General features: G+C 40.8%; 1 protein-coding gene across 4 annotated transcripts; it reads left to right on the top strand.

The window, feature by feature from the left end:
- The first annotated feature begins 408,396 nt into the window (after nt 1-408,396).
- LRATD2 (LRAT domain containing 2) lies at nt 408,397-415,493 on the top strand. 4 transcript variants are annotated; one of them, XM_030943772.1, is made up of 2 exons: nt 408,397-408,696; nt 409,518-415,493. In XM_030943772.1, exon 2 carries the CDS (start codon nt 409,523-409,525, stop codon nt 410,417-410,419), a length of 897 nt encoding a protein of 298 aa, XP_030799632.1. In that variant the 5' UTR covers nt 408,397-408,696; nt 409,518-409,522; the 3' UTR covers nt 410,420-415,493. The 4 variants fall into 4 exon arrangements, with proteins under 4 accessions (XP_030799632.1, XP_030799633.1, XP_030799629.1 ...); XM_030943773.1 differs by having other exon boundaries at nt 408,567-408,736; XM_030943769.1 differs by lacking the exon at nt 408,397-408,696 and adding an exon at nt 409,009-409,069.
- The last annotated feature ends 161,223 nt before the right edge of the window (nt 415,494-576,716 follow it).

The following is a 576,716-nucleotide window of genomic DNA, read 5'->3' as shown; positions in this document are numbered from 1 at the left end:
CCAATCTGACCAGGGGTGAGGTATCCATCACCTCTCTGGACAACCTGTTCCACTGCTTTACCCCCTCATTGCAAAAAAAACCAACAAAAACAATCTTCCTTACAGCTAGCCTAAATCAACCCTCCTGCAGTTTTAAATCACCACTCTTTGTCCTATAACAACAGGCAATGCTAAAACATTTGATAATCCCAAAGATCTAAGGATTATTAGTGCATAATGGGCTCCCAGTATTGGTCATGCACTGCAATATCAAATTCCCATGAAATTAGCTCTTCTTCTTTCTCTCTCTCCCGATAAATTCTGTTCTTGTCATGACACAGCTGTGTGTCTGATGATTGTTTGGTGGCTGTAGCAACATGTTCCTGCCACATAAACTACACAAACATAACCTTGTCACCCTCTGATGCTCTCTCACCACTAACTTTCCATAAATCCACCTATTGCTCATCATATTTTCATGTGATTTTGGTTTTCTTCATTTCCTTCTTCTCAGATTTGCTCATTTCCAAGCATATGCATTGTCCCTACTTTTCTTTGGGTTTGTGATACCACTCTGAGCCTGAGACTGCCAGGTAGCTGTACAATGTTGAGAGGTGGTGCAACCCCTGGTGTGCTGCCAAAGCTTTTAGGTGTTACTGAGCTACAAAGGAAAAGAGATAACAATGGTGTGGGAGGGAAGAAAAATGTACAGTGTGGACAAAATTTCCCTCTCTTTTGTATTAGCCTGAATCTCTGCTCAAAGTAGCAAATGTAGAAAGAGTTTTTATGCTTATGTGGGAAATAAACTGAAAACCAGAAATATTTGTGAGTTTGGGTTAAATGGCAAAGTTCTGAATGGCTGCAAATGTGTCTGGTGTTTAAATGAAGATGGTCCTGATGAATTCTCCACAGTATCAGCTCTATCAAGTGCATTAACCTCATTACCAGGGGGATGTTGCAAACATACTGAACCTCTTCTAAAAGCAGCTTCACTTAATAGGTAAAGCATGTTATTGGAGGAAAAGATCTATTTATCACAGACTCAGTCCAGCTTCCTGCTACACCTGGCAGCTTCCTTTAGATAAATGACATGATCTAAAGCGATGGGACCCAGCTTGTGTCTTTGGAGAAGGACACTTTGGACAGTGTCCTTCTTTCCCAGAGATCTGCAAACCCAAACCACACAGGAGTGATAGTGTGGGACAGTATGTCCTATTGACATGGGCTGGAGATTTACATGCACTGGGTATCACAGTTGTCTTGCATACTGCACTATCCACAGAAAATATTCTTATCCTTCTTTCTCCTTAATTCAGTCATTGTCTTTCCAGTTCCTTCCTGACTTTCCTGCCTGCAACTCCATACAACACAGATAGCTGGTACCACTGTAAAACTGATAGCAGAGAGATCAGGATGTAACTCCTGCACACCTTTTGTGAGGTTAAGATAGGTGTGAACCACAATTTCTGGGAAGTTCTTGAAATAAAGTACACTGTAAACTTCTTAAGTCATCTTCCCGCCTTTTTTTGTGGCAGACAGCCTCCTGTTAATCTGCTCTGTTTGAACCCCAGCAACATACAAGCCAACAAAGGCAATTAAAGCCTGCAGTAATGATCAACTCTGGGAAATGATCGGCATGGATTAAAGCAAATCCAAGGGGTAATTGCTTGGCAACAAGTTCCATAACCCTGAGTGCTAAGTACAGGAGGGGACTTTGAAACCTTGGTAATTACATCAGAAAACCTGTTTGTATAATGAACATTGTTCTTTTAGCTTGATTGAACTGAAAAAAAGTTATTCTTTTAAAGGAATCCAGAATTTTGTTTGCAGGAGATTTTATCTATCTGAGATACTGCTACAACTTTATTGCCAAAATATGTGGGTATATCACAATCTTTGATGTATTGAGCCTTAGATAGGGAAGTGCTTCTCTGCTTTGCTGGTGAGAAGATGGGGATAAGGCACAAAGAGGCTTGGCCACACACCTAAATGGGCATAGGAAATTTGTGGAAAGACTTCATTTGACCCAGGTGGCAAGTCCTGAATATCCAGCTTCTGAATTTTCCATTTTATTTGTGTCTATTTGTGTTGTTGTTTTTTCCTGCACTTTTCCTTCTGGTATGTATGGAGGGGAAGCCTGTGCTCACCGTTGAACAGCACTGTGATTTATTGCTCTCTTATGCAATGTTTAGTGTGCACCATCAAGGGAGTTGCTCACCAGGGTCACTAACATCAAGCTGATAAAGAAAGGCACAGCTTATGCCCTGAGAAGGGAGACAAAGTTTTTATTCAACCAAAAGTGTGAGGCAGAGGTGAGGAGGTGAGGAGGTTGATCCCTGTGCAGATAGCCCAGCCCTCTGATCATTCCCATTTGTTCTCAGTAGAATTTGGAGCTCACTCACAGGCAGGTTGAGGTGGAGTGGCCATTGCCCCTTTTGCAAGCATCAGTGGGACAGGCCCATCACAGGGATTAGGGCAGCAGGAAGGTTTCTGGACAATCATCTTTATGATATACACATGGCATCACAAGGGTGGTTTGGGTTTTTTGTTTGTGCATTTGTATTTGTTTTCTTCAGCTGTCTTATGCCTAAACTATGGGATAGAGGCAAATAATTTCATCTCTTAAATGTACCCATGCTCTGCCAGCATGGTGTTTGTATTTCCTGAGCCACTGGGTACTTACAAGTAAATTCTTCCTGTGCTCTTCTGGTTCATTTTCAAACAGGTGATTTATGAGCAGTTGGTTTAGTGGTGGATGAGCTGGCATGTCACTATGTGTCATGTGTCCCTAAATCACATTTTTAATAAAGAATTCTCAGGCTCATGAATCTTATTTAGGCACACTGACATGAATAATATTTAAAGATATGCACACTCTGGTTCTCAAATTGTTAGGCATGGATTAGAAGGGCCCTCAACTGAGGATTTCAAGAAAATTTTCCATTGTGGGAAAGGTTCAGATTAAATAAAGATGTGTAAGTGAACTTCATTATGTTTGGACTACAATGAAGTTCCTCTAGTGTTGAAGAGCTAGGAATATCTAGCAGATCAGGGTGAGGTCCATGATTTTTAGATCTCCACATCATGAACATCTAATGTAGCCAAGGGAGTTATAGTCAAAGCAGTTAATAGAACTGGAAAGATGCAATTAACAATGTAGGAAACTAATGAGGTAAATTGTGTCACCATCTTCATTAATTTGTTTGCCTAATTCTTTGCTGCATGTAAAGACATCTTCAGGTGACCTGCCCAGATACAGACACATACTCTGGTAGATACACATCAGCTTTTGTGAATTCTAGTTCCAGAGTTTTGCTTTCAATTTTTTTTTGTTTTTGTTTCTGTTTGTGGATTTTAAAAATATTTTTGTCTGTTTTGTACATATTTAGATGTCTGGGGTGATAATAAGAGACTTGTTGCTTTGGTGGTCACTCAGTGAGTAACAATTTGTGGGTTTTTTTGGTTTTTTTTTGTTTTTTTTGGCGTTTTTGTTTGTTTGTTTGTTTGTTTTTGTGATTTGTTGTTTGATTTTATTTGTTTTAATTGTTTTTTTTGTTGTTGTTGTTGTTGTTTTTAAAATATTTTCCAAACACTGTATTCAGCTTTCCCAGGAGAAGCTGTTCCAGGAAACAAGCTACAAACTATTCATTTTCATAATCACAAAATTAACAGCTTGTTTGATGTTTAAGCATCCCTATAGTTTTCCACAGCCTATAATGTATTAAACCCAAGAGACAATGGTGGTGTGCATGTGAGGAAGGTTCAATATGTATTAGAAATATTTTAAAGATATAAGGCTACAGTAAGAAATACTTTCTTTAATAAGTAAAGTGCTTTCTATTACAAGTAAATCTCAATGTAAGGAAAATAATTCCTCAACGGTGTTTGGGTGGCATTTTTCATCCCTTTATGATTTCTTCATCTGTAGCTCCAAAAACGATTTTTTCCTTCGTCTGGGTGATCCGTTGTAAAGGTTGTGATTGAGCCACCCACCCCAAGAGTTGAACAGGATTCCTGTGATAGCAGGAGCAGCAATTGTTCCTTGATGTTGTTATGGGTTGGAGTTTTTCTGGTTGCATGCCAGCAGCAGGCTGTGTACGGAGAACAGCTAAAGGGCGATACACTTCTCATGGAGGAGTTTAAAGAACAGAGAGAGAGATCAGACAAAAAAAGAAACCTGATCTTTGCTGAAGGCATGTGCAGATGAGAATTTTCTTCCAAAATTAGCTGATTGCCAGATTATTTGAATTGATTCATGCATTAGATAAAGGCAACACAGATACTACTCTAACATTTATTCCAGGACTGAGGGGGTTCTGTGCTACCCTGTGGGAAGGGTAGCTCCAGCTCATTTTACTCTGCAAATGCTGTATTGAAGTTAAGATAGAAGGAAAATCTCCAGGTAGATGATATCCTACAAAGTATTTCTGGGATGTACTATGCTCCAAAAAATATTTTGCAGAGGACACACTACCTACAGTAAAATTTCATGTTACTTATTACAAAAGTAGCTACATTGTGCTAAAAGGGATGTCCTGCTGCTGGTGTCTCCAGCTGTATGATTCCCTTCTGCTCACTCTGTGGCTGATGTCAGAGGTGCTTGTAGTTCTGGGTGAGCAAGCTCAGATCAGACAACCAGGGGTCACTTTTCATTAGATCAGGAGGGCAGAGTCTCTCTCCTCGCAGCCTCAGTTTCTCTGGGTGTGCTGCAGGTGGATGGCAGGAGCACATTGTCACTTGGAAACGGGGACATCCTGACTTCAAAGAGGATTTGGTGTCAGGTGCAGTGCTGGCCACAGAGGTTCAGCTCTGTGTCTGTGTCTCAGCCAGGGGCTGAGGGCAGCAATTTGTGAGGACTCTGGAAAAGCAAATCCCCTTCTCATGGCAGGGGAAAACCTGTGAAATCCAACCCTACCTACCTCATTTGGGAAATGAGAGGAGGGAAAGAGAAATGCAGATGGTGGGCGCAGACCCAAGCTCTTGAGGCACTTATCTTTGGTCTAAAATCCTCTGGAGGTCCTTGTCCTTGGTCTAAAATGCTGTGGAACAAGTGAGATCCTTTGTGTAGCCCTCTGAGAGGAGGGTAAGTCAATGAGATCCAGGCACACGTCAGCAGGCAGAAAGACTTGATAGGAATTTGAGATTTTGAGGTGCTGAATCCCTCCTAAAACCACTAACTTCTGGGAAGATAAGGTTGCTCAGCAAATTCTGGCCCAAGGGAAATTTTGTAGAAGAAGCACCATAGGCAAAGAAGTAGAAAATTCCAAAACCAGATGGGGTTTATTGCTTTATAGTTAAGCCAAACAGGAAAGAGGGGGAGAAACTGAGAAGGAATAAGTAGCTTTATCTCAAGTCTTTCATCCAAACAGCTCTTTAAAATATATACTTGGATTTTTTTAATATATCTCCTTTGATTTTATTCAATACTTCACTTTTTTCCCAACTCAGTTTTATTCTGGTATCTCTTTTGCTGGTGGAAAGGAAGGAGAGACACTCAGTAGGTTTTTTTTTTGTTTAGGCTGAGCAGGCTAATTGTATTCTTGGGATTATTGTAGTAACTTTTTCAGACTTAATCTAGGAAAGTTTTTCCCCTGTACATGTATACATGACAAAGGTGGCTGATTATTATATTGGTAAGAATTTCCTACTAATGTACACTCTCTCCCTCCTCTCTCCATCATGTTATTATTTTATTAATTTGTGGAATCAATCTACTGTTTTGTAGAAACTGTAAAGATTATGATTAAGTGTATAATAAAGACAAATATTTTTAACTGCTTCTCACTGGAAATCTTGGCAATTTTTCTTTCCTTGCTGTCATTAAATACCCAGTGAGTTATAAAGCCAAAATTACACCTCAGCCTTTCAATTTAGCAATTAAAAAATCCTGAGAGAAATTATCTGTGTAAGATTAGAACCTCATATCTTAAAAAATACAAATATTCATTGCTGTCTAATCTTGTTTCAATACTGTGATTAACATTTGGCCAGTACTTTTGTCTTTCCTGGAAAAGTCTATTTATATCAACATTTTGGTAATTTAAGGAATATCAGATTACCTACTTCACATTCAAAGACACAGCATGAGGAATGATGTTTTTCTGTTGGAAAATTTTGGTGAAATAAAAACCATAGAATTTCTGTTGATGTGTTAAGTTTTGCCTGAAAGTTTTCCTCTCTTCTTTTCTCTCCTCTATCTTACCTACAGACTAGTGAACCTCACTTCTAGGCTGAGAGAAATTTCATTGCATCTAGAAATGACCCCATTTCTTCCTCCATTGCAGATCACCAAAAATGATCTGGTAATATAAGATTTTTGTTTGGTGAGTAACCATTAGTCATCTCAGAAATAACAGGGAATTAATTGGATAGAACCCACACTTCCAGTTCTTGACTTGTGTGAAAATGAGCAATATCAAGTCACAACCTCTTCACTTAACATGGTCAACTGCATGTTGACCAAACACAAAACCAAGAAATTGACATCAGCACCTGTTTTTTCAGAGGGTTGTGTGAAATGAATTGGTGATTTTAGTGAAGTTGCTGAGACACCACAGAACTGGTAAGTTTTAGTCAACTTAAAAGAAAATTAAAGGAATATTTTTCCCTTTACTGACTTAGCAATAAGAGGCATAAAAATGTCATTGAAATAACCCTGGGATAACCTGCTAGCAATATTGATGTGAAATTCTGTATTTATAGAGGTGTAATATGTAGACATTTATTGAAGACTCACAAGATTTTGAACCAGAGACATAGATCATGTCAGAATACCCAAACTGCAAGATAATGATGCTTATGACAGGTATCTGAAAGTGGTCATCAGCAAAGCCAAGACAGCATCAGAGTTGTGATCTGAACTTTTTCATTTTACTTTATTTCTCAGACGAATGGCAGGAACATTAAAGTCAGCAGATGGACCTGCCCCAGTGATAGATTTGCCACACAGAGCACAAGAGCTGAATACATTGTCACTTATTAGTCCAACTTATGTCTCAGTTTTAGGAAGACAGGAGTAAGAATGTGCATTAATTCCCTTCATTCTTGGATTAAATTATCAAGATAAATTTAAAAGAACTGGTAAATCTATTGTTTTCAAACTCTATGTTTTCTATTACTGAGATTTGTAACCACCAATAAGAAATTTAAAAAAAGAAATCCCTTCTCCTCAGGTTGATGCAAAGATGTCACTTGCAATTCAGGGAGATAGGATTAGTTTATTTATTTACAGACATACAACCAGTTAATTAAAATTTATGTTATCTCCATTTTAATGACAGCTGTGGTTCTACAGTCTGTGTTTATGATTAAGTGTGAACATTCAGCAATCCTAGAATCAGAGAACAATTGGAATGGATGCCTTTGGGCTGGGCTGCTGATTTGAAATATCTTGAAAATGAGTTGCAATATTACCTTGCAAAATTATAATTTAAAAGCTTTGCCTTGGCATATGCTTGTGCAGCATAATAAAGAGAGGTATAACAAGAGCTTTAACATTTATTTAATTAGAGGGAGATCCCACATTTTCTAGAAAAAAGATTTTCTGCCAATTTCTTTTCAGAAAGAAGTCTAATTTTGATTATGTTTTCTATTTTGGATATATAGAAGATGAAAGGAAATAGTCTTATTTTTAAATGGACAAAATCACAACACATAAAAGTGAAATTTCACATTTCATGTTATAATATGTCTAGTGTTCAGAAATCCAAAATAAGACATTGGAAACTTGGGCTTGAAAAGTTCCCTTCCTTTTAGTAATGCTACTCTTGTGTTATTAATTATGGAGGAAAAAAATCTGTTAGCACATTGCTAATCAACTAATAGAATAGGTTACTGCCTTTTTGAGAATTTGAGACCCTTTTTGTATTTTTATTGCTTTATTCTCTAGCTACTTTCTGATATCATGAAGGCAATCAGGAGGGAAGTATGTGTATGAAATGTTCCTTTCCAATGGCAGATTCCCCTGTCTGCACCATTCCCTGGACAGAACCACTTGGACAATCAAATCAAGAGCAAGGATCCTGCAAACAGGTCAGCAAACTCCTCGAGAATGGTTGGAAATGTGCTACTATGTTAGATGAAATTGGGTTAAACTTTGGTTTCAGGTACCTTGTCATTTCTGTGAAAGGCAGGTGTCACTCCCCTTCTCTTGGTTACAGCCTCAAGATTCATGTTTGGATTGATGATCTCAAAGATCCTTTTCAATCTAAGATTCTGCGATTTCTCTGTCTCACTGACTTCGGTCCTTGAGTCTTCTTCCTATGAGATCACTAATCCTACAGAAACTACTATCTGATCCTTTCCTCCCAACCCACAGCGCAGTTTGTGCTGGGTTAGTGAAGCGAATTGGTGAAAGGAGTGGCTCAAAGGCATCAGAGCCAACACAAAATAAGAACAGGAGAAGAACAAGTGGCATAGGGAGGAGAGGGAAGATGGGAGAACCATAGTGTCACACCAAGATGTTGACAGTGAGATATTAGGTTGGCTCATCCCAGCTCATGGGACTGCACCCTAAAACTGCTCATCTGAACATTTTCCCTCGAGTCTTTTCCTTGCTTTTTTCGCTGCTCATATCAAACTAGCTTGTTTTCTTCAGTGTGGTCCTCGACAGTTTCTTAATCCCATGTACTAGCACCACCAGAAAAAGACATCAGGAAATGCCATGCAAAGTTTCAGTGGTAAAGCACTAAAATATCTGAGGAAAAAAATGAGATTTTACAAGAACTGAAGAGAATAGTGGAGTTAAAATATATTTATCACTCTCTAGTTGTATTTTAAAACCAGAGAAATCATCCAACAGCAGCTTGGATATTAGCAGCTCATAGCTTGCTTGCACTGGAGGAAACCTCGTGAAGAGGGGAATTGTTAAACTCTATTAAGGGAATGCTGTTGTTAATGAATATCTTTGAATCCTCCTGGGCAACTGAGAAGATAATACCCTCACAGGGGAGATGGAAAAGTGGAGTGAGCATCAGCAACGTTGACAGCTGAAATTCACAACTTAATCTGTTATTTGGTTAAACTGAGATGGTAGATTGCAAATTGTGGTGTCTGCTGAGTGGTTCTGTCTCCATGCCAGAGATGGTATTTGCTGCTGGCAGGAAAGGTGGGAAGCCATGGGAATTGTCTCCACAGCTGGCAAGGTGGGATTGGGCTGAACTTGTCTGCCGAAGTCCTAAACAAAAGAAGACCTCCTAGACAACCAGTGTTATGTAGTTTTCAAGGATTTATTTATAATTTTAATGGGGAAAAAAACATAGGGCAGGAGGTCAAGATCACTTTCATGAAAGCTATAAGCAGCTTTTTCTTCAGCAGGATTTGGTTTCATTAATTCAAGGTGTTTATTTGAAGGCTTTGGTTTCATTAATTCAAGGTGTTTGCCTTTTGCCATAGAACTTGTACTCCCCAAACAGAATATGCACAAACTGCTTCAGACATGAAGCTTGCAGCAGATCAGGACATAGTGGTGTAAGAGGCCATCCTTCAGTCAAAGATGCTTTTAAAGTAAGCTATTTACATTTTCCCCAATGGTCTGTGAATCAAAATCTGGTTATTTACAGCATCTCATCTGAAGGTCAGTGACTTCTATAAATGCATTGGCTGATTGGCATAAGACATAACTGATTTTAAGATCAAATAGTCTTAAATGTTAGGTAAAAATGTGGAAACATCTTGTGTAGGTACTTAAAAATTAATTTACTCTTATTTGCATTTAAAGTCAATTTTAGACCAGTAGTATGAAGTGAAAGTGATTCAACCAAAAAGGTTTAAAATAACATATTTACTTAAATCAGTGTAGGTTCAGCTTTAAAACAGGTCTTGGATGAAAAGCACAGCAGCAATATGTTGTTCTTACAGAAAAAAATATTGTGGTGATTGTTTTATTATTCATCTTTAGCACAAACCTTCCCTAAGAGTGTCAAATATAAGAAATTCATCCTTTCTCTCATATAGGTCCCCCACTATAAAAAAGAAGCAAGCAGATTTAGTGTTTCACTGGCAATAAGTCAAATGCTGCTAAAGACATAAGTCAGTGCCATTTGACACAACTGATAGCTTCCACTTGAGTGAAATTCATAAATGTTACCAGCATGAGATCTGGACAGATTTTTAATCTCTGGAGTCAGTGGCAGGGCAGTATGGGGAAAGCTAGGGTTATTTTCAGTCATATGTTTGTCTGATGAATAAGAAGGACCTTTTTGAATTCTTTGCCTGAGAGCTAGCCTGATATTTATCCATCTATCATTGTCTGTTTTTCCTGTGCATTCCTATTTTATTCAATTGTGAGTTGCTCTTTCTTTTTTAAAAAGGACTTGTGTGTTTGCGTGAGTAGCCACACTTAATGTTGTAGTTCTCTTCTTTCTGAGATGGAGATTGTAATTGCTTATTGATGGCCTATTTGTATGCTAATGTTGCTCAATAAAAAAAGCTAAAGCATAATTAACACTCCTGTTTCACCAAAACAGAAAGGGAAAAAGGAAAGCTTGGAAAGGTCAGTGGATTTCACATGATAAATTACTAAATAGTGGGAGACATAGAATCCTACATCCTACAAAGTAATGCTTTCACTATTTATTAGCTATTATTTATTACATGTGCTGACTATACTTACTTTTCGGTAACTATTTTCTATATACAATGTATTTAGATATTATTACCCTGTGGTTGGTGGTATAATGTACTGCAGCCTGCCAGTTTTCAGATGTAGTGGCTTTCAAGGGAACAGCACCTCTGTTTATTCTCCTATATTTCATTAGGGCACAATTCACTAAAAGTGCAGGCAGAGCTGGCTGGCTCTTGGTGCAGAAGCACAAGTCAGACCGAGGCTCAGATCCCTGTGCAGACACTCAGGGAGCAGCAACCTGCAGCCCCCAGGGCAGAACAAGCAACACATTTACCACTGGAGTCAGTAAGTGCTGGCCATACAGGCTGCTTGCATACTTGGAAAGTAAGGAAAATTTAAAGAACAGACCCTTGTGATATAGTTTGGTTTGTTAGATTTTTAGGTTATGCTGTTAGACACAGAATGAAAAAGAAACTTTTGGGCCGAGGGGCAACTGTGGAGCTGGTGGTGGTCAAACCGTGACCCTGCCCTGTTTTCATGCTGCCTTGGCTGTAAGAAAAAGCAAATTGAGCTGCCTTACCTGAGGTGAATTAAAGCGTAGCCTCGTGACTGTGTGGGCTGTGTGGACCAGGTGTGATGTAGGGGTGGTTATCTCTGCTTGGACAGGAGGGCAGCTCACTGGGCAGCCGCAGCGTGATCGCATTCAGCCATATGGCTCAGCCTCCAGATGCTGTCCAGCCTTTACTGTTAAAATTACATCAAACTTCTAACAGGAAGGAAAAAAAAATCCAAATTATTACCTGAATGGTTATACATAACATTTAAATGTAATGTTTTGTAATGGAGGTGACAGTGCCCTAACACCACCATCCATGGCTTGCTATTAGCATAAGACATTTTCAGAATTAACACTCAGAAGTTATTGAATCGTAAAACTACTTCTTCAGGACAATTTTATTTTGTTTTGTTTTGTCTGCAGAAGACAGAATGTAGGAAACAGGGCCTTCCACACTGTGTAACTTTGCTTCTTTGGTTATATTACAAAATACATTTCTTGCATTTAGTGTTTTCATGTGGCTCAGAGAAAGCAGCAGTTGCATAGTCATGGGCTAGTCATACAGTTTAAAACTGAATAAAAGACTATTCCAGGAAAAATATTTTATTTCCTAGGAAAATTAAGAATAACAGTAAATTAATTAGAATATATGTCCGTATATTAAAAAACCAGCAAATCCAAACTCAAAGTGCAGCAAAGTCAAAGATTACTTTAAATTTGCTTTCCCTTGTGTGATTGAGGTCATGGAAATGATATTTTGCTATGCTTCAGAGTCACTGCTGTGTGATAACTGCATGTGGAAATTCAATTTATATGCTACCTTCTCTGCTAGTGTTAATAAAAATATTTCTTTAGTAGTTAATGGAGTTGTTTAGTAAGCATCGGTGAGAATTTGTTCAACACCACAGCATGTGACCTTTGTTTCTGGGAAAATAAATCTGATAATGTTTGTGTGTTACTGTACATAATTATCCCCAGTTAGTGGAACTTCATATTGTTTCTTCTTGCCATTCTCTGACAAAAGGTAAATGATGAGGTTTAGGATTTTAGTCTAGGCATAAGGAACACTTATGTTGAGTCAAGAAATACTTGTATGAAATAATTGACTTTGTTTATATCCATCTGCAATTTATCCACAGGAACAGCACTGAAAGGTAACATTTGTTTCACAAGTTTCTCATTCATTTCTCAGCTCTGAACTCAACTTTCACGCAGCTCAAGTGCATGATGCATGTAAATGAATATTTATTACAGATGATGAAGTGTCCTTTTGACAGTATAATATACTTCACTATAAAAATAAACAGACTGTGCACAAGGCTGTCTGATTTGACTGGTGGCACAGATAGTACCTCACTTATCTAGTGCTTTTCATCACAAGATCTCAACACCATTTACTGAAGAGAGAAGTACCATTATCCTTCCTTGGTAATTTCACATCCTTTTGTGGATTCAGCAGTGCTTGAAGATGCTGAGACCTCAAAAGTCCTTCTCACAACATCTAGAGTATTCTTATTCAAAATTATATTTAATTTATTTAAATTATTTTAAAATATAGGAAACATTGTGACACTCTAGAAACAGATGCGGGTCTGTATTTTGATATTCCCGGGGGTAAATACAAGTTTCTACTCAGGCTGTGTTCAATTCTTCAACAAATATTGTAATTCCAATAACATAAATTAATTTTTTCTTACCAACAATTTGATCTCTTATTTGAAATCATGTCTGGAATGTTAATGGAGAGAATTTGCTAAGTTTAATCTTTAGTTTAACTCTGCTATAATCCATGACTGCAAAGGAAGGCCAAAACACCCAAACTCATACCACATCCAACAAAATGAGACGTACAGAATTATAAAATTTTGCTAGAAAGAAAATAATTAAAAATAAATCCAGACTTCACCCCAAAGAAAATAATAAAATAGAAGTTGAGTTTTAAAGAAGCATGTTTATGACAAGAAGCTGAACAAGTTTGCTAAGAGATTTATATGTATTTTATGCTTTTTCATCTTTGTTGCTTACTGAGGACCACGTTATCTGAGACATCTCCTCCATGAATTATATCCTGCAAAAACATAATCTGCTGATAGGAAATTGGTATGCAGAAAGCCTGAGAACCAACCCATCTATTCAGACGTCTAATGTGAGGTATCTGGCTTTAAAATGCAGTGCTCTTAATGTTAAACCTGCTATTTTCTGAATCAAACTGGTAGAGAGGGTGCCTGGTGAGTGACTTGGTGTAAAGGGTCTGTAAAGGGTCTTTTCTGATGTCTGGATGGGATGTATGGGCAAAAAGAGCAAGGAAAGTAAAATGCTAGATGGGTTTTTGGGATGCAATTCTCCTTGCTTGCTGGTGTTGGCTGATGAAAAAGTCATAGAGCTGAGGTCACCCTCGAAGAGTGAACTTGGCAAGGCAGGTGGTGATTCCATGGGAAGGGAGAACTGGCTTTGGGAAACTGTGCCATGGGAATTGTGTTTGCTGCTGAAAGACAAAAGAATCACATTCAGAGCCATTGGATGTGTTTTGGCTTTTAGACAAAGAAGGACAAGCAATGAAGTCTTTCCTCAGTATCTCACTGAAAACCTGAGATGTTGGTTCTTAGCATGTCAGTGACACATTGCAAATCTTAAAAATAGAAAACATGGATTTGGTTCTGGTAGATACATTCCAGCTGAGTCTCTTATTACCATGGTAGACTTTTGTTCACTCTGGTTATCTTCATGGTGTGGATGCCACAAGTTAGGGATCTCTCTGGTGAGGAAATTTTAGAGAAAGGGAAGAAGTGTAAGTAATGCAGTTCTATTCAAGCTGGACCAAATAATATCTCAGTATAAATACTGCACCCTATACTTTTAAGAGTGTCCCTTTCAGCATCTCTGAATTTTCAATAAAGATGCTACATTTTCTGAAACAGCTGAACTGCCTGATCCTCAGGATTTGCAGCAAGATTAGAAGATGCTATTCCCTGTCCCCCTGTGCCTGGAGGACAGAGTTAACCTTTGAGTTTGTCCATGCCTGAGCTTTAATAAAAGCGTTTGTGAAGTTGATGCATTTGAATAGATTTTATCCAGTGAGTAGTAAGGAGCCTGTACTAGTGGTGCGCATGAAATGTCACACTAAACCCAAGCCTCTCTTGAGCTCTGGGACTGACACAGACACAGACATGTACTTCTCAGGCCAGCATTTTCTCAAGCTTCAAAATCCCAGTGCTCTCCTTTTATTTGTTTTTGCAGCACTGTGTACAGTGACAAACAGAATGATGGCCTTGTTGGTCCATTTACCTCTGGTATGAAATCAAATTAAAATATCTTCATCATTCATGGCCAATTTAGCTCCAAAAAATGCATATAGACTAACACAATTAAATGAAAAAATTTACTAATCTAAGTGATTGCATTAGGGCAGATTACAGCCTTCAGGTGCCAAGAGATTTGTTTTTAAAGTAGACTCCTGTTTTAGTGGTTGCTGAAAGACCCACATCTAAGGATAGCTGAAACACAAACATTTAATTATGAATTAAATTATTTATAGTATATCTCTGTGTATATATATTTTTTCAGTTCTGTTTTTCTCACAGTCAAATGATGTGATGAAGCAATGAAATATCTCCTGAATTTCAGTTTGGGTTCTCACTGCTGCTTTCTGTTTAAAGTGTCAGCTCTTCAGGAACAGATTTTCTCTCTACTATTCCAAACACAGTGAGGTCCTTGACCTGGAAAGGCAGACCTTTGGGAACCTACCCCAATACAAATAAGTGTTAGTAGTAACATAATGACACCCCAGGGTGCAGAATGTGCTGTGAGGTCCTGATTTACCAACAAGGACCCTGTGAGAGGGCTCTGGGCAGACCTGTGCACTCAGGCCAGTGGCACCATGGCTGGCCTCATCACAGCCAGCCTGCTCAGAGAGTGAAGCTGTCTCCTGCCTGTGACAAGTTTTTCTCACATGGTCTATTTTCTGAAAAGTAGGAAAAGATGTGTGAAAGTCCTCTTCTATCTTGCTTTCCTTTATTCCTTCTTAATTCTGATGCTTGCCAACTGAAAAGATGGAACTCATTTGCTGATGTAGAAATTTTTTCTTTAAGTTCCTTTATCTTTCCAGCAGTTTTCACACCCCAAAAAATTACATCCTAGAGAACTTATATGCGTGCCTCTCACTTAAGCTCCATGCTGATCTTCCTCCCCTTCTCCTTCTTCTGCAAATGAAAACAGTGATTTTGAAGGCTGGGGTCTTAACTGATGCTATTAAGCAAACTCCTCAATGGCAGCAAGGAAACTGAATGTAACAGAGATACAAACAGTGCTCTCTGCTGTACACTGAAACATCATGCAATGATTATCACTGCTGTGTGTTTGTGCTTCCCATGATTTTCACAGTTTTGTGTCATATAATGCTGTGTTATGCTTTAAAATTATATTATTATTGTTATTAGTAGTAGTAGTAGTAGTTATATAGCATATCCTAGAAAAGAAAGAAACAGGAAAGATGAAAATAGCAGAAATTGTACTGGCCATTTTACTTCTAATTTGTCTGATCCTAAAATGCCTGGAAAAATCTTACATCAGGAGGAAGAACTGGGAAAGAGGTAGAGAAGGTACTTTCTGGTTTCCAGCGTTAACATATAGCCCCCAAACTCTCAAAGTCTGTATCTCATTTGAATGCCTAACCACATTTGAAATCAGAGTGCTGTTTGCTCCGACCCACTAAGGAACACTACTGTGGCACTTTCCAAAGCTCAGAGAGGCAAAAGGGCTGGAACAACCATGACTTGAACATCAATCTGTGATAGGGGAAAAAATGCAATAGTTTAAGCTGTGGCCACTGTTTAGATTTTGACACAAACATATGCAACCCTGTGCAGGTGTATGTCATGGAATGCAGTATTTGGAGGGTTTTAGTCACTTACATCTCCTGCTTTCCCCCTGTTTTTCTGCTATGGCACAGGTGATCATACAAGAATGCTGAAAATTGTGTCTTTCCTTTCTTGTGACAGATGTGTTTTCCTCTTATTCTATCCCCAGAAAGCATCAGGAGTTAGGTGTCAAGAAATCAACCTCCTGTAGCAAAGCTGGGCTCTGTCTGTTCCTGCAGTCAGCAAGCAGGGGAAATTCCATCAATGTTGGTAATGCTTTGCCTAGATTTCAGTGGAACTGTACAAGGAATAAGCACTGCTCACTGTAGCTGTCAGTAGAGATTTATTGTGTTTGTCTTGAAGGTGTCAAGTAGCAGAGAGGCTTTAGAAGATAAAATGGCCATGTGTGTTTGCTGAGCAGCTCCTGCAAAAGCATGGAGAGGGGGAGGGTGCTGGGAGGGACTACACTGTCATGGAACAGGGAGTCAGGAGGTGTTCTGCTTCCAGGTCTCTAAGTGACCCTTGTTACCTTCTCATCTCTAATCTCTCATCTGGCTAGGTGCTCAGTTTTCTGGTGTCTTGTCATGTGTGTGTCCAAGATTGAGCAGAGGTGGCGTGGAGCATGGCAGGGCAGTGCTGCCATAACAAAGAAATGAGGACCAGAAGTGCTGGAGCAGGCCAGTTCTGAACAACTGTCATTATTTTCGGTCTGGAAACTCCTGAGGTAAAAATCTGCAGGCTGCAGGGCTGCTCTGGGAAGGCATTGCCATATGCACAATTTGTCCTTTCTTTTTTCTTCTACCTGCTCTTAGCCCCTACAAGGAACTGGATCTAGGACTCCACAGACTTCTGGTCTGACCTAGTGTAGCTGTTCTTATGTTCTTGTGTTTTGTTATGTTAGCTCCCTCTATTTTCAAAATGTACTGGAGAGGAGAAGGTACTTTAAAGTCCAGTCATTCTTCCTAGGTTACAGAAGGAGACCCAGGGGAGAGTCAGGGATTTAACAAGTAGATATTGACTTAGCACAGACAAGGAAGTCAGCAATATTCCTTACAAGACGTACTTATTAGTTGCATAAACCTTATTATCTTTCAACTAAATGGCTTTATATCTAATTTACTATCTAATAAAGGGATAGCCTGAAAACCAGTAGTTACTCAGTATGCTGCTTGTGATACCCTGCTTTTATTTATACTATAGCTCATTAATCAAGTTTGTCATTTGTCATAGACAAAAAAAAAGATAAAGTTCTTGCTTCAGCTTTTCTGTATTTTAAAAAGAAAGCAGATGATGGCAAATTCTTCATTATTGAGTTGATTGAGAAAAAGGGCAATTAGGCAACACATGATGGACAGAGGGGAGCCTTACAGAAACAGGCCCTATCCTGAGTTAATGTGATGCCATCCTGATTGAGTTGAGAATTTTGGATGTAAAAGAGAAGAACTTGTTCCACAGAGAGACACTTTGTTTTCTGACATTGTAGTCTTTCTTCTGGTGTCAGTGCAGGGTCTGTATGCTTCCTTTTGAGCACAGACCAAGTTCCACACTCAAGCTTGAAACCCCTACCCTCACACAGTGCATACTCTGGGACACTCGCCCACAGGGGGAATAACTAGGGTGGTGCTGGTTCAGCTGAGCTACCAGGGTGCCCTCCTGTGATGTCAGAGAGCTGATGCCAAGTGGGGAAGTGGGATGGACTTCTTTCTTCCAGTGCTGCAGGCATGCAGCAAATCATTTTGGAGCTTTTAGGCAGCTAATTGCTGATGTTCTTTAGCTGGCAATATTAATGCAGAGTGTAGGTCAGGGAACACACTGTTCCTTAGTTTGCTAGTCCACCTTCCCCTGCCTGAGGCTCCTCTCTGAAAAGCTCAGGTTTCCTCATGCCCAGAATCTTACTCACCTGGGGCACTCAGACAAGCGCACACGCGTCACTGTGCACCCCGGAATCACTGAACCTGCTGACTGCCACCTCTACACCTCTGCACCTCCCCAGCACAGTGAGAATTGGCAGCAGAAATGAGTGCTCATATCCTGCCATTTTCTGCAAGACTTGGCATTTTGGCTTACAACAGCTCCTACCAAGGCTGTGTTTTACATGTAAACAGGTGCATTTTCCTGTGGTTTTACTCTGGGGAGCAGCAAATTTCATCAGAAGGGAGAAGACAGTTGAATATTTTTTTATTTCTTGCATTGCCATGACAAGATTCCTGAGAAATAATTTTGGGGATTAAACTTCCTGGAGAAGGAGTGTCCCTTAAATATATGTGTGCATGGTATGAGGACGCACTTACGTGACTTCAGTTCTTCCATTATTTGTCTTTCGAATTACTGGCTTTATAATCTTATTATCTGTGGGTCCTGTGTTATTTTATTTCCTTATGAAAAAGGAACATAAAGAGAAAGGTGCTAATATCTCATGACCTAATTTAGCTGGAGCCATGCTCTTCTTTAGCATCACAATGGCTACGTCAGTGGAGAATTCCCAGGCCTAGTGATTTGTCACTCCTATATTTAGATTCCCAGTCATACTTATGTATATTGCACAAAACCAGTCCCACATCAGCTTTCACAGCAGTCTGGGGGAATTGTTCTCCATTCTGCTCAAGCCTTTTATCCTTGAAGGAAAAAAAAGACAAGGGATCACTGAAACTCACATTATTTTTATTTGTTGTTGATTCACCTTTCTGATGGTGGTAGGTTGTGCACACTATCACCTTCTCTCTCTTCCAAAATAAAAACCAGCTGGCTTTTGACGTTCCTGATCAGGTTTAGGAGACAGCTAGGTGCCAAGTTTCGCTGTTCTTGGTATTATGCAACACTCCTACAGAGCCCTCAAGCAGAACATTAGAAGCCTACACAACCTTAAGCTGAAAACTAGAGGTGTTTGTACAATGAGGCAGCAATTTTGAAGATTATGCCCTTGAACATCAGTGCTTCTTTGTGGATGGGTCAGAAAGTTTTCATGTCCTTTTTCCCAGTACTGCAAGCCAGCTGGATGCAAACCAGATCCTGTCTAGAAGCATTGTAGTATTAGCTTGGGCCAAAATTCCTCTCTAGTGACAAGGCATCTAACTCAGGCTCAGTGCCACGTTGTTGCAATGGGACTGAAACATGTTTGTTTTCATGGAACACGCAGGGAGAAGAGGCAGGATGGAGGTGTCTGCCCTGACTGCCTTCAGTGTCTTCTTCACTTTCTTCTGAGGGTTCTGCCCCGCACCGACTTTGCTTGTGCTTTCTGACTCATACAGAATTACATTCAGACAACCTGGATTGAAGAATTCTGGTGGTAGGATTGTCCTTTCTGATAATTAGATAAAAAGATTAGTTCTCTCTTTGTTTCTTCTCTGTTGATAACTTAGGCCCCAGAGTATGTAGAAATATAGAAGTTTAGAGGATCTGAAGATACAGGTTGCATTGATTTGTTACCAAGCTATCACAACTTAGATCCTTCTCATAATTCCATCAATACTCCATCCAAAGAAGAAATCATAACTATTTTTAGCTCTGCCACAGCTGTGCTTTTAGTATGCTGATGGAAAATATGTTGGAATTTTGACTTATATTTTAGTTTGAAATGGATGCATCAATTTATACCAGGCAGTAATTCGACTGGAAAACTCCTTACCACACCCAAAAGAAATGAAATGAGTAATTACAAATATTCTCTTTAATCATGGAAAAGAAACTTGTATCCAAATTTATGCAGACTCCCTTAAAGACATGACCAGGTTCTCCTTTCATCATCATCAGATTTGCTTTGTGTCTCTCAGTTAGCTTCCTTTAAGTTGCACCACTGGTTTATGCTAGAGTTACGGAGAGATCTTGCTCCCAGGCATCTGAGGAAATCCCACCCTCTTCCTAATTTTTTGTGTCTTTTGTTATTTCTCGTATGAACTGGTATCATAAATATTTAGATGGAAATGGCTGATGGGAAAATTGTATGGTTTCTAAGTTCAATGAGCCATTAAATAGGTTCTAATAATCTCAATGAAAGTTTGGAATATTTAATAACGAGAATCAGACATATAGGTTGCTTGGTTGCAACCATCTCTCAGTAAATATTGTCAGTGGTTCATACACTATGGGTTCCTCAACATCCTCAAAGAAGAGCCTCTGGGGATGGGGGATGGAATCAACCAAATAATGTCTAAACAACATGCTGTTCAAGAAAGTACAGCTGGGTTTTTTGAAAAGGCTGTTCACCATATGCTTTTTATCATCACTGTGGAAGGGTTAGAGGTTTTCCAATAAGTAATTAGACAACTAATCACATTTTGCATTTTTAGTAATTTACACTTGTGTTGCGTGTAACATCATGGGTTGCAGTGGCCGTAACTAGAACTGACACTCTCATGTATTGGAAATTTGAAATGATTGCAGTCACCTTCTCCAAGGCAAAGGCTCCTCACATCTCATAGACTGGGGAAGATGTCAGTTTAATCAAATTACATCAGGGCACAAAGCCAAGCAGGAAAGTTTGGTTAGCAGCATCTCCCTCTAGACCCCTTCTCTTCCTTGGCTATATAGTGAATTTAGGAACTGCTTAATTAGGGAATTGAAAATTAGGTAAAGTTAGGGTCCTAATGTAATACATTCCAGGTATCCTCTTAGCTCTATTCAACTAAGATAAGATTTAAACTAAGAAGAATTAAATATTTATCAGGACAGGTGAAGACACTCAAAGGCCTGATATGTGTTTCTACAAAAATTTCCTTGAATAAATGTGAAAATCTTCCCCACCTTAGTTGGTGATATATGGGCCAAACTCACTAAAACAATTTTGAAATGAGCAGTCTGTTTATGTCATAGAATCATAGAATGGTTTGGATTGGGAGGGACCTTAAAGATCATCTCATTCCAACTCCCCTGCCATGGGCAGGGACAACTTCCACTAGACCAGGCTGCTCAAAGCCCCATCCCACCAGGCCTTGAACATTTCCAGGGATGAAGTATCCTCAGCTTCTCTGGGCAGCCAGTTCCAATATCTCACAGGAAGGAATTTCTTCCGTTATCTAATCTAAATCTTCCCTCTTTCAGTGTGAAGCCTTTCTCCCTTACCATTACACATTGTCTGCAGTTCTCTTGCAGCCCCTTTAGGTACCGGAAGGATGCAATGGGGATTCCCTGTAGCCTTCTCTGCCCAGGCTGAACGGCCCCAGCTCTCCCAGACCCTTTAGGAGAGGTGCTCCTGGGCTCTGATCACCCGAGTGGCCTTCTCTGGGTTCCTCCTCTGGGTTCCAACTGCTCCATACTCTTCTTATGCTGGAGGCCCCAGAGGTGGCCACAGTACTTCAGATGGGGTCTCACAAGTGCAAAGCAGGGAGAGAGAAACATCTCCCACAAGCTGCTGAGAACACTTCTTTTGATGAAACCCAGGATACGAGCCCGATGTCCTTGTTGGACATTTGATCTTGTGACTTCTGAAGGGTGGCAGTAAATTTCTCCATCGATGAAGACCCCCAACTGTAGAGACCCCCATGCTTGTTTTACGTTCTCTAGAGGTGCCTTTCTGCAAGGCAGGACCATGTCTGTCCATTGTTACAGCCATTTATGATATTTGATGAGATAGATCTGAGCTTCAGGTGGTACAGCTGCAGGAAGTAATAAACTAGTTCAACATTCTCCTGGCTCATATTAACCAGATAAGAGGTGCTCACATTAGCTGTACTGTACACCTTTTAAATTTGCAGTGGAGGAAGTGTGAGAACAGGGACAGAAGAGATGCTTGATCTGCCCTACACCTTCCTTGCTCTTATCTCCTTGTGCAAATGATAGATGAAGTTACTATGCCAGTAATCCCTGCTGAGTGAACAGAAAAAAGAATGAAGAGTGTTTCCAAAACATTTGCAGCAAGATTGCATAATCCTTCTGTAGAGATCTGCAGGCTCCACCTGGCCAACTGTTTGTGCAGCTGTAGCTCTTCTTGGAGCTCTGGCCATGCCCACCTGGATTTTCTCTGACTTAGCAAGTGACACTTGCCATTAAGCACCATTGCTCCTGTGTTTGACTTACTTATGGATGACTTTACTTACTTATGGATGCGCACACCATGTGTAGGGCAGGACAATTATCCCTCTGAAGACAATAGTTTTTTGGGGTTTGTTCATCATGGGAGCATTAAACAGCTGATGAGCTAGGTCTCCTATCCCTCAGATCACTATTTGCTCAATTGCCTCTTGGTATTTTCTATATCTGATAAATCTGCCCTCTGTCCATTTAAAATTAATATTACATTAGCTGTTCAGCATGGGAACTGATTCTTGGTTGTGCCTTACTCAGCTTAAGAGGACTCTGGGGCACAAAATCTGCAGATGTTACCTTGATAATAACCAAGCCTGCATTTCATGGCATGTGTCCTGGTTTCAGCTGGGATAGAGTTAATTTTAATCTTAGTAGCTGGAGTGTTTTGGGTCCTGTATGAGAATAAAGTTGATAACACACTGATGTTTTGGTTGTTGCTAAGCAGTGCTTACCCTGAGCCAAGGACTTCTCAGTGTCCTGGGCTCTGCCAGTGAAGGAGGTGCACCAGAACCCAGGGGTGAGTATGGCCAGGACAGGTGACCTGGCCTGGCCAAAGGGATATTCCACACCCTAGAATGTCATGCTCCATGTATAAAATGGGGATGTTGGTCAGGTGGGGTTGATTGCTGCTTGGGATTGGGCTGAACATCAGTCAGTGGATAAAGAGCAATTGTATTGTGTGTCACTCGCCTTTCTTGGATTTTATTCCTAACTCCTTTTGCTTTTTTTTACAATTACTATTATCATCATAATCATCATCATTTTCATTATTATTGTTGCTGACAACTTTATTTCACTTATTGAACTGTTCTTATCTCAGCCCATGATTTTACCTCTTTCAGATTCTCCTCCCTGTCTCTCTGGGGGTGGAAGGAAGGGGTAAGGTTAAGTGTGTGGCTGTGTGGTACTTAGGTGCTGGCTGGGGTTAGAGCTCAACAACATGTATACACATCTATAACTGGGTACCTCTTGCATATTTTGAAAGCATAAAAAATGTCTATTAAGTTTAGTGGTGGACACCCAAGTCCGTTGATCAGGTTCAACTAGGTAAAAAAAAAGTTGAACATATTCACAATGATTTAACTCCAGTGGCATTAATTAAAGTGCACCAATGGAGAGACCAACCAGAATTAGACTATGCAGTATGATGCATTGCCCTTTCAGGCAGCTCTACAAATGGTGAGCCCTATATCTGCACAGAGTTTATGTTACATTTAGGCGCTTGTCAAGGAATCCAATCTGTGCAGGAAGCCTTTCATGGGTGCACAGAATTCCATTAATGACAGCAAGGGCCTATCCAGGCAGCAGGACACACATGTGTCTAGGTAAAGGGTGGTGGCACATTTATTTATTTATTTGTTTGTTTGTTTGTTTGTTTGTTTGTTTGTTTATTAACAAAATGCCATCATTAGTCACAAAACTGTTTTATTTCCAGGGTGAAAGAAAGTGCTTTCACACATCCTGTTGCGGCACTTCAAGACAGCCCTGAGCGTCTTATCAAGCCGATGACGTTAAGATAGTGGAGGGTCATATGGAAATTATGTGCCTGGAGTTTTGCCAGAACTACTGAATCACATGCTTTCTAAAAGCAGTTGTGATCTTTGGAACTTTGTACCATTAAACCTGTACTGGCTATTAGCATGGTGCTCACTTTCCACAGCTAACTATTAAATAGATGGAAGGTTCTTTTTTTCTGGCTTTCTTTATCACTCATGTGTCTGGAAATTTGGGTAGGCAGAAATAGTCCTTCTATTCCTCTGTCACACACAAACAGGTAATCTGTGACACAGGGCATCTGTGGCTGTACTTTCTTATTTTTTTCGGGTAAGAAATCTATGTTCAGAACTTGCTTCTGAGAGCCCAATCAAAGGGAAGAAAACCCTTTATTGACAGCATGCTTCTGTGTGCTAATTAACTGATAGGCAGTACCCTCCTTTAATCAGTTGGTGGTAGAAATCTGAGATTCTTCCTCATCATGGCAACAAGTGGAAAAATATAGCAGAAAGGGGAGCATACTTTCTGTGCTGACTTGAAAGTGTGGCAAAGGTCTGATTTGCTTGTAAAGCCTCTGCCAGTGCAGCGGCAGCTCAGTGAAACTGGGCTATTGTAGTAAGTGTGACTATTTGCAGCCTTGCGTACGCCCTTGTGTGCCTCTGCAGCCATCCATGGGGGCTGCCAAGGTCTTTTCTTTGCAACACCCCTTGTTCTCCACTCTAACAATAACATCACGGCCTAGCTTTGGCTGGCACCTTGCTCGTGACTGTTAGGCAGGGCTCTGTTTGTAATTAGATACAACAGGCCACTTTCAGAGTGAATGCTGAGCCTGCAATTACAAATTCAAGCCTACAAAACCACAGCTACAGCATGGCTATAATGGTTTCTCAGAGGTGCTCTTGCAGCAGAGTGTGGCTGGGTGCAATGGCTGATGTGTGGGGTAGGTAAACTCATACCTCTATCTCTTCATTTGTGGTCTCAGGCTGTGATCAGGCATGTTGTTCCAGATAGAATTGAGCCAGGGTAAGAGGTTATTGTCCCTGTCTGCTTGCCATGATTCTTCTTACTACTCTGGGTACTCCCACCCTATGCCTCCTGACATAACTGCTTATGGAGTCCCTTCCTACCCTAAGCTTCCCTCCTCACCAAATGGGGAGGGTGGTTAAACTTAATGATGTAAGCAACATTTATATATTTATTTATCTCTTGATTGACTGGTTTTCTGAATGGCGTGGTTTTGGAAGGGGTAGTTTAAGGTTGATCTATACCAGTGGGGTGGTGAGATTTTTTTCCAATCTACCCTTCCCAAGTGAAGACAGACCCACTTTTACCACTAACATGGCCAGACACTCCTGCTGTTTCTCTTGTGCTAGGCTCAGGTGCTGATCACACACATGCATGAACCTTTTGCTAATTGAATGAGCCGACTCAGCTCTCTAGAAGGGTAAAGTGAACACTAGAACTGGTGAAGGATTGCCCTGTGCAGCTGGGGCAGAGGCAGAAGACTACAACCATTAGCTGACAGCACATGCCTACAGATGTGAGCAGATGAGGCAAACCTGGGAGCTGCAGGGAGCATCTCTTGTACAGCTCCACTGCTAGATCTGAAGGGGTGGCAACTTCAGGATATGGGAAGAGACTGATGATGAGTTGAGGACCTCCCTACTAAGGCTTCTGGATGCCTAGCAACTTATTAAAGTGTTTGGGGAGGTAGAGATCACTAAATGCAGCCTTTTGAGAAACTAGTCAGGAGTTTGTATCTTGTCCAGGCTGCAGCTGGAAATACAATCTGCATTTGGAACCATGTGAAGTTGTTTGGTTAAAGCTCTTGAGCACGGAGAGGTGCATCAACAGTGCCTGTTTCTTTGAGGTCTGATGGGATTCTGGTGGGATGAGGTCAAGCATCTGCTGCTGGGTCCTGCCTGGGTCCTCTCCCCAAGCCAGGTGAGAGTGGCTTGGCAGAGAGCTGATCCAGTGAATTGCAGATATGAACTCTCCTGCAAGTGATGATGAGCATGAGAGGGAGGAATAGTAACCATGGGATTTAATTACAATATTTGGATTGGTTTGATTACCTATGCCCTGTATCTTCAGACTCCCCACTCTCCTAGAGAAGAATGGGGAGCTGTCCATGACCCATGCAGTGCACCTTGCAGGGCAGATGTGTATCTGTGTGCCACTGAATGGCAGATAAACATCTTTGCTCTTATAGCTCAAGTGTAGGTAAATGAGAGGACTAAGCTCTGATTTTCCTCCATTTTCAACTCAGGCATGTCTTTGTAACCCAGCATGCTCCTGTTTATACAGAGAAATGCCAGCTCAGCAGTGATGAGCAGTATGATTTCCCACTCTCCTTGGTGCTTAAGCTGGGACATTTTTAACAAGTGATTAGGCCATTAACTCACCAACTCCAAACAGGACTAAGAAGGAATTAAATGCTGTGGGAAAGATGTGTTCAGTAGCATTTTAACTTGCTCTGTTCCTCAGGGCAAGATCCATAAACCTCTTGGATGTAGCCAGAGACCTATTCAAACAAACCCTGACCATGGGCACTTCACTGGTGAATGCATTGTGCAATTTCACCCACTCTTTCCATCAGACTTTTCAGGCACCTCCTGTGCAGTCTCACCCTTCATAGGAGCTGAGAACTGCAGTAGCTATAAAACTTGAGGAGTAATGAAGCTCATCCCTAATTGAAATTAACACCTCAGATTATATGTTGGAGCTTCCTGTTTTATTAGAGGCTGTTCCCTCCCCCTGTGTTGTCATTGAAGAGGTTACACCATGGATTTGCAACTTCCCCAAATAATGAGGTCTTTCTGGTGGAAAGACCTGGGCTGGAGGAGTGAGAAGCCTGAGAAACTTGACATCCCAAATACCCCGTCTCCCACACAGCCAGGGTGTGTGCGAGCCTGGAGGATTTCCGCAGAGGCAGGTGGTGATAAGGCACCACCTTTCACAGCTCAGCTGGTGTGGAGCTGCGAGATTCCTTCAGCAGAGAGTTTCACTGATCCCTGCCTGAGATCCCTGCCCATGAGCCAGCCCAGTGGGGAACACACCTGGCCCTTCCAACCCCACTGCAGGACAAACTGCCAGTGCAGCTGTAACCTCAAACCCATCAGTCCAGAGAGGGATGTGGCTCAAGCTTGTGGCTCAGCTCTGTGTCTCCTGTGCTCTTTGGGGGAGAGGAGGGCAGCACTGCAGTCCGCATCCAAGATTTTCTATTCCCTCCATTTTCCAGCTTTTCTCTTCTTTGAAGAAAACTGATGAGCCAGATTTCCTACAAAGGTCCTGATGCCCTTCTCCCAGCTGCTCTGGCCTCCCCTCACCCTCTGCCCTTGTGTGTGGGGGGCTCTGTGGGCAACCTGCGCACCTCACCTGTGACAGACACCCCCAAGAATATGGGGGCAGGATAATAAAGTCATGGAATCATCAAAGACCTCCAAGGTCATTGACTCCAACTGCTAACCTAGCACTGCCAAGGAAAGCCAGTTCCCCATCTCTGTCAGCTGCATGTTGACCTTTCAGGATTTATTTTGCGCCACTTTTGTAATTAAAATGTGTTAGAAAGGATGTGCAGGCTCCTTGCTTTTTGCAGAAGGTCTTGGCTTTTTTCCATGTGTTCATGCTGTGGGCTGTGTGAAGGAAAGCAGAGTGGATTCTGCTGTGATCTCATGCTTGGCTTTCACCAGCTTGTCTCTAGAGACACACAAAATTTTGGCTAGCAGGGGCTTTACAAAATCTTGAAGATCTGTAAAATGTTCTATTGAACGGGGAGTGTGGAGAGGTGATGCAGCGGTTCTTAGCTTCTCATCTGAATTTTGTAGCTGAATCTAATTTTTGGCTTTAGGTTCAGTGTGTCCATCTGGGAAGTGGGTCCCGGAATACCAAGGTGGGTTCCTTCAGCTCAGCTTGTTCCCACTTCCACAGCTTATCTTATAGGAGATGTGGGGAGAGACCTTCACCAAGCAACAGGCCAGACTGTCCCTGTCTCTATAGGTTAATGTGCTCACAGACTCACTGCAGCAGAGGTGGGAAGGTGACCTCCAACAGGGTTGATCTTCAGCTGGCACCAGGCCTCTGCAAAGGGAATGGCTCTGCACAGTGCATCATTTTGGTGTTTCTTTGCAGTGACATGGGCTTGGCTGGTGTGATGCTTACAAATTAAAGTCCCTGTCTTAGAAACACCAGGGAAGCATTAGATAATGAAGGCAACACAGCTTCCATGCCTCCTGTGTGTGGGTAGAAAAGAGAACCTTGTGTTTCCTCACACTGCGATCAGTGCCATTCAGAGGGTTTTAATGAGTTACACAGAAAGAGTTAGGAGTAAAACAAGGAAAAGAAACCAAACCTCGCCCTTCTGTGAAAGCAGAGTCACAACAACCCCCTGAATCTAGATAGTCAGGACTGGAAAAGAAAATGGCCTCACCCATAATTTATGGCTCACTATATAGCCACAGAAGCTTTGCTGCTTGCAAATACGACCCTTAGTGGGTTATTAACCTGAGTCTCAAGAGGCTCACGTTAACACATTCATCCTGTTAATTAATTAGCTGAAATATGCATGCCTTCCTCTGATGCTAGCTTGCAAAGGGTAACATGAATTTTGATTATACTTAATCCCATATGAAATACAACAGACGCTCGCACTATGTAAACACTGACGGGGAACTTGGAAACCTCTGTGATCCAACAGGATCTGATCACAAGTGCTGGTGTCTGGCAATCCAAAAAAATATTTCAACACAGAACTGCCATGGTATTAAAAATAAAGTGGTGTTTGTTTCATCAGAGGCTTGTTTTTGGCAGCAATGGATGCAGCTGTAATACTAACGCCAGTCAGGCAGTCATGTTACAGAGGCATTATCAATACAATTTTCAAACTTACTTTGTGGAAGAGATATAAATTTATTTGCATCCAGAAGCCTGCCATCTATAAAGCTGCTATAAAGCCTTGGCAGTGAATAGCTGACTTCGAATGGCCTGCTACACACCTTTCCCAAACATTTGATACACAGCAGGTGAATGTGAAAGGCTTATCAGTCCAACCCAGTGTTATTTCCTGTCGTAACTTTGCACAACAAAGGAAGTTTCTGTCCTTGCTGAGCTTTGGTGTTGCGATATGTACTGAGGTTCCTTCAGAGAAACCACTTTAATCCTTGGGAAGCCGAAATCACAGAGAAAGGGACAGGGATATTGCTTCTGCAAACTGCAATTTTATCAGCGCCCAGCTGTATCAAAGTGTGCGACATGGGAGGCAGCACGAGCAATGGAGGGATGCTTGCCCAGACTTCTGCCTCAGCAGAATACAAAGAGATCCTGGACCATGTTTCCAGTGTTACATTTTAGTTTCCCAGTGCTATAAAACAGGAAAAAAAAGAAAGTCTGAGACTTATATTTAAACCTATTTGGTTAGAACTTCTTTTAGGGAGACACCTTTTGAGGAAGATGAAGGGATGATGCATTGACCACTATGCCACCAGAACAATTTTCTGCCTTAGGAAACTGCTGTGACTTCATAGTACAGGTAGATGGGCTCTTCAATGCCCTGTGTATTTGGCATAGGCATGGCAGGAAGGAAAAAATGTATCTATTTAAAGGGGGCTTGAGATCTGCTGTATTTGTGTGAATGGCCAATGCAGAAAGAGAGCTGGATGTGGTTTCATGACAATAGAAACCTTGTCAGCCCCCAGATCTGCCCTTGAAATGCTGCTAGGGCTGACAGAATGCTCCTCTTTCCCACCAGCCCCATCTGATGTGAGGGACCACACTGTTGTTCCCTATCCTGTAACCAGAGGCTGGGAAGAGGTGAAGAGTAGCTCCTCACCCCATCTCAAATAGATAAGGGGCGTAAAGTGCCAGTGCAAGCCAGTACAGCAGAGACTAATCTAAGTGCACTTGCCCTTGGCTGTTCCCTGTCCTGAACTGAGCTGCTGAGATGGCTGAGGTCCCTGTTCTGCCTTGTGCCCACTGAGGCATCCTCCGTCACAGAGCAGAGCAGCTGGGTCATCACAGCCTCCACAGGCCTCTTATGGTGTGCACATGCCTTCAGCTGGGTTGGAGGAAAAGAGATGTGAAAAGAAGGGAAAATAGGTCTTCTGAAGATCATAGAAGCATAGAATCATAGAATATCCTGAATTTGAAGGGAACCATAAAGATAATTGAGTCCAACTTCTGGCCCTGCTCAAGACAGCCCCAAGAACCATACCATGTGCCTGAGAGTGTTGTCCAATGCTTTTCCTAATATCCAACCTAAACTTCCCCTGAAACATCTTCATGCCATTCCATGGGATCCTGTCACTGGTCACCACAGAGAAGGGATCAGTGCCTACCCCTTCGTTTTCCCCCTGAGGAAGCTGTAGACAGCTGAGATCTTCCCTCAGTCTCCCTTTCTCCAGGCTGCTGATGCCTTACTTGTGATGTCCGACCCAAAACCACTCAGCGTTCACGAGCATGAACGTAAATTTTACAATATATATTTTTTTAAATGTCAAGAACTTGGGCTGAGTCACCTTTGCTGGATATTAGGCAAAATGTGGGAAAATTTGACTGAGGGAGGAGTCTGTCAGAAACGATGTGTGTATGTGTGCACATATAAGCCCATATGTGTACAGACATCTGCCTTTGAGATGCAGTGCTTTATGCAAGTGTAGAGAGAGGCGTCTTCTGCAAGGGGTTTTATTCTTTCAAATAAAGCCAATGATAGTGTGTGCTAAATGGAAGTCTGTCTGCATACGCAAATTGTTACAATTTAACTAAATAGGTTTCCAAATTAATTCAGTTTAGTCAGTACAACCCCTTTAGTAGCTAACATTGATTCAGCTTAATTGAGTTTGTTCCCAAATTAAGCTAAATCAGCATAAAGCACTCAAAGCATTAAGGGCTGGCAATTTCTGTATGTAAGCTAGGCCTGGGTGAGCTGGGGGAGTATCCTGATATCCCCAGAATCCCCGTGTTCTCTGATGGTGAAGTGACCAGGGAGGGCTGCTCCACCTACCTGGTGGAGGTGACTTGGGGACAGCCACCTTGAGGAAGATGACATCAGGATCTTGACTTGTTCTTGGTCCTAAACAGGGCTCTTAATGTGTGACTTTGTAATATCATTAGAGGTCAGTGTCACTTAGGATCTTCTTTCATGACAATTATGTGTCAAGTGAACAACAAAAGTTTTTATTGCAAGACATTGGTAGTGCATTTAAACCAGAGAAATATAGTCATAACTTAAAGTACCCCAAACCCATTTTTGAGGAGAAAGTAGCACCAATTCTCTTGTTTTTCTTTTGACCTGGAAAGTAAAATTCTTAAAATCGTGGGCTGACAATATCTCCTTTATGTTCAAGGAAACATAAAGCATTGCTCAAGAAAAAAAAGATATGTAAAGTGCAGACAGAGCTGGCTTTTCACTGTATTATTTCCTCCAGAAGTTTTTCTTGGATATTGCTATAGTATATATTAATAATGGGACAATATTTCTTTATAGGGTGTATAATTCAATGAAACATATTAACGAGACAGTCACTTTAAAACAAACATATTCTTCACATCCAATGTCAGCAAAGAAAATGTTTTGTTTTGTGGGTGACTCTAATATGTGTTAGCCAGAAGCTGACTGTTAACCAGGGTAACATAAAAGCTACGGTAAATGGTACTGGAAAACCAAGGAAATAAAACTCCCTCCTTTCATATTCCCTGAGAAATGTTGGTTCATTGTGTTGGCTTCGAGGCAGAGTACTACAATTCAGCCCATAGGGTAAGTGGATGTGTCTGTAATAGGTCGTTTGGCTTCAAATGAGTGTTCCCACTTCCATCCCTTTTTTTTTAAGTAAAGTAGGATTTCTGTCTGACAGGTCAGACTGGAAGTGAAAGAAGAGATCAGCAAAGGGGGACTGAGCTCTGTTTTTACACCAAAGACTTTGTGGGCTTTTATAGCAGGAAAGTCTTTAAGACTTTGAGGACTTCAAGAGATCATGAAGGCAGGACAGCAGCAGAACTGCCTCTTCAAGGGCCCCCTAAATGGTTTCACGTCAGGCACGTGTTGAGGACAACAGAAGGTCCTTGTTTAGTAATGAAGAAAAGCCAGCAGTTTTGCTTCTCCACAGCCAGATTTTTAAGCCATAATTGGATCTTGTAACGTTGCCAAGGTAAAGGCAGAGGGCCACGACAGGGAAGCCTGACACTGCAAGTGAACTGAAACTAAATATAGTTCTCATGCAGTTTAAAAAAAACACACATCAAAGCCCAGGGAACCCAGCCCCATCTGAAACTCCTGCAATGGAACAAAATGAGAAAACAACGATGATAACATATGTATTTTACTGTGGAGCTACAGGCAGGCAAATGAAATAATCTGAGAGTGGCTTTGGCTGGTTGTGATTAAAGATCATTATTCACCAAGCAGTCTGAGGCAGAATCCAAAACCTGGCTGCTGAGAGTGGTCCTGAATAGAGGGAGCTGGGTGAGCCCCATGCAGGCACGGGGACAGCGGGTGCTGGGCATGGCCATGCTTGATGAGAAGCTGGGGTATGTGTCTCTGCTGGCAGCATGGTTTGGGGCTGCACAGGGAGATCCTATCACTGCCCCCATGGTAGAAGAGCTGTTTCATGCAGGCTGTTTCAATTGCTGGGCATCTGCAAGGCTCCTTTCCAAATGACAGTGGTGACTGCTGCCGTGTCTCCTTGAGGTGGCAATGCCAGCTTGTCCTGGTTCCAGTCAGGACAGGGTCAATTTTTTTCAGTAGCCAGGAGGAGGGAGTAGCCAGGAAACCAGGATTATTCTGTACCACATCACATCATTTTCCAGAAATGGGGGAAAGAGTCCCTTTGTGTTTGGGGTAGCCTGATGAGTGAATGTTTGAGTGTTGGTGGGGTTGACAACCCATGAGCGAATAATTCATTTCTTGTACACAACAGTATTGTTGATCTTACTGTTTATTTTCATTCTTATCTCATTGCTGTTTCTAGTAAATTGTTCTTGTCTCAACCTGTGATCTTTACCTTTTGTGTCTCCAAGTCTCCTCTCAAGCCTGCCACATGGGAGGAGGGAGAGCGAGAGGCACATGGTTTGGAGTGATTTGAGTGAGAACACTAAATTGAAGAATACCACTCCTAAATTCCAAGATGGTATGGTTCTTGTTGCACTCTGGGTGGTTTGTCTGAGTATTTGCTAAGCCATCCCAGAGTACCAAATGTCTATAGCAAACTCAAGCAGTGTGTGCAAAGGGCAGAGTGCTATGAATATGGACTTGGCTATCTTGGTTATCATCTGCTAGTGACCTATAAACCCAGTTAAAGAATACTGATGGATAGAAAACAGGTGGAAACATTGTCAAAGAGAGGGTTAACTTTTTCTGAGGCTAAGGGGTTGGACTAGTCAACTTGCAGACTTTTCTTCTAGCCCTACACACTACAAAGGTTGCATGGCAATGTTTGGATGGCCTTCTAAGGCCAGGCTTATTCAGAATTTGGAATTTGTTGGTACCATTACTCAGACCAGAAGTTATCTGGCAGGTGGGAGTCTGGATTGAGACTCAGATAGCCCTTTCCCTCTCCCAGATGATATGCATTCCTCAGTTTGGTAAGGACCACAAAAGTGGAAACAAAATAAAAATTGAAATGAACATCCGTGATATTTTCCAGCGTGGGAAAGCCAAAGCATTAGAAGTGGGAAGCTTTCAGAGTGTTTTGCATTCAAATTGCACCTTTTATCCTAAGAGATCAAGTACTTCACACATAACTACAGTCAGCACCCGGCTCAGTGCAGCCATTTCTGGGGTGGAGCACAGGAGAGGAAGATCAAATATGTCTAAAGACACAGGGCCAAAAATACTCATAGGTAAAGTGAGCATCTCTATAGGACCATGAAAGCAGTGGCATCTAGAAAACCTGTAGAAGGTACAGACTGTGCAGATCACCTTAATCTATTGAAGTGGAGAATAGAAGTAATTTTTATCCAGTGGGAACTGCTGTAGATATTTTCCCTGCCCGGAAGGCTTCCAAATCTTCTTCCAAGAGATGCAGGAGATTTATACCGCACGTGAAAGGTCTGTCTGGCCAGAAGGAATTGCACGCTTGACTTCTGAAAAGAAACACTAAGGAAAATAGAGTTTTCATGAAGAAAGCATCTGTTAGCTTTCATTCTTCCCTTTCATGGGAAAAAATGTGTAATGAAAAAATGAGATTTTCCTCCTATGGTCAATGAGGAGCTGCAGCCCTTTCGCTTGCTCCTTCTCTCTAATATACAAGGGGATTCCACAGTCATGTTGGTGTTAAGCCAGGAGAAACTAGTATGTGGAGGTCCATCCAAGAAATTATGTAGTTTCTTTGTTTACCTGTTGTAATGCAGGATTTCCAGCTTTTCTGCAACCTACATGCCAAAACTAAGGGTGTTGGGGGCTTTTGTTGTTTTGTTTTTTGTTTGTTTATTTGATTTTTGTTGTTGCTTGTTTTTTGGTTTTCATTTTTGTTTTGTTTTTTTTTTGACTTTGTGTCTTCCATTTATCCCCAAAAGTGGCAAAAGTGTTGCAACTTTTTGGAGAGCAAGCCCTTCCTATATCCTTCCAGGAGCTGAACTCAATGATCATTGTGGGTCCTTTCTAGTGCAGGATATTCTGTGATTCTATATCTTACCAAAATTTTTCACATGATTTAATCTGTTAGACTTTATCCATTTCATTCCTAAAAGAAAATAATAAAAAAAATATAATATATTTTATAACATGGAGGCAGAACCATAACCTTAATGGCAGTCTTATGGGGCACACCATGGGAACTGAGGAATGGTATGGAAGATTTGTCCAGGAGGTACAACTGAGGACAAGAGAGGCACTGAGTACCAAGCCCTGGTGCTTGGGAAAGAACAGGAGAGAGATTGGTTGAACAGCTCTGGTAAAGGAAGAAAACCAGGGACAATAATCAAGGATTAGGGATTTCTATTACTGATCAACTCCTTGGTACAGGAAGTGGCTATTTTTTTTTCCAAACAACAGGAAGAGACATCAGTAGGACAGCTCTTTCAGTAGTTAGATGTGATAATTGCTGTGATACCTCCACCAAGAGCAACTCAGCTAGATACAAATGATCTATTATGTTCCTGGATGTGGTGAAGATGATGCTGTTTCAGAAAGTGTGAGGGAACGGGCAAGGGAGCAGCTGCCTTATGCCTGTTTCTGACTAGCAGAGACTAACAGCCTGACAATCCAAAGATTGGGTGGTAATTTGGATGAAAGCAAGCATGAAATGATAAAGTTCATTATTCCAGGGGAAAAAGCTAGTCCAGCTGAATATGGATAATGACTCAAAAAAAGTAGACTTCAGCAGACTTGGGGAACTGGTAAGGTCTCTGAGGAAAATAATCTCAGGGATAAAGGAATGCAGGAAAGCTGGCAGTTACTAAGCCTATTTTAAAGGCAAATTCCTCTGATGCAGAAGGCATTGGAAAGAGAGTGAGACCTGTATAATTTCCTCTGGAGGTCTTCAAAGACCTGAAAATAAAAAAGACTTGACAAATGGAGAATGCAGAGACCCCAAGCAGAGTTTCCACTGGATTACTTTCCCTACCATAAGGTGAGGCTAAAAAGGCAACAGTCCTGAGTCTGGCTTTGGAGAGCCCTGGCTGAGTATGCAGCAGAGAGGGCTGCCATGGGGTGCTGTGTGTTTTATGAGAGTGCACTGCTTGAGCTTGCTGAGCTCATGCATGAATGCAGCACAGGGCCGAGGAGGCACAAACAACCTGAGGACCAAGTGGTGATGCAGCATCCAGAGACCATAGTGGGATCCTTGTGTGACTGGCAGAGCACTGCAGCTTTTGGCTGTCCAGCACAATAATGAAATTTGCTTTCCCCTTTGTCCTTTGTGCCCCAGCTTTTGCCCTCAAGTGGCCAGTGTACTAAAAGAGGGTTTCAAAGGGAATTTGAAATAGGGAGGTCATTTCCCATGTTTGCTGCAGTTACGAGCCAGGTCAGTAGAAGAGACTGATTTGCAGACTCTATCTAATAGAAATCTCAGTGTTTTGGAGGAGGAACTGACTGTGCAGTGCTGCACACTGGGACAATACAAAGACATTTATCCCTGCAACCCATCCCTGTAGTAACATAGAAACCAGAGTAGTTTTGCAGCTGCCTCTTCCCAGGGGTCACTGCTGGTGTGGGAGGAAGGACACTGCAGATTTTCCATGGGATAAGCCCACATGTCTCTTCAGACGCTGGGCGTGGCTCATATAGGGTGAGGAGTTGAGGCTGTAGCTGGTAGGCAGCAAAGTGAGGTTTCCTGATGAAAGTTACTGCAGCACAGGACAGGGGCTCTGAGGTGTTGTGCTGAGTGACAGGGCTCTGTGAATTGGCTGTGAGACATCATGGGATGGATAGGAAGCAGAGGCTTTTCCTGGAGTGGATGAGGGACCCTCTCTGCCATTTGAGGTAGGGGCTCAGAGCAGTTGTACCTGCTGTCCTTCCTCTGTTTGAACAAGACAGCTTTCTGCACTCTTTCCCTCCACTTCCCTGGGAATGAAGATATAGAGGCCACCCGTTAGGCCAGGAAAAGGCAGTTTCTTTCACCTTTGTCACAATTCCAGCTTCCCACCGAAGACCTCTTGCCCCAGCAGCATGGTGAGAGATGCCACCATGGCACCTTCACTTGCCTGGCACTGTGAAGGTCCATCTGTGCCTTTGTTAAAGCCATTATTAATTCTGCTCTGCTTAAAGCTGTCCTCAAACTGGAGGGTGATCACAGCTCCCTAAGGAACAGTTGGAGCCCTCCTAGTGGGGGTTGGTGACCCACCAACCTTCACATCTGTGGGGTTATCCTGCACTGAGCCCCCCTTGTGGGGACAGAGGTCTGGTAGCATTTCTGGTACTTCATTGATGGAGAAGATATTGCAGGGATTGAAGGAGCTCAAACTTGCCCTTTTACTACTGTCAGACTTGTGTTTGAGGCTGGTGGATTACATCCCAGGACGCACTGCTTAATTGCTAATGAATTTACTTGATGGAGCAGGAATGGGGAAGGGAAGACAAGACAGAGCACTGTCAATATATGTGGGGAATCAGGAATGTCATATGAGGTTCCAAAATAAAAAAGAGATGAAGGGAAGGGTGGGTAAGAAAGGCCAAATCAGTGTTGGCTGTTGGAAGGAGGTGAGATGGGTACCACTGACACCTGGGGCAAGCTCACCATCTAGGATTTGCAGCCAGCCAGGCTATCTTTCCATGTCTGTCAGAGCAGAACCCTTTTTCCCAACCTAAAGAATTTGTTGAGGAGTCCTTAAATCTTTCTGAATAAAGATTTACACCAGGAAATTTACTGGCACCATAGGGGCATAAGGATAATCATTCCATTAGTACGATTTGCCTTCTGGACATCTTAAGGAGGAGTAGAATTGCCTTAATTTCTGATGCTTTCCCAATTGCATATGACATTAGGCCATTGAATAAACAATTGTTAAAGGATAATGAGCTGTTTATTCATTACCTGCATCTCTTGATTTGTGACTGATTTCTGCCTGGCCTTCACAAGAGCTCTCTATTGATTAGGGGGTATGTGCTCTGCCAGCTTTAAGGACAGCAGGTCTAAGTGTTCTTTTAAGCTGAGACTAATATACTTGGCTTCCAGATGTCAAAGATACAGTGTTAGAAACACATGTTTTCTGTACACCAACACACAATTATTTTCTTCTCAATGTTCTTTTCTTGACAGGCAAGCTAAGGTCCTAAGAATGCATAGCAGACCTAATCTTCGGAAACTTTAAATGCCTATGGTCAGACATTGTAGGTATAGTAATTTTCTGAATATATGACCTGAGAATCAAGTTTCCAGCAGTAGTTGTAGATGTGAAAGACCTGAAAGTAAATGCAGAAGACTCTGACCTCAACAGGCAAAATACCCCTGGCAGAAAATCCCTCTAAGCCAGTAAAATGCCACTCTGGTGTGCAGAAACAAAAGTGTGTCAGAAATTCCTGTGGACTGTCTACCAGCCTGCCTTTCCCCAGCACACAGGTGAAGGCACCAAGCAGAGGTGCAAGAGCAGCCCCAAACCCCACCAGGGGCTGGCAGTTCAAGAGGGCAGGAGGCACCTCCAGCAGCAAGAAGAAGAACTACTGCTGCCCCCACATCCTCAGGCAAGACTTGGTCCATATTTATTAATAAGCAGGTAATAAGGTTGAAAAAAATCTGAACTAAACTACTTTTTAATCTTCTAAAATTTTTGGGGACTTTTAGGGCAGAAGCTCTGACAAACTTTGCAGCACTTCGTAGTTATATTACAAAATACTTAGTCTGGCTTGATTGCAGCAAATCTAATTATTTTTCTTAGTTTTTTTTACTTTTGTTTGATAAAGCAGAACTCCAAATTCATTATTTTGTGCTGCTGTTTTCTCTGTTTAGTGGTATGCTTGATGTATCCCATTTGTTTTCACTCGATCAGCTAGTATTAATGGCAATAGAATTCAAGTGCACAAAGACTTTTGTTATTGAATTTCAATTGAAATCCGTTAGGCAGACATAATAAGAACTTGTCAGTGTGTGTTAAACAGTTTTGCTTGTTATGGTTTCAAATGGAATAAAGGACTGATGCAGATCCTTCAAGCTGACAAAATTTGTGACTTCCACATCAAGGAAAGACAAGGATTTTTGCAATGCTTCAATTGAAAGCGTTTCTCAAAGTTTCTCCTTGAGCCAAGGGCCATCTTAAACAGGAACCTGGAGGATGGCGATGGCAGCATGTTGGCAGTGAATGCACAGATGAAGCATTTGCTAGAAGCAAAATAACCAGGAAATTATATTTTTCTTTATGCTTTGAATAATGAATGCTTGAAGCTTTAAATGCTGTGTGTTTTTCTTGCCTTTTGAGGGTTGGGGTCAGGGAATACCCACTTGTCCTTTCCTTGAGTGATGAAAAGGACTGTAACTCAAGACCCTGTCTTTTTTTAGACCATGAGTACCTACAGCACAGGTTACAAGATTAATGCATAAATATGAAAAATTCTTAGTGTTAAAAGAAGCAAAGGGTCTTACACATTTTGCTACATGTACTCTGTGCTTTGCATGGCTGGTGGTGTAAAAGATCATTACGAGATGTAGGACTTCTCAGCAGTTCAGACAGCATCTCCAAGACTTTTACCTAACTAAGAGTGAGAGCAGAGTCTTTTAGACTAAAAATAAATAACACCTGGGGTCATCAAGTTCACACTTCTGCAAATGGAGACAATGCTGAGTTGTTTTTGTTTAATGCAAAAGTCAGAGCTGTTCAAGTTTAAAACAGTTTTGAGCTCTATGTTAAACTACAAACAGTAAGTAAAAAAGACCAAAGTCTGAAGTTAGCTCCTTCATTGTATTTCTCTGGATCTGTGCAAGCCTCTGAATAAACAAGGCATGTGTTACTACTTTATTGCTAGACTTGGGCTGTTCAGGTTTCTGAGGAATGCTTCACTCCATAGGTGGATGTTGTAGTGAAAAGGAAAACACTACATGTAGACTACAAAGAGTAAAGACAAATGAAATGCTTCACACTTTGAAAAGTGTCATTATGAATACTTAAACTAAGGAACAAAATGCTGCACTTTTATCCTGGCTGTTTAATATGTTCCAAAATGTTCAGGTAGATTTGACTCCCAAAAAGATCGTGGCAGAGTGACACATTATATAGGACACAAACACAGAAAAATACAGCAACCCTTATAACTTTTTTTTTAGATTGACTTCTATTTTGGCTGGCTCTTTACAAGGCTGGAAGACTCTGAATGTTTCAAGCCTATACCAGTACTAGTGAGGATCCACTTATGCAGAAGTTTCAGGACAGCCAGCCATGAGCCAAGGGGTCCTCTATCTGCCTCAGGTGGTTTGGTGCTGTGGTAGCTCAGAAAATGATGGGGCAATGCTTCTTTGGTCCTCACAATAACCTACATTTCTTTCTTGCCTGGCTTTCCTTTCATTGATATGTCTCTGCACCCTGCCAGTAATGATGCCAAGCATTATGACAGAGAAGAGGGGAAGGAGAGGCATCTCCTTCCTAGAGAGCTTTGGCAGTGATGGGCTGGCACTCGATCAGCAAATGCATTCAGGGCTCCTGCTACTGAGCTGGTCAGCTCTTACAAGAAGGCAATTTCCTGCCAGACAAGAGAGTTTCACTGAATTCAGGCATCTTAGCCTGTTATGCAACAGCCCCAGCTAAATTACTATAATCTCAGTAATGTAATAGCTACTTGGCATTTTAAGCCAGTGGTTCCAGCACCTACCAACTAACACAACTAAGCACACCAGACCTCTCTTCTCTATGTGATAATTTGTCATTTAACCTCAGGCTGGCTTTTCAGAGCTCTTCAAAGTCTTGATTTGTTCATACCCCTGAGACTCTCCTTTACTCTGGCAGCTAAGAAGCATTTGGTGGTGGGAAAACATTCCCCATGTTACAATAATGCTGCTCATCCTAATGTATAACATAGTTCTTTGTTTTCCTTTTACTAGTCTGCCAGTTCTAGACTGTAGACTCTCTGAAATAGGAACCATTCTTTTATAAAAGTTCTGACTTTCAAAATCAGAGCACTCTGTTGTAAAAGACCTGGTTTGAAAGCTACTGTGGCATTAGCAATGTATTTGGATAAAGCAATATTCAAAATTAATATATATATAATTTTTAATAAGTCAAGGTATGTTCTAGACTTCTACTAGGAATGATCTGGCTATTTGGCCATGAAGAACAGCTGTACATATCTGTTGTTTTCTAAGACGTAGTATACATCAATAACTTTCTCCCTTTCAAATTGCATTTCTTCACCTGAAATTTACATTTGTTGTAGCCTTTATTCTGAGTTTGGTAAAATATCTGAGCCTGAAACTGTCTAATCTAACTAACAAGACTAGAGGTAAGCATCTCTGACACCAGGAAAAAAAGGGATGCTGAACATCCAGTGGTGGACACACAACCTTCCAACTGGTTTTCCCCAAGTTACTGGATGTTATATTTTTGATCTCCAGAGACAAAACAGCAAAGGTCGTATTTAGAATTTGTTTGACTGCACATTGCTCTCTGGTCATCAGATAATTAAAGAAATATCGCTTAACTTTGCCCTCCTCAGCAGAGGGAAATTCTGCTTGTCTATGGGGAATGTGAGTCAGGAGCAATTCTGTTGAAGTTTGTGGAGTTCCACCATTATTAAAATTGTGTTACTGAAAGGAAAACTCGAACCAGAGATTGGAGAGTTTTGCTCATGATAACTAAAGCTTTGTCTAGACTGGGGATTTGCCCTGATTACTGCCACTGGCTACCAGCCACTGGTGTTTCTGCACCACTGTGAGTCCTTGCATTGGCAGGTCATGGTGTTAATGGTGGTGGTAGAGTTTTGTCAGTTTAGGCATGGATAACATTCTCTGCTGGATGTGTTGGCTTTCTCCATTTACACCACGTGAGATCTGTTAGTGTTTAGTTGACTGTGACTGGAACCTGGCAAGTATATAGGGCCCATGGATACAGAGACAGGAAAAATGTTAAATTCCCTCAAACTTTTCCAGAAATTCTCAAAGCCTTTCTAAATTAACTTTGCTGACACTTATGTGTCAGATAGAGAGCACATGAAGGTGTTACTGGGGACAGAAAGTGAATATTAACATAAGAAAAGGTTAGTTCTGTTATTTGAGAGTGCTGTAGAATAAGAAATTTAGAAATGCCAAATTTATCAGTCCATCTAGCCCCTATCCCAATAATTTATTAAGTCATCTTGCTGTATAGTTTGCACTGCTTTGTCTAGTCTAGTTCTCAATGACTCAACTTATGGAGTCTGCACCACTTCTCCAGGGAGAGAGTTTTCCACAGTTTGAACTGTTACGATATTTTCCCCTATATCTAACCTACCATTTAATTTTATCCCATTATTCGTAGCCTCCTCCTTCCTCTCAAGCACACCCAAACAATCCTATTTTTTGGTTTTGACACCTTTTGAAGTCTCACAGATATTTCTTTTCCTGTTAGCTGTTCCACGTCTATATGTTCTCATATTTACAATGAAATATTCTGGACTGTATAAAGAAGGAGCACTTCATGAAAAAAACAAGCAGGGTCAATTTTCTGTTCCACTTGGCACTGGTGAAAGTCTCAGCTGGCATAGTGAATTCAGTTTTGGACACTGCTTTTAAGAAAAGACACTAACAAATTGAAGAAACCTCAAAGGACAATAACAAAAATTATAAAAAATTTAAAAATCAGACTTATGAGAAGCAGCTGAGACAGGCATGTTCAGTCTACAAAGACTAAAGGAAGGCAAAATAGCTGTCTACAAATACATGAAATGATGTGATAAAGGGAACAGGGGCCAGTTATTTTCATTAGCCAGAGAGAAAAGAAGTGCAGAAACTGATTTAAGCAGCAGAAAGGAAAATTCCGGCGACATATGTGAGAGATGTGTTTCAGCTACTCAAACAATTAGGCAATGGAACAAGCTGCTGTGAAAGGTTACAGAGTTAAAATGGCTAGAGAGATTCCAGGCTAGACTCAACTGCTGGTCTAATGAAAAAAACTCCCCCCCTGATTTGGAAAGTTAACCAGATGGGCTGCTGAGGGCAGAGTCTCACAAGTGAATAGGATTCCACCTTAGGGATGCCACGTGCCCTAATACTAGGCTCCAAAAGGGACAGATAAGTGCTGAAAAATTGTCCATCTTCCCAGCTGTCTATCTTACCACAAAGTAGAGAAAGGAAGAGAAATTGGACTGTGTGGAGACATTGGAAAGACATGGAGATGGAGGTTATGACTAACCTGGGTGTATGCAGATGTTTCATGCACAGACATGTGGCAGGTTCATTTCAAAGGCAGAGTGACTGAATGGGCATCATGTGTCAGCTGAGTGAACAAGCCCAGCTGAGAGGTGCAGGAAGAGTCCAGGACACGGGCAGATCAAGTGTGGGTATGAATTTTTACGGGTCAGCTTATCCCACTGGACTTGCTTGAAGTCACTGACGAGGAGCTGGATCCAGATGTCTGTATTCTCAGGCCAGCACTTTGACCACAAGCCTATTTCTTGTCTTTGTAGCACTGCTTTCTCACCATCTCCTCATGAACTGAGCAGCCATCTGATCCTGCCTGGCTCATGCATCTTGAATTCCTGCAAACTTGAGAGGAATTTTCCGAGCATTGAAAAAAACCAAACCAAACCAAACCAAACCAAACCAAACCAAACCAAACCAAACCAAACCAAACCAAACCAAACCAAACCAAACCAAAGGAGACAGTAATGAAGAGCAAGCTGATTTTTTGTCCTGATGTTCTCCCCCAGGTAAGATATACCACTAGGAGCTGGCAAGGCTGTGGACTGCATATAAAAAGATTAGCATCTCATGAAATGGTAGCTGATGATTGGCAACACAAAATCCAAAACCTTAGCCTGCCATTTTAATCAGAGTCCTCACTACAAGTCTAGTCCCCTGGAGATATACCACTGCCATGAGCCTCCTGCCAGCTGAGCAGTGCTAATATCTGCAGTGGGGAACATGTAAGGATCTTTGCTTGCTGTTGTAGACTGATTCTTGCAATTGATGATTGTGGTTTTTATCCTCAGAAGTCTGTGGGGATCAGCCTTCCTTGAAGTCAGAGCAGTATTTTTACATTGCTTGTGGTGTGTTTAACATATTATGGGGCGTTACTTTCTGGCACCGAGATTTGAACTTTAAACAGCATTGAATAATTCCCCAGGATCACATTACTGTGATTTGGCTGGACATTCCACCAAGTCAGGATAATGCATAAAATGAAGATGGTTCTAGCAATGGATTCACAAAAGTGTAAGCTGGGTAATATCCAGCCAGGATGTTCTGTATGAATTATTGTCACTTGTCACCTAGTATGTCTTATTCTTATGAGCTACCACAGTGGAATTACAATTCTTCCCTCCCATTAGTCATCACCACTACACAAATTTTATTTGGAGGGAAAAGGTGATGGCAAAGAGTCGTATCTATCCTGGCTGTAGCTCAGGATAAAAAAAAAAAGTACCCGGGCAATTCCCTGGAATAAATTAAGAGACTGAGAACACAGCTCTGCTTTTTACCTGTCTGCCTGTGGGCAAAAATATCTGTTTGAGTGTGATCTGAAGCCCCTTCTCGTGGCTGATGAGAAACTGTAGCTTCCAGCACTACTTGGCACCATGCCACCCAGGAGTGGAAGGGGAATTCCTAAGCAGGCATTCCAAGGAACTTTTCTCAGACACTTTGGGCTGTTGGAATTGGCTTTGCAATCTGTGCTTTCATCTTTCTTGAGATTTTCACTTAACAAACTAGGAACTATTGTCTTGGGTGTATCCTATTAGCAGGAAATGGAAAGGAGAAAACTTGTGAAAGGTGTGGTGTGAAAGCTGCTAAAACCCGAGTTAGACTCTTAGTTCTATTTTTTGTTTCCCCGTCTTTTTAAGTGACTCTGCAATCCTGGTAGGAAGCTGTCTTGGCAGCAGGGTAGGACTGAGGTACTGACAGTAGCGCTTTCTTGTGATTTATTTTTCTCTAAGCACTGTGCACGTGTCAGACAGCCTCACCTAGGAGAAATCAGTGCTTTTCCAGAGAGTGACTTCTCCCCCTAGGAGCATCCAGTGTGTGGTACTTCTTTTGGCTGCCTTGCTTTGAAAATCTATAATTTTCATAATGGCTGTCTCTGGGTTTAAGCATTGAATTTGGGTGGTTTCAGATATCACCAGGTTCTTGTAGCCTGCTGCTATAAAGAAGGGGACTGATGAGTCCTGTGAGTCCTTGGGGCTCGGTGCAGCTGTGGAGAGACATGGCAAGGCATGATAGGACTGAGCTTCCCGACACGTATGATGGGCAACCTCTGCTTTTCCTGATGTGCAGAACCATCTCTGTCTGGGGTTCTCTAAAACTGGTGTCCAGATCTGAGACTGGTCCCAGGCCAATCCACAGGAGGTCTTACAGAGAGTGTCTCGCATGCAGTGCTGACCTGTGCTACTGCGTGGTGCCATGCTAAGAAAATTTTGTTTCTGCTCTTGGCCCTTGTGGTTTGGCAAAAAACCTTGGGGAGTTGTCTCAAACATATCTAGATGTTTGTGCTCTCCTTCCTGACTCTCTCTGCAGAAAAGCACACGATGGTCCGTAGCCTTTTCTCTCCCCATTGCAGACCAGTCCCAAGAAAAATGTATTGCTGCTAGTGTTTCCCACTGATACCCGATACCTGTGGGGTTTGAATTAAATCACAAATAGTGGTGAAATTTGGTCTTTAAGACCCCTTTCAATGGTTTATGGTGGATTATGTATGGCAGAGTTCAGCCCTTGGACTCTATGCCTCCTTCAGATGAAGTGATTTCTAGATACACAATGCCTTCATATGGGAAACTGAAGCAGTGCACTGGAGCTGTGGCCACTCAAGGAACAGAGATCAGAGCAAATGAAATTGTCTCTTCCAGTACTTCATTGGAAAAGAATTTCTAGGCAAGTTGCCTAGCAGGCACACTGCACTATATTCTTAGAAAGCAATAGATCTATTTAGGACTGCTGTATCTCTTTGGAATTTACTGTATGAAAAAAACCCCTTTGGCAGGAACTGATCTTTAGTGCAGACTGAGATTTGCAGCTTCTGACTGACAGACTAATCCAAGCATTTTATTAGAGACTGCTTCCTAGTAAGTCCTGTTTGCATTGCATCTGAATTCAGGAGGATCATGTCAGAATGAGAAATGAAGCAGATTTCTTGCTGAATTTTTATCCCCCCTTCATTCACACATTCACAGGTACATACACACACACACACACATATATATATATATTTGCTCTGGGGTGCATGTGCAGGGTTTTATGTTATACACAACAAATGTATTCCATCTTGCTCCTAAACCTTTCCTAGGGATAAAGTAGATAAGCTAAGAGACTGGTGATTTTTAATTATTTAAAAGGACAGAAATGCTTTTTTTTTCTTAGTGTATATGTGGCACAGTCTCCATTTTAAGCATCTATTCCTGTCCCAGTCTTTTTGTAAAGCTTGTGAAGTTCAGTGAGTCACCTCACAGAGCTGTTCCAGCTTTGCATATTCTTTGAATCCACAGCAGTGCATTGTGTTCAGCTTCCATCCAGCCTGGATGCAGAATTGCAATCCAAGCCACCCTGTGGGCAGACTATGAGGGGAAACCTCATGTCAGTGCTACAGACAAAGGAGCAAGGCAGGTCTACAACCTTTCTATGTGATTCCTAAGTGGGGAATACAGATTTCCTGGCACCAGAGCACAGTGTAGTTTCCTGAAAATCTGCACCTGGAATTCTGCAGTTCTTGCTGGAGTGAGACAATTTAGTCCCCTGTTTGTGGGACTGTCACTTACAGACACAGTTGGGCCTTAGACTGAAAGTGAGCTCTAGTAATATATATTCAATATAATGGACCATTAGGAGCAACTTACTACACAGATGTGGATAGCAATAGTTCACCTTAAGGCACAATTTCCAATCTCGGTTGTAGGACTCAAAAGTAAGAAGATGCTGACGTCCACATGGGAAGTTTTCAGAAATCCTTGGGGATCTCAGCTATGTCAAGTCCCTGAGAGTAAGAAGTCACTTGGTAAATAGTTATCTGCAAGAAGAAAAGTGGCAGATGGTGCAGCAGATCTGCACAGGCTCCTCAGCCCTGGAAGCCCTTTGGAGTGACAGAGCTCTCACTCACACTGTGCTCGTAGAGCCTGCAGCACTGCAAAGCCTCTACCTCCTTGTGACCTTTACAAGCTGCATGAAGGACAGGCTCACCAGCACAGAATGAAAAAGAAAAATCACAAATGGAAATAATTTTCTGAAATTTGGTTTATCTGTAGTCTGGCAAAAAAATAAAAAAAGGTTTGTGTCCATACTTGTAAAATATACAAGCTTTCCTGTCCTGTTGCTAAATGAGAGAGTATGAACAATAAATGTCCCACAGAGACAGTGACTTACACATGTAGTAGCTTAAAAGAAAAGTGAGAATCATCCAAATGTCTGGCTCTGTAACTCTTGCCACTGTAGTTTGGAAATTTAATGGAATTATTGTCTATGAAAAACATACATGTGTCTTTGCCCTTCAAATATACCCACAATATCTACTTTTGAAGTTGTGCAGGAGTATTGTCAAACTTGTGATGATGTGATGCAAGCTTTAATTGTGAGATACAATTCATTATTAGACTTGAAATACTTTTCTATGCTGATGTTTGAACCAATCAAATGTATTAAGTTCCCTTTAATAAATACATTTTAGAAGCACTTTTGTTTAAATTTTAATTACAAAGGGAGATATTATTCCTGTCTGCTGAAAGGCATTTCACTGTTTTTCTTTCCTTTTAATTTTGAAACATAATTCTAAAGGTACACCACATACACCTTCCCAGCAGAATAGCTTGTCATTTACATGTGCAAATCCCAGCTTTAGCTGCAGCAAGAAGAAACAAGTGAAAAAGTTGTAAATGGATCTCATATATCATGTAATTTTTGGTGAGCAGTATTTAAGTGTATCGAGTTTGCTCTGATCTCTTAACTGTGCTGACACCAGCATTTCAGCTGATGCACCCATGAATCCAGAAGGAACACAAATGTGAATATGAAGAGTTCAGATTTTGTATGAGCTTCTGGAGTAGGACATCATGGCCAAAGACATTTCTGTATGAGCTGGTTACAGACAGAATGTAAGTATTGTTCACACACTGGGTTAGTCTGAGAATGGAGCTGAGCCACTTGTGTTTTATCATAAATGTGAAGTGGAGAGGGAATACAAATTTTTCATGACTCTTGTAATGGAGAGATGGGTTACCCTATACTTCCCTTTCCCTGGACAGGATGCTCTGGAAGCTCAGTTCTTCTAAAGAATGGGACCCAACAAAGAGGGTCTTTGCCCAGATCTGTTTCTTAACACTGGCCATGGCTGAATCTTATGTATGAAAACAGAGCTAAGCCATTTTCTCAAATAAGGAAGTTGAGGACTCATTGTGGCTGACTTGAGTGTCCTTTTTTCTCTGGAATAAATGTCATCCCAAGATCTCTCTGTCCGAGCACCTCTTCATCCAGAATACTTCAAGGAGTCAACTTCCATCCATGTGACTGTAAGAGGCAACTGCTTTCCAGATACTCTGCAAATCATGGTCTGGGCTAATGCTATTTGAAGTGCATTTTTTAGCTGTTTGATGACAGGATTTAGAAAACTTGTCAGATGGTCTTTCTTCTGATGGAGTAACTCAGCAGTGGGCAGCTCTATCACAAAGACATGAAATGTCTCCCAAGAGCTTATTTTGGAAATCAGACTCTAGTGCTGATCATCAGTGGTGCCATTTGCTCTGGGATTTGAGCTGCTTGGGAAGTGCTGTCTTGAAGAAACTGTGCAGAACTGCCGTGCTTGGCTGGAGAGAGACCCTCTCCTCCTGCTGTTTGATAGGCTTGGGAACCTGTATTTTCTCAGCAGCTCCTCTTTCTGAGTGAATACTTCATTCTGTGCTGATGTGGCACAGCTTCAGATCTGCTCACAGCTGGAAGCTCAGCTGTGGTGACACGAAGACCTGGGATGCTTGTTTAAATGCATGACCTCTCAAGGACATGGGCAGGGTTATGGCAGCAGCAAACTGCCAGGACACCAAGATTTCCTTGTCCCTTCACATTAAGGCTTTCTCATCTCTCATCTCACTGCCTTCATTTACTCATACATAAACTAAGTTTAGCAATAAGACATCATGTTCCTTCCCAGAGTGATTTGAGGCTGATTTAGGGGTGTTTATGCAGCTATTTGCAAATGCAGATAGCCTATGGTGTAGGTTACTACAGGCTTAGGGGGATGGTGGAGTTAATGAGATTTCTATTCAGGAGATTGTACCTTTTGAACCACCAAGAGGTGTGCTCCAGGACTCAGTGTAATGAGAAACGAATCCTACAAGGTGTTGAACACCTCCTGTGAGATGCTGAGAACTCTCAGTGCCTGATGGAAGATTGTCACAGGAACCTGGCTTTATAATCATAAATTTGAAATTTGAAATGTAATCTCATGGAGGATCTGTGTGGAGGATAACAAAGACAAAGAAACCTTTCTGGTGCTTAAAACTCATGAGAGAGAGAAAAAAATTCCACTCTTCATTTGCTGAACCTTAAAAAAAAAAAAGGAGGTGGAGGGGACAGATGAAATATGTTTTATCTATTTTACCTACTTTGGTAATTAAGATTGTAATCTAGATGATTACCAGAGCTTGTAATGAGATTATACCCTCCATTAAAAAGAATGCTCCGGAGCTGCAGTGAAGAACGCCTCAGATCTGTTTAGTATGCTATCTGTCTTAGCAGAAAGCAGCAAAATGCATTAAACACACTAGGAAACAGCCTTGTAGACATACATTCCCAGTCTAATTTTCAATAGAGTGAGCTGGCTCTGGATTTGTAGTTCTCTTCTCATCAGTATTTGTAAGCAGATCCATTTAGAAAATAGTTTTCATAATTCTCAATTGTTCTGTGAATCGCATTTGGAAAAAGCTCCTCACCCCATTTTTTTCTGAAGATCAGAACTTTCCTGAAAATTTGCAGACTGGTATTTCATTGTAAAGAAACCCAAAAAAGCCATTGTTATGAAAAAATATTTTACTTTCTGTTGATCCATTTGCTTTACTGGTCTCAGCTTGTAGAGTTACAGTAACTATCCTATTCTTGCAGTGTATGGAGAGACTGAAAATCAAGTGTAAAAATAGCTGGTTTATGGAGCTTTGATGGTTTATAAATGATGCTGAAATGCTGCTGGAAGGCAAAGCTGTAACTGTAACTGCTTCTTTCCCTGGGTATCCATCAGGGGCATTTTAGTAAAAGTAAACAGCAATAGCACAGTGAACACTACATACAAATCACCTCAGAGTAGAAGTGGAGTGAAATGTCTTTTCTGCCTTTACAGTGTAGATAGAGCACTGTCATCCCTTTCAAATCCAGGGACAATCACAGGGAATGGAGTTCATCATATAGGACTTCTTTCTCCTGCTTATCCCAAACCTGCCAGACTTTACACTCCTGCAGGTGCTGTTACATTTCTAGGAAGTGCAGTTCATGCAATACAATGACAACATTTCCCTGGTCATATTGTGGAGTTTATGCTTTATTAGGACTGGCTCCAAATCTTTCTATGAGCAACAAAGCCAGGAAAGACTAATTTTTTCAGTGCTGAGGCCACCTGAAAGATGGTTTCTGGAAAAGAGTCCTGTAGTCTTTTTAAGAAATTATTACTCTCTCTACAACATCTGCACCTTCTCTTATTGTCATTGACCCCATGACAGTAAGAGGGGCTTGCCATGCTCTGGCTGCTCTGCCTTGCAGTCTCTTACTTGACCTCAGCACATTAAAAACTGGATTTGCATTAATCAATGCCATTTTTGCTCCTCAAAATAGGATGTTACCTTCCCATGATGTTTTGATTTTCCTTATAAAATGGCTTAGTCTTTGTCTTACTGAGACAGGTGAAATAAAATGAGTTGAATGTGAGGAATAACTTTATTCATTAGGTATTCCTTAGTCTTGATAGAATTTTGAGGTTTTAAAGATTTTTCCAAGCAAAGATTAAATTTGGTACCTGAAATAAGTGGGCCAGATATATCTGCTCTGCTCTAAGTGCTACAAAGAGCAGGGAGTTGAACTTGGTGATCTTTATGCATTCCTTCCAACCAGAGATACTCTGTCATTCTGTGACTCTGTCTGACATCTTGCGACTGGTTATTAGCTGAACCTTGGGCATAAAATTATTGTGTTGTCAGTGGAATGGAAAGTGGAAGAGCAAGAGAAAACCCGGAAAACTACAGGCCATTAAAAGCAAACTTCCACACTAGGTAAGAGGATAGAAACTATAATAAAGTGTAACATTAGCAGGCATGTGGGTAAATATGATATATTGAGGAAGAGTCTCTGTGGCATTTATAGAGTTGTGCATCATAAATCTATGCTTTGAAGAAGTCAATAACCACATAGACAAGGGAGATCCAGGCAATACTTGGGTTTCTGGAAGGCCCTTGACAAGGTTTCCCATCAAAGACTTTTAAAGAAACTGAGCTGCAAAAGGATAAAAGGAAAGGTTCTTGCATAGATGAAAGAGTGGTTAAAAGGCACAAGAAAAAAAGGGAGGATTAAGCTGTCAGTTTTGTCAGTGGTGGAAAACCCCACTGGTGTCCCATAGACATTCTCAGTCAGCATTCACAGTTCAGTATCTTCATAGCTGGTTTAGGAAAGGATGTAAATAGTAAGATTACAAAGTTTACTCATGATACCAAACTATTTAATGTTGTAAAATGAAAACTCCTTATAAAGAATTTTAGAAAACTCCCATGGTACTGAACAAGAAAGAACAAATATAAAGTAACACATATGGAGAAAAATTTATGAAGAACAGGCTGTGGAGTAGACATTGCTCATCAGGAATGAAATCTTGGGATTATAATCAAGAACTTGGGAGAAAAAAACCCCAAGAACTCTATGAAAAAATCAACTTAATGTTGACTAGAAACCGAAGATGTATATTATAAATATTTAGGAGAGGAATAGAGAGTAAAACATTCTGTGTGGTGTAGGCAGCTTCATGAGGACAAAATGCATTTTTGGTATTCCAGTCACTAAAACCATAGACTAGAATGGGAAAACATGCAGAGACTGGACAATGGGGGTAATCAAAACTGTGAATTGGCTTCTGTTTTAGCAGCACCGAAAAAGCCCAATGGTAGAAGAGGTTGTGGGAGCCAAATGTTTACATAGGCTTAAAAATCATTAGCTACATTTATGAAAGAAAGAGGCATGGAGGGTTATTACATGCAAAGATATTTCCATTGCTGAGCAAGTTCATGAACCATAGGCAGGCAGAGACTGAGCTGTATAGAACAAAATGTAATTTACATTCTTGCTGGGTTCTAACATCTTTCACCTGGGTGTCCAACCATGCTTGCAAGAACAACATTGGATTAGATGGACCTTTAGTCTGACTTTACAAGAACACTCCTACTGACTTGATGCCTCCAGATGTGAAGCTCCGATGCAGTTTAAGCAGGTTTTGGTTTGTTGCCTGAGGTCACTGACAGATCAGGAGCAAAGCTGGGTGTGGAACATTAAAAATCCTTTCTTCATGTCTAAGCCTTGTAATTATTTCATTTTTTAATTATATTGCAAATCCAGGTTTGTAATCAGCCCTGGAGGGAAGCCAGAGTACATACTTTAGTTTTGTCTAGTGACACAATTGTAGGAAAAAAAAAAAAAATTATTTGCAATAAAATAATAAAGACAAAATTTCAAATATGTTCTGACCTGCAATTTTCATGGAACCTGAGACTCTTCTCATATTACAATCCTAGAAGCTCACAGTTTGGGACAGTTAGTGGTCATCCCCTCTCCCATGCCTCCACTCTAAAATCTTTGATGTAGTAATATACTTTCTGTAGAAATGAGGCACAGGTACAGAATGATTGTGATTAGGTTATACAGAGATCCCATGGGAAAGAAATAATGACTGAAGGTCCTCTGGAGTAATGCTGTGGTCCTGAATCAGCTCTCTTTCACCCTATAACTCTTTACTCTCTCAAGAGAGTGTGAACCCTTCTGTGTCTGCTCTACCTCTACTGTTCTGGGCCTGAGACCCAGCAGCACAGAGTCTCAGATGCCTCAGCTTTGGTGTGTTTTCTTCCCTTCTGTGGAAGCACCATGGAACCATGCCCACTGCTGTCCTCGGAGCGCTCTCTATGGGACCTGGTGCAGGGAGAACGTTCAGGGAAGGCTGGAGCAGGACTTGCAGCATCGGGCTACTGCATGGCCTGGGGGTGTTGTCCTGACTGGGATGCATTCCCTTAGGATCAGTCTCAGGCCTCTGAAGCAGTCTTAGGTGGAGAGTACAAGTAGGGCTCAAAGTCACCTTGGTCTCAGCTCTTGAGCTGCAGGTCCTGTACTCTGGTTCTCAGAGAACTTCCCCTGGGGAAGCTTTTTTTCCAGCCACTGGTTTTAGTGAGACCTGGTTCAGCTCCTCTTGTGATCTCTTTTACACTGTATTGATTGTTGCTTCACCGTTGCAAGTGATTAAAAGGCAAGGGATAGTGCAGCAGCCATTAAATGCCCCAAGCAAAAGTAATTTTTCTCTCCTTTCTTTTTGCAGTAATTGTGAATTTCTTGCTAAACCTGGGAATAAATCTGTCTAGATCAATTCTGTCTCACTGTCATCTGTGACAATATGCTTCTTTCAGGTTGTTCTCATCAGCTCAGGGGATATTGTTTATTGGAGATTTTTAATAGAGAAAGAATAAATGTACATGTTATGGGGGAAATCCGTTAAACACACATGAATCCATGAAGTCTTTTGTGGCGAGACAGAAGTCTTCAGTTCTGTAAGTGGTATTCCTCTGCTCCATTAGTATTTGCTCTCTAAAAATATATGCAAAAGATTTATCCATCGCTTGTCCACTTTTGGTTTTGTGACTTTGCCATTATGTTCATTCTGGTTTTAATTCTGCATACATTGTTGTGGTCTGTGGTTTGATCTCTGGTTGTTCAACTCCTGAATTATTCTGCAGGTTTGATTTGAGTTACTTCTGTATTACACATCAGTAAAAAAGGGAAAAATTAAATCATGGAAGTTTGTTTTCCGTTTATTTATTTTTGTTCAAGAGGGTTCATCTACAGAGCTTTATAGCATGGTGCTGTTGAGTTTTACGTTGGTGGGATTAATCCTGTTAATCATTGCCCAGACTTCTTTTTTGAAGTAAAAGCTTTATTATACTGCTTTTAAAGTTGTTATCAAATTGCAGATTGAAATTCTCAATTTCAGGTGCAAAGGTAACTAGAACTTGTTACAAAGATTTAAAAAAAGTTATTAAATAAATATTTACCCTGGGCATGGTTGTAGTGTACAGATATTGAGTGGATTCTCACCACCATTGTAGCACCCAGCTTCCCAGGTAAATCTCCTTAAGATGCCTCTGGAGTTAAAAGAACCACCTCTAGGGAACAATTCAAAGCTCTGGATTTGGGTTTTTGCTTTGCATTGGCTTCTGAGGAACCTCTCCTTTCTGTCCAACAAAATGGGAAACCAGAGGAGGTTTTCCTCCCCTGAGAGGTGATGGGATTTTTCTGAACCATGAAATCAGCTCCTGGCAAGGGGAACACATGCTCACCTGTGCGGTGGAATATCCAGCTCTGAGGAAGGATGCTCTTGAGCAAGGATGGGAGCCACACACACCTCAGTGGCCGTGGGGCTGCACCTTCCAGTTCTGCCTTTTTTGATGAAAAAAAGAACAATGCTTGCATATGATATCTAACAATGGTACAGGGCACAGAATTATCTTGCAGAATTTCATTGTCATCCTGATGCATCACAAAAAGAGGTTGGCCTGAAGCTTGGAACAGAGGTTTCTATATAATCCCAGATTATTTCTGTGCTGGTTTTTGTCATTTGGATGCTCTTTTTCATGAAAGAATGTGTTCTGGTTTTGAATTGTCTTTCGTCTCTGAGGTGCATGGGTATCTACCCATATTCACAGGCCAAAAGCCAATGAAGTAGAGGTCTGTAGCTCATTTTAGGGCTGCAGCTGATATTGGACCTCATTTTAGGGCTGCAGCAGATATTGGACCACTTTTCTGAACTGTTTTAGTATAAATGTTGCCCTGGTAGAAAGCTGAAATTCTTTGTCTACTTTTCACAGACAATTCATTACTTTGTACTTTTCTCATGTCCTCCTCTGATTTACCCTCCTAAAGATAAGCAATCCCTGTCTTTATCAAATCTGTATTTTGTTATCCTCCTTTGATCCCTCCAATTCGAGTTCTCTTTTGAAGGGCTGTAACAAATGCTGCATACCCTGTTCCAGGAACGGCTAAGCAATTAGTTTATTATGCATTGTGTGTCTTCCAGTACTCTTTATGCTATTCCACAAGCTTGCAATGTTTAGTCACTGTTTCTTTTAGTAATTTTTTTTTCTTTCCTGTAGTTGCATATTGAGCTGAAGACTTTATTAGGCTGTTTTCAAAGAAAGGGACCTTTATTTCATGGAAATAAACACTTTTGAAACCTTTGAGGTAGATGACTATTTGATGGTTTTTTTAAGCAATGTGCCTTATTTTGTGTGTAGGTCCATTGCTCCCTAGCATTGATGTTGTTCCTGGTGTTTAAATGACGTAGTGATGGGAACTCTCAGGAGAGGAAGATGCTGACAATTCTGCCTGAAGGATAAGCGATACTGTAGGGAGTCTGTGCTCTCCCATGGAGTAAAACTGACTTGTTTTACTGACACAAGATGATGGCTACACACATATGCATTTTGGGCTGTGTTCTTTTTGATACTGCTTCCATGATAGATTACTGTCTGCTAGCTGTCAGTCAGTGTTGGTGTCAAAAATTTCTCATTTCATCAGTGAAACAAGATATGTTGCTGGGCTACTGATTTGTAACATGGGGAACCATTTGTATTTTAAATGATGCAATGATATAGTAGGTACTGAGAGAAAAATGAGTTGAATGTGAGTTGAATTGCTGAGAGCATCTGAAAAATGGAAATAATTTTATAGTTAAGATTTAAATGTCACTAGAAAAGTTCAGATTTTGACCTGTCTTGAAGTGTCCTGCCTCAAACTGTCTCTGAATATCAAGGAGCTGATAGGAAGAATAAATTTGTTTAAAATAAAAGAACACATATTTGAAAGAGTTACAGAGAAAAGTGTGACTTTTACTGGCTAAAAACCCTACTCAGCATGCAAAGTGTGAAATGTTCTAATGATCAGAGCCACCTCCCTTATTACAGTAGAAATGATGGTTGCAGTTATGATGGGCCAAATATCTGAGAGAAAGTCTTTAGGTGGAAGTGCTGTCCTTACACCAACTGATATATTTGTGAAATCAAATCTCAAACAAACTTTCAGGTATAGAAATTCATTGTCAGGTCTCTTTCATATTGAGTAGCTGGTTATTCCAATTGTATTCTTTTTAATTTCAGCCCACACTATGTATCAGCTCCAAGAAACATAAAAAGAGGGTTCATGTCCCAGACCATCTGTGCTGCATTTTGGTTCCCCATTTTAGTTCTCCATAATCTTTGCTAAAGCTTAAAAACAAACATATATCTTGAAACACATCTTGGAGCAGCTAAAATAACAGCAACTTTTGAGAACAACTGAGTCAGGATTACTGTGCACGTTTTTATTGAGATACTATTTTGCCCCCCTCCTCCTTCTAAATAAGACAGCCCCAAACAACTATTGAAGGTTATTTATAATCTTACAGTGTTATTATAACATAAGAATTAGAGGACTTAGAAGTTCTTCTCTGAATCTTGCAACTTAACCATTCATAAAAATGGTTTGTTTTTTTTGCATGCACTGTTTGCATACTGCCACCATATCCAGTCTCTGAGAAGTGATCTGATGGCTAAAAACCTCAGCCCAACTTTCTTAATGCCAGACTGGGATGGCATTAATGCCAGTCAATTTGCACTGGCAAGATAATAAAAAAACATCTGTCTCTGCCTTGCACAGCCACCTAGCACCACCAAACATGAGGCTGATGTAAAAGAAGAGGTTTGTCATTAAATTTTTGGGTTAGAGGAAATACCCAAAGCTAGCTTCCAGAAAATCTGACACTAACATAGCCTTTGCCATGGATTCTGTTTCATTGGAGAGTTGCTGATTAACTTGCATTACTGCCAGAAGACTGCATCCAAATCCATGTGAATGGGGGAAGGAGGTAATTAGTGAAGGGTTGCTGGTTCTTCCTTGAATCCTGTAGGTAAAGAAGGCAAATTAAACTACTGGGTGCCCAGGCTGCGCCATGAGGGAGATTTCCTCTTGTTCATCTGCACCTGCTGCTGTCCCAGTCTCACTGCTCACACACAGGATCTGATATTGTCATGTAGGGCTGAGTGCATCTCAGAGAAAACAGTCACTGCCCCCTGCTCCCTTTCAGTGCTGCAAAGTGGCAACTGCAAACAGAGATTACTTGTCCTAAGTGATCCTGAAGGGCCTGATTCAATGAAGGGAAAAAGCCTGTCATCTCTGTAAGTCTGAATCTTTCCCTAATTTTTGGCCTCAATGCTTTTATCTCTCAGCAATTGCTCTACTTGCTTCCTCATTCCTTTCTCCCTAAGGCTCAACGAGGCCCAAAGGGAGGAAGTGCAGGGAGCCAAGGCTGTGCTTGAAGTGAATTACATCTCTTTCATTTTGTTCTGCTATGTACAATTTGATCTTTCTGATCAGTGATGTACCCCGAGGGCCTTACAGCACTGTGCTCCACGATGGAGGAGGTTGTAAGCTTTAGGAGCCATGGTGTACAGCACTGTCAAGGTTCCTCTGCGTCTATGCTCACAAAGAAAGCAGATAAAGGCATCTGCCTCGACTGCCTGAAGAGAAAAATGGTCGTGTTCATGGGCGTTGAGATTATTCCAACTGGTTGAATTTGCAGCCAGCACAAAACGACATTATAATTTTATTTTTATTTTTGCCTTTAGTTTGGCATTTACTATGAGCAAAAATATGCTGGCTGTATTTAATCATTCCAATTTAAGGAATGACTTTGGGGAAACCACATCTAAGAATCATTCACAAGATACAGAACAGGACAGAGCAAAATGCTGTTTATCTGGTGTGTGAGAAAAATCTAATTAAACCGTTTGCTCAATTAAAGTAAACAAATGCCTCCATAAAAATGTCTTCTGTCAGTATTCTGTAGTGCTTGTTAAGTCATTCTTGCAAGACTTATTTGGGATCCAAAGCAGCTTCCCCATGTCAGGTTATGAACTGTTGTTGGCTGGTCCAGGGGGTCAGGTGTTAGTCTAAAAAGGAGACTGGCTCTGCTGCTGGCTTGGCTGTAGAATCTGGGAACGTTGATTTTACCTTGTTGCATTTATCCCTTTGCCTATCTTGTGCATTCAAACAGACTCCTCATCAGGGCAAGGATTTGTTTCCTGTTACAGTGCCTAGCACACCAGTTTGATTGATGTTGGGCATCTCAGACTTTCCAGCCAGAAAAAATCCTGCAGGATGCTGACATAATTTTGACCATGAGAGAGACACAGCATTTCAGATGAGAGCTTAAGAGAAAACAGCTATCACAGAAAAATCATGAGGAGTAAAATGCCTGCAGACAGATGCTCAGCAGCACAGGGTCAGGACCAGGGATGGTGTGGCTGATGGGGGAATGCAGCTGCTCCCCACTGTGTGACAGGGAGCGTGCAGGTACCAGCCAGCACAGCTGGGTCTGAGGAAGGATGGGCTAATGCTCCCCTGGGGCTTTTTCCTGGTTAATGTTTCCACTGGATACACTGGCCACAATTACATTTTTAAGGAGGCAGAATTTGTTGTTACAGCTTTTGTGGGAAAGGGTCGCAATGGACAAACTGAAGAAAAACCCCTGCAGTCAGTGGGTGGATTTTATCCTAGACATGGTCTTCAGTGGCCATGCAAAGAAAGCTGGCTGAGCAGCTCTCTTCTGACCTGTGATCTGGAGAGTAAGGTAAAGGGCTTAGAGAAGTCTGAATATTATGTGGATAATTACTCTGGCTCTACATCACCAAAAATAACATTTAAATGTGTCGCAGAGTTGATTGAGTGCACAATGGGACTCTTCACTGCTGCTGCACACAGCTAAAAAGTAGCCTAAGACTAAAGTATGAGCAATTGCTAATAACTAAATGATCCAGCTAACAAGCAGTATGATCCAGCTCCATGTGGTGAGCTCTCTGGAGAGTTCTGGACTTGACCTAATGGAGAAGACTTGTTGCTTGTTGCCTTTTCTAGAGATGCTGAGGTTAAGAAACACTTGAACAGGAAAGGTAAAAGTAAGGAGGACCTTTGTAACTGTACAAGGTGACAATGCTAATTTCTCTTGGGTTTTTTAATAAAATTTTGAAGGATCCAATGATGATTAGAATTACAGAACCATAGAATAACAGAATGTTAAGGTTTGGAAGGGATCATAAAGATCATTTAGTTCCAACTCCTTCTTCCATGGTCAAGGATCCCTCCTACTAGACCAGTTTGCTCAAGGCCTTATTCAATCTGACCTTGAACATTGCCAGGGTTGGGGCATTCACAGTGTCCCTGGGCAACCTGTTCCTGTGTCTCACCACCCTCACAATAAAGGACATATATCTAAATTCAGCCTAAATTTCCCCTCTTTCAGATTGTGTCCATGACTCCTTGTCCTATCATTACAGTTCCTGATGAAGAGCCCTTCTCCAGCTTCCCTCCAGGCCCCCTTAGACACTGAGGGCTGCTATGAGGTCTCCACATAAACCTTCTCTTCTCCAGGTTGAACAGCTTCAACTTTCTCTGCCTGTCTTTGAAGGGGAGGTGCTCCAGTCCTCATCAATTTTGTGGCATCCTTTGGACTTGGTCCAACAGTTCCATGTCCTTCTTATGCTGTGGATACCAAGGTGATGTCTCATGAGAGCAGAGTAGAGGGGGAGAATCACCTCCCTCAGCCTGCTGCCCAGGGTCCTTTAGCTGCAGCCCAGGATTTGTTTGGCTTTTGGGGCTGTGAATGCTCAGTGCTGGTTCAGGGTGAGTTTTTCATCAGCCATCACTCCCATGTCTTTCTCCACAGGTTTGCCCTCCATCACTTCTCTATCCAGCCTGTAGGTGTGCCTGGGATTGCCATGACCCAGGTGTAGGACCTTGCACTTTGTTTTGTCGAACTTCATGAGGTTTGTACTGGCTCATGCCTCCAGCCTGTCAAGGTCCATCCAGAGGGATGGACCTTAGATGGCATCCCTTCCCTCCAGCATGTTGACTGCCCCACACAGCTTGGTGTCATCAGTGAACCTGCTGAGAGTGAACTCAATTCCACTGTCCACACTGCTGACAAAGATTTTATATTTCCATTTTTTCAATCATTGGGAAGTTTACCTGACTGACAAGATTTTTCTGCTGGCAACGTCATCTGCCATCTCTCTCAGGACTCTCTATCAGGTCCCCTGGACTTGTGCATAGATTCAAATTCCTGAATCTTAAACCTGATCCTCTCCTGCAGTGGGCTTAGGGTCTTCTTTCTCCCAGTCTCTGCATTTGCCTTTCCTATGGCTAGGGCATTTGAAAGCTGAGGCAGGGGAGTCACTGAAAACCTCAGCCTCCTCTTTGTCCAGCACTGCCAGGTCTCCCGTTTCCATCTGGAGAAGACCCACATTATCCCTAGCTTTCCTTTTGTTTGCATGGAGGCCTCTGTGGAGGCCAGACTCCATTCTAACTGGGCCTTGGTTTCCCTAACGTTATCTCTAACTTCCTGCACAATTTCCACGTATTCCTCCCATGTCGCCTGTCATCCTTCTGCCTTCTGAAAGCTTCTGGTTTTGGTCTGAAATTGCTCAGCAGCTTCTTATCTATCTTGGAGATTTTGCCCGATATCTTCCTTGTCATGATGTATCATGGCTGAGATAGGAGGAGGTGATCCTTGAATATCAGCCAGCATTCTTGGGCCCCTGTGCCTCCAGGGCTCTGCCCTATGGGGCTCACAGAGTATGTCTGTGTGTAGGCCAAAGCCTGCTCTATTGGGGAAGAGGTCCAGGGCAGTCAGCTCACTGCATGCTCACTGTCCTGAGGGCCTCAAACTCCACCATCTCTTGGTCACTGCAGCCAAGGCTGCCTTGGAGCACTACATCCCCATCAGCTGCTCCCTGTTGGTGAGCAGAAGGTCCAGCATGGCACCATCCCTTGTTGGCTCCTCAATCACTTGACTAAGGAAGTTGTCATTGACAACATTCAAGGAACCTTGGAGATTGCCCATGCCCTGCCATGTTGTCCCTCCAACAGATATCCCCATGGCTGAAATCCCCAATGAGGACCAGGGTTTGCAGGTGTGAGGCTGCTCCTAACTGCCTATAGGGGATTTCATCTACACCATCCTCCTGACTGGGTGGCTTGTAGCAGACCCCCACTATGACATCTCCTCTACCTGCCGTCCTTTAACTTGACCCACAAGCTCTTGGTTGGCTTTTTGTCCTTCCCCAGGCAGAGTTCCATACTCTCCAGCTGTTCATTGATGTAGAGGGCTATACACTCTCCTCATGTCCCTGCCTGTCTTTCCTAATCTATTGCAGTGGTCCAGTCATTGTAGCCATGCTACGTTGTCTCCATGATCCCAGTGATATCAAATCCACCCAGGCATGTGCAAATCTCTAGTTCCTCTTGTTTGTTCCTCATACTACATGTGTTTCTGTACAGGCATCTGAGCTGGGCCCCAGATAAAGCCAGTGTGTTGGCTGGAGTATCTGAAATGCTTTTGCACTGTTCCAGGCATCCATTACAGGTGTTGGCATCTCACTGGTGGGAGTGAGGTGGATAGGTGCCCCCTTCCCTTGAGAAATTTAGTTTAAATTTAGATTTTAGATTGTTTTCACAAGGAGCAGGGGCCACAAGATGGATAACATTTGGCAAAGCATAAATTTTCTTTTGTTTGCCACTTCCTCACCATCTACTAATCTCTGTGATTCCACTCCTGAGCATGGAAACAAGCTGGGTATGGAATGCACTGGAATCTTTATGGCCCCGTGGCCTGCTATCTGTACAGGTCCTTATCTCTTGCAGTTGGTCTAATGAAAGACACTGCCTTAGCTTACAGCCCAAGTGTTTACCTGACCTTTGTCTCTGGCACCCAGTCACCAAACCACCAGAACGTTAATTTTTACAATACCTAAGTGAGATAGGAAAAGGTGTTCTGTCTGTGTTGAAGGAAAGAAGGTATCACGTTGTCATTGCTACACCTCAGCTGGTGCCTGGAGTCCCCAGGAGAAATCTCAGTGCCCAAGGTGAGTGCACTGCCCCATTGCTGCCCATTGTGGTCCAGCTGCCTGACCCAGGTGGTGTAACTGCTTCCTCCCTTTCTTGGTACACATCAGGTGGCTTGGACCCCTTGGATGTCATAGGTTCATGATGCTTAATTTTAGGCCCTTCTGGTGCATGGCCTGAACATGGCCCTAAATAACTGGCAAAGGTCAAACAGGAAGTACATCTTGTTTTCCAGCTTCCTGGACAGATTTCCTAAAAATTGCATCATTTCTATTTTTCATTGTTGTTGGATTATGGGTTATGGGATGAGTTATGGGATGTCAGAAAGGAAGAGTTGTGATTACTGCTTATTTTCCCTTTCCATCTTGTTCTTTGTCTTTTTCAGTGCTCAGTTAACTATTTAACCAAACTGTAAACGAGAGAAAAGCCAGGTCTGAGATTCAGGTGTGGAGAGGATTATTTTCTTAAGGCTGCAGATCATCAAAGACAAATAATGAAAAAGTAGAACAATCTATGTTCATCTCTAAATGTATTCTATCAAAAAAGATGTTTACTTGGCATTTTGATCTAAAAACCAAAAAAACTGAAAGGCAACTATTTGTCACTGGACAAACATAAAAGCTTGAAAGGTTAAAAACAATCAAATAGCAGTGCTCAGACAGTCTCAAGATACCCAAACTCTGTGTGGAGCTGCATAAACAAGATGTATTGAATGATGAGACAGAGGAAATCATTGGCTTGGCACTCACTGGTTTAAAAATCCTTTTTTGTCAAGATGAGGTTTGCTGTAGGAAGAACACAAAGCATGAAGCCTTAATGACTGTAAATCTGCTCTAAATGGCAAAAGCCCTTTTACTCTGTGCTTGAGTAGCCCTGCTTACATTGGGAAATAGACTATAGTCTTGTCATTTTTAATTTCAACCTGCAAGTCATAAACTAGCAAGGCTCCTGTGTCAATCCTAAAGGTCTGGCTCAAGCAGAGGACCTGGATATTGAATTGCTTGATACTCCACTTGTTGAAATGCAAATTCAGTATTCACAGAACCAATATTTATTATGAGTCTTTCTTTTTCTAGGAAGCTTATACACAGATAGATCAAGAATTGTCAAATTTCTGTAGGTGAATTTTGGGAAGAGAGGAACATTTTCAATGTCATTTTGGGTTAACTTGAATTCTTTAAATTCTTGAATTCTCTTGAATTCTTTAAATAGTTTCAGTCCATTCACTTCAGGTGAGTAACAGTCTCTATTTCTTTCCTGGGACCTACCTTGCTGATTGTTCAAGCTAATCAAGGTAATGACCAACTACTCAGCACTTTGCCCTGTCCTCCTTGGATTCTGTTTAGCACATTATTCAGTGAAGTCTTCAGGGCTCTTTACTGTATTCTGGGGGCATGCTGACTTACTTGCTTTCCCTCTGAAGGCAATCCTTACCTTACCAGAGCCCCTGAACTGCCTGTTCCCTCAATTGCACCAGTGAAGCTGCAGGAAGGACACTCATGCTGTACTTCCCAGAATAGCAGTTGGAGAGGACCACTGGTGGGATCATCTGGTTGAACCTCTCTGCTCAAGCAGGGTCTTCCTAGAGCACACAGCACAGGATTGTGTCCAGGTTGTTCTTGCATATCTTCAGTGAGAGAGACGCCACAACCTCTTCTCTAATCTATTTATTCTCTAGGAATTAAGCTTGGTCTCTTATTTCCACAGTTGGTTTGAGGAAAAACAGGATGCAGGAGGCAGGTGGGAAGAAATCAAGAGCAGGAGAGCTGAAGTTGGCATGAGCTGATTCCTCACATTTCTCGGCTCACATGGATAGAGCAGAGAACATGCTGTGAGGAGAAGGAAATGTCTTGTCTTAGTCTTGCTTGCAGGCTTCCTCAGCCAGCAGTCTCTGGACTCTCAGGCTTACTCAGTGGCCTCTAAGGTTGACATGATGAAGTTCCAATGTAGTGGTTGGGGCGTCCAAACACAGCCAAAGCCTTAATGTCTGGGTTTTGTGACAGTATGTTGTGAAATGGGAAGTGAATTCAAGTGGTGCCTAAATGTTGGACATTAAAGCCCAACAGCTGTATTTGAGCTCAGATTAGGAAGAAACTTTAATTCATTTGTATGAAGCTTTGGGGATGTTTTGTAATAATCTGGATACAAATTGCTCCTAAGCTGCATAGACACCTCTGTACAAATGCTAGCCTCAAAATATGTGTCTGGGTTGTAGCTGGAGGGCTGGCTGGGGCTCAGCAGAGACAAGGGCGATGTCCAGACCTGCTGAGGAAACACTTTGGGTGAGTGGTGCAAGCCCAGATTCTCATAAAGATTAAGATGCTCCTTGTGCTACTTGGGAGCCCAGAATTTAAGAGACTTTGAGCTCTTGGGCCTTGTTTTGGTCTGTCTGAGCATGCCTGGAATTGCATTTTGAGGGAGCAATATTTGTATTTTACTTCCCCACTGGGGATGAGAGAGGGGAGTGAGGACTAAAGCTGACCAGTGTGAGGTGCCACCATGGTGCCACAGCAATGGTGGGGTCCATGCCACGTATAAGACGGATGGAACTCTCTGTGATGGGAGGCATAAACCAGTGGGCTGAAAAGAATTTTGTTGGCATGACACACTGAAAGATAAAGGCATTGATTTCTGCCCTACACTTATTTTTCCATGTCTAAGTTATTCTCTAAATGGACTTGATGTTAATGCTCTCACATGGACAAGGCTCCACCTCAGCAGGTGTTTTGCATGCATAAAGGTGCTCCTGTCACCACCCTTCAGACAGATTCTGATAGGCAAGAGTAATCCTTAAGTATGAAAGAGTGTGGATTTTCTCAATTCAGTTGAAATTCCTGCTTGAGATTTTCTCTCTGGGGCAGGGATCTTTGTTTCTGTACAGTTTTGAGCACAGAGGTGCTTGGGATGGGGACTCAGTTATCCTGGTCTATACAGAACAGCTGGGTTAGAGTGACAAAGCAGGTTAATGAACTGGGTTTTAAGTCTTTTCCAATGCTTTCTCTCCTTAACTAATTCAGCCTATGAAGTTTGAATAGAATTAATTCTGTTTGCTCAACAACGCAAAGGTTAGCATGAATTGGTCTGTGGAACCAAACAAAAGAGATGATGGTTCATCTAGCATGGATTTACTGCCAAGGTTAATTTGGCCCACACCCCAGATCAAAACTGATTCCATAAAGAAAACCGACAGGTCATTGTTGTAGGAGACTCCCTTCTGAAGGAAACAAAATGCCCAATATGCAAACTAGACCTGCTTCTTAGGGAAGTCTGCTGCCTCCCTGGAACCTGGGATAAAGATCTGAAGAGAAGCAGAAATAGTCCTGCCCTGGTACAGCCCTCAAATTATTGACCATTACTGTTCTTTCTAAGTAGGTGAGGAAGTGGCAACAAGAAGTCTGAGGTCAGTCAAGAGAGACTTCATTGCCTTGGGATGACTGGACTAAGGCTCAGATGCACAAGTAGTGTTCTTCTCTCATCCTTCCACTTCCAGGGAATGATGGGGGAGGGAAAAGGAGGACCCTGCAGTTCAATACTTGGCTCCAAGCCTGATTTTACTGGCAAAATTTGCAGTTTTTTGATTGTGAGTTGGTTTAGACAACACCAGGCCTGCTGTCAACAGATGGAATACAATTGCCTTTAAGGATTTTTGCACAGGAGATAGCAGGGCTGGTCAAAATTACATTAAACTAGATTTGAGGGGGAGAAGGGATAAAACCAGGCTTATTAGAGAAAAGCATAGGGGCCCTGTTTGTTTGGGGAAGTTTTACTGTCTGAGCTTAACAATGATGTCAAAAAGGTGGAGTGTTTATGAATAGAAGTCGGAGAAACAGGCAGATATCATGGTAGGAGTGTGTTATACATCACCCAACCAGGATGAAGAGTCGGACAAGATATTCCTTAAGAGGCTGGGAGAAGCTTCACAATCGCTGGCTCTTGCTCTTGTGGTGGCCTTCACTTTAGTAGTTGTCTTCTGGAAATACAGCACAGTGTAGAGGAAACAGTTCAGGAGGTTGTTGGAGGAGCTCAACAAGCTGCTCTTCATTTACCAGAAGTCCTGGTTAAGCAGGGAGGTCCCAGAAGGCTGGAGTTTGCCAATGTGGCATCCATTTACAAGAAGGGCAGGAAGAAACATCTGGAAAACCACAGGCCTGTCAGCCTGGCCTTGGTGCCAGCAAAGTTGTGGAAGCTTGGGTGCCATCACACAGCACATGCAGGACAAGCAGGGGATCAGCCCAGCCAGAAGGGGCTCTTGAAGGCAGGTCCTGCTTGATCAAAATGTTCTCCTTCTATGACAAGGTGATTTGCTTATTGGGTGAGGGAAAGGATGTTGTCCACCTGGACTTTAGTAAATCCTTTGACTGTTTCCCACAGCATTGTCCTGGAGAACCTGGCTGCTCAAGGCTCAGGCAGGTGCACTGTTCATCAGCTGGATGGAAGGGCCCAGAGTGGTGAAAGGGTCACATCCAGCTGATGGCCAGCCACCAGGGGTGGTCCCCAGACCTCAACATCTGCATCAGTATTTTTAGGCCAGCAGAAAGAACCTGTGAGTGCTGATGAGCAACCAGCTGAACATGAGCCAGAGTGTGCCCAGGTGGCCACAAAGACCTGGCTTGTATCAGAAATAGTATGACCAGCAGGACCAGGGCAGTGACTCTACCTCTATGCTCAACACTGGTGAGGCCACACCTTGAGTGTCGTGTCCAGTTTTGTGTCCCTCACTACAAGAAATATTTTGAAGTGCTGGAGTATGTCTGGAGAAGAGCAAGAGAGCTAGTGAAGACTCAGAGACACAAGTCTTGTGAGGAGTGGCTGTTGTTTATCCTGGAGAAAAGGGGCTCAGAGGAGCCCTTATTGGGCTTTACAGCTCCCTGCAAGGGGGCTGTAGCCAGCTGGGGGTTGGTCTCTTCTCCCAGGTAATAAGTGACAGGACAAGAGGAAATGTCTCAAGTTGCACCAGGGAAGGTTTTGACTGGATATTAGGAAAAATTTCTTCACCAAATCATTATCAAGCATTGGAACAGGCTGCCCAGGGAAGTGGCTGAGTCACTGCCCCTGGACAGATTTAAAAAATGTGTACTTGGGGACATGGTTTAGTAATTACTTGGGAGAACTGGGTTAAAGGTTGGATTCACTGATCTTAAAAGATGCTTTCCAACCTAAACAATTCTGTGATTCTATGGTTTTAAGACCAAATCAATTGCAGTAGCAGTAGAGAGTCACTTAAATGCCCTAAGTGTCTGTTTTACTTCAGAGCATGTTTGATTCCAAATGATGCATTCATCCTCAAAGTACCATTCCTGAAGATGCAAAACTGTGGGTACAAAAAATTTGGCAGGTATTGGAGCATTGCGTGAGCCAATAATTAAAGGAAAAATCATATGCAGATGAAGAAAAAGCACTGCTGAAGGAACAGACATTTTTTGGCTGGTTGTCAAGGATTATTCAAGATGGTTTTTGTGTATTTATTATCCCCTTACACACATGGTTGAACTTATGGAGCACAGAGGGTCTTCCTGCAGATCACTGAATGCTACTGTAAAAGAGGAGTGGAGATTAGTGTCTGTGTTCCACTTCATATCTCTGAGGGGAGGCAGCTGGCCTGGGTGGGAGATTTCTATATATATTTTTGACCCACAGCCTACTTTCTTTGGTACATATAAATATGGCTATGTATCAAACTGTGTCAAAACAGTTTCCTTGTCTTTTCTTTTTTTGCCAGACTTTCCCTTTTTAGACAGTGAATTAATTTATGCTACCTCTGAGTGTCCTGAACTAGGGGGAACAAGTACGAAGGCACAGATTTTATTTTGCAGTCATGTGGTGCTTTCAGCTTGTGGTTAAACTTAGATGGTACAAGAAAAGCTTGTTAATAACAAATATGTTAAGCAGGTACCAATGGACTGGGCTGATTGCTAGGAACAGATCTTGCAGCCATAAAACAGTTTAAAGCCTGAAGCACTTGGGCCAGAGCGCTAATTATTACACATTTTCGGCCTATTGTCTTTGCTCTAGGAAATGTATTATTTTTAGTGATTTTCATTACTTGTTGGATTTAAAAATAGGCTGAGTTACGGCCGGTCGTTGTTCTGCTGGGATGAATTACAGTTTGTTGAGGCAACTGCTTATTTTGTCTTGTCCCATGACATTATGTGAAGCCAGACAATAAAAAAAGGAAATATGAGTGGCATTAACCTTTTGAAGTAGAAGGGAAAAGGAGCCTTAATGAAATAGAGCAATCAGGCAATTATATTGCAGCTCTCAGTTATTATATAAAAAAGGAAACTGTGTCCTATATTATTTAACCCTTTACCTCCTGCTGTGGAGGTTAGGGAGATGCAGTAGACACACAGACAGTTTTTCTGCAAGTAATTGATTAGGAGGTGCTAATTAAGAAGGTTAGAAAGAGATATCTTATTTAGGGATACACAAAGGAGAAGAGTCAAGACAATGCCGTGTCTTAATTTCTGCAGTTCTTTCTGTCTGGTAATGCAACCCTGAGTTACAAAAACTGTCTTTTTCCCACATTTCTCTCCCCCTGCCCTGTTCTTTCCTTCTTTTTCTAAAGGAAGGTAAGAGACTTTTCATTGGGGACAATACTGTTCTCTGTCCATAGCTACTTGATTTTGACTTTTTCATTCTGTCTGGGCGGTATTTTAAAGACTCAAGTGTTTTTTAAGTATGTTAAGAGTACAAGCTCAGAAATAGGTCCCACAGGCATTAAAAAAAAATCCTCCCACTTCTTTTGCTGAGGGCATGATCACATGAACTACTCTGAAAAGTGCTGAGCCAAATGAAGCTATCTTCCTGCTGGGCCTTCCCACCCTGCTCTTTGTGAAGGCCGTCTCCAAGTTTGCAAGTTTAACCATTTGTTTGATTACTTCTCACCCAATTCAGTAAGGAACCTGAGTTAAAAAGCAAACCCACCTCACTTTGACTTACTCTTTTTTTTAATGAGTTTGTTTGGGTTTTTTTTAAGAGTATTTCTCCTAATTGAGAAAGTTTTACAAATCTTTATCACTGAGTGAAGCTTGCAAAGTCCCAGGAATTACTTCTTGCAATGGCAAAAACCATCTTAGTGAGTAGGGACACATATATAAACTAGGTTACCCTCTTTTTTCCTTTGTTGAAACACCACCCCTACCTTAAACTGTTTTGCAATGTGAGAATTAGGAAGCTGTAAGTCAGAGTTCCTTACCTGTTTTTGACTTTGGAAAACATCCCTTTGTATTTGACAGCAATTATATCGATAGCCACTAAGGAAACTGCAAGTCTACAGTGTTTCACTGAGGCAAAAATCATTATCTTCCCTGGGTCTCAATCCTCCCATACTCAGACCACGTGTAATTTCTATTGAGCAGAGTGTATCCAGTTTGACTTTCTGCCACTGTGGTCTGGCTTGTGAGGCAAAACTAATCTCCAGGATGATGCTCCCCATAGCAAGTGCCACAGCTGTGGACTGAACGCTGCAACCAGGCTGCATGTACTGAAGCACTTTTGCAAAAGCTTCTCTTAATCACAGTGGTTTGTGTCTTTGGTGCCCTCCCTGTGGGGAGAATGGCTCTTGGTAAAGAGGGAGAGGAACCAGCTCTTTCGGAGGAAGCTGAGAGAAAAGAAACAGGGTTTTCAGTTCTAGCCTCAACTCTGAGAACTCTCCTGCATAAACTGCATCGAAAGCAGATTTCTTGGCTGAGGAATGGAAATTGAGCATGAATTTGAGGTGATAATCAGTGAGTTCATGTTCAGTGAAGGAAAATGCCTTGATTTAAGTTGTTGGCCTGCCATTTCTTTTTAAAAAGCAATCTTGTTTCAATTGTCAGCTCTTCTGTTTGGCCTTGGGCCTCAGTTTCATGCCAGAAAAACAAGATGGTGATTATTTCCTTTCCCTGTCTTGTAAACTGTTTGTGTCAAGACCTGACTCTCCTGTTTACAGAGTGTTTGGCAGAAGAGGTTGCTGATCTATGCTGGGGCCTTTCGGCATTCCTATGGCTCAACTGGAAATATGTAATTATGTGCTTTTAAAGGTGGATACCAGAATAAGGCCCCCTAAATCCCTACTTAGATATCTTTGATAGATAAAAGTTGTTTGGTTTCCTGAATAGACGAGTGTTCGTCTGCAGTTCCTACCACAAGGCTTCTCTTGACTCACTTGAGGTGAGTGGAGAAATGGTTTCATTTTTGAGACTTTGCCTACAGCAAGCTCTTCCCATTGGAGAAGATTAGGCATCCATCCAAGACCTGTATCTGTGTGTGGATGCATGTTTCATGTGTGCTCCTTCTGGATTTGTTCCAATGAAAAGGCTTTCACAGAACAATTAAAATGCAAATGTAGATGCAAATTGTGACAGGCTAAAATGGCAAACTCACCTGCGGAAGAATCATAATATATGTCATCTTTGGCATTTCTCTTCCTCTCTCCTCACTGTTTTTGTTTCAGCAGACTATAATTTCCCCATACAATGAGGTTCTGAAAACCTTGTCAAAACACAAGTAGCAGTCTAGTTTCACAGTGTTGATTCTCCTTTCAGACAAACATTTCCTCTCTGGAGCACAATCCAGCAGGCAATGTTTTGCATCTACAGCTCACTGTAAGGATGGAAGGATTTCTTGGCAGCAGGCAGTAGTACCTCTCATACCTGGCTCTCACCAGGGCAAGGATCCTGTCTGCTCCCAACCACTTCAATAGATGAGTGATAGTGTTTGGAGGATGACTTACTCTGCCTGATTTAACTTTGATAGTTTACTATGTAAATTCATACTTGTTACAAGGTAAAATTATATCATTTTTGCAGTAGTGGAAGAGCTGCTGTGTTTACCAACACACAAACACACACACACACACAGAGATGGAAAAGAAGTGCCTGTCTGATTTCAGACAGTCTGAAGGACAGAAAGGGAAATCAGTGAACCTGCCTGATTCATTCACAAGTTGTTGAGATGAAAAGTTGATATTTGGATCCATGCATTCCTTTAGCTCTTAATTCAAAAGCCCCACTCTTATCTTCTCCCTCCCTGCCCAGACTGTGTCACTGGAGTTTGTGGGACTGCTGCAAATGGTGTTTGCTGTGATTCCTGATGAGCTTGGCCATCATAAAAGGGTAGCTACACTCTGAGTTTGTGGTTCTAGCATGAAATTTCTTCCAAGCCTTCCTCCATCTTATCCTCCTCACTTCCTTTTCAATTATTTCTCTGGACATCCTCTAATCATCAAAGAAAGGGATAAAAATTAAATAAGTTTGGGATCTGGCTGTGGAACTAATAGCAGACATCTGCTCTTATTGTGTTATTTGCTCTGCTTGTGTGTCTTATCCTTGCCCCTGCTTGTTTCAGGTTTCCCACTTCCCATGCTGCTTGCTTCACTGTAATTAGGAGGATTTCTGCAATGAGGCCTGGATCTCTGCACTAATGTTCCTGGCTCTTTAGTGGCCCCAGGGGACAGTAGGAGTACTGGGAGGCTCCTTGTACTTTGAGGACAAACCTCATCAGAAATGACTCAGCAGAGCAGCAAATCTCATTTTTCATTCCCTGATAGGAATCACCAATATGTGCTTTTGTGACACAAAGGCCTGTAGGCTCCTTCCTGATAGGCAGATGGTGGTAGACCACCACTTGTGGTCTAGGAACACTAATACCATAAATGTCTCTTTTCACAGCAATCTGAGATGCTGCCTGGATCTGCAGCACCCAGGCAAGCAAAATGCCTCTGGTTAAAACATAGGTTTGTCTAAACAGCCTGTGTTTGAATGCTTTCAGAAGCTAAAAAATATGGAACATCTTTTTTTTTCTTGTATATCCTCTTGGTAATAGTGCTAGTTTTGCTAATTGGGAAGGGTTTTTTAAATTTGACCAGAGATATTCTCATGGGAGTTTGCATTACAGTATTGGAATGGGGAAACCAGAGATGAGATGACTGAGTGTAAAAAGTATCTTTCTGCACTTTAGACATCTTTCAGGTGTCTGAAAAATAACACTTTAAAATGTCTTAGATTATTTCTTTTGTAGAACACTTTAGGAATTTAAAAATCTGAGCCTGTTTTTGCTACTGATTATTTGCTTGAGGGTCTTAGAGCATTTCCTTTGTCAAACCTTCCACCTGAGGCTTATAAAAGTGAATATAATTGCTCATTCCTGATGCTACATCAGTCTCAAAGCTGCCTCAGTATTTGGCAAAAGAACACTTGGATCTTCAGTTGTTAGAGCAGGATGAATCAAGATGAGACACTATTATCTTTAAAATCAAAAGGAGGCAGCCAACTCCTGGAGCCTCTGTGAGGATGGCAGCTTTCTGTCTGTTTTCTGAAAACAGGAAAGAAAGAAACCTAACCTTTTATTAATAGTTTGGTTATACACAAAGGGACACAGACAAATATTTCAGCATCTACTCTACCCAAATACATGAAACACACTGCACTAATTACACGAGTCAGACGTTGGTTGAAGGACAGTTAATTGGTTTTCAGAATATCTCAATCAACACAGACAGCAAGACACACATCCAAGGATTTGAAAAGTCAGCAGTAATAGATGTCTGTGAATTCTCTGTTGCAAAGTAAACCTTTATTTTCACTACAGCGTGTTTTATAGTGCAATAAAAAAGAAGGAAGTCAATAGCTATATCTAATATAACTGTAGCTGAAAAGATACTTTACTGATTCAATATTGCTTGAAGGGCAGTGTAATATAGGTATTTGACCTTAACCAAGGGCTTACATGCAGGTGTTGGGTTCAGACTGAATTGTTGATGAAAGAATCTGAGCCCAGTTCAGACCAAGAACATGTTAAAATGAGTTAGTTTTCACACTATTTTTTACAAAAACATATAAGTTGTTTGCTAAGTTTTCTCTGCTTTTAATCTTGCTTAGGCCCACCTACTTCTAAATACCTAATACACATATATTTTTATTTCTTGAACCAGATACTTGTTGCTTTTTGGTGAAGTTCAGCCTTAAGTACACTTGGTCTTTCAGTTTTGTTCTTTTCCTGTTGTCTTAGTTAAGGTTTTTTTGCTAGTGATGAAAATACTTTATCAGTTTCTGGTGAAATTATTGAAGAGAGGAAAAAAAAGAAAAGGAGGGAAGGAAAATGGCTGCACATGATGCTGTGACAGACTATTTTCTCCTCAGCTCTGAAGAGGGATGTTTCACAAATACACTGAAATTTCTATTAGAATCGCTGGGAACACTTGTGGTGCATAGATACATGGATTTTACAGGACTGATACCATATTCATGAGCTCTTCTAGCATGACTTTTGAGTTCATCAGTGCCTTTACCAAATCTAAATTATGTTTCTGCCACTATAGATATGTTTTGGAGAGAAAGAATAAAGTTTTACAGGCTTGCAGGTGCAACTGCATAGGTTTTCAGGTGTGACTGTATCCTCTCTTGGAGCAGTTGCTGTAGTATTTCCAGACAAGTGTGAGCTTGCTCTGACTGTACTGTTAGCAAAGTGGAAGCCCTGTAGGTCTCCTCATCATGTTTCTGAAACTGAGCTGAGTCGTCTGAGAGTCTGAACACACTGACTCTGCGCTGAGTTATTTTGTCCAAGTCAGCTTGTACCTTGGCAGAGTGAGCTTATTTCTGCCTGTGGAAGGTTGTACAGCTATTCCTTGAATGTCTTCCTGAGGTCTCCTAGATCTTTTTAAAGCTGTCCATGATGCTCCCACTGATTTCAGAAGCAATGAAGTTAGGCCAGTGCTAAACCCCAAACTAAAAGGTCTCTCCTCCTTTCATTCAAGAGTGAAACAATTCAAGATCTGTGAATACAGTCTGGGACTTTGTGTTCCCACTTTGAGCTCACCTAAAAGACAGCTGATGACTGGGTTTTGCAAACCTACTCCAAGATCTTAGGCAATGCTTAAACTAATCATTTCAGATAGTGTATAAAAGCTCAGGTAAAGAGAAGTCTTAGCCTGAATCTGACCTGTGAAAAAGACTCACTGTCTCCAAAAAAATAGAAAGTAGGAACAACTCAGAAAAAAACCCTTAGTATTTGCTACAAAGTTTAGTTCATACAGAGTTTAATTTCAGGAGTTTAATTTTGTTTTGTGTTTCTGGCCATTACTTCCATTTGGTTTGATGCAGTTCTTTCAGATGATTATATGTTGCTCTGGTCCTACTCAGCCAAGCACTTTCCCCATTCTCTATGAGTAAAAACTTGTTTTAGTGTGTTGGAAAATAAATCCTTTAAAATTTGGGCAAATAATTTCAATTTTTAATGATTCTGAGGGCAAAGTATTGTTTTGGAGAATTCAGCTGTTGCTACTGACTGCTAACAGTGACTATGAAGATTATACATGTATTTTAGTGCCCTTATTGATTTTCTGATTCAAAGCTTCAGTTTAAGAGTCAGCAACTAACTTACCAAAGCATCAGGAAGGGGTACCTGATGTTTCTGGCATGTACCAGTATTCTTTTAGCTCTGCTATGCTCTTCCAGATTCTGCAGAAATTGTGAAAAAGGAAGATTATTTTCCTGAGGAATTTTCTGCTACATGGAGAAGTGGTTTTTTTTTGGGAGGAAGCAGCAGAAATGTCATATTTCCTCCAGAGAATGATTATTTAGGAGTAAAATTATTAAATAATTAATCAAGGTACAAGTCTTTTGTAAAATGGTGTTGACTGGACTTCCAGAGAAGAGAATCCAGGATTCAACATCATTTGAGATAAATAAGGTATTTCACCCCTTTTGGGCAACTCTCTCAGGCTTTCTGCACATATACGTGGATGTTGCTGTGTATCAGATCTGACTTTGACTCCCAGTGTGGGCTCAGTGTTAGAAAGTGGTGTGGACCTTAATCTGGTGAAATGCAGGCTGGGAAGGTAAATGGCATCATGAACAAACTGCAGTAGTGCAAGTGTCGGGTTTTCAAAGAATGTGGATTAAAGCAAGGGCAATGAGCATAGAGTTTTGCCTTTTTCAAGCCTGTGATATGAAGGTGAATTGTGAGGATGTTTCTTTTTTTAATTGAGGAGACACTCACCACCCCTCTAGAAAAGCAAAAGGTTCTTGGCCATGGACCAGCTTGAACCAAAGATCAAACATCCTTCCTCAGCTCTGTTGTGCCTCTGTGTGTGTGACTGTGGTATTTTTGCTTCTTGATAGTGTCTCCTCAGGCTCTGTCTCCACAGGTTTACAGCCTGAAATACTGGTTCCTTGCTGTTCTTCCTCAGAAAGCTGTAAAGCCAGAAATGCAGCTGGCAATTATATTGTAAGCTTATGTGTTTAAAATTAATAAAGTACAACAAGATCTATTATTTATCCAGTTGGCCAAATTATTCCTTGGTGTAATTATTTGATGATTGCATTTCATGTGATGATTCCATACAAAAAGGTCTAATAATTAGCCTTAAATGTTAGTGGGCTGTCACAAAGTGGGGCATTAGTAGAGATTCGTAGACTGGAACTATGTGGTCTTCAAGGTCCTTCTCAACCCAAATCATTCTATGATTTTATTATTATTTCAGGAAAAAGCTAAACCAGCCTTTGAAAATGTGCTTTGCTGACTTTTGTCTGTGCCATAGTGTTACCCCATAATGATGCAGAAAGAAGGTGTCTGCAAACTCTGATACTGTGGGCTTTACATGGCCCACAGGCAAGAAATTTCCTGTCATTTACTGCCCCAAGACTATAGAAATACATGGTTGTCACACATGTCATCTGTTGGATCACTCAACACTTCATTCCTTATTTGTTGAAGTGGTTAGTACTGAGTTTACTCTCTGGAAATCATAGATGGATTATCTTTGAGAAGTGCAATTGAATTCACAGATCAGGCTCCAAACACGATGAGGTCTCAGTTGTGGAAAACCATCAAGGGGATGGAGACACTTGTGCCCAGAAGAAGCCACAGGTTCATGACAGGACACCCTGTTAGCAGCAGGATCTGTCTGAATATACTGGGGTGGAGGATCAAATGCTGTGCTCCCTTGGAGGGCTTTTGAAGGGAAAGTCTTCTAGAGGGAGAACAATATGTATTCAATTTAAGTACTTCAAGTTGAGGTTCCTATGTTTTCATGGTCATTTTGGATATAAATCTGTGTTCCTGCTAATAAGAATTAATTTTAGAGTTAAAGAAGCTTTTTGATTCCAGGGATTTTGCTGAGAGCTGCTGAAATTACCAAAGATCCATCTCCTAATTTAATCCACTCTTTTCACTTTATCATCTTCTGAAAATATCCTGATGGCAAAGAATTCAGAAGCATTTGCAGGACTAGGAAACTGAATTTAGCAAGGGAACTGTAATCTCCCTGGTAATTTTGCACAGAACAGAAAGACAAAAAAACCCAAACCAATGACAAAATCCCCACACTTATGAAATTTCCAGAGAATAAAAAAACATCCCAATCAGCAGAGCACTGCACAAAAATATTTTCAATGGCTTTTGGTTAAAATATCTTGAGATTAAATTTCAAGCTGACCAGGAAAATGCTCTTCTAGGAGTAATTCTTTTCTATATGAGTCAGTACTAATCCTCTAGTCGTGTGTGAAGACAAAAAGTCCTGTAGAAGGCTGTGGCTTGGGAAAGGTACAGAAATGACCAGTTTATTCTGAGAACAAGCAAGAGAGGATTATGCATTGTAGAATTGCAGTACATAAGAAAGGTGGTTTTGCAAGCCTGTGAAGTGTGTGGCATGTGTCATGTCCCAGTAGTGTCAAAATGAAAATGAAATGTTATCAAAAGATTATGCCCTGGGCCATTGGCTGTATCTTTGTGGACCTTGGGAACCATAAACTACCTTGCTATTATTGCTTCCTTTATACAGGAAAAAACACAGGGAGCTGAGTAAGGGTTTCCCTTTGTTTTTCATGTCTCAGGAGCATAAGGGTAAAGCCATGTGAGATGTCAAAGAATTTCCACAGTCTGGTCATTCTGTTAATGTCAATATTCATGACAGGTATGAGGAAAAAAAAATAAAATTCCTAGGTACCCATGTATATAATCGTTCCTTTTCTTATTTACCAAATTTTTATCAAGGTTGGTTATAATTCAGAAGGTGAATGCACATTTTGCAAATATTAGGAGATTTTTAATTGTAAAATTACATCAGGCTTATGCACAGCAGATCAGTACCTGTGGTCTGTTTTTTATAAATACAACACATGAATTGTTTCCAGAAAGACTGGAGGTGTGTGTTTGTATGAAGTGAATGGTGTTGGAGGTATCTGGAGAGCACATGTGAAACTTTAAATTTGGTACAGCTTCTCTGACTATACCAAAGTCAGGATGAGTTCTTAATGAGAACAGCTTTGTAAAAAGAGTGGAAGCAAAGAGCATAATTTCCAGTAGGTCTGGACAGACATGTACAGTGTCCTACAATGAAGAGCAATGAATGCAGGTAGTTTCTGCAGCATGAGGACTGTCCTGGGAAAGTGTAGGTCTTGGAAAGACTTATGGGTCATATAAGATCATCCATGGACATGAACTACAGCCACTTTACCAGAAATGCTAATTTAGAAATGTAAATATGAATACCATTGTTTTGGTGTGGAGAGCATAATTTGTTTCTGTACTTGAATGGTCCTCTCATCATCCAAGCAATGCTGTATTCACTGCTCTATTTCAGGAGTGACTGATAAATTAATAAGTATTGAGAGAAGAGAACTGAGAAACTTTGTGGAACCATGTTGTGGAAACACGACTTATTGAGAAAATTTTAAGGAGTATAGTCTGATTAATTTATTGAGGGCTTTAAGGGTGATTTTGCTGGTCTATGAGTACCTCCTTGGAGAGCAGGAACATGATTACAGAGAGTTCTTCAGTTTGACAGGAAAAGATACAGCAGACTGAATATCTGGCAGTTGAAGCAAGGTGTAATTGGACTACAGATATGGCAATTGAAACCAACATAGCATTAAGTGACTCTTGGTGTAGAGGTGCAAAATTTCGGGTCAATATTGGGAGACATTAAATAGATTTGTGCTGTAGTATGTGGTCTCAGGCTATCTTTGATATGTGAACCCCTGTGGATTTCCTAATGGGAATAATAGAATCATAAAACACTTTGGGCTGGAAGGGACCTTAAAGATCATCTAGTTTCAACCTTGCGGCCATGGACAGGGACACCTTCCACTAAACCATGCTCTCAAGGTCCCATCTAACCAGGTCTTGCACATTTACAGGGATGGGACATGATACACCTTTGTATAGTGTATTTAAAAGCTTTTTCTAATGGCAAGCTATGTACTTTCTAGGGACATAATTCTGCAAGGTCCATGGACCACGGATTGAAAAACTACCATTTAATTCTAAATCAGGGGCTTGAAGCAGGAATCAGCCAAGCAAGTCCTGTGGTCTGTGGACTACAATGGTCAGGCTAAATAATAAACATATGTTTCCTCTAACATTGTGATCTGGGAATGTCAGCCCAAAACACAGCTGCCTCCAAAGAACACTGAAGCTTTAGCCCTTACTCAGCTATTTCTCTCTACCCTGCAAAACCCTGATGTGCAGAAGATGACTTAATGGCTTTAACCATACTGCTTACAAATTTTACAGCACTGACACCTGAAGCCAAATCCCTCCTTCACTACTCTGGTTCAGTGGTTTTCATTGTCTCTGTTTTCTCTGTTGTGATCACACATGAAAATGAGGCAGAAAGGTGCCAAGAGAGACAGGGTTTTTATTAATTTACAATAGCCTGGATCCTGAAAGCTGAATGGACAATGGGTTGCAATATTAACAGATCTGCTTTGCACAGGAGCTTGTTTTCAGCCCCGTGCTATCCTCCTCTGGCAAAAGCATGGAAAACAATTTGAGCCTTCCTTCCTTCCTTCCTTCCTTCCTTCCTTCCTTCCTTCCTTCCTTCCTTCCTTCCTTCCTTCCTTCCTTCCTTCCTTCCTTCCTTCCTTCCTTCCTTCCTTCCTTCCTTCCTTCCTTCCTTCCTTCCTTCCTTCCTTCCTCCCGATCAGTCCCTGAGTTGTTTCTCTGTAAGAATGCACAAATATTCGTCTACTCAACTTGGCAAAAAATAGAGGGAAATTTTAGGATAGAACTGGGTATTTGGGGAATTTAATGACAAACCAACCAAAACAAAACCAAATACAACTATGTGCTGTAGTTTAAGCTTTTGCTTATCACTGTCCTCATATGGTTTTTCTGCTTTGACTTTATTCCCTGGATATTAGGAAATGTCTTGCTGCTAGTTATATGAATTTTTTGTGTGTAGAAGATGATGCAATCAGACATAATTTTAAAGATGCAAAATATTTAAAGTAGCTAATTATTTCCTTTCATCTTGGGTTTGCCAGCTTTCACATCCAGCTAGTTAACTGTAACTCCCCAGTCAGTTAAACTCATTTTGATGGATTGGATTGACACTGATATCCATTTACCTCCATTTTTATTCCAGCTTCCTTTTAGCAAACAATTATGGAACAGCAATAGCTTCCCGCTGGGCAGACAAATTCTTTCTGTCTTCCTTTAACACAGCTGTGCATTTTTCCAAGTGATGAATGCAGCAGAACCAAATCATATGGATCTACGATCTGTTCCAGCTGCTGTTGGAAAGAAATGATTAAAACAACAAAGTGGAAAGAAAACTCCCTGCTTTTTTCCCTCCAAGCCAGCAAACGCTATCATTGAGCATAAGCAGCAAAATGCATTTTTAAACTCAAGAAGCAAATGTGCATATAAGCAATAAGAGGCTAAGCAAATAATAAAGCAGAATGACATGACACCATATCACAATCCTCAACGAGTAGGTAGCACAGTTCAACCTCAAAAGCTACTGAGTAAGACGAAAATGTCTCTTTAACAGTATTAGGGGACAATTTATTATGTGTCTCCTTCGAGTGCGGCACAATGTCACTGCAGGCCCATTGCATTTGCATTATTTCCAGACAACGGCAGCAGCAGAAAAGGACACTGATTTATTTCAGAGCAGGCACAGGTGATTTTTATGTCTGTTGGGACTCAGCCAGATATGGCTTAACCCATTCAAGTCTTTCCTGCTTATACGAAGAGGTGTCTTTTTGCAACATCCTTATCTTCCAGCTCAGATTTCATTTAAGTTACTCAAGGAAAAGATGAGGGATTTTGAAGTCCTTTGCTCCTTCAAGCAGTCACTAAAGCTTTGTTCAATTCAGAGAGAATGAATGATTGGCAATAGCTTAATCTGTTTAAAATAATTCTAATGATCATTTTCCCTGCTCAGCTTTTAACTTACTGTGTGACTTCCACACCTTATAGTAGTCAAAATCAAATGATAGCCTGATAATGTAATTCCCTATTGCATGTAGCTAATTTGCCAGCATCAAAAAATAACTTACAAGAAAAAAAAGTCACTGTCTGGCTGTCATAATCCAGTCAAAGATGCAAGCTTTGTTTCTGCTCAATTGGAGAGCCTGAGGACTGCCTGCATCTCAGTTTTCCAGCATTATAGAAGAGGAAAATCTGGCATCTTGCTGGAAGTGCCACCTTACAAAGAGATAAAAAGCTGGGGTTGGGACCAAGTGCTATTGCTAATGGCAATTAGAGAGAAAGCAAAGATATTAATCCAAAGCAAGTATAGCTGGCTTCTGATAGTCCATCACTTTTATTTCTTCTGTTAAGCACCAGTATTTTTTTCCCCTTCTGAACAATTGCCTGAACAATTGTGTAGGTATATGGCTGTAATTCTACTGGTGGCTGAAAGAGATGCAGAAAGCCAAAATGTGAATTCATGTCCTGAATGAAGTGACTCCTGCATAACTGCAGTGATGTACACTGTGCCTGGCACTACAGCTGAGAAAAGGGATTTTTTTTTCAGGAGTTAGCTACAGGAATTGTTTAATCCCAAATAGGATTAAAACTAAGTATTCTGAAATTTTCTCAGCGGAGTTTTGCAAAAGTTTCCTTTTAGATCTATTAAAATACTTTTAGTGTATCTTGGGGTTGCCCCCAAGAAGAGGCATTATTAATTTGATTGAAAGCATCAGAAGAGAACAAAGAAAAGCTTCCCACATGATACAAATTTTTAAAAAGGACAGTCTTTGGAATAGATTATTTTGCAGTCTACTAAAAGAATGTTCTGGTAAATTATCCCTGTTTTGTGAAGTTTTCATTTTCACTGCATTCAAAGCATCTGCTGGAGCACTGCCCTGATGGATTTAGCTCTGATCTGCCCTTCTCTCCTATCTGGTCCCTCTGGCCCTGTGACTCCTTCAGGAAAAAGGGATTGGTCAGTGCACAAATGAGTGAGCACAGTTCAGTGATATATGTAAATGTAGAATTTTTAAAAAAATGTTATTCAGTGTGTTTTGATGCTTGTGATGAGTCAGAGGTACTTGTAAAAGTGGAGAACATGCCCTTGCTCTAGCAAAAGCAATCATGGGAGGCAGCTGAAACAAATCACTTTTGTGCTTGTGAACTTGCTGGGGAGTGATTCTTGCACTCTGTCTCCAGGATGAATTGCTGCTTTTATCTTCTTGCAGGAGGAAAACAGAGCTCAGTGGCTGTTGCACACTGGGGCAGCAGCATGTTCTAAGCCCAGCTCTCTCACTGGGTAGTCTTGGCAGGTTTCTGTGGCCCATTCCTCTCCTCAGTAACATTGTTTGTTCCTTTTTAAAGCATTTTGAAAGCTTTTGATAGCACGCACTTCTGGCATGGCAGAGGGTTATTACAGCTCCATGATTTGGTAGCTCTGCATGGACTCAAGGGGAGCCTGGGTGTTGATGGGTCAGGCACTGTGCTGATGCTAGGAAATCTTGATCCCAGATTCAAGGAGCTTACAAAAAGAAAAAGTCACTGCAACAACAACAAAAAAGCAATAACTAAAAAGGGCAAAGTAGAGGGGGAAATGATCCCAGGGACTCATACAGTCCCATAAGTTAACAATTTGCACAAACTCTGCTGAGTTTAGTTTGGCTTTTTCCTAGTCCAACAGGCTGCCAGGCCTCTTAGCTATAAATCACATATTCTGAATAGAAATTACCTGGTGTTATGGTGAATTACAGCAGATATCTGCTCTCTGCAGTGATGTTTCAAATGGGCAGCTGAAGCCTATGTAATATTAATAAAAAAGTCATCATGTTTTGAAGAAAATATAGCAATACTGCTTCTGCTTTATAAAAAAAATAGTCTCATTATTAAGCACAATATACCTAGGTGATGAATCATGTGGACTGAGGAAAAGACAGGTTTTTAAAAATTAAGATAGTGTTTCTTTTTCCCTTTCTTCCTTCATTGACAGTTAAAATACCCTTTAAATACCAGAGGACCTGAATGTTGCCTTTGTTGATCACTCAGTTCAGACACAGCTGAACTCAGTATTGAGAAATTTAGTAACAATCTGTACTTTTTCCTTACTCCAAGTCTAATTGATGAAGAAAACAAGTAACATGTAACACAAATTCTTGCAGAAATGGATTCAAATTAGCATACGACTTAAACTACTTAAACCTATCCCCAAAGAAGCTATATAAAATAAATATGCCAAAGTGCTTCCTAAGCCCCTTAAATCTGTTTTAAAATAAAAATATGCATTTCAAGGATGATGGGTAAGCAATGACCATTCATGGCTACTGTGCTTGACACTAATCACAGAGTTACTGGGGTACAGAGATGTTAACAAGCTGCATCATCAGATGTCCCCTGGAAGAATGGCAGTTCCTGATGAGAGTAGGGCAGCCATCCAGCTGCTCATCACAGTCTTTTTCCCAGCCCATGTGCTTGATCCATGGGAAGGGAGTATGACCATTCACCAGCCACACAAGATGGGTTATTTTATTTTTTAGCTGCCACCAGAGGTAACTCCAGGTCAGCTTGTGCCTCAGGATAAACAAGGCTGTGAGTGCCATGAAGCAGACACAGATCCCTTTGGTTTGAGGCATCCGGACTTCTCAAAGGGTCTTCACAGGCCTCGCAAACACCATCTCTAATGTTGGTTTAGTTTGATTTTTTTCTCTTCCTCTGTTGTGCCTACAAAACTTGCTCTGCTGACTTTCAGCTTAAGCCTTGCAGAAATAGCTGCCAATAAGAGTGTCATCTGGGAATCATGGTGTGTGCATCTCCTGATGAAGCACCTCCTTCTGTCCATTGTTCTTAATACTACATTTGGTTTTGGTACTGTGTGATGTTGGGTCCATGTGGCAGTACATACCCAGCTCCTGGTCTGTGAGGAGGACAGGCAGGGCTCTAGGAACTGGCCTCAAATTGGCCCAGTACATCTGATACCTAATTGATAAAAGACATTTAGAACCAGTCACACACCAATGCTTTAACTGACATCACCAAACCCAACTGTGGCCTTAATGATATGTGTTTAGTGAAATTAATGCAAATACGCAAGTAGAAGGGGATAAAACATGAGTGCCATATTTAAAATTAGATGATGTTAGCACCTGTAGAAGGCTGCAAAAGAAATAGATTCCTTTGTGCATCATGCCTTTCCACCACATTAATATCACACTTTTACTGCCCTCTCCATGCACAACCTGACTGTAACCTTGTGACAGCAGCCAGATGCTTCTTCCAAACAACAAAGCAGAAGTTTGGTTGCACAATTGCTTTTTATAATAGAGCAAAAACATGGCACACATAATTAACTGTAACTCATGCCTCCAGGCCAGAGCTGAAATGGGGGAAGTGATGCTATCAAGAAGCACCTTAATCCATTTTCTAGGAGCCGTTAGGATGTCCTTTTCAGAAACAGGTGACTGATGTGGGGCACAGTAAAACATCCCAGCAGGCCCTTATTTGATGTGGTTGGAGGCAGCTGCAGCTTTCTGCATCCATGCTCTGCTCATAAGCACTCCTTGCTCAGATGAGCACTTGGTTGATGCAGTGGGAGCTGCTGCCAGGGAATTCAGGGAATCTGCTGGCTGGGGGTGACATTCACCTCACAGCCTCTGCTGGCTCTGCTCTGGGGTATCAGCTCTCACTACATGGGGTCACTTTCACACCTTGAAGAGCTCCAGCCTTTTCCAAAGCTGAGATTTCTGCCATGAGATCAGCCACTTCCAAAAACATCTTTGACACTGGGAAGACAAAATGTCATAGATTTTAAGGTGTAATTCCAAAAAGGAAATAGCTGTTTTTCCCCTCCTCACTCCAAGGATGCCACTTCTGTTTTTAAGATGTCCAAACTAATAGTTAAATCTCTAAAGCACCAGTATTCACTGCTGTTAAAAGTACATTAAATCTTCAACCCTGTTGTTTATTTTCAAACTTATATTCTAGTGACACACGTTGAATTGAATTTTATTACTAGGTTGAAACAGGCATTTAATATTCAGAAAATTATAAGGATTACCTAAAGCAATTACCAGAGGTATGTTTTCTTAAATAATATAGAGAGACTAAACCTAGGACTAGTCTTACAAATCTGTTTTTAAGAAGGAAAGCAAATCTAGGGAGGAAAAAAATCTGAACTTGTAACTTTCCCAAAATTACTCTGTTGTTACTATTGTTCATCAGGTCCCTCAAACATTCCCTGATCTCTTTCCTGCCTACCTCAAAGGACACATGACCAAAATGGACAACAAAAAGTCAGTAAAGGGTCCTACCAGTCCTATCAGTCTGCGCCAGCCCAGCTCGTCACGTGCCTGTTCAGTTCCCTCTGCCCAGGCCTTGGCTCCCCTCCTGGCACTGCAGCACTGCCAGCAGCCTCAGCGGGGTCAGGGGTGGGCTCAGCTGCAGGGGAAGGAGTCACGGAGTTTCTGGCTAAGTAAGACAAAGCAAATAAAATCCTTTCACCATTGGTGGCAACATAATCAGCTGCTGGATACATTCTGTTGGGGTAGCAAAGTGAGCTGGCATGTGGGAAAGCAAACCGACTCATTTATAACCTGAGAACTGATAATGTGCATGGTTTCAGCAGAGGAGCAGCAGCAGTAGGAACCAGCCCTTGCACATCCAATAGGTAGTGATGAAGCTGTTTGGCTTAATTTTTGTTTCTCACCTAAAAGGAAATGGTTAATTTTTTGGGAGGGAAGATTGTTATATAAATCTGCATGTAAGCCTGTGTTTGTACAAATTCATATATATAGTAACATGTCATTAAAGAAAATAATAACTTTTTTGTTTATTTTGAATAGTGAAATTCATGGACTTTATTTTTGTGGATATTGCTAGATGGTATTCTACTGGATGGCAAAACTCAATACCAAATCAGGGTGAAAAACCAAGCAGAAAAATCTATAGTGGAATTTCACTCACATAAATTCAGTTTAGGCAATAAAGATCCAAAAAGCTGATGAAATCGAGTGGTACTAACAGGCCTGTTAAGTTTTGTTGTATATCTGATATGAAATGAACTGGTTAAAATGTTCTTGCAAATGATCACTGGACATCAAAGGAAAGAAGAATTGTGAAGAGAGTTTTGATGCATAGGTTCAAGGCTTTTGGGTTCTACTTAATATTTTAGGCATGGAGAGGCTATTCTGTCTTCTGCACTAAGAAAATTCAAGCAATGAACAAGAAGGTTATAGAACTACATGCTATATTTGTAGATACACTCTTCTGTTTGCTTCCCTACAGTTTAATGGATTTAACAATGTATGGTGAATATCATTGGGCACAGAGGATGCTAGTTCTAAAGATGTGCCCTAACCTTGTACAGTCCAAATTCCTGCTTTATGGACTGCTTTTCCCAGAACCATGCAATGATATCAGCTAAAAAAACCAACCAACCAACCAACCAACCAACCAACCAACCAACCAACCAACCAACCAACCAACCAACCACTCCCTCTGACATTACAGGATCCCAATAAACTAAACTTTGACATCCAATTCACCACCACACCGGGATGTCTTCTCTAAGGCCATTTAGAAAGGCTGTGTATGGCACAGGAAAGTTCTTCAGTGGATAAATGCAGGTAGGAGAGAGGATGATGAATTACCCAATTTTCTGGTCAGCAGATTTTTTTTATTTTGCTCCTGGTATAGGCACAAGCCAGAGGTCTGTGTTGTTCCTCATTGCTGCATTTCTTCCATATTTTTGAGTTCATGTGGTTTTTCAAAGGTTCTGTATACATGGACTGAGATGCACTGTACACATGGACTGACTGGGTGGGATCTGGATCACATGCAATGTTTTCTTTTTCACCAGCTATCAAGAAGTTGGGGAAAAAAACATTATTTGGGAAGTGCCAAACTCTTCTCCAACTTCCTTCAACTTTACTGACTTGCAAAAGATAATGAACTAAGAAAATGTGATTTTTTAAAATAACATTTATTGGATGATATTTTCAAAATGCTTTTATTTCTCTTGAATCACGATGATTTCTCATTAAGAAATGTTCTTAAATTTTATTAGGGAAGATGCTTGCTACCAGAATGAATTTGGATTGGAAGATGTCTGGGAAAAAATTATTTCTGTGATGGCTTTAGAAGCACTAGTGAACTAAAAAACATTTGCACAGTGGTAGTGATCAGACAAAGATGCCTTATTCTCAAGGAAGTTGTGGAAAACCCTTGCAATATGTTGATGTGAAATAGTCTGCACTCTCAGCCCCGTGCTACAAAAATGAAGACACAAAGGACTTCTCTGCTCTTAAAGAAGAGATTAGCTTCACCCTGAAACCAGGCCTTTAAATTGTCTTTCTAAAATTTGCTGCTCTTCAATCTTATGAAATTCCACTTATTATTGTTAGCCATATAAATGTACAAGCAAATGAGGTTTTTGTATTTTAGGTCTCAAGACAGACCTGCAGACTTGGACCCCATGGTTTAATTGCCCATGAAAAGAGGTAGTTCTCTGGGTGGATTTGAATATCCAACCTTTTAATTTAGTTGAGTGCTCTTTGTTCTTTTCCTTTCTCATGCACGTGCTCATTTCAGTCTCTTTTCACATGAAAGGTTCTCCATCCCTTTCTTTTGTCACCTCCCTTTCCTGAAAATAGATTTGTCTTTACGAGCATTTGCAAATTATCCCAGTCAAAGGCACTTTTATTCTCATGGCTACCTTTGTTTTCACTGTTTATTTCCAAGAGAGATATTTTCTTCCAAGATTATCCTCCTGTGCCTAAAATCTTTAGGCAAAACAGAACCTTTGTAGCAACTCCTGTATGTCTCCTTTACTCCAGTGACAGTTGTGGCTGCTTCTGGCAGGACTTATTTTGGCATCTTTATCCTTTGAGTGTGAGACTCAAGGAAACCTGCCTTTTTCTCAGTTGGGTAAACATACCTCTCATGACACTTAGCAAAAGCACAACCACAGAGCTGTGGTTTGTTCTAATTCCTATAAATAAAATAGCTTAGCTCTTTCAATTCTGGGTTAATTTATTTAGTTGGAAAACACAGTTTTGTCACTGTTTGTGATAATATCAGTATTATTCAAGCATTCTTAATTTGCACTGGGAAGTGCTGAAGGGCTGTGGTGAAAGTGTGCATAGAAAATGTGCAGGCAGACAGCTTCCATGGGCAGCTGGTTTCTGAAGAAAGAATTGGCCACTTTTGGAGCTGTTTGCTTGTATGAAAGATAACATTATCATGATATTTTCTCAGCTGTGCTTAAGCAAAAGGAAACCATTGGCCTTTGCCTTATGGACATTAATTTCCTCCATTAGTCCATCTCCTGATTCTTCCTGGTGGTGAAGGGTGTCACCAGTTGTTTTAAATTTAGTTCAACTCAAAGTAACAGGGCAGAAATTTTTATGTTTCCTCTCATTCTTTAGCCTGGAGCTGCTTCCTTGTGTGTTTGTACATTTCTGTTAACCATAAGCACCATTCATGATTTTACAATAAAAAAGTCACACTAGATAGTAGAAATTAAATACTAGAAATTTCAACCTTAGAACTGCTTTATTTTTGTTATGAATTCCAGGAGGAATTCGCACCAGCTTAGGCTTGTCTTCTTACAGAAATAGTGAGGAGGCAGAGAGTTTATTTGGTTATATTGCAATTTTGTGCAAACATGTCCCAGTTGTCACTAGACATTAAAGAGCTGAACACAGGTGTTCTTCAGTAGCAATATATTGGACATCCTCACAGAGTCATTTGTGTAAATGATGCTAATTTCAGCCTCTGTTTCCACAACTCAACCCTCTTTGGTGAGCACTTCCTATTCCATCCCATCTGCTCTCTCTAGAATTCTTTTGGTTTTGCTGTAGGTCTCAAAAGCAGGGAGTGGAAATGCCTTACGTGTTTGATAAGGAGAAAGAAACCTTGATTTACAGATTTCAGAACAACAAAGAAGTCTGACAACATGCATGGGTACAAGGCCAACACTGGAAAGCTTTATGAATGACTCTGCTTGTAGCTATGGAAGATATATAGGGATATAAGCTATAATCCCCAGTTTTAGATAAGGAAATAAGTAAGACTCAGGGAATTACAGGCCAGTCAGTCTTACCTAAATGCTTATGAAAGATCATGGAGCAGATCCTCCTGGGAGCTACAGTAAGGCACATGGGAAATAAATAGGAGATTTGTGACAGCCAAAGTGTGCCTCACAAATTTAGTGTCCTTCTATCACAGGTTTATAGCGGTGGTAGATGAGGGAACAGACATCATCTGCTTGAACTTGTGCAAAGCATTTGGCACTGTCCTGCACATCATCCTGGTCTCTAAACTGGAGAGACATGGATTTGACAGATAGACTTGGTGGATAAGGAATGGTATGGATGGCTGCACATGGAGTGTTGTGGTCAATGGCTCGATGCCCAGATGGAGGCAAGTGATGAGTAGTGTTCTTCTGGGGTCAGTACTGGGACTGGTGCTGTTTAAAATCTCTGTTGGTGGCAGGGACAGCAGAATCAAGTGCACCCTCAACAAGATTTCTGATGACACCAAGCTGTGTGAGGCAGTGCACTCACTGGATGAAAGGGATGCCATCCAGAGGGACCTGGACAGCCTTGAGAGGGACCTGTGGAGCTCAGGAAGTTCAGTAAGGCCAAGTGTAAGGTTTTGTGCCTTGCTCAGGGCAATCCCAAGCACAAATACAGGCTGGGTGGAGTGTGGACTGAGAGTAGCCCTGATGAGAAGGACTTTAGACTTTGGTTGATGAGAAACAGAGCCACAAAGATGATCAGGGGACTGAAGCACCTCTCCTGTGAACACAGATTGAAACAGCTGGGGCTGTTCAGCCTGGAGAACAGAAGGCTCTGAGGAGCCCTTATAGACTTTGAAGTACCTAAAGGGGGCCTACAAGAAAGCCAGAGAAGGAGTTGTTTTACTAGGGCATGGAGTGACATCTAGATCCCTCTGAAGTATCATCAGCTTGCACAAATCAGGATTCAAAATCAGTGATCAAATTGAGGCAAGTTATCTTTCTCTGTGTCCAAGGATGCAGGGACTGTGTGCTGATGGTCAGTATTGGATGGTCAGTACTCGGTTCACAAAGGTCACAACATTTTTTCCATGTGCGTATAGTCCTGGGGTGACATGCAATTATTATACTCTAATACCTTTTTTTCAGCTGTTGCTTAAACAATAGGGCTTTCCTTGAATATGGCAATCAAAAGGGAAATGTCACCATGAATACATCCCTGAAAAAAAGAGTGAGCTGAGTGAAACCAAACTGTGTTCAGTCTTGGCTATATTCAAACTGATAAAACATTTGCCTCTGGATGTTAAGTCAGATTATTATAGAGAGACCAGCCATATCATCTGGAATAAATCCTCCAGCAATGGGTGCATTAAAAATAAAACAGATCTCTTAGATGAACTTATCAATGTATTTCAGACAACAAGAAAAAGTAGATATGAGTAACTGAGGAAATGTTAAGGCAAGAGGGCATGTGGACACTGAACTGACTTGAACACTACACTGCATCTATGGAGAACAGCGCTGAGGAAGACTTGTGTCTGGACCTGGATTGCTCCTGAGTTTCTATCAGACAAGTCATTGAAGGCATGCCAATTATTCTGTTTCAACATGAACATCAGTAAAACCTCATTTTTGGTCACAAATTCTATTTGAAGATGTTTAATTTGCTCAGTGAGCACTTCCAGCTTTGGTGCCCAAGAGCTGCTCTGTCACTCTAATTCATTGGAAGTCAGAGGAGGAGAGGAGGCATGATAAAAATTGACAAAGTAGTCATGACTAAGTACAACCCTTTATTTCTAAATTACTTTCCAAACTCCAATGGTAACAGTCCCAGACATCCCTTCTTTCTCTCTGCTCTGCATCCCACAAGGCACAATATCCTCCAGTGTCAGCAAAGGTTTTGAGTAAACAAGATATGGTAATACAGACTTCCTAGCCTCACCTCTGCATCAGCCTAGAGCTAAATATCCCCCTCCAAACCTTCCAGAGAGCCATCTCTGCTGTGCCTGTTTGCAGATGGTCTGCCTTGATCAGGAGGTCTCAAATACAGAAGGGAGCCTGGCACTGGAATTTGACAGCTCTGTTCATGATTTCTGTTTTTCTCTTCCTTTTTTCTGTAACATCTCTCCCCACTGCTTGCCAGAAAAGATGTGTTTGTGGGTTGGTTGCTGTTCTTTATATTAAACTGTGTGTGGTTCAGAGGAAGGACTGTGTCTTTTTTTTGATTGTTTATGTACAGCATACAGAGCAGTATCTGTAGGTGTAGACAATTATAAGGTAATAATAAAGTTGATGGTAAAAATAACATATTTATGGTTCTATGTCCCATTTTTCAATCCACCCTAAAATAATCCTCTTCTGAGAAAAATAATGAAAAATTCTGGAGGGGATGTGATTTCTCTGTTTAAATCATGTTGCCTGCACTGACTAATCACTCAGAGGTTTGTGTTGGTACTCTTGTCTCACACTGTTGTTCTCCTCTGAAGGTTTTTTGTGGGCTCAGATTATACAGTTAAACTTCTGTTTTAACAAGTTGCTGCACCTTTGCCCAAGGCTGTGATTGAATATGTGGGCAGTCACTGCAGTTCAACTGACATTTGAGAACTTATTATGCTGTGTTGACTTGATTCTGGATTTGCATCTTGGGGGGTTTATTTAACTCAAGTACTCATTTTTGTGGTGCCAAGCTAAATCAAAAGCTCCAAATTTCACTCAAGAAGGAAAATCCAAATCTATGGAAATTCCAGCACAAATTGATAGTGCTAGGCAGTAGGTAGGAATGCTTTTAAAAGCTGTGAAGGTTTTAGTGTAACTGTTGAGGGACAGTGTCTGAATGTCAAGGTTGTACAGGATTAGGAGATAAGAAATTTTATTGGAATTTTATGTTATGTGACATATATTTCACAGCAGTTCTGTGCCATCTTGGCTCTGTCTACCAAAGACAGTTTCATTTATTTTCTTGGTGTACCAAAATGCTTGTGGGGGAACCAGAACATGGAAGAACTTCTAAAGCATCTTTGGTACTGATCATTGCTGACAGAATGTCTCTGGTCTGATTGGGTCAGTCTGTTTCAATACTCTCCATGAGCATGTTCCCTGGCTGGATGGCAGGTCAGGATCCTCCTAATCCTTGTGAGAAGGGTCCCATGTCTGATGGCGCAACTCCACTCACAAAAGACACAGACCCAAATGCTCATGCTGCATTTTAAAAAATTCCAGCTGTTGAAAATACATCAAATATTTTTAGAGATTATGCATTTTTCTTCTAACAGTGGCACATTTGAAATCACTACTCTTTTACCTAAAAACATTATCATCACTGCTCTAAACTTTGTATCTCTTACTATTGTAAGTGATGACTCTCAACAATATGGAACAAACAAAAACACAAATCCAGGATGTTATCTGCTTGGTCAAGGGCCCTAATTGCCTCACAGCCTTTGGCTTAGCCAAGGAAGTGTCATAAAAAATCCACTGTGACAACATAGGCCACAGCTAGAACCATAAATATTTTCAGAACCAGCGCTGTAATTATTTCTGGCTACTAAATACTCTTCCTCCCAAAGAAAGAGTAAATGTTTGAAAAAAAGGAGTAATTATAGCTGTGAACATTCTGATGCCAGATCTCCATCATTAGAACAGGCCATACAGACACACAAAACAGGAGGGTTAGATAGGGAAGGTGGGAGTAGTTCTCAGCCGCAAGGCTAGAACAGACATGGTCCTTCCCCCAGGCACTCTGGGGTGAGGCTGCAGCATCCTTTGGCTCCTTCCCCCATCAATCTGCCCCTGAGAGATAATATTTTCCCTTCCCCCAAAGCACTTTTAATCTGAAAAGCGAGTGGGTGACGCAGGAGTGGAACGTGGAAGGCAGATATGAATTAATAGTGGCAAGGGCATGTTTTCACACATGCTAGCGTATGTGCACAATTTGTAGGGGTAATAAGTCAATCTCTGCCTAGTGGGATAGAGGGCTTTAAAGGCATCATGGCTGAGACAGAGCACAGAGGCAGAGAATGTGGAGGGAGTCCACATTCCACCACTTCTTGTAGAATCTATTATTAGATTTCTCTCTTGCCTAAAAATGTTAAAAATAAAATGGTGCTGCCTGGTAAAGAATGGGGTGCAGTGAAAGATTAATTATGCTGCTCTAGATTTAATTTTGGTATCCTTACACACCCCTTTCTTATGTAAGAGTGGACTTTTATCCTACAAAAGAGAAATGTGAGGGGTTTTAAAGACTAATATGTTTTGATCTCTCATGCAATCCAATTCTTGATGATTGAATAGGCAAAATTCATGTTCTGTAAAGCCACTTGCTGTGTGTGAGGAAAAGAGCATTGCACCCCATTGTGACATGAAGGTATCTGGAACTGGCACATACCCAGAAAGGGCTGCCACAGCTTCTTGATGACATGAAATACATGGGAACTCAAACTCTCTGATTATCAGCTGATGTAGATCACCAGAACTTCTCTGGCTTTACTATAAAGTTAACTTGATTTAAGTGAAGATTTGTCAATTTGTGTTCACAGTATTCATTAGATGCCAATATCTGATGAATAACAGTAAAAAATCCCTGCTGGACCTCAGGCAACAAAAGATGAGAGGACACAAAAATTGGTAGGATACACCTCAGCATTTAGAAAGTATTCTGAAAAATTAGAAGAGAAATCACAAAATATGGAGGCTGGAAAACTTTCAGAATGCATTTACAGGCTCCTTCAATTCAATGCCATTTCATTACATTGCCAAAATTAATCACTGTCTTCAACACCAGTCTTGGTTTCTTATTTATTGCCAGCTTGATCTCCTTGGTGAATTTTATTGCTCCCAACCATCATGCTCTTTTAACATAAGATCCAATACAGATTGCAAGGAAAGGAATAATGTGGGAACTGAGCAAATGGGAACTTATAGGTGACATATGACTCTGTCAAATGTAACACCTATTCCAGTAACTTCATAGTTCATGTACATACTCAGATTCTTATGTAGAAAATAATTGGATTATGTGTTGTTAACTACCAAGAACAAGAAGCGCAGATCTAATGCGTAAGTGATGATCTTTATCAAAACAACAATCTGAAGAAGGCAGTGGTTTGCCCTCAAGCCTTCCTGCAAATACAGCACCGACAGTGGCTCCCAGCTGTTCCCTGCTCTGCCACTGACAAGTGGCACATAGCTGGTTTAGGCTTGAGAAAAGCCACCCCATTGTGGCACATGAGGAGAACTGGGTGAGCTCTCTTTCATTCAAAACATTGAATTGGTTTGGATTAGGCCTCTGAGGTGCTGTATAACTACAAAATACTCCAATACTCCTTACTGTGTTGAACCTCTTCCCTTCCATGACCTTTTTATTTGGTACCCCATTGCAACTTCTGAAGGATGAGAAAACTGTAATTACTCTGTGTATATGGTGTCTAGCACAACAGGTCCTGACCCTAGCTGGATTCTTTGAGCTGAAGTCCATGTTTCTTAGAGGATTGCTCTAATAAAATGCTAAGATATAATAAGGGCAAATGCCCCAAATGTCACTCCTTCCTTGACCTTTGGAAGATCAGACTAAGCCCAGCTCATTAAATGAAAAAAGAAAATCATCAAAATCCCCCTGATGAAACTAATAACAATTCAAAATACTTTGAAGTATTTTGAAATAGATTGTGCATGTGAAAAATGTGCCAGTTGCTTCTGCATGTCTTGACTAGATATATCACACTGGTAAGAAAAGTGCTCACACAAGGAGGAAGAGTTGTAATGAATGAAAGCCATATGGCTGAATCCTTCAGAAAATATCCTCCAGTGCATCAATGGGAAAGTGGGAGTTAACCTGGCTTAGGCAGAGAACTTGTTCTGATATCATAACAGAATAGTTAATGATATTTAATCTCTCTTTCCCCATGTCAGCACTACTCCCTCAACAACTTCACTGCCTCTGATTAACAGCAACCCACTTTAATCGGATAGTGATGATGAGCCCCTCTGACACAAATAGGAGCAGCTCCAAATAGCAGTGAGTTTGTTACAATTCCTTTTCTATAGCACAATCAGAATTGTGTGTATAATTGAGTTTAGGACAGGTCCTGTTGGGTACTAGAAATGTCATATGATAAAAGATAATTCTCTGTCCTGGAGGACAGACCAAGCTGAGAAAGCTCAAGCAGAAATGTTTTTTCAATGTTAGAGAGGAAAGAGAAGATATGCAGATAGATCTTTGAAACCTTAATTCTGCCCTTTGCACTCAATTCAAAGTCAGCTTGCAGGCATTAGGGTCTTCTGCAGGGCCTTTGAGATCCTTCAAAGAGAGTTGATGGAGGAGGGCTAGTGAAAATCCTCCCATTTAAAGGGAGGGCACTATTGGAGGGACTGTTACAGTGTGAGCTACCTGATAGCAATCTTAGAAGATATACTTTGGGATGATAGGTACCAGCAATCAGGTCATGCAAGAGCATATAATTATTGTGTAATAATTTCCCATTTGTCATGTAAGGTTACATGCTTTCATAAGGTGTGGAGCTGCTTTTTACACAGCAACCACATAGCTTGGGGCACCTAATCCCAAGTGAAATTGCTGCACTGTAGAATACAGTGATCTTTGAGTAGACAAACGTTTCATTTCTGTTACCATGCAATGATCTTTTTTATTGTCTATGTATCTTACGTCTCAGAAGGCCCATGAAGATGTTAACATTGCCCTTTCTTTCTGCAAGTGAACTCAAGCACTTATGAGCAAAGTGTGTCTCATAGTTGGGTATTTTAGTATTCTGCTGATTGTAACATGTGGAAGATGGTAGTTCAAAGTTCCACAAGTAGCAGACCAATGAAGTGGCTTTGATTGAGCCATGATAACTTTTTCTCAATTTCATTTTCCTTTTTCCGGAAAAAACAACAGATGTTGCAAATCATCAAGATCTGCACTGGTGACTGAGCAGCCAACACTTTAAAAAACAAGCTAAAATAAATATCATGTTACTCTGAAGGTGGTGGACTGAAAAAGTGGCTTTCCAGGCTACATGCAACCTCAAAATATGCTTTGTACAGGCCTCTTGTTAAAAGCAATTCCCATTAAGAATCCTACCCTACTATCAGATTTGGGTGGAGCTGGACAAAATCATAGAATCATAGAATTGTCATCAAAGTGCATTCAAAAAGGTAGCAATTACTTTGTTTTCCAGCAAAAAACAGGAAAAGCAAAAATCTCTAAATTGTATGGGAAGTTTTCTCCAGTTTTCTTAAAAAACTTGTACCAAATCAAATGTTTCAACAAAGGAAGAGGATTAAGGAAGGTGTTTGGGAAGAAGGACTTGGTTACTCACATGGGCAGCTGATTCAGCTTTAGGACATCAGAGAACTCCTAAACAGCTCCTGATGCCAAAACCAAACCTGTGATCTTCCTGCTCTATTTCTACTCAGTGTAAAACTTTCCACTGCTGTTACTGCTTTGCTTACTCCCCTGCCTCACCAGGGCAGCTACCATTTGTCCTCTTTGTGACATTTCAATATTGTCTTCAAGACCAGGATGCTGAAATTCTGCAGGAGGTAAGAATCTCACATTTCTAAATATGGTTCAGGTTTTTGTTTTGGGATATTCTATGGAAAAGAGCTTGACAATATACCTCAAATCAATCCTAAAACTTCAAGCATAAGTAGTAAGGTAAAAGGCCCTTTAATGCTCTCGGATTTGAAGGAGTTATTTTCAGCTGGTAATACTGAAATCTGAATGTTCATAACACCTGATTTGCTGATGTTATGGAGTTGCTGACTGAGAATCTTGAGACATACAGTTTTTGGTAACAAATTAGAAATCAACAGAAATAAATTGATTTGCACCCACTGGTGTAGACCAAGGGGCTTGCTGTCTCTTTTACTGTCATCTGCTGACATACCTTCTGGTTTGCCTAAACAGAACAAATGAAGAACAAAGGACTTCTAAAGCCATTATGCTTCTCAGCTTTGAAAGAATGGAGTAAATATTGGACACTCCATTTTTTCTAGATACATCTGGGCTATAATCTTAACATCATGGAACGCTGTGTCCAAACACTTTGACTTCAATAGACTTTGTTCCTAGAGTCTCACCCTTTCTGTTCCTGTCCAATATGGCCCTGCAACTCACATCTTTGCTATGCTCTACTCCCACAATTGTGTTTGCCTTGTCTGTTTACATTGCCATTTATTTTCAAAAGGCTACAGCTTTTCTGTGTTTGTATGTAGGCTGTCAGCTGGGCTTTGAATTGGCGCTGCCATAGTTAGCAGTGTTATCTTGAAGATTCTTCCTAACATAAAAGTATATGCAGAAGAGATATTTGCTCCTTTTTTAATGTAAAAAGTAAATGTAAAACTCTTATGACACTGAATAACTGTCACTGGAATGTAATTTGGATAAACACCCTATGGTGAAGCTTTCATCTGAATTAGAGGTGAGTCTGAACTAATTAGGAGCAGTATCACAGTTTTGAGATCTCCATATTTGCATCCATGAGCCTATCTGTGATCTTTAGTCTTCACATTTTGGCTGGAGACTTTCCAGGAAAGAGGCATTGCACTTCCCACTGTAAATTTTGCAGGAAATGTCTTGCTCTTGAGTCTTTGGAGGGAAGGTCTGTCCAAATTCCACAGAATTTGGGCTGGATCTTATTCTGAAGGCAAATGGAAGTGTTGAAAGCTCAGTTGGGTATGTCTGCATGCACTTCCATCATACTTTTGATTAGAATGAGATATAACCTGAGTGTTTGGCCTGTCATAGCCTGTGGTTTCTAGTCTAGCAAGTCACACCTTTGTGCAATGCAGACACATATCCCTACAAGGATAACTCCACTGTGGTTCAGCAGTGCTGAGTTCCCCTCTGGGCACAAGCTAATGAAGGTGAATCACAGTTTCACACCGACTTGAAATGTGCTAACAAACCTTTCCAGGCAATGGGCTACCTTATTTGCAAATGGCTTCTTCACAAATGGCTTCTTCTAGTTCTGTCTGTGTGTCCAGTGTACCAGAGATTCCCAAAGTTCTTTGTGTATTTTCATCTGGTGCTCTACACTCCATTCTGGGAACCCTTCCTCATGCTGAGCTTGCAGAAAAGGTGTCTAATATGAAAAAATGTAGGTTTTGCAATAATAACAAATTCCATTTGATTACAGGATAATCAGCTAAATGTATTGTTGATACACAAGGTCCATACTGAAAACAATTAACTCCACAAAGTGAGAAACATAGTGAGAAAGCATCATGTCACTGTATCACATCATGAAGCAAGAGACTCTATTAAGAGTAAAAACAAGCGTTGCTCCATTTGTTTTCAGTGAATTTGTGTACATATCTCTGTGTATTTTCTGGTATGTTTAATTATTCCTGTGCAGCTGTCATGGGGAGGAAGTGGTATTCAGTGCTAGATGTCTGAGACATATAATAAGGATTAAAAATAAATTAATTCCTTCAACTTTGCCAAGCCAAAGTCTAAAAAGGTGCAGTTCATTCTGTAATGAATCTTGTACTCTGTATCAAATTAATCTTTCAGAGGCTCCTATCCCTAAGGAAGTCAAGATCATCTGTCATGATACACTTTTCTTTCATTATCTTCAAACACAGAGCAACTAAACATATAAAGGCCTAATGCTGACTCATTAAACAAATGGATGCTTATTTCCACAGTCACTGTTCTGTGAAAATTGCATGAGTTTTAACAGAAAAATAATGTGGGTAACTCAGTCTTCATCAGACAGGAATATTTTGCAGACATACACAAGTTTGGCAACACTAAATCTGGAGCACAGCAAAAAGCAGAAATAATGATACAGATGACAGAATTAAACAACAAAAGAAGGGGTGCTGGTAGTTCTTGTGAGGACAATCTGGAAAAATCTGTCTGTAACATCTAGAGCACTGGAAAAATATTTTTTTGTCTCTTCTGCAAAAGGAAAAAAAAACCAAAACAGAGAGACAATTACTGCTGAACTAAAATGTGGTATTTCCAAGACAAAAGCAGATACACCAATGATGATTGCATTCAGCTTTTTTCTCCTCAAAATTCAGATTTTATAAAGTCAGCCATAATATTGTCATTTAATGGTTCAAGACAGTTTTCTCTCCTCATTAGCTGATGGCACACTGCAAATTGCTTCAACCCATTTGTATGGGGGAGAGGGAGATGGGGTCTTTTCTCATCAGTCATTTTGGCATACAGAAGTTGTGACTTCCTTGGAGCCAGTTGCACTAAAGCAGGAGCACAGAGATAATGAAGACAGCTGCTTCTGATCCGTGAATCAGAATCCTGGTCTCCAGCCCCCCTCCTAACACTCCATCCTTCAGAGAGCTGAGCTCTCTCTCCTACATCAGGCACATCACACACATCACGGATTGTGGGGTGTTTGTGTCCTCCCTATTTTTGCTGCAACATTTCTACACATCCAAGGGTAAAACAAGCTCCTTGCTTCCTCTGCCTGGTCACTGGGTTTACCTACCTTAAGGATATTTTTATGTCTATAATTCCCAAGGTGAAAAATATGAAAATGGTCGCTTATTTTCAGAGATAGAAGAATTTTCAAGATGTCTATTGCATCACATCAAATTCACTCGTATCTGGGATGAAATATCCAGGAAAAGGTCCACAGATTTAAACAAAATCCTGTCAAAATGAAGAAGGCTTGAGAAATCATAACTCCTGATGGAAGTAAAACCGACTGTCTAGAAAGCATGAGAGAAAGACACTGGTGTAGGGGAAATTTAGGGCACAAAAAGAGACTGGGAATTATTCTACATCAAAACTCTAAAATGGAGTAAAAATAAAAAACCCTCCAGATTTAAGGGTGATATTATTTTCTTATTCTAATAAAGAACCTAGTTCACTATAAGCAGGAAGTGAAAGATTCTGTGTATTTTTAAATTCTTTTACAACCCAAAGACTTGTGCAGAGGTGAAACAGCAGTCAATAGTGACAGGCATTTACAGAGCAGCCACGTCAGTGGCAGAATATTTTACTACAGCTCTACTAAATGGGTATTATCATGCTTTTAAGAAATAGTATATGACCATAGATACATTTGTTTTGGAAAAGATCTTAAAGACCATCTAGTCCCAACTTCCCTGCCATAGGCAGCAACTTCTATGGACCAGGTTGTTGAAAATGCCATCCAAACTGGCCACAAACTCTTCCAGGGGTGGGTTATCCACTACTACTCTGGGCAGCCTGTTCCAGTGCCCCAACACCTCTGGGTAAAGAATTTCTTTGTAATATCTAATCTAAATTCTGTCTCTTTCACTTTGCAACCATTACCCCTCGTCTATCATCACATAACCTTGTAAAAAGTAAATACATATAAGCAGAGAATCAGCTTTTGTTTTCACATTGTAAAGCTGAGAAAACTTCTAGAGACCAAATAAAATTTGGATTTTTTTTTGTGAGAGCATCTCAGTATTTTTTGTAAAGGTGGCCATTGCCAAGTTCAAGGTTTGGTTTTTTGTTTTTTTTTTAATGAATTCCCTTTTGTTTAAGGATTGTGACACTTTACTTTCCAGGAATACTTTAGCAGCTCATTTTTACTAGAAGACATATTTTTGAAAGTCAATTTTGCATATGGGCCTATCTGAGGAACCCTAATTTAAAGTGTGTATGTGTGCCAAGGGATTATTGTACGTATGTTCAATCAAGGAAAAAATGGAGTCCCATCAGATTTATTTGACCAACCCAGTTCTTACCCATGCAGCTCCACTGTATGTTGGGATTTTCTCAGCAAACTACTGCAGATCTCCTGGGACTGCGTTTTCTGCCAGGTCAGACTCTTTGGAAATTCCTTGGAGTGTGTATTTTCCAAGGCATAATTACAGACTATTAGCTGTGCTTGCTCTACACCCATACACACAGATGTGCGTAACCGTGTTATGCAAATGTTGACCGTAAGATGAATCACGTACTTTGCTTCGTGCCTATTTGCATTTCCTGGTAGCTTCAAAAAGTCTAATTTAGAAATGGGCCTCCAATTGACGCCCTTGCTGTGGACCTACCTTCTACCTCCAATCCCATCAGAAATTTGGATGGAGTTTAGATACTTCTCCAAATGTTGGAGGTTGGTCCCAGTGCTGATTGGACTCCTCATTCGCTTTCATTATCTGATGGGTGACAAGCCTGAACGGCTCACCATGTGTAACTAAATCCACCACAGGAGCTCACAAATCCCAGCCTTTTGGAAGTGAAAGCTTCCTTTGGCTGCAGTTCAAATTTTCCTGTCAGGACATTTCAAACACTCCCATCACAGGAGATATTGCTCATATGGAAACAGGTATGTTAACACATTCTTGGCAAACTACCAAGCAATGGAGCACAGGACCCAGTGAAGTTATGGATGTATTTGTGTTCAGTGTGTTTTTGAAAACCCCTTTTAACAATGGGTGATCAGTAGATATTTGAGCACATTTTATGTCTTGCACATTTCATCTGTTTGTACATGGAAGGTTACACTATGGATTGATCACATACAGACTGGTGGTGGTGAACATGGGGAGCAGTTATTTGAAAACAAAGGGTTTTTCAATACAGCATACAAATGTTTAATGAGATTTGAAGCCTAAATGTTGAAGTTGGAAAAATTTAAAACTGAAAATAATGAAAGCATTTCTAACAGTGATGGTAATTCAATAAGAGAAAAAGCTTCCTAAGATTGTTGTCAATAGTCTATCATTAAGAAGCTTTTAATTAAAATAGGAGATATAGAATCATAGAATCATTGAATGGTCTGGGTTGGAAGTAACCTTAAAAAGCATCTAATTCTAACCCCACTACCATGGGCAGGGAATCTGCCACTAAACCAGGTTATTCAGAGCCCCATGAAGTCTGGTTCTGAACACTTCCAGGAATGGGGAGTCCACAATCTCTTTTGGCAACCTGTTCCAGTCCCTCACCATTCTCATAGTAAAGCATTTCCTCTTAATATCTAATCTGAACTTGCCCTTCTTCAGCTTGAGGACATTGCCCCTTGTCCTATCACTGCAAGCCTGTGTGAAAAGTTCCTCTTCCATCTTCTTGTAAACCCCCTTCGACACAGCTTTTTAGTTTTTTCCTTCTTTATTTGAAGCACTGCAACAAGTAAATGGGCTGCTTCAAGAACATTACAAAAAAAGCTGATCTAGCAGTTGCTCTGATTTTCTTCTATTTAGAGGAATACTTCTGGAAACTTTTAAGCCATTTGCAAATAATGATAAAGCATATTTAAAACAGTTGTGAACAGCTCTACTTCCACAAATGGACATCAAGCAGAAATTAGTCTAGAGAAGTCCTGTGGTGTGTAAAGGGTCTGTTCTTGTGATTGCAGCTAGACTTTTGTGTCCTTAAAAACTAGAAATTGCAATGTTGTCAGACCATGAAACCTAGAATTTTGTTTCATTATTTTCTTTCTTTTTTTTTGATGATTTTGACCATAACATGTCTGTTTTCTGGGGAAGAACAAAACTTGTAAAAGGAGCTGGAGATGTTTGTCAGCTTTCAGGACTGGGAACCTACTCAAGGTTTATTTACTATATTTAGTTACATATTCTTTGTTTGTACATGAGTGACAGCCCAACATGAAAGTGTGAGTGTCTCTACCTACAATTATTATGAAGTTCTTCAGTTCTGGCAGTCCAAAAATTATCTATAATGATATTTTGGTACTCTAAACCTGGTTTTCTCCCTCATGTGGTTAATCTCCCATTTCTACATTAAAATATTGGCACCTTTTTGTTGAGAAAGTCCTATTTGAATGAGATGATACGCTATTACTGCATGGGTGGAGTAGTAAATGATAACAGAACAGTGTAGTCCATATCAAGGTGTGTTAAATGCACTGAAAGATCATCATCAAACACAAACTCAAATAGTAAATGAGACCAGTAGTAAGTGGAGCTACTTCATGTATGTAGCAGCACTGAAAGAGGTGCTGCAGAAACAGAGAACAAAGGGGTCTGTCCCCACCCTTAAAAAAAAAATTATTGTTTCAAGGAAATAGGTTAAAAGCAAATGTCAAAACAGCATTTTTCCCATTCATTTAAGTCTTTTGAATGTTCCAGAAGTCAGACAGAATCACAGACCAATGCATGAAATACTCGAGGGACCAGTTTGTCTCAGGAACCATCACCGTCTGTCAGGACTATCTACTTCTAGCTACTTGACATAAAAAAATAATGCAGAACAGATGACTGAAATGGCTGTAAATATCAAAATTACTCCTTAAGGTGTTTTTATGTTTTTATTTCAAAGGATGTCGTTTCTGTGTGGAGACTACTGAAGTCCTCTTTGAAGCCTGCTCCAGGCTTGTGACAACAGAGGTTATTTTGTTGTAGCTGAGCATTGAAACATATTTGAGTTTTTAAACTCAATGTTTTCCTGCAGGTTCAGGAAGAGTGACAGGAGGAAGAAGCACAGGAAGGTCTGGGCTTGCCTCCTCTGTCCCCAGGGACTCTCAGGCAGTAGGTGGGCCGAGTGACTGAAAAGAAAACCTTGGGATATTTGGATCCTTCTTGGATTGCCCCAGGTGATTAGGTCCTGGTGAACCTTGGAGAGCTGCATCCAAGCTTGCAGGAGACAGGGAGGCTGGCTGCCACCTGCAGAAACCACGCTGCTGCTGCAGGTCTGACATTAGCAGTGAAATTAGGTGATTTTCCCCTTGCCGAAGTTCAGAGTGTTCCTCAGGTTCCCGTGGTAAACATGTGACATGCTGACATCAGTGCCAGGTGCGAGATGCCATGTTTAATTTTAGAAGATAATTCAGAAGTCATTGCGAAATGTAGGCATTTATAAAAGCAATGGTCAGGAGAAGGAAGAGGCTTGTACCGTCATGCCCTTTCCTCAGAAACAGCAATCTGCCCAAACACCACGCCAGGGATGAGTCTGGCCAGCCGCTCTTGCTGCAGGGAGAGAAATCCTGAGGGCTGCAGCACACAGGGATGGGACCTGGGCGTTTCTGTTTCACGGAGCAGGCACCAACCTTGGGGAGATACCAGGGGCTCCAAGCCGTGCCCATCCCTCAGCCCTCTCACACCCTGCAGGGCTGTGCTGTCTCCAAAGCCCTCAGGGGCACAGATGGGACTGCACAGGATGCCTTGTGAACCTGTCCCCAAATAATACAGCTTGCTGCAGAGTTACAGAAATTATTTTAAAATTAAAGTTAAATCTGCAGATTAGTTTCAGCTGAACAAGAAAACAAAGAGATTTAGACAAGATTGACACATTTGATTTTTTCAGTTTAAAACAAATGAAAATTAGAAAATTGGAAAAAATGTAAAACTAAGAACATAAAATGTAAGTAAAATATTAGCAAAATTAAGTAAGAAGTTTTGTTTCAAGTAGAGCAAGATGTCTTAGTTGTACAACACCCCTCCTTGCAGTGATACTTCATTATTTGATTTTATTAAGCAATTACACAGGCAAATATACTTGGAGTTCATGAGAGACAACTGTACAAAACATTAAAGTTCAGACTTTGAATCAAAAATAATTAAAAACTCCACAGTCTGCACAGTTCTGAGTGCAACTAACTGTTCTGGAGCACAGTTATCTGGAAGGACATGGAACCAGACAAGAATCCTGCCCTTAAATTATTTCATGCATTTTTGGTAACCACCCAGATTTAACGAAATTACTGAGTTCCCTATGTGCTGTGTCAAATCCTGTTGTATAATGTTACTTACCCTGATACCTATCAGTCACAATTACTGTCTGCTTTCAGGTAGATGTTACTATGTCACTTGGAACAATAACAAAGAAAACAAAATCCTCTTCCTCTTTGAGTGAAGATTGCATCTTCCCAGCATGGGAAACGAGTCTATCACATGCTTCAGGACATTCATCTTTTTCATTTAGAGAGGTACAGTTTGCCACATTCAGAGAGGCAGTTCTAAATCCATGAACCCTTTCTATGGTTGCTACTGGTATTAAAGAGACCAAACCAATGTGTGTTGCTGAAAACAATTGCTTTTCTGATGAAAATACTGTAATGAAGACACTATTGGGTACTAAAATGAGAAGCTGACCACTAGTTACTCAACTGAGACTAATACTACAAGCCAATGGAAAAAACCTCTATTGTTGTTTGTTTTCTGCTTCACATTTTATGTGGCTTGGAGGAATACAGCAGTTGTGTATTTTACTCTCTTGAAATGCAACATGTGGTTGGGTTCACACAAGAAACTGGATTTGAGACATCTCTGATGTCTGTGTCAGGTAACCCACACTGTGGCAGTCCCTGCATAGCTCACAAAGCCTTCCTGGCCAGTTCCCAAGCTCTATGCTCCTTCTCATCCCTCCTTCCGCTTGTATATCCAATTATTTATTTGTTCAGTGGCCCTCTATAGAAGGAGCTGTATTATATTTTTTCATTGCTCAGCTGAGTGATTCTGCCTGTAGTCTCTGATCCATGGGATTCCTTGAGATCTCCAGAGTCATCTGGGAAGCTGTGATGGACCAAATCATCTGCTCTATGAATCAGATTTTGGTCCTGCAGACCAGTGAAAGCCCTCTTGAAAATCAAGATATGTAGTTACCTGCCGAAGTAAGTGTAGGTACCTGGATTTTCAAAACTACTGTCTTCTGTTCCTTACTGGGATTCCACTCCCAGACTTTGAATATGTGTTAAAGTTTTCCTTCTTATATGCAAGATAGAAATAAGCACTTTTTTTTTTGTTACCCCTAAGAAATTTTTCACCTCAAATTTTGATAGAGGCTTAGGGAAAAGGCTCCTCTCTCCACTAAAAAGGTCTTGGATAAGCATCTGTGAAAGAGTTAACAAGGTCACTTTCCCTGTGTTGTTCATTAGCTTTGTATCTGTCACAGCCATAAATTGTGAAAACCACTGCTTAAAATACTTCCATGATTCCTCAGTGTTGCCCACAAGCTCTGTTGCATATGTAATAACACACCATTCAGTACAGAAGAGTAATTCAGACTGTGGTTTTAAGCTGTCCATCCTTACTGGCAGCCCTGCATGTGGGGCAGCCTCTGCAATTGTGTCCTTCCAAGGCAATATCTCCTCATCTTGACTTTCCACCCTTTTCCTTTTAAAAGGACACATTGCAATGATCTCTTTTTCATCAGTTCTCTACTGTGTGGCTGTTTCATAGGCACAGAAAATTGCTGCAATCCAGCACGTGAAATTTATTTTGAAGAGCCATCTGTAAATTAAGAGGTATTAGAACACAGCTGAACTGGAGCCTGTTTAAGAACAGAGTCTCTGTCTCTTCAGAGACAACCTAATAATTGTTTGTGCAGTGCCTTGCACACTGAAACTCCTGCTGGAAGCATCTCCAGCACTAAAATCCTGCCTGCAACCATTCTCTGGCATGGATCCCCTGTTATTAAACTCTTTTCCATTCTGAAAGAGGGGGTGGTTGCATCCAGGCTGCCTGTTGGAAGTAGGCAGCAGGCTCTACTAAATCTTGGAATTTTTATTTGTCATAGGCTAGAAATGTGCCAGGAGTTGTTCCATAATCAAATGACAGAGATGATGGCTTCTGGTGTCCAACAATGCTCCATAGGATTGTTTAATTTACTGGCATAGACACAGGCTTTTTGTCTGTTACCACTTGGAGTTAATATAAATGCTAAATGCTAAGAGGCAGACTAGTGGTACCCTAATTTACCTTGCAATATATTTTACTCCATGAACATTTAAGTGGGCTTGTCAATCGACAAGATTAACTAACTCACAGCCCAGATTATTCATGGGTTTTATTGATAGACTACCCAGTAGAAAGTAGGGTCAGAACATAATGAGCACAAATCAGTTTTTCTTTTCCCAACAGCACACTTCAGAGAATCACAGGATAGTTTGGGTTGGAAGGAACCATAAAGATCATCTGCATCCCATCCCACTGCCATGGGCAGGGATGTCTTTCACTAGACCAGGTTGTTCAAAACCCCATCTAGCCTGGCCTTGAACACTTCCAGGGATTCCACAACTCACCCACATGGATGCAAAGTCACAGTCTTTCTTGTTTGCTCATTTCATGCTGCCATTTTGGACGAGCCATCTGGGCCATGTGGACAGGAGATGTGCAAGCCATCAGCTTGCTTTGGAGGCTGGTGGTCAGATCATGCCTTGGAAAGGTGGGAGAAGAAGGTCTGAAGCCCCTCAAATTGAAGAGGGTCTGGGACTTTCCATTCCTAGGAGTGTGCTTGAAACATTAAACTACCATACAAAAAGAAGATGGAATCTTTTCGGCAGGTTGTTTTGTTATTGTTTTGGGGTTTGTGGTTCTTTTCTTTTTAATTGTTTTTATTTCTTCTTCTTTTTCTTTACTCTCAGAAGGGGAGTTTGTGCTCTTGAGCTTTTGCTGCTATTTTTTTTTTTTTGGCCTGGAATAAAGCCTCCTCGTCCCCACACTAGAACCATTTCCTATCCAGGAGCTCAAGCAAACTCCTGGCATGGCTTGTAGGAGCCCTGAATTGCCCTCAGGAGGTGTCTGATCTTGCTTGTGTTGGGAAGTCTGGGTGTCTGAGCTATTCTACTAGAGCCAACTACCTACGTCTTAGACATCAGGGGAGATAAGTCAGGCACCTGAAGATGGATGGTGTAACTCAGAGCCCACTTCAGACTTTCTCTTCCACCTATACAGGTTTTTGTTATACCTGCATTAAAACACCAGTGGTTTAAACTGACAGACTCTGCTCTGAAGGATTTATTCTGTCCTGGATTCAGATGGATATGAGTGAACATGGCTGTGGGCAAACCCTGACATCATCTCTAAATCATGCTGGTTTCCGTGACTGCATACAGGCCATCAGTAAACATGCCCTCAGACCTGCAGCTCCCAAACTGACCTGTCAGGCAGTCACTGGGCCTGCAAATTAAATGTAAAGACAGTCCAAAAAATAAGGATCATAAATGTTTTAGGCTAATATATTCTGTAAAGATAGATTAATAAAAAGCTGCTCCTCTGTTAAAACATCATCTACTATGGAGCAGCCCACAAAGAATTACAGCAGGCGATTTTTATCTCTTTCCCACTCCTTCTCATTCCACCAAAAAGAAGGATTCATGTAGGAAAGTGCTGACACATCCTTAATCAAAGCTGTGTGAATTGCTCACATCAGTGTAATTTTATTATTTTGTTGCCTGGACACTTTAATAATAATTATTATAATAATAATAGTGATGATGATGCAAAATCTTATTAAGTCATTGAAGGATAATGCTTTGTTTTTCTACATTTATTTTTTAATTTATTTAGGAAGCCTCTTAACACTACCAGAAGAGACAGTATATAAATTCTATAAATGGGCAGGGAAATTCATAACAAAAACTATCTCCATGGTTGGTACATTAAACACCCTGTGGTTCCAAAGAGGATCCAAATGCTATGAGCACCTTGGAAAACATCAAACAGAGACTAGAAGGAAGGGAGTGTGTTAGAAGAACATCACTGACTGTTGGGATATGGTGATAGATCAAAATCTAGCCTGCCCTGGGAGGGTTTTTGGGTGCTGTTCTCTGGCAAGGCTCAAATTTGGCAATTATTTATTTAAATAAATAAACACAGAAAGATACCACTGTTCAGGAATGGGACATCATGTAACTTTGGCTTCAAATGCATAGCTCAAAGTGGTTTTGGATCAGTTGACTCCTAAGGCCTCTTCTTCCCTGTTTCTGTTGTGATACAACAGCAGTGCTCCTGCTCATGGCCTGTGCGAAATTATGATGTTTAATCTGTTTGTTCATGGAAATTGACTTTTGCCTGCATATAAGAGAAGCTGTCTGCAACTATTTTTATCTCATTGACAGCCAGACTCATAATTACTTCCTAAAACTGCCACCAAAAGCAGCCTCTTTTACCATGTCACAATTCAGATGTTAAAAAAACCCCTTTAAGACCCAAATGGAATAATCTCAATGTGATATTGCAGAGATTAACCGTTGTTCTCTAGATATTCTCTAGACATGAGCTAGCGTGGGATTAGTGAACATCGATGACGAAACTTCAAAACCATGTATGTCAGGTTTAAGTGACTGTTGCTATAATGGGAATTTAATCTTTAAAGTCCTTTGTGATCCCATACATGGGGAGTCATGGGGAGAAACTCTGCAGAAATAAATCACCTCTTATGAGGAGCAATTTGAATTGGGTAAGAGGAAGAAGGCTGGACATCAAATGCTACAAGGAGGACACGCATAGTGAAAGAAATAATCCTAATGGAAAAACAAAGTATTTTGCCACTGAAATGGAAATGCTTTAGAAAGACAGAAGATAATTAGAGAGGTTTACATGATACTTAACTTTCTATCTGCAATCAAAGGCTCAAAGAAAATGAAATCAGTGAAAACAAACCAGGGTATCCTTGCCACATTTAAGTGCTTTCTGTTAATTCAATTGGTGGAGTATAGGTATGAAATTGCATCATAAAAATTTAAGTGTATAGAATTCAAACCCCAAAAATAGAATTCAGAGAAAGAGTTTTCAGCATTTTACTGACAAAGGAACATTAATTGTAGAACAGATTGTGACTTTAACACTGAAGACCTGTTTGGGAGGAAGCTTCAGTGGAACTCATTGTGAGAAACCAAGATACACTGAAGTCATAATAAAACTTTGACAGAGACTAATAAGAGATCCATAATTAACCCAACAAGGATGTTTTGAATTTTCCAGCCAAATGAAATGGAGTCCACCATGACATTTATAGTGAGCAGATGGTGATCTGGTAGCCTGAATCTGATGGAGAGGGCAATATGTCTCTAAATAGTTCAGAGGCAGGAAAACATGTGAATTTGACTCAGGGCAGACTATCCCCAGACATTCCTCATGAACTTCAATGCAGCAGAACACTCCAGGGGTGTCCACCTAATGCAGTCCATTCATTAACTAAATTTTCACTAGGCACCAGTACATGAGTTGTGGCATTACTAAAAAGACTGGCATTAAAAAAGGAGGTGTTGTTGTGAAAAGTAAGTGTTTATCTTTATAGCAGTATATATTTGCATTTCATGTGTGGGAAAAATAATAATCTCTAAATTACAACACTTTTAATAGTGGTGTGAAAACAAGTGTTGGGTTAGAAGTATGTCAAGCACTTATTTTCCAAAGAAGGTGTTTTGTTGGAAAAAGCAGGGACTAAAATCCTTTAGGACATGCCTAAAGACATATTTCAGAGGATGCAGAAGCTCCCTACAGGGTTCAGGTGCCAGGGAATTTACCATAAATCTGGTTTCTTCTAAAGCTAAAAGAGGACAGATAGATAGATAGATAGATAGATAGATAGATAGATAGATAGATAGATAGATAGATAGATAGATCAGTCTGTTAAGCAGTAGAAAGAGTAAAAGAACATAAATGGTAGAAATAAAAGCTAAAATCCTCTCCTTGTGTACAGACACGTAAGACAGGAGCATTTGCTATTGCCAGCAAAGAGAGAGAGAGAAATATGTTTATTTGTATTATAATAATTTTTTTACACAATAACAAGGTATTTTTCTGGGTGGATATTCCAGCAGACTGAGTTGGAAGAAAAGAACACATATTTATGTCCTTGGAAGACAATACATTTTGAGAGCACTGTTTACATACTGAAATGTTTCACCAGTAACCAAAACATAATTTTCTCTGTATATGGAGTGTAAACATTTATTGAGATGACATTTTGTTTGGGGGAAGAGGAGTGAGAGTTCACAGACAAAGGCTCTAGGCAAGGAAGAAATTCTGGAGCTGAGTAAGTTAACAAAGAAAAAAAAAAGTGTACTACACAGTAGAAATAACACTTCCTTGGGAGAAATTGAGGGGTAGGTTATAGGGTATAGACAACCAGACTATTGCCAACGTGACTGTCCCAGTAAAGAAGGGATAGAAAGGCTGTACAGAGATTTACATCTATCTATAGATGCATCTTGTCTCCTCAAACCATCAACTTGAGAATACCTACTACAAAGCTGGCCACAGGAGAAATTTCCACATGTAAAATTTTGGCCTACTTGTAATAAATAAATGAAAACATTCAAACCAAAAGATCCTCTTTAGATCAGCAGCAACATACATAATAGGTGTGTAACCAAAAAAGTTTATCCAGAACTGGCTCTGTACCAGATAATCTCTCTCCTCTGGCCCCCATGCTGGGTAGGTGTCCTACCTCTGACCCCCTTCTCTCACTCAATTTCTTCTTGCTCCTCTCAGTCTCTCCTCCTGTGCTCCACCTCTAATTTTGTGCCAGGTACCTCTGGGTGCAAATCCTCCAGCATTTATTTTTGAGGTACAAAATCTCTGAGGTATACGGGTAAAATGCACAAGAGATTAAACTGCACTGGGGATTAAAAAGGATGCAGCCCTGAGTTACTGCCATAATGACCCTGAATGACAGGAATTTGGGGCACTTCCAAAAGAGAATTTCATGTGCCTGTCTGATCAGTATAGTCAGAACTGGAGGCCACTGGCTGACAAAAATAGTAATGAGTTTCAAAGCTTCTATAAATTTAAAACTGATCTTGAAATTAGTAATCCTGGAGACAGAAAAGGACTAGAACACTTTATTTTCTCCATCTGAAGAATTTTCCCCCCTTTACATTCAATTTTTTCCCTCTTTCTTTTATTCTTTCCTTGTTGCTTCCTTTATTCCTTTGTTCCCCTTGTTTTCTTTGCCTTGCTTCCAAAGCTCAGGCTGAATTTTGAATACTAACCCAAAGGGATTTTTTTATTTTCTGAATACTGTCTCCAGAATATTTGCTGACTAGTCTCTAGAACATTTTGCTGACTACAGTCAGACTTAGGCACCATGTGTGTCAACATTATTTTAAAAGGACCTTGTCTGCTTGCAGGAGAAGTGTGGGCTGGAATTGTTGTATCTATAGTTTGGGCTGAGGGCCTATAGTAAATATGCAGGTGATTAGCATACAGTGGCCAGGATAATATGCTCAGATATCTGAGAAATGTGTTGGAATCACATTATGCCATCTAAAAACACCCTAAGAAATCCTGACAAAACCACTCCTTAAGCTATTCTGTCTTGTGGTTGCACTGTGTATCTCACAGACACAAGTTGTCCAGAACTTAATACGTTTTCTGACTCTTTGAGCATCCTATTCTTATTTGTTTCCTCCTGGAAGAAGTTCCTTTGTATTTTCTCGTGGTTCTCCTCAAGATTTATTGTCAGTATTTTGCCTACTCTTTCTACTGTTTTCTCACAAATCCTGTTATGTGGAACAAAGTAAATCTTTAGGTAGGAAAAAAACCAATAATATCTGCAGGGAATTTATTGAAATTAGACAAATGTCCTTCTGCCCCAAAGTCTTCTCTGTGCACTGGCCTTTTCTTATCACCATGTCCTTGTCTACACCAGACTACATCTCTGGGACTCTTGCTTGCCATTGTCCTGGGTTTCCCCAGCTTTTTACTTGCAGTATTTATATAATCCCATTATTATATATAATTATATCTTATTAATGATTAGTCTGCTAAGTGTTAACATTTACCATCCCAGGAGGAAGGAGCTCTTAAAAATGTACCTTTCATCTAGCTAAAATTAATCTGGCATATGTGTATTACAGCTCAGAAAAAGCTGACACCATTGAAGTTATCTTATGCAACTCCATCATGCAATCTGCATGACACTTCATGACTCTACAAATATTACCTTGAGCTGACAATGCTAGGGAGACATTTTGTTCTAGGATAAATCTAGGTTACACCGGGATGACAAAGAAATATATCCGCTCTCTTCAATTTGCCATGGTATCATAACTTCACAGGCTGTGTTGACTGAACATTCCTCTTACTTGCACAATCAAAATCCTGTGAGTTCAGAGTGATTTGTTATACAACTCCAATTTCTTCTCCACTTAAACAGGTAGTGCCTGTCGAGGGCCCAATACAAAGGCTGTGAATGATGTGGAGAATTTGAGGCCTCAGGCACCTGGGCAAACAAACAGTCCAAGAGTAATGGTGTCAAGGAGAAAGTGGTGGAGAAGAAGCAAGGAGATCAAAAAGGCCAAAAAGCTTGGTAGGAAGAGAAGGAAAAGGTCTTCACAGCCCCCCTGTGCTGCACAGAGATGCTGCAGTCAGCAGGCAAAGGCTATGACAAAATCACACAGAATCACAGAATCACAGAATTAACTAGGTTGGAAAAGACCTTTGAGCCTAGCCCTGGGTGGGAGCCCTCTGCCCCTCACAGGACTCTCATCTTTCTTCCTTACATGCCTCTGATCTTTTCAAGCTTCCCTCTTCCTCTTCCTCTTCCACCATTAATTCATCTTGTGGCCAAATTCCTGGATAGTAGGCAAGAGTCTTCTCTGAGGCTTTGCTAGACAACCTGCCTTACCATGGAGGCCTCCCAAGTGGGCTGCTGCAAAGTTTGAAAGGGCTCTTTGTGAAAAGGCCCTGTGCAGTGAGGGGTTGGATTTTATGTGTGTTATAAGAAAAGCTGAGATGTGAACAGGATGAGGAGCCTGGAAAAATGGAGAGTCAGTACTCAGGACAAACCTATGCTCTGTACTTCTAGACAAAGGGGAATCTCTTGGCCAAGACAGATAATTTTGAACCTCAGTTTGCAAGGAGGACATCTCAGCATAGCCTTCCTCTTTGTCCTGGTTAGTGTAGGATCTCCTGCCTAGAACTTGGTGTTGGGTAAGAATTTGGTGGATAATTTGTTGCTAGTCAGTTTGTTGCTAGTCAATTTGTTGCTAGACTAGGATACCTGAGGCAGTTGGACACCACAGCTCAAGTGGAGGCAAATTGTAGAAAAAGTAAACAGTCCACAATCTAGTAGATTAATTTGTGCTCTGTAGCCATGTGCAACCTTTTTCACACTGCAAATTTGTAGCCAGTCAATAATGCATTCTTATGAATTCAGCATTTCACTATTGACTCCGCCAGGCAGGATCAAATCCCACTAATGCATGAACATGTTAATACAAAGGATTGTTGATTACCACCGATGCACCTTCAGATGGAAGCGCTTTACTCTGAATGTTAAGGATGAGAGTCTGAGTATAAGGCTCAAAGTAAACACTTTCTTAGGAGACTGACTGCTGTGAGAAGTGTTAGCTGGAGGAAGAGCAAGTTTCAAGAAATGAGAGGTCTACTTTGCACAGTAGCCTTGGGGGACAGAAAGATTTTTAAGCCTACCTGTTCTGAAATCCTTTTGTCTCTGAACGAACTAAATAAACAATAGTTTGCATAAATAGGGTTCTGATCACTGCCTACACCATTGATCACAACTTGCTTCAGGGAGAAATTGTGGTTGCTGGAGCTGAGTCACATCTCGGGGCTAAGCACACCTGGTAACCAGGCTCTCCTGGCCTGTGACTGGGGCTCAGCTCTGAGCAACAGCAGCAGCAATGACTCAAAGCCTGATGGTTGAAGGAGTACAGAACAGGCAGGGATGTGGGAAGAGGGAAGGCTGTCCCCCAGACTGTGCCATGTCCAGAGACACCTTTGGTTGTGGATCACTGGTGTTGCTGATTGTGCTATGAGCTGAGGGAAAATGATGAGTGCAGCTGTTCATGAGGATGCTCATGTAAATGTTTAAAATGTTGGCATTAAATATTGCAGTTACTAATTAATAATATGCATTTATATAGCACCATAAATGTCCATGGCACTTTATGGATAACAGTATTTCTAACTGTTGGGAATATTAAGTCTAAGTACTTGGAAGACAGCCAAACAATATAAGCAGATAAGGTCTACTGTTTGTATCTGTAATTTCGTGAGTTCTTTTGATTTTCCCTCTAGATGGAAAACACTAAGAGCAGTGCTTGCTTACTTCCTATTTCTAGGACCTTTGAGTGACCAAAGTAAATGCATATAAACACCCTAGGGACAGGGTTTTTAAAACAATTATGGATGATTTTGTGTTAGCCTAATTCTGGGCATCACTACAATCCTTGTGCACAGTGGGAAAAGTACCAGTGGGAACGTGCTTAGCTCGAGTGATTTTGAATGAAGAGAAAAGTAAAAATATCTGTCTCTTGTGGTGCTATGGGTAAATATGCTCATTTATGTAACAGATCTATCCAGGGGAAAACAAATTTTGGTGAGAGAAAAGCTAACTCTTTGAACACCACTGAGCTAGAACAATAGTCCATACTGAATAAAACACTGTATTAGCCAGGAGGTGTAACTTTCTACTACTGTCTATGGCCCCTGGTGCAAAGGAATGCATTTTTGGCAAGAACAGCAGCTAGCTCTGGCTTAATGACCCTAGACTACCTGGGGCATAGGAGTGAAGCTTAATTAGGCAGCAGGTCTAGGGAAGTTGGGAGATATGGCACTGCACACAGATGCTGCTTTTCTGAGTTCTTGGAGACTTGTTACGAGAAAAATACATGTCCTTTGCCAAGCCCAAAGGGGAGAAAGCTTAGCACAGGGGTGGAGACTTGGTCTCCCCACAGGTGGCAAAGATTCAGGAGCACATGGCATCTGTGCAAATCCCATATCAGACACACACACTCAAATCACAGGGAGAGAGGTGAGCTGGTTACTCCTGTCCACACCCCCTTGCATTTCAGGGGGCAGGGGACCTGCTGAATACAACATACAGAACACCTTGAACTGTCCTTTGCATCCCTCCTACTGAAAAACTGCCAAGAGTGTGATGATTTGGTAAGCTCCTGGAGAAGACTTTCATGGTGAGCAGGACTGTCCCTAAAGCTAAAGGAAGCTGGGAGAGCTTGGCTCTCCATCTGCTGCTATAAAGAAGAGAACTTTCATCCTTGTCCTTGGCTGGACTGCAGAACAGGATTGCACCATCATTTCTGATGGTTCATGAACTCTGTGGTGAGGTGCCCCTCTCTTGTTCCCACCTATTTTTACCTCTACATTAGGCTCTTTTTCTGTTTTCTCTAGGCTGCTCCTCTTTTCTCACTGCTTTTCCTTAGAGTGTTTACTTTGAAAATAGAATGAAGTCTGCTCTTGGTACTTATGATTTTCAGGGCAGATGCCCCATATATATGGAAAACTGGCCAGGAGATATAATGAGTTACAGAGCTAACTAAATGCTAGTAGAGAAAATCAGTGAAGGCATTTCTCCAAGCTTGGACACAATTAGAGGCTGCTGCATCATAGGAAAGCACTTTTCTCCTTTGAAAGGCCATGTTCACCCTGGTTAGCAGATTGGATGGACCTTGATAGACAATATGATGGGACATACTCTGCTGAATTTGGAACTGGGTTCCCATTCTAAATATGGGCAACAGCATAGCTAAACAAACGATTTCTCACATTTCTTTGGAACTTAAATCTCTGCCTTGTAGACATCTAAAATGTTTGACTGGTTTTTCTTTCCTTCTGGTTTTATGCTGACCATGAACCTCATGAGAAAACTTGCTCCTGTGCATTCCAGTGGTTTAAGCAACTATTTTTTTTAAAGTCTTCTGAGGTCAGAGGAAGAATTCCAAGTCTTTTGAGGTTCTACCTCTAAAAGGCAATTTTTAAAGAGAAGAAAATTCATATTTGAATTTTGTCTTCAGATTCTGCTTCAGTAAGTCTCCAAGTTCAAGGCCCAGGCCCACATTAAGGGTTTTAAATACCTTTCTTGGCTAAAAAGAAATTATGCAAAGATATTACTTCCTTACCTTCCAGATCTGGGCTCTGTAGGTGTTCACACCGATGACTGTTTACTTTATTAGATACAAATAAAGTGGTTTTTGTTTACTGTGTTTCCCTTCTTGTATTCCGGCTGCTCTTGACATACCTCTAGAGGAACATCTTGGATTTTGCTCTTGTTCTCATCTCATCAGCAGGACCAGCAACTGAGTTTGTACATTTGTTCTGCAGAGCACACCTTCTCATCCTGGCTGTGGTAGCCCTGTGCTATGGTGCCTGTTGCAGAGTGCATTTCTGCCTGCCTGAAGGATGTACACTACCCCCAGGTAAGGGGCTGAAGAGAAAACCATAAGATCCAAAGAATCATGCGAATGGACATTTAACCTCAGGGGTTAATACAGTCATCTGGTACAGGCCTCTCTTTAGTTCTTTCATTTATACTGCATTAAGAGTGTAATGAAATTTGAAATAGCACCTCTGTACCTTTGACAGGCACAATGAGCCATGGATCACTTTTGAAAACCTAATATGCCTGGGAAAATAAATGGCGTAAACTGTAAACAAAATATGTTTCAATGATGCATTGATAAGAAAAAACTGGTATTGCAGCTTTCTGGGAAATAGGTATCATTCCCACTAGTGATATTTTGCATATTTTAGTCAGGACTGGGAACCACAGAAGATACAGAGCTTTCCTGTCAGGACTTGATTGTAGAATTTGTACATAGTGAAGCGTGCCAAACCCTACCCTTATTAACTGTTTGACTATTCCTACAGGCCCATACATATAATCTATGTGGTTGCAAAACAGGAACAATTGCAGGACAAAGAACATACTGTTAAATTAAAGAGTTTCATAGTTATTGCCTGCAGTATGTAGGGGGAAAAAAATGTAGCAGGAGATTGTGAAGGCATGTATATAAAGCTGAAAGAAAAGAGAATGCCGAGTTCAAGGAACTTGCCGAGTTCCTGTTCCTGACACTGAGAAAGTAAATTAACAGCTGCTTTAACCTACTTCCTAACTGAACTATATTGTGTTTACCTTATTAGTTGGCAGTGTGCTTTGATTTAGAACAAAATATCCATTGAAGAAATGTTTGACATAGTTTGACGTTGTACCTGTTTGCTTACCCCAAGTCCCAGTGTTGGAATGATCTTTCACTCCTGCCTGATGGCTAAAGAGATTTGGGGATCCCATTTCATTCCTGTTGGTGCGTGGGCACCTCAAGCCATGTAGAAAACAGTAACTTAATTCTGTTTCCTGGATGCTTGCTATCTAGGCAAGAATACTGTGTGATCAAATGCTCCATTGTCTTCATGTGATTGCACCCATTTACAGGCAATTTTTATCGCATTTTATCGCAGTTTTTTCCATATTACTTTCTACTATTTTTGTAGTGCTTTGTCTGCCTGCCTGGTTTTGGCATTAAGCAAGCAGATGATTTAGCAAGTAGGAACGAGCTTACCTCCTACTGCTGTGCTGGGAAATATTTCGGCTTTGCCCCAGCCCTATGGCAGAGTAAAAATTCCTGTTTCTCTCAATTATCAGCTCCTTCTAAATTTGTACTGCTGTGGAATTTGGGCATCAACCACCTCTGCTGACTCTGGTGGCTCCAAGGGATTGTGATCCACTGCACAGCTCTCATAAAAATGGAAATCCAAAAGGCTGGAATTGGACTCCCAAAAGCAGAACTCTAACATCAATAGGATAATATGAGAAAATGTGAGTTTCATGAATGACCCATAAAACCTTCGTTTGATGTTAAGTTCAAACTACATTTCTTAAAAATTTGGGCTACACATCTAAGAAGAGAAAGCCATGTTCTCATTCCATTTAATATACATTATTATGCCTGCTTTGCACGTAGTTCACGATCTTTATCTTAAAAAACCCTACTCCTGATGTCACCAAGTAGGATTAAATCTGACCAGGTTCTGCCACTGTAACTTCGCCCTTGTATCTTCAAGTAAAACAGTGCAGCTTGCACCACCAGTTTCCTATGAGGCATTTTCAGAAGACTTTGATCATCACTGATCTATTTACATTTAGTTGCATCAGTGACATAAAGATGAAAGTCTTCTGGTCTCATTGCTGTTCTTTCAAGCTGTCTGAACTCTCACTAGCTGTGCACAGCAATTCTAGTTTGGCCTTCATTTAGTGGCACCTTTGTTTGGCTGCTGATAGGCATAAATTTTATCTGCTATGGAGGTTGACACTAGTGGAAGAACTGGACTGATGCACTGGCAAAATGCTTCAGTGGTCAGCAGGAAGCAGGGTCCAAACTAGAAACTTCATTATCCACTGACTCTGTTGGATAGTGGTCAAAAAGGCTCTTCCCTCCCCTCCCCCTTTTTTTTCAGCATGGATATTTTCTCTGAAATGATCCTGTATTGCCAAAATAGGTACCTGAGATTCTGCCAAAACATTGAACTTCAGGGAAGTTTGAGAAATTATGTATTTGGATAACACTGTTGTATGTGGTTGTTAAGTTCCTAGTAGGTTCCAGCTGACTTACAAAGAATCTCAAGAATGGGAAACCTGGTCTCCTGTGTGGCAACAGGAAATTTCATTTAAGGACAGATCATATGACTGTAGCATTTTAGGAAGGAGATAGAATAATGATTAATATAGAAGTTAAAATTGCTATTTTATGTCACATTATTTGAGTGCAGGAAGAAATTAGAGTAGTTTGAGATCTCAAAGGACCATCTTTTCCATTTCTTGAATTCTTATGATCTCTAGAGAAAATGGAAATATGAAAGAAACCTCCATACCATTGGATAGGCCAAAGTCCCATTTTAGATATTCAGAATCAGTAGCAAAAGGGAAGTCAATAAAAATACTTCACCTCCAGAGAAATGAAGCAGCACAGACCTATGATTGTTGCATTGTGGTAAACATCTAAATATACTGCCAAATGACAACTGTTTTTAATATAGAAAAGGTGACCCAAAAAGGCAACTTTTTAAAATAATCAGATTTTCCCAATAAATTAGACAGAAATAAAACAACTGCAGACATCTTGAAAAGGGATTTGATGGGTTCAACAACCTGATCCAGATTTGCTATCAGTGCTGCTTTGAACAAGGGACTAATGGACCTCTAGAAGTCTCTCCTAACCTCAATTTTCTATGAATTTATCAACTGACCCTGTGAGAAGAGGACACTAATACAAAACATCAGGGATTGCTCCTGATGCACGTTGCCAAATTTTTCATTAGTGACCTTAACATAAACCGGAAGAACATGTAAATTAAATTAGCTGTTGACACAAAGCTGAGAGGCATCATCAATACAGCAGAGAATCAGAATATGGAAGGCAAGGAAGAATTTTGATGGGTGAGCTAATAGAAATGGATGTGTGTAACTACATGAGGTGCAAGGTCATGTGCTTAATGAATAATCACAACAATTTCCATTATAAATTTTGTTTGCATTTATTGAAAAGGACAGAGAACAAAATAGTGTGCACTAGTCAATCATGGGCTAATTAGGTGTAACTGTTGTGATGTGGCTGTAAAATGAGCAAATACCACACAGCAGATAAGGCATTTTGAGTAGTGATAAGGAGGAACTGATACTATTGTTCTTAACTTAAAAACCACAAACGCACAAACAAAAACCCTGCCCCAAAACCAAAGCAACAACAAAACACAAAACAAACCAGAGCTGAGAATAACAAAAACCTCAAAAAAAAGCTTTTCAAGAAAAGGCAATTTTTGTCATGACAAAAAGCAAATGGTCATCAGCTGCCAACAGGTAAGAAATTCAGATTGACAAAGAACATAGCTAACTTTGAGACTTCAGGATACTGTGTCATTAGAAGCAGCAAGAGCTGTGGATGAGAGTACAACCTGTGCTAATGTCAGCTCCTAGGTCATCCTTCTTTGTAGAGCAATGCTACTCTTTCTGCTCTCTTACATCCCTATTGTTGTTACGTGTTCCTTTGTGATGTTCCAAAACCTTACAGGCAATATTGATGTCAATGAGTCAAGCCTGCTAATGGTCCCTGAAAGATGGCTTAATAATTCTCTGCCTTTCACTCACAGTTATCAGAGTAAATTCAAAAGGGTTGCATGAGGTCACTGTCAACAGAAAGCTCAAAACCAAAGTTAGTCCACTCCTCCAGCCACCAGAGTGCATGTCTTCCCTCAAGAATGGGCATGCCTGCCCATGGTTAATAGAAATATATCAGACTTTGCCTGCAGCCATTTGCTATCTGAAATAATTGCATGTCATCGAAATGTGAGCTCTCCTTTTCCCAGATCCTTATTTTTGTATAATGCATCTGATAGTGTCTCTATGAATTATATATGCTATGGCACATCAAGGCCACATCCTGGAAATGACAGGATATAGGGAGCTTCCATAAAGAAGCTATGGAAAAGGGAAATAATTTATTTGTAGTTAATTAATAGATTCAACTATTTGTTGGAATCAACCATTAAACTAACCGCAAAAAAAAGCAGGTTGCAGTAATTTAACATCTATTAATTGCCAAAGAATATGGGTTTGTCCTAACTGAAGTTTACTTATTTGAAGTTTACAGTCAAGCACAGATATAGTGCGGTCAGGTCTGCAACTGTGGTGAAGAGCTATTGTCCAAAAATGTCTCTGACCCAAAGCTTCAGAGATCAATCTAAGCAATCTCAGACAAAGTGAGCAATTGGCCACAATTCTGACTTCCCAGGCTCACAGTCCATGAGAAGATTTTGGAGCCAACAATGTTTACTGTAGCCTGAAAAAATCACATAGACTTATGGGACTTGATCAATTTCCTCATGCACAGAATTTTATCTCAATTTAATTTAAAATAAATGCAGATCAGAGTTTATGTTCTGTATGTGAGTCAGTAATATCCCTATCCCTGAACCTACCATTCCTGAACATGTGTTTTTAAAATGTGAATTTTAATTTTTGTCAGAGGTGGCTTATTTGGTCCCAGTTTTCACATTTGGCCTTCTGGCATGCAGTCTGTATCATAAACTAGATCTATTTCAAATTTAAGTCCAGATCTATTATTAGTATTATTATGCATGTTGAAATGCACTGAAGAATTGAGCATTAATACAGTATGAATCAGATTAATTAAGATCAATCTGAGTATGCTCACAGATCAGAATTAAGGGCTGACTGTTGGGGGCACAGAGTAACAGAGCCCAAGGAATGCTGAACACCCAAATGGTACAGTCCTGTGAAATCTCGTTATTGTTACCCAGCTAAAGGAATTTTGTATTCAATTTACTTTCTTCTACAAAATACCTGAAGTACTCAGCATTTCAGACTCAGCCCATATGTCACAGCTTACCTATGGTGCAGTGATCTGGGAATTTACTAAAAAGAGAGATAGCTAAAATATCTATAGAGATAGCTACTAAAAAGACACCCAACTAGCCTCTCCTGTTTCAAAACCTCAAAATGTCACTTGTGCAACAATTTTGAGACATTAATCAGGATGACCAGTCAGAAGGAATGTGGAGAAACACAATTGCTTCAGTCGCTTGCTTATTCTCCTGATTACTGAACAGAGGAGCTTTCCCAATTTACAGAATATAACCACCACTTTTGGGCAGTTTTGTTCTGTAAATCCCATGTTTTCTGCATTTGCTTCACCTCCCAGCTTGACTACAACCTTAGGTAATATCATAAATCAAACAGTAAACAGGATTCCCCACAGCTTGGATGCAAAAGTGCAAGAAACATAGCATGACTTCTTTTGCATTAAAATATTGTCTAAGATCCATCTTTAGGAAATATCTACTGGAGTCTGTTGTAGACCAACGAAAGCAAGTCCTGGCTATGTTTCTAAGTAGCAGGGCATGAATCAGCTGTGATCCAGAAGATGTCTGAGAGTGTTAGCATGGTGCTGAGTCCGAACTTACCTTGGGCTTGGCCAGACACAACTGCAGCTACCTGGTGGTATTGGACAGTGGATATATAATTACACTGAGCCTATTGCGTCAGATTCTTCCCTCCTTTACACCAGTCCAGCTTCTTGGAGGTCAGTAACTTTGAAGTGGTAAGAGAAGTATTTGGCTGAGTTCCTCAGTTTTATGCAAATGTCCTATGCAACATCAAAAAAGGAAATTTAGAGAGGAGCTGGAATAGTATTTAGAAATCAAGTCCAGAAAATGTCTGCCTGTTGTTGAAACAGGCAAACTACAGCTGCTGTAGTTTAGCTGTTGAAGGAAGTTTTCCCTAAAAGATATTTCAGAGTCTGATGTTCAAGGAAACCATCCCAACTTTCCTGTATTTTCTTACCAAGAACTGAATGCAGAAGTTTCAGCGCTTGAACAAGCTGCTACAATTTGAATAAGGGATAAAATCCATGTTCAGACTACTTTACCGTGGGCATCAAATGTAAGTATGATAATGGCAGCAGTTATCTATCAGGGTGTCTCATGCCACCTGAGCTGGGCACCTAGGATTCCCCAAATGGACAGTGGGCAATTTAGGTGCTCAACAGAGGAGCCTATTGCTCTTCATTGCCAATACAGGGAGTTTACTGAACACTTATAGGTGTGATTCATTTCTGAAAGACACCGAGTGGACATCTGGCTGGGTTCTGGGAAAGAGCAGGCAAAGTTATATGCCTGGACAGGCTCTGGAGTCTGGCCTTTAGCATCCTGACCTATGCAGGAGTCAGAATAGCAAATGTTGTTTTGATGCTGTCAGTATTAGGCACAGTCTGAGCACATCTAATAATCCAGCCTCTCTGAGGTAGCATGTCAGAGCCTTGTTGTCTGCCTCAGAGCTGCAACAATTTAGATGCTTAGTAAAGCAAACCTGACTGTTCCTCGTAGGAGAAAAGGTTGAGCACAACTCTGAGCACAAGGGGCTGAGTAGATTTTTCACCATCTTCAATATCACATGGTCCTGAATACTGGTACAGGCCATCATTTTGGACTTAGAGGCTGTGTTCATAAATGTCCTAAATTCATTGTTATCTCTGTACCTACTTGGTGAGAAGTGAAGTGATTCAGAAGATGTAAGCAAGGCAGAGAGCAGGGAGCTGTTGACAAAGGTCAGTGTGAAAGGAAGGTACAAGGACTCGGGTGCAAAGGAGGTGATGGACATGGCTCTGGGCACCCAAATTCTACCAATGACAGATGTGGCCCAAATTTTATGGCAAGTGGTGGTGGTACATTCCTACACCCTGTGACTTGAGCCCACAGGCACTGCAGCATGTGTGCTACCAGAGGTAAGGAAGTGGTGTTGGACTTGCAGTGACCCTGGCCAGAGGTCAAACACTAGTACCTTCTTCCTGCCTGCCTACATGATGAGTGGTTTCACCTGGCATTGAACATTACCAAAAAGGAACCCTGCAGTGCAGGGTGTGAGGCAATCAGCCAAACTGTTTCTCCTAAAATTGGATTTCATTGTACAGGTCTTTTTCATTCCTTCAGAGCTCATGCTTGAGAATTAATATGGCAATTATCGATCCCTTTTGTATGCTATGGAAAAGGAGGTTCTAATCCTCAGAAGTGGATTTGCTCTGATGACACATAAACAAAGCCCTGGAGGGAGGAAGGTAAAACATAAAGAGGTGTTGACAAGCTGAACACCACTTGGTTATGCAAACACAGATGTGGTAAAGGGCAAAGAGCAATAATTTTGCAGAAGTTGAAAGTGTGGGAACGCTGGCGGTTGCTCTTTAATGATTATAACACAAAGGAATGCTAGCAACTTCTCTCACTGATTTTACATTATCAAACTGAGTCAGTGATGAGTAATAAGATATACTATTGGAAGTATCCTTTAATGTAGCAGCTCTTTTTATACCAGCTTTTCATGTAAAAATGTAAGGCTTTCTATGAAATATTGTGGTGGTCCTAATACCACCAGAGAACTCTTGCTTGCAGATGCAGTGCATCATTGTTTTCAGATCAGACCCACTGGCTGCTGCCTTACTTGCTTATGAGTGAGCTGTGATTAGGAAAGTAAAATAGGAAAGAGGTAAGTGGGTAAGTGGGTAAGGCACTCATGGGTAAGCCTGTCAAAAGTGTGATTTATGTACTTTCCTTTCATGGTTGCCCAGTTTGACACATCTGTCTTTCATCTTCTAAAAATTAAGCTCTTTGAAAGGGCATTTCCAAGCTGACATCCATAGTTGTGCCTGTGTTTGTTTCTCAGGAAAAAAAGTGAAGACTTTTAATATTTTCCTCTCTAAGTTTGTGTGTTTATGTGTCCCCAGCACTTGTGTGATGGTACAGGTCCTGTACTCACAAGCCAAAGTAGTTGTTTGCCAGGCAAAAGATAAAAGATTTCTGCAGCCACTCAAACACGTTCCTCATCTATTGATTTCTGCCTCTGCAGTCAGATCAGAGCCTGGCATTTGTTGCAGACCCCATCAGACTTGCACAACCTATTTTTATGGCCCTTGACCTTACATGCTCCAAAGTGCTGGTGAGCTAAATACACATCCTGAACACAAGAATATTGTTAGAAGAGTGCATGTGAGTACACATGGCAGAAATAACATAGGGAAAGGGTCTGAGGGAACATTTGATGTCCTTTTATGACCTATCCAACAGAAAGAGTAGATAAGAGCTTTTGCTGTCAAATTTCCTTCCACTCTGGGTCAGTCTGCTAGGACGGTGAAACTGGTTAGTTTAGAAAAGCTTCTTTTGGAGAAACTGGAGTCAGATTTGCCTCTTCAGAGACTTAAGAGAAAAGGATTTCTCTTCCCATTTTTTCTGTGAATATTCCCATGTAGGAGCTCAGTAATTCAAGCCAGGACATGCAAGGAGCACGTTCCTTGAGGTATGCTCTCAACTACACAGCCTGTCAGCAAGTGAAAATCATTGCGTTGCTACCTCCACCTAGGCAGAGAGCTGGCACACAAATAGGGAGGCATCCATGCTGCTTGCTCTCCAGCTTTTTCTTTGGATGTGGAGCTTATCCTCTCTGCTTTGCCCTGTAGTACGCAGGGACATCTAGTGGCTGAGCAATCCTGAGCACAGTTTTGGATCATGAATTACATAAGGAAGTAGGGATGCCTCACCTCATGATGAATTTAGCATGTTCTGAGAGTGGACATCTATGGGTGTCTTCTGGGAAACAGAAGGTCTCTGCTGTGGGTCAGGCCTGACATGGCTAAAGATAAAGAAAGTGTGATATTTTATTAAATTCAGACCAGTTTAATCTGAGTGTCCTTCTAAGTGGGCCCAGCCTTTCATCAAGGCCTATCAAACCTCTTACCTGTAGACCAAGCATACCACTTTGCAAAAGCTGGAGATACTTTTTGGTAGCCCATTCACTGCCTTGAATTTCATTCTTTCATTTCTCACAGGCTTTGTCTTACACAAAGGATTAATCCAAGAGTGACTTCAAGTATGCTCTATCCAATGGGCTGCTCTTTTCCCTGCTGCTTTGATGGATGTTATCCCTGCTGCATCCCAAGCTCAGTGCCCTCACTGGGGCCCTTGAGAAGTCCTGAGGAAATGTATCTCCTAATGCTCTGCTGCCTGCTCTGCTCAGTCCTCCAGGGTCTTCTTCTTGGCTCCTGCTCTACCATACTCCAGACCTTGGCTGAAGTCCATTCCTGAGTGTGCTACCCAGCAAACAGAGGACTTGAGGTTAGCCTCAAATCTACACCTGCACAGGCACACACAAATGGCAAATAGAGCTGACATTTCTCACAAGTCCCTGCCCAAAATTTTTCCAGTTGGGGTAGTGATGAAAACAGGGAATGGTGGGGGTTCTGAGACCTACAGTCTTGTATTGGTGTGTTTTTTTGCAAAAGCAGCAAGAGAAAGCCCAGTGGTAAGTGTCCTTCCTGCTTATTTCCTTCATGCATTGCAGGAGTGATCCCCAGCTCCTAATAAAATTCTTAACATGATTGACTTTAAAGAGCTGTGAGCCTCTGTGACTAACCACAGGGAAGAGTTGAGCCAAAGCTTTAATGGCAATAATTTGAAGGCTTTTCTCATGAAGATCCAGGTAAAAGGATCTTCATCAGCCTATGGGTCTGTATAATGCTTTTTTTTGAGATGCAACAGCTCAGCTAAAAAAACATGAACTTCTAGAATTTTTTGTGAGAACCTCACAAAAGCTTCACCAGCATCTGTTTGCCCCCTTTTTGGGCTGGTTCTTAAGGTTTTACCCATAACATTCTTCAGTAACAGATGCCAAGACATCTCCTGAGATATTTTTTGAATAGGAACTTCCATCTGGCACTGCATCCTTAGAAGCTGCGACTTGGCTTCTTTGTCTGCAGGGTGGTTAATCCTAATGAGGCAAGCACAGCAATTTGCTGAGCAGAGATATATGCTTATCAGATCCTATTACTGAGCTGATTCTCTTTTATAATTATTTATTCTGACTTCAGTAGATGAAGCAATGTGAAAACACTTAAACCCAGGGCTTTCATCAAGAAGACAAAATCTCACACTCCTGTGAACAACTGAAAGCTGCCTATTTGGAAATGGCTAACTATACTGGTATAGCTGTCCCAGTATATCCTGCCAGTCAAACTTCCCATTCTCTTCTTATCTCAAGATAAATGCCCTGATGTAAATTATGTTGAGATGAGCTCCATAGAAAAGAAGGATTTTTTTACAGGGACGGCAGTGTCCACAGAGGGAGAATTTTACTGGCATAGCTAAACTAGTATAATTATACTGGCATAATTATGCTGGTGATTTTCTCTGTGTATACAAGCTATGAGTCTCAAATTGTGCTTCACTGGCAGAAGAGCCTCCTTTGTTGGAGAGATTCTTTAGGTCTGAATCAGGTCATTAATAGGTGCTTCAGCACTCAAGTCAATGCCTCACATTTTATAATGAATTTTACTCTTTGCCTCCCAGAGAATCCCAGCTCTTGTAACAGGCTCTACATGAAACCGTATCCTATGCTGAGGGAAAGCCAGCGCAGGGGAGAAGTGTAGCAGTTACTTCCCATCAGCATCATCAGTGGTTACAAGGCCTTGTGGAGAGAGAGCTCACACACCATGAAATAGCAGCAGACTGCCATATGTGTGGCTTTGTTTCTTTGCCTTTCTATTTCTTCTGTTTTATATTTCCATGGCCTGTTTTTCTCCCTGCTAATGATATTTCTGTTCAAAGGGGGACTCTGTGTATGACTCCTAATACATATGAAAACAAAAGCTGTGCATGATGGTTCATGAGAAGACATGAAAGCTTGTAAAGTAACCATGTGAAATGGCTTAAGTAATTTGAACAGAAATATCATCAATGACAATGAGTCATCAGGACCAAGATGGGCTGCCTGATGTGAAACATAACTGTGTCAAGTGGATGAGGCTGTAATACAGCCACAGCTTTTGCTAAATATAGCCAGATACACTTATCAGTTGAACTGGAAGTATGCAGAACAGAAAAATAAATGGCTTAAACAACCATTAGACAATAGAAAGCTAGACAAATATGGTAATTATATTTTCTATAAATAGCAAAATAAACTCACCAATCAGTGAGTTTTCTTTATTAGCAATTATTGCAGAATGAAATGAATGAGAAATTATCATAGGTTTTACAGAATTACAGAGAAACTGATTGAAGCTAATTGAGACCAACCTCCTCTTATACACGACTACTGCCAACACCTGCTGTCAGCTGCGGCTTTGTCTAGGCAAGTTGTGAAAGTTCCTATGGATGGTGATTTTGCAGCATCTCTGGGCACCTCCTCCACTGTTACTCTCCTAGTAAAGCTTTTCCTTATGTCCAAACTGAACCTCCCCAGTTACATCTTGTGACCATTGCTCATTATTCACCTCATTGTCTCCCCTTCACCAGATAAAACAGCTTCTTGCGTGTTATGTCATCTATCTTCTGGACTATTTTGGTATCTTTCTGCTGGGTCTGCTTATCTGTCTTAACTTGGGAGTGGGAGCATCCACAGTGGGACACAGTATTCCAGGTGGATTGCAATTTGATCTGCTGGACACACCCCTCCTATTGCTGCTCAGGATGTGGTTTGTCTTATTTACAGAGAGAGCTTCTGTTGGCTCCTATCCAGCCTGGTGTCTGCTTGTCCTTTTCACTGGGCTTCTCCCCAGCAGACCCTGTTTGGATGCCAGGGGCTGGCCCAGCCAAGTGCAGAACATCACACTTCATTGATATTCATAACATTTTTTTGTTATCTCTGTCTTCAGGTTTATGAAGGACCAGTTTCTGTGAGGCTCTGCTTGCTTTTCAGTGTGTCAACCACTCCTAACTTCCCAGCATCTTCAAAATTACTGAGGATTTATTCTATTTTATTATTCAGATCATTGATACTGTTTGTTACTGGCCAACAGCTGCTTGATGGTTACCAATCAAGATATTGATTGGTAGCCTTTGAGATCAACAGTCCAGGCAGCTTTCATGACATCTGGTGGACTATAAATCCTCAGCTTCCAGATGAAAGGGCTGTGGAGATCAGTCAGAAGTCCTAGTGAAATCAAGTATACTTTATCCAATACGTGCTCGTTATCCAAACAAGAAGACATTTCATCCCTGGAGGCAGTCAAGTCAGCCAGGCTTTATTTGCCCTTGGCAAACCCTAAAACACTAAATCTTGCTCTTAGGACTCGTATCAACAAGACCACACCTATTTTGCAGTATAAGAGAAAACAGTGTGTCCATTAGATAGGTGAAATTACTGTTGGCCAGTCTCTGCAGCAACTGATTCTGACCCTACAGCCCAGACTCAGGGCCTTCACTATGGCTCTTGAGAAGAGCTAAGGACAAGGTCTCCTGGTCCACTTTGCCTTCTATGCTTAGTCCTGTCAGGTTTCTCCTCTTGACTTTTGCTCTATTGCGCTCTTGATCTTGGCTTATATCCACATGGAGTGTGTGTTAATGTATCCAAACAGATCGGGAGAAGAGTTAAAATATGAGATTAGACTCAACCCCACACTACAGTGCCTGCATAATTGCACCCACAGAGGGCAAATGAAGTTGACTTTTTTCACAAGTCCTTGCCAGGTGTGCTCCCAGTTGAGATTTTGAAGCCTAAGCCCACCAGGCAAACAACTTTGGAGCTTGTTTTGGTTGCAATTTGTCTCTGTCCTGGCTGGTCAGAGGTTTAGCAGTTCTTAATCTTAGATTGCCAGGTGAGAAAGCCATGAACCACAGGCAGAGTCTCTGTCTTCTTCTGCCATTAGGATCTACAAGACCATTGTACATTGTAAGGACTGTACATTTATTTCAAACTGAACAAAATCAAACTGACTCTCTATCAGTGTATGTCATACAGGTTTATTAGATTTAAGTAGATATTTATCTTGAATTCATAGATACTTTTGTGTTATACACAATAATAACAACACATATCTTTGTCCTGAAATTCTTTTTCTCTTGTTTTTCCAAGGAGAATGTTAACACATGTGGCTAAATGGGATCCCCAGTGCTTTAGGTTTTACAGCCATACAGCCCCCACTATTCTTAATTCATAAATTCCAGCATTGTTTTCTCAAGGAATTCCAGTCTAAATGATTTCAAAAAATCTTTGTGATTCTTTATGCTACTGTTTCGTCTTTCAAGTCAGACTCCATGCATGGAGCGGATAAAAAAATGGATAAAAAAATCTCTACTGAGTAAGTGACAGCTTTGTCTCATTTTCCCAGTCTGCACTGGATGAGGAGAACGGATTGCATCCTTTAAGGGTTACCTTCAAGGGAGGCATAAAGGCTTTTAATTTAACCAGTAAATTGTCTTCCAAAGTTTATTTTTTATGCTGTGATGAGGAAATCCATTGCACATAGCAAAATGCCTTTTTTGCTCTCTTCATTTAGCCTGTTTAATCTGTCTTTCTCTAGTGCTTCTTGTGATACAGAAGGCTGAACAGTCTGCTGAGATCAGGTCCAAAATGCAATTCCCACTGGGTTCTAAAGCTGCAGGAGGTGCAGCAGTACTTCAGTTAATCTGCCTGCCATTTCTAGAGCCAAGTTTGCAGCATCTGTACTTATTAATGAAATAAGACTGTGTGAAAGGTACAGCAATTGATCTTTTCCAGGGTTAGGAACAGTGTTAGAGCATTATAAGCCTCTATAAGGATAAAGGAATGGTTCCATTACCAGACCTAACTCTAAACCTTCCCAGTAAAGGAGATGCCAGGTCTTCCATAATATTTAACAATAGTTTGTGGTTCAGTCACTGGATCTCTTTAAGGCTTGATCATGGTCTCACAAAAGCCAGTGTTGTGCCTTTCTTCCTAGTGATGGTCCCTCACATGATTTTCATGACTTCCCAAACTGCATCTGTTCATCTCAGAGCTACCCAGTGTTTGCACCTTGTGGACACATTGTGTTGGTTATAGAAGCAGCCAGAAGAGCTGTGCTGAGCCAGTCTGTGCTGGGGAGCACCAGGGCACCACCCCAGGTCATGGGCAGGAGACCAGCCACAGATCATCACTTGGACCAACTCAGCCTTATTTTAAAATCATCCTGCCTAATTTTTCTGGGGAAACATTTTTAAGCAGAGCATTTTTAGTTCAGATTAAGTCAGCTGAGCTTAGAAAGTTAACTTGTTCTGGACAATAAACAAAAATTCTCCAACTTTGACAATAAACAAAAATTCTCCAACTTTGTCCTTTTATGTATCTTTTGTCACCATCTTCTCCTGTAGCCATGGTCAAAAAGGGAAGGAAAGGAATAAAAAAAGAGTTGTTAAGAAGAAACAACTTCCTCAGAAGTTAGAGTGACCTGTTAGCCACACACCAACATGCTTTCAAAATGCTCAAAATTGAGTATGTTCACATACACGTGTGTGTACAACATTTTCACTGAGTATTAAATAAGGGGAAAGAAAAATACACCTCTGGTGAAGCTGCTGCCTGTGTTTATCACACAGTATAAATCTCTTTATCAAGAGGTTTAAATGTTTGTTTCAAGTAACCAAAGAACAACCCATTTCAACAGCCACAGATTGCATTTGAGCTCTCTTTCTCTCTGTAGATCCAAGCTGACCTCTCTCCTTTTCTGTTTACATTCACAGGCAAATATCAAAAAAGATTAAACAGACTAATACTGTCAGAGCAGTGTAGCTGCACAGAATTTCTCTTGTCAGCTTAGCAGAATGTGTTGATGGTGAATTTGCTTTGTAATGCTAGAAGTTCACTCGATATTTCTATCCAGGATAATGATGTCCTGCCAGATTCATTGTGCTGGAGGAAAAAGTGTTCTTTGCCCTTCCAATGCCTGTGATGGAACAGGACTTGGGCAAAAATAATTAGCTAATATTTGTCTAGGGGCTTATCTGCACAGAGAAACCAGGCAAAAGGGACCTCATGCTTCTAGGAAAAAATTGCCTGAGAAGAAAAGAAGGTTTCAAGGCCAGAATTGAACAAAATGTTCGCAACCCTTCAAAGAATAAAAAGTCATGGGAATCTGTTGATTTTGATAAAAGTAAAATGCTACACAAGTGAAAAGAATAATTTCTACTTTTTTATTTTACTTCAGTACCTCCAAAACTGTTCCTCAGTTCCTTCAATGTCAGAATGTTAAACATTAGAGGTTGTAAGTTACTTTATTATGTTTACACATTTTTGTTAACATAAACAAATAACTGCATAGAACCATATATTTCAGATAGATTGTATATGTATATGTATATGTATATGTATATGTATATGTATATGTATATGTATATGTATATGTATATGTACATATACATTAGCCTTACACATGTTATAAATGAGAAGTTTAGTGGCTTCTGTAGCCATGCCCCATAGCCCTGTAGCCCTCCCATGTCCAGAGCTGTCCCTGGCATATCAAGTGGAAGCTACAGCATCCTGGAATGGCCAGAGAGAAGACTGCTACTACCACAAAAATTGTCTCATCTTATAGACTGCTTCTGGCCCATTCCCAAGAACAATACCCGTTAATCAGCAACCCGAAATGTGGGTGGATTCTTCCAGCAGGTTCCGTAGCCCTTTTCTGCCTTAGTGTTCACAGTCTGAAGACATGAAAAGGTGAAGATAAGAGGGATGAGGTGACTCACTCAGGATGGCAGATCAGTCTGGGCTAAAGCTCAGGTCTCTGGTAATCTATGGTCCCTCTTAGTGATGCAGTGCTGGCTTTAATTGCACCTGTCGATTGCAAAGCCTGAAGCCTGCAGTACAGGTGCGCCACTGGTAAGGAACTGCAATGTGTGCAACTTAATTTCCTTTAGATATGGTGTTAATGACCATTGCCCATTGAGCTCTAAACAACTCTGAATTTTGGAGAGGAAATTTTGCAACATCCAGCCTGAGGCTTCTTAACTGAACTTGATTCTCATTTGGTTTGTTCCTCAAGAGAGACTTGCAGGCGTCATAATGAAAAAGTGGGAGTTCAGAGTTACTTTAAGATGAAAAGAGACAATATATTCATCATCTTGGAAGCAACTGACTGAGGTTAGCCAACATTTTCACTATGAGAATGATCAGGTTAATAGTTGTCCCCTGTACTTTTTTGAAGTGGCAAGGAAGGACCCCAACAGATTTTTCAAGAAGATCATGGCAGTAACAACTCACTGAGTACTTGGTATGTTTCATAAATACCTTGGTCTAGATTTTAGTATGTATTTTCCCTAGATAAAAACGCAGTAATCCTTCAGGCTGTGCCAACCAATATTGTGCCCCCTAATTTTTAACTTATTTGAGTGAAATAAAGCTTGAGGGCAATGAAATTATTTTAGAATAATTTTAATGTGCCATTTTTCAAAATGTAAAATTGAAGTTGGATGTATTTTCAGAGCTGTAATCAGAGTGGTTTCATTTATCATTAAGGAGACTGAGAGCTCCAGGTGTTTAATTTATCCAAATCACACTGAGAAGTTTATCTTCACCTGTACTTTTTATTTTACTCTAAATTTACTACTGAATTCTCAGCAAACCCTGCTAGGATTTGGCTTCTGCAGTCAACTTTAATCCCTTCAGAGTGGCCAAACCAATGAAAATGGTCAATAGCTATTGCATACAGTAGGGGGATCTAAAACTTGTCTCCAATTTTGTGAATCTATAACTCAGAAAGAACATAACTGAAACCTACAGTTCTAGCAGTAAAAAGCAACTGTACAGGTTCGGAATCTAACATGGATTCAGAATTTCATTTTTACTATACATGACAATATTTTCTTGTTCAAGTAGGAAAGCCTTGCTATACTGAGCAATTCCACATTGTCTCATTGTAAATGTTTCCCATTCAGAGTCCATCTGAACTACCATTATTAATCCCCTTTACAACCACAAGGGAAATACAGATATTAGTGGGTGATTCAGATAAATGTCTGAAAAAGGAGAACCTCGCACTCTGTAATTGCCATTTTCCCCCAATGTTTATAAAAGGATCTTAGGGAACTCACTCAGATGCAGACACCCACATTATGGATGGCTCACTTCAGGTGAGAGAAGTTATATTTCTTTTCAGAAGAAACCAGTTCTTCTCTTTTCCTTGCCTCCTGGAGAGAAGAATAAGATAGCTATTTCTCCTCTACATGATAGCACCTGGAGATAACAGTTGAGCATGTACAGAAGATGCAAGAAAGAAACAGAGAGGCGGGAAAATATAAGTATTGCATGATATGTTGGATTCTTTTCTTCTGCCTGCCTGACTTTTTGCTGAGCAACATGGAGTCCTGCTGCTCTTGCAAGCAAACAGAGGTGAAACCCAGCCAGAGGATAAAATTGTGCTGTGTTATAGTTGTGGAAACAGAGATGGTTGGACCCATCCAAAAGAGTGTATGACATTTCAGCATGAAATTTTAAATGTAACTTTTGTTTTGCAATATACATCAACAATTTAAAAATTTTAATCTTTATTTTGTATAGCCATAAGTGTCAGAACTTTGAGGTTTCACAGAAAATGGAAAAACTGTTCAGCTGCACTTGTCTTGTGCAAGGTGACTCCATTATGATTTCAGATATATCACAGCTAAGGAGTAATTTTTTACTTGTGTAAATGAACATGTGTAGGAAGAGAATGTTATTGGTGTACTCCCACTGCAAGCAAAACAATTTGAACATATTAGCTTCAGCTGTAGATGCTTTTTAAATTGCTTTTGTCTTCTAGAAGGTCGACATAGAAGGAGATTTTACAGAAAAGGGTAAGAAAGGGGACAATAAAACAATGCTGAAAGCAAAGAGAAAGAACAAATATATCCAGGTGGTTTTGTATTGGAGGTGAAGCATTGTGAAGAACTGTAGTTGAGCAAAATAGACAATGAAAGGGATTAGGAAATTAGCCATGAAGTGATGGAATGGAAGGACAATTCAATAAAATTATAAGAATAAAAGGCTGAAACTCTTTAATGCAATACTTTAATGAGCATTAAAATAGATAATGTTAGAGGTCTACAAAGATCAGCTGCCTCTTACCTCCCACTTTTAATATCCAAGTCTAAAATTCAGGTACTCAGGGCAGCTGCACTGTTACCAATCAAACCTGGATGTGTCTACAGCCTCCAGGTACCTAATCTGAGGGTTTGCTGTGAAAACCCAAGGGGCTGTTTAAATAGAGATTTGAAGAAGGCATCCTAAGAACCTCAAAAGCCAGGGATTTCTTTGCCTGATCCCCAGAAAACTCACAAAGTGTTTCCTGCAGGTCTCTCTTGATGGTTACAATCTGGTGATCATGCTCACATGGTTAAACCTCATCTAATGTGACCTTTGAGTGGCTTTAGTTGCTCATGGTCTTCTTTGAACTAAATACCTGATTGTGAAGGGGATCTGGAAAGTGAGTTCTCATTTTCCTTTCCCTAATTCACTGACCTAAACTGTGACCCAGAGAGCCATCCCTTCTCTCATCTATCTCCTTTCTCTTCTCTCCTCCTTCCGATGAAAATTACTTTAATTACTGTCCTTTCCAGCTGTGTGTGTGGAATAACCATGCTAAGATCCCTGTCAGTCTTTTCCTGAGGGCATCTTATGTGACATGGGAAAGGCAAGGCAAGTCCTATCAGAGAGGTGCAACGGTGGGAAGGTGGGATGAGTAAGAAGCATCACAGCTTCTAGGGAACTGAATGTTTTTCCTGAGTAGTTTAATGGAGTACTGAGTAGCCTGACTTGACTGTTTTTGTTTTCAAAGGACTGTGTTTATTTGGGCAATACATATGTTTGGCCTTGCAAGGACAAACAGACCATTGGAGATGGTGAACACTCTGTGTGCACATGGCCCTTTCTAATGGACTCTGCTGGAGTGATCTGGCAGTTTTGCCATTTTGAGGGTTCTTTGCTCTCTAGGTCACTGGCACAAAGAGTATTTTTGATGTCAACATAGAACAAAGTTCCCTGTGATCAGCTGCCTGTTTACTGCAAACTCACCTATGGCTAAAGCCTGTTTAGAAGTAGAAGAAACTCCAGTACAGCGGGACAGTGAACTCGCTGGAGCAAAAGTCTATAACAAGCCTTCTCCTAGGCAGAAACAATGGGCTTGTCCACATAAAATTCTCTTTCTGCAAGGCTCCTAGGCACCCTTACTGCTGGATCCCCAAATTTCTTGATCAAGGAGAAGACTATTTAGACTTTATTAAGCAAACACTGTCTTCCTCACAAATATCTGCAAATCTGGCATGGTTTCTCACAGAACTCTGCACTATTAATTAATTTGTGTTTCACTAAAGCACACATTGAATATAAAAAATGAAGAAATAAATGACCTGCCTTTTCTCTTAAGAGTGTCTCCTGTTGGTTAAGCTTTCCACTGCTTAAGTTGGACCTTTCATTGCTTGTGTTCTGTTTGAGGAAGCAGCTAAGCAAGTGCAGCTCTTTCAGTGTATCAGAGCAGTATGTTTTATGTAATTTTCACATTACATAATGATGACTCTTCACTTTACTCCCCATAAGGTTTTTTTAAAATATGTTTTTTTAAAGTGGACATCAAAGATAGATAGGGTATCCTGGCAAAATCCTTTTCATACTCCACTGCTCATGCAATAAATTTTCTTCTTTTTATTTTGCTTATCTGTGAACTTTTTATTATGATAAAATTTTAAATGCTTTCTGTCAAATGCTGAATTGGATTCTGTTTTCTATAATTCAGAAATTTTCTTTCTCTTCATTGCAGCAGAAATTTTATCCATAAGAACCAGCCAAAGTATTTATAGCAAATACTTAATTACATTAGTTTCATTCTATCTCTATTTGTTGTGCATTTTTTTACATCTTTGAACCATTTGGTGCATATATTATGCATGAATATTTTGATTCATTTGTTTTGCACAGGCTACGTGTGCCACCTGTCTCTGGCTGTTCAGTTCTCTTGTTCAATCTACTTATCATTTTTAAATGAAACATAGACCTTGTCGTGGGATTGCGTACTGAATCAGACAGAGCTTTACTCTGACCTGCTCTAATAATTCTTTTATTTGTGCATATTTATACCAGAAAAAAGGAAAAAGAATCAGATGTAACACTTGTATTATTAGGTTGTTCTAAGGAATCTACCACAGCTAAAGAAAAAATGTTGATACGCTCCAAATTTTCAGTGTCCAAATGGAGCACTTCTTTCTGTTATTTGCAACACAGTTTTTCACTTCAAAGGTTCAGTAAATGAAAATTAACAGATTTTTAAGGGAAATCAATAATTATGGAAATTTTGAAGACTTTTGTTTTTTAGTCATGGTTTTAGGGCAGGTATGTACCACACAACTCCAGCTCCATTCCAGAGACATGACTGGTTTTTGGAGTCTTGGTGCTTTGTTTGTATGGCCAAAACTATTACACGCAGTAGATGAGAAACAAACTTCAGCATTAGCTTTTATGTGATAATCTTGATATGCTATGAATATAATATTCCTGAGAACTTTCTTGGGAAAAGTGAAAAGTATTAAGATTTAATAATTTTCAATGTTTTTCTGTAAGTGGAAATAAATAAATTGAATGAATACTTATTTTTTAAAAATAATTTTCCAGTTCTATTGTCTTTGTTTATGTTAGGGAAAATCTTAAGGCCACTGCCAGAGATGTAAGGTTTTTTTAATAGGTAAAATTCTGCTTTCAAAGTATCATGATCAACACCTGGGCCTGTCTCCTTCTGTCTGGCCTTTGGCAGATCGCCTAAGCTGTGTTGCTCGCCCTCTTTGTATAGACAGTGAGTTAAAAATTTTCTATCTTCTACAATTTTTCTCTTTTGTTATTTTACTCTACTCCCTTCTATGAGAAGAAAAGCTCAGATTTATTTTACCTATCTTTCACCAATTCAGGCATCTGCACTATTTATGTACAGCCAAGGCAGAGAATCACCTCCAGAGGGTAAGTGGCTGACAAATGTCTGAAGCATCCTACATAGTGTCCCATTGTTTATGGGAGAAGCATCAAGTGATTTTGGTCCTAAATTAGATTCCTCAGGTAAATGTCTCAAGTTAGATCAGCTGAATCCAGGCTGGACTCTCTTTCATTAATATGCACTACTTATCACAGAGGGTCCTGATACAGGGGATGCAAGTAAAATATGAATACTGACAAAACAGTGGTAATGCTTTATCCAGCAAATGACAAAGCTGGCGACAAAAGTTCTCAGATGTTTTTCCCTTTATTAATAGCATCTGAACAAAGACCACAGGTTCTTTTACTATCAGGACCTAATCTTTAAAGTACATCAAAGTTACTTAAGTAAAGCCTAAAATGTCAATTTGACTGGAATCAAAGTCAAATAGATTCAGCCAAAAGGTTATTGTCTACTTGTGTTTCTAAAACACTCTGTTCTTGGAACCGGAAAGGAAAATTATTGGGAAGGCTTCCCCAGGTGACAACAGTTTGTCAACTCTTTCCTGCCCTTTTTAGGACCGTAAATCTTATCTTTTACAAATGAGGCTTTCAAAGTTCAAAGAACTGCTCTTCAAAATTCTGTGAAGTCAGGTCATCTTATCGGCACTCTCCTGTTTGAACAACTCTTACATGGTTTGCTGTAAAGGCTGAACATGCAGGTTCAGAGCACTTGATTTATTTCTCTGTCCCTGCCTGCCCTGGGCTTGCAGGACTGCACAATAAAAGAGGATGATGGCAGAGCTCTTTTCCAGAAAATGTACTTTTGAAAGTGTCTCTGTTAGGAAAATATTCTCTTGCAAATATTTACTCCAATTTTGACTGAAAACTGAAAACAAAGATTCCAACTGTGCAGGCTGAACTGGCCAGAGGACACCCTGAGTTATCAGCATGTGTGTATTTCTGGATCACAGGACATTGCAATGATTTACTTCTGATTTCTGGCAAAGTAGACATATTTTTACTCCAAAATTTGGCTTGAAAAGTCAGTTTCTCTTCTTAAGAAACAGGTGATTTTCTTTTCTGTTTACTTGAGATCAGGGCAGTTTCTTGTCACACTATGGAAAACAAGCACAGCTCCAGTCTCATCCCAGACTGTCTCCCAGTGGTGGATGATAAAACATGTTGGATCATCAGCTGTAGAAGACACATCCCCATCCCACAGGCATTTACATCTTTGAGGTTACAAGTCCCACATCTATATGTGAACATACTTAAGAACATAAGAAAACACATACATACATAAGAAGTCTTAGCAAGGCAAAGGATGTTTGAGTTCTTGTTTAAGTTTGGCCCAGTATCAAAGAGTTTAAGAAAATGCAAATGAAGGAAATCCATAACCAAACCTAAGCCCCAGGCTCCTGAAATCCTTGAGCTGGAGTTCTTAAACTTCACATAAGGACTTGGATGTTTCCTATCTAAAATCAAATTGCTTCCATCAAATCCCTCCCATCCCACCTGTCTAGACAAGGCCTGCAGAGCAGAAATTCCTTCTGTCCTACACAAAATGACTGTCCTGTTCTTTTACATATGCACACCAACTTGCATCTAAATTCTCTGCCACAATGGCCAGGTCATTTCCCCTTGCTATTTTCAATGTCTGTGTGTCACTGCATGGAAGCACTCATGATGTAGGTGGGTAGAAGAAAGAAAGCAATGCGACTGAAATGGACTTCCCCTGAGCAGGGTTCAATCCCAGCCTTTATCATAAACTGATCTACTGGTCATGACTCAGTATCATTGTCTGGGTCATGGAGTCCAATACTTAGGGAATAACAATAGTCTTCTTTTCCTTTGTCCAGTATTTCTGTTCATGTTTTAAGTTTTGAGGGTTGAAGATTGGCTTGGTGAAATGGCATTTGTACAGGAGAAACCAAAATCTAAACATTTCAGTGTCAGAAAGATGATCTGTCAGAGCTGTTTGGGTGTTTGCTCAATCCTTCTTAATTATTTTCTTCTGAAGTAATGCAAGAGTAAGAGATGCAACTTTACGGCTTCTGAATAAGGGTCTGCTGTCCTTAAAAATGATTGCTTTATGTGCAAATTGACATAATTTCAGTGCCTACTTATCTCTGTTTTTCTCTCAAACTAGAAACTGAAATACTGTTTCTGTGTATTAAAAAAAATCTGTTTCTTGGAAACCTAAGGTACTGTTTTTCCAGAAACCACTTTTAAACAAAAATGATATACGAGAAAGAACTTGACCTCTGCACAAATATCCTTGTCTCCATCTAGCTTCGATAAAGCAAGTGGAAAGCTTCTAAGGAGAGCTGAGTTGGATGCTCTTGTGTGCAAACCAAGATATATGGCCTCATAACTTTTTCTCAGCATGTCTTATTTATTCAGTGAATTCCATTGTCTCTTTCCACAGGGACCCTTGCAATCTCCTTTGTCAATAATGCCAGTCATCAAATCCCAATGGCCAAACTGTCACAACTGTAATTGTCACCTTCTTTTTGCTTTGCTGTGCTTCCTCACCTGCCAGTATCAATATATTTAAGATATAGCCTATAAAAATAACAGGGTAGCATGCAGAGAATAACCAAGTACTCCTTCTGCTTCTCTTGTTCTTACTTCTGTTCTCTCTTTTTTATCTGACTTTGCTTCATAAAATCCCAGTGATGAACTATAAAATAGTTTGGATTGGAAGGAGCCTCAAAGCATCTCATTCCAAACCCCTAGCCATGGGCAGGGACAGTTTTCACTAGAGCAGGTTGCTCAAAGCCCCATTCATCCTGGCCTTGAACACTTCTGGAGATGGGGCATCCACAACTCTGGGAAATCTGCGCCAATGTCTCAACCCCAATAGTGAAGAATTTCTTCCTTGTATCTAATCCTACCCTTTCTAAGTTTAAAGCCATTACCTCTTGTTCTATCAACACATGCTCTCCTATAACAAGTCCCTCTCCAGACCTCTTGCAAGACCTGTTTAGGTACTCAAAGGCTGCTCTGTGGTGCATTCTCTTCTCCAGGCTGAAAAGCCCCAACACTCAGCACTGTCCTATCTATGCAGGAGAGGTGCTCCAGCTCTCTGACCATCTTTGTGACCCTCTTGACTCATTCCAGCAGGTCCAACATCCTTCTCATGTTGGGGGCTCCAGAGATGGATGCAGTACTTCAGGAGAGTTCTCACGAGACCTCTCTGGACCTCCTGGCCACACTTCTTTTGATTCAGCCCGGGATATTGTTGGTTTCTGGGTTGCAAGTGCACATTGCCAGATCACCTTGAATTTCTTGTCAACCAGCACCCCCAATTCCTTCCCCTCAGGGCTGCTCTTGACCCTTTGTCCATCCAGCCAGTATTAGAAGCTAGGTGTTATTCAACTGAAGCAGAATCCAGTCAGTCAGCCAGGCAAGGGATTACATTTTTTTTTTTAAGTACCCAGCATATTTTGAAGGAAGAGTTTAGGATAATGACTATTGATGTTGTTACCACACAGGGGAAGATGAATTGTTATCTGTGTCTTGCAGTTATTTTTTTCCACATTGCAAACAAGAGCAAGGAATGTGTATATACGTTGTGTGGTACAATAACTGCACAATCAATTACTTGCTCCTTGCATTTCAAATGATAGGCAATTGTTGCATACCCACTCCTTTGTGTCTGATTGCTCAATTCATTTACTTAATTAATTTAGACAGAAGAGTCCTTGATGGTTCCAGCTGTCTGGCTTTCTAGGCTAGAGCTGTGGGCAATCAGTTAGCTCCACCAGTGTGAAAGGCAGAAATGCATGCATGCAGCCTTCCAACCCTACTTATAAGGGTGGTGCAAGCCATTTGCCATAGGATATGACTCCCAGCCAGACCATTCTGATCTCTTTCCAAAACCATACTTCCTGCCAGGGATCTGAGAGTTATTTTCTTATCTGCAATAAGAGCAGAGAGTGTACAGAAACTAAGGCAAAATAACTGAAATGTTCCATGCAAAGGTGTGTGCAGCAGCTTAGATGAGGTGGTTGTTTATGGGAGCATCCTGACTTCCAGGGTGACCCACAGAATATCCTGAGTTGGAAGGGACTCACAAAGATCATCAAGTTCAACCCATGGTACTGCATAATGCAATCCCAAGAAGCACATCGTGTGCCTGAGAGCATTTTCCAAATGCTTCTTGAGTTCTGTCAGACTTGGTGCTATGACCACTTCCCTGGGGAGCCTGTTCCAGCCCCCAATGACCCTGTTGGTGCAGGTTTTCCTAATGTCCAACCTAAACATCTTATGACACAACTTAGGCCACTCCCTTGGGTTCTGTCATTTGTTACCAGAGATGAGATCAGTGCCTGCCCCTCTGTTTCCCCTTCAGAGGAAGATGTGGACTGCAATAAAGACTCCTCTCACTCTCCTCTTAAAGGAGCAAGAGGAGCTAAATCGCATTAAAGTGATCCCTGAAGGGATCAGGAGTGATCCCTTCAGGGATTCCATGATTTCCATCCCCTGAGTCACATTATTTAGCCAAGTCTGGCCACACCAAGACCTGTGCTTAGAGTCACCTGGCATGAAATAGAAATTTGCCACTCCTAAATTAAAGAATGTGGAAAGTTTTTCTGAGACATATGGCAAAACTTTCTGACCATCTTTGTGACCTTCCTTGGCCAGGCTGGGAGAACTGGAAAACAGATTCCACAAAGGGCCAAAGGTGGCAGGGGGAGAGAGGAAGGGATGTGAGGAGGGACAAGCAGCTACACAGAGACTCTAAGGAGGGCTGGAGAAGGAGGAGGACAGGAGGGGCTGCAGACTGGAGCAGAGAACCACCCCTACAGCCCAGGGGATATTCCCTGCAGGAGCTGCGGCTGTGGAGAGCCCAGTGGGAGCAGCTGTTCCTGAAGAGCTGCAGCAGGGGCAAGGGCCCATGCCAGGGCAGGGAGACCTTTAGCCAAAGTTAATCCATGGCAGAAGGAAAGTGGGGGAAAGTCTGGAGAGCAGGCTTATACCGAATACCAGTTGTGTCATTACATCACAACAGGCTTGTGTCAGCTGCAAGACAGTGTCATAACAGGTCCTGGTGTTGCTCTTGCTGACAAGGAAATCCTGGTGGAATCTCCTGCAAGTTTTCTTTGCTGCAATCTGTCTGTACACATGACAGGCTGGGAAGTGGGTGCTAAATTTATCCCACCCCATCATGATCACATAACTGAAACACTTCCTTTAAGCTCCTAGACTGACTTGATTGGGGGCTTGGAGATCCCCCAATCATGAGAAGTACATGAGAAGATGGTTCAGGGAATTTAGGTACCTACAGAGGGCAAGTCATTGTAGGTGAGCTATCTTGCCCTTTGGAAATGCCTGTCTGTCTCCACTGATTGGAGAGGACCTACAGTCTAGATAGGGTTGAATCTGGGCCACCTCTTGAAAACAGGAATGGAAGGCCATTTGGGACTTACTTGCAACAAAAGGAACCCTATGTACATCTCCTTATAGCCTTGACTGACTCACAACAACTTAGCCCCAGCAGCTAAAGGACTGTATGAAGACTGGAATATTAAAGAAAAAAAAAAAAAGAAATTGAAAGTATAAGCATTTCCACAGAGTTTCTGGCTGGCTGATGGGAAGGAGTTCTACAATAGCAACTCTGTATTGCTGACATTCATTGCACAAAACTTTGCAATTTCAGCAAGAGATTTGGTATAACGGTATCACAGCCCTCAGACATTGTGACAAGGTAATACCTCCCACTTTGAAGAGAAAAGCCTCAGATCCTTTGTGATGCGTTTTGGAGATTAATGCTTCAGAATTTCTGTAGCAGTGGGAGACCAATATCCCATGGCAATTCTTTACTTGATCAGCCCAATCTCTTTAAGTGTGTGTACTCGATAATCTTTTTTGATTTGAATTGGTTGCTAACAGCCCATGGCTGTGTGGAGAACACCTTACAATTATCCAGCACCTTTCATCTGGAAGCCTTAGGGCTTTGCACATATTAATATTATATTAATAATTAATTGTGTTAATAGTAACGCCTCTTTCTTTTTCAATATGGGAATTGAGATTCAGAAAGGCTACTGAGTTTTCAACCAAGGATATCTAAAGTTGGGTCCTGTTTAGCTGGAGGGAATCAGTGTTGTGGTAATTACTGCATAATTGTGTTGCTGGAGACACCCAGTGAAGACAGACAGCTCCAGGACTAAACAAAGGAGTTGTTTTACTGGACTGATATAACTAATGTCAAAAAACCCCACAAGTTTCTGCCTACTTTTTCCATCTGAGTATGTGCCTAAATAGTCAGAAGTTGAGATCATTCGCATGCTCCAGTGAAGCTGATAAGACAGAGCAAATCCCATAGTCATAAGCCTAACTTGGGGCTAAGCGAGGACTGTATTAAACTGGCTGCTAATGATAGTAAAGCGCCGATTACTGACACACAATTATCCTTGGATCAGCGAGGATCCCCTGCAGTGGTGACTTCTGTCTGCCTCCCTGCAAATCTGCTATGAGTTACAGCACAGGCACCTGAGGAAGAGGGGAATGGTGGACTTTTATTTTATTGTTCCAAGGATAAAAGCCCTTAGGCACCTGTGAGGAAAGCTTAGCAACAAAGCATTAAGCATGCATCTAAGCACCCTTTGAATAGGCAGTCATGAATAGAAGTGTAATTTGAGGGTGAGGGGGAGAGGGTGAGGTTCCGAGTACAAACCACTGCCAAGGGCATTGCAGAAAAACCCTCAAACGAGCAAGCCAGCCTGGTCTCCTCAGTCGAGCCAAGAGGGTGCTGCTGAGAGAGAAAGTCCTGGTCATACTGCTTGATTCAATAGCACCTAGGGAATGTGAAGTGTTCCTGAAGTGCTATGTATTTATTTTTATTCCTACCCACTCATTATTGTATCTGACACCAGTTCAAACAGACTGTGGCATGTCTTTATGCTGTCTGTCCCTTTAAGAATTTGTCTGTGCATACCCCATAATCTTCCCCTTCCCAAGCAGTCCTGTGGTGTGCGTGGCTAAGCAGCACATGATTGTAATAGGTTAAAGAGAGTAATTAACAGAGACCACATCAGAGCTCTTGCAAAACATACAATGTGTTTATTCAGCATCGTGTCGGCTAATTCCTAATGAAAGGGCACTGCACAGCAGAGTGCAGGACCCCAGTGGTCAGAAATAGTTCCACTTAAATGTTATTTACCTATAAAGAGCTCAGTTCTAATTAGGGGCGTGGGAGCCAGCAAGGGTGAAATCAAATCCTTGTCCCAAGCATATCCTCCATGCTAGTGCCTAAAAAAGTCTTTGAATAGACACACAAATGCTCAGTTGCTTTTGATTTCTATGCTTTTCCACTCCTTTAAACTTCCTGCATTTGCCTGGGACTGGAAGGAGGACAGAATGAAAGATCATGACAAGATTTGGCTCTGTGGTATTTGTAGAAACCTCATGCATACACACAAAATTAAAAATTGCCCAATCTCACAAGATGCTGTAGAACACTGAGAGCTAAACAAACTTTGTTTCCTTGTGCTAGGCTGGAGGCAGCAGAAGCTAAAACCTCCTTTGTTTTGCACAATATATTAGCATTCTATTTATGGTACTTACAAGGACACTGCATCATATGGAATCTCACCATTAAATTTTTTTCCATAAATATTTATTCCCCCAGCATCCCAGTAAATGAGAGGAATGTTATTATCTCCTATCAGAAACAGGGAACAGATATTCATAAAAATGTTAAAATACTTATGAGATGCAGACAACCTTAAAGGCACCCTGGTGGTCTTGAAAATTAGGTTTAGCTGGCTAAAGGCTTTGCCTCCCAAGAGCAGCATATTTACATGGGGACAACTAAATGGCTTTAGCACCTGACTACCCCCTTGCTCCTCGGCTGGACATGCACACTCACACCGCTGAAATGGACAAGTCTGGGGAGCACATTCCAGCTGGTGTTAATGTGCTTCTGCTCCAGAGCCAGTCACCCTTCAAGGAAGAACCTGGGCATGGCAGAGCTCTCAGGTTATTCTATAAGAGATGGAGAATTGGAGAAGGGTCATGTTCCTATAGGGAATCAGGGTGGAAAGGAATAGGTAAGGATGCCTTCACCCCACTTCTCGCTTCAGTCAGTTTGGGGATGCCTTTCTCCTGTTGCTGGCTGCACTGAGCCTTCTATTTCTGAGACAGACCTCGGGGGTCTGAGCGTGTGATTTCTGTGGTGAATGACCTAATGGAAATGGATCCCACCTGTTACTACAGGATTTATCTGTGGAGGTGAATCCTGAGAGCAGGGCAGGGTGGTGAGAGTCATCTGCCAACTGCTTGTAATCCTCAGGGTGAGAATCCTTGGGCCAGACAAAAGTGGAGGGCTCTTCCAAGCTGTCTGGAAATTTGGCAGGATGATGACAGAAGTAATGAAAAATGTACCAATTTGTGCTTGCACTTCAGACATACCTTTGAGCATGTTCATCAAAAGGCTCATGAACTAGGGTTTGAAGAACACTTTTTTGTCCTGTAATCTGATAATTTCCCTTTTATAAGCTCATTGTGTTTCTTTGGTTGTTTTTTTTTTTTTTTTTTTTTTTGTGCTAGAGACAGGAATGTGTGAAACCTGTCAGTTCTCCTTCCTGGGATGCTGCATGAACTTTCTCTTCAGTTAGTTATGAACCAGGCTGGTTCACCCCCAGGTTTCACTTTGAGTGAAGTTTGAACAATCCTAGAAACTCAGCACAAAGTCACGTGCAAATGAAAGTGTAAACTGGTGTGAGTTAGCCAGTATTTTGTTCATGCAATGATATTCATGAGTGTCTGGGAGTCTGTGCATGCATTGGCTGTCCCAAACACTCTGTGCACCGAGGAATGCAAGATCTTCTAACTCTCCTCAGTCCCTTATGACCACTGAGTCAGTTTAAACCCAGCCCAAATTGGCTACATGAAACCTGTCAAGTTGTAAACTGCAGTGGGACTGCTTAGCCCTGTAGGGGTCTGTTTAACCTGAGAGTTCCCAAACTCCCATTGGGAATCCTTACACGTGCCCAGGAGGATCTTTCTGAAGAGAGATGAATGACAAGCCCCCATCCAGACCTCTGTGGTGATAGAGAATTAGGTGTTAGCCACCTAAATTCTTCCCACAGTCTTAAAAAGTGCCATGAAGGGAGATGAAATGTTGGTGTGAGACTTCGAGCCACCCCTGTAATCTCATATCCAGGTAGGGAGAGATGGGATGTGGCCTGATCTCCCCCTTACTCTGTCTCTCTTGCAAGGTTGGATGCAGAGCATCCTGACCTCAAGGAACCTCTGAAAGATGATATTACACACACACACACAAAAAAAAAACACATTAAAAAAGTGGCAATGTCCAATTTTAGCCTTTTCCTCTCTGTCAATCTAAGCACTTCAAATGTTTCTCAGTTTTCTCAGGTAGCAACTTGATGTGTTCTTTTACCCTTGCCTCCAAGAAAGTCACCCCTGGAGCAGAGGTTCCAGACCATGAGGGAGTTCATCCATTTTTTACACTTGCTAGTTTGCAGCAAAGTAGGTTTGCTGTGGTTGCAGCAATGAAACTTGAATGCAGCAACTTCAGCTGCAAATACTCTGGCCAGAAGGGGCACAGGCCACCTGAGGATGAGCATCTGAGAGACCCACACCACAGTTCTCTGAGCATTTCCAGCATGAAACCCCTTCAACTTACCTGTTACCTTTTTTTTTTTAGTTTGCATCTGATTACCAACTAGTTTGTCTTGGGCTGGCAATTTTTAATTTTTAAAAATTTTATTATTTGTTTGAAGATCCCATTTATTATGGGTAGACAAGTGAAAATCTCTCAGCAATGTGTGAGTAAGAAGGACTTCAAGAACTCGCAAATTGTAAGCCAGAGGGACAGAGGTTTGAGCTACATATAAAAAACCTCTGCCAAATTTCTCTTATGTGAAAAACACATATTTACACAGGACAAGAGAAATGTGTAGTCAGTCTGATAAAGCCATGGATGTGTCTGTGTGTATTCCAGGGGCATTTTGAGTGTATATCTCCAGATTCTTCTGATCCTGCACTTAAGACATTAATTTTAATTAAACTGTAAATTATAGATATTTAAAATTGTCACTTCTAAGTGGACACACCAGCGCTTCTTACACAGATTTTATGGTACTGAGCGTCATCAAGTGTTGCAGCAATATTGAAATTGTTCCTTTTTTTTAACGATTATCTGAAAATTACTGCTTGTGACTTATTATGCCATAGGAAGAGATTATGTTGCAGGAGTACGCAACAATGAAGTTGAATATTTTCTTTCTCAGGTATTTGTGTTCCCATGGCTAGCATTGCTAAACTTATCTGCTCATTTGTTTTTTCCTCCAAAAATCAGTTACTCCAACCACTTTTTTCCCTCCCTACCCTGCCATCAATAATAAAAGGAAAAAAATGAGCATTATAAAAATTCCTGGTTTGATTTTCTTCTGAGTTAAAGCTTTATTTCCTCTCCCTTTGTTCCCCTCTAGCTTTCAGGTGTGTCTCAGCACAGAATCATTGTGAAGGGCGCACAGTTTCTCCTGATGTAAGAGCCATGAAGCCAGCCAAAATGACATTCTTTAAAGCCAAATGGAAAGAAAACAGCTTTGAAGCACAGGAAGACATGAACATTCAGTGTTTCCTTCCGCCCCTGTGGCTTTCAGTGAGGCACTCCCAATGATTTCCAAGGTATTATCTTCTGCCTTTTGAGCTTCTTCATTGATTTTTTTTCCCATCCCATTTGTAACGTGAAAACTGAGTTCTGTCATGGACTTTCTATAAAACATATAAGAGAAGAGTGGATTATGATAAAGTCAGACAAGGGTGTTTAGTCAAGACAGACAAGAGGTGATGATTTAGCCAGCAGTGAGCAGCAATTGCTCAGAGAGAATTTGTCTCTTTTGCCATTAGGAATCAGATTCTTTCTGTCCAGCCCTTCTTCTGCACATGCTCCTTTTTCTCCTGGTGAAGATGGTCTATGAGACTGAGTGTCCTGTGGCACTTTTGCTATGCTGGGGCCTTTAGGTTGATATTTCTGTAACAAGTCCCCACAGATGTTACACAACATTTTGGCATTAAACTCCCTGAACATGATTTTGAACAAACAGCCATAAGCTTATACCATTAGATCCTGGAGACCTCAGCTGAGGATTCCTGCAGGCCTTTATGCTCAAATAGTTAAGAAAAAGGGTGAAAGAACAGAAGAAAGGAAATCACATAATTTTATAGATACATTGCTCATATATGAGAAATTCACAAGGAATGAATGGCAATGTCTCAATCACCCAGTTGGAGGACCAGTCCAGCAGTTGAAATAAAAACTTCCAGTTTCCATTTTTCCTTTTAGCTGGAATAAATAAATTGAAAGCACAGGCACAATCTCAAAACCCTGTAATGGCTGTGTTTGGAAAAGTAGGTATAGAAGTACTTGATTTTTCAAATGAAAATTCTATTCTGCATCTCAGCTCACAAAGATAAACATCACTGCTCTGTGGAATTAAATTGTTCAAGAAAATAAAACAAAAACAAGTGAAAGTGATATTGTGTTACACCAAGATAAAGTGAATTATCATGGGGCATTATGATCCAGGGACCCAGACTACGTAATTTCAGCTTAAATCAGCATGTTCTGTGGGTGCTCAGCACCTTCAAAAATCTGTGCCCTCAGCATCTTTTTCCTTAATCAGAAGCCCTGGCTCATTCCCAAACATTAAAATGTTAGGTTAGGCAAAAGAAAGTTAGTTAACTTGTTGAGTCAAGGGATTTCATGTAACTTGCTTTAGAGGGAGGCTGTTTTGTTCTGAGGGTAAGCCAATGGTTAAATGTACTTTAAGAAAATATATATATATATATATTTAATTAGCAATTAGAAACTTGATAAGGCAAAGGAATGGGGGAACATTACAGATTCCAGCATGTGAGAAATTGTTTGAATTTTTTTGAGAAAGGAGGGAGATAGTTGGAAAAAATGTTTTCAAGACTAAAGAGAAAACATTCTGTCTCACTGATGAGAAGGTATTGGTCTGTAGAACTGAAAATTCTCAGCTACCTTTCTTCCACATCTAGAAAACTCATGTGCTAAGATAAGTGGGTGCAGAATTTCTGCAGATTTAAGCACAAGTTTTCTTTCTTTGGGCTGAAAGTCTCCCTCACCTAGAGTTTCCTCAAGATGGGATAGAACTATTCCTTGTTCATCTTGAGGTACCTCTCAACTCCAGAGTCCAAGTGCTTGGTCTGCAAGTTTTCTTCTTCATCGCCCATCTGGACTACATGGGAACCCCTGTGCATGTGGGATTGCTGGGACAGAAGATACAGAGCAAGTGAAAATTTTACTCCTCATAGTTTTTGTGACATAGTGCTCTTGCAAGAAACTTCACACCAGCATAATGCCAGAATTCTAGGTTTATCTAAACCTGTTTTATTTTTTAAATGTTTGGTAAAACAACCAGGGACTGTAGAAATATTTTGCTGCTTCTGGAAGAATTATTCTATGAAGGAATCTAATAAAAGACTCACACAAAGTATCTCTACTTTTTTTCTTCAAAGTCCTCACTTAAGATATTTTGAAGGGGTTTCGATATTTTAACGTCAAATAAGGCAGAGAATTTAAACCTGATACCTCATTTGTGGGTGAAGAGTGGTGCACTATAGGTATTTTGGGCTAATGCTTTATCTTCCACCCCCACTGAAGGGCTTTCAATTTCATTTCAATATCTAAGTATTCCTTTACAGTTATATACATTTACACTTACATTCAAGAGAGAATCACAACCTGTTATAAGGACTCTTGCCTGGACAAGAGCACTGGTGTGTTCCAGCAGCTCTTCTTGTGACTTTTTGACCACAAAAGAGCACCACTTCAGGAAAAGCAGTGAACTTCTCAGTCAGCTCCTCTTCTGAGAAAGAAGAGACCTTTGACTCAGGCAAACTGAGCAGAGTGAACATGTCCCTTTTGCATTGCAGTGGGCTACCCTACTGTGGTGATGCCAAAACAGGATCCCTCATCACAGGGATGGTTTTGTGAGCAGTGCCTGTGTCTCTTTGTTTCTTCATCCTAATCTGAGCCAAAACAGCCTGATTTAGCAATGACAGGACAAACCCTTTGACACCTAATGAAACAGTTCCTTGACATTCCCATTTATCAGACTTGTGCATTTTATGAAGTGGTCATATGATGTACAAAAACTGCCTAGAAAACACCCTGTAAATTGGAATAAACTTTGCCCATATCTATGGTAGAAGTCAGTTCTAGGGTGATGCTTTCTTTAAACATTCATGCATGGCACTTTTTGTTTCATACTTGCAATCTCACTAGGCCAGGGATGAAAAGGAGGCAGGTGAAGAGCTACCTTCAGCCACAAAGCCCAGTGTAACTTTCCATAGTGAATTTCCTTTCTCTGTCTTGGCATTGGTAATAATTTGGGAAAACTAAGAAACAGAAAGTAAAGAAAACCTACATAAACTGATTTTCATATTACACTTCAGACTCTTGACTGAGCTTATCTTTCCATTTAGTACTGCAGGATGTATTTTTAAAATAAAGAACCTGTATTGAAAGAAAACATGGAGTCAGTTAATAATTAAACAACAGCAATTTGAAATACACCCATAGAGGGATCTACTAGATATCACAAGTCTTACATATTTGATAAATGCACAGACAAGCTTTGTTTAATGAATGGTGGGAATGAATACTTGGGGGAAAGAAATCATGTTAGGAATTGTTGTGAAAGGTTTTATTTTAATAAAAGGATGTGTGATCACACAAGCTCTTATATTCTTTCCCACACAGGCTCTTGCATACTTCTGGCAAAAGCATAACCTGTTTACATTTGCTCTGTTTTCACTCCAGCAGCCTGTGACTAATCCTCGAATGCAAGTGCTAAGGCTGACTCTGTCAAAAATGGCTTTGGAGGGGTTTGCTGTTTGGTGACAATGATTGGGAATAAGAGAAAATCACTTCCTCTGAAATGTAGCATAAATTAAAGGGAATCAGAGGGGCTGTACAGGGTCAGCCCAAAGGGCTCTATGGCTCAGCCTCCTGTCTCTGAGATTGGATAGGAGAAAAAAATAAAGAGTATAAGCTAGAAAAGAGAGTACAAACATGGCAAGTAAGCAGAGATCCCTCCATCCTATCTATTTTTGTCTAAGGCTTATTTTGAGTTAGTAGCAGATTTCAGTAATGAATATTGTTCAAAGATGAAAGCTGGTACTAGCACTGAAGCTGACTATCTTGGCCTGATTTTCTAAATGTTTCTCTGTACTTCAGCCACTTTGCCACTCCATTGGTGTGCTGCAGTTTCCAAGCCCTTGCAGTGACCGCATATTTGCTTAGTTTACCAGGGGAAAAAAAAGAAATATGTTACAGAGTCAATCCAGTAAATTAACAGCTCCTTAGCATAACATACCTGGACTTGTGCAAAGCTTTTGAGACTCTCACAAAACATTTTTGTCTCTAAACTGGAAGGGCATGGGTTTGATGGATGGATCCCTCAGCAGATAAGGATTTGTCTGGGTGGTCACATTCAAATTCAAGCCAATGCCTTGATGTCCTAGAGGAGAAAGGTGACCTTCCTTGGGGTCAGTACTGGGACCCATGCTGTTTAAAATCTTTGTTGGTGACATGGACTGGGATCAAGTTCACCCTCAGCAAGTCTGTTGATGTCACCCAGCTGTGCAGTCAAGAGGCCAGAGGGAAGTGGCACCATCCACAGGAACCTGGATAGGCTTGAGAGGGGGGACCTGCGAAGCTCATGAAGTTAGCAAGGCCAGGTGCAAGGTCCTGCTGCTGGGTCAGGGGAATCCCAAGCACAAATATGAGCTGGGTGAAAAACTGACTGAGGGTAGCCCTGAGGAGAAGGACTTGAGGGTCTTGGCTGATGAGAAGTCCAACATGACCTGGCAATATGCTCTGGCAGCCCAGAAAGCCAATGCTGTTCTGGGCTGCAGCAAAACAAGTGTGGGCAGCAGGTCAAGGTAGATGATTCTCACTTCTGCTGTGCTCTGCTGAGACCCCACTGGGAGTGCTGTGCCAGCTCTGGGGACGCCAACATAGGAACGTGGGGCCTGCTGGACCTGCCAGAACAAGTGCAGAGGAGGGTCAGGAAGATGATCAGAGGGCTGGAGCACTTTTTCTATGAAGTCAGGCTGAAAGAGTTGGGGCTTTTCAGCCTGGGGAAGGGAAGGCTCTGGAGAACCCTTAGACCAGCCTTCCAGTACCTAAAGGGGGCTACAAGAAACCTTGGAGAGGAAATTGTTTTACAAGGGCAGGTAGCAATAGAACAAAAGGGGAATGACTTTGAAGTGGAAGAGGGTAGATTTAGATCTGATGTAAAGAAGAAATTCTTCTCTGTGAGGGTGGTGAGACACTGGAACAGGTTGCCCAGATCAGTTGTGTGTTCCCCATTCCTGAACATGTGAAAGCCAGGCTGGATGAGGTTTTGAGCAACTTGGTCTATTGGAAGGTGTCCCTGGACATGACTTGATGACTTGGGACCTGATGATCTTTAAAGCCCCTTTCAACCCAAACTATTCTATGATACCCTGATTCTATGATTAGCATAGTCCTGGGCATGAATTAGAGTTGAGGAGGAGGAAAACCTTTGCTATTTCCAAACAAAAATAGAACTCATATATTTCTTATGGACTATGAAGTTAAAAAAACAAAACAACATTTTAAATATTTTAAATAATAGAAATAATTTGGTAGAAAAAGAAAAGCATACATAAGCTGAACTTTGATCATGCTTTCAGGGTTTCTATGCTCCCAGTTTCCTATTAGCCCTGGAGAGTGGTCTCCTCTGTCAGGCTGCCATCAAGGTCTCTGAACAAAGTTCACTTTTAAGGACTTCTGCTTTGCTTTAGTAGTGCTGACACCCAAACCCATGTTGCAGGAGATCGTGGTCTCCCAAAGCTGCAAGGTTGGTGGCAGTCTAAGAGCTTAAAGGTCCCAAAGCTAAGGAGGGCATCCAGCAAAGCTGTCTCCCCATATGTGCAACTTAAGAATTCAACTCTATAAGAGAGTGGCGTCCTCACTTTCAAACCTCAGTTTTAACCAGCTGTTTTTTGACTAATATTTAGGTTCTGCTATCTTTATATCAACAATGCTTTTCTTTGGCCAAATCTCAGCCCATCTCCCTTGAGAGGATGCCGTTTCTAAAGAGGATTCTAAATTTGAACCTCTGTTCGTGTGGATCACTTGCACACCCATATGTATGTCTGGTTGTAGGTTTGTCTCCTAGATGCTCTTAGCAGAAATGTATATGGAGACAGGCTTTGTGTCCATGCAATCATCCACTGAGGACCCAGCTGATGCTTCAGAAGTTGAGACCAGGAGAGCAAAAGACCAAAAGGCCCTTCAGATTTGAGGAATGTACATGCTGATAAAGAACAATCTGAATAGAGATGCAAAATTCTTGCTCCCATTGAATGCCAATTTGCTATCAGATCTCTTATTTCAAGCTTTAAGGTAATGGCTAGCAGTAGTCTGAGTAGTCTGAGTAGTACCAAAAACTGTATTTGGGTAATTTACTAATTAGCATGTTTGTGTGTTCCTTGGTTTTATGGTCTTAGAACTTAAATATATCTTTTTTGCTATGTTGCTTTTTTGCTAGTATGAAATGGCACAGTCAGAAGCAATTAAGGACATGATTATTTAGGATTATGTTTTACTCTGACACTGATCTTTGACATGACTTAGCTACTTTCTTCTCCTATAACAGTGTTCCATAGCTTTTGTTGAAATAGTGTTTTGAGAGCTAGGGTGTGGAAAATGTTATGGAAGAACTGAGGGTCTGACTAATCACTCTCGAACAGAGAAGGCAGGATTCCTGGATTCTGCCCTTGCCCTGCCTTGCTGGCATATGTGAACTTGGCTGGATCCAGCTGATTTTTAACCTAGTTAGAATACTAGAATTATAATTTAATGAAAACCACCTAATAAGAAAATATCTTGTTTATAAAACCATCTGCCTCATTCACTCTCTTAGCTCTTTTCTTAGCTTACTTCACCCTCCACTGTTGGCCCAGGAAAATCTACACACAAACTTTTTAGCCATATGAGCTTCTCAGGTGGTGACACTGCTTTCTGTGTCTATTGTGTGTAAAGATAATTACTTCCAGAGACATTGGATTTCCTGGCCCAGAAGGTGTTTGTGGTTGTAGTAACAAAAGAATTAAAGCACAGAGGAACAGTGGGGCTCAGAAAGCATCCCGGTAACAGCAAAAACACTCTGTACTTTGGAAAGCTTGTTTTCCTTTTTTTGTCAAAACGTAATTTTAATTGCATCCTTTCCTTGATACTCACCCTGCCCAAATCTCTTGACCATGCAGTACAGGGTTCTTATACAAAATTCATTTAAATCAATAGAGATGCCTGCAGACCCCTCTGATTCTGGGTTTAGAGAACTGCAATGTATGTGGCTCTTTCTTCAACATTTTAGTCCATCTTGCTTTGCTGTAGATGCTTTTTAAGCAAAGCAGGTTAGGTCAATGCTAATATTGTATTTTGTCTCTTCTGTCTCTCTTCTTTGATGTATTACTAGGGAAAGTAAAAATGTACTGTGTGCAGCTTTTGGAGGGGCGTTATTGCAGTGATTTACACTGCTGTCAATCCTAGCTCAGCAAAGTCCAGATAGGGGAGATTAAATTAGCCAAAAATGAGGAAAGGATGCGTTAGTGGCAGAGGTTTTATCTGTGATTTGAGCTGCTTAGAGATCATTTTGGCAGTTCTCCTGTGCAATCTCAGGCAAAACATTTTGGATGGGACCCGAAAAGTTACTTACTTGCTTAAGTTCCAAAGGCAGATCCCCAGAGTGATACACAGATTTTTTTTAACTGCTATGGTACTTCATAATACAGAGATGCCTACTTTTTTCCATATAGGCTTGCCAAAATGCCTCAGGTCACATGTGCTTATACTGTAGATGTCCACAGGTGCCTTGCAATGAAAGGAAGTGCTGATAATACATAACATCAGGTAACACAAAGGAACCTGCCTCTCCCTGAGAGAGGAGTAAGTCAACTGATCTGGACCTGGAGACAGTATAGAATAGCAGGACAGCAGATGAGGCATAGTAACTTTTTAGCTTACTATCATTTCATTAAATCCTCAGGGAAAAAAAGGACAAGAACAAAACAAACAAACAAAATCCCAAACAAGGCGAACCTTTCAGGACTGAGGCAACCTCGTCTGTCTGCATCAATAACTGCCTTAATTTTCAGAGGTGCTGAGCACTTGCCACCCACCTTTATCCTTTATCCTGCCAAGATGTTGTAGTTACAGGTGCCATTTTTACTCCTTGAAATATCTGGCATGACTTGAGAGTTTGACCTTTTTTACTTAACCTTATCACATTTTCAGCATTTTTCTTTCACTTGGATGTGGTTTCCTTTAGTATGTAACTTAGAAGTTGAATTGGGTTTTTTTATCATCAGAGTTTACAATTTCATCTCCTCAGAAAACTCAACTTTGAAAAGAATGGGTACTCCAGCTCATTTCAAGTTGCGCTTGTTCCTGGGCAGTCTTTCAGAAAAAGGGGAGGTTGCTCTGAGGGCAGAGCACTGCCCTTTGGGTACAAAGCCTCCATCAGGAGCAGTGGTTTCAGTCTACATAGAGGTAGGATATATCCAGGATATATCCAGGTAAATGGAGGGAGGGAGCTGTGACAGGGCCATGATCCCAAAGACAACTGAAAGGTAGGAGTAGGACCTCACACCTGGGGTGGATACATGAGTAAAAGAACTCTTGGCCAAATGGGCTCCAACATAGGTGTGGAAAGATAAATTAGTGGTGTTACAGTGCTGTCTCAGATGTTCTTTAAAGAAGTTCTGGGAATAATTTCTATGAAAGACATTCACCCACAGGGCACAGCAAAATTGCTGATTTGGGAAATAGGGATGATTCACTTATGTAAGAGACGCCCGTACTATTAGCATATAAGATGCACTGCTTATCATAGCTTTTTTAGTGGCATTGTGCCTAATTAATTCATGACACCTTAATTAATAAGTATACAAAGGAATATCCCCACATGACCTAAGCATTATGGAGGAGATTGTGCCCTACAGACTCTGTCTAATGTTGGTGTGGAGGAACATTCCCAGTTTCTATAGGAGTTCAAAGTGTGTATGAAGTCTAATTCTAACTGGGATTATATTTTCTCCTAAGGGTGATTTGAAACTACTGAGGATCTGAAACCAAATAGTATTCAAGGACAAAAGTATCCTCAGATTCTGAAGATTATTCATTCTACACCCTAGCTTAACAGATGGTTTCCATCACTGTAAAGGGCCACACTGAAACCCAGATCAGAAAATTTTCTTTGAACATCAGCCAAGTGGTATCAAGATATTTGTGTTTGAATACCTGGATGTACTGGTGGAAAAAGCCACTAAATGCTAAAGAATTTCTTACCTCTTAACATCTTCATAGCCATGGGGGAAAAGAAAGTTCTATTTCATTAGGCTAGAAGCACTTAATAACATCAATTTAGGAGACATTTCAAGCGCAGATGAGACAGGAGAAGTCATGGACTTGGAAGTCACAAAACCATAAAGATTTTTTAAAAATGTGATGAGGACAGTGGGGATAAGTATCTACAAGATGAAGGTTAGACATCACTGCAGATATTTTAGGCTGGTTCTCCTCTCAAATGCATCTGATTTGCATCACGAGCCTCCTGCTTCCCAAAGTGAGAGCGATGGAACGTTGCTTTTAAATCTCAATATCAATCACTGCAATATTTGCTAAACCATCAGTTTATGATTAAGATGTGCATATTCAACTTAAATGGTCTTAAATACATAATTTATCATTGTGTTGTAAAATATTGACATAAATATTTTACTATTTTGTGCATTAGATGCTTAACAGCCCCTCAGCAATGTGAGCACTGAGATGTCACCTTGGAGATCTGTGAGTTCTTCTAGCTCATGTTTCTGATTGCGCCTAGAATGACAAATCTCAACCTTGTTCTGGGTAAGTTAAGGGTCTTGCCTGAACTCAGGAGTAAATTTTGAGCAAATATAGCCATAGTTATGATACAGTAGGAAAATCAGACTATTTGGTCTTGAACTAAGGACAACAGTTCTGGGTAGGCTTTGATGTGCATCTCTGAGCGCATTGAATTTAGAGAAAAACTTCAGAGATGTGAACCCAAAAATCTGAAAATATCAGGTATGAAAGGCTCTTTGGGTGAGATTTGGTCATTTTTCTTAATTACAAGACATTTGGTATATTTTTGTGTATTTGGTCAGTGTAATCAAAGTAAGGGAAAACAAATTATTTTGTTCTCCAGGGATTCTCTTCAACTCTTTTGAATTCGCCATGTAGGCCCAGGATTTTAGTTTCTATCCCTCAGGCTAAGGAAGATTGGATAGTTCATCCATGGAATACCACTTCTTAATCATCCAGAGCAATCACTATAAGTTGTGCAACACAGAGCACTCCTTTTTTCTTCAGGGCCTGTGCTTCCTGACAGCCAAGGAGAGAGCAAGGCTGCAAATTAAATCCTGGTCCCCTTGTACAGAGGTGCTATCTCTTACCTGAAAATAAGAGCTCACTTTGGCATGCTTTATGATCACAAGTAGGAGGCAATAACTTAGAAGAAGACCAACGGAAAATACTGAGGTACAAAAATTTCTTTTGTGTCTATCAGGAGAGGGTAGAAAATGACACTTTGGATGAGGAGTCCAGAAATGTGGGCTCCATCCTGGCGCCAGTACAAAATTCCCATATTGCCTTGGGCAAGTGACTTTGAAATTCAATTCTCAGTTTGCAAAACGGGGGTAATAAAGACTCATAGAAAAGTTGGAAGGATTACTCCATTAATATTTATGATGTGCTTAGGTACTCCAGTGCCAGGAACTTTTAGAGCTATCTACCCTACTAAAGAACACTCAAGTTCATGGTTATTTTGGTGAGGACACACACCAGAATGCCAACAGGAATTTGGCACTTTATTGAAAATAGTTGAAAAAATGGAATAATTGCCTTTTGAAAAATGCAGATACATCAGCACTTGTCTTCATCCTAAACAGAGGTAAAAAGTTGAACTAGATGCACACGATGTAACCCGCTGTTACATGATGTACCACAGTCTTCAAAAGACACAACTGCTGCCTCCTGCAAGGTGTGGTTCCATGACAAATAAGTTTATGTGGAATAACATGATTATAACTGATCATGTTCCATGGCTACCACAAAGCCCTTCAGTCATTCAACTGAGGCAATGTAGGCACTGAGATTATTTTAAAAGACACTATTTTATTTTGAGTTTCTTGTTAGAGTGTTCTACCAAAACCTTTCTACTGGTTTGTTTGCAGTCAGTTCCTCCCCACTGTAGATTTACTTGACATTAGAGGTACTACATGATGAGAAAATGAAATGTTGAGAAGGTTTCTTTGAGTAGCTCTCAATCCTTTCACTAAGGGAGATTTTTGAACCACTCATCTTTTGGCATTGGGAGCTTTACTTCCATCATATCAAGACCTGATTTGTAAAGATGAGATGAGATCAAAGGAAACTCTGTCTCCTTATGTCTGTACATTTGAACTAACACTCTACAGCAGGTGAGGGTACATTAGCCCCTGCCCTATGCTACCGAGAGATGTTATGAAATCATCCTGTATCTTTTAAAAGTTTTATCACTGCTTGGAACAGTGCTGGGTCTTATGTTTCAGCATGTTTATTTTCTGTGGGAACAGTGATCTGATTGCAGTGCACATGTGTGGGTGGGTAGATTATAAATTACAGACTCTGAGCTCAGGTGCACATCTTGGGAGTGACTTTTAAATAGTTGCACGATTAACAAACCCTTCTCCTTTGTGGAGTGGAAAGCAACTTCTGTCTCGAAGATCACTGCTTTACTTCAGAAATTATATCCCATGGAGCCTGCATGACTTGATGCTGGAGGGGAAATATTTGTTGTGTTATGAATGTGAAGCCAGCTAACTAGTGAACTATGGGATGATTTACAGTCAACAGAGTTTGAAGGTAGAAAGAGGGGGAGCTTTACTGGAAACATGCTTATAATTTTGGAGGGAGGTGGCATGTAGGAACAAATGAGACAGCCTTTTATGGATGGAGTGGTTTAAGAAGGTCTTGTCGCCAGCTCCTTCTGGTTGTCCCTTGTCTGAAAGCTGTCTTTAGCTGAGCAGCACATTTCTCTCTGACAAATTCTCCTTTTCCTTCAGTGCAAAGCCAGTGAGGCTGTTTTGAGCAGCCAGGAGTAGTGGATGCAGAGTGTTCATGTAATTATTCAGGGTGGCACAGTTAGCTGCCCTGGAAGGCCAGCAATGAAGAGCCAGTAATTAGGCTGGATTCAGGGGAATTATATGACCTCACTCTTGGCTGCCCTAAGATAGGTACTGCAGTTTTTATGGAGATGGATGCCATATAAATATCTAGATAGATTAATGATATAATGGAGGCTCTTTTGTCATTATGACATCTTGAAACTCACTACCACTGTTAGTCCATCTGTGTGTGGATTGCAGACCCAGGCCAAGAAATACTTAAGCAGATGCTTAACTTTAATTTTAGAAGCAGGGCCATTGATTTCAAGGAGAATAGTTGCTTTTTTTTATTTAGCCATGTGTTTAATACTTTCCTAAACAGAGACCTAATCCAATAGTTTCAATAAAAAACAATGCCCAGCATGCCTCAAAATAAAAGGTTAGGGAAAAAGAAAAGTGGAATGGTTTTAGTGCTAAAAAAAAAAAAAAAAAAAAGAGCAGCATTTTGATCAATTCTCTTTTTTAAAGTGATATCACAATTTTACTGCATAATCCAACTGGGTTGTTCAGATAAAAAAGATACAGTCAAATTTATGGAGTATTTCTATTTAATGTTCCAAGTATCAGTCTAGAGCATATGTACCTGATTCTGGAAATCTTCCGTTTGTAGAACTTTAGTTGATTTTCACAGGCAATGTGTATGCTTCCTCCTCAAATGGAACCAAATATTTATTAGCAGTTGGAAATAGACAATTTATTTTTATATGTGACTTTCCACTGGCAGTGTTCATGGAGAAGATACACATGGCACGTACTTCTTAAAAATCTTCTTTTGATACTTTGCTAGATCTCATTCATTTTAGTTTTGAAAAAATAAACAAATAAAGTGACCAGAACAAACTGGACTGAATTTAAAGGGTCAGTACCTCAAGGCAAATATGACCTCAAACACAGAGATGGTAGAAACATATTTGCATACAGGAATTTGCCAGTATTGGTATTGCCAGTGGTGACTTTCATGACAAAAATATATATATATCCTATTCCTATAGGATAGATATAGATATATCCTATAGGAATAGAAATATCCTATTCCTATAGGATATAATTTCAAACAGTGTTGACCTGAGAAATTCCAAGTTTAAAGGAAAATGATTGGAAGTTAAACAGGATCAAGATAAGGGCAGGATAGACAAGGGCAAACCAATTGATTATCAATAAATTATATACAAAAGATTTCAGTGTGATTGTAGCAAACTATAGTCAGTAGCAGAAAAGTTCTATAGGACTTTAAGGCCATATTTTATATTCGCAGTACACAGTACTCTAAAAGAAAATGCATTATTTGTATATGCATAAAAATCTCTGTATGTGTCTATACACACATACCCCTAAAGAAAAGAAAAATCCATATTGGTTTAAAAAAGTAATATATGCATTGCTTTCACTAGTTTAAATTTTCCTTGGCTAAACAATGTCTGTTTGAAGAAGCTTGCAAAGTCTTATGTAGACAGTAATTCTTCCTTACTTCATATAATTTTTGTGAGAGACACAAAGTCACAATAGTTAAGGAAGAAGGAGTAGCTTTGTCCAAGGTACAGGGCTTGAGAACAGCTCTGTCAGGAAGAAGTTAAAAGGAATAGAAGCTGTTGGTGACAACAACTTTGTGATACTTGCTTTTCTGCTAGAAATGTCGTTGAACAGACTATTAGGTTGCTCCTAATTTTCTCATAAAATGTTTTCAGTACACAAATATAGGTTTTAAAATTTTTTTCCAGTCTAGCACACACTGTATAATACTTTGAAGCTGGAAATAGCTGAAAAAAATAATTTTATCATATTAGAATTAAAATATTCACGGATCAACTACGAAAAAAAGATTTCCAGGGCAGATGTATGAGTTTTGTATTAGGTAAAGATACATGTGTTTAAGTGACCAATTTTTAAAATAGCCCAATTTCTGCTAAATTATAATTTTGATGGCACAATATTCAAATATGGAAAAGACTGCTACATGACTGGAAGATATATTCTCTTTCCTGTGTCCATAATGGATTGGGAATTGACTGATGGGCTTTCATTGGAAAATTGCAGTCTGTGGCATAAATCTACCAAATCTCTGAGGTAAAAGGTATAAAGTGTTGACATGAATTATATAGGGGGAATGTGAGGACCCTTAGCAACAAATAAAGATTTTGGAAAGGATGTTGGCTTTGACATTGGAGGATATGCCCGACAGAGCCTTGGAGAACTGGTTGGTCATTGCAGATTTGGGTGTGTCCCATCCCACTGGCACACAGATGTCCATATCTGACTGGACAAACTGCGTCCTAAACTCTACCAGCCAAGGCTCCACCAGCTGCCCTGGAACGAGATAAATACTTACATACACCCAAAGAGATGGAATGGGGATTGGTTTTCCTGGTTTTAAACTCTACAAGGTTGTACCTACACCTGATTTTTTTGTTTGTTTGTTGGTTTGTTTTGTTTTGTTTGTTTTCAAATTCCAGTCTTATCTGTGGAAATTCAGTAAGTACAGTCAGTGGATCCTCACAGTGCATCCATTGCATCCTAGGACAAAGATGGGCTTGGAATATACCAGTTTTTCTCTACATTTTATTTGCCACAGAAATTAGAATTTCTAAACCAATGAGGGATCAGCTTATATGTAGACATCTTTGTTGTACATACCTCAGCTTGGGTGAAAAATACACCCTTACAACCTGGTTAAAGGTGACCTTGCACTAAGACAAAGAAGACTGGTCTGAACCTTGAGGTCCTTCCCAGATTAATTTTATCCTTTCAAAAAGAAACTTTCAGCTAAAAACTCCCACCAGAGGTAAAGTTAGAAGAATGTTGTAGACTTTCAGTTCCAAGAACAAAGTGTTCTTAAAAAAATCTCAGTTGAAAATGTGAAGCCAACACACCTGAAATTCCTGGAAGTGCTTAAATTTTTCAGTTATACTGTTGAACAAGCCCTTAATCTTGAGTTTTTACAACTGACCGCTAGTAGTGTTGATATCCCTAATCTTAAGGATTTAAAACTTGGCATACAGCTGTGGGACATGAGAAAGTGAAAAAAAATGGGTATGGGAGATCCATGGAGGCCCAGACTAAGGCTCCAAGGGATGAGTGCCAATGGTTTTCTCTTTGGAAAGCAAAAAAGAACCACAGAATATCCTGAATTGGAAGGGGCCCACAAGGATCATAGAAGCCACTGTGCAACTAGGGAGCAGCAACTCCTTTCTTCCTTCGCTTCTGTATGAAGGTGATGGTAACCCCTGAGCTCTGCTGTTGAGGCGCTAAAATGTTTTAACAATGGTATTATCCCCAGGGTGGGAGAGTGTCTTCTGATCATGCAGGCAGAAAACTGGTGCTATTGCTGTCCTATGCACTTGAGGATAAAGGCACCTTTTAGGAATTGAAGAGGAGACTCATATATTTTCCATCCAAACAGCCACTGAGGTGCCAACTGCTCTTTTGCTTCTCACTCAGATGCTGAGGACACTGTATAAAAATAGATAATTCACTGGGCTTGTCTGGCTTTAGCACAGTAATTTTCCATTTGAGAATGTCAAGAGATTCTTTAGCATCTGTAGGAACAACCTTGTCAAAATGGATACAAATCAAAACACTGGAAAAGCCTGACAGAGAGAAAAATGAAGGTCCCAGCTTTCCTTACGTCATTAGTTGAACAAAGATTTTTTTCCTTTCTTTTTGACGTGAGCACTAATCTTGTTACAAACTGCCCAGGAACAGTGTATGAAAACTGAACTCCTAGAAAATAACCAAAATTTTCCAAGGAGAGAGTGGGGAAGTTGTAGCAGTGTAGGAGAGGGATGACAGGTTGGATGTGGAGATAGAGTGTCTTAGGAACAAAGGAGAACATTATCCAGGGTCACTTGGGGAGTGACATAGAAGGGACTGAGGAGCAGAGAGTTGGACAACTGTGCTGCATTAGGTAAAGTCCATCTGGAGAAGTGACTGTAAGTGGAATATAAGATAGAAACTGCAGAAATGTGGAAGTGGAAAAAGGAGACATCTGTGAGAGGAGACAGGAGCCCTATCATGTCTAGCTGGAGCAGGTGTAACATGAGGAGCACATAAAAAACCTTCTCACTTCGAGTAAAAATGGGCATTAGGGAGAGCAGGAAACAGTGGAACAGGTAAGAACACATATGGGCAACCTGTGTGACAATGAGGGAATGAGTGAGGCCCCTGTGGGGTCGAGGCAAGGGATGGGAGATCAGAAAAGGCATTTCTGATAAAGCAGGGAAGGGCTTGCAGGAGTCCCAGGAGGCAGTGTGGAGAGCCTGGACAACAGCATTACAGAGCCACAGTGTCACACATGGAACACCAGTGATTCTAATGACAGGGTTGCAGCTGGAGAAGCTCCTTCAGGTCCATGAAAGCTGCACAGCCAATGTCCATACTCCATCTCACCCTGCCTTGCATCCAGACTTGGTGGAACCTGCACACGCCAGCTGAACCCATGTTCCTCACACGGAGAAAATGTTGCAACTGGAAAAAGGTGACTGAATGGAAGCCCAGGGTGCTGAGGGTACGTGAGGACAAGCAGAGTTCACAGAAGGAGAGCAGCTCTCAGTGCATGGGCACCATTGTGTAGCAGGAGGAACAGCCAGGGGAACGAGTGAGGTGGAGGAGGATGAGTATTTCTTCAAAGGTGCTGGCTGCAAGGCATGGGAGGAGAGCCAGTGAAAGGAGCGGGAGAAGAAGGAGCAAGGCCAAGAACTTGGCATGAAAGGAAGGAAAGCTTGAGGGGAGATTTTTGTGCTGTTAGGGATGCTCTGATAATAAATCAGATTCCTTTTAAGAAAGGCAAAGAATTATTGAGGAAAAGACTTGCAGTGCAAGTTGCAGAAGGAAGAAAAATCTGAGGGTGAACTTCACAGTGTGCTCAGAAAAATGAGCTGTGTAACAGTGCTTGTGCCGGCCACCCAGCTGCTGCAGGCGAGCGTGGAACAGTCCCTGCTGTCACTTCTCCTTCTTTTTGTGGTCAGCAGTGGATCAGATGAGAGCAGTGGATCAGATGAGAATCTTGTTTAAAAGCTCACAGAGAGCATTACTTACAACTTTCTTCTATCTCTGTTTGACTTTAAGAAGGACAAAGGAAGATTTATCCTTTCAGTTTTCCCATGGTGTTTCTTAGCAAAATATTTTTGCAGCATCAAAGTTTTCTGTAAAGAAGCTTGCTTTAAATTTTGAATGAGAGTAACTGTTAAAGCAAAAAAAGGAGAAATACAGGAAAGCTGAGCAGTTACAATCAGCAGGGAAGCTTCCTTTCCTAAAATACTTTCTCTTCAAAAGAGAAAAGAGCCACAAAAATGTAAGAAAATATTATGTCCTAATCTTTTTAATGACCAGAACATTCTTCAGTGATGAGTCATGTTTCTGAGAAAACCTGAATGAGGATATGACGAAACTTTGATGAAATTTATGGAATTGGTGGAAAACAGTGAAGTAGGACTAGTCACTGTTGGGCAATGGATTTCTTGATTGAAAACTATAGTAGCTGAGACAAAGAGATTTTGGCCCTGATAAAGAGAAAGGTGGGGGAGGGGGAAGGTGAAAATATCAGTTAGACCTTATTTGTAATAAACTCTGAAAATGTAAACTTCAGCTAAACCAAAGTGACTAATCTAAGCTTGTTCTGCAGGGTCCCTGTCCAGTAAACAGAGAGAGAGAGGTACCTTGAGAGGGGAGATTGTCCCTTTCCTTTCACTGCTTGTTTGAACCCAAGGAAGAGTTTCTCTCCTGGAGTGACCCAGGATCCTGGGCAGTAGCTCTTGTGCAACCTCATGGGTAGTAATGCACTTGAGCTCAACTGGCTTCACTCTGTCCTTCTATTCAATTCAGTTGTACCATAATGATTATTTAAATACATGTTTTCTGAAGATTCTTCATTTCTTGTAGTATCTTCTGCACAAGATTTCTAATGGATTCTGGAAAAGCAAACTCTCCTCTCCATGCCTTTAACTGACTAAATATGCTACAGCCTTCAGTGCCAGTTTGGATTATTTCCCAAAACAAAAAATATACCCCCAAAATTTTCTAAGTCAGCATTGTCTAAACATTTATTCTTGGCCTCACTGAGTCAGAATCTCCTTACAGGAGGGCATTGTGCCCCTGTGTGCTCCCACACAGCTGCAGCAGTCAGAGCAGATTAACTGCCCTCTTCAGCCCACCAGGTCTATTGTTAGCCAAGTGGAAGAAACAACCTGTCTTTGCTGATGAGCAAAAAGCTTCTAATCTGTTGCACAAAGAAGAAAGATTGGGTTTTTTTCCCAGATGCATCTCAAACTCACACAAACTCACACGTCTCAGTGGGAAGTAGGTGCACAGATAAAGGAAAGGAAGTGCAGTGGCTGCTGAATGATGTGGGTTGTTAAGTGCAAGGGATCCAGCATCAGCTTTTTTTGTACCATCGTGTGGCTATTGTGCAACTTCAGAATGATTTTTCCGCCTTAAAGTGAGAAAGTGCTTTCTAGATTGTGTTCATGGGCTGAATAAAGGATAACTCAGAAAAATAACACTTTTATCAGAGAAAGAATATTCTACTTAGAAGGAAGTTTCTTCACTAACATTTCTTTCCTGAAATCTTTATTTGACTTGTAATGAAGGATTTACTAAAAAGAAATCAGCTGTGGTGCACAGTGGCTGATCAGCAGGGTTCTCCCTGGCCTCCAGAGCTGATATGACTGCAATTATAAGTAGAATGAGAACTTGGTATATTGGTGCTGTTGCCTCCTGAGCGTATATCAGCTGCAAGAAAAGAATGTGCCTGTTTCCACGTAGGTGTAAATAAGGAGTAGGATGGAGAAAACAAAACTTTAAATGTTGTATCTGTGTGCTCTGTGTAGATATGTTATCTCCAAGGGGCTGTTTCTGCTGTTGTTCTGATTTGTATTTGACATGGTAATTAGCACTGAGGATGTTTTCATTCATTAAGTCTTTTCACCATGAGAAGCTTAATTGATTTAAAGTACCCAGGTGGAAATCAACGTCTGTTCTGCTTAATTTCGAGGATTGATAGATACTAAGTAATAAATACCTTGTATTCCTCTCCTTTCCTATATTAATCTACAACTCTGTTTTGCAGGTGAAGGATACAGTTAGCATATGATCTCCTCACAGTTATGAGGAAAATCTGCAGAAAACTTATATATTCTTAAAAGTAGGATTCTGCACTTACTTGTTATAGAACAACCTTGTCAGGGCTAAGCAATAAATGAAGTCACTCAGCTGTCTGTAGCAGCATTTTCCAGCTATTGCCATATTCAGGTAAGACTATTCCTTGGGGACAGCTATACCCTGTTTTTTTCAGTAGCAGACATATGAGAATACATTGTCTCTCAAGCCAAACTACCAGCAAAGAAAAATATTTGGCAGTTCAGGGAGGAGCACAGAAAAGGAAGAGGACTGTAGAAAAGATAAAGTAGGAGAAAATGCTTTATTTCTTCAAGGCATATTATCTTGACCCGGGAAAGTGATGCCTTTGACTATATAAAGACAATTGCAACATGAAATTTCCTGCTTGTGAGCATCTATCTTTTCCTTTGGGGACCACTTTAGGAAGCAAGAGATTTATGGCAGCTGTAGGGCTTCTATTTCTGTTCCTCTGGCTTGGAAAACCATACCTTTCCCCACAGATTTTACAGTGCTTTTACAAGGTTTGATCTTTGAAATAAGAAGCAAGGCTTCTTAAGCTATCTAGAAGTGTGCCTCTGTGTTTCCTATGTGCAATTCTTCAAACCTGTTTCTCAGTCCTTCAGCAGACACAAGCAGCACGTGCTGCTGCCTGCTCCTGTTTCACCTGCTACCTTTTCAGCCAGCTGTTAGTCACTTCTCACTCTGCTGTCCCGGAACAGGATTACAGAGGTACCTGTTGGAATGAGGTATCTTCATTGATCAAAGAGGCTCCCAGTACGTTGGTGCAGTCACCACCCAGGGTTGCAGAAGTGCTGTGAGGGATTATTCATCCTGAGAAACAGGAAAGCTATCATATCTTCTCCATAGTGTCACTTCACCCTTCCTGAAGCGACAAAGGCCCTCATTTTGGGCTGGCAGCCTCTGATCTGTGCTACAATCACACCGAGAGCTGTCTTTTCCCAGTGTGCAATCTCTCACTAAATAACATATGAAAAGAATGCAACCTGGCTGTTGAATTCCAGCTGTCCCTCAGCGGCCTCTGCAATTCCTTTCCAGCCTTCTGACTACCATGGCACTTAGTTAAGTCGGTTTTTATTATGCGTACCTTGCATTCACTGGAAACTAGACTGAACCTACAGCCTTACAGCAAAGGGCAGCCTGTTGTCTTTACCAGGACCCTGAGCTGCATCCAAAGTAAGAAGTGAAAGTGGGGGAAAAGCACCATCCACCCGGGGCAGTTTTGGCTGTCAGCTCATTGCCTTCTGCTGAAGGAAATGCAGGGTGCTGCTGCTCCTTAATACACTGGCAACAGTTTATAGCTGTGGGAGTGCCCAAAAAATGCTTCCTGTTTCCCATGGCAACCTCGAGCTTGCATGGAACAAATTGTGGGCAAATCCTGCTGTACTCATTCACGCTCTTTGTGATTTACCACTCACGCCTGCTACAAAACCAACAGCAGAGAAAAAACAGTGGGGTGCGCAGGCTCTGACTGGTGCACGTTTTTATCTCCAGAGTTGTTATTCTGTTGTTGCCTGTTCCGAGCAGTTGACTTTGTGTGCTGCTATCATGTATAAATCTCTAGTTCCATTCAGGGGTGGAATTTGTAGAACAAGCGCTAACTGGAAAAGAATTGGTGACTCATAAGTCTAAACATCCTTCATATTTAGCAGGGATAAATATTGATGCTAGAGAGATTTAAATTTAATAATGGTTAAAAATTGCAGTGTGTTGATGGGGAAGTCAGTTCCTTGTGCACCCGTGACTCCTATTGACTTTGGAGGTAGTTGCAGAGATGCAGCAGAAGTTGGTTTTAGTGTTTCTGAATTGTATTCTGTACTCCCAGGGATTTCCAGGCAAGGGAAAAATGAGGAAGAGAATAGCCTTTGGAATTTTCATTTCATTCTTTAGGAGTAACTTACAAAGGGAAATATTTTGACATGGTGGTACACTTTCCTTTTCATGAAGTTAAGATAACCAGAGTGACATAATTTTCTGTTGATTTCGATTTACAATTTTTTTTTTACCATATAGAAAGAAGAAAGGGTAGATCACTGGATGTTGGTCAGTGGCATGCTGGATCAAATTCCACACAGGCGTACGTGCATCCTGACCACAAACTATGCACTTTTTCAGTGGGAGTCATTAATACTTGTGAAGAGCAAGCCTAGGGTTGGTGAAGGACAACCAAAGACTGGTGCAGCTCATCTTGTTTCCGTAGTCATGCCTGTCCCTGTTGTGATGCAATCTGGCAGCTCTCACATGTCCTTGCAACAAGGATGTACCACTTTAAGCTTTTTTCAAGAAAGGAAGGAAAACATCAAATGATGATCTCAGACTTGCAAAGGAAGATGGAAAATATCATTTTCAAATGCCTGATTTGTTTTATAAATTGGAAAGGCGTTTGTGCTTTTCAAAAGGAAATCCTTTAAATCCCTGTTGTTCAAACCATGGGGTCCAATTGTTAGGGGGAAAGGGTCCCAGAAGCTGTGTAAGTTATACTTAAAAGTTGTGACATTTGCATCCAATTTGAAGTAGCCATTGGGAGAAAACTCTAAGAATTAGTAGAGTATTTCTAAAACCTTCGACTAGGGGATGCAGTTTGGCCCTGATTTAGCTGTTGAATTTAAGAATATGCAGAAATTGTACAAGCTTCATGCATTAAAAAGGGATATATCAAATCCTGAGGACTACTTGAAGGAGGGCTCACCAGAGGAGCAGTAGACAGTGAATCAGCTTATCTGCAAAGCTGGACAGCTTTTGCTCCCAGTCCCATGTCCCATCACAACCAAATATATTTTGTCTCATCCTTAAATCTTTCAGCAAAGAGTTGAGCTGATTCTAGCATTGATCTGAAGCCCAAATTAGTTCTAATGTAAAATAAATAATAATAAAAGCCATAATAATTGCCATTTAATTTTCCTCTTATTATTAGTCACCAACAAAACCCTACTATTCTCCCCTATATTGTACATAAACAATCCAGTGCAGCCTTGAAACATAAACATCCACTGACAGCTGAAGCAGATTTCATTAGCCATTTCCTATATGATAAATATCCTGCTGTTATTAATGTCCTGCTAAGTAAACATTGGCAGTGTTAAAATGAATATTTAAAAAAAAATCATTAGACACTACTATATTAACATAAGTGGCAATATAGTTCATCTATCATAATCAAATACTTTCCTGGGGTCAAAATCATCCTGAGATGAATACATATGCTGAATTTTTTCCTCACTTTAATATCAGTTTTCACATTATTGCATCTACCTAAGTATTTTTTTGATATTCAGAATAGGAAGCAAAGACATGAATCTTGTTTTTGCTTATTTTTTCACCTAAGTACAATCCATGCAACAGGCCATAAGTATTCCCTGCCCTGAATAGCATAAAGTTTATATACGACAGAGAAACAGTATTGGCAAATCCCAAAAATAAATTAAAGACTTAAAAAAAATTATTAATTATTTGTACCTTGGATACCATTATTTATACAATTCTACCATATTAAGCTACTCTAAATCCCTGAAGTCAGACTAGCCTCACTTCAACATATGCTTATGTGTCCTGTCTGGAAAGGCTTTCCTAGAAAGCCCCTTGTTATTTTTGCCACCATTTACATGATGGAGCGTGTCCAGAGAAGGATAATGAAGCTGATGAAGGATCTGAAGTACAAGTCTGGAGCGGCTGAGGGACCTGGAGGTATTTAGCCTGGAGAAAAGGAGGCCCAGGGGGGACCTCATTTCTCTGTGTGACTGAAAGGAGAGTGTAGCCAGGTGGGGATCAGCGTCTTCTCCTAAGCAACAAGTGATAGGACAGGAGGAAACAGCCTCAAGTTGAATCTGGGGAGGTTTGGGTTGGATATTAGGATTTCTTTTTTTTTTTTTTTACTGAAAGGGTTATTGAGCATTGGAGTGGGCTGCCTAGGGAAATGATTGAGTCACCATCCTTAGAAGTCTTCAAAAAACTTACAGGTGTGGCACTTGGGGACAAGGTTTAATGGTGGATGTGGCAGTGCTGGGTTAATTGTTGGACTCAAGGATCTCAGACACATTTTTCACCCTTAATGATTGCATGCTTCTCAGAGTCTTTGTGATTTACCCATCCCTAAATATTTCACAGAAGGAGAGCTTACATTGTGTTTTGCTGGGGGTGAGTTATGAGTCCAGTGGTGAGGTGGGTGGAGCACTGTGGGGCGTGCAGAGAGGCGCGAGCAGCGCGGGATGCTGTGTGTGATTCCGCAGGTCCTCAGGCCACCTTGTCTGGTGTCTCCTCTTTCCCCTGCCCCCACAGGACTGGTAGATCTTTGCTGCATCCCAGAGGGCTGTGAGGATAAAGCCACTGTGAGTGTCTCAAATGCTATGAAGATAACAACAAAGAGCTGTGCATACAGCCAAGTCTACAGAGTACCCCTTAAACCCTTCTTCAATTTACTCTGGCAAATGTGTCTCATATTCATTAGGCTCCATCTGATATATATGTTGGTTAGCTTTGTTGTTTTAAAATATATAGTCATATTTAGAGTTTTTAGATATCTAGAGCTAATTTAGATTAGCTCTTGATATCAGAACATACAGAGCTACAAGCAGTCCTGAGTAGCAATGTGTTAGAAAAAGGCAGGAGAGTTTCAGGGTCTTGTCTGCAGAGACTTTCAGAGAAATGACACTGAAAAAGTCAAAATTGCTTCTCAGCATTTCAACCCCATTGAGCAACATCAAGATGAGTTGTCTGAAAGAGGAACCTCATCTAGAAACTGCAGTTTGCAGAAAAATCTGTTTCTACAGATGCTTTTGCCAATCTATGAAACAGTGCCATATAGAGCCCTCATTTCTAGTAAAAGCTAAATCTACCTCCGTGACAGGAACAGAACTTTTGCTCCTTACGTTGACAGGAGATAACTGGGATCTCTAAGAACTTCATAGGTTTGTACCAGATTAATTATCATGGCATTATGCACAGTGGTTACCAACTCTCCCCATTTTGTACTTTCACCTTCCTGTTAGAAACCAAACGTTTGCTCTGTGACTAAAGCGTAATGAAATTGACATTCACGGGATAGCATTTGCCAGGGCTGACCGGATGTTTGCCTTCTGTTAAACAAGAATAAATATTGATAGGCATAATCCTAAAAATCACAGCTACAGTAGAAAATAAACAGTATGACACTGTTGTTAATGAGTTATTGAAGATCAAGTACATTTATACAATTCAGATACAACCTGCTTCCCTGTATGCCTTCTTTCCTGCTGTTGCTAGAATATTTTTCAGTTTTCCTTTAATTTTTTTCTGATAAATCACAGTAAGAAGCAATTAAATGTTTTGAAATAATATTAATTTGTAATTAAATCTAGCAATAGCTCTGCTTTTCCTTGTCTAGGTCTTGCTCTTTCATTCACACCTCTGAATTTAATAGCCAGAATTGTCCATCATGCTGAAGTACAAGGAAGATGTTGCATGCAAGGACCAGCAAGACACCTCAAATTGCACTTGCTGCATCTGCAGGCCTTGTGTGGTGCATTCCTTGGCTTAACTGGGACAGGCTGGTTTAGCTGCAGTGGAAGACTGGAAGGCTGCAGAAAGATGTGCTGTGATATGAGCTGTAGAACCTTCCCCTTAGGAGTGCAGAAGGGTGGCATGGAGAGCCAGGACCTGTATGCAGGAAATGAAGACACAGTAGAAGATGCTGCTTTTCTTGGAGAGGCCAGAAGTGCTGAATTGCAGTGGTTTGCCTCTCTGCTTCTCCATGCGGCTTCCTGACCCACCCAAGAGCATGCACCCATGCTGTGCTCCTCAGGAAGCTGACAGCAGAGCCAGATGACTGCAATGGAAGGTGTGCAGGGAAACTTGCATGACAGGCTGGGAGTTTGCAGCAGGGACATCACAAAAACAGGCAGCAAATTCCAGCCTGCTGTGTTTTCCTGCATCCCTGGCCAAGGCTGGGACATGCTGCTTCATGTAGAGGCAAAATGACGTTGGCGGGACTGATTGGGCAGTATCTTTCTGACAGACAATGCTTTCTTACCAACAAACTTTTATTTGGAGAGGAAAACTATGTTTTGGCGCAGTGACCTTAAAGGATTGCCAAGATCTGAGGGGAAATCTGCTCTTTAGCATCCTGTGAACCCTCAGGTTGTGTGGCAGAAGTGACAGGGTGACGTCAGTGCCAGTAAGCAAGGAGCACTCCGTAAGGATTGGCCATTCCAAGAAGTGACAGAGATCAGGACTCTCCCTTTTGACCCCTTCTCCATCAGTTGCCATTGGCCTAAAAATACCCATCTCCTTCTAGAACTAATTTAGTTATTTTTTACAATTTCAATCTCATGATTTATCCCTGGTTGTGAGAAGTGTTAGGTTTTGCAACCTCATCCTAACCCTCTTGTATCAGCACTGAAATTAAATAATAACTGTATGCTATTACACACAAATACTTGTAGTATAAATTGCTTAAACAGAATGTGATGCATGCCATTTCTGAATCTGGCCATAATGGATTCTCTTGTTTTGATATTATTCAAACAAAGAATTAATCAATTAGCCTTTGATGGGAAAGGATTTTTTTCTCTTCATTTTAAGTTTCTGTTTTCTATGAAAAGGTACTGAAAACACTTCAAAGTACTGCTTAACAATGCAAATGAACACATTTACCTTACTAACAGAGTGTTTCTATTCTTAAATGGAAAAAAAGAAGAACTAATGAGAATACTATTTTTGAAAAGCTATGAGGTTTGACACCTACAGACTTCTGTGGTTGATGTGAAAAAAAAAAAGAGTAAAAATGTTCTTGCTTCACTCTTTTCCACTCCTTATTTGTGTGCACAGGCCCCAGCTGACTGAGACTGAGATAAAACGTTATCAAATGTCACTTCCATTACATTCCTGGTACATGTAGAATATGAGAACTTACAGAAACTAATTGGGCTGAATTCCAGGTGATTATTCCATTTTTCTGACACTGGATCTGTTTCATAGTAACTACTTTTTACTTGCGGGAGTGCCTTTGCTGAACCTGGGCCAAAACCAGTCTGCTCTTCCTTCAGTGTGTACATACCTCTTGGCTTCTTGATCCTTCACATAATCACCTGTTGGGAATTCATCCCAATCACATTCTTTTTGTAGATAAGGCATACATCAATTTATCTATTCTGCTGACTTTGGATAAGTCATAAATTTTGGCAGCAGAAAACCTATCTCCTCAACTTACATGGTCCAGCAATAATCCATGAACTGAAAATGTATTTAAGTCTAGCTTCTACTGATTAAAGATACTATTAAACTATACATCACACTGAGTACCATTTTTAATATTATTGAGGTGTTTTAGTCATATACATGAAAGTAAGAAATTAAGTGCAGGAACTGATTCTTTATTTCTCAGAGAAATATTTCCTTGACCTCCACTCGTCTTTGGCTTTCTTTCTTCTCCAGGGTACCTCAAATCCCTATACTTGTAACTGTGGCTGCTTAGTGAAAGGAGCAGGCTTTCCAAGTCATAACCAACCATATTACTGTTGAAAACCCAACTCTTTGGCAGTTATGCTTGGATTTAAGCCACATCTAACAGCCCACACTAGACCAATTCCACTTTACTCAAGGTCAGCCTGCAGTGGGAACACCCAAATTGGGTCAGGGTCAATTTAAACCCCAGATATTGTCAGCAGCATGCTGACACCCACCTCAAATCCCATCCACAGGCTGGACTGGTCAGGAGTCTCAGAGCACTCAACTCTGTCAACTGAGCCTAGAATTTGTTGTCTCTTGAAAAATGCAGAGAAAAGACAAACTTTCGTTATCTGCATCTGTCTTTCCACGTAGCCACTGTAATATCAAAGCAGTGAGGAATCAGATCAGTTCAAGGGATAAAGAATACCTTTTATCAATGCATTAAATAGTATTGTCTAACAATGGAGAACACTTCATGATCTAAAGTCAACACAGGTGCTTTGGAGCCTTTTTCACCTAAGCAAATATAGAGCATTAAGCACTCCAGAAGCTCAGTTTCTTCTTCAGATACATAACTGCTTTCCTGAGCAGTGGTCTACTTCATCTGCTCCTAACTGGATATCTGTGGGTTTATGGGTCAGTTGTTAAATATCTTCATTAAAAATACCCAACCAACTCCCCCCCCAGCTATGTTACATAAGAGCATACAATTATGTTATCCAGGAGAAGCTCCATTAGCTTCCAGTAGTGAAAAGAAGCCCATGTCCAGCACTTCTCAAAATCCTACCTAAAACACACACACACATAAAGATAGAGAGGTTTACATAATAGTTTTAATGCTAATCTTGCATTGTAAGAGAAGACATTACATTGTCTTTATTGGCACACTGAATTACATTGCCAGAGAACAGGTAAAAGATGGTCTCTGACTTTATAGGGAAAGTTTTTACACCCAAATATTACTCCTGCTCAATACAAAACTTGTACTGCTGTCAGCAGGAGCAGGACTGGTGCAGTGAATCTGGATACTTTTTAATTCTCCATGCTAATTAACTTATAAGATGGAAAAATGAACCTCTCAAATACACCGTAATTGCTTAGACTGTATAAGCAAATATTGATCCATATATTTATTTTTCTTTTCATTACTGTGTCTCAGTGTCAGACTAAATTTAGTCAAAGTAAATTAATGAAATGCATTTTTCAAAAGACCATCATCTATGTAAAGATGCTCATTTTTAGTGTTAGCAGCCAATTACAGACCAATCAGATTTTCAAATATGAAGTGTGGCACTAATGTTGGGTATGATTGGAGGTTTGGTATTTTGAGAAGATTGGGACTTGCCTTTAGTCTATGCCCAGCTCAATCTCCATCCTCAGACATGGTTTGCTGGGGTCATAATAAAGGAACTGTGTGGGTAGAAGAACCAGAAGCAAATAGAAAAACCCTCAAATCACTTTTATATGCTGCATCAGGGGAAGAACCCTGCTCCAAGGCAATTTGATGTGACCTGGAATTTTTTATACCTGTATGGAGCAAACACTGTAGAAACCATTCATCTTTCCCTACTTTCCAGGGTTTCCATACATGTGGATATGGTTCATTAATTCTCTGTGATCAGCTCATCAAAAAAATGACCTGACATATGAGTTGGGGACCAAGGGGGTAAGGTGGTCCTGATCTTGGAATGCATCTTGGAATGAGTCCTCTTGCAAGATGAGATGCAGAGAGAGGATGTTGGGCGATGAAGATTACAGGTCATACTTACAGCAGTTTGGGTTTGGGGATAATGCAGCAGAGTTCTGAAGTTTAAAGGCTGAAACTGTGGGACTGCTGAGAAACTCTTCTCTGAGGAGATCTGGCAAGTAAGCAAGTATTGGCTCACACCTTATCATTGATAACACAAGCATTGCTTCCTCCTTCCCTGCCGCAGCTAAACTCTGAGATGAGATTGGGAGCTGGTTTCTTGCTATAGTGTGCTTTTTACTTTGGCTTGTATTTACTCCCCACATCTCCCTCACCGGCACACTACAAAGATCCTGCCGCAGTGCACACCTCTGCAAACACAAAGCTTAAGCAGAAGAGTTTGTTTCATGTGAGACACTCAGAGCTGACCCTGCAGCATCACCTGCAGCAACAGTGAGGCTGGTAAATGTGGCAGACACCATTCCTCTTTCAAAATCCTGTGGGCGCATCCTGCTCCCCTGCCTCACCAGCAGCTGTCTGTGTGTCTGCAAAGCTCACCTTTGCTCAGTCCTTGGCCCTCCCATATCTGATGTGCTCCACACCATTTAAGAAAGATGTCAAGGTCCTTGAAAGTATCCAGAGGAGGGCAACAAAGCTAGTTGGAAAACTGGAGGGCATGTCCTGTAAACAGCAGCTGAGGATTCTGAGCTTGTCTGGTTTGAAGAAAGGGAGGCTGAGGGGTGGCCTCTTTGCAGCTTCCTGAGGAGAGGAAGAGGAGAGGAAGGTGCTGAGCTCTTCTTCCTGTGTACTGGGTTTGTGTGGTAAAGTTTTGGTAGTGGGGGAGCTATAGGGGTGGGTTTCTGAGAAGCTGCCAGAAGCTTTCCTCATGCCCAACAGAGACAAAGCCAGACAGGTCCAAGATGGACTTGCTGCTGGCTAAGCCCATTAGTGGAATGTCTACCACCCAGAGTGGTAGCACCTCTGGGATAATATTTTTAATAAGTTAGGAAATAAACAGCTGCACAACAGCAGTCAGAGAGAGGAATGAGAATATGTGAGTGAACTGCCCTGCAGGAGCCTGGGTCAGTGAGGAAGAAAGAGGAATAAGGTGATCCAGATGCTGCAGCAAAGATTCCCCTGCAGCCCGTGGTGCAGCCCATGGTGAGGCAGCTGTGCCCGAGAGCCCATGCAGATCCATGGGAGAGCAGACATCCATCTGCAGCCCATGGAGCAGCCCATGCCAGAGCAAGTGGATGCCCAAAGGAGGCTCTGTGGGAAGCCCACACTGGAGCAGGCTCCCTGCAGGACCTGTGGCACCATGAAGAAATGAGCCCAAACTGGAGCAGGTTTGCTGGCAGGACCTGCCACACCACAAGGGACCTGTGCCAGAGCAGCCTGTTCCTGAAGGACTGTGCCCCATGGGAGTGTCCTACGCTGGAACAGTTCATGAAGAACTGCAGCCCATGAGAAGGAGTCATGTTGGAGAAGTTTGTGAAAGATTTTCTCGTGTGGGAGGAACCTCATGCTGGAGTGTGTGTTCTCCTCCTGAGGAGGAAGAAGAGGCAGAGACAATGTGTGATGAACTGATCAGAGACTCCATTCTCCACCCCCCTTCTCTGCTGAAGACAAAGAGAGAGAAGATAGGAGTGAAGTTGAGATGAGGAAGAAGGAAGGAGTAGGGATGAAGGTGTTGTAAGAATTTGGTTTATTTCTCATTATCCTACTCTGATTTGATGTGTAATAAATTAAACTAATTTCCCCTAAGCTGAGTCTGTTTTGCCCATGATGGTAACTGAAGTGAGTGATCTCTCCCTGCCCTTATCTCAACCCATGACGTGTTTGTTATGCTTTCTCTCCCCTGTCCATCTGTGGAGGGGGCTGAGACAGTGGCTCTGGTGAGCACCTGGAGTTCAGCCGAGGTCAACCCCCCTGGAATCCAATGACAAGACACATGGGAATGGTTCAAAGCTGTGCCAGGGCAGTTTCTGACTGAACATTAGGAGGCATTTCTATACCAAGAGCATGGTCAAACACTGGAACAGGCTTCCTAGAGAGGTGCGCAAGGCCTGAAACCTGTCAGTGTTCAAGAGGTATTTGGACAAAGCCCTTAACAACATGCTTTAACTCTTGGTCAGCCCCAAAGTGGTCAGGCTGGAGTAGACAGTCATTGTAGTTCCCTTCCAAGTAAATGAGTCTATTCTGACAGATACAATCTCTGCTTCAAAAATCTTAGAAGTGACATAGTCTAAAACTGCAAGAAAAGGAGTATCTGCATCACAGAAGCCCAGGAGTTCACTTTTAACCAGGTCTATGTCAAGGCCTAGAAAGGAATATGCATTATTTTATTTCTCTGTTGCTTTCTAGCAATTGCTCCTTGATAGCATGCAACAATAATGGCTTTGCCAATAATTACAGTTCAGATCAGTGAAGATGATGAAAATAGTTTTACTGCAAAAGACACTCAAAATCTAATCAGGATTATATTTTTAGTTTTTTAATGAAGACCACTTTCTGGTGCATTCATTTGGACTGTTTCCTGTCATTGAACAGTCTCTCAAATCCCACTAATTTCTGTTGAAAAGAAAAAAAAAACACCCAAAACCCCCCAAATAAAGCCAAACCAACTCAGCAACTGACCTGTTACATCTAAAATGATCAAAAGTGATGTACAACACATGATATCTCTTGATAACCCCACAGCATTCCTTGTTGCTAAATGACATCTGCTAAGGAATCTTTGACACTGTTTTATTTTTTTTTTTCCTTCATATTTGCAACCTTTGCTCTGAAGAGACTTTGTGGAAATTTGCTCAGCTTGCAGGAAGAAAATGCATGAGTTGATAAAAGCTAAAAATAACTCAGCAGAAGGCTATCCAATAAGTTAGATTTAGGTTGAGTCATGGAAAAGCCTGGGAGTATTGTCAGCATCTGAGTTATACAGCTTTCTAGTTCATTTGGACATGCTTGTGAAGTGTGTGAAACAATCTCATGAAAAGCAGCCATTGACTGTATTGATATTGCTATACATTCTTCAAGAAATTTGGGGACACTTATATTTCCTTCTGGGAATTAATTGTGCTGTATCTTCCAGGAACTGAAGAGGAAGTAAAGCTGAAAAAAATTATCAAACCCTTTTGAATTTCTTCCATCTTACAGTAAGGTACTTTGGGAATAAGAGTGAAGCAGTAAATATTCTAATTTTCTAGTAAGACCTTTTACTCTGACTCATATGCCCTTTCTGTGGATGAGAGAGGACTAGAAAATAGAAGATAGACACCATATAGATAGTGCAAGATAGAACTGTAGTAAGAAAAACTATCTGTAACACTTATTTCAGAAAACAGTTATTTATGATTTATTTCTAAATGGAAAGTTGTACTCAGTGTGTTTCTATGAGGAGCTGTTTTCTATCTTGTACTGTTGTCATGTACCTTCTGCAATAAAATATACTTGCTAAACCTCCAATCTCAGTAGCCAGAAGAGGCTACAGGTGTTATAGAAAACAAGAATAAAGATGCAAAGGATCTTGCCAAAGTAAATATGATTCTATTTAAAACCAGAGAAGTGCTGTGTTTTGCACTTTGGAGTCATCTCCCGGGAACAGTCTGTAGACTGTTCATACATCTAGGAATATAAGCATACACTGAGAGGAATAATTAATCAGGCAGCTGCAAAAATCAGTCTCTTTGAGCTAGACTGCATCCTCAACTGTACACAAGATGACAATGCCCTGATGTTGGGGGGAAAAAGGGAAAAATAAGCTTCCTATTTCTCATTAGGATTTATGATAAGTCTTCTACCTACTGAACCTTCAGGTAAGTGCAGAAATGTTCTTTCCATCATGACAGCACAGTCAGAAGGTGGTAGACTAATTGTCTAGCTTCCAGAAGAAAGCTGTGAAAAAAATCCCATTGTTTACAGCCAGAGGCCTAGAAAACATGAACTTGTAAGAGAAGTTTAAGACAGTTGGGTCTTTAACCCTAAAGAAGAGAAAACTCAGGTGTAATGTAACAGTCTTCAGTTATGTAGAGACTGCTACGAGGAGGAAAAAAATTATATTTTCTGTGTCTGTGGAAGACAGGACAATAAGTGATGAGCATAAATTCAGGAACAGCAAATTAAGCTGAACATTAGGCCCAGAGATGTTGGACAGTCTCATGGTGAAAAGAATGAAGGCTTGGAATGGATAAGAAGGAGAGGCTGTGGTGATCTCATCTCTGAAGATATTTAAACAACCAGCTGAGGAAAACCTAGGCCTCTGCTATGAAGAAGGTTGTGGAGAGGACACCATCATGTAACTTCCTTTGTGGGAATCGATTTTTCATTCTAAAATAGTAAATTATGGGATACCAAGCATTTCAGCTGGAATTGACCATTCTTACTCCAAAGAGTTTGCAGTAATGAAAAAGAAAATGAAGAGCCAACCTGGGTTAAATAGGGCAAAGCAGTGCAACTCCTGGGTCATTTAGGGCAAATTACAGTTGTGAGAGGTCAACACTGGCTTTTTCTTGAAAGCTCTGTGGTAGAAAAATGGTTTTAAGGGGAAGCTGAGAAGGAGAAAATTAGTGGTCTGAAAAACCTATTTAAAATTATTATTCTATAAGTCCTACCAAGATAGAAATCCCAGGAAAGGCCCCATCTCTGAGCCTACAAAGTCAGCCTTTCACCAAATGTATGCAAACAGTGTAGGGATCTCAGCATGCTGTAATCTAGGATGAGCATCTATCACAGGCATATTGAAGCTGCGGTTTCCTGAAGAGCTCTGCTGAATTACTGGTTTCTCACAACCAAAAGGAAGAGATTTTGTGGCCATCCATCTCTGGCCGCCTCCTCCCCAGCCCTGTGCTTTGCAGTGCCGTCTCAGAGGGCTGACACAGCAGAATGCTGCTGGGCTTTATGCTGTGATGGTTTTGAGCAGGCTGTTGAGGTAACGAGGTCACGGGGGGAGGTCTGCTGAGTGCCAGCCTCAACAGAAGCAGCTGAGAGCATGAAGCCAAGCTGGGAGAATGGGGCAGCTGCTTCAGGACCTCCTTCCAAGTCAGTGACTGATTAGGTTGGCTCAGCAAATCTTGTGGAAACCACGGCTTTGCTTCCATGCAGAGAAGCTCTCTTTGCAGCTTGTAAGAAAGCCAGAAGAACTAAGAAAAAAAAACAAAAAAAAAAAAACAAACAAAAAAAAAAAAAAAAAAAAAACACGAAAAAAAAAAGAAATGTCACTAAGAAAGCTTATGTAAGCTTATGTTGTTAAAAAAATAGTTAATGCAAGAGGAAGAAGAAAAAAATAGATTGGGACCTAGCTGGACAGGAAGGTGGAAATATGCCCTTGATTTGACGTTCTTTGTTGCCTCCCTTAACTGCACGGTCATGACTTGGCAGCTGTTCAGGCTCCAGGAGGCATTGTACAAGCCCCTGATAGGAGTGGTTTCCTCTGATGAACTGGCCATTGTGACTTTACAAGAAATTGTACAGTACTTCCTCTCATCCATTAGAAACCACTATTTTCTGAATGAATTTTCTTCTCTTTTGTTTTTAGCACTTTAACCCTTAACCTTTCTGACTCATGTTTTCTATTCTGGTGTAGTGTGCAGCCCAAGGTGAAAATGGGGACAGCCCACACAAGTGAGACTCCCCTGCTCATGGTCTGACAGGGAAACCAAGCGTTGCACAGAACAGTGTTTCTGCTGAAGAGCACTTTGCAGGCCTGGGAGTGTGGTATGAGCGAAAAAAAAAAAAAGCCTCTCTTGCAAGTCAAATGAGGAAAGCCAGGCAGTTATTGAACTTCTGGGTGATTCATCTGTACACTCCAATTTGTATTAATTTCTAAACTCTGAAGATGTGGTGTGGGCAACAAGGGTAAAATGGTATAATTAGGGAAATGACCCTTTCACAATTAGTGGAATGAATTCATCTGAAGATGAGAAAGAGGATCAAGTAGTTATTGCAGTGGTCAGATTTACTGGCCTAAATTCAGATATAGAAATACATCTCACATTAGAGTACCTGCTGGGGAAGAAACCCTTCCTATCCAAGACAAGCACAGGATGTTGTGAAATGCAGAAATACATGTGACATAAAAAAAGCCGAGTAAGGACAGAAACGGGATGTTCAAAGTTGGAGTTCCCCTGGGGGTCACTAGTGAGCACTCTGAAATTAGATTGGAAATTAAGGCTATGGGGCCTTAGAAAGGGTGTACGTTGGGTTATGAAAGACCTTTGAGTATTAAGTCATAGTATGTGAAAAGCACTGGCTTTTACCTTCCCTCATACCTATGTTTAAAAGGGAATAAGGAGATATTTCTCACTCACCCATGAAAACGGATGGCGCTAAGAATCCTGAGCAATGCCTGAAGAGTCTGAATGCCTGAATCTTCCCAAGACCAAGACCCTCTCAGGAGATACCTGGTCTCAGTAAGCTCCCTGGGGTCCTGTTCTAAGTGGTTTACTGCCAAAAGGATGAACCATTATGCGACAGAAAGGCCAAGGGGATGCTTGACTTCCAAATCAGGTTATAGAGTTATTCTCTTTCTCCAAATATGGAAAATAAATTTTTTTCCATAAATAAAGTAAAATGCATTTTTTCTAAATAATAAATTAATAAAAAAAAAAGCCCTTATACATTTTCCATATAAAGGTGGAAAAGGTCTGTAAAGTGACCTCCCTCACTGTTGTCCTGCAATGTTGATAAAGCTCTGTGTTGATTTGGGTCCTTGGACCAAAGAGATATATGGTAGGAAGGAAGAAACACTTAACAAAGATATTGTTGGAAACAGGACTAAGACCTTTAAGTAAACTGATGGCTGAATCAAGGCCAGGGGCTGGTGCATGGATCTGACAGGTAGCAGACAACTCTTTCTGGTAAAACATCCTTTTGCTCTCAGAAAGGGATTAGAGCTTTGAGTCCCTCTCTTTAAAATGTCACACAACAGCCAGGATGAAAAGGCAGTATAAAACCTCTCCTGTAACACCAACAAAACTTTCAAAAGCAATTTGATATGTGATATACTGCTACTTCAGCTTGTCAGGCTGATATCACCTTGGTCCCTCTCAGTCCATCCATCTGAGCTGACTTTTTGTCCCTCATCCACGGGAAATGATTCATTCCATGCCTGTGAAGTGCCCGCATCAGGAGCTGCTCTCCTGGGGCTCATAAAGGTCTAAATCACAGCACCACTGGACTGGGTGGCTGCAGTACCTTCAGAATGATGGAAAGAGAGAGCAGGAAGCAGAGTATTTTAATAGATGGTATGGAACATATCACAATATTTCAAGCAAATCAAATACCTTCACACATTTTTTTGTTTTCTTTCTTAGAATATTTTACGTTATGTTTGTGATCTCATTTTGCCTTTTGTTTTGTTTCTCTTCCCTATTCAGCTGCTGTCATTTTTCAGTGAGGCACAGTGATGCTCCACTAGTCTAATCATAACGAGGCCTAAAATTTTACCCTCTTTTAGATTATATTCTTCAAAGGAGGAGAAGACAGACCACAAAAAGAATGGACATTTCTATTAGCACATTGAGTCCTTCAGCTGCTACTGTGGTTTTAATTTTGAGCAGCATTATATGTGCTTTAGTCAGTGAAGTGGAGCTATCATTTATCAGAAGGAAAAAAAAGAGTCTGAAAGAAAAAGCATCTTTTCACTCAGTTCAGTCTTTAAGATGTGCATTTGAGTCATAGCTTGTCAGAATGATGAACAAGGTACACTTGTGTCATTTTCTCCTCACAGAGTATCTTTCCTTAATGAGTTTCAGAGGTCCCCACCAATTGTCTTTCAGTCAGTAAGTAGATGGTCAAGTTGTGGTCCATTACTGATTCAATGCTTCTGCAAAATCAGGTGGGCCCAGGGTACCAGTGAATGAAAATGTCTGGTGAAGAGACAGTACAGGCCAGTCAATCAGTAATGTTTGAATGCTCACATGGTGCGAGCATGATCTGGAAATGTGCCAAATTGCACTAGCTTGAGTGATGCCTGGGGGATGGCATATGCTCTAGATTTTCTGGTAGGCAGCACAGACAAGACGACCCTGGATTTGGCCCCTTGTATGGCCCTGGATTTGGCCCCTTGTATGGCCCTGCACATGGTGGACTTTGCACCTGCAAACCCTGATGTTACACTGAAGGAAATTGACACACATTCTTTGTTTCACATTATGAAAATGTCACATTAGTTCACAGAACTGGAAAAAACCCCACATCCACAATGACATTTACATTTGAGGGCTACACAGGGCAAGGTTCTGTGTAGTTCAGCTGTGGCCACTGTGCTCCTTGGCCACACAATGACAGAATGTTCCTTGTTCATCTTTTATTTAACAAATAAAAAGCCAGAGGAGTGCAGTGCAATATTATGCCTCATTATTACCACTTTGCACAACTCCGTAGGTGCAAAAGGAAAGGTTTTAAAAACCATCTATATATGCATAGTCTCCTTGTAAGGTAGTCCCCTGTTGCCTTCAAGCATTTTCATTGCTGTACTGTGCTAGAAGGAAAAGCACCTGGCTGTGTAATGATACCCCACTGGCCTTACTGAAGGTGCTCCTGGTTCACAGGACTCCATGGGAGATGGGACTTCAATCCCCATGATTCAGGTCAAGATGAAAATGAATAGAACGTAACGGAATATACTGCTTCTCCCAGTGGGAGAAAGTACAGCTTCTTTTCATCCAAGGAAGTAACTGTTACACAGCAGTAAAGTGGACTCTAGTAAGACTATGGATGTGGGACTGGATCCAAAAGGTTTGAGAGCCAGACATTGGCTACACCTCTTTTGAGATAGTTTGCAGACAGCAAAGAGGCAAAGTTTTGCTTCAGTAAATTAGACAAATCCCTGGAAACTCAGGAGATACCCTGGTTTGTACACAGCTGGCAAATACTCCTCTGTAACTCTGCAGTGTCGCAGTGCCTGCTTTGATGGAGAAGGACTCTGGCTGCCATGGCCACCTCTGTTTAGCACAGGTATCATCTGGGGGAGTTCTCTGACCTGAGAAATGCAGGAGGGTCTTGAACTTTGTATCTTCTTGTCACTCCTTTTTCTTCTCCAGCTTCCGAGTTCTGCTATGCTACAACCAAGGACCACTCCAGTCCCACAGTGAGGAAAGTGCTTTGGGAGAACTGTGTCCAGCACTGCCAGACAGGAAAGGGAAATCACAAAGGGCAGGAGACCAGCAATTAAGAAGGTTCAATGTATTCGAATGATTTGGTTTGATGCAGGAACTAGGAGGAAACATAAAGTAAAAAAGAAAGCAAGTTTCTCTTTTAAAGTCATTGTGGCTTAATTGACAGGGCTTCTGGCAGCAATAACGTGGTGCATGTGCTGCTGTTACCAAGGGCTGTTATGTACGGGCACAACAAAAAACGCTACAAAAAGAGGCTCCATGGCATAACCCTGGTCAATTGAGGAAACCAAAAACAACCCCTTAACTGTGCAGTTTTGGGCAGGAAAATTGCATTCCATTGTTTGGGTTTTTCAAAGGTGATTTGGATCAAAAATACTAGGTTGTGTCTTTGGGGATTTTTTCTGCTTTGTAGCACTTTTAAGGGTATTTAAATATTTTTCCCTAGTTTTTACTATATTAAACAATGGGATTGTGAACTTCAGTTTCTTTGCTTTTGTTCTTCTTTGCTTTTGTTGACTTTGTTTGTTGTGTGTTTGGTTTTCTTCATGATTTTCTTTGTGTGTCATTGCATAATATGTTGGCTATTTTGGAAAAGTGAGATTATGAGCCTGGATGCTGGTTTTTTGCTTGCCACCATATCTCTTGTGCCAACAAAACTCATTTTGAAGGTCACAAAACAGTGTACCTTACCGGAATAATGCTCCATAAAACAAAAAGTTAAGGATCTCCTCTGTTTCAGGTAATTGCATCCTTAGAATTACAGCTAACACCTTAATGAAGGAGCTGAGCTTTTAAAAGAGATTTCTTTCTCTCCAGGGTATAAAATGGCCCTTTACAGTAAGTAGTGGTGAATAACATATAGTGTTTGACTGAATTTCCCTGTTTTCCTTGGAAATACACGCTTCCCTTTTGCTCAGGGCCGTGTAGGATATTCTCTCATACACATGTATCCCTACACACAACAAGGAATAGTGCCTATGAATCTTCCAGCTCTCAGCCTGTGAGTGCAGACTATAAAACATCCTTCTCAGAACACGAGGGGTTAAGCCCTGGCCATAACTAATATGAGATATAGGATAACTCTGTGTTGAGGGCATGAACCAGATTCAGTTCCCTCCTCTGAAATGGTCTGTGAATGAATTTATCAACTGCTGTCAAAAAAAGAGGCAAACCCATTCCTTCTTTCCTTAGCTCCCCTTTCTGCACCTGGGGCTTTCCTCCTCTTTACATGCTTTGGTGCTCAGCTGATGTTTGGTTGAGCCAGTTCAATTCACGCAGAAAAATATTCACACTTTCCCACGTTAGTTGTCTGCCAGGCTTGTGAGATGAATTGAATTCAGGAAACGGTCTGATGATCATCAGATCTGGCCAAGGAGGGGAAGATGATTTTGAGAGAGAGAAGAGCAAGATCTCTAGCATACAGCTTCCTCCTCTCTATTTGAATGGAAGCCACTTCTCCTTCTGTGAATGAATAAAATGTGGAATAACCTTTCTTTTCTTCCTCCTAGGGTGGTTGTGTAACAACATTAAAGAAAGCCAGATTGCAGCAGTGAAGGGGAAATGGATGCAAGGGTTTGCTTTATGTCTGTCCTTTATTAACTATTAATAAAAACTTTATTATATCCTTTGGTGTTTTTCAGCAGTCTTTTAATAATGTTTATCTAGGAATATTTGTTTTATCTTAGGAATTGCAAAATTTGTATGCATCATTCCATAAATATTTCTGGTAGATGAACTCACAATTTTGGTGTCTGGTAGGAAAGAAACAGGTAGAAAACAGGTAGAAAGCTGCAATCCTGTGTTGCTTGAATCCATGTATTTAAGTTTAAGATCCTTTCCATTACCTTTAATTTGTGGTGATGAATTTTTTTTCCATTATGATCTCTATTTCTGTGGGTTTTGAATAAAAATATCTCCTCCTTGGTTCTAGATTGATGCCATTTGACTGTGAAGCTTTCAATCAATTCTTTCAGGGGCCTGCTAGTTGTGGACTGACAGATAATTGAAAAGCATCTAGACTAACAAAGTTATGCAGGGACAAGCAGAGATCATCAGGAGTCCCTGCAGGAACTGACAGAGCTTCTCCATGTTAAATAAGGTTGCAAAACTTCCCCAAAAAACAGAGCCTGCACTGAGCAAATCAAGCAGGATGCTCTCTGTGGATGACTTAAGCACTACTAATGGTGTCTATGTTGCAACATGCATTTGAAAGGAGGAAACAGACTCAAAAGACTAAATTCTGTAGTTGGTTGAGCTAGGCATCTCTTGGTGCAATGAGGCTGCAGTTGTATAAACACAGTCTGGCTCTTCAGTCCAGAAGGGAGTTACAGAATTACAGAATACGCTGAGTTGGAAGGGACCTGCAAGGATTACTGAGTCCAAATCCTGCCCCTGCACAGGACCATCCCCAAGAATCACACCATGTGCCTGAGACCATTGTCCAAACACATATTGAACTCTGTCAGGCTTGGTGGCTGACAACTTCACTGGGGAGCCTGTTCCAGTACCCAAACACCCTCTGGGTGAAGAACCATTTTCTAATATCCAACATAAACCTTCTCTGACAGAACTTCAGGCCATTCCTTTGGGTCCTGCCACTGGTCACCAGAGAGAAGTTGTATCTTTCAATGAGGTCTCCCCTCAGTCTCCTCCAGGCTTAACAGATCAAGTGACCTCAGCCACTCATCACATGGCTTCCCCTTGAAGCCCTTCACTGTTGTTGTTGCCCTCCTTTGGACACTCTCTAACAGTTTAATGTCTTTCTTACATTGTGTCACCAAAAACTGCTCACAGGACTCGAGGTGAGGCTGCCCCAGTGCAGAGCAGAGCAGGACAATCCCCTCCCTTTCCCTTCTGGCCATGCTGTCCCTGATGTCCCTCCAGGACAGGGCTGGCCCTCCTGGCTGCCAGGGCACCGCTGGCTCATGTTCAACTGTTCACAGACCAGGGCCCCAGGTCCCTTTTCATGGCTCTGCTTTCCAGCCTCTCATTCCCCAATCTGTTCATACACCCAGGATTGCTCCATCCCAGGTGCAGAATCCAGAACTTTCCCTTGTTGAACTTCATATTGTTGGTGATTGCCCAGTCCTCTGATTTGTGAGGTTTTGTATAATCTGTGAACTTGCTCAGCATCTCTTCCAGTCTCGTGTCCAGGTCGTTAATGAAGATATCCAAGAGCACAGGGCCCAGGATGGAGCCCTGTGGAACCCCACTGGTTACAGGTCCCCAGTCTGATGTCACCCCATTCACCACAACCCTTCGTGCCCAACCCATGAGCCAGTTGCTCACACACCTCAGGATGTGTTTATCCAGTTGTGTGCTGGACATTTCACCCAGAGGATCCTGTAAGAGACAGTATGGAAAGCTCAAATGAAATCCATAAAGATTTCACACACCAACTGACTTCCCTTGATCAGCTGGGTGGGTTACCTTGACATAAAAGGAAATCAGGTTTGATAAGCAGGACTTTCCTTTCCTAAAGCATGCTGAATGGTGTGTGCAGTCACCCTGAGCTGGGTGAGCTGCTGTGCCTGAGTGCATCAGGTCCTGGACAGCACATGCTTGTCTGGTCACTCCACTGGGCAAGAGCTACAGCTTTCATAAAGCTTTTGGGTGGCAGAGAGAATGCCAGAGTCCAGAACTGGGTATCTGACAAGATAAGCTCTCTTTGGGAGTCTTGCAGCTGGTACTTGACTCCTCATTTGGAAAGTACTGACAGCTTTTGACCTCAAGAGCCCTTCTCTTCACAAACCATGAAAAACAGGAACCCTGTGTCTGTGCAGAACTACTTCCATGACACAAGAAGAAAAAGGAATGCCTTGAAACACCTTCCAAAGCACAGTGCCTCTTGTCCCTCACTCAGTGGAAAGGTAGCTGGTAAAATCCTGTGGAACTGAGCTTTGTTTCACGGTTGGTTGGTTGACTCATGGCATGGTTCTCAGCAGAACTGCATTAACAGGAAAGCAGCAAATCAGCTGAGAAACAAACCCTATGGCTCAGACCTGTCCTGTGCTCTCCCCACCAGAGGCAGTAGGTCAATCTGTCACCTAAGATGCAATCTCTGAGCTACTCACAGGGTTCCTGCAAAAGTAAGGAAATCCTACTAGTTCCTGATATCAATGAGGAACTGACATCTTGGCTTCTAATCATGCAGAGAAACACACTGTGAAATTTTCACAGCTGTCTGCTAGGCTGATTTGTTCAGCTGGCAAATGCCCTTAAATATATTCTTCCCCATGTAGGAAATGGGGTCACAAGTTTTTCCTTCCTCACAGTCTTTCAGTCTGTGACTGAAGACAGGGCTGAGCCCAAGGCAGTGGGGTCAAGGGGAGCTGAAATGAAAATACGGAGGAAAGTTGAAGATGCCTGGTCAGAAAACAACAGTATTACAATTTTGGGGTACTATCATTAATAGATATGATTGGCAAACAGATTCAAGAAGTCTCAGGTTTTTTCCTCAGCTTTATTATTTTGATTATTTTTTTAAACTTTGATCATCTCCAGCAAGGAAGTGCTCAGCTCTCAGTGCTCAGGTTACAAGAGCTATAGTGTGTTTGTGGAGCAAGGTGAAGGTACAATTAAGTCCTTGTTGTCAATGAGTAATTTCTAATGTCCGTGTGACACACTTTCCTGCATGGAGCTCCCTGTCTCAGCTCTGCAGCATGTGCTAAGGGCAGAGTGTGGTGCTGCCCTTGAGCACAGGACATGCACTCAAGCAAATCCTGAATGCTCACTGCACCGAGCACGTGTGCACAAGGGATGAATGAAGTAATGGCTTGGTCCCAGCTGTACTCCAAGTTAGGTTATTCAGGGCTCTGGTCTCCAGTGTACAGATGCCAATTCCAAGGACTTAACTGTCAGATACTGAAAACCCAGCTCACAATGCATCCCACCGTGCCAAAAAATCAGAGCACTCTAAGCCTTCCTGTTGGTGCATAGTTGGCTTTCTGCTTGCTCACATTACACAACACATCACTGAAACAAAGACAGTGCAAACATGAATAAATATGTTGAAAAACCTGGCAGCAACACGAGTATAGGTCAAAGTTAATCTACCTCCTGCCTAACCCAGAAATCAGGAATGGAGTGTGGGAAAGAGCAAAACTGTGGGTTTTTTTCTTCAAAAGGTTTTAGTTCTTTTGCTGGAATGTATCCAGTAAAGGAGTTTTTTGGCATTCAAAGTCTGTTTTACAGGTGTGGGCATTTGTGTGAACCTGTGGAGCAGAGGGAACTGGGATTCTCAGTGAGGGTGGCTGTGGAACAAGACCTCCATTTTACAAAATGAATCCAAAACACAGAGGATTTGGGGGAGTTATTTCCCTACATACACACCAAATTATTGGTTTCTGGTTAGGGTCATTCAAAAGTTTACAATTGAGCAAGCACAGGTTCAGACTGCTTTTCTTTCCTTATGTTGGCGGCTTGCAAAGTGGCAAATTCAGTCTAAATTAACATGGCTTTCCAAAATTTATGCAAAGGGAACTGGCACTGTTTGTGTGCAAGCCATCCTCTTGGGGACTTCATAGGATGGGGTTTGTGTTCAGGTGTTTGTCAGAGTTTAAAATCCCCTGCCTCCTGCCTGAAGATGGAAGATATTAAGGTGTTATTTATACAGGCCATAATATTGTTGCTGATGTTCCATCACAAAAATTCAAAGCCACCTCTTGTTTTTTCAAATCAGTTTTATGTTGTGGCGAGGTTTCTCATAAAACCAAATTTTGGGTACTGGGAACATTTAGTTTTACAGGTCAATGTGCCTTTTGTTAACCAGCAGAGGAGATGGGCAGCCCCCAAGGACAGCTCAGATTGCCCTGCAGCTCTGTCGCTCTGCCAGGGTGAAGCTCACTGCTTCTGTTGACTAGAGGGCACCTAGGGAAAATCCAGTCCTTGGAGCACACCAAGGACTGGAGCAGCACCTCTTGCCTCCACTCATGCTGGGGCTGCAGTCTGTTTGTTCTAATTGATCTGTTTGCAATCCCATTGTGGCTATGGCAGCTAGGTTTGGCTACATAATTAATTTTAGTATTGCATAGAATATACTACGCACATTTTGGGAGGCAGGGAGAAAAAGACACAAGTTTATCACTCTTCCTTTTACTAGACATGTTCTTTTCCACCCTCCTTACTTTTTCTGGAAGAGAAACAGAGCAAACATCTGTCTTTCAACAGAAGTCGGTAATCCATAAGGCTGAAGCTGTTTTCAGCCATTCTCAGTAGAACTTGTCCACATTTAAATGTAATAGCAACCTTTCCATTCAGATCTTTTCCTCATGAGGACTAATGGTAATAAACCCATAGCAATAATCCCAAATTCATATACATCATTTTTTTCTTATGTTTTCCTCCCAAGATATGAATGTGCCTCTATAAGGATACACTGCTTTCTCTCAAGGTGTGAGTGTGAAATTAAAGTGAATGGGAGAATTTAGTTCTCTATACATTGGTCAAATGGATTTGGTTGGTAGCATTGAGTGTGTGCTACAGCATCGACCAAATTCCAGACATTCTGCCATTGACTTCACCAGGAAACATGACCCTTCCTCTAACACGTGGTTATCTTGCTTCATAGAGAGCATCTGAAAAAGCAGAACAACAAAAATGTAATTCTGTCCGCTAAACATTACCAGCCCTCAGGAATCAAGGGAAATTATCTATAGAGAAGAATGATAGTCTTGTGGTTGAGACACGAGTCTCTGACTCAGGAAATGGGTTGAGTATCCTACCACAAGCTTCTAATGTGAACTGATGCTGCATAAACTCTGCTGCTTCTGTCCCCTGCATCAGTAACATGGGATTAGTGCACTCCTACTATTGTTCTTCCTTTGGTTCTCCCTAGAAACACTTTGATGCTTAGTCTTCTAAGATTTAGACTCCTGGGGCATTAGTAACAGGCTGAAGCAGGACTTAGAATCCTTGATTAACTTTTCATAGGGTTTCCTCCTTGTTTTTAAACACAATGCATTTTTCACTTTTTTATGATCAATGTTTGTGGTATAAGCACAACCAAGGCAAGGAAGCTTTCTTGAATCATGCAGTGGTTTAAATAAAAGTCAGTTCTGCAGTTCTTCAGCCGGCTGCACCCAGTTAATGTTTAATAAAAGTTTTCATATGCATTTTTGCAGGGATTGTAAGTACCTGACTTGTGAGTACTATGAAAAATGTCACTTTCTTGGTTATCTGTAAAGGCTTGAATGGGTCTTGAGCCTTACAGCTCCTCCTCTGGGTGAAAGCATTTTTAGTAAAGAATGGAATTAGGGATCCCCTGCTTTGCAAAGCTGGAAAGCTTGAAGCCTGAGAACTGGCATGAAACTGGCATGAACTGATAGGGAAACAATGCAAATATTTCTGGAAATGCTTTCTCAAAGAATTTTACTTTCAATGAATCAGTACTTTTGCCAATAACAAGGTTAGCCTTGCAAGGTAATTTTGAGGTGTTCACAAAGTTTTGGCATGTCTCCATTCCCAGTCGTTCTTCAAGATCAATGTCTCAGAGTTTTTATAGTTCACCCATTATTCATATTTGACTTTTTTTTTTGATTGAATAAGCAAGCTTTTTCTACCTGATTTGGAAGCCCCGATGGTCAGGCTCTCTGCACTCTCATAGACTCAGTAGCTGTTAAGAAGATTCAGTAACTCCATCCTCTATCCACTAACACAGCAAAAGCTTCTTTAACCACAAATATGAAGGATAAGGTTGGAGAGATTCCTCTGTAATGCCCCTGACCACTGTGAGCAAAAGGAAATTCTTTTGTTACAAGAGTCAGTCCTGAGTATTTATCTTGCTATGTACTTTAAGGAATGAAGTGCACTGAGCTTTCCACTGTCATTCCCAATGTGTGTGAAAGGTCAGCTTTGTACCCTTTCCTGCTCTCTTTCTTGTTACATATTAAACCCTCATGTCTTTTATGCTGTGAGTCACTCATGCCTTCAGTATGAGAGAACGGGATAGTTTTGAGGCAAAGAAACCGTTCATTTCACTCATCATCTACTCTTCACTGTTTTACAAGCACTGGAATGTGATGACTCAAAGTTAAACCAATTTCAGAATGTCTGCCTTCAGTATCTTTGGAAATTTGAGAGCAGTGTGCTTTAGAGTCCAGTGATCTCTACTTTCTCCACATCCAATGCATGTTTCCTGACTCAAATGTGGTCTGAGTGACTTATCACATTTCTTGTTCCCTCTCATTTTAAGAATCAACAGTTTTCTCCCTCTATATCTCTTCCCTCTGTGCAATCCTTACTTCTCTTGCAATAACCATATTGGATTTACCTGAGCCTTATGAAAAATCTTTTAAGGTCAATGGAAATATGCCCACAGTATTCAGCAGACTGTGTGAACCAGGAACTAGAATTGACTGAAACCTTCCAAGGAAGTGGTGGAGGATTTGGCATTTTTTCTTTTTTTTTTTTTTTTTTTCCTTTCAGTGAGGAATGTGATGATTCATTGTGGCAGAAACTTGTCTATGACTTTCATTGGGAAACAGCATGTGCCCCTAGCCCAATCAAACTTCCTGCTCGACCCACTTCAAAACAGAATGTAACCCCAATTTTCTTCTGTCTTGGATGTATACTCAAACCATGAGACCTTCTGCATCTTCCTCACTCTTCAGTTTTCCAACTTTCAAAAATTAATATTTGTTACTCAAGAGAAATTATTAAATCGTTAGAGCTCTAATCTGTAATGGACGAGAGTGAAAGTTCCTGCTCTGAACCAGGTAACGTAAGACCACAAACCTAGAATTTTCACATCACAGGGAGATATTCTCACACTGAAATGCTGTGCAATAATTTATTATTTTACCTATGCATGAAAATATTGTAAGTCCCTAGTGTCTCACTGCAGAGCAGGAAAACTTATAAAAGCCCACCTATTTGCATGGGTTCCAATCCTTCTCTGTTGTTCTGGTTTTTGTCTGGTGCCATCCATTCTGCTAATGAAGTTACCATCTACACAAGCACTGGGGAGAAATAAGTAAATAATATTTTAAAATTAACTTCCCCTTCACTGTCAGCAGAACAAAATTTCCACCCAAAACTTTCTGGTGGAAGCATGGCTGCAGTGACTGCCAATATATACCTTTTGAAAGATTAGAGAATATGTTGAATTACATTAACTTCAACTGTATCTATAGCTGTATCTATGTAACATATCCATCTCTGCAGTTCCAAGAACATCCCGCATCCAAGGATTCAAGCGAGCTTTAGAACACGAAGGCCACAGCAGAGTGACATGCATCCCTGTTCATGTCTGGTACTCCAATTTGTATGTGCAGTAGAAAGAATTTCTGTGCTTGATGGGACCTATTTATGCAATTTTACAAATGCCTCAAATAACTTTAAATATTAAAAGGCATTAAACTTTTTATTGAAAAATATCTGCTCACCTGTCTTTCACCACCATTAAATAAAAAGTTAAAAATCTCTAATGATATTCTACCTGATCCCTTACAAATGTCACTTATATAGGTGGTAACCAGTGCTTAATTTTTGCTTTTGCTCAAGAAAGTGTGCTAAAGGATTTAATTTTAGTATTTCACACTTTAATGACATTATAATTCTTCTGAAAGAAGCATAATAGATATAAGTATACTGGAATATCATCTAACATTTTCCAGCTGATTTTCTAGTATATAACCCCTCTGTCCACAACCCCGTATATGAACTGAGTCTGGCCTTCCCTGTCTCTGTAAGTATTGGTTTTTGGTCCAGTTTCAACCTCATCAAATTTTCAGCTTCCAGTGTCTTCTTTTGCTTTGTTCATTAAGAGGGGCTAGAGGAAAACATGCTGGAATTTTTGTGGCTTTTTTTCCCCCAGATTCAGTGTTTAGTTGAGCTCTCTCACTTTAGTTTGATTATTTTCCAGTCTTCAGTTTCTTCTTGCTAAGAATCACTTTGGGCACGTGCTATCATAATTACAAATTGCTCTCTACAGGCAGGCAGTTTGTCCAGAGAGTCCTGCCTCTATCCTCAACAAATCTGGGGTTTAGCCTGTGCAGCAGACCACCACAATTGCCATGTCCCCCAGCTGAGCTTCGGGTTAGAACTGGGAAAATGAATAGACTTTAGCTTCAGGACAAGGGTTATTTCTTACCTAGAAAGGGTAGGTGTCTCAGTACTGACATCTACTGCACACTGAAAAATTTGCTGAAATTTAGGTGAAAATGCCACCTTCCCAGCAGTGTGCACAGCATAGGTTGTAACTGGGTCACAGCAAGACTCAAGAGTAGGGTCCAGAGAGGCACCATCCCACATTTCCTTAAGCAAACATGTCCTACAAATAAATGATGGAGAGAGGAGAGTGGGAAAAGGAAGTCATGGGATGACCTCCTACTTCTTGACCGATGCTTATCACTGAGCATCAGGTGGGTGGAGGCCTCATAATTGGGGTAAGTGTTGGTTTTTGTTGTTGCTGTTGTAGTGCAATCTGCCAAAGAGCAACCTGGAATAATAAATCCCATTACATATGCTGTAGAAAAACACAGAAATAAATATTTTCCATCTCCAGCCCCAGTTTGTTTAGGGCAGTTGTGTAATTCACCTTTCTTTGGCATGAAACCAGCCTAGAAGCAATTAATGGGTCAGAGCACCTTGGTAAATTCACGGCTGAAGGGGGAAAATTGGTTATACCAATAAGCTTTAAATAATACCTTCCAACAAGGACGTCATGCTGCCTACTTATCTCCTCACCCCAAACCACATCACATGCATTCACATGAGTGTCGGAAGTGAAAGTAGCTATAAACAGCATAATTTCTCCAGGCTGGTTCACCTGAGATGTTTAGGCCTCATGCTAGTGGACTCTGGTAAAATTCAGCAGTATCTGAAAAATAATAGTGTGATAAATCTGGTGCAAGAGAGAGGAGAGTTGGGCCACTGGAGGTCTGAACACTCAAATTATGTTAAAGCTTATACTCACATCTTAATGACAGGAAACAGAGTGTGTAGGTATTTCTGTGGTTCAGGAAGTACAAAGCTCAGAAAAAGCAGTAGAAAATACATACAGGAAGGTGAACTGAGTGGGTTCAAAGCCTGTTGGTAGAAAACAGAACTTCTTTTATTTTTTACCACTGTTTTTGCTAAATGAGCAGTGGGGAGGGGAAGGGAGCATGGGACATGGTGGGGGAGAGACATCAATCTGGTTATCTCTCTTGTTTTTCATATTGTAAAACAAGGGGATCTCCCTGTAATGCTGGCTGATTTTCCAGTGCTGATGACATCAAGACTCATCAATGTGACTGATGCTGTTACTGTTGCTGTGACTATTTGGGGACACTGGGAAATTCTGTCTATTTACTGGAAATAAATATTTAATGGAAGAAACAGAAGAAACCAACCTGTGGGCTTTCAATATTGTACCCACAAATTCCTAAAAGCGTACCACTGCTTAAGAAAGTAGTGGTACTACTTTCCTCAAGAAGTAAATACCTACTTTATAAGGGAAGTGACAGGGTATCATGGTCAAAGAGATATTGATTTATTAACTCCTTATTTTCAGGTGTTTTTATCATGCCACCAGAAATATTCTTTGCAGTGATAGTGCTTAGGCATGCTGTCAGCCTCAAGGTGAATTTTGTTCCTGCAAATGGTTTTGTGATATGTTGTTGGGTATTTACATCTACCAAAGAGGACAAGAGATTTCAAGGAGGTACAACTGCTTTCAAAAAATTGCAGGAACATATACTTTGAAAGAAGTACATGTTTTTTATTTTTAAATATGATTTTCAATATTTTTTTAGTGGAAGAAAAATATGAATGTTGTATAGCTGAGTAAAAATTTCAGTTATTCAAATGTTTTAAGTAGGGTGTGATTTTTTTTGGTTAAGTCTAACTTTCAGGTCTGTACAATACATGCTAATACACTACTTAAAACAATGTGTCCTAATCTTGCCATGAACATGCAACAACTGGTGTGATAAAATAACATAGATTTTTCTTTAGAGTCCTACCATAGGACTTAACAGAGAAGTTTATCTCTGCAATGGAGCTTAATGAGAAAACTCATAAAATTTGGAGATGTGTTATAATTCTCTATTACAGTCCCTTAGATTTTATGTAATTTTTACTAGGGACTGTTTTATTTCTTGTTTTAACTATTTATTTAATTATCGTTAAAATCTATTGTACTTCTCGTGAGGTGGATCATTTGACATTTTGGTATTAACATCAAAAGGCTTGCTGGGAAATTCACCAATGAGAATTTACCAGTTTCAGCAGATTTCAACCAACCAAACAAAGAGTTTCAAAGATACCACTGGGTTAACTGGACCCAGTATTTTACCCTGGTTTTGATACGAGAATGCCTTATTTCTTTGAATATGAAACTAAAGAAGCTACATAAATGTGACCCTATGCAAATCAAAATAATGTTTTCACTACATTCTGTGAACTGAAACTGCTGAGTTTCACATCTCTTTACATTTAAAACTACTAAACCAGGGGAATTTTCCTGTGCAGGTAATGAAGAAAACTTGATATTTCAGCTTCTGAATTACTTTTTTACATTGTCAATTCTGTAAGTCTGTCACATATAAAGCCTCAAAACTCATGTTTATTTGGCACTGATGTTAGGACAAAAAACTGGGAGAAATTTATAGAATGGAAAAGTCACAAAAAATCTTAGCAGAAAATGGTCCTTTTCTCTCTCAGATCAGACATGAAGAGTTTTAATAGCAGCCTTACACACTGGAAACTCTTCTTTAGTGTTATGCTATGTCTTCTGCTGTGTTTTGTCTTCAATGAGTATTTGGAATAAATTTCATTTGACTGAAAATGTTCCACTGTCTTTTAATGGCACAGTGAAGAATGTTCATATCACTGATTCTTGGAACTTAATTATGTTATTTGGCTACTCTCCTTTCTTTATATTTGAGGAGTACAGGGTATAAGTAAATCTGTCAGGATTGCCCAGGTTGTGGCAATGGCAGTTTTCTCAAGGCATCACTGCCTACCTTGAACTCATGTCCTTCTTTCCCTTCAAATTGGTATTTTTCCTGGAATTCTTAGCTACTAGACATGATCATTAAATGGTAGTTAAAAGCAAGTCAAATTCCTGTCTAAAACCTGAGTAATTCTCATAAAAGTTCAGAAATTCTCTGGTAATTTTAATACATCAATGTTTTTGTCCAAATCAGGATAGAGGAAGACAGGAAATGGAATGAATTATAGTGCAATATCACTTCAGCACCACTTAGACATTTACATAACCATAAAAGCTTTCTTGGAGGAGATTCTGGAAATCACCTGTCCAACCTTCTGCTTGAAGCAGGAGTATCACCAGCACCAGAGCAGGTCAGTGGTGGCTTAGTATCTAAGACCAGAAAACCTCTATTGACAGAAGTATCATTTGATCTGAGATGATCAATAGGAAATGCAGTTTGTGCACATTGTACTTCAGTTTTGTTTCTTTGGTAGGCTTTATCTTCCAAGATTGAAAGGTCCTAGAAAGTGAAAAGATTCAATTCATCAAGAATGATCATCCTAAATGGGACAATGGGAACTTAGACTCAAAAAATTGATCTTAAGCTGAGCAGCAAGAAGAAAAATAGTGCCCTGTCCAAATGTTTCAATTTTCTTGACAAACAGATGTCCCTTGCAGATTTTTTTAAAAATTATGTTTTCTAATGAAACTATTTTCCATGCACTGAATTCTGCACTGCACTGACTAAAAGGCCAGCATTACTGCTGAACAATGCTCTTCAAAATTAAAATGGTGAGGTACATCAATCTTAACACAGATTAACTAAAAATGTCTGGGCAAGGAAACATTAAAAAATAAATCAGGTGAACAACTAACACACTGAAAGTCAGCAAACAGTCAAGGACAAAAGATTACTACTCAAGCACATTTAACTGATCATGATGACAATCTGCTATTTTTATATACAGTAAAATACAGTGGGAAACTTCCTTGGATGTACATGAATGTTGGCAGACCTTTTGGGCCAGATAGCCCAAGTTTACCTCCCTTTACACTCCTGCTTGCTAGCTGCACTGCGGTGTCCCACAGTTTCCTATGCAGAGTTGTTTTAGATCCTTGTCATGTAATGTGAGAAGTGAAAACCCCATCACCTGACCTGAATACCTTCTGTGAGTCCTTCAGGTTGAGTACATGATGACACTTGGTTGCGGAATGCGTGTGCAGAACAACCCTCCCCTTGTCCTTCGCTTCACTTCCCCACTCCCCCTTTCATGATATATTAGTCATTGAATCATGAGTGAGAGATATTTCCAATTTGTGGTAGTTCAGTCATCTAGCACCAAGGGAAATGTGAAAATAATTCCAGTTTCCAGCACCTGTGGCTTCAAAACCACATTGCAAATTGTTGAATAGTATTCTCTTCCTCTCTATCTCTATCTCTCTCTATGTCTCTTTTTTGGACAAGGTTACAAACTAATGAGTACGAGACTGCCAGCAAAAGTGCTGACACAATCTTCACATTTCATGGGCTAATGAGGTAGAAAATAATTGTTTGATGACATAAATTAATTAGTAGTCACCAATTTTGAAAACAGACACTGTATATTCCTGTGATTTAATCAGGCCAGGATGACCTCTAAGCATTTATTTTTTGAAATTAAAGGGTGAAAAACATGGGAAAGCCAAACCACTGGCAGAACTTTGAAGCATTTTTTCCATTAGTGTAATTGGCTGAGTTTATCAGGGCAGGCTGAGAAGGAGCTGACAGACAGAGCTACCTCTCTGCATGCAGCCAGCTCTTCATCCTGCAGGGCCCACCGTGTTACACCAGAATCTGCAGCTTCTCAGTGTGGCAGAGAGTGAGCTGCATGTCACGTTCTGTGTCACCCCAGCAGTGTCACTGTGCAGCTGAGTCTGCAAACATGTCTGTGGTGTTTGGATGGAGACAGCTCAGACTGCAGCTCTGACTCTGCTTGTGGAAGAAGTGAGGAGAGGGAAGGACAGCACAAGGACCTGCAGGAAGCCTAGACTCCCAGATATTTATGTTCCTGTTCTCAGGTTGCATATGATGTATCTACTATAGTTATTTGCCATCTGGGAGAGGAAATGGAATACTGCTTGCCCTAGAGGGATGTTACAGAGATAAAATTCATAATAACAAGTTCATGTAATTGCTTTGGTATCTAGAAAAAGCTTTGGAACTGAGAATGTCATGCAGAAATCTTTACCTTGATCAAAATTCACAGTCAGCTTCCACCCTTTCAGTTTTCCCTAATGACCTATTTTACTTTATGTACAATGCATTCCTGCCAGCCCAAGTCATATACAACTCACTGTTAACAGAAGATGATTCAGCCTTGTGCAATTTATAGTTTTCTGTAGCAGGCTGAGTTTGAATCCTGTACCTGCCACCTTGTTGTTTTCTTGTTTTTGGGGATGCATACACTACTCACATCTAAAGCTAGCTAAAATATCTGTGCATGACAGCCACAACTTTCCTCAGCTACAGACACTCATGGGATATTGGTGTGGGGAAAAAGTACAGCAGGATCAGTGGGCTGGAGTGCATGCTCCGCTCCTGAAAAAACTTCAGATGAAAGCCTCTTGTAAGGAAAAGGTTGGAACATAATTTCTTTGCATGTGGGTGTAACTCTTCTATTATGACTCCAGGATGGACCCAGAGCTCCTGTGAGAATGAACAAGAGCTATGTTTGAAGCGCCAGATTTAATGTCAGGTGGAGACTGTGTTCACCTGGTAGAGTTTTTTTGGTGAAATACTCTTCTAGTACTAAAAGATGTGTTGAAAACATACAGATGCTTACAGATTTGATGTATTTTTCTGCACCATCAACTTCAGCACACCTTAAATGCTCCAGAATACAAGAGATTAAAAATACTGACAGATGTATGTTCTTAGAATATTTACTCGTCTCTTTATTTGTTTGTTATTTGTTACCATACAGAAGATGGTATTCAGTGGAGAAGGAGCTGTAAACCTGGCCAAAACATTCACAAAATGTTGTAAGATGAGTTTGCTGTAACCATTTTCCTGAACAAGCTTCTTGGAGGTTTTTAAAGCCACTGATTTTGCTGTTGCTTTCTTGATGAAAAAAATTTCTTTCCTCACAGCATGTACAAGGAGTGTGTTCTGCAGGGAACAAATTTGATCTTTGTGTGTCATCCAGCATTCCCTCAGCTGCTCCTTAAAGCCCTTCTCTCACTCACCATAGTGGGACTGTTCACTGCACTGAGCCCTGCTGGATCTGGACACTGAGCTGTGCATTGTCCAACCCAGTGGAGGAATAGGGAATCTCACAGGTGTTTCAGTGTGGGCATGTTTAATATTTCAGATAATTTCTAATTAAAAATTGATGTCTGTGGGCATTGCTACGATCTTGGAAGAAAATCCTCCCTGCCTTCATGCTGATTTGCATAACAATGCTCACAACAGCCTGAGGGTGTAATTTTGCTTTTCAGGCTTTGCATTCCCCATTCCCTCCACAATTACATGGAAACCCATTTTCCTCTTTGTTCTTTTGTGGTCTTACCACCTCGTGCAATAGGCAAAACTCCTTGCTGGCTGGAGAGCTCTGAAGCCTTGCTGAAATCAATAGTTCTGAGCACCACCAGGGGCAGCTCTGATGTTGAGGGGGATACACTGTGTTCTGTCACTCAAGGAAAGGGAAGAAAGATAAAGGGGCTGCTGGTAGCAACTGATGGAAGCCCATGGGCAGGTTGCAGGGAGGAAGGGTGTTGTTCTGCAGCTTCATTTATACCCTGGAGCATGAAATGCCATTTCCAAGAGCAGTTCTGTGAACCCATGTGTCTCTCTCCTTTCACTTGGAAGGGACCTATGTCCTTCTGACCTTGACAAGGCACAGGAAATCCCTGGAGCCGAGGGTCTGAATGACACACCTTCCTCTTCTCCCTCTCTTGTTTTGGAGTGTAGACAAGTGGCAAAGATTGTGCAGCTTGGTCTGTCCCCTTCTGGTTAATCCTTGTTGGTATATGCTCACATATCCCAGCACTTTGAATCCAGAGATCTGAGTTGCAAGCTGAGGGAATTGGTGTTGTTCAGTCTGCAGAAGAGAAGGCTTTGAGGAGACCTTACAGAACATTCCAGTTCCTAAAGGGGGTTTACAAGAATGCTGAAGAGGAATATTTCACAAGAGCATGCAGTGATGGGACAAGGGAGAATGGCTTTAAGCTGAAAGGGGATAGAGTTAGATAGATTTGAGGTAGAAATCCTTTACTGTGTGGGTGGGGAGGCGGTGGAACTGGCTGCCCAGAGAACCTGTTGATGTCCCATCCCTGAAGTTGTTCAAGACCAGACTCTGAGCAGGCTGGTCTAGAGGAGGGTTCCCTTCCCATGATAGGCTGATGAAGGGGAGGTTTGGAGTGAGATGATCTATCCATTCTCTCCCAGTCCAAACCAATCTATGATTCTATGACATGACTTTTTTAGCATTGCTTCATTAATTCCCTTATGGCCTTCACTTCCCTAGGGAACAGAAAAGGACTAAATGATCCTGCTGGGAACACATTTACCAGCTCAGCCCTAGAGCTGCAAACAGGACTGTGTATATGTCAAACCAGATGTTCAGTGTTTTCCTGGGTAGGCAGACAGAGCTGAAAGAGGGAGAATAAGCTGGGTGTCATACAACATAACTAGCTGGTGTAGATGCAGGCATGTCTCCACTGCTGTCCACACAGCTGAAAGGAAGCAATGCACTGCAAGGCATAAAAGCATGGGCTGCCTGAGGAGTGCTCTGTCTGTAAATGCACATTCAACAGTGCCAGTATGCTGCTAGCATACACTCATATCCCTTCCTATTCAGTTTTGCTGCTGCTTGGCTTTCTGTCTTATGTTACCATCACCAAATGAGAATAGAAAATTTTCAAGAGTTATTAAAGATTTCATGTACCTCCCTCTCTGTTAGGTCTGATGTAAGTTCTCATCTGACAACCTGTTATTCCTCTAATATAAAGAGATATTTTATTTCTGGAGGAGTTCTATCTAAGAATCAAAATGATGTGTTGGTCACCACTTTCAGAAATGAAGATGTGTTGGGAAGCCTCAACAGGTTCTTGGCCAGCCTTTATTTTTTCTAGCTTGATCTTAAACACTTAGGTGGCTTACTACACTACAGCAGAGAACAGACAAATCTCACAATTTACATTTGAGGTCCACTGAGCTGCTGCCCTCCATCACTGCAGTGGCTGTGTCTTCAACAATGGGACCTGGGGATGCCTCTTTTGTGTGACACCCACCTGCCAGACACTGCTGAGGACACAGCCACCCAGCTTCATCTCAGAGGTTTGTGGTGCTGTCCTCTGCACCAGCTGAGGGCTGTGATATTAGAAAGATTTTGAAATGGCAACTTCTCACGTCTTCTCCCCAGCACATGACCCTAGGTGCCATGAGTGCATTCCTTGTTGTGTGACTCAATACTAGAAGCTTTGTACTTAAAAGGCTGGTGGATCTGTTTCTGCAACCCTATAAACTGATCTCAGTTAAATAAAACCCCTAGTTTTAACCTCTGATGGAAGATGAGGAGGAGTGTAGTCCCACTGCTGCTGCTGGCAGAGTTCTAGAGCTCCTGTGGGACTTAGCACAGCTCATGCACTCTCCCTCTATCCTGGTTTCCTCATCCACTGAACAGAAATACTTACACTTCTACATCTCTGAGAAGCATCAAGAGTAAAAGCATGCAAAAGAGTGAAGTCTTTATCCTATGGGAGGTTGTAGTGGGATGGTGTAGTGGATTATTTTTTCTTTGAAAATACTGGCTCAAGCCCTTCTCTAATTTGTATTGCTGTATGAAAGGTGCCAATTTCTTTACCTTTTCCACAGTTTTCATCAGCCAGTTTCATAAAAAAGTACCTTTTCTGTGACAGCTCTGTTACTCTCATCCTTCCTTGTTCATGGTATTGATGTTTTAGGGCCTCACATGTGCATCTCACATTTACTTTTCCCAGAGAAGAGGGAAAACCCCTTTCACTCTTTAGAAGTGCATATACAAACTCCATTGAGATGATCTAGAATTTACTCTCCTCCATCTATGCAAGACCCAGAGGTGAATTTAAAAGGATATCAACTTTATTAACCATCTGGCTGATGAAGATTTCATTCACCAAAACATTTTATTCTTCTTAATTTCTGCCTGAGAACATGAAACTGATTCTCTCTCTGGGCAGAAAGGAAGGTTTTTATTTGAAGGCCTGTTTATTTCCTTCAGCAACAATTATTTTCCATTGGAAAGCAAGTATTTCTCTTCTATCTCAGTAAAAGACTCTTCAGTTTTTCAATAACCTTCATGAAGTTCATTTTTCCAGTCATCCATTTAACCATGTGTTTATTTTTCTCATGATACCCCATTGTCTTTTCATAGCTGCTGTCTTGGCATGCAAGGTCTAACATAAAGCTTTTTATTGATCTGCTTCCCTCAGTGCATCAGGTGCCATCTTAGGCTAACCAGATTTCTCCTATTTTGCATTTCATCTGTGTCAGCAAAAAAACCCAAACAACCTTCCTTCCAACACACACAATTGTACTCCCAGCTCTGTTCTTTGATAATGCACATTTTCCATCTCATGTGTAATTTATTGCATCTTGCTTTGGAAAAACTGTCACTGAGCCATAGAAATTAAGGACAGAGGGAGAAGGTCTTTTGATTAATGGAGTAGACCGAGGATACAGGAGATTTGCGTTCTGTCCTTTGCCTATATTTGCTAGTGTGACCTTTGGCAGGTCACTGTTTGGGACAGAGAATGTGCAATTTGTGATCTGTTTGTACGATGCTTATTTCAATAGGCCTGTGGCCTCAGCTAAGTCCCATTACAGTAAAATAACCAAAAAACAGTCCAGGAATGCAGCTAATTAAAGGCCTGGGCAATAGTACTGCCACAAGAAAATATACAACTGTATTTTTTTAGGCAGGGATTAAATGCTACTAAGTGTTAATCTGAAGCCTCACTTCCTTCAAGGACAGTGCTGTTTCACTCAGCAGAGAGGAAAGGGAAGTTTTACATTTATCAGACAGAAGATCAGCCCCCTGGATCCCGTAAGCAGGAGCAGACTGGTGTGTTTGTGCAGTGCTGCTTTCTGTAGGATGCAATCAGTTCCACTCCATTGTAAGACAAATGGTTTATGGTGTTAACTGGCATTAACTGGAGGTGGGGCTGTCCTAAAACAAAGAGCTCTCTTTCACAAAATAGAGAGGGCAAAATTAAAAAAAAAAAAAAAAAAAGAAAAAAAAAAGAATAAGGTTTCTAAAGCTGTTTTTTCTTGCCCTGAAGGCAGGAAAAAGAAAAAAAATCCACCATTTTTTTCCCCCTCAAATGTTCATAAGGATAAGAACCAAGACTAGACATAAATATTCACTGGGCATTTAGCTATGACAGCAGAGGCAGAGTGGTGTCAGCTTAGCTTGATTTGACAAAGGGATGTGAACTATGTCTTCTCTAGCTGAAGTGAGTGCCCAAAGCACTGGCCTGTCATTTAACATCAGTCTCTTCTTGTCCTTTCTCACTTTTCCTCCTCCACCTGAACTTACGAAAGAGTTTGGCTTAACCCCAGACACTTCTTAGACCAAGTCTATCTGGCTGCACTCCTCCAGGATGAGGATGTGCAGCTCTTGGCACGAGAATGTCCATGTTTTGTCTCACTCTTTATTAAACCCTGGTCAGCCCCTGTGTCAAATGGTGACAACTATGAACTCTTCTTGCTCTAACTATTACTGTCAATGCAGATTGCATGGGCATAGAAAAATTCTTTAGGTAATTAGAGATTGAGACATTTCACTCTTTAGTTGGGCATGGTTGTGACAAAGTTCTGTTTTTATCAGATGTGTAATATCTTATCTCCCCAACTCCAGAAGTTTTCTTGAATATGGACATAAAATGTGCAGTCCTTAGCCTGAAACACCTGTTCAAATGACATATGACACAGTAGGGCAATAACTGGAAATAAGAAGTTTTGACAGACAGGTTTTGTGGCTCCTGCTATATTTCACTGTCAACCAAAAAAGTCCTCAAACTGGAGGCCCACAGTAGAAACAATCTGGACAAGGAAAGTTAGATTGAGGAACAGGAGGCATCTGAGGAAAATACCAGCCACTGGCAGAGCTACCAAAAGAGTACAGCATGGCTGAGCTACCAAAAGAGTACAGCATGGCTGAGCTCTAATAAGACTGATACATGATAGAACCTGATGGGGGTAGAAGTGTAATAGTGAAGCCACAGGCATCAGTATCAAGAGGTGGCATTTGACACCATACAGAAGGTGATTAGATGCACTAAGGCACCTCATGTTTTGGTGTTGTGGTAGAAAGCAATGATCCCAACCAATTATTTTTCCTAGAAGGGAAATGTCTCTGTGCAGAGAGATGAGGGTCTGAGATGCCTGGTAAAAGGACCTAGCAATTTCCCACCTGTCCTTAGCAACCTGCTTCATTAATTGGGCACTATTATCTCAGTGAACAGAGCTGTCTGCTGGACTCACCTGTGGTTAGGACCCAACACTAAAGTGTGTCTGGGAAAGGCAGAGTACCCAGTAGAGGTTTGACATGGCCAGCCTTGGGGTGAGCTCCTTCTGCCCCAGATGCTGTGAATAAAATTGTACCTCTGACTCTGAAATGTCTTCATCTAAACCCATTTTCCTAACACATCTTTCAGTGATTCATTTGTGGTAGTCATGTTGATGGGCTATTTGTCGCTCTCCACATAGAAAGGAATCTGTTTGACCTCTGTAGACCTGCTCTCCTGTAGTTCTGTTCTGTGGTCAAGTCAGTTCCTGTGACTTTAACACGTATTTTGCAGTACTGGTTTGAGGTGGGTCTAATTTCTCAATATCTATCACAGCGACAAAAGAAGCAGTGGATTAAGTGTTCTGGCACTACCAGCAGAGAGGTGAGACTACGTGTTTTAGTCTTTCATGTCCTGTGCTATGAGCAAATCCCTTTCGTTCTCTAAGAAAGGAAGAGCTGTGCCTTGCTCAACAGTGACACCGCCTGCCCGGGGAAGGGCAGCAGTCCTGGGATGGATGGTGGAGGCTGGGAGGGGAACGGCCTTTCATGGAAAAGAGCACAGGTTCTAGACGAGACAAGGATCAAAGCTGCTGAAAGTATAAACTGCCAGTGAGACAAAACAATTTTATACATATGTTAATTGTGCTATGGAAGACAGGACATCCCCCAAGCATTTTCTCACTGAGTCTTCCAAGGAGCAGCAGATCTCCCAAAATGAGCACTAGTTTTGGTCTTAAGACTTCTGAAATCTTCAGGGAAGTCATTGGTGCATTTTAAGCCATGGCTAGCATTAACATAAGTCTAAATTGATATGTCATGGACAAGGTCTCCCATGAGAAAAAGACAGTGGGAAAAGGCTTGGATAACCAAACACCTCAGTTAATTGAGTGACAAATGAGGGGCATGTGGAGCCCAGCAAGGAGAGCACATAAATAAAATTAGTCACTGACGGGATCAGTCAAGTGAACTTAATCAGATATTCAATAAATAAGTTATCAGGCTTTAAGCCTACACAATTGTCTCAGTGCACTTGGATTTCACACTGTCTAAAGTGAAACCCATCTGACCAAGAATAGTTACCACCAAGTCATCTGCCTAAATTCAGTGGAGAGAAATGACTGCTTCTGCAGCATGGTTAATTTAATATGTAATTTGATATGAAAAACAATTCAGGTCATATGACTTATTTCCTAGAAATTTCCATTTCTTTCCTTTGACTACCAGGAGAGCTTAATGGGACCAGTGCAGATTCAGACTGGATTCTGCAGATCTGTAGAGAAAAAAAAAAAGTGTGCCAAATTCCCTAAGCCCCCATCCATATATGCTGCACAGGCCATACAGCAATTGGCCCTTTTGGGTCTCTGTTGTTTGAACAACCACTTGCAGTCGGAGAACACTGGCAGACAGAATCTTCTGGTTTTGTTTTGGCTGAAAGAAATACAGATCATGATTCTGAGGCCACTCTGCACTGCTAAACCAACCAAGGGCAGCAACTAGGAACAATTGGAAAATTCATATTGAAAGTACATTGCTGCTGTAAACTAAAATGCTGAGGTCTTGAAGATGCCATATCACCTTGCCTTGTGATCAGAGCTTATTTCTGGACCTGCCATCTGGCTGATTGATTGTGTTGGTCCCTGATCTGAATGTGCTTTGGGCAAGTATTTCTGTGTTTGCTCACTAGATGCTCATTGATTGGAAGAAGGAAGAGAAATGTCATAAGAATACCTCAAGCAAACACAGGAAGGAAGTCAATGTCAATAAAGTGTGGTGTGTTTCACTACTTTTTGGTATGGAAACTGCTCTGGAAACAGTAAGAAAAGGAATTCAGATAGGAAAAAATAATTCAGGATAGAAAGCATTTTGTTTATTTTCAAAAGTTCTTCAACCTGTTAAAGCTTTCTAGGTAGAACTGAAGTAATCATAACAATGAAATTTTTTTCGCAGGCCAAATTTCTTTTTGTTATCATCTTTAGCCTTCTCTGTAAATTCATCAGTCTGACAAAATATTACATTGATGCAGCTTTGTCCCTTTCAACAGTTCTTGGCTCTGTGATTAAGTAGAACAGAGATGTGCATTTCATTTCTTTCCTAACAAATGTGGTGAACTTTTTAATACATGGATGTGACTCAAGCCCTGTGCACAGTCCAAACACAAGAGTTCGTTAAAAGGTCCTTCACTTTCACACAGTCCTGTTGCAATTGTTTTGCCCTCACATGACTGCAGGCCTCGTAGGAACACATCAGTGTTGCTACCAAAGAAGGCTTCAAACTGGGGCAGATCTGCTCTTGCTTTTTTAGGAATATGAAAGACGTCAGTGCCCTTTGGGTTATGAGTCCAGTCTCTTGCTATTGCAAACAGTCACACTGTATGTCTTTGCTAAAGTGCTTTTCAAAGCACTCAGATCAAGATCAAGCATAAGTTCTTTGTACTGACTGATATATAACAATTCTCTGAGGTCATTGTGGTAGAGAAATGACCGATGGAGTTGACCATTAGCACTTTGAAGAAAAACACTAATTAATGGCTATTACATTCCAGTTCTTCTTAGCTCATCAGAAAATGAGTCTTGGAGAAGAATGCCTGATGGTAACAGGATTCTTTATAAGGAGAAGTCACCTTGGAGAAAAGAAGCAAAGATAAAAATAACCCAGGGTTTCATTTCACAGTATATCTTGATCCTGACTGAAGGGTCACCTGTACCAGAGGAATAGGAAACATGAGGACCATACAGTGTCCAACCAGACAGATTTGAAGACTCAGTTGCTTTTACCATCTCAGTTCTGCCAGTGCGCGCAATGAGTGTTCCCAAGTACAAAGAGGTCCAGGAAACTTAGGCAGCTTTCTTATCTCTCTGATAAGCTCTGGAACTCTCCCCATTACAGATGATTTCCTTGCAGACTTTTGAACATATTAAACAAAAGAGAAATGCAGCTGGTCTAGCTCCAGCAAATGCACTGACACAGGATCTTCCTCTCACTCATTGGGATATCCTGTTGGTAGTAGCCGTCAGTCAGATGTTACTAAATTCAGGTCACAGTCCAGTGAAAAACAATTACAAATGTTTAATACATGACACTTCACTCAGTGTCCTCAAGCATTACAGCTGTGCACACATTGAAACAGAGACTGATGATGTTTTTGGAGAAAGCCAATGTCCTGGCAGAAAGATGAAGCACCAACTGTTTATGCTTCTGAAGTCAACCATACATTACAGTCCATTCAGCCTTTAGGGCTGCCTAGTGGAATCATTCTTTTAGCAAAGTCATATTTTCCCCTCACAAAGAAAGATAAAATAAAAGGCCTTCAATGCTAGCAGAGCTTCCCTATAAACCATGACAATTTTTGCACACTGCAACACAGAATTAGACCCAGAGCTGAACAAACTGTTCTGAGCAGACAGCATATTCACCAGATTTATGACGTATCTGCACTGAGTGCTACAAGTCTGAGTGAAAACACAGGAAATATTTTTCAGGGGATAAGGATGAAGCTGAGAAAGGAAGTTTTACTCCTGATTTTTTGCCCTAAACCTTGAAAAATCTGCTACCTGACTGTAGTCTCTTTTTCTGTTAGAAATAACAATTAGTCTTTACATCAAAGACTAATTGCCTATACTGTAGGCATACAACTTGCTTAGTAAATGGAATTAGAGAGAGGAGCTATTGGCCTGATTGTTTCAATCACCCACATGATCTTTTTTTTTCCTGTTGATGTTACTTTTTGGGAATGTTCCTCTCCTAAACAGGAAAGTCCGCCTAAGTTTCTGGATGTGTTTGTTTTTCTTTAAAAATAAGGTTGAAGCTCTTAAAAATGTTTATTTGAAGATAAGACCCTCTCTAGGGAATGGCAGAACAATCAAAACCTTCTCATTCTCTCTTCCACTAAAACACCACATTTGAGCTGGCTGCATTATCTTCAGGTTTTAAAAAACCCAAGTTCCTTCCTGACTAAGGTAGAAACACATAAAATACAGGGACCAAGATTTATTGGCTATTTACAGACTGCTTTACATTCCATTTTCTCCTGGCAAATCCAGGCAGAGTGATTGAGTTGGCATGTACATGCATGGCTTTGTTTGCGAAGGGTATGGCCACATTCTCCCATGCAGCTGCATTGTTGGTTGGTTTATTGATGTACCCTGCCTGTACATTTCCCCTGGTTGTACTACAATTGACTGATTAAAAATATCCCAATACACCCCTGGACCCTCAGCTCGCTCTTGTCCTGACTCAGGTGGAAACTCTTTTGGAAACTTTTCAGAAAATTAAGTGTTCTGAAGTTATTTCCCGGCCACGTTCCAACTGTTCAAATTTATCACTTCCAACCAAAAAGCTAAAACCTCTGACAGAAAATGAGGTAAAAAAATTGAAAGGATGCATTTTTATGATATCCTATCACATTTGAAATAAATTGATGTTTTCCCGGAAGCTGCTGATCTTGTGGATCATTTTCCCCTGGAAATCTCTTCCTTCAGAAAGCTTTCCATTAGCCTCAAAAGCAGGAAGTTCAAAGTTCCTTTCATATACAGCAGTATTTCCTTTATGTACATTTACATTTACATCTCTCTGCCTCTGTGTCTATCCCTGCCCATCTGATAGACATCCCAAACAAGTACCTTAGCCATTAGATAGGCAGTCAAAAAGCCAAAGGTTTGGGTTTATCACAGACTTGCTATATAATTGTGGCTGTCACACGTCTCCCTTCAACCAGGAGATGTTTATTTACACCTCGAGCCCTTAAGCACAGGACCTTTCCTTTGTTGCCCACCAGGTTCATAGAATCATAGACTATCCTGAGGGGGAAGGAGCCCACAAGGATCATCAAGTCCAGCTCCTGGTTCTGCACAGGATGTCCCCAAGGATCTCCTGAAAGAATTGTCCAAATGCCTCCTGAATTTTCTCAGGCTTGGTGGTGTGACCATTTTCCTGGGGATCCTGTTCCAGTGCCCAACCACCCCCAGGGCTTCTGACCTGTAGATGGGGTCTTGCTGTGGCCTCTCACCACCACTGTCCCATAAAAAACTCTATCTATTTTGATCAATCTCTTCCCAGTGTTCTGCTTCTGGCAGGTCTTGGCTCTTGGATCATTCTGATTTAAACTTCTCATAATATTTATATTATAACCTTTTTTCTTCATTTTACCCCATTTTGACCAGTAAGCACATCAGTCTGGCAAGTGTGTGTTCATGTTTGTGGAGTACAGGCTTCTCACACTGGTGCCCCCTCTGTGCACACAGCAGCTCCCACATGCAACAAGGGCTGGAAAAGTACAAGGAGAGGGAGTGCTCTTGGGACCACTGGGACCACAGGAGTGTCCTCATTCCCTCACAATTCATAGCTTTTTGTCCCTGCCAACTGACTATGTTCTCAGTCTTTGTTTCAGCTTTTCTTCATTCAGTTTTCTTCATTCAGCTTCTGTAGGTAAAGGTTTGACAACTTTGCTTCTACTGTTGTGCATTAGTGCTCCAGAAACTGCCACTTTCAGCTGCTCTGAAGCACTGTCTGTAGCACCAATAAGAAAATGCGCCTGATGTGTGTGCTGCCAGCTTCCAGGAAGCCTCTGCACAAAGCAGGGGATTCTGTCACCCCTGAGAAACCACATTTCAGTGAGAGCACTTAGAGCCCATCTGACAACCTCTCTTGACCTTGGTCGCATCCAGCAAATGCACTGACTGGTGATGGCAAAGAACAAGCAAGGCTGTGAGCAGTAGAGCTAATGCAGCCTAACTCCCTGCTGGCTTGTGCTGCCTGGCTGTTCCCTCTGACACCTAGCAAAATCTGAACTCGGATCTTAGCAGTTCCCCACTGCTAGGGCGGTCACAACGTTGCTTTTCTGAGCATAATCTGGTGTCTAATAAAGCCTGAATTAACAGAACAGCCTGCTTCTCAGTTGGGTGCACACATAAGCTGCATCTACACTAATAAATTTAACAATACTTGGGAATGTTCCCAAGCACTGGAATTTGACCAACTATGCTGTTAAATTGTGAGAATATTGACTGGCATAGTTTTGACCAGACAAAACTAGCACTCTTTTAAACAATTCCCAGGAACTGTTTAGGAGTTAGAAGAGGGCAAGGTCCACCAAAAGAGGCACTTGGACACAGTCATCCTCTTTGGGAGGGTAAGAGAGTTTAATAGTATGCAAACTGTGTGTTCTGTGCCAATTGGCTTCAGGAGCAGAGAACAATATAATGCATGATTAATTCACCACTGTAGATGTAGCCACGGTGTATTTTTGCTCCACCCAGTTACTGATTTTCATAACACTTGTGGGAATATAATGTCTTTGAAATTACCCTGCTTTTGTTACATTGGATTCAACTGACTGGTAGAGAGATGTGCACCTGCATCCATAAGCATGTCTCCACCAACACACACACACACCCAGACACACTTAAATATCTGCTTGCATATGCTTCTCTGCATGTGCATACTTAAATGTGTATTTACAGAATGGATTTACAGAATTGTGAATGTCATTTTTTTACTTACAGACTTACAAAATCTTACCACAGCTCCCTACAGATATGTGGTTGAGAAACAATTTCCCAATTCACAAGGGCAGTGATTGATTTCAAGGGGAAGATCTATCCTTTTCTACAGTAGATTTATTTCCTAGGATCTGCACGACTTTGCCATTTAACAAATTTAAAGTCAGCTCAGGCAGTTCTGAGATGCCCTTTGACTAGTTGTGGGATGTTAGAGTCTTGTCTGGAGGAGCCATTGATGTGCAGGGTTTTGGGCCAATGAGTCCTGTCAGGCACCCTGGTGGATCTGAGTGCCTGGCCTGAATGGTGCAGAGCCCTGTGCAAAGAACTCTACACTGACAAGTGGTTCACCAGCAGCCAGAAGGTGCCCAGAGCAATGCCATATGCCTCTTTTCAGCTGTGCAGGTTCATGCAAGGCTGCAAAAATAACAGAGCAAGATTTGCAGACTTGAAATCAGGCATTGATACCATGCCCATAGAAAAAGCAAAAACTTCATGCCCCAGTGAGCTTCCAATGGGGTAAGTGAGCTAAACCTAATGAAACTCATTGGGCTCCTTTACCACAACTAGACCTTTCTCTGTTCTAGCTGTATCAGGAGTTACTTTGAGAATCCTGTGTCACACTGATTCAGTTTGGAGGTCACAAGCTCGTGCTTGGTTTTGTTCTGTTCAGCTCTGTCAGGCTCTCTGGACTACACAAACATGCCAAACGCTCCTCAGTCAATTTGTGTGCATATCTCCACTTTGAAAACCCCAGGTCTGTCTGTGGTTTTGGGGATCCTCAGAGCCAACATCAATGATCAGCCTGAACTGAAATGGAAGGAAAGATTTGTGGGATTTGTATTGCTCAAGCCCCACGGGTTGCAGAGAGGATTTAGTTCCCAGGTTTTTTTGTTAAATGAGGAGTAATAACCTGCACTGTGAGTAGAATACAATGAATTCTCTCAGTTACTATTTTTGTAAGCAAATCAGGTTTTTTAAGGTGAGTTAATGGTGACCTTTCCTCTACAGCACTCAGCCCTGAAGACACCAAGTTGGAACAGATGGGTAACACACTGGTATTTCACAATATGTTCAGAGAAAAAGCTGCACCCAGAAATTAAAATAAAGCTTTAGGTGCCAAATAGCAGAGAAGTTGTTGTTGTTTTTTTTTTTTTAAGCATATGTTCTTGTAAGCAAGCAGAAGAATTCGGCAGCAGCCTGAAGGGGAGAAACGCCGTCTGTCAGGCAATTCCTCCAACATGCAAAAGCCAGTGATTTACCACGTGAGCAGCACAGAGTGAACTTCCAAAGGCCTGCAGCTCCTGAGAGGTTTTGCATATGTCTTGCAGTGCCAAACGGCAGCTCCAGACTCTGGGCAAAACATCTGCACCCTGCCCACACAAGAGGAATGCTGGAGGTGACCTAGAGACAGGCAAATGAAGAAAATTGCTTTCATTCACTTCATTACCAGGAGGTCTAAAAGTCACCGTTCTCCATTTTTCCCTTTAAAAATATCATTTTTGGGAGACCTTCTTTTCTTTCTTTTGATTCATCTATGATATATTTTTTAACCAACAAATGAAGATTTTTGAGCCTTAGTTGCTAAGGTGGGCATGAGCAATTTCACAGAATTCCCTTTTCCCAGTCCTTGGTCAGATATCTGAATTAATCATGAATACTTTGATGTGAATTAATAAACACTGGAACAAGTCTTTATTATTTGTTCTTCTGTTCTTGAATTTTTTATGAAATGCTGTGTAGGCAAGTTTATAATCTTAGCTATGAGGACATGATATGTAATGTAAAATAAAGCAGATGTGTTCAGAGAGGGGAACAACATTTTCTCTTGTTTTCATATATTGTGTTTGAAGAAAGCAGAATACATGTTGAAGCTATTTATGCTACTTCAAAGGTCACTGTTTTTAAAAGTTGATAAAAAAATAAAAGGAAAAGGAACTAGTTGAGACAAAAATGAGAAATTGGATTTCAAGCACCTTCATGAACCTCAGGTGATCTACATTAATACAAGTAGTTTGTGCAAAAGGGAAAAATGACAGATATGTCTTTTGAACATATCAGCTAAAAACTGCATAAAGGAACAGTACCAGTTACAATTTGTCAGAGTTTCTAAAGGTCTCAGAAGAAACTTTGCTGGAGACTTTTTAAAGAATTGAAATAATCATGCATGAGATGTCGGGCTCTTTCATGAATTTGGAACTGTCAAAAAAGCTGGAAACAAAGAATAATGATTTCTCTTTTTTTTCAGTATAGCATAAAGTAAAGCACTAGAAAGCCTAAGGGGCCATTGCACTCATGATAGTTGTTAGGTGTACTGGAAATTTGAAAGAAGCAGCGTGTTGTGATCAAAGAAGTAGCAAATCTCGAAGGTAATACAAGTATTTACAGAAGTTGTGCCATAAGCCAACGTCAAAGAGCTTTATAGGGATCTAAGAAAGACAAGTGAATGGTCATTTATGATGGCCAAAGAGTTTCTAGGCTTTTGTAAAGGCAAATTTAATTCATTCTAGAAGAAATAATTTGAACTGTTTGCTGTGAGATTCTTACCCATTCAGGAATGAGACTTCTATCGTATTAGGAAAAATTTTCATAAGAGTGATTAAAGAATCTCTGCCTCTACAGATATTTAAGCTCAAATATGAGAAACATCTCCTGAAGATTACCTGATCCAAATTCAAAGCCTGAGGAGAGAGAAAACAATCTCCTACATCCCTTCCTAATAAAATACTATTAGGAAGATCGATGTAAATATTTGCTGTGTAAATAGCATCATTCAGAAGAGAAATTCAGTACATTAAGAATTTTACATATATTTGAATACTCTCACACACATATATAGATACATATATGTAGAAAATATCTATACCTATATCCATCTATATCTATCTATATATCTTTATCTATATCTATATCTATCTATATCTATATCTAAAACTCACCTAGAAAGAGGCACAGGCACACACACCTCAGCGCACTATTGCTCATTGTAATCAAGCAATACCTTGTACCTCGCATGCAAAAGAACTTTATCCATAGCTACCATTTCTTTGAAACATAGCTAGCAGCTCTTCCAACCTGCCCAAAATGCGACAAAACTTAACACAAGCTCATTTCTGGCCAAAGCATGTTCTGCAGGGTCTGTCCTCACTCACTGCAAGCTCTGGTTACATCAACCTCAACACAGTTGTACCCTACTGAAATGTCTCTGCAGATCACAAGGCAAAGAAAAAACTGTTTCATTTTACCCTCCTTTACCAATGCGGGTTTTCAGAGGAGGAAATCCTCAAATGTACTGACCTGCAGGGTAGTAATGGTGTTACTTGTAACATTATAAACAACACAAAACTGATGGTATTGTATTTTGGGGTCTTATCAGGATCTTTTTTTCATGCTACAGTTAGAGGTCAAATTGCTAAATCTGTATCTAGAACTATAATTTTGGCATTATAGTTGGCATAAATTTGGCAAATGTGCACAGATTTGTAGGGATTTCTGTTCTAGATACATTAGAAGTGCCAGTATGTAATGAGAGACACAGTTCTTGCACTTCTTCAGAAAGCAACACAAGCAAACACTTGTATAAGCATATTAATAGTTAAATCCTATTCCAAGGTTATTAATACTTCCAGATTTTAAGAAATAAGCCTGCTCATCAGTCAAAGGGGTGCAGGTCAGCAGTTCTATTAACTCTGATGCAGGTCTGCCCATGTTAACTAAGTAGCAGCAGTGTGCACCAGCTGAGCAACCAGCTTTTATAAATGTGTTTTCTTAGCCTGATCTCAAACTGTTAGGAAAAGGACTAGTTCTAGATACACTTGTTCTTAGAATGGGTATTTTTTCTATATTCAATTTGCTTTCTCCATCAGTTACATGATTTTTTTTCCTTTAGATAAAGAAAGCTTCAGGATTTTGTAAAAACCTCCTTAGTTATTAAGTGTATGGAGCCTCATTCCTAAAGCAGCCCTGAAATTACAGAAATATAAATGAACTCCATCAACCAGTGGGAGAAAAAAAGACTAGGAAAACATAAAAGACATTGAGTAAAGCTTCTGTAACTTTCTCTAAATGCATAAAATTCTTCAGATTATTTTGAATGTTGGTAGAAAGATATCAGAAGTATTTTATTGCCATATGTGTGTTTTAGCATTTTGATGGAACCCTCACTGTGATGTCTGGTGTATAATGGATTCTTATTGCAGTTGTGCTGAAAGTAGACTGGAGTGGAAGCATCAAACAGCACTCAGGTACAGCCCTCTGGCTCACAGCCCCTTGAAACATGAGAAATTAGGAGAAAAAGCAAGGCTGATCTTTCACTAGGTGAGGATTCCATTCCCCAAGCTCTTCATGAGGATAAGTAATGAAGTGTTCACTGCTTTTGACTTGTGAAACAAGGACTGAAGCCCTGCTGAAGAAAAGTCCCATGATTATTGCTCTGTTATGCTGGCATCATGCCCTTCTTTTTATTTTCTTCCCAGTGTTTTCATTTCTTATCTTCCTGTAGATACTTAGCAGTTCAAAAACTCTGGAGCATGCTCAGAGCAGGTTTCAGAGACTACAGATGAGTGAGTGCAGAAAAATCTCCCATGGAAATCATGGGGTTAGAAAGGGTGAGGACTGTGGCATGGATTTATGGTTTTGAAAAGCACAGGGTAATCTGATTTTCATGGTGCATAGCCCTACCTTTAAATACATTAAATTCAAATAGTGTTTTCTGGCCATTAGGACTTCATTGTTGTTATTATTGAATCATTAGAATGGCTTCTGGAATCACTTGTCCCAAAATTGCCAACTCCAAAGCAGATCTTTGACATAATTTGCATGTTAGAACAGGTCAGAGGTAATTTCCAGCAGACTGTTTGCATGTAGACATCATATATTGGCAAGGAAGGGGATTTCACAATTGGACACAAACTCTGCCTCCAGGAGATCTTGGTCCTCTAGAATGGTCCAAGATGTAGGCTGTTGAGAGCAGAAACTTATATCCAACCTACATGATCACCCAATATCTTTGCTCTACTGGTTGTTTAAAACAGCACTGAATTAACTTTGAGTGAGGTTCACCCATCTCCATGTCTACCCAAACATACCAAAACTCTCCAGAAAGTCACTTAGTATCCTATCTAATCTTTTTCAGAACCATGCTTTCATAGCCTCAAGCAGAGAGAACACGCTGTTAGAGGTACTGGAGGGCTGCTGAGCAGACCTTAGACAAAGCACCACAGGGCTGCTTGCTCTTGGTTTTCACTGGGAAACTTGGGTCCTGGCTCTGAGGCAGCTCACCTCTTCGGCTTCATGCTCCTAATTTCAATTTTTCCCTTCTAGCTGGTTTGAAATGAGAAGTCTTAGATAGGAACTCACCCCAGTGACTGCTTTTTGTTTTGTTTTGAAAGCTGAACTGAATGATTTATTTTTATTTTTTTTATTAAATTCTCCAGGAGTTCAGCACAGGATATACAATTTGGGAACATGATTATTTTCCCCCAGTTTTGTTTTCAAGGCAAAACCCCACAACTCTAAGAGGCCTGTCTTTTTGTTGTTGGTGGTGGGTTTTTTTGCATGCTCCAAAATGAGAGGACAGCCAGACCTTATATCAGAAAATCACCAGTATTCAATATAGTGTCATTTTGCATTCACTTGGAATTTACTACTCCCCAATGACTTACTCCTCAAAAAGGCAATAGAAGAAACCACAAATGATCTATTCAATGCTGGTTTATACTTAAAATCTACTGATCCTCCCTAGAGAGTATTCTGTTTTGTGTCAATTTCTAAATGAAAAAAAAAATAACCCTAACACTTTCTTTATTATCTCCTTCCATTAGGAAAGGAAGTAATTGTTTCTCATTGCATCAGATTCCCATTTTATTTATGTCAGTCTTGCCCATTTGAAGGTGCCAAATAATCTTCTGAAGCAAACTTGGAGAAAATTTCATTAAACTTTTTTTTTCAGTTGGATAAGAAAGAAATTGCACAAGGCCAAGAGGTCCTTTTGTTGACTTGAGCAGGATCTTCACAGACCAGGGCACTGTCGCTGTGGCTCTTACACAGTCTAAGGACAAAATCACAAAGCAAGTGCCTACAGAATATTTTTTGAGCATCAAAGCTCAGGTTGCTGGTCTGACAGTACATGTCTAGTTCCAAATCGCATCTCTTTACTCACTGTACTCCAACCCTGAACTGTGACAGGACAGCCTGGAAAATAATTGTGCAACTCCAAATGCTTCTGATTTACTGTAGTCTGCCAGAAAACTGACAGGACAAGTAAAAGATAAAGAATGGCAACTCAGCACAGGCATCATTGCTGTCTTTGAAGAGATGTTTGCCAAAGAATTTCCACTGGAAAACAAAGTCTCAATGTATAAATGCTTCACTTTTTTGTAGGGTGAAAGACCCTGCACAACAAACCTTGGAGAAAGAAGTCTCGTGCAGACAAGATGAAGAAGTTACAGAAAGATGAGTACAGGTGTGGTGCAGATAGACATGCAGCCAAAGTTCATCCCAAGCTGGAAAAGGAACTGCAAGTTCTAACTCTGCATTTCTACCTCTAGGCATTCATCTTTCAATAAGATAACTTGAGGAGCGCTTTGTTATTCACCACATCTCTGATGAGATCAGAGGAGGCATCCAATTCCTCTGGGAAAATGAAAGTGAGGAATCCTGGAAAGACCCTTTCAAAGAAATGCAATATAATGCCTTCCCACTTTGTTTTCCAAACTGACTTTTTTAAAAAAACCCCATTGTTTTGTAAATGGCACAATGCTTTAAAGAGCAGTAGACTTAGAATCAACATCAGTTATAGGAGTTCTTAGGTCCATTATGGAGTTTGAGATATAGATGAAATAAAGGGAGATTATAAATTCCACCCCTGTTAGTTAGGAAGATGTACATTTGTGTCAGTTTCTTTTTTTATTTAAGGAAGAATTTGATTATCCCAAGGATCCTATTGCCTGGCTTCTTCTCTTCTATGAATTCTTTCTTTTAAACTCTTTCAAATTTGTTTCAAAAGTTATGTTCCACATCACAAAAGAAAGGCTAAATCTGTAAAAAAATGTCTATGAGAGATAATTTTTTTCTTGACACTAGCATCAACCTAGGACAGAGCCATGTTTCCACCTCTGCTGACTGGGCCATATTAAAGGTTTTGACTTTGTTTCTGCATTCTAACTGACAGATCTATTGATGCAAGCAGGAATGCTTTTTATTTCCTGCTTCAAAAGATCTTGTGCTAAGGCATAAAGGCAAACAAGCAACAGAGTATTTCTTACATACAGTGTAAATGTTGTTTCAGACTCATAGCTGCATCAATACAGACTCCTGGTCATTCTTTTACTACTTCTTAATTATTCTTTAGTTTGTCTGGTCTTTTTATGCTCTTGGCATTCTTGCCAGACTGTTGTTTCACTGGCCCCATCAGGCTGCTGTATTTGTGAGTAAGCAGCTACTAGTGAGATGTGCTAATGGAAAATGAGTTTAAAGAGTGTGTTCAACCTCCCTGTGTCAGGAAGGGAAGGAATAGCAGGAAGATGCACCAGGCATAAAGACTTATAATTTCTTTTCTGAAATAGCCATAGAATCACAGTTTTCAAATAAAAATCGCATTAGTATGGAAATCATCACATGCCTATTCATTTTTGATGATCTGTTAATTCATATAATATAGTCTGACCTCTTCCTTATTAACTAAATTTTTCATTCCACATTCTGTAGTGGTTTTCAGCCCATCACTTAATGAATCAGCCACAGATTATGATGTCAGTGACATTCTTGTGTCCAGAAAGCTTCACAGATGATGTAAAAAATGTACTCAAGTCCTAGAAAGAATTAATTGATTTTAAATAGCACCACACCATTTGACAGGAGAGGCTTGAATCAAGGATCTTTCCAGTGAACACATGTGAAGCTCAGGCAAGTAAGTCAGAGGCAATTTTATGAATCCTAACTTTATGACTCCCAAATTCCAAAGGATCTTTCTATTCCTGGCCCATACTACAATGCTGTGGTTTCTGTTCTACCACGTTACACCCATTTTTTAGTTCTGCTTAGAGATCCTCCCGGCTTCCAGGGATCAATGTTTAGGCAAGCTGTTCCTTGAGTTAAAGAAGAGTGTTTCATGAAATCTACCTTTCATTGAACTACCTGTGATATCTGCAGCTGCTGGATTCATCTTTCAATTCTAGCAAACAAGACCATGAGGAAGGCAGGAGACCTGAGAAGTTATTCTGTGCATGTTTCATTTTCTGTGAAGGAAAAAATTGTAGTTCATTGATCTCTGTATGGTTCTTCATATACTCTTTCCTTGTCTTGTCATATTTAAGTGTTTCAAAATCACTTCTCACATAAGATAATCTAACTTTATCTTCTGTAAGCATCTGCTTCTCTCCTTTGTTTGAAAAAGGCTGATGGGAGCACAAAGAATGAGCTTAGCCCAGATGCTCTTTTTTCAGATGGTTAAAATGAAGTGAAATTCATCCTTCATGTCTAAATACTTCCTTATTCTCTAAATCCAGGTTTCTGTCCCTTTCCTCCTTTTTACAGAGTCCACCTCCTGAACAATTAAAAGACAATTTAATTAATGATACTCATTGTTAGTGCTTAGTCTAGTGTTGCAGTGGGAGGAATTTCATGCAAGAGTTGAAGGAGAAATAGGTTTATGTAAGTGTTTCATCTACTGTTGATTTTACTTAGCAACTGGTGGGGCTGTGCTTAGTGGAGATGTTGCATAATTGAACCTGTCCCTGAGACTGTAGAACTTATGGATATGCCTCTGCATCCAAATTGTCCAGCATTGTGGTGGAGACCTTCCCCTGTGCTTTTTTGTTGCAATGTAACTGGATAAGAGGCAGGACTTGGCACATTGGCTTGCTCAGAGCTCAGCTAAATCATTATCCAGCCTGTAATTGACTGAGGACAATGATGGGAAGTGGTGAAACAAATAAATCCATCATCCAAGGATTTAATGTTTGGGAATCATCCACTAGGAAGGAGTTTTTGACACATGGTGGCTTTGCATGTTAAATGTTCTGTGAAGCCTTCTCACCTCAGCTCCTGTCCTTGGTAGTGACTGGGGACTGGGAGGTACATGGGATGGACGTTTTGGAGAGGAGTTCCCAGGCTCTATTGTTCCTCAAAGATATTTTGCCACCTCCTGAAAAACAGTGCTGGAGAGAGGCACAACAGAAAGCACTGTACTAACAAAGAAGTTTCTCTATTTCAGACTTCGTATAGCTCTGGAGCCATGAGCAGCTCTGAGTTTTCTGGGTAGTCTCCCTTATTGATTATTGCTTGGCAACATGACAAGTGTGCCTGTTCCTGCTTAGGTGAGGAATGCATGCCTGTAATGGTCAGGGATCTGCCACAATTGTCCACAGAAATCACCTTGGGCACATTCTCAGCAGGTGTGAACACTCCAGCTCCAAGTCAACTTTTTAAATACATTACAGCTACTAAGATGAAGTGCATGATCACAGCAACAAAGGCAAAGGCAGGAGAGAATGTGAAAACAGAGTATTACAAATTCCAAAAGCAATGGCAGGATCCTTGCCATTATTTGCCAGCATCTAGGCAGTATGGACACTGGTTAGGATTTGATCTAATGCACATTAATATTGGCAACCATCTTTCCAGTGCCTTTAATTTCATTGTTTCTGAGCAGAATACAAGATAAAAATCCCGTGTCAGCTAATGTGCACCCTTAGAGTGCCTTCCTCCAAAGCAGTTGTCTTGACTGCAAACCCCGCACAAAGAAATTGCTCCCTTGGGCCATAAACAGGGCATAAATGGACAACAGATTGGCAGCAGATGTACAGACCTGTGTAAAGCCAGTATCAATGTGATGTTTCATTGGATCTTGCTCTGATGATTGTGTTAGTTGGCATTTTAGGATGATGGAATGTACATTTCTCAGCGGCAGAGCTGTTTTCTTCAGAGCACTTTTCCCATCTGTGTCTCTGCCAGCCCAGCTAGCAATGCAGACAGAACAAGATAGGTTTGCTGAATGAGTGTGTTTCTCATCAGCTTCACAAGTTTCAAGAGGATGCAGTAAATATGCTTTAATTGCATATTATGTTTCAATTATTGCTGTAAAACTATTTAAAGCAAATACAGTATTGCTGTACTGAAAGCCTGCAGCCTGTGTTTGCCCAATGTCAGTGGCAGCCAACTGTATTTCATTAACTTCTAGCACTCAGCACATTTGCTCTGTTTTGACTGTGCTGTTTGTTCCTGCCTTGTTCACTCCCTTGTTGTAATCTCTGTGATCTAAATGGCAATGAGACCCAAATTTGAGACCCAAACTTTACAGCTTTGTCCTTTGTTACTGACAGTAACACTGCAAGGAACATCATTAGTGTATCTGCTGAGGAAAAGCAAATTTATTTGGGGTCATTCTCTTCCAAGTGTCCAGGAAAATACTTTTAGGGAATGGACACTTTATTCAGTGGATGACTCCCACAGCAGTTCAGGGAGGTGCTTCTTGTGAGCTTAGTTGTTAATTGCAGCCCCGAGATGTGTGAAAAGTCTCTGTTTCGGCCCGTGCATCTGAAGAACAAGTCAGAGCCCTTCACTTTTCGGTCTTGAAGTTGTTTATTAAATCTTTCCTATAAAATTTTTCTCCTACCCAGCTGAGGTCTGCTCAGCAGGGCAGCCAACAGCACTCTGACTGCCCTTGGGGCGGTGTTGTCTTTTTATACTACAAACTACGTATAACATATTTACAATTACTTTCCAATACCTATCACCTGTGTTAGACAGTGAACTTCTATTCTAAACCAATCCCAAAGTGCCAGCATCACAGCAGAAGATGGAGGTAGAGAAGAAGAAGAGGGACTGGACATGCCCAAGTCCCTCCATCTTGTCCCCAAAACCCCCATTCTAAAAACCCCAAAATCTACCTTTTCACCCGGTGATAATTTTATTATTACATTATTTAAACTTCTGTGACTTTCAGGTCCTCATACAAAGCTGGAAATTTGCTCCGCAGGTCATAATCAAATCCACAGGTGTTCTGGGCTGTGTGCCAGGGTCTCCAAGCCCCCCGCCAGGGCCCCAGTAGCTCTGGACACCCAGAGGGATGTACTGAGTTCTGACAGGTGCTGAGCCAGAGATGGAAATCCAAACCAATACATGACACAGCTGCACTGTCACCCGTAAGCAAGCAGGACTTCCATGCTGAGCTTAGCAAATGGAGGTAGGCAGGAGAAAGACACTGGATGGCTCTTCCAAATTCCCCACTTCATCCTGTATGTCACCAATCTTACCAATCCCAAATACTGGACTTTGTGACCTGCTGGTCATACTGTCCAGTTTACTGACCATGAGTTGATGGGGCAGAAAAAAAATCAAGACAGTACTTGCATTCTGCTCATTCTGCACCTTCCCCTCTGCTTTTGGTGCATTTTGAGAATAATAAAATCAGCACTTTCTGCTCAATTGCTTGATCTTATACATCGGCTGGTAGCCAAAAAAGGGGTTTCTTTGAGTGCCTGTCTTAACACCACAGTAATTTCTATGGGCAGCAAGGATGTCCCTTCTGACTCTGTGTCATCTCTTGCAAGGTGACATTATAGGTGAGCCAAAACCAAGGCCAGCTGGGGGGCATGCCTAGAGAGGCAGAGAAGTGGAGTCAGCTTTGCTCTCAACAATATGTAACTTCTCACAGCCTTTCTCCAGTTCTGTCTAAATCATGGCTTTACATCCAAAAAATGTGAGTAAGAGTGGCTTAATTATATATAAACCAGATGGCATATATTTTTACAGTCTAAAATTATACTGCTCCCCAAAAGAGTCTGAGAAAGAGAAAGAAATAAATTGTGAGGAGCTGTACTAGTAATTCATTTGTCACTAAAAATAAAATAGAAATTAGAGACCAGGAATGCTATTACATTTGAAGTGAAGTGGAGAATTTTTGCCAAAGCTTTCACTGTGGATTTGCTTATTTTCTTGTCATTCCTATGCCTCAATTGAGTTTCCAGAGCATCACTGATGTAATTTTTTATTGAAGATGTGCCAACTAGCTCTACAGTCATTGGGACAGTGGGGAATTCTGAGTGTTCACCAGCAGCCCAGAGTCTAAACACTCTTGTTTTCTGTGTGTGTGTTCGCCTGATAAATTCAAAGCAGACACAGTCTGTCTGATTTTCCCAAGCAGGCCTCTATATATGAGAACCAGAAAGCAAAATGAACCCCAAGCAGGGAGCAGACCTTGTCTGGAGAACTTTCATATGCCTCCAGATTAGAGACTTGTTTATCTAGTTTAGGTTTTTTTTTTTTGGTTGGAGCAGCTGTCTGATGTGGAACTTGCCCCTCCTCCAGCAGAGATCATGCCATGATATGGAATAAAACCAAACAAAAGCAAATAATTAAGGAGGGAAAGAAAATTCCTTGTAAACCAGGGTAAGGAATAAATGAGAGTTAAGTTCAAAGCTATGTAAAGTGATTTGAATAAACTTCAATTTGGTTAAACATGTTTGTTGGTTCCACAGAGAGTTCAGCTCAACTAACTGATAGGTTTGTGTGATACCATGGATGGATTTCAACGTTGCATTTAAGGTATCTATTTACTCAAAGAAGCCAGACCCTTCTGTTCCCTCACAGGTTTTATTCCACCCTCATTCACAGAGTGATCCTGCTGGTGATCCCTTTCAGCCTGATCTTTTTTAGCAGTATTATACTAGATCAAAAATCTAACTAAATTCAGAATTTAGACATTAGGAAATTATATATTTTTTTGATCCAGCCATGAAAACAAAAAGAAAATCTGTTCCCAACCACAGAAAATGAGAAGATGGGGAAAACAAAGAGGTCAAAGATTGCCTATCAGATGCCATGAGACACCAAGTGTTGCAAACAACTTCAGCATGTCTATGCTTGACCTGTTCCTAGAAAGTAGGATACCAGACACTGCACCATGAATGTCCCCACCCAAAGCAGCTTAGCCAGAATGCCATCTCTGAGGGGAGGATGAGAAAAAGTGATCAGGAATGAATACAGTTTTCTTGTACCTCTCCAAAGCACAGGCAGAGAAGCTGAAGGTCAATAAAAAAGATGAGTTCTCCTCTATGCATGTAGTAGGGCAAAAATGCTCCCATCTGAATTTATCTATGGGATTTGAAAAGTCTTATTTCAAATCATGTAGGTGACAGGACTTTTCCCACTTCCTTGAAAATCAGTATAATTTCATTCTTTGAAGCATCTTGAGGCTTGTAAGGGGTATGTAGTAAGTATTAATAATTATAACAATGCTAGACTTATGTAAATTTTAACCTTTTAGTCAGTACCTTTACGGAGACTTTTTTCTTCTTCTGCAAAGTGACATCTTTAGAAAATTTAATGAAATAAGCTAAAATAATTTCGTTTAGAGTTTTGGATTAATCTAGAACTTCTGAAAGGAGAGTTATGGGCCAAATTTGACAGTCTATGTATGAAGAAAACTCCTATAGATTCAGAGGATCTTAGGATGAAGAGATAAGCAGTGCTGGTTTAAGTTTTCTTTAGCATCAGAAAGTTCACTCAGACAGTGTCTAAGACTGTATCTGTTTTCTTTCTGTGAATGTTGGCTGCATTCATGAAAAGAAAGCATGAGAGATACTTGCTGTTGTGTATGTGGGGATGTCCCTGTGTGTGCTTGGAATGTTTACCCTGGCAGCTTTGACATAGGCGCCGTGAAGGTGTAGGGGAGATAAGAGGAAATCCACCTTGGGAACACAGGCAGTGATGTGGGGCCTCTGTGCCTGAGCCCGTAGCTGCTGCAGGTTTTGCCTGCACAGCAGTAGTTGGGAAAACTTTCCAGATCCTGGATAAAAAAGCATTATTCAGGACTCTGTTGTGATGAGACACCAAACTTATCAGAACATAAGTTTAATATTTGCAAACTTATCATCACTCTTCCAAAATTTGGTTCCAATGGGAAGGGAATGCTGGAAGGGGCACACAGCACATCTGTGAGCTCCTAACCTGGGAAGCAGAGCCCCTTGTGAGCTCCTGGTGCTATACATATTAGCCAACCCAGGCTCTTTTTCTCCTGCTAAGTCTTCCTAGCACTACTACTGCTGAGCAATTTTCAGGAATTCTCTAGAGAAAAAGATGTTACTTCAAACTTTTCTTTGGAAGACACATTCATAAAAATTAAAAGGATTATTAAAAAAAAAGCTTTTATTTTTTTCTAGCTGCAATACAAAATAAGATTTGAACCACCTCTGCTGTAAGGAAGATGATGCAAAATCTCTGAATTTTCCCTCTCAGGATTCCCTTGAGGGTTTGCCCGTGTTTTACCCAGAGAGGACTGGATTTTCCCCACAGTCTCCATGGAAAAGCCTGTGCTGCCTAAGCATAAACTTGGCAGATTTCCCAGGAATACTCCAGAGTAAATGCCAAGCAGAACAGCTTTACCTTTGCTCTGAGCCCACAAACCCTGAGCCCTGTGCCTGCACATGACTCTGCTCCCAGCTGGAGCAGCACAGGAATGTCTGGGTGAGGGCTCTGGGCTGTGCACAACACAGGCAATACTTCCTCCCATTGATAGAAAAGTTTCAGTATCAAGTGAGCCCAATTAAAGTTGCTTTATTAAAAACTCTAATTCAACAAAGTTTATAAGAGTGTTTTTCAAATTTTTGGTAGTTGGACTGTGCCATATATACATATCCCAAACAAACTGTACTGCCTTATTTCTCACATATTGTATATTTTGTTGTTATGTTTCTGAGAAACTTGTCTCCAGGGACTGCGACCATTTTATTCTGAGTCTCACCAGCTACAATATTCTTTCAGGGGCTCTTATTCACAAAGTAAATCCAACAACCGCAGTGAATTGACAATGAACAATATGTGTGTACATGTGCAACCAGTATATTTGCATAAACCTGCAGCTTATGGGTTGTTTCTATTACACCCCCTTTTCCACACTCAAGAGTAGAGCACAATTCTTCATCAAAAATGCAATTTTTTGAAAGCATGCACTAAAAGAAACAGATTGCAAATGTAATTAATCAGACTAATTCACTAAGAACACATTTTTTGTCTCCTTGAATATTTATTTCTTACTGCTAATTGAGCGTATCTTTCTAAAGAATTCACCAGAAAACAGACATATTATGTAAAAGACATAACTCTCTTGGGCTTTCAATTGCGGTTTTGTAATTACTGTATTGTATTAATTTTTTAATGTTGATGCCTTGGAAGCCAAGTCCCTGTTCTTTCTGTACAAACCAATACAAATAATACTGGATATGATCCCCTCTTGGTCTCATTCTTCCAAATATGTACCTATCACAGGCTGGAGATTCAGTTCAATATTTTTTCTGATGCTAGACTCCAGATTTCCTCTTTCTCAGTGGCTATGATGTTGCAATCCATCAACTCCCAGGCTCCTTTTGCACAGGGTGCAGCCCCTGCACAGTGACTTCCTACAGCAGTTCCTTCTATTCTTCCCACTCTGTCACAGCCCCAGCTTACCTCAGATTTTCCTTCACTGTTCTAATTTCTTTTCTTGAGATCTTGATGTTGTCTGTACCAGAGGTTAGGAGTTCATCTCTAATTTTACTCAGTCTGTTCAACTCCTACACATATCTTTAGACAAACATCCACCTTACTTGCTTTTCATTTTCTCCTGCCTTTCACACTTAGTGAAACAGATGCAATTTGGACTCTCTCATCTGTGTTGTTTCCTTCGCTGGTATAATGGCACAACTTTGGGGTAGAAGCTCAACTCTGTATTGAATGATTCTGCCTGAGGAATCTCAGAGTTGAGAAATCTCAGTGTGTATTTGAGATGAATCTGACTTGGACTTCATCGGTCTTTTCTTGAATGTAGAAGGATTTAAAATGGAGATGAAGAAGGAAAGCAGGGCCAGGAATGTAGTCCATCACAGGAGGTGGGGTTACACAGCTGGGTCCTGTTCCTGGTTTTCTATCCATGTGATAATTACCTCACCCAGTACCCTGTTTCTGGTGCTGTATTCTCTCCTTGGTCTCCTGCAGGAATTTCATGTTCACTTCTTCTGTTCTGTTTCTCACACCACTTCTCTTTCTCTGCTTTTCTCTGGACATTTTGATTGTTGGCTTAATACGTCTTAATTCAAAAGTTACCCTAAGTATGACCCAAATCCTCCACCCATGTAAATGAGAGTCAGCCTGCTGCAGTCAGTAGCACTGATGTTTTCAACGAAGAATTTTTAAATTTTATTGCCCTTGAAAGATATATATGTTTATTCACACAGTTACTCACCTTAAACTCAGGACAAATACATCTAAAATCCTGAGGAAATCGAATGTCCTAATCTGTTCACTGGATTTAAAATTCTTGGAAAATATCACAACCTAAAAATTCTGATTATTTATTTGCCATTTTGTCCACCTTGCTTTGGGCTCCCATCAGTTCTGCTGGTGAAGGCCAAATTTTTAGCTGCTCATTTACGACATGTATAGAATGCCTTTAGCCTGAATTCTTAGCAGTGGTTTCAGCCTTTTTAGATCCCTAAAAATATCCTTTCTTTTTCAATGTCCTGTGCTATTCTTTGCTTATATTGGTGGAATTGTCATAATCATTGCATCATCCCTGCATGCTGCAGTTCCTAAAAACACATAAGAAGCAGAAAAAAAACCTGATGGGAAGAAAACCCCACAGCACAAGGACATCTGCCAGCTGACACAAAGAGGTGTTGGGAAAAATTGACTGTATTAGTCAAAATGAAAAAAAAATTGATGCTAATATTGTTACATGGGGTCTTTTCCAAAAAAGGTCAGATTTTATGTTCACTTTTATGGTTTTTAATACCTAAAACTTTTAAAGGAACTGATAATACTTTTCTGCGACACTTCATAAAGTTCATACAAAATTAATAGTTAGATATCGTGTACTTCTGTGTGTCCCACATTTACCCTTTCGTTTAGATAGAAGTTTTAGTCTTGGAAGTAGTCAATGATTATAGCAATACACATATATTTCAGGCAAACAAGATAATTATGACATATATTTATTCCCCAAAAAAGATTCTACTCTCACTCTCACTAATGGTGGAACTTTGACATATATATTTGAATATGTATATATATTCAGATATGTGCATAAGGGTAGCAACTGGCAGAAGAAATGTCGGGAATTACCTTGATTTTAAGCTATTTGTGACTGACATTCAGACGTTTGCTATTAAAGTTGTTTTATTCTTATTATTTTTACTTCTTGTGTAGCTGTCGCTTCTTATTTCTTGTCTGGAAATCTTAGGACTGAGGGCAGTATAAATGCTGCATAATAATACTAATAGTAATAATGTTTTTCAGTGCCTGATGAAGCTTTTGTTACGTTACAAATTATGTGGGACCTTTAATCAGATGCCCTAACAAATGAAACCCATTATGTCATTTAAAGACGTGCCGCCTTGCTTCTGCAAATATAAACATTGGCATGTTTTTTTCTCAAAGCCATTAAGCTGTCATATGTGTTTTCTGCCTTTCTGTGCTGCTTGTCAAGCTTTTTGTGTATCTATATCTTGGAGAGCAGCGACAATGAGAACGGAAGCACAGGAAAGAGCCCTGGCAGTTTAACGAGGCCTGGGTAACTTATGCCTCACCAAGGGGATCCCAGGCACTTCGATCTGAGTCTGTCCTTCCCCTGCCTGCCCCCAGGGCCAGGGCACAGTCTGAGCACATTCTCAAGGCAAGAATGGGCGAAAAGGTGGCATAAATGGGGCAAGAAGTAGATATACCTATATACTTATAGGCTTGCCCCTTGTAAATGGGGATTGGAGGTATTTGTAAATTGAAAGGGGTCACATTTTACCAATTCTCATCCTCCTCACACCGAAAGAGTAGTGCTGGGATTGATTTTTTCACTACACACAAGATTTCTTCTGGAGGGAAGGAATTAGTTTACTTAAAAAATGAAGTAATGTGTGTTTAGTGTAGGTGGAGACAATGCCAAGACCTCAGATTGAAGCAGTCAGATAAAATATTTGACAGAAATAGACACACCCTATGATCCTGTGTTGTCCATCTTTGTTGGTACTGTAGTTTACCTATGGAGATATTCCTCCAATATGAAAGATCTGCCTCAAACCTGTCAGTAATAATCTTTCAGTTAAATCCATTGATCACTGTGTTTGGATCCAGGCACTGGGTTGTAGCTGGAGCTTAACTTCCAGATTAAGAAACACAAATCACAGTCCAGGTGCTTGTGTGATTTACTCAGTCAAGGAATCATTAAAAATGGCTTGCAGAATAGTTCAGTCCCTGGACCTGAAGCTACATCCAGACACAAAATGTCTGGATGGATAGATAAAATACTCACTGAAATGCATTAAAATTGCACAAAAGCAAGGTGGCAATTTAATTTTTTTTAGCATACTGTGCCACATAAAATTCCTGTATGTAATCACTATTATAGCTCCAATAATGTGGTTTATTTTGCCACCTGAAGCCTTGTGTTAAGATGCTGCAGTGAAGCACATCACACAACTACATCTGCTTATTCTGCATGTTAAATAAATGGTCTTTCAGCTCCAGGGTGTTTGATGCCTGTAATTATATTTGATAGCAGTGAATAATCTTTTTTATTATTAATAAGTTTTCTATTGGGGAAGCTCCACAGGCTCTGCACTTGAGTTTCCTGACCTTCTAGTTTGTGGCAATGGAATCCTGTATCTTACTGACTTTAAGGAGGGGCTCTTGGTGTCCTTTTTCTGATTTAAGGAGCATGAAAGAATTGCTCCTTGAAACACTGCTGTTTAGAGACACCTTTATCTGCCTTTGTGAGCCAATTTGTCAGTTGGTGGGGTTTTTTGGTTTTTGGGTTTTTTTTTTTTTTGTTTTTGTTTTGTTTTTTGGGTTTTTTGGGTTTTTTGGGGGTTTTTTTGTTTGTTTTTTGTTATGTTTTGTTTTGTTGGGTTTTTTTAAAATGTTCATTAAGATTTAATTAAGAAAAGGAAGGGAGAGCTGCTGAGAAAGATTTGCACTGATAGGACCTGGTTGATGTGGCATTGAAGACAGCTGTAGCGGCAATGTTAACTCCCAACTCCAGACCTTTATGCCTGTTGGTCAGGCTTGTCAGCTCCTCCAGTAATATTGTCTTTTCCCATTGTATTTTAAAGAATTTAATGTACTAGCAAGGTATTGGTGCCACAACTAAAAAGACATCTATCCAAGACTTTTCAAAACTGCTGGTGTGACTGAGATCCTCATGTCTTGGAAACTCAGAGTGAGACACCTCAAATTTTCAACCAGCTCGACCCCAGCATAGTGCTTGTGTCAGCCAGTATCATCAATGTTCTAAAAGTTTTTCTGTAACCCTCTGCCCATTTGGAAGCTAATAGAGGCACATTTTTTCAGAGGCAATACATCTATATTCCACTGTTAGTCAGTAAACTGGCAAAGGCAAAACACCATTTGGGACGTGAGTTTCTAAACTTCAAAGATGCTCTTGAACCTCTTAACTTGGCCAATGCAAAAATCGAACTTAAAGCAAAACAGGCACATTCCACTTTTGTACTATCATGCAACTTCCACAGTATATAGCCACTATATAAAAATTCAAATATTTATCAGTGCAGGAGTTCAGACTTTAATCCAGTTTAAATCACAGAAGAGGTGCTGAGCACTCAGTTCTTCCATTCCTGGAACATACTGTCTCTGTGCCTCATGGGAGGCCTGTAAAAAAACAGCTGCATTTGTGAAAAAGAGCAAAATAATAATACCGGGACTTGTTGAATTCCATGATCAAAGTTTTCTGCACTCCATCATTAAGGAGAATATAGCTGTGGGTTAGCTAAATGGGATAAGAATTACTTTGACCATTTTATGTTCAGTAAAGCTAGACATCCAGCTGTTTCAAAGGTACCTGGAGATTTTATATGTCTCAGCTTTTATTTGCTCAGTTTGGGTTACTTTATTTTGAAAAGTGCCATCAAGTGAGAAGTGCAGCTGAGTGAGAGCTGATAGCACTGAGCACCTGGGGCATCAGAGTCAACCTCAGGGGTCTGCATTCCACCAGCACAGCCTGCAAGGCACAGCCTGGTGAGCTCTGAAATCATGCATCGTGTGATTCATCCTAGGTGGGTGCCCAACCAGCAGACTTGGTAGTCTGGGATTCCCTACAACCACTGACTTTTGGATCCAGTACAAAGCATTGCTTTTTCCATATAAATACCATCACCCCACTGTGCACAGATGCATGGAGCTGTCTTGGAGCAGCTGCAGCTTCTCCACATATGAGCTATGCAGGTGGTGTAACCATAGCTATTTGTTTCCCAAATGTCATGGCTACTCCCTTCCAGGAACTGTAGAACAACTCTTAAATCTTTGACATAATGAAGTGGTAAAAACCATCGTCAAATCTTATGAATATTCACATCAGAATAATTCAAGTGAAGTCCCAAGGGCCCAGAGAGCCAATTGAAAGCTCATATATACAGCTGTCTGGTTAAATGATGGGTCTGAGCAATAATTCACCATCCAAATGACTCAACATGACATGTAAATAATTGCTCTTGATTACAACATGCACCAAAGATTTAGTTATTGATTCTTTAGCTTGCCTGCCATCGTTTGCTAAATATTATAGGAAGCTGTCAAAACAGATTTCATAGAGTGTGTCAGTGCATATGTAGGTGTAAAAGAGCTCAGTTTTTGGCTTAAGACAGACTAAAATGGGATTTTTGCAAAATAAGTGCAATTTGGGTTGCTGCTGAATGCATGAAATGACTAAAAACCAACTTGTTACAACTTTAATTAGAGTTGCGTGATTGTTCTCATATATCAATACTGACTGTTTTTGTTTAATTAGTCACTATATCCTAGTCTGCCAAAGATACTGGATTAGGGTATGATCTGGTCATTAATGAAGTTGAGATTGACATCATCAAAGTACACTTCTATTCAGTTTTTAATTAAAGATTAAAAAGACTCTCCTCCTTTGTAGCAACTGCATTTATTTTTGTTTTCCAATACATGGTACAATAGGAATACATAATTTGTGAACATGCAAATAACATTCTGAGAAGCATCTACATTTAAAGGCATAGCGCATGCACATTTCCCTGTGCAATATTCATGTAAATTAATTCAGTGAAAAATTCAGTGCACATTGCAACACGTATCTTACCTTCAGGCAGAATTATACTGCTGCCACATCTTTTCTGTTTCTCCATTTCTTCTAACAACCTGGATTTTTTTTCATTTTCTATCTCTGTTGCAGGAAGACAGATTTCATTCAAAAAGAAAGAGCTAGCAACTCAATCTCTTTTGTTGCCTCCTCTTTAAGGATATTTTTCAGCAAAGCTCTCAGAAGGGGCACCAAAAAAATGTGGGATGATTTTTCCCTTGGAATTTTTCTACAGCACTACTAGTTCTCTGCAATACTACAGAGACTGCCTCCCCACCCTCTGAAGAAGGCCTAGATGACTCAGAATAGACACCTTAACGTCCAGAAAGCAATAGACAAGTGCTATGGATGTCACTACTTAAGACCTCCATTTCGTGGTGGTGTGTGTGGTTTTCTGTCATCTGAATGGTCCAACACACTTGTAAGTAAACCAGACAAAAAAAAACCAAACCAAAACAAAAATGTGTAGAGAGATAAGGGCTTAAGAAATAAAGGGAAACAAGCCAGAAATAAACTGTTCTATTGTAAGCAAAATCTGCCTTAGATGCAGTTGTCTGCTATGCTTATATCCCTTTTTCTACCCAGGTCTGTAGCTCCAAAGCAGTAAAAAGGAAATTTACTTTTATCAGCCCCTAGGTGTCATGGCCCAAAGTGGGCCATAAAAGGGGTTCCTTGGTCTAAAGATTCAGTGTAAATATATATTTTCCTAGCAAAATAGATGTTACAATGGCACTGCCACTGGCATGTGGTATCTTCTATAACCAATTATTATATTTGCTTAAAAATGCATGTTGAGGTTGATCAAAACAATTTGTGAATGGTTTGAAAAGAAGTAATGTGATGTGACAATTTTTTTCTTCCTTTAGAAGAGATTTGCTACAGCAAAGGACAGAGTGGGTTTGAGTCTACTGGTAAATACCATACACCATATATACACCATGCAAAAAAAAAAGGGAAAGTAGCAATTTCCTTATAATCTTGCATCTCTGTGAGTGTCAAATGGGTCACAAAAAAGGGAGAGTCACACTCACTGGTCCATATTCAGCTTTTGTAAGCTAAAGTGCTTAGTTCAGATGTTTCCTGGGTAGCCAACGTTGAGAGACACTGATCAACAGAACTTGCCTCAGGAAGTGTCTATTTCTCCTTTTACAGGAAGCCTTCCAACATAAACACCCAGATGTTTAACATAAGAGAAATGGGTCTCTGCCTTGGTGCTTTAATTCTGTAAGTCCTTAGCTAACTTATCTTCAAAGTCTTAAAATGTTTGGCCCTCCATTAACACCACCTCAGCATCTCTGGCTCATTAAATTAAAGCTAGTGGTTGAGTGATAGTCCCCTCCTGCCATCACAGAAGGGCTGTCTTCATCCATTTTGCAATAAGCAAACAAGAATCCTCTGTTCAGTGTGCAGCCCCTCTATGTGATTTGTTTGTGTAGCACACCTCAATTATCAGGCTGCATATTTGTTGCACTTTGCCCCCGATCAGCCTTGTTTCCTCTCCCCCCACATTTGGTCAGTTTGCATGTTTGCTAAGACCACAGTGCACAGAAGGAATTAAATGCACCTTACATAGTATTATATACTGGAAACTGTGCTGTTGGAGAAGGGTGGAGACACACAGCATTTCAGCAAATTGTCAAGTCTATTCTATAAACTGCACTCATCAATACTGCCATGGCTTCTACAGTCATTTTAAAGGAATTTCACAATATTTGAAATAACACTATTTAGCAAAGAGGCTTTATAAATTGTGAATTTTGCAGAATGCCATTTGGCAGGTCTGAGTTAGACATGGAAATTATAGTACTTGGTTCTGAGTAGAGTCTGGTTTAACTTTATCACCATCACAGATACAGATTTTATAGCTGTTGTCTATCCAGTACGATTTGTTCTATCACTTGTCTTTACTTTTTAAAAGTGAGGCAATTCATTAACTCTAAACAGACAAAAGTAAAGCCACTGTGATGTTATGAAAGACTTACCATAAGCATGTCATGACTTGAAAGGGATGATTTTCTCCCTTGCTTATTTTCTTTTTTTTGCATCCAGGTAGATTTTAATCACTGAAGTTAAATTGTAGAGCTAAAATACATTCTTCTTTTAAATTATGCTAAAGGAATAATTTTCTTTTCTACCCCTGTGTCATCAGATGCACCGGACTCTTTTTTCAGTTTTTTGCATATGACAATAATTAGATGATAACTCTATGCTAATTTCCTAGTGAAAATGGACGAGATGTCTACAATATATTAAACAAACCTTGGTTCCTTATTTTGTTTGGAGCTCACACTTCTATTGCAAATATCTATGGCAAACTGTCCTCATGAACCAATCTATCATTTTAAAGAGAGGACCAAAGAAAATAGATTAATCAAAAGGCCTGCAGTTATTGTCTCCCCTGTTAGCTCCAATTCATATATCATTAGAGAAAAAAGCCTGTCAGCGCTGTGGGATGTTATCTCTTTGGAAAAAAACCTTCAGCATAATAATTCATTTTTTAAAAAATCTCATAACAATACACCATATTAAAATACTGGCTCTCCTAACGTTTCTATCAAGGAAAGCCAAGTCAAACAGTACAATACAGCACTTTCAGACATCACAAATATTTTGTGTAAGCAAGGCTGCAGCACTTTCATGCAGTGCTGATAGTTTCATACAGCGCTCTTCATTTTAATGTAATGTCAGAACAAGCACGATATAGACTACACTATAGACACCCCAAGGGCTTTGATAAAGTGCAACCAAAATGGTAAAATTTAGGAGGAGGAGCACAGAAAATAGTTTTAGGAGTAGCCTTGGCATTGAATTTCAATCATTTTTGCCATAAGTGTATTTTCACTCAACACTTGATCTAAGTCCTTTGAAGTCACTGGCAAGAGAAATGATCTTTGTTTCATGCAGCATGTTCATTAACATAGGAGAATACACATTTCTAAAAAGAAGAAGTTTCTGGCTCTTTGTTAGAAGAACTGGGGAGGAAATGCTGTACTTTCAGCTGTGTGCAACTCACAGGCCTCCTTTCAGCTATAACCATCTGAGTGAACCTCAGACACCAAATGAACTGCTCTCCAAGCATATCTGCGCAGGGCAACTGCTGCTTCATTAATTCCATCCAACTTTTCAACTTATTTGGGATGAAGGTCTACACTTACACCACACAGAAATGGGATGGCTATTTTCCATCATCAGGCCATTTTCTTTACAAGTAGTGAACACATTTATCCAGAATTTTCCAGAGCTACTTGGGATTTCAGTTGGCTTTTTAAGTACAGGAAAATTTTGGACAACCTGTTCTATTTCATTTATGTCCCCAGTAAGGGTTTGGTTTTTTTACTGGCCAGCAGAACGTGCTATTAGCTCATCTCAAGCTTGGTTTTTACTGCACCGTTTTTCATTTTTATGACACCTGCTCTTCCTTTTGCTGACATTACTGCTGGATTGCTTTAAACACAGTGATCTTTCACCCATGTACCATCTCATATAGAAGGTTACCTCCTATGGCAGTCTTCACTTTCATTTTGGATATTACCAGGCTGTAAACTACCATTAGCCTCCTCTCGAGCACCTGCTTGGCATCTCTCTAGGGAGAGGCTCAGTTTATATATAAACACATTTGGAACCAGACTGATGCTTTTAAGTTTTAGACCAAGGCTTCTATGAAGAATTCTGGCCTCTTGACTGAATGGCTCATGTAACTCAGTATGCCAAAAAAAAGATTTTAGTGTTAAAATTAGAATTTTTGCCATTAACAAATTTGCCTGCAGTCATCAGTAATGGAAATTAATTTTTTTACCTGTTTCCTACTAAATAGTGCAGCTCTCCAAGATATTGATTGCTATGATGGCTATTGGACCATTCCCTCCCTTTGAAAGAGCATTAGAAAGTCCAACATTGTTTCATACCTTTGCAGCATCTCTAATCCCTTTTTTTCTCAAGTGGAATTCTGCATTTCAGTAATCTAGTGAGATAGCACAGAGCTCACTCTCTTTTCAGTGTTCCTCCAAGCTCTGTTGCCTTTTAACCATTGTAGACCTACTAGAACAAATCCCATTGAGAAAATTCTATCTCCTCTGGTCAAGAGAGGGCAAATATGTGATGCCAGATGCTGCATTTACATTTCCCTGTTGCTTTTGATTGTGTGCATTGTGAATTCTCAGCTATAACATCCAAAACTTGACGGTCATTGGTCCAAACTCAGTTTTATAGAGCACCTTCCCTAAAAGGGATGTTTGTCACTGATTCCACAGTTCAGATGCAAATCAAATTGGTTGTTGATGCACCAGTTTAGCTGTTTATAACAAGTACTGACATCCTTTTAACCAGACTAGGTAGCTGGCCTCTTCTTTCGCTAGAAATCATCATAAGAATTCCATTGTCTTCATTCTCAGCTCCTGTTTCCCAGTTGTTTTCTGCACTGCTGGCACAATTTGGGCATTTGAGTTTTCCCATTTATTCTGTTTTCCACAGTTGTCTTAATGGACTTTTGTACTCCCACAGAGACCAACATTCCTCAGTGGGTAACCTTATGGTTGCTGTAGGATTCTAAGTGCCTGACCCAGTTTACCTTGTTTTCTGGATATATTTGCTTCCTCTGTCATCCTCAGGCACTTTTTCTAGAGTAAGATCAGTGTCTCTGTTCTCTGTGCTGTATGCAGGCAGTGATCATCCAGTGATCTTGTCTCTAATGAGGACATCTTTTAAATTTCCAGAACTGCACTGTATCCTTTGAAGTCCTTTGTAAAACTTATTGCAATGTAGCATTGAAAAGTGCTGTGAAGGGTGCTTTGAGCTCTCCTGTTGTTCCCCTGTTGAGTGATGGGGATTTTCACACAGTCAGTGATCACATTTCAGTTGGGGGATTGGTAAAATCCAGCTGAGGATGTCTTAACTTCTTAAATTATTTTCACTTGATCATTTGTGATGGTCTATCCTTCCCCTTCAGTTTTTACAACTGTGCTACTATCTGCTATTACATTCACTTCTTATTATTTCCTTCCCATGAGGTAGTGAAACAAAAATTTTACTTTTATTTTCTTACTTTAATCTCCCTAGGCAGTCCTCTATACAGACTAGATTCTTCTTTCCAATACTCCAAAGCTTTTGTTATATACTATTTTGCCTGAAGTTTTTCATTCCCATTGATCTGGATTCTTACTTTGCTTCTTTTCTAGGTACTATTTTGCTCATCTGCCCATCGCCTGCCTTTCTCTGCTGGTTGTATAGCTAATCACCTGCCAAGTGCAGATGCTGGACAATAATATGGTGGGTTCTTGCTTCTAAAACCAAGGTGGCTTTTTACTGCCTGTTTTCTGTATCTGCAGCTACCATTCTCACCATTTGCACAGACTGGCTTCCTGGGACACACCTTTAAACAAACAACCTTCCAGCATCTTCTATTTATCTCTGAAAGGCCAATGAAGGTTACTGGAAACCAGCTCTAAGGCTGAAATGGGAACATGCTTGAGGTACTCAAACTTTAAGAAAAGTTCTTTGCTTATTTCACTCTGCAACTCTCCTGTTTTAGTAACAAACACAAAGCTAAATGACAACTATTCACTGTATATCCTAAGCAAGCTCATGGGTTTTGTCCAGGACAAAGTCATGAAGTGTCCATATCATGGAGATGAGTCGTAATTGGCACTGTGGGTTTGTTTTCAGACTCTGTGGGGAGGAACAGAGAGGGAGGGAAGCAAAATCAAAAAGCAAAAATTGAAGACATTTTCAGGCTGCTTCAGCCGTCTACTGGGCACCTTCTTTTGTTCATTTTTTTCGTTTGTGGCAGGGATGCAAATCAGGAATCTGAACAGTTTCTCTCAGAGACAGCAGTGCAGGATGTGAAAGAATAACTGCAATCCTCTGCCTGCAGCCCTTCTGCTCATCACAGTCCCTTTCTCTCCAGGCTTCAACTCTGGCATTTTCCCTCTTTGAAGCAATAACAAGAACTTCCCAGTTCAGATTTTGGTCAATCTGTAGCTGGAAGCATGTGAAATCCAGGGGTTTATTTTTTCCTTTAATACAAAACAATAAATTGGCTTCAATTCATTCATAACTAGCCTGAGGTTTAATCAAAAGATTCAACCCTTTTGACAAAACACAGGCTGGATAACACATCTGTAGGAAAAGCTGCAAACAGCTGAATTTTACTTTGCTTCAGGTTTCCTAGCAAACATTTCCCATTGCTCCAAAGCAGACTTTTCATGAGCTGAAGGCATCATCCTGAATAAAGGTTAAGGGGAAAGAGATTATATGACAAGCTTTGTTACCTCCTGCCATTTCTATTTCTGTTTGTATTCAAAGGCCAGGAAGAAAGGAATAAATGATATAGTAAGACCATAGGGTTTCTAAAAGGAATCCTTTTAGAAAATAATGTATTAGTTAAATAGTACTGCATCTTGCCAAAATGACATTATTATAATATCATCCCTTACAATTACTAGCACAGCTGAATCAATAATGTGGATAGTATAAAGAAAAAATGGCTACAATGGCACTATAAATTCTGCAGAAATTATTGTAGCAATTTTCTAGTGGTTTGGAATAAGCTTTCTAAACCCCTCAACCATTTCAGCAGATTGTTTGCCCCATGCAACAATTCTGTTAAAACTATCATTTGCTTGTGGCAATATTTTTTAGCTGGTAGGCATGAGCCAGGGGAATTTGCATCCCACAGAAATATAGCTATGTCAGGAAAAGGTCACTTTTGCCTGCAAATTCTATCTGCTGGCTTAGAGTATCCTAATAGATTTGATCTTGTTTTTCTAGTTAACTGGATCAAATCTGCATTGTGTGACAGGTCTTAACTTACAGGAATTAGCAAAGAACAACTGAAATTAAAAAAAGTAACATAATTTAACTCTAGCTGAGGAACTATTCCTTGTTTTCAGCTAAGTACTATTTCATTTCCATTCTGTATGCCACAGTGAATAAAATTTGGAACATATTAAAATTAATTGCCTGAATATATTTTGTCTGTAAAGTTAGACTGACAGTGTAGTAATTCTTTCCAACACTTCTTGCTGTTAATTAATGTGCCCATAGCTCAAAGAAATAGTATTTTGCTGCATTTATATCTTGCATAGATAAACCCGACATACAAAGGATTAAATAATACTCAGTTCAAAAAAATTGCCATTTTTAGATCTGTAAAGAAACAGATTTTCTTTATGATATTGTATTGGGTTGGTTCAACTAATGGCAGCACACACTGGCCAACAGCTAATTATGGACTGAAAAGAATGAGAAGATTTTCAGCTAGAACAGAACTCCACCCAGCTCCCTGTGCTTCACTGGAGTTGCAAATGCTCAGCACCTGTTTCATCAGGCCAACAGATGGTCACAATTTAAGGAGACCCATAGGCAACACAACTTCCATTTACTTGAGGCTCTCATGATGTTCACATTTCTGTGGTTGCCTTAAATGTTTTGTGGATGGAGAAACTATGTGTTATATGAAATAAGCAATGTATTCTTTGTTAACAGATCAGAACACACAAATTCGTACACTTGTCATGGGCCTAGTTAAAAATCTATTAAAACTTAAAGAGAGATTTCCGGAGGCTTTGACTTAGCTTGGATCATGGTTTACAGAGACATCCAGCTTTAACACTGGGCTAGTTCAAGATGTCCCTCCTCATTGCAGAGGGGGTAGACTAGATGATATTTAAAGGTCCTTTCCAACACAAACTCCTTTACGTTTCTATGAGATTGGTCCTTTTAGCCTATGGGCTTCATGATACTGATCTTTTTTACTGAAATACCAGCTGATGTCTGGGTGCCAACCTCCTTCTGCTTGGTTGTGCTCCTACAAGCACCAGCACCTCTCCTTGGTGTGCATACACCAATCAGTGATCTAACTTAAAAGCAGCAGCAGTTGGTTTTTGCCTTATTTGTTTTTGTTGTTTGGGGGTTCTTGTTGTTCATTTGTTTTAGTTTTTTTAAGATCAATTACCTGATCTGCATCACACTGCAGGTACAAGAACACTGTCCAGTAAAAGAGCTGAAAGGAGTAAAATAGAAAGAGCTGGGAACAGAAATCAGCTGGAAAAAAACCCAACTATAATGTAATCTTTCACTGTCCTTCCCAGTTTCTCAATGCAGCAAAAATACTTTATTCAGAAGTACAAACTTTACTCAGAGAGGTGATTCTGTCTGCTGACCTATGGCTATCCCATAATGATACGCAAATAACATATTTTCCATTTCTTTATTTCATGCCATGAGTAATTATTTACACTATATCATCTGAAATCTAAATCAAGGATATCTATTGCATGATTATGTGTGGAGCTTAGAAGACATAACTCTTAAGAATATAAGTCCTATTTATAATTCAGTTGAACATGGGCCATCATGAATTGTCAAGGTCGAGTTCTTCTTGCTTCTTTCATGATGTTTAATCGACACGACTTTTGACCTTGTGGTTAAATATGCTCATATTTTGGGACAGAAACAAAAAGGACAGTGGATCTAAAGGGTGGAGGAAAAGCCCTCCAGTGGAGTAAGATTCAGGATTCATTACACTCTATAAACAGTGACATTTCCAGATCAACTGTGCAGGAATGTGAGGGCATATCGTATATTTGGCTGTTGACATGAAAATATTAGCTCAACAATCATATTAAAGAATTGGCAGTGCCACAGTTCTCTGTTACCCACGGAGATAAGAATATAATTGTTTGTTTTCTTATACACTTCTTCCTAAGCCATCCATCTGAACACAGCAGAAAGATTCAAACAGACATTTTTCCCCAATAAAATACAAACATGTAAGTAAACAGTACAATGTTCTACATTTGATATTGATTTGTTTTGGTACTAGTGGGAATTCATACTTGAGACAGAGTATTGAAAATGTTTCTTGTACTTATGGAAGTCAACAGTCTCTTCACCTCAGGCAAAGGAGTTAGATTGGTGAAATGGCACATTATGCAGCAGGACAGATCTCTGCTTGCTTTACAAGACATCCTGGGGGTCCCAGTCAAGATAAGGATCCAGATACTGGTGTGATCTGTGTTGGGTCAAAGACAGCAGGACACAGCCCACAAAGGTCAGAGCTGGTGGGAAGGAAGTGTCTGAGGATGTTGCCATAAGTCTGAATCTCATACTAGAGATTTTCTGTCATGATGTCCAACAGCTGTTGCAAAAGGGGAAAATATTTCAGTTCCACTGATGGAGGAGGGAAAAGCACTGGTAGGTTTGAGAAGACTTGCAAAAATTTTGGAACTGAATGAAAACATTGAACCTAAAACTTCAAGGGCGAGGCATCTACATTTTCCCTTGGGGACCAAGGAAACACCTTTTGACTGATATTAGGAAAATAGGGTCCATTGAAGCAGAGATTAAGATGTGCCAAGGATATTACTGCACAGGTAGTGTTCCTACAAACATAAATGTGACAGAAAGAGTCAATATTTAAGATTTTTGTTTGTTTGTTTGTTTGTTGGGGGTTTTGTTTTGTTTTCACCTTTTTTTCTTCTTTTTTTTTTATGATGAAAGCTGTTCTTTACTGTTTTTAAAAATATAATTTTATAATTCTTTAGAAGCTAGAAGTTGTGGACCTCTTGGCCACTATTGCACAGACATGAATTAAATTTCTACATGAGTTGCTTGGTAGAAAGGACCTGGAAGAGCTGATCAATGGTGGCTGAACATGAGCCAGCATGTTCCCAATTTTCCAAGAAGAACAAGGCCATCCTGACCTGTATCGTAAAGAGAATGGCCAGCAGGATGAGGGAAGGGATTATCCCTGTGTACTCAGCACTGGTGAGACCACATCTTGAATACTGTGTTCAGTTTTGAGCCCCTCACTTCAAGAAGGACATTGAGGTGCTGGAGCATGTCCAGAGAAGAGCAATGGACCTAGGAAAGAGTCTAGAGAGTCAGTCACATGAGTGCGCCGGCTAGCTATATACAGACACGAACGGGACGGAACTTGCTTTGGAATGCGTCTAGAGCCATCTTGGCCAGCAAGCCAAAGAATTTTGCTGTTACAAACTACTAAATACTCGTCTTAGCCAATTACACAGAGCAGAAGCATACTGACAGACAGTTTAACCAATCAACATAAACACACGTAGCTTGAGTTAAAACAATGCTTGCTTGTTCATTCATAAGAAGACAAAGCATAAAACTTTATTAATAAAATTCAACCTTGCATCTAGAAACTTTTTGCAACTTAGAAAGCTATTTTGAAACACTAGACATAAGTCTATTGTTCTATTTTTTACGTCTTCTTACAGCTTAACAAGATTCATCAGCAATATTAACAATCCTGTCATAGCTGAAGCTTGACTGTTTTCTCACAAACCTGAAACTCTCTAACTTTATAGATTCCTACAATGAGGAGCAGCTGAGGGAGCACTGGGACAGGCTCCCTAGAGAAGGGATCACACAACCAAGCCTGAGTTCAAGCTGTGATCAGGTAACACTCCCAGGCACATGGTGAGATTCTTCAGGTGTCCTGTGCAGGGACAGGAGCTGGATATGATGATCCTGATGGGTCTTTCCAACTCAGCATAGTCTGTGATTATAGGATTCTCTGTTTAGCCTGGGTAAAAGGAGGCTCAGAGGGAACCTTATCACTCTCTACAAGTGCCTGAAAGGAGGTTGTGGCCAGATGGGGGTTGGTCTCTTCTCCCAGGCAACCAATGACAGGATAAGAGGCAATGGCTGCAAGCTGGGCCAGGGAAGGTTCAGGTTTGACATCAGGAGTAATTTCTTCATAGGAGGGGTGGATAGATATTAGACTGTTCAGGGAATTGGTGGAGTCAACATCCTTAGAGTGTTCAAGAAACTATTGGATGTGCCACTTAGTCCTATGGTTTAGCTGCCAAGGTGATGTTCCATCAAATGTTGGACTCAATGACCACGGAGGTCTTTTCCAACCCTTATGATTCCATGAGGCTCTGATTCTATGATTGCTGATTTGGTACTGTGATGACAACAGGGACATCTGTCTTTTAAAAGCATAGTTATCAAAGATGAGTACCATTCCAGTGCTGTGTAAGACTAAAACTGAGGTGGCATTTTCCTAAGAGGAGGTCTTGATCAGCCTCCCAATAAGAGGTGCTTAGTGAATCCTAAATCTTAGCAGGTAGCCCATAGTCAAACCTAGGTACTAAGTATCCATCTCTTGGCTAAAGTCTCCTTGCAGTTTTCAGTTAAAATTATCTTTCAGTCTTGTTCATACTCAGATGAGTCAGATGTTATGCTGAAGTTAACTTTTGAACTGTTTTACACTGGCACAGAATTAGTATAGAATATCTGTTAGGATTTAATATATGCTGTTATCATAATGATATTAGAGATCCTGTGTAGACCAGGAAACCTATAGCAATGTTTCCTTCCTGACGCATGTGCGCCTAGTTCCCTTTATGAAAGCAATCAAACATTTTGATTCTAGTCATAGTGAAACTAAAAAATGCTGTAGAAACCTAAGATACTAATAAACTATAAATGCTGAATCTATCAGAATTACAACATAAATGAGGAAAATATAAATGCATCTTTTCAAGACTGAGATACAATATCTGCAAAGTTAATAAGAAATAAAGTCATGTTGACTTCAGTGTGCATGGAATCAGACTGTGGATATTTGATCAGTGAGTCCTCAATGGTTATAAACATAAGGAGCAAGTGAGGCACTGTTCAGGTGGTCTCTGTGAAAGCTTGCTGGCACTTTTGAGACCCCAACATTTCCAGCAGAGCTATTGTGATTTACAGATTGGACAATATTTCTTCTTTTCTCTAGGCTTGCATTTGTCATGTGCTTGTCCACGAAAGAAGTTTTTCTCTTATTTGAAAGGGTAGGAATCTTCTCCTTCTAGATATTCCCAGACCTTTTCTCATCCTGATTAGATTATTAGATAAGAATATTTCATAAGGACAGAGGGAGTGCTATGACCAGCTATTGTGACATTATGAATAATACAGGAGAAACAATATTTATTCTGCATTTCCTGCATAGACCTTAAATATTATTCCTGTGATAATTCTTGCAAACATTTCTCTACTCAGTCCTTTCTTGTATGACTTTCAAGGAGAGGCAGAAGGCTAAATTATATCTTCTGTAAGTTATGTCTAGTGCATGTAAACACAATAAAGAAGTATCTCTAATCATGTCTTATGTCTCAAGAAGGAATTTCAACCAGGAAAAGGCTTACAACAAAATAAGTTTATTTATTAAAATATGCCTTCAAAGTCAATCATTTTTGTCCATCATTGATGGTTGAAATTATTCCAATTTGCTGTACTCACTTGTACATCAATTTAGTAAAACGGTATATTGGTTCCTGTCCTGCCTGGCCTTTTATTGAAGTAAAATTAAACAATTTCAGGATTCAATTATTAATACCTTCCATCTATAAACCATGTCTTCATCTATAAACCATATTGACATTCAGTCTAGACATCTCAAGAGGGGATTCACTTCATGAATATCAATAAACAGGTTGTAAGGAGACTGGGAATATTAAATTATTTCAAAGTGTTTGACAGTTGACAATGTTAATGCAATAATTAAAAGCTCACATCTCTTAAAAAAAAAAAAAAAAAAAAAAAAACAAACCTGCTCAGCATTTCCATGTAGAAAGCCACAAAGTCTTTAGAAGGTGAAAATCAACACTGCTATTTCCAGCAGCCCCCACAGTACCTTCACAAATAAGGAAATATTTTTGCCCAAAAGATGGCTTCAAGACCTGATTCAACCTCAGTTTATGACCAGTTTGGCATTAACTTTTTAGTCAGAAGGTAGTAAAAAACAATTTGACAATGCAAATCCTAGCCTGCATTAGACCACTGCTTTGAAAAGGAAGCAGTAGATAGCCCAAGACACACAGACCTGGCTCCCACTGAGAAACAGTTTGCAAAGCATTGAGTTGGAGATAAAATGGTAAAAATTCACAGTAGAGTCTTTCTGCCTCTCTCAGTGCAGTTTGTGTAAAGCTTCCCTGGGTAGGAATCCATCAACTCAGAAAAATCTAATGATGAAAGACTGCAGATTTCTGTCAGGCATTTGTCTTAGCAATGACCTTCTGTGAGAAAATAGAACAATTGACCACTGGTACACAAATCATGTCAGGAGCTTCTTTGAAATTGCTTCTTGAGGTGGCTGGAACCTGATAGCAATACTCCATGTGTGTGGCAATAAGGAAAGCAAAAAACAAAAGAAGCAGCATCTAGGGCTCTCAAAAATAAAAAGTGAATGCAGAAAATATAATGCAATCCTATTGGTTAGTATCACAATGTTCAAATTTATTTTATTCAGATACCACTAGCTTAACATGTATACAGATTTACTTGTGTAATGAACTGCTGAGTTGATCACTCAGTGATTCCTTTCCCCTACTGCTTGGATTGGAGGCAGGCTAATAATTTGGCTGTAATTTTCAAATAGGAACTGGGCAATGTGCTGGTTTTAGCTGGGGTAGAGTTAATTTTCTCTATCGCAGCTGGTATGGGACTGTGTTTTGGATTTTTGCTGGGACCACTGTTGATAACACAGGAATGGTTAGCCATTGCTGAGCAGTGATGACACAGAGTCAAGGCCTTTTCTGCTCCTCATCATCACTTTTCCCAGCAAGGAGGTTGAAGGTGCACAAGGACTTGGGTGGGGACACATCCAGAACAGTTGACCCCAACTGACAAAAGGGATATATACACAAGACTGTGTTGATCTGCTGGAGAGTGGGAAGGATCTGCAGAGAGTTCTGAACAGGCAGAGAGGATGGGCCAAGGCCAGAGGTATGAAGTCCAACAAGGTGAAGTGCTGGGTAATGCACTTGGATCACAAGAGCCCCACGCAGTGCTACAGGCTGGGGGCAGAGTGACTGGAAAAACTCCCAGAGGAGAAGGACCAGGGAGTGCTGGTCAGCAGTGGCTGAACATGAGCCAGTGTGTGCCCAGGCGGCCAAGAAGGCCAATGGCACCTGCCTTGAATAAGAAATACTGTGGCCAGCAGGACCAGGGCAGGGAATGTCCCCCTATACTCAGCAGTGGGTGGTGGAACTTTCAATCTGGGTCCAGTTCTGGGTCCCTCATTACAAGAAAGACATTGGGGGCATAGAGTGAGTCCAAAGAAGGGCAACAGAGCTGAGGAAGACCACAGGTCTCATGATGAGTGGCTGAGGGAGCTGGGGTGTTTAGCCTGGAGAAAAGGGAGGTTCAGGGGGAACCTTATCACTCTCTACAACCACCTGAGAGGAGGCTGTAGCCAGGTGGGGATTGGTCCCTTCTCTCAAATAAAAAGCAACAGGACAAGAGGAAACGGCCTCAAGTTGTACATGGGAAGGTGTGGGTTGGATCCTAGGAACAATATCTTCATGGAAAGGTTTACCAAGCACTGAACAAGCCGTCCAGGGAAGTGGGGGTCACCGTCCCTAGAGGTGAAAGATGTGTAGATGTGGCACTCGGGACAGAGTTTAGTGGTGGACTTGGCAGTGCTGGGTTAACTGATGAACTCAAGGATCTGAGACTTATTTTCCAACTGAAACAATTCTATGATTCTATGTTTCTGTGATATTCCATACCATATGGCATAATTTTCAGCATATAAATCTGGAGGAAGAAGAAAAGGGGTGATGTTTGGAGTGATGGCGTTTGTCTTTTCAAGTCACCATCATGCATGATGGAGCCCTGGAGATGACAAAACCCCTGACTGTGGGAAGTAGTGAATTAATTCCCTGTTTTGCTTTGCTTGAATACACAACTTCTGCTTTACTTACTAAAATGTCTTTGTCTCAACCCATGAGTTTTCTCACCTTCCCACATTTCTGATTCTCTCTTGAGCTCCCCCACGGTTGAGCAGTGAGAGAGCAGCTGTGTGGATCTTACTTGCTGAATGGGGTTAAACCATGGCAGACAATTCCATGGATAACATGGATTCAGAATGACTATTGTTATACTAAATAAATCTTGGGAGAAATCTTCAGACTTAGGTATGGGTTAAGGGTGTTCCTCACTTCAATGGAATTAAAACATGGTGACATTTAATTTGAGTTACCTGAGATCTTTTTGGTCCTTACTGCTGTAACCTAAACTTTCCATTGTACATGTTAATTAAAACTGGCTGTAAACTAAAACTGAAACCTCCTCTCCTTTTGGAACATAATTAACAAGTATTGAAGACAATACCATGTGTTCTTATTTTGCATGTAACCCACATCTCCTACAGAAGATCACTCATAATTTCAGTTGTAATCTGTGGGTGCACAAAAATGAGTTGGGTTGTATGCCTCAGCTGATGAGACTTTAATAATATGTGGAAATAGCCTGCGGTGTGAACTTGGCTTCATGAGGCAGGCAGCTCAACCCCAGGTCAAAAGGTGTGCTCAGGCTCACCTGTGCTGTGCAGTCAGGGCAATCCAGGCTCCCACTGCTCCCTCCTCACCCTCCCACTGGCCATCCACCACTGCCCCACTGATGCTTCCCTCTTTATCCTCCTTTTCTGCCACACTTCCTACCTCCCAGCACTTCAGGACTGCCAATACAGAGCCCAACCCAGCAGTTTGGGCTCTGCCCAGATCCCTGCTGATGAACTTACTGTGTCCTGTAATGCAGGATGTCTCTCCCTGATCAAGCCAAGAAGCTGTTCTCTTTCAAGAGTAAAACCCTGACAGTTCCTAGAAGGAACAGCAGGGGAGTAGCCCTGGGATGTTGGTGGTACCCCTAGATCTTGCCTGGGGTGCTGGTCTATCCTGCCCTTCCTAGCAATGGGATGCCAAGGATGGACACTGAAGCTGTTTGTAAATGAAGGAGTATGTTCCTCTTCACCCAAACTCTTCAGGAGACTGATTCAGATTTCACCTGTATCAGGGGTGATTTTGAAGAATTATGGGTCCTCTCTAGTTGAAACATACTAATTACTGTTCTGACATATGTCTTCACTGAAGACAAATTGTATTTCATTGTGAGGGAAATGCTGCCCTCCAGCTGTCAGGGCAAGTTATTTGTAATCCTGACCAATTTTATGCTTTAACAAATGTACTTTAATTTAAAAAAAAAAAAGTATCAGGAAGAAAAATGAAGAATCAATCAGGATTAAAAATTGTTTTCATTAAAATATTTAGGGGGAGATATTGGCTTTTGAAGTGGCTGCAAGACACCATCTCTGAGTACACTGGTTTTCCACTAGACAGTGAATGTAAATGACTCAAAAGTGTCATTGTAAAAATGGGCAAAAGTGTATTTAAGATACCATTACGGTAAGCTGGACAGGATTGGCTTCCATTTTATTCTGGCTGGGGCTGTTTCTCATTCTGGTTTTTTGATAATTTAGATAAAATATGTACATTTTCCTTTAAGGAACAGTACCCATTGAAGCATTGACATAACATATGGGTAAGTGTTTCTTGCAAATAAGTCTGCATCTGCACATTCATTTAATAATCTGATCAACTAAAAAGTACCCCTTTGCTTGGTGCTGGTAAATGTAGGTAGGGGCACAGATGATGCTGAGCAAGGTCATGGGCCATGAAAATGCAGAACTGTATCAGAAACACATGCAGAGTGCTTCCTGGTTCCTTACCATTCCTCCTACACCACCTCCCTTTCCTTTTGTAAGTGCTCATTGAATTAAGCATGGAAAAACATGTCCTGGGAGGTATTTTGATGATTTAGGAACTTTAGTACCAGCCTATAATTTTTTAGCCATGTTTTTCTTATTTTGAGTTTCCATATAAGACAATAAGTTTAAGAATAATTTGCACACTTAAGTCTTTTCTCCTCTAATTTACATTTCCACTTAAACAAGGTTGATAAATCACTTTGCAACCAATAGTCAGAGTTGGTATCTTCTGCCATCAGGCTCTCATGTAACTCTTCTATGCTAACAAAACCAATATGTCAAGGTGCCTGTCACTCTTCTTGGCTGCTGTAGTGCATTGACAGCACCCAAATGTCTCTTTGGATCTGATGGCTGGCACACGCGGGGCTGGTGAAGGGCTTTGCTCAAGATCATGGGGCTGTTCAAAAATCTTTTTAGGAACCTTTTACAATTCTCTCCTTTTGCAGTGTAGAGAAAATCCTTCTACAGTGTAGATCAGGACACTTTTCTTCAAGTCAGTAAAAAACTATCAGCTGACTCAGATTTGTATCTGAATCATGCTTTTGTAAGTTTTTTTAGAAGGAGGAAGGATGGTGCTCAGTGGTGCTGGAGGTGGTGAAGTTCCCAGGCATTTTGCTGTTGAAACTAAGCAGAGGAGAATCACATTACCACTCCTTCTCAGGGCACAGAGCTCTTCTATGAGCCTCTATTATTTTGAAGGACATTGTTGAAACATTAGAAGATTATTTCTTCCTTTATTTCTGGTAACTTAATACCAACAGATAAAGCCCAAAACAGGGAGAAATTCCCATTTTACGTCTTATACTCCCTGATTGGCCATATTTGCTTTGAACAATGCACAAGATGAATACAAATAACTTAGGTATTAGTGATCCAAAATCTTGTTGTGATTAACAGGTACCTGCTTTCTTCCTTGAAAAAACCACCTCAGAAACCAACATGGGATGATATTAGAGAGAGCACATGATTTTTGGCATGTTAAACTCTATGTGCATATTAAATATAAAACTAGCATACCTCATACCTTGAAATTGGGAATTAGACAGTGAGGGAAACACCTTACTTAGGTGTTAAGTAGAATTTTAAAAAAATGTTTTCATTCCCAATGCATTTCAGAAAACTCTGAGTTGTATCCTAATCCCAGCTCCACAGAGACCAGCTGGACCAGCAGACTTTGTATGTGACTAAACTTTTTTGGAACCCATAAACTTTCCAAGACATTTTTAATTGCTCAAAGGAAGAAGAGCAGTAATTGGGAGAGAGAACGCTGGCTCATATTTTCTGAAGGCTTATATTTTCTGGAGGTAAGTGTTTTCTCCCTGTCTCAGCAAATCAGTGTCTTTTATTTTTGTTTGTCTGTTCAAACACCCAACCTTGGTTGGGAACAAGGCAGTCAATTAGGGTAGGTAGGTAATCACCAGGGATTAGATTCACTTGTAATGGGGAACGTTAATTTGACAGGAAACACTTTCTTTAGGGAAGAAAGAATTAAAAAAAAAAAAAAAAAAGAAAGAAAGAAAGAGAGAGCTGTGCTGAGCTGAGCTTTCCAGTGCCTGGAGCAGAACATGTCAGTGTCTCAGTTCCAAGGGTGGGGAAGTCTGTAAATCAGGGGGATTGCTGCTTTCTGTGGGAATACTGAACCTGTGCTTCGGTGACGCATGTGAGAATTAAAGATTCCCAGAAGACTTGAAACTGTTTTCAAAAGGTGCAGAGCTTAATTACTAGAGGGGTTGTTCATTATCAACACTGAAAGGCTCTGTGTGAATCTTTTTGTGGACTATGATGTGAATATTAAGTGTCAGACAACCTGAATATCTGACTGCCTGACCTTCTGGGCAAAACAAGCTGCTTTTTAGCAAGATGTCTCATTGGAGGCAGGTCCCGCTTCACAGTTTACACTTACTGTGGGGTGCCTTCTACCAACTGAACTTTCACATTGTTCATGTGAATGCAATGTGGTGCATTTTCACTCCAGAGCTCTTCTCTAGGAGAAGTCACTGGGCTGAAGGGTAGGGCGAGCATCTATAAGCCACAGCCTGGAAGAAGAGTAATTTACCTCATCTTTTTTTTTACACTAAGAGCATTTACACAAAGTGTAAGGGAATTGTAACTGACATGTGGCAAATCCCAACCCCAAAGTGCTGCACCAACTCTACAAGACCTCTTTATGAAGACAGGTTTGCAACAATATATTTGCACAAAGGCTTGAGATCAAGTGATGCAAACTTTGCCACTCTGCTATAGTTCATGGGGAATTGGCAACAAGAGTGGGCAGAAGACACAAAATGCCCCAAATGCAGTTCTCATTTAAAGATACTCTTTTTTTTTCTGCCCATGAAGCCCAGCTGAGCTCAAAAGCACAGCTCAGTGCCTGTTGTCCTGGGCTGCATTAGGCAGAATGCTGCCTGCAGGTTGAGAGACGTGATTCTGCCCCTCCGCTCTGCCCTGGGGAGGCACATCTGGGTGCCATGTGCACAGCTTGGCCACTCACAAAAAAAAAAAATATATATATATATATATTGGAGAAAGATGAATAATAGAATCAGAATCATAGAATATATAAAATTGGAAGGGACTCACAAAAATCATCAAGTCCAACTCCCCTGCTTCTTGCAGGACGCCTTTAACCTCAACTAGATGACTGGAAACATCACACCTTAAACTCTGGCAGGTTTGGTGCCCTGATCACTTCTGTGGTGGGCTTGTTCCAGTGACTTTCTCACCTAAACCTCTTCCCAGTGTCCCATATGAACATCCTCCAATGCAGCTTTATACTATTTCCTTATGCCTAACCACGAGTCACCAGAGACAGAATAACACCTCACTCTCTACTGGCCCCCTTGAGGAAGGTTAGACTGTGACAAGGGAACACCTCAGCCTGCTCTCCTTCAAGATGAACAAGCCAAGTGACCTCAGCTGCTCCTCGTAAGTCTTGCTCTTGACACCTTTAACTAGCTTGGACATCCTTCTCAGGACACACTAGGATGAACAAGTTCAGAGTCAGCTGTGAGTTTACCATTCCCCAGCCATGATCTTCCAAGACAAGGTTCTAGGAATATCAGGGCCCATCATCAGTGCTGAAGGCAGAGGTGGAGGGAATAAATATCTCCATTTGTTTACATCCCTATTTTTGAGGTGACTGACCTCTTCAAGTTGTGGAGCAATGTCATCACTGTCCTTTTTTTGCTGTTAATGTATTTTAAAAAGTGGCCTTTTTGTTGTCCTTCACAGGTAGGTCTTGAGCTCTTACTGACTTTTGTCCACATGGGTTTTCTCCCTACAGGGGCTAATGGCATCCCTGTAGTCTCCCTGAGTCACCTGTCCTTGTTTCCAATGTCCATATACTTTTTTCTCCTGTTTGAGTTCTAGAAGATCCCTGCTCATCCAAGCTGGCCTTCTGTACAACTTAGGGCATCACTCACATGAAAGGAAGTTGAGAGAGCTGTGACTGTTCAGTCTGGAGAGGAGAAGGCTCCAGTAGAATCTTTTCTGTGTGGATGAACAGTCGATGGGAGGGAATGAAGACAAGGGAGTAAGACTCTCCTCACCGGTGTCCATTGACAGGAGAAACAAACTAAAAAAATAGGAAATAATGTTTAAAATAAGAAAAACAAGGTTCATAGTGAGGGTACTCAAACACTGGTACAGGTTGCCCAGAGAGATTGCAGTCTCTATCCTTGGAGAGAGGACAGAGGACATGGCCCTGGACAAACAACTCCAGGTCACCCTGCTTGAGAAGAGGGGTTAGACCAGAATACCCCCAGAGGTCTCTGCTAACCTCAGCTATTGATTTTGCAATTGTGTATCACGACTGAAAGGAAGCTCTGCATCTCCTGCTCCCAGATGTCAAGAGCTGGTCTCTTCTTGATTTTTCTCATCTTTTGCTACCACAGGCCCTGTCAACATTGTGTTTTCACTTTGTCACTACCACAATGAAATCTCCAGTGCTGCTACATCCTATCAGGTGTGCTCATGTGCCGTTTTGCTGTGTCCTGCCAACTCAACAGACTCTTAAGCCCATTTTATGTTCCTACAGGGTCTCAGAAGCTGAGTGAAATGAAAACAGTGGCTCAGCCCCAGCCTGCTCCTATAATCCTGTGCTTTATCTTAACTGAACCTAAAAGACTCATGGCAATAACAAAAGGAGGAAGAGATACTACTTTTCCCCCATTCTCTGTGATGAGGGGGAGAGACATAATTTTCCCTAAAGATAAATTAGATATGCATTATGCTGATGCAATGCTGAAACTACCATCTTTCCTTGTGCTGGAAGTGCAGGATGCGATAAGAGTGTTTAACCTCTGAGTTTAAAAATGTGCATCTCTGCAGGTGATAAATGCCTGCATGCCTGTTGGGTCATACAACTGGTTTCTGCTTGCTTCCTGGGCAGCTGTGACTCAGAGCTGGGAGGGAGCTCTGGGGGATAAAGGTGCTACCACTGAGGGTGGGGCAGGAGCTCCAGCCTAACCAAAGGAAGAACATGGCAGGTGAGGAAGCAACAGCCATAGAGAGCACTGTAGATGATCAAAACATCAGAGAAAGAGAGACCATCCTGTTTATTTCAAAACTATGTCAGTAAGGGTCATGCACTTCCTCTGAGACTGATATTGGAGTTGAGTCAAGGGATTATGCCTGCAGAATCCCTTTGGTCAGAATCCTCAGGTCCGATAGCACAGAGGTACATATTTCATTCACTCTGATTCTGTTAGCTGTGTGCAATGCTGGAAGTGTCTCCGTTTCTGTTCTGGTCCCATAACTGCCTGGTAAACAATGAGTAGAAGATGTGCAGACACAAAACAGGCCCTTGCAAGAGTTGTCCAAAAGGTACCCAGAGCAGGGATCATGACGGTTCAAACCTCCACACAGCCTGGAACACGCATGAGCATCTGTGGCTTGCGCTGGCTCTACGAAACTGAGTTTTAAAAAAAAAAATTTTTTTTGGGGAGCACTGATACAGGAGGAATGTTCTAGGGCAGGATTACTTTTCTTGCTTGCTTCACATTGATTCAAAGCATTTGTCATGAAACACAGTGAATCACTAAGCTTGTTGCTGTGTAAGAATTACACTGACATGATTGTGCCTGATGGTTCTTGATGCTATTTTTCCTTTGTATAAAGTCTCCTCCCCATATCAAATACAAAGAGACCCAAATCCATGGTGCACCAAATGCAATGAAAGTGAGGATTGGAAAGCAGTGCCTTAACAAGAATGAAAAAAGGTTTGTTCAGCAGTGGAGTCTGTTCCCTCAGGACAACCTTGTGTTGCAACACAGGTTTATCTCTTGCTCCAGATGCTTCTCAGCACAAAACACAACATGTCCTTAGTGTTCCCAGCATTTGCTTAGCTGGGCACAAACTATTCCAAAGGTGTAGTTAAAATCTGAGGAAGAGGAAATGTGGTTTAAAGCCTGAAGTCAGAGGACTTAAAGTTCAGATTCTTTGGTGTTACAAAGAAAGGCGAATTCTTGGTAGAAACAATCTACAAGATTCCATAAAGCAGGATAACTTCCTCTTGAAACCTCAGTAATTCAACTCCTGTCTAGTAAAATCAAAATGTTTCTATTTAGATCTCCCCATTTAAAATGTTTTTAATAAATTGTTTAACCTTAATCAGAATGTTTCTTTTTTAATAAGCCAAATATTTTATTTTGTTTTAGTGCAATAAATCATTATCCTTCATTCCCTATTAGCATACTGATTTATATGAGGTCTAATCTAGGTCCCCCTTCAGTCCTGTAGCTTGGCCCCCCAGGAACAGCCCATTTCCCACAACAGGTTGTGGGTTTCATGTGGCTCATTGGTGGTTACTCAGATTATGAAGAATGAAAAATTAAGATTTCCAAGTACAAGGTTCTTCAAGGCATCTTGCCACTGTGGGAAAAAGATAGTGGTGAACATAATAGTTTTAAAAATAAAATATTTAATGTTCATTAAATAAAAGGAAGACATTTTATGAACATTAAAATATTAATCTAAACCAAAATATCCCAACAAAATAGCTGAGGTTGCCAGTAGAAATTCTAAAAAGCTATAGCCACAAACGCTATATAGATTTCAAAGATTTCAAATGCTTTATTAGATTTCTGTTCTAATTAGAGACAAAATAAATTGGAAATTCATGTCCCACAGGACTGGTCCAGTGTGCAGTTTCTCCTTGTCCTATTTGCTGATTTAAATACTGGTTCAGTCAAAGATCATTTGCAACTTAAGAAGCAGAATAATTGCAAAACATATGTGTCTAGAATGAGATGCATTTAAACTTGACATATTTTCAATGAACTTATAAGTCTATCTACTGTTGAGATAATTACTTGCTTTCAAAATATTTGGGTGAAAAAGATGTATCTTAACCTATATATAAGAATGTGGAATATTCTGAGTTGGAAGACACCCACAAGGATCTAGTCCAACTTTTAAATGAATGGTTCATATGGGGATTGAACCCATAACCTTGGTATTATTAACAACATGCTTTATCCATTCTATCCTTGCAGTCTAAAATCTTTCTAGATATTTTTTTCAGGAGGAAAATCACTTACCTTCTCAATGTTTTCCACTTACTCCTGAATGGCTTTTCCCAATCGCTTTACTGGGGAGACAATGACCTCCTTTGCTAAACTCTACCATCTGCCACATTTACAAATAGTTTTAATTTGGCTGGGGTGTAGTTATACTAACAGACACAATTTGGGTTTTGCCTGTATAAACAAGATCAAAATAATTTCATAACTCATTAGGGAAGCATATGACATCTTTAAACAATTGCAATTGTAGAGTAGTTCCTTTGGTCATGATGTTAATATGATCTGGCCTGCTACACACAAGAAAGAAAGAACATCTGAAGAGGGTGCATTGTAATTTGGGTTGTAATTATGGTATAGGCAAAGCCAAGAGGAACAGAGTAGGAGCAGTGTTCGTGCTGGTTATGGAGTGCCATCACCACAGAGGAAATTCTAGGTGAGCTAAGGTGAACTTAGGACATCTTCAAGTATCCATTTTACGTGTTGCTACTTGCTCTTTGTTGTATGAGAACACTCAGTACCCAACTCCTGGTGCTCTTAGTGTGAGTGAACACAGCCACTGCACCAAAAACCATCCTGAATACAAAGAACATAAATAATCTTTTCAAGACATTCAACAAGTCATCATCCTGCCTTGTTGAACTAGAAAATCATCTTGTAAGAGGACCAGAACATTAAATCTAATAGAAAATGTCTTAAGATCTTTGCTGAATTGTGAAATTCAGGCTCAGCTGTTCCTAGTATGTTATGTCTGTTTTGTTTGACCAAGAGAAAATGTGGATCAGAGGAACACACACTTTTAGAAAAATAACAAATTCTGTAGAAATCTGAAATGTCTTCATTCTTGTTCAAGGTCAAGGTCTAACACTAAAAGCACAGGCTGACAAAGTTGTCATTATCAGTGTAAAAATGTTAGAGGAACAACTTGAGAAAACTGCAGAAGGGACAAGATAATTGCGTCCCCAGTTCATTTTCTATCTCATTCACTGTATGAATGCATTATGATGAAAGCTCATTCATTCTGTCTGAGAAATTGGTGTTTCTTATATGGACAATTAATCAGGCATATTACCTGCTAAAAATAAAATAATCTTGGAGAAAAATATGCTAACTCTTACAAGAAGAATATGTTACCTTCAAAAAGGTGTTTTCTTTACGTTACTGGTTGTCATAAGACTTACTCTTTTCAGTACATCAGTTGGCTTCATTGTAGTGTTCTTGATAGTATATTCTGATTGAGCTGAAGGATCCACAAGTGGTTCACCAGCAGGGTTATAGAGTTCTAAATTATGAAGGACACAGTGTTAAATCTATCAAAAGATAAAGGAGTAAAATATCCTTTCATTATAAATTAACAATGGGATGTTAAACATTATAACTGCCTAGAAAAGCAAATCAGGCATTCTGGGAAGCATATTAAATAGATTTAGCCCACTTTTATGCTGCCCTGGAACATGGCAACTCATTGCAAGTTCTTTTGCTTGGTAGAGAGTCTGGAGAACAAATGTAAATGGGGAAAATGATACATTTGCTGTAGAACTGAGAGCTAGATTTTTAAATGAGGTTTAGAGCAGATAATGTTATTTTTAAACTAGGTAATATTTAATTTAATTTTAATATTTTAATTTTTCATAATTATTGAATTTTAATTTCTAGCAATGGGTACTGATTGCAGACTGTAGGTGTCCTATCAGCATCAGCTAGGATCTCAAAGCAGGATAAAACAGTTATGCCTCTCACTCTGCAAATACTCACACACAGGATTAGGCCCAGTCTTATTCATGCCAGGGAAATTCTAACACTGGATTGATAATCAGTAAGTTTTTCATGAAAGAGATATAATGTCATCCAATCTCATCTGGAAAAGCGAAGATCATAGGTACATGTTTCAGAGAAGTGCTCTGAAATGTGGAAAGTGCTCCTAAAAGCAATTATTTTTTGTTGACATGATTACTAATTATTGTTGTTAAGTGCTATAGGAGATCCAAAGGTTGGAGAGTTTAGAGAGATTCTGCTCTGAAAGATTAACCCTTACTTAACAGTAAGGATAAAGATGTTACATAGGTTTTATTCAAGAGGTCTTTGTTTGTGAGAATTAATACATTTATGGTGTAATGAAAAACATACCAAGCAATACAACAGGATACAGCCTTGGACAGTTTGTGTCCAAAACCAAATGTTATCTATGGGTAGAAAATTTCCTGTCACAGTATTTTTCACTCTTTATCTGACTATTTCATTGTAATAAGAGTTGTATGAACAAAATCACATATTTTAAAAAATATGTTATTATAGCTTCACCCACGCACATAATTAGACCTCACTTTATAGAGATAGACAATTTGGCTACTCCAAAGAGATTGTGTTTTTCCCAAGGGAAAAGAAGTTTCTATAGGTTTATATAATTGTTTCTAAATTAACCCAGTCATTTTGAAGCCTATAGCATTAAGATTTTCAGGATAAGTTTTTTTTAAACTCTGGGTTGCCAGTATACATCTAGGGGTACAAATAGTGTAGGGTGCTTAATGAAAAATAAAAAATGCTGGTTTTCTAACTAATATGTAACATGATGGGCCTATTTCCAGACCCGTTTACAGTGAGATTTCTCTTGGTGTGGGAAAAATTCCAGCCTAACATCCACCTCTTTTAAACAGGTTTGATAAGGGCCCAAGAAAATTCTTGAAATTCAGTGCTTGGAAGAAGCCTGTTCATCTACCTCTTCCACAGCAAAGCTTCTGAGGATTAACCAGATATGCACATTGAGTTGTATTTGTGTGGGTTATACATAAAAAGACCAATAAAATTTTTAATTTACAAGAAATTTATGTAAGTTCAGACCTTGCCCAGGTAGCCTGTTTTGATGACATCGAATTCACCATTACACTTATGCCTTATCAAAATAAGATCTCCTTAGAGTTTAAATCATGATAGTTCACACTGGAAATCCATTGGCAATGAGCAGACTGAACTGTCTCAACAAGCAAACAAGCCAGAGAAAATAAAAAAAGAAATTCAGTTATATAAAAACACGGTGATTTTTTCCTTTGCAGAAAGGCAGATTTTCAAACAAATGTTTTAACAAAGAAAACAAAACCAAAGTAATTTTCATGTGGAAGTGGACTCTTGCAGATGTTCTTTTTAACCTTTCTTTCTAGACTAAAAACCCACAATAAAGCTCATCTGTATCAGCTTCACAGATATAGAAGCTTTAGTGAGGGCTCCTACAACCTCAGTACTAATGGGCTACACCAGCAAAACACCTTTATTTAAAGAGGACAGTAAATGTGTATGAAGTGTGGGAGCAAATGAAGGGCATTGTGGGAAAAGGAGAACTAAAATAACTAAGGAGTAATTTTACTAATCTTTTCAGTACCAAAACTTTGTAAGTATCCTAACGAATATATTTATGAATCAACCATCAGCCTCTAAAAATAACATCAAAGGATATTTCAATAATATCTTGCATTTCAAACATATAATATCCTCTATACCCTCTTTGGCTAACAGGGTTTCTAAGAGAGAGGAGACTTTCAAAGGCAAGAATAAAAATTAAATTGCATTAAGAACGTAACCCACCAGCAGGTCCACTCCCCAGGCTTGGCAATTAGTACAAAGGGCTGCAGAGGTACCACTTGTTTCCTTGAGTGGGAGAGTGTCTCTGGTTAGTGCTAATGACACACAGAACTAGTTCATGCTGGGTTGAAATAGGAGGTTTTTTCATATTTCTGAACAAAATTCCATTCATAGTAGTGGCTAACGTGTTATGCAGAGATGCTCTGCTGAATGTTCTTGCATTTTCATTTTTGGGGGAAAGGTGAAGGATTAAATCTCTGTGGAAGACACTGTAACTAATTCTCATACATAATTGCATATGCATAGAGTGAGTGAGAATCCCTCTTGCAGAGCAGAAATTGAATTGAGGGGGCCACCTAATAAAATTACATGTGATTATTGCAGTCTTGAGTATTTAATTATAATTTTTAACCCATGGGCTCTCAGATTCCCCCAGCGGAGCTATAATCAAACTGTGTCTGTATTGAGAGCAAAAAATCCAGTGATCATAAAAAAAAAATTATGGCATCAAATGGCAGTGGTTTTTACAAGAAATGCCAACATGAAAATGCTTGAGGCTGCTATGGCAAGAGATAAATACCTTGCAAAATCAGGATGAAAAAATGCTTTAACTATGTCTTTGCTACAAGTTATGCTACTTTGTCACACTCTGGTTAAATCTTGTTCTGGCACCATTCAGATTGCAGGGTTGTCAGACCTGCAGTCTGATATCAAAGTCTGAGCCAGGCAACCTTGGCTGGTTTTGGATGCAGGTGGTAGGGCTCAGATTCTCTGGAAATCCTGGGGTGGGGAGCCAATATGCTGCTTCAGTCTCCAGGCTGATACTATACAAACTCTGAATACTGAAGCAGGAGAAAAGATCAACCAGTTTCTTCAGTCTCCCCAAAAATGGCTAGTAGGTGAATATCACTCTAGAAAGAGCAGCATTTGCAAGGGAAAGGGAGTCTAGACTTATACTGGGAATATTACAAAGGAAGAAATATCTTCAGGCAAATGTTAGGAAGACAGAGGGGAAATAAAACAGACACATGGGATAAATAGGAAATCCAGCGCAGTGGATTCAGTTCTGCACTTCTCAGTTCTGGGGTATTTTGGGGGGGTGGGGATGGCAAGGGGAGACAGAAATTAAAAAACACTGCATCTTCACATCTCCTAATTTTTCTGGTAGAAAATCTCCTGTGTTATGGAGCTACTGTTTGTCTTCCACAGCTTCTCCTTTCCAACTCTTATTCTGTGCCTGTGTAGGATAGGATGATGCACAAAACATACTTCCAGTACCAAAGTTGGTACTGAAAAACGTGCCAATCACGTAGCAAAGTCTTCACCTGCAGCAGCACAGACTTTTTGGAAGCCCTTTGCTTTATTCTTAAAACTGCACAAACAGAAAACACAAGTCAGCCCAAGGGTTGCCTGGTACCTTCTCCTGGCACTGCCTCAGAAAGAATACAAAAAGCATATCCAGAAATAATTCACTGCATATATTCCTGCATCCAGTAATCTCCAGCTCAGGCACCTGCTGAAGCAGTGCTGATGCCTCTGTGTAACTGTCCTTGCTGGGTTTTCCAGCTAAGAAATTTCCACTATTTATATGAACCGTCTTTTTCCCCACACTATCTCTTTCTCCCTGGAGAGCGCAATATTGTTCAAAATCTGCTACATGGCATAGTATTTTATCCAGAGGATAAAACCAGCTTTACTTCCATCCTTGAGGCTGATCAAATTACAACAATTTACCACCTTCTATACTCTACACACTGTTTTAGTTGCCTGAAGCAGACAATGTATTCACTCCATGAAGAGTAACTTCAAGATCATGTGAGGTAATCTCAATAGAAAAATCCTTGATAAAAAAGTCTAAACAAAGAAACAACATGCCTTGCACAAAGAGGTTATAATGAATACTTTTACAAAAACATTTATTATTTGTAAATTACCACATGTTGTCTGATGAAAGTAGGATTGTGAAAAAGAAAAAAAATCTGTTTGATGTGTGAACACATTCAATCCATAGAGAGACAGGGACTTAAACAGAGTTAGGACTGTTTCCTACACCAAGGACATTTATGCTGGCAATAATCTTCCTAGGCATCTAAAAGTTAGGATGTTTTACTAGTTGTCTTATTTACATACATCACTTAACCCATAAAAGTTGTGTTTGCTCTTTTCTTTAAAATGTATGCTTGCTTTCCTTCCCCTCCTTCCATCAGACAAGAAAAAGGTACTAGTTGGGGAAGTCTTTTTACTTAAAGTACACAATGACCTTTCCTGATCAATATTTCTATTGACATTTCTACAGTCATTAACATTTTGTGTTTGTTGTTCTCATAGCCTTCACTTGTTTGTATGTGAAAGAAAGCATGTTTTCCCCCTAAGACTGTTAAGTTTTTGCAGTGTGTGTTACAGTCTGGTACCAACTGCATTCAAACCAGACTGTGACATTAGATGACCACCAGATAAAATGTAATCATTTGTGTTGTGTGTTTGTTTTCGTTTTAAGAAAACCCTAGTCAAAATATTTACTAGAAAGTAAAGGCACCATTTCAGTAGATGGAGGTAGTCCGAGTATTTTAAAGCAGGGGGGAAGGCACATATTGGAAAAGAATAAATTATTGAAGCAAAGTTAAAAATGTTTGCATTTGAATCCAGTGTTAAACTTAACTTGCCCTGTCTTTGTATCTTTGTATTATTTGCCTATTCTTTATGCTTCTGAACAGAGGAATGACAAAAATGCAGATTTCTGACACTGGAAAATTGTGCCCCTTCACATTTTGCACACTAATTCAACAGACATTCTCATTTTACAGTTACTTATAACACTTACCTCTAACTTAAAGTACTGTGGAAAGAAAGAAATGTTCACTGTATACTATCTATTAACATGAAAGCTTTTAGTTTTCTTGGAAACTAAAATTACTTTTTGAGCAGACTGGCTTACACTGCAGGTTTACTCACAATTTTTTTCATTTAATCTATCAACTCCACTGCCTGTATACTTCCATATATCCATACATGTCCATATATATATATCTGCATATACTCCCCACCAGGATTCCTGTGTTCAGCTCTGGGTTCTCCTGCATGAGAAGGATGTGGACCCAGAGGAGAGTCACAAAAATGATCACATCACAGGGCTACAGCACCTCTCCTGTAAGGAGAGGCTGAGGGAGTTGTGGCTGTTCAGCCTCCAGGGAAGACTCTGGGAAGAATTTATAGCACCTCCAGTACCTGAAGGGGCTACACAAAAACTGGAGGGGGACTGACCACAAAGACATGGAGTGGTAGGACTAGGTGGGATGGCTATAAAATGAAAGAGGGTAGGGTTAGGTTAGCTGCAGGAAATTCTTCACTGTGAGGGTGGTGAGGCACTGGCACAGGTTGCCCAGAGAAGTTGTGGCTGCCCCACCCCTGGAAGTGTTCAAGGCCAGGTTTGTTGGGGCTTTGAGAAACCTATTCTAGTAGAAAGTGTCCCTGCCCATGGCAGAGGGGTTGGAATGAGATGATATTTAAGGTCCCTTCCAACCCAAACCATTCTATGACTGTACAGACCTGGGAACATAAGATGGTACCTTCTCTGTGAGAGCAAACAGACCTTAGATTTGGTCAGGGACAAATGTCTCAGAATAGCCAACAAGAACATTTTAAATAGTCTTTCCCTCCACATATTTCTATCTTCTAAAAAAGACAAGAAGGGTTATAAAATGTGCATGCTAGATCCTTATGTTAATGCACTTACATCAAAATTTATTGGCTTAACAAAATGGAAAATATCTTAAAAATAAGAAATACACTTAATTACTTTCTTTAGGCAATTACTTAGAATTAGTAGAATTATTTCTCAGATTTATTGGGAGCCTTCTACACTTACACACAGCACAACAAAGTCTGATTTGCAACCTGTTTACAGCACACACACAGTACAGTACACTAGCCAGAAGGAAGCAAATCACTGTAGCTGATTAACAAAAAACATCAGAGGACAACCTGAAACTATTGTTGAATACTTCTATTCTATGTTTTTGCTCTGCTTGTTCTGATTTGCCACACAATAATAATAGCAATAAATAACCTGGTGTTTCCATAATGTTACTCTTCCTTAGCTCAGAATGGTTCTTTCCAGGTTTACTTCAGATAAAACAGGTCAATACCCAGCAGACCAAGGGCAATCAGGCCAGAACTATTCATTCATTACTTCATTTTCAAGCGATCCTCGATGCCATCGGTTGCACACAACCCTACCGTCACCTGCTTTTCATTCCTCTGAGTAAATGGAGCAAGAGGAAGTTTCTGGATTGGATATGAAATAGGTCTGGGAGACCTCCTGCCCTTTTGTTGGTGCTGCCTTTAATTTGCCATTTGCTACCAACTAATCCTGCAGGTTAACAACTGAGCAAAGAGAAAGCCAATTAAAAAAGTGAAATGTGACGATAAACCAGATTATAAGAATATAAATTATTGCTTGCCCATGCAAATAATACATGTGCATCAACCACCTCATGCTTAGGCTGAAAAACCTTCTGCAGCACAAGTGCAAATCAAATCAGGTTATACAAAATATGTCTGATTTAATTATTTTCACAAAGTTTTTGTAAGACAATTGTGTGTTACTATAACCTGTGTTTCACAAAGTTTCTTTTGAACCTAGTGATAAAAATTTCCTTTGGCCCTGTGGGAAGGAGGACTGAAAGTTACACTGAGGCCTTTGGAAAACTTGGTAATCTGGGGATTGCATACAATGAAGTCTGTGACTACTGAAACAAATAAGGTTGGGCTTACAATGAACTTGTGCCATGGTCAGATGGATCCTCAGGGGTTCTTGGCACTGTAGGCTCAGACTGAAACTTTTGGCAGAGAAGTTAATGTTGGAGCATTTTCCTGAGCTCTCCAATCGACAGGCTCTCTCCTATGTGGCTTCATGTCTTCTCACTGCTATTTATCCTATAGGGACATAAAATGTCTCAGAGTTTTAACTGCTGACAAACACAGAAAAAAACCTATAGGGCCTTTAAAATAAAAGGAAAGATCCCACAAGCCTTGTTTCTTTAAGAAATCAGGGTTTAAGATCATATCTGCTGAACTTGTTTACTTCTCAACTCCTTGTATTTTTGTCAGGAGGGTAAGGACAGAACACAGACAATCCAGGTAGGTTGCATTCTGTCAATTGAATTGCTATTCCCTGTGTAACAATTTTTGGTTAGAGACTCACACTTGTGATTCATCAGCTGGAAAATTCCGATTTCATCTTACCCAGCAACATAACTCCTTAGGACGCAGCTGATGTGCTTGGATTTACCTTCAGATGTAGAAAAGGATCTGATGCCCCGCAGCCTGTAGGAACACAGCCTTTGCAAGAGCTGTGCTGCCAACAGGGGAAGCTAGCAGAGGAGGAAAGAGTCTTGGGAAGGAAACTTGGAGTTGAGACACATCTCTTGCTTTATCAGGGTGAACCCACAGGAATTTCAATAGAGCAGCAAAACCTGTTGCCCACAGTGAGATAACTTTGAAGAAACAGTTGTGAATGGAAACCCATGGGAATTTCTTGTCCTTTAAGCAGGTTTTTCCTGTATATGGAATAGCCTGGCCCCTTAGTACTACTCTCTTTCTTATTATCTCCCATGCACACAGAGGACATAAATATTGTTGAAATGTCAGTCTTGATCATCATCAGCTGTTCACTCCATCTGAGATACAGACTGCATTTTCACATGCAGCCCCTTCTTATATCCCAGGACATTTCACTGAACTTAAATGTGTCATCTAATAAGATCACGGAATAGACAGAATTAAGGATTAAAGGCAGAACTGTTGAAAAAATTTGTATTTGCTAAAAATAAGTTAAAAAATTAAAATAAAAATCTGTATCTCTACTGATTTGCAGTTGACTCTCATTTAGGTCCCAAATAGAAATAAATTGGTATTAAAAATATTTTTATTTCTACTGAGCTGAAAAAAAAATAAAGTCTTAAAAAAAGCAATGTCTTTTCTTTGTGCATTATTATCCTAAGTTATGCATGGAATATAAATATTTCTAATGTTTTCCACTGGAAATTTCTCTCTCTCCATGACATTTGGAAATTTTGAAATAAAATAACACACCTACCATCTTTTTCCTGAATATCTTTGTTTTGAAGCATTTATCAATGTTACCTGTGCCTCTAGCTAAATCTATTCAAGAAATAGGGATTTTCTGATTAAAAACAAAACACCAGTCATCACTCCATTCACTTCAAATAATGTCACTCGGTGTGTAAGATCAACCAGCACCTCATCTCAGATCAATCCAGTACCAAGAGTTTCACTGAATTTTATGTAATAGGAGTTTGGCACATCAAATCAAAGTTTTGAGTCCAATGTAACCTTTGATCACTGGTGACCCCCAAATGCTCCAGCAATCAAATGCAGATGTGAAACTTCAGAACTTCACTCAGTTCCAGTTAAGTGAATGAGTTCAGTTTTCAGATCTGTTTTTCATGAGAATCTCTTCTTTTGCTATTTAGTATCATTCAGTGCTTTCTAAGAAAGAATTCAGCTTAAAATTGTTTCCAAGAAAAAATAGAGAATTAATTCAGCAAAAGAGTTAAGACTCATTATATAAGGTTTATAAAATAAAGTCAGAACTGGTGCAGTATAAAATTATTGTCTTGCAAGTTTATGCCCCTTTCTACTGTGATCTTTAAATATAATTAATTGAAATTAAAAAGCTCATATGGTTTTGGTTGGGATAAAGTTAATTTCCTCCATGGTAGCTGCATGGGGCTGTGTTTTGGATTTGTGCTGGAGACAGTGTGGTAACACTGGGATGTTTCATTACTCCTGAGCAGGGCTGACACAGTCAAGGCCTTTTCTGCTCCTCACCCCAGCAGTGAGGAGGCTGGGGGTGCACCAGGAGCTGGGAGGGGACACAGCCAGGACAGCTGACCCCAAGTGACCCAAGGGACATCCCACACCACATGGCATCGTGCTCAGCTCATAAAGCTGGGAAGAAGGAGGAAGTGAGGAACGTTCGGAGTGACAGTGTTTTTCTTCCCAAGTCACTGTTATGTGTGATGCAGCCCTGCTCTCCTGGGGGTGGCTGAACACCTGACTGTCCATGGGAAGTTGTGCATGAATTCCTGGTTTGGCTTCACTGGCATGTGTGGCTTTTGCTTTACATGTTAAATTGTCTTTATCTCAACCCATGATTTCTCAGTTTCACCATTATCATTCTCTCTCCCATCCCACCAGGGCAGAGTGAGCAGCTGTGTAGGGCTGGGGTGCTCACTGGGGTTAAACTACAACAATCTTCAATATTCAAAATTAACACCCCTCATCTTCATATGGAGACTTACATCCCCAGACATATTTTCAAAGACTTTTTTTCCAAGTAGTAATGTGGAAGTACTGAACCAAAACTCTGCTAGGAGAATTGGAAGAACACACTTTTGTTCTTCAGATTCGATCATACTTGAGTGACTTCAAGAAAATTATAAACCATTTTTCACAATGCATTTAATTGATCACTCTTATTAAAAGACAGTTTCAGTATCTTACTACACTGAAATTTAGAAAATGTTTTATTTCTAGCCTTAATTTGTTTAAGATAACATCATTTTATCATTTTTTTTTCTGATGCCACTATTTCTTTTAGAATAAATGCTTTTCGCAATGCTGATGCTGATCCCCAACACACACTTATGACCTCCCATCTCATCATAGTGTTCATTCTGTGACGGAAAAAAATCTTTACTAAGTGCCATCAGATTTTTCCTACAACACTGAAGTTAAACAGTCTGCTCCCTACATGGATTATGACTTGGTTTGAGTCTTGAATTGCTCTATTATTAGCATTTGATAATTTAAGAATAACTAAATATCGAGTATGTCTGGAAACTTAAGGGCATTAATATGATGTATTTTCTCAGAGATGAAAAGTATCTTTGTTGTCCAGTGCAAAAATGTCCCCTTCAGTTTTCTCTCTCTTCCCTCCTGCCATAGTATCATAATCAGCTGACTTTTGCATTCAAAACCAAAATAAGTTAGTGACCAAAAGAACTAAAGATTGTCATCTGTTAGGATGATAGTATCAGGAATAAATTTGGAGTATGTTAGATTTCTTTTTACTATTCCACGTAATTTAAAATAATTTCTACAATTACTATTTATGTTACTATGCTGTAAAAGTAATGACTTCAATGTTATTTGTGTGGAGTGTACAGTAAATCTTATCCCAGGTACTGATATGACACAGCAAGGTTAGATCTGTTCATTGATTTCCACCACATCTAAATAGGAAAATAACTGGATTTGGAGAGATGTATTCTTTGTACTGATGAATAGTGCTGGTATGTATTACTGGTAGGAGAAGTATTCTCATTTTTGTGATCTCTAGAGGAAGACAGCATGGTAAATCAGCAATTTTCCTTTTTAGACAAGGGAGATTTTGGAATGCATTATTACTTAATGTCTATTTGATGTATCTTTGTCATACATTTGACAGGTCACACACCTGGTGAATACCTCCAGGTTTCATTCCTATGTCTTTAGCTCATTCTGATCTACCTTGGTGGAAGTCGTGTGACCACATTTACAGCAGTGGGGCTCTACCCGAGGAAAACCTGAATAAGTAACCAGCAAGCTGGATCTTCAGACTGTTGCTTCTTAATTTAAATTGGAAATGAGGTCTGAAAAATTCATACTTAATATTACATTTCATAAAACTTCTGTTCAAATAGAGCATACAAACTGTATGCAGTTTCAACACAAATCCTGCACCAGTTCCAGCCATGTCAGTTTCCAAAAAAATAACTGTAAACTTTTTGAAGTTTTCAAGGTGGAAGGAATTTTTACCAGAATAAAAATGTTGAGTTTTTATCAGTGTGAGCTTTGTGCAATGGACATGAGGTGGAATGTATCTCATAGTTCCTAGAAAAAGTCCTGCAAGTCCTACTCAAATATGATCTCAACAACCATCTCAGTACATTGCCCTGTTGGGTTGTTCGATTCAATGAAAATCATGTCAGGAAAGGGTTTAGATTTCCTAGTTTCTATGTAGGACCCATAGGAGATGGTCACAAATCCCAGTCTAATAGTTTATAACTCTGCCTCATTTGCATACTGAGGCTGTATCTTGAAAGTGTTGTGCCTGAGACAGAGCTTTCCCATAGTATTAGCATTTATCCAGCTGACTGAAACATCTGTAAGAACATCCACAGCTCTCACAGAAGAGACTGAGAAATGAAATTCAAAGGGTCTCTCCATCCCTGTGTATTCATGTGGGTCTTGGAATCCAGGCCAAGGATTTGTCTCATTACTGTCTATAGCCTTATTAGTTATTTCTTTTGCTGAGAATGACAAACATTCTGAGCACATCTAAATCCATCCTGCCCTTGCCCTGAAGGTAGCTTATTCTCTTCTTAAACTTGTCTTTGGATAGTTTGAACAAATAGTAGCTCAGACTAGTTATGACCTGTTTTTGCCCTGTTTTAATTGTCTTGACAATTATCTGGGCTTCTAAAATTTTTCTCACATGATTCACATATGTCTTTCTTCTGCCCATCATGGCAATTGTATGTGTGTGAAAGAAAATGCAAGGCAGGTTGTAGCCATGCTACTTCCCTTAACAAAAAATTATAATATTTCACAATTATATAGACCCTTGTCTTTACTACACAGTACAGAGCAGTTGGTTTTCCTTCTCATTTCATATTTATATTAGGTCTTTTGCATCAACAGTGCAGCTGTTGCATATATTTGGTGGGGAATTCAGTAGTGTGACAGTTTCAGATGGCATACCATCTTCACCCAGGGCAGTTGGTATCTTACTGATAACAATCAGTAGTTTTCAAAAGGGAAAATTTTACTAAGTGAAAAGCAATGAAAATGGAACTATATCTCTAAAAGAAATCTAAGTCTAAAATTTAACAGTCATAATTACTATGATAATTATGTTGTATTAAATTCAAGAAATTAACAATCAACTTGATCATGGACCTCTAAGAGGTTTTTATTGTTGATGCCATGTACAGAGGACCCATCTGAAAAGCTGACACATTATTTTCAGTACTGTGCTAAGCACCAGAGTTCTTAAGCCAATCTGGAGCCTAGATGGAATAATCAGAGGCTCATAAGTGAAGTGATTTCTCTGACAAAAGCCACATGTGGCAGATCCCACAAAAAAAGCCAGGTGTCCTAGATCCTCTGCCAGTGGTTCACACACTGGGCTGCATTGTCTTTATATATCTTCTAGGAGGGTTTCCAGACTCTTTAATACTGTGCACACAGACACCTCTATGCTGTAAGCACTTCATGTGCCATCCCTGGAACGGAGCACAGCTGCATAAAACAGCACAAAAGCAGTGTGCTAGGTAGAGTGTTAGAAATTAAGGAAATGTTATTCAGCTGCAATTGGAAAGTCCTCAGCTTTTTCAAATAGTAAGCTAAAAAATACAAGATAAAAATGCCATGTTCCCAGTGCATCATTCTTCTGCAGAATATTATTTACAAAGATTTGGAAGGGTGTATGAACTGTTCAGTATGGACTATTGCTGTTACACAGACACAGTAGAATGCATGTAACAGGAGTATCTGGAAGTAACAAGTAATGCAACATATTCTCTCATACACCATTCCATCATCCACTTAAAAATTTGGGAAGAATCTGTGGGATAGTGTCAGGTTTAGTGTCAGAATTTGTAAATATCTCCTCCTGACCTGTTCCTTAGTAGTAAAATAGGGTGTCTTATCTGAACAATCCTAGCTCAAGAATGGAGTTGCCATTAGCTTCAGGATCAAGCATTCATTAACCTTGTTCAAAGGCAACAGTCATCTCTACAGGACAGTTCTAAGAGAAGTAATAAAAATCTGATATGGCTGTGTGTATGTCTAGGGCTTGCATGAAAACAGTCTGTGTGTCAGTAGATAATTATTTTGTATGAGTTCTGGATGTTGGCCCAGATAAACAAAGGCATTTAGTAGTCAAAGTTGTTTAATGCTGAAATGCTTTGCAGAGCTTTTCCAAAAGCTGTCAACTCTTTCAGGCTGACCTGTGGCAAGCTGAAAAAAGACGGTCCATGTTTTATTTATAGTGTTTTATTTTTATCTGTTCACATATTCATTGTTTTGATAGACGGTACAATCTTAAAATGACTTGTGTAGGAATATACCTTTCCATTAGCAAACTTCTTTTTGAGATGCAGTCTGCAGCAATGGTCAGGTATTGAGCCCATTTAGGACAGTACCCGAGGAGTGAAAAGGTCTCACAAATAAAAAAGCTCTGCTGTCTCTAGCATTTGGGTATGACTGTGTTTTAACCTCTCAGTGTTATCCCAAGACAAGAGTGAAGATTTTCTGTAATGAATTCTGTATATTACTAAACATAAAGGGGAAAGTACTGAAAATCCATTTTGCCACACAGAAGTAGGGCAGAGAGTCCAAGAGAGGCCTCTGTGTCAAGGAATTATTCCTTATAGGGAACAAGATGTGAGAGGTTAAAGATTCTGATGAAGAAGGAAAGGTACTGCAGACTTTAGAGCCTGAAGAGACGTACAGCACCTCTGTATGACCATCCTGACATGACAGCAATCTGACATCAGGTCCACAGAGAGCCAATTCTTCAAAATCTCTGGCATTAATGTGTCACTGAAAAAGATTTCAGGCACCTCTAAAAGATGTGTTTTCTATCCTATATTCACAAACATGTTCATAGTACTGCCAACACAAATGTGCTAACTCCAACCAAGCCTTTTAAAGCTGGGAGCCCTTCACTCCATTACTTAGGTGAGAAACAGAATTGCTGCATTTCTTCCCTGCTGGGAGACACATGGGTCAGGCCTGGGTGCAGCAGTCAGGGCCAGGTAACAGAACTCAGCACACAGCAAGAAGAGCATACCTTGCCCCATAGACAGGGGAGTTAAAAGGATGCAGGCTGTCTCCCTTCAGCTAAATGTCAGATAGACCTGTCTCCTCAGCAATGAAATCCCTACTATTCCTAGCACAGAACCCATCCTTTAAGGAATTACTCAGTCCTTAAGGTAGAGAAATGAAGTTGTTTGGCCAGAACCACTATGAGTTTGCAGCTAGCTCGGAGCTATCATGTCTTAGCTCATGCAGAAAAATAATTGGGGTTTATGCTTCTTGTCAATGAAGCATTTAGAGGGTCAGAGGAGAGATGGACCTCAGGTTTCCTGTCATGTATGTCAGTACTCAGACTTGGGGGAAGGAATCCAAGAGGTACTGATGGCCACATCTTCACTTGGATGTCTCCAGGACAGTCAGAGAGTGATAAGGAACAGAGAGGGCAAAGTTAATGTGAAAATTTACAACTTTGTAATGTGATCATCTTTGTGGCTTCTCCTCTCCCCTGTGTCAAGCCATATTCACTTCTTAACTATCATGGTGAAACTCCAGTGTAACATTAACAAAGTCCTTCGTATTAATTCATATGCATTGGTAAGAATTAAATTCGAATACAGCTTTCAAAAATTAACATTTGCATATCTCACTAGAGCAAATGAATTGCACTGAGTCACCATGAAAATTGACTGGGTAAGCTAAATGCATAGTTTGGCTAGAGTCAGCAAGCAGGATACTTTGTCTCCACTCCCTCAGACAGAAATCCACACCAAGATTTTTTGGTGTGCAAATGAGCCTGATTTACTTTGATTATAAAACAGACTCATAGCTTAATAAAAGAAACCAAATTGCCTTAACTTGCATGTGCATGTGGAACCTCCATAAATTATGGTCATATATAATGAATGGAATAAAGCCACAAAAGTTCCATGAAAGCAAATGTTCCAATCAAATTTTGCTACAGCGCAAATCTTAAGTGACTTCACCAAAGTCAGTGAAGTTTCCCTGAGTTTACATTGGCTTAGCTGAAAACAGATTCTCCTCATTAGCATTCAGCTGAAGTTTTCACATGACAAGCAGCATCACGAGGTTGATTTTTAAATGTGCAGCTTTCTTCACATTATATGTAAGATTCCTGCTCCTTGTGCAGCCTGAAAATAACATCTTGGAAAAATATCATTTCCAAAGGAGACTTGTCAGCATTTAACATTTTGTGTCACCATATACTTCTGTATGTGTTTTTGATGTACTTAACAGTCCCCTTTTCCTGGGTACCACATGCCAGACATCCAAGCACTAATAAAGATCAGATTTCACTTGGCTTTCTGCTTCCAGTGTTTGTTTCAGCGAAGGCATATGGTGTCTCTGCCAAATTATGAGTGCTGACTTTTTCTACCAAGAGTTGGGAATATGTCTCTCAAACTTCCTAAGGAAATTTGTCTGGATCAAATATGTAGCCTTGTTTTAAAATTCGTCATTCGTCTCATCCATTGTTCAAAGTCTCAGACTGACAAAAAGGACAGAAAATCTGTGAAATTCAAGCCACCGCATATTTAATATGCCAAGGGCTGGAACTGCAGCCATGTCCTACAAGTTTGCTTCCCAGAGGGAGCATCCCCTTTACAGGCAGGCAGGTGGGTGCTCTGGCGTGAGTGCATGAGGCAGGAGGTAGTGCAAACTCACCCCTCCAGCCAGCAGAGTTGGGAAATTACCCTGGAGATCACCACTTGAGCTGATGCCCCTTTCAGTGACTGTGACACTGCAACAGCTCCAGCTGCCACCACCATGTTCTTCAGTGTATGAATCACTGGGATGGTTTTCAAAAGGTGTTTATGCGCCTGGCACAGAAATTATTCCTGTTGTTGACTTGTGAGTTAAGTCAACTCACCAGCACACACCGTGCTCCTCTCACAATTTTTGATTCTGACATTTTGAGCCCTTTTGACAGAAGAATATAAATCTTAACTCCAGTTTTATGTTTACCTCTGAGCAATGGCTATGCGTGGGAGTAACTGCTGGCAGAAATTTTGCCCAGAGTTAGACCAAGTGAAGTCACTTCAGATTCACTTTTCTCTTTCTCACGCACAGGAATTCTCCCATAGAAGGATGTTGTAATGAGGGTGTGACACACGGGAATGTCAGGGGAAAAAAAACTGTTGTTTTTTTTTTCTGGCATATGGAGATCTAGGGTAAGGGTTAAAAAGTTATTGCACTTTCCTTGATGCTAGAGGTGGAAAAAGCTATTTCTGGGGGCCTTGATAACCTCAGAAGAAGCCCCCCAGCTCTCATACCTCATAGGAAACATTAACTGCTGCTATGAAAACTTGTCTCTGATCCCAGCAGCTGTATTTTAGAGAGTTGAAATTCTCACCTCACACAGAGCAGGAAACTTCAACAGGAGGCAGAAGCGTAGCATGAACTTGACAGACTCAGCCTCTGAAATAACCAAGATGCTTTGTGGGAAACACAGGAGGTCCTGGAACCAGAATCACCTGCCCACTGTTGCCAAAGAGGGCTGCCACGTTCCCTCTGTGCCTGACTGCAGCGGGCAGCCGAGCCAGGAGCAGCTGGCTGCCCTCGAGGGAAAGCATTGTGAAGAGTGCTTGTTCACACTCCTTTTTACTCTGAAAAGCATATATTTACTGATGTTTAAAAACACACAATTGAAGTTATGAATGACTGCCACATCCTGCTCCTCTCTGAGTACTGCTTTTATCACAACGGGGGCTGGGTTAAGGCTGCCATTGCATGGTGGGAGTGCAGGGCTCCATTCTTTAGAATAGCTTCATTAGGAAAAACACAAACAAACACCTCCCTGAAGCGGCACGATTTCTGTTTACTGTCTCCCCAGAGTTTCCAGCTGAGAAGCAACTTGAACATTACTCTGTCTTGTGGTTTTATTGCTATTTTCAGTGAGCTTAGCATCATGAGGGCAGGTTTGAAGCTGTTGTGCTCTCCCCTGAAGTCCTGATTGAGACCTTTTTCCAGTGCTGAGGATGGGATTGAAGTAACCAACCCAGTTCCAAGGTGAACACTTGGAGGTTCACAGGGTGATGTGGACTATCATTTTAATCTGCTCACCATTTGCTAGAGTGGAGACATGGAGCACTAACTTTCCTTGGAACTTTAAAATCATTCTGAGAAAAAGAGAATGAAGGAAATTCAGATGTTTAAATACCAATATACCCCCCTTCTTCTTCCCACAGGACCCTAGCTTAAGCTGTATTGTGGATGTCTAATGACTCTGACCTCCTTTTGTGCCCACTCACTGACAGAGGACACACAGTCAGATAAAACCATTTCCATCTCAAAACGATGCCCAAACTTCCTCTGCACAAAGGCAGCAAGGGAGGGACTCTGTCTTGAGCTGAGAGAATTGAAATAAGTTTGATAAAATTAATTTTCGATGTCAGGTCAAAATATTCGCCGAGTAAGAATAAGGTAATCTTGAAACAAAGGACAACTTCCATCAGCTTCTGGGATTTCTTGGTACTGAGCCAGGGAGGAGTTTAGAGTCTCAGAGCCAGCTCTGCTCTCTTCTTGACAGAGGGCAGCAGTTCACTGGTCAAGAGATTATTATGTCCTACTGTTTCAGAGTGTGAAGCATTTGGAAGCTGCTGAATGGGCCAAAATAAGATCATAGGTGCAATGAGGACTTTTTGTCAGACATATGCCCTCATACTGCAGATTTGCTCCAGCAAAACTATCTCATCCACAAGTATAAGGAGGACAGCCCATCATAGTAGCCTTTTATATCTTCTGGAAAGTCATCTCAAGAGATTCCTGGTGATAAAACATTTCATTTTCTCCAGTTAAGGTCCTTCGATGATCAGATCAGATTTCATATGGATAAACTGCAGCCAGCTAGATAGAAAACATTAAAATACTTCACTCAACACTTCCAATTTCAAGTTCAACTCAATGTCACAGAAATAGCCTTGCTTAGAAAATATCTGTGAATCAAGATGCTTAGTGCTTCAACACCCAAGAAGATTGATCTAAATACCAGCATTACCAAAGTGATAGTGTGTCCAGCCTCTATATGCAATAAAGGAGAAAGCACTGAGATTTTCTGCATGGCTGTGTTTAACTCTTAGATTAAATTTTTCATCTGTATTTCTAGACTTTAAGATTTTGCTCTATAAGTGGGCAGCAAGCTCTGCCTCACAAAGTAGAAGTTTCTGCAGCAGTTTTAGTGTGTTGCAAAAACTGAGTTTTGAAACATAACAAAGAAAAGCAGTTAGTCTCTGTGGACAGGACCCAAACTCTCTGTTTACAGGCAAGTAGAGAAAGCCCCTCTGATGGAAAAGATACAGCAACAACAAAATTTTCATTTAAACAAACACCAGATACTAACTAGCTAACTCTTTCAGATAACATCCATGACTTACTGAACTGTTGCAAAAACATAGTCAGTGTGTTGCTAAAAGAAAGTGAATGTTTGGTTTAAACACAGCTGCAAAAATACCTGGAAAGAAATCTAGAGTCTTGAGTCTCACATCATTTTGAAAATGAAGTGAAATGACAAGGACTGACCAAATGAAATACTTTTACATTATTCTCAATCATATTTTGCATTGTATAAGTAAATAATCATGAGACTTCCTGTTTTGTAGCTAAAGCTTGACAAACTAATCATCCATAAATTTACAATGTAGAAACCATTCAGATGAATTTCTGAATCAAGCTGCTAGTGAAGTTTGCCTTTCTGCAAAACAAAGCCCTCAAAACTGCATAGCCATTCTCAGATTTTAACTGGGAGTCTCAGGTACCCTTGTATAGTGATTCTACAATTTTTTATTTTTTTTTTTTAATTCAAAGGCAGAGTTTCTGCAGTAGAGTCTATGCAGACACCTCTAAAATGGAGGGAAAGATTTTCCATCTGTGCCTGTGCGGCTCCCTGGGTTGAAAAAAAAGTGAAAGCATAGAAACCTTATCATTCATACATTTTCTATCTGTATTGGTGGCTTGAGCTTGACATTGAGCACTTGTGGCTTCCTTTTACATAAAGGGTGTGTCACTAATTGCAGGTGTCCCAGGTGAAGGCATCTACATCTGTAGAAGTCACCTTGGGCTGCTGTCACAGAGAACAGAGAATCAGCCAGTGCAATTCCCAGACCGCATGTGATGCAGCCCAGGGAGATGAGTGTGTTTGGTCACATGAACTTGACTGTATTGACACAGCCCCTGATGAAAGGCTAGCAAGTATGCTGCACAGGCAAAAGGATGGCACCCAGAGGGACCTGCACAGGCTTGAGAGGTGGCCCCCTGGAAACCTCATGAAGTTCAGCAAGGCCAAGTGCAAGGTGCTGCACCTGGGTCAGGGAAATCTTCAGTATCACACAGAGAGGGTCATGGATGAGCTGAGAAGGATTTGTGGATATAAACAGACAGAAATTAGATATGGTCTGGCAATGCGCACTAACATCCCAGAAAGCCAGCCACATCCTGGTGTGCATAAAAAGCAGCATGGCCAGCAAGTCAAGGGAGGTGAACCTGTCCCTCTATTCTACTCTCATGAAGAAAGGCTGAGAGAGCTTGGGCTCTTCAGCATGAAGAAGGGAAGGCTTTGGGGACAGCTCCTTGCTACCTTTCAATACATAGAGGGGCCTTACAAGAAAGATGGAGAGAGACTTTTTACTGGGGCTTGTACTAAAACAAGGGTATTGGCTTCAAACTAAAAGAATATGAAAAGGACATAAATAATTCTTGCAATGAGGGTAATGAGGCAGTGAAACAGGTTTCCCAGAGAAGCTGTGACTGTCTCATCTCTGCAAGTGTTCAAAGCCAGATTGGATGGTCCATGGCAGTGCAGTGTGAGCTAGATGATCTTTGAAGGTCCCTTCCAACACAAGTCAGTCTGTGATTCTGTGATAAGTAGCTCAAATGTAGGAACTACAGTGTTGTCCTCTGCTGCTAGGGGAGACTGGTCCCTTCCACAACCTGTGCTAGGCTGGGAAATGTCAAGGCTGAGGTACCTGACAGTGTAGGATTCTATAATGACCAAGACAGTTGAAGCCCAGGCTGTGTGAAAAAAACAACTTGAACTCATGTTAAGGTATTCAACATGTTTGGAATTTGCTGTTTTGAGAGGCAGGTTTGGTCTGGCAAAGGCTTAGAGGCGCAGATTAGTCCTGAAAGATTTGTTAGCACTGTCTTAAGCGACCAAGTGCACATACCCTCATACAAAATGTACACAACCAGTCAAAAAAAAATTACCTTCTTCCTTTTGTACATCACCTAATTAGATGTTTGCTTTCTATCTGTACTGTCTATGCCTGCATTAGCCTTAAAAGTCTTTTCTGATCTCTGTGCATGTGAAGACAGCTACATTTTTAACACAGTAACACTACGCATGACGGCTCCCAATGCCAAGAAATAGTAAAGCTTTGAGGAATGCTTGTCAACACGTCAGTTCCACTCCTGTGAACATAATCACCATCCACCATTACACCAGAATTAAAGGACAAAATTGCATTTGGTGGGAAAGGAACTGTGGGTAACTACTGAAGTAGAAGTAGCTTCTGGTTATAGTGGGCAGGACAAGAATAACGAGTTCGGCTTCTGGCAAGGAAGATTTACGTCAGACATTAGGAAATATTTTTAATGATAAGAACAGCAAAGAACAGGAATTGCCTGAGGATGCTGTGACACCTCTGCACTGGAGGTCTTTAAAAACAAGGCAGATTGCCATTTGTCAGGAGTGGCCTGGGTACAGGAGATCCTGCCTTGGCTATCTGTACCTATCAGGTAACATCCCTTCAGCTCCATGTTGCCACCATCCACAATAATTCCCTATGGTCTTGTTTTGGGGTTGTGGAACTAAAAAGAGAAATAAAATAATAACACTCTTTGGGTATTATTCTTAGCAGAAAGCTTACCAGAAATCAAGGAACTTTCTAGGAAGATCTTGGACCCTGAAGCCTTCATCAAGTCCCTCTAGGCAGCAGAAAATTATAATCATAATCCCTTGTGTACTCAAACGAGACCCTAGAGGTGCTGACCATGGCTCTCAAGCAATTCAGTCACCTGATGTTTGAGTTCTAGGAGATTATCAAGCAGGATACAATGGAAAAAAGTGGAAAAAATCTCCCAGGCACATTTCAGACAATGCAGGCAGTGCAGTGAGCTCTCATGGCACACTGGCTTGTAAGGTACTAATTCACCAAACCTGATCCTGACTGGGAAAATGAAATTCCCCAAAATGAAATGTCAGTGTTTTCACCCATGAATAGATGACAGTTGTACAAGATAAAAGGCATCATAAGCAGTACTACACTTAGACATGTAGAGGCAACTACAGGAATATTTTATGTTATAAAATTATACATATATAAAATCTGATCAGCAGCAAATAATGTTTCAAGTGCTTTAGATTTTCTCCTGTCATTTCTGTGACAGGCAGGAAGGATTTCTGGGATTGATACAGCTCAATCTGTCTGTGTGAGACAGAATTTTCTCTAGATTCCCCATTTCTTTTCATGAAAGGATAAAGAACAGGACTTACATGTCTTCTAATTTTTTAAGCCTTTGTTGTTTCCTACACACGTATCCTTCTCCCTTCATGAGTAGTTAATTTCTCACATGAAGTTGCTCGAAGGTCTGCAAATTTATAAAATTTTATACTATTTCAAAATCAAAAACGAAAAGAAAAAAGAAATAAAAGAGAGAAAATTATATGCAGTTCCAGTGGCCAGGAAAACAATACACAGACTGATTTCTGATTATCACTGCCTTTGGTCAGTATGTGTCATACATAATTGGTAAAGAGCCTTTGGTCGGATATTCACTTGCATAAAATTATACTTTTGGATAAATTGAAATAACAAAAAAAGATCTAAAAGTCTGCTTGTTCCCAAAGCAGACAGGTAAAATAGGTAATGGTCTCAGTTCTCTACCTCATTTATCATAATGTCTGAAGCCAAGTTTTAACTTGCTATAAAATCTGGAATAATCCTCTGAATGCCACACGTAGTGAAAAAATTGTCAACAACTCTTGACTCTCTCTCACAGATATTTATAAGGGGATTATGGAAACCACTCAGCAGTGGCCAAATATTGTTTTACTGGAGTAAACAGAAGCAAAAACTCCCCATAAAGGTCTGAAAAGTCTCATATAATAGTTTTGTGAAGGAGAATTAAACTCAAATGACATTTTAATTATGACAGCTTCGCAGTGAAATACAGCTGCTTCCAGTGAGGTCCCCAGCCCAGTTTAGTGCCATAGGGAATAAGAGAACAGGACCTTTTCCCTCATACCATATGTAGTGCTTACGGTGAGAACTACCCATGTTTCTCCTTTGCCCCACATTTTGCATCTAACATACACTACACAAGCACAGGTGGGACATTTTCTGAATGAAAGGTTGCTCAAAAGCAAATGGGCATAAGAAATAAGGGAGAACCCAGAAGAATTGTCCATGCTAGAGCTCCATCTAGCTATTAACTCATCTTCTTTATCGAACACAAGGAGCAGCCTTATAGATAGCTCACCTTGAAAATGCACACAGTTATGATCCAGCTGGACCAAAATGAAACATATTCTCCTATTAATGTGCAAATGAGCAGTGTCCAATAGTGCTAATCAAGGTTGCCCAGGAAAAAAAATGTGTCCTTAAAAAGTTAATGGTAAGTAGCCGATGAGCAGAAGGGTTTTCTAGTGACTAGTTAGCCACTCCCTGCGCTGCCCACTGTGCTTCTGGACAGTTGTTTCATTAGGAGAAGCTCCACATCAAGCCATGCTGCTTTTTCAAATAGAAATCTATCCAATTAAGAACATTATTTCTTCTGAGCATCCAACTGTGTAAGCTTAACTGAACTCCTGATGATGACTAAATCTTTTTATCCTTTGTAATATATTTTTACTGTGTACCCCTGTGTGAGACGGAAATACTTAAACTGATAATGACAAGTGGGTGGGAAGGTATGTGTCAGGCAAAATGCCGTGACTAAACTCCCATTTGCAGTGAGGCAGCAAGCTCAGGCACTGGCAGGAAAAACATCTCATTGAATCAGCACTTCCCAAACCAGTGTGTGAAACAAACATGCAGCAGCATTGCCAAGTTTTGCAGCAGAGAACAAAGGATGCCTGGGAGTTGAATTGGATCTTAGTGCTTAAAATCTTTCAGTATAGGATGCTGCCCTACTTCTGATTCTTTGGTTAGCTTATGTTGCATTGGCTTGGGTATCTCTCCACAGCATTACTCTACATAGTGCAGACAGGCAGACTCCTACTTGTTTTATTCATCAATTCTCCCCACATTTTGCTATTCCTGCACCCTTTTATCCATTTTCAGGATAAGTAAATAGACTCTGCTTAGTTTCTATTGAGCAGCAATAATAGTCTAAGCCATGGGAGTGGGAACATTTCCCCATTTGTCTTGCCACGCTTTCCAAGGCATGCTGCTGAAGGGGAGGGTGTTTTCAGGGAACTCAGTAATCTTGGCTTTACCCAGGGAAAGTTCCTTGCTCACTGGGGAGGTTTTGAGAAAATAAATAATTCTGTGACCCTGTTCCTGAGAAGCTTCGGGCTGGTGTAAAACTATACCTGCCAATCCTTTGCAAATGGCAGCCACCTTAATGCCATTTGAGAATATGCTTTAGATGTTCCTCTAGGACATTGCACATGCCCTGACTGGCGAAGCAATGCAGTTATTACAATTGACCTAGACTTAACCTTTGATCCTCAGAGAGGAGCTCTTAAGTCATTTTTTATTAGTCATCTCTTCTGGGTCATGCCTCTGCATCTTCCTCTGTCACAATCCTTTCCTAACTCACCTCCAGGACAGATGCTGGCTGGCTCCTGGCTGCATATGCCAAGGGAGAAATACACTCTACCTACTTCTGTTAATACCCCAAGGGCCCCGCTTATCTTTCTGAAGGAAGCCTGGGAAAGTCTAGCAAAAGCAGGCAGAGCAGTGTTTTATACCTCTGAAGCTTCTGATGAGAATACAGATTGCAGTACAGAGTTGACTCAAGGTATGCCACAAGGCAGCAAACTCTGAGGTCAGTCCAAGTGAGTAAAGCACTGCCTGCCTGGGACACAGCTACTGCAGCAATTCCTGGCACAGGGATGTCCTTGGGCCTTGCAGAATGGGGTCCTTCCAGCCTGGGCTTGGAGATCCAGGTGACAACCAGTCAGACAAGGGTGGCAAAGCTGCATCCATTGCCATGTTCTGTAGAAGATGCAGTAAGAACTACCCAAGCCCTGAGCCTGTCCTCACAAAAGCTAAGTCTTGTGTCTTTTTCCATGCTACTGCCAGCACTTCGTTACAAACCACAGCCTCAGGTATTGTTACTTTATTTTTGATTACAAAAAAGACCCAGGTGGCTTCCCCAAGTTGTTTTCCTTCAAAAAAATCCTTGACATGGTACAACAGTGAATAGCCTTCTCAACTCTGTGATGTACCCACTGAGGTCTGCAAATAGCTGTGGTGAGTTGACTCTGGCTGGACACCAGATGTCCACCAAAGCTGCTTTTATCAAGCCTCTACTCAGTTGGACAGGAGAGAAAAAATAAAACAAAAGTCTCATGGATCAAGGTAAGGACAGGGAAAGATCACTCACCAGTTACCATCAAGGGTAAAACAGCCTCAGCTTGGAGAGAAGTGTTTGATTGATTCCCAATCAAATCAGAGCAGGATAATGAAAAATAAAACCAAATCTTGAAACAACTTCACCCCACCCATCCCTACTTCCTGGGCTCAACTGCTCTTGCCATTCTCTGTCCCTGCTCCTTCCCAGCAGTGCAGAGGGACAAGGAATGGAAGCTCCACAGAAGTGGTCAGTTCACCACTTGTCTTTCTCCTTCCTTCTCAGGAGGAGGACTCCTCACATCTCCAGTGTGGGGTCTCTCCTGTGGGGAGACAAATCTCCATTAACTTCTCCACTGTTTGTTCTTACCACAGGTTGCAGTTCTCAGTGTTCTTGCCAGCAAACCTGGTTCAGCATGGGGTCCTCTCTCCACAGCACGACAGATCCTGCCAAGACCCTGCTCCACCGTGGGATTCCCACAGGCTTTCACCCTCCCTCCGGCATCCACCTGCTCTGGTGTGAGCTCCTCCATGGGCTGTAGGTGGATCTCTGCTCCTCTGTGGACCTCCATGGCTTGCAGGGGCACAGCTGCATCACCAGAAGTTGCATCATGGGATGGATCCTGGATTGATCCTGGAGCACCTCCTACCCCTTGGCCAACCTGAGTGTCTGCAGGGCTGTTTCCCTCACATATTCTCACTCTGGCTGCTGTGGAGCAGCAATTTTCCCCACTTTCTTAAATCTGTGATCCCAGAGGCATTGCCACTGTCAGTGTTGGACTCAGCCGTGGCCAGCGCAGGACTGTCCTGGAGCTGCTGACATTGGCTCTGTCAGACATGGGGGACATTTCTGACAGCTTTTCAAATAAGCTACCCATTACCAAAACCTGGCCACACAAACCCAATGCAAAAGCAGAGGGCTCAGACATGGACACAGGATCTTGCAGAGCTGAGGAGAATGGGAACTCTGGGAATATCCCACAGATCACAGCTCCTGAGTAGATAGGACCATGCTAAAGTGCTGTGGAGAGCTGCAAGCTCCAGCAAACTTTATTAGTTTTGGGACTGAGCAAAGCTCCTTTCCATCATCCTGATAGTAGGGCTAGCTCAGGACCCCCAGCACGCTTCCTGACTGCAGGTAATCCATCACTGCCTGGCATGCTGTAGACAGGCATTGCCTCATGTGTGTTCACTTCGGGAGTTGAAAATTCCCCCAGGCTCTTTGGCTGCTCCCAGCAGTATTCTAGTGAGACTGGCCCATTTCTGCTCTTCCTGCCTTGGGAATGTCTCTGGGGATGACTGAGGACATTTGCCTTGCTGCAATTTTCACATAAAATGCATAAACCTGGTGAACCCTTACTAGCAACTCTCCTCTTTTTCGGACTTGAAGATCTCAGGATCTCAAGAGCATATTTTTAAAGGCAGCATTACCTTGACTATCATAGCACACAGTGAGGAAAAAATATGGAGAACACACCAGGCATACAGATGGCTCTAAACACAGCCGTAGCATCATAGATGTGACAGAGCTAATACATAAAACATACAGGATTAAAGCACACAGCACCTTGACCCAGCTGTTAATGGAACTGGGATTCTCAACACTTCTGACACAGGTTGTTAGTCCAAAGCCAAAGAAATAATTCATCCCTGACTGCACACTACTGGCCTTTTGTTTTAAATAAAAGGGATGAGAAGTGCTGTCAGATAAACTCTACTGTCTTGCCTTGATTTTAACACAGCAGATTCCAACCCAGATCTGCTCAGGACTTTTCAGAGAGGGAACAGAGGTGTGTGCCCCATCAGAGGGGATTGAGAGGTGGCTTCTCTGGTTGCAGGTGGTGGATGTGGTAGGAAGAGGCTGAGCAGGGCTTCAAGGCTGTTCCAGGGAGATGCAGCTGAGGTGATGAGATGCATGGAGTTAGCAACGTTGCTTTTCCTTCCCCTTCCACAAGTATCCCACCTCCTTCCGTGACTCCAGCCTGCCTGTCCTGTGTCCTGATGTTCATTGACTAAACACCAGCATCATAATCATTTTTACACCCAGCAGTCAAATATCTGCTTTGCCAAGTGCATAACACTGGCTCTGATTCTCAACCACAAACTGCAGGAAAAAGCAACTTAACCAGCTGAGCTGGAGCACAGAGTCTGAGAAGCTGAGGTTTGATCTAGAGCCTGTTGAAACAATAACAAGGACTCACACTGGTCTTAGTGAACCAGTGAACCAAGCCCCATGTGGCAGTCTGCTTGTTTTGAGTCCATCTTGTCAGGGTAAATGACTGTATTGGCTGCTTTGGGGGTTTTTGCTTATTGTTTTGTTTAGGTTATTGGCCATGAGAAACAATCTCATTGAAATCACAAACATACACGACTCCCAGATCACCTTGCATGATCTGTTTATGTTTCTCAAAAACAACAAAGGAAAAAGAACTGCCCTATTTGAATGTGCCAGGACATAGTCAAAAGAGTCAAGTAATATTTCCCCATAAGGGCTAGTGTTTACATATGAATCAAGTATCAAATTGATCTGACAAATTAATCCATTAACCTACTCTTCATCTAATAAAAACCAAAGAGAACAGATTTCCATTGATCTTAGCTGTTGCAGGGACTTTGGACGCTTTAAACTCAGTATTGCCTGTAGCTAATGGGACCATCAGAGTTAAACCCTTCACATACACTGTCTGCTTTCTCATGTCTTATAATAATTCCCTGAGCTGCTACTCTTATCTGCTCCAGCTGCTTCTTCATTTACTTATTTGTTTATACTTATCCTGTGCTCTCACACTGAGTTCATCCCTGAAAAACTTTGGCAAGCCATTTTCTTCTTCCACAGGATTTACTCCACCTAATCTGATGTTACATTCTTAAAGAAGTCATACCACAAAATTGGTCTGCCTGCCTCTTGTGGTCACCATTTCTGAGCTGTCACTGGCACAAGAACCAGACCCAAACCCCCGTCATTATTCATGGAAACTCTCTTACCCATTTCACTGGGAATCACACTTGTGGCAGCTCATCTCCCTACTGAAAGGCAGTATAAGAAAGGCAATATTGGCACAGCAGAATCAAGCAGAAAGTAAAGCATCAGCTGGCTGTCAGCAAGCACCTAGTTTATAGCAGAATTATACAGTTACATTTTAGTTGGAAAGAAAAAATTTATTAGACCTGCCCTAGCAAACCCAGATATGGTGTTCCAACCCCATGGTAAACCCATCTTAGTATTTGGCTTTTCAGGTGTGAGCAAACAAAAGACCTTCTCAAATCTCAAACTGGGAGGAATAGAGGTTGGTGAATTAACCCCCACATAACACAGGTTGGCTTTGCAATCCAACCTCAATCTACCAAATCTGTTTGATTTTACCAAAATAATTTCCTCTTTCAGAAATTCTTCCCCCTTCTTCCACCCACCCTCTCCATGATCACTCCCTCTGTTGCTCTCTAAATTTTGGCACCCATTTCTACACCATTACAGACTGCAGGCTGGAAACCCACAGTGACCATACTCACAAAGTAGAAAGCAGCTCCTTTCTGCTTCCCAGCAGTGTCAAGAAACCCACATGCAAGTTGGATTTCACATTACTTGTTCTTTTGGGAAGGCTTATCTCACACCTTTTCTTTAAGTTAAAATTTTCACATAATTCTTAATTTGTAAGAGAACAGTAAAGGATTCACTATGAACATATTGACTTACAGCTAAGATGTTGGAACAGACAAGCTTAGAAAGTCAATGCTGACATCACAACATTTGTAAAGGTGATTAAAATCTTGGAAGCACCAACAACAGCTTGTTAACAAAGGTAATCAGTGTGCTTCCCCCCCCCCCCCTTTCCTTATTAGAAGAATGGGATTTCTGTTCTAAATGTCCTTCTCCATAAACATAATCCATCCCATTATATTTGCACTGCTATAGAATGGACTTCTTTTCCTTTTGTTTTCCTTTTGTTTTTAAATCTTTTAAAAGGAAAAACATCACTGAAAGGAAAAGGGAAGCTACACCAGAGCATAAATGTCAGGGGTATAAAGGAAGCCATCATCAGCCACCCCTAGTGACTAATAAATGTCAGTAAAATTCATTCCACATCTGGATTGTGGCCTGTAGAAAATCCGACAAGTATAAATCACTACCTTCGATCAGAATATAAATCCTGATGTGATGCAAATAATGCATAGCTCGTGTGTTTGTGTATTTTACTGTGGTATCAGGAGGAGGAAGGAAGGGCCAGGTGACAGGATACAGGGAAGTTAGAAAATAACTTTGTCCATTTCAAGAAACAATACACTGTTTCCACGGGAAGAATATTTTTTAGAAAGGAAATTTACTCTCTCCTGCCTCACCACTGCTAACTACTCCTCCCCCACTTTTGAAGCCTCCAGCAAAAAAGAAATTAAGATATTTTGAACTCTGTAATCAGAAGGTCACAAAATACCAGCTTGGCTACACTGGCTACATTCACTTTTCCTTTGTACAGCAGTTATTTGGATCAGATGTAAGTACATGTCCTGGTTCATCTCCTTGGAATATTTGCTCCTTCCCCCATCACTGCAGTTCACCAGAGGGTCACGCCAGCAGCTCCTCACTGAATTTCAAGAGACCACAAAGGTCTCACAAAGCTGACTGTCAACCAATGCAGTCAAGCTGACACTGTCTTTCTCTATTTTTCCCCCAGGAGATGGTAAGCTATGTATGGCACACAGATTTGATCCAAAGACCACAAAAGCCAACAAAAATGTAAAGGAAAACCCCCTCTAAGTGTTTCACAGTATGGCAAGGGGGACCTTTTTACTCTGACTCTGAACACAGAGCTGTGCAGCACAGCAATAGCACTGCTCCAGTGACTGACTGGGATACAGTCTCTCCCACATGGATTTGCTGTTTGATATTTTCCTCACAGCTCCTGATTCCCTCTTCAATGCTCTAGATTGCCACAGTGTCGTGGGTTTACAGGAAGCAGGTTTTCTGGGAATGGAGTGGCCAGAGGCCAATAGGTGTTCAGATTTTAAATTGACACCAGGCTTGGCCACTGAGGGTGGATGCGCCTCTGAGAACACAAGAGTTAGAAGCAGAGCACTCCCTTGGGCTCTCTCTTTGATTTCCGGCCAGCAAAGAGGCAAGAGAAAATCTGCGGCCCGGCAGAGGTAGGCCTGAGCCCCCAAGATGGAAGGGTGGTGGGGGGCACCAGGAGGTGTTGGGCAGCCCCCCCCAGGAGAGACAGAGGGAGAGAGGCCCCGAGAAGATTTGGGCAGCCCCCCCCCAGCTAGAAGATGAGAGAGAGAAAGCTGGTATGGGCCTGTGGCCTTGAAGTGATATCGGCCTGTGAAGAAGGAGGGGGAAGGGGGGAGTGCAGCAGGGAAGGAGCCTGGCCACGTGCAGAAGTTTGTTAACCCTTTTCTGGATGATGAAGACCTCACAGAGCATTTGGACCTTTCCCGGAGGGGAGATGGAGTGGATGATAAAGAGAAAATGGGCAAGAGAATGACAGTTGGAGCAGTGAGTGAGGCTGGGAGAGTAAAGAAGAGGCCGGAAAGAGATGATGGAGTAGCTGGTTGCTGGACTCTTTTTGGTACAGCCATGGACAGAACCATGCTTCCTCGCGACACAGAGGCTGCATGCAGGGGGGAGGCGATGGCTCAGAACTGAGAGGGTTCAGTTTTGGAGACCCCCCGGCCCCAGGGGGTAGACAGGTATGGGGGGGACAAGAGGTCCCGAGAGTGATGAGGAAACTGTGCTTTTTTCGGAACTGGTCAAAGCACCCTTAAAAGGATAACCCTTGAAGCAGCTCTGTTCCTTGTCCAGTGGTGAGAGCGCTGGGCATGCAAGGAAGAGGTCACCATGGCCCCAAGAAGGACTCCTCTCCTCTTGATGGACTGGAATTGAGTATTTACAGGGTGATGGATGAAGAGTTGAAATTTGGAAGATGTATTGGAAATGTGGTGGGGGGGAGGAGGAAATGCTTTTTGTGGAGTTTTCATTTTCCAGGTGTGTGTGTGTGTGTGTGTGTGTGTGTGTGTGTGGTTTGTTTTCCTTTTGTAGTTTAGTTAATAAACTTTTTTTTTTCCTAAGGTAGAGGCCTGCTTTGCTTATTTCCTGGTCACATCGCACAGCAAACATCAGGGAAGTATATTTTCATGGGGCACTGGCATTGTGCCAGTGTCAAACCATGACACACAGGAAAAACAAAAGTTATTAAAACTCATGGTTAACTGTTAAACTGTGCATCTGAGGTGCTGGCATGTGTGAGCTGGGTGTCTCCACTCACTGCTCATCCCAGACATGCAAAGGTTCCCACTTGTGTAGTGCCTTCCGCAAAGGCAGAGGGGCTTCCACTCATCATGATAGCATAAACCAGAAAAGATCCACCAAAATTTTTGCACAGTTTCTGTGTATGTTGTCTAGGGAGGAAAAAGAGATTTGAAGCAGCATGTGAAACACATTCTTCACACACACACGACAAATTCAGGAGGGTGGCTGTAAATGTGGAATAATTCTATTTTAGATTTATATAATTCAAAACTATAAAATAATTTGGCCTCAAATAAGTAAATAACAATAAGAAATAAAAATAAAGTTTTATAATTATTAGAAGCAGTTACATGGCATCACAAAATGTAAGGCAAGACCACATTCATGCACAAGTGCAGTGGGCTGAATCTTGGAACACTGCTAATTTGCAGTGATTGCTTCAGGATCTGACCCAGGGAGTTTTAGTGGGATAAAACCCGAGAATCTGGGGAGAAAAGGTAAGCCTGCTCAGATATTGTATGAAGATTAGAGGATTTCCCTATCCACTAGAGATAATTTCTGTTATGCAGCAGAGAGAAAGCTCTTAGTTAATTCTTAAAAGGCTTCCCTTTTCTATCATACTAAGGTACATTCTTTATCAATTTCTTTTTCCTTTTTCTTTTTCTTTGGGGGCTCTAGACACAGCCATCTTGATTGTAAAATTAGCACAGGCAAAAAATGCTTAATTGTGTGACTTTTCTGTGTTTGAATGTGTGCCTTCTACCCTTTGGAGGGGAATATGAAACTGTCCTTGCAGCAAAAGCTAAGGAAAATTTTCCTGCAGCTTCAGTATTGTATTTCAGTCCACACACTCTAGGCAGTGTAAAGGACCCCCCCAAAATGCAGACAATGTTAGCAGTGAGTCCCTGGTACAACCTGCCACACTGTCTGGATCTGCTCCTACAATGCAGCACTAATTAGTATTGCAGACAGGCCACTCTGCAGCTTGACTGGATGCTCTTCTGGGAGGAGGTTCCCATATTTTACTGAGACCACCAGAACTGCCTTGGCGTCACCGCAACACTGATGTATCTTGCTCATCTCCACATTAAATTTCATTCCCCCTCACCTCTTGCAAATTTTAACCAGGGTATTGGAGGCTGTGGAGGTTTTTTTATTATTTTCATTTTTTCAGTTAGGCATTCCTTTGTCCTGCTTTCTCTAGAAGGGTTTTTGGGGGAACAAGTTATGATACTGCTGTAAAGCAATGAAAGAGATCACGACTTCACAGTTCACCTTGAGAAAACACAGAGTTCAGGTCAGCTCCAGGTGTGTTCCTGATGGTGCCAAGTGTCAATATAAAGCTCTTTAATGACTCATATCCTAATTAAAGTCTTCCCTCTCTGAAACACAGATCACTGCATCTTGACTATTCAGTTCACAAAGTTGAATATTCTGGCAGCTACCTACTAAATCTTTCACACCTAGAGACCAGACATAGTAAAAGGTTGTTTAGAAACCTCTTAGATTTTAATATTCTTTTTTTAAAACACTGGCTTGCTAAATACAGAAATGCTATGAACCTATCAGTTGTGTACTATTAAACTTGACACCACTAAATTAATTTTAATGAATAAGTCAGGGGGAAGGAAAAAAACCCAAAAAACAAGTTTCATCTTAGGAGTGTAGTCCTCCAGTGGCATCATCTGGTTGGAAAGGTATGCTGCAGGACAGGAGAAAGAACAGGCTTTTTTGATTTCTGGGGAGTAGTTGAAGTAAATTCCTGTTCTCTGACTTTTATCCCTTGTATAAGCTGTCTTGTGAGCTACTCATCCATTAAATGTGATCTACAGCAACTATATTTTTACTAAATCTCAAATCCAAGCTCATAAGTTCATAGAGACCACAGCACCATAAAATTTGAACACGTTTTTACCTGTGAGACTCCTGGAAAAGATGTTTTGGGTTTGAATTCAGCTACAGACAGAGTCCCAGTGTTTGAGTCACTGTTTAATGAGCAGCCACTTCTCAGCAGAGGAATTTAGGCTGTCATGGGACAGGAAGAAAACTCTCACTTGAGCCAGTCTTAGCAGTCCCATGGTCACATCCAGCCTTCCAAACCACTGGATTTCCAATAAGCTTTGGAGGAATTCTCTCAGCTACTGCTACTAATGCAAGAATTGAAGGAGTTTCAAGCAGGGACCAAACCCCATGGTTGTCAAATTGCTACAGACGTGAACAGAAAGGGCTCTCTCCCACTCCAAACACAACAATAGATGGACATGGATGGGTGAGTGGATGGAAACAACAGGAAATTCATATCATGAAGCAGCAGCAGAGGAGAAGTTAGCCATCTAGTCTCAGCTAGCTCTCCAGGCACAATGGTTTGCTTGGCTGTACTGTGAACTGGAACAGGGAAGTAATCTAGCTTCTTCAAACCTTATCCTCTGCAAGCTGCAGCAGCTCCCAGAGTCACTGCACAACACAACTGTATGGGCTGCTGGGTTATCCCAGCTGGAAAGATGGGGATAATGTGTGGGGCTGGAGCACATGACAGGAAAATAAAAATAATCCAAACTAATCCAGTTGGTGAAAATTGTGTACTGAAACAAGAGTTGCAGAATGTTTGCCTCTGATAAGGAGTGTCCCAGCTCACCATTTGACCTGGGTAATGGGGCAGCAGTACCATGTCCATCCAAGGCTACTTGTGCATTTCTTGCATGGGGATTTTCAGCTCTTGAGCCAGCAATTTTTCTGTCTTTGAGGTAGCTGATGCATCATTAATGACACATGTACCTGAACCCAGAAACTCTTGCTAGAGATTAATAAGTGGGGTTATGACAAGACTTATTTTCATACAGATAACAGGAATATCCAGAGCTCTAAATATTGCTAACCAATGCCTCTTTGTTGTTCAACCTCATTCTTAAAAGTTTAAGGCAAAATCTAAACATTACAGATACAGAACAGACCCACTAGAGTATGAAAGGGGAGAAAAATAAGAACATTACCCCTTGCCTCCTAACTAGGAGAATCTTAAACCTTTCCTGAGACTCACGCTTTGGTGGAGATTTGGAACCAGAGGCCAGATGAGCCTTTGCTCAGCTCCAGGAGCTCTCATCCTCTTGCTTGCTGTTGACTATATGGATTTCTGCTGGAATGCAGATCACATAATTAGTGCCATACGAATGGAGAAGGGATTCATCATGACCATTCCCGAACCCGACAGGGTCTTCAAAACGTTTCTGAAAGAAAACAGGAAGCTGCCAAAAAGAAGTGGACATCTCTGGTCCAACAGTTGGGCCTTTTGTTTGAAACCAAGAAAAGCACCATTCAGGACTCTAATTGATTAAAACTGAGTGCAATTGCCAGAGCACCAATAATTGCTGGAAGAGGGCAACGGTCACCCTAACGCGTTGTCACTTCAGAGGAAGTTGAACACTAACAACCGATCAAGCAGCATTAGTTAAAAGTAACCTTTTAATGACCCCTGATTTCTCCTTGAGGAAATACTTCCTACAGAATTTGCATTATGGTTTGCAATGCTAGTGCATTTGTCTTTGAATACCTTATTTATTTTAAATTTTAAAATATGCAGAACTCTCCACTGCTCCATTCTGGCTGTGCACTCTAAATGCCTTCTGTCATGATCTTAGGATGAACCCCAGGAATTTTACAGCTCATCTAAATTTGTCCCATCCTTCCTGCTTGCTCACAATAAAACCACTTATTTTGCTAACTTTTCTGCAGCTGCCATTTCTTCTACTTGTCTTGTTTTGCTTGATTACTTACCCACAATTAACTCACTAACTTTTTTATAACTTTTTTATTTACTGACTTATGTGTAACATACACATCTCCCTTTTCCACAATGTTATGTTCAACACTGCAAGAATATTACTGATAGTCCCATAAACTATGTTTTTCTTCCAGCCTGAAGGTTGGATTAGCATGTAAACCCAGGAATCACCACTCTTATTTACACAAGGAAAAAAAAAACATATTGCATTCCAGGCTTTTTCAGTAAAGATATAAAACTTAAGACTATTTCAGAAAACCTGCTGCAAGGAAAATGCACTCAAAATATTTCATTGAAAAAATTAACCATTTTAAAAAGGATTTTAAGTTATGTGGAAACATATCTACCTTTCAGGTCATCTGGATTTTTGGTTTTTAAATGAATTACTTTTTCAATTGTGCTCGAACCTATGAAATTTTGAGACTAGCTTTGTTTTATTTTTCTTCTGTGACACATTTCTTACATTCCATTATTCTGCTAGGTGATGTATGCATATTAAAATACCTCTTTCAAAACCTCCAATCTTTATTACAAAGAAGAATCAAACCAAGAAGACATATAGCAACATCTTGGTATACCAACATCTTGAATACCAGCATCCCTAAATTCTCATATTGTTCTACTTCAGATTGTGCCTTGGCCTTCTTTTATGGCTTACAGTGTTGTCTAAAAATATACAGCAAGCATTTAAAACCCTTTTATATGCTGCCAAATCACCAGACACCTCTAGGAGACTGTGTAAATATCGAAGTATTAACAACTAAATATTAATTAAAATATCAATTAATAAAACCTCTCTTTACAAGTGAAAAGTGGAATTATGAGAGGTAATCTCATTCTGTCAAGACAGAATAAAAAAACATTAATGAAGAGGCCTGTAATTAAGTAGAAATATCTGGAAACCCATGGAAACCTTGTGAAGAAGGGAAGCATTTTAAGTGCAAAGAAACTGAATGACCAAATTAGAGAGGCTTCAACCATGAGTAGGAGAGGACACCTCTGCTCTTCCCTATACTAAGATCAGCTCACAAAGCAGAGGTGATCCCAGAGCACTAATGGGACAAAGAGGCTTCCCCTCCAAGCAGGAAGGAGAAGAACATGAATTACTAAGTAGACTGGAGGTAGCTGACACCAGAAGAGATTGATGACACATCTCTCAGCTTTGGGAGAGAAGAAAACAAATAACCTCCATGCAAGTGATGTGATTCAATGAAGAAGGGTGAACAAAAGCACCCATATTTGAGGGATTGTATACTTGTCCAGGAGTAGAGAAACTCGTCCACATTATCATTTTGCCCTGAACATCCTCCATGGTGGACAACATGGCTGTGCCCCAGCCCGACCAGGTAAGTTATTTGAACACAACTAAACTGAAATAAGAGCCAAAGGTCCCTGGGAATTATGAAGGATAAGGAGATTTTTGCTACATTCAAGCATCTCTGTGCCTAGAACTAGGAGAAGGAATATAATTTTTTACCCTAAAAATAGACTTTAATTTTGGGCACTGCTGTCACCAATGCATGTGTGCAGGAGTGCTTGTCTACACTAAAACTTTATCTTCTGCCTGCATCCAGGTGTGTTGCTTTTGTCAGAAAGATCTTTTTTAAAGTGCAAAAATCCTACTTTTGTCCTTAAAAACCTTGTTTCCTTGTTCCAAGTTGACCAGAAAACCTTGCAAGTTTTCTCCTTTTCCCTCTGATCTTAAAATAATATTGGACACTTGTGCCTGTCTTTTGTCAGTATCAAAGTGGTACATCCCCCCTTCAGGACGCAATGTTTTAGCTCCTTTTTCAGTTGAGGTAGATGATGTATTTGGGATTCATTTGTAACCTTCAAAAGCTTTTAGATAACACATCTGTTTTGTAAGAGTAGCACACACTATCCTTAAGTGTTGGGGAAGGAAGGGAATATTGGGCTGTTGCAGACTCTCTCTCTATAAAGGGGAAGCAGTCATTCCTCTGGGGTCAGAGTCCAGAGGGTTTGCACTTTGTTCATTCTCTCCTGCCTGCAAACAGGGAACCAGGAAACATAAACACCTACAAGATAAAAGCAAAACCTAAACCTAGAGAAAAAAGCAGTGTTGATCTAACTCTGGATTAGACCCTTGCAACACACCCTGGAGTCTGCCATCAGCTGCTGCGGGTCACACTACAGTGGAGGAAGGGACCTATTATGTTGAGAACTATCTTTGCAGCCAGGACACTAAAAATCAGGCACAAAATCAGACACAAGGAAGGGTATGGGATAACAAAACAATGTTATTCTACTGTGAGAAGAGCAAGAATCTTTATATGAAGGGGTGTAGTGGAGAACGTCAGGTATGTACATAAAATAAAAGGTTGTTGCAACAAACCCAGAATATTTTGCTAATCTCCACTGAGAAATCAGCTTGAAAAATTCATCCTTGCAAAGTCAGTTGGCCCTGTCTTGTCTGTTGCCCAATCTATTTGACTCAGACCACGATAAAGAGAAAGGTAAAAAGGATACTGATTTCTGATGGACTTCCCTTGAGAACTTGTTGCCCGAGGGGAAAGATCTGGCTCAATAGAGGGTTTGCAGAGCAGCTGGGTGTCCATGGGGTGTACACAGGGAATGCAGACATCTAGAGTTCTCCCTCTGCAAGTTTCTCTCAGCCTTTATTCTCTTCCTCATCCATTGCTTTGCAGGCCTGGTCTGTTGGCCTTTGGCCCCACTTAGGCAAAGCTCTTGTAGTGATCTGGCTTATCATAAACCTAGTCATTCTAAATTCGTCTGCTCCATCTCCTACCAACATCACCTTGGTGTCACTGAGTCCAGGTATCTACTAGCTCTGTAAGCCCTGATGTTCATCTCCATTTCTCTGGGTGTTTAAAGGAAAAACTCATCCAGGCCGCAATAGGGAAGAAAAAAAGAGAAGAAAAAAAATCTGACAAGAACAAAAAAAGAAAATCAAAAAGGGACCAAATTATGAGTCTTGAGAACTCAAAGATGAAATTCAAGCAATGAACTCCATTTGCCCTTCAGACTGGCCTTCACTTGATTATATGATACCAGGCTGCAGCCTCTCTTCTGCTCTCTGACTCATTTGTCAGGTCCTAATCTGCCTGGGGACAAGTAGAAGAGATGCTGTACACTGGGCTGCAGTCCCTGTTCCTGGGGTCCTCAAAGCCACCTCCTCTGCTGCACCCAGTGCCAGCTCCCTGCTGAGGCACCCCAGATATGCAGTCTACTTTGGGACTTCATTCAGGTGCTAGAACTGGATAAATTTGAGAAGTCGGAGGGCAAAATGAGCATGAAGGACAGTAGGTAGATCCTTACATAAACATCATCTGACAGAGAAGAAAATGGTGCCTTCTGCTTTCAAAGAAAGCAGCTGGAATCAAGCCCAGAAATTTTCTGCAGCTATCATCACTCAGCCACACTGCACAGAAACTTGAAGACACAGAAATGACACAGTTTGAAAGTGATAGAAGTGCTCCAGTTTGGCTTAAAATTGCACTGGGAATTGGAATTTCACATTTCTGAGCTATGTGTGTGCTTCAGCTCACAGACATCACATATTTATAGTGACTTTCCACTGATAAGGTTGTTAGAAAAGGTTCAGCAAAGTGGTGACATGCATGAGCCCTCTCTCCAAGAGCTAGATCTTGTAAAAGTATAGGCTTCCCACTGGCTTTATGGAGAATTTTTCTTTTGGATCTTTGGATAGCCTGCAGCTCCTAACCCTGTCAACTGGTTGCTCTGACAGTGGTTTGTATTTTAATGTGTGATGTAGAATCACTCTATCTTAAGTCCTTATGCTGCCTGCTGTCTTAAAGAGCTGCTGTTTGTCTTCTCTGTGTGGATGCATTTCAGTGTCAAGAGAATAGATTCCAGTACAGAACAGGCAGAACACTCCACTGCTCTGTGCTTTTCTGTAAGCAGCTGCATTCCTGCAAGGTGGGTGTGGAAGGCTGCCAGTGCCTAGTGGTTGTCTTTCACACCCTCATTATATGGGTTATTACAGCAGTTAGAAGGCAATGAAGCTATCAGACATATATGTCAGCTTAGGGCTGTATGCATACTTCAGGAACCAGTTTAACAATAGCCCGTGTTTATGCATTTGATTAGGAGCTCAAACACAAGCATGGAAAGAAAAGGAAACGCAGGACAGTAGTGAGCAGTTGCTCTTACAAGTGGTTGTGGTTCTGTTCACCCCGGCAGTGCTGGGCCAATTTACACAGGTGATCTGGCTCTGGGAGCTGGTGGCTCGAGGAACGGTATGAAATAGTTATATTGATGTTATCTCTCCAACAATATTTTAGAGACAAAAGAGGAAAGGCCAGAAAGTCTTTAAGAAGCTGCTTTATCAGCATGGTATCAGACTATTGCAATCTACAACTGGGGTACCAGAATATGCTTGGTAAGCATATTTTTGCCTTTTTAGGGTGGTCAAAGATCATTTGCTTCTTGCAGTAACTTACTGAAAAGAATGTAGAAGTACAGAATACTAAATTATCAGTATAGTACAAAGTTATGTATTATTTACAAGCACAGTGTGAGCTGTCAGGTCAGTTAAATCAATTATTCACCATTTGCTCAATTTAGCTTTGTGTAAATCTTCATTTTCTCACTCAGCAAATTCCAAATTTACTATAAAGCCTTATGCCATGTCTGTAATGAGAACAGACTGAAAAGTAGAAAAAGGCAGACAGCTTACTAAATTTATAAGCAATTGCTTGAAAAAAAGAATGATCAATGTCTACACTTTGCTTTATTTTATCTAGAGTGTGATTTTTGTGTGTAAATCATATATGATATATATATAAATTTACATTTTGAGATAGAAGTATTAAATTCCATCCATTTCTTGTCTGTTACATACAGCAAGAGATTAAGACATTCCTGTAAGTACCAAGGGATTGATTAGAAGAGGGATTCATGGACTTCCAAAGCTAGAAAGGACCATTATGGACTGTGACATCTTGGATGACATAGACCATAAACTTCACACAGGAATTACTGTAACAAGCCCATGTCTTCTGATTGGACTAGACTGTATCAGAAGAACCTTTTCTATTTAATTTGACCATAACATGCTGCTTCACATCGGTGACCCCACAGCGTCAAAACTCTTGTATTTCATTCATAATGTCACTCTACTAACTACAAGAGTTTAGAGAGAACGAAACAAACTATGCAATCTCCTTGGTCATTTGGGTTTAAATTTGGATTAAAAATGGCATAAAACTTGCCAAAAAAAAGGTGATATGAGTTTAGCTGAAAGATGGATATATACACCCAAAGTGCTTCCATTTCTGACTGTCATAATTTCTATTGCTCCCCAAGGCCTCTCACCACCCAGAGTGATAGTTTTTGGAGCAGTGGGGATTTTGTTTCTGTGTAATGAGGTGGGAATGTCTGGGGATCACCTGAATAGAAGCAACACAGTTCAGCTGGTCTATACTGCATAGCAGATAGGTACTGCAAAAGTGTGAGATGGGCTGTTTGCTTTTGAGAGACCAAAATACAGGAGAGGTTTTCAGCTCTACAGTGAAAGAATACTGGGGGGTGAGCGGTAAAGTTGTTTTTCTATTGCAGGTGTTTTTCTGAATTGTCAGTCTGTCATTGTGTTTGACGGGACCAAAAAGCACCAAACGGGACAAGTCATTCACTGCTGCAGAACAAGCTGCTCTCTGTGTCACAGCTACCACCTCTGTGGGGCAGAGTGAAACCAGGATCAACAGCCTAAGCTACAGATGGGCACTTGGAAAATATAAACCATACAGTCTCAGATCTTTCCTTGGACAGAAGGACTTCGAGAGGTCCTTTAGAAGAGGTGTTGTACATCAAAAATTGAGAGCCTCAACATTTTCTAAAGGAGTTTGATACTGAGAAACTTGTTCAACTTAAAGCATGACAGATGTCCTGTATTATACTGTAATTGACTTCCCATTCCTGAGTAGCCACTTACATTTTTATGCCTTTTGCTTCCTCGCCAACAAGGATAAAGGGTCTCTGAAAAGTAAGGAAATAATACGTGCAATTCTGAAATAGCATTTAAAATTTGTACATTTATTTGTTTTTAAATTTGGAGTATTTGGAATGAAAAACGAAACCATTAGACATCCCAACAAAATATCAAAAGCCTGCCTCAGAAAAAAATATGATAATGAAATCATTAATTATTTAAAAGTCCATCATCTTAGTTAGTTAGTGAAGAGACTTGCTCCAGAGAGTGTCCTGCAAGATGTTTTAGCCCATGGAAATTAGCATGCCAAAATGTGTTGCAAGTCTGACATTTTTTTCTTGTCTATCCATGCAAGGATGTAATCGAAGAAAAAACTAAATTAAACATTCATGACAGAAACTGTTTGAAAGCTGCCATAAGAACTAACACTAATGTGTCAACTTTCCAGTCTGGTACCTTGCAGACAAGCTTTGTCCCTGACTAGTCTGTCTATGTTGCTCAGCCATTTAAAAAGTATTATTATTGAGAGAACACTCCTTGTTACTTAGCTAGGAATTGATTTCTTCCCTGACACTTCTAAAAATGAGGGGTTTTTTTAATGACAAAATCTGCCTGTGTTGAAGCATGTACACAGTGTTGTGTAGCCAAAGGAGAAACTGGCCCATAGCCTCAAAGAGACTACTACCAGTCCCTCAAAATTCTCTTAAAAATAAGAGCATCATAGAATCACAGAATGGTCAGGGCTGGAAGGGACCTTTAAAACTCATGCAGTCCAACCACCCCACCAGGGCCAGGGACACCTTCCACTAGTCTAGGTTGCTCAGGACCTCATTCAACCTGGTCTTAAACCTCTCCAGAGATGGGGTTCAGAGCCTCATTCAACCTGACCCTGGAGGTGGGGCACCTACCTTCTCTTTAGGCAACCTGTGCCAGTCTGTCACTCTCAGAGTAAAAAAATTCTTTCTCATATCTAATCTAAATCAACCCATTTTCAGTTTAAAGACATCATCTCCTGCTATCTCAACAGGCCCTGCTAAAATGTCCAGACCCATCTTTCTTATGAGCTGCCTTTAAATATTGAGGGGCCACAATTAGGTCTTCTAGAAGCCCTCTCTTCTCCAAGCTGAACAACCCCTACTCTCTCAGCCTTTCCACACAGGACAGATGTTTCTGTCCTCCCATCATTTGTTGGCCCTCTAGACTCCCTCTGTTTCTTGCTTCTACTAAGCACTCAAGAGCTGGATCCAGTGCTCCAGGTGGGTCTCACCAAGGTGGGTCTCAGCAGAGCAGAGCAGAGGGGGAGAATCTCCTCCCCTGATCTGCTGTTCATACTTCTTTTGATGCAGCCGAGGGCATGTTGGCTTTCTGGGCCACGAGCACACACTGCTGGCTCATGTCCAGCTTTTCTTCCATCACCACTGCCAAGTCCTCCTTCACAGGGCTGCTCTCAATCATTCAACCCAGCCTGTATTGACAATAGGGATTAACCCAACCCACAGGAAGGACTTGCACTGTACCTTGTGAGGTACAACGCTTCCCTTTTTCCAGTGACCAGAGACTGCATTTGACTTCACATACCATGGAGACTGGCTTGGCAGCTACAGCAGCCAGCTCCCTTAGCACCAAGCGTCTCGTCAGGTCACACAGACTTATGTGTGTTTGGGTTCCTCAGGTGGTCACAAACCTGATCTGGTCTTACTGTGGGAGGAACTTTGCTCCCCCAGTCCCTGCCTTGTAGCCTATCCTGTTACCTGGCAGAATACCTGCCTTGTGAAATATCTTCTCTGGGAAAATATTAGTAAAAATACAAGTATATGGCACCTGCTATTCATTGAGCTACTTGGTGCAAGCCACAAGGATAGATTATAAAACAGCTGCTAGTTCTCACTGGGAGAAATATTCCAAGAACAATGCTTCCCAAAAATAACAACATAGTCCTGGATACTGTTTCAGCCTAGGTTTCTATAGGGTCAAGCATCTGAAACTATTCAAAAAAGAAGATCAACTCCATGACCCAATGCAAACATTGTCACACTACATTGATTCTTAAAAATCCTGCTTTGCTAACAGGCAGGCTGGACTCGTTGCAAGTTCCTAGGAGAGAGAAAAGGGGAAAGGATATTTGTGTCAGTGCTCCCACTTGAAAGGCAGCTTATGGTTTTCTGCAGATTTGGTGGATGTAACCTTGATGGAGATGAAAAAAGCCTCTTGGCTTCTGACCATTAGGAAGGGTTGGAATCAAGAGCGGCTTTCCAAGCAAAGGCTTGACAAGCAGACATTGACATACAGTTATCTTCTGATAATTTGATGAAGAAGAGGTATCTCTGAGGAGTGATTTTACAGAAAAATAAATAAATTTTTAAAAAATTAGAGCTATACAAAAAAGAAAGAGCAGCCCTGAAACCTGAGTCATCAGGAGAAACTAACAAATTACTTTTCATTATTAGGCGGTCACTGCTTAACATCTACAGCACTGTCCAATACATCGTGTTCTTCCTGAGCCATAGAAATGTTTTTATTATTCTGGTTAGTTTTCTATTCCTGTGTTCTCTGTCACCTCTATTAAGGCAAACTCATGTTGTGGAGGATATTTTTCCATGAACCACCTTTCTCCTCCAAAAGATCCTCTCAGGGCATCTGTAACTCATCCTGCAAAGGCTAAATATATAAGCCCTGATGTAAGAGTGTATTTACAGAAGTGTTTAGCAACAGAAAATCATCTGAAGATGCTAGGCAAGAGTAATAAGTTGATAACATTTTCCAAATCAAACCACTCAGGATAAAAACAACTTCCTTTTTTTTCTGTAATGTCAAACTAAAGGATGAATGTTGCATCAGCAGACTTTCACAACACATTAAAAATCCCAGAGAAACAGTGCATCACACATGAAGAGTTTCCTACCAGATTCATGCAGCTAATGAAATTCTACACAACTTCTTCCAGGAAAATGGCTTGCGTACTCTGAAGCTATATCCAGGATTTTTACAAACTGTTCTGCATGATTCATTCAGTGCTCAGTAGATTAGATATTACTGAATTCACATGAGTTCAGGTTAAATAAATAAAATGAAACACAACAGCTGGGGCTACTCATCACTCAAGCACATGACACCTATTCACAAACCCAAGAGAGACTCAGTGGTGTTGTAACTACCAGGCTAGGTCAGTGGTGAAGTAGAAAGTGGGAATGTTATAACAACAACTCCATGGATTATCTGTAATCTGAAAAAAAAAAATCAGGTTTGTAGTATATGGCAAACAGCAGCATTCCGGAAACCATTACAGAGAGGAGCGGCATTTCATTCTGTAAAATTTCATTACATGGAAAAGGGTGAGTTGGAATAGTCTTGTCCCACACATTATAGTGAATTGAATGGCTTGTGTAAATGCCACACATGCAGAAATCCAGCAGAGATTAGGAAGCACAGGTTTCTCTTCCCATGGTTTCTGCCCAAATGGCTGCTCACAGCTCTGTGCTTGCTCTATGTTTTGCCGGGACCAGGCACAGGAGCAGAAGCAGAAGCAGAGGAAATTTTTAAAAAAGGAGGTATGTGAGTATAGAGTAAGTCTGTGTCAAAGAAGGGCAAAGGCTCAAGATCAGTGTGTGCCAGGCACAAGCAGGACTGATTTCACACTACAGGAAAGAAGGAGATGACAGCTCTGGGCGGTTCAGGGCTGTTTTATTCATGTTAGGTCAGGCTCCACAACAAAGGTCTCAAGCCTCTATCCAGTGCAGGCTAGAAACACTAATGTACACCAAGAGGAGTCGGGGAACAATGTGACTAGCACAGCATCTGGCTTATTTGAACTTTTCTACCCTGCAAGAGCAGGAACAGCTGGAGAGAAGAAGAGAGTGGCCTTTGGCTGCAAGACTCAGAATTTCCATTCTACAGCAGGACACCTTCACCACTCAGCACCCCACCCCTGGCGTGTGCATACTCATTCTTTGTTTTGATAAGCAAATCGTACTTTAATGCATTATACCTGAGGGAATTTGACTCAGTATGTTGAGCTGAGGTTCCAAGAGGATGCAGTTATTTTTGATGCCACTAATTTGCTTTTTGTTTTTCTTCCAAATAGGACAAAAAGAAAAAACAACAACAATGAAAAAAACAAAAACAAAAAAAAAAAAAAAAAAAAAAAAAAAAAAAAAAAGGCAAAAAACCTAGCACCGGATTTTTGCCTGGTTTCCATTCTAAATCACCATTTATCCCCTTGCTCAGCTGATGCCACTGGAAACATCAGAAAATCTTTATCTTGCAAACTGCCACACCAAATAGAGAATCATAGAAAACAAAAATAACTGAAGATGATACGGTATCTTTGTCACTGCATTCTGTAATGCTCAAGCATTTGACCCCTGGAATGGCAAATAGCCCTGTCTCACAACCACCTAAGGATGCACATGCCTGGATTCCATGTAGAATCCAATTCAAAGGTGGTAGTACACACCCTCTGCTCACCCTTATCCACCTGGCAGCATCTAAAACTCTGCATGTGACTCAATTTTCACCTAGGAACTCCCCTAAAATCCACTTTTGTACATATGCACTTTTCTTTCAAGAGATAAGCAATGAGAAGTCATAAACAAAATTTAAAGGCTGCAGAAATTAGTTAATCCTCACTTAAATGAGTAAAGAATCTCACTTAGAAATCTGAACCATGCCCAGAATGAAGGAGCAGACACACATTCCTGTAAGACTCACTCCTGTGGGACGCTGACCTTGGGCATTGGTGAGTATAACAGGGAATTACAGAAGGAGGGTGACAATGTCATCATAAGCCATCTCTCTAATGTGCTCCAATTGAAACAGTGCATCGTAAGAGCTCAAGTCAGTAACTGATTGTTGATATTAGCAGCCATACAGAAACACCCAGAGCCATTTCCCCCCTGCTCAGACTCTGTCTTTAAATGTTTCTTAATTTCCCTGCTATTGTAGTACAGGCTTGAGACAACTCTCAGCTCTGAATTCCAGTTATTCATCCCCTAAGAACACAATGCCAAAGATGGGAGACTTTATCAGGCTCTTTTAAGCAAAACTTTAGAAATTTTGATGGCAAGGAAACATGGGGATCTAGATGTCAAGTGTAACCTATTATAGCTTTCACGGAGAGCTATTTTTAATGCAACCAACTCAGTTGGCATGAGTGGAGCAGAGCCACAGAATAGAAAGGGCCCTCCTAATGCTGAGCCTGTCACTTCATATTGCCATGCTGGGTCAGGGAAGAGGGAGAGGGATCCTCCCCCAATAGTAAATGTCTCACAGCTAAAAATCACTGCAAGCCTTTCATTTGAAACAACTACAAGAAGGGTACTGAGAAGGCTGAAACTTTGAATATCCCTTGTTCAGCAAGCTGTCTCACTGGGCTGGGAACCTGTTGGAGCTTGCAGTCCTGGAGTCTAACATGCTCCCTCTGTTTGTTTGTTCACTCTTCCATGATCTTATAGCTGTTTTATAGAACAAGCACACAGGCACCTTACACTGCTGGCTGTGTGTAGATTTTAGCTGCCACTCTAAACTGTAGCTTGGCTGGTACTTTTTAAAAAGCTGCAATATTGTCCTTTCAGTTTTCATTATCCCTCAAGGGTATTTCTGGCATTTTGAGGCAAAAGATACTGCAGAGCATCCAGATAAAGCAATATTGAGTGATTTTGCATTTTTACAGGAGAAAAGTGTTTGAACCACACCCTGGAAGATTTTCACTAGAGCCAAGCACTGTCCTCAGATATGTCATACACAGGCAGCATTCAGCTCCCCCACAAGACCTGCCAAGACTTATGTGCCAAAAATGAGATTCACACAGCCAAATCCTCCTCCTCCAGATACTGATCATTCCTGGCACCTCCTCGTGTGCCTCCTGCATTTACAGCACAGCCCCTCTATCCCACAGCCTCCCTCCTGCTTTGGGACCTGGGTGGTGTTTGTGGACTACCCAGTCTGCCCCATCTCAACGATGCAACCCTGGTTCTTGAGTGCATGTGCTGCAGGGGTTTATTTCTTTTTTCCCACTCAGGTCACTCATTCACTCTTCAGTGAGTCCCTGTGATTTGACAGCAGATAGCACTGCCTTCTGCCTCTAAGATGAGGTCTGCATTCATTTGCTGGAGATGATGGCTATGACAGCCTTTTCCATCTGTACTGTTACTAATCCCATTTTATTCGGGTGAATATGTGGTCAATTTTGTCAACTCCATCTCTCCTGGCGGTAGGAGAGAGGCAGTAGGCACAAGCCAAGTGACCAATGCTAAGGTGTGCAAGGGCCTCAGAGATCTTTTAACGAAGCCTCTGCAAATTTAAGGCCAGAGGGTGGCTCTGGCTATCAGATGTGACCTGAATGATGCAAGACACAGGAATTCATGTGGTCATTTCCTCATTCAGCACCGTCATGGGTCATCTGTCTGTGCAAGAAGTGAAAAGGGAACCATATAAATCAGATGATTTGACCATGGGGAGGTATCAACACAGCAGGGAATAGGGTGATCCATTGCTCCAGCTTCTGCCCTCTGAGACTGCAGTTAATTAAGTTTAGTGCCCATGGATATAAGCAGCTGCTGCAAGACACATTCCCCCAGCTCTCAGAGTCCAAGGGGGAAATTCAGGATGGCTCCTGTGTGATCCTGCTTTTGGCAGCCACTTCTGATAGACTGGAGGGTGGGAGCAGATGAGGAAGCAAGGGTAGGCTGGACTACTGCCCAGGGGCAAAGGAGTTCATTCCTTCGTGTTGTTATAAGCACAAGTGGTAATTACAGGATAATTTGGATTGACTTTCAAACTGCACTAAGGCCCCTTTATGCAGCTTTGGCAACATAAGGTGACCTTGCTGAGGGGACAGAAACTGCTCAAGAAATGGTGTGGCAAGGGCATGGGTGAGGAAGAACAAGCTGGCCCTCTCTCAATGCTAATTGCCCTGCTAAAGGGCAGGGTCAGGACAAAATATATCCAAGTTCTGCTGGTCTCTCCCTGAAGCAAAACAGGTTTGCTGTTTTGTCTGGATGAGCTGTGGTCACTGGTGAGCAGAACATGTCAGTGACAGAAGAAGGGGATGAAGTGCAGCAAACATGTCCCAGTGCAGGTCCAGCCTAGCACAGTGCTTCTGTTGCAGGGAACAAAGTGACCCAGAACAGAGCTGATGTTGGATGGTTTTGCCCCACTTTGGCTGGGAAAGCCTAGAGGAAGGCTGGAGGTGGAGGAAGCTGCAACTGCAGCCCAGAGTGCTCTGGCTAATCTCTCAAAGCGGCTCTGAGATCTGGACAGCCCCAGGCTGCCTAGGAGCAAGGGGAAGGTGAAAGGTTAAAGAAAGGCCTGTCTGTCCTCTTTTTTCTCTCTTGCCCCAAGCATAAGAAGCAGACTTGGGTCTGCTGGGTTTCTACAAGCAGGACATGCTTCTTTAGCAGCCCTGGCTCTCTGCTCCATAGAATCTATAGTTATTTATGTTAATAAAGTCCTCATAGCACAGTTTGGAAGAAAATGCATATTTTCTCGTGCCTGAAGTGTGGGTGTGTCAGGATCCCTCACACCCAGAGCCTGGTCAGGGACCGTGAGTTATGGGGAAGCGGCCACAGGAGACACTGGGGATGCTTTGGGGTGCAGTGATCAAAAATCTCTTGTATCAGTACTTACCACTGAGTACTAAAAAAAAAAAAAAAAAAAAAAAAAAAAACTAGAGCAATTCTCTTTTCATTCTGCTTTTAAGGAGGACTTTTGTGAAGGAAAACACTAACTTAGGCCGGGCCCGCGCACAGCCCTCCTCCGCGCGGAGCGCTGTGGGCGGGGCCCGGCGGGCCGCGGTCCCCGGCGGGGCCATGCTGCCATCCAGCGGCCTTCCCCCGACCCGCCACAGCCCCGGCCCTGCCCGGGACCGCACAGGAGCCCCTCAGCCGATGGAGGCTGCGGGGGCTGTCCCTGCTGTCCCCCGCAGCATCCCGGGCAGGCAGGTGGAGAGACGCTGCCCTCAGCTCCCGGGCGTCTCGGTGCCCCCTTGACCCTCCTGCCCCGCTTCCCTCCAGCCAAGGGCCTCACAGAAGGGAAAGGGCAGCAGGACTTCCCTGCTTAGGTCCCTTTTCTGTTTTTTTTTTTTTTTTTCCTCCTCCCCCTCTCTTTGGAAAGGACAGGCAAAGACTTGATTTGTAAAAATTTGTAAGAATTTTAAAAGCTCTTTAAGTGATGGCGCTGCAATACCCAGTTTATCTCTCCTTTTTGAAACTAGTGATCCTCCTAAATCAGTTAGATTTTAGCAGCTGTGGACACTTGACACTCAAGGCAAGTTGATACATTTAAATAAAATACTGGGAAAAGTCACAGCCTAAAGCATTCATCCACAACCACTCCCCCTGTTTATGTCTCTCAAACTGAATCTTAGAATGGCTTGGGTTGCAAGGGAGCATTTTAGATCATGTAGTCCCCCCCTCCTGCCATGTGCAGAGGGACATCTCTCACATATCAAGCTGCTCAGAGCTTTGTCCCACCTGACCTTGAATATTTCCAGGTATGGGGCACCTACCACATCTCTGGCAACCTGTGCCTGTGTTTTACCATCCTCATTGTGTAAAACTTCTTTATAACTAACCTAAAACATCCCTCCTTCCGTTTAAAACCATTGTCCCTTGTCCCGTCACAACAGGCCCTGCTGAAAAGTTTGTCCCCATCTTTCTTATAGAGTGGAAGTCACTATGCAGGACAAGCCTGCTAGAACCTGACACCATGGTGTGACATGGTGTGACGTGGTGTGACATCCCAGCACTGGAGCTGGGGATACCAACTCAGGTATTCCTGCCCCATCCTGCCCTCCACTGCTCAATACAGCCTTTGCTGCTTTCATGTCAGTTTGACTCTTAGTTCTGTCAATCTTTTTACATTTCAAATAGGTTTCTTCCTGTATCCAAGTCACCGGGTAACTGCTAGAGACACCAGTTTGATTGAAGAGGTGATAAGATGTATCAGGGCAGGAACTAAACTGCATCCTGACACACACAGTGTCTGCCACATGGGCTCCGGTGGGAGCTTGCAGTGACGGACAGGATGGTGTTCTACTACAGGGCTCCTAAGTACAAGGATCTTTAAAGTGTCAGATGTCCAGAGCAGCCCAGTACCTTGAGCTGTCTACAACTTACAAACCAGGTTTCTGTCTTACATGAGAATTCAGGTGACACCTCCCACCTTCCCAACAGTGTAAGTCAAATGGATCTTTGTGTGCCTCTCATGAGATCTGACAGTCCTGCATGACACAATGGATGTCAGCTTTATCTGTGACTGTAAATACACACATGAGCACTCATTACCGATGGGCCAAGATCTTAAACAGAAGACAGTGTGGGCAACTGAGGTCAGAGATTTTCTATGACTAAGGAATATAGAAAAGAGTTGTGGGTTTTTTCTCCATCTGTGAACTCTGAATAGTTTTTAACAGCAAGACTGGACCTGGAGAGAATGACAAATTGTAATTGCAAACTCCAGCTGATATGCTGACAAATTCCATCCTGCTTATCATGTATGAATGTAGATCAGGGACGAAAACGACCTCAGCCAGACCAGCCAACATACCAGCTAACAAACCCAACTCAACATGGAGGGAAGGCAGCCTCCATTATGGCGAGTAAGAGAGAAGATGGAACAAGGAAGTTTGAGTCCATCAGTGGTGCTGTGGGGCCCACTGGTGATTTGTGGAGTGGAATTTCCTGGAGGTGAGCTCTGCTCATTACAAATGGCACTCATTTTCCAGATGAGTGTCTTGTAGCCCTGCATGTGACTGCAGCAGATTATACTTTGTTTTTCAAACCATCTATCAGGAGGGCACCTTGACTGATGCTTCTGAAGGACTCTCTTGTCCAAACACTGCACTAAAACACTTATCAAGCTACAATATAGGATGGGTTTTTTTTTGTTCTACATTTCCTTTGCTTGTCAGTGCCTGGTGATGAGGGACTTTGAGGTCTAGAACTGAGGACTCCCAGGCAGTTCAAAATCCAATTTAAATTCATATGGAGAGTTTTCAGCTAGGCTGAATTATGTTTTGTACTTATTTTGATGAGAACCCTCAAAACTGTTGTCTTTCTCTTCAGTGTCTCTGGGAGTTTAAAAGCAGTGTGGTGCATTGTTATTTTGGACCATCAAATGAGTGGGGAAGATTGAGGCCACAGAGGACTATGTTCATAATTAGGCTCATCCTCCTACAGTAATTCTCCTGTGTGCGTTGTCCTCCCATTTTCAGAGAGGAAGTAGGGAACACCTTGAAGCAAGCAGAGATCTAATGGGATCACTCCTCTTCACAGACAGTGTCAATGGGAATGAAGGAACAAAGGTCTCCTCACCATCTAATCCTGTCTGATCCTTGGAGATGACCACATGGAAATACATGGAGACTCTAACCCTGCTGAGTTCAAAAGGAAGAGTGTGGGCTCTGCGATTTCAGGAGCATACAGATGGATGACTATTGTCTTTTTATTTCTGTTCATTTTCAAATGCATGTATCTAAAATTCTGCTGATCCCAATTCTGAGATTTCTGTCTGAGAAATTACACTGCCGCATATGGGAACAGGAGAACAGGACACCCTACACCTCTTCTGTCTGAGAAATAACACTGTCACATTTGGGAACAGGAGAACAGGACACCCGACACCATCTCAAATGGGCTAAGGGAGGGGGCTGTTTCACCACCAATTTTCTCTCCTACAGCCGCTTTAACTGAGGTTCTCAAGGGCCTGGTGATCAAAAGATAAGTTAATTCTGTGGGTTTATGTCAAAAATTGCCCCACTCTGCAGTATCATTCCTTCTGCCTCTCCCCACCTCTTCTGTGCATTTGAATCTGTTCTCAAGCCCTTTACACCCCACTTAATCCCCCCTCCTCTTCTCATGGTAAAATCAGTCCTCCACACCAGGCTTCAGCTGTTTCTTGGAGCTTGTCTACTCACATCACTGAGCAAGGGATGAAGTAATGAAAATTACAAGCTGTGGAAATTTGATCTCTCTATTCTGTAATTACTGCTCTCTGAAATCTGAGAATATATATTTACTTTAATATTCTTGCAGAGGAGGGGAAGTATCCCCAAGGCATAAAGGAAAGAGACAGAGAACGAGGAAGAAGGAATAGCACGAAACCATTTGTACTTGATTAAATGTTATATAGAGTAGTGAGTGGATCTTTCCTTTAAGGCTGACACAAAATCACAGCATTGAACTCATCTTGGTGTTTAGAAGCAGTTAACACTTCCTCTTTGCAATGTACATTTATATATAGTTATTTGAAGGTGAGGAGTTGTCATCTTCTGCTTTCCCAACACATAATTACCAGTGTTTGCTGTTTCATGATGATATGTTGGCATTTTGCTGAAGACAGTAGCTCCTGCAGTCTTGTAAATGCAGTAAGAATCATAGTTGTCAGTCATAAAATAAAGTGAAAGAAACCCAACTTATTGGTCTTGAAATTATCACATAAAAGTAGAAAATATTATTAGAGTAAACCCTAAAAATCTGAAATGAATTAAAACATCTGCTGGAATTTGTTTTGAACTTGTATAGCACTCCTAAAAATGCCATGATTTTGGTAAAGCAAATTGGCACATGCTATGTCAAAACTACTATTGCTCTTGCAATAATATCTAATTTGGTAGTTGCTATATAAAGCAAAGTCAGTCTCTGACATGAAAAGCTTAGACTCTATCTTCTATGGTTTTACTGTTCAGATATAACCGTAGAATAAACATGAATGTTGTGTTGAGTATCAAGTTGACCAGGACGAAAGGACTAAGTGGCCTTCACTAAAGGACACTGGCCTTCACTAGTGTAAATCTTCAATATTTTGCTTTGCTGGCCCTCCAAAACCTGTGAAGGAAAATGTTCAACAAACATCTTTCTAGTATTGTGTGGTTTTTCTTTCTTATAACATTCTTCCACATATGTGTTCATTGTGTCCATTGTCTTCCTGGCTCTATTGTCCCTTGGATTTCTTTAACGAAGAAACAAATAATTTAAAAATTGCATATTCAAAAAAATGCTGCTAACAACAGCCAGCCTCGTGTTTCAGAGCTATCTGAATGTAAAGACCTTCTTTTTCTGTTCTGACCCAATCTAGTTCAAGAGTCATTGCCTTCATCTGCTTCACATACTCACAATAAATACAATCCTCGCTGAAATATCAGTTGAGTAACAATGAAAGTCTGGCAGCTGACTTGCCTTCAGAAAGGCAGCCAAGTCAACCTCCCAAGATTTTCTCTACTTCTTTTTTCCTCTCCAGGAAATGTATGCCCTGGAGTAGTACATCTTGAGGGATTTCTGAACTGTATTGTTTGATCCCTCTCATTCCTGGTAGCTTGGTATCACAAAGGTATGAGAACCAAAACAGGGAATATTATAGAGCACAAAGTAGAAGCTTCTGACTGCCAGTGAGTAATGGCTGATGTATTTTAGGGAGAAGCCCATTGTTCAAGCTGTTCTGTAATGCTCTTACCCTTGTGCTCAGCACACCATGACGAGTAGGGGCCTCAGTGGATGCTGTGTGTCCTGTGTCACCCCCCAATACTTCCATAAGCACTAGAAAAACTTCATGAAGAAGTGTCTATGCAGAAAATATTCTTCATATGTTTCTATTCTTCCTCTTGGTTTATTAATTATATGAAAGGAGATGTTATGTTATCTCTTTCCCAATTTACTTTCTCTCACTGTTCTCAGGACATTCACTGAGCTAGCCAAGTAATTAACACATGCAGTTGATTTAATTTCATGTTTGTTTGCTACCTGCAACAAGTTTACCCTGTAAGCACTGGGCCATCCATAGAGGATATAGCTTTTGTTATAGCTTTTGCCTTTATAACCTTCTGCTGCTATTGAGAAGATTTTTAAGTTATTAAAAAGGCTTACAGACCAAGAGTTAAGTCTAAGTGATCTTTGAATTCTGCCTAAGTTAGGCCTTGGCCCACAAATAGTTGCAGGGAATTTAGCCAAAATACTAAACTCAAAATCTAAAAAGGAGTAATTTTTTTCATTATCTAGTCAACAATGCTGTGAGAAATTTTGGGTTTTCTAATAATCTGCCTCACATATTTTTGAAAGTTATCTGAAATTTTCATGAAGTTTTTTATAGCATTGGACTACAACATATTTCTTATGCCTGTCTTTCACCAGAGAATGAGAAGCAAATTGTTTTAAGTGCAATCTGCTTCTCTCTGCTTGTAGAATCATCTCTTTAGTTTGAATTATGAAAATCTATCATTCACTTTTGAATTAAGGGTAAAAACCAGATATCTGCTCTTCCTCTGTCATAAGTGCAGAGAAAACAGACATTTCCAAAGAGTTTCTGGTCACCAGCCATAGCTACCCACATCCCAAGGCATGTAGGGAGTCTAGATGAGAAAAAAAATGGATGCTGAACTTGCAGATTGCTTAAAATAGGTGAGATGAGTCATATCACAAAATTCTTAGAGTACCTACAGCTCATACCCACTTCCACACAGCCAGACTGTTCAAATATTTGGTCCTTTTAGGAGTAATAGAAGACACTATTTGTACCTACTTGCATCTAGCATTTTTCTTCATCTGTGAGCTGTTGGAAATAAAACCATTTGTGGGATCTTTCCTAGAGCTTTCACCTGCTTCTGAAGTGATGTCAACAGTAAGTCAATGAAATCCAGAGCACCCCAAAGGCCCTAAAGATTTTGATTTCACTGTCTAATCCATGGTTAGAATGTCTAAAATAACACGGTGAAGAACAAGTTTGTTATAAATGGCTTACTACATCCTCCTGCCACTCCAGCCACAGCTCACGTCTGAGATTAACCTGAGAGATACAAGGGCCAAACAGCCACAGGTCACTTTTCCACCCCCTAGCCCATCTAATTTCTGACAGAAGGCACTTGACAAGGCAAGTTAAAGCCAACAAATCTGGAAGTTACCTCCCTGCTTTAGGGAATTGGATAAGCTTCTTTTGCAGCTGCTCTGGTCCATCAGAGCAGAACAGAACAATTAGGGTCTGTATCTGATGGATCCCTGTGCAGGGAAAGTCACAGTTAATAGAATCCTTTTTGTACATAAGAGTCAATATTTACTCCTGACCTTATTTATATTAGTCCAACAACTAATAGTGCTTCTACCTACAGTGAAGTTGCAACTGGTTTTAACCCATAAATGTGATCTCAGAGTCATCAACATCAGATGTAAAAAACACTGAATAAATCACTTTCCTGACTAACTAGAATTACTCTTTACTCTATATTCTGGTGCCCAGGCTGAATACCTCTCCTCCACAAAGATTCTGTGTAAATTAAGAGCTCAAGAGAAGCCATTCCAATCAATTGGATCAATGACACGACAACTAAAACTACATTAAGTAGGGTCTTGATACAATAAACTATGACAACTAGGAAAGGAGTTGTTTGACTTTATTGGAACATTGATTTGTGAACTAAAGTTTCCCTAAGTTATGTACTGTAACAGATTGCAACAGCTACTTTAGAGACATTGCAAAGCTCTTCTGGGTCAGTGATCTAAAAAAGTATTTCAAGCTGTAACCTTGAAAGAATCTTCTTTAGTCACATAGCCACAGCAAAACATACATTTAGTGGAGTACCTGCAGTTGTAATTGTTACTTTGCTTGAACTCAGATGTGTTCCACTTGAATGGGTTGCTGACCTTTCCTCATATTGAATATTGTATAATCATTGAATGTTTTGGGTTGGAGTGGACCTTAAAGATCCGAACTCACTGGCATGGGCAGGGAACCTTCCACTACATCACATTTCTCAGAGTCCCATCTGGCCTGGTCTTGAACACCTCCAGGGAGGGGACCTCCACAAACTCTCTGGGCAACCTGTTCCAGTGCCTCACCACCCTCACAATAAAGAATTTCTTCCTAATATCCAATATAAACTTGCCCTTCTTCAGCTTATGGCCATTCCCCCTTGTCCTGTCACTACATTGTGAAAAGTCCCTCTCCAGCCTTCTTGTAGGCCTACCTTCAGGTACAGGAAGGTTCTATAAGGTCTCCCCAGAGCCTTCTCTTCTCCAGAATGAACAGCCCCAGCTCTCTCATCCTGTTATGAGAGGTGCTCCTGTCCTATTATCAACTTAGTGTCCCTTCTCTGGGAACAAGTCCATGTCTTTCTTGGGATAGGGGCCCAGGAGGTGGATTCAAGCAGGACTCCAGGGTGTCACAAGGGCAGAGTAGAGGGACAGAATCACCCCTCTTGATCTCCTGGGCACACTTATTTTGATGCAGCCCAAAGTGCAATATTGAGTCCTCTTGACTTTTTCACCAACCAACACTTCCAAGCCCTTTTCCTCGGGGCTGCTCTCAGTCCATTCTCCACCCAGCTTGGGATTGCCATGACCCAGGTTCAGGACCTTGCACTTGGTGTTGAACTTCGTGAGTTTCACACAGGCCCACCTCTCCAACCTGTCTAGATCCCTCTGGATGTCATCCCTTCCCTGTAGTGGCTTGACACATCTTGGTGCTGTCAGAAAATTTGTCATGTTGACAACAATAAATTCAATATTCTTCAAATAAAACCCACTATTATTTTTATTATCCTTCTTCATGAGATCTAATACCTTAAAGCTGGCTGTCTAATTAAAGCTAATTGTCAAGGTTCCCACTATTTTAAAGAGAATGTAAGGAACATCTGCAGTGTGATTTATTTCACCTTCCTTAATCAAGATGGTCTGAATTGCTTGCTTGAAGTAGCTTTCTATAAGAAAAGGTAAGTGTTATCTTGGAATGACTGACTTTATATCTTCACTTGCTTTTATCTATTTATAGTCCTTCAATATATTAACTCACAGGCTCAGCATTAACTCTGGGCCATGAGTCATTGTCCTGTTATTGCCCCCAGGTGTTAGTTAGGGTGTTGTAAACCATTGAGTTGCCTTTGGGTTTGGTACAGTGTCTTTCCTGTGCACTCAATGCAGACAACACAATACTTCTGATGTACCTCAGAAAACCAGAATCCATAAAATTTGATGAGACATGTAGTATATTCATTAAATTATAGATCTGTTTTCTTAGCTAGCAACTCCATGCACGTAATGAGGGATCTCACCTGAATGGCCAGGACAGGTTTTGCCAGCCAGTTTACACTCCATGGTGACCAGGACTTAGGCACCAACTGAAGAGCGATTCCTCAGATGATAAACTGCAGCTCCCTGACATGCACTCAGCTCTGCTTAGGTGTTAAAGTCAAATGAGTCAAAGTGGAGGATCTGTGTTTTGTCAGTTTCACAGGAAAGTGAGAGAAAGGTTGGGCAGGGAAGTCTGGAGTTACACTTGGCTTTTTTCCCCTTCTCCTACAAACACCAGACCTCTCCCTTACTTGTGAATGGCAGCACATTCTCATAGGTGTGTAATGTGGACTGGTAAAAGAAATAATACAGTCTGTGTTAGAAAACAACTGCACTTATTCATCAGTGGGCACCAGAGAACTGGAGAGGAGAGGAGAGGAGACAGTTAAGTGGCAGAGGAACGCTCACCCAGGGGCTATGCTGATGTGTCTTCCAGGCAATGAGTGAATTAAAAGTCCACCTTATGGGAACAGATGGACTTCAAAAAGATGAATAAGATTTGCTGTGTATATTACAACATGATCATTTTTGCAGCAGTTATTTTTCATCCTAAGTTGTGTAGGGCATTCAGAAACAAGGTATGGAAGACTGACAGGAAGGGAAGATTGTCATATAGATGGTTAGAAATAGCACAAATGTTTCCTACAGATAGCTAACACAGTTCTCACCTTGTGACTCTATGATGATAAATCCTCGCTTGTTTACATAAAATATGGAGGATGATAATATCCTAAGATGAATATCCATCCATAGCTTACTTCATTTGTTTTGACAAAAAAAAGACAGAACTTTTCCAGACACTTAATTGTTCTATCAATCCCCTGAAAAAAGAATGGCTTTCTGATAAAGGACCCTGCAACACAACTAGGATCTAAACACCCAGTCAATGATAACATCTAGCTATTTCCCAAATAATCCAAAAATCTCTGCAGGAAATGATACATAAGATGCTAAGAAAGTTTAACAAAGTAAGCTGGAAAAGAAAGGTAAATTTCTAGACACAAAGAAGATGACATAGGAGTCATAACTGAATTCTTCTCTCATCTCCGATAACAAACATAAAACAATCTAGGCAAATTCCAGTCAAAAACTACAAACTGTAACAAACTCAGTTATCTTACTTTTGTAGGCACAGGACCCAGAGTGCCTGCAGGTTTCACTTTTAATACTGAGAGTATCTTGGTGAGAGGCTTATTCTTGTGCTTCCAGCTAGAGAGCAGTATTACAGATATAAGTGGATACATTGCAACTGTCTCTGAAGAAAGATTGAAACAGAAAGACTTTATCTGTTGATGGACGGATTTAATCACGGTGCATCAAAATGGCTTGTGCAAATATTCCTCTAGTGTTCTGTTCTCTGCCTCAAATTCAAGTTACAAATTGGAGCATCCACAGAAAAAGAGCAGCTGGAAAACTCATATCCATGTAGCTAGTACTGTTATAGATAATATTATTTTATTATTGCTATGCTATTACAGGAGTTCCTATATATTTCCTCTGGGATTTGTCTACAGCTGTGTTAGATGCTGTATAAATAGGATAAGGTGGTCCCTGCTGAAGTCAACAGAAAAATCCTTTGGTAGAATTTAGATCAAGCCACAGATGTTCTGAAGTTCCCAAAAGGTAGCTATTCATAACTTCTGTCTGTCTTTCTAAATTCACATGGGGGAACTGACAAACAAAAATATCAATACAAGGTTTAACATGATGCAAAAAATCTGTTAGAAAAGATGGTAGAAGAAGGAGGATAAAGGCAGGTGTATCCTGGAAAGAGTGATATTAAACCAGATGCTGCACTTCAGTTTAATGTATTTAACCACCTGTGGAGCATCCACTTAGCCAGCAAGGTCATTCCATCTTTGAGCTCATGTCAGCTCAGACTTGGGAGTTTTGCTTGGTAAATTTCCATGTTCTCTTGTGCTAGTAGTGTAAACATTCTCCACCCCTGAAACAGCCCCCAATGTTTGTCTTTATCATCTTCATATAAATGTCAAACGCTATTTGCCTGCATTTGCATAAAGCCTCTCTGCTTGTCACTATGATTAAAGAACTGGTATCACAGCTGCACAGCACAACCTGAGGGGAAAGAGGGAAGAGTCAGTCTTCTCCTCTCAGGCAGAAAATATTGTGGAACTGTTGGCATGTTGGGTAGGTGCACTTGTTCTGGGGAAAGAAGGGAAAATGTGTTCATCAGAATCAGTAACAGAAACAAGGCAAGTGAAATTATAAACTACTTGTTCCCTAAGGGGAGGAATCTGCACATCCTTTTCCTCTCTCTCCCATTGACTGATTTTGTAATTAAGCATTAATCACTTCATCCTCTTGCCCAGTGTTTCCCCTTCCACAATTTATTTCAATCTATTTAGATCTTGATGTCTTCAAAGAAAAGTTTCCCTCCTATTTTTATACTGCACCTAGCACAAAGTAGCAGTAGCCATTGTTTCAGTGTCTATTTGCTGAAATCTAGAAGGTTATTAAGAAAAGGAAGTTAAGATGCTTGTGGGAATAGGTAGTAATTAGGAAGGATGTGAACACTTGTATAAAGAACAGAATATAGATATTTCAGATCCCTTTGAATTGCTGGGTAAGGTCATTGAGTAGCAAAGGGAAGCTTATCCTCAAGCCTGTTATGCCCCCCTTGTGTCTGGAAGAACTCAGAGGGACACCACTTGCACAGCCCAAGAACAGCTGATCTGGCACCAGTCAGTGTTGTGACAGTCTCCATTTTTTGCAAATACCTTGTTTTTATGTAGTGCCACTTGTCAGCAGACTTCAAGTACCTCCCCTTTGCTGCTTAATACCTGAATACCCTGAGGCTCAGACAGCTGGAGCGCAGCTTGGGATGACTCCATTTGCCCCAGCCTTGAGGGCAAAAGGCTGTGCTGGTAATGGGCACTGAGTTGGAGGTGGTGAGCTAACAGCAAACTACAACAGCATGCACTGATGGCAGTCTGTGCTACACTCGTTAGGCAACACAGCCACACATGTGGCTGATTCTGTCCCTAAATAAATCAATTTTAACCTGGAACATGACAGCTTGATATCTCAATGAAAACTCTTATCCTCTCTAGAAGAATCATCAATCATCTCCTATTAAATAATTTTAGACCAGTATTTTTGAACATGAGTGTAAAAATTCCAGCTAATGAATATTCCTGCATGAATTCAGATGCATAATTCCAAGCACACAGATTTAAGGAAATATCTATTTGTGTATGTATTTATTTTTATTTTGTTAGTGTTGATGCTGTCACATGATGCTGACACTCTCTCTGTAGCATTCATTACAACACAAAATTGTTCTTTTATCATCTGTATACTGTTGGCTAATAATAGTGGCAAGAAATAGCACCCATTTTCATGCTATTTCATATACTTTTTGCCTATATGTTATTCTGACATCCTCCTTTCTCCAAGGGTCTCTATGTGCTCCTTCAAACTCTACAGGAAGATGCTGTATGAAATCCATTGTAAATCTATACCTCCAATTCCCACGTGTGGGTTTTCCATTCCTGTGATGATTTCTGAAACCAACCTCTGCCTCTTCCCACCTCCATTTTTGCCATGTCTCACTTCTGCTGGATGCAGGCTTCCAGGTGAGGAAGTAATATTTTCTCTAATATTTTCTGCTCTTTTCCATGTTCACGCTTGCTCCTGGATTGGTTTTCAGCTACCAGCCCAGGGAAGGAAAGCAGTAAACGAGCAAGGCAAAGCTGCTTCCTTTAGTTTACCAGAATCTGATCATGTGCTTTCAGCATCCTCAAAGTGCCTCTGGGTTCTGCTTTTGGCCAGGATAGAATTCATTTTATCCATATACCTGGCATGAGGCTGTGCTTTGAATTTGTGCTGGAAGCAGTTTGATAAAACTGGGATGTTTCTGATACTGCCCAGCAGTTCTGACACAGAGTCTAGGCCTTTTCTGCTCCTCACCCACCCCACCAGTGATGAGGCTGGGGGTGCACAAGGAGTTGGGAGGGGACATAGTTGGGATAGTTGACCCCTACTGATCCAGGGGATATTCGATACTGTACGGCATTGTATAAAGATGGGAAAGAAGAAATAAGGAGATAAATTTTTTTGAGGGATTTTCTGAGTATTTTTTGCCCAGAATACTGTTATGCATGATGGAGCCCTGCTTTCCCTAAGGATGAGTTAACACCTGCCTGCCCATGGGAAGGAGTGAATCAATTCCATGTTTTATGCATTCTGCTTTTGCTTTACCCGCAAAGCTGTCTTTATCTCAACCCATGAGTTCTCTCACTTTTTTGATTCTCTACCCCATCCCATTGAGGGGGAACTGAGCGAGCAGCTGTATGGGGCTGAGTATCCAACTGGGTTTAAACCACAAAGCTCTGTCTTCTGGTTTATCTATAGGGCTTTAAAGAAATGGAATCAACCATGATGCCCTTCAAAGCAATTGAGCTACCAAACGCAGTAAAAAGTTTACTTTTAACTTACTGAGGAACCTCAAGTAACTTCAGGGAAGAGCTGTGTGTAAATTTTCTGATTTTCGTTGCTATATTTTTGTGTTTGTTCTGATTTGCATAATGTTATTCAGGTTTCTCTATTAGCTCTTTCTATCTTGCACATCTTCATCCTGGATACTCCAACTGCCCTTTGATAGCTGCTTGAGATTTGTGTATTGTTGTCTTGCACCAGAGTGGTCCAGTTTTGCTATCACTGTGCCAGGAATGTGCTTCTGGGGAACTCCTTTAGAGAAAATTAAAGTGCTCCATGGCAGGCTATCACTTCTTGCCAGAGTTTAAATCTGTGACTGAACACAAATCTGACAGCACTGTGGCTGCTGTGGGGCTGTGGCTGCTGCCTACCAATTTTCTCATGACACCAAATCAGCCTCCACAATAATTGATGGCAGCTTTATCCACCTAAAACTAACTCTCCGGTCTCAGCTGACCCATTATGTTCTTTTGACAGTCAGCAGAAAGCTTTCACTGGTTTATTCAGCCTATTCATCTTCAGCACCAAGATTACATGTACATATAACTAAATATTCCCTGGTCTCTGTGTTGTTGAAGCCAACTGACACATAAGAGGCCTCATGCCAACTCTCACAAGTCCAGAACAGAGTAGCTGCAGAAAAGCCATGCTTAGGACCAGTGTGGAGATTCAAGTCCCAGTACATGGGTACATGACTTGGCTTTCCTACATGAACTCATGCTCATGGTGCCCTGGAGTCCAGAAGGACCTTGGATATATTGTAGCTGTGCAGCTTGACCTTCAAGATGAAGTGCCACCAGAGAAGAAGTTCTCCTCACCCTAGTTTTTATAGCAGAGTTTTTCTTAGAACAACAGATCCCTGTTGTTCTCATACTCACAGTTATTCTGGAGATGGCATATTATTAGTGCTTCCTGTTAAAGCTGAGCCACTGTATGGAAGAGAATTCAAGAATTTTGGGTGAGGTAAGGGAAGCAAAAATAAGTCTGGCTCCACAGCCTTGTGAGATCACTCACTTGGCTGAGGAGTCCTGATTTCCAGTCCTTTCTTCTGGACTGCTCCTTCTCCATGCACTAATCACTTTGCCAAGCATTGCAAGGCCTAAGTCTGCTTTAGGATCCACTCTGCACTTTATATTATACAAGAAGACTTTAATTACTGGATAAACAGAATCATCCACTCACAAAAGAAGATGCTTGAACAGAAGGACTCACCCCATATGCCCCATGGTAACAGACTATTTGGGTCCTGGACAACTTCTCATGCCCAGCTGTCAGAGCATCCAGCCCTTGTGTGCTTCTTGCTGCCCAAAGTAAAGGCACTGTCATCCTCCTGTGAAGGATTTGTCTCTGACAAATGAAGAGAAGATGGTCCCCAGCACAATCTGCCCGACTGCTGGAACTGTCAGTCCAGCAAAAATCTACCCCAATAAGGTCGCTGTAGCCTATTAGAAAATAATTTTTGGCAGCTTCTCATGGTTTGTGAATACTAATCATTTGCTAATTGTCTGGTTTTTTGATGGAATGCTGGACTCTGCCAAGAGGCATTGCTCTAGGCACTGCTTTCTACTTATTATGAGAACTCAAGGCCAAAACTGCTCCTGATAGATTCCCCATGGAAGCTCATTGGCTTTAATGAGATTGTGCTGTTTGTGAACCGGGAAGGAGTTTGGCACCAAGATCCTGATTGTATTGATTCATAAGGTAATAACTACAAAGGACCATTAAGGCATTCTAGACATTAGCAATTACTCTGGAAAGAAAATAAACTTCCTGAATGTGATGATGTTGATCCAAATAGTCTTTAAAAAGATGTGCCAGTTCAAGAGAAATGGATTTGCATAGAGTGCTTTCCAAAGCCCTACTCGTAAGAGGCTCTGAGCAAACTCACCCGCAACAGTGGGGTTGTGGCAAATTGGGCTTTAGCAGGGGCTTGTGGCACCCAAATCATAGGGGAGGGCAGCTGGCTTGCCCTGAGCTAGCAGCAGGGCCCACCATTTCTGGCTTAGCCATGCTGCAGTCACACAGAATCTACCTGTTAATGTGCTAAATTACCTTTGCCTCATGCTGTCCCTGTGCCTTTGCATCTCCATTCCAGTTGGCCATGCAATGTTCCTTCTCCAAGATGCATTTCCCTCTCCCTGTTTTTCCTTTAAAAACAGAGGCAGGAGTTGTGAGTGTGTCTTCACTTTTCTAGTCGAGGATCAGCTGAAGGCTGATAACTTCCCTTTTCACATCTTAATTTAGGTGAGCAGTGCTTTGCTAGAGACAGTGACCTTTACTTCTCTGAAAATGCTATTCACAATTATGCTGCTGTCTAAATAATGTCTGTGGTTATATTGAGGTGAACTGGGCACCTCGTAAATAATTCCACTCAAGTCCATTAATGGTGAAAAAAAGAATAGAGAGAAACTTATTTACGGGAGGGATTTTCAATTTGAGATACTGCCTCATTTATTTTCCTTCCTTTGCCTGTCCCACAGTAGGAGGAGAAATACAGCACTGGGAGAGAAAAAAAAGTAAAAAAGAAAGTGAGGTTTCTGAAAATATGAGAGCTTCATCTTCACTCTTCTATTCAGCAATATACATTTGGAAATTGGAATATTTTAGTTAATTTAAGTTCACCAAGCTTGTTAAAAAAGATTTATCTAGGACAAGTTCATTTTGTCCATTTTATCAGATATTTGACAGCATACTCAGAAGAACTTACCTATTAGGGGCAAAACACATCTAATGATAACCTGCAAACCTCTGAAATGGTATTAAGGAAGACAAATGAAACTCAAGGACAACAAATTTATTTCTAAGCAAATTAAATGCTTCTTAAGCACATTTTTCACTGGACTTGAAAGAAAAAAATCATTAAAAGCACCCGAATATATGCTTTATTGTTGCTTTGAAATGTGAGTCATTAAAAACAGACACACTAACTAAGAAAATGAGTAGTCTTTGAAGGTATTAAAAAGACTTATGCTGTAGATACTTATCTGCAGTTATAGAACTTAATTTAATTCTTGCTTGCCACCATTTTTTAGTAGTTTAGTTTCAGCAGTTCCTTCACAAAATACAGAGTAAATTTTGCTCAGCTCCATTTCAAATGCTTCAGGGAATGAAATAATTTCCAAAATTATGCAGATCATTCTGAATTTTTCTGTGAGTGACAGGAGTAGTCTGCAAGAACTGGTTTTAATTTTTATTATTATCATATTGTTAAGGTAAGCATACCTGTCATTCAAAGCAGAATAACTAAGTGCCAATCAATTTGTTTAATTACTAATCACTAAAGGTTGAGTGCAACCTAAGGACTTCATAGACAAATGCACAGTTGCAACAGCTGCTTTGTTCATGACTTTTTCTTTAGTTATGTCTCCCCTTTGGAGATCAGCACTGATTTTTCAGGATGAGAATCTCTGTCATGTCAAAATATAATTGATGCCTACTCGTGATTATTGATTGTCTGGAAAAAGCCCTTCCAAAACACTATGCAGTCACCCAGAGCCAATAAGACAATTCTACTGAGCTTTGCGTGGATTAGGTCTGCAGCCAGGACACAACCATGAGCAGAACTCAGGACCTTCTGGAGAAAGCAAGGTAACTATAAGCTGGAGTGTTTGACCTGTGAAAAGAGGCTTGTTCAGTCTGGGAAAAAGGAGGTGTTGGGAGGATCTGACAGCAGCTTTCCAACACTTATAGGAAGGTCATTGATAAGCACTGCTGTCTTTAAGAATTCTGCCAGCCCCAGAAGGGCAATTGACAATAGATCAGGGGGTCCAGGGTTCTTCCTACAAGAGTTTCCATATAATTTGTGGGGATTTCTGTGTAGGCTGAATTCAGGCATGACAAAATTTTCGGTGGTTTTAAAAAAACTTATCTGAGCATTTCATATAAGCTCCACAAGTATCAAGCCCTCTGCTCTTCATACACACTTGTATTTATTTAAACTCTTGCCTCATTTAGAGGACAGAAAATAAAGGGAACTCTGAGAGTCCAGAAACCATCTGTGTGTGGTGAATGAATGCATTAGAGAACTGTGGAATCACCAACTTTGCCATCAGTGCTCCACATTCAAATAAGTTCAGATCAACTGGATCCCTAGGAATCTCAGTTTTCTTTCTGGAAATCTGCATTCACCTCTAGATCCAGCAGCTTCAGCCAGCAGTCTTCAGAACTGCCTCTAGACTCTGCCAAATGAAACAAAAATCTAAGAAATACTTTATCATTCTGGAACTCTTTCAAACTGTGTTTCTCTGGGGTTGAAATGCCAGAATACTTATCTTCCTTGAGTACTGTGTTCAGTTTTTGGTCACTCGCTTCGAAAAGGACATTGAGATGCTGGAGCGTGTCCAAAGAAGGGCAACAAGGCTGGTGAAGGGTCTGGAGCACAAGTCTGATGAGGAGCTGCTGAGGGAGCTGGATCTGTTCTGTCTGGAGAAGAAGAGGCTCAGGACAGACCTTAGCACTCTGTACAGATGCCTGAAAGGAGGCTGTAGCCAGGTGGGGATCAGGGCCTTCTACCACTTCTCAAGGAAAAGGAGAGGAGATGGCCTTAAGTTGCAGCAGGGGGGCTTCAGATTAGAGACTATTAAAAAAATAAATCACTGAAAGATGATTAGGCATTGGAATAAGCTGCCCAGGGTGTTTGAGTCACTGTCTCTGGAAGCGTTCAAGACTTGTCTGGATGTGACACTTGGGATTGGCTTAGAAGTGATTATGGTGGTGCTGGTTTGACAGTTGGACAAGATAATCTTGAAGTTCTCTTCCAACCTTGATAATTCTGTGATTCCTGAATGGTTGCTCCTAGACCCAGGAGACCTAAATGATTTTTATACACCATTGAATCTGATGGTCACTGGGACTTCATTATGGTGCTGATCATGGTCTTTGAAAAAGCACTGCATCTCCAAACATCCACTTCTGCTGCTATCCATTGATAATGAAGGAAACTGTTCTTGATGGAATGTGCAGGACACATGGTTGGATTTTTCTGGTTCTGTCTGATACAGAAGAATGTTCTCCATATATACAAGTTAATTTACAATGTGGGCACAGTAGTGGCTAGTTAGGGTTGAGCACAGAGAACAACATTGTGTCATCTCTGAATTTGTAAAATGACACTCTTAACTTCTAATATATACAGACTGACTATTCCAATTGCTGGCAGATTTATAGCTTTCTGTACTTCATAAAGAAAAAAACAAAATCTAAAGTGGTCAGGAGGACATAATCACATCTGGACATATAGGCAAGTGTTAAGTTGCCTTTCTAGGGAAGTCCCAGCACTTACTTTCTTACATAACTGTTAAAAAGTCTCTCTCAAACGATTTCCTTATAAATTCACATACTCCAAAGGTCAAGCAAGAGCCATTGTGAAACAGGCTTTAAAAGAAGCATAAAACTCCTGTCTGACACAGAGTCAGTGGCAATTGAAAAAGCAAAGACTGGGAAGGTTAAAGGCTAATTACTAGAAGAAATCTGGCCTGCTGGCCTGAGCTCTTTTGAGTGGGAACACAGTCAAATTGGAGTTGTGGGATTAATTGGGTGAAAGACATTGTCACCTTGACATTCATGAAAGTATTTGAGAAGAGCGCTGTTTGCTGATATACTGCGGACAGTTCATTTGAACCACGGAGGTAAGATATCTCTTTTCCACAAAGACTTCACCTTTGCTTTTAATTGGTGTCAAATACAAAAATTAAAATCTCTGATGTAAGAAACCATTGCACGTATTTTCTAAAGTTTGTAAATGTCTCTTCCTGTTCTCACTGTAATATATGAAAAGTAAATGTATATCCCAAGGACAAAATTTTCAAACCCTCGGCTTAACAAAATGAAGAGTGTAAAACTTGCAAACTCTAAGTACCTTTGGAGTTCTTTATTCTGTGGGAACATAATGGGCAGCTCATTGTGCTTCTTATAAATAACTCTGACATCCACTGATCAGCAGCATGACCTCAAGCCAAGCAATTCAGCTCTCTACTTCTCTTTACCCACTAACTGTGATACAATGAATAGATATCATCAGGGATGACAGTTTGGCTACAGGGGGATCAGGTACATTCCTATGCATAATAAATACTGTTTGCTGCAAAATTTCACTGTAGTCATTTTATATGAATGCATGGAATTGTCCTTTCCTTCTGCTACATCATTTACCTGTAATAATTCTTCTGCCTCACAGCATAAGATATCTATTCATAAAAGTTTAGTCTTCAGGGTATTTTTATCACTTCATGTTACTTTTCAAGCACTGTGTAGGAGATGCTTGGACAGTTTTGTGAACTGGAAGTATAAATTAACACAGCTGATCCCTCCTTATTAATGCTTTAGAAAACCTCAGATCTTCTTATAAAGGCCAGGTAATTCAGCATAGGTCTCTCTCATTGATTTTTTTTTTTCTCGCTTCACCATCACACTTCAGTAGAAAATAAATGAGATTTCAAGGGAAATTCCCCAGCTTTCAAATCTGAATCCTGTCCAGCATGCAAACCTCACTCCTGTGCAGAAGCATGATAAGCATTAAGAGCCTGGTAAATCCTCAGCAGAGACAGCAGAGATCCACTCTGGTTCAGCACTCTTCATACAGCTGCCAAACCCTGCACTGGCTTTCTGTGATATGATAATCCAGTGATTCCAGAGGAGTCGCCTTTCAAGGTGACAAAAACTTTGCACATCTGGAAATTTAGTTTGGTCAAGTATTATGGAAGGACTGGTAGACACACTCTCCCCAAAACTGGACACAGCAGTTCCCTGAACCCAAAATGGAAGAAAAGCTCTGGTCTGCTTTTCAAGTGCTTTAGAAGAGATAATAATCCTTAATTGAGTTACAGTTCTAGTGAATAGGACTGGTCATTTTTATGAGATATAATTACCTCGCAGTGTTCATCTGTTAAGCCCTGCAGTATGAAATACTCACTCTGTTGAAGGTAATCAATGTTTCACTGCCAGTGGATGTGAGACCAGGATTTCAAACACAGAATATCAATGGCAAGTCATGTGGCTTGGTAAGTGAGACACAGCCAAAGACTCTTTACTTTCTCATGAATTCAGATGGGAGTAGGTGCTGAATGCTGCATTTTAGTAAAAGCAAGTGCCTCCTGGACCATTTCAAACAAGGTGACTTTCACCTTAACAAAAGAAAGAAGAAGCAAGCCCATGACCAAGTGAAAATACTTCTGTCAATTCAAAATCTTCAGAAAGTGAAACATGTCTAGTTTGTTCTAAGGGGTTTTTCACTGTTTCTCAGATAGAGGAAATCAGAAGTTTAAAATAGGAATGAATTCTCAGACTATTGATTTAAATGTAATTTTGAGGTTACAGTTCAGGTTCAAAGAAACCATTTGTTGGGCCAGAAATTCACAAGCATGAAAAGTCCTATTCAGTCCCACCCTGCAGATCTAACTTACCATAGCAGCTCTATTGAGAGCAGACTGCCACAAGATGAAGAGAAAAAGAGTGATAGATGCACCAAAAGTCATGGATGCACAAAAGCCAGCACCAAAAATCAGAGGTGGACAAAAGCCACTTAAGCTAAAAGATCACATTTATCGTATCAGCAAATGCTTCCAAATTATGCCTAGATATATTTAGTTAGAAAGTAAAAGCCAGTTTCTGTTCTCAAAGGAGTAAATTTGTTTATCAGCCTTCTCAATATGAAAAATGGGAATAAACTTAAGATGGAGTTTGATAAAGGTATAAATGGAATCAGGGACAGCTTCAGGTACACACAAAGTATGCAGCTGCTAGTGTAGGTACTAGGGTGATTAGAGCAACAAAAAATTGATCAGACTCCCTAGACATCTCTGTTTCAGAGCAGATTTGTGAGTCGGACTTAGGCAAACCTTTCATTTTTGCTAAGAACCAGCCCCATGACCCCTCCTGTCCCTACTGCCAGGGTGGGGAGGGAAGCAGGGCTGGACCATGGGCTGGAGGTGTTCCCACAGCCAGAGGACACGGTGTGGGATGGACAGTGTCAGTGAGCAGTGCTGGGAGGTCAGGGCACAGTGGCCAAGTGCCATCTGTGTCTTCGCTGCTCAGGAATGGGGGTGTTACACAGAGGCCAGCAAAGTAAAAGCTGCACTAGTGAGAAATGGGAACTGCCTGTAGTGGTCTGCAATTTTCTGTTTGGTTTTCAGTCCACATTCCTCACTTCAGTCCTCATCAAGTCAGTTCTGCCCTAGCCTCTTACATTATGAAAACTGATTTACATATCCAAACAAATGGCCCTCGAAGGGAATATTCAGGCTGACAAAACATAATTCATGCTCATCGTTTTTAGAGCTATCTTTGCATTAAAGAAAGATTAACAAACAAAACCAAGGAGATAAAGAAAGAAATGTCATGGAACCACTGGGAATTTTGAGAAACTATTCAACCATCCGTGTACATTCATGAAGATGGGGCTGGGGTAAAGAGATTTCCCAGTTGACACGTTTCTCCACTTGTGAACATGCTGAAAGATCACTCATACGTTTTCAATGAAGTCACTGACAGTCAAGAATGCTGGAGGCAACAGCTGTTGGAGATAGATTTACCCCAAGGCTATTTAATCTCTCAGCCTCTCATAAGGATGCCTGCTAGGGGGGAAGGTAAAAAAGCACAACTAAAAATTGTATTGCTTTCAGCAGCTGTTGTTATTCCTGAAAGCCAAGAATGGGTCAAAAAAATGTGATGGAAGTCTTGGTTTGTTATCAGCTATAGGGGTGGCCAGAGCTTACTGCTTCCTTTGGGGGTAGGATTTCCTTTGTGGAATGAAATACAGTAAAATTGCTAGCTCCAAGAGAGCTTAGTTGCCTGGGAGTTACCATGAAGTGTATATATGCCTTGGAATTTCCAGAATTATAAGTATATTATGTCAGTGTGGAGTGATACAGGTCATGAAAGGCGGCCCTTGTGTTCAGTAACAGGAGCTGGGACAATTGAGCAGCAAGAAAAGATAACATAAAACATTCATTAAAATGGTGGAAAAAATTACTGAAAAGCAGAGTGCAGCTGCTGTACATGCTAGTTACTATTTCTGAATGGTCTCCTCCTGTGAAGCTGAGTTCTTATTAAATCACATTGTCCAACCATGCATTAGACATGTAAGACATTTGCCCAACTAGTTGAAAACACAGCACATGCATCTCCCAGCAGAGCTTCTTTCTGTAACTACGTGTTTTCTGTGGTTTGTTAGCAGAACTTTTGAAACATTTTCAGGGGAGAAGGAAATAAATTAGCATCTTTGGCTCACCAGGGGCTTCATTGCTGTGAACATGTAGGATGCCTTGTGGCTTCTCAGATCCCACCATTGGGCATAAAACTTCTATCTGGTCCCTCCAGCAGTGCAAGCTGTTGAAGACAGTGCTCCATTCTGGATAATAGCTGTCTACAGCCTGACATCCTTCCAAATCTTTCCAGCATATCACTCAGGATGTATCTGCATCAGGGCTTTAGTTTGGATCAAGAATACATTTTTGAAGCAAATCTCACATAACCCCACTTATGGTGTTTTGGTTCCCATCATGAATCTGTCTTGGAGACCATGAGCCAGATTCCTGTCAGAAAAAATTGGAGTGGAAAGTTTGCTTCAGGAGCATACCTCATTGCACTGCATCAAAAAGAGTTCTGCAAGACCAGATTAGAGCTAACTCAGAGTAGAATAACCCTGAAAAGTGAATAACATGGATATAGGATCTTCAGTGCCAGTTGTTTCATTATGCAGATTCACTCCTACCAGTCCACAAAGGTTGCTGATACTCACATAGACATATAAATATACCAGACAATTAAAATCCTCCTCCTAAAGGGTAAAAAATGAAAAAAACAAACAGAACAACATCAGGTAGTGGGACTATGGATGTAAAAGACACAGTTATCCTGAAAATTGTTATAATCAGAGAAGGATGTGTATTTTTCATACAGTTGCTGTCTCGGCTGTGGAAGATTCTCATGAGTAACACAAATGGCAGCAAAGAAAGAAGAACTCAAATATGGAAACCTTTGGTTCTAATGGGGCTAAGATTGCTCTAACTATTCTTCAGGAGCTGAGAAAGAGGACAAAGCCATAGAAAAGGTTATAATGCTGAAAACCAGTGTGCTCCTAGGACAGCAGTTAATTGTACAGTGTATTTAGTCACAGCACTGCAGCACAGACTATGCACGTCTGTATAGGACTGTATAGGAACTGTTTAGCACAGGGCCTCGGGATTGTTCCTTAGCCCTGTGATCTTGATTCATAAATGAATTTTACACAACCTGTTTAAAATGTTTAGCTCTGAGAAAACTATAAAGGGTCATTTTTGGTGAGTGGTTTTGGTCTATAGGTAAGAAATAATCAAACTATTGAAAATGTGTGTCCCACATGTATTTAAAAGAAACATAACTTTTTGCTACTTTTGAGAAATTTTCTCTCTGGACAAGACGGAAATTAGAAAAAGAAGACATTCAGAAGTTAGAGAAAAATTATTATGGATTCTGTCCATCAGAATCTAACAGTTTTTCTGCTGATTACACCAAAGGTTGGATCAAGCAGTTTTGTTACTATTTTTCAGAACATCTGATAGCCTCGCAGTGGTATGATTAGACAGATATCCAACTCCTTTTTTATATCCACTTGCCACCAAGCTGACAGTCAATTTATACCACTGATGGAGTATACAAGTCCTGTACCATGTTGGCCTTCTCAAGCAAGTTTCATGCAAAGATTATTTAATTTCCTAGTTGCAGTGTAAAATAACCCCCAAAAACTAACAAAAATAAAAAGTCCCCCCCCCCCAAAAAAAAACCAAAGAAAACAAAAACAAACCCAAACCCTAAAGCTTCTGAGCCAGACACTAGATGGTAACTAGATGGAAAAATGAATTAATGAAAATATTTGACACTTGAATGAATTTACCCTCTGGAATCAAAAACCATATACCTATCCTTATCAAAACTTCCACCAAAGTGCAGCCATTCCCGGTCCATGGATAACCCATGTCCTTAGAGGACCATGGCACAGATGTCTGTGCTCTTTTTTTTTTCACTAATTGTAGGCAAAAAGTGAAGCCTGACCAAAGCTCTTGCTGACCTCACTGGCTGTAGATCACAGCCTTTCCTGGGGCTGATTCTCAACAACTGAAAGATAAGGAATTTGTTCAATTCCAGCTCCAGTGTTTATAGAAGGAGGATCCATTCAAAATTCATTCTCACAGGTCTCCAAGATAATTTTCTTTTTCCTGTATATTTGAACATATCTTTCCACATCTCTTGTAGACACCTGAAGAGACACTGATGCATCTGCTTCCCCTGTCATCTTGCAACATCAAGAAAGCAGTTGTTTTTTCAGGCACCAGACAAATACATTTCTATTATTCTTGAAAAGAGGAGGTTGGGGGGGGGGGGGTTGTTTGTTGTTTGGTTTGGTTTGGTTTGGTTTGGTTTGGTTTGGTTTGGTTTGGTTTGGTTTGGTTTGGTTTGGTTTGGGCACAGCCATGGCCATCCTGGCTGAATCCCTCATTCCAACCTCAGTCATTGCAAGCAAAATCTGTTCTCTTGCCATTGTAATGACACACTTAACTCAGGTCACAGTGACAGATGTAGGCTTAGCAAAGGACCCATTTTCATTATTAAATATTTTAGTGTATTTTATTCTTTGATAAGTTATAGTAATTGCTGATACCATTACAAATGAGTGAGTTCAAGATATTATAAATCAGATAACAAACATACTTCTCAACCCTATTTGTTTCTCTCTTTAGACCAATTTCATAACACTTGGTTCTATAATAGATCTACCTCGATCAGTGCTGGAACACGTAGAAAAATAGAACCAAATTTCATGAGAGAGTAGTCAGGTTCAAGACAATTTTTCAGGTGTCTGATCATTTTAAAGCCCTCCCATTTTAAAACTTATTCTCATATACGATCAACATCCTACTGTAGATGGAAATCCTGGGGGAAAGAGAGTTGCTTCTGTATTGTTCTTAGGTGTGAAAATCAGTAGAGGAATGTGAAAGCCTTAGAACACACCATCCCAGAGCAATAAGTCTTAGCTTGCAAAGGACACTTTAGTTAGGCAATGACAAATTCCTTCCTCTCATTAGAGACCAGTTCCTCAGTATCAGGAGCCTTACCTGGAATGTGTCTTTGAGCTCCAAGGTCATTCTAATGATAGAAAATAAAAAAAAGAGATCTTGATGGCCTGAAGTGAAATCCTGTGAAGCATCTTTCTCAGACCCCACAGGCCCTGTGTGAAGGAAGGAGCAGCCCATGAAGCTGTGGGCTGTCTTATGGTGCCTGGTGAGGTCAGCTCCGGGGCAAGCACAGACACAGATAAGAAATCACCACACCATTTCAAAATCTGTATCCAGGCAAAACACTGCTGCTTTCCACAAAACAGGCCAAAAAGAAAGGAAAACCTTTTGTGGCCCTTTCCAGTGGTACGGATACATTGGGTGATGGTGAAAAGCAAGGAAGAGAATTCAATTCCTGGGCTCTGTGGTACTGCAGATCTTTGAAGTCTCTAAAGGACAGTGCAATTAACATGACGAATGAAAAAGAAAAAATAGAAAAAGCATAAAAGAAACATTTTGATCTTCTCAGCCTCATCACCCATGAATTACAGGAACATAGAAACTCAAAAAAATATCACTAAAAATGTCTTTCATTGCTCTGACCATTCTTCTACATCCAGAGACAATGGGGAATTCAGAGTCATAAGGTACAACTATAACAAAAAGCAAGGGAAAAGACAGGACAGAGGGTTAACACTGGTCTTGAAGTAGAACATCCTCCCTACAAAAAAAAAACATTAAAAATAATTAAGGATTTATAGGAAACATTGTTGAAGATACTTCTGAAAACATTACCAGTTTTATCCTCAGGCCAAAGAATACAAGTCAGCTGAATTTAGGAAAATTATCTTTACTTATTTGCATGTAAGTGCCTAATTAATTGCATATTACAAAAAGTTATACATTTGCTTTTAAACACAAGAAGGTTTTGTTCTTTTTTCAATGGTTGAACATCAGACTAGATAACCTAAACATTTCAGGGAAAACCTAAGATCTGAAATTTCCACTCATCTTCTGAGATGTCTTGGTTAAAAGAGGAAAATCCCAAATTTCCCAGCTTCTATATCAGATCACTTTTTACTGAGTGAAGCATTTTTCTGGTGGAAAAAGAAAAAAAAAAGAAAAAAAAATGAGAAGAGCCACAATAAATGTATATATAAGCAGAAAGTGGAAACTTAAAGAGGTGTGTTTTCATTTATATAGTATTACCTTTTTTAGAGTCAGCATTAGTCCCAGGCTGACTGCAATGCCCTTTGAAAAACATTGATCAGACTGTCCTGTGTAGGTAGCTGTGGACACTTTCTTCTAAAACACTTCCTCATAAAAATGTCTCGAAGGAGAGATGAGTTTCAAAAATATGTGTTTGTGTACCTGTGTCTGCACATGTGATTTCCAACTGGAGAAAGGAAAGAGTGCTCTGCCACATGGGAGAATCTCTGTGTCCCAGATTATTGCAAATGGGGGGGAAAATGATAAAAATTAGCCTGATGCCTGGTCCTATTTCTCAATTCCTCGTGGAGCCTGGAGGCACAAACTATTCAGCAGCTGGGCTGGGAAAGAAAATTCCCCCTCCATGAAACATTACAGCACAGTTGAGCGCATTTATGGCTGCACAAAACTTTTCATGGCATCAGCTATTTTCTTTTGGGAAAGACAAAATACTTGAAAGCACAGCCCTGTTCTGCTGCTGTAATTTTCTAAAGAAATTTTCTCTTTTGCCTGAAAGAATAGCCAGTCATGAATATGCATGTGTGTGTAGGCTCTGGGCAAGCCAGGAGAGCAGAGTGCCTTTCCCAGAGACCCTGCCTGCAGGATGTCCCAGAGGAGCTGCCCACTTCCAGTGCCTCCCAGGTCACCCTCCCAGTGGGCACAAGCTGATGGCCTGCCTGTTGGAGGTGGTCTGAACAAAGCACAGCGCAGTCGTGCATTGCCCAAAAGAATAAATTTTAACACTGTTATAAATTTCTTCCTACCCTCTACCACAAAAGTCACAGAGAGAAAAGTGGATAAAAAGAAACAAAATGCAGGAAGATTTAACATATGGAGAGCAGGAGTGAGAGCTGTCTTGATTGATTGCTGTGATTCCTTATCACTTCTGAAATTATATTGTTTATGTGGGATGTGGTAGAATAGAAACATTTTTTTTTCCTAGTATTTACTTGCTTTTCACCTTTCCTTATCCTGAGGTCAGAGTGATTCCAGAGCAGCTGTATGGCAAGAAGGCAATTCTCTGCCAAGCTTGGGTGGGGCTGCCAGCAGGGGAACCGTGAATGCCACAGGTCCTTGCATGTTCCACGGAGAATCAAATAATATCCAAGCACATTTATACAGAAAGTGTGCATCAGGGAAAAGCAGGCATCATGGGGGCCAGAAGGGGAGCAAGCACCTTTCCAAGATGATGTTAACTCTAAGGCCTTTCCAGTGTGCAACAAGATCTTAGAAGTTTGTGTGAAAACTGAGTTTGTCATGCTCTTTCTCATCCTAATGTCACTTGGGGTGGGAGTCATTAGTTTATAGGGTTTGTCTTACTGCCATAATATCACCCTAGCTCAAACCCATTGATTATGAAGCCACATAATCCCATCCTGAAGCAGTGAGATGTATGTAAGATTAGGGTAGTGAATTGGTGAGAAGATTCTCAACTTTTTTGGTTTGGTTTGATTTGAGTTTTTTGTTTGCTTTCTGTTGGTTGGTTGGTTGGTTGGTTGGTTGGTTGGTTGGTTGGTTGGTTTGGTTTTGTTTGGGGGTTTTTTGGTTCTTTTTGGTTTTTTGGTGGGGGTTTCGTGGTTTTTTTGTTTGTGTAACAAACAAAGAAATACCTGATTGCCTGATATTTGTTACATTACTCAAGAAATTAATTTAAAGATGCCAATAAAAACTACAGGTACTGAACATTTGTATAAAATAGGTTCCTCATATGCTTCACCATATTGTTTCAAGTTTTAGAAGCTGGTTTGGAGCATACATTTTTAAAACAGTTCCTTGAACTGGCCTCCACTTTCTAAGATCCAAATCTCAGCCTTTATCATCAGAGTCACTTGTATAGAGGTAAACTCCAAAGGGCTTTTTCTGAAATTCCTAGCCCTGAACCAAGCCAAGCCATGGATGTCAGCTGGCCAAAGAAAATTTTATCTGCATCTTCATGGGACCAAGACAACAGATATGTCTTCCCTAGACTATGGGATTTACAAGATGTGGAATGGGACTTTATATGACTGAACAGTTCTCATGTTTTTTTATATTCAGCACAATTTTTCCCTCAAAGTAGAATCCACACAATTAAAAAATGTGCCACCATCATGCTCCCAGGAATAAATAAACCTGAGATACCTGGAAAAGAGTTTATATTATTTGCTTCAGAAGGAATGCTTCATGATACTGATTGATAGACCTCATCCTCCTGAAATCAACTGTCGGGTCCATTAACAACATCTGTGTGGGTAGAGAAAAGTACTGAACAAGGCGGAAGGTTAAAAACACAGAAAAACACAGAACTTCACCTGTCTGACAAGCTGGACGAGTGACTGCTTGCAGAGCTTTGCCTATTTTTGAGAGAAAAAAAAAAGTGTTATCTAGAAATTAACTCTTTTTGTGAGCACAAAGACCATGCAGCCAGGTTATCTATCCATCTTGAAATAGTGTTAGGATTAAACCACCAAGATTGTGGGGGTGTTAGGTTTTTGTGTTTAGTTGTTTTTTGGGTAGTTTTTCTTGTTTAGTTTTGTTTTGCTCTTATTGGGCTTTTTGGGGTTTTTGTGGGGGAGGGAGGGGAAGGTTTTGCTAGATATAACATTGTCATTTAGGAGACTAAGAGTTTGAAGCCACAGTGCAGAACTCCTCACCTGATGGGCAACTTTCAAAATGCCAGCATTTCAATTCCCATTTTTAGTCTTGACAGGTACATGGTATAATACATGGAAACGTTTAGATGTTTTCTCTGGGCCTTGGAAGATGTTTAGACATTTGAATGAACCTGAGTTTCAGCAATGTAGTTCTGCTGAAGACATACCTGTTTGGTTTGTTTATTTGTTTGGGGTTTTTTTTGGTAGTGTCTAGGGAAGAGAATGAAGATGTCAGACTCACAGCCCAGACCTATCAATTCAAACTCCTTGTTCAGGAATTTTTCTCTTCCCCCACTTACTCCTCAGGTCTCAGAGCTGACCAGACCCATACAAGAGGGACCCTGTCCTTTGTCAGTGCACTTGACTTGAATGCTGTCCAAGCACCTGTATTTAGACTGCACTTTTGAGACATCCATCCTCCAACCACAGAATCCTTAGTAACAATTTTCCTAGCCATGTTTTTGACAACTATTACTGTATTGTAAAACTGATGTAGAAGAAGTACTGAACATATATTCTAGTATTGATGGCTTGGTATTTCTTCCAAATAAGCAGCTTCAGAGATGCTAAAAGCAGGATTCCTCAGAGTGGATGTGTTTCCAGTGCAAGCATCTAGTTTATATTCACTGCCTAAGCAGCTTTTAGCCAGTGGTGAGTTACTTGATATAATTTAGAATGTACTTTCAAAGTAAAATACACTCACATCTGATCCAGTGGATCACATCCTGAATACAATTGATTTTATTAACTGGATCTTTAGAGGTGTTTAGACACCTCATCCACACACATATGTGTTGTAGGCACCTAAAACTGGCAGATATAAATCCCACCTCGGTGTCTCACTTTCACTTATACACAATAGAAAGGATATTTTCTAGATAAATCTGTTTTTATACTCAAGGGTAAAGGTTGTCATTTGGATTCTTGTTATTAAAATCTAAAATGTAAATTTCCATTATTCCTTGCACTCAGATACACATAATTCATTCCTAAAACTGTTCTATCCCATAGTTTTGTTTTGCCTCCTCTATACATTGTTGGTTGCAGTTTTAAGAGGAAATCTGGTCCTTCCCTGAAAAGATATTTTTCAGCACTGCAAATTCAGCTAGGATTAACCAAAGTTCTTTGGACTTTTTGAGAGATGCTCATGCAAGTGCTGGTTCTCTTTCTTCTTTACTTTCAAAGTTGGCATTGCTTTATCTCACATAACCATAGGAAGCAAAGCAAGGGAAAAAGCTCCCAAACACTGTGATGAGTTCTCCCCTTCAAAGAATACTAATGTCAACATCACACTTTGATCCTCGCAGGCAGTCAGAAATGTTTCAGAAATATCTCGTTATTCAAATATTTAAGAACTTACAGTGAAGATCCACAGCAGGTGCCATAATTTAGAGGTTGTAGAACTCTGTTCCATAATAAAACATACTGCTGTCCTTATATTTAGCTGCGCCAGATTTTGCTCTCAGAACAAAGTCAAAGGACCTCTCACCCCAGTATAGATCTGGGATAACCCTGCCAAACTGAACAGAATTAAAAGGCTGTGAAATAGAGTAAATCACAGCCACAGCAACTCATTTAATTTTAGCAGAGCTACTCCAGGTTCCCAGCAGTCTGACTAATTGCTTGGCCTTGTTCCACTTTCCCTAAAGACTGAAGCATACTTTTTTTTTCTATTAAATATTAACAGAAGCCTATGTATCACTTGTCAGAAGATGCTTCCAAACTGAACATCCTCTAGCAGCCCCTCTGGAGCCCACTCCCAACTTCAGCTCTAGGTTTTGTCCTAACCCAAATTCTGGGTCAAAGCTTTGACTGAATCTTAGCCCAAGATCCTCAGCTATGGTCCAGAAGGAAAAGTTTTCATCAGAGACTCCTCTGTGCTGTCTGCCCCTTCCTTTGGCAGCCTCTGTAGCCACAATCTGACTGAAGCAATTCAGCACATAACTAAAAGGCGTAAAGTGATCAAAACAATAGACACAGAAAAACATACCCAAGAGTAAGGTGACCAAGGCAAAACAGACAAATACCAGCAAATGTAAATGGTAGCTGAGAAGAATAACTGGATAACAGCAATAAGGCAGTGTCCTAACAGTTGTTATCCATTCTATACTTTTCAGCCCATTTATCTTTTAATAGGTGACATTCCCTGTCATGCCCTTCAAACCTCACAGGTTTATTGCTGTTTCTACAGAGTATCTTCTATTCCCAAAGGCAATATGCCTGACAGGGAAGGAAGTGTATGTACATAAGATTTTTTCCTGTATTCCCCTTGCCACAGGGAGGCTGTGCATCTTCCCCTCAGAAATGTGACAGTTTGGAAAACTTGCCAGGGACACTGGTGGGCTTTGGGGCCAAAACAGTCGAGTGGAGGACACTGAGACACAGCAAGTATGACACCAAAACCTTTTGTGTTGTGGCTCAAGAGGGCAGGGCTCAGCCTCGGCATGGGCTGGGAACAAATCCCAGGCTCGTGAGAGAGAAGCAGATTGTAAAATCATTTGGTGCCCTCTAATGGCAAGGATGCTGTTAAGCAAAATGATCCAATGAACACAACCCCAAAAAGATCACTGTCGTCGCTGGCAAGCTAAGTTCAACTGGCGCAGTCCTATTTTCAAACATTAGTTTAGTTTGCTGTCTTGACTGATATGATCTCTCATATTCTAATTTATGTTGTTTATCATCTGAGCTTTGTAGAGGCTGAAATACCTTGTGAATTCAAATAAGTGAGACCCTACTAAGCTGGATCAGGACTGTGAAGACACAGCCACCCTCTTAGCTCTGCCACATCAGGAATTATGTCTGTTTGCCCTGTCAGAGATGTCAGAAAATTCTGCTGGTGCTATGGTGGGGACATGTATTCTCCATCTGCTGTGACCAAAACAAGCACTGGGCAGTGAATAACATGTGCATACCCTTTGTGCAGATGAATTTTATGAACTACAGAGTATATTTCTTAAAAATTCAGAATTTAGTGGAGTACAATGATCAGTTCAGCATTCCCTGTAATCATTCAACCATTCAGCTTCTGGAATCAGATCATGGGTGTTAACCTGAAAGAGGAACACAGCTAACCACTCATCAGGCCAAATTGCCTGGGAAAAATGGAAAACTAGGGAAAAGCAGAACTATTTATAAATTCAGGCTTTTCCTTTTTCTGGTGGTCTCTCACTCCAAGCTGGTGGTATTGTCTCCAACAAATCTCTAAGCTCTATCAGGGTATCCTGAGAGTTTTTATAAGGCACATGCCCATGGAGCAATACAGGAAGCTGCAAGTTTCTGTGCACCTTGTGTGCCCTGGCAGAATGGAAACTGACTACTTGTTCACATGTTGGTTAAAATCAAGAAGCCTTGGAAGAGCTGTGAAAGAGTCATAAGATGTGAAGTAGCTGGGTGATAACATAAAAATGTAATTCAGCAAAGATAAATCTAAAGTTATGAACAGAAACAAAACCAAACACAACTCTATCTAGATAGAGTGATAGCCTCTAAATCAGATTTTACCACTGATAAAAGTGATCTTGCAGTAATTGTTCATGCAGTGACTCTGAAAAAGGCAAATTGAAAATCACTGGAAGAAAAAAAAGCAGATTAAACAAAATATCATCATGACATTATGTTCAAATTCTTTGGTGTGTCTAGAGCTGTCCTTGTCTCTGGTAGTCTCAGGCCAGCAACTGATGTTAGAAGTAGAAAACATGCAGGGAAGCATGGCAGAGATGATCAGCAACATAGAGGAGCTGCCATACAAGAAACAATTGAATAATCAAAGACACACAGAGTAATGGAAAATATGAAGAAAGCAGCTGACTCTCTGCTGGTTTTCATAACACAAGAAATTGAGAGACTAACTGCTTTTTAGCCACAGGTTTAAAAGCAAAAAAGTGATCCTCTTTCCATGTGCCTCACCCCCACTAAATGTTGAAATTAATTGCCACAGGATTTTGGTGGGGGGATAAAGACAAGCTAGTCCTATACCTTAGGAATGGATTCACCAAGATCTGCAGAAGCATGATAGACCCCGAGTTTGGGGATTTCATATCATTCATGGTGCAAGGAGGAAGAGGCAAATTGTTCATAGAGACAAGAGAGAAGAAAGGTAATCAGAAGTTTGAGTTAGAGACCTATTGCTCTGCAGGTCTTCCAGATTTTTTCTGCCTTTTCACTGCTGAACGTGAGAAAAAGAGCATGTGAGAGAGCAACCAGTGGCTGAAACAATAATGAAGGTCTGTGTCCCCTGAGGCTTAGTCAGATATTTGACTCTTTTCCTGAAAATCACAAAACAGAGGAAAGAGACATTATGTTTATTTTGGCATTTATAAATAATATAAAAGCTTGACATTGCTCAAAATGTTTTATGTTGAAAGCATTCACTAGAATATTCAAGTACTAATAAAAAACAGTTTAAATCTAGGATATGTAATTTCTTCTCATCTGGCACCCAAAGACTGCTTTTCCTTCCCAGCTGCCCATTAATTTTTCTACTGATTTCTCTTTGGCATGTATCTGTCTCCTAGAAAGATAATCAACTTGGATATGAGGGTATTAGGGTTTGATAGGTCCACTGTTCTCTTCAGCTCATTCCAACAGCAAATCTCAATATTAAAAACACTTAACTAATTACCCTTTGAATTCATCTTCTATTTTCACTCAACCATGAATTCTTGCTATGCTTTTTTCTACAAAATAAAGTTCCAAACCTGGTGCTTTTCTTTCCTGATAACTGATCACACAGTGACCATGTCTCTTGCTCTGGTATTTGCAGTACATGGACAGAAAGCTCTTTGCAGTGCAATGTTGCTCTCATCCTCTTGCCTCTGTGCCAGTTGAGGTGTTCCCCAACTGAGCCCTTCAGAAGGATGCTCTGTCAGGAGTCTTAACCTCCCTTTGGGCGCACCAAGGACAGAAAACTCTTCAAGTTCTTGAGTCTGTTGAGAACAGCATCATTCTTCAGACTTCAAATAACATTTATGGCTCCTCACTACCTTGCCTCACAACACTCTTTTTAAAACCCTGACAAATTAAATTATTACAGTATCCCTGTAGTGCCAAGAGAGGTACCAGAGGCAAAATGCTTCTACTCCGACTACAACATTTTTGTACTATACAATTACACCAGGACTTCATGCCTTATTTCTTGCCCATTATCCCTTCTTTCCTCCTCTTTTTTTTCCAGAGAGCCTGCTGTGGAAGATATGGATCCAGTTTGGCAGCTCTTACCTAAACAGCCTGGTCCTAAATGCCACAATTACTGTGAAAGCCAATTACTGCACAGTAGTTCATCAGATTCATAACTTCTAAAAAAAAAATCAATACACAGGCTGGAAAGTATCCCAGAAGAGAGATTAATTTTCGATAGACTGAGTCTTGGTATGCTTCCATGGGAGTTGCATTTAACCTCTGACCCAACTGAAGGCTGTGGAGGGACCATGAACAAAAGCAATGTTCTAGTTCCTGGCCCATATAATTTATATCCCAGATGAATATCTGGTATCTGCAGGCACCATGAATTACCATGAATTCAGAGGGTTGGAGGGAAGTTCTTGGTGTCACAATGATGAGCCCTCCTAGGAGGGTCACTTAGATGAAAACACGACTAAGGTGATAATGCCCTTCAAAGAGCTCTGTCCAGGCATCAGCACTTCGATTACATTGTGCTACTGCTGCAAAGAGAAAGAGATGTTAAGCTTTAGAGCTGAGAAAAGCTTCATTATGGTTCCACACCCTTAGGCATGTGAAAATCAAGTGCCTCTTCAGCACCTTTCAGGATTAAACTGATGAAGATGAGAAGCAAATACACTCTGGAGCAATGAGCTGTTAAAATACCAGATAAATAATTTAAGCAGAGGCATTTTCTTGGAGGGCTTGAATGTATTCCTAGAGAATAGTTACCTATTTCCTCCTTGCTGGTACACTCCTGCACTAATGACTAGTATTTCAGAAGGTAAAAAAAACATCCCTGCATAGTTCTCCTGCATGTCAAAATGCTTTTCCTTCATGGTCTCTGCTTAGAGTCTGGTATAAAATGCACAGTCTGAAATAGCTGCCTTAGTCTGCTTGCAGCCACATCTGGATCCACCATATACAAGTTCCTTACCAAAACCACAGGATCACAGAGTTACTTAGGTTGGAAAAGATCTCTGAGATCATTGATCCCAACCCTTGACTGATCACTACCTTGTCAATTAGACCATGGCACTGAGTGCCACATCCAGTCATTTGCTGAACACCTCCAGGGATGGTGCCCGGACAGGGTTTATTTTTTCAGCAGCCAGAAGGGGCATGGCCAGGCCCCAGAGGCTGTTTTACACCACCTCATGTCTTTGGTGGGGTGGTAGTAAAGCCTGGGCTCTGGCTACCAGTGAGTTCCACATGGTGAGCACTTGTGTGAATCATTCATCGATCATGTACACTCTGTTATGGATATTTTGCTTTTACTGTTTGTTTTCTTATTTCATTTGCTGTGTCTAGTAAATTATTTTAATCTCAACATGTGATCTTTACCTTTTATTCCTCTGGTTCTCCTTTCCCTCCCACCTCAGAGGGAGCAGGAGGTGGGAGCAGGGAAGTGTTTCAATGGGAACCTAAACTGGGAAATACCATTCCTAAACCACGACACACAGTGACTCCATCACTTCCATTAATGCATTCCACTGCTTAACAACCCTTTCTGGGATGAAATTTCTTCTGATATTCCAGCCTGAAACTGCTCTGGTGCAGTTTGAGGCCATGTCCTCTTGTCCTGACACTTGTTACATGAGAGAAGAGACCAAACCCCACCTGGCTACAGCCTCCTTTCAATGAGTTGCAGAGAGCAATGTGGTCTCCCCTCAGCCTCATTTCCTACAAGCTAAATATCTCCAGGTCCCTTGGCCCCTCCTCATAGGATTTGACTCGTGCCCTTTACTAAGGGCCACAATCAGGAGTTCATTATAACTCAAAATAAAAAGAGTTTGGGGCTGTGAGAAGAAGGGAAAGAATAAGACAAGGACTGTGACAATGAAGGCCCAACCAGAGCACTTCACCAAAGATCAGAATACTCTCACCCCTCTAATCACAAGAGAGATCTGGCAGAAATCAATGTTGTAGAAAGCTATTATAAAGAAGGACTTTCCTTCTGGAAAGTTCCTATTATCTGAGTAGGGATGAAAACAGTATTATGGCAAAAGCAGAACATGGAATGAGATTCCTCCTTTTATTCAAACAAAAAACTAGGGTGTGCAGCCTTCTGTACACTGACCTCCACGCTGTTTCAGACAAGGATCTTTTAAGGTGTTGCTTTGCACATAGTCCTAATGAAAGCAGAAACATCCCTAACATGTCCTAGATATCTCACAGGGGCCTCCATTCCACCAAAAAAAAAAAAAAAAAGCCTCAGAAACCACCAACCAAAAACCAAACTAACAAAATTTAAAAAAAAAAATTACAAACTAAACAAAACAAACTCGCCAGGAAAGCTGGAACAAAGCAGTGTTATCCTTTGCTATACTCTGCAGTACTTTCCTCTGAAGCATAATATCTGCTTTGAGAAAGATACTCCTTCTATTCCCAGCAGCAGGGACAATCATTTTATGTCTATTACATGCTCACATCAGAGCAGTGTTGGTGGCCGGGAGCCGCAAGGTATTTGTCACCATAATAACCACATCTCCCTAGTTTTGAAACATCAGCTCCTGCTTTCCCAGCTATTCAAAGGCAGTTTGTTTTCCTGGCAATGACCACACGGTGGTGATGTATTACCATCAGTTCAGCCTTCAGGCCAGGCTCCCGGGAGCTCAGTACTTTGTTAGGGGAGCTGGCAGCTCAGGGCAATGCTCTTTTTCAAGGGTGTTTGTAGAGTGAGCCCTCTAAGCCTGCTTTACCTCACAATTTATGCTCCCTGTTTAACTGTTTCGTTCATGGGGTTGTGTAGCTTTCCAGCAAAAAATATCCTAGAGTTTTTCTAAGAGCAGATGTATCTCTCAGCAGGTATGTCCAAATGCAGCAGTACTTGGAGTTACTCATAGTGAGTTTAATTTATTTGTCCATCTGATTCAGCTCCCAACATGTTTATATTTGTTTGTTGGTTTTTTTGGTTAGTTGGTATGGGGTTTTTTTTGGATATTGGATGTTTGGTTGGTTGGTTGGATTCAGTTTGAATTTTTTTTCTTTGTATTCTCTGATACTCTATTGGCTTTCCAGGGGGAAAAAAAAAGGCAAAAAGGAAAAAAAGCACTTCTGCAAACTCCTTTAAAGTCAGGTAATGATAAAAGCTCATTCTTCCAAATTTCTTCCTAAATGTCTTCCTCAACAAAGTTTTCCAGCCACCTTTCACCAAGGGCAGGTGCTAAATGGAATGTGCACTGCCTGTTCATTGTCCTTTCCACCCTATTCACAATATAGGCCTTAAATTTGCTACTGTATGTCCTTGGCTGAATGTAGACGGTGACAGCCTGATCTAATAAGCAGTGAAGTCAATGAGAAGCTTTTGGTTTTTCTTCACTTGGCCCTGAACCAAGTTCAAAGTTGTCTGGTTCAGGAACCAGATCTTCTGTGCTTGTACAAGGATGATTATTCTCCAATACAGATGTAGGTTACAAAAAAATCGATTACAACTTTGTGCACAAAAGGAGCTATAAGTAACAAAGACAGCATGTCTCAAATCAACAGAGAGATTAGCTCCAGCTTAATTGGTTTGAAACAAGGGCAGATCATCAACTGGGACAGGAGAACTGGTTTGGACTTAATAAAAAATGCATAATTTCCCACTCAGAAATTTTACTGCAAACTCATACTGAACTTCTAGAATAAAAATTATTTTATGATCATTTTGCTTGCATTTTATGGGTCTTTCTACTTTTTATATTTTGTCGAGGATCAGAGAAATATACACCACCACAGAAAGAGGGCTCTTTTTGCAAAGGGAGTGACTTAATACAGGAAATATAAGAAATGTCATAAAATATTGTATTCAGTATATATTCTAGACCAAATGCATACAGGCTCTGACAGTTCATACAGGCCACTCTAGTAACATTTTACCTTCTTGCCTGGAAAAATCCCTCTGTGCTTTGGAAGTGTAGTGTGTTTGGTTTCACACCCCTCCACTGGTGTGGACAAGTCTCAGCATGCCTTCTTAAAACCTTTGGAAATGGACAACATATTAATCCACATTCACCTATTTCAAGTATTTATTAGATACTTGAAGTCTCCATGCAGCTGCTGCCCACCAAGGAAGAACTGAAATTCCCTGCCCTTTTTTGCTGCTGAATGTTTGTGGATCCACCCAAGTCCTCACAATAAAACAGAGATGAATATCTCCTTCCTCTGACTGCCCTGACTTAAGACAGCTCCACTGCCATTCCCATAAAACACTGAATTAGGCCTCTCTGAAGCCTGGCATGCAGGACTTTCTGCCCTGCAGATGAAACTTAATGTATTAGAGCTCTTACTGGGATATCAGATATTCTCTTTTTGCTTTGGATGACATCTTGAATCAAAATCTTAGAACCACAGAATCACAGAATGGTTGGGTTGGAAGGAACATTTAATGGTCATCCTCCCCTGCAATGAGCAGGGACATCATCAAGTCAATCACATTCCTCAGAATCCTGTCTAGCCTGGACTTGAGTGTTTCCTGAGATGGGGCACCTAGCACCTCCCTGGGCAGTGTTCCCCTGTTTTTCTACCCTCATCATATAAAATGCCTTCCTTATGTCTAGCCTAAACCTACCTTCTTTCACTTTCATGCCATTGTCCCTTGTTCTATCACAACAAGTCCTAGTCAGAGGTCTGTCCCCATCTTTCCTATAAGATACCTTTAAGTACTAAAAGGCTGCTATGTGGAGCTTTCTCTTCTCCAGCCTAAAGAGAGTTGAACAGTCCCAACTCCCTCAGCCTTTCCTCAGAGCCCTCTGATCATCCTCATGGCCCACCTCCAAACTCCCTGCATGTCTTTCTTGCACTGGGGACCCCAGAACTGGATGGAGCATTCCAAATGGGATCTCATAAGAGCAGAGTAGAGGGCCAGGATCATGTCCCTCAACCTGTTGCCCATGAGGCTTTTGATGCAACCCAGAGCACATTTGGCTTTCTGGGTTACAAAAGCACTTTTCTGGCTCATGTCCAGCTTTTCCTTGACCAGTAAATCCAAGTCCTTCTTCACAGGGCTGCTCTCAATCCCTTCATCCTCCAGCCTGTATTGTACCAAGGGCTGGTCAGACCCACTTGCAGGACCTTGCACCTAGCCTTGTTGAACCTCATAAGGTTCACATGGTTCCACTTCCTGAGCTTGTCCAAGTCCCTCTAACTGGCATTCCATCCCTCAGGTATGTAACTGCACCCTCAGCTTGGTGTCCCCTGCAAACTTGCTGAGGGTGCACTCGATCCCAGTGTCTGTATCACTGATGGAGGTATTGAGTACCACTGATCCCAATACAGATCCCTGAGGGACACACTGGTCACTGACCTCCACCTGGACATTGGGCCATTGACCACTACTCTGGATGTGACTATCCTACCACTTCCTCCTCCACCAAACACTGCACCCACCAAATCCCTCTCTCCCCATTTTAGAGAGAAGGATGTTGTGAGGCACTGTGTCAGAGGCCTTACAGAAATCCAGAGAGATGCTTTCCTACTGCCCAGAGCAGATCCAGAGCCTGGCTGATATGGCATTTTGGAGAGTTCTTCACTATTTAAATTGCTCCTCACATAAATTATATAAACATCAAGAAGAAGATTGGAAATATCTCTAGAGCCCATGGTCAATGCTCTTAGCTGAGAAAGCAAAGAAAGTTTCTACCTGTCTTTCCTCAAAATCTACAAGAAATTAAGTGAGTTATTGTTATGGTTTGGAAAGGAGATATTTCTTTATAATCATGAGTAGGTGTCTGATTCAGATCTATCAAGGATCCTAGAAGCTGAATGCTGCAAAACAGCTCAATTGTCCCTCAAATTAGACAGAAAACGTAATTTATAAAGTAGAATATAGCAGAAATTAGACAAGTTAAAATGGTGACTAAATTTTTTCTCCCTGATTTCTTGAAAACTTCTGGATTGTTTTGTTTTGTACTTAGAAGGGATTAGGTGTTCTATACTCTTCGTGAAGATACTCTGCCCTCTCAATGTTCTACACTTGAGCCTTCTTTGCTCATAATGTGACCACTGCAATGTTCAGGAACATAAAGTTCTTCCAATGCTTGTACGACATAATCTAATTAAATAAATAGGGGTATCACCTACCACAAATCAAATGACAGTCCCATAGTGCCTTAGTGACAATGGTTACTTCAGGGACATGGAGATATTCTCTGGGCTTTTCCACAAATGACAGAAGAGTGAGTGGGGTGAGACACCCACTCCTCTGCTTAGAATCCTTCATAAACACAAGTTGAGATTGTGTAAACCAAAGCAGAGTTTGGTTCCTCACCTGCATAACACCAACCAGTGCATCCTGTCCTTCTATACCTTCTCCTGGCGCCACAGACAAACACCCCATTCTCCAGTGGCTCATCCAGGAAGCACTCATTGTATCTCCTGTTTCTTCTTGCTTCTTCAGTTTGGGAAGATTGAAGCACCCCCTTCATATTTCTAATTTTTTCTTGCTCCTCAATCTGCTGGTGTCTGCCCAAAGGAATGGCATATTTTGCCGCTTTCAGTTGTCACTGCCTATTGCATATATGGGGAACTGGGTGCCAAAGGTTCTGTGATCTCTTACAGTGTGGGTGGAAGAAGATTGGAAATCTGTGCTTTGATCCTCAATGATCCAAAGACAATTGTCCCAAATCCCTTGACCCTTTGTGCTACAGACAACCCAGCTGGGAAAGTGAATGAAAAGAGCAATTTTGCTGCAGATCAAACATGGTGTCTGAGCTAAGCTCTCCTGGGCCAGTGAATTACAGTGGCTAAAAAATCTCATCTGAGCACAGGATCTTATTAAAACATAGGTAAAATGGTAGAACTAACAAAATTATTTCTTTACAAAAATGCTTAGCTGAACTTAGGCTCAGAAACACTACCCTGTATGGGCAAAGATTATCTTTTGTTTCCAATACTGGGGCCTGTTTGCTGGGAACCTTCAGTGATGGAAGTTAAAAATATAAATTACTGCTTATCAGTCAGATCTTTCCCTGAACTAACACCAGAATAGTTCCCTTTTTCTCTCTGGGAAGTATCTGAGACCTGGGAGTGCAGATGTACCCTGGGCTAAACAGTTAACCCACCTCTCTCAGCACATTGCTCAGCACTGATAACCAGGACTGGAAGTGATAATGAGGAAGTTCACAGATGATGCAAAAATGGGAGGAGCTGCTCACTCCCTCGAGGGCAGAGAGGCCCTGCAGAGACACCTCACAAATCAGAGGACTGGGCAATCACCAGCCATATGAAGTTTAATGAGGGAAAGTTCTGGGTTCTGCACCTGGGATGGGGCAACCCTGGATGTACAAATGGATTGAGGAATGAGAGGCTGGAAAGCAGAGCCATGAAAAGGGGCCTGGGGAGGTCCTGGTCTGTGAACAGTTGAACATGAGCCAGGTGTGTCCTGGCAGCCAGGAAGGCCAGCCCTGTCCTGGGGGACATCAGGGACAGCATGGCCAGCTAGGCAAGGGGGGGGATTGTCCTGCTCTGCTCTGCACTGGGACGGCCTCATCTCGAGTGCTGGGGGCAGTTTTGGGTGGCACAATATAAGAAAGACATTAAACTGTTGGAGAGGGTCCAAAGGAGGGCAACAAAGATGGTGAAGGGCCTTGAGGGGAACCATGTGAGGAGTGGCTGAGGTCACTTGGTCTGTTCAGCCTGGAGGAGACTGAGGAGATCTAATCACAGTCTAAGGCTTCCTCAGGGGGGGAAGAGGAGGGGCAGACACTGATGTCGTCACTCTTGTGACCAGTGACAGGACCTGAGAGAATGACCTGAATTTGTGTCAGGGGATGTTTAGGTTGAATATTAAAAAAGGTTCTTCACCCAGAAGGTGTATGAGCTCTGGAACAGGTTCCCCAGGGAAGTGATCACAGCAGTAAGCCTAACAGAGTTCACAAAGCATTTGGACAAAGCTCTCAGGCACATCGTGTGACTCTTGGGGACAGTCCTGGGCAGGAACAGGAGTTGGACTCAGTGTGTCTTGTGGGGCCTTTCTAACTCAGCATATTCTGAGGTTCTGTGATTCTGTGAAATTAGTTTCACCAAGAGACACAAAGAGCAGAGTTCCTCTGACCAAATAGAGATCATTTCAGTGTCTTCAGTGAAAATTTGAGTCAAAGACAGTCAGGGACAACTAGATCAAAGGGAATCTTTAGTGAATCTTTATGTAAATCAAAGTCCACTTGTTTTGTGGAACTCACCTGGCCTAACATTCGGTGTGTCTGACACACAGGTAGTGTCTGGTCTATGAATGGTCAGTGGAGATTAGTCAGCACTGTCAACAGATATTTTGATGTGGTTCATCTAACCAAGCACAGATTATGGTTCACAGAGGTGAACTGCATCATAAACACCACTGAGTCTGTGAAGGGACCCCAGGGTGGCTTGCTCGGCTGTACATACACCATCAAGGCACTGCCAGGATATGTGAGCTGCAAAACTCACAAGACCACAAATTGTGCTGAGCTCTAGGTTGCCATATTCACTTCTTTTCACAGCTGTCAGTCAGGAATGGTTGTAGCATATTTCAAAACACACAGGTGTGACAACCCTCCCTTTTGAATCTTGAGTGCTTCCTTGCCCTTAAAGGAGGGTCATCACAGACATATTTATTGTACAAATTTAGCAATGTTGAATAAACCTGTCCTGAGTGACTGCTGTAGCATCACTCAGAGGAGACTCTGCAATATCTAAGGTGGAATATTTTAAATGAAAATTAGAAACGAGCAGCCACTACAAATGGATTCTGTGGATCTTCTTTCCTACCTCTGTGGTGCTAATTTCTTTTTGGCAGTCTATCACATGTTAACTGTAGTACCTGGAGGGAAGAGATTGATTTCAGAGCCCTAACACAGCCTCTGTTCCTCTGCAGAGTCCCTGATCTCTCCCTGGGTGCTATTGAGTATGGGGGCTATACCGAGCAGCTGATGATTTCCCTTTAACATCCTGCTGGAAGAACTCCTGCAAATCCAGACACTAGACCAACTAATAGAAGTAATAAAGCTGATACCAAGAACATTTATTTTAACTATACAACAAGGCACAATGTTAAATCTGCAAAGTGTCAGCCTGGTTTTCTGCAGTACATAATATGTCTTGCATTTTTTACACTAACCAGAAAGACATAAACATGTCAGAGAAACTACCCAGGATACAGAAATATTCCTTGCAGAGTCACATAAGGAAAGGCAGGCACCGTTCTTTAAAACGAAGCATGCACAATTAACAGGAAAAATATTGCCAATAAAAAGGGGAAAGATGGCCAGTGAGTATAATTAGATGGGATAGTTCAGGGTGTGGGTTTGGCAAGAAAATGACAGCTACAAGTAACAAAAGCGCTTTCAAGACAATTGATGCTTGTAGCTGTAGTTTTACAGAATCCTGTGTGCAAATGGATCTTCATAGAGGACTTGTGGCTGAAGATCATGGTGAGTGTCTGTCAGAAAAGAGTTGAATGGGATCCCAGAATGGTCAAAGGTTTGTTTTTTTATGGAAAAATGTCTCTTTGTTGTTATTTGTCTCCAGTGAAGGGTCAGACTCAAAGGTGTTTAGGTGGCAAGGTTTCAAAACTGGGATGTAAAATCTAGCTCATCAAAGTTCTCATAAATTCTCTGACTAAATATTTCTGAGGACCTGGCCCTAACTAATTCAAAATAGGACAAAGGCAAGCAATACAGAGGGAATGGAATACAACATTTCTCATGGGATCCACATTTTGTGCATTACTCTTTACTCATGCACTGATCAGCTGGCACAGCCGCCCACATCCCCTGACCCCTGTCCCACCAGAACCAGCCCCTGGTCATGACATGCCCATCCTCATGAAACTCTTCTGAGGCAGGAAATCATGAACTGCCCCACTGGGATCTAAGACACAAGTTCATAAGGCCACATGGAAATGCTATGGCAAAACAAGCACCGGGCTGTTCTCCTTGCCTTTGTTGGGATTCCTTTGTCACCAAACTCTTCATCAGCTCATCATAATTAGGAATACAGATCATCTCTAGTCTCAATATTGCCTCAATAACAAACAGTCAAACTCAGTGGGTTCAGCTCCAGAAAGCATCCATATGGGAACATTCAGTGAAATCCAAGGACTGTGTTGGAAACAGCTGGCAAATATACAGAACTGCAGGCAAGACTGCAAGCAATACAGCAGTAAGCACCACAAATTCAGTATGGAGAGTGTCTTTTAAAATGTAAACGTCCTCAGTGCTTTGCAGCAAGAAGCAATAAATGTTTTATAACATTTTAATTGAAAGCACATAAACTGAAATTATTTGAAAGAAAGAATCCATGAGTGTATATTCAGTGCTGAAGAGACATAGAAGCAGATTTGTGTCAAATTACATTTAAAAATATACATTGAATGGGTTGATCTCAAAAATCCTTGAATTGCACAAAATTGGCCTGGAAGAGACCACAAAGACTTATGTAGCCTAGTCCTCATGTCCCAGAGCACAATTGAGGAAGCTCAAAAAACTCTTTACCATTGTTTAAATCCTCCAATGAGGATATCCTGGGGTCTTCTCAGGCAGAAAAAAAACAAAGCAGTTCTTCCATGGAGAAACTCAAAAATTCAAGGTCAATTTACAGTATACCAAGAGGAAACATAAATGTGTGAGGCGCCTTCCCCAAATATCTTCCATCCCTACACCTGGCTTTTGCTGGGTCAAGGTTGGGTTCAGAGCAGCCTTACTGAGTATTCATCATCTGATGATTTTTCTTTTTTTGTCAACACTTGGCGACAAGGCTTGTAGATGATTCCAGCTGAGGAAACTAAAACAAGAAAATGTCTTTTTATTTAGAGAGAAATGTGTCTTGTCTGTAAAGCTTGAAAAGTGCAGTAACATTCAAAGACAGTTTTCATCCCTGGGGGAAGCCTGTGGGGTACCCTGGAGAGAGGCAGGACAGATTATGTCAGTCACAGGGGAGAGCATCCACTCTCACAATCAGAGAGAGGTTTTGCTGCAAAAAAACCCTCAGTGTATCATAAGCTATATTAAAAAAAAAAGCTTGCAATTGTAAAAAGGTCTGATCTTAACAAAACTTGCATAGGATAATCTGTGTTTTCTTATTTGACAGATTAGTGATGATTATATTATGCCAGAAAACAGAGTTGCACTACAATGAACCACTCCTTTATTATACCAAGTGCCCTCCTGTTTTATTTAAGTAATAAGGGATAATGACTCTATCTAACCAGCGTGCTGTGCTCTGTTCTGAGTGTCAGGTTTAATTGACTGTCTGCTTCTTGCCCTGCCCCGCAGGGCAGTGCAGCTGAGCTCTCTCCTGTACTGGGCTGGACTGCAAGTTTTACTCCAGCCTGCTTAGTAGCTGAATATAGATGAGTTTAATGTGAAAGCTCTGCTAGCGATTTCCAAGAGCATATTTTGCTCTTTAAGAAAACTTGAGGGGTGAGAAGACATAAGCTGTCTTTGCTATGGACATCTTTACTGTGGACATCTTTGCAAAGCATTTTTCTAAGCATTTGCTTGCAGGACTCCAGGAATATCAGAACAAGAGAAAGTAGGAGTCACTGTACTGAGTCAGATCACCACTTTCCAGCAGCTTCCAGTCTGTGTAAGTGGGCAAGATGGTTCTTAAGGAAACATTTTAATCATGAGGGCAAACATGCTACCTCTCCAAATATTTAATTACCTGCCAACAGTTAGCAGGACAAAATCATGAAAGAGCAGTCACATCTTTATGTTCAGTAGACCTTAATGGATTTTTCTTCCATAAAGTCATTCTGTTCCTCTCTTGGTTTCACATGATCTGGTAGTCAGCTCTTGAACCCCCAACAGCCTGTGGTGTGATGCTCCACAGCTCAGCCACACAACACCTGAAGAGCCCTCTCTTTCTGTGCACTTTGAACTTGTCATTTTCTAGCTGCAGACAGTCCCCACTAATCCTATTCTTGGAAGAGACAGGGAATGATAATTACCTATGTACCCACTTCTGGCCACTCATGGTTTTATAGACCTCTATCATATATCCCCTCAATAGTCCCTGAGGTCTCCTAATCAGCTTAATTGTTCCTTGCAGAGAAGTTGTTCCATACCTTTATTATCCTTGTTGCCTTTTCCTGAACCTTTCACAGTTTTGTTATAACTCCCCTGAGACAGGGGAGCAGAACATGCACTCAGATGTGGTATTTATATAGAGACACACTTTGCTGGTTTTGGCTGGGGTAGAGTTAATTTTCTCTGTAGTACATGGCATGGAACTGTGTTTTGGATTTGTGCTGGAAACAGTGTGGTAACACTGGGATGTTTCATTATCCTGAGCAGGGCTGACACAGTCAAGGCCTTTTCTGCTCCTCACCCCAGCAGTGAGGAGGCTGGGGGTGCACCAGGAGCTGGGAGGGGACACAGCCAGGACAGCTGACCCCAAGTGACCCAAGGGACATCCCACACCACATGGCATCGTGCTCAGCTCATGAAGCTGGGAAGAAGGAGGAAGGGAGAGGAAATTCAGTGTGATGGCATTTATCTTCCCAGGTCACTGCTACATGTGATGGAGTCCTGCTTTCCTGGGGGTGGCTGAACACCTGACTGCCCATGGCAAGTTGTAAATGAATTCCTTGTTTGGCTTTGCTGGCACACATGGCTTTTGCTTTACATGTTAAATTGTCTTTATTTCAACCCATGATTTTTCTCACTTTTGCTCTTCTGATTCTCTTCCCCATCCCACCAGGTAGGAGTGAGAGAGCAGCTGCATGGGGCTGGGCTTAAACCATGACACATACTCATCTACTCTGTTCATTAGCCCTTTACTAAATACTCCTAGATTAGATTGGTTTTTCCAACTGTGTGAGCACTGACAAAATGTTTATGAAAGTAAAATCTTTGTACACAAGGTATCCAGAGATCATGTTCCTGAGTAGTAAAGTCACATGAGCTTATCATTCATTCAGAAAGCTTTGGACCATTTTTTATGCATTTGTATTATTTATTCACACTGAATTTACCTGCCATATTATTGCCAGAGCAATACCTTTTGCAGTTCTTCAAAGCTGGACTTTGTTTCTCTAGTCTTAACTTTGTCTTTCTTTCCTAGATCATTGATAAATATGTTGGGCAGAAAGAACCATACCAATCTCCTTGTAGAACTCCACTCCATGAGGACAAATGACCATTTATCATATGTCTTCTATTTCCTATCTTTTATCCTTTTTTTTTTTTTGTCAGGGAGCTCATGCTGAAATTCACATGCCTATATGAGTATTTTAGGGATTATGTCAGGCAGAAGAGTTGATTTTCATCACTGTTTTCTACCTGATATTAATTTTAAGTGAAGGCAAATCCCAGCATTAGCTCTCTGAGGTTACAATCTGAATGTGATAGTCTGGCAGATAGCATGTGAGCACTATCCCAAGATAAAGATCTTCCCCTTTTCAACACCATTCTCCTCTCCATCTCCTTCCCATCTTTGGAAAAATCACAGTATCACAGAGTAACTTAGGCTGGGAGGGACCTCAGGGGGCCATGCTACTCAAACCAGGCTATCTTTGATCAGTTTATAAGGCCTTGTGCACCCCAGTTTTCCATATCTCTAATAATGCAGAGACCACATGTATTGAACCACATTACACATGAGGAGAGAACTGGTATAAAATTAACAGCAGCATATGTATTTGGGGTTTCTCTAACATAAGGCATGGTTATATTTGTATCACCACCCTTTGGCTCTTAGTGGTGATGTATTTCTCCCATCTCACCTTTACAGTTCTACTGGTGCTTTGCGTGATGCATATTAGGACAATGTTGGTGGGATTATCTAAATATAGACATGTGCAATCTGAGATGCCCTTGTGTATTCCTTCCAGCTTCTAACCCAGGCTGCAGAAAAACACAGGTGTCTGCTTTCTCCTGTATTATACTGGGCAGTCCCTAGTTGTGTCTTAGACACAAAGGGCTCATCAAATAGCACAGACATTTATGTTTAGTCAACTAAGTCATCTTAGCACAAAAATTCAGTCAAGGCAAAATCCATTTAGGTTTGGCTCTTTGTCAGAAAGGAAGAATGTTCAACCACAGCTCTCTCCTCATAGCATCACTACTATCAATAAATGCAGGTCAAAGTTAAATGTTTTCCTCCTCCTGTGGTGGAAGAGCACAGCTTTTCCTCTGCTCTGTACCTGTGCATGCCACTCTCTTTTGCATCATAAAACAATGCTTCAAGTGATGGGGAGTGAGCAAAGCATAGCTCGTAGGGCAGTGGGGCTGGCTGAGGGAGAGCTGAGATCCTGCTTGTCATTTCCCTACACAGAGGCATCCTCAACGTGCATCTCAAGTCCAAGTCTTAGATACAAATAATGTCATAGTAAGAAAAACTACGGGAAGCTCCCCTCTTGTGGATGGGTTACCTAACTCACAAGTTACGAATGAAACAGGAAATGGGAAACCCATGGACCAAAAAGCAAACTGTTAATATAAAATGAGATGGTGGATCCAAAGCACTTCTTTTAGTATTCCTCAGTAAAAGAAATTCATTGATATCTTCTGTCCATGCTGCAAGCACAGCAAGTGTTGTCTTTTACTTCACTTGTGACAATCTCTTTGAAACTGTTTTACTTTACAAAAACCAAATCCTGCTTCACATGGTATGTTAAATGAGGGCTGAGTACTGTGAAAAGGTTGTACTGGCCTCTGAGCAACAGGGAAACAATTTTGTATCAAATGGATTCAATTACACAGAAGTTTGCTTTTACCAATGTGAGATGATCTGTGAAACTGTGAAAGAGAGTGTGAATCTCTGCTTTGTTCCATTAGGGTAATGTCAACAGAAACTAACTTACAAATTTCAGTCCTTTAACTAACTCAACTAGCTGAACAAGGTATTCCTCCCCATTTCTCTCTACCCCTGTCTGAAAGGAGGTTGTAGCAAGGTGGAGGTTGGTCTCTTCTCCCAAGTAACCTTTTCTTCACTGAAAAGGTTGTCAAGCATTGGAACATGCTGTCCAGGGGAGTGGTGGAGTCATCATCCCTAGAAGTATTCAAAAACCATGGAGGGGTGGTGCTTAGGAAAGTGGTTTAGTAGTGGATCTGACAGTGTTAGGTTAATGTTTTGACTCCATGATCTTAGAGATCTTTTCCAATCGTAATGATTCTACAATTCTCACAGATTACACAATCCCTTTCAAAAAGCAGGAGACTACTTCTTAAAACTGTTTTCTGTCCTCTTCCAATATGAAGAGAACACTTCTATTTTCCTGATTGATTTATTCACAACGAGCCTTTGCCTATTTTTTTCATGGCAGTGCTATCCTGAAGGCCAAGCAGCTCCCATCTTCTTCCTGGTGCTTGCCTTCATGTTGTGTGAGCAGACAGAAGCAGATCCTGTGAGCCTTCTAGGTGCCTGCAGAGCACTCAGAGCTCTCCATCTCCACAGTCCTTTTGTGTCCCTTTCCAGGCCATCTTCTTCTTTTTTGACTAAGGGTAGTGGCTTTACTGTCATAGTGCCCAAATCCCTCAGAATGTGCAGTGTTGAAAGATAAGCAAATGTTCAAATCAATGGAAAAACAGGCAAAGGACAATCAGACATGATGGTTGCCATGCTGTAAAATGTTACCACCTTGGCAGCAAAGAGCTGATCTCTGGCAGCGTGTGTGTTCCTTGTCCCTTCCAATGCCAAGCTGGGTAACCACTGTGGTTGCAGAAACCAAGCTTTATCCAAAGTTTATTTCCCATTGTAATTCACTGGGTTCATGGACAAGGCTGTTCTCTGCAACTTTGCTCTCTGCAATTTGCATGGCAATGATTTTCAGCTTAGGGCCAGACTGGGATTTCCCTTTGCTCATTCAGTGAAGAAACACTCTTAGATTTCCAACAGACTGCTTTGCAGAGAAGCAACCCACCTGCATGAGGATGGATAGTCAAGATTTATCTGCAATATCTAATCCTGGTCTTAAACTCAGTAAGAGCCTGCACTTTGGAGAAAAAGCAACAAGTACAAACCTATGAAATTACTGACAAAGCAGAGGCATTAATGTGGAGAAGGCTGACACTGAGATTTGTTAGGCTCTGGAACTGTTTCCCAGGGTTAATGATAAAACCACCATCCATCATTTAGGTCTTCTACAACTAGTCAAAGCATTAGAAAAAAATGCACTTTCAAAAAACAATGTTCTATTATCAGGAAGATGGGCTGCATGACCTGATAAATCTTTCCTAGCTCTGATCTTTTGTTATATTAAAAGCTTGGAAGGCTTTTTTTTTTTCACCATGAGTAGATCTGCCAAATGTGGCTGGTTGGGAGGTAGAGTAGGTAGAATTTTATTCTGGACAATTCTGAAGTTATGCTTTTATATCTGATCCGTTTTAGAGAAGATACTTTTTCAGTATCCCTTAATATTCCCTGTTGTAAATATTTGAACTCATCTTCAAAATTTCCTGTTAGCCACTCAGCAGAAGACCAGTAGCTTTGCTGACAAATGACAAGATTTAGTTTTATACAATACTGCTCATCTATCATTATCAGTACAATGGACAAAGACACCCATCAATGATCATATCTGGCTGGGAATCAGTGTAGAGATAACTTCATAGCATTCTAGTCAGTTCCTGGTTCTCAACTTCTGTACAAAAGACAGTCAGTACAACAGATTCAATCCCCATGGGGATTTGCCATGAAAGGCAAAGCAAAACCTTGCCACAGTCATCAGGCAGCTCTGAAAACTGTCCTAAGTGCTGTGACTAGACCTGACTCAGGGTAAGATTGGCTTCTAGCAAAGGCCTTTAGGTGATAAACTACTAAAGGCAGTAGGCCGAAAAAATGGTTACAGAAGAAGAAAAATAAAATGCTAGGTCCCTCTCTTGCCATGGACCTTTACTTTAAGTATAATTTTGAGAATGGTTTGGAAAAATTCAGTAACATGATGGGACTTAACAGTTTCATCTGTCATATCTAAAAGAAAATTTTCACATTGTTTCAGAATTGTAGGGGTCATGCAAAATTCCTGAAGAAAGGATAATGTTTTCCATTTAGTACTTTAGACTTTTTTGAGTAATTTTGATATATGTCCATTATATTGTTCTGTTATTTCCAAAGTGAAATCTAGGACTCTAAGTGGTTATTTTCAAAGCTGTAGCAGTCTTTAACATAAAAGGCATCAAGAACCAGGCAGGGCTGAGGTACAGCTGTGTACACTCTGACTTTTTCATCTGGGAAAAAGATTTCCCCATGTGTACAGTTGTGTTTACTGATTTGCTTCTATAAAAAATGTAAAACTAGCTAGCAGTGAGACATCATCTTTGCCTGGATTGGCAGAGCTAAATCCTGATTTACACAGCTGGCACCCTTTTACACAGCAAACTATCCACACTAGCACTCCCCAGCCTACTTGCCAGATGCTTCTTCCCTAAGCATCATCCTTGTTTTTCTCTTTCATCCACTTTGTGGATGAAAGAGAATTTACCTAATACTAAGGGCCGTAAATCCAAGTTCCTCCCCAACTACCTCATGGGAAGAGGAATTTCTTTAGAGTCACTTTATTGTCTGACAATAATTTGCCAGAATTTGGTCCTCAGAGGTTTTCTTACTGGCTTTGAAACTCTCCTACAGCCTGCCACAATCCTGGCTCTGCCGAAAAGGAAAGCCTTTTTCTGGATCCATTGAGGATTCCAGATCCTCTTTCCCAAAAAAGCTAAGCATGGTGCCTAAATAGAAACACTTCAGCCAGGTAAGGGCCACCTGAGCACACATCATGCATAGCCTTGCACAGGCTTAGTGACTCTGCGCATAACCAGACAGGTATCATCAGCAAATGATGATACCAGCTCCCACAGCAGACCAGTGAAGGGCTGTGAATGCCATGGCTATTATCCCTGCTGGAATTATCTCTGTGTTGCTTGGTCCACAAATTAACTGGGCTGACAAAAAGACTGGGTGGCCTCAGAGAGCAGTTCCATGCTAAGGAGGAGGATTCAGTGGCTCATGGTAGTTTAATAAGTTGCGAGAACAACTTTGCGAAAAAATGTTTTCTTCTACCAGAGAGTTCAGTAAGCCAGTGTGTTGGTTTTGCATGGCCTGGTTTTTGGTAGCTGGGGGGCACACAGAAGTGGCTTCTGTGAGAAGCTGCTGGGGGTTTCCATCATGTCTGGCAGAGCCCGACCCTGATGGGGTTTGAAGATGGACATGCTGCTGGTAAGGCTGGGTCAATTAGAGAAAGGCAATGCCTCTGTGATGACATATTTAAGAAGAAATCAAAACAAAGGTAGTGGGGCAGTTTGAATTCCAGCTAGAGAAGAGGAGGAGGTGAGAACATGTGAGGGAAACAACTTGGAGACACCACAGTCAGTGGAGAAGGAGGAGCAGGAGATGCTCCAGGTGCTGGAGCCAGGACTGCTCTGCAGGCCATGGTGATGAGCATGGTGAAGCAGGAATGCAGATCCACCTGCAGCCCATGGGGGAGGTGCCCATACCAGAGCAGGTGGATGCCTGGAGGGGGCTGTGATCCAGGGAAAGACTCAGAGGAGAGCCCCTGCTTCCAGGCTGGAGCAGCCTGTCCTTGAAGGACTGCACCTGTGGAGGAGTGACCCATGTCACAGCAGTTTTGGAAGGACTGTGTGCCCGTGGGAGGGACTAACATTGCAGCAGTTTTGGGAGAAGTGCTGCTCATGAGATTTGGAGCCACGCTGAAGGAATTCACAGAGAACTGTCCCCCGTGGAAGGGACCCCATGGTCTCACAGGGGAAGGACTCCTCTCCCAGAGCAGCAGAAGAAAATCTTGGTGATGAACTGACCAAAACCCCATTCCCTTTCTCCCTGTGCTGTCACTGGAAAGGAGGATAGGGTTGTGGGGGGTGAGAGGGGAGAAAGGTATTTTAAGGGCTTATTTTTACTTCTTATTATCCTCCTCTGATATTGTTAGTAATAAATTCACTTTCTATCTCTAAGTTGAGCCTGTTTTGCCCTTGGGGTGTTTTCTCCCTCTTAGTCCTTATCTCAACTTATGAACCCTTCACTGAATTTTTTTCTCCTCTGGCCAGCTATGGCAGGGGAGAGTGAGTGAGTGGCTTTTGTGGTGTTTGGCCAGTGTCAAACCAGTGCATACAGTTATGGCACAGCTCCCAAGGCAGGTACAAGGGAGGGACAGAGGCAGCATTTCCTGATGCTGGAATTCCCCAGCATTGACCCATGATCTAAGACCCTTCTGTTTTTCCCAAGGTCTTTATTTCTTCAGTCTGAGCCCTCTGGAGAAGATTCCAACAGAAATCCACTCATATTCTGCTTGTGCCCATTGCACAGTTAACAGAAAGTGAATCATGGGGCAGAGTTTCCCTGCATCTGCTTGGTAACAGGATGGTTTATTTCTCTGAGGATCAGGAGTGAATGAAAGCCTGGACTACTCAAGCTGTGACACTCCAATACTCAGTGAATCATTTACACCAGCTAGTACACCTTGGAAAGGCAACATCCAACCCCATGCCAGGCTCAATACTACAGCAGTGACAGGACCAGGAGAAATAGCTTTGAACATCTCTGAAGGCAGAGATGTAAGGCCCTGAGATGCCTTTACTATGACAGGGACACAGTACCAGAGCACTCGTAAGGGTGAATCACACCTCCCTCATTTCTTGGGTTGTTTTGAGAAGGCTGAGGAGGGAATGTGTGAAGAAGGGGAAGGGGAGTTCATCATGATCAATCTGATGCTCCAAAGGGCTGTTTTGAAGCTGGTCCTGGGCCCTACTGGCACAGCTCTGCAGTGAAGGACGAACATCACAGCTCAAGGTTCAAGATTTAGGGCAATGGTGAGGGCTTGAGTCCAGATTTCACCAACAACCAGATTTCACCAATGTAATGGAGATTAAGAGGAAAATGTGACACCACCTCTCATGTCATGTTCATGGGTTGAGTTCCCTCTTCTGGGGGAATTTTGGCCAGTACAATATAATGGCTGCATTCCTGCCAAGGATGAGACTGGAGCTGCTGATACTGCAGCAGGAGCATCTGTGCTTCATACAGATGGCTCTGCCCATCCTATAGACCACTGAGATTTGCAAATTAGCCCCATGGCAAGTTTTTCAACAATGGGGGGTGTTCCAGCTGCTTTCATCTAGCAGAGCCCTGACAAGAGCAACAAAGCCAAAAGCCTCTTCACTCCCACACAAATCTTTGTCTTCCCCTTTTAGCAAAATCAGTGAAAGCAGTAGTAACAGAACACATTTTTTAACAGAATATTTGCCGCCCAAACATTGGAAATGCACATTTATCTATACCTATTTTAGCTCCATTTTACTTCTCGGCATCAAACCCTACAATTTCTCTTCCATTTCTATATACTGTGCTGCACAGCTGACATATTGCTAACCCCATGCCAAAGCACAAGCTGTAATAATACTATCAGACCAGCATTTCAGAGAGTTTTTCCTCTCTAACCTGTGTTTGACCTTTAATTGATAAACAGCAAAGTGGATCTGATAGTAGGGTGATGCAAAAGCCTTATATCTCTCTATAACTTCAACTGATTGCCCCTAAAATTGAGATAAAGTGATACAAGACCACAGCGCCTGATATGAGAAAACACATTACTTAGCACACAAGCTGAATGCTGAGGCAGACCATGGAAGGATTACAAAAGTAAAAGAAGGAGAGAATGTGAAACAAAAATGTCTATGTTGAGAATCTTGGTTGATCTGTCAGAATTAGTCATTCAGTTGTATACAGATTAAAAACACCTTGTTTGATTAGTCTCAAGGCTTACCAGGAAATTTAGCCACACAAGTCATTAATTTCAATGAACATGTTTGTGGATAACTACCTTTGTTGACTCTGAAAAAGTGTATGTCTTGATATGACATATTTCTTCCCAAGAGCTTCTCATGGACTGAGAGCAGCAACAATGAAGAGAAGTGTTTCTACACATGTGAGTTTATCCAAAGGGGGTGCTTAACGCAGTGATTTATTTTCAGCTGCTACTGCTCTTATTAAGAAGATGGATATAGAAATATTGTTATAAATAGAAGGCCACGTTCATGACCATGTGCTGTGAGTCATCGCTGTTAATTATTCAGATGTATTTTCAAAGATACCTGGGGATTTGGTATCTTTGCAAAAATGAGTTGTTGTAGAATAAGAGTTTAGCTATTTAGCATTTTTTCTGACATATATGTATATGTCTAGATACGTATCTATTTGGTTTTCTGCTGTTTACAGTTTCTCTCTGTAAGTAAAGAGGAGGAGCTGTATCACATGTTAGAAGTGGCTAGTCACACAATGCAGTGAATAATGAACTGTGCATGCAAATCAGCTGACAAATCCCCCATGCTAAGCTTTATTGTATGCAAACTATTTGTCAGCTGCTTGTGACTAGCAGATGGATTTTTCTAGTAATCTTGACCAGCTAGTGGACAGCAGACTAATCCAAAAAGTGATGGTATTTCTAATGTGCAGTGTTCTTATAATAAATTGCTTTCACAGCTTTATTAGCTACACATGATCAACCAGGGAAGTGTTTTGCTTCTGTGCTCATTTTAGTTGTTGAGTCTGAGTGGTTTTTTTATAAGAGCTGTAGCAACAGCCTACAGAAAGAGTGAGAATGTACAGGAGTAATGGTCCACTCTGAGGTTGGTTTTATCAAATCAAGGATAGCTTCAGGAATCATTACTTTTTTTGAAAACTAAACAATACAGGAAATATTCCCAGCCTGGAATGGACTTGTCTACACTGATAAATGTTGCAGTAGTTCACAGCCTGATTCAGATCTGGGACCACTAACATAACATCTTCCCAAACCATTCCCAGTTGCAGCTCAGCAGCTAGCACCAGTGTCAGGGATCATTCCTGGCAGGTTTTGTAGGTGGAGCCATGCAGTTGCAGAGACTTAGGGATCAGGACATCAGCAGCATGCATGTGAAGTCTCCCACAGAAGCTGTTCTCACTGCCCAAAAATATATTTTAATAAATCAATCTATTAAGGTTGATGTAACCCCTGTGCCCAGTAAAGCTTTTTCACTGTGCACCAACTCCCCTGCTTCCCAGATAGGTGGGACACCACGTTTTGCCGTCCTTATTCTTGGTCCCTAGGACTGTTGTGGTTTCACCAGCATCTTTATCTGTCCTTGCCTTCTTGCTCCCTGTGAGGAGGAAACTGACTTGTTCTCCTGCTAAGCCAACATTCAGCCCCACAGCTCAGCATCTGCAGAAATTGCAAGGGGGATGCTCTGCACAAGTCCACCTCACTGTCAGTAAATGTTTACTGGCTCTCCCTTCCAAAACTTCATTTTCCAATTCACATCTCCTTGTTTTTTAAGATTCATAGAATCACAGCATGTTATGGAGTTAGAAGGGGCCTTAAAGATCATTTAGTCCCAACCGCACTGCCATGGTCAGAGACACCTCCCACTAGACCAGGTTGCTCAAGGCCTTATCCAGCCTGGCCTTGAACACTGCCAGGGTTGTGGCATTCACAACCTCCCTGGGCAACCTCTTCCAGTGTCTCCTCACACATACAGTAAAGAATTTATTCCTAATGTCTAACCTAAATTCCCCTTCTTTCAATTTGTACCTATTACTTCTTGTTCTATCAATCACTACAATACCCCTTATTTTTCACAAATCACTCTGGGACCTTCCAGCACCTTATCTCAGTCCCAAAGTGCTCCTACTCAATGCAGTGAATAACCAACTTGCCTTCACTCAGCTCATTTGCTCCAGGAGCCGCAATCCACCTCTGTTTTGCTCATTATTTCTCCTGGCTACCATTCCTGTAGCAAATGCCAGGATTCTTCCTTCAGAGAAAAGCCAAGCTGAGCTTTATCTCAAATGTGCCAATATCAGAAATAAATAATAAATATAGCAATAAGCAAAAGCAAAGCTGTATCACCTCTATCAATTATTGTGGTATCTGATAAGTTGTGTGGACCATGCACACAATGCATGGCACTGTTTGGCAGCACAAATTTTCTCTGAGATGGCAGGAGAGCCAGTGCTTTTGAACATATAATTCAATAAAGGATTTGTTGAAATCCAAGACCACTAGCACTAAAATCCTGAGTTTCCTCAGTGTTTACAAAAATCACCCTTGCTTTTACATTTGTGGAGAAAGTGTTTACCATGTACCTCCAGAGGACCAGAATTACTTTTGCTGCACAGCAGTAGTGGAGCTCAGGCGGAAGGATGGTGTGTAAATACCAAATCTCTGACCCACATCCTCCTTTCTCAGCCCCACATCTTCTCCAGAGCAAGCAGAGAGGAAGTTTCGTTGCCTATAGAGAAGAAAGAAAATCAGCTCTCCTCACAGCTGGAATATTTGGCCATGCCCTGAGAGCTCAGTTAAAAAAGGTCTGTCTGATGTACAGAGATGTAAGAAAGCCTTTCCCTCACACCTGTTGCCTATGTCTGTGGCAGGACTGATATGAATTCCTCACTGCAGTCAGTGTTGGAGATACCAACACTGCAAAATGACTGTGCCATGGCTGCTGGGGATGTGGACAAGAACAGAGCCTATGTAAAGAGCCATTATTGCCCAGCCAACACAGATGCAATGTGTTCCTTCTTTATGGATCATGTTGGCCAATTAAATCTATCAACCAACTAATTTATGCCTTGCAATGGCTGAAGTAACAGGAAAAGAAATGTGTCTTGTTTAATCTCCACCTACATGGCAGATGTCAATAGGTTTAGTGCAATAATGTCCTGTATATAAAATTGTAGGGTGCCAGGTGACCCACTAGCAACAGGCTGAGCTTTATCTCAGATGTGCCAATATCAGAAATAAATGATAAAAATAACTCTGCTGTGACTCCATATCCAGAGTTTGTGCAGAGCCTCCACGTTCAGTCACCACCAGAAGGAGCTGCTTGGCTTTGCCAGGGCAGCTCCTACAGGCTCAGTACAAAGGAGCACCAAAAAAAGCCAAATGCGGGAATTTGTGCCCCTCTTTGTCTTTCTCTGTGACCAGAGCAACTGACCTAAGAACTGGCACTCACTACCCTGCATCTTTGAAATACGTGTCATTGAGCAGGGTTTATTTCTGGGGCTAAATTCTTGTCTTGCCACCCTGGAACAAATTTGGAAGGTCTCCATGTAAACTAAAGGGTCATACTTAGATTCTTATTAAGGAGAAGAGAATTCCTCTCCTGAGGTTTTAATAACACAGAATCCTTTCTTTTCTCTTTTTCCTTTCTTTCCTCTTTTTCCTTTCTTTCCTCGTCTTCTTTCCTTCCTTTTTTTTTTTTTTTTTGTAACTATGCATTTGGAATCTTCTATTTTTTTTCATCAGAACAATCAAAAAGTCTGTAAAGAACTGCACAAATCAGTCTGTAAGTTGCTACAGATTGTTGCTATGAATTATCCCAAAGCCCTTGTGCCAGCATATTGATTGCTTTGAAGTCAAGTGAAAATGGATGCTCAGCTTAGAAGAGCCATAAAAAACCCTCTAGAGCAAAGAGATTATTCATCCATACCACTTAAAAATGTAGCTTGTAGATGCACGAGTATGATTAGCAAATAAGTGCAGCTCTGACAGCTTCAAAATTGTAACACATACACACAGCCAGCTGTCTGCCAATTTCTTAAATAAACTGATTTTCTAGAAAGAAGCTTTTCTGATTTGTAATAGAAGATTCAGGTAAGGAAGGTAAGGATTTTCTTTTTTTTTTTTTTTTGCAAGTATAAGGATTTGATTTGTAGTCAAATTTTATAACACTAACCAAATCAAAGCAGTCTTTCAAATATTTATTAGAATTGTTACTGTGGATGTACCCTTATTCCACAGTGAGCTGTTTTATAATTTATGATTTATAATTGTATAGATTCTCAGTGTGCTGTAGCCATACTTTGTTCCTCTCTCTGCCTGTCGACTCAATTGGTTGCTATCTCTTCCATGCTAGATTAGTGCTTATTAGTTCTGATAGATGTTATCCCTTCAAGCTGTTGCTGGCTTGACTTTGTGACTGGGTTAGGAGGGAAGTCTTTATCAGAACCAGAGCTCAAAGCAAGCTCTTCGATGCAGATTTTTAATTTTCATGGCAGTTGCTGGTTGTTAGACTGCTCTGCTCATGGGTGCTGTACCATGGATGAAACTGGTACTGAGCAAAGGGAGGCTGCAGATGTTCTAAAGCAGATGTTCTAAAGCAGCTGTTTCTACCCAGCCTTATCAACACTGCCTTGCCAGCTGCTGAGTTACTTTTCACCTAAGATTGGAAAGCTGCTCAACAACCTCAGTGAAGGAGGCCAGCCTTTGTGAAGAAGCCACTGTGACTAGAAATGTCCTCTCAGTTTTGCCAGGCATGTCAACAGAATGGGATGGCTCAGGATGAAGAGAAGGGGAAGACAATCTTGCCTCCCTGCATGGTCCTCTCTGCTTGGGGATGCAAATCAGTGACCAGATCTTCACCTGCAGTGGAGCTCCAGCATCTGATGTATGTGGAGACACTCACCTGTAGATGTGGTAATCTGGAGTTGTCTCCCACCTCCAATTTCCCCCTCTTGTCAGGGGAGTTATGGGAACACCAAGGGCTGATCCATCCCAACCTGTTATCTAGGAGAAATCAGGTGATCACTACCTGCAGGGACCTGTGCTGTGCTCTCATTGGAGAGGACACCCAGAATGCCAGCTTAACCTGGATACCAGTTACTACAGGGATGGAATCAGATGAGATCAATCCTCTCCCTGTGATTCCCTTTACCAAATACCCCAGCCATGGCTGCAGCCAGCATCACTGGTTTCAGAGGGAAGGAGCAAGACATTTGCCCAAAGGAAGGTTCCTACCTGTCAGTGTTTGGGGAGAAAGTGTACAACCTGCATGAAGATGAGGTTGGAGCCTAAAAGTAACTTAAGTAACTGTTTCCCATTAATAGAAGCTATTACTATCTTCTGAACAAACATTCTGTTTCTGAATTTCATGACACTCTTTAAAGTTTATCTCTTATGGTAATGAATTCCTCAGGCAAATTGTGCATTGTCTGAGGAAAAAATCTCCTTGCATCATTTTTTTTCTGAATATATCTGTTATACTAATTAAAGGGCTTCACTTCCCACAACGTTTTCTTTTAATGTTAGCTTGAACTCTGCAGGTTGGAGACAGCTGCTGCATGCATAGAGGAGTGGGCTAATCACAGGACTGGAATTAAGGAATTTATGAGTTCCTTAAAGCTTCTCCAATATTAATTGCACAGAAAAGGCTCGTCATTAAGCATTCATTCGCCTCTCTGTTTTGCTCAATCTGTACAAATTTTACATGCATGTATGTGTATTTCTGTGTCAGCCCTGAACAAGGACAGGACCTCTGGGCCCTGGTGGATGAAGATAGTTTTCTCCTCTGAGGTCCATTTACCAGCTGGATTTACCAATGTAAGTCTTCTTTTAGGGGAGAAATCAAAATCCCATAATATTTTTAATCTGTGAGCTAAGTGCAAACTGACTACTGTGACACCTCTGAAGTGCTGGGAGGTCATCCCAGAAAAAGCCCAGTTTGGTGTCCTGAGATTACAGTGAGAACCAGTTCAGCTGGTTCACTGCCACAGATTAAACAAACAGAGACTGGTATTTGTTTTCCTTCACATGAATGTGTTTAGTGGGGCTCAAAATCGATCAGGAAAGGGATGTTTGGAGCTAAAAGACAGAATCTTTTTTTTTTTTTTTTTGGCTGTGTTGGGGATTTTTGTGTTAGGAAAAGCCTTTTGGCTTTGAAACCTGCCTGCCTCAGCTATATAGGTATTTCATGAGGGAATCTGTCAGAAAAGAATGGACATTTGGCAGGGAAAAATTTTCAAGTCAGGCATAGAAATTAATCCTGATTAGGTTTATTAGAGTTGCGAGAAGGGTAAGTATTTATTCCATGCATTCCTTAAAGGAATTTAATTGCTGTGTGTTCTGGTCTGGTTTTGTTTTGTTCCTCCCAGCTTTCTAAGCTTCAATTTATATGACACAAACCAATTACCAAACGGTGCTGCCTTAACCTTTCTTTGTGCTGATCCACTCAAGAGCAGAGATAGTCACTCTTCAATAGATCATTGTGCTTCCAGAAGGGTTGTTGTAATCCAAATGAGCTGCACTGTGTGTGCCCTTCAGCATCTTCTGGCATTGCTGATAATGGGCTTTCACCTTCCCCTGGCTGCCGGTATCCTAGCGCTTGTAGCATTTAGGCAGATAATCTTTGGGGCAGGGTCGTACACCTGGAGTTGACAAAGGCACAGAGGGGTGGTTCTGCTTCACGAAGCAGTGAAAACTGAACGGGAACAACCTCTGAATTTAGATTTAGAACCCATGAGTGCTGACTAAGCTTGAGGCAGTTGTGGTACAGCCCAGCTCTCAAAAGGGTGCACCCCAAAACAGCTCCCAGTGCTGGATGAAAGCACCTCTCAGTTCCCTCTGAGCCTGCATGGAGCTGCTTAAAGAGAATCATATCTCAGTCTGACATCTCTGAAAGGTGGAGGTGTCCAGGAGGTACATTGTCCTTGGCACCCACTGCCTGATGCTCCAGCTTGCCTGCAGTGGGGCAAGAAACATCAATCATTGCTGAATTCTCCAAGCCGCTTAGGAAAGCAGAGACAATCAAGAATCTGAGGATTTTTTTGTTGGTATGACGGTTACAAACCCTTGAAAACACAAGTCACTTGTCTGCCACCTTGTCCTAATTCAGGCTCTGGGGTGCACATTGCTATGAAGAAGTCTCTGCAAGAGCTTTACCATTCCTTCATTCCAGAAGAGCTGGGAAGGAGGCAGCAACTGAGTTTTTTCTGGGGCCTCTGGCTAACATTTCTTCACTCTTTGATCCAGAGAGGGAGTGTAGGACAAGCAAAAAGGCAGGTTTGCCTGTCAGTAGTGACCGGAGGAGGATTTTTTGGAGGAGCCTTCGGGCTAGTTTCCTCCCCCCGCATTCCGGTCCCTGTCACGGCTTCAGCAGCTCAGACAAATGGTCGGATACACTTGAGTGCACAGCCCTGCAGTGCAATGGGGATGCTGCCCTCATCATGACTCTCGTGTTAAAGTATTTTAAGCAGAAGGAGGGGTTGGGAAGGAGAAAAGAATGAGATAAGAATGTGTGAACTACTTTCTCTTTTTGCTTAGTGAGTCTTTGTTAGAAAAGCTGCCAGCTGTGCACTGTGTTATGCCAAACAACTCTACTAATCTCTTTGCATGGACAGCAAGGTCGTGCTCCGAACACTGAAAAGATCCAACTGGAGCATTACAATCAGCTTTCCTCAAAAACTGATCTTGCTTTACCCAAAGTTGTATTTCAGGCATCATTGCTGAAGCCCAAGTTTTGGCTTTGGTCACGGGTGTGAAGCCTCATTAGGGCTGTAAATGGGAGCGGGGCTTGCCTAGAAAGGTGGTCCACAAAACAGACCACTGCTGACTTTATGGGACTGACGGGGGTCAGCCCTTGGGTATTTCACCAAGACACTGCAATACCCACACAACTCTGTGTATGTTCTGCACCTGCAAGCAATTTGTCAGGGGTACTCTTCACAAGCCTCTAGGAACACAGACGTGTGATGAAGTTTGAGAGCCCCTTTGTGCTCCGCTGGGGCTGGAGAGAGAGAGAGAGAGAGAGGGGACACGGTGCCATTCTCTCAGATTTTCAGTTTTCTTAGCAAAGAGAGGTAACAAGTCAAGTGTCTCATGCAAACAAGGATTATTTTATCTTGCTTTTCCCCTTAGCAGCTAGGCACTGAGCAGATACTTGAGTGAAAGGACACGCTCAGTTTGCCAGGGAACCAGTTGAAATCTGAAGTTATTCAGTTGAAACCAATAAAGAGATGGATCAAAATTTGGCCTTGTGCCTGGCTGTGGAGTGCGTTCTGAACAGATTACAGAAAAAATACCTGTGGATTGCAGACCATGTCTGCAAGAGGAAGTGGAACTTGCCAATGAAGAAAACTTCTCATTTATAAAGGTTTCGAGCAACTCACTTTGAAATATTTGCAGCGCCTTTAAAAAAACACTTTGGCTGTAATGAGCTTATGTGTTAAATGAACAAGTGTGGAAATTAGGACATGAGATATTTGCATAGCAGCCAGGAGATAATTACTGGTGATAGTCCAAGCTGAAGAATAGAATCTATTGTTTCCAGAAAACTAGTTTTTATAAAACAACATGAACTTCCTGTACTCAAAACACTCACATCAGCAATGTCTACAATGTTATGTAGCAAAACTATTAACGAATAAGTACATGGGGGGAAAAGCCAATCCTGGACAAACTGTAAAGGATTAAACCTAATTAACTATTAAACCTAACAATACAGTATTTTTAGAATGTCTCTGTACTGTATATATTTCCATTTAGTACAAAGTGCAAATATATGCTGGTGAAAACCACTGGACTTAAGTTACAGAATGGCTAGATTATAAGCATATTTATACACATGCAGAAATGTAGACATTAATTAATGACCTCTTAGGTCAGGAGGCCTGCAACAGCTGGGGATCCCCTTGTTGGGCATGACCAGGAATAGTTCAAGGCTTAGTCTAAGAGGGTTGGCTTGTAATATACACTAGGAAATATAATTAGTCACTAGAAAAAGAATTCAGCTTTACTCCATCACCATGTGAGTTCAGTTCTCTCAATGTGAAATGCAGCCACCCAGACTGAGATCTCTGGGACTTGTTTTTGTTTGATGAAAGAGTAATTAATGCTGCATAAGGGATTAAAAAAAAAACAAAACTGAAAGAGCACTGATGGCAAAGTGGCAAATGCCACAGGGAGTTTTAGGTCAGTAAGAAGGGAGGACAGGCCTGCCAGACTTGCCTCATTTGTAAGCCTAACCTCTTGACTGACAAAAAAGATGCTCTTTAGTTGGAAATTTCCTGTGGAGGTATGCAAATGGAATAACGAAAACCGAATTTGTATTTATACTTTAAATCACATGGAAGCTCTGAGTGTTCTGGTGAAGAAAAACCCCATTATTTGCTTGGTGTTACATTTCTCCTCCCTGTGCATCTGCCCCGGGTCACTGCTGGAGACAGATGCATGGGCTGTGAGCACCCAGGGCAGGCATGCTCTCTTCCTTCTTATGTTCCAGTGACTCCTGACAAATAACAAACTGCTAAAAATGGTGCTGATTAGTCTCAGAGACAGAGATCCAGAAGGCCGGGTCTCAATTACACTCAGTTACACTGAACTTACTATTAAATCAAGGCTCAGTGTCTTAAACAGTTCTACGAACACCTGTGACACTCCTCCTTGTGACTTCCCTAAAACTCCTCATGAATTTACCAGGCCCTCCGCGCCAGTGGGAATGGAGCAAGGTGTTGAACGTTTGCCTGAATGCTCCTTTTGTCCTCGCTGTCAGTCTGTGTCACACCAGCAGATGCTGGGAGCAAAAGGCCAGGCCCCATGTGGTCTCAGCTCCATGGCAGCAAGCAGAGCAGTGCCAGCCCAAATCACTTCACAGATCGGATCATCAGGGCTGGAGAGGATTATAATATGTGTAATTTTTATCCTGCTAGCCCAACACCCCCCCTCCCCCGAATTTTTCCTTCTGTTACATTCCTCATTCCTTTTACTCTTCAAAAGTCATCTTTTGAGAGCAAACAAGTGGTCAGGTATTACGATATGTGTGGCAGAAGAAGGCAAGATAAGAGATGCCATAAAATGTGTGTACACAGGGACAGAATATTAATTTCCAGGGAAATTGGTGTTTGCTGTTTAAGCCTGATCATCCATTCTGCCTACTCCCTCCCACCAAAGAGAGAGACTTCCTCACAGTCTTTCCATGTCTCTCTCTTTTATCTTGGTGTCATGTTGCAGTAGCTCTGGGAGAACCACTGTCACTCCCTTTTACTCCATAGGAGGTGGACAGAGCTCCCAAGCCTCAGAGGTACAGAGGCAACCAACTTCTGAAGAGTCCTTGAAGAGCCACAGCAGACATGTCTATACAGAGTAACAAGCAGAGTTTGGGACAGTTCTGGGAACCAATCCGAAGTCCTCTAATAGCTGAACAAGCGCACAATTCATCCCATTTGGCTTCTCATAGACGTGGCCCCTTCCCTGGGACTACCCAAGGGTCAGCCCTGCAGGTTGTAATTGCAGTGGAAAAATAAATAATTCATTAAAGAAAGGATGGGTGCATTGGGAGGAAGGGAGGGAAGGGAGGGAAGGGAGGGAAGGGAGGGAGGGAGGGAGGGAGGGAGGGAGGGAAGGAAGGAAGGAAGGAAGGAAGGAAGGAAGGAAGGAAGGAAGGAAGGAAGGAAGGAAGGAAGGAAGGAAGGAAGGAAGGAAGGAAGGAAGGAAGGAAGGAAGGAAGGAAGGAAGGAAGGAAGGAAGGAAGGAAGGAAGGAAGGAAGGAAGGAAGGAAGGAAGGAAGGAAGGAAGGAAGGAAGGAAGGAAGGAAGGAAGGAAGGAGAGTAAAATACACATATCCACCTAACACACAGTTTCAGTTTTCTAAGCTGACGTGTTTCAGTGATTATTTATTATGGGAAAGGGGTGTGGGTGTGAGTGTGTGTAGGAGAGTGCAGCACAGGAATATAACTAGGAAAACTGAACAAGCTGAGTAAGTCCATTAGAAGAAGCTGACCAAGATGGGACAAGGACAGAGTCTCAGAACACAGGGCTGGTCTGGGGGTGCTGAGATGAGACTGGAAAGCATGTTTGATTGCTCCCACACTCAGGGATAACAGGCTTAGTGCATGCTTGTAAATACACAGAACTGCATTCAAGATCTCTAGCTCCAGTTTGTCCTCTTAATTAAAATTGTGTATAATAGCTGAGGATGTGTCAGTCTATACAGATCAGACCACCCTTCTTCATGCTTCTATTTCAAAATGAATATACCTCAAGTTGGTGATTTACCATTTCATCCTCCCAGTTCATGTTTAGATGATAATTTCTGTTGTTCAGTTATTCATCCCAGAAAGAGCACTGATAAGGTTTTCAAAAACGTGGTCTTGGGAGAGCCATGCCCTTAGACCATCAATATCTCATCTTGTGCACCATGCAAGTACTGTACTCAGAAGGAAAGATAGGAAATATAATCTATTCTCCCTCATACCTCTGTGCCATTGGGAATCAAGCAAACCTGCATTCCACTTCCTTTCACTGAAAACCCTCTCTAAGAGACTTATCAAATTGGGTTGCCCCTCCAATGCCTTAGGCCATTAACAAAACTTCTTTACATTCTGAAGGCTCCCCCCCCCCCAGCAATTTTTGACACAGACACGCACATATTCAAAGGTGTTTACTCTCCTGTCACTTGATGTATAAGACTGGGCTGATAAAAAAAGGCAAAATGTTCAGAGATCTCAGTGGCAATAACAGAGCCATGGATATGATGATGTCAAGGGATGCTCCCTGGCACTGCTGAATACAGTCAATGCACCCTGCTGCATTGCACTGGAGGCACAGTAAGGACAAACACACATGACATAGCATTTTATATGTAAGAATGTTTCATTGACTTGTGGTGTAGCAGAAGCAGTGAAGTAGGCAAACCTTCCAAACAGCTTTGTTGACAGACAAAAGGAATGGAAGTGCCTTGTAAACTATTGATATCACATGCTGCATATGAACTTTTGACATGGCTGACTCCCTGCTGTTGCTCACTGTATGCCATAATCCCTTCTTCTCCTGCCAGATTTCAATCTGTACAACATAACCCTTGCTATTCTTCCAAGAAAGGATTCCAGCAGCATCATAGATTTTGTACAAAAATTCTATTTAAAAGTCAGTCTTGCGGTTAGCCTTCTGGCATGCAATCATTTAATGTGTTTTAGACTCTCAGATCGATTCTCAGGAGTTTGCAGGTCTCAGCCTCAGTAAGAGGATCCCATCTTTGGATAAAGAGCAAGAAACCACTGAAGAGTGGAGAGCCAGACCTCCTGTAGTATGCAGGTTTGAACAAAGTTTTCAGAAAGGAACAACTGTTTTTAATCCCCTGTGTAGAGGTCACATGTTCAAAAGTGCCTAATGCTTTAATAGCTCCCACTATAATTATTTTAGATAAAATTTAAAAGCTGTATTTACATTTGGATCTCCTTGACTCAGTAGTGAGAACTGAGCTCTGAAAAATCTAGCTTCCTTTCACCAACAAAGCCTAAATAAATATTACTGAAGAATAAATATTATAGTGTGAAATTAAAAAAAAATAAATAAAGAAAAAGACATAATGTGGTAACTTCCCTTGTTACCTTTTCGGTTTCCCTTTTGTGGGAGCTGCACAGATACAGTTCTTCTAAGGAAAAACATTGACTGGAAATTTTATATCAACATTTGGATAAGTGAAAAAACAACTTGATAATGTCCAGCTTGATGTGAATGTAGTTGCATGGGCTTCAAAAGTCCAACTTAGGCAAAACTCAAGAATTTGTTTGAAGTAGGAATATTAAAGGCCCTCATTGCTTTTTGCAACTGGGGTTACCTTGCAGGGTTTGTATAAACCTTGCTTTGCTTCCTGAGATGAAATTATATGATATCACCTGGTTTATCTGTAGGTTGCCCTAAATAATTTGATAAATGCTCAAGTATTTCTTATTGTGTTTCCAATGTCGTATGTAAACAGCAGACTGAGCAAAAGATGAGAGTGGCTCAGACCAAAGAACAAAGAACCAGTAACCATCTGATATCAGTGTGATAATCAAAACTTCAAAATGGTATCCGTTCAATAACCAGGTTATTGCTACTTCTCTTAGCCCAGGATGCTATGCCCTGAATCTGCAACATTTAACATAAAATCATAGAATTGTATGGGTTGAAAGGGACCCTAAAGATCCTCTCATTCCCACCTCCTCTGCCACAGGGAGGGACACATTCCAGTAGATCACATTGCTCAAAGCTCCAACCATCCTGGCCTTGAACACTCCCAGGGATGGGGCATCCACAGCTTCTTTGAGAAACATGTTCCAGTGTCTCACCACCCCCACAGTACAGAATGTTTTTCTAATATCTAATCTAGATTTATTCTCTTTCACTTTGAAGCCATTCCTCCTTGTCCTGTCTCTACATGTCTTTGTAAAAAGTTTCTCTCCATCTTTCCTGTAAGTTCCCTTCACATACTGAAAGGCCACAACTAGATCAACCCAAAGCCCTCTCTTCTCCAAGATGAGCAATCCCAATTGTCTCAGCGTTTCCTCATAGGAGAGGTTCTTCATCCCTCTAACCATTTTGGTGGCCTCCTCTGGACTTGCTCCAACAGATCAATGTTCTTCCTCTGCTGGGAGTCCCAGAGCTGGATGCAGCATCTATGAGTGTGAATATAAGGTTACTCTTAGGGTAATATAACTTCATTTGTACAGAATTTTAATAATTTCTCTTATATCAGAGAATCACAGAACAATTTAGGTTGGAAAAGATGTCTAAGGTCAAGGTCAACTGTTCACCTGGCACTGCCAACTCCACCACGTAACCATGTTCCTAAGTGCCACATCTACATGTCTTTTAAACACCTTCAGGGATGGTGATCCCAACATTTCCCTGGGTAGTCTGTTTCAGTGCTTGATAACATTTTCTGTGAAGAATTTTTTTCTAAATATCCAAATTAAATCTTCCCTGGTGAAATATACAACCACTTCCTCTTGTCCTGTCCCTGTTACCTGGCAGAATATGCTGACCTCCCTCTTTCCCCAGCCTCCTCTCAAAGAGTTGTAGAGAGCAGTACGCTCTCCCCTGAGCCTCCTCTTTCCCAGGCTAAACACTTCCAGCTCCCTCAGCTGCTCCTCATCAGACCTGTGTTCCCAGACCCCTTCTCAGCCCTTCTCTGGACTTGCTCCAGACCCTCAGTGTCTTTCTTGCAGTAAGACCCCAAAATTGGACATATATTCAAAGTGCAGGCTCACCAGTACTGAGTACAGGGCAATGATCATTTCCCCAGTCATGCTGTACCAATGTTTCACAACCAGACATCTTAAAATCATCAGATGACCTTGAAGCTGGGTAGAAGACAACCTCAATGCCCAAATAAAACAAGAAATCTCTGTAGATACAAAAAGAAATGATAAATTTTGTCACCACTGTAGAGAAGCTGGAAAGAGGTAGAAGTGAGAGAATTCCCTCAAAATTCAGAGAAAATGTCTGAGAGAAGAAAAATTAGGCACTGTAAATAGCAGAAGTCTGAAATTAAGTTTTAAGGTTTTTGGTGAGCAACATGTCAGACAAATAAGTTATGTTCAGCATTGCCAAGGTTAGTAAAACCTGTATGATCTGCTGGCTACCATCTTGCTGTATAATCTAAAATGACTTGGGTCACCTGCTCATACAAACACATTTTTTTTTCTGATATTTAAGTGACAGGAGAGACGGTAGTAGATGTCTGGTTATATCAGGAGAGATACTGAAGTATTAATATACAGCTCTGCTGAAATTTATGTGGGATGCAGTGTGTAACCACATTCAGGAATACTGAATTCAAGCTGGGTTGGGCAGAGAAGGACTCCTAACATTACCAAGGGAACCTAACTTACTAGAGAAGAAAAAATACTGGAGAGACTGTTACTGTTCCTACGAAGTTGGCCAGACAGTAAAAACTATCAAGGAATAAAAATACCTAAGACAAAGTGTGTCTTAACCCATGTTAAGGCTGAGCACTGGGACAGCTGCCTGTACTTGTCAGTAGCTAAGCTGTATTGCTGTTTCATTGTGGAGAGCTGGGTTGCTCAGATGCCATCCAGAGGTGGACAGAGGGACACCAAAGGCCTCTGAGATCAACCTACTAGGAGAACTCAAACTGCATTAAGCAGAGCTGAGAGCTGAGAGAAGGAGGAATGTACTCCTACAGTGTAGCCTGGGGTCACACAACTGACTGAGGAGGTGGAAACACAAATCCTAGGCATTTTTCCACCAAAGATGGTATAAATGATGTTCTTGTGTCTTCTGGGAATGATGAAACCACTCTGTAATAATTCAGTGGTGGGGAGAATACCTTGTTTTAGCTGATGAGGAACCGCCTTGCAATGAGCAGTAGTGCCTGTTTCAGAAACAGCATGTATTTTTCACCCAGAAAGGTCATTACATGAAATATAGCCACAGGCACTGGAAATAGATAAAAGAATCCAGTACTGTTCAGCCACAGCCCCATTTAATATGCTAAAGAATCAGGATCTTTCTGGATTCAGATTTCATACGTTTGTTTTTTGCACAGTGGCCCATATTCAGCAGAGGATAGTCCCACGAAGATTTTAGATCACGCTGGTGGAAAAACATCCCTAGGATAATAAGAACTGCAGTACCTCTCTCAGGCAGGTGAAAGACTTGGCCCCAGACTTCCTTCTTTCTCACAAGAGTTCTAGCTAGAAGAGACAAAATTCAGCTGCAAATGCTTCCTCTTCCTTCTTGGTCAGCCATGTTCCCTCAGACAACATGGGTTTTGTGGCCCAGCTTTTGACCTGGAGAAAGGAAGGGAGAAAGGTAATTTAGTTCCACTCAGCCACAAAGAACCTAAGATAAGCTCCTCAGACAGCTTTTCTGATCTGAGTGAGGCAGCCTGTGGAGGATCCTGAACAGAGGTTAAAGAGATCTTCAGTCAGTCTGGCATGCAAAACACCCACGTCCCTTATGGAGGTACACTGGTGTCTCAGCAAGGCAGCTGAAATGTGTTATTTGAATAATGACAGCTATTAACATGAAAACAAATAAATACTGGATGTGAATAAATGCAGCATGCAAATAGAGGAAAATGTAAACATCATTATCAAGGTGTATAAGATTCTATAATGGCATTATGGAAGTATTAGGGGGAAGAAAAATGTAGTTGATTAAGGACAGGAACCAACACATGGAAACACTGGTCTAAGGATTTCATTGTTCCTTACTGGACACTGCTTTTTCCATGGCTCTGCTCTTTTTATGCTCTCCTCTGTCTCAGAGGGAACTTTCACCCTTCTGATTACATCTCTGCTCCCATTCTCTCTAGATGGACACAGACTGTTGAAAGTGGAAGGCAGATTTTTTCCTCTATCCACTTCCTCATTCAAATTACCATTAAGCTCATTGAAAACTGAGGTCTAAATAAAGGTGGAATACAGCCTGAAGAATTGCAATAAAAGTGCCTAAGGGCTTCTGTAGGATGTTAATTAATTTGGTTCTTGTGGGGAAGATGGTTGATAAGTCAGTGAATATTCGAGCCATTTCAACTTTACAAGGACTTAACTGTTTTACACGCTATACTCTGTAGAAATCCCCCACTGAATTTTACCCTCTAATGTCTATAAAATAAAGGCAATACATATTCTTAGCACATAAGCAATAAATAGGAAATGCTCTTATGGGATACACATTAGTTCCCACAATAAAAGAACACAAATCAAACCCAGCAGCTGAAGAGCAGATGAGCAAATGATTATTTTGGGCCTCTAATGAAATGATATTGTGAAAGGCATTAGACAGATTGATTAGAGCTCAGCTGACTGACAAAACTGCCCACGCTGTCCACCATTATAATGAATCTAACTAAACCATCTCCTTGAGAGTGTGCACTGGTGTGTGCATCCCTACGTACATGGGTCTTTGTGCTTCACAGCAAGTTATTCATTGCTGTTTCTTTATAGTGCAAAAAACAGTCTAACTTGTACAGATCTATGCTTTAGAATTAGCTATGAATACACTCTCTGGGTAGGACTCCTGCAAGGATTCATTTTCAGTATATCTGACAGTCATTTCAATTAACACATTTATCAGCATATTTACAACATGCAGTGTGAAATAAAGATCCTGTTAAAGAAAGAAGCAAGCTGAACCAACCATCTCAGATTAAAAACCAGTAAAAATTAAATCATTACCACAAGTTAATATCAAAGCTAAGAGCACAGTAAGAATAGAAATGTAGACTGGATGTTTATACCATTAAGGAGGATATTGAGAGAAAAAATATCAGGATTAAAAAGAAGGCAAGATCAAGATCTTTTGCTACACAAATGTTATTTGTTCCATTTGCTTTAGCAGAACTCTGCCAACAGCCATTAATGATGGATCTGACATGCAGTCTTAGAACCTGTGAAGATCAAGGTGTGGAAATTGATCCTGGAAACAATGATCTGCATGTGGGTTGGAATAATTAAAGGCTGAGAAGTGGCTGACTACGAATCATCCTTGCAGAACAGACCTGGGGTGCTGAGGGACAAGGAATCGAACATGAGTTTTGCCAACCAGTTTTATAGTGAGAAATGTCAACTGCACAAAGGGCTGCACTGGCAAAAACACAGCTGAGAGTCTGAGCAAGTGGATTTCCCCCTCTGCTTTTCACTTGTGAAGAGAACACATCCAGACTACTGAGTTCAGTTTGGGCTTCACAGGATAACAAAGTCATCAATGAACTAAAGCAAGCTCTTCACTTGGATTGTTAGGGACCAAAGCATATGATGGACAAGATGAGGTTTCAGAAGCCAAGCTTGTTTAGCTGCCAAAAAAGAAGGCTAAGGGGAATAATGTTAGTATTTTCAACTCCCCAAAGAGAGTTTAAAAAAGAGATTAATCCAGATTAAGGGCTGGCAGACACAGGGTACAGCAAATGGAAACTAGAAATGCCAATTAGATATAAGGGAAATGTTCTTCACAGTGAGGGTGGACTAACATTACATCAGAGTCCCAGAGAGGCTGTGCAGCTTCCATCCTTGGAGATATTCAAAGCAAGGCAGCACAAAGGCCTTGAGGGACCTGATCCAACATTGATGCCATCCTGCTTTGGCCTCCGGAGTTCCCTGTCAATCATAGCTTTGTAAGATTTTAGAGAAGAATAGAAATGAGGTGTAAGGAAAAAAAACAGAAATGTCACTGCACAAAATGAGATTCAATAACCGAGGAATATGTAAGGCAGACAGAAAAGAAGTGCCTAAGTTGAATACTAAGCCAGGCCTAAAGAATTGTCATCTGGTTATAATAGGCTTAACAAAGACAAACTTCATCTCCCTTTGGAAATCAAAGCCCTGCAGGCTTCTTGTAGGAGGTAATTGAAGACAAGAATAACCTTGAGCTCCAGTCACACTGTACTTATTCATTGCTTATTTAAGACATAGCAACCTATTGTATATTGCTGCAATTTGTATAGCTAATTATATAGAACTCCAGTTACACATTGTGTCTAATTGCTGGAATATACATCCTCTGAAGCCATTAGGAGTGCTACCACTGACTCATTTGAAGAGTCTAATTTAGCCAGCTGAATTATCTGACTCATCTTAGTAGGCTCATCTCAGCAGGCTTTTCTAATGCTGTCCTTTGGAGGAGCTTGTCTCTGTACAGAGAGCCTGGGGAGACTAACCTGAGGGGCATGCTCAGTGCTCTGGGAATGCTGCCCTTTCTTTCCCCCTTGATAAAGGAGGGATGGTAATAATTGCATACATTCACATTTGATGTGAGAATCAGTTGATGTCAGAACAATTTAACTATAGAAATACTAAAAAATCTATTCCATTTGCCAGAGCATAAAAATGACCTTGTTGAGAGATTGGAAGGATGAATTGGAGGAAGGGTTGCTGACCACTGAAAAGCCAGATTTTCAACAATGTCAATTAATATGGTGTTTTCAGGGCTGTCTGAATACCCTGCCAATAAAACAGTGTTTAAAGGATATCCAGTTAATTAGGGTTTGCAGAAACCAGAGGATAGGCAGAAACCCTATGATAAATATTGAACTAAGGAAGCAAATCTGTAGTAAGATGGCTTCAATAAATAAGGGAGTTGTGCTGAGTTTTCCTCTTTGTGATTTGTGGTCATTGAGTAGTTACACAGGTACTCAGGGGGCTTATGAAGCATAAAAATGTTTGAAGAGGCACATAAAATAAAATACAAATTCTAGAATATTTAAGGCACAGCAACATTTCTGAGGTCAAATGCAGCTGCTGCAGCTGAGTTGTATATTTTATACAATAATATACTCTATATTCTTACAGATATTCTGTATATTCTACTCTACTAAAATAGATTTGTTGTTGTACCTTTACAGTAACTGAATAGGATGGGAGAAGAGCCAGAAATATTTCATTTCTAGAACACAATTACCACTTTGGAGAACAAATGATTAATATGAAGAAAGAGTTACAGATGGGGAAAAAGGTATGAGAGAATTGGATCATGGAAGATATTGCTGATAGTGTCAAAGAGAGCTGAGGGTGGAGTGCTGGTTTGGAAGAAGTTATTATGGTTAGTGCAGTCTGAAAGGAGCTGAAGGAAGGGTCTAGGAAGGGTCTGGCATCATCAAAGTCTGACTTTAAGCACTGCATTTAGCATGTGGAGGGTTGAAAGCAATGGATTTTGATAAATTAACACAAAAATAGGCCTATTTTTTAGAAAAAAAAAGTACATCCTCTGAGTGGAGGAGCATGAAGGAGGGAATGAGAATTGGATAAAAAGTAGACAGGCAATAGGCTGGAATGCTGATCATAAACTAAGCAGTAGGGGTTAGATAAAGTGAAAGTTCCTGAAGGAAGGAATTGCTGGTTATATTTTATCTGATACGCAATATCTGATCTGGATAGCAATCAGTGAAATCTTGTGCAGAGAGCAAAATGGAAAACAGGGCTTAAGAAGTGACCTGCCACCAGGAATGTGTGATATACTTCATATGAATGAACCTCAGTTGCCTTCAGCAGAGAAGTAAGGTGAGGATAAAAGCACTAAAAGAAGTAAACTCAGAGCTGAAGAAGGAAACCTCTACAGGAGCCTACTGAAATTACTGCTGGGACAGCCACGCTGGAGCCACCTTGTGAGACCTCCATCAATGACCTGGCCTGTCCTTGCTCTGGCCAGTGCCAAAGAGCAGATCCCACTCGTATTGCTGAGGCCACTGAGCTGTGTCATTTATCTGAGGGGATATTATGCAGCTGAAGGCAGTATCATAGAATGTGATGCTGTTGTAAGATTTCCTCCAGGCTTTCAAAATGCTGAAGCCACGCTGACACTCAGCAGAGATGGACCTTGTTCTACCTGAAGCCATGCAGCTTTGGCACAGACAGGCCAGATGGTCAAAATGATGAATATCTTCCACTCATCATTCACCCTCAAGCTCTCTTGGATTCCTTCTGGTGTGTGGACAGCCTACCTTGCTATGGTATGCTCTAAGAGAGCCAAGACCATTTCCAGCTGCAGACAATAAAAAACCTTCCTACACTACACAGAAAAAGGCTTCTGTGATGCAGATTGCAGCAGTCCAAAGATCGTTTTGCCAATTTTTTGTTGGCTCTGGAAAAACGCGTCTCCCATTAACTAACTTTATTACAGTCTATTCAGATCCCTGCATCTGCTTAGGATCTTGGCACCATGGGTGCCAACTCCAGCAACATATCGGCATTTGTTAAGACAGGAGAGTTTTTTTACCTTTTGCAAAGACATCACTGTGCACAGACTGAAATGGGGTGTTATTCATCTCTTTAAATTAGGTTGTCTATTGGCTGCATTCCTGTTACACTCGCTGGAGAGCTGGTCAATACAGCCAGAAGGCATCAGTCAGTTTATTCTAAAGCAGACACTTACATTTAGGTCAGATGAATCATGCCTCAGATATTATGGATAGTATTGACTGGCTCTCCATGAACAGAGTTGAATTCCACACGACTGCCTCAAAGGTAAGCACTTACATTTTGGAAATGTCAGGTTAGAAAACAACGTCTCGCTAATCCCCCTAATAGTCACTCGAGGATCACAGTGATAAGGCAGGTCTTGGGAGGTTCACATAAATTCCCATCGGAAAGAAGGAACTCACAGCTGTACAAATGCTTCAAGAGCATCGTTTCAGTCCTGACCTCACCACAAACTGCATCTGCCACCTCCTGTGTCACTGAGTCACTTTGTTTCTCTACACTTTTGTCTCTCACATGGATGCAGTGACATTCCACTTCCCAGAGCGTTCTGTTGCTTTTGCAGACTGAGAGCTCCTGCTGCATCTTGCAGGGCTTAGCACACACAACCCAGTATTTGATTTCAAACCTGCAGTTGCTACTGTGATATGAGTAAATAATGGAGAAGACACAACAGCTAGTCAGGAGAGCTTTCAGTCCCAAGAATGATTGCGCTTTTAACTAAGAAAAGTATGTTTTCATACCGGATTTTGTTCTCTTTTTGGTGTGTGTTATTGCTGCTGAGGAAAGTGATTTATTTCAATGCTTCCTCTTGTATAAAAAGAAGAAATCTTCACCCTTGCTCTTTCAAGAGTAAAAGTAACCTTACAGAGTATAAAATAAATATTTAAAATTGATAAATTGAAGGAGGAAGGGGGAAAAAATCATGTCACAAAAGGATAGCAAGGATTTTATTTCAGGGTAGTGACAGCTTCTGTTGTCTCTGCCATCAAATAGCTCTGAACTCAGGAAGGCTGCTGCATGCAAATGAAAGTAAATGAAATATGGGTGTCCACATGATGTGCATCATTGTTATCTAAATGGCAGGTGAGTCCCCTCAGCACAGATGCCAGGCACTGGATGCTGAGTGCTCCCATATTAGGGATGGTCCCATGAGAACAAGGTTAAGGCTGGTTAAAAGCACAGCAAGGAGAGCTGTGCATTGCACCTTCCTTCAGTGTCTTAATTTTGGATTGGATTTCCTCCCTCAATGCTGTCACTGCCACTATGCTCCTCCAGTGGTGGAATTTATTTTATCTCTGTTCCAAATCACGAGAGAGGGGAACTGTGTGCTGATTAGGCAATAAGCTGTCACCACTCTACCAGGCAGCTACTCCACACCTGTCCTGAAATCAAATGCTGGTCTTGAGCACCGTTTTCAGCAGAAGGTGGAATGCCAGAATGCCAGTCTGGGTAGGAGAGATCATCCTTCCAGAGCCACCTCTCCAAAAAAAACCCAAAAAACCAAACCAAACAAAACAAAACAAAACAAAACAAAACAAAAAAAAAAAAAAAAAAAAAAAAAACCAAAAAAAAAAAGCAGATTAATTGAGAAAAATTGTAGCTTCCTTGTGTAGTCCTGGTTTCCAGCGGAGTCACTTAAAGTCATTATCTATGTACTTTTTTATTTAGGGAAACTGAGACACAGTAAATTGACTATTTTATTCACCTTTCACTGAGAGTCTGGCAGAGTGAGGAGCTCATCCTGGCTCTCCAAAGCCATGCTAGCACCCTTGTGTTTCACAGGGATCCAGTCAGACTCATGGTTTCATCTTCTCAGAACTACATCAACGCCTGCCCTGCTGGAAAGAACTTACGGTTTTGCACTTCAGTTTTCCCACATGTTCTGAAATACCATTGACCCAAGATCACAGCCATGACTTTCTACATTCCCTTAAGCTCAATAAAACAAGAAATAACAAAACAACAAAAGGCCTAGAAGTGATTCATCCCAATGCAGAGTACAAAGTATGTGTTGTTATTACTCTTCTGATCTGGTAATGGTGTAAATCACTAGCAAGACACAGAGTGATGATGACTGTGTAAAAAAACCCCAAAATTGGTTAACTAATAAAAATAGAACACATCTCTGAGGAAGACCCTCTCAAACACTACTCATTGAAATGGTTTTTTTGTCCTCTAATTGTGCTGAAAAACATATCTAAATCGAAACCCATTTTATATACTTAAAAATGGCTGAAATAAAAATTGCTTTCACTAACAAATTATCAAGTAATATTAAAATGTCGTTATCACATTTATCTGTTTACCAGCTGGAGTCCTAATTGAAATTTGTTCAGAACTCATAATAGCATTAGGTCATATTATGCTTACAACATTAAGCAATGATTACATCTGTGACTTTTGTTTTTAATTAGCTCTTTTCAGTTATCTGGGAGAGATAGAACCTTTCAAGATCGTAATTCACTTCTGATTACAATGGAAAGAGAACAAACCAAGTCATCTTACAGAATGTGCAATTGTGCAATTTACATTCCTGACTCTAGGTCTGTTAGATCTGACTGTATTTTGATTTCCTTTCATTCATCAGTTTTGTTAATTGTTTCTTGATGCCAACAAGGTGTGGTGGTGTTTGCACATTTGGGGATCTAAAATAACTTTTTACAAAATAGAAATGAGTGTGTATTGTGTCTTAGTTTCTCGCTGGCAGTACAGAGGGATCACTTTTAACACAAAGTACTGAAAACCAGACCACTTTGTATCAGCTGTGCAACAGAACACAGCCAGAGGTGAATTTTAAAGGGGTCTCAAATGTAGCCGTATCTGTGATTCAGAAAAGTGTTTCAGCATGTTCCTTCATCATTCATCCCAGACAGCAAACACACTCATGATTACTCACCTGCTTCAGCTTAAACATCTTGCTGAGTTTCATCCTTCAGAAGGGGCAAGCAGCAAGCCCAAAGCAGGACTTCACAAGCCTTCATCAGTGGGAATGACACCAACTGCTTGCTAGTAATGAACTGACTCCAGCAAGTCCCTGGACTAGAAGTGCCCTGGCTGCCTTCTTTCTTCAAAATCTTGCTTATCTTGTTGTAAAGAGCCATGCTTGGAAGAACAGGAAAGTAACTCCACAAGCCAGAACAGGGAATAATCAGCCTTAATCTGCTGGAATGAGTAACTGAAAGAAATCAAGCAGCCCCATTCACTGTTCTGTGAACTCTGGGAGTCTGGAGATATCCATGGCCCAGCAAAACTCCCACATCCAGGGACATAGGCTCACCATTCTGGGCCACTTCTCTGCTCTCAAACACACAGCAGAAAAGAGAACCTGAACATGGGCAGGCATGGAATTTGGTGGCACTGTTTGCTGGGCAGGTGCTTATGATGATGAATTAAATAGGGTTATGTGCTGGTTTTGCATGGCCTGGTTTTTGGTAGCAGGGGGTCCACAAAGATGACCCCTGTGAGAAGCTGCTGGAAGCTTCCACCATGTCCAACAGAGCCAATCCCTGATGGCTCTGAAGATGGACATGCTGCTGGCCAAAACTGGGCCCATGAAAGACGTTGGCAATGCCTCTGTGATGACATTTAAGAAGAAAATCAAAACAAAGCCACACACTTCTGCTTCTAGTCAAAGAGGAGGAGGTGAGAACATGTGAGGGAAAGAAACAACTTGGAGACACCACAGTCAGTGGAGAAGGAGGAGCAGGAGATGCTCCAGGTGCTGGAGCCAGGACTGCTCTGCAGGCCATGGTGATGAGCATGGTGAAGCAGCTGTGCCCCTGCAGCCCATGGATCCCTGAGGAATGCAGGGATCCACCTGCAGCCCATGGGGGAGGTGCCCATGCCAGAGCAGGTGGATGCCTGGAGGGGGCTGTGATCCAGGGGAAGACTCAGAGGAGAGCCCCTGCTTCCAGGCTGGAGCAGCCTGTCCTTGAAGGACTGCACCTGTGGAGGAGTGACCCATGTCACAGCAGTTTTGGAAGGATTGTGTGCCCGTGGGAGGGACTCACATTGCAGCAGTTTTGGGAGAAGTGCTGCTCATGAGATTTGGAGCCACGCTGAAGGAATTCACAGAGAACTGTCCCCCGTGGGAGGGACCCCATGGTAAGTGCAAGAAAATCTCAGTGATGAACTGACCAAAGCCCCATGCCCTTTCTTCCTGTGCTGTCAGTGGAAAGGAGCATGGGGTTGTGGGGAGAAAGGTGTTTTAAGGGCTTACTTTATTTCTCATTATCCTCCTCTGGTTCTGTTAGTAATAAATTTCACTTTGCAACTTTAGATTGAGCCTGTTTTGCCCTTGAAGTGTTTTCTCCAGGTCTGTATCTCACTCACGAACCCTTCATTAATTTTTTTTCCCTCTCCACTGCCCAGCTGTAGCAGGGGAGGGTGAGTACCTCTCATGGGTGCCTGGCATTGGGACAGCATCATGACAGGTTGGTAGGCTATGGGAAAAGAGCAAGGTCGTTTATTTCTAACACACCTGTTCAAGTGTGAGGCACACAGAGTGGCAACCACAAGAAATAAAGTCTGATGAGCTTACATGATGGTGACTGGTATCCCTGGAGAGGCTACAGGGATTGTATGAGCACAAAAAATGGGCTCAGAAGGGACATTGAGCTGTAACATAATCCACTGCCTTGCCGAGATGAATAAAGGGTGAAGTGCCCATAAGACATATTGTCTATAATTCTCTTGCTCTGCTCAGAGCCAGAGGAGTTCAGCAATTTCCCTGCGTATAGCTGGAAAAACAGCTTTCAGGAGCTGAAACAAGAACTGCAGAAAATTCAGGGTGGAGTAACAAGAATGGTATAAGGTCTAAAATACACCTGTAGCATTCAGTCAGTCTCTTCAAATGAGTATGACCAGTTAATACCACTTGGAGGTGAAAACATGTAGACTGGGTTTCAAAGTGTCTGACCTAATTTCCCTGCCTACACACCAGAAAATTATCCTTCCCCTTATGACATCACACTCTGCCCAAGCATTTCCTTTTCTGTTGACCTGAGCCTTTGACTGGTCCAAAGGTTCAGTCCTTTATTGCTTTTCTGAGAAGACAGGGAATGGCTTTTCCCCCATTGCTAAAGGAGCCTGTGGTACCTGTACTGTGGGCCACCTAGCACAGGCATTTTCAGTGAGCACAGGAACTGAGCCAGTACCTCTCACTGGGGCTGGTCAAATGCATCCTTTTCCTCCTTGGGGCAACTGGTCTGCAGGGAAATGATCCTCAGGGGTTATTCTGGAGCAAAGGATTGAGAAGTTTGGGGAAGGCTGTCAGGATCTGCTGGGATGTGATGCTCAGCCCCACTTGCAAGGGAGGTGAAGGACTTTCCCATGGTGAGCTCTTGCCATACTTTGCTTTCTGTGGCTGCTTAGACCTAATGCACACTGGGTTGAGGGTCCTCCTTGACTCTGCAAACAGAGGACTTTGTATCTCTGCTTATATGAACTGGTAGTTCTGAAACACCCATGTGAGGCCTTAATGTAGGAGGGCAGCAACACTGATTATTTTTTGGAAAAAACAAGCATCAAATTCTGTGCTCTTTACACTGCCTTGCCTTCAGTGACCTGTGAGATCCAGCACAGGACAAAGATCTGTTCTGAGAAGAGACCAATCTCTTCCTGTTGACACCCTGCACTGTCAGGAGGCCACACAAGGGTGCAGATGTGGGTTAATCCCTCATGGGACAGGTGCCAGCTAAGGAGACACAGCCACAGGTGCAGCCTGCAGCAGCTGCACAGAAGAACCTGGGAGCAGAAAGACTAAAAGTGATGCTGAGATGAGTTTCATTGAGGATGTGCATGGCAGCTGGGCAAGGCCATTCCTGTCACTGTTTACGGCCACTGCAGACTTTACTGAGGACAAGATGGGCAGCAGTGGTGCTGTTACAAATAAACCTGTCCTGCTCTTGCCCTAAGCAGTGAAGTTTTGGGTTTTTTTCTCAGTGAAAAAATAGGGGATAATAAGACTTGAGGGTCATTATTTATCAAGCACCTTTCCTAAGGTGCAGAATATAAGGTCCTTATATTCTTAAGCATATTCTTATCCTTAAGAATAAGGAGTCATTCTTATTTTCAGTCTAGCTTCAGTCTAGGTAATGCTGGGATTCAAACTTGCTCTTTCTACAACATAAGGCACTAACCCAGCTGCCCCAAGTACTGGTTATGGTGGGGCTGCTTGGGATTTAGAAAAATTCCTTCTGGGACCTGAACAATCTTCCACAGGCAAAATTTCAGTGAAGTGGGTGCACTGCCACAGAAAAGTGTTGGCTCATTTCCTAAATTCAGAGTAGGGAAAAAAAAATCCAACCCAGTCTAACTATCAATGTAACACCATTAAAGCAATGTAACAAAAATAACTCTGGCCTGAAGACTTGGAGATTTAAGTGAGACTAGAATAGGCCTTTAATTACTTCCATTTTTACTCTTCAGCAGCATCAACAAGACTAAAATAGTTCCTTCCCTCCTGTTCCCACTGTGTCAGTAGGACAGAGCCCTGCATGAGGATTCACATGCTGCCTTAATGCTATGACTCCTTAGACACAACAATACCTCTCTTAGCTTTCTCTCCCCTCCCACAGCAGGCATCCAGTGTGGATCAGCCATACCACAGCCAAAATGAGAGGCATGAAGGTGGATTTCCTTTTCAGTCTCAGCTCTGTCCCTTTTTCCCTTCCTTTTTTTGGAGGAGATGCAGATGGCAGTCGCTCCCTTTGCTGTGTGCAAGTGTCTAGACGGGAAAATCTCCCCAAAGCTTGTGCAATTTTCTGAGCTGCCTTCTGCTCACCTCCACCTCCTCATTTTCCTCTTTATCTGCTTTCCGTATTCTCCATGTTGCTATTGGTCCTGTGAAAATGTACACATCAAAGCCATAAATAGTAGCTTTTTTGCTGCTCCTGTGTCCTCTCTCCCCCCACTTCTTTTAACATTAATATTAATAGCTACTATACCTTTCTTCACTGTTGCTTTCTTCTTGATCCTCAAGGGAGTTAGCCTTTTCTTGGACTTTCTGCTACTCTGAATGTTTGCTTGAAGGAATGCTAGGGCATGCTGGGAAGCACAACACCAGTGATGCCTGTGATACAATATTGGGTCGAGCAGCAAAGATATTAAATCTTATAGTACTTGTCGGAAGAATCAAACATTCTTTTATACCTGCTGCATATGGCTGGGGTTTCTTTCCTTGTTGCTTTCCTAGCAAAAATAGATTTTTAATCATTCCAAAATCTCCAAGGAGAAGAAAAATATAAATAATCTCTTATGCCCTCCTTGATGCTATTGTACAGGGCAGCTGCCTGAGGAGCGAAGAAGCAAGTGCTGCTCCCCGCCTGTCATCAAACCACACAGACACAGGGACACTGCAGGGACACTGTCACCAGCACCCTCACCACCGCTATTATTTAAAGCAGGGAGTTAATGAGCTCTCCTGCCCTCCAAGGTTTGCCTGCCTGTTGCTGGTCCCTGGGGTTGAGGGCTGAGCTCCTCACGCCTGCGTCAGCCCGGCTCTCACATTTGTATTCTGCAGTGCGGTTGCGTGTCTGGAGTGCTGGGAAGAAATCCCCCAGGTTTGATTTCCCTCACACACATAGAATGGAAAAGGCAAGAGTGTGACATCTGTGCTCTGCATGCAGCCCATGGCCAAGGGGCTGCCTGGGATCACAGGGTGCCCAAAGGCTGAAGGTGAATTTCCTGATGCTGCTGTCACAAGGAATGGGTACCACAGTAATGGTGAAACTGACTGTAACACTCGCAGCAAGTTATTCCAAGCATGATTTCTGCCTAGATGGATGTAAAGTTTATTATTTGCTCCTGTCTTGCCACCAGGGATCATCTCCCTTTGATAGCTGTAATGTGCAGAAGCAAAACGTGCATCTGGGACAGGAGGGATCAGGACACTCAAATGAGACTCCCCTGGCACTTCTCCATGACAGTGACATGTGCTGCAACTGGACAAGGTGATGGGTAACCCCCCTTCCCTCTCCCAAGCTCTCCCAGAGCTGCAGTTGATGTGAAACCAGTGGTTGTTATGGCCAGTGGAAAGACCCCCATGAACAGCATCAACTGGAGAAAGGACTTGCATCAACTGGAGAAAGGACTCAGAAAGGTTTGGTGCTGGATTGGTGCTGGCTTTCAACTTATGGCCCATTCCTATTTTTATCTTTTCCTTCTCCAGCAATGACTTTTTCATAGGCACAGACTGGCTGCCTTTTAGTCTGGGGAAATCTCTCCTATTCTGACCAAAAGGCTGCAGGATTGAAATGTGGGGGAGGAGAAGAGCAGTACACTAACTTATGAACAGGAGAGAAACACCAAACACTTGTACAAAAGCCCACTGCAACCAAAGGAGCTGCAGATTACAGAGACACAGCTCAGGCTCCTATTGCAGCCTTTTTGGACAATATAAAGCCTCCATATGTCCAGCAATGCCAGTCTCACCCATTTCAGCTCCAATCTGCATCACCACAAGAGCTCTGAAGGAAGAATGGCAGATTGTTTACCCCGAGAGTCAAAAGAGTCATTAGTCCAAACAAACAAAAGGAGGTGGGGGGATCTATTTGATTGTCATAATCATCAGTTTAAAAGATCAGTTTGATCTCTTAAAACATGTGCAGCAGCTTCAGAATCTAATGGAGATTCCTTGTGTTTGCAAATGTGAAACTTCACTGTTTCAGACAGTGATCAGAGGATGCTTTTGAGATCTCTGCAGGAAATCTAATAGGAAAATTCAAATGAGGTCATATGCTTTGCTGCTTGTCTACAAACTTCTCCCAAAGGTCTTCCTGCTCTCCCAGCTTATGAGCCTAATTAACCCCCTGCACCTGGTTGCCAGGCATGGAATTTTAAGTCATTATAGGGATGTGTGGCTTCCTCAGCAGCACGTCAAACTCTTCATGTCACACTCCAGGCGCTGGAATTTGCCTTGCACTTCTTTGTTCAGTGTTGCAGGAGGTGGGCAGCTATCTGCACATGCAAAAACTCCACTGAAGGGACCAATTTACAGGCAGTCTTTGGACCAAGGGGGATAACAATTCCCCTAGAGGGTCTTTCAGGTTTCTGCAGCACACTGGAGCAGGAGGTTTTGTGTCTGAGTTGCCCTTAGATGTTTTAAACTACTTCACAGGCATTAACTATGCCCATTTCATACACACAATCCTACCTTAACCAGCTCCCCTGAGCAACACGGATGGTGTGTGAGCTTTCTGCATATTCAGCTGGCAAGGGACAGCCTGAAGAATCTACACTGCTCCCACAACTCTTTACACATTCCTCATTAGAGAGCCTGGATTGAAGGAATAAAAACAGTAACCAGGAAAAAAAAAATCTCAGAGCAGCAAGGAGAGATCCAGGAATCAGACAGGAGCTTTGGCACAGGCTACAATGGAACCAGAATTGGCCTGTTCATTGCAGCAATGAATCCCTGGCTATCCTGTGACTTGGTCAAGTATAGAGGGCACCTTCGCACATCCTATTGCCCGTTTAGTCTCTGCTACACCCTGATGCTCAAGGCTTTTTCATGGAGTTATAGACTCAAACCTCCTCAGGTGGAAAAGGACTCCAAAACATCAAGTCCCACCTCCTGACTGGGTGCTTTCACCACAACATCAATAGGCAAAATGGTGTCAGAAGTATTCCAAGAGTCACCAAATATATGATCTTAGTTTAAGAGTGGTTTCAGACTCTGAGTAGCAGCACCAACAAACCCAGATGACAGTCTCTCAAAACTTATTTTTTGATTTGCCTTTTGATTGGCTTGGAGGACCCAATGCTCAACACATTAGAGGTAAATCACATGGTGCCTATCACAAGTATCTATTTTCCCCACAACTCATTACAAAAGGAATTGGGAAGTTGCTCAGTAGTGTACTAAACCTACACTCATTTTACTGCACTGAATTTTAAGTTTTGTAAATTCTCAGAGCCTGAGCCTGCTTGGACGAGCTGCAGTCTCAGTATCATCATGCCCAAAGAAGAGCAATGGAGCTTGTGAAGGGTCTGGAGCACAAGTCCTCTGACAAGCAGCTGAGGGAGCTGAAGGGCTAAGCCTGGAGAAGAGGAGGCTCACGGGGACCTTACTGCTCTCTACAACTCCCTGACATGAGATGGTTGCAAAGTGTGGGTCAGTTTCCCAGGTAAGAAATGATAGGACAAGAGGAAATGGCCTCAAGTTTTATCAGGGGAGGTTTAGATCGGATAAAAGGAAAAATTTCTTCATGTAAAGGGTGGAAAAGCACTGGGACAAGTTGCCTAAGGAAGTGCTGGAATTACCATCCCTGGAAACTGTCAAAAATATGTGCTGTGGCACATGGGGACATGGGTTAGTGGTGAACAGAGCAGTGCTAGGCTAACTGTAGGACCTATGATCTTAGAGGTCTGTTCCAACTTTCAAAATTCTATGATTCTATTGTTCTATACAATGCAGACATGAAGCACTCTCTGTCTAAACTTCTCTCTCCACCTTAAGGAGTATTTAGGCCACTCGTGTATAGCTGGGCATGGTAGGTTTCTATTTCAAGGGGAACCCTTATATATTGGAAATCCTCTCTGGTTGCTGTCAGAAAAAGACATGCAAGTCTTTTGCTGAATTTGAAGACTGCCTTGTATGATGCAATCACTGCAGCAGCTTTCATGACATCTATTTTGATTTAACTCCACTTTGCATTTTGTTGTCCTTTATATTGAGACAGCAGCAGATTTTTCTATGGCCAGTAATGCACTGTTAAAAGAATCAACTATTTTCAAAATGATCAGGAATAAGCTGAATAAAAATTATGCCTCTGAGTAAAAAACTTAGTAAATGGCATCCCAGTTTCTTTTTAGCAAATCAGGAGATGACAGCACAAATTCTGACAGCACACAACCTATGCAGGTTCCTAAAGATAACTCTATAGTTATATGTATTTCATGCTGGCCTCCATGAAGAGTTTGGGCTGCTAAATGCTGACAACCAATGAGAGATGCAAGTAACTCTTTATGGTTTTAAATATATTCTAAAAAGATGTCCTATAGCATTCTGATGTAATGATTTGATTAACCAGTTCATTAACCATTTATTTCAAGCACCTATTAGTCCTGTGACCTGCTGAAGAAAGCATGTACCTTGACTCAGGAGCTTGCATCCACAAATCTTACTTAGTGGTGACTTTTCCTTTCTCTGGTTCAGTTTCTGCAGATATAAAACAGGGATAATGATAATGACCTCCTTAGTAATGCCATCAGGGATTTACTAATAAGATAATCATTATTGGGGAATAAAACTTTATGTGAGAAACCATTTATTAAAGCATCCCCATGGCTTCTTCACACTCCAAAAGTGATTTATGAATGAAGCCTTTTAGAGGGAAGGTTGATGACAAATGCACCAGCCCTAAAGCAGCAAAGATCCCAAACTCATGGCCACAACTCCAGCAAATAGGTGAGTGTCAAGTGCACAAATTCTCAGTAGTTCCTCATCATTATGTCCTTCCTCAACCTCCCTCAGTTGCTACTTTTTCTGGAGGAGGAGGAGGTGAGGGGCATTTCTTTAATCCTTTCAGTGCAAAAATATGGGATCCTTCCATGTTCAATCCTGTGACCAAATGAATGGCAAACACTTCCCCTGCAGCAGTTTCTGCAGTGTTACACTGTCAGTAACAAGGGAAACCATGAGGAGGAACTGTCCTGGAACAAGAATATTGGATACAGGTGGAGAGAGCTTCCTCATATGGCCTGGAGCACACACCAGAACCTTTCAGACCATGACAGCGATGATCAGTACACAGAAATTTCATCTCCCACCTTATTTTGCTTCTACATGGACAATCTGAAATGTTAATAACTTTTTCTTTTCTCTTCTGCCTACTGAACTCTTTCTTTAAAAGCTCTTTATCACATATTCCCATTTAAGCCTCTGCAGAACACTTGGCTTTCTCAGGTGCAAAATTTACTTGGACTGTGAAACTTTGAGGTCTGACTGGGTGCCAAATATGGCTCCTAGCGTCCCCTCAAATAAGGATTTTAGTCTTCATGCTTACTTCTAAAAATTCTAGGAATTCATCACTGTAAATTACAGTAAGGTTGCAGTTGAACATTTGAAGCACAACTAGTGTTCTCCTCCATCCTTCCAGTGCAGGGAATGATGGGGGAAGAAACAGGAAGAATAGCAGCCCAATATCTGACTCTGAACCTGCTGTCACTGACAGAATTTTGGATTTTCTGTTCATGAGCTGGTCTACATGACACCAGGCCTGCTGGCAATATTGGGTATGCTTGTCTCAAGGAGAGAAAAGGAACTGTGCAGGAGATAGCAGGGCTCACTGAAAGAACTTTAAGCTAGAGCTGAAGGGGGAAAGGGATAAAACCAGGATCACGAGAGATAAACCTGGCATCGTGCCAGTGTTTGAGGAACAGTGTGCTAGCAAGGGCCTTCAGTCTGCTGTCTCAGTGGAGGTAGAGATGGAGATCCATGTGCCAGCAAAGACACAAGGGTTATTGATGTGACAGAAACCACAGAAATTCCTGAGGATGGTCACCTAAGAATTAGGGTTTCCCACTCAAATAAGATGGTGGGATCAATAGCCCAACTTGGTCAACAAGGCCAAGTGCTGAGTCCTGTACTTGGATCACAACAACCCCCTGCAGCAATACAGGCTTGGGGAAGAGTGGCTGGAAAGCTGCCCAGCAGAAAAGGACCTGGGGGTGTTGATCAACCAGCTGAACATAAGCCAGCAGATGATGATGATGATGATGTCCAAGTGGCCAAGAAAGCCAATGGTATCCTGGCTTCTATCAGAAATAGTGCGACCAGCAGCAGCAGGGCAGTGATTGTCCCCCTGTGCTTGGCACTGGTGAGGCTCAAGTGCTGTGTCCAGTTCTGGGCCCCTCACTGCAAGAAAGACATTGAGATTCTGGGGACCCCAGAGAAAGGCAACTCGGGAACTAATGAAGGAACTAGAGCACAAGTCTGATGAGGAGTGACTGAGAGAGCTGGGGATGTTTAGCCTGGAGAAAAGGAAGCTCAGGGGAGACCTTATCACTCTCTACAAGCAGCTGAAAAGAGGTTGTAGCCTGGTAGAGGTCAGTCTTTTCTCCCAGGTAAAATGGTATAGTACCTTCATAGCCAAAAACATTACCTCAAAATCTTGCATAGAATCTACATCAACTGAAATTACTATAATAAATCTGTGGAATTATGAAGGTCTATGATCAGTGGAAACTGGCTTAGATGGAACTACAATTCACTTCATAGTTCATCTGTATTGAATAGAAACCAGCACTCAACTTCAGTGTAAAACACTGCTCTTTCAAAACTTGGTGGTATGAGAAATGGCAAAGAGGGTCTGGCTTTTCACAGAGGTCATGTGCTGCAATTTGTTCAAGATGAGCAGACTTCTTAGAGGGAATGGCACTGGAAAAGGAGGTTTCTGGGCATTGTGCAGCCAGGTTTGCTATGCAGCCATGTGCTGGACAAAGTTTTCCCAAAGTTTTCCTTTCTTAAGGAAAGAAAGGCTCTGATTCCCCTTATCTTACACTGGTGAAAGTGACATGGGCTGTGAACATTGGCAAAGAGAATTCAGCTTAGATGAGAGCTAGTCCAGAGAGAGGAAATTTGTCACCTGACAGTCTGCTCTGCAGGTGTTTTTTCTGCTACAGATGTACAAAGCTCCCAGTGCATTGCAGTTTGAATACAACTGGGCTCAGGTAAGAACTGTTGTAGGAAACACAACTGCCTTCTTCCTTAGCTCACTGATGTGGTGACAACAAAAAGATGTGGTGACAACAAAAAGTTGTGTTGTCAGGAACCCCCACAGCACTCTTGGTAAATGACTGGGGAGGGACGCCTCATACAAACTCACAAGACAAATTATATTAAAAATTAAGTGAAAAAATAAACAGCTTGACTGGGACTTAAAAGAATAGTAGCTGCACTGTGTGTTTTTCAGTCCCTGCTTTTATGGCTGAATGGCTGCTGGAAATACTAAGGGACTAATTTTGCAAATCTCCCATATGCAGAATCCCTGGGAGTTAGGATCACTCTGTCCTGACTGTGCAATTCTTACCCACTCATTTCTGCTTCCCTCTTATATTGCAAGATGAACCAACAGCACAAGTGGGCAAGCCCCAGGTGGCATCTTTTGCTCAGGGCAGGTGCTTAAGTGACACAAAAACCTGAATGGAAGTGCAGAAGCCCTAAAGCTGGAAGTCTTACTCAGGTTCCCATCCAGGGCCCATTTCTCTGAAGAGAACTGCTTTTCTGTGCTTTCTAGTGTGGCAGCAGTTACACAATGGTTTCTGCTTGAATGCTGCTTGTCTTGGAGAAATTGCCATCACCTTTAGCAAACTCCATACCAGATGGACAGAGGTCTTCCCCACCCATTTCTGTGTGTTTACAAAATATCCCTCTGCACCTAAAACAAGATCACTCAGGCACTTGTTTTATTTAAAGATCAGATCCCAAGACTTCTGTGCTGATAAGATATCCTGTGCTAGTTTCAGAAGCACAGAAACTGTGCTAGTTTCAGGGGGACTCCTCTGTGCTAATGAGTGCACCAGTATCTAGCTGAAGGTTTTTAGTCTTCAGAAATTGCCTGCAGCAAGGTCCCCACGCTCTGTCCTTCCCGTGATGCCCCTCTCTCTGAAGGAGAGGAGCTGCCCTTTGCCCATGGGATCCTGCCAAAACTCCTGCAGTTGAGAACACTTCTGCAAAAGAAGTTGGTCATGAAAGTCACCTTGAATATCTTCTTAATCACTTGCCTCCACCAGGTACCTGAGAATCCTGTCTTATATGAAATCCAGGGTGTGATGTAACTTCAGGTTGAAGTAATAAAGGATTTTTTAAACTGGTGACTAAGCATTCGTCAGAAAATGAAATTATGTTGGGAGAAAGTGAGTGTAGGATCTACCCTTATTTTAAAATTCAATTAGCAGCACAACCATGAAGAACAGCCCTGTAGTTATGTAGATTTAGTAAAGTCATTAAGATCTAAGATTACACGGGGTCCTATTTCCCCTTACTCTCCCTTTTGCTGCCCCCAGCAATCCTGCCTGTTTTCAGCCTATCACAATACAAACGGAAACAAATCACCAGGGGTTAAACAGCCTAAATTGGATTACAGTCACACTGTTCAGAAAATAGAGTATTGCTGGTAATTGCATTCTATTGAATAAATATCTCTACACTAGTTTACATCACATTAGTATTCTGACAATGATTATTCTCATTGCAATTTCCCTGTCCATGAATAAGTGCAACACAGAGCTCAGAATACAAACAATTGATGTGTTTTGAGTGCTGGTATTTGTTTTGAAGATTAAACAGCATCCTGGTTGGACATTAATAAAATCTTAGAATCAAAAAAATCCTAAACCCTTTTTCTTTCAGTCTTGCTGAAAATTTATCAGCCAAATACTCAAGGCCCAAACTTGTTCCTGCTGAAATCAATAGGAATTCTGCTAATTTTGCTTGCTTCATGACCCTCAAAATTTCTTTTATTTGTATCACAGGAGCCTCCTAAACTTGCTGGTTCCAAAATATTTATGGATAGTTTGTGAAACTTATCTCAATATCAAAGAATTCCAGTCTAAAACAGGCTGGCACAGTTATGGGTAAACTTTACACTTGATCACTTCTCAGGTATTTTATTGCAGCTTCTAGATAACAGCCTGTCTTAGAACTCTCCATACTCCAGCTTTAGTGGCACTAGTGACTGCAGCCTCCAAGCAGTTCAAGCACTTTGATTTTTTTTCAGTGCCTGCTGTTCTTTAGTTTCTCAGGGAAAGAGACAATGTCCTGACAGGCAGATAAAAGAGGATAGAAAGCAAAAAAATGTAAAGAGCAATTTAGTCTGGCACTTCTCAAAGTTTCATGGGGTCATGTGAGACACATGTCAAATTTCTCTGTTTCTTTGTTCCTCCCACTAACTTTGTCTCTGAGACCTTTGATGTTGCCCAGAGGAGTTTAGGGTCTCCAGGTTCAGTGGCTTGGCTGTCTAGCAGCTAAGAGCATCACCAATGTTTATGGGCCAGCAAGTTCTGGTGTGGAGCTAAGATAAGAGAAGGCAATGCTGGCAGAGAGACAGACTGAAATACCACTTCATTCCTTGTCAGCTCAAGAACAGCCACATCACCCCACTGAGCACATTTTGTAACACAACCTGTAGTCCTCCCGTGAAAAAAACCCCAATGGCTGGATATCTTAAAGTGGGCATTTGTGCTAATTATTTCTTTCCCTTGCCATAGGTCCAGTAATTAAAAAATGACCCAGGAGAGCTACAACATTCTTTTCTCTCTGCCATTGAGCAGCAGCATAAGCTGTCAATGACATGAAGATTCCATAGTACTGTACAACTGGCCCTGTCTATCTCATCTGTCACATCAGAATGTTTTAGGCATTGACATTTCCATGTTTCCAGAAGTATATCTTAGTTATACTAAGATATAGTGCCACTTCTTCTGGCACTACTTTGCATGGAAAGTTTTTGGCTTTGTTTTTGTTTTTGTTTTTGTTTTTTTGGAAGAGATACCAGCTTTCTTGCATAAAATGAAAGAAAAACATTAAAAAAAAGACTGTGAGGGCAGAGGAAGAGGGGACTGACATGAAAGAACAGAGATGAGTATGAAGATCAAAACTTGAATTAGCTGCACCTGTGTAAGTATAAAGCTGAGAAGCTGGTCACTGCTTACAACATAAACATAATATTAGAATAAGGCTATCAATAATGGACAGCCGCTGGGAGGTAAAACCTACTGTGGCTGGCATTTTCCAAAGAATTATGGCACCTTGGAGTCCAATTTTCACAGTACTCCAGCCTGTAATCTTGTTGATAAATCACTTCCCACATGTAGGACTTGCTGCTAAACATTGAGAACAATCCACATTTTACTGCCAGTTCCAAGTGCATAGGGGAAGAACAAAGCACTCTGCAAAAACTGTTATGAAACTGAAAACAGGAAGCAGTACAGGGCTGCATGAAAATGAAGTGCAGCAAGGAGCCCAGCACTTCAGTCCTTTTCCTGGCAGCTGACACCATATATGCCAAAGACTGAAAGTGGCTCTATGCAGTGCTGATTGCCTGAAAAACAGGTACAGAACAGGACCCACACAATCCTTCTCAGCAGCATCCTATTCTGGTGGCACTGGTGGAAAGACACCACTGCTATTGGCATGAGGTTGAAGGGGAGGGTGAAAGAGAGGGCATTGCAGAAGGCTCCATCCAGGCATGGGCCCTTTGGCAATAAAGAAGCAGATCATGGTGTTTGGAATCTGGTAAGCACGGGGAGGACTGACCAAGAGGACTAAGGATGGTAAGGTAGTGGTGGTACTGCCTCAGTGCTCTCTGAGGCATCAGCATTGCACCCTTGACATTTAGGAACATGAATGTCCATTTTTTTTATTGTACATTTTGTTTGTAAGTACATCTCAAGCTCATGTGCATTTGAGGCTGGGGGAAATGAGGACATATCTGTTCTCCACATCAGAGGTCTATCTTCTTCCAGGCCTCCAAAGGGATAAAGCAATGCTGCAAGATCTGTGAACATCAACAGAAAATGTCCCTCTTCATGTAAGCAAACACCCTCCTGAAGGAATTCCACCAACCTCCTTCTGCTGAAACCTAGCACAAGCAAGCCCAGTGACAATGATAAAAGCTGGGGCCACACTTCCCTGAATGGGGCATAATGCAACATTAATTCATCCTGGTTTTTAAAGAGGAGAGCTAATAACTTCAGTCAGGAATTTATAAAAATTGAACTTAGGCCATTGACCCAAGACATAGCAATTTGGAAACTGGAAGAGATATAAACAGAACCTATTACATGGCAGCAGCATTTAACTATAGCAAGAGTGCTGATATCTGACATCTGAGTCTTGGATCAGTAGCTACAGATACCATAAAACCACCGTGTGCAATTAGACACAATCTGTGATGTGCATTTCATAATAAGGCCAGCAGTACCACAGCATGGTTACTGACTTCATTCACAAAGTACAAGCACAATTTTTCCAGGTCGCAGTTAAGGTCATTTTTAGCAACAGCAAAAAACATTCTTGTTTCCTGACAGGTATTTACAATCTTCCTCAGGTCTTGTTAATTAGTCAGATTTTATTTTGCTTATGACATTAGCCTTGGGGAGGGAGGCAGTGGTGAACAACAGAAAAAAAAGTGAAGGAAAAAAAAACCTGTTCCAGAAAAGCAAAACACATAAATCTGATGATATTCCATTTTTTCATTAGTATTCAAAAATAAAACCCATTCTAAATTTTTACTGAAACACAGCAACTGTTTTTGCTATCTTCATTTAAAACAGCCTAACCCCCCAATATGTTAGTGGTAAGTACTGCTTTTCTTTTCTTTTTTTTTCCATATGAATTATGAACGTGAAAAATTAGATCTGATCCTTCCTTCCCCAAAACCATTATCAAAATCACATGCAAAACTGATCCTCCTGGAAGCCCAATTTACTTCAAGCACCTTCGCTCCACTTGGCTAAAGAAGGAGAAATAATCCATGTGCTGGTCTCTGCTTATAAGCCATTTCTAAGAAACAAATACCTTAATCTTAGCAACGACAGGGTTTGGTATTTCTAACCAGAAGCTTTTAACAGAGAAACCTTTTTGGAAAAGTTAAAACCTAAGCAATCAACTTTTCAAAGCCTCTTTTGTGGAGTGAATAAGGCCAGCTTGAAGCCAGAGGAGCCCAGACATGCACAGCTCTGAGTGGCTTCACCCCAGATGCCACCCAGCTGTCCATCACAAGCACTGAACACAGCAGTACCGAGGAGACCACAGCCCCTGAGAGCCAAGCTCCCACGGCCTTGCCTGCAGGAGCAGCACCTTCTCACAAGCCTGCTTAGATCAGTCAAGAATGGAAGCAACCTCATGCCTTAAAGCATGCATTTATTTGGGATCTGTAATGCCCATCTTTCATAAGACCTGGCACTGCAGCCACTTCAGTACTGTGTTGAGCTTGGATTTTGGATTTAAACCCATCAGTACCAATATGCCAAAATTTCAGATGGGGAATTCATGAAACCCTCGACCTATGAACCCCTGACTGCTGCAGCCTGTCAGCCCCATCCCAGGGCAGGGACAAGGTCCCCTGGGCACCACCCAAGGTAGCTGGGAGGGTGCTGTTCATCATGGAGAGGGTGCACACACAGCTCTACAACAACCAAACAGCTGGGGCAGAATCAGGGGAGCAGTTTGGGGTCATTTGGCCAGGTGACCCCGTGTATCTGCAAGGATAAGGAAAGTTATATTCTCAGGCATCCACAGAAAAATTTCCAAGCAGAAAAGTGCTTCTGCCTTTGAAGTCCAGGAAATTCAGAACTTAAGTATTTAGACAAGGAGAGCCTCAAGGATTTCTTTTCTCTTCACAGAGTTTCAAACTGAGCAGAAGATTTTATCTAGTTCTTACTGAATCAGACTCCAGGATGGAATTGAAAGAAGCTGTAAATTATACTCACTGGATCCAGTAGGAATTATTAATAAGCAGATTTATTGTGACCTGTGAGAATCATAGAATCATAATTTGTCCTGAAAGAGACCTGCAGAGGTCATTTAATTCAACCCTTTGCAAATAAGGTCTGCTTAGATCAGGTTGTTCTGGGATGGATCCAGATGAGGCTAACACTTTCAAAGATGAAGACTAAGCAATGTCTCTGGGCAAATTACTTCCATAATTGACCACTCCCTTGCTAAAAAAAAAAAAACAAAACCAAAACCAAAACAAACAAATAAACAAAAACACAAAACCACCAAAACCCCCACCCCTTTAATATTTAAAATGGAATTTTCCAGATTTCAGCTTGTGTCTGCTGGCTCTGTCACTGTCCTTCTTCTCCTGGGGAGCCCAGAAGTGAAGCAGCACTCCAGATGCAATTTCATAAGTGTTGAACAGAGGGGAAAGATCACTTTGCTGGACCTGCTGGCTATACTCATTAATACAGTCCAGGACACATCTGCTGTGGAAGGACATGCTTTAAATCTGGCCATTATATGGCTTTAATTAGTCTGTACTGGAAACCTAGAACTGGAAATGTTTCCCCTCTGCACTTATAAAAGAAAGTGCAACAGAGACTGTGACTCAGGCCACAAATTGTTCAGAGTTTCTCAAGGATGAAGAGTCAAATGAAAAAAAAACCCCAAAAACAAATCAAAACCAAACAAAAACCCCCAAACTAAACCAAACCCAAAAACACCCTGAAAAACCAAACCAAGAAAACCCCCCATTATCACTAGACTGGTGAGTCTTGCTGAGTTTCATCAATACACAAAATTATTCTGTGTGGCACAGTCATGGAGGCACTTCTTTAGAGGATCCAAAATCAGACTAACTTGTCATTTTTTTTCTATTGTAACCAAGATCCAGTTCCCTAATCTATCCCAAAGCCATCACCTTCATGTGTATTTTCCTGTTACTTTGAACAAGGAAGTGGCACAGACTGTAGGAATTGTTTTCCCTGATCTACTCTATAGCAGCAAAATAACACTGTCTTCTTTCTGATTACTCTAAGGATCAGTAGATTGTAATTGTTGAAAAGAGAGGACACCCAGTAGAATTAGACCATTGAATCAGTGTATCCCTGCAAGAGCACAATGCACACAACTTAATTTTTCTTCCCTTGAAGTAATTTGGAGTTTTTCCGTCAAGTTAACCAAGGGCTGGATTTACTTTATAGCAACAAATGAGGGACCTGTCAGGTGAAAAATGAGAATCTGAGTCTTTCATAGAGGAATGCTTTTAATACAGCTCATTCTGATAAAAAGTACTCTGAAAAATGGCTTTGCATTGAAATCACTTTGAATTTAAGGCAGTAGAGATTTAAGTTGATCGTTACAGACATTTGCTACAGAAAGTGTTTTGGTCCCTTGGCATGGTGGCCTTGCTGCCTTCCAAAAAACAGCATTTCTATCTTCTCCTACAGATGATTTATCTTTACCCACAGCTTTGCTCATGCTGTTATCTCCTTCATGTGGAACCACCTAACACTTGAATCAGAGCAAGAGAACACCATGTTATGCAGAAAAAGCCAAGAAAAGGGATTTGGTGTCAAGCTGACAGTTTTAAGTTATACAGAGGCTGTCTGAGATGAAGCACTGCCTGTAAGCATGAGCATCAAGCCCAGTCTTCAGCTGGTATCACATGTGAGGATGGAAAGCATCATCAAACTGCTTGGAGTGCTGCTGAGCTGAGATGAATTCAGAGCTCTGCCTGAGTCTCCTCCTGTGCTCTGATAGATGGCAGAGGAGGATGAACTCAGATGGTCCAGGGGCTTCCCTGCAGCAGCTGATGCGATCTGTCAGGCTCCTGCCCAAAAGACAGCCCAGGGAAGGAAAGAGGGAGGAAAGGAGGGAAAGGAATAAAAGAAGGAATGAAGTAACAATGAACAGCACATTGCTCATGCTGTCCTCTTTCCCCAGTTGGAAGCAACCCACATAACCAGGCAGGAGAACATCTGTCTCCAGAAAGACAAACACATAGGGCTGTCAGTCCTAACAAGGATGAAAGTCATTATTACTAACACACACATTATTATCCAGAGACCACTTTATAAATCCAACCCAGCACTGCCATCCAGCAGGCCAGAAGCTTCCTTGACAGTAGATTCTACTAGGAATATGGTTTTCATCTAACTAGTTCACAGGACTGAAGGAATAACCATCTGCTCGTTGCTTTCCTCCCACAGGCACTATCAGAAAGGGCTTAGTGGAAGATAAGGATAATACTGATGCTTTCTTAAGAAGAAGCACAGCAGCATTTCCTCACACTTATGCACCTTCCACCAAGGGGCAGCAATTTAACACAGCAGACTCTGTACCTGCTATTTGTCTACAAGCCAAGGAGGTTGTCTCAGTGTGTGCATTTAACTAAGGTAGAAAATGGTTCTTGGTAGCAGGCAGCAATGAATGAACCCACAGGAGTCACTCCAGCCTGCCTGGGCTTGGCTGGTCCCCTGCAGATTACAACAACTCAGCAGCATTATTGGTGAGTTACAGGAGAGGGATGCTTGCAGCTGACTGAAACCTTCCTCCCTGGAAGGTGTTTGGTGCATGTGCTGCAGGGAATTTCCTGCAGTCATTTCCAGAGGCAGGCCCAGGTAAGGAGTCAGGGACCACCCCAAGCACTGTGGACATCAGCAGGCTGATTCAAATTTGGATGCTCCTGCTCCTTGGAAAAACATGTCACCTACCTAGCAATCTGCCTCTCTGCCTCCATGGGCCTTGTTAGCAGGCACTCTGAGCACCTCAGGGCCTTAATGGTTTTATTAATCACTGCAGCATTTCAGTGCAACAAGTAGGAGTTGCTGCTATTCACAAATGGAGACCAGAGCCCTGAAAGCATTGATCTTTCCATTTCATTTCATTAGAAGTCCAAATTCATTGCTAAAGCACACTTGGTGCTCTCAGGGGTGCCTTGCTGCTCACATCCAGCTTTGCTGTGCCTCACTCTGATGAGGGTGTGCGCAAAACTGCCTCAGGCTGATGCAAACTGAGGCCCATGAGATTCCCCCAGCTCTGCCTCAACACTAATGCCCCAGAGCAGATCATTCAGCTGCCTGTTTCCTCCTTGTTTTGCTCAGCAAATCCTCCTTCCACAGGCATACCCCTAACACACCTGGGGCTGATGTGGGTTCATTCTGTGCATCCATCTGTGGTGAGGGCTGTGGGAGATCAGCAATGCGACAGGAAACTCTAAGAGGCCTACATGGAGGGCAAGCTGTGCACCAGCCCTTTCCCACCCTCCACACACACACCATGAGCCAGGTTAGCCCAAGGCCTTCCTTGGTGCAGGTGGCTGTGCACAACCCCACAGCTGCAGCACTGCAGCCTCAGCAATCGACACCAGCCAGGGGCCGGGTCCTGCTCTGCTGGATTTGGAACAAGTCCAGTAGAAAGCCCTAAACATCACCTCCACAGATGGTTTGAGGCTTTGCATCTCTGTTGCTTTCCATTGGCTATGGAAGAAATAAAATATTAACCTGTTTCTCCATCTAATGGGTGAATGACAAGGCAGATTATCTGCTCAGCTATCACTCCCATACTTTGCCATGGACCTGCAGCTGTGGGGAGCAGCCATGGCAAGCATTTCTGGGTCAAGTCAGCAAGCATCCACAGCTGGGCTGAGGAGAGCAGACTCCACACATTCCCAGCTGCGTTACCACCTTGTGTATGGTCACAGGGTCTGACCTCACCACCACCCACAGGAGACTCTGCTTGTGTTTCCTCTGTTCCACCTCATTTAAATGGGGGCATAAACACACAGCCATAGAATCATAGAATGCTTTGGGTTGGAATAGACCTTAAAGCTACAACCCCATGCCATGGGCAGGGACACTTCCAGTAGATCAGGCTGCCTGGAGTCCCATCTGGTCAGGCCTGAACACTTCCAGAAATAGGGCAACCAGAGTTTCTCTGAGTTACCTGCAGCCACATCACAGATTTGCTGGAAAGAGCGATGTGTTTACCACATAGTAATGTTTTATCAGCAGTATGGCAACAGCCAAAGAAAAGACTCTTTCCCTTTACTAATGGCTTCTGCTCAGGTACTGCTCACCAGGAGCAATCATCAGAAGTTTCTTCCATCAGAAGCCCCACGCCTTCCCAGCTGCAGGGACACTCTGCTACCAAGGCAGCCAGCAGTCCTGTGACGTGCTAAAAGACACATCACAGGAGGAGTTTCCAGGGCAGAAGCTCAGCATGAGACAGATGAGAGTTGCAAGAGATGAGCAGTTCTCATGCTGCAAGGATGTGTGTGCTGTACCTCCTTCCTTGTTAAGTTATATTTGAAATATAGTTGCTATTTTCTGGTTTTAAAAACCCTCAAAAAGAGACTATATTTTAATTAATATTTCCCTGCTGCTCAAGTTGGTTTGATAGCAATTCCTATGAATCCAGGCCCCTACTGACATGTGAATTACTTCATTTTCATTTGCTGAAATGCACCAATTAAAGACTCACAGTGGAAGAGCTTCTGAGATACAGCTTGGATGCCTCAGTTAAAAACTCTGTAGCTTCGGCAATTACAGCAATTTATTTTGTCACAGAACACATTTAGTCACAAATTAGAGTGTTGGAAGTAGATAACAGAGCCATAAGCTTCCAGTAAGAGTTTTAGAAAAAAACAGAATTTTTTCTCTGATGTGGGTCTCTCCTCTATCTTCAGTTTGTCTAACTTTCATTTCTTGAATATATGATAAGCCATGCTACACTATAAGGAATAGCAAAGATCATATGTGTAGAAGCACACAGATGTCAAACTCTCTACAATGTAATCAAAGATTTATAGGCTAAATGCAGATAAAACCTTCCTGACACCAGAGGCTGATTATTTGTCTCATGTCAAATATGAAACTCAAGGTTCAGAAATACCAACATTCTACAATATTTCTCAACATTTTGGGGTACATAAATTTTCTGGTTCTCAAAATTCCTGATATTTCCCCTGGAGACACAAGCAGAACCACTGAGTAGTGCCATCATATTTCTCACAGAAGCCCAAACTCATATCACAAACTCTCACTTCATGAGGCCTGGCCCAGCAGTATGAGAGGGCTCTAACACAACAGAAACCAAGAGGAGCTGATATCTAAGAGCATCTGGGTTACACCACTCATGCAGGACATGTGAGACCCAGAGGTCCAATCTCTTCCAGTGTAGACATGAAAAAAACTCTCTCACGACCACATCCTAAAACCAAAACTTTCAGATCTTTCTGGTGGGTCTGTCTGAATGGCTCCTGATGAAGACACTGCATGATTGTGAGACATCTGAATATTCATTAGAGAGGACCTCAGAGCACTCTCATCCCCTTCTTGCATCTGATCTAAGAGATGTTGTCATTCTTTTCTTTTCTTTCAGACAGATTGAATGGGTATTTAATGAGCCCATGCAAAGCTGAACAGCTTCAGTGGGACAGAGAAAGCAAGACTTGCTCAAAAAGAGCTTACAGTCTGGTGGCTTCCAGTACCCTTCTGGGAGATATCAGTTCAAATTCCTCCAGTGAGATAAGAGACTTCAGCCTTGGTCTTTTATACCCCAAGGAAGCAATTTTAAATATTAATGCTTTTTATTAACTGACGTGGCACCATTTCCTCTTGTGTGTGAGAAAATCCAACCTCATTAAAGCATTTAACCTTGGGAGAGTATTAGGGTGACACAAGTGACACAAGAAGCACCATATTGCAACAGCTGTCAGGACACTAACTCTCTGTCCCATTCCCTACCAACTAGTGCTGGCATGTCAGGTTGGATGAATCTCATATCTCATTTTAAGTGGCATTCCTGGCTTTACAGGACCTTGGTGCCTGACACAGGGATGCAGCTTCCACTGGAGGACAAAGAGGTCACAAAAGAAACGTCACTATTCTGAATCCAAATATCCTTGGAGGACTTAGCCATGGCTGTCATGGAAGGACACCTCCATCAAGTGACTCTCAGGTCGTACACTTCCCTCAGTTAAGGACATGATTGATTTCTACAAAACTCCATGGAAGAACTTCCATGGACTGCACTAGGAAGTGGTTTATTTTTCCAGTGCCCCTAATTGCACCATGGTGTTTAAGCACTCTGGTTCGCTAGGTCTATGATGTAGAGTGCTTACATGCCAAATGGAGCATAGTTTTTCTCAGTTCTCATAAAACCCTACTGCAAAAAATAAATGGAAGCTATTAAATAATTCAAGGGTGTCATAGCCATCAGCTGGCTGAATACCTGTGAAACAGAATGTGCTTACAGAATATGACACTAAACCTTGTCTTACTCAGAAGCACTGCTAAGAAAAAAAAAATAAACACATAGCAAGACTTCTTTTTCTCATCCTGGATATCTTTTAATAACAATAACAGTGTGATCACAGCACTTCATATCCAAGTAAGGATGAATTGTGATTTCAAATGAATATCACCTTTTCAGTCTCTGGATGTAAAATATATGTAAGGTTGCAGTTGGAGCAACAAAATAACTGTTGGGACAAAAAAATAACTGTTACATCTAATTCTCAAAATTAGCTTTAAGTTTAAGACAACAACAAGCAGCTTTGGCTTCCCAGAGAGCCCTCCAACATGGCAGGTACTTTTGCCTTAAAAGGGGCTATCAAAGTTTCAGGCATATCAAATACCATACAAGCCATATTAAGACCCACCATTTTATGTCAGGAACCTGTAGATGTGTTGCTGAATTCAACAATAGATTGAGAGCATATGGATGTGAAATTCAGCTGTGAAAATGTTGGAAGGCTCTTGTAGAGCTGAGTGAGACAGATCTCACATAGATTGAACCCTGCTTCCTTGCAGTCTTTGAAGGGACTCAGATAAAGGAGCTGCTGGAATGAGCCCACTCCAGAAGCAAAGCTGTGTTTTGTCTGGGGGTGGAGCTTTCTCTCCAAGAGAATTTACAAAGAAGAAATACTTCTGCAACCTGAACAAGAAAATTACTGGAACCTGGGAGTGACCCCAGGGAGGAATCATACCTAACAGTGTGGGCTTCCCTGTTGACTTCAGTGTGTGTGCAAGCACAGCTGCTTTTAGGCTTTAGAGATTAAGCATGAAGAAGTTTTAGCCACCATAATTTTAGGCACTAGTCAAAGTGACATACAGGCACTGTAGATTCTTTGTGGATTTTCCACCCAATTCCTTACCTACATGTGCAGTAAGCCATTATGGATGTGGTTTACAATACAAAAATACTCACCAAAGTTTTCTTACTCTAGAAAGCAGCGGATTGAACACAGTATGGATTCCATGGAGCAGTCATGGCAAGGAAGCTCAAAGAGATCAAAGAGATTACAGCAGTAGACAAGGTGCAGAAAATTAAGCACTGAGGTGAAATGAAGCAGACAAGAGAAAACACGATAGAGAGCTGCAAATCTTTGTGGATGTGCACGAACACACAAGTGACTGCCCGGGCCATACTGAGTTTCCACTCATGCACAGACACATCTTTCCACACACTGCAGAAGATTCAGAAAGAAACTTGGCCTTGAACACAGGGCTGCCAAACATTTTTACAAAGTGTAACTGGTCCAGAGATAGGATAATACCGTGCTGAGACAAAGCTTCCAATGGAAATGGGAATCACTTCCATGTTCAGTTTAGCTCTTCGTTTTAGGGTACTCTCACACATTCCCATCTTTAATTAGCCAAGCAATTTCACAATGCCCTGACTATGAAGCAGGGCCCTCTTTTGTCCAACAGCAGCTATAGATGAGAGGAACTGCGGGGGGAAACATGCAGTGCCCAGAAATCACATCTACATTCAAAACATTTTGGACATTTGCTCAACTAGCCTTGATCCAATCCTGACACACAGAGTACATCTAGTTTGGTGGGATGTGAAAGAAACGTGCACTGCTTGAAAACACACTGGGATGCAAACCAAAGTGCATGTGTGTCAGGGCTCGGTGTTTGGGAGGTTCATTTCAAAAATGCTCCCATGGACATAGCCACCAGCTGAATCCAAAACATAAAGGTCCTGATCTGGCTGTCTGTCACTGCTGCAATTGCTTGCAGTGCCCCATCATCCCAAGCAGTGTTCATCTCCCCAGTCTCAGATGGAGCAATTCTTCTCACCCCAAAGTGCAGGTCTGAAACCACAGAGATGTAGAATCTGATGGAAATCGTATTCTTTGAGCCTGTGGGCAGTGCCCAGGGCCCTGGTAACACAACAATTGTTCCTTCATTTGCCGCTATTTAGTGGATACTCAGAACAGCAGTTTCAGTTGGGCTTATAAATTACAAGACAACAGACAAAGGAAATAAATGAGACAAAATTAAAGACATTACTCCTACATCCCACAAATTATCTCTGTAGTCTATTTTAACAGCGTGAATTTACCAGTGTCTGTGAAAACAGTATGAAAAATAAACCCACCTAGCACACTAACTAGGCATTAATGAAAAAGCAAAATATTGTTTTGTGTTCTCCAAAACACAAAAAGCAAAATATTCCCACCAGATCTCATAATGCCTTTCCAGGGGAGAAAGAATCATAATCTATATTGAAAAAGAGACTGAGCTCTTGGAGTCGGAAAGAAAATAAATTAATAAACCTAATTACACACTCCGCGCATGGAGGAATCGAAGGCGTTAAACCAGCCCAGGAGAACCGGGCGCTTCGATTGTGCTCACTTAACAACTTCCCCGTCACCGTGCGCGGCCCCAGGGAGGCCGGTCCTGGCGCTGCCCCCGGGGCAGCTCCGCGCCTCTGCGCGGGCACCGCGGCGCTCGCACGGCCGTGCACCGCGGCTCCGCTTCGCCTCTCGGCGCCGTCCCGGCCAAACTCCGGCTGCGGAGCCTCCCCCCGCACACACCGGCGGGCTGGGCTGCTCTGGCACCGCTCCCTTAAAGGCGCCGCGTCCGGACGAGTTGGGGCTGAGCGCGCTTCACGCCCGCTGCCCGCGCAAAGCTGCGCAGCGGCGGCGCCGACAGCCCGCGCCCGACCTCCGCCTGCCACCAGCCTCGGCAGGGAGCGGAGCGCTTGGCATGTAGGAGCGGAGAGAGGGAAAAGGCGCGGGGCGGAGGGAGGTGAGGAGGAGGAAGCCGGGAGGGGGTGGGGGTGGGGTGGGAAGGAAGGAAGGGAAAAAAAAAAAAAAAAAAGAAAAGAAAAAAAAAGAGCTGCCTCTTTAAATGCTGGGGGCTGAGCGCTTGCCGGGGCGTCCGTGGCGGATCCAGCCTCCCTCCCTCCCCTCGGCCGTGCCTCCCCGGCGCTCATGCCCAGCCGCGAAGCCGGCGGCGCGGCGCTCGGGCGCTGCCGCTGCGCGGGGAGCAGCAGCCGGGCCGGGGCCATGATCCGGGCGCGCCGCCGCCCCGCCGCCCGCTCGCCCTGAGCCGCTCCCGGCGCCGCCGCCGGCCCCGCGGGTAAGTTCGCGGCCGCCCGGTGCCGGGGAGGGCGGGGAAGGCGCACCTGGCCGGCGGCCCGGCGCGGCTCACCTGGCGGCGGGGGGGGGTGCGCTCTCTGCCGTCCCCAGCTCGGACCTCCCCACCTCCCCAGGCGCTCGCAGCCCCTCTCTAACAGGTGGCTCGGTGCCTGCCCCGCTCCCCGGCGGCTCTTGCGCCTCTCTCCTTCTCCTCGCCGCCGCCTAACAGGTGGTGGTGCCGCCGCGCCTTCCTCCGTACAGGTAGGGAAGTCTCGGGTCCCCCTTCCCCCCGTCCCCGACGGGCTCGCGCAGCCCCAGAGCGCTGCTGGAGACTGCGCTGAGCGGGGAGAGCCGGGACGCCTGCGGAGGGGGGAGCCGCGCTGTGCCCGCGCTGCTGCTCTGAGAGCTGCTCGCCCCTCATGGCCCCGGCCGTGTGTCTGTCGTTGCAGCGGGCATGGGGAACCAGGTGGAGAAGCTGACCCATCTCAACTACAAGGAAGTTCCTACGGCCGACCCGACAGGTATGGACAGAGATGAAGGGCCAAGGATCGGGGTCTCCTACATCTTTTCGAATGACGATGATGAGCTGGACCAGCAGCAGGATTCGGTGCATGACCTGGGGGGTGAGAACCCTGCCCTGCAGCCCTACGATCCCCAGCTGCACGAGGTGGAGTGCTCAGTCTATTACCGGGATGAGTGTATCTACCAGAAGAGCTTTTCAGAGGAGGACACGCAGCTAGAGGAGGGTGATGAAGGAGGTGGGGGGCATCTGAGCACCTACACCCCGGAGAACCTGCTAAATAGGTGTAAGCCCGGTGACCTGGTGGAGTTTGTGTGCCAAGCCCAGTATCCGCACTGGGTGGTCTACGTGGGGGATTTTCAAGTCGTGCACCTCCATCGGTTGGAGGTGGTGAACAGCTTCCTCACCGACGCCAGCCAGGGCAGACGCGGCCGCATTGCCAACCAGCTGTACCGCTACAAACCCCTCAGCCCGGCCGTGGTGGTGCGCAATGCCCTGGAGCAGGTGGGTTGCAAGGATCGGGACTTGAGCTGGAGAAACTCGGAGTGTTTTGCTGCCTGGTGCCGATACGGCAAGCGAGAGTTTAAAATCGGCGGGGAGCTGCGCATAGGCAAGCAGCCCTACCGATTGCAGATCCGGCTGGGGGACAAGCGCAGCCACACGCTGGAGTTTCAGAGCCTGGAGGATCTGATCATGGAGAAGAGGAGAAATGACCAGATTGGTAGAGCTGCTGTGATCCAGGAGCTCTCCAGCCACCTGCAGGCTGCAGAGGAGGAGGAAGAGGAGGATGAAATCCATCATCATCCAGGTGCTCAGACTGCTGTAGAGTAGCAGCCTCAGCACCACCATTCTGCTTAGCCTGGGTGATGGGGATTAAAACTGAAGGCTGCGAAATTGAGCTGTTATAAGCCCTTTGGGCTGCTTCGGTGCAGCTTCATTCCAATCACATGTGAAATGAAGGGGGAAAGCTGCTTAAGTGTCTGTGCTTTACTGCTTAACTCCTTCAGTGCTTCATGATAAAACCCCTGACTTAATATTTGTAGAGGATAAAACTCAGGGCAATTCTACCCCTCTCCTCTCTCTTTCCCTTCCTCTGCCATATTCGCACATAGCCTTTTCCACAACCATCTGCCAGTAGGCCTGACCCTACAAGATGCTAAATGCCTTTGACATCTACTTATCACCAGAAGTTAATAGTATTTAATGCCATTAAGAAGTAGCCAACAACTTCCAGGACGTGACCGTGTAGCTCTGAACATGAGGATATTGTTTTCCCTTCTCTGCTACTGTTTCTCTTCAGCTGTGGCTTCTGTTGGTATTGCAAGGAGCTGCTCCTCGCCGGGTTCAAGGCTTTGTGGGTTTGGTAACCAGCTCCCCAGAAGGTCTAAGGCAGAAATCTCCACTGATTTTAATGAAATGGGTTTGAGGTGCCTGGTGCCTTCTTAATTCATAGGAGGTTGCAGGTGGGCTGGGGGACCTTCTCCTTTGCCATCAGCATGTGGTTTTGGGGACAGAAGATGTATTTGTTGCCAGCAGGTCCAGGGAAGGAAGTTTGCCAGCCCAGTTGTACTCTGCACGCTGGCGTGTGTGGGGACTCCTACAGGCAGATGCTGAGCTGTGTCAGGGCTCATTACAGGCTGCCTTGACTTCTCCTAAAGCAAGTGGCAGAGCTCCTGATTAAGTCTGTAATACACACAGAGGCAGCAGAGGCAGGTTGCTTATGTGTAAGAGTATGTCTTGAGTAAGCTGTCCCTCAAGAGAGTGACCTCTTGGCTGGGTGCTTCTGGCTGTGAGTGTGCCACAGGTTCTGCACCACAGTGAACACAGCTGTGATGGAAGGTGATGGAAAGGAGCACAGGCTGGAAGACATTACAGGGCTTGGGTGTTCCAGAGCAGTTTCCTCTTCATTAGGGATTTCGTGTTTCTTTTTTTTTTTTGCTAGTTTCTATGGTATGCAGCTGAGCTATAGCATTAGAGGAGAGGACACGCCTCCAAAGTTGTGCAAGTCCCTCAGGAAGGGAGTGCAGTGCTGCCTGCCCTGAATATTCCCTGAACTTTTATTCAGCTGTTGGACTGATCTCCCACACAGGCAGCACTGTCAGATCTTTGTCCTGGGATCTGGGGTGTGTGAACAAGCACTGATTTGGAGGCAGTTTCTAATTCAAAATTCCTTCCCCTTAAAACCCAATATGATGATGTGAACTTGAAGATAAGCTTAAGTTCATTTAAGTAATGGAAACTAACAGTGTGATGTAAACTTGAAGCATAATTAATATGATCTTCCCCGAAGCTGTTTACAGTTATACCACAAATAGCAAAGAACTGCATGTCCTTTCCACCTCTGTGACAGGAGCAAAGTTTGTTGTTTAAGAATAGGTAGACACAAGCTTTTGATTAGTTAAGACTGTATGAAGCAACTTTGCCGATTTGAGCCAAGTGGATTGTGGTGTCGTGTTTTCTGCCTAAAATATAGAAGCTAGGACTTGGCCTGTGAAACACAAATCCAGGGGAGAGTTTAATACCAAGCTCCCTTAGAATGCTATAGCTCAGGTGCCTACACTAAGTGTGCTTTTTTTCACCAATATGCAATTGAGTTATTCTCAGGTTACTGTGGTTGTCAAGCAGATGTCTCACCTTGTTTTGAAAGCATATCTACCCATATCTGATTGTGATAGGGTTAATATGTGGATGTCTGCACACAGGTTTTATACAACTACTAGTAACTACTGAAAGCTGAAATGATCACTGAGACAGTCTGAAAAAGAGTGAAGGAGAGTCTCTCTGTTGTACTTCTGACTGATATGAGACAACAGATTATCTAGACCATGAGCAAATGTCTAGCTGTGGTTTCTTTCATACTGAAACCTTGTACATAGCAAAGTTTATTTCACTGTGTAATATAGCTATGTAAAATAATATTTTCCTAGAGATATTTTTGGAAGTTTAAAAAAAAACCCTTCATAACCCTTGCATTTGAAAGGAAATTGTTATGCACGTTATTTTCCAGTTCTCTGAATGGGTTTATTTTTCATTCATGATCTAAAGTATATTCTAGGTCATAAAATATTGAAACTGCTATAAATGTCAAATATTATGTATCTACAGGGTACTAAACAGTAAACTAGTTGTGAAAATATTTTTCCTTTGTGTCTGAAACATCAGAACTATGACACTTAGCCATTTCTCTCCTTCTGAGATATCCTGAATAGTCTGCCTTTGTTTTCTGTTCTTTTTTTCTCACTTTTTTTCCTGTCTGTTTTGTTTTTTGGGTGTTTTTCTTCTGTTTGTTTTAATTAAAAAAGGACCAAATCTGCTTGGGAATGGAGAGCAAAGCTTCTTTGACCAACTGAAATCTTGTCTTGTGCTGGTCTTGGTGCTTCTCTGTACCGGTCATGCCTTTTGGGATAAATTCCCCCACAGGCACAAGGCCTTAGCAAAGAATTCCAGAGCTTGCAGTGCTTTGCTAGGACAGAGAGTGAAGGAGGAGCTTACCTCACAGCAGAGTTTGGCATGCATTCTGCTGTGTTATAAACCCTCTGTGCTCCTCTGGCATACAGGTGTTTGATATTTGGAATCATAAAGTTTCCCTGCAAGCTATGTTTGGGAATTTATTGTCCCCTGACATTCCATTGTGTGTAAAAGAGGGTGGAAAGCTTGGCATTTTTTAAAATTTTGTCTGAAAGAGGGCTACCTCCATACAGGGATTTCTTATTCCAGCAGATAAAGATGCAACTGTTGAATCTTTAACAGGCAGGTCCTTTTCCCCTACTTGTTGATTAGGCAGTGTTATTTAATAGGTGCTACTAAACACCACTGCCCACATTTCTAAGCAGTCTGTTTTAAAGCCATGGACCTGTAATGACCTGGATGTGAGAACAGAAATTGCTGTAGGAGGACATCTCAACTGCTTGCTTTCTTGTCTTTGCTGTTCTTTGCTCATTTACTCTCTGCAGAGTAAGCTGGGATTTCTGGAGCTTGATTAAAAAAAAAAAAAAAAGATCTCCCAGGAAAACTGACTCTTTTGTGTCTACTTCAGGACTGTTGCATGGATCACAAAAGAGAGGGGAAGGGAATAAAGTGCTCTTCTCTGCATCTGCTTTAACATAGGGAAATGCAGGTGTGCTCCTTCTGCAGAGCTTGTGCTTCCGCAAAGGTCTTAAGTCTAGATTGAGTGTAAAGTTTTGAGTAGACCATACCTACCTGAGGCCCCTTGAGAATCAGTAAGCCTATTCTTGTGCTTGAAATTAAGTGTATATTTACATTTCTTTATGAATGAGGGTCTGGAATTTCAATATGATATCTCTGGTGGGGGCGTGGAGCTTCTGAGGTTGCATAATCTACGGGGGAGAATAAGTAGTGCAATGAAAGCTATTTCTAAAGGGCCTCTTGTCCAAACAGAGCTTGTGGAACCTCACCCAAACTTTGGCTTCAGATTCCCTCTGGAAATGCAGGAGCTGCACTGATTTGGTGAGAGGTGTGTTACCCAGCAGTTGTAAGCTAAGCTGGTGATCTGCTGCAGATTCCTCCAGTATCTTTTTCTCATCATGCTTAAGCTTTCCATTGCATTTTAACATTTAAAGTTAATATGATTTGTTTTAAAACCCTTTTGATTGTGCAAACATTAATCTATATGAATTTACTCATTCGGGCATCTCTACTCCTGTGAATATCAATATGCACATGTGAAGGCTGGCAAGGCTGAGCCCCAGATGTGTAAATGCAGCTCCAGCTAGGAAATGTAGATGAGCAGTCTTATTTCCCTGGAGTATTGGTGTATTTGATGCAAATAATGCCTTAGAAAAGGTGTTGTAGTAAAACCTACAATTATCCATTGATTGAGTAATTTTAAAAACACAATTTAGACATTCATGTTCCGTGGCAGTGAACAAAGACATAAACTGAAGACTATTTTGTTATCCCTGATTCTGTGTGAATGCAAGGTATTGATTACAGCAACTCTAGAACTCCTCTGGCCAATGTGGTAGGCAGTTGCCAAGTAGGCAGGGAAAATTCCCAAAAGCTACTTCAAAATCTGTATTTTCTTACTTGGAAAAATACATTCTTCAGACTGAAGGACCCTAGACTATGGAAGTAAACTTTAAATTGTTTTGTATAAATGAAACCATAGGCAAACTCCTTTTGTTCATTTGATTTCACTATTCCACTCAGTACTATAATAGGTGATATTGTGTGATTAATCTGTTTCAGATTTTGAATGTAATGGTGGTTTTCTTTTTCTCTTTTCCTTTGGTTAAGTTTTACCAAAGGTCTGTCCTTGGGTATGTGAAGTGTGTTGTCGAGTGGTTTCCCACTTGTGCTTTTCTGACAATTAACAGCACCAACCATAAAGCTAACAGCCACGTAGGAACAAGTATTTTTTGAAAACAAAATTTTAATTTTGTATAAGAGATCAGAGACTAGTAACTAAGTAGAGGTAGGAAATACGTTGTTTCCAACCACAGTTTCTATTTGTAAGAAATCTACAATTAATTGAGTATGCTTGACTACTCTTAAAATCAGTGTGCAGTGATAAGGCAAGGAGTATTATATCATGGGCTTAGACTTTCAGATTAAGCTTTTTCTTTAACAGTGAATAGGAAGAAATCAGGGTGATTTTGAACACCAGTGGTTTAGATGGCTTAAATTCCTTTGCATTAATACTGGATTAGAAGCTTTCTTTAAATGCACACTTGAAATTCCTAACATTGTAACACTTAATGAAATCATCCACAATAACAAGTGTAATCACAAATATGATTTTTTTCCCACCATGAGCATTTTCTGTAAGCTGTCTTTTGTCAGTAAATGTTGAATTGTTAGTGCAAATATCTTCTTTTCCTGAGAAAGAAGTACGCATCATTGATTGTACCATTTCCTTCAAAATGAAGGGCATTTCATAGTAACTCAAAAGAAATAAAAGATTTATAGTGTCTTTTACAACCTTTCTTGCTTTTGTTTTTTTGAATAGTGTGTTTTTCTTCAGCTTTTGGAAAAAAGTTGTAATTTCTCATGATGGACACATCAGACACAAAACAATATTTTCACTGCCTTCACAAATCAGATCAAAATCTAACTCTTTGGTTGTGTTCTTGCTTCAAAGAAAGAGGAAGAATTATCTCTATAAAAGGCCAGACCATCAGATGCTTAATAGGTGATAGCTGTATTAAATCCAATGAGGATCTGGCCCATATTTTAATTTTTAAGTGGAAAATTAATTCAGCAGCAGATCATATAGTATTAGCTGGCAGCACAGCTTGTCTTTTCTGCCAGCAACTGCTAAAGGAACAGATGTAGTGCCTGCTAGAGGGAGAAACGAGAGAACAGAACTCACAGGAGTTTTTGGGGAAATCTGTACAACTGTTCAGTTTGTGTGTTTTGTCTCATGGCAAATCCATGGCTGGTGTGAGATCATAGTTCTACCCACACCAGCCTAAGGGACATTGCTTAATCAAGGTGACAAGGGCTGTGTGTGTTGTGAGGAAATATTACACCCATGGGGTAGCCATTCTTAATCCATTAAAGCCTTCCGCTGGATGCATATTCACAATGGCAAAGCAGTGGTACAACCAACAAGCTGTACTTGGCCTCAAGATCCTGACCACAAGGAGCTATTTGAGTCTCACACAAAAGGACTGAGTCAGCTCTGGCAAGGATTCTTTGAGTGAAACCATCCTGAGGAAATCTAGCTGTAACAAGATGAGACTTCTGCTGAAAGTATCAGTGGAGATTTAGCTCTTCTGTGGGTGGCAGCTGTCCGTGACAGCTGTCTTACAGTTGTGAGAAAGTGAGACAAATTTTTGTATCAGAGACAGCAGCTTTCAGGGCTCAAGGCTGCAGGTGTGAATCTACCATAACATCGAATTTGTAGCTCTGGTATGGACTTAGGTGACTTTGAACAGAATGTATGAGGCACCCAGCTGTGCTCTATGTGACTGCAAGAGTGCCTGAATTTTCAGGTGTCTGACACTAGATTTGAAAACATGAAGAACCAAAAATGTTATTTGGGTGCCTGGATCAATACATGAAAATTCCTGCTCAGTTATCACTTAGCACTGGAGGCCACTGAATTCTGAATCTTCATAGTTTGACCTGGTTTTTTTGTGCATGTGTGTTTATTTTGTCACCATAGTGTTTTCTTGAGGCTTTGGGACTTTTTTTTTTCCCTGAAGTTTCTCCAGCTACATAAAGCAAAGCAGTCCATGTATTCTCTCACAGCTTGTGCCCATAGAGAGGGAGATTCTGCTTACTGGATCTCCCTCCCAGTGGCTGCTTCCAGAATGTCTGTGACATCAGATACCAAAAAGAAGCATCTTGAAGAGGACATTTGCATTGCCCTTTTATGTCAGAATGCACCTGAGCTAGAAATAGGGTAAATTAAAATGCAAGTATTGGGACATGGATTATCACGAGGTCTCTGCACTCCTGGCTGGTTTCTCTGAGCACTGGACTTATACAGAGAGTTTTTCTCTTCAGTTCTCTCTTCAGTGCACTGTGGATCGTTTCCAGTACGATACCCATGAAGGTTCACCCCACAAAAATCTGGGAGTGATGGGAAGATTGAATCCTCATAATCCCCAGGCAGAAAAGGAAATCAGTTTTCAGCCTTCATCTGCCCTGAAATTCTGCCCAGGTCTCTAGGATACTGTATAAAATCCTACTGCCCACCACTAACATTGCCATTGTCATTGTAAAGGAAGATGCCCAAGCTTCAATTTGAGAGTGATTGCCTTGTGCTTTTTTCCAAAGAGCCTCCGCACTGTGGCAGGAGGCAGTGCCTGTGGCCAAAGGCAAGGTGCCCAAGGGCTGGAGGGGAAAGGAAGGGAAGAGGGAACAGCAGACTTCCATAATCATGGCAAATCCATAGTGGTGGAAGGCACCTCTGCAGATCCTGTAATCTATCCATTTGCTCAAAACACATGCAACTACAGCATGTTCCTCAGGGCTGAATCCAGTTCTATTGTTCATAACTCCAATTATGGAGACTGAGGATTTCTTAATGCAGCATTTCATCACTTATGTGATGAAGGTTTTTTGTATTTGAGTTTTACCAAGGACTTCTTGATCATCCATGACACCTCTGCTTGGCTTCTTGCACACAGGAATGGACCATTCTCTGCTTTCCAATCCAATAAGCAGAGATTGCCTGTCCCTCCTTTAGCTGGAGGGTCAGGCTCCCCTGTACCCAGGAGAACATCCAGTCAGCCTCCTTTCCATCATCTGTGTAGCTCCAAAGCGTGCTGACCTCCTGCTGCAGCTCCTTCCCTTGGTCACAGAGGTGCTTCATCGGCACAGACCTGCAGGAAAGGAGCCCCAGGAGCACCCTGCAGCCTGAGATTGCACAGCTGGGTCCTCCCTATGGCAAAGGCCCCAACTCTCCCACTGCTCTCTCACTCTTACTGAGTAAGAGAAGAAGATGGAAGAACTCATGGGTCACGATTAAGGCAGGGACATCAGTGACTCATGACTGTCACAGGCAAACCAGACACATAATGGGGAAAATTACATGTATTATCAATGAAAATAGGTTTGAATGGTGAGAAAGAAAGAAATAAATTAAAACAAACCTTTCATTCCTTTTCCCTATGACACCAAGGGGTGTAGGGGTGGAGAGATGGGCTGTGGTGAGTCTCTGCCAGCCTCTCCTGGCTGCTGCCCCTTCCTTCCCCTTCTCCCTGTTCTGGCACAGGCCCTTCCCTGGGCTACAGGAGTGTCTGTGCTCCAGCTGGGATGCTGCCTGAGGGGGATCTCTGCTCTGGGACTGCAGCCCCTCCTGCCCTCCTCTTCCTCCAGACCTCCTCTTTGGGGTCCCTCTGGAGCTGCTCCCTCCTTGGATGCCAGTGGCACATCACCACCATTGCTGAGCATCGCTGTTGCTCTCAATGGAGTTCTTGGCCCTTCTGGGCAAGTGAAAGCCCCTGTCAGCCACAACACACTGATGGCTGTGTGCCAGGGCCAGCCACCACATAGCTCTCTCCCAAACATCAGATCCAAAATCCAGTGGAAATGAAGAATTCGAAGCAGCCCTTGATCAGGAAGACCTGGCAGAGCTTGTTGGAAGGGTCTGGAGCTTGCCAGAAACCTAAATGCTCAGTGAGGCTTATTTGTCTCACCCCAGGTCACTGAGAATCGTGGTCAGTCCCTATGTTGAAACCAGAATTTGTTGCTTGCATTTAGTCAGTCAGCAGAAATTAACTGGGACTATTAAGAATTGAGTACCATATCAAATCTATGCTCTCTAATTTTTCCTTTCTCCTGAGCTGCTTCTGTCCTGTCCTATTCAGAAGAATCATTCTGGGACAAGCCCTGTTCTTTGTACAGTAGTTAGTGCGACGAGATCTCCAGGTGTTTACAAAGTATTCATTAACTCAATAACCAGAGGGCAGAGGAAATGAAATGAGCATGTTCTGGACCATGAAATAGATGACTCACATCCATGGAAAAGGTTTAATTGAGCAAAACAGGCACACAAGTGTACCTGGCTCACCACAGAAATTGTACAGAGGAAGACAAGCCTTGAGAGAGAAGGATGGAGGCACCCTGACAGCACACAGAGAAATGTGTGCAGTGCTTGTGTAAATCCTGTTTGTGGAAAACAGGTCTCTGCACACAACTCATCCAGCTCTCAGAGAAGGCAGCTGGCAGCACTCTCCTTTACAAAGCTTTCATTAGAGCTGTTGCTCATGTCCAGTGGGGAAAAGGTGCTCTGCTGGGAAGCTCAGCACTGTGCACCGTGAGGAACACATCCCTGATGCCCAAAGGGGTTATTCCTTTCATGCTGTTGTTTTGTCTTTGTGTTTTCTATGCTTTTGTTCCTCAGCTTCTCCAGAAAGCAGTGCACCCTTGAAAGGGATGTGCAGAAGAGGGAAATATTCAGCACTGGGGCAGACTGGTGTGCACACTTAGTCATGTGTTCTGTGCTACAACCTGTCCCCTGGAGCTGGGTTCCACAGCTCTCACTGCAAACTGAGGAAATGAGATACCCACACCATGGTTACAGGTAAATGGGCAGCTCACTCAGACATGTTTTCCTGGAAAGTGATTTCAAACCTCTGCTCTGCCTAATCCAGAGTATGGTCTTGCACATCAAACTTGAGCAAATGCTCTAACCAGTGCTTGGGGCCAGACCCATTTGCATTCTCTGGGTCATATCAAAGCAGAATAGCACTACCAGCAGGAAACAAGAAACCTCGTGGAAGTCTTGCAGTTACAGAGGAGTAACTCTGGAGAAATGGGATCCCAAGGCTTCAGTTTTTTCAGCAATTCAGGATGGCAGTGACAGGTCTCATCTCTTCCATGTGATAAACACAGCAGCACAGCACTAAGCAAGCAAAAGAGATAAAATCCTATGGTGGGCTGTTCAATGTCAAGCTCAAAGAGTCTCTGTAGTATCTACTTGCAGTATATTTTCAGGAGACAGAAGAGCACACAGCTCATGGGCATGTACACAGGCATGCAAGATGTTTGGAGGGAGATGTTGGGCCGGATCTTCTCAGCCAAGGAGGTCAAGGATTCCACCTTAAATGTCAGTGGACAAAAATTTGTTGGTTTTACTACTATTATAACAAACTACAGATATGATTGAAAGACACATCCAGTTATCAAAAGTAGTTTCTGATTACACCCAAGGACAAAATAATTTGTTTTTTCTGCACACAGCTCTCATTTGCCCACGTTAAATAGGTCCTGACAGAGGTTTAGGGCTGTTTACAGCCCTTGCATGTCCAGATGCATCTCAGATCCCCAAGTCTAATGAGTTCCCATCACATGGATTAATTATACAGCAAAGCACAGGAAAGCAAGCTGTTAAATCTTAAATTAAGTTATTAAAATATTACTCCAGAAATTCAATAGCAGCTTGTAGCCTGTGGGAAGTGAGTCTTCAGGGAAAAACACCATTTGCAGGTGAGGTGGCACTTGGAGCACCTTATCATATTCATGGGGAGGAGGTGCTGACCCCTGTGGAGAAGCTGCAATTATAATGAGTCTTTTATCCAGTTATCCCAATACATTTGTGATGGAAGCTGAGGTACTAAATAAGATGCTAGCAGGATATAAATAATGAGGTGGTACATGGCTGTGTGTTGGAACTGAGCCACTAAAGCAAGATAATGGCAAAGGCACAAGCTTAACTCACACTGTGTTACTCCTGTGGGAAAGGGGGTGGGAGGATAAAGCCGCATGGAAAGCTGATTCCTCAACTTGTAGTGAGTAACATAACTCCACAGCCCTGCTTGTCTTTGTTCAGAGCTGGAACAAGCAGAGCTGCATTATTGCAGAGGTCTAGCCCTAGGTGTGAGGCAGGATTCCAGCTGAATGTGCTCTCAAAGTCTAAACATACAAAGGCCATTTCTGGCTTCACATAACTAAACTCATGCTGAGAAAGGGAAGAAGCTGCTGAATGCCTGGGCCTAGATTCATCAAAGAATGAATTAATCAATGTCCCACTGAAAAGGATTTGAACTTATGCATGACTGCTGTGATAGTCTGAGACTATCAGAGTATACATTATTTTATGGTGGTTTCTTGTTACTATGCAAGGCATAACTCATATTTCTAATTAAACATTTTAATGTAATACAGCTTGTATATGTCACATGGTACAGCCTAGTAAAGACACAAGTTGGGGGTTTAGAAAAAGAGCAGTGATTTTTAAAACCACCAGCACCAACACTTTTCAACATGATTGTGCCCTGCCCTTACCCTCTGCCGCAAAACCTGTGGCAAGAATTCCTAACAGGAACATCAGTCAGTTGTACAGCAGTGTGTGTTGTGATGGGTTTGCTCAAATATTTTTCACTGAGATAAAAGAGTTTCAAAGAAAAATGACACTATTGTGAATTTTCCCTATTTTGTAACTCTATACAGCCAGAATTACAGGTTGTTGAAATTCTTTACTGCTTTGATTAAAGGACAAAGAATTAAGTAAATTTCTCTGCTGATTTTAAAGGAGAAAAACAGTTCCTAGTAATCACATTCCTTTTTAAAGCACATTATGCTGTTAACTGGCCTGGCCTCCCACAAGCTAAACATAAAGCCCAGCAAAATGAAAAAGAAGTCTTTCCACTGAGACATGATCAAGGATGTCTTGTGGGTAGCTGATCACTGGTGAACTGCAGCAGAGAAAAGAGTGATTTTTATTTTTTTGTAAATGAGATGGCAGCTAATGCCTTATAACTACTCTGGGCGATATTGCATGGCATTCTCCTTAAGAAAATTGAGTATATGAGAGCACTGAGCTCCTTGCTAACTGAAAGGCTGAGGTTTTTTGAAGTCTCTGTTGAGCCTGTCAGCTCCTCCCTGACCATGGTAAAAAGGGACATCCCTTCACAGCCTGTGTTAGAAACCAGATATTCCATGCAGTCACATTTGCAGAGCATAGCTGTGACTGGCATAATGACTGCACCATACTTACTGTTCCAATTGTCCCATAATGTGCCACAGTGAAGAGTGAAGAGCTGGAGCTGGGAGGCAGCCCTGGTCAACTCTTTTTAGGGATCTGCTTAGAAAGGGAAAGTATTCTTTTAGTTCCCATCCAAAGTGTTCCCAGATACCAAATGAAAATAAATTCTCTGTTTGTTCTCTGTTCAGTTATGGCTTTTCCTAGATTCATAGCTAATTGTTCTGACCAGCAGTTTTCCCCAGGAAATTGTTATTAGGTCTCCTTTACCCTGTTTTTTCAGTCACTTCCTCTCCTCTAAGCTGATGGTTTCCCCAGCTTGAAAAGGTCTAGCCACCCTCTTTGCTTTAGCTCAGCAGCTTCCACTTCTCTCAGAGCAGCAGCAGGGTTAACTCACCACTCAGTAGCTCTGACAGAGCTATTGGAACAGAAGCATTGTTGTGGGAATAAAGGCATTATAAAAAGAATCATTCTTCAAATAATACAGAGATTATCAGAATGTCTCACTCTATACACCTTTAACAATTTCTACATGTAGACTGAGAACATTTTCTTGCTCTTCTCTAGGTTTTTTTCACCCCAAAGAGTCTTGAATGTGTAGCACAGAGTCCCTCTTCTGTCAAACTGGTCTCGCTATAAAGTTTCTACTCCTCTCCCTGCCACCTTCTTGAACCACATCAAAATAGGATATTTCCTCTGTGACCGAAGTTTTTGAGGTATAGGAGACTGCAATTCCTTCAGGGAATGTACTTCCTTGCCTGACCCATTTAACTGGGTCAGAACTGATAGCAGAAGCTGTAGGAGTTACACAAATTCATAACACTGATGAACAATCTGTCAGTGCTGAGGATGCCCAGAGCATCTGTCCCTTCACCATCTGATAGACATTGAATAATAAATCACATTGCAGCTGCCACAGGTGGTCCCATGATGAATATTTTTAGCCTGATTTCATAGAGCTGTGCTGTTGTGTGTGTGCTCTCCCTGGGATACCAGCTCTCCTTTGGGAGAGGGCTAGGTGAGGAATCACCACGCAGCACAGGCACAACACTGCTCACTGCTCAGCTGAGCTCTCACAGTCTTACAGGTTCCTCTTCACAGACACTATTCCTTGGGCCTGGAGATCTGTGCCAGCATCCCACCCCTGCACTCCTCCTGTGTGAAATACCCAATGCTCTTTAGCTGCTGCTTTATTCCTGGAATAGACTGTGGCTAAGGTGACAATAAAAACACCTTAAGATTTCTTTCTTCTTTTCTTACAAGAAATTGTCACTGAGATTACAAACACCTTTTGAAGATACTTGCCTAAATATGCCACAGAGAAACAACAGATGATAACATTGCAAAGCAGCTGTGTAGTCTCTATCAAGATCTTCAAAGTACAAGATGTTCTTTCTTGGACTTTTGGACTACTTTGCTCCAGAGACTGTAAAGGGTTGGAAAAAGTTCTGTGAAAGATTTTGATGTCCTGATAAATAACCATTTATTGTCTACCAGCAGCTGAGGTGTATCAATGTATTAAGCTTATGAACACTATTTTTGGCCTGGTAGAATGTAACTTTACATTGCACTAAGATTTTTCTAATACAAATGAAGAAGCTCACTGAATTTGGTAGTTTGTGTTGCAGGAGAGCATTTAGTGAGCCTGATGCCAGGCAGGCAAATGATGCATCTGGTCTGACAGGGTTCCCTATCTATGAAAAAAGACAGACTACTCTTAAGAGTTAATCCCATCACCCAATTGAGAAACCTTTAAAGGCAGCCTGTCTTTGTAGGCTTCAACAAGAAACAACACCTAATTTACTGAACCTCACCTTCCCACTCAAATAAAACCTTTCATTCACATGTGGTGACTCCTTCCTCAGGAGAATTTTTACATGATTCTAATAGGGTGTCATTTAATTAAATAAAATCTACTTAGAAGATAATAAGCAAACTGCAAAAAGCAAAGTCAACAGTAAGGGAAATGACAAGTTTCATAAATAAAGTTTACCAGGGCTGTATCTTCCTCTCCCCACCATGTAATGAGATCAGAGACCTCCATATTCTCTTCTGAATCAGAGGTTTATGTGTACAAATGGCCTATGTGTCTTCTAGGTGATTTCTGTTCTCTATTACCACCATGCTTTCCCAAAACCAAACTGGAACAGTTCTAGCTTGTCTGCTAATTAAGTGTAAAGTTGTCTTAATTTCTTTATTATACGAATTTAGTGTACTCATTGAATGGAATATATTTTCCTTCCCCTTGCTTCTGAGCTTACCAGATTTTGCTATATTTGTACTGTAATCTTTTCCACTCCTCTACAGATGAGAAGGAGAGGCCCAGACTATTGCTTATAAAGAACATCAGTTTGTCAAGCATTTTGTGCATCCTCTGGGATTAGAGGAGCTATGAAATTGTATCATTATCATTGCCTACTGCATTACTGAACCACCAAGCAGGGCCTGAGAGAATATGCATGCATGTTTGTGCAATGACATTTTTAAACCACCCTTTGCCTTTTCATTTCTTTACTTCCTGCATACTAATCCAGCCCTAAAGTATTCCAGGCTACTGCCCAGAACCAGAATTTCCTTTTCTGTTTTAAACAAGGATTTTTTCAGGTATTTGAGCTATTTCACCCAAGCCCATTATTTACAGATGGGAGAACTGTGGCTTTTTGCTTTAGACACATTTACAGCTTCTGAAGAGAGAGGCAGACTTGCAGACTGCTGTGAAGTGATTTGGGTTTCAACCTTTGTCTCCACAGCATGCCTTTGAAAAACAGGCCACTTGTAGACATAGAATTCATCTCTGCAAGCACTAAAAGGTACACATAAAGACAAATTGCAACAGCAGAGCCATAACAGAATAGAGACCTTACTTAAAAATGTGGGTAGGCCTGGAAGCACTTCATTTTTGACAAATTCAGGTTTTCCACTTTGTTACAGCAAAACATATTTTAGAGCTAAGTAAGCCTCAAGCTGATGGGAAATGTGCAAGCCTGTTAGGGAGTGAAGTGCACTTGAAAGAACACTCTGACCCTCAGTGGAAGTTCCTGCTTCTTTGTAACCCTACACCCAAAAAAATGCTCCTGCATCAAGGGTCTGAAAATGAACGATTAAGTGATAAAGCCTCGTCCCAATGTTTGCTCTTGCTCCAGCTCTGCCTCACCAGGGAATTCTCTCCGTGCTGGTCCCTGGGGGCTGCGCAGAGAGCTGGCACCAAAGGAAAGCTGCAGCTCCTGGCAGGGTGTGACTGTGCTTTTGGACACAGCCCTAAACAAACAGTGTTGTCAAACTTTTCAGTGCTGCAAGGGAAGTCACCATGACGCAGCTTGTCATGCTAGGCTGGGCTGGGCAGGATTAACTCTTCCCAAGGCCAGGCATTTTCCTCTTCCCTGTTGTCCAAATCTGAGCAGAGAGCTCATTCACCCACTTCTCACTCCATCTTTCCTCTTCCATTAGCTTGGTAACCAGGGAGGCAAAGACTTCTGTGGGTTGGCAATATGTGGTTGTGGAGGGTGTGAGAGGTTTCAAATCCCTCATGCGCTTGTGCAAAAGTACAAAGGTTAAAGCAATGTGAACACTGCAAACTGAGCAAACTGAGGAAACATGGTCCCAACAGGCTGCCAGCTCTGCTGATGTCCTATATATTTCCTGCAGGCTAATGTTGTGCCAGGCTGGAATGTTGCTTTAAAAGATGAAAATAGGGTGATTGTTGACATTGTGTCATGAAATGTAATTCTAGAGGGAATTTCATAATTTTGTAAAAAAATTTGGTTCATATTTTTAAACTATAATGTTATATGTAGCTTCTGAAAAGCGAGATGTGTAATGCAAATAAGGGGTGTGTAATGTTAGAGTGGGTAATAGAAACCTTAAATGGAAAAAAAAGGAGTTTGGGTATTTTCACACAAACATGAATTTGTGGATGGGTTTGCCTGTTTTTTTCAAGAAGGGAAATTACAATAATTTCCTGCCAATTTACTGCCACACTTAAGACCCACTATTATAGGATACTGCAGTTAGTGTTTTGTGACTTAATAAAGAAGCCCACCTACAAATGGGGCAAAATATGTATTGTAGATTTTAAAGTGTTATATTAGCAATATCGTTTTGCAAATTTGAGAAAAGGCAGAGAAACTGAATTTCAATAATTTAATTTGCCATTCATTGGTCTTTATTCTCTTTTTGGCTGCAAATGAGACATCCTACTGTGGTGCATGAAAAGAAACAGAGACAGAGAATATGAGTCATTATTCCTGGTATATAAAAGCCAAAATGAATGAAGTTTGTGATCTGGACTTTGATCTCAAGCAGCCATTTTTGCTTTAGATAAGTTTTCAAAAGTCTGCTATCATTTCAGGCTAGTGATAACCAGTACAAACAGTTTACTTAGCGAACAGAGGCTGTTTCAAGCAATGCTAAGAGCAATTTTTGTTCAGGCACAAACGTACACTTCAAAATCTCTGGTGGAAAAACAAAAATACAGCATAGCCAAAGACAGGGGTATGTTCTAATACAGGCCAAATGGAAGATACTTCTATAAGGGAAGGGCATGTGGAAGATATGATTATTTATTGATAGCAGTGCCCAGTATTTCATCTCTCTGAGTCAAAGATCCTATATTGATGTGAACTAAATCCAGTGCAACCTTGAAATTAAGGTTTCTTCTTTCAAGTTTCTTGCAGAAGGATCATCTGCAAATTGGAAGGTGGAATGGGGAGCAAATAAGATGCAGATCTGTACACAGAACTAAAATTTTGGCTTGAGGAAGGGTTAGTCTTGTCCAGTGGCTGCATGGAGGTGCCACCATGGATAATGTGAGCAGCATTGTGCCATTCATACACAGAAAGTTGATGTGAGATGAAGGAGCTCTTCCAACACTCAGATTTGGAAGTAACTGGACTTTTCCAGTTAAACATTACAATTGTACAATTCAACACAATTTACCTGGCTAAAACTCCACAAAAGTGAAAATCTCATCAATAGGTATTCTCACTAACGCACCAGGTTCTGAATTTGTGAGAATACCTATTGAGTGCTATGAATAAGGAAAAAGAGGGTTAAATTCTTTTTTCAGCCTTTTGCACTGCCCTCCTGTGACTGATTCTGCCCTGAGACTAGGAAAGGGGACAACTAAACACCTTTGTTTTCATGTGTCAAATAGTCACTAAATGCAATTTTGTTTCTCCTGTTCTTTTAAGACGTACTACTACAACAGTTTTACCAACAGGTAGATACTGCCATTGATTTAAGCAATGTTTTATCAATACAATTTTTCTGAACTAAATAACAACAGCCTTTGGCAGAACTGGGCAAATGTTCCTCGTTCTTGAAGAAGCAGTCATCTCAGATGATGGCTTTAAATTAAGAGGTTAAAATGTCAACAATTCATGAAGTAGAAGATTGAGAAGTTGCCCCTGTTGTGTACTCAGTGTCACTGTGTCTATTGTGGAAAGACAAACCATCTTCTGCATTTGGGGCTTGCCAAAGTATGCAAAAACGAGTCTGGACTGGCTGGAGTTGAAAGGAGGTTTGGGTGGTGTGAATTCCCTTGTTTGGCTCAGCCTTGCAGCATTGGGAACCATTTTTATGTAGAAATAATGAAGTGTTCTGCATGGACCTCAGACTAGCAGATCCCCAGACTAAGACAAGAAATATGTTAAACAATAAGTTTTAAAGGCAGAATTGAACTTGAATAATTTGAAATGTAAGGAACAGAGACAGTATAAAATACATTGTTTTTCAAAGCAGGCAAAGTTCCCTGAATTTTTGTTTATTCAGTTCTTTCTGCTAACAAAAAGAGTTTTGAATTCAGGAGAAATGTCTCTATTCTTGCACAGAAGCTCTGTGTACATGTCTGAGAATGCAAAAGTGGAAGTGATTGGGCACTGATTGGTAATAAAGGTGAAAGTCCACAGTTCGTTTTCCCTGCCCACAGTGGAAGAAAGAACAAAGCAAACAATCAGAATTAAAAGCCAAGTTAATTAAATCCCAAACACCTTTCAGTGTAGTAAATTACCTCAGAATTAGTAGCACAAGCTAGGAAATGTATTACTAAAAATAGCCTCTTTTCAGCCTCCCTAGATTTTCTCAGGACTTAGCAAAGAGAGGCAAACATATCCAGAGGGCATTTTGGATCTTAGGAGAGCTGAATTTTTTGCTCATATGTACTCAATCTCTTACCTTTTCTCTCTATAAATACATATGTGTACACAGACACACAGTCACACACACAAAGAAAGATTTATATGTGTGCATACACATCTGTGTGAGTTTATGTGTTCCACACACATTTTTGTGTGCATGTCCTGACAGTCCCCTGCAAGATGCACTCTGAATCCAAGACTGTCACCCACACTTACACTGGATAAATCCAATCATGGATGTTTGACAGAGCAAATTATGATTCTGCTCTCTCACTGCTTTTATGACTATACTGCATAGAGGAGTTTCATCTGACTTACTCTGATTTACTTCATATTAGTAAAAGGCTTTGAAAATAAACCATATCAGATAATATCACAGAATCACGGAATCACAGAATATTCTGATTTGGAAGGGACAAAAAAGGATCATCTTATAATAATATTTATATGGTTTTGAATAGAAGCTGGTAGTTAATTAGTTAACACATGGTTCAGCAAACTAAATATCATACCTGAGAGATATGTCAGGTCACAGTCATGTCTTATGCTTAAGAAAATGAGCCAAAGACCCTAGCCCTCCACAGCTCAGTTGAGGGACTGGTCAGAGCCTCCCTTGATCAGCATTTGGGTTTCCCTACATGTCCCTTTGGGATCATTTTGCCTCAGGTTTTCTTCTGCAATGCCCTTAGAGAAGGCAGATCCCTTCCTTCCAGCCTGGGCTGTGCCCTTGGTTCTCTCTGACCCAGAGGTGCCATTCCAGCTCTGTTTTGAGCATGGTGGAGAAACAAAACCCTGCTGATACCAATGTAAAATGCATGAGCATTACTGAGCTGCACGCTCCCTGCACAGCGCTCAGGGAAGAAGGCTTAACCTCCCACATGCAGGAGAACAGAATTTTGACTCTTGTTTGCAGGTCACTACAAAGCTTACAACAGAAAGTAAATATATATCTTACTCCAGTCACAGACAAGCTTGGGCTGGAGCTGTTCCATCTCAATCAGATAAACACAAAACATTTTACCTTTTAGTTACAATATGGTTTCATAGTGTGACTGTTATCATTGAGTTTCACCATCTTCTAAGATTACTAAATATAACCAGAGATAAACAGGTAAACTCTGTGTCTGCAGTCTTTGCCTGCATAAGAAATACCACGAACATCAGGAGTGCCAGGCTTATCTTACTGCAAATAGTTGTCCTGTTACCTAATGCAGCACACAGGATTTAAGGCAATTCCTTAAATTGTGATGGCTGAGAGTCTTGAGTAAAAAGCTCTGTAGCTGCACATGTTATCCCTATACAAGTGGTTAATATTACATTAGAGTGATTCCTGTCTTCCCTCACCTTCTAGCTAAAAATTCAAAGCAGGTTGGCTAAAGGAGAGCCCCAGATTTCGGGTGGCACACACACCCCTGGAATGCCAGCTCTACATCCTGATCACAGTCCCTAGTTCCCATGTGGCAGTCAGCGATTTTTAAGCAGCACTGGCCAAAATCAATTCCCTCATCTCTCATGCAATGGAGACTGCTGGGCCTCAGAGATTATGTCCAACCCTGCATTCAGAGTCACCCAAAGAACAAGGAGTAAATATCAGAATGTGGGTAGATACTATTTCCACTAATGATAGCTGCAGTTCTCCTCATTCTTTTAAGATACTCAAACAGAAGGAGATGGCTCTAGGTTATTATTTATTTGCTTTGTTTTACTGCAGGGTAAGACTGTATCTGCTGTGGAAATCTATATAGACCACAACCATTTTCACCCTGGTGTGTATAACTTAGATTTACACTCTAGTAGCTATGGTTAAATGTTAGAGGAGCCATCACTGCTATTACCACTGAGTGGAGCTGGTTACTTCCAGGGTCCACAAACAAAATGGGATTCTAGTCATGGGAAAACAATAGATAAAACATATTTTTCCTGCTTGTATGCTGCCTATTACATGAATATGAGCTCATATGAGTTCATATCAATATGAACTTTCAACTCAGGTTATCTTATCATGCCAAAACTTTGATGCCTGAGGGGAAAAAAGAGCATTTAGCTTGATAAGGATCTGTTCAAGACCAGAGGTGACCTCTAGCTACACTATAAACAGCCAGGTCACAGACTGGAGTAGATTCTTCTCTGTAACTCCTCAGAAATCAGGAGGTGCTGAAAAAAACAGCCAAAACAAACTGCACAGGTTGTAAAACTCTATGAAGATAAAGGTTTACTGAGCATATCTAAGCTGAGATGGCTTGATGAATACACCATGAGCTGATAGCCTAGTGGCTTATCTCTGTGTCACTAGTGAGTTACTTCTCTGTTAACTCCCTTACTCCATAAAGATTGTTTCATGTGTCTGTCTTTATTAATGTTTCAAACTGATTGCTGGAGGATTTAAATTTTTCCAACCTTAGCCACTTTCACTCTATTGATATTAATTTAGTATTGTAGCCCATTCCTTGCAGTGTTGGTAAACATATTTTCTTCTGCCCATGTGGGTAAATCAGTTTCTAGGAAGTATGGAGACATTTAGTCCAGCACATAAACAGGATCTGGCATGCATTGGTGCTCAGTGGCTTTAGTACATCAAATCTAGTAGTGGACACGGTGAACTGGACATCTGTTCTGAGATGTCCAGCAATGCAGCAAAGAGGGGAGGTCATAACAAGCCAAAAAAACACCCTCCCCCCAAAAAGTGAGCACTCACCAATCATTCTGAGGTGGCCTTTCTCGTGTTCCTTCATCCTCCTTTCCTAGCTGCTCATAACCCGCTGTATCACTTATCAGCCCCTCTCAAAACTTGTCTTTCGTCTTGATTTAGACTTCAGTTCTTGATTCTTCCACCTACGTCTGTGTTAATTTGCCTCCCTCATGTTGAGAAGAGAGCAGATCAAGGGCTGTCATTCTGCTCAGCTTAATCTCCAAGCAGAAAATGTACAAAAACAACCATTTCAGAAACTCACTGATTAGTCAGCGGAACCACTGTCTTGGCAACGGCCAGGGATAACACACCTCTGTCACTGTCCCTACATGTGACAATGACTGTCACCTCAAGCAGACCCTGGAAGCCAAGAGACTTTGCAGACCCCAAGGTAAGGTTTGGGTTCTGGCAGCCTCAAAATGGCTGTGCAGTTTTCTCAGCAGCCTGTCAAACGGCACCACACAAAAGAGGGCTGCTAAGCTGGAGCTGCACCTGTAGCAGGCTGTGCTGAATGTGCTGTGCTGGGCATCCTTAAGCTTGGTGCCCCAGTGTCACCTCCTCCAACTCCATTCTCCACCATGAATATCCTGGCATACAGCAAATGCTGAAGAATCCTGATAGACCAAGTCCCCGTTTGCTTAGTGTGGATGATTAGCAGCACTACAGTACACTTTGTCATGTATTCTTTGTTGTAACTGATATCCCCCAGCAGGTTTGGGCAATGGAGTATTTGGTAGAGCTGCCAAGAGTTTCAGGAAAGAATTTGAAGAGCCCATTGTATTCAACATGAAAAGCCTTGCAAAAATCCTGGCAAGGTAAGGGATTAAATCGAATCAGGTGTCTTGCCACAGATGTTTTTGAGGCACTGAATGACTGCTCAGTGCACATTCTCTGCTGGCATGGAAAAGTGCACAGCTTTACAGTACAATCAAGCATCAGCATCATCAACTCCTCTCTTTAAAGAACACGTTCGGGTTGAATCCTCATGAGGGATTTATGTGCGTTTCTCTTAAATAATGCACAACTTTGTAGCTTGCACAGTCTCTAGGAAACACTCGCAACCTGCAGTCAGGAGAGGAGAGGGATTCTTTGGAGACAGCTGTTTTCACACATTTTCTGCTCCTGTTCATGTTCCCAGTTCAGCTGTAAGGGAAGCAGATACTGTAATTGATATTATATATACATTGCATAGCACACATATATGCACATGCATATCCTCACTCTAAATACATATTTGTGTGCATGCACACATAATGTAATATATTCACACATTTCTTGTCAGGATTAAACTTCTGGAGCAGAGTCTTTGCTGAATTTGTTTCTCTCTGCTGTCAATTGTAAAATAAAAGTGCAGTTCCATGAAATCACCTGGACACTTGTACTTCATCTATCAGCTCTCCTTTCCAAGTGTCAGGAACTTGACAATTCAATGAACATACCTTCTATAGCTCTTTTATGTATGAATGTATCTCTACATATAAAGTGACAGATCTCCAGTTGATATATTGATTAATAAACCAATACTGCTCCTCAGATGCCACTGAATCCCTCTTGATTTACATCTGTAGAGCATCTGGTCTGTGATATACTATGATGTACACAAGCCACAATATTATGGTGCAGCATTACTTAACCTTTTTGGTATAACTTAATAAACAGACAGAGTGGCAAAACAGAATAAAAAATGCTGGACACTAAAAAAAGATTAGCCTAAGTCTAGCCTACTATAAATTCTGTCTATGTGCAGCAATGCTTTTTCGTTTCAATTGTTTTTTGTTTTACTAGTATTTCTGTCATTCAATCTAAAGATTATTTACTTACCCTCATCCAAAGCAGAATTTCAGAGTGAAAAGAATATAACAGATATTTCCCATTCTTCAAACTGGATCCATTGTTTAAAAGAAATTCTCATGTTGTATATCCAGCACTCACTGTGACCAGTGATAGACAAATACTCTGTTTGTTACTCATACAGGCAGAGATTAAATATTATCTATTTTGAATTCAGTCACAGTAGTTTGAGGAATGAAATTCTGTTTGGGAACAGAAGATAACACTTCATGAACACGTTGATTATAATAAAGAAAGACAGTGAAACATAACAGCTGTCTGAAAGCATACGGAAGTTCAGAAGGTTAAAAAGGTTGAGCCACCATTTTCTCACAAATAAGATTATAGATAAAGATAAACAGAAAGCAATTTTCTCACTATCTGTGGCAATAAATGTTAACACCCTGTGAAGTGCCTTGTTGCAATCCCAGAAACCAGGAACCATCTGTTCACAAGACCTGTAAAAGTTCTCAGCAAAGCGCTGTATGCCTAAAGCTGGGCAGCACTGAGGACATCTTCAAATTTTGCAATAGAATGAGGAAGTTAAATAGAAAAATAATACCACAACAAAAAATCAACATGAATCAGTACTTTGAAATGGCTTGGAGACCATTCTTCAGTGCAGCTAGACTGTGTCAGTGATGAAAGACTTCAAAGGCTTTATGTGACTAAGGGAAACAGAACTTGACCAAAAGATGCTCTGTGTAATGCCAGAAGCAGCAGTCAGAATTCACACAAAGGGACACACAAGATGACTCAATAAACAAAGTAAAACATAAAACCAGCTCTGAAAATCGTTGAGTCATGCCCCAGGTTCTTCTGTCTCTGGTGTAAGGGTTCATTTGATATGAACTTGTACATGTGAATTATCTTCAAGTATCACATCAATGTCAAGGGCAAGACCTTTGATGGCAGACATCTACTGGCATCTTCCCTGAGGGTGGTCCCTACCTTCAGATAACGCAGAGAAGGAGAAAAGGTAATTTTTTGTTTTGAGAAAGAAAGGCAGAGGAGTCAATGTACCCTATATTGTAAATAAAAGCAACCACGACCAACAAAGCAGTGGTGAAACTAATCAGTGCTAATGGAGGCTCTAAAGGTGCTGCATTTCACTCATCAGTAACCATTCATACCAGCAGGACCAGGCTGAACCAGGCATCTACAGAGATGGGCTTGTTCCTACCCAGGTGGATCTTATCCATGTGACTGCATTGGTCACAAAAGAAAAGGCAAAATTGTGCTGTGTCTGTTAATGGTGTCTTTGGGAAAACAAACTCAGTGGAAAAGAAAAAAACAATTTACAAGCCTTTTCCATACACTAAGCCTGGCAAGTTCATGAACAGAGCAACTCAAGACCCTTCACCTCTCTGAGAATTATAAAGGTAGAAGACCACAAATCTGATAAGCATGGCAGTCCCCAGATTGAAGGTGTCCTAGAAATGGAAGGTAAAGGCCAAAATTTCTATAAAGGTAGTGTGGTGTATGCGACAACTGAGGAGAAGGAGCCTGTCTGTGCAAATGCTAAATGGGGTTCATACGCCCTGAAATTTTGCAGTAAGCCAGGAAAGATTCCTTAAAATTTTACTTGGGTTGAGATTAGCCTGATCTCAGACAGGATCCTGTGCACTTCTCAGCACTGGAGATGTCTCCCCTCAGGCACCACAGGTTCAACAAGGGGTCAAAGTCACAGGTATAATTTCTCTGCCTGCCTCCCTCCTATCACATCAAAGCTACTTATATTAAATTATCACCATAGATTCATCAGCATCTAAAGGGATATTTTCTCTGATATGGATGCACACGACAAGTTTAAACCAATCCCTACAAAAGTGGGGCAGGCTATACATAGGTGAGTGCAGGAAATTATGTAAATCATTCTATTAAATGAATACCTGGAAGATTTGTAGGAACACTAATCTCAGAAAAAAACTGGTTCACACTCTTATAGTGAACAGGCATCACTGATAGCTGGGAAATTAAAACAAAACCCCATCAAACAAATAGCAGAAACTCTTAATGTCAGGGAAGCAGAGTCATCTGTAGAGCTCAGGCACAATGGGAAGACATGAGAAAGATATGCCTTCATATTTGAAATGGGGAGAAAAAGTAATAGTTTTAGCAACCTCCACAACCCACACAAGCTCAGACAGATCTTTGCTGCTGGAGACCAACCACAGTACCTGACACAAGCAGTAGATGAGCATAAAGACTTTTGGAGCAACATGGCACATTCAGATTTCCCAGCAGCTTCCTAGAGCAGAAAATGATTAGTGAAACCCTGGCAATAAAGATCATTCATTAGCTGTGTTCCTTCCAAAATACAGAGCAGAAAATATGACAGGAGCAAGCACAGCCAAACCCTGATGATGTCATAGAAAGTAAAACTTAGTTTGTATTTGTTAATGATGCTGAGAAGGGAAAACGCTATGGAGCAAAGTCCCAACTTTCATTTTTTAAGTGGGCTTTGTTTGTTAATGATTCAGAAGCTGCATGTAAAAAAAGCTGGGCTCATATTTTTCAGACTGTGTGTCTAGATAAAACCTCCTACAGACCATTCTTCTGGTCCTAGTCAGCAAAGTGATAACATGGATTTTATATCCATACATCTAATTCCCCTCTCCAAGCCCCTGTCCTCAGCACAAGATGTTCAAGCCCACAACAGCTGCTCTGTGCTGGCCCCAAACCATTGCCAGGGCAATCTGAGGGCAACCTCTCCCTGGTGTGGGCCAGCTCACACCAAGGGCTGTGCTCATCACAGAACAGAAGGGGCCTCTGTGGGACAGAGCATGGCTGTGTGCCGTGGCACTGCTCTGTCTGTGAGCATCCAGGCAGCTCCAGAGCCTCTTCAGGCTGGGAACACATTCCAGGGAAATCAGGCTGGGTTCGTTTGCAGCACAGGATCTGAGTCTGTTTTGTGAAGAGTAGGAGCCAGTGCCAGCAGACTGAAAGGAGCACGGAGTGCCTTCAGAGCAACATCCCAGAGGCGTGGAGAGCTGGCACTCATTGCAAGACATCACCTGGTCTCTACATGAGAAGTTCAGTGAAGTGGTCAGCAGGGTTATCACAGTCAGGCATCTGTTGGTGCAGCAGAGCCTCATCCCTTTACTTCCTGTTTTAAATCTGACAGAAATTACACAAACACATCCGCATCCACTCATACTTGCCATGCTTGGTGATGCAGCTGAGTAATTCAGCATATTTCTGGTGTGTTATACTGGAACACAAAGACCTTTTCAGAGGCTCTGTTTAAAAACTCTCTGGAAAAGGACACATTCATCAACATAGAAGCATTAGTCCTGCAAACATTTAAGCCACATACATTTCTTTGACTGTATATTTCTGCAAAGAAATTACTAAATTTGCTCCAGCTAAGCAGATGTCATGAAATTTAGTATAATTTTGTGTGGTATTTTATACAAACACGAACAACTTCTGGGTGAGAAAGGAACTGGTTAAAAGGAAAATAATTTTTTTGTTTGATCAGAAGAAGGGCAGTTGCCTGAATCAAATGCAATTATATATTTGTCTCTGTAGGACTGATTTTGCTTTGGGCAAAGATTTCATTTGATTTAAATCCTTGACTGAAGGAATCTTCAGTAGGTGTTGCAAATGGAAGTATCAATGCTTATTACAGTTTGTGCATCCTCATTTCAACACCGCTGGAGAAGGGAGCTAGATCAGTCTGTTTAACTGCAGTGTTGACTCCTTCTTTACAGAAAAAAAAACCATGAAAAATATACTTTTGTATCATTATTGATATCATAAGTTAATTTTCAATTTAGGTAAGTTATCTAGGAATACAGAACAAAAAAATGTCATCTGCAGCAAGCATAGCAGAAAACATATTTTAGATCACTCAGATGATAACATCTTGTTTCCTAAGGTGCCATTTGGGCCAATTCACTGTTTGCAAACAGAATGGTTCCAGTTGCTTATTCAGAGAGTACCTGACTCACATGTGCCATTGCTTGCATGACTTTCAGCTTATTTACAACCCAAGGTCGCATGAATACAGAGCATTTCACTTCAGTCACTGTTTCTTTTAGGAGTTGTCCTGTTCCTGGAATGGAAAGGACTCCATTTAATGATTAACCATCAAAATAGATTCCCTCTTTATAATCTCCTAGGGAAACGGTAAATTACCTAGACCAGTATACTTTCAGAACAATTAATTAAAAAAAAAAAAAAAGAGAACAGAATAGCCAGGGTCTCTAATATAGCTATAGAAAATGCAAATTGCAAAAAATTATATAAAGCCTCTGTTGTGTTAGAAACCCTTCTGTCCTCTGTATCTCAGGGTGTATCACTACCTACAGAGAAAGCAGCTCTCTGCCTCCAGCAATTCCCTTCATAGTTCTTCCAGTACTGGGAAACCATGTTGGTGAGATTGGTTTTCTTCCTCTAGGACATTTTGATATAAGAGTGTTGTTTTATGCATCTTTATTTCAATAAATAAAGTTGATCGTTGCTGTGTTTGCTTTTCTGGTTTCAGTATTTTTACTGTGTGTAACAGATGGAGCTGCTAGCAACACAGAGAGATAAGGTTGCTTAACGTTTCCCATGCTAAGTCTCTGTTTTCAGTTGCTTATATCTCATTTTATCCACTTGGGCTACAGCATTTCATGCTTGCTTGTTGCCTCAGATTGATTTTTTCTCCCTGGTTTTCAGTACATTATTCTTTTACTTCTGAGAATGAAAAAAAAACCATAAAAAACAATTTCAACATCCCCCCCCCTCCCTCCACCACCACCCCCCCCTTGAAATAAATACATTTCCCAAGTTAATTTCTTTCTTGTAAAGTCTTTGTATTTGGGACAAGAGTGTTGCATTTAGGTAAGAAAATTGTGGTGGGGGGAATTAAATTAGCAGGTTCACTATTTCTAATCCATGAGTTAATCTCACTAACAATAAAACCACTGTGAACAAAGGATCAACCTTCCTGTGTAGAACTGGCTTTTGAACTCTGTTTTCAGAAACATTAGTTTAAAGACATAAAAAAACTTGGATCTAATACAATCACAGCAAAAGCAAACCAGAAGCTTTATTATCCTGCCTCTTTAGCTAGAATACAGTCACACACACAAATATCCATGGAGCAGCTCACAGCCTTAATTTTTGAAGATATGTAGCTGTGACCCAAAGATTTTAGGCAAAATGCTCCTACCACCAAAATAGTTGGAATATTTTCCTGATGACTTTGCTGGAAAAAGTGTTGTTTCCTTGGTGAAGCTCCCTGAAACCTTACATTTTAAGTAAAGTTATGCAGCTCAGACTGCTCCTACGCAGAAAATACAGCTTTTGCCTTCCATGCTTCCACATCCTCTGCACACATGCCACTGCAGCAGCGGCTCCTGCTCTTTCCTCAGCCATTTCCAGGCTCAGACAAGTACTTGGATATTAGAGGATTACTCTCTGCAGGGGCAGCTGTTTTCCACATTGTTCATCTGAACACCTTTAATACTGGCTGGTGAGAAAACCTCCAGGGCTGGCAGTGCTTTGTCCCTGAACAGCAAGTGCTGTGCCAGTGTCCAGGACATTAGCTATATATGATATATATTTCTCTTGGAAATGAAGATTCCCCCAGGGAATGATAGCTTTAATAATGCCTTCAAAAAAAGTAAACTAATCAATTAAGATTTGTCAAGTAATTACTCTAAGAATTGGTCTACACAACTGAAATTAATCAATTAAAATAATTAGCCTTACACTTTGTGTGTCTGGCTAATTATATAAACATTTACCATGCATATTTTCAAGCTAAACTTCACTAGTTTCCATACAGAAACTCTCTCACTGTAAGAAATTGTACCACAAATTACAGAGTTCACATGTTTAATATATGTCAATACATTTTCAAGGACATTTACATAATACATGCAAATATATTGAAGAGTCTTAGCTCTTGCAAATTCTAATCCCATCCTTAACATCTAAGTAATACACAGCAATATGTGATGTGGGTGTTGGTTTGTTTTTTTTTTTTTTCATTTTAACTGACCGGCTCCTCCTCCAGTTTAACTAAAGCAGTGAAGCTGCTGAAGTCCCCTCCACTGGGGACCCTGCTCTGGGGCTGCTTGGCACTGGAGCAAAGGCAGGATGCAGCTTGGTTATTGAATGAAGTGGTTCATTGGAGACATGGTAAAGTTTGAAACCCACAGACTTTGCTGCTTGCCATTTGTCTTCCAGTTAGCAACCAAGGTGTTGGTCTTAGCCTATAAAATCTTGGATGACTTGGCTTGGTCAGAAGGGATTGTGTTACTCTCCTCATGACAAATAGCTGGAGTAATGCCTGGAGATCAAGCAAAATGCACAGGATTAATTCTATTATATGAACTGCAAGGGATATTGGCCTCCAGGCAGACTACCATGCTTCCAAGCTCTCATATTCTAGGAATTGCTATAAAATACATTGTATTAGCACTTGCATTTCTCACTTCTTTAGAGCTAGAGTTTTTGAGTTTGAGGTTTGACATTCCAGCAATGAGCCAGCCTTCAACAGCAAAGTCAAGGCACAATGTCACAGAATCCTCGAACTATAGATTAGAATAAAAAAAGAAATAAACAACTTCCTGTCAGTATTTAGAGTCAAATGGGAACTTCTCATCTCATCTTCACTTTAAATCTCATTCAGGAAGTCAACACTGTGTTAACAAGCCAGTCCAAATGTTCCCAATGCACCTGCAATTCTCAATGCATCATAACCAAATCCCAACATCATTTTCAGACCTTTGTGCATTTTCTGCTATTGCTCTGGCTCAGCTGGTCTCTGTGATAGAAAAACTGTTATTAGCTAATTAAGTAATATTAAGTAGAATGAACATGCTCCAAATTTAAACTTCAAAATATCCCTTAGACTTTTCCCAAATGTTACTGGGGTCCCCACTGGAGACATCATGGTCCCTACAGTGACCTGTCACCACTGATTATTGTCATGGCACTGAACACACAGAATTAATCTGTGGCAGGCAGCAGGGAAGAGAGCTCCAGTGCAAGCCCTTCCCCAGGCTACAGCTCTTCAGGGACAGCTGATCCTGCCAGGACTCTCCATTTCCTGCAAGAAATATCCTCCTGCTATGGCATGAAGCCCTCCCTGGGCTCCAGGGTCTCTCTTGGGACCAGTTGTGGCCATTCCTGCTGTTCTCCAAAGCAAAACCTTTTCTTAAATGGGGGATGAGTGCAGCTGCTCATGGAAAAGGCTTTTGCACCTGGATCCAGCTCCACTGGAAAGCTGGGACAAGAGACACATGGCTGGGGACATGTGTACTTGGGTCCTGCAGCAGCTCCTGCCCTCTTTTACAGACAGAAAGGAGGTGCAGATGCGTGCCTGAGTGGGAACAAACAACACCAGAGAGAGGGGGAAGCATTAGAAAGCACTGAGAAGAAGGAAATAAAGTGTGGCCATAGTTACAGGCTGCAGAAATGCCACAAATCAGTGCATTGCTATGATTTCTTTACACCAAACTGGGCTCAGTTGCATACACAGGGCCAGCCATGACTTATATATTTCAAACTTACACAGCATCAGTCACAGATTCCTTATTACACAAAGTTATTTTCCTTATCCTATCTGCCACAGACGATAAAACTAAACAAATGGATGAATATAATTCATTCACTGGTTTATGAACCTCAAGTCCCACAGAGACAGCAGGATATAGCAATCCAAACTACAGTGCTGCTAAAACTGAGGGACAAAATGCAGCACAAGATCAGAGTGTACCAGCTTACAAGGATTTATTCCAGGAAACTAAATGTGCTCTGAAATTGATGTTGTTTCATTTCTTTTTGGGTTTGTTATCCTTACTGTAAAACATTTACCTATAAACATCAAAAAAGGCACTAGATTGCAAGGCAATACATGAACTCAGGATAGAAATGGGTTTACTTAGGGCTTTGAAATGTTTTGGGGTGTTAGGGTCAATGGTCCCTTTTAATGGAAAAGCCTGGTCTGCCCCTCTGGACACTGTAATGGTGCTGTAGATATATACACAACAAGAGTATTCCCTCTCATCACTGTATTGTTCCATCTGCTTTGGGCTGCACTGCTCGTGTGAAAATATCAGGTGGGCTGTAGATTTGCTGTCCAGTTGAGATCATTGTTAGCTTTGTGTGAACTTTGCACAAAAGCAGTGACAGCAAAGACAGCTGAGTGACACTGACATGGCTCAGTTTGGGAATTTTTACATCAAAAAAAAGCTAAAGAAGAGTGAGCATCCCCCAGTGCTCAGATGGAAATCACACAATGCAGGAAAGGGAGCTCACTGGAAAATGCTCCTGAGGACATCAGGAATACCCAGACTGACACTGAGGACATTTGCAAATGCAACTTAATGCCTTTCAGGATTAGTTTTTCAACACACAATGATGCAAATGTTTATTTATCCACAGAGTGGCAGATTGTTAGTATTGCCTATGCCAAAATATGCTTTGGCTGCACTCCAAAGACAAAGCCTTGTCTGAGAGATACTGATCAGTCTGGGGAGCTGAAGTGACACAGAAGAGATTTAAAAATCAAGGGGCTTGTTCTCTGAGGCATACACAAAGTATTCATTAACTTTTATCAGCACATAATTCTCTCCATCCTGTCTCCTGTGCTGCAACCACATGGGAAATATTTTGGGGTGACAGATATACTGGTTACCCTGCCTCTGGCAAGAGGTTTCAAAACTTCCTGACCTTTTTGTTTGAGTACCTGTATACTTTCAGTGCACAGATTTAGGGTCTAGGAAGCAGTACAGAGTGTTCATCTTTAACTGCACAGTTTCAAAAGCAGCACAGCACACCTCACCTGCACATACAGATTTTATACCACCACACCTGCATTTACTGTTTCTGCAAAAAAATGATGATGTTGTGGCACTACAGCTGCCTTGGCATGCTGAGAGTGAGGGCTCCCCAGGCTGGAGCACCTCACACTTTGCTTAGCCAAGCCCAGGAGAAATGCAATTGATGCCCAGCATAGATCATTATCTACCTCTGCCTCAGCTGCCTCCATCTGCCTCAGCTTTCAGGGCTAGTTATAATAATTTTGCAAGTTACAGTGAGGCTTGTTTCATTATGCTTTTATTAGTGATCTGTAATGGTCCCTAATTAAACATAACACTGCTGCAGATACAGTTGAAAAATGTTCTACCACCCCTCCACACTCTGAAAAATTGAAAGAGTGCAAGTCTGCAAATTTCTTGGTTTGGTCCCCACAAAGTGTGACATCGAATTTATGGTTCATCACCAAGACCAAATTAACATCATACATTCCCCAAAGGTGCCATGCACAGATTTCTTATTTGAGCTTTGCCATTGCTTGAAAGACCAAGAGATTTCCCCATGGGCCAAGGAGCAGCTGATGGCAGACTGGAGAGTGGGGAGGAGTAGAGAAAAATCTCATGGATGTAAAGAAATTTTACAGTTGTCATGCATTTAGACTTGGCATCTTGGCTTATTCAAATTCCACTTTAAAAAGTCATCAAGCCTTCTTTAATAGGAATCACCTACTTACAAAGCTTCAAGATATTAGCTTTGTTACCATGTTATCATAATGGGAAACACTGACCACAAAAAATGTATGTAGATATTAATGAGGAACATAATACTGAAAAATGGAAAAGCTTACTTAGGGTTATCAAATACATGAAATTAGTTTGTGTTATCTGTCCAAAATTACTGTTAATCATGAAAGTCCACATTCTCATTGCTAGCTAAGCAGTCCTCCATCATCAGGCTGCAATAGAAAGAATGCTGGAGGAGTCTAAATTCAGCTGCTGGAGATTAGACAGAGTAGGGAGGACGGGTGTGCACAGAAAGCTCTCTATACGTAGCTTCATCATTAAAATTTCCCTAGCATGAGCAGAAAAGTTATTAAAATCCCAATAAAAAATGTTTAAATGTCATTAAAAAGTTTCAGTTCTATCATAATTCTCCTTAATGGTAAAAATTTCAGTGCTGGTTCTCAGTCCCAAAATTGCATTTTCAAAGAACCCTGTGCTTTAAGTCTCAAATTGCCTAATTACCATATTTATTGCTGGATTCTGTTTTCTAATCCCTGATGACTTTGTCAGATGTATTTATGTTCCCTTCATTTTACTCCCCTGCAAGAAGGACATACAGGAGTTAGTGAGGATGGCATGTTGAAACCTGAGTTGGATGGGTGGCTGTTACCACACCATATTAATACCTATTTAGCTGCACAACCTTAAAGACTCTGCAAACTACACAGTGCTGGGTATGAAAAATCATAGCGGTTACATTCTCCTTAACATTTATCCATGTTATACTCACAGGATGGTCAATTATAATTGATATAAATTAAACCTCAAGAGTAAACCATTCAGTCTCACGTTGACAGCATCAAACCCCATTTTATTTCAATTGAAGATTTGAAGAACAATTCTTCTGCTTCTCAGCTCCCTTTAATTAAAGTATTGCCACGAAAAATTCAATTCAAGGCAAGAAGCAGGATAAAATATTAATAAAAGCAAGTATCCAGGCAGTCCAAAATTAGTAAAATCTTTAAAATGTTCAAAGAAAGGCTCTAATTTTATTTGGCTCCTGTAAATTTAGGAAGGGAAGAAAAATACAATAAATTAATTCTTTGTTGCTTAAATTAAGATTTCGTTAACCTGTAGTTCTCTTTTAAAATGGAGTATATAAAACCATTATAATATTACACAGTTATCGTTCTTTCATATTTAATCAGCAACCACCACTCAGCCAAATTTTCTTAGCTTTTAACCTTGTCAGCTCAATGCACAGTCTGCCAGGTTAGATGTTTTTCTTATCTTGTAACTGATTGTTGAAATTCTGGTATTTCTTCCCATCACATGTTGGGGATAAAATTCAAGATAGTAGAATTTCTGCAAATTAAAAATTTTAGAAAGGTCAACTGCAAACCTCAATCATACATGTCTTTTTTCAACTTCACCCTCATTATACTAAAAGCATAAAACATTAGCTGTATCGTTAAAAGAAAAAAAGAGAAAAAATTAAAATCTAAATATTGAAATATGAAATATCATTTTGGCAGTTTTAAACTACATCTTTGAAGCAGAACACTATTTAAAAATTACCCTCTCTCTTGAAAAATGCATGGATTTGTGGGCTTTAGAAGAACCGTCAAGGGACCTACCAACAGATCTGGCTGTTAAAAACTTTCCTATTGCTATCACAAATTTAGACTTTGCAGATGACCATGAAATTAGTGGTCATTACAAGCTACCCCATGCTAGCAGTGACACTTAGCAAAGAATAAAATTAATAAAAAGAAAACAGGATCCATCACTTATTCATGTTGATACACTAATTCTCCAAATGTGAAGGAAAATAAAATCTACTGTAGTCACTGCAATCAACAGATTTGACACTGAAGAAACAGAGCAGGTCTCTCATGCTTTCATTTCTAACTCTTATTTCTGTACAGACAATTTTTAAACCAGAAGTGAAGTCAAGCTGTGGTATTTTAGTATGATATGGAATACAAAATATGATATGGAATGGAATTGTATGGAATACAAAATATTCAGAATTTGGAGGTTGTGGAGGAAAAGAACAATTTGTGGTGGCAGATCTGTGCTGTCCCCAGTGCTGACAGTGATCAGATTAAGGTGGCTAACTTCTTTATTTGAAGTTCTGTATGAATAGATCTGTACTTCTAATAATTACTAAATAAGAAAATACATACCAAAGAACACTTTCTAAAAATAATAGAAAATTAATGACAAAGTATGAACAGTAGGAACATAAAAAAATTCTGCAGCATCTTAGGGGGTGTTTTTTCTCATATTCTCTTCCAGCAGAAATCTGCTTCATGCCACCATTTAAATTTCTTCAAATTTTAATTAAATGTATGTGAAAATGATAATATTTTTTCAAATAAACTGAAAGCTGTGGGTACTTTTTACAAATGCTCTAGAAGCACAGTTTAAAGAATGCAAAAGTGTAAAGGATGTAGGATCTTATTGTGCAAAAAATAAGCTCATTATTTTGGTTGGACATTAAATAAAAATATTTGAATGCATTCTATCCAGAATATAATGATATCAATCACTTTTAGGAGATCAAGTCTCCTCCTGAGCCTCACAGATGGTAAAATGAATGAGTTCAAGCAAAACTATTTTCTTGTTCCATTTACCAGGAAAGTAGCAATCACAAAGGCAGAAGGTAGTTCCTCCTGGAAAAGACAATCCCCAGTAAATAAAAAATCGGTCAATCACTCTAGTTACGAGCACTTCTTTGGTGTCAAGCATTTTAGGCACTTTCTGCTCCTTGGGTTTTCTGGCAGTGGGCTGTATCCACAGATGGTCACTAATTTTGGGAGCTGTGCTTCATGCATGACACCAGTGTAGCTTCACTGTGTGCAACCTGCCTGCTTAGCCTAGGGAAATAAATACAGATTTTTGACCAGAAAACAAAACTTATTAAAAATGGCTAGTGTACAAAACTAGGTAATTTTCCACTGTGCTAAGAAACTTGAAGGGATTTATTTTTATATCAGCTTGAAAAGTCAAGCAGACAAGAAACTGGGGACAGCTTCAGCAAATCATATAAAATTCTGTCTGCAGACGATTTGGTGTAGAGCCAGCAATCAAGAATTGGGATATCTTGGCTCTCCAGTCAGTGAAGCTCCCACAGCATTTTTATGAGCAAAGATGGGTAATTCAACTCCCCCAAATTAACTTTAACTATGGCTTCACATTCTCAAGAATCTCAGCTAAAATCCAGTTTTCATTCCGATGATGTTTTTAAATTGGCAGAACTTAGGTGAAATTTTATATTCACAGTGTTTTCATTTAACATCTTGGATGTAGTTAATTCCAGTGGGATCTGCTTGGTGTCACTCTTATGGGGTCCTTTCCTACCTCATGGAGGAACTGGAGGTTATCCAAAGAAGGATAATGATGCTGGTGAAGGGTCTAGAAAATAATTGTTATAGGAAGTGGCTGAGGGAAATGAGTTTGTTTAGTCTGGACAAGAGAAGGTTTGGGAGGACCTTATCACTCTCTACAACTCCCTGAAAGGAGACTATATCCAGGTGGGGCTCAGTCTCTTCTGCCGCGTCTCAAGTGAAAGGACAAGAGAAAATGGCCTCAAGTTGCGCTAGGGGACGTTCATATTGGATATTAGTATTTTCTTTTTCACTGAAACAGTAGTCAGATATTGGAATAAGTTACCAGGGAGTTTGCTGGAGTCCCTGTCTCTGGAAGCGTTCAAGAGGAGTCTGGACATGACACTTGGGGTTAGTGGTGGTTATGGTGGTGCTGGGTAGATGGCTGGACAAGATTATCTTGAAGGTTTCTTTCAACCCCAATGATTCTGTGATTCTGTGATTCATATGGGCTTTGAGGGATGCAAATAAGAGCAGCTTGCAAAGTAGATTGAAAACTGGATGAAGGCTCCCTGAAGTGAATTATTATTATTAGAATAAGAAAACTAGCCTAGATGGTCAAAGTAACAAAGCAAAAATTGCATCTTGCTGTTAAAAAAGAGGTCACAGAAACTACACAAACAATAACTGAAACGATTAAAGCTATAAATAAAGCTAGAGAGGAAAATAATTGTAATCATGATAACACACAGCCAATTTGTAGTTGTCTGATGTTAGATGCCTAAGGCAGGACAGAAGTCTCTGGAGTCTCTCTATGTGGTCAATGAAGAGAGGGACCAATTCAGTCAAGTACTCAATTACGTGCCTTAATAAGCCTGGAAAGGCAAGGCAAGAGCTCCTCTTCCTCCCCTGATTGCTTCACACAGTGAAGAGGAAAAAGCTTTCAGATTTAAACACCTCAGCTGGTTGTTTGGTGTCATGCAGCAAAGATCCCCCAAGGACCTGAACTACTGTAAGGGTCCAGCAACAGAGTAAATGATACAAGGATGTTTGAAAACAGCCTTTCCCCAGAGCATGCACAGCCAAGAGAGCTGCCAGATCAGAGAAAAAAGGACAGAATGGAGGTGGGAGAACACAGGCAGTGGTCCCAGCAGGTACAAAGACCTGACATGGCTGGATGAGTCGCTGCTGCTCTGTGCCCCATTGCAAAAAGAGTGCCTGAATTAAAGGTGTTTTGTCACTTTTTGACAGGCCTTTGTTTGTGTGTCAAGGCAAGCACAGGTGAGTTTCCTGGGTCTTGGCTCCAAAACAATCTACCTCCTATTCAATTAGCTAACAAAAAGCTGAACAGAGGACTGGGTGGATTTTTTAATTCTATTGCATTCCCCTTTCAGTGGCTATGGAAGTGCCTTAATAGCTCAGAGGGAAAAGGTCCCACTGTCTGTGACAGAGCATATAATTGAATTGAACTCTCTGAAATCAGGGCAATCTGTCTCACTTCTCAGAGTGTGGGCATTAATTCCTAATATCCTTTGCTTATGAAGGAAGCAATCTCCTTTGTAAGAAGCCCATATAAGTGGAAAAATGTACCACAAAAATAAAGTTTTGGGCCCCACACAAGAAAGAGGTGCTGGAGCATGTCCAGGAAAGGGCAGTGCAGGTGGGGAAGAGAGCTCAAGTCCTGTGAGGAGCAGCTGAGGAAGCTGGTGGTGTTTAGCATGGAGAAAAGGAGGTTCAAGTGGGATCTTATCACTCTCTACAACCTCCTGAAAAGAGAGAGTAGACAGGTGGGGGTCTGTCTATTCTCCGAAGTACCAAGGGATAGGACAAGACAAAAGTTGCACCGGGGAGGTTTATATTGAATATTAGGAAAAATTTTTCATGGAAGGGTTATCAAGCACTGGAACAGGTGCCTAAGGTAGTGATGGTGTCACCAACTCTGGAGGTGTTAACAAGATGTGAAAATGTGGCACTTAATGGCACTTAAGGTCTGTTAAGTGATGGACCTGGCAGTGCTAAGATAACAATTGGACTTCAGGATCTTAAAGGGCTTTTTCCACCCTAAATGATTATATGTTTCTAAAGATCAGGCTTTCAAAGAAGTGGTTTTAAGAAAGGATATTATTGAGGATGCCAGCTCAGATGATGCCATCTCCGAAAGAATCTAAAGCTCACAAATCTAGAACAAGCAGTTCCTCACAAATTTAAATCTATCAACTATCCCACACTAATGGAATTTATGGCACAAACTCAAGGCTCAGTAGCCTAAAATAAAAATCTTCATGTTTTCAGAGTTTTCCTTTTATTACTTAACTGACAGAGAACTATGTTGTCTCAAGAAACATTAATTAAAATAATCACACAGATTTTTCCAAGACTTAATCTGAAATAACTACAAGACATCAGATATAAGCAGAGTACTTTCATATCCATATATCTACCCATACACTTCTTTAGAACTCATATTTTGCCATAAATTACTTTTCAGGATATTAAAATGTATCTTATTTTCAAATTGTGTGCTGCACTTTCTGCTGAGTCAAAATATCTAGACCTTCTTTAAATGAAAAGTTTCATCTTTACTTTTGCTATTGATATTTAATCTTCATAACAACACTATATAAGACCATGTTAAGATTCATACTTTCACCAAGAGGGTTAGCTGTACTTCAAAGCACAGTAGAGCATAATCATAAGTAGCCCAAATCCTTGTAAAAAACACTTAATTTTTTACAGTCATATGCTATAGCTGATTTTGAAATACAGACTTTAAGACACAGAGAAAAAGAATAAATGATCATTTTACACATTCCCACAATTAGAGCTTTTTCAAAAAATCTCCATAATTCACACAAAATTAGTTATGCCATGCAAATAAGAAGTATTATAAAAATATTAGTGAACAGACCATAACTAGATGACAGCCAATTTGAACGTGGTTTTAGCCTCATCAAATTAAGCAGGTTAATTAGGTAAATATTGAGGTAACTTTTACAGAATTATTCAGTCTCTCACCTATTCCTGGCACCATGCTGAACATCTTGGTCTTAATGTTTGGGCTAAAGAGAAAGGAGGGGTAATAAGCCATATCAGAGTTTATTACAATTATCTGTCAGTCTAAACATCAAGACTCACAGAATCATAGGATGGTTTGGATTGGAAGAGACTTTAAAGATCCTCTTATTGCAGCCCCCTGCCAAGGTCACAGACATGTTCCACTAGACCAGACTCAAAGGCCCATCCAGGCTGGCCTTGAACAATTTTAGAGATGGGCCACAACTTCTCTGAGCAACCTCTTCCAGTGTCTCACCATCCTTACAGCACAGATCTCCTTTCTAATATCTAATCCAAACCTACACTCTCTTAGTCGGAAGCCATTCCCCCTTGTCCTATATGTCCTTGTAAAGAAGACATCAAATTTCTAAACAAACATATTTCTCAGCACGGCAGTAGATGAATAATACATTCAATGGTCAGTAAAGGGATAATCCCATTTCAGCTTCTTGGCTGTTCCTACCTGCCCTAGCATCATTCCTGGGGCTGTCCACAAGTGAATCACACTGAGGAACTGATCTGTCTGGAAAATAAACCAAGGAAAACTAGTTTCAGTATTCAGCTGGCTTAGTTCCTCAGAGTGGCTCACAGCACAACTGTGCAAAGATTCACTTTAGCACAGAACAAGAGAGCTCAAGCAACAGACAGGAAATGCAGATGGTAGTTTAAGCAGTATTCCTTCCCGGGGTCTTTGGCTCTATTTTCCCTTTGAAAATATTCCCACAGTACATACAAATTTTGGACACTTTTTCTATTGGACACTATGATTTGATCTCCAGCAATTACCTCCTTAACTTTCATGGATTTCAGGTCCTGGGAGATGCCCCCCAGTGCACCAATTTAAACAAGGTCAACTCACTGTCTAGACAAGATACTGAGATCAGGGCCTTTGCCTTTTGTTCTATAAACCTACTTACATGTTTTCTGGATTGATGATCAGCAAGAGGGTTGAGGGTTTTAATTATCCTCTGAATTCCAGCCAGCAAGAATGTGCTAACTTTTGAAGCATATTCCTTTACATGCGAATTTATTTAATTTGTGCATTTGCGTTTAAATTTGTCATTATGTAAATTCCCTTGATATCTTAAGCAGAATAAGCTCTACTATGCTTAGCATTAAATTGTTTTGTGAGACTCAGAAAATGGAATAATCATTAAAAAATCTCCACAAGAGTGTGTCTGATGGAGGCGTAGCTAATATAGGCTTTGTTTTTAAATAATAACCAGCCACTAATACACAATCATAACTTTTCTCTGATCTTATGAGCAGCTGTCTTTGATATATAGCTGCTGAACATCAATAAAACCCCCACCAATCATCATTTAGAGAGAAAGCCAAGGTACAACATGAAAGAATATAATTTTCCATGCATAATATAGCCTTGTATTGCTTTGATGAGTTGCTTGTTCAGGGGAAGTCTCAGTTAAATCAGGGTGCTTCTTCTCACTGAACTGGAAAACAGAATGACAATGTGGAAATACAATTGCCTGATAAGTTCTTTTCCTTAGCAGGTGAAGCTGAAGTATATGCAGTTCACTGATATTGGCAGAGTAACTGTACCCTTACAGCCCAGCTTATGTTCAAATATTTTGCTTGAATAAAGACTGTAGTAGCTGTCTTACAAACTTAAGTCCTGATTTTTTAAAGCTTGATTTCTTGGAGCAGAGATTGCTCCTCTGAAGCCCTGGGTGGTGCTGGACCTTCCTCCAGAGTTCCACTGTATCTGTCACACTGGACAGGGGGCCAGTGCCTGGCCCCAGTGCAAGCCCATGCAGGATGCAGGGTTTGCAGACCCTTTTCTGAATTATTCCTAAGTGATATTTTCCTCTAGGATCAATCCCTTGATTCCAGGTCTCACAATTTATTGCCAATCCTTGGATTTACTTCAAGCCCTGGTACAGCACCTCTCCTCAGGAAAAAGAGCAGAGCTGGACCTGTGATAACTCAGCTTATCAAGGCAAAATGCTGTCTGTTTAGAAGAAAAGCATTCTCTTTGGAAAGCACATCACAAACCAACAACAAAAAATCTTTACATTCAGAACCCTACAGATGTGGTACCTGGGGACATGGCTCAGTGCTGGAGTTGGCAGTGCTGTGTGAATGGTTGGATGTAATGATCTTAAAGGAATTTTGCAAATTAAATGATTCTATGAGTCTATGATTCTCCAGTCCAGGTGAAGTTTCATCATCTTAATACAGGCTGCAGAAGTCTATCAGACCTTAGAAGATCCTAAAGGGAGATCAAACTTCTTTTCCTACTATAGAAATCACTCAGAAAACCACCAAGATGACACTGAAAGGCAGCCCCTTTACACAGTACTCTCCTCAAAGCTAAAATAAGATGCCACATTATCAGTCTTTCAGTAGAGACTGATGCTACCTCTTGCAGTCTGTCTAGAGAGGTGACAGAACGATGGCAGCTGCACATCCAAGTGGCTGTCAGGGGAGCAATGGTGCTGAGCAAGAGAGAAAATGGACAAATGGAAAGCAATGTGAGAAGCAGAGCTGTTGGACTGGGCAAGCAGTCCTTGCAGCTACGTGAGATTCCACTTTAGTAGCTTTGAAGCAGCACAGCAATTTACTTCCAAATTTCTATTAAAGCTGAGGCTTTTAATGCATAGCTCTAATGAAAAAATCAGAGTCCTAATAAAAGTAAGGCTTTAAGCTACTTCTGAGTATCTCTTTAGAGCTAAGACCCAATGCCTGTAAGATTCACTCAACTGCAATTTCTAAATCTCCTCAAATGCAAGCACATAAATATATGGCATAGGTCTTCACTATATGCGATCATATCCATACAGAAATGAAGCAAATAATGGTTATGAAGGTGAATAAGACCACTTCTGAATATGTGAATGACTTCTTTTGAATGGTCAGAATCCTGTGAAATTCTTTTTCTGCATCATGGGACACCAGAAATTTCTTGCCTGCAATTTTCAGGTTACAGGCAGGAATCGTCTTCTGATAGAAGGATATGCCCACCACAGTGTGGATACCATTTGTATTTTCACTTTATATAGGGCCTGGTAGTAGGAGCACTGTCTCCTGGAATTCTTGAGAATTACAGTCCTTGCTATCAGTGGGAAAAATGAAATGCTGAATCCAAAAGGATCAAAATCCTAAATTCTAACATTTCAAATAGCCACTAAAAAAAGGGATACATTTAAAACTCTCATTATTTTTAATCCATCTGAGGAATTTCATGGTTTAGCCTTTGGGGTTTGACTGTATTGGTTAACAAACTTGGAAAAAACATGATGTTACAAAGAAAAAAACCCAAAAGAAAACAAACAAGAAAACCCAAACACACAAGCAAACAAAGCCCCAAACAAAACAAAACAAAAAACCCAAACAAATAACAGTTTAGAGAAACAAACTACATAGAAAGAATTGAACATCTTGCACTTAGCTTTAATTGACTTAAGGATAAATTACAAGTACTTTTCTTACTATGTTGAAAATTGATACAGTACTAGGGAGTGCCCTCTGGAGCAGCAGCTTTATTCATTTCCACTCTTGTCATATTTAAGTAAGTTTAATCAAACTAACAGAACTAGATCCCAGGGCAGTAATTTCTGGGATCATCAGATTGATCTCACATTGAGTAAGTGACTACATACTGATAAACTGGTTGCTGACCTTGGGTTAACCTTCTGAAGTTGTTAAACCTTGGGCTTCTATTCACAGTCTACCATGATGAAGGTCTTGTGACTCTAATCCTCCTGGCCTTTTTCCTGCCATTAAGAAGGCACAAGTAGGTAAAATACCTCTGCCAGCAGGCAAAATGGAGCAACGTCTTTCATATTTGCTTCCCATCTGCAGCAGAGGAAGGACAGTATTTTTCAGAGATAGCTGGCATCTGTTCCTGAGGCCCAGTGGTTTGGAATAGAAACCGACCAAAACTGAGAGAATATTGCCTTTCAAAGTCCTATTTTGCAGAGTTTTTCCTTGCATCTACGTGGAATAATTCAGATTAAAACTTCATTCTACTTAAGTGTACAAAGTAACTAAACAGTCAGGAAGCACCAAATCACCGAGCAAATTGTTATCTGTCAGCAAAGAAGGAACTCACCCTGCAAAGAGCAAAAGAAAAAGTTTTTGTCTAACTTGTAACATCCTTGCCCGGGGTTCAAGGAAGGAATTGCTGTCCCTAACCCACCAGCATCTGTACTGGGAAGCTCGCACAGCTGTGATGTGTACTGCAGCTACCTTGTAGCCTGAAAGAAGGTCTCACTTTACTGGACAGATTCTCATTTGCAGACACAACCACACTGCAAGTATAGAGAACGCAAAAAGAGCTGCACATTCTTTGGAACCTATAATAGACATTATTAATTAATTAATAATCTAAGTCTGCTGACACTTTTCATCCATCCCAGTGTGATGTGCCCTAGAGGCTGTGCCCATTCTGCCCTTTCACTGATGAACTCATCCACAAAGACTTGGCTCTGACTCTGTTGCTCCATCACTTTTCTGCTGCCAGACACACCAGCTGGTGACTTTTCATTCTGTTCATGATGAGTGCTGTTTTTGGGAGAGGGGATGACTTTCTGGCTGGTTTTGGACAGACAAAGCACAATGCAGTTCTGGATACTGACAATTTTGCTAGCCACTACAACCCATAACACAAATCATAGCTCTGAGGCAGGCTGTGATGGATCTAACATCCATCCCCAGAGGGTGACTGAGAGGCCACATGAATGGCTTCTTAGCTGTAGAAACCTCCACAGTGCTTGAGAAGCCTATTAGTGGCAAATGCGTACAAATTGGCAGTTCCTACCAGATTTTCCAGCCTGTTAGATGAACAAGCTCGTTACAGTAAAATTTTCTCTAAATATGAGAAACCTGATGGTTTGAAACTGAGATGTTTTCTGGAACAGTTCAACAGCTTGTTATAATTGTACCATGATTCAGTGCTTGGGCATCCTCCATATCTCAAGTGCTGCCTAAGCTACCAGCAGAGCTTCTGACAGGAGCTAGCCAGAATGTCACCCTCAGATGAACATCAGAGCAGTTGTGCTTCCACCAGGCAAAGATTTCCTAGAAGAATGCCTTGCTTCCTGCAAGGTTGAAAACATCTGATGAAGAAATACCTGCTACATCCTTCTCCCTGACCCCTTCCTAATTGTTATAGGTATTTTCCCAATCTTATCATTGCCATCATTTTGGAAAACTTCACCACCACCACCACCCCAGAGGGTAAGACAGTACTGAGATCCACACGTTCCATGAAGGGAGGTGGAACACAATGAAGGGGTGCCTCTAGGAAGACTTGAGACTTACCAAGGAAGGGAAAATAAGCCCAAGTCCTGATTTTTGACCCTCTCATTAGGTAAATTTTCCTGATAAACCATTTTGGTCCTGTTCCCAATTCTTTTCACAGCACCTGGAACCATTGTCATTAACTTCTGTGTTAAGGGATGGAGCACAATACATTGAGCAATGTACATCGAGCTGTGTATTGTGCTTTCAGAGGCATTTATCACATTCAGCATTGCCTTTTCCTCCCATTTCCACTGCAGTCAGATTTCAGTAGAGGTAAAGGGCTACTAGAAGAGACACAACACTTGCAAGTATGGGCCAGATCAGAACACCAGCTTCAAACATTGCATGGTATTGTCTCTAAGTGGGTCAGTTCATAAAGTATCATCTGTTCAAGTGATGTCTATGCTGTAAGAAAAAGGGGAAAATGCAGCCGTAATTGAAAATTATCTGATTTTAAAAGTCTTGCACCTGGTGCATGTTCAAAGAACATTTCAGTGTTCCATTAATAATGCTTCTAGGACGCAGGAAATTTGAAAAACGTTGCCTCTAAAGTTCAGGTTCAGAATTTACAAGAAAAGAGAAATAAAGGGATTTTAAAGAAAATTCCATATCTGGGTCTTGTGACATTATTGTCTGCACATTTCTTTTATTTTTGCAGAGAATGGGCTTTTGGGTGCATCCCTTCCTCAAACACCTATTCAGTGTGCTAATGAGATAAGAAATATATAAAAAATATGTTGGGCAATAGCAAAGCATTAACTACTGCTCCATTTCCATGTATTCTTAAATAACACACATTCTAATTCAGCAGAAGAATATTTTACTGACCTTTCCACTTATTTCTAGTTCGCTGGTGTGTCTAGAGCTATCTTGTCACTTCGTAACTCAATTTTGTTTTAGCCTAAGTGACTGCTCGGAAGCAGCAAGCCCTGCTGGAATGTCAGGCACAAACTCCACTCCGGAGGCACTGAAATGAACGCCACAGCCACTGGGAAGCTGGGAAAGGGGCAGAAACTTGAGTAGGGGAAGTGACCCATGAGACAAAGCACGACATGCTCCTGCAGTCTGTACCAGCTGAAGCCCTGGCAGGCAGCATTTCATCTCTGTTGGGACTCTCAGTACTGAAGCCTGGAGGTTGCAGGGGTTGGACCACATGGCCAGGTCTGCTACTGAGAACACAGAATGTTATTTTCTGCCCAAGCACGATGGGAATTATTATTTTTCTTGGTGCATCTCTCTGAGTATTTTATAACCACTGGTCTCAAAATAAGGTAGGCTATGAGAGATGAGGCCAGATTCCCTAGAGATTGGAAGAAATAGAAGAAATTCTTCAAGTTCCTTTCACTTTACAGAAGTCTGGTTTTCCTCTGGGCCTTGTGAAGAAAAAAAACCCTTTGGTATATTAAAAACTAGTCAACTCTCCTGCTTAGTGGTCTCTGCTAGAGAGAAGGGAGAAAATTTTATATTGACTTCAGATATGGACAAACTCTCTTTCACCCCACACTTTGTGTGCTCTTTTACTGCTCTTGGACCCAGTCATTGATGCTATGAGCAAATCCAGTGTTGGATCATGTCTATGTGATGCTCATGTGTTTCTGTGTCCTCCTGGCCAACATTTATTACGCTGATAAACTCTCCAGATCTCGTGATCTTTACCTGATACTTCAGAAGTCACTCTTTAAAAAAGAAACAATACTTTATTGCTTGTGTTCACAGCCAAGAAGAATCTAAGGCATTGCCACACACTCTGTTAATGGTTTTGATTTTTTTTTAAACATTCCTGGATTCAGAGCTTTCAGTCCATGGGGTCATTGGTTTGATTCCACTACGGTGGAGCTGAAACACATAACCCGAAAAAAGACTCAGAAGCCTACTCCAGAATTTTTGTCCTCTGGTAGCACATGGGTTTGGATAAACAAACAAACAATAGTTTAATATGTTTGATATCTTTTGGAGTCAGCTTTAACAGATTGCCCAGGACTGCATCCAGCCAGGTTTTGAACATCTCCAAGGACTGAAACTCAACAACTTCTCTGGGCAACCAGTTTCACTGTTTGACAACATCATAATAAAAAATTATGGTTATGTTTAAAAGCAATTTCCCACTTTTTAACTCATGCCTTTTGCCTGTTGCTCTTTCAATAAACCTAACTGAGAAGAGTCTGACTGTCTTCTTTACTGCCCTGTTATTTGGTACATACGTTACCAGTTTATCTATGAATGTAGTGGGAGTCAATATCATCTTAGCATAGAAGGATATCAGTTTGGTCAGACTTGATTTCTCCTTCTTAAATTCATGCTGACTACTCGCAGTAACCTTCCTGTCAGTGATAGGTTTGGGAATGCTTTCAGGGTTATTTGTTCCAACACCTTCCCAGGGATCATGGTTAGGCTAACCAGCACAGAGTCTCTCAGATCCTCCTCCTCATCCCTAGTGAAGATAGGCAGTAACATTTATTTTTTTGTATATCTAAACTGATCATTCTATCTCTCTGATGAGTTAATGGGAACAAACAGGCACTTCTGGGGCATTACATAGCACAAGTTCTTCTGATATTTTCTTCATTAAAATCAAGAAAGGTGCAGGAGAATTTACTTCTCCTTTTGACTGTAAAGGAAGGGCAGATGACTAAGTCACAAGTAGATGCCTATATGTACATACCTACATCTGGCTCAATAAATCCAAAGAACTTAAAGAACCCCCAACTTTGCCATCAAGGACAAGCAGATAATGATAATAAAATTCATTTTTCCCCACAAACAGACGCCTTCCCCTGCAGCAGAGTCATACACTAGTCAGGACATCTAGGTGGATGAAACAATATATTTGATGGCAAAGGAACTTTCTATTTCTTTCCATTTGAACAATTGTTCTTTAGAGGGAAAGAACTGCAGTCCACACTCAGGTCCCCTTCTAATCTACCCTGCTTTACTGAAATCCATGAAGTGCTGTGGAAGATTGGGCAGCCTTGCAAGGTGATCTGCTGACTACCATCGAGCAATGAATGTTGTAAGTAGCACAAGCACCAGTTCAAAAAATTGGAAACTGTTTTTTTCTTCCCCACATTTTTTATCTATTATGAGTGATCACAGAAAGAAGCAAGAAATACTAGCAGTGGAGTTTTACCTGGAAAGTAGCAACAGTGTCCATGGGTACTTAGGGGTATCTTTTAAATGACAGTGGGTCACTACCTTTCATGTTATAGCCCCTTTAACTACAATAAAGTAGTGCTACTTTCACTTTTATTCCAGGATACAGATCCTGTCTTCCAAATCCTACAAAATTCAGCCTTTCACTTCTCCATGTTAAAAAAAGCAACAAAATGCAAAACTAATCAAAAGGAACACAGAGAAACATAAGAAAAACGGCTGTGAGAGAAATACAGCCTGAAGGGTTGATTCTTCCCTCTAGCACAGATTGCTTCCCAATGCAGATTCCCTTGCCTAGCAGCAGCCTTTAAATTCTGTTTCTCTCTCTCCTGATATCTGGTAGAATCTCAATCCAAGGCCAGGTGTGTGTGTTGCACCCACAGCTGCATTCATCTGCCACCCACTGCCTGCCCTGCAGTGAGTCAAGCAGCTCCTGCAGGAGACCAGTTGTTCAGACATTCAGGAGCAATGATCCCAGGTGGGTGTGACAAATGATCTCAGAGTGGTGAAAGAAAAGCATCCAGCCCCAATGTCATTCCTTTCCACCAGAGACTTTCTGAAAGAAAATGTTGAAGAAAATAAAAAAGCAAGCAAACAAAAAATTACCAAGGGAACAAGGCACAAGAGAGGCAGGACAAAGGGGAAAAATGCTTGGAAAAACATTTCCCTCTCCTGACAAGTCTCAGTTATGTACAGAAAGCCTGCGAGAAATACTGAGCCTGTGACAGCAGAAACATCCCAAAGAGAGCAGTGTGCGGGGGGAACACAATTAATAATAAAGCCCTGTGGAATTTGTGAAGGTTCAGCACAAAAGCTTGAAGCTGTCTTTTGAGAAACCGAATCAGTTTTAATTACTGTACTCTGGGTTATTCTTTTAAAATGCTTCTGCAGTGAAAGTTTCTCAGTCTGAGGGAGGGCAATCCTGCTCTGCTATCATTTCCTTTCATTGTTACAGGTTTCAGCACACAGTGAATGTGTGTGAGGACAAGCAGGTCCTCAATGTCTTTCATTTCAAGTGTTAGTTTTTTTCCCTTTTCATTAACAGCCTTCAAGAAGAAAAAGAACTACTTAGGGCAGGGTTTTCTTTTTCTTCTCTACTGGTTTTTTTCCTTTGTCTTTTTTTTTTTTTTTGCAGACTCAGTGAGGCCCTTTGCATTCACTATACCTTGTTATCTTAAAATCAGTATAATAGAGATACACACATGCTCATTACTAGTAGCTGTGCCTTCTTAATGCTTCCTATGATGGTATTTTCAGCTCATAATAGACAGTGGATGATCCATGCAGAGTAGTGAACGTGGTGTTGATTTTTCCCTCACTTCAGCACAAGCAGTGAAAGATCTCCCGAGTTTGTAACAGTGAGAAAGAGAGAAGAATCCACTCTGTGCCACGGCTTTCCAGAGCCCACTTGCTGCAAAGCCTCACTCACCAACAGTAACAGAGTTTACTTCTGCAATAAGGTAGAAAGCTCTCAGTTTCTGGACTTTAGACACTGACAGAAAGAAGTTATGTGTTTTAAGGTGACTAGATATATTATTTGAGAGGACAAAAGTAAGAAGATGAAGGGGAAGCAAAGTGGGAGGAGGAATCTAATCATTCTTCAACTGCTACTAGAAATATTAGTAATGTGCAACACAGAGGGGAAGAACACTGAGCACGAAAAACAAGCTTAGCCAAAACATGATTGCTCTTCCTCTCTGTCTTGATTGGTATTGTCTTTTATGTGTTTTTCAGTGTACTGAGTTTTAATTGAAATTAGAAGTGGCTACATCCCATTATGTACCATCACATAACAGGAGGCACAGCTGTGTCCACATTTGCCAACGTCTTGCAAAATTAATGGGAAGAAATATAGATAGAAAATTTCATAAGATACGCAAATCTCAGTAAGTCATTTGCCCAAACCTGAAAACAGTACAAACAGATACAAAACTGGTTGGGACAAGAGCTACCAGTACTGCTCTGAGGCCAGAAAGTTCCAGTGTGATCAGCACCAGCTAAGATTTGAACTGAAGATATTTTCTTTTTGTGCAGAAACTTAGATGTATTCATCAGGCTTAACTGTCTCTCAAGACTTTGATAAAAGCAGCAACGTAAGTGCAGGGAAATAGCAGTTCTAGAATCAGGAACTGCATCTCAATGATCCAAGTTTCTCTTGTGCCCATAGATTACCTAGAAAGGTCATGTTTTGTCCAGCATTCCTAGACATTGTTTCCTTGCTATGAAGTTTAGGATTATGCACCAAATCCCATGGATGGAATTTCCTTTATTCTAGTTAAAATCAAAGAGAAAGATGGTGAGGACAGAAATTAAAGTAGGGCATGATAGCTACAAAGGAAGAAGTATGATTGGAGGGTCTTCAGAACCAGCACTGAGGATTGGTTTTGAGGATGATTCAAGTGCATTTCCCTTGTGTCAAATTCAGCCTCATTCATCACTGTGTCTGTGCTCAATTGGAATATCAAGGTTCAGATGCCCTCAGTGCCACCCAGCAGACAGTCCCAGCTGTGGGAAGCATAATTGTTTCTTCAGCTCCCATCACTACCAAGCACTTGTTCTCAAGAGTGTCTGAACAGTGGATGAGAATAAGGCTAAAAACCACTTATGAAGCCATTGCCTACTCCTTTAAATACACTAAAAAAAAAAAAAAAAAAAAAAAAAAAAAAAAGAACCCAAGGAAAAATCCCAGCAGCAAATCTGTATATTCTTAGTACACAGTAGTAGTACACCACCTTAGGTAAATTCTCTCACTCTAAGTTCTTTTGAAATCCCAGCCCACCCAATTCCACCTATGTTCCTCTCATTACTAAACATTCATTTCTAGCAATAGCCACCTGCACTTTCTCCTCTCTCTTCTCAAGATCAGAAAATCAAGGTTTGGGGTTTATTTGCTAATCAGACAAACAGATATTCTTTAATTAATATTTTCTCATTGTTTCCTTGAGGACTTCTGGGATTTCCTCAAGTCATATTCCACCTTTGTTATTGTCTCATTTCCTGCTCATGCCGCCTCTCTGTCTCAGTAAACATGGAGCAACTGCAGCGCAGTCACATGGGGCAGCTCCTGCTGAGTGCAAGGATCTTTTGGGAAAGCAAAGAAGGAAGTCTGGAAATAACTTATAATAAACAGCACTGAACTGACATACAAAAAATGATGCTCTGTAGGATCCCAGATAACAAAGTTGGATTTTACCCAACTGATAACTGGAAGTCATTAGTGAGCAGGATTCTATGGCAAAGAAAGACCTGTGGAGAAAATGTTTTGCTACCATTCAAGAAAAGCTGTCTTATCGTTAGGGAAAAGGGATTTTTCCCTTTGCAACAACTTGTTCTTGAAAGCACACGAGTTATCAACAAGGTTTCATGGGTTAGCACTTCTTAACAAAGCCAGGAAATTCCAGTTTGACCCTACCTAGGAGGACTGCACTGCATGCAGGCAGGGTAGTGCGCTGTACTTTTGAATAAGTTATTCACATTTTTAAAATATTTGATTCTCATCCAGTTCTCCCATGTTTAGAATGTAGGCAAAAACTTAAACTCATAGTGTTCCAGATCAGAACATTTTTAGATTAAAAATTTTCTTTTGAGATCTTTAACATATTTAGTGCAGTTTTGGTTGCTACAGACATCATAGCTTTACATTTCTGATTCCAAGGTGCCTTGCTTCTCCTAATTTATCAATAATGAAAGATGTGCAACAGTTACATTAATATGGTATTAATATTATGCCCATCTTCAAATTGAAAAAAAGACAGCAAATTTTTTGCATGTTTCGATCACACTTTGCTTATTAGAATGCAGCTACTGAGTCAGTTTCTCACCCAGCTTCCCTTCAGCAGGGGCTGCCCTGCTCTGATGATCCTGGTTGCCCTGCAGTTGTGCCTTTTATACAGACAGGAAACTGCTTATCAGAGTTAATCATGAGAGCTTAAAACACAGTAAGACTTTCAAAATAAACTCTGTGTTATGGTTGAAGGGACCCTATGGGGACCAGGTTATTTCAGTTTAATGCCCATTGCAGCTTTTTTTTTTGGGTGTTGGAGTCCCCCAGCTAGATTCCTCTCACAAGAGGAACATTGGTCTCTTCTGCTGGAGTGAATTTTACCTGGTGCTGAAGCCAGGCAGATGTGAAAAGGCCCAGGCAGAAGCAGCTCCTGCTGCTCTGATGAGGGAACATACTGGGTCTTCAGCTCAGCACTGGCTAAGATGCCACAAAGAGTCTCTGAAGAGACTCACCTCCTGATTCAAGATGGGAAGGCCTATCAGCATAAGGACAAAATCGTGTCTGTAAAAAGCTAAAAATGTTCTGTGGTGGTAGAACAACACACTCTTATGTATTCAGGAGCCAGTTTGTTTTCTCTTCAAATTCAACAAGGAGGGAAAAATTTGTGGATCATTTTGCTTAGTTTCAGAATGCAGTGATTTACCTTTGGTCCATCTCAGACTTTCAAGCTGGCAATAAATTGCAGCAATTCATTCTGAATTGCTTATAAGTGGCCTTTTCATGCATTTCTTTTTCTGTTTCAATTTGAAAACCATTTGGGTTAATTGAGGTGCAGTCCTTAACAAGCAAACATTTGTTAAGGACTCCATTATATAGATACAGCTGAAGTGACAAAAAAACTCACCATATTTGTCTGAGATGGAAACTCACCTTCTATCTTTCTTAGCAGAGAACATGATTAAATTGTTAGTGTAGTTAGTCTGTCACAAATGTTGTTTATGCCATCAGTATACCCTGCAAAAAATAAATGAAGATTGCAACCTCCTAGACAAATACAAATTTTCTGAAGTTTCATCTGATGAAAAGATGAAGAATGACAAGTTTCAGACCCCACACAAGTGATGACTGTCAAAGTAACACAGTACAGACACAGAGTATTTCTGTGACAGGATGTGCTGGGAAATTTTAGTATATGCTTAGTGCATCACAGCAATATTCCACGAACAGTGACCACCAGCAGCAACACTGTGGTGGACTCATAAATTAAAAATATCTGGCATACCCCTCTATTTAAATCAAGGGGAGTGTTCATGAAGCAAATTCTCATCCTGAGCTTGACTGGCAGAGTGTGTGATTTAGCATCTGTGATTTAGTGTAGGGAGCTGTGTATGCATTTTGTCAGGGTGATTTCTCCCTTGTCATTAAATTTGGCCTGCAGAGGTGGCCAAGAGCGCCTGGCTTAATAAAATCCCACACAGGGAGGGTAGAAGAGGATGGCTGAATGGGGCTAGGACCCCACAATATAACTGCTGGTCTGGGTTTAAATGAAACAGTTGTGGCACCAGGGCAGAGATGCCAAATAACTGACCTGACACTTTAACACCAGGTGGGACATCACATCTCAAGTCTTACAGGAAAGGTGGGGAGCAGAAAATCAATAAAGAAAAGAGGGATGGAGAGAATGGGGAGGAAGAGCTAGGAGAAGGGGACAGGAGTTTATGTCCGGGAGACATTTGCCAACCTGGGTTGGTGTGGAGGACCTGAGAAGCCACAGAAGGGGACATGCCAAACTCATTCTAACCTGTGCCTCAGTGGCAGCAGTCCCAGCAGCCAGTCCCCTCAGCCACTGGCCCAGGTAATGGCAGTGCAGGCAGGCAGCAGCACTGTGATGCTCGGCCTGGCCACACATCAAACTTACCAGGCTGCTCCCACATAAAAATTAGCCCCACACTCAATTTCTACATGCATGTGGGAAATGTGAGGGATGGCCTCTGCCTCCAACAGAGCCTGGCACAAATGGCAGTAGCCAAACCACACTCAAGGAAAGATTACTTTTTGTAAGTATAATTATCTTTGTGATTTTCTCTGGCTTCAGAGAACAGTAATTTGCTGCTGGGTTATTTCTGCAACAGTCAAATGCAGTGCAGACAGATACTAGTTTTATTTGTGGAACAGCTTTAAAAGTTTTCCTGTCTTTTCCCCTCACTACCCACAGCCATCCATGTACTCCCCTTGCTCCCCAGTTGACTGGTACCTCAGCTGTGCTGGGACAATTTCATTCAGTGTTTTCCAGAACTAAATCTGGAAAGGATTTATTCTAAACTGAGCTGATTTTGTTACCTGAGCTTCAGAACAACCCTGGAAGCACTTGAGCTAGCTCAGCTGAAACAGGAACCAGAGACAGGAACAAGCAGGCAGAGGAGAGAGCTGAGGAGGGGAGGGCAGGTCCTTCAGCTGGCTTTGCCTCCAGAGTGGGTATCCTGTGAGAACATGGCCTTGGTAAGCTCTTCTGCACAGGCTCATGCAAACTGGGCATTTTTAAAGTGGTAATGATGTGAAAGAAATTGATATAGAATCCTCTTCCAAACAGCTGGGTGGGGGCACACCTTCACCAAGCTTCACCAAGCTTCAGAAAGTGCCTTCTGCTAAAGCCCCTGAGGCAGGGCATGCAGCTCTGCCCAAGAAGGACTCCTGCAAAGGCTGAGTCTCTGCACAAGCAAATCCAGCCCAGGATCACTCGCTCCCTGCTGCTGAGAGTTTTCCCATCCCCAGCACAATGTGCTTGCTGCTTCAAGTGAGTGCAGAGCATGTGATCTACCTGCTGCTGTGTGCATGTCACTGCTATCAGTGCTGGCAGAAAAACTGAATTGATCACACACAGAATTTAGTCTCATGTTAAGAGAAGGAAAATGAATTAAGCACTGAAAATCTGACATCAAGATGCCAGGAAAGCTTGTCCAGCAGCTTCCTGGAAGGGGCTGTCATAAAGCTTATGTATATTTTTCCGTTAACACTCAATTACAGTGTAGTTTTCTAGTTCAGACATTGTTCTTGAAATGTCATATCAAGGGCACTAGAGATGCTAACCACAGAGCAGAACCAAAAGAATCAGAATTAAAAAAAGAAAAAAAAAAAAAAAAAAAAGAAAAAAGAAACAATGAAGCTGAACAATGGCATTTTCAAAGAATGTATGCAAATAATTTCAGAATTCAGAACAAAGATCTATACAATATACTATATAATTTACATTTATATTTTATGTAATATATTTAATGCCTCCAGCATCTCTCATGAGGAAAAAGACCCAGTATACATACTATTTCATTGTATATAAGACCTCTTTTTAAAGAATTATTATTTTTATTGCAGAAGGATGTACATAAGAGTGAATTTGATACATTCTTTCATTGAATTTTAACATGAAGTCTGTTCAGACATATATCTGGCATCGTTCCTAGACAGGTGCATTGTACAATATGTGAGCAGTAATCTCATCAGGCATTATGTAGTTTTTTTCAATAAATCAAGCTAAATCAGCTTATGATTGGACATTATGATTAAAGACTAGTTAGGACCTGCTATTATATTTATGTGGTAACCAAAGTTCTTAAAGGAATGTAATGATGAAGTCCCTTAAAACCATATGTTAAATACTTGTTGGATACATTGCAAAACTCACCTACTTGAAAAGCATGAATGCAAGAAATGAATGAATATAAGAATGGTCTATTAGGGTCTCTAACCTAAGATCAACTCTGTCACCCAGCTTTACTTTGGAAATAGCCAGGAGCAGACACTTAGTAATAGCTTAAGGCAAGCGCAAACCCACAGTGATCTTTCCTCTCATGTGTACTTTGTTCATTCTATAAAACCTCCTTATAATTTTGCTTTGTGTCAAATAGCAACTTGTGATATGATTAGCTATGGAGTGACATAGTTTTCCTGCTTTATTTTCTATTCATTTCTAAAAAAATCCTGACTTTTTGCTTGCATGTTGACCACCAGAGAACTATACAAAGTGACTCCAAGGTCTCCTTGATAGCAATAGCAATTTAGAGCTCATGATGGTATATGTGTGTATTCCCATGTGCTTTATCTTATATCTATCAGCTCTGAATTGCATCTGCCTTCTATAGCACAGACAGCATCTTGGGGATCTAATGAATTCCTTGCACTCATCTTCAGTTTCAAATATTGCTGTTAATTCCATTCCAGCAATAAACAATTTAGTTTTCTTACTTTCCAGTTAAAGAGTACTCATGTTACCCATTATAATGTCACAGCTGTGAGAGGTTGTGAGAGTCTGTCCGAAATCCTGCATTTTCTGCCTCACGATTGCCAAAAAGACCACCGAAAAACCTGCTGAGCCAGTGCAGGGTGGGGAAGTTGCGTGCCTCGTAGCTACCTAGGTAGTTACCTGTCGACTTCATGGGGCATTCTGCCCCCTGATTCCAAACAATGGACCTGGACTCCCCGCCTCTCGGCCTGGCTGGCTTTGGACTGTGCATATGGCCCCTTTCCAACAAGGAGACCCCCCTGGCCTGCTTTCAACCATCGTGACAAATAAACAGAGATGTGGGCTTCTTCATCGACGGATCAAGACAAGAAGACCCTGTATCACCAGACCCCCATGTATCTTCTTCTAAAGACTGGGACTGAATTACCAAAACTTGCCCCCCCTCCCCCCGCTCGGCGGTGGGGAGGGAGAGCCGTGCTGTTGGGAGGGGGGAAAATTGCCCAGAACCGAAGCGCGGGTACTGAAGCACAAAAACAATGGTCTGTTAGCCATCTGGACTCTGAGTTTCTGTTAGTCATCTGGACTCCGAGTACCTGTACCCCGAGTTCTGTGTTCCTTCCCCCCTTTCCATGATTTTCGGTTGTGAAACCACTTCCCTTCCCCCAACGAACAACGGTATAATTAGGGTCCCTGAACAGCCGTCCTCCGAGATCTCCCCAGGACCTGGTACCCTGCTGAACTTCTGACGGCTGGACCGCGAGAATCAAGACCACGGTTTTGGTAGTTATGACCCATATCCCTTCCTTCCTCCTTCTCTTTCCTTGTCTTCTCCTCTCCTCTCTGGTTCCCCCCTTTCACCAATGCCATTCTGCTGTGATTTTCAATAAAACTGTATCTGATTTGTTGCCGTAAATCCTCTGTGCCTTTCTGGTTATTTTGCACCCAAAAAATCAACCCTGTCATCTGCACCCCCCTGGGTCGGATCGGGACAGAGGTGGAAAAGTGAAATTGGGGGAAACATTCATTTCAATCACCCCTACAAAATATCAGAGAACATTTTTGTTACTTGAAGCTTCTATCTTAGTATCTTGCTCCCGCAGCAGTAATTGTATTGTAGGTTTTCCAAATTTTTCAGTATTCTTCAACATTTCACTTACTGTGCACCCACCTTAGTTTGCTGTACACAATATAGCAATATTTGTTTTCTACTGGAATTATATCTTGTCTTCTTCATCTAATGCCTTCTGCTATGGTCTTGATCCTAGCTGTTTTAATGGCTACTGAACTAGAAAGACCATGGAAATGGCCAACCATGTAGGAAATCTTTCACAGATTTACAGATAGTGTCACAGGGTCCATGACATGATTATAGCCCCCATAAGAAGACTTTGTAAATCCCATGTTTATATTTAAAGTGAGCTGGGAGAGAAATGAGCTGCTTCTAATCACTTTCACATTCTTTTCCTAGATGTGAACAAGCCTTCTTTCAAGAGCTGTTTTTCCTCTTTGCCTGCACCTGAGATCAAACACTCAGCAAGAGAGGCTGACTTAAAGTGGAATGTGTATTGCAAAAGCCTACACAAACATTATTTCCCTATAGAAAACAAGGAGTTAAAGTGACTGGAACAACGGAGAAATTACCACTGAAAAGTCATGTGAATCCTAATGAGAGGCTGAAATAGATCCAATTTGAAGCACGTTGGAAGGTGCAGTACTTTGCACTTATGTTTAAAATTGTAGTATTCCTTTCATGAAAAATCTGGAATTGGAAACCTGCAGCTGTTCACTGAGCTTTTTTCTAAGCAGTCTGTCAAGCCATAAATTGAAACAGTGCTGTTTTGGACAGAAGTCACATTTTAAAATGTGGTACAAATAGCCTAGTATTTTGGTTACAGCAATAGTACTACTACTACTACTATTAATATTATTTTTATTAATATTATTATTATTCAATAGTACCAACAACATTAATAATAATGATGATTATGATGATGATTATGATTATTTTAATAGCAATAATTATGCTAATATGCAGATTTCTTGTCTTCTTCCCATTGCATCAACAACATGGGTTGGGAACAGAGTTCCCATAAGACCCTGCTCTCCAACAGAAACCTGCTAGAGGTAATTTTCACCTGGAGGTGAAAACAAAATTTTAAAATTTTGTATAAACTGATATGTTCAGTCTTTCATTCTGAGAACAGCACAGAGATTGTCTGGAGCACCAGTTATGAAGCAACTGCAAAAATTACAAGGAGCATATAAGGAATATTATAGCACTATTCATTGCAACGTAGCCAGTCTGTGTGAAGTTTTCCAAGTGAAGGGGAAAGGCACCACACAGAGCACCAGCAGGGAAGAGTTAAGACCTGTTTTGGGTGATAACTAGATCTGAATAAAAAAGGCCACAAAATGCTTTATCAGCCTTCACACTGAATCTTAACACACCCCAGAATGTTATCAATTCACTGTCATTGTCTTCAAATTAGGAATAAACTGTCTGAAATCAAAGCCCTGTGGTGCAGAGGAAGCTGGATTTAAATCTCCTCTTTCATTTTTGTTCATCTCCATTAATTTGCCACTTGTTAATAACAAGTGAAGAACAATCAATCTAAATAGAGTTCCAGCTACTGGCTCCCATAAAGCAAGAGTGAAGGAGATTAAATCATCATTATGAACCTACAGGGGGAATGTTATACATGGAGGGAAGGAGATGGAGGAAGAGGAGGTTTATTAGAACTGTAGCAGGAAGTAATTTTTATTTTACAGCTTCTCCATTTGAGGAAGATTCGAATGATCCTAGATCCAATTTCCTCTTTGAAGCTGGGCAAATGAACTTCAAAAAATATACCATCATCAACATTACCATCATCATGACCATCAAAATAATAAAGAACCACATTTAAGACACCTGTAAGTACTTTATATATTGCCTTTTTTTTTTTTTTTTTGGACAGAGAATCATTAGAGGAATTTGTGCATTGAATAAAAATATTCTGCCTACATGTAGAACACAATTGTGTTCAACTGCTGGGCAGACAACTGATTTTCAAGCTTTAAGGAATGTTTCTTATTCTGACCAAATAAATGCAGGTCTTGTGAGGACAGACCTAGTTGCATGTCTTACCATTCTCAGGCCAGATGAGACTCCTTGACTTTAGGGATAGGAGATTGATCTGTTTCTTTGGACTACTCATATAACCAAGTGCCTTCTCAAATTGGAAAGAGCCTTTGCTCCACAATTTTAGTAGCCAGGGAGGCAATTTTCCACTACAAATAATCAGTGTTTGGTCAGTCTATTGATCAGATATTGCATTTCTTGAAACTCAGAGAGGATGTTTACAGATCTATTCCTAAGAGATGTGCAAGATTCATGCACTTTGTGTTTAACTTAATAAAAAGATAATTTTTCATTCTAAATATATTTGGTAAAACTTGTCCTTGTTAACTTTCCATGCTCTTTCTCCCTTTGAATACTCCTTTCTACTAGCATCTGACAGCCTAGCTCTTTGGGTAAAAGGCCATGTCAACAGCTGGAACCAGAATTATTGGAAGGAAGGAATATGCACTTTTACCTTAGGCTGGGGATAAGGCTCAGTGATGGACTAGATGATGGACGAATATTCCAGCTACAGCACTCTTTGCTTAATTACATCTCTCTTCATTCCAATATATGTCTTATTACTTGGGCTACTGCAACACCTCACTACCCTCTGGGATACTATTAACATATAGGAAATGCATTGCAGTACTTCTTAAAAAACACCTTTCTGGGATTTGGTAATAACAGCTGGGAAAGGACAAGAAAAATATTAATTTCTGAGTAAGCAGTTTTAAAATTGTATTAGCCATTCCCATCCCTTTCTGTCAAGACTCCAATTTACCTCCAGCTCTGTAACCACAACTGTGTGCTTAACATTGCACTCCATAATGTAGTTCTAAATTAGAAAAACTCTGGAAAAAATCCATGTTGCATGTCCTTTAAATTCCCTGCAGGTACCAAGTAGAATTCCATGAGTTCTCAAGACTCCTGGCTTCGCAACATTTTCTTTCTCTATTAAGGAGGGCCAAAAATTGCTCTGTCAAATCTACCCATCCCTTTTGATGACAAAGAGCTAGAAGGGGGATTGAGTGTAAGATCATTTACCTTCCTCACTTCTCAGGACCAGCTCCTGCATGCTCTGAGACAGCTACAGGCACCAAGGACAAGAAGACTCTCCTGGATGAGAACTGAAAGATTTTATATTTGGGCTTTAGCAAATTGTAGCTCTTCACCAAGAGTTTGTTGTGTTTTCTGGTAGAGCTCTACATACTGTATTTCTTCAGGTGTCATCCACATATTAAGAAACACATCTTTAGTTCAAACATGTGAAGTAGCAGAATATCCATGACGTCATTAGACCAAATCTCTGAAAGGCTGATTATAGATATTGCAGCAATTACAGCCAGGATTGATACTTATATTTGAGGGTGTTTCCTAAATTGAAAAACCAGGAAAAAAATTTCTATCATCTAGTAGTCTGGGTATTCACTGGTGAGTAGTGAGCAGCTGCTTCACAATATGAGCTTGCTATCTTACGGGAAGTGGCAAAGCATACAAAGAAGAAACTGATAAAAGCCCCATTGCATAACAATCTCCAAGCAGCTGAAGTGTTTAGGTATTCACAAAGGAGGAGAATATGTACTAATACTTTTTCAGATAAAGGAGGGATTTTGGTTTGGGCATCCCATATGCTGTCTGTATGCCCATAAACTCTGATTTTTAAGGAAAGACACCCTTACCATCTCTGGTTTAGAAAGGTGTTTAAAACCCTGAAAAGAACTGAAGAGGCTGATAATGTTCGTTTGGTCTCTGTAACATATCCCAGTGATATGGATCAGCAAGTCTTACAGACCTAAATTTCTCTCCCGAGGGGTATCTGCACCCCAAAGCTAGTCTATGTGTTCAAATGATATTAATGTCTCTAATAGAAGATGTTATTTCTTACTAAAATTTTTGATTCCTTTGTGCCTTTAAACCTCCATAACTCTGGAAAGACTATTTCTCTTGATTTTCCATGTGTGAATGCACAAACAGAGATCAGCAGACTGCAAGATGCAAAAAGGTAAGGTATTCAGGTGCCTTTACATATATCTTCTACCTGGAATAGTGTAGTGTAGCACAAATAGGAAAGTAGAAATTGAAGTAGAAAAACTCTGCCCTGAACTCTAACCCCAAACCTTTTTATGGTCATTAGTGACAATGCAAACACATGGTAATCCTCTAATCTCATTCCCTCTAAAATAGTGCGGTTACATTGCACTAAGTAATTGGGACTCTAAGTTGGCTGCTCAGTGTCTCCCTGTCAAACATTCAATCTTATTGTTAAAGAAAAACTGTCAATAAGCAGAGGCTCTTCTTGGTGACAAACCACTCCCATAATGTGATACATTCAGTATCTAGTCAATTCTGTTGTTAAATTAAAGCAGCTGTGTGGTGGTACCAGTACCACAGAGTCAACCAGCTCCATACTTCTGCAAAGGGCAGAAGGATACATTGCAGCAGAGCATGTAAAATGTAATTTTGCACCTCTGTCAAAGAAGCGGAATGACTGAAATGTCACAAATCTCAAGCAGGGATAGAGAAGATATAACCTGAATATCTCTGCTCTCAAAGCTAAACATACAAACATTTTAAATGGGATCTTTTCTAGATGGAAATATAAAACCATTTTTTAAGGCAGCAAAGACAATTATTTTAATGTGACTTAGTCTGTTACTGCTGTGCTGGGCCAGCACAAGTGAACAGCCCCAGATGAGCAAATTTTAGAAAATATTGTAGTAAAAGTAGAAGACTTAACAAAGCCAAGAATATTTCTTTGGTTGGTTGCTAGGCCAAAAATGACACCAGTAATCATAGTGCACCTCAGATATATAGGTAAAGTGAACAATGTATTTATAATGAATGAGAAAATATAGCTTAAGGCCACAAACTGGGATCAGCGTTTTTAACTCCCAGTACATCAACTGGTGGTCATTTATTGAATGTGGCCTGCACTGATTAGGAAGTTATTTTAATTACACTATCACCTATATTTGCTCATATCCATAATCTGAGCTCCCAAGCATTGTAACTAGAGAAGAACACCTGGGGAGGTGCTTGAATTCTCTCCAGTGCTCTTCAACCACAGCAACACAAAGCACAGGTTTTCACCCTCTATATAATTTGCCTTGTGGTCCGTAAAATGAAAGCTAATACTTTGATAATGATAATTAATATCTGACCTATTTAATCTGAATCTGCCATTGCCATGCACCCATATAAACTGTGGAAGCAGACAACACAGAATCCACCATGGTAAAGACACACAGATACAACTGGGAATGGTGCAGACAAAAAAAAATTGATAGGTCCTAAAATATGCTGAAAAAAACCCCAAAAACCCAATTACATCCATTTGCACAAATTTGAGCCAACAACATGAATTCATACTGTATGATGACTTATTAATATTTGGTCCCACTTTCTAATCCTCCAGAGTGGAGGACACCTTATGGAGAGCCACATTTCATCACCACAGCACAGCCTGAGTGACACTGCGAGGATGATGGTGCAAAGTGAAAGGGGTTCAACGAAATCTTCACAGCACCACAGAGTTCATACAGTATCTCAGCTGATGGGATGACAGGAAGTGAGAGAACAATGTTCATAAATTGCAGAAGGATAACCATTCTTTAAATCTTGACAGTGCCTTTAGAAGAGAGAATATACATTTAGTCTTTTACTGTCTGGGGGTTTATTCCTTTACCTCTGTTTTCCTAAAGTTTGCCAGCTTCTGAAGTGTGAAAATATGAAGGGTTGTCCTCACGGTACTTTTTTTGCCCTAAGTAGATGTAACAACCAGAAATGTGACAGTGTGATGGTTTTCCCAGTTCTGGTTTGCTGACTCCAGAAGTTCAGATGGATGAGGTCATTTATCTTCATTCAATTGCTGAAATTTGTTTCTGGCCATATAGTTATGCAGAAAGATTCTAACAGCTGCTCTCGAGGGTGCTGACCCACAGACAAACACAGACCTCAGCGGGATTAATGAATTTGCCATGCACATCTTTCAGATTCAAGCAATTAAACTCTTTCCTGAAGTGAAACTGGCACAGACAAAGAATCTGCTCCCCGACACATTTAACTGCAGACAGAGCTCGAGGAGCCCTAACCAGAGCAATTCCCCTGGCTGCAAGAGCTTGGGTTAGGATACTGATTTGAAAGACGGGTGCATCAGAGAAGGAAAGCCATAGCACCAGAGCTGGAAGGAGAAGCAGGACAGTGTTTCCTAAACCAAGAATTCCTTGAAAATCCACAGACCTGTGGATTTGTGAGCTATCTTGTGTTGTTGTTTATTTCTACAGAGTTTTGAAGATTGCACCAAGAATTTACATTACTTTTCAAGACAATTAATCTTCTTCATTAAAACATTTGAACATTGACCAGTGATTCATGTTACATTTTGCTCAGGTACAGCAATTTCCATCTCCTGTTTTATGAGAAAGTAGGACTTCCATTATTCCACTCCCACGTTGCCTTTGGTCATTTACAAATCCAAAAAGCTGTATGTTTCTGTAGGAGGAAACCCATGCTCAGGGAAAGATTTGTGATTTAATAAAAAACATTGCATACTATGTACTGCTGCTGTTTGAAGAGATGATCAAATAAAATTTATGAAAAATTCTGAATATTTGAACTGCATTTAAAGCTCAGGCAGTTACAGCAATAGCAGTCTGCTTCTGGCCAATTGCTACACAACTGCTACCATGACTGGCTGCTTCCTAAGTCTAATTCCTACATAAACAGAAATTTGCCCTGAGGAAAAAATGCTAAAGATGCACAGTAAATCTCTCACAGTGAATATTTTCCTGCATGCTGTTTAGAAAGTTATTTCCTGTAGAATTTAGCTAACTCTAGACAGAATCCTACAAATACACATGAAAAATTTCCTTATGGTCTGGCAGTATTGTTATTGAGTGACCCTGGGCAAGTTATTCAATGCTGACTCACAAGTGTCAAACTGCAATGGAAATGTTTGCAGGACCATACCCTGCATTTCCAGGCAGACAGATAAGCTGTCATCTTTAACTCTGAATCACTCAATTTTTAACACATAGCATTTTTCAAAAAATGCTGCTTGTGTGTGCAGAATTATGAAGACAAACATTTGCACAGTGCAAACCAAAGAGAAATAATGGCATTTAACCCAAATGTGCATAAGAAAAGATTCTGTCCAAAACAGAATAACACACCACTTGTAGGTATATTAGCAAAATTCCTGTCATTCCCATTTTTTTCCTATCACAGCAGCAGTAGTTCAGTACAATTTTATTCTTTCAGTGATAACCATCCTTGCCAAGAGTCCTCTGTACTGTCTTACAGGAAGGCCTCACTTCTATTTTCCCTACACAAACATCTTCATAAGCTTATCTCCAGCTTTGATGACAAATTCTTATTCAGAATTTTCCTTAAAAGTTCTTTAACAAAAAAGACATTTTCCACTTTTATTTTTATATCCTCTGAAAGCTGTTCACACCTACACACCTACCTATACCTCATCCCTCCTTTCTTCAGGAAACTGCTACTACATGTTAAGTATTAGTATCTACTATCCAGGCTATTCTGTTCTGTGCTCATTGTGCTACTTCCTCTGGGTTGCACCTTCCTCTTTGAGAAGAAGGACAGTATTTCATTTACCCAGGAGAATTCTAGTGCACGCAGCACTGATATAAGGTGATTAATACATTTAGCAACATCCATTATATTTTGGTCTCATCTGTTCTAGTCTCTGACTGTTTCTTGGAGACAATGGGGTCTTCAGAAAAGTCTAAGACAAACTGAGATCAGGGTATGGGAAATCAGAGACATCCCCAAGCGGAGAATGAAGTGCAAAGGCAAAGAAAATGGATGCGGAAGAAGAGCCACAGGAAGAGGGATATGCAAATGAGAAGTGGGAGGTGTCAGCATTCATGAAGATGCCCTGAATTATGAGGGTGGTTATAAGATCCAGCCTCCTGGGGGGGCATGCACACAGCAAACACTAACAGTGAACATATTATATTATTTAATGAAAAATTTATTCAATGTTTTCTCATATCTCTAAATCTAGGGTAACAATCTGTCTTCACAGTGCAGGTATTTTATAGAAATTAATGATCTGACTAATGAATGTTTGTGCAGTACTCACATAATACACCAATGCAGACATGAATTAGTAATTCCATCCTCAGATCAAGGTCTGACTCAGACATTCAGTAAGTGCCAAGGAGTTGGGAAATGTATATTCAAGCAGCTGTCCCAGAGTCAGTGGGAACCTGTCGTCCTATGCAGAGGCTCACATTGTACTGATCAGCTGCAACTTGGTCCTCTGTCAGATGTCTTGGCTCTGGATTATTTCTAAGCAGCAAAAATGGTGCAAAAAAAGGTCACCCACCAAATGTGTGGGATCATACAAAATATTAATTAACTGATCATTAACAGAACACACACTGTCCAATGGAGCTTAAATTCTGCAGAAAATGTCTAAAATACATTAGTAAAAATTTGATATTTGCACTAGGGGAGTGGATGTAGAGTTCTCAAGTAAAACTAAAACCTGACATTTCTTAATGCTTGGATGCATGCCCTTGAAACATTCTGATATTTTTATTTCTACTTTTAATGGTTTTTTTTTCTTTCACTGTTGAAGAGTTTCCATGAAGCAGTTTTGTCTGACACTATCATCTCATGAAAAACAAGCTTCCTGATTAACAGCTTCCTTGTAAGATCATCAATCCCAAAAATGACATCTGGAAGAGACATGATCTCTAGACTGAGAGCCATCAGAGATGCTTGACAGCTGCCCAAGACACAGCACATTAGTGTAGCAATACTAATTAAGCCAAAAGAAAGGAGATTAAAGACATGTACATATCTACAGCATTGTTAAACAGATTTTCTGTCCCATGCACTGACTCTCACAGCAGATGGAGTCAGAAGATGCTCCTAAGACGTATTATCCTAAATTAATCATTTTGAAAATGAACTGTTTCTTTTCTGAAAAAATTATGCACTTTGCTTCAAAACTTTTCCAATTTAAACATTGTGAGATTTTTTTATTGAAAGTATTGCATTTTTCATTTGGGTAACTTGAAAAGTCAAAAAGGCATTAGAAAACACAAGCAGGTTAAACAGCCCCAAAATTAATATTTCCTTTGGCATAAATAAACCATTTTAACTTAGCCCTAATTATTGTCAAAACATCTAGGTTTGTTTGCCCTGTTTGCTCCTTCCATTTTCACTTTGGCTGTAGCATATCCCAGCTTTCCACACACTTTTGTTTGAAGGCTATCCCGCTTCTGTAAGTGCTAATGCAGGCTCCTACCTGGTTTTATTCCTAGTCCCCATCTTTTTAGAATGAAAATGAATAGTCTGAATGTAGTAATGCACTGAACTCAAGTTCGAGTCACTCCTGTTAATAACCTCTCATTTTGTAGTGAGGATATGGCTATGACAGCTCTCCATTAAGAGTCCTCCAATGTTATTCACATGCTTCACAGCCCTACTTTTCCTCTTTCTCACCTTCTGCACCAATTTGCAGACAAGTTCCCCTAAAATTCACCAGGATAGAGCTGATTCATGGATCCACATCCCGAGGCACTTGGGGAATGTCTCTACAGGCCTTGTAACAGCCTGATACTCCTGCTGTCTCCTGAGGGAGATTAGTGTTGTGCTTCTGCTGCCACACGCATCCCCAACAGCAGAGGTTTGTCTCTATTTATTAACTGGTGGCAAATGACCCATTGCTTTTGTGGTGATGCATCACCTCCCCCTATTGTAGGCTCCACTGTGATCTGAAAAATGCTCGTTTGGCCTCGGCCTTGATGAGCAGCACCTGGGCTCAGCTCCTCTTGAGCTTGGCAGAAACACTGAGTGCCCCCAGGAACTAGTGCTGTCTAATGAGCTCCTGCTTTTTTCCTTTTTTTTTAAGAACAGCCTTGAAAACTTTTATTTTTTTTTTTCCTGAATGGCATGATATCCTCGTTTTCACACTTTCAAAGAAAGTAGCCCACCTGAAGTGTGGCCAGGATGAACCATTGTTATGACTAAAGCCAACTCTCCTGTGGCCTATAAACAGTGGTCCAAAGTGAGCCCCTCTGGGCTCTCCTGGGTGGCTGTGGCTGCAACCAGCAGAACCCCTCTGAGTGGGAATTCTCAGAGCCAGCCATCTCAGGTTTGCTGTACTCAGGGAATCACTGAACATGGCTGGATCCTGGGCTGATCCCTCCACCCCTCAAAGCTCAACCTTTACACCTGTTGGGAAAATACAAAGGCATCTGAAGTGAGTACTTCATTGATTTTCAAGGCGAATTTTTCACCGGTACCTTGCACTGACTGTGTCTGTGTGCATACTGTGCATTTATGTTATGGCAAATACAGGAGAAATGCTGCTCTCTTAGACGTTTACGTGCTAAGTTAGGCCTGTAAGCAAGTTACTGTTGTGATATAATAAATCCCATATGAATGGTTTGCTAAAGTGAAAAGTTTAGGTTAAATGCTTGTAAGTGTTCTTTTGCTAAATTGCTACATTTAATTTAAGCTATGAGTTAAGTACTGTTGAGTGCTGTTAAGCACTTTAGGCTGCATTCCTTCTTATCCTTGCCCTTTCTATCTTTTTGTCACACACATACACAAGTAGATAGTTTTCAGTTTATTTTTTTTTTATAGATTGAGTGGATTTTTGTTTGTTTCTTTTTTCCTAAGTGTGCCTTAACCATCTCATAAGTAGAAGAGTGAACCTTGCCAATGAACTTTGTCATGCTGTCACTTTATATTAGATCTGGTTTTTACTGATACCTTTGCTGGTGATTCTTTAAGCAATCTCAAACACTCATTCATAACAACTTCCAGTGCTGTGTTACCCATCTTGCTACTTGTGTTTGGTGTGTGAATTGCTTCTCAGTCTTCTGAAAAAAGGTGTTTCATTACAGTGGAAATGTTATTCCCTGGGGATTTGCACTGACCTTCTCCATCCTGCTAACCTGCCCTGTGCACTGCACCCTGTGACAAGGCTTTGAAGGAAAAGCAAAATACTCATTAGTCAAAGCTGCAGTACAATGTGAAAGCGCATCACACACGTGTTCCTAACATGCAAATTTAACCAAATTTAACGGTGCTTTTCCTGGAACAAAGCCCTGTGCTGCATAGAAATGAAGAGGATGGCTGAGCCTCACACAGAGGTTTCAGATTAGCCCCTTGCTTTGGGCAAATAGCGGAAAGCACCCAGATAAGGCAGTGCCAAGGCCGAGATAAGAACCTGCAGAAGATCGATCAGAACATGTATTTTACACAGCTGTGTCCAGCAAACAAAACATAACAGCCTCTTCCAGCAGACAGATGGGGAGCTGAGTTTTTCAGCACAAGTGCCAGCCATTTAAGTCAACTTTATAGCAAGAGCAGTGCTGAGTAAGCTAAACATACAAATTGCTGATTACATGCAGGGGAAAGCAATGGCAAAACACCAGCAAAGAAACTCCAGTGATACATGGAATGATCTCATGCCTAAAGGATCTGAAGGAAATCTGCTATTCTACTGTGCCTAAGCCTTGAAAATAGAACTCTCAGGATCTGACAGTGAATCCAATAAATCATAAAAGCTGGGGGAAAAACCCACACAGGCAGGAAACAAACCATCAGAAACAGTAGCCCATTGGCTCCACATGAAATCAAGAAGTATTTCTTGTCATCCTCTCAGCTCCTATAAGTTTGAATATGAAGCTGTGGGTGACATTGCACACCATTCATCCACTGACTTTTATTAATGTCCCTTTTCAGTTGCTGCACCACACTGTCTCTGCTACAGTCATGGGTGATGGATAACAGCACCTGGGATGTACCTGCTGGACACAACACCTCTACAAGTCCCTTCCATTTCCAACACCCAAGATGTAATGAGCTGTAGACTGACCATTTATTCAGATTTCTTCCAAAGTAGGAGAAATTTGGTTAGGCTGGGAAAAGCAAATCTGCCTGTGGAATGATCCAAATTTCTCTAATTATGTTTTGATGCCCAAAAAAAATTGTCTTAAAGAGACTTCAATAAAGGGGAGACTTGACCCTGCAATCTGCTTAGCAGGCAACAAGCCTTAAAACATGCTTTGGTAATAATAACCTTCCTTTTCCCAGGGCCTTTATTGTTTGAAACTCTAAACAGAAATAGAGACTTGTCCCCAACACTGCCAAGATTGCAGCCACAGCCATATCACTTAGAACATTAATTTCAGATGAGCTGGGAAAAGAAAGATAAAACCTCTGTCTCATCATTAAACATTTATGGTCAGGTTCCTTGAAAAAAACTGTCCTTTAGTGCTACTTTTGTTTGGTTGGTTAATAATGCACTTCAAAAAATAAGCATATTGTCAACATTTTCAACATTACCCAGTTCGCATTCCGTTTATTATATTTTATAAAATAAATTCAGCCAGATCCATTTGATTACTCTTGCCCTAAATTAAACCGTCAGCCTATTTTCCATAACAAGCACTGTCTTATACCATAAATTATTATTAGAATTAATTTGCATCAAGGTTTGCTGAATCACAAGATATGTCTTTCCTACTCAATGCTACATGACTGAAGACACATCAGAGAAAGACATTTCATATTGCAGACATTTTGCATTGATGTGTCACCTTCTTAAATGCTTCTCAACCTTACTTTAATGACTTTGACAATTTCACAGTTTCTTTAAATGGGACTTTTCCCCCTCCCTTTGCTATAGATGCAGACTGCTTCTGATTGCTGCCAGAGCTGCCTGGTAATTTCCAGAGCTTGGGAAGTGAATTTATCACAAAGTAACTCACACTGCAGGTTTGCAATAAATACACTTGTTAACAAAGGACAAGTTCTGAGCTATCACTTTACTGGAGCTTGAAGAAAGGAGCTACAGAAAATGAAAAAGGATTTTCCAGTTAGCAACTGAGGTAAAAGAGGGTGTGTTGCTTTCACAGTAGCTGCTCTAAAACAGCCTGTTAAGAAATGCTGAAGGTGGACTAGGATTTATATAAGGAGAGCTGCACTCATAAATGAGGGGGAACATTAGAAAGACTGGATCTTCAATAATTTACATTTAATGCAAGCTTAATTAGTAAATTGGTTTTTAGCAGAAAAGATACCTGGTAGATCAGCCAAGAAAGGGACCCTACCAATGCTGGACGGAAAAGTTCAGGGCAGTATCACCACTGCCCTTCCAGAAGAGATGGGGAGCTCCTGCACATGCACAAAATGATGGCAGAATTTCACTGCATGCACTGCTGTTATAACTCAGCTCACTATATTTTATAGGATCTGATGGCTGAAGAAACAGTCCTTAGAAAGTATTGTGCTGTGTTAAAAAAAACCACCAAAATAAGTCACATCACCACTGAAATCAGGAGATGAGTGTAAGCTGTCTGTCTCCCCCCTAAATAAACAACACAGAGAGCTGTCCTCTGCCCAAAGCTGCCAGGTTGGTGTGTAATTGCCACAACCATGCAGAGCTTATTCCCAGTTTTACCCTGTGGTAAATCTTTCTCAAAAAACTTTCTGAAAAACAATGACAAGTTGACAAAGAAATGCAAAACCTTTTTGGTTTACACAATTCTATAATAATAGTAGCATTCTTTTTGCTTTCCTTCTTCTTATTTTAGATGGTTCTTTATTGTTTACTCAATAGGTTAGATTGGCATTCAGGAATAGTTTCCCTGAGTGTTTCAATTACAAAGAAACCCCAGCACAGTTACACAAGGAGCTTTTGCAGCTCTTGTGGATGGTGGGTGTGCATGAGGAATGAAACAGCACTTGCCTCCTCAGGAAAACAATCCACGGCTATTTTCTTAATTAATACTGCAGAACAGCTTATAAGAGGTGCTACTAAAATCTGCTTTGCTTTGCTAATCACACTCACTCTACTTCCCAATTGATTCATTTGGTCGTCAGAAAATCAGATTTTCCAATAGTAATAGATGCTAACTAACTCTCTGAAAATGCAGAGAATATTGTAAAGAACTTTACTATAAAATGATAAGCAAAAAAATAACTAAGTTTCCTGATAAATTCTTGGAATCTATATTTATCTCATTTCAAGTATATTTACCATCAGTTTCCTCACCATTTGTTCTGTGAAGCTAAAGACTCCTAAATCCTCTTCTTACAAAAGAAACCTCTGGAAATTAGGTACCATCATTTACTTGAATTAATTGAGTATCATGGATATGTATTTGTCACATGTAACAGCCTGGTTTTCTGAGCTGAGGTAATTCAGCACAAATTTGTGAATGCTCTGACCTGCAGCATGGTGTATATCAGAGGCTCTCCTCTGTGTCCTCAGTTAACAACAGTGAATTTTTAACAGCTCCCAAACAAGTAGTTTTATCTGAACTGCTGCACGCTTTACTTTTCTAATCAAGTTTGTACCTCCAGGTGGTCAAGACAACTAGGGACTTGGTTTGTTTACTTTTTTTAAGCTAAGGGCCATTGCTAACAAGGACTGGAGAAGGTGAAGGAACTGAGAGAAAAGATAAATCTCCTTCCAGCACATAAAAGGAGTTCACACAGATTATTTTTTACATAAATTGTGATGAATGAACCATCTGGACATTCCCATTTGCTCTTCACATACACGGGAACAGATTCACAACTAAGTTGGTTCTGGTTTAAATAGAATCATGTTTAATATCTTCAGTAGAGCTTGCTTGACTTGAATAGTTCCAAATCTGATATCCTTGGAAAAAGAAATTAAATTATGTTGTCATAATTTGGTTCCTAGAATGAGGAATTAATTGTTTTTTGTGGCTATAACACACAAACTGTTGCTTTATACAAAAGTTTTATATTTAAAAAATTATTTTCTGCTTTATTTAGTCAAGTTCTACTTACTTTTTTGCTGAAACTTGTATACTGAACTCCAGTACTTCAAAAGACATACCTCTTAGATAAGCCACAAGGAAAGACTTCAGATATTATAGTAATGCAGCACTATTACCATCATAGAGTGGAAAAATAGAAATGAGTATCAGATTTATGTGTAATGAACTCTCTACAGTTTAAGAAGGATTAAATACTTGTGGTGTGTTGTAACACTCTCCAGCAAATGAAATTGCCACACCATCTGCTAAAAAGTGACATAATATCTCCTGCCCATACCCTTACTGAACTGTGCAGTAAAAGTCTTTTTAACTTAATGGAAATTACATGAGGATTTGTAGTAGCAGGCTATTTCTCCCATCCCACACAAGCAAATATCAATTCTTCTTAACAAAAAAACCCCATAAGACACACATTCGTGATACTCAGAATACTCTATCTCATCAACAGTAGCACAGGAGCCAGATTCAACTGTTTAAAACCACATTTTTTAAATAGCCTACCTTTGATTCAAGCAACTGTGCTTTTATTTTTCAAAGGAAAATTACATAACAGGAAAAATCTTTCAGATGAGGCCAAGGAAGGTAGATCTCAGGAAAGGTTTCTGCTGCAATATCCCTTAATCCTCTTGTTCCCTGGGATGAACAAGGAGAGCAAAATTCAGCACTGCAGAATTTCATGTATCAGCTCTGCATTTATACCAGCTTTTCACAAAACTTTCTGATCTGTCTATGGAATTAAACCATTGCCACAGCAATACCCAGCTTCTGAAAGGTGTTGACACTTTGCCCAGAGATCCTCAGTAGCATCCTCCAGCTTCCCTGTACTGAAGAGGAAAAAAAATCACAGATGACAGACAATGCCATTCATAGAAACTCCATGGCACCAATGACCAGTTCCAGAACTCTATTCCAATGCACCCAGACATGACGGCAAATACACCACAGGCTTGGTATCCACCAAGCTCTTGGGCAGCTCCCAGCAAGTGCTTCTGGCAGAATCAGAGATGATGAGCAGGTTATAGAGTTCATCATGGCAGAAAGAAGGGTCTACAGCACCTTTTCCACTTACAAAATTATCTCCTGAAAGACTTAATTGCTCAGGAAGAGATTTTACCTTCCTTACATACCCACTGAAGATCTTTGCTCTTGGGGGAAAAAAACAGAGGAAGCATCAAGAAAGACAAATATACACAATCACATTTTTTCTGGGGCTGCAGTTTGTCACAGACATTTCTTTTATGAAAAATCCTCTTTCAGGATTTTTCCTGTTGAAGCTGAGAGTTTCAGCAACAAGACATAAACAATAGATTATCTGCTGCTGTGGAATGCAACAAGTCTGTCTGGATTGGCCCAACTTGCATGTTTATAATTAATGACCAATCCAGAACTGAGATCTCTCGGACACAGTCCAAGAGAGCTGGTTTGTTATTCATTCTTTACTTTTTCTTAGCTTAGGTTAGCAGCTTCTGAAACTCTCCTTTCTTTTTCTTTTTAGTATAGTATAGTATAGTATATGTATATATCATAACATAATAAATCAAGCCTTCTGTAATGGAGTCAGATCTACATCTCTTCCTTCACCCCAAAAACCCTTGTGACCACCGTCAACAGCAGTTTGCTGATAATACAGGGAACATTCGGAAATTAAAGAAATAGTACATGCAGATATCTGATCAATTGAAATAATTGTAGTCACTTTAAGATAAACCCTGATATAGTAATTTGAGTCTGATTTTCCAAAATTCAATACTGACCACTGGGCCAAAATTTCCAAAAGACCATTTAGGGTAAGAATGATTAATTTCCTGGTTTTCCTCATGGAAGAGATCCACACTGGAGCAGTTCTTGAAAAATTGCAGTCTACAAAGAACCCAGCTCATGTAGGAGTAGACCCTGTGGGGGGGACCCCACGCTGGAGCAGGGGAGGAAGGAGTGGGAGTGGTGCAGTTCTGTCTCTGACTGGGTACCCCATTCCCCATCCCCTGCACTGTGTGGAGGGAGGAGGAAGAAGAGTCATGAATGAAGTTGAGCCTAGGAGGAAGAAGCATGTGGAGGGAAGATACTTTTAGCTTTGGGATGTTTTTTTTTTTCCTGCTGTCCTACTATGTTAATAATTTGCAATAATTAACATTAATCTTTTCCTCAGGTCAGATCTGTTTTGCCTTTGACACTAAGTGAACTCCCTGTCCTTATCTCAAGGCATGAGTGTTTTCATAATTTTTCCTCCCCACACCCAGTCCTTTTGAGGAGGAGTGACAGAGCAGCTCAGCTGCCACACTGCAGCCAGCTAAGGTCAATCCACCACAAAAAAAAGTCCTTGTATGTGTGTATGCTCGTGTAACTTTAAGCAGAAAAATCAAAACTCTGAGTTTAATTGGCATAGATCCTGTGTTCAGATGCCAGTGTTAGATCCTCAGGCTTCACTTCTGTAACAAGACAAATTTCTCTTACCAGTTTCCCTGTTGGCAACCACATGAACCTTTTGCTTTCTTGTGATTTTTTGTCCAACTCTAACTTCACAGTCATAGGGTAAGAATACATTATGTGGTAAAGTATGGCGCAGGTTTTCAGCTATCATCAGTCCAAGATGATCATCAGTAAAACAGATTAGACCACTCTGTGGAGATAATAGGAAAAAAGGAGAGCAAACATCTTCCTGATATCATCATAAAGAAACAAAACATGTCACCTTTAACTGCTGCTGGAATGACTGAGGTCATTCCATCATTCCAGCCTTCAATAATTGAGAGATATTGAAGAGAGTATCATGTCTGTATCAGAGATTTTCTTACAGGAAAAGCAATACCTAAAGCTGTAATTTTTTCCCCAGGAATTTGTCAGTGACCAGAAAAAAAAAATCAATGACAGGATTTTTACTTATAAGGTTTCCTAACACCTGTGAGTTTGGACATAGGTATTTCCTTTTGGGAATACTTTAAAAAGTGTAAGATGGGAAGGGAAATATTGTGACACATAGGAAGAAGCATAGCAGAAAACAAACTCAGGTATGTCACAAAGAAGTTATTTGTGGACTAAGAAAAAGAGAATAGAGAGCTAGGAGATCAAAAGCAGTTCAGGGCTACATGAAAAGTCAGAATAGACAATTAGGAGTTCAATCTCTGATACACAAAGGGAGAGAAGCTGGTAAAGAAATGGAAAGCAAGTCAAATTGGGAAAGAAAAGAACAACAGGCACATCTGCAACACAGTGAGGAAAGATGAGCTGAAAACTCATCACCACTATAAGAGAGCTGGCTGAGAGTGTCTCCACAATTTCACTTGCTCTGGATGAAAGATGGAAGGGTTGTGCCACAAAGGTGTGATTAAACACTGAGGAAGCAGCTTTTATTCTTCCAGTCAGAGTGTTTTATAACAGCTCTCTCCCTCTCTGTTACCCTCTGAACTTCTCACAGGCCACAGGCATCTCATATTTTTTTTGTACTGAAAGTGTCTTAAGGTTCTTCAAGAGCTTCCAAGAACTGTTTCCTTTCACTGACGAAGAGTGGCTCACCACAGTAAGAAAATTAGACAATTTTGAAACAAATAGGACCTTGAACACCAATTTGTGTTTATGAGAACAGATGAGAAAGACTAAACCACCCCATTAGCTGCCACTTAAATTAAATCTAACTTGAAGTTCACCTTAATCAGGATCTAAAATTGTTGTTAGAATGTTCACTGTGCCACCCTCCTAGGAATTAAGCTTTGTGTTGTCTCTGCTCATTAGGGTGGTTGCCATCCTTGTGTACACCTTTCCAACATGTCACTCAGTCCCTCTGGCAGACACAGCCCTGCACAGTGAGTGGCATAATAGTCACATTCAATGGCACTGTGAAAGCAGTACGTGCCCTGAAAGCAGGGCACAATAGAGACCAGATAGCATGAAATAGAGCAGATTATTTCCTTTGCCTACTGGTATTAAGTAGAATTGGTGTCAGGCAACTGTAGGCACTTATTGTGGAACACTTGAGAGCCTCAAAGGGGATTTTGACTGCTAAATCCTTCAACACTTTTGAAAAATTGCAAGTCAGAAGTAATCCGGTGCTAATATACAATTCTATTTTTTGCTTTAATATAACGTATGTAAATTAAATTCTAATAAGGTCAGTTCAGCAGTAGGAAGTCCATTTATACTTCTAGTTCTATATTATGTTTTCTTATTGCAGCTACACAATAGATCAAACTGGTGTATCTATATCTACTATAAAAATATCTGCATGAGTGGGACTTGAAAATGGGAATTTAACAATTTTTTTTCTCCTTTCTCAAGCAACATGTTTTTTGTCCACTGCTTAGCATATTTCATTCTCTAAGAGCAGAAATACACTGAATAAACTGAGACATGTTACTTGAGAAACAGTATTGTCACTTACTGTTCACCCTATTTTATTGTATTTAGCGCTGCATTACCAATTCTGGTACTGAGAAGATCTGTAAATTGAGACAGGAAATACACTGTGTTGATGTTTCAGTGGTCTTTGAGAGTGAAGCTCTGCAAGCAATAAAGGAAGGAGATAGAGGCAAGGTCATATCTTGCAGACCACACCTAATGGAACATTTTACCTTTTTGTGTGGGGCCTCAGTCACCCAATCAGAAATGTATAGATGTACATAAATGCATATGCATGTACCCACATATATACTTAAGACACATTTACTTATGCAAGCGTGTATACATATATGTCAGGAAACACTGGGATGTGGTATGCAGCTCCCTCAGAATATATTTCTGGATACAATCTCAGTGGCCACCCCAAACCCTTCTGCAATGTTGATATTGCTTTTGACAAAAGGTTGGAGAAAGTCTGAAGCAATTTATCCCACCATGTACTGTCATATCCACAGTGAAGCACTCCACACAGCACAATGTCCTTTATTTGCCTGAAGAAAACATCATTCAGGGCCCTGGGCTACCTGGGCCTTGACCTCTTTTGAGCAAGGATCGAACTAAAGCTTCAGAAGTCTCTCTTGCTTTAGCAATTCTGTAATCAGCCAAACACCACCCGCCAACTGGCATTTAGGAAGGTAATGCAATCCCACAGGTGGCATCAGAATTCCTTCTAGGAAGATGGGTTGCAATACCTGTATTGGGAAGGTAATAGGGAAAGGAGAGAAAAACATCTCAGGCTGATCAGACCTATTTCTTACTAAGAAAAAACATGGACCTGAGAATCCATTGCATCCTGTGTATTTTATCTTTTTTGATAGAATCTGGATTTGCCAAGAACACAATTCTCCCTAAAAGCCCTTCACAACAGTCAGAATGAATCTGCAGTGAATTTGGTGGTCAATCTGAGGATCTGAAGAGGATAAAATCCCACCTGCAGAGCATGAGGCAGCTGAGCTAAAGAAGGATGTTCTCAATGAGCTTTATTGAAACACGTAGAGCTACAGTATGTGTAACAAAAACCAAAAAAATCTACTATCCAAGATGGATTTTGAACATGCCCCATCTGACCTGATTTCCACCTTAATGCCAGGCTCCAGGATCAGGAGCTTCAGGGTGCTTCCTTTCATGAGTACCAAAGAAAGTACAAACATGGGATTTGTACCTTGATGTGTGTATACAGCTGGGAGGAGAGAGCAAGAGGCCTATCCAACTAGAACTTCCACACTCCGTGGTATTTTTCTTTTTAATATTTCAAATAAGAATGAATGCTAGACTTTTTGATGAACTTCTAAAAGTAGTGAAATACTGTGTATAAAATTTAGTTCCAGTTGTACAGTTAGATTGATTACTCAGGTCCTTGCAACCATATGGAGACCATTTCAACCCACTGGAACTGCATATACATATGACATCTCTGGTAGGAGGTCTGCCTTGTATATTCAAACTGCAGAGCACTTCAAACTTTCTCAAATAATTTTGTAAGACTTAAGCTTCTCAGGTGTAGTTTAGCAAGGGAGATTTGCTTAAAGAATGGAGTTTTTTCAAGCAAAACACTCAAACCTTTCATTTTAAGAAAACCAGAAAATACTACCAAGGTAATTCTTCAAATGAAGTTTTATGCTCTGACCAGCTGAGTTGGCTGCCGTGGCTGCCGTGGCTGACCCTGAGAAAACTCATAATCATTGCCAATTATAACATGAAAGTCAATAATAATTCTGTTCAATGTTAGGGCCATAGATGAAATCTGAGCCACAGTTCCAAGACATAAACTCATGAGCTAACTTAGGGTCGTTTATTAAACCTAGAAGTCCACAGACAACTTCCTCTTTGGCCTCTGTTAGGAAGATCTAGGTGCTTCCATGGCATCAAGGGAAGCACAGAGGCTGCACTGCAGTACTGGAGATCCATCAGCACCCTCACAGACTGAGTGCACCACACTCCAGCTGAAGCTACCTAGAGAGATGTGTGAACAGCACAGTTGAGGGCATGCACATCTCCTGGGCCAGATGGATATCATCCAGTGCAGATATCCAAACTCAACAATGGTTTTGTCACAGAGTCAAATAATACATGTTATCTTTCAAGCAGGGAAAGCAAAGATACAAAAATTTGGCTTTTATAGGTGTTTGAATTAATGGTTTCAGCATTACCTTGCTGATTTTCTTGTGACAAAAAAGGGAAATTCCAGTTTGAAAGACCTGTGATGCCCAGTTTGGATGTAATGAAAATCGTAAACATTATAAAATTATAACCTTGACTATTTTTCAAAAAAGAAGCAAAACCTTCTGTTTGACCATTCTGTATTACTTACAGACCTCAATAAATGGGGCTTTGTTTTGAATGCTACTTCTTAAAAAAGGCATTGCAAACCATGCTTCAATGCACACAGATATTACATCTCATTATAATATTGAAGCTTTGCAGACTCAGTTGAGTACACATTCCTTGCTCCAGTTGAAAAAAGCTCATTAAATCAGCAGTTTCTATGATCACTGGACATTTCCTCTGATCAAAGAATAGTCACTGTGTGCTGGAAGCACCCAGCAGCTCAGATGCCCACTCTGTAGCAATGTAGGTTGTTTTGAGGCAATAATGGCTAAGCCAGACTGAAAAGCAAAAGTTGCTGTACTCCAAGCAAAACATTCAGTTACAACCTCAAAAGATTCACTATATCCTCAGCAAAGGAGAAGGAGGGTAGCACTGGTTCAGTGGTTTACCCCCCTGAGGGACATGAGGCACCAAGGGCAAAGTGTTCCTGCCCTTACTGTTGGGAGATGTAATGTAGGGAGGAGCTGGGGTGAGATACACACACCTGGTAGTCATTCTCTCCATCTAGGAACAAAGTCTCCTCTGTGAGCAACCAAAACAAAACCATAGACCTTTGTTGATCAAATTCACCCATCACAAAGGAGTTTTCTGCACAGGTAAGAGTAGAAACACTTGGAGCTACACAATTGGTTTGTCAGTGCTGCAGACATGCTCTCCCCCCGATAAATACAGGCATTCTGATTAACTTGGATTTCCATTTTGAAAAATTTTTCTCAGTCTTGCCTTCCCCCAAATAGCTGTGACAGTCTGAAAAAAGCAATTTGCTTTGTGTGCTCCAGAAACCTTTCCTAAGTCTAAATTTAGATGTTACTATGTCAGTTAACAGTTGATCTTTTTTTTGGCATCTCCTCCTACCATAATTTTGTGTTCAGCCTGAAGCTCTGCTGATCCTTCCCAGGGTCGAGGTGTTATTTTCCTTTGAGTCTTTCCAATGCATAACTGAATGTCTCCAAGCATTTGTATATAGGGAGATCTCACTGTAAGGTAAAATTTTATTCAGTGATCTGAGTGAAAAGTTTCATATCTAAAATTTAATTGACAGAGTAGGGGAGTCCTGACAGCTTTGAAGTGGCACATTAAATCTTTCTATCTTAAAGGCTCTCTCTGCCCCCTCTCCTACCCCTCACCACTGAGATTTCAACACAAACAAGTCTTTAGCATTTATTGCAGAAAGACAGTAAAAGACTTTGCATAAACCTTAGTTTCATACCTAATGTACCCCAAATCCCTGGAAATCTTTTCATTACCATGAATGGGATTTGGGTGAGGTCAATAATGAGTTGAACTAACAGTTATTAATTGTTTCATCATGCTGTTTTGTTCCTGCTCTGACAATGATTGTTTTACACATGGGAAAAATCCCACAGATTGAAGCCCTGCATAATAGAAAACAGCCATTTGATATTTTATTTGGCTATTGTGCATGAAAATGAAAAACAGATGAACATCAGATTTGAGAGAATATGCTTGTGAGTGACCTAAAAATATAACAGTGACTTCAACGAAACAAAACAAGAGTAATTAGGTAAAGTTCTACAGGCATGAATGTAAGTTACTGTATGCCTCCTTCAGAAGACACGATAAGACTCCACAGAACTTTTAATTTCTGGCTGAATGAAACCCAGAGTTTGAGGCAGATCTACCTAAAGAGTATGTTAATAATAAAACCAGATTCCTCCCCAGTCCTAACCTAGACCAAACTCTAAAAAAATAAACATTTTCTTATAATCCTGATTCGCATGTTCCTATCTGTATCCATATCACGGAAAAATATTTCTGAAGGCCCAGAAAATGGGCAGACTTTGAAAAACCTTTGTAAAACTGGTATCTGAGATTTTATGTATTATTACAAGCAAGGTCAATGGTAAGTGATTAGATTTGTTTAATGTGAACCTCATATCATGTGACAACCAAGTGAGCTCTTTGAAGCTGAAACATTCAGAGACTATTCCCAAAAAGAATTCTGGACTTCATTTCATCTAGACATTTATTAACTTATTAATCTGCCAGACTAAAAATGTGCTGCAGATGGATGTTGTGCTACAGACAGAGCTGTCACACAAGAAATTCAAAAGGAAGATTTTGCTGTTGATGAAGAGCTAAAATGGAGGAATGACTGATTTCTCTGACAAATATGGCTTTATTGATAGGACACAGTAATATGGCATAAAGATAGATATTTCAATCACATATGATTCATGTCAACTTAGTGCCAATGATAAAGAGGGAAGAAAGAAACACAGCTGCAAAAGTGCTTAGATATGGAAAGAAAAAAATAGCTACGATTTTCTTTACAAAGATACCATCTAAAAATTCTCTAAGAATCAACTGGAAATACCTTTTCAAGGATGAGAGTGATGCAGATAAGAATATATGCTTCAATGAGTGTTTTATCAGCTGTCTTAAAGAACATTCACTTCTCCATTAGCATTTTTCTTCTGCTATCTGTTCCAGATTGCTGCAGACCAGAGTTTGTTACATCAAGTTTACAAGTGCTGTTTTTATTTCTGAATTCCAGAGTGATATTGTCTGCACATGGACTGCAGCATCTCCAGGCCAGCTCAAACAGTCTACAAACACTGTAGACTGTTTGCACACCACTGTAGACTGTAGACCTTTTGTACACCACTCCCAGATTTTTAAAGAAATTAGCTGATTCACAGCTGATAGACTTGCTAAAGCAAATCTGTATCACACTGGGAAAATAATATAATGTCTTTTTCTGGTAGTGTTTGGTACTCCAATCTACATGTCACAAAAGGCATATTTTCAGAAGTGGCAACTCATTTAATACAAATAGGCAGAAGCAGTACAAACCTCAAATGCTCAGCCTCTCTTTTTGGATTTAAGTACTTAAAGATCAGTGTTGGGAAATTTGCATACCAATCTCTAATATTCATAGTTGAAAAGATTGTTTTCTAAATGTATATCAATGCAACCTTCGAAAGAAGCTCAGTCTGAGTTTATGAATGGGTAAGAAGTATTCTGTGAGATCTGAGCTGCTTTTCTTCACCTCAGGAGCCTGTTTGCCCTGAAATCTAATTAAGATAATTCAACTATCAACATTAATTTTCATCTGATTTCTATAAAAACCAACAAAGGATGGTGCAAAATTCTTTCTGAAAGAAGGGAAATCATGATTATATAAATCAGGTTGCTAGGAGTTCTTACTTGAGTGGGCCTCAAAGTGTGGTGATTCTGCATTAACACATAGCAGTGCCAGGAACCTGCTCTGTAGGGTACTGTGTAATATTTGCTGTTTCTCAAAGAAAAATGCCTGAGAGGTATTTCCCAGTGCAAAGCCTCTTCTGTAGCACCTGATTTGGTGAAAGGATACCTGTTGGTTGAGGGGAAATTTTAAAGTTGTAATATGATGGAAATGACAATTCCACTACAGAAAAAGGCACGAACCATCTGCAGATGATGTTATAATTCAGTTATTTGCACTGACATCCTCCAGCTTCCTGGTTTGCCAACTGAGTTCAGTATATTACAATTAAGATTCCCAGATTCTCCTCTTTATTCCCCATGCTTCTTGCACCTGTTCAGTGGTCTGACTCCTTATTTTTCTTCTTTCTTTAACCTTTTTCTAGTTATCAACATCTGGGTCACACTTTGGGCCTATAACAATGTCAGTCTCATTTATATCTCTTCTCACTAAGAAGTCTGTAACAAAAGGAATTTACTCCCAATTTCCTTATGCATTCTTCCTACTTACACCACATCCTTTAGTCAAGAAAAAGGTCCTGCTGACAGGACCCAGCCAGCAGGCCACATATTTAATTCTAGGACACAGCTATGTCTTGTTCATGTCTTTTGGCTGGACTGGATGGATTGGAGAAATCAACATCAAATCTTCCATTCTTGCATGTCTGTTGTTACTGTACAGCGTCTCTGATTAGTTCAGAGTTGATACCCAGCATGTATCCATTTGCTTAAAGAACCATCCCAACCTTTCTGCAGCAGCCAAAAAATCTGCAAGAAGCACCACAGAGCTTCTGAGGCAGAGCGTTGGATGGTGGTTGTGAGCTCAGGTCTGCAAACAGAAAGAGAGGAAAGACATCCTTTCCTTCAGGATGAGCCAAGCTCAGGAGGAGGAGGTATGGCTTGCTGGAGAGCCTCGGTTCATTTAAATCCCAGAAATACTTTCCTAATTCACAGTAAAGTGAAAGGTATTTACCCAATCTTTCACCCTGGTCTGACTAGTTAATTTTGGCAGATATAGTCTGGAACAAGGATATAACTTTACTATTTGAAGATAAGTTACTGAGCTACCTTGAGTTAACTTTCTCTCAAGGAAACCCGAGGGGTAAAAATCTTCCTTCTTTTAGTTTGAAATCCTAAAACTGCATTTCTGACTAAGTGATCCGCTCACTATCTGCCTAATGCTGGTCAAGGACACCACATGCCCTGCAAGCCTATAATCCCTAGAAAATTCAGACTGAAATTAGCATTCTGTTCCTAAATTATGGCCTGTAAAATGTAAAATAAATTACCCAGCACACAAGCACATAGTTCCAGCTGTGCTTCTCTATTGAAAGCAACTGTCCTGATGAATGCACTCACTGTCAATATTTAATTGGAAGACAGCAAAATTTTCCTTCAAAATATGAGCAAACAGTATCACCTTATCTCTGCAAGACACCTTGGGTGTCACCAGTGAGCTTTACATCACAGACATTAAAATAAGTAGATGAAATGTCACAGACTTCTTTCTATTATTATTATCTGTAATGTGGAGTGTCTTGTATCTGCCTTCAGTACTGACTGAGAAACTGGGGAGGTGTTTCCAAGAAGCAGATTTCTGAACAGGGTAAAAATATTTATGATGGAGAGAAAAAACAAACTGAAAACAATCCTTGGTTCTTGTGAGTCATCCTCAAATTTGCCAGCTTACCCTCTATTTCCCTTGCCAGAGTAAAACCCAACAAATTAAAAGACAACAAAAAGAGAACGATTTGGTGGTAAATTTGCAACAAATAAAATAAAAACAGGTTGTTCATATTGTGAATGAGTAATTAATATTTCCATGTCTTGAAACTCAGAGGGAGGCAGCATTAACTGAAAAGCTGCTGAGACATTCAAGCCACACAGAGAGTTGTACCCATTGGGCTCATTAAGCCTGTCAGGCATGAAAGGATGGAGGGTCTTAGTAAACATTCCAGTGACTGTGTCTGCTGCAGGTAAGACGATTTCACCAGCATCAGCTCATTTGGGCATTTTTCTTCCCTTCCCTGTTTAAAGATAGGAAAATAATTTACAAGGCAAGTAGTGATGGCTGCACAGGCAGCAAGGAAAAAGGTCTGCTGAAGGATATTAAATTATCACTGGGTGATAGAGATGTAGACGATCCTGAACAGAATCAATTCAGGATTTGAAATGCAACACAGGTTTGCTCCTCAGCCCCAGCTGCAAGCATTTTGCATGGTGAAAATATTTACAGTGAGGTCTTCATGACTGGCCCATAAAAAATGAATTGTCTTCAAAATTTACCAGTTAACTTTACAAAATTAGTAAAATTAGGTTTGTCCATGTATTCCATAAGGCAAAAAGAGAAGTACACAGCTAAGACTTACTTAATTTCCTTTTTTAGTAATGATGAAGTGCAATTTCCCCTTGTTTTGGAGGGGAAAAATGTATTTTTATTGATAACTGCAGTTCCCTGGAAATTATTTGTGTGAATACATATACCTATACTCTCCCCTTCTCCTTCTCTGAATAGATATTTGTGGGAATTTACCTATACTCACCATTTCTCCATCTCCTCTCCGCTTCATTCTAGCCTCCCCAAAAATTATCTGTGAACTGTTTAAATCACCCTGAAAATGGGTATTTTTTTTGGTGAAAAATTATCCAAAAATAATTGTCCAATTCCTGCCTCTAACATTTGGGAATCTACCATAGGCAATGTGGATGCAGCTTGGCACACTGTCATACCATGAATCCTACCTTCTATAGCTATACAATCTGTTTGCAAAGGGAGTTATATAATCTGTTTACAAAGTGACCAAAACTCTACCTAAAAACAACATTTTTGCATTTATTTTGAATATGGACACTGATGTCAGCACAAATCACCAAGATGTTATGAAAAGTGTTCATGAATCTAGAAATAAGCTTCTGGGAGATTTGATTTTACAATGAAAATTGTCACACTGTGTGCCCTGTGACCTTTCTGAAGCCTGCTATCACTTGATAACAGACTTTCAGGGTGTGAAGGAGGCATGAAGATAAACAGAGACAGAATTAATGTTTTAAAAATTTTTTATACTACTGTAGACCTGCATATTGACAGTAGTTCTAAGTTTATTGAACTCCAGCCTAGTATTACTAGTAAGAATGAGGAGGAAGGAAATGATGTGTGATGAGGACAACAAATGCTATACACCATTTGTAGCTAGACAAGTGTTCAAAAATGGCCCCAGATTCCTTGCAATCCTCAGCCTGGTCCTGTCTGAATCCACTAATTTTCAGTTGAGGTTTGATTACTTTTTTGTTTTGAAGTCTGTGTAGTCACTAACAAATTTGAGCCCTGTCCTTTATTGGTGGCTCTTTTCTGTCACATGGATCTCACCTTCTGCATGAGACCAGTAACAAATGACAGACAAAAAACTCCCTACCTGAGAGACTGGAAAGTCTTCGCTGGCCCACATTTTCACTCAGTTAAAGTTGTGCAGTTTTGGGTTGATATTCTTCAGTGGTAGAGAGGACATACTGATTTATGCCGCACAGCTTTTCATGATCAGAGCAGTGAGTGCAAAATCAGCTGCAAATCATGAAAACAAAATTGATGCTATGTTTAAGCAGTGATTAGGGAGTTGGTTCATGGTCTATGGAAAACATACAAAATACTTCATCATTTTGGATTGATCTGAATGCAAACATCTCCAAACAAACTTGTTTCATTTTCTAACTTTTTAATTATTATTATTTTGCAGTCCTCTGAGTTACTTCAAAAAAATCAAAGGCTGTGCTCTGTTAGTCTAGAAGATAAACTTATTGTAAGCATTTGTCTATTGAGCTTTTAATTAAAAGAAACTGAAATAAGGATTGAAACTCATCAGCTGTGACTTTGTTTTTAAATAGCTTTACTGCTTTCACTATAAAAAATTAGCAAACAGAACTGTATGTTATCATGATCCATGAATATTCCATTGTGCTGCATACTATTTTCCAGATGTCTTCTTGAGGATGGTATCTTACTCTTATGTTTGGTTAACAGCTATAACAAACAAGAATCAATCCTTATTAAAGCTTCCTATTGTTCTGCTATTAAATTAGAATTCATATGATTTATAACCTTTTATACAAGAACCCTTCACTCATTCATTTGTTCAGAACTTGCTGCTTTTCAAGCATTAGTGAACAAATAAACACACTAATAAGATTGAAGCACACTTTCCCTCTCCTCCTTTTTTAGTTAATATAAACAATTCAAGGTATTCATAATATCCTTTTATATTACTTGTTGGATTAATAGTTTCAGGTGTTACCTTCTTTTGAGGTCATATTCAGCACTGGGTGCATCCCATCAAACAATGCTCATTCACATGGTAGAAAACTTTTTTCACTTTGCTTTCCTAAGCCAGAGTTAATTCAAATTCTTTCAGACATTGCTTGGTTGTTTTTTCTCCACTGGAGTTTACTCACACAGAAAACTGAATAGTAGAGAATGTCAGCTGGACAAAATTATCATCTAGTTAAGCTCTCTGCTTTCAGCTTGAATCAGCTCCTTCAATGTCATCATTCCCACACGGTTATTCAACAATCAACCTTAGAAGCCCTCACTAAGGGGGACTCACATCACATCACATTCCTTGGCTATGTCTCACGGTACTTAAATACCTATTCAAATACTTGGCTGAATTGCTGGCATAGTCACCTTCCTTAAGAGCAAATGTTTTTGCCTTTCAAATTACAACTTTAATCATTAATTATATTTGGATTATATTTTGTTGTTATTAATTGTATTTGGATTATATTTTATTAACAGATTATCTACCAGCAGAAAAGCAAATGGAATATATTGCCAGATAGAACTGTCAGCAGATTAAATCCTTATATAGATGAGAGCTAAATGTGGTCAGGATCTGGCATGATCTGGCAAGGCATAAACAAATGAAAAACAGCATTAGAATTTCATTCAAGGAGCTAACTGGTACAAATTAATGAACCTGAAGGTAAAACAACAAAAGTTAGTGTCTTTCTTCTGCCGCTATAAATCAACCAAATGAAATTCCCTTAGAGGGACACACAGGTAAAGGATATGAGAAGATCTTGTATTTCCTCTAAAGTATTGTTATATGTTAAATAATTTTGTACAATGTAACACCTCTTGATAATTTATGTTGACAAGAAGTCATGATAATGTCTGTAGTAGACCATAAGTGGGAAAATTAATTTTCTATTGCAAATAGAATTTTCTGCTGAATTATGACAAAGGAAAAATTGCCGCAATGTAATGACATGCCTGAATGTCTAAATGATAACTGAGCATATGTTTCTTCCTCAAATGACTCCATTTAGGCCATAGTAATTCATGTTTGTGGTCAGCATTACACATCAGATAAAGAAGGCTTAATTCACTGGAAGTTTACCAGTTTATCTCTCCAGAGGTTCATTTGGTGCATTGTTCTCCTTTGTTCTTTATTCCTGCAATCAGTTATTAATATCAAGCTTAACCTTTAGTAGAAAGAAAAAAAAATAACATGAAAAGCCAAGGCTGGTCAGTCAATGTTTCTCAAGTTATATTAGTCTGAAGAACCCATTCAGCTGAATCCTTCAATGGAGTCCTAATTATAACCACAGAGACCTGCACTCTTTCGTTCACATGAATAAGCACTGCTGATGAGTCTGGTCATACGGAATCTGCGAGGTCACTGAGCTCTAGGCATGTCCTCAAATAGCTCCTGAATCATGGTCAAAAGGCATCACAAGGCAGTGCTAAACAAAGCCACTGATCTTCAAAAGGCTAATAGCATTACTAAACAAAGGTGATGCTAACAAAAAAAATATTGTCAGGAAAAAAAACAAAAACAAAAACCAACACATTTTAACCAAAACCATTATTTCCTGAGCTCAGTTAACTACAAAGATCCTCAAAGGAGGAGTTTGTTGCTCACAGTCTTAAGGAATAAAAAAAGGCTCAGATACAGTGAAAATACAGAGATATATTAACCTTATTGACACAGCCTGTAACAACCAAGTAATTGTTTATTGTCCTTGTTCTGTGGTAATTTCACCCAGCAATCATGTTTTTGTGTGTGTGACATGATGTGCTTTTCCTTCCAGAAGTCTTCTAAGTCCTTTCTTAACAACTGTGTATGTGAGTGATAACTCACACACCCTTAAAGTACTTTTTGGCAGTAGCATGGAAATTATGCTTTCACAAATGCAATCAGATTTTACTAGCAATATAGAAAAACTTTTAAACAGAAGTTTTATGGAGAGTTTTGTTTAAGTGAAATATAATTAGTCGTGTTGTATATAATTAGACCCTGACTAGGGCATGGCAGCTGGCAGTCTCCTGCTCCCAGAAGATTTTGTGGGATCCTTTATATTTATGATTAAATGGTTAAGATTAGAAGAGATCTCTCATCCTGTATGTACTGTTGCGGTTTAACCTCATCTGGCAACTCACCGACCAGTTACTCACTCACTCACTCACTCACTCACTCACTCACTCACTCACTCACTCACTCACTCACTCACTCACTCACTCACTCACTCCCCCATTGGGATGGAGAAGAGAATCAGAAGGATAAAAACGAGAAAATCTGTGGCTTGAGATAAAGACAGTTTAACAGGTAAAGCAAAAGACACACATGTCAGCAAAACTGATCAAGGAATTCTTTCTACACTTCCCATGGGCAGGCACTTTTCAGCCACCCCAAGAAAGCAGGGCTCTATCATCCATTGTAGTGGGTAACAGCTGGCCTGGAGGCCTCACAGTTATAAATAATCCTAATTATAATTTTATAACTGAAATATAACTAATTCTATAACTACCTCAGTTATGTAACTCGACCAGTCTAGACTGTTGGGGACACAGGCAGCCATTGGCCAGTTAGCCAGGTGGCAACTAATTCAGCCAATCAGGACAAACTGTGTGGACTTCCAAAAAACACCTGAGAACAGCGGCCAGCAGGAGTTGGCTGCTGCCGCCTGAACGCGGAGTGTGGTGTCATTGTGTCCGTCTCTACTGCAAGCACCCACGACACTGACTTGGAAGGCAGGCATTAGCCTTCCTGCTTCTCCTCAGTTTTTTATGCTGACCATGACACCACATGGTGTGGGACGTCCCTTGTGTCCCTTGGGGTCAGCTGTCCTGGCTGTGTCCCCTCCCAACTCCTTGTGCAGCCCCAGCCTCCTCACTGGTGAGATGAGGAACAGAGACACCCTTGACTCTGTGTAAGCCCTACTTGACTGCAAAAACATCCTTGAATTCAAAATTATTTCCAAATTTCATCCTGGAATTCAAAATTATTTCCACAAATCCAAAATATCACTCTGTACAGCCTCTATGAAGAAAATTAACCCTGCCCCAGCCCAAATCAGCACATGCATGAACATAGATAGCTTATTTGAGAAAGACTTTCAGTCAACCAGTTAAAGGGAAAGAAAGAACAGCTCCTGGAACTAGAATAGAGCATGAATCCATGTTGCAGTAATGCACAATTTATTTACCATTTTATGTGGGGTCAAATAACAATCCTAACAATATCCAAGGGTATTAGGCTGGAATTTGCCCTTCCAGTAACAAGCCTTGAAGCAGAGGGGCACACAGCCTTCTTGGCTTGCCATTTTTGCTGGAGGCAAAATCAGGGGCAACCACCTGCATTACATCTCTCCTAAGAACCATGCAATGACATAATATTGTCACTCTTTTATAAATAACATTTTTCCCTAAGTTTTGCTATACCCCCAGCATGAGGAGACCTGCTTGATGAAGTACTTGTTTGACAAGCTAAGCCCAAGGTATTAAAACACTTGTGCTCTGCTAAAAGGACAATATGAAAATGTATTTATCAGTGGTGCTGTTCTGTGCAACACTACATCCCTCAGAAATCCCAGTTCACATTAGTTCCATAGTGCCACTAATTCACCTGTAGCTCACAGGTAATATTCACTGCTGGTCAGAGAATTGGGTGGCTGGATTCTGATCTCAGATTCTGTTCACCATAACTCATAAGGGCTGACCTGTCAGAGCAGACACTGTGCGGGTACAAACTGAAGCACTACAGTGATAGTACAACAGTAAAAGTTTAAAGGGGCATTATCAAAATTGGTGACTTTCTTACATATATGTACTTTCATACATTCTTTTGCTGGTTTGGTTTTTTTTTGTTTTGTTTTTTTCAAATGGGCCTGCCATTTCTCATCCAATATATCAATGGTTAAAACCATTATATCTGGTAACAACCAGATCATAAAGAAAGCACTCTTGAAGGCAACAAGGAGGTGGCAGAGACCCCAAAGGAATTATTTCAAAGAAGATGAATTCTGCTTAATTTTGAGGAAGGTATGATCCCAAGAAGTCTAACTGCAAGTTTATTTAATATTGAACAGGCCACAGGCCAATATTTAAAGGAATAAGGGGAGTTAACTTTCTATTCAAGGAGGTGCCAAATTCCCAAAGGAATTATTTCAAAGATTAGTTCTGCTTAATTTTGAGGAAAGTATGGTCTCAGGAAGTCTAACTGCAAATTTATTTAATATTGAACAGGCCACAGGCCAATATTTAAAGGAATAAGGGGAGTTAACTTTCTATTCAAGGAGGTGTCAAATGGCAAAACTGAAATGGTTGTATGCAAATGAAGATGCATATATTTATGTCACAAACCACTTCTACCATGGTATTACAGATTGTTCCACCACAAGTTTGTTGCAATAAAGTGATTTTGACCTGATTAGTCATCTGGAAAATTCAATGCCAAAATTCATAGTGTGATTCAAATGCAGTTTAAAAAGTGAATTGATATGATAAAGGCATAATAGTCTATATATTAATATGTTCTTTTTTCATGGAATAAGTTATCCAATTATTTCTGTTGTAATATTTGATCAGTCTGAAGCACATAGTGTAAAGAAAATATTGCAAAGAGAGAAAATGTAAGTGCATTTATTCAACATATCCTTTTATATCTACAAAATTTATTATTCATATTGCCCCATTGCTTTAACTGTGGTAGGTGATTTCCAAACACTGAGCTGAAGTGAGTTTTAAGAACAAGGGCACCATCATATTACAAAGAAAAGCCTGTGAAGGGAGGGAAAGGGATATAACTTATAATATAAACCAAAAACTGGAATAAAGTTGATTATTCATCCTTTTAAACTCTATACTGTACATCATTGTTAGAGATGCCTATTGACACTGATATCTTCCCTGCTTGTGTTCAGACCTAGGGGGCAGGAAGGTAGACTAAGGATGCTATCACAGGGACCTAGAGAGTTCAGACCTGTGGGGTGATGATTAGAGCATCCTGAAAACATCTAAGGAAAGAGCTGAGAATAAGAAACTTTTTTTTTTCTGCATGTTGTTGTTGTCTCCAACTCTTTATCATCTTCCTTTTAAACTCTGCTTCATTTTATCATTTTAGTGAAATAAGTTTGTTATATTGAAGAGGGCCTACACTCAATTTTTCTCATCCTCTTCATATGTGCTTGATTGTAACTGTCTCATTTTCAGTCCTATTGAATGCTAATAACAAGAGAATCTCAAATCCTGTCACCTCCAAAAAGCAGAGCTTTAAATCTGAAATGTTGTTTTACAGCTCAGATTTCCATTAATTGCACAATATGATGTATGCTGCCACATCCTTATTGTGGATAAATTCAATGGACCTGAAAGTCAGCACAGCTATTCACAGCACACCTGGCTAGTGGTATAAAATTACACAAAAATACATCATGTAATGGATACACAGCATGGAATAAATTACAACAAAAAGCTAGGAAAAGTCTATTAAATTTATTTTTTAAAATCTAGTTTTCAAGGAATTTATCTTCCCATTTTATTTCTAAATATAAGTCCCTCCATTCACCAGTAGCCTTTTCATAATCCTTATTCTACTTTGTCCCTATAATGGCTGGTGGCCTTGCCTCAGTTCAAAGGCTTTCCCCAGCTGGAAACATCTTCTAAAATGGGAAAAAAAGTTGTTTGATTTTTAGCTTGTTACCTTAAAAAGGAAGGGAGGAGGAGAAAGGTGGAGGAAGAAAGAAAAAAAGAAAGAGAAAAATTCTTAAGATTTTGCTCATACTGAAATAATCTGGTCATTCTAAAAAGCCAATATTTTTAACATACTCTCTGCCTCAAAAGCACTGCAAGTAGTAGTTTTCCTTGAACCATAAAGGTTGGGCTAGAAGCCAAAGAACCAGCTCAGAAAACAGAAGGTCTGTCAATGCTCAAAGAAAAATCCCAGCTCTTTACTGAACTGATAAAACACCATCGCTTTTCTTTTCCACCACCTCTGTGGAAATTCCTTTTCTGTTCCACCATCTTCCAATTGAGCCTGGCTATTCTTCTCAGCCACTGAACTCCAATAAAGTTTGTCTGTCTTTCTCTCCCTCCCCTCCTTAGTGTGTGATCTCAGCCACCTTTGTGTCTCCCATTATCAGCCGCAGCAGCACTCTGCTGTGCTTTGGCTGGCAGCACAATCAGAGCTTGTTCTCTCTGGGATGCACAATGTGCTCTGGGAGTGGACCCTCCTTGCATGAGGAATTAGACTTCAGCAGCATCAAAGGGGTGCAGGAATAGCTGGCAGGACCCATGGGCCCCTGAGGCCATCTACAATAACTGCTCACCACCCAGTTGCCTTTCAAAGTTTGTGGAAAAGCAAGGAGGGATAATGAGAGTTTGCTGAAGATCCAGACAAAAGAAGGAAGAAAACGACGTTTGCTGTTGCTGAAAGGAAGCAGGGGGCACTAGGGGAACTGAGAATGAGGACAGAGTTTGCAATGCAGAAGTTTAAAAATGCTTCAGATTACAGGGAGGCCTTAACAACAAAGCTCAGAGCAGATATGGTCACTGAGAGGTGCTTTGACTGGAACTCTTTCTGCATTTTGGCACATCTCACTTGAGGCTAACTCAGGTGTTTAGGAATGTCTCCCTCTTTAAGACATGCCATATCTTTCTGATTACAAAGTCTCAGTGTACACCCTTGATGTTAAGCAGAGAGTGAAGCTTTTCTGATACAGAGGTTAAGGTCTGAAAGCTGATGGAGATTGTCTTACAGGGAGGTCTATTGATCTATTGGTCCGCCTGTTTCAGACCAAATTTGAGATTTTTCCTTGCCCAAGATCAAACTGAGAAGTCACTCTTCCCTCATTTATAACATGTTTGATTGCAATAATCTCTGTCATGCCAGGTCCTTATCAGAAGTGGTCTCGTATCTTCTGGGCTTGTTTCTAAGACTGGGCAATAGGGACAAGAAGCCAGCTGCAAAAGGGAAGAAAATCAGGAGCAGGAGAGGCAGGGTTGGTGCTTGCTGATGGCAACTGCCCACAGCCCACGGTGTTTAAGGATGTTCTGAACACAACTTGGGCACAGACAGGCCTCAGCAGAACTTCCAGGTGGGGCTGGACAGCTTCTGGAGTCAACTGAAGCTGTACATTTGTAGCACAAACAGGGTGCACAGTACATACTGTAAATACAGGTGGCAGATACAGTCAGTGTCTCACTATCACTGTAAATACAACAAATGCATAATCCTGGAGCTCTGGCTTAAAAGTTAGGATAAAAGAGGTCTAATTTTCCCACTTCCAGACTTTCCCTTGATCTGTGTTGCAGGGGTGACACAGCTGCTTTAATAACAGCTCCTGCATCACCATAAAATTCTAACTCAGCACGTTTAAGGAGAGTAAAAATTGGATTAGGGTTATTTTGACACATAGTGCTAGATGTTTTAGTTGTGAGAGTACTGACACAGGTGAGGTAGAAACATTTCAGAATGGGTGGAAATAAACCTGGTCAGGACTGAACTGATCAAACTATTTGTGTGAGTTTGTGTGAGCAGGAAAATTGTAGATGGAACAGGTTTGTATGTGTTTGTGAAACAAATGAAGAAGCAAAATATGAAACATCCCAGAACCCTCAAAGAAATAAGAAAACCCCTTCTAATGAAAACAAACAAACAAACAAACAAACAAAAACAAACAGGGGAAAAAAAGCAAAAAAACCCAGCATTTTTTAGAAACCTAGAGTTTTTATGCAGGAGACACCAAACAAAAGGTAAAAGAAATGCCATTATGCAGCTTGTGGAAAAAGTGAAATTTTGTGCTACCTTTATTAAGTGATTTCACCTCACCCAGTAGTTAGGGGCTATTATAGTATGCAGCTGAAATAATTTTGTCGAGACACTTATTGGGAATAAACAGAGATGCTTCTTTCCCTTACAAGAAAGGAAAGAGAAAAAAATGTACTCTGCTTCACTCATCTTCCTCTTAGGAAAGAAGAAACTCTTAACAAACATTTAATAATATTGATTTATCATAATCAGTCTCTCCAAATTAAGTAATGCTTGGGAAGATTTGGCTCATAAATACCTCAAGATGCCTCCAACCTCAGAGTTTGAAAGACTTATATGGAAAAAAAAATTATATTTACTTCATCTAATCTTTTCACTGAAAATATCAAGACCTTTTTAGAAGACGTTTTAACCCAAGCTAGTCATGACAGACTATCTTCACAATCAGTGGCTACTCCCAGAGAAAAATTCATGTAATGGCTGTTTCAGGAATAGGTGAATTTTAGGACAAGATGACCTGAGATGAGTCAGCATCTCACCTACATCTAAAGAAAGAGGCCTCAAATAACTAAACTTGCAGCTGCCTCTACACAACAGACATTATCCTGACCAAACAGATGTAATCAGAAAGTCTATAGATTATGGGTTAGTTGAAATTACTGGCCTTGTTGCACATCCAACCATTGAGTCTTGGACTTTTTGGTCTGCACAGACAAAAACATTCAGGTTGAAGGAGAAGGCATCTAGATCAGACCTGAACCCTTCAGTCCATCCCTGCATCACTCTTCATTTAGGGCTTGAACAGGCCACAGCAATGTCAGGCATTACCTAATATCCACATCATGGATGTGCTCTGTTAGATACACACAGAAGAGCAATTAGGACAAAATACATTTTTCCATTGTTTCTGCATGATAATGTTCAAATTTTATGTTGGTAATAACCAATGCATTTTCAGTGCCCTTGTTTTCTTGGTAACAAATTCAAGAAAAGAGAGAATGGCAAAGATGCCAGGGTAGACCTTGCTAAAGCATTTATAAACACAGATCATTTTATGGTCCACATCAATGTTTTTCCTACAACATCTCATATTCTTCAGAGTCAGACTGGCCAAAAAATTCACAACAAAATACAAAGTAAGAGACCAGATTTTCAAAAGAAATCTGTGAACTGCATAGACAGCTTTTCAGGAGGGATAGCCAAAACGTACCATTATCTCAGGAGGCAGATTCACCCTTCTGAAAAATTATTGTAGAGGCTGTAAAACTTGAAACTTGGCCAAAAGTAGTGGGGTTCATGACTTTTGCTTCACATGAAAGAATTTAGTGACATTAAGGAAGATGACTCATGGACTCAGAAGAAAGAATATCACCTCCTGCAACACTGACACCACTGAGATTGTCCTTGGAGGTCTTCCCATCCAGGCAGTGATCCCAAATAACCTTGCTCCTTTTATGCAATGTGGCATCCAGGGCTCAGGATGATAGACTGCAGGCCATATGCTAGATCTTTGAGATGGCTAAAAATAGGACATTTTTCTATTCTGCTGAGGACAAGTATGTATAAATGTGACCAGAGATCTGGCACAAATCCATAAGGCTGAGATGAGCAACTGAGGTCCTTCCTTCAGGCTTGTCAGACAGAAGCCTAATCAAAAATCTCTAAGGACAGGAAGGGGGTAGGAATAACTAGCTAAGTCTATTTTCTTTTAAATGTGCCCCTTTACTCTTTGATTGCTGTTTCTTGTTAGAGTAATATACACTTTTCAGCAATTATTTTCTCTGCACCCTCCTTCCCTTTCTCTCCTGGACACTGCCAGCATCAGACATTGAGCCTAAAAGATTTCAAAAGGTTAGAAAATGCTGGCAGAGCACCTGTGCACAGAGCTGCTTCCTCCTCCCTCTGCATTAGTACCTATTTCAAATTTAATAATAGCATAGAGCTGCATCTGAAATTCACTTGGAAGATATCAGAAAAACACCAATTATTTTTGAGGGACATAATCTCCCTTTTGCTGACACTCCCTAAAAGACCCATCTTGCTGAGATTCCTGGAGGGTCCTCAGACAAGTGCTGCCATGCTGTGCTCTGTTTCCTGAGCACTGTTATCACCAGTCTGTCTACTGTCTGGCCAGATTCCTGCATAGCTGATGTCCCTGTCTTCCTACTTTTGAGCATGCTATGGAAAAGCTGAAAAAGCGCCTGTGGATGGATCTCAGGTCTTGACATTACTCCCTGCTCATGCAAGCAAGGCCAGTTTCATCGGCTTCTCCCTCCCAGTAATAAAAAATAGGGCTGCTGCATGGGAAGTAAACTGTCCCTCAACATTTTAATGACCAAGGGGGTGACTAACTTTTCTGGGTTTAAGATGCTCCTCTTTCCCCACTGGATCAGGAGGTCCTGCTCTCCATCAAGGTTTCCACTGGCATGATTGGATGGCAGCTACACAAAGAGCTTGGCATCCAGCACAGAGGTGGGGGTACCAACCTTTTCAGAGGAGGGAGGGGAAATGGGCTGGAGCACCAAACTGGATCAGGTGCCATCAGAAGAAGAATTTGCATCATCAGTGACTGATCTTTAGGGTGCAGCTCACACACCCACCACCACCTCAGTGCTCACTTAACCTTGCTGGGGCTGCCCAGCCTAGAGAAGGCTCCAGGAGGCTTTATAGCATTTTCCACCACCTAAATAGACTCCAAGAGAACTGCACTTTTCACAAGGGCATGGAGTGGATAGGACAAGGAAAAATGGCTTTAAGGTGAAGGAGAATAGGTTTAGATTAGATATTAGGAATCAATTCCTTACTGTGAGCATGGTGAGATGCTGGAACAGGTTGCCCCTGGCGATCTTTAAGGCCAGGTTGGACGTGTGTCTCAGAAACTTGGTCTAATGGAGGTGTCCCTGCCCATGGCAGGGGGCTGGAGCTAGATGATCTTTAGTTTTCCTTCCAACAAAAGCCATTGTATGATTCTATGACTCCCTAAGATTCCTCATCAGCTTGGTTGTGCCAGATGTCACATCAACCCTTTGCGCTGCCATGATTGAACCTAGGCCACAGCAAGGAGAAAGAAGAGAAGGCAGGAGTGGGTTTGGTTTTTTTTGTTTTTGGTTTTTTTTTTTTTTCTGGTAACCTTTCATCTTTTTTTCCTCTGAAATAACTTTGAAAATTCAAAGTGAACAATCTCCATGACTGCTGCAGAAATAGACCTTTGTTTTCCATGTTGAAAAAGATCTAACCTAAAAACCCCTGCAGATACACAAGATTAATTTTCACTACTTTGTTTCATACTATTTATAAGCAGCCCTTGCTGAGTTTTAGATTTTGTGGCTCAGGCTGCTGGCTGTAAATGCTTTCTGTCCACTCCTGAAGCCTGATTGATGAGTGCTCCTAGCCAAAGAGCAGCCTGTATCAGCAGGCCCAGGCTTGCAGGCTGGAACGTGGCTCGGAACACTTGTTTTGAATTCCTGCTTTTATACAGGAGCACACTTCAGAAAAGGCCTCAGTGCATAAGCAGAAACAGCATGAAGCCCTCAGCTTGTGGGTTTGCCCATGTTTTGCCCACCTCAGGCACACTAGATGGGATCAGGCAACAAGCACTGAGGACAGAGTGCTCTCTAGGATGGTCAAGCTGAAATCTGGTGGAGCTGTGGGAGAGTGGCAGAACTCAGGCCCATGGTCCATACACAAAGCTTGTAATGGTCTTTCTGCTCAAGGCATGATGCTCACACATCAGCTTGTGTACTGGAAAAGGTGGGAGTCAGCTGAATGAGTTGTGCTGTGGGGTGTAAATCCTGAACATTCCTAATATGTCTGCAAGTATGAAAAGATCTGGGATAATATTTCCCCCAGTTCTGCCAGAATAGCTAATGTTGTAAGCAGACATCCCAGATTAAAAGACAAAGAAGTTCAGTTAAAAATCTATATGCTCCCTCTTTCTGCCTCTACCCCCAACCTGGCTTGAATCTCAGAAATTAATAAACTGAACAGGAGTTCCCAGCAGTAACTGGAAATACAAGGTGTTTTGGAAAGAGGTGTTAATTTGTACCCAGCATAAAGAAATCTGTCAATACATTGAGTGGCCTTGAGTTAAAATTTTTATACCACAGTCTAATTTATTTCCTCAGAAGCAGGGCACTAAACTTGGAAAGAATGTCAATAGAAGGCAACAAAAATTACTGAACTAAAGTTTCAGCCCTGAAGGAGTGGTAAATGGAAAAAGCTGCTATGCAAAAAGCACCTGGCTCAAATGTCACGCTTGCCCTCCTTTAGCATCTAGCTCTGATTTATCCAGATGCTTAAAATGTCCCTTCCTCATTGTCATAATCATCACAGTGTCTGAGCACTCCCAAGTGCCTTATTTTTGTGGCACTTTTCCCCACTTTGTAGGTGGGAACAGAGACATAAGACTCACTCGAGATTCCAGGGACAAAGGCAAGGACTGCCCAAATTCTCACTGCATACTGGAATAAAGCAGCTCTTCCCTGAAGTGGGTACTTAAGGAGTCTCCAAGGACCCCAGTATGCAATTGTAATGGAGCATTAGTTACAGCTTAACTCTAATAGAAAGTGGTTTTAAAGATTCACTGGATTATTCCTTAATATTGCCTTACCTCAATGGCCCTGATCTTCGGTGATATTTATAAAACTTATTCCCACTGGTTTCAGTGGGAGGCATTTATCTAAACAAAGCCAAACTTCTGAGCTCTTGAGCAGTGTCTTATGCCTGTGTCTCATGTCCTGCTAGGAAGATGGACATGCTTGTTTCTAATAGCACTCAGGACAAAGATGTTATGGTTAATCAAAAATCAACCTTTATTTTCAGCGTGCTTTTTGGAGTTTTTCCTCTGTGCACTGCAGTACACTTCCTCTTCTGTGAGAGCCTAAATCAGTTTCAGACCCAGCGGGCAGCATCTTCACTTAAGTGGTAGCAGTAGCAGAAGGGAGAAGGAGAAAGGAAAGCCAAGTTGTTCAGCTCTAAGTAGCATCATCCAAGGCAGCAGAAACAGCAGGTTGTGGCATGTCACGTGCCTCACAAAGTACTTTGTTTGGTTTCAGAGCACAAAGTCCATATTTGTGCCAGTAAAGCAAGCCCAGCATTTCTGATGATAGACTGTTCTCAGGGATGCAATGCAATGTATGTCACCTTTCCTGTGTACCCACATTTTGAGGAGGATTGTGCATCTGTTCCTCACCTTGCAGGAATTGCTTAGACAGGATCAAGGCTATGATGTCTTTTGGGGTGAGGATTCCCTACATTTGTCACAGGAAAACACTGTATTAGTCTAGCCAGAAGGCTTGAACTGTGTGCCTCTTACACCAACCACCTTCAATCTATGTGGAGGCATTATTTAATAATGCAGGTGTCAGAACAAAAATCCAAACCCAAAAATGCCAAGTGCTGCTGACACTACCTGGACTTACAGTTGTGTCAGGTACCCAGGTATTTATTACAAAGAAGCTTATGTATTTCTCTCCCTCCATCCACCTCTGGAGAGCTGTGGGGCAGAACTAATGTGTGTTTGCAAAGTCAGTTGAAACACTGTTATTAATTATGGCAATTATTCCTAAGTTCCTTTTACAGCAACATATTGATGCTGAAGCTCATGGGGGAAAGCACTTCTGCTGCCTGAGGAACCAGAGGACAGGTGGGAACTGCTCCATTTGCACAGATGGCTCTATGAATGCTGATGCACGGCTGCTTTAGTTACAATCCTTTTAACAACTTGATGATGATGCACATAAGGAAATCAAACCATGATATACTATTAGTAGACAATGAAAAAAGACTTGATAGGAGCTTGGGGAGACCTTATAACCTGGATATACACACTGCCCACATCTCATCTTCATATCAGGGCAAGACTTTTCTTCCTTACTGCTTGTTTCCCATGACCTGATTTCAATGCACAGGTGCTGTGTGACAGATCCTCAGCCTGAGTAACCCTTGGAGCTTTGTGCATGCTGGGTGATGCCTGCTTAGACCCACACACACAGCCAATTAATTCAGGATTTATTCATCAGCCACTTTTATTTCCAGTGAGACAGGACAGTCTGGGGCAGAAGGGACATGGTACAAGGGAGGATCTAATTCCTGCTCTAACACCTCTGCATGAGGAACTTTAGTCTTTGTGCTGGAGTGAGGGTGAAACCAGCTTACATGGGCACGTGGTTGTGATGCCAGCCAGGCTTTGCAGGAGGCACAGACATTGTGTGCTCATGTGAAGGCTGAAGGCAGCAGGTACTGGTGACACCGGGTGAGACAACCCAGAAAAAGTGACACCACCATGTCACCAGAGAACAGAGCTGCTCTGCACTGATGAGATGCAGGAGCTGGAAGTCTCAGGAGTATAAAAAAAAGGAGGGGGGGAGGGAGGGAGGAAGTGACTCTCCCCTCATCCCTCTGCCACCCTCATTTACCCACAGAAAGACAGGATTATGGGATTTCAGGGGCAGGGTGGGTGACAGCTCTTGGTCTTGCCCAGGTAAGGAACATCCAGATGGGACAAAAGGCATGAGACAGACTTCTTCCAGTGGTTTCATCAGCCAGTGAGAACAAGCTGTCCACCAAGGGTAGTAAAAAACCAAAGGGGAAAAAAGCGTTCAAAAGGAAAAAAATAAATCGATCAGGAGATATTCTGTGGCAAAACTGCAAATAGCTGCAGATGCAAATACTGTGGGAACAAATTTAGCTTCTTTGCATACTTCTACTGGCCACTCACACTTGTGATGTTTTTAATAAACTATTTGTGTCTTTTCTCTATTGTTAAAACTTGCTTTGTTTTATATACTCAGGAAAGAGATCTTAAAGTCGTTGAGGACAGACTTTTTAAAAAATGTCTGTTCAATGCCCTGAAGCAGTCGAAGAGGCAAATGAAGCATTTAGAACTATTAGGAAAGACAAAGGGAGAATGTTCTTTCCTTGGGTCCTGGGATAAATTCACAGTGGGACTTTTCCTGGATATGGCATGCAGCCCTGCACATCTTCAGACAGCAAAGATACAAAGAGCAGCAGGGATGATTTTGGGGCTGAAATGTGGTGAAAGAATGAAATGGTAGAAAGGAAATGGTAGAAAACCATGAATGGTATGGGAAAGATTCAATCTTAGTGGTGTGGTAAATGTATCTGACAAAGAATTTTAACTGATGTTAGCAAGATTCAAATGTCAACTGAAGAACTTAGCTGTTCCAGTGATTTATAGAGGTTAAAACTGTGAAGGCATTCAGTGGGGAGAAGGGGAAGATCAGCAGCTGGTCAAGAGGCAATATCCATCCCTGGAAGACTTCCAAACTGGTGAGGTATCACATGTGAAACTCTTCCTTACGCTCCTCTCAAATGTGTCTTATTGTCTCCTTTCTGATATATGCCAACAAAACGTCTCCATCATTTCTCTTATCCACCAGCAGAGACAAAAGCTGGCTCTCTTAAAAGTTTCCTTCTGGCCCCTTTCTTTTCCCAGCTTTCCAGGAAATGACATGGATGTTGGAAGGGGTGTCCATGTGAGCAGAGCCTGAATGGCACCTGGCAGACAGGTTCCTACAGCTTCACCCTGGGGATGGTTCCTGAGGACTCAGGATGTAGCCATGAACCCTGCTGGCATCCCAGCGGAAAGGTTGATGTGTTCTGCTTTACTGACAGGTGTTTCTGCAGCTGATGGCCCCTCTGCCCTCCTCAGCTCCCTGCTGCTTCCACATCTGCTGCTGGGAGAGGCGCAGGGTCTGTCCAGTACAAAATGCTTCACTTATTAACCAGAAACAGAGTGTGAAGGAAGAACTACATAGGTCAAGTTCACAGCTTAAAGCTCCACACTGTAGCAACAACAGAGATCTGCAGAGACTCTGCCTGCAATGCTGTATGCCCTCCATATATCAAAACCAAACAAAAAATAACTTGGCCTAAAAAACTACCTTGCTTTTCACATTGCTTGTGCATCTAGAAACTTCATATATGCAGGACATGTTCCCTGGCTGTTAAGAGAGACATCTCAGGCCTCTGAGACAGCAAGACCTCCCCACCTTGTCTGTTTATTGATATTCCATTGAGCAGTGAGCAGACATCTGATCACAGAACCACAGAATTTTTAGGGTTGGAAGGGACCTCTGCAGATCAACCAGTCCAACCCCCCTGCTATGGCAGGGTCACTAAGAGCAGGTGGCATAGGAATGCAACCAGATGGGTGTGGAATGACTCCAGAGAGGGAAGCTCCATGACCTCCCCAGGCAGCCTGTTCTGGGGCTCTGCCATCCTCAATATAAAGATCCTCTCCATGTAGAGGTGAAACTTCTTATGTTTTAGTTTATGGCCATTGCCCCTTGTCCTGTTGCTGGGCACCACTGGAAAGAGTCTGGCACCACCCTCTTGGCACCTGCTTTTGAGATATTTACATGCATTAATGAGGTCCCCTCTCAGTCTTCTCTCCTCTAAACTGAGCAGGCCAAGCTCCTGCAGTCTCTGCATAAGAGATGAGAAACATTCTCTTTGTTGGTTCATACCCAGTGTGCACTTTCCTGCCTGGGGTAGTCAGTGCTAGTGATGCTCAGTGTTGAATAGCTTTGATACATACAAGGATGATGTGACTTTTGCATAGGATTTGTTATTATCCACCCCAAAGGCAGATTCCTCAAGTACTGCCAGTTGGCAGGACAGTGAACTTCCGTTATATTGAGCTGCAAGGATGTTTTTCTGGGCTACATGAGAATTTGCATACAAAAATCAACAGTTTGGGGGAGGTTGGGGCAGTGGTAGTGGTTCTCTCTTGAGGAAAAATATGGTGCTAACTACAGGTATCAGAAATATACTTAGATCTTATGGTTTATTGCCACAGAAAGAGAGCAAATGAAGGGAACAGGAGGAGATAAATTTGTGAAACAATTGACTGTGCCATAAACATGGAACCAGTTTTGGGACACCTCAACCAGCTGGCTCGTTTTTTCACACCTTTTTTTTTTTCCCTTCTACTGTAATGCTGTAATTTTTTTCAGGATTTTATTCTGTTTTCTTTGCGTTGTACAGCAAAAAAAACCCAAAAAAACCAAACAAACAGTTCTGGGCAATGAATAAGCAGTAAAGAGAATTTTGGCAGAAATCAAACCATTCCCAGATATGTACAAACATCTGCATTCCCGGCAGTTTGCATCTGCTCCTTGCTATTGTGGGTTTTAATCCATATTCACCTTACCAGTTGCTTAGGACAACTTACTGACAATATTTCTGCATTGCCCATTCAATATCTGCTTCATCATTTGCTCCCAGAGCATTTGGAAGCACCTGTTCCACTGGTGATAACAAAGCAATAAAATGTAAATTAATATTTATGCAAAATATTTATGTTGTTCAAAGTGGTATGGATGCTTTATCCAGAAACCTTCATGCTGAAGGTTTATCATATGCCTGCACAGGATTTTTATTTAGGGAGCCTTTTAGTTCTCCATCAATGTCACACAACAATCTGTGATTCATATTGGTCTCTAGATTTCTTTCAAAAGGTCATACAAAATGGTTGTAAGAAAGGGTTTCCTTTAGGTAAACAGTGGATTAATAAAATATCTCTCATGCCACTACATCTGCCCAAGCAAGGAGTATATTGTGGCCTTGATGTAAATACTGTAATTCTGGTGACAGAGTTCTACTGACATTTTTTAGAGTCGATTCAAAACTTTAAATTATTAGTTGCTCAAAAAAATGTTACCAGCTCCTGACAGAAAGGATCAATTTCTAGACAGTGTATTTTAATGCGAAACTAAATTCCAAGTATTAGACATGGAACTATATATGGAATGCAAATGCTTATAATTATTTTTAATATTTTCAATATTAATTTCCTAAAGTAATAATATAATCCAGCTACCAGTGAAGAGAAATAGTTTTGGGGTATTTTCTCTCACACAAAATCTTTCCAATTATTAATCATTAGAATAAATATTAACATTCTGTCTTCCTAGCTAAGCAATCTGTAACCCAGAATTACTGGTTTTAGAGAAGTTTCCTACTGATGGTGGTCAAACTATAGTGAAAGCTAAAATTATCTTTAAAAAACCATCTAAAAGAGCCAGAAATTGGCAGGAAAAGTCAAGTTCCAGTCCCTGCATTAATATTTATATTGGTAGTGGTAGAAACAAATGATTTGTGCTAACCTAAAGCAAATTGGCAGCGTGTTACTTTTTCTGTTACAAATTAATATTTTTTCTGCCACATTATCAGTAATACAAGATCCAAAGAATCTAAAGGATTTCATAGCAGAAGAGAACAATCTTTCACCTTTTTTATTGCCAAGATAACCTTCTGAACAGCTGTGAGCAATGCAGCCAGGTTTGCCTCAGCAGAACTGCGAGCCTTTATCTGCTCCCAATCATCCCTTTGATAACTGGATACACAATTACAGTGTCTTTAAAGGAAATACAATGAAAATATGTTATTATGCAGCTTAAGAGAATTCTGAAGATGAATTGCCCTAATTAAAGATGAAACATATTGAAAATATGACCTAATATCCGTACAAATTTCCTTTACCAGCGTCACAGTGCTCCCAGTCACTGCCCTGGTTGGGGCTGAGTCCTTGCGGAGGGCACAGATCAAGGTCACCCCCCTGGTGTTACCCTGGGGTGCCAAGGGACTGTGGCATGTACAGCAACCATTGCAATGTCACTGCACTTTTTATCACATTGTTAGAAATGAAGTGCAGCAGACACAATCTAAGAAGGCTGCAGGAGAGTAGAGAGCACAGTGCTCCCCGTACAGGTGCAGGCAGTGTGCTGGAAGGGCACCTGGGAATGGGGCCAGCCTCTGAGGGGCTGGCATTGCCCATTTGCTGCTGGCACCGTGGACTTTCAATCATCACAGGCACACACCAGGCTGCAGACAGCTGCAGCCACAGCTTGGGAGGGAGAACAGCTTCCCAGGGCTCACCTGCAGGGCCTGGCAGAGATTAACTGTGTCCCCTGCAACATTCATTGTTAAGGGCACATCAGAGATAAGAAACAGAGACAAGTGCCAGCTAACTCCTGCAAGACATTCCAAATTTTGTGTGAAATTACTGGGTATGTACTAAAAAAATTCAGGGAGAACAGGGAAGCTCATTGTCATTTACCAGAGCTGCCTAATTAATGTTCACTTTCCTCTGTCAAATTTTATATTCTGTTGCTCAGTTATGTAAATTGGGCAGCATTTCACACCATGATTAATAGGTCCTTAAACAAGCAGATTTTACTGTTTGAGATAACACTGAGAGGAGCCGTTCTTGAGGTTTTTCTTGTTGGCCAGGGTTTGGTTTTTTCCTAACTAGCTATTTCTCCTCCAAATTATCTTTTCTTTCTTAGCTTCAAAAATGATTCTGACCTTATTCAAGATGGTATCTCTTACTAAGTATGGATTTTATGGCTCTGCATTTCGTTCAAAGTCATGTTTGATATTTATCACAATAATCTCTCATTATGAGCAGAAAACTTAATTTATTGCACACAGTATGAATGTGAGTAATTTGAGATTGGAAGAGTCTTGATTTCAGAAGTAAGACCAGAAAAAAATCATATTGATTTTTGCTTAGAACTTGACATCACTGATGAAAACATTAGTATCTTTAAAAGGAGAACTAGAAAATTGTGTTTGAGAATTTAAATGAGAGATATCAAACAAAACTGATTATAATGGAACATACTTCAACATAAGCCTGACTATCAGAGGCTGAGACAGCACAAGTATTGGTCAGAGTAAAAACCTTATTGCAAACAGCCTAAGGGCTTTTTTTTGCTTTGGGAACAAGACATGACTAGACAATGCTGGAATGCCTGAAGAAACAATTTTCCAGAGAAAAACAATTTAGTTTTGTGAAAACAAGTATTTTCTTTAAGCATGTATTGATTTCAGCCTATATCGTGATATAGTAATCAATACACTTATGTTTCTTTTATCCAGTTGATCTACAAGAAGTAAGGATTTTCTCTTCACCATCCTTTGCCAGGAACAATTTTTCCAGGTTATCACAACCAGCTCATATTATACTACCAAGTAAAACATCTCCTTATATTTTCTTCTTCAAAGCATCTTATGTTTCTTGAAACACCATGAAACCTTCTACTAAAATAGCTCTTCACAAAGCTTTTAATATCTTAAGAAGAAAAAAAAAAAGACGTTCTTGGCATGCCAGTAGATGTATCTTGCTTTGTCCTCTCTTCAATAAGCACAAACATTGCTCTCTGTAAAAAGTGGAATGCATTTTAAAATGAAAGCCTATTTAAAAGAATGCACTGTTAATTTCATAATAGACATTATTACACATAATCCACTTTATGGCATGCCAGTAATGCAGAATTTTAGAATAAAAAAAACTTTCACATCAAATTTTCATCTGTGAGCTTCCAAAGGAAGATATTTCCTGTCTGAGAGTGAAGATAATTGGCCCACAGATTGTCTCATTTTCATAACCTTCTTTCCTCATTGATTTTAGTATTTCCTCTTGCCTGTTGTGTCAATTTTTTTTTTCAGTTCAAGGGACTAAATTTTTCCCAAGCAAGGTTTTTGGCATTTAGCTACATCTGAGCTCTTTGTTCTGAAGTAGTTCCACACAACTTTGCTTTGCAGCTCCAGAACTGCTACTTTGCTTTCTCTCTCCTTTCAAGTAGTTCAAAACACGTCTCAACCAACCTCCCATTCTTTCCTGCTCCAGTGAGTTCTCTCCCTAGATCATCTCAAGAGTGGAAGGCCCAACATTGATCCAGGTGTTGGTCAAGGTCCCCAGGCTCTCCCCAGTGCACCTGCTGTCCTTTCTCCTGGCTAACATGTGTACAAGCACACTGAACACCAGATTGGCTTTATTTCCATGCTCATGTAACTGTTTTCTCCTCCATTAAATGCTTTCTAAAAGTATTTTCATGTTTTGTAGCCTGACTTGCATAATGATGCTGTAAAATCTTTCCTCTTTGTGACTTTCCAAGGGAGCTTCTCTTCCATCTTTCTCACATATTCCAAGGTCACAATGCCAGGGAGGTCAACTTAAAAAAAAAAAAAACCAATAAAATGTAAACACAACAAGAAAGACATCTGACAGTGAATTCTAAAAGCACATTCCCAGTTCATTGGAATGAAAATTGGGATGATGGGAATACCTGAACTTGTAAAAAATGTATGCAATTTACATATAATTTTAAACTTTTTAATATCCATGTTTGCCTTTTCCTTTCACTTACAGAACTTTCCACAAAAATTAAAAAATTACAGTAGATTCTCAAATCATGCACCAGTATTCTGAAATTATTCAACTAACACTGATACTAAGGCATGTAACAAACTCAGAAAGCTCAAAACTTGTCTCATGCCCATGCTCAATAGTTTAGTTTTCTATGTAAACTTCTGAGGTTTCAGAATCTCATAAGAGACTTTCAAACAAGTTTTCCGGTACTTTCTATTTTCATTAAGGTCTGTTATACTAAATAGAGTGGTATTTTCCAGTCTGGACAAGGTAGTGCAACACCAAGAGGAAACGAAACATAAGAAAAAAAAAATTAAGATGACTGTATTCCAAAAAGGTGAAGGATTTGAACATGAGTTAGTTGATTTGATAAAATGCAGCTGTCCATCACTAATTAAAACCATAATTATCACAAGCAGTATGTCTTCATTTTTATAATAGATATTCAAATTTTAAATAAATTTGAGTAATGGGAGAAGGGTGAAATCTTCTCCTAAAGGAAAGTTTTATCCAGGTCATGCTCAACTTACTTTGGTGAGTTGGTTACAGTGAACTCCACACTGAGGAGAGGCTGCATGGCTTGTCTCACAAGCAGGAACTTGTTAAAGGATATGAAAACTCTTCTGAAGACTCAGGCCTAAACACTAAGAAGCTCTTAAGGGATGTTCCTAAAGATAGAAAATCCTCAGGAGGGCTTCTAAAAAGATCTTGTGAGAGACATCCCTGCAACAAGAAGAACTGGGAGAAGAACCTCTCAGGAGTGGGAAGTCTTCAAAGGCGACCCCTATTAACAAGAAACTTCAAAAGTGGGATGTGACATGACGTGCAAATCCTCCCACTGATGTTGAGTGCTTTAAAGATAGAATCCCCTGAAGCAAAATGGAGCCTTTGAAGTGGCAGTATCAGCATCAGCTTTGGAATGCATAAAGGTGCAGCATACAGCAGGACCAGCGCATCCCTGGAACAGAGCTCCCAGTGATGGAATCCACCTTGCTCAGGACAGATAAGCCTAAGGGCCAAGAGGACAAGCAAAGAAAAACACCATTTAGCTGACCCTGAAATACATCTTTCATCTCCCCTAATTAATCTCCTCAACACTGAAACAAACTGGGTTGAAAACAGCGGCTAATAGATAAAAAGAGTTGTCCCATAGAGCTGCATTACAGGTACTCCTTGAGACTGAGTGGGGAAAGGTTCATCCTTTTGTTTTCCTTTAGTGGAAATGTAAGACACTGGATTGATTGAGACAATTTTTAACAGTTTTCTTCTTGTTCAGAGAGGTTTTGATCTGCAATTCAGAGCTCCTTGAAGTTCATTTAACAGCATACATCACAATTTTGCTGGAAGTCTGTTTCTCAAGCAGAAGTGCCACAACAAGTTAATGTCCTTTCAAAATGCCAGCTCCAAAGAAAACACATGGTATTTGCTGATGTTCACACAACGGAATGCAGAGTTGGGGTTTTAATTTAAAACTGTAGAAAAATGTAAAAGCAAACCCAATGTTCTCTCTCCCCTATTTACACAGAAATTACTAGAAAAGAATAGAATAGAATTTTCCAGTCCGATCTACCAGTGGAAATAAATAAAAAAACCTTTTGTCTTGGGGACTAGAATACTACTGGAATGTTAGTCAAGACCCAAGAATGGATGAAACTGTACAATTACAAAGGTGAACTACATTAACATAGAATGAAGGACTTGAACATACAAACTCATAGAAGGGGTGTTCCAGGCTAATAAATCAAGTCTCTTATTACAAGCAATCATGTAGCAGTTCTCTGCATAATTATAATAATTAAAAATGCAATTGTTTGTATAAATATTTTTTTCTATAAACATGAAACAACTTATGACCCCATCTGAAATGGTCAGAAATTCTCTGATTTGCAACCAGAAAGTTTCCATTTGCATCCATTCCCTCTTAAGCATTGTTTTTCCACTGCTAAACAAAAAAGAAATACAACTCTTTCTATTTCATACTCACACACCACCTCCCCTAGTTTCCCTTTTACAAATAAAATACGAACATTATCGTTCCAATAGCAATAACACCAGATTTTGGAAAATGAACAACACAATGAAACCATATTGGCTAAAATCTTCAGGATACTGGCATGTAAAACACAGTCCTAAAAAATCCAGCCAAGTTATCTACAATTAAAATAACAGTCTCATAAAAGGAAGCTAGGGAACAAAACACTAAGTGATACTCTAGTACTGTCTATGATGACTCAGACATAGGGATACCCACAGACTTGAATTTCTCTGCTGGGCAGATCTGAGGCAATTCCAAAGCAAAAGGCATTAAAGTCTGACAGTGCAATGTTGTGACCAAGCTAACAGCCCCAGCCAAGTCTTGCTCTTAAGGGACTGGACAGCATATTCTCTCCTTCAAGAGGATTGAAAAAAAGCCTTCCTTGAAAACAGGGGGCAGATCCTCACTGCAGGGCCTTTGGCCCTCCATCTCCTCTGAGTTTGTGGTGCTCCTCTCACATTAAGAGAGAGTTAATGTATTGGATGCTTTTTCCACTACAAGTGTCTCAAATTACTTTATGGGAAGTCACCCATTCCCCCCCAGATGGGTGTACTGAGGCAGGAGAGCCAGGCTACCCCATGCCCATGGGTGCAAACCTGGAGGAGCCTTTGCCTTGGAGATGTTGGAAGAATTCCCAAACTGAGACAAGAGGTGAAGTAGCTGGGGTTCAGTGTTCCACACAGCCAGTGTGCTGTTGATGTGCCCTGGGCTGTGCAGTGGGAGGGGGCCACTGGACTTGTAACACACTGATACAGCTTCTCAGTGGAGTTCTGAACCAGACAAATTTTAGCCAGGATTGTCTAAGGATTCTTTTCTTAATTCCATTCCAAAGTTCATCTCTTTTCTAATAAATTGTTTTGCTCCTTGAACAGTGAAATTCATGCTGAAACATTTCATAAAAGAGGTTCCTCCCAATTTTCCGGGTATTCCGTTTCCCATATTTTGAACATTAGTGATTATCTGAAGAGTGTAGAACAACCTGCTTTGCAGATCCTTATTGAACCTAATGAAAGGTTAAGGCCAAGTTTCCCAGAGGGGAATTTTTTGAAGTGTTTCCCACTGAATTGCACAGTGTAGATATAAGAAGTAGAGACTACTCAGCAAAACATGTGTGCCTCTTAGAAGTACCTGGGGAATCTAAACAGGAATAAAGATGTTTATTATCCTGCTTAACCTAACCTGCTTCTGTGGAACCCTCAGCCAGACATTTAAAGGTAGAAAAGCCATGGGGTTCCTCCGAACATGAGCTGAAATGGTATTTTGCATGTGCATAGTTGAACCCAGTTCCACACAATAATGATTTTCTTCAAGAATTATGGAGTTCACAACCCCCATTTACAAAACAAAAACAAAGCCCCACATAGCCTGCCCTGCTCTGCAAAAGCTGCTTATTGTGCCAGAAGGATTTACAAACCTGCTTGAGTTTCCTGGGTATTAGGACCTTGTCCTTCAGGAAGCCTTGTGCTGACACAGTTCATTTATTTCAGCTGTACTTGCATAGAGGGTTCCACCCAAGCAGGTCAGAGCATGGGGAAGGTACTGGGTGTCTGTTTGTGTCCAGCAACCTCATTTACCTTGTACAAAAGTCTCACAGGTTTATCTCTGTCTCTCCTCCCTGTGCATTTGCTGGTAATCTTTGGTTGCACGTACTGTAAGGGGCACATGTAAATCAAAAAACTCTTTTCACTAGAGAAGAGAAACAAACAAAAGCCTTTGGAGATACTTCCAAGAAAATTATAGCAATGTTTAAATGCTGGGCTTGAACAAACCTGGTTCAAACCTGCCCTTAACAGCCCATGGCAGAGCTGCAAGGAAGATCCTCATGCAATTACAAGTATTATATATTTTCTTCATATTTAGAGTATTGTAAAAGGGCTTCTACAAAAATAGACTGATAGTTCCTCCAATAGTATCAAAATACCAGTCTGAAAACCAGGCTTGACATTTGTAGCTGACATCAAAAGCAGCCGCTTTAGTCTTGTTTTTACAGAAGCCTGCATAACTCCTGAAACACAAACCAAGAAATTACACCTTTTTGAAATAAATAAATTTTCCAGTTGCCTTCCTGAGCAGTCCATTATGCTAACAGAGCCCTTCACATGCCAGATGATAACGTGCTCTTTTCAATAAGAAACTCCAGGTAGTCCCAGTGAAGACTGAAATGAGAAGGCAGCCTTCAGAAACTGTACTTGAAGGAATATATCCTTCTTTCTTTACCCTGCCTCTTTCTTCTTCTGTCATTAAGAACAGATAATTTGGGACTGATAATTTGGTTATCTTCACTTCAATATAGCCACTCCTCTATATCTTCTTCTTACCCCCATGCCCACTCCCTCATTTCTTGGTATTTGTCCTTTATGGACATCCTGATTGCCTCTCTTAATCTTTTTTCTGATCTCTCTGCCATTTATAATGACAGAATTTCTTCATTTCTCTTTCTAGCTATTTTTGCATCCTGCCATCTTCTCCCTCTGATTCCATTCACTACATCTTTCAAGATGTAGTGAAACCTTCTCTAATTGGAACCTTGATAATCCCCCAGTCTGGCTCCCCCAAGTCTACCCCTCAGGACCTAGAAACTCTCATTGTCTCATCATTGCTAGAACTCAGAAGGTGTATTCCAGTCCCTGTATCATTAACACGTCAGTCATAACTAAATTTCATCGTGTAGAAAATCTCTGGATTTCAGCTTTTCTTATCCATCCAAACAGCACCGTCTTTCTTATCCTCCTGTGCTGCAATCAACAAATCAAACCTGTAAGAGGTCAGGTAGTCTGCCCTGCTTTACCCAGTCCTTAATCAGGATCAAATATATCTATTTTATTCTTAGCAGATGTGTTCCTAATCTGTTCTGGGTGACAGAGACCCCACAAGCTCCCTGGAAAATCTTCTAGTGGTGCACAGTCCCAGCTGATTGCAAGACATCCCCTTATCTAACTTTGATACAATTAGGGCTCACAACTTCTGGTCTGGTCCATCACTTTTCATTAGCCTTGATAAATGCAATTTTTCCTTATCTCAAAGAAACCTGGGGCACTACCACAGGCTTTTATTGCGTTATTGCTTTCAAATATGAACTTGTATTTTTGTCCCTCCACAGCAGCACCTCTACCCTCCCCAATTCCCTAGTACATCATTAAGTTTCAGGGATCTTTGTCACTTTACCTTTTATTTTTCATATCAGCTCTTGTCTGTGTTCAAAACATCTATGTCATGAGAGCCCAGGTCAGTTACAGCAATGAGACAAACAGGCTTAAACCTGTCCCTTATATTGAGATTCCATAGGAGATTAGCAGGCTTTAGAATGAAAATATACCTTTTTCTCTGCCAACTAGGTTTCAACCAACTAAAAAAATAATAAATATTGTATAATAAAAGCTAGAAAAATATCTTTTTTATGTCAACTAAACTCAAAGCAGTGAAATCTAATGCAACATAAATAGAATGGTTTGAGTTTGCACCTTCCCCACCCCATGGTAGGGTTTTGCTTTAGTTCTCCGTGTCACCAAGTGGCAGGGTGCTAAGGACATTCTTCTGTCTTCTGTGGAAGGTGGCTGGCTCATCCCTGTCCTTCAGCATGGCCCCTACATGTGGTACAGGCTATCCATGATGACCATCTTGTCCCCCATAGTTACTGTCCCTGGAATCTCTCTCAGTGCTGAGTAGCTGCAGGGGGCCTGAGTAATCAGCCTCCTTCCTGAGACAGCCAGTCATTCTCTTGACGTAACGTGTTTGATAATCTCTGCTCCCACTCAGTTTTGCTATCCACATCCCCGTTCTGAAACCAGAGCACTTCTGTGCTGAAAAATCCTATACTGGTCCTCACAGCTGAGGAAATCTTCACAAACATGTCCCAAACCACTTATCAGCTTACAAAGCATGTCTCAGAGGACTTCCTCTCTGCACCATTTGCAAAACTCTTTACAGCAAGTAAGGTCTCAGTTTGCTAAGGCCATGGCCAGTTTTGCTCATCAGTAGTTAAACTCACATCTCAGGTGATACCCACCAATGCTCTCTTCTTGGACCACCACAGTAATACTGAAAACCTAGAGAGAGTGCAGGTTTTCACATTTTATAGTAGTAGCATTTACTTTGTTATTTATCAGCTTAACATCAACATGAAAGCAGCTGATTTTTTTTTTCTGAAAAGTACCTATGATTCTAACTGGGGAAAAGCAGTGAAATTAAAGAAGTATTTTGCCCTATCTTCAATGATATGTCAGCAACAGCAAGAACTTTTTCAGCAGTGTGTGATCATAGACTGTGTACAAGTTGCCAATCTCCAAGGAAAAGGGAGTGTCAGATGTACGTTTTTCTGTTTAGCGTCTCTTGTCAGGCTGTGTCATACAATACTCCCACCATCTCAGGATGATGTTATAAGTTATAGGGCAGCTCTACTTCTCACTATATCTGTGGGGTCATGAAAACTGCTAGATTCACAAATTCTGAAAATGAAACCCAAAGTGCTGCTATTTTCATCCTGGGAAATGGCAAAATGCATTGCTGAATAAAATCTTGCCTCAGCTATGACTCAGATAAGCAGGGTTATTTTTTAGCTCTGTGTCTATTTGATGACACGTCCATCCAGATTCTGAAAGGCCATTTTAGGGCTGATTATGTTGGATTAGACAGTCAACACTTCAGAGCCAGGGTCATCCTCTTGTTCAGCTTAATCTGGTTCATCTGTACAGCCTTGGCCTCCTCTTGCTCACCAGATGCCTCTGTACCACAACCTGCCTGTATCAGTGGGGTTTTGTGACTGGGACACGTCAACAGAAAAACTGAACACCCTGCTGTCACCATGAATTACAGAAGGTATTTTGTGTGCTATGATGATAGACCCACTGGGACCATGGATTTATCATGAGAGCTTCAGCTTCAAAAAAATCTGCCCAAATTCAATAGTAAAAAGAAATCTGTTTAGGTTTGCCTTGTGATACACCATTTGAGACTAGAGGGTTTCTTTCTTCTCTGTGTTTCTATGTTTGGGTTTAAACATAATAATATTTAATAAATTAATAGGAAAATTACCTATGGAATTCTGCACTAGGCTTTTTTCTTGTGACCAAAAAAAACCCTAAACAAACAACCCTAGTTTTTCTATTTAAAGCATAATAAGCATTATTATCAGATTTTTTTTGTACTATTTTGACAAACATTTGCTACCTTCATCCTTTTCTTCTTCATGTACTACATGTTTTACAGTTTTGAAAGATGAAGGAAACTAGTACACTAACAGACCTGGCAGAAATGTAAAGTCCCAAACTAACCTCTTTCTTCTTGTTATTTAAAGGAACTGTGCTATATTTTATCTGTTTTTCAGGACACAGCCCAAATTCCCTGGAAGACAATAATACTCTAGTGACTAAATTGGCTTCAGAGCAGGCATTGATTTAAAAGTAGAGTAAAAGAAAGTAGATTTGTGACATGTCAAAATAGTCATGTGATAATTTTCAGAAATGCACATAGTCAAAAGAATTAAAAAACCCACACATGGTGATTTTACCAGTTTCTGCTACTCTGTCTAACTAAACCAGAGGGTACAGTACAGGCAAATAAGCAGTGAAAAAAGCCAGTATGCCAACTACAGATTGGAAGTAAAGAACTGAAGCTTTCTTCTTGTTAATTAGTTGGCTAACCTTTATTTTAGTGTCATATTACTTTTTTAAATTACTTAAATTAATGAAGTGGACACACAAGTTCACCAAGCCCTCTACTTACAAACAGAAGGTCTCAGCAGCCTCAGGAGTTGATACTTTACATGAGAAATACAAAAATTAATTCAAAACCAAGACACAGCAATAATTGGTGTTAGAATATTGGTTCTGATATTTCTGCTTTTAATTTTTATAATTACAGATAAAATATATATTAGCACATTTTCAAAATAAAATAAATGTTATTAATTAGGCATGCATATGTAACTTCATTCAACCTACAAGTCTCATTGTTTTCATACTTAGGCACTCAAAAGAATTAATATTTGCAAGCTGGTTGGTCTCTTAAGGATCTAGGGCAAAAATTATATCTTCAGGGATGATAACACGCAGCTTTCTGAAACTGACATGTCATTATTGCCTTAAAATTTATCAAAACCCTTGTGTCCACTGGAAGCAGTCATCCCAAATTTGCTCATCGTGCAGTCCAGGTGCCTGCCCTGAGACAGTACAAGGATTCACAGAGCTGGGTTTGATACACCACATTCACAGAGCCACACCATGTGCTTGGGCACTGCACTGGGTTTGCATGGCATGGCCTTGGCAGTGGAGGATTCCAGGTGTGGCTTCTGTGAGAAGCTGCCAGAAACCTCCCCATTTCCAATGGAGCCCATGCCAGCCAGCTCCAAGATGGACCCACCACAGGCCAAGGCTGAGCCCATGAGGGATGGTGGCAGCAGCTGGAGAGAGCAGTCAGATTAGGAAAGAGAAACAGCCCTGCAGACACCCAGGTCAGTGAGGAAAAAGGAGAACAGGTGCTTCAGGCACCAGAGCAGATTCCCCTGCAGCCAATTGTGCAGCCCAAGGTGAGGCAGCTGTGCCCCTGAGCCACGGAGATCCAAGGCTGTAGCAGGATGCTCCACCTGGAATGTGGTCAAGCAACTCAAATAATGCCCTATTTGCAAGGCTATTGGTGGTGGACTGAGAGAGGATGTCATGCAGGTTTTGGTGTTGAATTATGCTAAAACCAATCTGACTCACTCTGAGAGTGAGGCAGCTATGGTAAAGTATCCTTATCTAAAAATGCTAAGCTGATACAGATGATCTGGGGATATATGATGGACAGTTAATCAATTTATACTGTAAAAGTCCAGTTCACTTTCATACAGTTAGGTTCTTCTCACATATTCCTCCTTGGAATGTGTGGTGACTGCTTCCTTGGGTGTCAGGGACACCCATCAAGGATACTCCTCGAGGTTAAGAGAAAAGAGACCGGCCCACAAGTGTTGATATTGGTGAGTTACATCAATCTCTAATTAATAATTGTTTCTTTTTGTTAGCTTTAATATAATTGCTTTAATTTAGTGCACTATAGTACACTAGACACTATTAGTAGTTTTAGCTTTTACTGTGTAATAAATAATTCTGATTAAGATCTTTTGTCTGGTCATTTCTCATAGTAAATAACTAATTTTATATAAATAATATGATTTGCCATCAGTAAAACATATGGGACAAAGTTACTTAAACTATTGACAGTCTGAGGCTGAGATTAGATCCAGCTGCCCCAAGGCTCCTCTCTGAAAAGGATTTTAGAGTGCAAGGGGATCTTTTCTGCACTTCATGGCTCTGTGGCAGGGCTTCTCTAATAAACTTTGTCTGAAGCTCCCACTCCAGCCATGACAATGGAGAGCAGAGATCCGCCTGCAGCCCATGGAACGGCCCGTGCCAGAGCAGGTGGATGCCTGAAGGAGGCTGTGACCATGTGGGAAGGCCATGCTGGAGCTGGGTCCTGGCAGGAACTGTGGCCCCATGGAAAAAGAAGCTGGAGCAGATTTGCTGGCAGGACCTGTGACCATACAAGGGACACACTGGAGCAGGACAAGAGTGTGAGGAGTCCTTCCCCTGAGGAGGAAGGAGCAGCAGTGATGATGTGTGATGAACTGACCACAGACCCCATTCCTCTGTCCCCACATGCCACTCAGTGAGAAGAGGTAGAGAAACTAGGAGTGAAGTTGAGCCCAGGAAGGGAGGGACGGAGCAAAGATGTTTTGAGATTTAGATTTATTTCATGCGATCTTGCTCTGCTTTGATTGGTAACAAATTAAACTAATTTCCCTGAGTCTACTTCGCCCATGACAGTAATCAGTGAGTGATCTTCCTCTGCCTTTATTTCAGCCCACAAGCCTTCTGTTGTGTTTTCCTGTCTTCCTGTCCAGCTGAGACTGGGAAGTGATAGAATGGCCCTGGTGGGCACTTAGCATGTAGTCAAGGTCAACACATCACAGTCAGAGACATGATTTGGCTGAAAACTTACCTACAAAATTTATTCTTACCAAAAGCAAATAGTGGGCTGATTACCTGGCGCCTGCTAATTTCAAATCTGATGGTCTGGTTCCCAGAGCAGCTGCCTTCTGGAAGCCACATATGTTGACATATGCATGCAGCTGCCTTAGCCCCTTGAAGAATCCCATATGGCTTCAATCAGAACTACTGTATTGCGCAGAACAGTCATTTTATTAGCAGATCTTCTCTTAGGCTACTTCAATACAAATAAAGCAGGGCCAAGGCACAGATACTGGCAATGGTCCACAATCATCTGCTCTGTTTTAACTGCAAGCACATCCTCTTGCACAGTTTTGGCTCTTGCCAAGTAGCACTGTCCAGACAACACCCAGGCTCAGCTCAGGAGACACCAGATGCCAAGGATTGCTTCCAGGCGACAATTTGGACATGGACATCATGTTTTGAGGATAAAGGAAGCAAGCTTGAGCATATGGAGGTGATCCACTGCCATGCTGCTGGGACTCAAATCCCTGGTCAGATCAATTCAGTGCCACAGATGTTGCTTTCCAGTCCATTCCCTAAAGGCTGAGCATTTGAGAATGCCCCTTACAGCAGCAGTGGAAAATACCACCTTGCTGGAGAATGCAGCACAGCAACATCTGAGATGTTTTCAGCTGCCTCTGGATTGCTCAACTAATCCAGCAGTTACAAATCAAGTCCAGAAGCAGATTGGGCAGTTCTGGTTCTGATCGTCGGGAAAGGTTTGTTTGATGAGAGCCTTTGTACTCCACGTTATCTGTGTTGCATGAAGAAGTAACATGGAAAGGGCTACTGGAACAATACTACAGGTGGCTGTTATTCTGCCTTTACTGTTCTCAAGCTCCTAGTTTAAGTGCAAGCCTTCTTCAGGCTTTTGCACTTCTGTCCTGCAGGAGTCATGTTCCCCTTTCAGCTTCATTCACATCTGATTTCTGAGACTTTCCAGCATGACCAGAACAAGCATGTCATCTAGATTCTTCAGTGTTTGGGAAAAAAGAGAGCTGCTGGCAAACACTTCAGAGCCTTTCCTACAAAAAGCAAGTACAAACCAGTCACAGCCAGGCACCCTGACTCAGGCGAAGTGACTTAGGCTCAGCTGGCAAGGAAAGATAAATCTATAAGCTATATCCAGGGTGATGCACATTTTGGTAGGAACTTAAAAAATACTCTTTCCCTGACTAAAAGATTCCGGATCTACAAAGTGATCCCTTTTTCCTGATCAGCTTGGCAGTCTCAGGTCTGTCAGTGTTTCCTTTTAGGCTAAGTCACCATTCAGAGCACCTTGCTGCAGTTCCACAGACAGCACTGTCAGCTCTAGGGTCAGTCACTGCTCCCCTTGCAGTTTTCTCTTTAGCTGCGTAATTCACACCACAGGTGTTCCAGTGGCAAGCTCTTGAGGTGTACTAGTTGTTGTGTGGCTGTATTTTACACCAATTTACAAAGAAAGTAGGATAAAATCCTGCACAATGCGAACCTGAGTAAATCATGTCCTTTATTTCACAGTGACTTCACATTTCCTTCTCACAACAGCATATCTATTTCAGCTCCTGCCTTTCCACAAGATTATGAGAAGCTGTGTCAAGGAAGGACTTGGAAGGCAATCTGGGCCACTGTGTGCTCCACAGCAGGGTAGTCTGCCAGATGCACTCCTGAACCATCTGCAAAGATTTCCAGCAATGGAGATTCTAATTCCACCTTGTCCCAGCGACTGCCTAGTTTTACTATTGGAAAGATTTTACCAAGATTTACAGTTTAAGCCAGGACTTCTTGACCATACATCCTGGACATGGAAAATGAACAAATTTCTCCCTCTGCAATATTCCTGCATTTTCTAAGTCTTGTCTTCTGTTCCTTAATTTTCTCCTTGTTAATCTTCTCCATTTGTTTAATACTTTTATCTTAGCTCATTCTTTCTAGACTTCTGCCTGTTCCCACTGCAAGCTTCCTTTAAATTGGTCTCTATCTTTCTTGAGCCACAGCATCCAAAGATGAAGACCCATACTCCAGATATTCTTATCAACATGGAAAGTGCAAAAAGATCTCTTTACAGTTCCAGCAGGCTGTTATCCCTTCTGTTTATACATCTTATCATGGTGCTCAACTTGTTTACACTAACATGACCTTGTTCTGTGCATTCCCCTTGTATTGATATGTACATTGTTACCCATATTCTACCTCCATTCTGCCCCAAGGGCCTGATTTGATGAATTGTTGCTGAGCTGTGTGATTTGTATTTGTTCAGTTTGTTCTCCCTGTGTAAGTTCAATGTCTTTCACATGAAATGTTGCATTTTACAGAGTCACAGAAGAAACTAGGTTGGGAGAGATCTTTGAGATCATTGGTCCACATCCCATGGCCTAACACCACCTCATCAATGAGACCATGGCTCTGAGTGCCACATCCAGTCTTTTCTTCAGAAATGCCTTCAGGAATGATGACTCCACCACCTGCCTGGGCAGCCCATTCCAATGCCAAATCACCCTTTCTGTGAAGAGCTTCTTCCCAATGTCCAACCTAAACCTCCCCTGGTGCAGCTGAAGACTGTGTCCTCTTATCCTGTCATTGTTACCTGGGAGACCAGTCCACACCTGGCTACAGCCTCCTTTCAGGCAGCTGTTGAGAGTGACAGGATTCCCCCTGAGCCTCCTTTTCTCCAGGCTAAACACCCCCAGCTCCCTTATAGATTTATGTTCCGTACCCTTCACCAGCCTTGTTGCTCTTCTCTGGACACACTCCAGCATCTCAACATCCTTCCTAAATTGAGGGGATCTGAACAGGACAGAGCACTCAAGGTTCCAAGTACCGGGGAAGAATGACCTCCCTGTTCCTGCTGGCCACACTGTTCCCGATCCAGGCCAGAATGCCACTGATGTTCTTGGCCACCTGGGCACACTGCTGGCTCGTGTTAGCCTCCTGTCAGTCACTATCCCCAGGTCCCTCTCTGCCTGGCCACTGTTCAGCCACTCTGTCCCCAGCCTGTCGTGCTGCAGGGGGTTGTTGTGGCCAAAGTGCAGGACCTGTCACTTGGTCTTGTTAAACCTCATATTGTTGGATTTGGCCCATCTATCCAGCCTATCCTGTCCAGGTCACTCTGCAGAGCCCTCCCACCCTCGAGCAGATTGACATTTGCGCCCAACATGATGTCGTCAGCAAATTTTCAGTTGTAAATGTGAATGTAAAGACACTGAACAGGACTGGGCCCAACACTGATCCCTGGGGGACATCACTGGTGACTGGCTGCCAACTGGAGGCAGCACCATCTACCACCACTCTCTGGGCCCTGTTTGGAGACCATTCCTCCAGTTTGTCAGGATTATCTTCAGTTCTGATCTGGTCCCTAATTTCCTTTACCTACTCCATATTTTATGTAATTTTAGCAGCGTATTTTTAATTCTATTAATGTTTTTAATTCTGTTAATCAAACTGTTATGAGTCTATTAAACAGCACTGGCCTCTGAAAAGGTACCAATGTAGTTTTTCTCAGGAAAACTACAGTTAGAAAATGATAACTGATCACGACTCTTTGAGTAATGTTTCTTCTCCTGTTTTGCACTTCTGGTTTTCTCTATTGTTTTATAGAATAGTTGTACATGGCTGGATAAAATTAAGTGGCTTCTAATTTGAAAAAAATCCTGATTCTTAGTTCAATGACCCATTAAGTAAATGCACATACCATAAAAGTTAGATCAAAGAGTATCAAGAGCTTCTCACTCTCTGATTTTCACTATCTTCTCATCTGCAGCAGATCAACCTATCACTTTGTTTGTTCGTAAAACATAATTATCATGCAAGAGAAATTATCATGCATTATAAACTGTAATTTGTTTGCTATGGTTTTACAGCCTCTAGAATGAGAAGAAAAGGATGGTATAAAGTAGCAAAAAAAAGAGAAGCACTACAAAGCTAAAGAATTTGTTGCAAATGAGGGCTCCTTCAAATTTCTGTTTGATCAGCAGCTATACTGAACAAGAGAAAGGCTAGAAGAACAAAGAAAATGTCTCTTGTCTTAGATTATGATGAATTTGAGACACCTTTAAGAATGAAAAATAATATTATTAGAGACTAATCTTAACAGAGAAAGAAAATGTATTGAAAATTGCCTGTGAGAATAAATTTGAAAGAAGCATGTTCATGACGTGATGGAAATCTAGGATTAAACAGCTACCGGCTTAAACTCAGTGCTGGAAAATTAAAACTATATACAATCAACTACTAAAATCCATTAATATCCATTAACACATGGAAACCAGTGACCAAAAGAATGCAAACAAATGAAGTAAACTTTTAAATGCAATTTCCACAGCTGAAATTATTATACCGTATTTTAGGCTACAGCCACATCATGTTACAATAGAAAACTTGCAGTCCCAGATCATATAATGGATCTTCCAGGAACTGTAGTTCTACAAAACTGTATATGAAAATAAGAATTTCAGATTCAATATGAGCCCACATTAAGATCTGCAGATCTCCCAGTTGCTAGAAATTGCCTGAGGAATCTACTCTAAGTAGCCATAAATGCCTGTTCACAAGAATCCTCTTTCTCAGCTTATGGTCAGGGCTGATCAAGAATCACTCAAATTTCATACTGACTCAGATCAATCTCTGAATAACAGTAATGAGACATCTGCTGTTGCTTTCAGATTTAATCACATAAATAATTTATCACCACAGAATTCTACTAGAAATGTATTGCACGAGTAAAAACTTCTGCTCTTTCCACAGACGGGGTACCCCTTGGTGAGCAGGATAAGATTTAAGCCTCTGCAATGGGACAAATCCCAAAACATCTTTCTGAGAATGCTGCATTACTAAAGAGAAACAAAGTTTCTCTTTAAAAAATGTGACTCGGACGCATATGAGCATTAATTACGCCAGGAGTGCATATGTCCTTGCTGGTTTCCTGCACCACAACTAAAACCCCAAGTCACCAATGTCACATCCCCTGCCACAGCTTCCTTCTCTTGTAGGAACTGCCTGAACTCCTCCACAAGGTCTTCTTGCCATCTCCATAATCAAATTTATTTTCAACACCCAGGCTTGGCAAACTGTGTAAGCAGGGCTTGTTTGCAGACATTAGAGACATCTGCTAGTTCAAGTGCCAGGCTCTTTGTGTTTATCACTGGAGATTTTACCTAAGAGAGATGAGAAAACCGAGTAACCCTTCAACTCTGAAAAAGAACAGTCAGTCCTGCCAGACACTTCTTATTTTCCAGTTTTCTACATTATCATTTTTTAAGTTTAGAACTTCAAGTTTTGAACAAGGAAGATAGTTACAAACACTTTAATTTTATTTAAACCATTAATTCTAAACTTCTTTTTTTTTCATTAACTTACAGGCATTTCTTCAAAAGGGAGAGAGAAACAAGTCATTTGTTTCTCCTTTTTTCTCACTACCTTCAGGAACCTAATTGTCATTTGAAAGTGTAAGTGCCAGTATAGAAAACTGATGGAAAATGAGACATTCCATTAAGGAATTAAGTAAACCAAAGCAAGATAAACCTGTGTAACAATTTTTGCTTTTAAATGCTTTTCTTTTAATTTTGTTCTTTCCATTGCCAAAAAAACTATTTTTATGAAGGGCCTATTATTGGGTCATCACCCATAAAACCACAAAACCCCATTTGCTTTGTTGTTGACTATAGGGAACGCTCTCCTGTGAACCACATTTGAGACTGGGCAAGAGAGATCATTCTAAGATGTGCGAAAGAGCAAAAGATGAGACCTCAAAGAAGCAAAAGTAGAAAACAAATATCCCAAAGATGCAGTTAATCCTATAAATTACACCAAGTCATTTAAAAAATCAAGTACCAAATTTTGGTTGCAAACTCAGCATCTAGTCTATGAGGGATATCAAAGCCTTTTTTTAGCCTCTTAGCTCTCTACCACTCACTAAATGGGATTTCTAAGCACTTTGCACTACAGTCTCTGCCATCCTTGTGCATTTTGTTCTCATGTTCACCAACAATGACAATTTTCCTTTATCCTTTAAATCTCAGCTTAAAACTCACAAGATTGAAAGTAAAATCTCAAATACCAGCTACATTTGTGAATGCAGGGTATCATTCCTCCACCACAGATATGTTGTGAACAATACTTTGATAAACTCAGGTGTAGAATAAATAAATATGATATGTAAAGTTGTCAAAGACATGACAGAAATGGAGGGACAGTTTTGATTTGTGGGAAATTTGATAACAAAGGCAGTACAACAAATGAAAGTCACTGGAATCTTCTTTGTACTTTGGATATGCCTATTTATATAGAGAAATCCAATATTTGATAAGTCACTTATCAGTTGGCACTGAATTTTAAATTTAAAGTTATTAACAAGCGTTTTTTATTTGTCAAGCTGGAAGAAAGGAAATTGTTGGGAAAAGTGGCTGCTAGGAGCTGACACCAGTCTTGTGTTCACTTTCAGCCACAGACCCAAATTAAAGCAATTATTTCAAAAGGACTGACGCAGACAAGTTTTCATATTGCATATTTGGATGGAGAATAGCACTATCTATGTACACAGCCAGGAATAAAAATGCAAAGTTTTAGCCTAGGCTTTTAATATGCATGGCAACAAAGTAGTATTTGAATGCAGACTGTATTCCCTTTCAATCTGTTCAAAATCTAGAGAGGGGAGTATATGTTATAGCACTGCCTTTTCCACATCTAGTTTGCTACAGTTTGGAAGCAAATCCCTACAGCTGACTACAATCTGTTCTATCAGATGCCTTTGCAAGGTCAACACACTATATTTATTGCTAGCTGGTGAAAATTGAGTATCATTTAAAACTTTTATCACAAATGCAATTTGCAAGAGATTCTGCTAACGTTCCTGTCTCTGGGGATTCAAACATCGGGGTAGTAGAGATAATTCTACATCCATTTGACTTGAAAAAGTTCATTTTCGCTGTGTGATCCTCAGTCTTCATTTTTTTTATATAGATGCGCTTATTCAAAAATTATTTTGAATTTACTGGGTAGGACATTTAAAAAGGAGAAAGATGAGAAAATAGGGAATGAACATTTTAAAGTAGAAATTGAAATATGTACAGCCTTACCCATTGCAGAGGAAAATATTGTGGGAGATATGCCATTGGCCATGGGCTGTTATGTTTTCATTGCCAGCTCATTGTTCAGCTCTCACAGCATCACCAGGTTTTTGCTGGGGATAGCACTATCTGTGGCTCAGCTCACTACTGCAAGGCAGAGACATCACAATCATCCCACTGAGATTCTTTGCATGCAGAGGAAATGTTAGATAAGCTCAAAGCTTTGAGTGGTAGGTGTGACTGTTTACTGATCATATTATAACTCCTAATTCTTCAACATCCAACTAAAAGACAATTTAATGATGGCTATTGTCCCACAAACCCAAGAAATATCTCAAAACATTTTAAAATTTAAAAAGCCTGAGGAAAATTTGTCTGTCAACATTACCCTACAAATGTTTTTACCATCATTTTATTCTTGACTGAATCAAATACATTGATATGTTTGAAAAGCAGAAACAACAACCAAAAAAAAATCCAGGTGTCACAGAAACACATAAAGATAAATATTGGAGGAGATCTCTTGATCAAAGCAGGACTACCTTGAAAGCTAGATCTGGGTCTTGCTTAGGGTCGTGGCAAGACTAGTTTTGAACCTCTCTAAGGATGAAGGTTACACAATCTCTCTGGGCACCTTATCCAGTGCTGCACCATTTTTACAGTTTTTTTTTTTCCTAAACTCATGACCAGTTTGAATATTATTGGATTTATTTTCTTGTTCCTCTAATCAAACAGCATATTTATATCATCAGCAATGCTTGAAAATATGTATAGGCTTAAGTCAAAGTAGGATTTATGTTAGAAGATATTTATAGAGTTTGGATCTATATATTAAGCAGTCAGGTCTTCTAAGAGGACGTAAAATCTGGAGCTTTGTATTTACAGTCTCAAGTCTTTGGTATTTAAATCAAACAAATTGTACACCAAAAAATATCAACAGCAAAGTGAAATCTCTGTATGCAATGTAGCCACTGTAGTTACAAGAGGAAAAAAAAGGGACACTTCTTTATTCTGTCAATATTTCCCAGGTTATTTTCTTTGCAAGTATCCTTAGTTGTTCCTATTCCCCACTACTTTGGATCTAAGTTAATGTACATTGGACAAATTAATCCTTAAATTTTCCCGAACACTTATGATGATTACCTGCCAATTCTCCATCCATCTCTCCTCCCACTAATCCTTGTTTTATATTTTAGGAAATCTTAGATTTCAGCTTTCCAAAACATCAGCTCGAGATGTGAAGTATTTTAATAGATCAAAACATGCTTTTAGACCAAAACTATCCCCAAATTGTGGGACACCTTTAAATAAGTAACCAAAAAGGCAAACAAGAAGATGAGACAACCAAGAGATGCTTTTTAGTAAAATAAACTTTTCAAAAAGCCCGCACAAGTTTCATGGTATGCCAATGTACTCAGAACTCCATAAGCGAAACCAGAGGAATTTTGACACTTCCACATACTTGCTTGCATTTTGCAGCTTCTCAAAATACAAGTTCAGAAGGGAAAATATAGTTACTTCCTATGTCTATGTAAAAACAATTGAACAGATTAGAGTGATAATTTAATTTCTTTTTGATTCTTTGAAACTTCCAAAATTTGTACTGGTTCTTTAGTAGTTCAAAAATATTGTGTATTCAATTAAATTTTTTTGCAAATTAAAGTCACACCAGTTCTCACAAGCTCAGTTTCATTCTGGAGACAGAATGGCTCTATGCCAAATGTGCATATTTCTCTTATCATCTTCTAGTCTGTATCATTCATTGTTATTAAATTGATACAATTTTCTAGTTAGAGTAGTGGATGGGGCATTTTATCCAGTCTTATAAGACATTAACTCTGTTAATGTTAGCATTAACAGAGCAGTGGATCTGTGCAACAAATTGTTTCAGTTTTCCATTAATTAGTTCCCTTAGCTGTATTGGAAAGTAATGATTTATTCTGATGAGCCTTAGATATAGTGTTTTATTCATCTTTCTTCATCAGGCCAGACCAAGAACACCTTGTCCCAGAGAGATCTAACTGAAGAAGCAGAAATACATTCTACTGGCCTAAACTCTAAATGGACAGCAATACAAATTTCTGAAAATATAGTCCTACAAGTCCACTGTGAATTTATTATTTATAACAGATTCAAATTCCTGGTTCTCTCACATTAGTTCACAGAATCACAAAATCACAGAATCACAGAACATGCTGAGTGGGGAGGAACCCACAAGCATCACAGAGTCCAGCAATTAGCCCTGCGCAGAATCATCCCCAAGAGTCACATCATGTGCCTGAGAGCATCATCCAAACACTTCTTGAGCTCTGTAGGGATTGGTGCTGTGACCACTTCCCCAGGGAGCCTGTTCCAGGGCCCAGCCACCCCCTCAGTATGGAATGTTTTCCTAATATCCAACATCACCCCCCTGCCTTGCCTGTCTTGCCTGTCCCTCCTGAGGAGCCTGTAACCATCCAGTGGGGCACTCCACTCACAGGAATCATCCCATCAGATTTTCCTTATGCCAGTGGTGTTGAATCTCTGGGACCAGGCCAAAGCTTCAAACTCCTGTTGTTTGTTCCTCATGCTGTGTGCACTGGGACAGAAGCATTTTAAGTGTGTTTCATTGTAGACAACACTTCATGGAGCAGATTGTGGGATCCTACTAGCATTCAGTTCCTCAAGTTTTGGTGTGCTATCTCATTCCTTATCACTGGCAAGCCTGGCTTATGCCTTCAAAAGCTCAACCTATGAGCTCTGCTAGCTCCTGTGCTAAAAATGTGGAAGTACCAGTGTCTCCAGAAGTTCTTCAGAGCCCTTCAAATTATATTCCACCACATGGTATTAAAACAGCCCATGTCAGCTACTTGAAATGCCACTCTCCTGTATTACAGCACCATCTAAATTATCAATATGAGGGCACACAGCCATCCATCAAGGGCCCTGTGGGCCTCTGCTTCAAATGAAAGTCCTGGTATAAGTCCTGCTGAAGGCACTGAAAGGACTCCCATGAAAGATCCCAGCTTGGGTGAACAAAAATGCACTTTTCATTCCTCCATTTTTATCTTCTAAGCAATTCCTTAGACATCTTAAGCATTCATCCCCTAATCCATATTTAGAAGGCTTTATGCAGTAATCCATCATGTGAAACCTTGTTGAGAGCTTCCCTGAAAATCCATCTGTAAAATGTCTACCAGGCTTCTTTCTATGTAAGCCAATTATTATTCCATTTTAAAATGTAATCAGAATTGTTTGTCATAATTTCTTCTTCCCAAACCCATGCTGATTCATTCTTATTACATTTTCATTCTCCAAATGCAGCTTTAAACTCTCTGTGAACATTATCTCAAAAATGTCTTAATACTGTTGTTGGATTTAATGAACTTAATTTTCATCATCTTTCCCAGACTCTTCCCTTATGTGACGTAAATATAATTAGTGTTTTCTAGTCTCCTGTTGCTTTTTCAGTGTTGAAGCACATTCTCAAAAAAAAAAAAATCGCTTCTCAAACATCTTATAATTAGCAATGGAACCATAGACTCATAGAATCATTTAGTTTGAAGACCTTGAGGATCTGCAAGTCCAGCCTTTCATACAACACTGCCAAGTTCACCACTAAACCTAAATACCGCATCTACACATCTTTCAAATACCTCCAGGTACAGTGAGTCCACCACTTCCCTGGGCAGCCTGTTCCAATGCTAGATAACACTACTGGTGAAGAAAGTTTTCATAATATCCAATCAAAACATCCCCTGGTGAACCTTGAGGCCATTTCCTCTGTTTGCTCCCTGGGAGGAGGTGCCAACCCTTGCCTGGCTACACCCTCCTGTCAGGCAATTGTAGAGAGTGACAAGGTCTCTCCTGAGCCTCCTTTTTTCCAGGCTAAACACCCCCAGCTCCCTAAGCTGCTCGTCCCAGGACTTGTGCTCCAGTCCCTTCCCCAGCTCCATTGCCCTTCTGTGGACACTCCAGGCCCTCAATGTCTTTCTGGTAGTGAGGGGCCCAAAATTGGATACAGGATTTAAGGTGTGGCCTCAGGAGTGCCAAGCATAGGGGGACAATCACTGCCCTGGTCCTGATGGCCATACTATTGCTGATACAAGGCAGGATGCCGTGCATCCCAGCCTTTTTTTATTTTTTGTTATTATGTCTCCAAGGCATCCAATAAATGATGAAGGTTCTCCTTAGGTCTCCTTTTGTTGTTAATATATTTATATAAACATTTTTTACTGTCTTTTACAGCAGCAGGTAGATTAAGTTATATGGCCAAAGCCCTTCTAATTTTCTCACTGCATTAACCTCACAACATCCTTATAGTCCACCTGAGTTCCACATCCTTTCTTCCAAAGGTTAAAACTCTCTTTTCCTTTCTGAGTTCCAGCCAAAGCTCTCTGTTCAGTCAGGCTGGTCTTCTTCCACACACATCTCATCTTTTGGTACATGAGGACAGACTGCTCCTGCACCTTTAGGATTTCCTTCTTGAAGAATGCTCTGCCTTCCTGGACTCCTTTGCACTTCGGGACTGCCTCCCAGGGGACTCTGTCAATCAATCTGCTAAACAGTACAAAGTCTGCCATCCAGAAATCTGAGGTTCTTTGAGAAATGAGAATCTTCTAAAGAACTGAGAGCTCTATCATTTCATGATCACTTTGCCCAAGATGGCCTTCAACAGCCAAAAGTCCTTCTCTGTTCACAGAGAGCAGATGCACTTGGTGTGTTCCCAAGTTGACGCCCTCACCAGTTGTCTCAGGAAGTTCTCTTCCACATACTCCAAGAATTTCCAGATTTCTTTCCTCTCCACTGTCTTGTATTTGCAGCAGACATCTGTTAACTTGAAGGGAACAAGGAAAAGACAAGAACATAAGAACAAGGGAAAAGATGTTAAGTTATTAGACAGCATCCAAAGGATTGCATGAGGATGGCAAAGGGGCTGGCAGGGGAGCTGTATTAGGGGTGGCTGAGGTCACTTGTTCTGTTGAGCCTGGAGAAGAGGAGGCTGAGGGGAGACCTCTCTGTGGTCTTTCACATCCTTACAACGGGGAGTGAAGGGGCAGCCACTGATCTCTTCACTCTTGTAACTAGTGACAGGACTCAAGGAAATGGCATGAAGCTGAGTCAGGGAACGTTTATGTTGGATATCAGGAAAAGGTCTTCACTGGAACATGCTCTCCAGGGAAGTGCACACAGCACCAAGCCTGTCAGAGTTCAAGTATTTAGACAACAGTCTCAAGCACATGATGTGAGTCTTAGGGTTTTCTGTGCAGGGCCAGGAGTTGCCCCCAATGATCCTGATGGGTCCCTTTCAATTCATCATTTCCTATGGTTCTATGCTTCTCCTAGATGCTTATAGAGTATTTTGCCTGCTTCTTCATCCAGCTTGGGTGGTCTATAACAGACTCCCACCATGACGCCTGTGTGTTGGCCTTCCTCCTGAATCTTATCCATAAACTCTCCACCCTTTCATCACCATCATCATGCTCTAGACAGTCAAAACACTCCCTTACATACAGGGCTACCCCACCACCTCTCCTTTGCCTGTCTCTGCTGAAGAGTTTATGGCCATCCATTGCAGCATTGCAGCTGTGTGAGTCATCCCACCATGTTCCCATGATGACAGTCATGTCACAGTGTCACAGTTTCCTGCTGCACAATGGTTTCCAGCCCCTCCTGTTCATTGTCTATGCTGTGTGCATTGGTGTTGATGCACCTCTCCTGGGCTGTTGAACCTGTAACATGAACCTAGTTAATTATGCCTAATCTTAGCCTTCTGCCAGGGGAGGTTCAGATTAGGTATTAGGAAAAATTTCTTCATGGAAGGGATTGTCAGCATTGGAACGGGCTGCCCAGGGAAGTCTGGTGACTGGAGTCACCGTCCTAAAAGTGCTAAAAAAATGTGCAGATATGGCACATAGAGACATGGTTTGGTGGTGAACATGATGCTGATGTTAGATTGACAGTTGGACTTGAGGATCCTGGAGGTTTTTTCCAACCTTAACGATTCTATGATTTAATGTTATGTCGCCAAACATTTAGAATGTCTGGCTCATCTAAGATTCTGTGCTTTAGTGAGATGCTGTATCAGTTGAAAAGTCAGAGCAGTAGAATACACATGAAAACTCCTGGCATTTTAGGAGGTTGGAGTTCAGTCTTAGTTCAGGACTGAACACATCTGCCCCTTTTGTGAAGAGAGGATAACTTCGTCTAATTGCATATGGTTCAGGTTGATCTAGAACAGTTGCCAAATTAACCGGAGTTTAAAAGAGCAGCCCTTTCAATATTTATTCATATTCAATTACATCTTACTGTACTCAAAGGTGTTCTGTGCAAACAGAGAATTTAGCAGAGTATTATTAACATATTGGTCTAGATATGCTATTCTATAAACCTTGTGGTTTATTCTCAGTTATTAAGAAATGACACCTCCATTAGGATACACCAGTAATCTCTGTCTCTGGTGGAAGGAAACAGGTTTGTTTAAAGGAGGTCTTGGTTTTGACAAATGTCTCTTCCTTTTCATGCAGGTTGGCAAATTCATAATGATGTTTCACTATATATCTTACCATAATTTTAATTGAGAATTTCAGGTTTAGATGTGTGAATTATCATAAAAAAAGTTTATTTTACATGCATGGTCTCTTAGTTACTTGTGTTTCTCAGTGAAGTTCAGATGTCCTGCAACATTCCAATCTTAATGCAGTTTTTTCCCCAGGGGTCTTTGTACTCCTGGCCATCTTCACAATAGATGTATTTTTCACTGCATGTCTCTGGCAAGTTTTTAAATGTCTGATGGAAAAAACCCAAAACACTCCAGTCAGAATTTCTTTTCTAAATCTCTGTGAAATCTGCACTCAGATGTCACAGCCTTAGGGAATCATGTGTGTTTAGACTATCACAAAAATATGAACGTCATTGTGCAGCATGGATTCCAAAGCCAGTGGCTTTTACACAGCTACACCACTACATCTGTTCATCAGAACAATAAAGTTCCTTATGAATATTCAACAACTTGGAAACTTCTCTGAGCCCTAGAGGCTACTTTATCACACTGTTCAGAAACAATATCCAAACCCTCATCAGTCAATTCCACAGGTAGTGTGATTATTTCTGAAGGATATAAGACATCCTTCTGCCCAAGATTCAGATGGCATTATGCAGTTTAGTTTGGAATAATTCCCTCAGACATTTTTAGGTTTTTTTATTTGTATTGAAATTTTAAGTATGAGTCAACCAGCATGCTCAAGTTGGAACTTCATCACTTAAATAAAAATAATATTAAATGAGGGAGAGAAATTATATATTGTAACCACACTGTATTTGGCCTACAACTGTTGATGTATTAACCACTAGATAACTACGAACAGAAGATGAACAGTAATTAACTATAGTATGTATTTTTGAGCAAAAATTTGGACTCTGATTTTGTATCACAGATATATGCTGTAGATGACTCTCCTATTTTGCTATGTTAACCTTTACAGTTATGTTTCCAATGTCCAGACTACAAATGAATCCTCATAATACACAGTTCACATTGGCAGCAGTAAGCTAGCAAGCAACCTTTTGGCCCAAGAGAGAAATATAGTGTCATATAGAAAGAAGGAATGTTTTGGAGGAATATAAATTTTGGGAAAGTCTGCAGAGTGAAATGTATCTAGAAAAGAAATGCATTCTGAGAAAGAGAGTAACAGAAGGAAAGATTTGGATAGGTATTATGATGCCAGCTTTGCATGTTGACTTTGGTGGTGTCCATGTGTCTCTCTTGAGTCTGCTGACGAGTTTCTGCATTGTATCTCACTTCACACCATCACCAGCAGCAGCACCACACACCTGCAGAAACATACAGCTACAGTCAGGATTTCAGACATTGCTTTTGTAATTGCTGTTAACTTCCACCATCCCTCACTGCCACAGCAGGACCTCCTTCTGAGGAAGCACACCTCTACATATCTTAGAGCATTTCTTGAAGAATTAAACACCACCTAAGAATTGGCTGAGATTCTGCCACTACACCAGCCTTGCTTTGACACTGTTCCTGTGTTTTGTTCTTTTTCTCTACCACATTTTTCTGCAGCCTTAGTCTGGAAAGAAGCTCCCTCTGGAAGGGATCCAACCTCATGGCAAAAAAAGCTGGCTGTAAGAGTGTCTTTGGGCTCCATCCACCTCAGGCCCTGCTGCTTTGGTAAAAGAGACATGTCAGTCGTGCCTGGTCCATCTTAGTGCCAGTGCCATTTCAGCAGAGGGTCAGCAATCTGCCTTCCAACTCACAGGCACTGAAATACTGGCATCACAGTACTGGCTGCCAGCCTAACACAACATTGGGCCTAAGCTCCCTTTGATATCCTCTATTGCTCAGTTGGAAAAACATCATTCTAGAGAGAACAAACACAAGAGGAATACATGTCCCCAGCAAGGCCTGGAGTTTTTACACAGGAGTCGGCAAGCATCACAAAATCTCTCCTGTTTTTGTGACTGCAGCTAAAAAAATCCCCGAATCATTTATCTGAAGCATGATAGAAAGTTTGAAAGAATGCTAATAGCTGAAAGCTTTAAAAGATCATCTATCCTATCATTAACCTTTCTGTCATTTACATCTCCTGCTTTTCACATGCATAAAATCAATCTGAACTGCCACTCACTGTTGCCTTAGAGGAAAATGAAAGTATTAGCTCTACAGGAGTGATGAAGGAGCAAATCAGTGACATGTAATAATGGTCAGATTTGGTGGCCTCAACCCAGATGCCAGTGGATGTAAGTTCCTATTTGCAGGTATTTATCATTCCATCTATAGTATATAACAAGCAGTAGCAGAGTAAAAATGAGTAGAATGAGCATCCTAGCACGCACTTACAATCTCACCACAGAGATTAGGCATAGAACTGCTCACAGACTGGGATACATGTACTAAGACCTTAACTGTCCCATTCAGGGTTAGCCAGGGACAATCATAAAGTTTGGACTGCTGCTGCCTGGACTGCTGCAGGACTGAGTGGTGGAGAGGTCTTCAGTCTCCTGCAAAGTTCACCCTGTCCTTCCAAAAGCAGCCTGCCACCAGCACAATGAAATGCAGTGTAGAAACAAAAACAAAGTAACAAAAAAAATCAAAATCCTATTTTTACTCGTAGGAAATAATTTCAAATTTTTGCAGATTTCAACAGCTATATCCATGAGCAATGATCAGCTGCTTCTTCCAACAAACTATTTATGCAGATGTATGACTGATGTTTAAATATCTATCGCCATTTTTCCTCTCTTCTTTCTTTCTTGCGTTTACCTTCTGTTGTCGATTTTGCTAAATCTTGTGATGATTTGTGCACATGCCTAGTGTTAATAAGTGGGTGAGCAATCTCAGTGAACTCAGGCAGTCTCACTGAGTTCCACTTGCCAGTGTTAGTTAGGGTCACATAGTCAAATCCACAGCCAGGAGCTTACAATCCAATGTAATAAAATAACACAATGCATACCAGGGAAGTAAGAGGTCCTGATATGGGAATACAGCCATGTGTCCTTGCCTTTGTACACATATAGAGGTGCAGAGCTATGCAACAGTTCAGAAGGAGGGAGAAAAAGTAGCTATGTAGCTTTCAGTTAATTATATAAAAATGAATGTTAAGAATAAATAAATTAATAATGTAAATTTAGAATATTACATTATTCTAGAGATCTGGCTTAAAGTCAGGTAGTTTTATTATCAGGCCCAGTCATTAGGTTATTGTTGCAGAATGCAGAAAGATTCCTTTCAATTAAAGGCAATTATTTGTTCTGCAGATGATAAATTATTTGCCAGCTTTGTCTAATACTGAAATTTTGGCTTTATGCATTCAAAATTATTTAAATTATTAACACACACATAAAGGAAGCAAAAGCTTGAATGCAGAATGTGTTCCACCTCACATGGTTCTGCTTCTCCCATGGGTCTGGAGTAGGGAAAGTGATTCTCAGTGCTTTTCTTTTTTTCCCCCCACTGCTTTTATTTGATTTAATGAGGTAGCCCCCCTGCAAGTTTATATTTATGAATTCATAATGTGAGCCAGCAATTTCTTATGCAAAGTCAAGTAATTTTGTTGCAGACTCTTTCTCTCACTCCCACCCAAAGATATTGTTAACTGTCACATTTTATAATAGCACCATCTTTCTTCCATTAAAGAAATTACTTCAATAAGATTCCAGCATTTTCAAGTCATATCACAGGTAAAAACCTGAGTCATCACTCAATAAATAGTTTTAAATTTGGCTACCAAATAAGTAATATACAAGTTTAACTTGTGAAGCACTATTCTTTTCCTTCTGGAATTGCCTTCATTCTAATTTCTGCCAGGATATGATTTACAATGTGGAGCAGCTCTCTTCAGATAAGAGACACGTATTCCAAAGCACATATGTTTGGCCTCCTCTAGCTGCATAATGCCATGTGCTGCTCAAAAGCTTCCTAAAGTCAGCTGAAGCTGTAACACAACTTTGCTTTAAGAGGCCCTTTGTTCTGCCTCACCTCTTTCCCTGAAAGGTTAAAGGGCTGAGCTAGCTATTCACTAGGAAAATTAGTTGCTTGCAAATCTTTATTCAAATTCAGACAGCTAATAAATGCATCCCTTAGTGCCTACAACCCTTGAATATTCACAGATATTTGCACCAGTTAAGATTTTTCATGTTTATATTTTCCACATTTATTCATTATTTTCCCGCCTTTTATTTGTGTTAATTCCCTGGTGGATGTTGAATGAAAGATTATATAAAATCTGCTGTGATTCAGGCAGCATTTGCAGATGGCAAAACAAGGAACTCATGAAATTTTTTTTAAGACACTACCTACTATCAACCTGGGTGACTCTCTGGGATGTTCCATAAATCTTTATATGAGCTAAAATCAAAAGTGGTCCATTAAGAGGAGAAAGGGAGGGTCAGATAATTTATATGTATTCATTTGTCCAACACTAGTTAGAATTTTATCCTTGAAGCCTACAGGAATAGGCAACGAATCCTGTAAGTCTGGAAACTCTATAGGAGCACAGCAGTTGGTATATTGGATCACACCCGAGGTACTCAGCATCTCCTGGTGGTCAGCAGCAAGTGTTTCAGAGGAATGTTGCAGTGTCTGCCTGTTTACAGCCCTCCTAGGCAAACTGTATTCAGAACTGTTCTTTCTACCTTGGCAAAAGATTCAAGAAAAAAATAAGTCTTTCAGAAATAAACAAAGAAACATCTCCAAGGCCTAAGGGAAAGGTTAGGACTTCTTGGTTTAGAAAAAAACAAATATTATGCATCCCAAAAGAGAAAAATATCAATTTCAGTCTTAAAACAAACAAAAAACCCACCCCACACCACCAAAACAAACGAAAATAAAAGAGGAGATGCACAGCCAAACAGAAAGGCAACAAAATTAAAGCGGATCAAAGACTTCAATTTTTTTCATATGTTGAAATTTACCCCATGCAGAAAGTCAGCAGAAGGCCTAGGATCTGCTTTAGCTGTCTCTCCCTACCCTAAGAGCTTTCCTGAGACTTCCAACAGTTCACAGGCTCTATGCCTGCCCTTAGGACAGAGAAATATTTCACCCACAATACAAACACCTTATATGAATACCAGCCCATTATATCACCAAATCTAAGAGCTTAGCAGGATTTGGTTTTTCTTCACACTCAGATGTATGTGTTAAGAAGATGGTTATCCAGAGTTCCACCTTCACTTATAATTTAAATAAACACAAACAGACTGAAGCAGATCTGTAATCTACAAAATTTCTATCGTGATGCCACCCAAGCATTCCCAAGCTTCCTTAAACTGTCCCTAAGCACAGATTTCCCCTAGCTCAATGAGTCCCAAATCCTACTCCCTACACCCTCAATCAATTTCCATTCCTTCTATAACTCTAGCGAGGGATATTTCCAGATGACAAGAGATGGGCAGATGCAGACCTGTGTGCTAGTCCCCATGCTATTTACTGTTACTTCAACTCCCTTCTCTAGTCCCAAACATCAGTCACTGCCAGTCTCAGTCCTGGCATTAACTCAGACTGTGCATTCTACAGGGCAGGGATTGGTGTCATCTTATCTTAATCGGTAAACAATTTTGTTCCAGGTAGGAGCTCACAGCTTCCTACTGGAAGGGAAGAATTGCTGTTACAAGCTGTCTCTGTATGAACAAAGATGACAAAATTCTTCACAGACCCAGGAGAGATGCCCCAGATTTGGACTGAAATGAGGAACATGGCAACAAACTCATCACCAGGTTCGTGACTCATGTACAGGCTTACAGTGAAAGGGACGGATATTTACTGAGATTGAAAGCAGTGAAAAAATCATAAGGCAAGGAAAGTAGAGGCCAATACCTGTTGCTTAACCACCGTCCACCTGCAACAGCTTTGTGGAGCAAATGAAGATGCAATGAAAGAGAGTCAGAGCATGGAGGTGAACAAAGTTGGTGTGGCTCTGGAAAGACTTAGAAGTCTAGGGAGTATTCCAGGTATTAGCCACAAAAATAATTCTCAGAACTAGATTTTTTACATCACTCTATCTTTTTTGTTGTCTTCTGAAAAGACACCAAAGCATCCCATGTAAGATTTCTATGCAATGAGATGAAAACTCATCTTTTGGAAGCAGAACCTTTAATGTGGACAGTTGTAGAAGTGCTGTAGGATGCTCTAGAATTTTCTGTCTACTTCATTTACGAGCATGAAGGAGTTCCTGACAACTCCAAAGACAGACAATTAGTCACTACAATAAAGCAGGAATCCTTCCTTTATTGCAAACAAGCCTGTTTATCAGCTCAAGGAGACTGATAAAAGAAAATGTCATAGAAAAATGCTCAATCAATGTAAGAAACAATGGATTGGTTAAGCAACTAGTTGTCCCATACAAAACAAATTAAAAACAAGCCTATTGGTATGCTATTCTAGTACAGCAAATTTCAGTCATCAGTTACCAACATTTCAGTGCTAGTACAAGGCTTTTACATGTGCCAAGTAGGATATAGCTTCAACTGTATCACCTGTATTTTAATTATTTTCATTAAAAGCAACTAAGCTGGAGGGAAAAGCCCACATATTATCATTGCATACCATAACATACTATAAATCCCACACTACCCCACCACAGTTCAGACCCCTAGCAATACTCTATTACCATCACCCATTTAAAAGGTTCAGCAAAACTCATTCTGATTATACATTCCCAAAGAAAAATGACCGGGCAGCTGTGATATTAAAGTGCTTTACTTTCATAAGTAAACTCCAACACTTTACTGTATTAAAATATCAGCAATAAACATGCGGAAAGAATTGGCTACACACACTTCTGTTTGCCAGAATAATTCCTTCAATCTGTTGACATGCCCCGATTCTTCAGTCCTCCTTGGTTTCCAGTTTTGCCTGTACAGAAATCAAAGTTTCACCTCTCCTAATTCTTTATAAGCTTCTCCTTTATTTTTAGTTATCCAAACCAGATTTTTATTATTCTAAAAAATCAAGCTAATAAAAAGGAGAGCATCTCTTTTTCTGAGCGAAAAGATGTTATCACCTCATTTTAACCCTCAAACCTAGAACTCTCTGAAGGCCTCTTGATCACTTTGTGATCTGGCAGGGCCAGAAGCAAGGTGACCAAACTAGAGGAGGAGATGTGCCCTTCATGAGAGCACAAGCTTTGGACAAATTCTACTCAGACAGAGGCCATTCCTCCTTTCCTGTGGGTTGTTCAATCACCACCATAGGCAGCAATTTTTTGCATGCATGCGTATCTCCTTTGCAATAATTACATTAAGGAAAAAACCTTCTGAGAAGCCAATTTAGTAGGGAGCCTGTGTTTTGACAGCTACGCCTACAGAGATTATTTCATACTTAGAGGAGGATAAGGCAAATGTCTTCACCTATTTGGGTTTGACATGGGCAAAACCAATACGTCAAGCACAGACCTTAGGGCAGGAGCAGAAATCTTTGCATCTTAGGAGAACAAGAAGAGAAAGATAGAAATGTTGGGGCTGAAAAGAAAAAGAAGAGAAAAATCAAGATGAGAGGGGAAGACTAGGACAGTTGAAAATAGAGCCATTTTTTTACAACTTCTGTTCATTAACAACTCATGCTAGCGCACCCTCTGCTCTGCAAAGGCACAAGCTACTTTTGACCTATACTGAGCTTTACTACCAAGTTTTTGAGAATAGTGACACTTCAGACTTATGGATATTCCAATGAAGTATCATTTTTCGTAGAAGATATGCCAGAAACAAGCTGTTATTTGTCTCTGAAATTGGAGATAACTATTAGTACCCTTAAGAAATGTTGCAAAGCTTTTAACTTGTGAAGTTTCACAGTTTCTATGTAAATATTAGAAAAAGTATCCCCTTAACCTTTTTCTGGATAGATATGTATCTTTTCTGGATAGATATGACTGAAGTATCTGAGTATTTTGAGTATTCAGGTGTACTGCAAACAATCTCTAGAGGAAAAGAAGGAGAGGGTTTCTCTGTTTTCTGTGTTTCTGGGAATACCTCCCTTAAGACAAGTTCCCAGTGGCCATTGTAAAAGCTGAATTTTACTCTCTTCATTGAATACTTGGCACAGGACTAACAACAACATAAAAGAATAAGTCTCTTTAAACTAGAGGGGAATGTGATTTTGCCAAACATCTGCCCCATCTCCAGTTCTGCTCTTCACTAGCGTGAAAAAGGGAATGGGGCACTCTTCAATATCTAAAAGAATCATTACAAAGCACGTGGGGTGGACAGAGAGCAAAGAGGAATCACAGAAGAGCAGAGGGTGTTTGGAAGGTCCCAGGAGCACATTTGCAATCTGGGGCAGCCACCTCAACATCAAACACTGCAACTCCCTTCCAGGCAGTCCCTCTCTGGGGCTTGGGTGTCCATCTCCTCAGCAGGGTATGAAAATTTTGACCTTATATTGGTCTGCCACATAATCCTTAAGCATATAAAGTATATTATTTTGTTTTCAGTACAAGAAGGCATTAACTGTCTGCCAAGAGAAGGGCTTCATGACATGCTAATTTCTTTTTTCTCTCCAAGAGATTTCAGGCATCATGTAGGTAAAGCTCAGTGGATATTCATTGCACTTCAGCCTCCTCTGATAGTGTACTTTGGGAATGAGATGGGAAGAATCAGCAGGTAGAGCTGTTCACAGGGAAAGGGTAATGTCTAAGCAGAGGTGTATATCTGTACAACCTTCATTTTAATGAAAAATTTTCCACATCTTTGCATACATCATCAATTGTCTGAAGCTCTCCTATCACTTACAAATGAGACCCTTCCTACCCTGACTGGTATTTTTTTACCGTGATCTACTTGTAAATATACTCAAATGCATAGGATCACCTAGAAGAAGCAGAATGCAACATATTTGTAATCCCTGTAGTAACTAAGGACTACACACCATAGGTGTTAAACTTTTTCATATTTGTTTATTTTGAAGACCTGTAATGTTCATCTGAGCCACCGGGTATTTTTATATCAAGCTTTTTAGCCCGTTTTGTAGGACCAGGGACCAACATCAAATGGGTGTCAAGTGAAGGACATCTTATACCACTAATGGATGTAATTACATTAAATGGCTATTTTATGTCCTCCCTTTTTTATTAATTTAGCTTTCTGACTTTGACAGCATACCAGTAGACATAATGAGTTCTTTTGCATATTTTGATCATTTCAATTATCACGGCATCTCAAAACCTTTACTGACCTATTTTGATGCAAACAATAAAACCTGTAGTAAAAGATGATCCATTGTAAAGACCTAATGTCATAAAATTGCTGATCCAAAACGGAAAAGTACAAGAACTGGCAGAGTAAGTCAGTGAAGAATGGTTATCCCATCCCACACAAATTAAGCTCAAGGAAAGACTATCTGTGTGGAAACCAGGTTGCACACAGTCTGTTAACACTCAGAAATAAAATCTGCATGATTTTCCTCAGGCATCTTGTGGAGGCATGGCCAGATTCCAAGAAATTCAAAGCACAGAGGAATTCCATGCCTTCGTCTTAAGGTCAATGCAATACAAGTTTCAGCACCTCCTCTTTAACTAGAAAAACGTGGCTGTGGTGGTGATGGAAATGAAAGCACCCAGATTTCACAGACACACAATTGTATGTGCGCACACACACACTCATACACAGCGCCTCTGACACTGTGCCCTGCCTCAACCAGGCTTTCTTCCTTTCCTGATATTTTCACCACTTTCCTGGTTTGTAGAAGTTGCACCCAGTCCTAGAAAAGGGTTCCCAGGAAAGGCCAGGCTCAGACAGGGCTGGCTACCTACTGCAGTATCTTCTAAGCATCCTCACTTGTCTCTGCGGAAGTTGCAGATTCCCTCCATATTCCATCCTCAGCACATTCTTGCTCTTCTCTGATCTCCACTATGGTCTTCAAAATTGAGAGTCTTTTAATTACTCATCTAAATTTAGTCAGATACAACTAGGTCTCATGACAACTCTTACCTGTAGCAGTACTTTTAATAATTATTTTTCTGATCTAGTCAATACAAGTTCTTGTGATTTAAAGCTCTGTGTTAATTGTGTTCCAATTAGGTAGAAATCGTGTCAGGTTTTAAAAGAGGCAAACAGCCCTTCTCCCTTTTCAGAGTGTGCATACATTCATGTAGCCTCAATGAATCAGATTGGAGAATGATCCAGGTGAAAGCAAAACCTCAAATCTATGGTCTGCAAGAGCAGAGACTTAATCCAGTTATTCATGATAAACCCCATCTCTGAAACTTTTGCTAGAAGAATGAGTATTTCTTGAAAGTAGGTGACTAAAGATCAGTGAAGGATTTCAGATATCTCCTGGGACTCAGACAAAAAAAACAATGCTGAAAATTTCTCATCAAAGGCTACATTTACTATTTCCTAAGTTGAGGCTTTCCAAATTTTCAAAAATCAACTTCTCACAATAATCAAGACTGTGAAAATTTTCCTACTGAAAAAAAATATTGTAGCCAACATTAGACATACAACACAAAATATAAATTAAAAAAAAAAGTTAAAAGTCATATGATGACTCTTGCACCTTCTTGTGAAGTAAAGACAAAGCAAAAATCCAAATAAGGAAAAGAATGTCTACAGACTAGGTAGTCACTTCAATCACCAGGTTATTTTTTTTGTCTGCATAGGTCCCTGAATTACAATATAAATGAAATCCTAACACTAAACCATCTTATTATATTACCAAACAAATTTCCTCAGAATAAGCAGATCTGTGCAAACAGCTTGAAAAATCATAACTGCATACTGGGGATGTGAACTGAAATACTTTTACTGATTTTCTTCTGGCTATACTCTGGGACCAGCACCTCCTGACTCACAGTTTAATAGTTTATCTATTGAAACTTTCCAATCTAAGTGTTTCATGTCTTAAAAATGTCCCGACTTTGCTCATCTTCTTCTGATTACCTAAAATAATTGTGCAATTGCTCAAGTTCATTCTTCCTCCAGGTCATTTGTACACCTATTTCATAACAGACTGGTAGTTCCTAATGCTCAGCTCTGGGGCAACTCACTATTAACCTTCTTTTCTTCTGAAAAATTGGTTATTTATTTTGACTTCATTGTCTTTTTTTTAACCATTTTCAATCCATGGCAGGATCTAACCTCTGACCACCAAAGTTTCTTAATAGTCTCTTGTGAAGATCTTCAGCAGAGTATTTTTTTCTCAATTTTATTATACTCATTCATTCTCCTTCACCCACCACTTCCTTCAGCATTTTCAGTGCATTCCAGCAGGTTAAAAAAGCTTCCACTTACTCTTCAAAAATAGCTGGTATCTTGTGCCATAGCCACCTTGGAGATTAAAAATTTTAATAACTTCTCAATTTATTTCCTAGTGCTGCATTATTATTCACCAGGAGGTAATTTTTTAGCAAGAAGCTTATCTTAACAAACATGTAAGGGCTATCCTAATTCTATGAGGTGCCTTCTTTGCAATTCAATGCAGATACAGAAAAGTACTTTTAGAAAGTGATGTGCTCATAACTGCACAATGGGTATTACAGATATTACCTTGAGTAATATTTTCACCTTCCCAATTAAACAATAGATATTCACAATTAAAATTAAAAAAAAAAACAAAACCAGAAAAAAACAAACCCCACAAAAACCCACCGAAAAAAAAAACCAATCTGTAGCATTAGGTAAAATTACATAAATATTTTGAAGTTCTCTTTGTTTTTCACTAAAGCAATTTCCTCTGTCCTACGTCTCTCTGTCACTGACACTTCAGGTGCCCCAGGAGTTCCCAGACACGCAGATTTCAGCTGCCTGAGCGATGGGCTGTGCAAACATTTGTCATTGTGGTTAGACATGCACAGGTCCCACAGAAGGAACTCCTACACACCCTGGTCATGCACACATGCTCTTGACCATGCAGGCAGAAGGACATGAGGGGACAGGCTGGAAGAAAAAATTAACCAATGCATGAGCTGATCCCTGTCATTGTCTGAAAAGCACACATGAAAGGGATCAGCAGAAAGCAGCCTAAAGACAAATTGGATTGTTCTGTTTTCCACATTTGCCATACTGTGCATACCCACATCTTTCAAAATGCTCTCCAAAACACGCTGGGTAATGGAGGTGTCATTTGGACTCATATAAGCCCAAATGAGCACATCCTGATTGCCAAAGGCATCTTATAATGGTAGAAATGTGGCACTGCAAACAAGCTGTCACATCTTTGTCACATTTAACTGTTGCATTGTATTTGCTTGTCTTTACCTGGTAAAGAAAAAGTAAAGAAAAGCATCCTTTCTTTGTAGGGAGAGAGAGTTAGAAGGGGATTTTTGTTTAAGTGGCAGCTCAGGGAAAGGGAAGGAGGCAAGAAGAACAGTGAAAATTGCTGCAAGGACATAGTCAAGTCAAAAAGGAGAATAGCTGGGTGAAAGAGTATGTGCCATCCAGGGTTTTGTACTGGGCAGTTTCTATAGCTTGACATGATTGTAGTGAGAACTCCTAGAGAAAAAATACTTGCAGGAGAAAATGCATGTGGAAATATCTGAGATACAGAAGGATGTTTAAGTATATTCTTTCTGAAGTACAGCTTTTCATGAAAACACTCTTCTTCAATCATAAGCCACTATCAAATTGTTCCCTTTCTGCCTAACTTGGAAAGGATATTAGTCTTTTGACAGTAATCCTTTCACTGCAGCCCTAGCTGTGAGGTTAAGGAAGGATTTTGTCCCTGGAGCACATATTCCCACAAGAAGCTGTTACTAGTAAAGGTGTTATTGGTTGTAATTTAGTGACTGCCCTGTGCTTCCTACAAAACCTTTTGGATTAGTGCTGTATTGCACAATTAATTTTACCGAGTTTAATGTTGAAGTCTGGCAAAAATTCCAGAAATTGTTACCACCAAAGGCTGGTGATCTCTCCAGTGCCCACTCTCTGCAAGTACCCAAGAGCCAGGTGAAAGATGAATGGCCTGTAAATAAGAGAACAGGAAAAATGTCAGTGGCAGAAGGGACCCATACACTTCTGCTGCCAGGTGCAAGGAGCCAGTCTACACCAAATAAATTGGCCTTTCACAAAAGAGTGAGTCCAGGGGTTACACAGGCCTGAGTGAGACACCTGCTTTTCCATGTGCAAATACTTACAGGTGGTGTGTATGCTGCGGAAGAGGTGTCTAAACAGACACCCATAAAAAGAGCACACCAACCAGGCTCCCCTCAGGTAACACAAAGGATGTCATTGGAACCAGAAGGACACTCAGAAGACATGAAAGAAATCTGCAGAAAGCCTGAAACTGCAGCTGCTTGTCTCAGGCTGGTTCCAAAAAACCACTGAGTCCATCCTGCTTCCCCACAGGAGCCCACCCCAGATGGGTGCCTCTCTGGTGGAGGCTGAAGGTCAGGACCAGACTGCCTGGGATCAGAGTTCTGCCTGGGGAAGGGGGCTGACTTTGGTCAGTGTAGGGCTCCCTGGGGCACACTGGACCACAGTGAGCTTAGGAAGATGCAGGATGTGCCATAGGTAGACAGGGGCTGTATGAGGAGGTGATGCCCCAGAAGTGAGGGGAGGAACAGAACTCAGGGACACATTTGCCAGGGAATGGCTGCAGTGTGAGTGATGTTGAAACCCTGGTCAGGCTTCTACAGCCTCTCTTTCCCTCTCAGGTATCTTTTCCACTTTTCCTTCTGTACTACATGTTCTCCCTTCTTTGACTAGAGCAGGTCTGGAATAGGACATGTCACAGAAACCTTCTGCCTTCTCCTTCCTTGGTTATTCATCCAGAGCTCATGGAACTTTATGTAAGATCATCAACATTAAGGCAAGGAAAATTACAGAGCACCAGCACCAACAAGTGCCTTACAGGCAGCAATATGCTCTGCCAGAGCAGTGCCAAGGGGAGTTCCCCACTATTTGCACAAAACTCCTTAAAATACAGTTTTCAATGCACAGATGTTGCCTGTTTCTTTCTGGTTTGGGTGGCCTTTCTTGGGAATGCTTTATCTCATTGTCTTCATACAGCACGTTCTTCTGAAGACAGCATTTTGTTCTGATTTTCTATATTCACAGATGGTGTTGCCTCTGTGTATATAAATACACATAAAAGTATATATGTTTATATATGAGCAATTCCTGATCCAAAGGAAACAGGCAATTACTGGTTACTCTGAGATAAGAGCAACTTGGTCAAATGGAAGGTGTCCCAGTTCATGGAAGAGGATTTGGGAACTGGGTGATCTTAAGGTTCTTTCCAACCCAAATTATTCTATGATGTGTTTAAATTATGTCATCCATCTATTATGCCAGAGCAGTACAAAAACACCTGGTGGAAGACGGCACCCACTGGAGGAGGATGGGGCAGAGCATCTGTCACATCCTGTCTATTATCACAGGTGTCCTCCTGTGACTGGACAAGCTTATGAAGATTTAGTTTATTAATGGTGTCTGGTATAGGACAAGCTTGTAATGCCATTAGCACCCTGAAAGAAATAAGGAAAAAAAGAGAAACATCTGCGAGGGAAAATTCCTACACAAAGTAACAGATGTGATTCCAAAAGGCTTCTCTGAAAAGCATTTTAAGTTTTAATTATTTAGAGTTTCTCACTGTGTAGACACAAAACTCGCACAGATTTCTGAACCATAAATAGCAGATTGAGATTGTATTTGAAGAAATTTAATGCCAGTGGAAAAGTCGACTCTTTTCTATAAAATTAAGCCATACAAAATATCATTTGTTGGAGGTATATTCAAGAGATCTAATTTAAATACTGTACAAAAAGCTTGGCAAAATGCTGGATTTGGACAAAGACTAAATTCCAATTCATTCCCACAAATGCAGTGATGAAATTCCCAGTTCTTATTATACTGAAAATGAAATGAAACAAAATGATGATGATTACAGAGGGAAAAAAATCACTTTCTGACAGGGATATGGAGTACATAACTGAAAAGGTGCTTTTATCTTGTTTTCAACTCTAATTTCATACTCATCAATTAACAGATTTACTCTGAGCTTCATATGATATCATGCATTATTCAAGCAACTTCTCAAAATTTAACAAAAGTACAAGGAACAAGAGGAGAATATCATAATAAACGGAATTTTAAATGTCGTTAAACCAAAGGTATGCTTTAAAGAAAATATCTACTAAGGATACCAACATAAACAACCTGGTTTGCTCACAGCATGAAGCCTGGTTTTGTCTGCCTTGTTTACCAGGGTTTCTTTGGTGCCAGGAGCCCTTTGTATAAAGCTGCAAGTAAACGAATCATTACAGAAAGGAAAACACAATTCTTACTCATTAGGCTCACAATTCTTATCCATTAGTATAATCGTTCACCTTGATTAAGCAGTAAAAAGGAAAAGGTTTGGAGATTTTTAGAGAGGTATACAGGCTTTTGAAGTGCAGCAATTCTCAGCAATTCTCAAAAAGGCTGCAAGGAGTTAAGAAGGAATGAGTGATATCTGTGTGCAGCTCCACACTTTAGTCAATCCAGGTTACACACTTTCTCAGCAGGTGAAATTCTATATTCTGAAAAGATATAAAGCATAGCAATGTCGGCTGGTACAGAACCCAAAGCAGTGAATGCAGGCAAGTTATAATAGTTTCCAGTCTCCTTTCCTGGAAATATGCTATATAATTAAGAGTTTTCCACCAGAGTGAAAACTCCTATTGTTCCATTCTTTCACTAACATTTACCTTGTCCTAAATAATTTTATTTACCTGGTTACATGTTTCCTTATGGTTATATCAAGTTTTCTATTGACATGGTTTTGTTAAGACAAAGAGAAAAACAAAACAACCACAACCACAACAACATGTGAGCTTTACTCAATCACAAGATGGTTTTTATCTGGAGAATATGTTCACACCTGGCAATAGTGGTAAGCAAGAGACAGCAGACTTCATGGTAGACTAAGATTACAAAGAGTTCTTGAGATTTACAGACCCCACTGCAATTAAATCCTACTTGAGCTCCTGATCCCTGGGGAGCCTTTTACAGCCATCAACATTTGGTATCACTACAATTGTGCCTATGCCTATCACAAGAGAATTTCACAAGACTCTATGAGTCATTAGAAATAAGTACCCCAAAGTGTGAAAGCTCAACCAGAGAGGCCTTTTCTCTGCCTCAGAAGCCTGAGAATTTAATATTACATAGAATTTACACATGTAGATATTGTCTTTTTAGAGCCAAACTATCCTACATAAAGAGCTGAAGCAATCTGGCTAGTGAAATTACAAAACAGAACTCTGTCTGTGGGAGAGGCAGTATGATAAGCAAACACACCTACATTTGGAGTGTTTTCTCACATAAACTTTTTTAGCAGTTTGCATTGTGCTGACTGGATATGTAGATGATATGTGGATTAGGCAGCAGACAGATCATCTGTCTAAATACCATCATGAAACAGCTGCCCTCTTCTATCCTGTTAATGCTAATCTTCCAGATCTCAAGCAGGCACTGGTATTAGTCCTAGAAAGACAATAATCAGAGCAATGAACCTAAAAAACCACTATGCAAAATGACATGTCACATTAGAGGAGCATTTTGTTTTCATCTGAGTATTCAAAGTGTTGTAGGCAGCACATTCAGAACAAAACCCCTGGACTGAAACCTTGAGAGCTTCACAAATCACATTTCCTTTGCAAGCCAACACAGCATTTTTTTTCTAATTGCCGAGCTGCTGATTTTAATGTAGAGTGGACCCTGTCAGTAGTCTGGGATTAATGTTGTGGAGATGCTGTAAGTACCTAGTAGGAAACAGCATTCCTTCTGAAAAAAAAATCTTCTTTATTACTTGTACTTGCACTTTTTGGTTCTAATCAGAAATCCCTGGCCCAGGATTGTTTCTAAGTACTTGGGGAGACATTATGCATTTATACCTAAGGCTTATACATTACTATAATTACAATTGCTCTCTGGAACAGAATCATCCAGGCTTTCCCCCCTCTCTTCTCTACAGCCAATTTTGCTGAACTTCTTGGACTTTCTGTGAAACTTTCTAATGCTGGCTTTTGTTAGTACCCAGCTCTGAGCCACTGCATCTCTGGAGTGTGTCTGCATATATTTTCTGTTTGTACCTTACCATGTCTACTCTGCTGAGTTTCTGGAGACCATGGGGAGACCCATGAAGTTCCTTCAGTGGCTTACAAGACATAAGGGCAGAAAGTGTTATGAGTGGGGAGTTATGTGACATGGAATTGTCTGATGTTAAAATCTTTGATATCTGGACACTTGTTATTAAAAACACATTTTAACAATAGCCACAAAAACTTCAAACAATTCTGGTAAGAAGATATTTATAAGACTGTGGACCAAGTATCATTAGAATATTATTTTGTTTTCTTTTTACATTAAGTATGACATTCAAGCTACCTGAAATCTAAAACAGTGTGAGTTTATGTGAAGTTCTTACTTTAGTTAATCAGATACCTGGTGTGAGCTCCACATTTTCTTTGTTGACACAACTGGTTGCATGTTTTGCAGGCAGACAGATAACCCAGAAACCTCCCTGGCTGTGGTGTGAGCAATGGCTATAAGAAGACATTTCCACTTTTCAAAGACAGGTACAGACAACCACATGGTCAAATGAATGCATATATGGCTCCTATAAGATGCTGGTGTGAAATGAGGATGCAGGGCTTTCATACTTGCACAGATCCAGCTCGTTACAGCTTTAATCAGAGATTGACGCTTTTCATATTTTATCCTCCAGGTATAATTTTACTTGCTCACATCTGTAAAAGGCTGCTAACCCCTATGAAGCAGTTAGTAAATTATTTAAAATACACTTGCAATATAAACAGTGACCAGATGAAATTTTCCTTGCATTATTTGAAACCTGAGTTTTAATACTTTTAATTTCTGTATTCAGACCATTTAAGCACCAAGCATGCTTTGACCTGGTAGCATACCACGAGGCTGTTCCTAGAAAATGTCTTTGGTCCCCTCTGCTTGAGGGTCAGCAGGGCGTCCAGTACCACTCTCCCTTTTCTGCAGACCGTGCATGGAACATGATTTTTCTAAAAAGCAATCAAGTCTCATCCCCATTTACCTGGAATAAGCAGGTTTTGGGTGAGTACATTAAAACAGTGACATGACTTGTCTGTGATGTTTCCAGGCTTGGGTGCTGTACCCAGGCAGTGCTACCATCATGGCCAGCCCTGTCACATGCCAGGGAGGTGTCACGGGCTGGTGGCACAGGTGTGCAATGGGGGAGTCCGGCACTTCTTCCTTGTGCTGGATAATATCTGCTCTCATCTGAGTTCATATTTGACCATGACACACTGTGTGGGCACCAAAAGCAGCATGCAGGGAGTCATTACCATCATTTTCTCTGCAGGGAGACACTTGTGTGCAAACCAGGCTTGATTCTGCAAACTCATGATGTTTAGCAGCAGGGACAGGTGAGGATGTTGTAGAGTAGGATACCTTTTACCGGCATCATGAGAAAATTGAAAGACCACTGTGTGGTGACCAGGTTCAACAGCAAATATGACCCCAAGGGATGAAGAACTGATGTTTGTTTCCTGGGGACCTTTAAAATACCCCAGTGCAAAATTAATATGTTCCTGCTTTGAACAGGCACTGAGCTGATCCCACTGACAGCCACCTGGAGTGGCTTGAATGATTTTATAAGATTTTAACTTTTTAATCTTCGTGACAGGAACCAGGAAAAGTCAGTCAAGAAAATTACTTCAGAATATTCTGGTGTCTGCTAAGACATTTTCTCATTGTACTGGCAATTTCATCTTCCCTGGAGAAGAAATGGGTGACATTTCTCAGGGTTATACAGTGCTCCAGGTACTGCAGCTGAACTGCCAGCTGAGTCCCCAAGACAGGGCTGTAATTGGCTCAGGGCATATCAGGTTCCCTTCGATTCCCCTTAGTGAACACTGAGGCTGGGATGTAGCCAAGGCAAGAAAATGTACAGCAAAACACAGCTGACATGAATGGCAAAATAAACAAAAGCAGATGTTCCTCTTTACAAGGTTATGTGAGGGAGGTGGGAGCAAAGTGTGTTTCAACAACAACAAAAGAAAAAACTGATATCTGAACACAGGAGGCTTTGCAGACAAAGAAAGGTGCTGTCAGAAAGGTGCTGTCAGTGATCATCCGTGAAGTAGCATTTGCAGATCACAAGATACCAATAGTGAGGAAGTGGCTGTTGTGGGTACAAACCCACACAACAGACCAAATAAATGACAAATGAATGATGTCCATGTTCAAGGCTTCCAGTGAAATACTATCAGCACTCAGGCTGGAAAACCCAGAGCCCTTCACAAATCCTTAGATGGATCCAAGTTCTCTGGTACCCTGCCACATACTGCGTATTTTTAGATGCAGCAGGTTTTCTACCAGACCAAAGAGAAGCAATGTAAGAAATTAAACATGATTTAGATTTGAATGACACTGAAGTGCAGATGATGGCACTCTTGAAATTCAAGATTCCTCTCAGTTCTAGATATGCCTGGCTTCTGGGTTGCTGTAAAGCTGCTGTTGCTATAAAGTCCAGACTACTGAGGAAGTACTGGCCTCTGTATTTATAGGCACAGAGGGTTTTCATTGAATGTGACAGTGATAATAAGTGGAACGATCATGGATATTTTTGATCCAACCTAAGAGAGAGGTTGCACTGACCTAGGAGCTTTACCTACCAGTTTCACATATCACCCTCAACTGCTAAGAAACAAAACCCCTTCCTCCCTAAAGACAGACCTTGGGTAAGAAAACTTAATAAGTAAGGTGACTTTCCAAAGTTATTTCTGTGTCAGAACTGAAGTTCCTAACCTAAATCATATATCATATCTAAATATCATTTAGCTTAAATCCCTCAGTGTTGCCAGAAACAAGAGTGCATTAGATAAATCAGATGTTCAAAAGGAAGATAATTACACCAATAAGATAAAAGGTTTTCCAATACCTGAACTTAAATGATGATAAAAATTAATAAAATAATGGGTTTTAGATAACATGCTTATATGTCTCAGAATTAACAGAGGAAGACAACATATTCACATTTTATATCAAACTATACATGTCTTGGGAGTAAATTTTTCCCTTCCACAGGGAATTAGGCCGAGGCTGGGGGCGGGGGGGGGGGTTGTCCTTTGATTGTCAGAGTTTTGTTACAAGTAACATGTCTTTATCCATTTGCACATCATGGTCAAATACTTGGTCACAACAGGGATGCCTAGGAACTACCACTAGGTGAGAGAATGTGTTCTCTTTTCTGCGTTCTTAAATATATTTCTTTTTGGCTGATATGAAGAATTATGCACCCATATTTTGGTATTAACCATGTGTGAAACTGCAAACTCGTGTTTACTGAGGTTATAGTGGATCATCATGGATGCAAAGAATCCATAAGTCAATCATTATAATATTAATAGCAAAACTGTTCATTCACATCATGAGGAGCCCTAGATCATGGTCATTATTCATTACAGGTGTTTCCACTTGAGTTATAATTAAGACAAGAGAGATTCTTTCAGTGCCACCTATCTTGAATTAAATAGTATTTTAGTATTGTGACATTGAGACAAGATGCAAATGAAGAGTTATACACAAAAAATGCCTATTTATATACATTCAGAACCTACCCAGGTTCTTCAAGGAACAGGAAAAATGGTTTTGCAAATTATTTTCCAGTGTTATTCTGGAAAGCTCACAGTTTTTTTCATAAAAGGCAATTTTATTTCTTTGTTTGGTTATTCCTTACATTCCTTTAATGTCAAATGGCAGTTTTCTTTACTAATAGCACTGTAGTCCAAAAGACCAGGAACAGCAGTAAGCTTATTTAATATTAAAAAGGGCTTCTGTTGTAAAATAGCGAGAGATGTTTGACTATGATATCAATGATTTTGGAGTTGTTTGGAGGTTTTTTGTTATTTTCCCTTATGCTAATTTATTTTTAGAGCACCTGCAATATTAAAACTATGGAGAAAAGGTTTTCAGGCCAGGGGGTATATATTTCATATGCAAAAACTAGAAACTAAATGAAGAAATGAAAGAAAAACAAGAACAATAAAAAAGAAGAATTATGGTTTAAGCTTTCCCTTTTTTGGGTAATTGCTGTTGTTACAGCTAAATGACTAATGAGAACTAAGTTAATATGAACTTGCTTAACTCACAAGGCTGAAATACTCAACACAGTCAAAGAACTGAAATACAATTAGAATAAGATCTGACAGCCTGCACATTCTTATGATTTAAGGTCAAAACAAGTTTGCATCTACAGAGTTGAGATTTATGATGCCAATGTTTATGCTTTGGTTCTACCCCTAGAAAAATGAAGCCCTGTGTATCCTAATACTGAAGTGTGAACAGCAGTCTATGAAATCACAGAAATTATTCATAACGGATAATATTTGTGGTACTAACTTAATTTCAAAACTTACTTAAAAAAATAATTGGCTCACTAACTGGAAATATACATATATAATATATATTACAGTGCAAAAACTTACTATTTATGAGTCTAAACATAAAAGATTGCACCTGGTGAGAAAAATTTTGTTTAGCTAGTTAAAGAGCAAATTGCTGTTGAATCATTGATGCAAAAGCAACCAAGGGAGCACAAATGATTTGTTTAACATAATTCTAACTTACCTGTGAGCTAAACTGTAGTATTTTTTATAATACAGTCCAAATAAATGGCTTGTGTTGCTGTTCAACAGGTGAGTGCTAGCTAAAAAAACTCATCTTGAAGTTTACAGTACAGTAAGAAGATGACAAGATGTTTGCATGCATAAAAGTGAAATATGCCAAGATTTATTAAAAATTTAGATATAATGGATGCATATGTCCTATTCTTTATGCTTATAGATAAAAATGATTTATCTGATCATGGCAATGTTTACAGTTTCTTTTAGTGAAGGCATAAATCTCTGCACCTCCTCATTAATATATTCACACTTTTTTTCTCTTTCTGCTTACAATGTAGGTAATATTTCCCAGAAGCTGTAATGTAATATTTAATTATTTACTTTGATTCAGAAATTGCAAAATGTCTAAATTACAGCCCACTATTCTATACCTAATTAAAAATTTAATTGACTAGCCATTTTATACATACCTTGTATATTAAGAATGAATTTCATCATTCCTTGGTGATTTTGAAAATCACGCCCCTGCCGTGTGTAGGGACACATCCCACTAGCCCAGGTTACTCACAGCACCATCCATCCTGGCCTCAAACACTTCCAGGGATGGGGCAGCCAGATTTTATCTGGACAACTTGTTCCAGTGCCTTGCCACCCCCAAAGAATTTCTGGCAATATATCATCAAAACCTATTCCCTGTCAGTTTGAAGCCATTACCTTTTCCTGTCTGTACACATCCCTATAAGAAGTCTCCCTCCTGCTCTCTTTTAAGCAAGCCCTCTTTAGGGAATATGGGTTAATGCTATTAACTCTACTGAAATACCATTAGATTGTATCTGGCCATAGTCCATAAAGCTGTTTGATTTTGTTATCACAGGAAGAGAAAACAAGGGAAAGTAGATCAGCACATAGTATCATGTATTCATTCCCATTCTCTGCATTTTGCTCCATATAGCTTTTTTCTCCTTTGAGTGACTTCTCATCTGCTCTTTAGGCTTGATGATTTTTTCCACTCTAGAATAAAAAGAAATAAACATGCTGAACCAGACTCCATGCAGATAAGATAATAAAATAACCTGAGTTCTACCTTGGAGTGACATCATGAAAAGAAAAATAACAGGAAAAATAATTCAAATGCTAGTTCAAACAAATACAAATTGGGGCACAACACCAAATAGATTGATTTTAACAGGTATTTTTTCTTATTACACTGGCCCACATTAAGATTGTCTGGATGCCTTAACTGTACATTTCCATACGTTTCATTTCTTCTACATTTAACTTTAACCCTGACTACAGAATTTTTACAATTTGTTCGGGGGACAGAAGCATTAATATTTTTTCTCATCTTAAATTGTGTTTTTAAATTATGACTTCAATTTTATTCCATTATTTTTACAGTATGTAAGATATGCATTTGTGTGCATGTGTTTGCTTCTGGAAGTCTACAGAGTGAAGAATTTATTTTTAAAAGCCTTGTGAACTAACTCTGCTAGTCTAGCTAGTGCTTGATTTAGAATTCTTAGTGCATTTGAAATATTTAAGTATGTTAAAAATAAATCTAAGTATCCCATTATAAACTATTTCAAGATCACAGTTTTGTAACTGAGAACAGAATGCTGAGAAAATGTGAACAAAAGAAATGCTGAGACAAAATGTGTGTAACATTCCAACTGAGTACACAATGAGAGTTTCCAGAAGGTGCTAGGCACAGTGTGTGCTTTATGAGAGGCAATACAGGATAAATCTGTGACCTTTCCGTTTATCTGTTCCTTTCCTGTTTCAAAAAACTTACTGATCTTTGGAGAATAATTAATCTTAGTGCATCAGAGTATGGGGAACTGTAGTTTTTCCTTGAAGAAGGAAAAAATTCAAAGTTACTAATTGGAGTTACAGGCATAAAAACTATTCCTTCCCCAGAAAAAAAAAAAAAGGATGAAAGAAAGAAATGGGTCAGAATGTCAACTGATGCAATTTCAGGTGATTCCAATGAAATGGCTGCCAGAGACATCAGTTTTAAGGTAAAAAACCTATTAGACCATCCTAGTCTGTCTTCCTGCATAATGCAGGCCAGAAAATTCCATATAGCAACTCTTGATCAGCTGATAGATCTCTTGATTCACTTGATTTGGCTCTCTACTTTTAGAAAGATTAGTAGATATTCTCCCTAGGAGGCTGAACATGATGAAACAGCTGCAGTATTTGATGCAGTATTTGATTTGCAAAAAAAAAGTTTACAATTTTGGTTTGTTGTGAGTGCAAGTATCAAGGGCCCATGCTGACCTCTCAAGAACTGGTTCACTGCCAAAGTGAGAAGGACAGTGTTTCAAAGAAAATGAAAACCTTTCTGGAATCCCAAGCTGACAGCAACCAATGTCTAGATGACAAGGTCAAATGGCAGGTATCTTTGTTATGAAAAATAAAGAAAGGTCACACATGGTATGACTTTCTGATTTTTAAAGAATTTTAAATGACACCTCACAATAAGACATCAGAAAAAATGGAATAAAGAAGAAGCCTAGTCATGTATGGAAAGTTCACTGTACATGTGACTAGACACTAGATATGGGCACAAAAGCAGAATGAAGAGATACAGAATTTATTTCTTGAGATATCAGATGGCCCTCCATGAAATATTTTTTTTTTCCTCAGAGTTTGGGTTTTCTAAGCTTGAGATCAATCTCTTTCATTTTCTCTGCACACTAGAATTCACAATAAGGAGAAAGTGCCATTGGCTTCAGATAAATGTGTGCTTGGTGTATAAATAGACATAATAAATGTGGCTGGGTAAAAAATGGATTATTTGTATTAGTGGAAGTCAAAAGCCATCGCTTCACTTCAGTGAAGTGATAGAGGAAAGAGAGGTTAGTTTGCAAATGAGAAACCTGCTTATTCAAATCATTTCAGTCCTGGTGAAGCTATTCTACACCAACTGAAGGATTTATAGCAATTTTAAGAAAAGTAGACTTGGATTTTTTAATTATGATAACCTGGAAACAATGCTACAATGGCCTTGAAGGGCAGTTTGGACAGAAGAAGCCAGTGGCAGTAATGGATGACCTAGATTTAATAGGATTTAGGCATATCTGGATAGTCTGTTTGGGACCAAAGCCTGTGAGGCAGCTGCTACAAGCAGAGTTGCCAAACCTCCTGACAAACAGAGGGACAATTCTGGATTTTTTTGTGAAAAGCCCCAGCATCCCAGTAGAAGAGTATAGGTTCCCATTTTTGCTGTAAGTCAACCATCACACAGGTAGAGATTTTAACACAGCACACTGAAATCAAGCCACTGTATTACTGAGGGAACACATGGGAACCAGTCCCAGTGTTGGCTGTGTCACAGGGAGACTGTGACATTGTGTCACTGTGGTCCCCAGGGTATTTAAATTGGATCTACATTTCCCAGCACCTAGAAGAATACTCTGACCATGAAGTTATTGGTAGCAATGATATTGCTACCTAGCAGAGATAGTGCTCTGGCAGACACTTCTGCCTAATGCAAACTTCTCCCAGAAATGATGAATTCTGAGTTGTGTTCACAGAGTGAATGCAGAGAGATTTCTATTCTGTCTGATTTATTTTATGTTTGAAGTTATTTTCCAATTCCTATGAATAATTCTTGGCTAGGAGCTCTTTCATAAGCAACATATTTGCAAGGCCAGAAATAGCAGTGAGACACATTCTCCCCTGTTGAAGTCAGCTTTGGCCCATGGTCCACAGGTAACATGGAACTGTGCTGATTTAGGCTAGCTCAGAATTTATCCTGATACATTTTGATAGGCCATGACAAGTCAAATATCTAATTGAATTGCCTCATTGAATAAGCAGACCCTTTGGAATGAAATCTTGGATGTAAAGCATTATCTGGATGTTCATTTTTCTGCAATATTCAGGCATGTTTATTTAGGTATGATGGAAAGTAAGCCTGAAAGGGATGCACAGATAGGGATGTGAGTTCATTTAAAATACTGATATATCTAATCACTGAATTTTCTGCTTTCAAATAAAATCAGGCTGTCTTAACAAGGGTTTGGGAAACAGGTCAAATTCTTATGTGCAAGTTCATTTAAAACACAGGGAAAAGGAAGGAACTGTTGGATAATTAGATTTTCCTTTATTTTAGTAATATTGAGAAATAAGTAATTTCTATAATGAGTAAAAGAAATAAGTATAATAGAAATAAGTAAATAGAAATAAGTAATTTCCATAAAATCTATAATCCTCCTTATTAGGAGGGCCTAAAAAGCTCACTAGCCATCATCATGGGAAGGCAGGGGTTTTGAGAAACAAACAGCAGCAAGTGTCCTTGGGGCAGCCACAGTCTGCTGCCATGTGTCACAATCTTCTGCCCCACTTTGCATGCAGGGGGGATCTGCTACTGTGTGCCAGCAGTTAATTATATGCCCACTGCAAAGGACCACTAAGTCACTGTAATTACATGGCTGCTTTTCATGCTCGCCTTATAGCTATGTTTATATTGTAATGCTGCTTGCAAGAGGATAACAGGAAAAGCTGGATTGTGGTATCAGCTCTCCCCTGCTTGCAGCTATGCCAAGGGTCTGATAGTGGAATGTTACCTGCTCCAGTAAATGCAGCAAGCCCATGTACTCTGCTTGGCTGGCTTAAATCAGAGAAATGGAGGTTTCATCCCGACTTCACACTGTCTTTTACAAAATCCCATTCTGACATGGTGAAACTGGCCTGGCAGCTGCTGTCCCTGGGTTCAGATCAGTCAGCAGGGCTGCTGTTCAGGCTTCCTGCTGCTCCCACACACAGAGCAATCCCTGGAGCTGATGGGGGCTGCTGCTGTGCCACTGGGCTGCCAGCCCTGCCAGGGGGAAAATTCACTGCAGCTGAGGCACAGTGGAGATGTCTGATCATTGCTTTAATCTCTCTTAAACACAGCTGGCCTTACATAGCCCAGAGGAAGGAAGACCTGAGAGCACAGACACTTCAGATGGTCCTGTAAGCAGAGGCAGAGTAATACACAACAAAGAACAACATAGCATAAACTCTTTCATTCTTGCAAAGCCTGGCACTGGATTTCTGGGTACAAGTCTCTCCTCCTCCCACTCCCTTGCTGTCTTGCACTACAGCTGTCTGACCCTGGGTTGGCTCTTGGTGACCCACATTTTCACCAGATCTGAGTCCCATGGCAGCTCTCCATTGGTGCAACTTGTACCAGCAGTTGTGCTGTAGTTGCTTCTGGGTGCTGGTTCTGTTTTTTTCATGACTAATTTCCTAATGGATATGACCATGTCTGTATTCATTTTTTACTACTTCATGGGTTTTTTCAGCGGTAGTGCCTGGTGTGGTTGGGACAGATAAACATGTAAAAAACTCCTTTATTGATAACTGCCTCTTAAAAATAACTTCAATACGAGTAAAACACACATAGTTACCCTGTTGTTTTGTGAAAGGCAATCTGTCAGGTCCTTAACTGGACATCTGATGGCAGGAGGCAGAGGGATGACATTTAATACTATCATGCCACAGACCTGAGGTGTGTGAGAGTTTTAACATAATTTCCTTTAATGACTTCAAGAGTGCTTACTCTTTCCTTATCAGTCCATCAGAGCTGAGGGCCTGCTTATAACATTCTGGAAGTGCTTCTGCATTAAAGTTTTGGATTGCTAGCTCTCAGCTTTCCTAAGCAGGTACAGGACAGAAATCAGATAATATTTTTCCTTTTTTTTTTCTTTATTTTTTTATATAGCATTATCTGTTTTCTTCATTAACACATTCTATAAGGCTATAAGTCTGAATTTGAACTTCCATTGCATTCATGTGGTTTCTTTCTTTTTGCTGAACTGCTGTACTAGGAGTGGGTCAGCCTAATGCAGTGAAAACCAGTCCTCATAACTGATAAAGATTACAGACCTTTTCTGGGAAAATGTTAACAATTGGCCTCATTGCATCTAAAAGAATATATCTCATACACATTTTTTGTTCTCATAAGAACAGGCATTCTGTATTGCCTACCAAGTCTAGGGACAAACTAAATTAATCTAAAAAAACCCTTCATATTTATTCTTAGTTCATTGATTTAAGAACATGACGCTACATATTGGAAATCTGTCTTTTCTTCTTTAAAAAAGTTAATTCTCCCAGCACCACTCTGAAACATACTGTACAGAAAAGTATTTTCTCACTTGATAATGAATCTTATCACTTAAAAATCAAGTCTTGAGTTTTAGACTTAACTGCCTGCCTTCAGATAGCTAAATAAAAGTTTCTTGGTTTTCAGGGATGCTCACCAACAATAAATACACCCACTGATTCAATTAAGCATTATGGTTCCTAACAACTCTGAAGAAATCAGGTCTACCTTAATTTGGGCACATGATGTAGCTCCAGGCATCCACAGAATAAAAAAATTATGTTGGCTTTAAAAAATCTGTAAGAAAAAGTCAGGGTAACAGCTTTGGCCAATCCTCCTGATCCACATTTCCAGTGAGCATTTAACAGGGTCTGAAAGTTAACCACTATTAGGAAGAAGGAGACCTAAGGGAACAGTATTGCACTGGCAAGGTGATAAACTGCTGGCAGTATAATCAGGCTGTTACAGCACAAAATTGTAATCCTGACTTGATGTGTGGCTTCGGCAAAGTAATTTCAGTCCCTCCTTTCAGTTTACTAGCTAATAAAGAGTTATTCTGTAAGTTATTCTGAGGATGCTCTGATATCTAATTAATTTTAGTCAAGCAAGCATTTTGAAAACTGACCTTACTAAGCACAATTTTCTACTATTTTCTACTATCACTAGCTGAGGTAAAAGAGAAATCAATTACTTTTGTGTCTCTTGGGACACACAGGTGGAGCACCTGTATTATTTTGCAGGCATCTGGTACACAAGTCTTTACCACCAAGGTTCCAAATATATTCAGGCTTTTGCTGTTTCAAGTTTCAGCTGGAATTCACCAATTGACACTTTTGTGATCTAGCTATCCTCTTTGAAATTGTAGAGCCATAGAATATGCTGAGCTGGAAGGCATCCATCAGGACCATACAGGCCAGCTAAGGGCCCTGCACAAGACAGAGCAAGACTCACACACCATGTCAGAGAGCTTTGTCCAAATGCTTCTTGAACTCCATCAGGTTTGGAGCTAGGACCACTTCTTTGGGGAGCTCTTTCCACAAAGCTGCTCTCCAGTCTCTCATTCCCTGATCTGTACACACTACCAGAGTTACCCTGTCCCAAGTGAACAATCTGGGACTTGCCCTAGTTAAAATTCACACAGTTCGTGATTGCTCATCTCTAATTTTTCGAGGTCTCTCCGCAGGTCCTCTCTGCCCTCAAGGGAATCAACGGTTCGTCCCAATTTAGTATTATCACCAAACTTAGTATTACTTCAAGGCCTGCATTCAGGTGGTTTATGAAGATGTTGAGGAACCACTGGGCCAAGGATGGAACCCTGTGGAACCCCACTAGTTACAGGCCCCAATCTGATGTCACCCCATTCACTACAACCCTTTCTGCCCAACCCATGGCCTAGCTCACCCATCTCAGGATGTGTTTATCCCAGTAAGTACTGGACATTTTGTCCAGAGGATCCTGTGAGAGACAGTATCAAAAGCACTACAGAAATGAAAAAAGGATAGATCAGCTGGCTTCCCTTGATCAGCAAGGTGAGTTAGCTTGTCATAAAAGGAAATGAGTTTCAACAAGTAGGACTTTCCCCTCATGAAGCTATGCTGGATGAGACCAGTGACAGCATTTATCCTCCAGGTGCTTTTCAATACCTCCCAAAATTATTTTCCATAATTTTACCAATCACTGAAGTGAGACTTCAGACCACTGAAGCCTACAGTTCCTGGGTTTATCCTTTTTACCCTTCTTGAAAAGAGGGACAATGTTGACCAGTTTCCAGTCAGCTTGAACCTCTCAGGATTCCCAACATCATTCAAAAATCCTTTAGAGAGGCTTTGCAGTTACATCAGCCCGCTCTTTGAGGATTCTTGGATTAATCCCATCGGGCCTCACAGATATGTAGGGATCCAGCTGGAGCAAGGGATCCTGAACAAGTTCAGGACCAACTGGGAGTTATCAATCTCACAGTTATAGTCCTCAAGCTCAGGGCTGTGTGAACCCCTGGTCCATCACCCATGTTGAAGACAAGAGGCAAAGAATGCATCAAACATCTCTGCCTTGTCCATGTCCCTGTTTGTGAGGTGACCATCCTCATCCTCTAGCAGGGCAATGTTATTTCTGCACTGCCTTTTGTCAGTAATGTATTTGAAAAAATTCCCCAACATTTCTGGCAGCTTCATCTCCAGCTGAGCTTTGGCCAAATGATTTTTGTCCCTCCAGCGGCAAGCAGCATCTCTGTACTCTTCCCACATCACCTAACCTTGTCTCCACTGGGCATACACCTTCCTTTTTTGTCTTATTCCAAAGGCAAAAGCCAAACCAGTCTTCTGCCTTGCCTGCTTGATTTCCAATATTTGGGAATTGCTGCTCCTGTGCCCTTAGGAAGGGATGTTTAAAAAGTGACCGACACTGAAGGACTCCAGCACCCTACAAAAAATGTTTTCCCAGGGTACTTTATCTATTAGTTTCCTGAGCAGCCTGAGGTCTGTTCTCCTGAGGCCAGAGTTGAGGTTTTGCTGGCACTTTTCCTCCTTTCAACAGAGATTTTAAAGTTCCTCCGTACATTCCTCTTAGTATTGCTGTGACACATCAAAGCCTGAGGGGTTCTCTAACACAAAAAACTATATCTCTACACTCATCACTTTTTATACCTGTTTTTGAATATTCAAAATATTTGGGGTAAGGTTTTTACAAACATTTTTAGCTTCTGTGTAACAGCAGAACTAGGCTGTTACCAGTAACATGAAAAACTATTGGACAGTTACCCCTGTGATTGTAAATTAAATGTTAGAATTAGATACCTGGGTTTTACAATCAGCGCTGAGAAAAAGGAGACATTCTCACTTATTATTCTTTCATCATCTCTGTTTGAAGGTTTGCATTTTGGAGACTATCAGAACATCACAAAGGTCATCAGCTTCATTATAATTAAAGCTGAGTTTCTGTAAGATGAACAAGAGATCTGCTCAAACTGTGAATTTTCTCAATATGTAGAATACAGGTTTTAGGCATTCTCTGCTGAGATATGGTCTTCACATTTTTTAATGAAAATGTTCTGTATTCATTGTCATATCCTCATTATTACCTGTTTTTGTCTAATCTGCTCATTAAATTATACACCCTGCTCAAGATCTTTAGGCCTTGTGTTTCCAAAACCACATAATGATATTTTTGTTTGGTGAGCCACTTTCATGGGAATAATTTTTGTTCTAGGGATTGTTATGGTGATATAATAGTCTTCAAACAATTTATGAACTTGAAGTATGGGAAATAAATTCTGTCATTCTCACATGTGAGGCACAAGCTTGTATAAATGATCACCATATTCTCTGGGGTGGAGGTGCTGAATATAAAAGTGTGTTATTTGGCTAACTCATACCTGTGGTTGTTGCTACATTCATGGCTCACCTTCAACAGTATCTGCTCACCTTTAGAAAGCTAAAGCCTATTTTGAGCATGACATTTGAGAAGCACAAGACAGACAGAACCTTGTCTTCTATGCTAATGAAACCGTGGGGTGCTCAAATCATCAGCCGCAGAATGAGATGCAAATGAGTAGCTGGACCTGTCCTATTGAAGGTGCTATGAAGACTTTAGGATCCATTGACCAAAAAGAACCAACTTGAAGGACATGAAGCTGTTTAACTAGTTTTTATGGGATATAGAGAGGGAGTAAATTATAAAAGTCAGTGTCATAGGAGCTTTGTTGTCAAACTGAGATTAATATCACCAGACTTTTCCTAAAGTGCAACACTTCTGCAGTTCATTGCAAAAAACAAGAGTCGTTGAATGAATCAGGTTGGGTGGGTGCCCTGAAGGGCATCTGAGTCCATCCTGTATTCAGAGGAGCTCTGATTGCAGATCTAGAGTGCTCCTCTGTTTGTCATCACCTATCTCCTTTGGTTGCTGTCTATCTGACCAATCCTCCTCCTCATTACTGAAGACATTAAAGAATCTCAGCCCCAGGACCAAGCCCTGAGTAGGAGCACTGGAGGATGAGGCAGGAGGCTGTCTTCCTCCACTGGCTTTCCTCAGTAAAGGACTCACCAAGAGACCTCCATAAAAAGCCTTTCTCCAAGTGAGAGGTACTAAATCTGTAGTGTGAGATTCCTGTTGTTCAACCTGCAGAAAACCAACCTAGAGGGTTAGAGCATTTATGGTGAATTATCAAAGTACAGCAAGAACTGAAACCTGAGGTTTTTTCTATACTGTGGCTACAGTATAGGAAAAAAGTACAATGCAAGAAATTTTAGGTATGCAGCATCTAAGTGAACAAGAGCCCCTCTAGCTTAATCTAAATGTAAATGGCATAATTTTTTCTCATAAAATTAATTTTGATGGGCAGTTTAATTTTCCTAATACTAATTCTATTAGTACTAATATTTATGTAATACTTTGAGAGCCAAAAATTATTGTGGTGGTCTTAAAATCCAATTTTCAGAAAAACCTATTCCTTTAAAATCAGAAGTATTAGATCTGTGAAATAAGCAGAAATATTTTTCATTTTCATTTCCTGAGTAGTTCCATTGAAATCAATCTCTGTAACTACATGCATGCTTAAGAAAAGAAACACCATGGTGCTCTGCTGAAGAGAAGCTAAATTACCAATAAGCACAGTTCAGATGCTCAGCCTGCTAATGCAGCACTAAATCCAGTGGAGTTCACTCCAGGGGAAGAAAGTATTTTCTGGTTATCACAAAAATTACACATATTCCCTGGGAGATAAGTTCTGGTCCTGACCTGACTTAAAGTAAACATTCATTATTTTATATTAGGTCTTATAATAAATGAGCCTTCAGTAGAAAAGTATCTTCAGACAATGTAACCCACAACTATAGATTTCCTCAGGCATTGTGCTCTACTTTAGCTATAGAAGAAGCTATGCTAAAAAAACCTTTTCCTTTCGAATTTGTGTGCATGTGTACATGAGTTCACCCTCACATTTTATGTCTTTTGAAAACATAAAATTAAGGGAACCTTTTAAGTGCAACTTGGGCTTTAAACTTCTTCAACAACTTTTTTGATAGTAAGTTTTACAAAATAAGGTATTCACATTGATTTAAAACTAAAAGCATTAATAGTACTGTATTCAGACCAGGCTGATAATGTGATCCACCTGCACAGTGGAGACCTCCACTCTGACCAGGGAAATGTAGTACAACTACTGGAAATACTGGAAATACCATGTTGTGTTAACTCTTGCTGCAAGACTTTTGTGAAAACCTCCCTGCACACTGCTCCATCAATTGTGAGGCATCAATCTGCATCTGGAGAACTGCCAGAGCAAATTAAGAAGAAAAACCTGTCTTCACTGCAGTGCTGGAAGCCTCCTTAAGCAACACCCATTTCTTCCACTTTTAGAGCACCTTGCCATCTAACCTCTTCCTACAGTCAATGGGGAGACACAGGCATCTGCAAGCTGCAATTATTTATTCTACATATTTATCTTGGGATAAGATGGATCATGCAGTAGAGGAACCCATTTCTCTGCATTGATTTTAAAAGCTACCCAGTGATTAGCTCTAACACAAACACCTAGACCTCACACCCAACATTAATTGAAATGGATTTTACCTTGTCCGAGTCTCTGAGCCTTAGAGAGAAGTAGGCTATGAGAAAGTTCCTAAAAAATGAGAGCCAGTTCCTGAAACCTGGGCCTAACAGAGCTCAGCTCTGTGTGGGGAATCAAAGGAATCAAGGTTACAGCCCAACATTCCTGTACAAGTATTTCTGTACAAATAACTTGGCATTTCCTTGGGGTTTGATTCTTGGCACCTCACAAGATATAGTTAAGAGTACATGGAGTAAAAGGATCCATAACTTCTACAGTCTCCTGTTATAGTATCACTGTCAAGACAATATTTACCTTACTATGACTTGAAAACAGCTGAGCAATGTTTGGGGAAATCTGGACTTGCACCATGTACATTCCAGCTGGCTGTCATGAAACAAAGCCTGTAATAAAACTGAGCCTGACACTGTCAGGCAATTTTCCTGGTTGATGTGATCATACCAAATTTGAAGAAAGATATTAGCAAATCAGCCAAAAGGGTCACAAAGACTAAATTCAGATAAAAAGACAGTGAGAAATGCATCCCAGTTGTGTACCATTTGCATTATAATCAGAATGGTTTTAGGAGAAAATGAAAAATATTCAGAAACACATTCATTTGGACAAAGAACCACTTTTCCTGTTTCAAGTTCTTTTTGTACATGATAATCTCTCCAAATTGCTACACGGATCAAAGTTTAAGATAAACTACCTTTTCCAAAATGTTTTGTTTAGTTTAATTCAAACATTTGCTTTCACCTTAACTACTCTTTGTTGATGTAGATAATTGTTACAATTAATTTAATTTTCGAAAGAAAGAATTTGCATTCTTCAAATTGGAACATAATTCAGGAAAACAAATTGAGATTGAAGTCTGTGACAGCTTTTCTAAAATTGTTCTGACCTTTCCCAAGTAAATATTTTTTGTTTTAACAGAATGGTTAGAAGCTATTTTATCAGAACATTTCTCCAATTCTGCCAATTTTGATCCATTCTGAGTTTTAAAAAGCTAATTAGATTTCCCAGCACTTGAAGTCTCCTGATCAGGAATAGCTGCAAGATCACAGACGGAACAGGCCTGTACACTAGTGCCCTAGGTGGAGAATATTTCTTTTAATATAGTTTCTACAATACACAAGAGGATGCTCAGCAGCTGGTGGTTATGTGAAGAATATGAAACATTCTGTGCACGTTCCAGTCCCTTGCTCTCAGTTGTGCACACATCCACGCTCCCAGACGCTGCTTTTACTCATAAACCTAAGGATCTGTTCCCTGTAAAGACAGGTGCAGGTTGTTCCTTAGCCACCAGTAACAGTTGAAGCATCTCTCTTCCTTGGTGCCTCGGGACTGCCCTCTAATGCAGACAGTCTGAAAGAGATAATTTCTCTCATGGTGCTCTTAAAAAAGCTGTGGCTTCCCTGTCAGATGAAAAACCACTCAAAGAAATAACGATTAAAAAATTAAGATTGTTATGATACACTTTTAATGGAAAGTCTAGAATGATTCAGTGACAACTGTAAATTTAGAAGAATGATTCTTTCAATTAACATAAAATATTTCAGCAGGCCATCATCTCAGATTCTCTTTCTAAAGCTACACAACTGCCTTAAAAATGTAAAAATCCAAAGCAATTTAATTATATTCCTGATAAAGAACAGTAATGTAATTAAATCTTTGATGTTTAATCTTGCTCTGTCTTTCCACCTGCCTGTGGGCACGATCCTGTGAGCCATCAGGAGCCTCACAAGTTTCTTGCAGCACTTAACAGCCAAGCCAACTTATCCCTCTCCTTCCTCAAGTCAAAGCATGGGAGTCCTCCTCTTCATCATTTTTGTGGTGCAGTTGGCAGGCAGGCATTCCAAGGACCTAAAGTCTGTGACAGACCTGTGGCTGTCTAGGACATCTGTGACAATTGTCAATCCCTGTGTTCCTCACCTTAAATGCTGGAGGTGGGGTTTAATTATTCTGTTATTTAATGTACAAAAGCCACAGATCACATTGCACAGGAACTTCTCTGCTGATATAAACCAGTCTCCTCTTGCTCTCCCTCTTTCAACATCTGCAATTTTTGCAAGTAACCTTTTTACCTTTCCTTACCATTATGACCATAGAAATTCAAGGCACACAAGTTGCCCTTTCCTTTTTTATGTGTGACCCATGCTACTCCAAATCAGAGACACAAAATAATTCCTCAAGACACAACCTAAACACATAGACTTTCAGAGTGCATATATGCTTTTATGCTTGTATATAAAATTCCAATAAATACATACTGAACAACAATAGAATTTCATCCTATCTCCTGACTGGCAACACCCTGTCAGACAAGGACACATCTATGGAGTTGTAATTTGATTTCACTTTCCTACATACTTTGACCTGTTAGAAAATCAGGCTCTAATAATATATAACACATCAGGATGTGGTAGATTTTTTTCGTGATTCTACTCTTGCACTCACAGAAAATTACCTTTGGTTACCATATTGACTTAAGGCAACTTGTAAGAAATTGAAGAGTTTGTTCTGAATTACTCTTTTCCCAGTGGTATTGTTATTACCCATAGAGGATCCAGTATTTTTAATATCTACCTCAAATTTCCCTATCCCCATTACAGACAATGATGAAAGAAATGGTGCTGAAGAGCTTTCACTGTCATAAAAGCAGCATCCTGTTGAAGAAATTGACAAATCATTCTTATTTATTTGCTACAGATTGGCTCTTTTCTGCAACAAAAGGTTTTATTCCTCATAAGACAAAGTAAATTCATTTTAGTTCTGTGTAATATTAACCAAAAAGTTCAGACAAAAAAAACCAAAAACAATCCCAGGAAAAAGAAAAACAGAAAAAAATCTGTTTCTCAAGGCGATGGGTTTGCTAAGGACTGGTCCCACTTGCCCAACATCACCATAGATGTGGGGAGGTTTCCACTAGAAAAATCATCTTTCCCACAGTGGTTCATATTCCTGTGCCATATGCAGTGATGATTAACTAGTTGGATGGGAAATACTTTTGCTCTGAAAGACTGTAAGAGAGCCACCTGAGAATACCTTACCTGGCTGGGGTGCTCAGCTGAAAGGTTGACATAAGAGTTACAAAGAAAGGCTATGTTTGGAGGCTGAATTTAAATCAAAGCTTTTAAACACCTTAATGGTTGCATGACTATTTAGTGTGCCTCTGCTGTTATTCTTTGTGGAAGGCCTAAACCAGAAAATGAGACCATTATCTCCCTGTTGAGGTCCTATATTGAAAAATCTTAGTGGAGAATCATCTCAACTGTAAATCCATGTAGAACTGAGTAAGAAAAACAAAAAAGCATGATTTCAGCTCTTTCATGCCTTAGATGTGACACAAGAATTTTGAAGTAGATGTCAGACTTAGACAGATGCAGAATGTGGCCATCCAGTACCAAAAACAATTATAGATGTACTCACAGCTGTTTTCATTTTGCTATATTTTACAGCATTACAGAACTTCACTAAATATTTGATTTCACAAGGAGTAAAATCTGGGCTGCATTAAAAAAATCAGTGGAGGTTTTGCTATCGACCTCATGAGGTTTCAAAAATTGCCAAATTTAATGATTTCCTCATTAAGAACACACTGGTTTTGGTACCTTGAGAGTTTTGACTCTCAGGAGCCAGAGTGCCATGAGAGTCTCTCTTTCTGCAATGCACACCGGTGGAAGTAAACCTTAGAATTGTGGATACTAGAGAGCTCTGAAACCAAACAAATGAACACTAAAGAACACTGACTCTGTGATCTTTCAAACAAAATATCACCACAGCCTTAAGATATGTAAACCAGTCTCATGACAGCTCAGGGCCTGGAAATAGAGAATGCATCCAATATGTAAAAAATATTCCATTTTATATGAAAGAACTTGTCGTTTTGGATTATTTGTTTTCTTCATAAATAACCATGTTTTGATATGCCATTTGCATGAAGGTTTGTAAACAAGACCAGTAGGTGATTAAAAAAACACAGCAAGAGGCACTTTGGGGAATTTAATTTGAAGACTATTTTGCAAGTAATATTCCACACGTTTTCTCCAGCTC

The sequence above is a fragment of the Camarhynchus parvulus genome, chromosome 2, assembly GCF_901933205.1.
Source record: "Camarhynchus parvulus chromosome 2, STF_HiC, whole genome shotgun sequence".
NCBI classification, from domain to species: domain Eukaryota; kingdom Metazoa; phylum Chordata; class Aves; order Passeriformes; family Thraupidae; genus Camarhynchus; species Camarhynchus parvulus.
The sequence above is the reverse complement of the archived record's forward strand: the minus strand, read 5'-3'. Positions and strand labels throughout refer to the sequence as shown.

Bases quoted from the DNA above. Each gene is read 5' to 3' on its own strand.
- LRATD2 (XM_030943772.1), top strand. From the start codon at position 409,523: ATGGGGAACCAGGTGGAGAAGCTGACCCATCTCAACTACAAGGAAGTT.